Here is a 455407-nt window from a genome sequence, read left to right as displayed (position 1 = left end):
GTGGGTAATAACAAACTCCTCTGAGCTAAAGGGGAGAATGTGCTAACCCAAAGCCAGGAAGCTAAAACTTTGAAAAAACGTTAGACAAATTGCTAACTAGAATAACCAGTTTAGAGAAGAACATAAATGACCTGATGGAGCCAAAAAACACAGCACGAGAACTTTGTGAAGCATACACATGTATCAATAGCTGAATCGATCAAGCAAAATAAAGGATATCAGAGATTGAAGATCAACTCAGTGAAATAAAGTGAGAAGACAAGATTAGAGAAAAAAGAGTGAAAAGAAACAAAGCCTTCAAGAAATATGTGACTATGTGAAAAGACCAAACCTACGTTTGATTGGTGTGCCTGAAAGTGACATGGGGAATGGAGGAACCAAGTTGGAAAACACTCTTCAGGATATTATCAAGGAGAACCTCCCCAACCTAGCAAGACAGGCCAACAAATTCAGGAAATACAGAGAACACCACAAAGATACTCCTCAAGAAGAGCAACCTCAAGACACAATCATCAGATTCACCAAGGTTGAAACGAAGGAAAATATGTTAAGGGCAGCCAGAGAGAAAGGTCGGGTTACCCACAAAGGGAAGCCCATCAGACTAAGAGCAGATCTCTCGGCAGAAACCCTACAAGTCAGAAGGGTGAGGGCCTATATTCAACATTCTGAAAAAAAGAATTTTCAACCTAGAATTTCATATCCAGCCAAACTAAGCTTCATAAGTGAAGGAGAAATAAAATCCTTTACAGACAAGCAAATGCTGAGAGATTTTGTCACCACCAGGCCTGCCTTACAAGAGCTCCTGAAGGAAGCACTAAACATGGAAAGGAAAAACCAGTACCAGTCACTGCAAAAACATACCAAATTTTAAAGACCATTGTTGCTATGAAGCAACTCCATCAACTAATGGGCAAAATAACCAGCTAGCATCATAATGGCAGGATCAAACACACACATAACAATATTAACCTTAAATGTAAATGGGCTAAATACCCCAATTAAAAGACACAGACTGGCAAATTGGATAAAGAGTCAAGACCCATCAATGTACTCTATTCAGGAGACCCATCTCATATGCAAAGACACACATAGGATCAAAACAAAGGGATCGAGGAATATTTACCAAGCAATCTTTTATCAGAGACTAGGATTGCAAGCAGGAGTGGCAATCCTAGTCTGATAAAACAGACTTTAAACCAACAAAGATCAAAAGAGACAAAGAAGGACATTACATAATGGTAAAGGGATTAATACAAGAAGAGCTAACTATCCTAAATATAAATGCACCCAGTACAGATAAGAACACCCAGATTCATAAAATAAGTTCTTAGAGACCTACAAAGAGACTTAGACTCCCACACAATAAGAGCGGAAGACTTTAAAACTCCACTGTCAATATTCGACAGATCAATGAGACAGAAAATTAACAAGGATATCCAGGACTTGGGCTCAGCTCTGGACCAAGCAGACCTAATAGACATCTACAGAACTCTCCACCCCAAATCAACAGAATATATGTTCTTCTTAGCACCACGTTGCACTTATTCTAAAATTGACCACATAATTGGAAGTAAAACACTCCTCAGCAAATGCAAAAGAACAGAAATTGTAACAAATAGTCTTCTCAAACTACAGTGCAATCAAATTAGAACTCAGGAATAAGAAACTCATTCAAAACCGCACAACTACATGGAAACCGAACAACCTGCTCCTGAATGACTACCGGGTAAACGACGAAATTAAGGCAGAAATAAAGATGTTCTTTGGAACCAATGAGAACAAAGGCACAATGTGCCAGAATCTGGGGAGGGCTAGGGGATCGATAGTATTAGGCAAAATACCTAATGTAGATGACGGGTTGATGGGTGCAGCAAACCACCATGGCACATGTATACCTATGTAACAAACCTTCATGTTCTGCACACGTACCCCAGAACTTAAAGTATAATAAAAAAATTAAAATAAAAAAATAGACAAATTCGGCTGGGCGAGGTGGCTCACGCTGTAATCCCAGTACTTCGGGAGGCCGAGGTGGGTGGATCACAAGGTCAAGAGTTTGAGACTATCTGGCCAACATGGTGAAACCCCGTCTCTACTAAAACATAAAAAAATTAACTGGGCATGGTGGAGCGTGCCTGTAGTCCCAGCTACTTGGGAGGCTGAGGCAGGAGAATTGCCTGAACCTGGGAGGTGAAGGTTGCAGTGAGCCGAGATAGCGCCACTGCACTCCAGCCTCATGCCTGGTGACGGAGCGAGACTCTGTCTCAAAAAAAAAAAAAAAAAGTCAATTTCATAGAAACAGAAAGTAAAATGGTGGTTACTAGAGGATAGGGGTGGGGAATGGGGAGTTTGATGGTACAGAGTTTCAGTTCTGCAGTATGAAAAAGTTCTGGGTATCTGTTGCATTGCAACATGCAGGTAGTTACTATTAACTACACACTTTAAAAAGGTGAAAGTGGTAAGTTTTATGTATGGTTTTTATTACAATAAAAAATCTTATTAAATGTGACTTCACTACATTTGATATACAATTCAACAATGCAATTTTTGTTAGTATTCTCGCTTTCTTATATCTTGTGCTTTAGTCTGCTTGTTTGAGTCATTGATTATTTTGCATCCTACTGTACCAAAAAAAGGGGCATATGACAAGACTGTGCTTGTGGGGAAGGAAAATGCCAAAGAGAGCTCTGAAGATACAGGTTGGCTGAAAAGGCGTGCTGGAGAATAAGAATATCTAAATGTGTTTGTCACTTACTTGTTATTACATGGTGTGTGCAATGTAAACCTCTCCTGTACCTTCTCTGGAAAATATTCAGAAAATTCTACTTCGCTCTCTGATCCTCTCTTATAAGTGAATTTTTATTTCTGCAGGGAAGAGTATTAGAAAAAGTAGTGTTGTATGTATTGTTTTCTGGGTCCGCATGGAGCATTGCTAGGACAGAGCTTGGAGGCAGAGGGGATAATAAAAAGATAAGTCCCTATGAGTTTTCAGAAATTGCCCCAGGTCACAGACTTGGTAATTGGGAAAATTCTATCTAAATTTCAGGTGATTGGAGGGCTCTGCTGCATACTGAGTTAAACAGCACCGTAGTTAGTCCTGTGTTAGCCAGTTAGGCAGCTGCATTGTCCCTGAAGTCCCCAAGTAAAAGAACATTTTATACTTAGGAGAAACCCTCTAATCCTCTGCCATTAGTATATTTGCATAGATTAATTAATTAACTTTAGCAGCAATAGCCTCATATCTAGAAGATCTCTTCAGACTAACCTGGTTGAACACTCACTGCCCTGGGCTAGTCAAAGGGGTTTTCTAAGCATCGAACCCTGGTTGTGCCAAATTCCTAAGATGCTCAAGATCCCATGAAGTAGAAGCACCTTTCCCAGGAGAATTCATGTCACTAGGCAATAGATTCCTACAACTCCCTTGGAACCTGAAAGAAAAAGGAGCATGAGAAGGCCAGAACACTTGTGTGGGAGGAGGGTGGAGTGCACATGTGTGCCTGTGCCAAGAGTGGGCATCCTTTTTCGGCACTCCCAAGTGTTGAAATTCTCAGAGAATTCCCAGGGGTCCTGGAGAGGCCTTGAAGGTCAATTATGCACATAAGGCTGCGCAGCAGGGATGGCAGGAGATGTTATTCTCCTAAGGCTCATTAAGGCTGTCTGGATGTGGGTCTGGTTCAGGTTGCAGAGCCTAAGCAGTCACTGTGAGTGGATCCTTCCTGGGACGCAGCATCCCTGGCCCAGGTGTCCACCTGTAAGTATAATTCCTCCTTCTCCCTTCAAGGAACACTTTAGAACAGGATATAGTAGGCACTGTTCTCACAGGTAGTGGATTCCAGTGTACCTTGAGGCCTCCTTAGCTTCCCTGCTAGAAACAATAGTTTTTTGAAAAATAAAAAGCAGAGGCGCTTCGGGAACCGCGGCTTAGGTGCAGACATGGCCAAGTCCAAGAACCACACCACGCACAACCAGTCCCGAACATGGCACAGAAATGGTATCAAGAAACCCCGATCACAAAGATACGAATCTCTTAAGGGGGTGGACCCCAAGTTCCTGAGGAACATGCGCTTTGCCAAGAAGCACAACAAGAAGGGCCTAAAGAAGATGCCGGCCAACAGTGCCAAGGCCGTGATGCACGTGCCGAGGCCATCAAGGCCCTCGTAAAGCCCAAGGAGGTTAAGCCCAAGATCCCAAAGGGTGTCAGCCACAAGCTCAACAGACTTGCCTACATTGCCCACCCCAAGCTTGGGAAGCGTGCTCGTGCCCGCATTGCCAAGGGGCTCAGGCTCTGCCAGCCAAAGGTCAAGGCCAAGGCCAAGGATTAAACCAAGGCCCAGGCTGCAGCTCCAGCTTCAGTTCCAGCTCAGGCTCCCAAAGGTGCCCGGGCCCCTACAAAGGCTTCAGAGTAGAGATCTCTGTCTGCCAACATAAGGACAGAAGGACTGGTGCGACCCCCCGGGGCTGCCATCTGCATGGGGCTGGGGTCCTCCTGTGCTATTTGTACAAAAAAACCTGAGGCAGGAAAAAATAAAAAAAAATAAAAAGAGCAAACAGGGACCTCCTTGGGACATCCCAAGAGAAGAAGACTTATGTATGAAGGGGAGAAAAAACAACTAAGATCTTAGACTCTTCTAATCCCAGACTCTGAGAAATCTTAGCCTCTAGATAAAGAAACAGATCATCTGAGTTTATTCAACCAGTTTTAACCAGTTACATCAGCTGGGATCTGCTGGTGAGTTCTGGTCATCCAGGTAAATTCTTTCTCTGCTCTGGCATTTCTCTGAGGGCTACAGGGTTCATTTCCACAGTTCTTATTTAGATGGGCTCCTTTCAAGAATCTAGCAGCCTAGTCCCCTTCTTCCACCTCTTTCTTCCTCTTTTAAATCTTAGAGCCTAATTAATTTCATCTGCCATGGACATAGTTCTGTGTAAGATCACATTCTGAAGTGTGAGGTAGGACATGAATTTCTGGAGGGCACTATCCTGCTGGCACCTTGGTTGCAGACTCCAAGCCTCTGTGAGACAATAAACCTCCGGCTTTGGGGACTTTGCCCCAGGAAACGAATACAGGAAGGAAACAAGAAGTCTTTCCAGAAAGCATCCTGGGCCCAACATCCATGTCAGTGACCACCTTTAATAAGAGATATCCAGTCCCCAAGGCCTTTTGAGAAATGTCCCCACCTTGCCATCAGTGCTATACTTGCATCCTTACCCCTTAAGGCCCTAACAGAGAAATGGAAGGATGCTCTAGAGACGATAACATACTCTGGGCTCTTTAACATGGTCAGGATACTGAGCTGCAGCAAAACGTAGGTAAAGGTCAGTCACACTTTTTTTTTTTTTTGAGACGGAGTTTCGCTCTTGTTACCCAGGCTGGAGTGCAATGGCGCGATCTCGGCTCACCGCAACCTCCGCCTCCTGGGTTCAGGCAATTCTCCTGCCTCAGCCTCCTGGGTAGCTGGGATTACAGGCACGCACCACCGTGCCCAGCTAATTTTTGTATTTTTAGTAGAGACGGGGTTTCACCATGTTGACCAGAATGGTCTCGATCTCTTGACCTCATGATCCACCCGCCTCGGCCTCCCAAAGTGCTGGGATTACAGGCGTGAGCCACCGCACCCGGCCCTAGTCACACTTTCAGTTTCATTTACCCTGATGCTTTCTGGCTTTCCTTCTTTTGGTATTATGAGGGCAAGAGATACAAAATCAAGAAACTAGGTAATGATATTAATCTGCTTTCTTCCAAGAGCCTTCAGGGAGAGAGCCAGCAACTCCTCCAGACAACTGCTCATGATAAGGAAATAAAAGAGGTTTAGTGTGTGAAATTATGTTTCCTGTAAGCCCGGAAGGAAAACATCTGCGAAAGCACCTCTTGTGGACACCCCCGCCCACTCTGGCAGTAGACCAGAGAACCCCAATGCTGCTGTTATCAGGTATGTTGGGCATAAGCAATGACCACAGTCATGCTGTGGTTGGAGCTAGAAGTGACCAATTGATTACAATCTCGTTCCTCTTGAGATTTCTCAGGGGCTGGGCTCCCACCAAGAGCCCAGAAAACATAGTTTAGAAGGTGGCAGAGAAGACAAGACTCTGCCACAGAGCCTTGGCGGTGCAGCAGACGTGTGATTTCCTGGGGCTGACCACCAACTACCTTTTCGTTTTCTCTGCTGATTGTCACTGACATTTGTTTCAGCATTTTGTTTTAATTTTATTAACATTTCTTCCTTTGTGCCCCTAATTTGGTGGTCTGAATAATGGCCCTGTATGCCCTGGATTTTGTGAATATGTTAAGTTTCTGGACAATAGGGACACGACAGATGGAATTAAGGTTACTATTCAGCTAACTTTAAAATAAGGAGATTATTCTGGACTGTCTTGGGTAGGCCCAATGCAAAATCATGATATTTCTCTCTCTTTCTTTTTCTCTCTCTCTTTCTTTCTTCCTTCTTTCCTTCTTTCCTGACATGGTTTTACACTGTCACCCAGACTGGAGTGTAGTGGCATGAACATGGCCCACTGCAGCCTTGACGCTCCTGGGCTCAAGCAATCCTCCCATCTCAGCCAAGTACCTGGGACTACAGGCATGTGTCACATGTCCAACTAATTTTTTGATTTTTTTTTAGAGATAGGGGTCTCACTTTGTTGCCCAGGCTGGTCTCAAACTCCTGGGCTCAAGTGATCCTTCCACCTCGGCTTTTCAAAGTCCTGGGATTACAGATGTGAGCCACCGTGCCCAGCCTCCGTGGGGTTTCTTAAAGTAGCACAAGAAAGGAGAATAGTGGTTGGAGATATGCAATGGAATCAAGAGACAGAGGAGAGACCAGAAGCCCATAAGAGATGTCACTGACCATTGTTGGTTCTGAAGATGGAGGATGAAGACTGTGCACCAAGGCACGTGGGAAGCCTCTAAAAACTGGTAATGCCTCTCAACTGACGGACAAGACACAACTGAGTCATTAGCACTTCAATGACCTTAAAAGAAATTCCACCAATAACCTGTATGAAAGATATGGATCGTCTCCTAGGACCTCTAAAGAAAGCACAGGCCCGCTAACAGCTCGATTTTGGCCTTGTGAGATTCTAAGCAGAAACCCAGCCGAGCTTGCCAGACCTCTAACCTAAGGGTACTGCGAGATAATGAATTTGTGTTGTTTTAAGCTGCTAAGTTTGTGGTAACTTGCTACAACAGCAATAGGAACTAATACGCCTGACAAATCAGGTCCCCTTAAGAAGTAAACCCAGGTTCCTCCTGTGGAGAATGAGGTAGATTTCATTAATTTTCTTCTTCCCCCTCACCTGTGTCTGTACATTGACTAGTGTGAGCCACTTCACTATGAATTAGCCCAGCAACCAAGCCTTGTAGGTCAAGTATTCAGGGTTAAACTCAGTTTCTTCTTCCAAGAACACTCATCTTGTTCACCTAAACCAAATTTCATGGGGAAGAAAGGTACAAAATGTATATATTCCTAATGAACAAACTTCCTAACCACATCTTCTAAAATTCACTCAGTACTCACCAAGTTGACTTTTTACATTTGATTGGAGTATCTCAGCTCCTTTTGAGATTTTTATTTCGTACTCTTCAGGAATTTTAAAATTATCATTGGCCAGGCGCGGTGGCTCACACGTGTAATCCCAGCACTTTGGGAGGCCGAGGCAGGCGGATCACGAGGTCAAGAGATCGAGACCATCCTGGCCAACATGGTAAAACCCCGTCTCTACTAAAAATACAAAAATTAGCTGGGCATGGTGGCATGCGCCTGTAGTCCCAGCTACTTGGGAGGTTGAGGCAGGATAATTGCTTGAACGCAGGAGGCGGAGGTTGCAGTGAGCCGAGATCGCGCCACTGCACTCCAGCCTGGTGACAGAGCGAGACTCCGTCTCAAAAAAAGAAAAAAATTGTTATTACTTTGCTTACTTCTGAGTATTTTATTTTTAAAATAAAATGATGCATGTAAAACCTTTTTTTTCTAGTATATTAAGTAGTTCAAGCTGTTAGATATTCACTTCTGTATTCATCTTTTAAATAGCTCAGAAGTTTACCTGCATGTCACAAGTATGCTCTTAATAATTTAACACGAAGCTATTATTTTATTTAATGAATCCAGTTTTAGTGTGGCTTTTAAAATTTTATTTGAGAAATGACGAGGGGAAAAATGAGAGATAATACATCTGTGGTAGAGTGACTTTCAGAAAGCTGCTAGTCCAAGGCTGGGTGCAGTGACTCATGCCTGTAATCCCAGCACTTTGGGAGGTCGAGACGGGCAGATCACTTGAGGTCAGGAGTTCAAGACTATCCTGGCTGGGATGGTGAAACCTCGTCTCTACTAAAAATACAAAAATTAGCCAGGTGAGATGGTACATACCTGTAATCCCAGCTACATGGGAGGCTGAGGCAGGAGAATTGCTTGAGCCCAGGAGGTGGAGGTTGCAATGAACCAAGATGGTGCCACTGTACTCCAGCCTGGGTGACACAGCAAGACCCTGTCTCAAAAAAAGAAAGCTGCTAGTTCAATGTCGGAGGAGATGAACAAGTAGTACATGTTCAACATTATCGTGGAAACCTTCAGCGGTTTCCAATATAAACCGGACAGTGTGAGTGTCAACATCCACACTGGAAACATCCAATATTATTATTGGATATTATTTTCAATAACTGTATTAGTTATATAATAACTATTTCGATAACTAATACGGTTATTGAAAATAATAGCTTGTACCTTTGTCAAAAAAAAAAGAAAATAATAGCTTGGTGTTAAATAAATAAGAGCATACTTGTGACATGTAGGTAAACTTCTGAGCTATTTAAGAGGTGAATATGATAGTAGATCTTGGATCTTTGATGTTGTAAAACTCATTGTGTACTCATCTACACAATGTTTAATATTATAAACACAATGTTAGTAGTGAGTGATTATATTCAAAATATCAATGAAGATAAAATGTGAACTAATAAAAAATTCAATTGTATATGCCAGTGTACTCATTAGGATCTTTTCACTAAAAAAAAAAAAAAAAAAAAAGAGCCCCAATTCAAATAGTTTGAACAGTGAGGAAACTTATTCTCCCATCCAATTGGAAATCAAGAAGAGGAAAGGTCTTCTAGTGCCATTGTCAAGGACCTAGATTCTTTCTCTCTACCTTTCCCTTCTCAGCAGACAGGCTGGCCCTTGGGGTGACACTCTCGTGGCCCCAGAATGACTGCCAAAGTTTCAAGCCTCCCATGCAGACATATCATCATCCAGACAAAAGAGGGGCCATCTTGTGTGGAACCTCTCATATATGAACAAGAACAGAAAACCAAGCACTAACCAAGTGCCAGCTGCTTTATGTCTATATTCTCACACAATCCTCTCTACAACCCTATGTGGTCTTTGCATTATCATCTCCATTTTCTGGAAAACAAAGTCACAAAAAGCAAGGCAATTTGCACTCATTACTGAGTGGTGAAATAGGAATTCAAATCAAGGCCATCTGGTGGTGATTTGGTCTGGATCTGTGTCCCTACCAAATCTCGTATTGAATTGTTGGAGTGGGGCCTGGTGGGAGGTGATTGGATCATGAGGGTGGAGTTCTCATGAATGGGTTAGCACCATCCCCTCTGTGCCGTTCTCATGATAGTGAGTTATTGTGAAATCTGGCTGTTTACAAGTGTGTGGCACCTCGCCCATCTCAGTCCTGCTTCTTCTTTGCCTTTCACCATGAGTAAACCTTCTGAGGGCTCCCTAAAAGCAGATGCTTCCATAATTCCGGCATAGCCTGTGGACTGTGAGCCAATTAAACCTCTTTTCTTTATAAATTACCCAGTCTCAGGTGTTTCTTTGTAGCAGTGCAGGAACGGACTAATACAGGTGGCAAGGCCTCATGCCAAACCCCCACAGCACACTCTCTCACATAAGCAGTTCTGACCTTAGAGTCATGGAGAGTCCAAGAATATTGGGGTCCCTCCTTAAAGTTGTTCAGTGAATGATGCTGGTGCGATGAGTCAGCTCTTTAAGGAAATAGACAAAATGCTGTCTCCTAAGATAAGACAGTAGGAATGAAGTGGGAGGTCCTACACTATCTCCCCCATCAAGCATTTTTTAACAAGCACAACACAAGCATTTGCCACGCCTCTGTGGTCAGTGATGACCTTGGGCTTTCTGGTGTTCACACCACACTGTTCAGTTTCTATGTGACTTTTCACTCCTAGAACACTGTGATTCCAATTTGGCCTCATGCTTCCGTGGTCTTGAGAACAGAATTTTAACTGTAAGGCTGGATACTTGATATCTTTAGTAGAAAATAACAAAAGCAAATGCCAACGAATGACAAAGGGAAATGTATTAAAATGACAAAAACTCAAGGGCAAGCTTGTAGTCAGACCTCAGAAGTCACTGAATCCTGGAATGAAAACCCATGGGAAATCCAAGCGGGACTGTCTTTTGACTCTGCTTTTTTTCATGTATCCACTTTTGCAGACCAGTTCTCTTCTCCTGACAGGTTGCTGGGATATGGCTACCGGTATACAGTGTAAAAATGTACCTGTTACACAGCCATTCCTAGAGAATTAATTTCCATTCCCATTTCCTACTACCCACCCCATCCCTTCTTCCTTCCTTCCTTCCACCCACCCATCCTTCCTTTCTTCCATCCATCCTTCCTTCATCCTTTTCTTCCATCCATCCTTCCTTCATCCTTTTCTTCCTTTCTCTCTCTTTTTATCTCTCTCTCTCTCTCTCTCCCATTTCATTCATTTCCCCATTTTCTCTAAATTCCTGGGTAAGGGTCTCTGATTAACCCACCTTGGTTCAGAGGCCTACCGTTGAGCCAATCAACCATGGCCAGAAAAATAGGGTCATGTTCTATAAACACGGTGCTAGATTTTTGTTTCCATGGATAAGAGAAAGGGGACCGATGCAAGAAATTGAAGATATTCCTGTGTACTGTGCAGCTATTCTCAAAGGTGACATGGGATCAGAATAATATGGGAATGGAAAGATATTTTTACTACTAAAACTTTGCAACACATGCAAAAAGAGACATTAATCTGATGAACCCCCCACACAATCACCCAGTATCAGACATAGCACTTCAGTATGTATCTCTAAAAGTTATGGATATTTATTCGCATAAGCATAATGCCATTGCTACACTTTTAAAAAAGTCAACAATAATTGTTTGGCACTATCTAATATCGAATCAATACTTAAATTTACCCACGGGGACTGAATTTTTTGTATTTGATTTTTTCAAGCCAAGAGCCAAACAAGATCCTAATCTTGCATTGGTTTCATGCTGCATAAAAATCTTCTCACCTAGCGCAGTTCTCACCCCACTACCTGACTCCGTTTTTAGGACTTATGAAGAAACCAGATTATTTGTTCCACGGAACGTCCCACACACTGGATCTGTTTGTCTGCCCCTCATGCCTTCTAGCTTTTTGCTCTGTTCCCATAAACTAGATATTAGTTAAGGGCTTGATTCGTTTCAGCTCAACTTTTTCAGAAAGTTTCCTTCATAGTGGTGCTGTATGTTTCCTGTTGCATCAAATTAGTCGGAGTTCAATGTCTGATCGTCGCACTCTTAGAGATGCTCAGCCTAATTAGCGGGTGCTGGTGGTGACAGCTTTGTCCCCGTCTTCTAGGTGTCATTACCAAATGCTTGCCTATCGTTTTCACTGACTGACAGTTTTTGCCTGTCATTTATTTCATTACACACTACAAATGGTGATTTTATATTATATAATCATTTTAAATTTATTTTCTGGAATTCCTCTGTAGAAAAAAGCTCTCGTTTAATTAACTAATGTTACGTGATGACCATGAAGTACAGTTCATAGGTGATGTTGAATACATTCTTAATTATTTTCTAATTGCCTATTTTCAGATGAAGGTTTAGTGTGTTCATTATCTGCTATGGTGACACATGGGTTGTTTTCTTTTCTTTCTTTTTTTTTTTTTTCTGAGATGGAGTTTCGCTCTTGTTACCCAGGCTGGAGTGCAATGGCGTGATCTCAGCTCACTGCAACCTCTGCCTCCTGGGTTCAGGCAATTCTCCTGCCTCAGCCTCCTGAGTAGCTGGGATTACAGGCACGCGCCACCGTGCCCAGCTAATTTTTTGTATTTTTAGTAGAGACGGGGTTTCACCATGTTGACCAGGATGGTCTCGATCTCTTGACCTCGTGATCCACCCGCCTCGGCCTCCCAAAGTGCTGGGATTACAGGCATGAGCCACCACACCTGGCCCGGGTTATTTTCACCTGGGTAGAGGACTTTGTCTTTTTTAGTATAAGAGTACAGTGAGAAACATTTAGATTTTATACATGTAGTTTTGGCATCTCCAAGACTGCTCTTTGACTCAATAATTAGCTAGAAGAACTCACACTTAGCAAAGCTGTCATACTCATGGTTATGATTTACTACAACAGAAAGATAAAAATTAAAAGCAATGGTAAAAGACACCAGGGCAGAGTCAAGAAAAGAGCAGGCACAAGACTTTCTGTTCTCTTCTCCCTGTAGAGTCATTCAGGCAAAGCTTATTTCTCCCAGCAGCAATGTGTGACAACATGCCTGGAGTTATTGCCAACCAGGGAAGATCACCTGTGCCTTGGTATGCAGCAATTTTATTGGGGAATCATCACATAGATATAGCTGACTACTCACTGGCTCCAGAGATAGAGCTGATATCACATAGCCCAAACCTCCTATCACATTGTTAGCATACACTATCAGGCATGGCTCAAGGCTCCCAGGTAAACAAAGACACTCTCATTAGGCAGAACATTCCAAGAGCTTAAAGGTTAGCTCCAAGGAGCTAGGACAAAGTGCTAAATCTATATTTGGGCAAGGTTAATCCTTTACTGGATAATGTATACTCAATGTATTTTGATCAACCACAATCATTATCCTTTGATACTTAAATGTTTCCATATTAGCTCTTACGTCCTTTGACATGACTCAGTCTTCACTGACACACTTATATGTCCCTGGTATGAATTCAGCTGTTTCTCTAAAAAGTTGTTGTTTTTGTTTTTTTTAGTAGGAGAGATAGTATTTAGAGACTATAGCCTTGTGCTTAGGTGTGCTCATTGCTGCCGTTTCGTCGTTTTAGCTACAGCCCGTAGAGCTGCTTTGACACTACAATATCAGAGTTGAACGGTTGCAACAGAGACTACTGCCTGCAAAGCTTAAGAAAAGTTTGCTGACCCCTGTTTTAGGCCTTTTGTTGAAAAGTGAGTTGTAAATCCATGCTGGTATTTTCAATTCAAATTTAACGTCAAATAATTTTATTTAACTTCTTTGCTTTTATATGTGTATCTCTTCTCTTATACTGAAAAGAAAATCTTGATTCTATAATTTTCCCAGGACTCTTCTGTTTTTAATACTGAAAGTCCTACATACTGGGAACCCCCTCAGGCATAAGCAAATTGGAACAGTTGTTTACCTTACTTGGTTCTTAAAATGTTAATATTGATATGAATTTTATTTATCTTACAACATATGTTAAATATATTTAAATTACACCAAATTATTACTAAATTTATTTACTAGTCTATTTAATGTACAAGATATTTAATTAAAACTGTTCACTCAAATTCTACGTTCTAAAGTCAGTTGAAATAATTTTCTGTATGATTATACCACAAAAGTAATGTTCAGTTAGATAGAGAGCTTTTCCCCCTTTTAGGAGTACCCTTTTGCTTATGTTTTTTCAGCATGTAAAGCAATTACATGATTCTACATTCAAAACTCTACGGGCAGACTGGATGTGTTGGCTCAGATCTGTAATTCCAGCACTTTGTGAGGCTGAGGTGGGAGGATCACCTGAGGTCAGGAGTTTGAGACAAACCTGGGCCACATGGTGAAACCCCATCTCTACTAAAAACATAGAAATTAGCTGGGCATTGTGGCACATGCCTGTAGTCCCAGCTACTTGGGAGGCTGAGGTGGGAGAATCGCTTGAACTGGGGAGGCTCAGGTTGCAGTGAGATGAGATCACACCACCGCAGTCCAGACTGAGTAACAGAGCGAGACTTGGTCTCAACAAACAAAAAAACAAAAACCTAAACAGCAAGTTTTACTCAGAGAAGTCTCACCTCTATGCACGTTTCCTCCCCTTGCTTGGAGGCAGAAGTTTTTTTAAAATTAGTTTTAGTTTTGTTCTTCCAGTGGGTTTTTTCATTTGTTTGTTTTTTATATATGAGCAATATATAAATGTATATATTTATTTATATCCCTCATACTCTATATACTATTGTGCACCTTGCTGCTTTCACCTAAAAATACATCATGAAGATTATTGCATATCAGCATATAGAGATCTTCCTCATCTCATCATTCTATAGTGATATTCCATTATATACATGAATCCCAGTTTATTCACTTATCCCTCTACTCACAAGTCTTTGAGTTGTTTGTAATCTTTTTCGATTAAAAATACTGCCTTATTCACAAGTCATTTTCTAATCCTGCCTGTGTAGTTTTGTGATAGATTTCTAGACAGAGATTGTTCTATCAGATGGTGAAGGCATACACAAATTTGCAAGATATTGCCAAACCATCTTTTACTATAGTTGTAACTATTTTGTATCCTAACCAAAATACGAGATGTTCTATTTTCTTTCACCATCACCAACTCAGTAAGTTTTCAAATTTTTGATTTTCACCAATATGATAGGTAAAAGATGTTATCTCAGCATGGATTTAATTTGCATTTCTTTTATTGTGAGGATTGAATTTTGAAACAGGAAAAAGGGCCAGCAAGCCCCTGTGATGACCAAGAGCCCGAGCATGCTTTCGGTTATTTTCTCTCTTATGTCAAAAAGCATCTTCACATCATGATTGTGAATGTATTCCCAAGAATTACCAAATTTCTTCTTTGATCATTAATAACTCTGTCTTCAACTGCCATAGTTCCCAGCGAATTGAATAATGAATTGTCCAAAACTACAGAAGAAAAGTTGGTATTTGAGAGCACATCTCTCTGATAACAAGTTCCTTGATTACTGAAACTACACTATGCCAAACAGCAAAGAGTGGGAATTCCAAGGAATAGCAAAGATCTGTAACAAAGAAGTTCCCTGAAAGATACACCCCAAGTGTGAGTAAACAGCTGGTAAGCAAAGTAGCAAGGGGAAATAAACATCTGGGTTAAGAAGTTAAGATTCCAGGTATCTATGGAGATGAAGGAAAAAAAAGATGATGTGAAGTAAAGATGAGTCATGAACTCATCTTTTCTATTTTAGTTTTATTTTCATAGATTCATTTTTGATATATATAGTGACTTCCTGTGGATATTTGAGTATACCAGTTATCCCTCCCTCCTGCACCAGCCCTTTCTCCAAAAGGCACAATGCTTGAGGGTGTTAAAAATGGCCTTTATTTTGCCAGTGGCTAGGAGCCTTAGTCATGGACTGGGCTGTCCTCATCCACAGTGTCCCACTGTTTTCTATTCCCATTAATGTCTTCCATTTTTAGTGTCATTTGATCCATGGAAATGCCAGCCTTTCAATTTTCCCATTGTAGCTGAGCATATCAATTCTCTCAGCATCCAAACGCTTTTTGAGCACCCAGTCTAAGCCAAGCATAGCCCAATCCTATGCAACTTCAGCAGAGAATGGGTACCATTACTGCAAAAGCAATGGTGTGCTTCCTGGCAAGGATACCAGTAGCCAGAGAAGGCGATGATAGTACATGGTAATATACAGGCTGCAACACAGTTCCAGAGAGCTTGACTTCAGCATTGTCTCCCTAGCCATGAGCTTCACTGATTCCACTGTGTATTTAAATGTGCTTTACCCTTTTCTGTGAGTCACATGCGGGCCATGTAGAGCATAAAATGTGTTGGTCATTTTATCACCCCGCCCTTCTCATTTCCTGAATCTCATGAAGTTGGTTGAGTCTCACAGACCACTAGAGAAAGAGATATTTCCACAGGAGGCACAACTGCTTCCACATCCCTCCTCAGAGCTGTCCCTTGACTTGGGGGTGAATTTCAGGCCAACAGGGCTGCCTGGGATACAAGAGCATTCTCCATGGATCTTCCTTACTACCACGGCCCTCTGACCAAGCGAGACTGTGAAACCTTGCTGCTCAAGGAAGGGGTGGATGGCAACTTTCTGTTAAGAGACAGCGAGTCGTTACCAGGAGTCCTGTGCCTCTGTGTCTCGTGAGTAGCCTCATCTTGCACACATGTGACATCACACATTGAATGCGGCAAAGGCACAGTAAAGGAATACATATCCCTCCGTATTTCATGCTGACTTTGCAGTCAAAATGCATAGAGTGAGAAATAATAGACAGTGCCAGGAAAGGCATGTGTCTGTCCATGCTCTCCCATCTGCCTTGCTCTCCCTGGTGTAAAGGCCTGCAAGCAGACTCTGCAGCAGCAGGAGAGATATGGTGGTGGTGAAGGGAAGGGCTGCAGGAAGAATAGGGGTACGGGGGGATGGAGGGAAGGTACAAATGTCAGAGGTCCTGTTCTCCAAAGATCTATTTATTTGGTATGGAAAAGGCTAGGGGTTTTTAAAGGAATTTCAATCTGAAAGACTACTTATTCTGCAGCATCCACTTGCAATACTTAAACTGTAAATCCTAATAATATTTCACATTTTGTTAGATTTGTAAAGGACTTCAATATTCGTCATTTTCTTTCATTCTTGTAGTCTATCAAAGCAAGCGTAAGCAGTCACCATTTCATAGGTAGAGAAACAGAGACCTTGGTTTCTCAAATAATTTGTTTGTGTTAAAACTCATTTGGAATTTCCAGAGTCTAAGTTAAATATGAAATTCTAGGCCAGGTGTGGTGGCTTATGCCTGTAGTCCCAGCACTTTGGGAGGCTGAGGCAGGGGGATCACTTGAGGTCAGGAGTTCGAGACTAGCCTGGCCAACATGGTGAAACCCCGTCTCTACCAAAAATACAAAAATTAACTTGGTGTAGTGGCGTGTGCCTGTAATACCAGCTACTTGAGAGGCCGAGGCAGGAGAATCTCTTGAACCTAGGAGACAGAGGCTACAGTGAGCTGAGATTGCACCACTGCACTCCAGCCTGGGCGACAGAGCGAGACCCTGTCTCAAAAAAAGAAAAAAGAAATTCCAGGCCACAGTATCAAAGAGACCCAGTGGAAGGAACTTGCTTATGCCCAGTTTAGAAAGCAATCCTGAACAGAAATCTGAACAGAAATCACTAGAAACCTCCTATCTTTATGTCTTTTCCTCTTTGTAAAGTAGGGACCACTGAACCTGTTATTATACCTGTAACAGAAACTGAAACCCCGGTGTCTCTTGTTAAAGAAAAAAATTACTCTGTGTCATTTGTTAAATCATGGTTGGGAAGACTTTACTCAGGATCATCACAATAGGTATAGGGGCCACTGCAAGGAGCTTTTGCAGTACAGAAGAGAGAGTGGACTCAACTCTAAATACAGCACGGACAAGTGGGAATTTACGGCCAAGGAGTAGTGTGGGGTCAGTGGCTAGAAAATTACTCAGAAGAAACATAGGTGTAAAGGGGATTCTGGCTAAGCCAGCCTAACAGAATTGTAGCTGAAGACAGACCAGGGTGATCAGATGTTGCCTGGGGGATGGTGGAGGATGCGGAATCTCCTCAGAACCTGACAGTGATCAGATATCTAGGGTGAGGTGTCCTTGCCAAACTGACTTAGCAGGGTTCTTTGCTAAAACTGGATTTTACAAGGACGTTCACAAATGGGCCATGGAGTAGGCTCAGAAGTCTGATTATAGACAAAAGCGATTGTCATTACTAATAGAATACATTGGGACATACTTCTTTCTTTAAATGATACTGGAGAGACAGGCTATCTCTCTCATACCTACATCCACAGTACCATTTAAAGAAAAATATATATTGGCTAGGTGCGGTGGCTCACGCCTATAATCCTAGCACTTTGGGAGGCTGAGGTGGGCAGATCACTGAGGTCAGGAGTTCGAGACCAGCCTGGCCAACATAATGAAATCTTCATCTCTGCGAAAAATACAAAGATTAGCTGGGCATGGTGGGTGTACCTGTATCACAGCTACTCAGGAGGCTGAGGCATGAGAATCGCTTGAACCTGGGAGGCAGAGGATGCAGTGAGCTGAGATGGCGCCACTGCTATCCAGCCTGGGAGACAGAGAGAGACTTTCCATCTCAAAATAAAATAAATAAGCAAATAAATAAAGAGTGGGTAAGATCTGGTTACATGGAAATGGGATGGAAGGCGTTTTAGGAAGGGGAGGGTGTAGGAACAGGGGTCTAGAATTTGGATACTTTAAAGTATGTACGTACAGCGTTCCTAAAATGTAGTTTGGAAACCAGCTTTTGGAGAAGGAGGACGGGATAAGATCATGGAGTTTTAAAAGAGTGGTTCTATACCTAATGGGGAAACATGGATGGTTTTTGAGCAGGGAAGTGACAAGACTAGTGAATTTAGGAACTTCAATCTGACATGAAGAACACACTGAAGCTGGGAAATGATGGCAATAGAAACTGTTGTGCCTCTGGATGGGAGATGGTGAAGAGCTAGCTGTGATGGCGCAAGCAGTAAAAAGGGAAAAAAGAAGAAGGCACAAGGACAGACTGGCCAGGATCTCAGGGTATATGGTCAATATTGGGATTCTCCTTCCTTCCCTCCCTCCCTCCTTCCTTCCCTCCTTCCTCCCTTCCTCCCTCCCTCCCTTTTGTTCTCTCTTTCTTCCTTTTCTTTCTTTCTTTCTCTTTCATTCTTTCTTTTTCTCTTTCTCTCTTTTCTTTAGGCAGGGTCTCACCCCAACTACCAGGCTGGAGTGCATAATCATGGCTCACTGCAACCTTGACCTTCTGGGTTCAAGAGATTATCCTGCCTCAGCCCTTCTGAGTATCTGGGACTACTGGTGCACACTACCATGCCTGGCTAATTTTTAAATTTTTTGTAGACATGGGATCTTGCTATGTTGCCCAGGCTGATTTCAAGCTCCTGGGCTCAAGTGATCCACCCACCTCGGCCTCCCAAAGTGCTGGGATTACAGGCATGAGCCACTGCACCCAGCCTATTGGGATTCTCTTTGAAAATTGATATTTATTCTCAACTGTTCTGTGGTGCATCAACCCAGTTTGCATGTTCATCCAAAGCAAAGATCACTGAGAAGTGTTAAGAAAAAATAATAAATCAAGTGGAAAGGCAAAAATAAATATTTGTTAAGCCCTTGCACATGATCAGGTCTCACCTGCGTCCCTAGGCATGTCACTGAAAGGCAAGCAAAATTTCACTCACCCTCAGGCTGAAGGCTCAGGTCAAGTGACCCCTGTAACTACCTCCTCCTAGAGCCTTGTTAAAAACTTATTATCACACAGATAAGTGTGCACTGTTAAATTCCAGTTGTTCAATAATTATTTGAAATCTCTCATATGTCAGACAGTGTGCTGGACACTCAGTTGATGCCTTCAACTCAGCTCAGAGCCTAATGGGGAAAATAAAAAAGTAAACGGACAGTGTGATGCATGTGATAATTATGATGACTGGACTATCATGAGTGCACTGCAGAGCTGAGAGCAAAAAGTGGAGAACTGGATATTGGAGCTGAGACTTTAGGAGAATAAGTGGAACCTTCATTCATTCAGCAAGCATATATTGAGCACTTATTATGTTCCATGTGTGGTCCTAAGCATTGGTAACACAGTGATAAATACTACTGGCTATGTTTCTGCCCTCATGAAATTACATTCCAGTAAAAGGAGAAAACATGATGAAAATGAAACAGTCATATGACAGAGAGACAGAGTGGCTGCTTTCCACTGGGTACAGGAAAGGTTTCTCTGAAGAGGTCACATCAACCAATTCATGCATCAAGATACAACCCTTTGCAAGCAAAGCCAGAATTACTATTATGACACAAGTGTTAGCCTGCTTGTCTTCGCTGACACAGAAAAAGTTACCATGTAGGAGTTTTCTATGAAGCAGACATTTCGCTAGGCAGGGACAAGCATTATCTTATTTGTCCTTTGCAAAGCCCTTTGCAGTAGGTGACATGATCACTATTTTGTGAGAAAATAAACTGTAGCCTCTTATTTAATAACTTGTCTAGGGCCAAACCGCTAATATGTTATTACGTTCCCTCTCTTACCTACATCCCCAGCTTCACTGAAATATGTTTCAGCTAATCACCTTGGATGTGTGTTATAAAATGCCCAAGCAGGGGATCTGAGGGCTTGGCAGTGGACTCTGATATGCAGTGCCCTCTTCTTCTCTGCTGCATGAAAAGGGCAGTATACTAACCTCAGTGCTTTCACCAAGCTAAATATCTAGTAATGAAGATACTATGAGGAAGGTTAGAAACAGAGAAAGAAAGTCACAGAGCTAGTTGACCTAGCAGCATATGGCACTCATCAGAAAGCTATGTGGTAACTGCAGACAGGAAATGTTTTCTGATCATACACTATGATAGAGCTTCTAGACAACTCCAATGTGTAAAATGCTGTCTGTGTAGTGTGACTTTGCGAGTGTCAGGAACTCTAAACTGGTCTGCCTTTATCATCAGTCGAATTAAATGGAGTAGCTATTAGGAGGTGCAAAGGGTTCATCTGCAAGTGTGAAGGAAAGGAGGACGTTGCAAAGCCATAGGAAGGCTGCAGGTGAGAAACACCTGGGCCCTAACCTACTGCATGCTCTCATTAAGAACAATAACGGCAATGTCTTTCTATTGCCTTGGGAGTCATTGATGAATCTCAGATTCTGAGACTTTTGGAAGGATTGTAGAGTACAGAAAGAAAAGAAATGATCCACTTCGTTGTTGTTAAGCTAATGAAAGGTCATTTTAGAAAAACCAAATGTAGAGAAAGGTACAAAAAACAAAGCAGAAGTTGTATCAGTCTCACCACTCTGAAATCACCATCTGTAAAATATATTTCAGCATACATCTCTCCAGACTTTTCTCTACGCATCTATAAGCCAATATATGTACATAATGGTTTATTACGTATGATCGTTTGCAACCAGTTTTTTCCATAATTGTGGGTATCTTTTCTCATCCCTTTATGGCTGCTTAGTAGTTTATTGATTTGCTATATTATAATGCATACATATCATACATTTAAGTTATTTTCAATTTTCATTTCCACTTTAGTCCCGTGGGCCCAGTGTAATTTGGGATGATTAACATTTTTGTACTTACATCTGTGAAAGTTGGCCCAACTCTCTAGTTAGGATAAAATCCTAGATGTTTAAAAATCTTCATGCACACTGACAAATTAGTACCACAAAAGGTTGCACCAAGATACACTGAGACCAGGAGCAGTGATAAGGCCAGAGGGCAAAAGTCTTAAAATATTTCTTTATTGACTTGGGTTCCCCACTTGCGTCATGGAATGGAAAAATGCCGAACACACTGTTGACATTATAGGGCACAGGCGATTGCATTTCCTTCCACTGACCTTTTGAAGATTAGGTAAAATAAAAACTCGAGCATGAACAAGTTTCCCCACAACAGCGGCCACACATGAGACCATGCTAGTCTGTGGGCTGTTCATGCATTGGGCAGGGATTCAGAGATGGGCACGGCACTTCATGGAATGATTACTTTGAAAGCTAAACCAGATTAGAAAGAGTAAAACAATTCAAAGTCATGGGAAAACTTAGAGGCCCTGTATTCCAGCCTTTTCAAACCTCAACTGAGAAATTAACGCCAAAGATTTTTAAATGATTTTTACATGTATTTATTATGTATTTCTCATAAATGATGACAATGATTTCCATAGAATAAACAAACAGGGAGGATCTAATGGGAATCACTCCCACACTGAGGGTCAAGCCATTACATATTTACTGAGAACACAATAGCACAAATAGGAAACACTTTTTCTATCTGATGCCAAAAACCAATCATGAAAATAGCAAAACCATATATATGTATATATGGAATTAAAATTTAGCTTATATATTATAAAAATAAACTATATTCATCTACCTTTTAATGCCATGAATGTGTCTTACAGCTTTATTGAGGTATCATTGACATAAAATAAAAAGTGTACAATTTGATGGATTTTGCTATATGTATATACACCTATGAAACTAACACAACCAAGATAATGAACATATTCATCACCTCCAAAACTTCTCTTGCGCCCCTTTGTAATCTCTCATTACCATACCTCCCACCTAGGCTCAGACTCCAGGCCATCATCATCTGTTTTTTGGCACTATAGATTAATATGTATTTTCCAGAATTTAATATAAATTCAATCATAGAGTATGTAGTCTTTTTTGTCTGACTTCTTTTATTCAGAATAATCATTTTGAGATCCATCTGTGTTGTTGCATGCATCAATAGTTCATTCTTTTGCATTGCTGAATAGCGTTCCACTGTAGGGATGTATCCCAAGTTGTTTGCTCATTTATAGCTATTACAACTAAAGTTGTTATGAATATTTGTGACTAAGTCTTCGTGTGGGCATATGCTTTCATTTCTCCTGGGTAAGTAATCTGGACTGGAACGGCTAAGTTGTATGTTCCATGGAGGCTTATCTTTTTTAAGAAACTGCCAAACTGTTTTCCAAAGTGATTGTACTGTCTAATTCCCGTGGGCATTACGTGCGTTCTGATTGCTCCACGGCCTTGCCGATGTGGAATGGTCAGCCTTTTACATTTTAACCGTATTAGTAAGTGTAGTGGTATCTCATCGTGAGCTGAACTTGCATTTCACTAATGACTAATGATACTGAGTATCCTTTCACGTGCTTATTTGCCATCCATGTATTTTCTTTTCTTGTTTTATTGAGGTTCAACAGATTTTACTTTTTTATTTTTAAAAACTTAAAGTCTAACTCAAGTAAAATAAGCTGTACATATTTAAAATATACAATCTAATTTATTTTATTTGATAGATAAAATTATATGTATTGTGTATAATGTGATGTTTAAATATATATATATGTTGTGGAATGAATAAATCTAGTTAATTAACATATGCATTACCTCATTAAGTTATTATTTTTGTAGTGAGAAAACTTAAAATTGCCTCTCAGCATTTTTCAATAATATATGGTTTTTATTTTATTTTATTCATTTTTTTGAGATGGAGTCTCACTCTGTCACCCAGGCTGGAGTGCAGTGGCACCATTTCAGCTCTTTGCTACCTCCAACCTGCGTTCAAGTGATTCTCCTGCCTCAGCCTCTGAGTAGCTGGGATTACAGGTACCCACCACCATGCCCAGCTAATTTTTGTATTTTGTAATTTTTATATTTGTAGAGACAGAGTTTCACCATGTTGGCCAGGCTGGTCTTCAATTCCAGACCTCAGGAGATCTGCCCACTTTGGCTTCCCAAAGTGCTGGGATTGCAGGCCTGAGCCACTGTGTCCCATCTAAGCATATAATATATGGTTATTAACTATAGTCACTGTGTTGTACAATAGATCTCTTGTCTAGCCGAAATTTTGTATCCTTTGACCAATATTTCCCCAGTCCTCCCTTTCCCACAGCCAGTGCCTGAGAACCACCATTCTACTCCTTAGTTTAATGAGATCAACTTTTTTTAGGTGCCACATATGAGTGAGACCATGTGGTTATTTGTCTTTCTGTGCCTGGCTTATTTCACTTTGGATAATGTCCTCCAGATTCATCCATGTTGTTGCAGTAGCAGGATTTTATTTTTCTGTGGCTGAATAATATTCCATCGTGTGTGTGTCTGTGTGTATGTGTATGCGTAACTTTCTTCATCCATCTGTTAATCAACTTAGGTTGATTCCATGTCTTTGCTATTGTGACTAATGCTGCAATAAAAGCAGGAGTGCGGCTATTTCTTCAACATACTAGATTCATTTCCGTTGAATAGACACGCAGTAGTAGGGTTATATAATAATTCTATTTTTAATTTTTTGAGGAACCTCCATACTTTTTTCCATATGGCTGTACTAATTTACATTCCCATCAGCATTGTACAAGGTTCCCCTTTGTCCATATCCTTTGTCTTTCTGACAATAGCCATTCTAACGGATCTGGAATGACAGCTCATTATGGGTTTGATTTGCATTTCTCTGATGATTAGTGGTGGTAAGCATTTTTTCAGGTATTTGTTGGCCATTTGTATGTCTTCTTTTGAAAAATGTCTATTCAAATTCTTTGTTAATTTTTAAATGCAGTTATTTGTGTTCTTGCTATTGAGTTGTATGAGTTGCTTATATATTTTGGATATTAACCCCTTATCAGATGTATGGTGTGCAAATATTTTCTCCTACTCTGCGGGTTGTCTCTCTTTCTCTTTTTTTTTTTCCGAGACGGAGCCTTGCTCTGTTTCCCAGGCTGCAGTGCAGCAGCACAACCTTGGCTCACTGCAACCTCCGCCTCCCAGGTTCAAACGATTCTGCTGCCTCAGCCTCCCAAAGTGCTGGGATTACAGGCATGGGTCACCGTGCCCCGCGCTGTGGGTTGTCTCTTTGCTTTGTTGTTTTCTTTGCTGTGCAGAAGCTTTTAAGGTTGATATAATCCTATTTGTCTATTATTCGCCTTTGTTGCCCATGCTTTAGGCATGATATCCAAAAATTATAGGTCAGACTAATGTTGTGGAGCTATTCTCCGTGGTTTCTTCCAGTAGTTTTACAGCTCCAGGTCTTACATTCAAGTCTTAATGCATTTTCAGTTGATTTTCACATATGGTATGAAATAAGGATCCAATTTTTTTTTTCTGCCTGTGGAGATCCAGTGTTTCCCGAAGAGTTTATTGGAGAGGCTGTTCTTTTCCCATTGCGTGTTCTTGATCCCTTTGTCAAAAACCAGCTGACAGTAAACGCATGGGTATATTTGTATATTTTCTTTGATGAGGTGTCTGTTCAAATATCTTGCACATTTTAAAATTAGATTATGTTATTATTATGAGTTGTGATAATTCCTTACATATTTTGGATGCGAGTCCCTTATGAGAGCTGATTTGCAGTATCTTTTTCCAGTCTGTGACTTGTATTTTCCTTCTTTTAATGGTATATTTCAAAGGCCAGAGATTTCAATTTTAATGAAACCCATTTTATCAATTTTGCATCCTGTGGATCATGGTTTTGGAGTTGTATCTCATAAGTAATCTGCCTACTTTGGGATTGATTGACTATTTTTATGTTTCCAAATTATGTCTTGTGAGGACTTGCTGGCTATAACTCCTTGAGTTTTAGTAGTTTACTTAGTATTTATACTATACATGGTTAACTTATAGTCTGTATTTGAGAAACGTTATTCCACGTCACGTGTAGCATCAGAACCTTATAATAATATCCTTTCATTTCTCTCACACTTCGCCTAAGCCTTTGTGCCATTATTGGCATGCATTTTTCTATGTATTTTAAAACTAAGAGAAAATATTAGTGGCCGGGTGTGGTGGCTCACGCCTGTAATCCCAACACTTTGAGAGGCCAAGGCAGGCAGATGGCTTGAGTTCAGGAGTTTGAGATCCACCTGGGCAATGTGGCAAAACCCCATCTCTACAAAAAATACAAAAAAAACTAGCTGAGTGTGGTGTTGTGCTCTGTCGTTCCAGCTACTCATGAGGCCGAGGTGGGAGAATCGGTTGAGCCCAGGAAGGTCAAGGCTGCAGTGAGCCATGATCATGCCACTGCACTCCCCACTTGGGTGATAGAGTGAGACCCTGTTTCACACACTAAATAAATTAAATTAAATAAATAAAACTAGAGAGAAGTATCAAGACTATGGAAGTCATAGAGAGACCTTCTTTCCTTATTCTCTTTCCTAGAGCCGAGAATTTCAACATCAGAATAAGAGTTCCCGTTTCAAAACCTTGTTTTTCTGTTTCTTTTTTCAAATTCCCACAAACGAAGGGACCTGAAAATGATTAGTGCTATGGTTTGAATGACTCCTTTGAAACTCATGCTGGAATTTAATTGTTGTTGTAATAGTATTAAGAGGTGGGACATTTAAGAGGTGATTAACGCTGTTATCTCTCATGAGTAAGTTAGTATTGAGAAAGTGGGCTCCTGATAAAAAGATAAGTTTGGTCCCCATCCTGTCTCTTTGTGTCTCACCCATGCGATGCCCCTGCACCATATTACACACAGCAAGAACATCCTCACCAGATGCCGCTCTTCCATCTTGAATTTTCCAGTCTCCAGAATTGTGAGCCAAATAAACTTCTATTATTTATAATTTACCCAGTCTGTGGTAGTCTATTATAGTGGCAAAAAGTGAATTAAGACAGTTTCTTTTGGCCAGATGCAGTGGCTCATGCCTGTCATCCAAGCACTTTGGAGACTGAGGCAGGTGGATCACTTGAGGTCAGAAGTTTAAGATCAGCCTGGCAAATATGGTGAAACCCTGTCTCTACTAAAAATACAGAGATTAGCTGAGCATGGTGGTGCATGCCTGTAGTCCCAGCTACTCAGGTGACTGAGGCAGGAGAACCGCTTGGACCCAGGAGGCGGAGGTTGAGGTGAGCCAACATTGCACCACTGCACTCCAGCCTGGTGACAGAGTGAGACGCTGTCTCAAAAAAAAAAAAAGTTTCTTTTTAGGCTTGAAGATGAACAAAGGTATCACATATGAAATATAATGATAGATGTTACTTAGATTTGCATAGAACATTATGATTCACATAGTCATTTTTCCACAGGTTCAAAAATATTGTCCACACATACCGAATCTTCAGAGAGAGACATGGGTATTACAAGATACAGGTAAGAACAAAAAAGTACTGCAACACAACAGCAAAAAGGCTGAGGAAGAAGAACCTGGGAACACGTCTTCTACCTGAGCCGTGACTACGTGAAAGCATTCTAAAACAGAAAGCACAATGCAGAGATTGAGAGTCAGATCAAGAGTTAACCTGGTTTTCCCCTAAGAGAAATAAAAAGATTCTAGGCTTGGGTTCTACCTTTGAATAACCCCCACTGTTATTCCACTGTGGCTCCTCCAGTGGTCAAATGCACCAACCTGGACTCCAACCAAAACCTCTGTTGAATTAGAAGACTCAACAGTGATGCAGGATGGAACCAGAAAGAGACGGAGTCTCACTCTATCACCCAGGCTGGAGTGCAGTGGCACCATCTCAGCTCTCTGCAACCTCCATCCTTGTTCAAGCGATTGTCCTGCCTCAGCCTCCTGAGTAGCTGGGATTACAGGCACCTGCCACCATACCCAGCTAATTTTTTGTATTTTTAGTAGACACAGGGTTTTACCATGTTGGCCAAGCTGACCTCAAACTCCTGACCTCAAGCGATCCACCCACCTCAGCCTCCCAAAGTGCTAGAATTACAGGTGTGAGCCACCCTGCCCAGCCGGAAAATTCTTTTTATTTTAAAATTATTTTTAAAAGGTTATGTTAGAAAATAGTATTTGATGTATAGCTAGTAAACAGAAAACAACTATTTACAACTTAACTGAGTTGTGTTGCCATTCCTACTTTCTATTTATATTAGGACTTTTTTGGTCTCGTTTTCCTCACTTGGAGTTTCTGAATTCATCCAGTATACAAATTGCATATTTTAAAGACATGCAATCAACCTAAATGCCCATCAGTGATAGACTGGGAAAATATGGTACATATACACCATGGAATACCAAGCAGCCATAAAAAAGAATAAGATCATGTCCTTTGCAAGGACATGGATGGAGCTGGAGGCCGTTATCTTTAGCAAACTAACACAGGAAGAGAAAACCAAATACTGCATGTTCTCACTTATAAGTGGGAGCTGAGTGATAAGAACACATGGACACACAGAGACCTACACACACTGGGGCCTATTGGAGGGTGGAGGGTGGAGGGTGGGAGGAGGGAGAGAATCAGGAAGAATAGCCAATGAATGCTGGGCTTAATATTGGCGTGATGGGATGATCTATGAGGCAAACCACCATGGCACATGTTTACCTATTGTTTACCTGTATAACAAACCTGCACATCCTGCACATGTACCCCTGAACTTAAAATAACAGTTGGAAAATCTTTTAAAAATTTCATTTTTGCATTCCCATCAGAAGTCCACTTCTGATCATCCTCTAAGATAGCAAAGCCTCCCAGTAGGGTATAGACATAAGCTCTTAGAGGGGTACCCTTCACAGTGTATCTGCAAGAACTGCCCCAGATAAACTTGCCAAGGATGGGGTTCACTCGATACTATGGACTGCATCAAGATCCCTTGAATGCAAATCCTCTTTACTCAGAGTGGCTCGAGTCAGAGGTTGGTCTTAGAAATGAGAGTTTCTCCTTACAAGAGCTCCTGAAAGAAGCACTAAACACAGAAAGGAACAACCAGTACCAGCCACTCCAAAAATGTACTAAATGGTAAAGAACATCGACACAATGAAGAAACTGCATCAACTAATGGGCAAAACAACCAGCTAGCATCAAAATGGCAGGATCAAATTCACATATAACAATACTAACCTTAAATGTAAGTGGGCTAAGTGCTCCAATCAAAAGACACAGACTGGCAAATTGGATAGAAAGTCAAAACCCATTGGTGTACTGTATCCAAGAAACCCATCCCATGTGCAAGGATACACATAGGCTCAAAATAAAGGGATGGAGGAAGATTTACCAAGTAAATGAGCAAAAAAAAGCAGGGATTGCAATCCTAGTCTCTGATAAAATAGACTTTAAGCCAACAAAGATCAAAAGAGACAAAGAAGGACATCACATAATGGCAAAAGGATCAATGCAACAAGAAAAGCTAATGATCCCAAATATATACACACCCAATACAGGAGCACCTAGATACATAAAGCAAGTTCTTAAAGACCTACAGAGAGACTTAGACTCCCACACAATAATGGTGGGAGACTTTAACACTCCACTGTCAATATTAGACAGATTGAGACAGAAAATTAACAAGGATTCCAGGACTTGAACTCAGATCTGGAACAAGCAAATCTAATAGACATTTACAGAACTCTCCACCCCAAATCCACAGAATATACATTCTTTTCAGCACCACATCACACCTACTCTAAAACTGACCACATAATTGGAAGTAAATCAGTCCTCAGCGAACGCAAAAGACGGAAGTCATAACAAACAGTCTCTCAGACCACAGTGCAATCAAATCAGAACTCAGGATTAAGAAACTAACTCAGAATTGCACAACTTCATGGAAACTGAACAACTGGCTCTTGAATGTTGACTGGATAAACAATGTAATGAAGGCAGAAATAAAGATGTTCTTTGAAACCAATAAGAACGAAGACACAATGTCCCAGAATCTCTGGGACACATTTAAAGCAGTGTCTAGAGGAAAATTTACAGCAATAAATGCCCACATGAGAAGCAAGGAAAGATCTAAAATCGACACCCTATCATCAAAATTGAAAGAACTAGAGGAGCAAGATCAAAAAACTCAAAAGCTAGCAGAAGATAAGAAATAACTAAGATCAGAGCAGAACTGAAGAAGATAGAGACACAAAATAATCCTTCAAAAAATCAATAAATCCAGGAGCTGGTTTTTTGAAAAGATCAACAAAACAGGCCACTAGCCAGATTAATAAAAAAGAAAAGAGAAAAGAATCAAATAGATACAATAAAAAAATGACAAAGGGGATATCACCACAGATTCCACAGAAATACAAACTACCATCAGAGATTACTACAAACAACTCTATGCACATAAACCAGTAAACCCGGAAGAACTGGATAAATTCCTGGACACTTGCACCCTCCCAAGACTAAACCAGGAAGAAGTCAAAACCCTGAATGGACCAATAACAAGGGCTGAAGTTGAGGCAGGAATTAATAGCCTACCGACCAAAAAAAGCCCAGGTCCGGATGGGTTCACAGCAAAATTCTACCAGATGTACAAAGAGGAGCTGGTACCACTCCTTCTGAAATTATTCCAAACAATCCAAAAAAAGGGAAGCCTTTCCAAATCATTTTATGAGACCAACATCATCCTGATACCAAAATCCAGCAGAAACTCAACAAAAATAGAAAAACTTCAAGCCAATATCCATGATGAGCACAGATGCAAAAATCTTGAATAAAATACTGGCAAACCGATTGCAACAGCACATCAAAAATCTTATCCATCGTGATCAAGTAGGCTTCATCCCGGGGATGCAAGGCTGGTTCAATGTATGCAAGTCTATAAATATAATCCACCGCATAAACAGAACCAGAGACAAAAACCACGTGATTATCTCAATAGTTGCAGAGAAGGGCTTCAACAAAATTCAACAGCCCTTTATGCTAAAAACTCTCAATAAACTAGGTATCGACGGAACATATCTCAAAATAGTAAAACGTATTTATGATGAACCCACAGCCAATATCATAGTGAATGGGCAAAAACTGGAAGCATTCCCTTTGAAATCTGGCACTAGACAATGATGCCCTCTCTCACCACTCCTATTCAATATAGTATTGGAAGTTCTAGCCAGGGCAATCAGACAAGAAAAAGAAAGTGTATTCAATTATGAAAGGAGGAAGTCAAATTGTCTCTATTTGCAGATGACATGATTGTATATTTAGAAGACCCCATCGTTTCAGCCCAAAATCTCCCGAAACTGATAAGCAACTTCAGCAAAGTCTCAGGATACAAAATCAATGTGCAGAAATCACAAGCATTCCTATACACCAATAACAGACTTAGAGAGCCAAATCAAGAATGAACTGCTATTCACAATAGCTGCGAAGAGAATAAAATACCTAGGAATACAACTAACAAAGGATGTAAAGGACCTCTTCAAGGAGAACTACAAACCACTGCTCAAGGAAATAAGAGAGGATACAAACAGATGGAAAAACATTCCATGCTCATGGTTAGGAAGAATCAATATTGTGAAAATGGCCATACTGCCCAAAGTAATTTAAAGATTCAATGCTATCCTCATCAAGCTACCTATGACCCTTTTCACACAACTGGAAAAAATCACTTTAAACTTCATATGGAAACAAGAGAGCCCACATAGACAAGTCAATTCTAAGCAAAAGGAACAAAGCTGGAGGCATCACGCTAACTGACTTCAAACTATACTACAAGGCTACAGTAATCAAAACAACATGGTACTGTTACCAAAACAGAAATATAGACCAATGGAACAGAACAGAGGCCTCAGAGGCAATGCCACACATCAACAACCACCTGATCTTTGACAAACTGACAAAAACAAGCAAAGGGAAAATGATTCCCTGTTTAATAAATGGTGTTGGGAAAACTGGCTAGCCATGTGCAGAAAGCAGGAACTGGACCCCTTCCTGACACCTTACACTAAAATTAACTACAGATGGAGTAAAGGCTTAAACATAAGACCTAACACCATAAAAACCCTAGAAGAAAACCTAGGCAAAACCATTCAGGACATAGGCATAGGCAAGGACTTCATGACTAAAACACCAAAAGCATTGGCAACAAAAGCCAAAATAGACAAATGGGATCTAATTAAACTCCAGAGTTTCTGTACAGAAAAAGAAACAATCATTAGAGTGAACTGGCAACCAACAGAATGGGAAAAAAATTTTGCAATCTACCCATCTGACAAAGGGCTGATATGCAGAATCTACAAAGAACTAAAACAGATTTAAAAGAAAAAACCAAACAAACCCATTCAAAAGTGGGGGAAGGATATGAACAGACATTTTTCAAAAGAAGACATACATGAGGACAACAAACATATGAAAAAATGCTCATCATCACTGGTCATTAGAGAAACGCAAATCAAAACCACTTTGAGATACCATCTCATGCCAGTTAGAATGGAGATCATTAAAAAATCTGGAGACAACAGATGCTGGAGAGGATGTGGAGAAATAGGAACACTTTTACACTGTTGGTGGGAGTGCAAATTAGTTCAAGCATTGTGGAAGACAGTGTGGTGATTCCTCAAGGACCTAGAAATAGAAATTCCATTTGACCCAGCAATCCCATTACTGGGTATATATCCAAAGGATTATAAATCATTCTATTATAAAGACACATGCACACGTATGTTCATTGCAATGCTGTTTACAATAGCAAAGACCTGGAACCAACCCAAATGCCCATGACTGATAGACTGAATAGGGAAAATGTGGCACATATACACTATGGAATACTATGTAGCCATAAGAAATGATGAGTTCATGTCCTTTGTAGGGACATGGATGAATCTGGAAACCATCATTCTCAGCAAACTGACACAAGAACAGAAAATCAAACACCACATGTTCTCACTCATAGGTGGGTGTTGAACAATGAGAACACATGGACACAGGGAGGGGAGCATCACACACTGGGGTCTATCGCGGGGGACTAGGGGAGAGACAATGGGGGTAGGGAGTTGGGAAGGGATAATATAGGGAGAAATGCCAGGTGTGGGTGACGGGGATGTAGGCAGCAACCCACATTGCCATGTATGTACCTATGCAACAATCCTGCACGTTCTGCACATGTACCCCAGAACCTAAAGTGCAATAATATAATAATTATTATATATATATGTATAAAGAAATCTTTAAAAACAAAACAGAAATGAGAGTTTCTGTGAACTGGAAGTGGTGTGAGCTCTGGCCACTCACTTTCAGTTCATCAGCTCATAGAGGCAGCCTTGAAAAACCAGTTTTGAGAAGTGTCACATTTTACACACAATTACATGATAATGCCTAATCTTCTTTCTTGAATTTTTGCAGGCTGCAGAAGGTGCTCCAAAACAGGTCTTTCCAAACCTAAAGGAACTGATCTCCAAATATGAAAAACCAAATCAGGGGCTGGTGGTTCACCTTTTAAAGCCAATAAAGAGAACCAGCCCCAGCTTGAGATGGAGAGAAACGAAATTGGAGTTGGAAACATTTATGGTAAAATCTCTCACATGGGAGCCAGAAAGGATTCTTAATTCTATTTCCACCAATGCCTTCCTTTGTAAAACACAATACAGATAAACGTTCTTTTCTATGGCATTCTCTAAAAAGCTTCATCCTACTAAGAGCAATTTCCATTTTGTTGAGAAGTGGTGTCTTCTAGTCCCCGAAGGCCAACACATAGAGCTTGCTGCATTTGCAGCCAGGATAGTAAGAGTGGTTCCCGGGCAGGCAGCTGACTTCAAATTCATTCTGTGAACTTGTGCAGACCATTCAAGTTTGAGAATAAATGGGCAAATGGGCAGGTTTTCAAATGAGAAAATCACTTTAGCCCTTCAATTCCTTCCCAATGCTCATACTGTTACATTTTGCTCAATATTTGCTAAGTATTCATTTATAAAGTGCTGGGTGTCAAATTATGTCAGATACATTTTTAAAGGTATGAAGCCATGGTGGAAAAAGAGATGGTCAGTAAATCTGAGCACAGAGAATCCCTGCCGAGGCCTCTCAAATTATATCATGAGCAGTCATTCTTGTTTACCCACACCCTTGAAATCTGCTCTCAGGAAAGAATTTAGTATCTGTCATTTGCAATGTTGTTTGAATTTAACTCAGACTTCCAGAAACACTTAGGGCTTAATCCCATTTTCCCATGTTGGAATGTGTGGTTATATTCTCAGTGAAAGGGACTGCAGTTATCAGTGGCAGGTGATGGGATGAGATCAGATGTCCTCCCTAGGCAGAGGAACAGAGGACAGAGAGTTCTCGGGGAGCCTGCAATCACTCCATGCCTTTCTACACCGTCTGCAGCAAAGTCTCCCCTTAGGCTGTCATAGCTGGCTTCTCATCTCCCCAGCAAGGCTAAGCATATTGTCTTAATGATTAAAATACAACCTCCTCCCCTACCATTATTTCTCTGTCCCCCACCCCATCATCATGAAAGGCAGTGTGTAGTCATGGATACACAAAAATCACTTTCTATAGGTCCAGCTCTAGAAATGTACTCCCACAGCTACTTTCCCCCAAAATTTATAGAATAAAACGTATAAAATGTGGCAGAGCTAGAAACCCAGAAATGTATCTGTGCTGCAGCCCTCAGGCAAACCCAGATGAGTTGCTGGGACCAGCTGGGGTGGTGGGAATATTTGTCTCGACAGTGAGAAAAGAATCACAAATCCCAAGAGACGAACCCTCAGACATCTTCCCCAATAACTGGGCATGAACTACCAACATTCCATGCTGGGTCAGTGCTGACTTACCAACTTTCCATGTCAGGTCAGGGCTGACACAGCGAGCTCCAAAATTCTCGGCTACTGAAGAGGAAATCTTCTGCGTCGCCCTCTTCTTCTCCTTCCCTTTGCTTCCTTAGAACAAGCTTCAGATGTTCTTACTTCAAGGGAAGCACAGGTGTCTTGCTGGTGAATGGAGACACCTGTGCGGGAAGCTCTGCGGCTTGGCTTATAAAGGGATCCCCTGTTTTGTTAGGAGAGCTCCCTGTGGTACCCCAGCCTTTGAAGATATAACTTTGAGGTGGCATCAAGTGCCCTCTGTGCCTGGGGAGGGGTCTTCTTTCTTTTGAGTGGGGTTGTTTGATATGACTTCTGGATGTGGTCTCATGACTGGTCTTCTGCTTTTTTTCTCTTCAAAGAACAGTAACAGCGATTATGTGGATGTCTTGCCTTGAAGATAAGGCTGCTGGACAAAGCAAGTTGAAAAGATGGGTGACAGTTCTCACTGGCGACCCACTTCTGCAGGCATAGGTCCCAAGCACCAAACTCTAGTGGACAATTCGGACTCTCCTGGTTGTGTAACTGAAGATGTTCTGCTCACCACCAGAGGGCACTCTCCCTATCCCTGCCTCCCAGACATACACCAGAGCAATCTCAAAGCCCTCTCCATTTTCACTCTTCCTTCTTGGAATGGGACAGCCTGAACCTTTTCCTGATGACTTGTTAAAAGTACCACCCTACATCACAGCTGACACCCTCCTTCAGACCATGCAGTCAGAGGGGCAGCTTCATACAGAGGAGGGCACGCTTGTCTGTGAGTTTGAAGCCCTGAACTCCAGTCCTGTGGCCGTGTGACTTTGAATAGGGTTCTCCCCATCTCTAGGTCTTAGTTTCTTTGGCTATGTGGTTGGGTGGGATGATAGACACTGCCCCAGTCTCTCTGTTAGTGAAGGTGAGGGATCGGGAGTGATGGAGATGCATACAGTCAGCACGTTCTCTGTACCTGCTGGACCCAAATGTGCACCCTTCTCCCTCCAGCCTGGGCTACTCCCCTCCTGGTTCTTCTTTCTAATCTTAAACTAGCTGGTGAGCATTGCCCGGCCACACTTTCTCCCTGATTTTGCTCAATTCTACTTATGCATCAACCATTTCAACAGCATGAATGTGGTTCTGTACAGTGATATAGATGGAGATGTCTAAGATATTCTATGTGCGATTTCTGTTCCCCACTAGGTTCTAAGTGCCATGAAAGCGTGGTTGGGTCTCCCTTGTATCCTCTACAGTGTGTAGAAATCTGTGCTGCTCAGAGCTGTGCCCGGTTTAGAGAAATTGGCTGGAAGCACATTGCTGAGGGGGGTTTGTTGAATTGGTTTCTAAAGTTTATTGAAATTGATTTGCTGAATTTTTCTGCTTGTTCAAAATGTGAATTAGGACCTGGCTAGTTTGAAATGTACCAAATTCTATGCCCTTTCTCTTACCTAGCATCAAATTGTAGTAATTCATTTCACCCCACTGGACTTAGTGTCAGAATTTTTAAAGAGAGGAGCTCTAGGCTTACAGGTAACATGAACAGACGTTGTGTCTGGAGCCCCAGAGTACAGACCATTGTCACAGCAAGTCACGGCTCCTACTCCTACATGTGTCTGGTAGGCAGGACAAACGTCCTCTTTTACTTTGCAAAACTGACTTAGGTATTCATGGACCTCGATTCCTCCATATACATTTTATAATAAATGCATGAAATTGCTCAAAACCTCATTTTGAAATTTTGAACGAACTTGCAACAAGTTTATAAATAGGAGAGTACTGACGTTCTTGTGGTTTTTACCATGCATAAACATGCCACATCCATTTTCTTGGGTCATCTTTTTTGCCCTTTCATGGAGTCATAAATTTTCACAACCGAAGCCTTGTGTTTTCTGTTAGGTCAATTCCTGATTATTTTCAGCTGCTGTAAATGCTGTCTTATGTTGTATTACTTTTCTTGCAGGCTATGGTGGTAGTGAAATGTTGACCCTCTCATTAGATCGACTAGTTTACCTGTTGATTCTATTGTGCTTTCTGTGTAAATGATTTTTGTCAGCTGTTAATAATATTTTATTCTCTTTCCTTTCAATATCTATGCCCATTTATTTTTTGTGTTTACCCATTGGTTAGGCCCCCTGTATCTATTAAACAGTCCATAGTCATGATAGTGAGTATTCTCATGCTATTTCCAGTATTACAGGGAATGCTTAGAAATTATTTAAGGATGACGCCTTCTTGTAACCTTATTAAAGGCTATTTTGTAATTTTTACTAGACATGTTTTGACATTTATAGTGATTTTTTTCTGCATCTATTGAGATAGTCACATTTCTTTTGTCTTCACTCCATTATAAAGGTGAGTTATAAAGTTAATAAAATTGTTGGTATCATCCTTGCCTTGTTTAACTTGATCATATTATATTATTTTTCATAAACTGTGGGATTTGGTAAGTTATTATTTCATTTAAGATTTTCGCATTAAAACCCATAAACCAAATAGGACTATAATATACTGAATCATGGTTATACTGTTCATGTAAAGTGAAGAAAAGTCTTTCTCTTTTTAATATTTTCTGCAACAACTTTTTAAGGTAAAGGTTATTTGTTCCAGGCTGGGTGCAGCGGTTCATGCCTGTAATCCAAGCACTTTGGGAGGCCAAGGTCAGGGAATCACTTGAGGTCAGGAGTTTGAGATCAGCCTAGCCAACATGGTGAAGCCCCCGTCTCTACAAAAATACAAAAACGTATCCAGGTGTGGTGCCACATACCTGTAATCCCAGCTACTCAGGAGGATGAAGTGAGAGAATCACTTGAACCCGGGAGGTGGAGGTTGCAGTGACCTGAGAAGTGCCAGGGCGCTTCAGCCTGGATGACAGAGTGAGACCCTGTCTCAAAAAAGAAACAAAAATTAAAATAAACTTATCTGTTCCTTGACATTTTTTAGTGCAGTACTTTCTTATAAAACTGAGTTTGAGGCTCTAGTGGAGTGGGGTGGGGGACATTTTTTATTACTGTGTTACTATTAATACTTATTGATTTGTTAAAATACTTTGCCAGTTTTGACATTTTTTGTTTTTCCAGAAATGTATTGATTTTGTCTGATAGTTCATAATATTCTTTTTTTTTTTCTTTTTTTTGAGGCGGAGTTTCGCACGTTACCCAGGCTGGAGTGCAATGGCGCGATCTCGGCTCACCGCAACCTCCGCCTCCTGGGTTCAAGCAATTCTCCTGCCTCAGCCTCCCGACTAGCTAGGATTACAGGCACGCGCCACCGTGCCCAGCTAATTTTTTGTATTTTTAGTAGAGACGGGGTTTCACCATGTTGACCAGGATGGTCTCGATCTCTTGACCTCGTGATCCACCTGCCTCAGCCTCCCAAAGTGTTGGGATTACAGGCGTGAACCACTGCGCCCGGCAGTTCATAATATTCTTGTATTATTGTAATGATTTCTTGTGACTGTAGCCACCTCCTCTCTCTGTGTCGGATCCTACTCTTTTATCTTTATGGATTTTGTCTGTCTTGTTAGTCTTTTCAAAGCCAGCTTTTGGTTTTGTTAATCTTTTTTGTTACTGTTTTTAAATTGTTATTCTCTATTTGATTTCCAACTTCATTTTAGGGGGGCTTACCTGACTTGTTTTCAATACTTATGATGATTATTATTTTATTTATTTACCAACAGGATGTGCCCAATGTCAATACTTATTATTTTCTAATAAATTAGTTAAATTTATGAATTTAACTCAAAGTATTATTTTAGCTGTATCCCATACATTTTAACACAAGTAGTGTTTATTGCTGTTCAGGTCAAAGTACTTTTAATTCTTGTAAAAGTGTCTTCTTCAATCCAAAAACTGTTTTGAAGTTTGTAACTGTTTTCAAACATCCATTTTAGTTATTTTAGTATAGATTTCAGACTATATCACTTTAAGATTAAATAACAGCTTGACTTCAATTTCTGAGGTTTCCTTGCTGACCCGGTATATGTGAACATTCTGTGAATATTTCATCTGTTTGAATTGCTCTTTCTATTCATTTTAAAGCTCATACTCTTCACCTCTTCCCCAGATGTATTCAAGATTATAGATTATATAAAACAAATATTTTTATAGATTTGTATATTTTTATCTATGTGATCTATCAGCATCAGAGAAAATTTTTCATTTTAATTCTATGTATAATAATGTTTAGCTTTCTGATTATCATAGTATATTAACTTATTTTTGTCATTTTATCATTCTTATTTTGGCTGTTTTAAGTTCATATTTTTACGTGTATATATTTTTATTATTATTTTGTCTTCATTTGTTTCTTTTATTTTATAAAGTATTTCTCCTTGTCTCTTATTAGTTTTGCCTTTATTTATATTTTACATCATATTAAAGTTGTTACCCCAACTTTTATTCGTACTTTCCCAGTATATGATTTTCTGCCCTTTCATTTCCAAGTTTTTTGCACCTTTTATCTCTGTCTTCTGTGGACACAATATTGCTGGATTTTTTTTTCTCCAATTTAAGATTCTCTCCTTTGGTTGGTGAGTTCAATACACATGTTTATTGTAACTTGTTCTATTGGAATTTCTCTCTGCCTTCTTATACCATTCTTTACATTTACAGTATGTTTTTTCCTTTTTTTCTCCTTTTCTGCTTTCCATTGAATAGATCAGATTTACCTCTGTTAACTTGAAAGCTCTATTTAAAAAAAGATAATTTTAGTGGTTACCCATAACTTACTAGACCCTGTATTTTTATTTTGCTCTATAATGTTATAAATGTATCAATAGTTATAATTTAGCATACTCCCATTTCTCTTCTGTCACCATCACCAATCCCATTAGATTTTCTCATGTTATCTAAAATTTTAATTGTTATTTACTCTTTTGGGTCCTTTATCATTTAAATAACGGTATACTTTACTGAGTCAATTACTTATCCTGGTAATTTACAAACACATAGCACTCTCCCGAGTTTCTTTTCTTGCTAGAATATTTTCTGCAAAAGTATTTTGCATATTTGAATATTGCTAAGAGAGTAGACTTTCAGTGTTCTCATCAAAGATGATCTTTGAGTCATAAACATTTTGCAGTCTTTTTTATTTTAGATTAATTTAAATAATTGAACTAAATATAGAATTGTAGGTTTAAAGTTATTTTCCTTCAATGGCATAAGACATATTAAGTCACTAGCATTTTACATGTAGGTTTCTCACTGAGATGTCTAATGTCAATCTGATCCTCTTTCACAGCTGACCTTTTTTTCTGAAAAGTTGAAAGAGGCCTGTCTTCATGATCTTAAATTTAACTGTAATGTGTCTAACAGTGAGTTTTTTCCTTCTCTATCAAATGTGAAACTTCATATGCCATTTTGTTCTCAGGATTTTATTATTTCTTTACTTTTATCACTATTTAAATGAATAAGAATTCTCATTTTTCAAAGATTTCTTCTTCTATTTTTTCCCTCCTACTGAATTTTTAATTAAGAACTGCCCTCTCTTTTATTTTAAAATATAGAAATGATATTTGTTAAATAATCTTAGGAAAAATACAAGCCTCTCTAAAATGGAGATAATATTTACCTCATACATTGCTGTTAGTTTTGTCATGAAAATCTTCCCGTTACCACAAATTGCAATACCCAATGCCAGCCACAAGAGGTCAGACAGCCATCAAGAAAACCAGTACTGCTGGGGTTTTCTTCCTCTCTCTCTCTCCTTTCTCTCTCTCTCCCTTCTCTCTCTTTCTCTTCTTCCCTCCCCCTTTCCTTTCTTTTCCTTTCCCTGTCTTTCTTTTCTCTTCTCTTCTCTTTCTTTTCTTCCCTAGCACTGCTGAGTACCGTGGTAGCTATTAGACCTGAAACATTTCTTTAGCAAGGAGTCTCCAAACAATACTCACTTCCCCACTGAATGCTTAATCTCTAGTGTCGATAACAGGATTAGCGTATAAGCCAGGCTTCCCTGAGTTTGCAATTTGAGATGCAATAGAAGTGCTCTTGCCACTCCTACTTCAGGGCAAAATTCTTGCAATTTAGAGTAGGCTCTTACCAACACCTTTAAGAAAGAATGTTTTCAGGAGGTGCTATTGTTAGCTGTGCCACTTACTGATAGAGTGACTATGGGCAAACTGCTAAGATTCCCTAAGCCTCTGGTCAGCCTCATCTGGAAAATGAGGATAATGACTCACCACACAAAGTTACTGTGGGGCTTCACTGAGACCAGGTCACCATGTTAACAACCAACTCTGTTGGTTCCTCTTGTGTAAAATGAGGGGACTGTGAAATGGGTCTTTAAATTCCCATCCCTTATGAATAAGCAGTGTTTAATGAAATTGTATTGATCTTGGAGAAGATCTAACTCAAAAAGATGTTTCTGAGCCATGAACATTTTCTGGAATTATTTATCGGACTGGCGTGATGGAGACGGAGCTGTGCAGTGGGGGCAGATGGCTGTTTCTCAGGCCCGAAGACCTAGGCCTTCCCAGCTCGTTCTGCCTCTCAGTTCTAAGACCCAGGGAGTTGGCTTCATCTAAGACCTAGGGAGTTGGAGGGGAGGATGTCATCTCAGCCTCAGTTTACCTGTTCCTAAGATGAGGCTGAAATACCTCCCTCACAAAAGATAGGATTCATGAGATAGTGTGTGTGAATCTCTTTAAGCACAATGGAATAACATCCGTATCTGGAAAATGGGCTTAGTGAGACCTCCCTTGGAGGGCTATCGAAAAGAAATGAGACCATGTGTATAAATAGATTAACACAATTCCTGGAGTATCTAGAAGCTTCAGAGAATGATAAAGCACTAATTAATAGTCAAGCCTAACACAGTGAAGTAGAATGTTAAGAATTGGAACTCAGAGCCCTGTAAGCTGCTCCCAGAGGTAGGCAGGGGCCTGGCACAGAAGCACAATCCTTCTTGCATGATGCTGGATGTAAGTGCCTGCTTGTACCAGCTTCACGACAAGGTGGCACCTGTCCAAGGAACAGAGTTAATGAAGGCTCCGGCTGCAGATAAATGAGCCGCACATTGGCCCATTAATCGCTTTCCACTTTGAAAATGGCCACCTTCAATCCTTCTCTGAGGAGTTGATGATCACATACAGAGGCTGCCAGTGGATAGACACCTGAGGAAGAGGGGCTGAGAGAGGTCCTGCTGGTCTACCCCAGAGCCCATCTAGTCTGTTCCACACAAATCCAACAGCAAGTTTCCTGAGTTTAGTTCCATTCAAAGAGCATCTTTATCGTGCTCCTGCAACATGCCAGGCACTGTGCTGGGAACCGAGGAGTCAGAGATGAAGATGGCGTGGTCCCTGCCCCTGAGCTCAGGGACCTGTAGGACAGAGACACGAGGAGGAAGCACTTCTTATGGCACATGGCAAGTGCCGTGATGGAGGAACTCATAGAATGCTATGGGAGCACAGAGGAGGCATGGGGTGGTGTCAGGAAGCCACCTTGGAAGAAGGGATGCCTGAGTGGAAATGTGAAGGATGAATTAACATAGCCTGGTAAAATCAGAGCGAAGGGAAAGGAAGGTAGAAAGGTGACCTGGGCAGATGGACCACCTTAAACACAGGCATGGAAGCAATTCAGAGCAGGTTGGGCTCCCGGGGAACTGCAGCAGAGAGGCAGCAGTGGCGGATGTCACCTCGAGGCAGGCAGGTGTCCACAGATAATCTAGAGCGCAGAGAACCCACCTGACACCTCCCCCACATGCGTCTCAACAAGTCTCCTGGCCTGGTCACCGCATGTGCCACCTACATAGTCGCTGACTGATGATTAAGGGGGTGGGGGTGGGGTAGGGAGAGGCATGGGCAAGGCTCCTACCCCCTCCTCCCCCTCCAGCTTTCTTACACGTGAAATCACTTCCTAGATGGTTGATACGGCCTTTCCAGGAGGCCCAGCTCCTAGAAATATCACACATTGACCAGGTCTAAAGAGTACTTGCCAGGTCAGCTGCAAAGACTTCCTGACACATTAGACCCAGGATTTAAGTTGAGCAAGGGAGGTTGGCTGCAGCAGAATCTAGCAGGTACCAGGACGTTGTGAGAAGGCAAAAACAACGGTAGCAGTCCACACGTGTCCTGAGCTTTTCTCTCCAGCAAGGGGGCCCAACCATTGCGGGCTCAGGATAAAGAGGGGCATGCATCTTGCTGAAGCTGTAAGCCTTCCCAGGACTGACAGTTGACTTTTCTCCTGCCCCGTGAAGGCCTGAACCTACCCAAAGCGCTCCTGTGAGCACCACAGCGAATTGTTCTAAGATGCTGTGAGTTAGCCCCTGAAGCGGGCTGAACCCTCAGATGTGCTTGAACATCAGACCAAGCCAAGAGGAATTCCACAATAAACACAAGCCTAGAAAGCAGGTGGTGGCCGACATGGAGGATGATTCAGGAAGCGGCAGCTAAGCAGATGGCACTGGAAACAGCTGGCTGGCTAAACACGGCAAAAAAGAAAAAAGTTGCAGTTTGTTGGGAGGTTGCTTTTTGTTTTGGGGTTTTTCGTTTTGTTTTGGTCAATTTTAAAGAACAAACATTGGCAACGTTCCCCTGCTCTGTACAACCAACAGATTCCTCAGGCAACTAGCACGAGGGAGAACACAGCCTGGAGTCTGAGGTGGTCCGTAAATGTTTCCTCAAGCTTGGTTCCTCATCTGTGTTGTTAACAGCCAAGTGACTCGTTCTGTGGGGTAGCTTCCGCAGGCTCCCTTGGGCTGGAGTATTTATCATGGCAGCAGCTGGAGATAAGCTGGACACAAAGAGGGTTTGTGTCTCAGGAGAGCTGGTCCCTAGATACGGAAAGCGGAGGAATTTTCTCATTAGGAAGAAGTCAGTGGTGGGGACTCTGGGCTTTCATCCTGTGCCCCCAGTACAAACAGTAGCAGGGAGGGGGCGTTGTGGAGGGGAGATGTGCTTGAAGATGCTTTCACTGGACAACTTAAAGCTTCCAGAGTGGATTTCCCTGGGAGAGATGAAAGGTATTAAATGCCATGTGCATTGATGAAGCTTTCGAAGGGGGAGGTAGGAGTCTCTCTGCAAGAGCTATATAGACTTAATTACTTGTTCCCACTCACAGAGGGGCCACAGTGGGAGGCGCCAGGGCGGCCCTTGGGGGCAATTTCCCAGGAGGTACCTAATTCCAAATCACTGACATTTATCGATGACTCTCTTCGAGAATCGGATAGCTCTGGTCCCTCTCTGGAAGAAGGTGCTCACACGAATGCAAAGCTCCACCTTTTTCTTGGTGAAAGAGGGCTGTGGACCCAGGTAAAGAATGAGTGGGCTAGAGGATGATCCACTGGCCATGTCCACGTCCTTCCAAGGAGGGTCCTTCCTGTGCACATCATGATGGCGCCCCTGAAACAGCAATAGGTCAGGTTGGCAGAGGATCTCTCTTACAGTGGCCAGTCAGGGGAGCCAAGGATGGCACATCCTCAGGTCATTTCCCCATGAAGGATTCAGGCTGGAGCTGTCGGTAGTGCTCATCTTCCTCACATTTCTACCTCCCTCATTTCTTACTTTTCCAGGCTTACAAAGGAAAATGCCAGTGCCCACCACCCAGCAAGTCAGCCTCGAGGAAACCCACCACTCCCATCAGTCAGGAGAAAAGACAAACTGACAGAGCCAGCAAACCAAACCAAGTCATTTTATTGTGCAATTTCCTTCTACCAGAAAATTCTAAAAATATAAATATTAACTCTCTAAAAAATCCTCAGAATAGATCTGTAATCTTCCTCCTCCAAACTGAGCCAATCTTCTTTAAAAGCTGATGGATTGCATACACGTGTGTCTTGCATAGCAGCCACACACACAGCATTCAGATACACTTCCCTCTGTGCAGGGGGATATACCAGTCTCCTGCCAGGTTCTGCAAGCTCCCCTTATAATCTACCAGGATAAAGCTGTGTGCTGAGCAGGAGGTTATGGTGGGACCGAGGAGTAACAAGGAGATAAAAGACCCTGTGGTCCCAACTTCCTTATGTGAACATAGAAGACAGGTCCTTTACTCCTCCTCAGTACTCTGCCCTCTCATGGACTGGGCTAACTGAAGGCCAAGCTCCCAGAGAAGCTGGACTCACTGTGTGGGATTAGTGGGGGCGTGACCGCCAGGCTTCAGTCACAGGAATGCCAGACTGTTGAGATGGATGCGGAAACCAGGTAAGGCTTTGGATGGAAGACCTGGTCTGAGCCAAGCCCTCTGCAGAATGAGTAGTAGCTACGCATCCTGCTGAGCTTTGGAGAGCACCTAGCCCCTAGCACCAGGTACCATCTGCAGCATCTAAGACCAGAAACCCAGTCTCAGAGAGCCTCCCAAGGTAGCAGCATCACTTCTGCAGCAGGGGGATGGGTGGGTTGTAGGCAGTTAGATTGGAGCAGGGTCCCGTGGCACTGTATTCGGTATCAGACATAAGTCTGAAGAACTCTGGGGCCACCCTGGCAATGGTCCTGGACATCCTGGTAGGATCCTTTTGCTCATCCTGGGTCTAAGAGTCTGGACTTCAGCAGCAGCAGGGCTTTAAAGTGGAGGCGGGGTACTTAAGAAAGGCTGCACTTGCAATCCCTGAACCCATGGCTGCCATATCACTGGGCCAGAGCCACCCTGGGCTCTAGAAGAGGAGAAGCCCCAGAGAGCAGGGGCTTGCTAAGTTTCCCATCAAAGCACAAACCATGCTCCTGGTATGGGAAGCTCAGATGAAGTGGCTTGCTTCCAGGATGTGTTTAGGGACTCCATCCCCATCCTCAGCTCTGGTGTTTTGTGTGATACCCCAAACCATTCTGGGAAAATCACAGGACCTCGAATGCTAGTCCTGAGACCTTCTCTGACTTCAGGGTCAAATATCGCATCCTTGAAGAAAGAATGTATACATAAGCCCTGCTTACTCCACCAGGGCCTGCAGATGTCCCGCTGCAGGGACCCTCACGAGGGAGTGGAGACAGCTTGTGGTGAGCACGTGGTGAAGTCTGGCTTTCTGGGAGAAGGAAGGCAACAGAAGGCAAGTCGTGGGAGGGCTGTGGCAAGGCCACACAGATGCAGAAGCAAGAATGCAGGAAGACACCCACATCCTAGCGATCCTGCTGAGGCTCCTAGTTCTGTAGCAGTTAGCGTGGGCATTTTATATGGCAGTGGTGGTGGGAAGGGGAGTGGAAGCTTGGAGGTGAGAAGAGCTTGGAAGCAAGCCCTGGGTGTCCCAGAGCTTATGGGTGGGAAGCCAAACAATGAATGGAACAGGAGAGGCCACATGAATCCCAGGATGAGAAAGCCGTGCCGCCTGCCCTGGCTGGATGTGCCATTCCCAGCCTTCTCCCAGGGAACCAGCCACCTTGTTCAAGAAAAGGGATGCAAAGACCCCCGGGATTGGGATCACCCCCTCACAGGGTCTGCTGGCCACAGGAAGACAGCACAAAAGGACCCCTGGTGGGAGACAGGAACACAAAAGTGGGTTAATCCAGGAGGGCAGGAACCAGTTAAAGTTGGATGAACCTGGTCAGTCCCTTACATGGATCCTGAAAGCAGGAAAAAGTCCACTAGCATCAGCATAAAAGAAAGGCAGGGAAGGGCAGGCAGGGAAGGGCAGGCTGGGGCTGCTCCTGTGAGCTCCAGGGCTGCAGGAGGCCCAGGCAACTTCAGCACAAGCACAAAGTACTTCCACTTAATTGAAAGTGATCCCCCCTACCCCCCTGAGTTCTTCTTACATGCCAATCTTGCATGTGCTTCACTCTGGCTCTCACAGCAGGCCCAGGCCCTGAAACGGCATCATTTGAGGTTGCAAAGTGGCCCCTGAAAAGCTGTTCTGATCCCCAGTGATCGCTCTTCTCTGTCCCGTCTCCACTCCCTTCTCGCTGCTCCTGCTCTGGGTTTTTAGCACCAGCCCTGAATGTTCCTGAGCCCTCCCCACAAAACAAACCACCCCCAAGTTCCTGAGCCCTCCCCACAAAACAAAATCAGAGTGTGCTCGGCTGCATCTGCTGGGGCCTGTCCCCGTCTTCACACACACAGCAAGGGAAGCCTGACCTTTCCTTCCGTGAAGAATGCCCACGTTTTGTATCCAACATCTGAGTAGATGGGGGGAAACCTTGGTGGCAGGGTTCAAGCCTTGGGTGAACTCTCAAGCTCTCAGGCCTGGTAAGCATCTCTTCTGGCCTCCATCCCAGGGGCAGAGCAAACATGGCAACCAGGGGCCTGTACTGTCTTGGGACCAAGAGGAGCCATGGCTGGGCTGTGGTCTGGGTGTGTGGCTTTCTAGGCCAGGGCCCATCATCAAGCCAAACCCATCATTCCTCACCCAGCCTTGCTCCCACTGAGGCCAGGGGCCTTGGACCCGCCAAGGAGGAGACAGAAGGGACCGGGGTGCGGGAGGGAGAATAGCAGGGGAGGAGGCGCATGTGGGGGACAGGCAAAGAGAATTCCTGCAAGATCCATCGTCCGGGGCTGGTGGCCCTGAAATTCGCTGAGAAGCCAGGACAAACTCCAGAGTGGAGGCGCTCCAATGTCCAAAGGTCGCAGCCCATCCAGAGGAGGTTGCAGAAAACGGCTCAAGACGACAGCAAGTCCTTTAGCCACTCTGCAGATAGACTCTAACTAGCACGATTCAAGGACTTCCAGCCCTGCAAAATCCCATGGTGGAGGACTGGCTGGCTGCTGGTGCCTCACACAAGGAAGACGAAGGGCACAGCGGAGCTGGGGCTAGGGCCAGTGTGCACAGTGGAGCAGAAAACAGGAAGACAAGGGCGGCACTCGGCAGGAAAGAGCGGAGGCTCTATTCGAAGGACAGCAGGTCTGGGTGAGGGCCTTCATTGTCGAGGCTGGAGGTCCGTGCCTGAGGAGGGGGGCTGCCCTCCTCCCAGGAATCAGCCAGGCTGATGGGGCTCAAGCTGAGTTTGAAGCCATTCCTCTCGATGAGGCTGGGGGAGGAGGCCCTTCTGCACTCAGTCGTCTTTAGCTTGGATTCATCCTGGCTATCCTTGTGGATGAGATCAGGTACTGACAGGGAAACCTCTCCATTGGGCAGAACTTCGCCTCTCTCTTCTCTTTCCATGGTGGCCTCCGACTGTGAAGCATCTGCTGGGACGTCAGGCAGGGCAGTGGGAGCGGAGTCCTGGGCCTGCCCAGGTGATGGCTCTGTCCCATACTCCAGACTGCTGAGGACAGGCTGTGATGAAATCAGCATGTCCTGGGTGGTCTTCAGGGCCCGAGGGGTTCGCTTTCTGGTTATGGGAGGTGGAGGATCCAGTCGAGGAAACGCTTCTTGCAGGACTGACCTGTAAGGTTAATGACAATAAACGCACACACCTTAAGGACTACAAGCCACCAATCCACCTTCCTTCCTCTTCTCCAACTGCAACTGCACTTTCAACCCACCCCCGCTAATGAGTGCTCTACTCCTTGGGTCTAGTTCTTGGTTTGGCATGCAGATTTCAGCAACTTCAGCACAACAGCAGCTTTTGGCCTGGTCCACGCTCACTCAGTGTTCAGAGCAACACAAAATACTGGCCTTTGGAAGACAGGATAAAGACCACCGGTGAACTTTGTCAAATCAGAACCCACGCAGTAAGGCCTGCGGAGGGCATTCCCGCCTCAGCTGCACAGGTGTTTAAAACAAGGCCTGGAAAGGGTCTGCTGGTAGAAGGGGGAAGAACAGGAGGGCTGCTACAGGGGCCTTCTCCCACCCTGCCCTGTGGGCTCTGACAGGCTCAGGCTTCTCCACAAGCAACAGTCTAGGGCAGCGGTTCTCAGCTATGGCCGGGCATCAGAATCTACCTGGAGAACTTCTGGGCAATACTTGGGTTCAAATCCAGCCCTGCCAAGTACTAACTTTAGGACCTCAAGCTATTTACTTTACCTGTCTGAAAATGAGTTATCTGCAGGATGGAAATATCATCTATCTCCCAGGGCTGCTGGGAGGGCTAGAAAAAATGATGCAACCAAAGCATGTAGCACAGAGCTGAGGATGTGGTGAGTACTCAGCAACCTTCAGTAGCACAGGGCTGAGGAAGGACATGGTGAGTACTCAGCAACCTTCAGTAGCACAGGGCTGAGGACGTGGTGGGTACTCAACAACCTTGAGCAGCACAGCGCTGAGGACGTGGTGAATACTCAGCAACCTTCAGTAGCACAGGGCTGAGGACGTGGTGAGTACTCAGCAACCTTCAGTAGCACAGGGCTGAGGAAGGACGTGGTGAGTACTCAGCAACCTTCAGTAGCACAGGGCTGAGGAGGTGGTGAGTACTCAGCAACCTTCAGTAGCACAGGGCAGAGGACGTGGTGAGTACTCAGCAACCTTCAGTAGCACAGGGCTCAGGACGTGGTGGTACTCAGCAACCTTCACAGCACAGAGCTGAGGACGTGGTGGGTACTCAGCAACTTTCAGTAGCACAGGGCTGAGGACGTGGTGAGTACTCAGCAACCTTCAGTTGCACAGAGCTGAGGACATGGTGGACACTCAGTAACCTTCCACAGCACAGAGTTGAGGACATGGTGAGTACTCAGCAACCTTCAGTAGCACAGGGCTGAGGACGTGGTGAGTACTCAGCAACCTTCAGTAACACAGGGCTGAGGACATGGTGAGTACTCAGCAACCTTCAGTAACACAGGGCTGAGGACATGGTGAGTACTCAGCAACCTTCAGTAGCACAGGGCTCAGGACGTGGTGAGTACTCAGCAACCTTCACAGCACAGAACTGAGGACGTGGTGGGTACTCAGCAACTTTCAGTAGCACAGGGCTGAGGACGTGGTGAGTACTCAGCAACCTTCAGTAGCACAGGGCTGAGGAAGGACATGGTGAGTACTCAGCAACCTTCAGTAGCACAGAGCTGAGGACATGGTGAGTACTCAGCAACCTTCAGTAGCACAGGGCTCAGGACGTGGTGAGTACTCAGCAACCTTCACAGCACAGAACTGAGGACGTGGTGGGTACTCAGCAACTTTCAGTAGCACAGGGCTGAGGACGTGGTGAGTACTCAGCAACCTTCAGTTGCACAGAGCTGAGGACATGGTGGGCACTCAGTAATCTTCCACAGCACAGAGTTGAGGACATGGTGAGTACTCAGCAACCTTCAGTAGCACAGGGCTCAGGACGTGGTGAGTACTCAGCAACCTTCAGTAACACAGGGCTGAGGACATGGTGAGTACTCAGCAACCTTCAGTAGCACAGGGCTGAGGACGTGGTGAGTACTCAGCAACCTTCAGTAACACAGGGCTGAGGACATGGTGAGTACTCAACAACCTTCCATAGCACACAGCTGAGGACATGGTGGGTACTCATCAACCCTCAGCTGTGGCTGCGGAAGGTGAAGCCAGCTCCCGAGTGTGGCCGGATCCTGTAGCTTTTCTGTACGGGACAATCTTACACCCCTTCCTCAGGGCTGTCGTCCTGTGGAGACACTGCAGTTTGTCCCTGTACCTTTTCAAGTGGGTCCACAGAGGGGCATGGGTATTGGGCAGGTGAGGGGTTTACCTTTCATCCTCCAGCCAGGCCCCTGGAGCCGTGTCAGCCCCGCTGGCCAGCTGTGCTCCTGCGGTCTTGTTGATCTCCGTCACACCCACACTGCCCAGGCTGGAGGGCTCCTTTCTCCGCAGGAAGTCATTCACTTTGGCCCCCATGGCTTTGCCCAGGTTCTTGAGGTGCTGGCTGCTGCCCACCCAGAGTCCCGCCCCCCCAGGCTCAGCAGAGCCCAGAGGGGCAGAGCTGGCGGCCACGGGCTTGGACAAATGGGGGAAGGAGCGGCTGGCCTGGAGCTTTGGAGTGAGGGCCGTGTTCAAATTCTCAAACATGCCGTGGTCAACTACGAACAAAGAGGGGACAGACAGACAGGATGAGAAAAGGGGAGCAGGACCTTATGCCACACCCAAAACTTAGACCCTTCCAAGGCTTTGGAAATATTCAAGGAAGAGCCAGCAAAGACACCCTCGAAATTTCCACTGCAGTTTTCCTGATGGCAGAGGAACTAGAAATCCTAGCTCTGCCCCACCCACGTGAGTCAGTGACTAATCCTAGCCGTAAAAACATAAAATTGTTCCTTTAAACCTGCCTCCTTGACTCATGGCTTGGCCGCTTTACCTTGGAATCACCAGGCCCTTTGAAGTAAAGAGAAAATGAGGATGAAGCAATGAAACATGACATTTTTATATCGCCCTGGGCACGTGCTGTGCTTTCAGAGGGTTGGAAGCTGGTGGAGGGATGGCATGGATGAGGCTTGGTGTTAGGCGCTCCCCACTGGAGGACATGAGTACAGCACATATTCTTCACAAGAAATGGGGCAGCCCCTCCTCAGGTCTACAGAGGTAGGACTTGAGCGAGTGGCCAGCTCTTGCAGAGATGCTAAGTGGTGGTTCAGAATCAGTTCCTACCAAATGGGTAGGTGCTCGGTGCCAGTGAAGCAGGAGGATCCTAATGAACATCAGCTCACTTAATCCTTACAACCACCTAGGGAGGTGGTGCATGGGAGGATATCTACCTGTAGATGAAGCAAGCGGGACTCCGCGTAATGCAGCCGTGCCTGAGGTCACACAGCTAAATACTAGCAGGGCTGGAACTAGAACTCGGGCCTTCTAACGCACAGCTCAGGGCTCTGTCCACAACTCTGCCCTGCTTTGGATCATGGAATAGCTGCCTATATATGTCTGGCAATGGTCCTTCTTGTAGGGATCCTCTTTGGCTTGAAAAATGAACTCAAAGAGCTGGGTATAAACCCATTAGGTCATAAAGATTTGCAAGGAGACCATGCCTCATTCATCTTTGTATCTTCAATGCCTAGCCTGGGTTTGGCACATAGCTGGTGCTCAGTACAGATCTTGAATCACCAAAACCCATTTTGTAGATAGAAAACTGTGGTGGCCAAGATAGTAGCTTCAAAGTTTGTTACTGAATTGACTGGAGCTCCAGGCTCTAAGCCATGCTGTCCACACTCACACTTGGGCATCCTCTCCCTATCTGGAAATCCAGCTCAGTTATCAGGCAGCCAGACCTACTCTGAGGCCTTGGAACCTGGATCAAGGTTTCTGTCTATAACAACTACCCCAGATAAGTTGTCAGTCTGAGGGAAGGTGATTACTGGATCATCTGATCACCGGGCTCCTCTCCTTGTCAATACCTCTGCTAAGTGTCTATTCTCACTGAGCCTCTTCTAAGAGTAACTGTGGTTAGGGTGCAGTTTTTCTTCTGTTGAATTTTTGTGTAAAGCAGTTCTCTCTGCCCTGCGCTGCTGCGTCCTGGGCCGGTGGCAACCTTTTTTGTGGTTTCAGTGGCACTATCCTTGCTAGGCCAACTACCTAGATACGCCATATTCTAAGGGCCTTTGACTGGCAGGGAGGAGAAGCTGTGGGAAGAGGAGTGGAGACTGCTCTCTGCAGATGAGCCCTGCGATCTGCACCACTGCAAGGTGAGGACAGGCCAGGGAACACTATGACAGCATCCCTTGGACGCAGGACCTGAGCTGGCTGGGCTCCAGATAGACCCACCACTCGAGCAGAAGCTTCCAGCCCACCCCACAGCAAGCAGGGTCAACTCCTGATGATTCTAAGTGCGTATCTTGCCATATCATCCAATTTGGCACAATTTGCCTGTCAGGTCCCACATCGTTCTTACTTTCTTTAATCATGTCATCGCAAACTAGCAAAGAAGATTTGGAAACCAAACCATTTAACTATATTCACCCAAACCAGAAAGTATATAGACCATAATGAAACCATACAAAATGCTTGGGGAAGGCAAATTGCCACCACTTCCCAAGTCAGACATTTCCTTGCTGGCTTCCTTACTGGTTTAAAGTGAATTTTCGGAGCAGACATATTCGTTTGTAAAAAGGCAAGCACCAAAAACACCTGCCAAGGTGATTCGTAAATATTATGAGCTATTATTTTTAAAAGACTCTTAGTAATAAACGTAACTCTGGATCATGCACCATTTTGGATTTCCTGTGTTTTTTGCTCTTTATCCTTCATAACATAGTCTATAAAATGCACTGAATTCTCAAGTAATTGAAAGATAACCTATCATGCACTCCCTTTACACTTGTCTAAATCTTTCCAGTAAATGCACCTTGTCTTAAAATGGTAAGCTCCTTGAGAGGCCACGGCATCTGAAGTGTTTCTTTATCTTCCACAATGCCTAGCTTAGGGTGTTGTATGATAGAGCCTTTAATAGCCATTTAATAAGTTTGTTCAACTAAATTTGACTTTTCTATGAATTCTTAAAACGTGCATGATGGGCTGGCATTGTAGGGAAACTGCTCACAGAATTTCTCCGTTTATAAAAGCCATTCAAAACCCCCTCTATGGGAGTGGTTTTCAGGGTCTCTTGAAGTTAGACCAGGAGAACTGCCCTTCTATTCAAAGTGGAAGTGGGGCTCTGGCTGGGGGTCACTTTATCCCCATGTCTGAGGATGTACAATGGGTCCCTTTCTTGATGATGGCTCTAATGACCCCCACACATTGTCCCTCTTGCCTTAGGACTAGACGCTTGGTGGTTCAGAAAATAATGGCAATGGAGGAGAGAGAGATGACTGTACCCCAGCCAGGCGACCCTTCCAACAGCACCCCCCCGCCAACATGCATACAACTCAAGCAGAGGAGGGCATCTGGGATGTAAGTCATCCACAAAAAACAGGATATCTTACCTGTCCGAGAAAGGAGCTCGGAAAGCAGGTGGGAAACAAGAGAAAGACACATTTTACGTAGTGACCAATCGCTTTGAGTGTCACCTCCTGCCTGGGCCACCAGCAGCAGCATACCTCGGGGGGACACAGCACGCAAGACAAGGGCCCTGCTGTGAGGAGTGGTGTGCACGCTGAGCCACCAGGCTCCCACAAGCTTATCAGTGACTAAACCAACACAGGGTCATATTTTAAAACTCTACACAGGCACCGAGAGATTCCGCCTCCCATATTTCCTGTCAGTATTTTGAGCCCCCTTTACATTAGATCTGAGGTTCCAGTGGGAGAGTCTGAAGTTGGCAGTGGGAGAAATGTGATGGGTTAAGACAGAATGCAGTTCCAAGTCCTGGGGGTCCTGTGTGTGTCACTCACAGGGATGCTACTGTCCACATGTAAATCACTGGACTTTAGCCAGGAAGATATGCATCCACTCCAATTTAGTCTAAAGTAATAATATGGGAAAACCAAGTGGCAGAGAGGTTTGAACGATATCACACAGGTAGCTCATGGCAGAGAGGGGATTAGAAGTCACATAAGCCGATGCCCATACTCTCAAGCTTTCTCTACACCATAATGGCTCAAACAAAATTGCAGATGTCCCCTAAATTGCCAAAGTACGAGGCTTCAATTTACTTTCCAACACATCCTAATGTTCCAAACCAGGCCATGGGGGAGGAACACGAGGGGAATCATGCTTTCCCCATTGTCCTCCGACTGTTCTAGTGCTGTGAATAAATACACACAGGAAGACAGCTCTGGGCTCTCATGTGCAGAAGCGAACTCACACTCCACTCACGCATGCTCAACACCACTGCAAAAGAAGCCCATCACTATTTCCAGAGCGGGCCAGAGCTCCCATGCAGCATAAACATACCTGCCATCTAGATCTGCAGCCCTTTTCTGTATCTAGTTGACATGTTGTGATAATCTAGAAAGGAGCACCTTCAGCTCATCTTCCAACTGTCACAGTCATCTTCACCTTATTCCACACCTCACCAGCGCACGAGGTTGTTACAGGACAAGCGAAACGAAGAGGCAACCTTGCTTCTCTGGAGTCCCAGAGTCTCCCCATCAAACTGACTTAAACAATGAGCAAAACAGTATGAGTAAGCCACTCATTTGTGTTTTAGTCACTTGCTAAGAAGAGCACCAACCACTGACAATATTTGGTCCTTATTCTCAAGAAATACACGCAGAAGTACTTAGGTGTAAAAGGACACAGTGCTTATGACTTACCTTCAAATAGTTCAGAGAAAAAATTGAGTATACACACATACACATGGGGCAGGGAGCAGGAGGAAGGGAACTGACCAAGCAAATGGGGTCCAAGGTTAATCGGAAAATCTGCATACAGGGCATACGGGTGTTCTTTCTATTGATTTTATTTTTGCAACTTTCGAGATGGTGTCTCACTCTGTCGCTGAGGCTGCAGTGCAGTGGCGTGACCTTGGCTCACTGCAACCTGTCTCTTGGGTTCAAGCGATTCTCCTGCCTCAGCCTCCCGAGTAGCTGAGATTACAGGTGCCCAGCACCATGCCTGGGTAATTTTTATATTTTGAGTAGAGATGGGGGTTTCACCAAGTTGGTCCGGCTGGTCTTGAACTCCTGACCTCAAATGATCCTCCTGCCTTGGCCTCCCAAAGTGCTGGAATTACAGGCCTGAGCCACTGCGCCCAGCCTATTTCTGCAACTTTTATGAATTTGAATTTCTGAAGAAAATGTGAAAAATACATAAACCTTAAAAAACTAAAAACAAATGTATTTGCTGACAGATTAGGTTGATAAAGGGGAAGAAAAGGAGGAGTATTCAGAGAGGACAGAGGTTTCCAGGGCTGGAGGGGTTGGGGTAGACAGTGTCAACACAGGAAAGCGATGAAAATAAAGATAAAAGGGGACAGACAGCGTCTCTGCAATATGTTCACTAAATTCTTCCTTCTCTCGGGTATTCTCAATCAGGGCTTGCCACTGGGGAATGGCAAGTTAAAAACAATCTTTACACATTTTAATCTTGCTTGCAGTAGCCTCCACTCATCTTTCAAAGGTAGCCTAGTTGGGGAGTGGAATCATGTGCATTGTGACATCAACTGTGCTCAGAATGTTTATCGTCTGGACAACCCAGCCAGCCTCTCCAGAGCAGCTGTGTGATCTCTTTACCCTGCAGTGGTCAGAATATGGAGAACTTCTCACTCCTCAGCATCTCCGGACCTCAAATCTCTTCCTCTGCCCTGAGTGCCTTTTCCGACATTACGTCCTCTCGTGCCACCAGCCTGTCAGGTAAACTCTAGTGCCACCAGGACCACAAAGATGTGGGGTTTTTTGAAGCTTATAATTGAGTACTCTGCCAGATCATGTTATAGGACCAAGATTTAGTGAGAAAGTCAAGTTACATATGGGGAGAAAATAACTTTTCAAAATGCTGCATTTGTGGTAAGTAGTTTTTTTTGAGATGGAGTTTCACTCCTGTTACCCAGGCTGGAGTGAAATGACACAATCTCAGCTCACTGCAGCTTTTGCCTCCTGGGTTCAAGCAATTCTCAGCCTCCATTTATCATCAAGTTTTTCCCCCTAGAGTACATGAAATCTCAAGGTGGCAGTATTTCTACATAGAGTAGAAACTAGTTTTAGCTCTGTTTTGACAATCTTGGAGTGAATTTGGAGCAGGAAACCATGAGAGAGGCCTAAGCGGCAGGGTAAACTGATGAGCATATCATGGAATAAAGGTGGACACCCTGAGGACTCCCTGTTCAAAATACGGTCCTCAGACCTGCAACGTCTGCATCGTCTGGGAGCTTGTTAGAAATGCAGGATCTCAGGCTCCCACCCCAGACCCACTGAATCAGTACCCGTGTTATTAACAAGACCCCAATGGAGACATACCGCTTGGTGGAGGTGGCCTCCTAAGCATCCATCTGTCTATATACATGACATCTATAAATTTATCCCCCAAACTGAACACAGCTGCTTTTCTGGGATTTGAGGCAGGTCAGCTTTTTGTCCAAGTGTTAGCAGCTACTCCAGGGTGTGCCAGGCAGTGATGGCCCACGGGAACCCTGACTGCGGGTACGAGATGTTTCAACTGGACAGTCCTCAAAGGGGGCATGCGACATTGCTCTGCAGCTGGTGACTCCGGGTCCCAGGATGCCCAGGAGACTGGCAATGCAGAGTGAAGTCATCCATGTGATGAGATGCAGGAGGGTCAGGTGAGGGGCAGGCCAAGCAGAGAGGTGTCATCTGGGCCACATCATAAATCCTACTTTCCAGAGAATCTTTCTGAGGCCTGAATGAAACGGCCCCATTCGGAATTCCTCAGGATGTCATCCAGAATAGCTCTGGCTGCTTGAGTTTAAGAGGTCACTGTTCTGTTTCAGCTTTGAGATGCCTTAAAGTACAGAGGATGAGCCTCTAGGTGTGCCTGGTTGGGGGGAAGTCCCAAGAAGTGGAATCTCAACCTTGCTCAGCTCACCAGTGTTTCTTCTGTAACGCAGACATTGCAGACAACGGTGCCCATGGAGGCATCCAGCCCAGCGCAGGCCCTGTCCCCCCAGTACCAAAGCATTGCCGTCCAGCAAGGGGTGCAAAATACAGTGCTCTCACCAGGTGAGGGCTTCTCTGACTCTGGGTGGGAATGTGTGAGAAGCTAAGGATGAACAGGGGCTGATTCCCTAAGGGAGACGAGGTGTCTGGAAGCCGGACCCCCACGTGCGGGCTTGTCTCCTGCAGCCTCCGCTCTGGCCCTTCTTCCTTCGGTAGACACCCGCAGGCCTGGGGCTCTCACCTTCCTCCCCTCTCCTGTCTCTGAAGCTGGTGTTCAAGAGCAGCTTCTGGCTGAGAGGGCTGTGGAGGGATCAGGATGGGCAGTGAGGCTGGAAAAAGGGTCACTGCCATGGGCGGTGAGAAGAGGAACTGTGGGAGGCGGACGGTCTGCCTGTCTGCTAGGTCACCTGTGTCTATCCTTAGAGGACTCAGTGGACATGGTGTCTCCAGGAGAGAAAAGACTTGACAAATACCAAGGCTTACTAACTAAAAGCGACCTCTCTCACCCCACAACCCGCCGGCCATTTGTACCTGTAGAAAAAGAATGCAGCGAGAGGGAATGCCCTCAGTTGCTCTCCCCACCGCCTTGCATCTGCTCTCAGACCGGCAATCATGGTGGGGTGGAAGTAACCGAGGTCGCGCCTGATGTCTGCTTCTTGACTTTCTGCTGGCATCCTTGGCTCCCCTGTCCCCTGTTTGCTTTCAGACCTGGTCCTTTCCTTTGCAGACTACAGCTTCGGGGACATCCAGCACGGGGAGCAGCTGAGGCAGAAGTGCACCATCTACAGGCCCTGGTTCTCCCCCTACAGCTACTTCGTGTGTGCAGACAGAGACCGCCACCTGGAGGCCTACAACTTCCCAGAGAAGCAGCAGGATGAGGGCAAGTGGGACAATGGCCTTTCAGAGGACATGGCTGAGAGCCTCTGTTCGTCCTCTTCCTCCCCAGAGAACACTAGCCCCCGAGAAGTCACCAAGAAATTCAGACATGGCCTGGACTCCATCACATCCCAGGACATCCTAATGGCTTCCAGGTGGCACTTAGCACAGCATAATGGCTACAAGTGTGCGGCCTGCTGCCGCCTGTACCCCACCCTGGACTTCCTCAAGAGCCACATCAGGAGGGGCTTCAGGGAGGGCTTCAGCTGCAAGGTGTACTACTGCAAGCTCAAAGCCCTCTGGAGCAAGGAGCAGAAGGCCCTGCTGGGAGACAGGTTCGCCTTAGGCAGCTGCCAGGCCTTCAAGTAGTCCTGCTGAACACCTTAGGCAAATTGGCAGGGAAACCGACTTATGTCTCTAGAGAGATGCCAATAAAGTTAGTCGCAGCCTTCTGTCCAGTCTGAGGTCACGTCACAGCGCCTGCTGTCCTTCCCAGAACCCGGCTCCCATCCCCTTTGGTTAATGGTTGCCTAGTAACACCAGGCACACTCCCTCCCCTTCTCTTTCTCTCTTAAAAATAAAGGCAATACCTAAAGTTTGGGAATATCCTCTAAGGCAGAGGTTCTCAAAGTGAGGTGCCCAGCCAGCAGTACCAGCATCCCCTGGGAACTCTCTGGCCCTCCTCAGACCTATGGGATCAGAAACTGTGGGGCTAGGGCTGGTGGCCTGTGTTCTAACCAGCCCTCTGGGTGACTCTGATGCAGCTCAGCTATGAGAACCACTGCTCTAGGATCCTGGCCTCTGCTTGGTTCCTATGTGGTCAGTCCTTTTCTACCCTGGGGAGAAGGGGTTGGATGCCCTTTCCTGCTTGCATGGGGAAGAATCTCTGCCACTTTAAAGGCTTCTTTGATGGTAGATCTTCTGAGGGGTGGAATATGAAGACAATATGCCTCAGAATATAAGGCAGGTAAGAGGCAGATGGGGCTGAGCTTGCACGCCACCATCATTCACTTAGAACAGGCACCTCGTGCTGGAGCAGAACAGCATCACTTTTGACCCAGGAGACATCTTTTCATGGCTGCTTTGAGCCAGGTCAAAATGGGCAGGTAAACATGGGAACCTATTGCTCCCTGTTACCAAGTAATGTGCCCAGCAGGCAGCCCTGACTCTTCCTCTATTTCTGAGTGAACTTCCCGGCCCATCTGACCCAGAAAGAGAAGTAAGCATCAGGGATGCATCAAGGACACCTATCTTGACTGTAATGTGGTTTTTAAAAAGCACCAAATGCTTCCTGGTGGTCCTTTCAAGCCTCGTTTACCTCTTTCTTCACCTCACTGATGACTCAGTGGCCCCTCCACTGCAGTGGGCACTGCCTTAAAGGGACCCTGGCACAAATCCTCCCCTAGTCTTTGCCTCCCTCAGGGCTTGGCCAGCAGGTGGCGTGGAGGGTCCTCCCTCACCTCGCAATGGCTTTTCCTCCTGAGTCTTACTCTACGGCTTAGCAGAGCTGCTCTGGTTATCAGTGTGCTGCTAAAAATCTCATTCACGGTTCTCTGGTTCCCCACAGAGTGGGAGGGAGGCTGGGCTCGATCCCCATCGCATCATATGCTGAGAGACCACTCCAGCCCTGTGCCCTCGAGCCATGCTTCTCGCCCCATTCTGTCCCCAACCCTACCCAGCCTGCATCCCAGAGTCCACTTGACTGCTGGGCTCCAGCTGGACTGGGAGCCAGGACAAGGTCAAAACCTGTCCAGTCCAGGGTGTGGGGGTCTCCAGGCAGCCCCGACATCATTCCCAGGACCCTGTGCCCTGAAAGGGCAAACGAGAGGCTCTGGGCAATCTTAGTCCTCACTCTGAGCTACTGTTGTCTCCTGTCCTTCGTCAGCAGCACGCTCCCTCCTCTATGGCATCTGTACAACATGCACAGGACATGTCACGAGAGGGAAAACAAGCAGGCCAGGGACTGAGCCCAGGTGCCACGGCACATGCCCATCCTGCCAGGCAGGAGCTCGTGGTTAGTGTCTTCTCCCTAAAGACAAGGCATTATCCACATTCCACATTTAATGTAGTATCAGTGTAACCCCAGGATTTTTCTCAGTATGGAGCTAAGTTTTAGCAGAGCAGAAAAAAGCACCCAGCACTGAACAGAGCATGAGCAGCACTGGTGCAGGTAGGAGGGAGCTCCCTGAAAGGTAAATTGTGCTGTATCCTGGGTCACTGCCAGGCACTCTCTACCGGGTCCTTTTAAATGCAATCTCGTTTACTCTCCACGGGAGCTTTGTGTGGTTTATACTATCCCCATTTTACAGACGGGATATAAAGCTCAGCTCAGTTTACTCAGGCAGAAAAGAACAAAGGGCATGTGAACCCAGTTGATCTAATCTTTCCAAGTTTCTCTCTAGCCTGGGCCTGACAAAGAACCAGGCCTAATACATCCTCTGCCTGCAAAATGGCTAAAAGTTCCAGCCAAGGTGACCTGGCTTCTGTAAAGTCTGTTCTGTGAGATCCCACAGCTCCTCATTCCTCAAACAACCTCTCGTTTACCAGCCTCCTCCGCCCTTTCATTTCTACTCCTTGCAGAGAAGCCTACGTTCTTGTGAGTCAGGAATTCTCTGCTGAGCTGTGTCTCAGTGATACATAATCCTCCCAGGTAGGTATGGGGAGGAGCCTGTTCTGTCCCCAGTGTGAACATTTCTGGAACGGACCTATTCAAACTTCTACCAACTACATATTTCAGACATTTAGTCATGAAGTCAGTGAAATAGTATAATCTTTTTTTTTCTCTCTCTTGAGACGGGGTCTCGCTCTATTGTCCAGGCTGGAGTGCAGTGGTGTGATCTTGGCTCACTGCAACCTCTGCCTCCCAGGCTGAAGCCATCCTCCCACCTCAGCCTACCAAGTAGCCTGGACCACAGCCGCTCACCACCACACCCGGCTAATTTTCATGTTTTTTTGTAGATGGTGTTTCCCCGTGTTCCCCAGGCTGGTTTAAACTCCTGAGCTCAAGCAATCCACCTGCCTTGGCCTCCCAAAGTGCTGGGATTATAGGCGTGAGCTGTATAATCTTGATTATACAATTATACAGTTATATTGGCAAATATCTATGATGTAGTAATTTTTCAATCACTCAAAACTTGATGCTGGCCAGGCGTGGTGGCTCACGCCTGTAATCCCAGCACTTTGGGAGGCCAAGGCGGGAAAATCACTTGAACTCAAGAGTCTGAGACCAGCCTGGTCAACATGGTGAAAACTGTCTGTACAAAAAATACAAAAATTAGCTGGGTGTGGTGGCACACAGCTGTAGTCTGAGCTACTTGGGAGGCTGAGGTGGGAGAATCACGGAGCCCAGGGAGGTCAAGGCTGCAGTGAGCCATGATCATGCACTCCAGGCTGGGTGACAGAGCGAGACCCTGCCTTAAAAAAACCCAAAACCAAAAAAACAAACTGGCTGCTACTACCTGCATATTCTAGTATTTGGAGTTCGAAAAAAAAAAAAAACTGGGATCGGCAGAGTCAGCAAAAACGGGTGTAGACAAGAGTTTCCCAATCTCATTTGGGGCTGGATGATTCTTTGTTGTGGTGAGCTGTCCTGTGCATTGTAGGATATTGATCAGCATCCCTGGCTTCACTCACTACATGCCAGTAGCTTTGTGACAACCAAAAACATCATTGTCAGATGTCCCCTCATGAGGCAAAATCATCCCTAGTTAAGAACCACTGATAACATCTGACCCTGCAGGTCTCATCTATAGAAAGTGTAAATGAAGCCACCATCTTCCTTTCCTCCTTCGGGGAACCTGTGAATCCTTCCTCAATCCCACACCCTTGGGAACCATGTCACAGAGCTGATGCCACTTGACTGGGGAAGTGGGGTAGAAGTGAGGGGGAGAAAAGGGGCAGGTGGAATAGAAGCAGCAAGAAAAGACAATGGAAAAGCTTTTAGAAATAAGAAAGGTTTATTTAGCAAAAGCCACTAGACTAGTGACAACATCCAGGGAGTAAGTGCACTTACATTAACAGAATCTTTTCCCAGAGAGTTGATCCAACAGAGTTAATGACACAACAGTTTTAGGGAGTAGAGGGCTAGCAGGTGGAGGGTTAGAGGAAGCAGTCAAGCAAAGAATAAATAAAAGGAATACAACTCCTAAACAAGATCAGTTGAGAGAAACGAGGCTAGGAAGAGGTTTTACAGAGAGAGCATTGATATAAGCAGGAATATAAGGAATATAATTTTTAATCCCAATATACAGTCCATCCAGTGTGGAGAAATTCTTTCCTGGCTCCATAACTGTGGGAGCCTCCTGTGCACGAGAGTCTGCTGGCACCTGGGGCAGGCTGGGACAGGCACCAATAAGGTCAGCACCCCTGGTGTCCATTTGTCCTCCATATAGGGCAGAGTAGAAGAATGAAAAAGAGGAAGGCAGAGTCGAGTTGGCAGAGCAAGAAGCAGAGAGGGAGGAGGACAGGGTGACATCATTGGAAAATCAGGTCTGCCATGTTCCCTTTCCTGCCCAGTTGGCCCTGATGGAGGGTCGGTGGCTGGTGATCCTTCAAGGCTCCTAGTTCTGTCTTTTGTCTCCCATTTCCACACACTAAGAGTGGACTGATTTAGGTCACACTAGGGAGGATGCCAATATACAAACTGGTCCTCCAGGGAGGGCCTGAACTGGGGAAAGGATGGGGCCCAGGCAGGAAGAAACCACCGTGGAACACCCCAAGGGCAAGAGTCTTGAATGGGTCCCAAAGTCAGCAACACAGTTAACTAGTTTCCCCAATTCTTTAATCTCTCCATTTCCTTTCTTCTATCCCATCTCAAGCTTTTACAGGCCATTGGGTCCCAAAGTCAGCAACACAGTTAACTAGTTTCCCCAATTCTTTAATCTCTCCATTTCCTTTCTTCTATCCCATCTCAAGCTTTTACAGGCCATTTAGAAACTACCTTCCTCACCCACTCCCTGGCCACATCCCACACAAGCCTTCTCCATCCACATTCCACACACCTAATCCACTGGCCTCTGGCTTTATCCTCAGCTCCTGCTTGTGTCCAGAAAACAGACTTTTCACTCCTCTGGATGTTCGAAATCTTAATAACCTAAACGGTCTCAGACCCAAGGAACCCTGGGTTAGATTTCATAAGCCAGGCAGGCTCAGCCACACTGGATTCCTGACAGCTGCTCATTTAGTTTCGTGGATCTCACTTTCCTGGTTCTTCCTTCTCCATGTACCCGTACCTATTTCCAATGGCAAATTAGATCAAAACGAAACAAACAGAACCATGCCTCCCCAACTAAATGCACGTTAGAAAACACAAATCTGTTGTTGATTCCAATACCCTGGAGATCCCCACTCTTTTCTGTCTGGTCACAATCCTACATATACATATACGCCTTTCCTCACACATGGATATATAAACACAAGTGTGTACACACACACATACACACACACACACCACCCTATCCTATTTCTGCTGACACCCTGATGCACCAAGGAGGGCTAACATAAAACCGCATTTATTTCCTTTAATTTGGACTTTCTGGGCTACAAGAGATCCAACTGTGGCCATTAGAAGAGGGCTGCGCTTTCATTTGTATGAATTCTAGAGCAAAGCTAGGGCCGATGAACTCCATTTGGGGCAATCATATCCTTACTGACTGACGCTCCAGTAATACTGCAGTTTGCATCTGTAGCTTGTTGTCTAGGATAAAGACTTAATTCCCTGAACATATGACTCTAGGAGGTCTCAGCAATCTCTTCAGGCATTTGAAAATCTGTTAACAGCCACTTCTGGCCTTACAGGAGCAAAGGAGCTTTTCCTCATTGCCCCAGCCAGCCTGTTAAGGAGCGGTGATCCCTAGGAAACGCCTAGATCATAAAAGATAAGACAATTGCACATGGCACTTCTGACAGGTGTGCTCAAGGCACGCACCCAGAGAGATGGGCCAAGGGTGACATGGCTGTGGTCCCTGACCCAAGTGGCAGTGATTCTGAAGCGTGGACAAACACAGTCTCACAGTCTCAGCTAACAGCCTGCATTCTTTTTTTTTTTCTTTTTTTTTCTTTTTCTTTTTTTTTTTTTGCAGTAAAAACTAACCACCACTGCCCAGTGGAGGGGACAGGTTGAGAGATAAGGCTGGGGGCTCTGGTCCTCTGGGGCTTTCAGAGAGGTAAGGTGCTGCAAATGCTTCCACTGGACAGGACACAGGGGAGGTGAGGGGCACTTCCCAGCCTCCGTTTAGATGGGCTGGGCTACAGGCAGGAGGTGGGCAGGGCAGCGCTTTCAAAACAATAATCAGATCTAAGTGACTGGGAGCAGCAAACAAGCTGTCCTCCCCCTGGGCTCTCACCCCAAGGGCCTGAACCATGAGGCTCCCTTTGAAGCAACATTCATTGTCCGGCTGGAGAAAATGTTTGGATTCAGTTCCTCTAAAAGCTTATCCACTGTGACACATTCCAAATCCATGCTCACACTACAAGGACTAGACTGGCTTTTGCAGCCCAGAGCACTCAATCTCTATAACCTCAGCGAGGGCCTGGAGAAGGAATTCCTCTCATAAAGGTCGGGGAAGGGTTAGGCAACTCACAGCATCCTGACATCCAGAAACAAAGCACCTGAGAAGGTACGCATGGCTTCCCTTCACGGTCGGGACCATGGAGATGGGGAGAGTGAGGGGGTACGGGGACATCACGGACAAAGCGGGAGAGCCTGAGGATGTAGCAGGTAGGGGCAGGTCCTCCAGCAGCCTGGCGGTCCTGGAGAGAGACCCTCTCCTGAAGCCATGCGCTCTGGAAGGCCCTGCCCCCACCACCCTCTAGTCACAAGTAGGAGAGGAGCTGGTTCACCTCTGGGAATCCGATTTTCCCCCCACTTTATCCTCCAAAGCAGAATCGCAAATCCTTTCCTGAAACTTGACACTCTCTCGGGCCCTGGCTGGCATTCTCCTCGGCAGCGCACATTCGCTGGGCATCTCCCACCCGGGCAGCAGCCAGACACGGCCCCTCCAGCCACGCCTCCGCCTCCATCTCCTGGCCCCTGGCCCCTACACGGCGATCTCATCGTCCAGGCCGTCGCCCAGCTCCTGCCTCTGCAGGACGTTCAGCAGGCGCGGCAGCTCCTCCTGGGACCACGAGTCGCGCTCCTCGCTCTCGTCCGTGTTGGACTCGTACTCCGAGGCGATGCCTGACTCTCGGAACTTGATGAGCTCCAGGCCGCCCAGGAGCGCCTCGCCCTGCGCCGGGGGCGGGGTGTCCTCGGGCGGGAGAAAGCGAAAGCACTCCAGCTTAACCAAGCAGTCGCGCCTACCTAAGGGGCTGCCCGCAGGGTGGGCAAAGTCAGCCAAGCCCGCGCCCAGCGGCGGCGAGTGCAGGTCCTCCGGCTTAGGGGTTGTGGGGTCACAAAGCACAGGCAGAGCTCCGGAGCGGAAGGTGATCTCCAGCAAGCTGTCCTGGGAGCCCACTGCACGGGAGACAAGAGACAGAAGAGGGGCCACGTTAGCCAAGGTTGTTGATTTGGGATGCCTGCCTTCTGACAGCCCGTGCCCCTGCAAAAGCCCTTCCCAGACCAGCTTAGCAGCACCTCCCTGAGGATGAGGACGGGGAAGGGGGTTGCATCTCTTAACACTTCACCCCTTCCTCCCGCCCCCACATGGCTCCAGACACACCTCGCTGGAGGGGAGGAGCTTTGGGACGTGGTAAAGGCAGGGACGTGAGAACCACTTGATGGTTCTGGGAGCCACTGAAGGGTCTGAATAGGGTTTGTGGTAGGAAAAAGGTACCAACTGAGAGAACCATATTAGAAGCCAATGGTAACCTTTAACACAATCATGTAAAAAAAAACATTAATTAGGATAGAGCCGAGTCTCAATGAACAACCTGGAAAATCCAGAGAGGCTTCCAGTGTGGTGAAGGGTTACCAATCCATACTTCTGGGCTACTTTAAAAATACAGACTCCCAGACCAGCCCCAGGCCCAACGACGCAGAATTTCTGTAGATTGGACCCAGTAATACGCATTTTTTAAAAAGCTCATGGGATAGTTTGGGGGGAACCACTGGTATAGTTGGAACACAGTTTTGCAGTCAGATCTAGATTTGAATCTTGGCTCTGCCCCTTGATCTTGCTCCTGTAACCTTAAGCTAGTTACTTAACCCCCCTGAGTCTGTTACCTCATCTGCAAAATGGCATTCCATTTTTCTGCAGCAGAACTACAGGGGTTAAATGAGCTCACACGCAAAAAATTTGACCACAGTTTCTGGCACAATAGGTGATCAATGGGTATTTGCTGGACCACAGCCCACACGCACTGTGAGCATGCATACAACCCATGGATAAACTCAAGAGGAAGGTGTGAAAATGTGTTGCGATCTACAGCTGCCTGGTCCAGTCCGGGGTGCTGAGGGTACAGCCAGCCTCTCAAGCAGGGGCCAAGCAGAGCTGTGCAGCCAATGCCTCCACTGCCTTATCCACTGAATAGATATACCGCTCCCAGCTTTTTCTGTGTGAGTCTAAAAATACATAGCACAGAGTAGTAAACTAATAAACAATTTGCTGCCTCCCACAGAGCTCACAGAGCACATGATACCTAATAGGTGCTGAGTATACTGTATTTTGCAAAAGCTCTCTGAGAAAGAAATGGGCTGCCCTAGGACATAGAGTACCAGAGCCCCTATCAAGTAGAGACTGGACGAGCACATAGCAGTGACTCCGGGTACATTCAAAGTCAAGCCCTGGGCCGGGTTAGAAGGCACCCAAGATCTCCTTTGGGCATGCGATTCTGTAATTCATTAAGTGTACTAACAGGGAAACAAAGCTGCCTATGCTTTCTGCTGGAATATAGGGGCAGGTCAGGGGTCCAACAAAGCACCACCAAAAACTCAAGGAAAGTAACACTTCCCAGAGCCTTCACAGAGGAAGCGAGGCTGGGCAGGGTACTGGCTTACTGGCGTTCTGTCCTGACAGCTTCAGCTCCAGCTCCTGCACCTGCTTGACCAGCAGGGAGATGTGCTGGAGCATGTCCTTGTTCTGCAGCAGGAGCTGGTGCACGCGAGCCTGGGCCTCCAGCCGTGCAGCAGCCTCAGCAGCCAACTGGTCCTTCAGCAAGTGTACCTGCAGAGAAGAGGCAGCGGCAGAGAAGACAGGACAGAGAGAAGAGAGGGACATGAATGCACATGAGAGTCGCCGGCAGACGGCTGGGACCAGAGATGCCCTCCACATCCAGTTCAAGAAGAAACCCTTCACAGGCAGAATGGGCATCTGGGCTTATCATTCCAGAGGAGAAGGAGCTGAAAGGAGTGGGTTCACTGGCCCTGTGAAGCTGTGTGTCCCAAGGGACGGCCATGATGCATCACTAAGGTACCACTCTGGGTCCCACACCAAGGGCAAGAGGCAGGAAAGAGCCATTGACCCGCTATCCGCCGCCACACACACACGTGCACACGCACACACACATACGCATGGTGCTCCAACCCTGCTTAGAGAACTCCTTCAGCACCCAGCATGGCATGCCATGTTGGAGGTGGAATGGGGCACTCTTTTCTCATCCTGTCTTTTAAAAAACAAAACCAAAACTGATATATTGACCCACTGGCTAAGAACAGTGTCACAACGAAGCCCATATAATCTGTCTTCCTCCCCCACTCGCCCAAACATAGTGAGAAACAGGAAGCACTACACACGGCTTTTTAAATTAGTGAGGCGGCTGTCATCAAGCCACTCTGTAGGCAGCAGCTTCTTTCCCTGTCTTCCTTTTTTATTTGCCATGGCAGACACCTAGGACTATGATTCATATCACGTACTACTAGGACCACCTGGTAGGGGTCAAACGTTTGCTGACTGACTCATGAGAGGGCCTCCTCCAACCAGCCCAGAAAGGCTGAGATGAACGGTCTGTGGCACCCTCATCAATTTCCAACCTCATCATGGCAGAGCAGCTGGCAGCAGTGCACTCAGCCCGCGTGAGGCCCAGTGGTGTCAACAGCTCTGTTCTTGGTGAGCAATCCTTATGTGGAGATAAAACTCAGTGGGAGGAGACGGGGGCAACCAGAGCAGGACCTGGTTTGAAGAAACTGATTTAGAAGGCCAATACCAGTGTTCACACATATGTGATGAATAAAGGGTTCTCCAGGGAGGGCTTCAGAAGGGCCCTGAAGAAAGGGAACTAATGAATTTGATGGCCTGGACCAATGTAGCTTATGGGGAAAAGGGTGTTCTTGTACCAAAACCATGGTGTGGGTAAAGACAGAGCCAGGTGACTAGGGGCAGAAGAGGTGGGATGAGGTTGCAGGAAGATGGATGGGGAGTTGGAAGCATTAGCTGATTCTCTTGCTCAGAAAACAAATGCTCAAATTTCTGAAGAGGAGTTTGCTCCGAAGAGATTCACATTTTTTTAGGGAGTAAAGGACAATTCTAGCCACCCTTGGCCAAGTAACCTGCTGGCCCAGGGTGTGCCCCCATCCCCCACACCCCAGCAACCAGCACTCAGAGAATTACACTTGTGGGTACAGTGGCTGCCTCCCTTTTGCTCAGATCAGAGGTCCTGACCTTGCCGTTGACCCTGTTTCTAATTGAATGGAACCACAGAGGGATAATGCCTAAGGAATTTAAAGTAAATCTGTCCTCCATAAAGCTAAGGACAGAACTGATATTTTGGTCAAGAAGTCGCCTCATTTTTTGTCTCATATTAACTGAGAAAAAAATCAGGGGAGGGGTCAGAACAGGTGTGATCCAGTGAAATACGTGTTTGGTCCTCATCCCCATTTCCTGACATACAGCTCCCCAAACCTTTGAGATCTCCAGTTGTAAGAGTGTTCTTTTGTATGCTTATTAGATGATTAGTGGCCGGGGAACCCCTAGAAGCCTCAGGATTTGGGGAGTGATCACAGGAAAGACCAAGGTATGATTAGAGGGTTGGGAGTTTTCAGTCCCAGGCCCCAACCTCCAGGAGGGGAGAGGGACTAAAAGTTAAACTGATCACCAGCAGCCAGTGATGTAACCAATCATGCCTACATAATAAAGCTTCCATTAAAAACTCAGAAGGACTGAGTTTGGGGAGCTGCCAGGCAGCTGAACATTTGGAGGTTCCTGGAGAGTGGGGCACCTGGGGAGGGCATGGAAGCTCCGCACCCCTTTCCACATACCCTGCCTTAGGCATCTCTTCCATCTGGTGGTCACTGGTATCCCTTATAATATCCTTTAAAATAAACCAGTAAATGCAGGTGTTTCCCTGAGTTCTATGAGTTGCTCTAGCAAATTAGTTGAATCCAAGGAGAGGGTGGTAGGAATACCAATTTATAGCCAATTGGTCAGAGGTGTAGGTGACAAACTATGACTTGTGATTGGTGTCTGAAGTGGAGGAAAGGCTTGTGGGACTGAGCCCTCAAACTGTGGGATCTGATGCTATCTCCAGGTAGATAGTTTCAGAATCTAACTAAGTTAGAGGACGCTGGGTGTCGTCTGCAGAACCGCTTGCTTGCTTGTTTGGTGTGTGGGAAAAAGCCCCATACATTTGGGTCATAGAAGTATGCTGTGACAGTACAGCAGGAAGAAACTGCGTCTTTTCTTCCTTTACCCACTCAACAGGGAAAGAAATGTCAATAATATTTTAATTTGGATGACAGACGGTGGGTGGCTATTAAGGTTTTCTCCTCCTTGGAAACAGGGGCATGGAGAAATTTCATCTGGGGGTCCCCCAAATCTATTTGGTTCTGAGGAACAGGACAACTGCTGTAGGACACCCACAGATAAGCCTCAGAGAAGGGTTAGCTTAATCTTGCACGATCCCAACCGTTACTTATCCCAGCAAAGAGTGTCACCGAGATGAACCTATTGAGCAAATAAAATTGCTAAATTATTCATCTTCCATTTTCTTTGGAACCAATCCAACCAGAGAGAAATGTGAAACAAAGTCTTTCGGTGGATATAAACAAAGAAAGCCAGAGAATCCTGCATACCACTAACTGGCACTTATAGAGGGCTCCCTGCACACATGCTGCAGAGTCAGTTTCTTTTTTTTTTTGAGACTCACTCTGTCACCCAGGTTGTAGTGCAGTGGTGTGATCTTGGCTCACTGCAACCTCAGTCTCCTGGATTCAAGCAATTCGCCTGCCTCATCCTCCCAAATAGCTGGAATTACGGGCACCTGCCACCACGCCCGGCTAATTTTTGTATTTTTAGTAGAGACAGGATTTCCCCATGTTGGCCTGGCTGGTCTCGAACTCCTGACCTCAAGTGATCCACTGCCTTGGCCTCCCAAGGTGCTAGGATTACAGGCATGAGCCACCGTGCCTGGCCGAGTCAGTTCCCTGCATCCCACTCTGAACATCCCAGCAGGACAGGCCATTTGAATGCACCAGACCAGGAGCTGGAGTGCTTGTCTGTTGGCTACTCCCTAGCAATTGTAGACAACGCATTTCTCTCTGGACCTGAGTTTCTCCATCTGTCAACTGAGAGAACTGGCTTCACACTCAGATAGTTTGATAATTACACATCCAGGTTGACATCATGACCAGTACTAGAGGCGACTTGTTAATGGCTCATTGAAAAAAATCCTCAGTTCCCCATTGTGAAGTCAGAGAATTAGGTCTGAGGGTAAAGGAAGAGTTTCCTCTTACAGAAGCAAGGAAAAAACAAAGTTGAAAGCTTGTTTTGTAGGTACCCAAGTTCCAATGGTGGAGTACCAACAATACCTAAAAGAAGACCCTTGAATCAAATGCCTCCCATCGCAAATCCACGGGCACTAAGTGCCATGAGAAAATGCTGCTTGTACCAGATTAAATAAGAGTTTTACCTCTGTAAACCCAGTTATACCACTTCAGGTATTTTCAAGCCCTGTGAATGTGTGAGCACTCGCGGCTGCCACTGCCTGAGCCAGCGCTAATGAGCCCTCTGCTTCTGCAGCTGTCAAAAGTGGTATCGGACATAAAGCTCCAACCTCATGCTGTGGCAGGCTGTGCTGCAGGAGAGCCCAAACCAGGCCACACTGAGACAAAACGGCCTGGACTTCTTTTAACTTTGAGGTGCAGCATTTTATAACTATGTGGGCTCGAACTTGAAGCCCTGAAATGAGGCAGCATTATTTGCAGCCTTGGTTTGGGCAGTCTGCCACAGCCCTCTGTGCTTTGTTTCCCCATTCAAACAACAGAAGCAGAGAGCACCACCTCCTCCCCACCAGATGGGATATTTATTTGTATTTAGTACGCTTTTCTTTAAAAGAATTAAACCCCTTTCGTAAAAGTAGACCATATTTTTTTCTGGAAAGATAAAAATCATCGCCCTCTTTCCAGAACTGTGCTGTCTTTGGCAATGAATGGCCTGCACTATGGCCTCAGCATGACACATACGTTCAGCCCTGCACCCTCCAGCTCTACACTGCTTCCCCAAACTCTGAAACCCACCCTCAACCCACCCAGTCACGCAAGATCATTGGCCCCCTCACTCTCCAGCTTACTTGCCTGGACTCCAGCTCCTCCATCAGAAGTGAGGGCAGGGCCAGGCTGAAGTTAGGGAGTAGCAGGCACATGGAAATGGCAGTGGAGAGAACCAGAGCAATTTGCCCCCCCACACACTGGACACAGAAGCAGAGGCAGACACCACTGTCTCACATGCACACGGCAGGGACTTGGGCAGTGCACATGAGGGTGCTGGGGACTGGGAGAAGCCACGAGGACAGATGCTAAATAGAGGGCCTGGGGTGAGGATGCGGAGTTTTGTTAGCGCTGTTCCTCTAACTACAGCATACATGACTGCGAAGCATAAATAACCAATTCCTTGTTCCTGAACAAGCGGAAGTGGCAGCAGGTAGAGGAGAAATCTTTAAATAGCAATACTGAACTGTACTGACACTTTCCTCATGAGCAAGGCTGGGCATTGGCAAACTGTGAACAGACCTGGCCTACTTAACTCTTGCCAATCAGCCACAGTGCCCAGATCAGTTCTGAGACTATGGCGGCCCAGCCCACGGCCATGCAGGTGCCAGCTACATCCCAGCTTCGATTCAAGGCTTAGCTGTACTCTTTCACACCCTTGAACTTCTGGTCCACCTAGAAGCAGGAAGCTAGCGCAGCCAGGCAAGACTCATGCTGGGTTGGGAGAGTGGTCAGAGGGACGTGGGTGTTCACTATTTACACACTGAGGTCTAACCTGGAAATACTTAAGAGTTGGTTGAATACCACCTTTGCCCATATACCTTTAAGGCCAGGGTGAGTCCCTTCGAGACCAGCTCAGAACCAATTTAGGGTGAGGTTGGGAGAGGTCTTGAGGTCTTAGACCAAATCAAGACATTGTGAAGGAGACCTAAGCCTGATCCCCATGGCAACAGCATAACTAGACTGGCCTGTGGGAAGAAATTCGGGGGGGGAGAGACATAAATAGTGCAACAAGTGACCTCAAGGGCACACTTGTCTGCAAGAAACTCTTTATCCTTTGATTTTTATCCAGGAACAACACAGGAGGATTTGGATGCTCTCTGAGAAAAGGAAACTATTCCCACCTGAAAGGCTGAGGTCAGTTTTACTCATTGGAATTCTGGGGACTGCTGGTAGTTTAATAAAGAAAGACAGAAGCTTTGCAGTTTGGTGGCAATAGAGTCTGACAGAACAAGTAAGAGCTAACCTCATGCTGGAAACTGAAATCAGCCCCGTCCATGCAGAGAAACCAAGCTTGCTATATTTGGTCTATTTCAAATGTGTGAAAGATGCCAAGGAGACCCACCTATCAATCCAGCTACATCTTACATAATTGCTTTTACTTAAGGATATAGACACAAATAAAAAGCCCTTGGATTAAGCACTACAAAGATAGTGGAAGAAAGAGCAGTGTGCAGAGAAGCCTCTAACTGAAGGTCAGTTTAGGACTGAATCCATCTATAGGACAGGGCAGCTGAAAGCCAGCTTTGAGGTACAATATCCCTGCTGTGCTCCTGGACAGCAAAAGCAAGATGTGAACAGAAAGAAGGTGGTCAGAGACAGACGGGGATGGCAGACAGAAGTACAGGAGTATGTTCAAGAACCTATCAGCTGGCCTCAAGGTCCTGTCCTATCTGGCGATTTTGGAAGTCTATGACTTTCCCTAAAGTCATCTCACCAATGTGGGACACAGATGCACCATGGTGGCCTTTTGATCATCACACTGCTTGTATTGAGAGTCAAGCAGGGCAACTATATTCAACAGATTCCAAGTGAGTGAGAGGCTAAGGATGCCCAGCCTGTGGACATGTCTAGAACTGAGAGAGGCTCAGGAAGCAAATCCCAAATACCACACTCTTTTCTTCCCCAAGATTCACTGTCTTCTAAGAGAGACACAATTAAAACAGGGTCAGGGAAGGATGTCCCATGGAGACTAACACTTGATTCTATACCAGAAAACCACTCTTAGGTTTCATCCTGACTGTGCTAGACCTGTGATAAGTTATATGCCTTGTTGCTTTGCAGATTGAATGCTTCCTTCTACTGCCACGATACTCTTGTGTGGATTACTCATTTGCAAATAGCTTCTCTCTAGTACTTAGTAGTGACTTCAAATTCAAATGCCTCCCTGATAAAATCATATCATGAATAAGCATCAAGCCCATTCTTTGATAAATAAGAATTACTTGCCAATTGATACGCTGCAAGATAAAAGTATTATGATCTGTATTCAATGGGAAACTTGTGGAAATGAAATGAGTCTGGGAATGGACCCGTGCTGGAGAGCTTAGTCTTTGTGCTCCTGTCAGCCATCCCACTAGGGAGGGGATTCTCAGACGACCATGCCATCATTAACTACAGGAGATGGATTCTTTTATTTGACAAAGAGAAATCATTTTTTTTCTCCAAATATGAGAAGTCATTAATGACATTCCCTCCTCTCTGTTGCTGTTTTGGGAACACCTGCAAATCCTTCTAGCATCACAACGCATCCTTTTTTTCATGGTAAGACTTTTTAAAAAGACTCCAATAACTTGAGAGCTGTGTCCATGGATTCTACTCTCCTGAAATCTGGCTCCAAAAGTCATCCATGAGGCTTGCGTCTCAGGCCCAGGTCAATGGAGACCATGTTATAAGAAGGTCTTTTTCAAACCCTGAGTTGTAGCAGATCCTGTTAGGGTCAGGCCGGCGGATGCCTCCTCAAAGTGAAAAGGTGGAAAGGACAGCTCTGTTTAGATGATTCACTCCACTCAAGAGCCAGGAGAAGAGTAAGCAGAAGATAGAACAGAGAGCAATAGGTGATCCCTGGAGAAATCTGCTCCCCGCATTCTAGAATGCAGAAAACCTAAGTGGTCAACGGTCTGATCAAGCAAATTTGGAATACTGATGCAGAGCTGCCTTTCCAGATCCTTCACCAATTCTCCAAGCCCCAACTGCCCCCTCTCCTAAGATCTTCATGCACTTATCAGGCCCTCACCCTGTCTCTTGCCTCAGGATTCAGCCTTTGGTATGAATGAACGTTTTCACCATTCTCTGACTGCCCATGGTAGAAAGGAAGCTCAGACTCATAAGTGCCAAGAAAGATGTGGACTACAGAACTCTCTACAGAAAGCAAACAGGAGGAATCCCTGCTGAAAGCAGCAACGGAAGTCAGCTCACCCTCCTCTACAATGTAGCGGTGGCCCAACAAGTTTTTTGGGGCACAAACACCACCTTGATTCTGAGATCTAAGTCAAGTCTTTTCCTTATAGCTCAAATAATATACCTAAATTCCTGTAAGTTAAATCCCACGATAACGAATTCCAACCAAATACTACCCGGAATAACTAGATCAGAATGGAGGCTGGGAACCTTGTTACAGACACGGAGACTGGGATGCCAGCGTCTTTTTACAACGGTGTTTGGCACAAATTCACACTTTAAGCTGTTTTAAGAGTGGTCTCATAAACCCACGACTGTCCTGACTCTGAAGGCATCCCTTCCCATCCCAAACGTCAGGAAAATCGGGCAGGAAAGGCAGCGTGGAATTGTGCGCATCTTTTCCTTTGGTGAGTTCAAGTCATTAAACAACAATGTTCAGCCAAGCCAGCCAAGCCCAGCTCAGAGCGGGGGATACATGGGAAACCAAAATGTGCCTCTCCATTTGAACTGCATCCCCCATCTCTCCCCGTCCCACTGCCCCCACTCCCCAACAAGCAATGATCCAACAGCATGAGCGATTCCTTATGACTCCCTAGATTTTAAACCTGCCCTGAGCCCCTCGCTAGGGAAGGTGCATCAAGCCCATGAGAGTGGAGCCTGCGAAGTAGGGAGGAGGCTGAGGAGAACCTGGGCCACAGCCACTTGCGTCTGCTGCTGCTGCTGCTGGAGGAGCTGCTGGAGGAGCTGCATCTGGTGATGAGTGGACAGCGGTGTCCCTGTGCCCAGGCCTGGAGGCTTCGAGGAAGAAGAGGGGAGCAGCATCCTGGGTGAGGCTGTCAGCATGGGCTCCTGGGGGTGTGAAGCCTACAGGGGAGGGAGAAGACAGGACATGACACGTGGCAGGAGCCATCTTGAGGGCCCTCCCTCTCTTTGGCATGCATTCGGGAGGAGCAAATTGACGCACTTACAACCCATAAGCTGACAGTGCTGCATCTTCAATGGAAATGGGAGTAAGGGTCCAGGAAGGAAATGGTGTAGCTGCCTGGGCTGATACCACACCGTCAGAAAATCATATGGGGACACCTCGGTAACTGACCCTGCATGATGGGAGACTGATGGCTGATACTGCTCCATGCCCACCACTTCCAGTGATGCCCTGTCATTGAGTTCCTTGAGGTTCTGGACTTAGAAGAATCTATTTTAGTCAAACATAGCTTCCATCCATCCTAGCATGACAACTCCATCATTGGGAGAATTTTGGTGTTGGGTCCTGGAGGAAGGGGCCATGTGAAGGAGCTACTTCCTGCCCTCCTCTCTGGTGAGAACCATCAGCAAAGAAGACGGGATACTAAAATAAATAATGATCTGGAGAAATCCTGTTAGATGAAAGCTGTTCCTATCTCCTTCCCTCCTTCCATCTCTCTCTCCTGTGGGCATTTTTACCAAGATGGCTTCTACCGTTCATAGAATTCAGTGACAGGGAGAGACATTTGATTTCTGTCAGTTCTGCTGTGGGGCCTTCTTCAGGCATACAAAAGGAAGTCCCCAGGGACACAGGGCTATTTCCACCTGTAGAGGACACACTGGGTCCAAAGGAAACATCAGGCAGACAGCGTAGAACTGAACTGCCCTCCAGACCTCCATGTGAGATAAGATATGAATGATGGAGAAGGAGAGGTGATGTTACAGTGAACTGCCCGGGAATCTAAGGGTAGAGCTACTGGTCAGTAATTCTGCTTCTGGGTTTAAACCATTTTTAATTAGGTTTGGTTCCAGGTTGGAATTTGGTCTCAAGTTCTTAGTTTCTTAATTGGATCACATTAGGAAACCCCATAGGCCACAGTCATCTAACCTATACGATGTTAGGCTGGAGCTGATGACGACTAAGGTGTTCTCTCAGTTTTTAACATCTAGTGGGCCAATTTCCAGGCTCTGTGGTGCTGTCTACAGGAATTACCCAAGGTACACCACTGCTACTGCAGGCAGAGGGGGGCCAGACTGACTTTGCTCTAGTAGCTTTAAGCCACAGAGGAGTCTGTGTGTGTGGGTATGGCAGAGTGAGTCTTGCAAAATACTGTGCAAAGATGAGATGCTGTTAAGGGAAGAGGGTGCCAGGGAGTATGAGATCAAATACTGGTGGGATTCTGGCAGGGCGATGTGTGTCAGGAATCAGCTCCATGGCATCGTGGCCTGTAGTAGTGCCTAGCGTCCAGACCCTCTGGAAGTCAGACCCTCTGAAAAGCAGTGAAGCATGCTCTGGCGCCGCCACTGTGCTGTGAAATGTCTCACTCAGAAGCTGAGCTGGCAGGGGCTAGGAAGTGACCGACAACCTGAGGACACATGTGTGCAGATCACACAGATGGGCCATCTCTTGCCTACCTTGGAGCCTGTGTGGGAGCCTCCTTCCTTCCCTACAGCATCTAGATCAGTCACACCTCGGCTGAATTCCAGGACGTCATTCCCCGGGAGCGGGACCTCCACCGCGTCGATGTCAGTCTCCTCTGCAGTGGCCGTGGAGGCCCTCTCGGCTCCAGTGAGCTGGCGGCCTGTAGGGACAACACAGGAGGGAGGAAAGAGAATGGAGACACTGAGAACAAAGTCCTCCTTTCCTAACACTTTAGCTTTCAGGCATGTCGAGCCCAGGGACGCCCGTGGCTTTGTAACATTTCACACATCTTTTCACTCAAGTACATTAAAGTGCATTTCAAGCCCAGTAAGATGTTCCCATCTTTGTATCTTTTCAAAGTGCAGAAACAAAAGCAATACTTCCTCAAGCCTGGATGTGACAGTTTTGCCAGGTCCACAGGCATATATTGACAGTGTGTGGGGACACTGGGAGAAGGGAGTGCTGGTCATCTCCATCTCATCGCAGCTCAGGAACAGAAGCAGCCAAGGGAAAGAGCCCTGGCTCGGGGGTCCAGAGATGAGGCAGTTGGGCCTCTAATGAACTGCTGGACAAGAAGCAAATCACCTCTCTCTCTCTGGGCCCTGTTTCTTCAACTACAGAATTAGATGCTCAGTTAGATGGACAGGTAGGGTTCCATGACTGAGGAATAAGGCAGGGAGATGAGAAGCCATATTTTAACACAGTATCCATCTCTCAGCCCTCAGAGCCTGCTCCTCTCACCAAGAGCAGAGCCAGGGAGACGCCTGCAGGAGGTGGCATGGGGAGCGGGGAAGGGATGGGGTGGCTGCTTTTCCATGCTTCCTTATCTAATTTTTCTACTTCCCACATTTCTTTCTTTACACTGAAGACAACGGCCATGTCTTTGTTTAACCACACGCACAGCATACTGCTTAATACCAATGTAAGAAAGGCCTGCTATTTCTTACTTATCTTCCTTCCCTGATCCTATTTCTTGGATTCCATAAAAATATCTGACAACTCCTGGGCATTTCGTAGGAAATATTTTCATTTTCTATATTTGCAATTAGGTTAATTACTGCCGTCTTCAAAAAAGATTTCTCATGAGTTTTCAGAGACCACGTACCAATTATTAAATAGACCAGGTGGAGGTACAGCAGGAGACACAGAGCTGATGCCCGGCGCTGAAGCCAGCCCAGGCACCCAGGCCTCGGTCATTTGAGTGCTTACTTTGTAGAACAAATTGTTCTAGAAGTGTTCTTAAGGGAAACAAGCCTGGCATTTAGAAAGTAAACAGTGGGCTTGGTTTTCTTCCTGGCTACTCCAAAAGCTGAGGAGACAGTCCTGTGGAGGGCTGCAAAGGTGTTTAACAGAAAAGATGGTTCTGACTGCGGCCAGTGGGGACAGGGAGGGGGAAGCTCTTCTGCCCCTCGGTCAGCCAGTAGGCGGGAGCACAGGGAGCAGCCTGCTCTCTACCACACCCTGCACCTGGAAGGGGTTTAGCCTGAGAGATATAGGGTTGGTAGTTGGGAGGTGCTGGAAACTGAGTGTCTGGCTCTCCATGCCTGTACAGGAAAGAGCAGGGTGAAATTTCCATCAGTGATCAGGAGGAGCTGGGCTCCTGCAGCGCCCTGTGTACTTAGCACACGATATCGGATGTGCCTGGCCATCAATCTTCCCTGATAGACTTGAGGCCAGGCTGTGTCGCATACATGTTTCCTGAAAATGTTTCTCTGGCACAGAGAAAGTGTTCCATAAATACTGACACAGGAAGTAGTGTAGTGACAGGGTAGCAAAACAGGAGAACAGGCTGCAGGCTTATCTACTTCCCATCCCTGGAGAGACTAATAGGGAGGACTAAGAAGCCCCAGACACGAGGGTTTGGACAGGGCCTCGCCAGAAGCCCAGGTGGAATCAGAAAATCTCTCAGGTTTGGCAGGGCATGGTGGCTCATGCCTGTAATCCCAGCACTTTGGGAGGCCAAGGCGGGTGTATCACAAGGTCAAGAGATGGAGACCATCCTGGCCAACATGGTGAAACTCCATCTCTACTAAAAATAAAAAAATTAGCTGGGCATGGTGACGCGTGCCTGTAATCCCAGCTACTCAGGAGGCTGAGGCAAGAGAATCACCGGAACTCAGGGGGCGGAGGTTGCAGTGAGCCGAGATTGTGCTACTGCACTCCAGCCTTGGCGACAGAGCAAAACTCCATCTCAAAAAAAAGAAAATCTCTCAGCTTCTTGCTCTGTTTTAGGCAGACTTATAAAAACACAAAGTATTCAGCTATTTTGTTTGTATGCGCACAGTTCCCATACTAATGCTGAAGTAATTCAACGACAAGCCATAGGACTGCTTTCTAAGAGACCTCCTGCCACCCAGTGGGGGTTTCGATGATCACAGGTGGAGTCCTGCCACTTTATTACAGCAAATGGGCACAGGTCAGTATACTATCCACATTGGTTAGAACTGGGAAGGGTAGAGCTGGGATAGACAGGACATGCTGGATGGAGGACTGTAATCATTGTGTGTGCTGTAGCATATCACGTTAAGACAAGACCTGGTGGGAGGGACCCACAGCAAATGGCGTTCTTTTGGTCCTGTCAAATAAATGAGGAAATCTATGTGTTTCATGTCTCTCCTGGTGTTCCAGGACCTGGGGAAATAGCCCTATTGGTGGTTGGCATGGAAATGACATGGAAAACTTCGGGCTTCTCCAGGAAACTTATGGGAAGAGGCACTCCAGTTTCCAAACTGTAATAGAGAGAACTAAGACCAAGATTGGGGGTAGGAGGTGCTACTTTCTGAACTACCTCTTTAGACTATTTCTATCTGATACATTAAACAGTAACTAGAAGCCATCAGATACATGGTTATTTCATTCACTTATTCAATAAGCATTTATTATGATAGAAATCTATGAGACACTGAGCCTAAACACTAATAAGCGTAATCTGAGTTTTTGATGCTTCTCCAGCCTGATGGAGGAAACAGACATGAACCATGGCTGCAGCCTGAGGTCATAAGCATCACCTAGGAGGGGGCTATCCAAGGTGCAGGACACCAGGAGAGGTGCATCTCACTTAGGTCAGGGTGAAAGAAGCCTGTGCAGAGGAGCAAACGCCACCTGCAGAAGAAGTACCAGCTCAGACAGGTGGGGAAGTAGGCAGGTGCAGGTCGGGTGAGGGCCATGGAAGGCAATCTAGGCAGAGGGCAAGGCAGGAGCAGAGGCACAGAGGCAGGAAGCCCACGGCATGTCAGGCACTGCAAGTGGCTCCGTAGGGAGGGACCCGACCAGGAAGAGTCGGCATCTTTTCTTGAGGGACTGAAAGCAGGTAATACCAAAACATTTCCATCCTCCAAAATTTCACTCTAGATATAGTATGGAGGATAGATCCAGGAGGAATGAGAAAAAGCAATACTCTAGGTGGAAAATAGGAGGGCTTAAGCGAAGACAGTGGCAATAACATAGGAAAGAGATGGATTTGATGAATCTTCATGGGGCAGAAATCACAGGACTTGCTTGTCTGTGGTGGGGGCAGGGGTGGGGATATGTGTAAGATGAGTTTTAAAATACCTGATTTAGGTGACTGAGTAGAGACTGGCATCCTATAGGAGAAATCCAGGAGGAGAAGCAGGATTGCAGGTAAGAGGATGAGTTCAACTTTAAACCTGTTGACATCATAAGAGTCTGTGTAACAGTCAAGTAGAGATACCCATTAGGCTGTTGGGTATGTTATGGACTGAATGTTGGTGTTCATATGTGGAAGCCTTAACTCCCAATGTATTAGCATTTGGAGATGACCTTTTGGGAGGTAATTAGATCATAAGAATGCAATCCTCGCGATGGGATTCATGCCTTTATAAGAAGGGATGTAGGAGATCTCTCTCTTTCCACCATGTGAGGATACAGAAAGAAGTCAGCTGTCTGCAAGCCAGAAGAGAGTCCTCACCAGGAACCAAGTTGGCTGGCACCTTACTCTTGGACTTCTCAGCCTCCAAAACTACCAGAAATAAATGCTGTTTAAGCCATCCAATCTACTGCATTTTATTATGGCAGCTGAGTAGATTACTATAGTGCATGAATAGAAAGTTAGGAAAAAGGCCTGGCCTAAAGATAAACCTTAGTTGAAATCGTGGGACATCGGAAAAAAAAATACCAGGGGCAAGTCTGGAGAAATTCCAACACTTAAGGGGTAGGTAGAAGAGGAGCCTGCAGGTCGGGCATGGTGGCTCACGCCTGTAATCCCAGCACTTTGGAAGGCCAAGGCACGTGGAATTACCTGAGTTCAGGAGTGCGAGACCAGCCTGGCCAACACGGTGAAACACCCATCTCTACTAAAAATACAAAAATTAGCTAGGCATGGTGGTGCATGCCTGTAATCCCAGCTACTCGGGAGGCTGAGGCAGGAGAATCACTTGAACCTAGGTGGTGGAGGTTGCAGTGAGCTGAGATTGTGCCACCACACTCCAGCTTGGGTGACAGAGTGAGATTCTGTCTCAAGGAAAAAAAAAAAAAAAAGCGGAGCCTGCAAAGCATGCTGAAAAGCAGCTAGTGGAGTCAAAAGGGAAGGAGTGTGTGGTGGGGATGCCCCAGAAGCTGCCAAAGCACACTTCGTTCCTGGGGATGAGCACTACAGAGACAGGCTGCCCTTAGGAAAACCTGCCCGGTAGCTTCAGGAAGGGCTGGCAGGGCAGCAGACACCAGATCACTGGAGGCTGAAAAGATATCAGCAAGAGTGGGAGAAAATAGTGAGTGCAGACAAGCCACCAAGAAGCCTGGCTACCACGGAGAGGAGAGAGAGAAGGTCATGGGTAGGAGGGAGATATAGGGACAAGGAAGGCTTAATTTTGTTTTGTTTTTAAGATAAGAAAGACTTGACCTTATCTATCTGCAGTTGGGAGAGGAAGGGAAAGGCAGCATAGTAGATAATTTGGGTGAAGATTCAGGAGCATGAGATAACCAGTTGCTCAGAGTTCCAGAGGAGGTGAGATGGAGGTGGAATGCAGCGGCAGGCAGCAGCAAAAGGCCACTGTCCACTGAGACAGAAGCTGGGGACAAGCAGGGCTGCTGAATGGTGAAGTAGCCCTGGCTGCGTTTGGGGACCACAGATGTGTAATTGGTCTGTGGGTGGCAGTTTTCTTTAGTGCTGATCAGTGTCACAGGGCGAAAATGAAAAGGTACTGTTGGGTTAATGCAGAATTGGGGTTTAGCCAGTTGGTACAGTCAAATGAGTGAGGAGTTACAAGCTCAGTCCCAAAGTGCTTGAAATGGCCACTTCTGGCCTTGAAACTGCAATAACAGCTTTTAAGCTTAAACAAAACTGCACTAGTTTTATGTGTATGGGCTGAGTATCCCTATCTGAAATGCTTAGGACTACAAGTGTTTTGGATTTTAGAGTTGCCTATTTGCATGTGTATAATGAAATGTCTTAGAGATGGGACCCACGTCTAAACATGAAATCCACTGATGTTTCATACCCACTTTATATAGCCGAAGGCAATTTTATACAATTTTGTGCATTAAACAACATTTGCGTACATGAAACCATCAGCAAGCAAAGGTATCAAGTGTGGAATTTTCCACTTGTGGTGTCAAGCTGGTGCTCAAAAAATTACTGATCTTGGAGCATTTCAGATTTTAGATTTTCAGATTAAGGATGCTCAACCTGTATTAATTGATTTATCATCATTACTACACTAAGTGGTGGTTATCAGGAGCTGGGGGGAAGAGAGAGATATAAGTCAAAGGATACAAGGTTGTAGGTATGTAGGATGATAAGGCCAGAACTCTAATGTACAACACAAGGACTCTAGTTCATAATATCGTATTCACAATCTTTGCTGACAGAGTAGATCTTAGATGCTTTTCTCGTATTAAAAAAAAAAAAAGTTTTATTTTCAGAAAGGTCTATCCCACCAAAAGGCTCCGGGTCCTTTCCCATGTTGGATTGTCTGCAGTTGGGGGAGGAGGGTCACCTCCAAGGGAACAGGGTGTCTCCCAGGAAACCCTCTCCAGGAGTCGTCAGAGAAACAGCACAGGACACAACAGGGCAAGTGCCACAGGAGCAGCGGCCCCACCTGGCTCTGGGCCCCAGGGACGGCCAAGGGCAGCTGCTGCCAAATGATACAAAAGATAAACCTCCCCCAGGAAGAGAACAGTAGTCAGAACAAGGAGGAAAGAAAGGCAGGCACAAAGAGGAAGAGAGGGAGGAGGCGCACAATGAAAGTGAGCAACATCACTGAAAACGCTGCTGAAAACCATGAAAAGACGTGACGAGACAGCGCTCTCCAGCTCCTCCAGAGTAAATATGTTTCCTCTGCACAATGGAGGGCCTGCTGACACGTTAGGTGGGCTGGCTCCACTGGTAAGGCAAACATCGCACTAAACAAACAGTGGGTACTTACGGAGAGCATGTTATATGCTAGGCACTATGCTGCTTTACATAGATTCTCTCACAATACCAGACGGATGAGAAAACGAAGCTCCAGAGAGACCATGAAATTTGCTGAGGATTAGCCAGCTGAAAGGCGGTAGAGTCAGGATTCAAGCCAGTGGTTCTGGTGCTGGAACCTAAGCCCTCAGTGGCTCCTCTAGCCCGCGGCTCCAGCACTCTCTCCATCGTGCCACTCTGTATCTTCACTTCTGTGGTTGTTAATTGTATGTGTCAACTGGGCTAGGTCACTATGGTACCAAGGTATTCGGTCAAATATTATTCTACATGTTGCTGTGAAGGTATTTTTTTTTTAAATGAGATTAACATTTAAATCATTAGACTCTGAGCCAAGCTGATTACTCCCCCATAATATGGGAAGACCCCATCCAATCAGTTGAAGGTCTTAACAGAGCAAAGGCTGACCTACCTGGAGGAAGAGGGAATTCTGCCAGCAGACGGCCTTCACACTCAAACTGCAATTCTTCCCTGGGTCTCCAGCCTGCTGGCCTATCCTGCAAATTTTGGATCTACCAAGTCTCTACAGTTCCAGGAGCCAATTCTTAAAAATGAGTCTCTCTCTTTCTCTGTATGTCCCTGACTAACACAATTTCCATCAGCCTACAGGCCTTCTCCTCACCTTCACGAGCAGGGGAGAACCCTTGCTGCCTCCATTTCCCTGCAGGGATGCCCATATTATTTAGCACACCCAGCCCATGCTTGACCTCCTTGTAGAGATTCAGTGCTCTGTTAGACATCTTAAACCTTGAAGAAACTGTACTGGGCCTGACAGGCTTTCCTAGAATGGACCCTCATGTAGAATATCATTCCATTTTTCTTAGGAAGAGTAGTATAAGGAAGATGCCAAGCAGCTGAGGTCTCACGTATAGTAATGAGATTTGGGAAAACTATCTCCAAAAAGGTAATAAAGAAAGAGAGAGAAACATAGCTGGTATGCCTGTTATTTCAAAGCTGACCATCTGTTACAATCAAGGAGTGTGAGCACACTGGCCTCCGTAGCCATGGTCACCGTCACCACCTTCTCATCAATACTCTGCTCAGTCTCCCAGTGTCACCTCAATTCTGCCTGCTCCCTCCACACCAAGTGTCATCATTCCTCAACAAAGGGGGCTGTTTAAAAGTCACTCCCTGTTGAAATCTCTACTCAATCTCTGTGTTCCTTTTGGCATACGGTAAGCATTTAACAAACATTTGTTGACAATGACTAAAACATATGTACTCCCTGCCACACTCACTGACTGTGCTTGTCAGTTTATTCAACAAGTCTTAATTGTGCTAGGAAGTCCCCACTTTCCCAGAGCTCATACTCCACTAAAGACAGAGGACGCTATGCTATATGTCTGGTACACAGTGGACTAAATGTTAATGTTAATGGCATCAGCCAGGAGTGAAGAAAACACGGGAACCCAGAAAAGAAGGGTTTAAATTTTCTGAATGAGCATGGGAGCTAAAAGTCTGGCTTCCCAGAAGACAGTGCTAGGCTTGAAGGATGGGTAGGATATCTGCATAGAGGTGAAGGCAGGGACCCACGGCATAGGGAACAGTGTTGACTGTGGCTGGAAAGTCCATGATACCGTATGTTCCAAGCAGGAAGGAGCTCAGGGAACAAGGGCGGAGTGAGGGAAGTAAGACTGAAAGAAAAGGACAGGAAGTGATCCTTATGGAATCCCCACTGAGTCTTCAGAGAATCATGAATCACACCAAACCCACTCCACCCAGCAGACCACTGCAGGGGCCGAAGTACAAGAAAAGAGCAGTTCCCACTGCAAAAGGGAAATAAGATCTACCCCTTGGTGTTGTTAATATAAAAAGCTATCCAGGTGGTTCTCTCCACCTGGCCAGACCATATGACCCTGACCTCTGTGGCCAGCAGCTGAGTGATAGGTTCCGATTAGGGTCTTGGAGATTAGATCAAATGCCTCTGATGGTTGTTCTGTGATAATAACAGTGTTCAAATGCTCAGCCTCTGGACACCCTCTCTGTGTCCAATCCCTTTCACTCCAGGAATAACTGTCTTCACCGGAGAAAATACCCTTTACTTTTTGCTTAAAATTTCTTTGTACATGTGTATACTGGCTGCCAATGTGACTGTGGGTTTAAAAGCTTTTGAGAGTTAGGATGTGGCTCTCCACCAGCCAGGCCACCAACAGGGCATGGGCATGACCAAAGAAGAGTTAACAATGTCAGACTTCAATCTTCTCCAGCTAGCAGTTCTCGTGGTGAATCTTCCAATTCAGAAATGAGCAGACGGGCTTCTGTTCTCTGAGCCAAGCAACCAGCTAGAGGTCTGATGTGTCCTCCATATAAGGTTTATAGGAAACTGTCACCAGTATGCTCTAAAAATTGACCAGCAGAGATATATAAAGCATTCACCAACGTGTGCCTCTATTTCTCTGCTTTATCTCGAAGTCCTAGATCACAGAGATGGAACAATTTTAATGTTTATATCACATTAGGACTGTGGCTTGCTATAAATTGAGACTGGTCAAGGGTACATGATAGAATGCAAGGCTCCATCTGTGTGATAATACTTTATGAGTCAAGATCATGGAGATGCTGTCATTAGTAATGGAATGTCACTACTTAATAGAAATGAGTAAGCCAAAAGAGAAGTGAAATAATTCCCTCTATTCACATAGAAACTGGGCACTAGGATGAAAATAATGTCAGGTTTTCAAGATTTATAACTAATATATATCTAAGGTTTATAACTAATATACATCTAAAACATATATCTAATAATACATATTTTCTTTTTTATAATGGATGTATAACTAATCTATATCTAAGGTATTAAGGCTATAAAAGTACAGTGAAAAGTCAATCTTCCTGCCACCCCAGCCACCCAGTTCCTTTTCTCAGGATGAACCACAGTTACCAGTTTCTTGTGTACTACTCTGGAGATATTCCATGCATAAGAAATGTGTGTGTGTGCATGCATGTGTATACATATATACCTACATATACACACACATTTAAATCTATGGATTTTTAATACAATTGGTAGCATGTCATATCCACAATTCTATTTTTTTTCTTTTTTTCACAATTCTAAACTTTGACCTTTTTGGGTTTTTTTTGAGATGGAGTCTCACTCTTTCACCCTCGCTGGAGTGCCGTCGCATGATTTTGGCTCACTGCAACTTCTGCCTCCCAGGTTCAAGCGATTCTCCTACCTCAGCCTCCTGAGTAGCTGGGATTACAGGCTTGCAACACCACAGCCAGCTAATTTTTTATATTTTTGGTAGAGATGGGGTTTCTCCATTTTGGCCAGGCTGGTCTCAAACTCCTGACCTTAAGTGATCCGCCTGCCTCAGTCTCTCAAAGTGCTGGGATTACAGGTGTGAGCCACCATGCCTGACCCTTAAACTTTGACTTTTTTAAGTAAGCAAAATATCTTGAAGATGGCTTTACATTGGTTCATAGAGAACTAACTCATTCTTCTTAATGGTTGTGCAATGTATTGTAATTTATTTAAAAGTCCCCTCTTGCTGTTTCTAATCCTTTGGTTCTATAACAAATTCTTTGTTATATAACCTTATATATGAAGCATTTCACACCTGTATGCATCTACCTTTAGGGTTAATTCTTAGGAGGGAATTTGAAGGAAGTTTGGGGTTCAAAAGGCATATGAATTTTCAAATTTAATAAAGATTTCCACATTTTTCTCCATATGGATTCTCCCTCTATCATATGCTAAATTTGCAAACATATCTGGGTCTGTATATGAGTTTCTATTCTGATCTATTCAGGCACCTATTTGAACATGAGTTTTACCTATCGTAAGTACAGTTTTACCTGTTATAGCTTTATCATGTCTTTTTCTATGAGGAAAGCCACTCCTCCTCTGCTATCATTCATCTTTTACAGAATTTTTTCTATTCTTGCTTTTTAATTTTCATATATTTACTTTAAAATAATAGCACATATATATGTGGTGCATTCTCTGCATAAGCACCAGGCTCAGCATTTTAAAAGTATCAGTTTATCTAATTATGACAATAACTCTGAAGCACATAGTACTACTATTTCTGTTTTTTGGAAGAGTAAACTAAAGCACAGAGAGGTTATGGAACTTGCCCAAGATCACACAGGCAGTGACTGCTGCAGCTACAATGCAAGGCCAGGGTCTTCTCTCTGTTTGCAGAGTAGAGTTTCTTTTGTTGTTTTTGAACTTTTTGAGTGGGGTGCTTAATTAATTTGACTTTCATGATTTGCATCTGTTAATGTAAGTGACTGAACCTTTGAATTTTCCTCTGAGCATTGCTTTAGCTATATCCCATGAGTTTTGAACACTGCAGCTTACTGTGGAGCCTCCTTTGCTGTTAAAAATCTGTATTGTCATGTTAAGTTTATAGATTCACAAAGGAAGAATTAACATTTTTATGATGTTGAGCATTCCCATCAAACAATATGGCATACCTTTCCATTTGTTTAAGTTTTTTTATAGAAAACATACACATTTTTATTGTGATTATTTTTCATTGTTGTTTTAATGGATTTTTTTCTTCCACTATGACTTCTAACCAGCTGTTCTTGGAATATACTAAAACCACAGATATATCTATATGTGTTATTAAACTCTGACTTTCTAGCTGAATTCTCTTATTATTTCTAATAGTTCTCGGTTTATTTTCTTAGGTTTCCTATGTTAAAAATTAACATAAACAATATTATTTTTTTACCTGCTCTTTTTCTTGCCCATACTTCAGTTTTTAAACATTTATTGTTAAATAATACAACATTCTTATCTCCTTCCTGACTTTTTTTTTTTTTTTTTTTTTTTTTTTTAAGATAGTCTAGCTCTGTTGCCTAGGCTGGAGTGCAGTGACACAATCTTGGCTCACCGCAACCTCCATCTCCTAGATTCAAGCAATTCTCCTGCCTCAGCCTTCCAAGCAGCTGGGACTACAGGTGTTTACCACCACACATTGCTAATTTTTGTATTTTTAGTAGAGATGGAGTTTCACCATGTTGGCCAGGCTGGTCTTGAACTCCTGGGCTCAAGTGATCTGCCCATCTCAGCCTCCCAAAGTGCTAGGATTACAGGCTGAGCCATGGCGCCCATCCTCCTTCCTGACTTTTAATGAGGCTTGAAAGTTGGGGATATTAAAATACTATCCACATTGAGGGCTTATAGAACTACAGAAATTAGAAATTTAATAAAACAAACTCTTTAGGTAATTATACATTTATGTTCTTTCTAATTTGTTTTACAGGGGTGCTTTTTCACTGAAATTTTCTTTGAAGTCAGATTTGGTAGCATAGCAGCTCTACCTCTCCCTGATATCATTTAATAATTTAAACATCTTTAATTTCTGTTATAAAAGCAATACATGTTCCTTCAAGAGAGTCTAGAATTTGGAGAAAAACAGAATACATAAAATGTTTCTTAAAATGAATTCACAGCCTGGGGCTCCAGCGATCCACTGGAGCCTACTGTGTGCACTGCCTCTCCATCCACATCCGCAGAAGCCACGGTGCCTACCTGGGTCCCCTGAGCTGTTGCTGTTCTTCTCACTCTCTCCATCTTCCTGGCCATCTGCATTCTGCTGCGTGTGCTGCAGGCTCAGCTTGTGACAGACCTCAAAAGCCTGTCCCACTGTCCGAACAATTCTCATAGCTTGGCTCTGGGAAGGAGAAAGGAGAACTGGGTGGGTAAGGATGTGCAGGAAGCATATGGACAGAAACTTATGAAGCAGCAAAGGAAAGAGACAGAAAAACCTAAAGTTGTTCAGATATGCATGTACAAATGAGTGCAAAGATACTTTCCCTTTCTGAAATACTCCAGAAAATAGAAACTGTCACCACAGTTCTGAAATAATCAGTTATCTGAAAGGACAGATAGCAAATATGCCAATTGTGGATTTAGCCCCAATTCCTTCCTCCCTTGGGTAATACAAGTAGTCAATATGCTTCAGAATCTTTTGCCAACCATGATCAAATGTTGAGTGGGTCCATCAAACTAAGAGGAACTCAGCTATCACTTTTTCTTTTCTTTTTTGAATGCTGCTGCAAATGTTGACTTTTCCTGGAGCTCCTGCAGACCAAGGGTGGTGGTAACATGAGGCTTGGAAGCCATGGCCTAAACAGCAGCAACCAATGGAAGCTCAGCACCCAACTCCCCTGGAACACTACTAGTTGGCAGCCAACTAAATCTAATGTAAGCCTTTCCCAGACTGACTCTAAAGACCTCACGCACTTGGGTCTGTTCTGTGGCTCCTTCCTTTCTTTTGTTTTGCTACTTAATCTCTTGCTTTAAGAGCCCAAGAAGGGAACTTGACCCTAGCTCCCAGTATTCCACCATTTAGAAAAGGAGAGAGAGGACAACGAAGTCTGCTCCTATGTAGAGTCTTAGGCCATCCATGCAGGCTGTGAGGAAGAGCCACATGCAGGGGTTCCAGGGCATGGCCTCAAAGAGATAACTGACTATGGTTTGATGATGTCAGCTTTTGCTTTCTTTCAAGGACAGAAATGAGTGTTGTGGTTTATAAGAGTTTTAGAGCTCAGGCTGGGAAGGGCTGAGCACATTGCTTCTCTTTCCTCAGTGGACCTCAAGCATCCCACCACCATGGGCTACAGTTTAATTGTGACTGTCACCCTTTACTCAAATCTAACATTAATCATGTTTTGGATTAGCTGACTTCAGGTCAGCCATGCTACCTGTTGACACCATAAAGTCCATCAATCACATCCAAAACCCCCCAGGTAATGGCAGCAATCAAGTAGGGCTTTTCATCAGCATGAGGTAGCTGGTATTATATTACCTAACTGATATCCAGTGTTTTGATAAGCCTAGAAGGGCTTCTTGAAGGTAGTAATAAAAAAGATGAGCTAATTGTAACATGAAATGCATAAATGAAGCACATATAACAATGAGCTCATCTTTCCCATTACTATCTTCACGAACTCCTAGGAACCTTAGAACCCTGTGCATAGAACAACTGCTGCAGTCCATTTTCTGCTGGATATAACTTCTAAAATTGCTTTTCCTTGAGCCTGGAGTCATTTCTATGTTCCTTCTGTTTATTTCAGGCCAAAGCATCCATATTAATGTGAAAAGGCATCTTGGCTGATTATCACCTACATGTTAATTTCAGATCTCAGTCCACTCTACTGCTCCTTGTATTCCTCAATTCAAACACCCTCCTAGAAGTAACTGTTTGACAGCTCTAACCTTTCTTAGCCATTATACTAACTCCAGGGATATTCTCCACTGGTATCTCACTTGGAACATCCTGACACTTCTGGGAGATGAGAACTTTAAGCGAAGCAGGAGGAGATGGGTAACTTCTGTGGGGTCCACTATCACCTAGTAGTGAATCAGAACCACTGTTTTCTATGTCTACCCTTAATTTCCACCTGTGTCCACAGGGCAGACTTAGGCCCCTTCTCATACCATAGGCTTGCAGTGTCTGAGAGATGACTGTTTTATCTGCACAGGAAGTTGAGAAGCAGTAGGCATCAGTCCTAAGCAAGAAGCTCCTACTCCCAGAACACAAAAAGGTGTGATTTAGAAGACACAGTCCCTAACAAATGTGGGCCAAGAACACTCTAGCTTTCTACATCTCCTTTAGCCATCAAGCTGTGCTGAGCCAGGAGGCTTAACTCTCAGGTGAAAAAGGAGAAGAAAAGGCTCCTACATCAGAAAGTGTTATTCCCCTGGGCCTTGAGATTTTGTGAGAGTAAGAGCAGGCTGAGGATGGTCAATCATCTACAGCAAATCTCATTACTAGCTTACTAAACCTTAGGTATGACTTTATTCTGTCTACCACGTATACTCAGTGTCCATTATATAGACACTTTCCCCTCCTTTCTTCTCTGACTCTTGGGAATTTTGCTCTCCCAAGTTCTTTACAAGAGGTGGAAAATGTAAATGTTTTCAGTTGTAACAATAAAATATGGTAAGTCCAAATGGTATGTAGAGATTAAGTGTTTAATTCCATTACTGTCTTCTCTTACATAAATTAACCCAGACATCTCATGCTGAATAAATATCTGCAAAAAAAATAAATATCGGTATCATTCCCAGGGCACAGACTCAGCTTCTCCCTTTAAAATACAGTTATATAGAAAATTCCAAATTCATTACAGAGTTTGTTCCTATAACATCTCAGGTTTTCCTAAGGAAGACTTGTTACAAATTCCATCATCTGTAAATCACAGACACTTCCTTTAACCAGCTTTTAAGATATTAAAAATTTTTAAATCCTCAAACAAATTGTCCCTGATCTATGGGATTAGACAGGGGTAGGGATAAAATTTCTAACTTTATCTTTGGAAGGAAGCCCTCAGATTTAAATAAGAGGATAACGTTGGTGGGAGAATGACTTTACGGAGGACTTGTATTTCTCAGGCATCACAAGATGACAATGGACGACAGGATATGCTCAGAACTGAGTCCTTTAAGAATGTAGACTCCAGCTCAAATCTCTATTCTGCCACCTTTATCATGGACAAACATGCAGAACATACTCACAGGTTCAACCATTTATAAGCTCAAAGCGTTTGTAAGGAAGTGGGCTGGTTTTAATGCTTAATATTTATACTGCTTCATTTTTACATTTTACTAGTACTTTTTACTAGGATCAGCAACTGCCCCTAACCTCTACCTGACTGCCCTGAAAAAGTAGAAAATGCAGATTTTAGGTTTACTGGTCCTGCCTTTCCCATGCTGGAAAGGGCATCCCATCCCTCAGCCTCCCATTTCCTTACTAACCTCCCTCTGTCAGTTTTCTCTATAGTATTTCCGTAACTGCACAGAAAAAGTGAATCAGTGATGGGTCTATAGCATTATAGCATTTGTTCTGTCACAGAGAGGAATTAATAAATGGATTACACATATGATAGCACCTACCACAGTGCCTGGCATACAGTAAATGCTCAATAAATGTTTTATCCTGATTATGGAATTCGCTGCACCAAGAGGCAATTAAGACAGAAGAGAAAAAGCCATGCAAAAAAGGTGCAATGATTTTTATTATAATAGAAACATAAAGAGACTAAGAGAATCACCTCTTACGTGTGTATGCTAGCATCCAAAAGGCTGTGCCTCAGACAGCATAGCCTCTACCACAGCATCAGAGGAAAATTCCTGGGCCCAGTGAATCTTTGGTCTGAGTTAGTATGATGGTTCCTATGTAAGGAAATTGTTGCATTACGAGTTCTAGATCTGCACATTGAGTGGTAAATGGTTGAATAATTAAATTAACAAATTAAATAAAATGGTTTAATTTTTTTATTTTACTCCTTTTATGTGAAGGTTATATTTCTATCCACAGTAAAAGGACCCAGTAGCATGTTTTATAAAGAGCCCTCTGCACTTGAACACATCATCAAGCTACTCTGTTTTACAGAATGACTACATACATACATATAAAAGAATTGCCCTTCCTATCTACCACTCTAGGAGTCAGAAGGGGCTGAACGCCTCCTAATTGTACTCATAAATGGCTACGTGAGTTCTGATGTCCCTTGAACTTTCAGGCTCTACTTCCTTCACCATTAAAAAAAAAAAAGAGTCTACTTTTAGAGGATTCTATATGGGGACCTTGTTAGGGAGGTGATTACCTGAAGGTGGCCAGTAGAGGCAGCCTGTGCCTGGCAGGGGCTGTGCCTCTACCATCTGCTCTCTGCACAGCCACGCTGGCTCCTGCCTGCTAGCCTTACCCCACTTGGTTACCCCTCCTTCTGGCCTGCTAGGCAAGAAAACTGGTTCTGCCTGCAATCCCGAAATACAAGAATCACACACGCTGGGATTTTTGTCGTTAATAAGCCATGTATGTCTGCACCCAAGAGGGAAAACTCTGGTAAACAGAAGCTTTAAAAAGAATCCCTTCCAGAAGTTTTTAGGAATGCTTGCCTGTGGGTCTCCTAGATCACAGTGAAGCAGTTGCTCCCACCTCATGGCCACATACAGGCCTTTGGAGACTAAAGTGGAGGTTTATAAAGATAGGAGGCAGTGAGGTACAAAGAGCGAACAAGTGGAACATTGAAAAGGCAGCTTTTTTGAGTTCCAAAATCTGGCCATTCTCTGGAATTTACTAGATTTTTTTTTAAAAAGCATCATTATATTGCATTATTTCTGTAAAAACCCATTTAGTTTTACATAAGACCCTAAAAGTGCTTTGCCACACAGATCAAATCTTCTTGTCCAAAAGCCATTTTCTATTAGCAGCCCAAAAGCATCTGTGGGCTCTTCATTGTCAAGATTAGGCTGGATATGGTTGCTTTGATGTTTTCAAAGCTGGAAAGGTATATCTAATCTCAGAGTGGCTCTTAGCTCCAGATGGAGAGCACTGAAGCTCATGGGAGTGTCAATTACAGGCAATTTTGTGAAAATACAGCCGGAAAGGAAGCTTAGAACTGTATACACTTACCTTATACGCACAGCAATGTTTCTTCAAACCACCCATCTTTTCATGCTGACACAGCTTCTTCTCCTACAACCCTAGGACATCCCTCAAACCAGAACCAAAGTTAAGTCCAAATGCAATGAACAGCTGTTCTCTTCAGCACACCTAATGTGAGTATCAAGTATATATCTAGCAGGAGTCAACATTTGATGAACTGCAGCAATGGCCATGAAAATAACACTATATTCACAATCACTGTGGATTGTACACCCAAAAACAAACAAAAGCCTGCAGTGGTAGCTTCAGGAAGACAGAAATCAAAAGGTTGGGTCCTGTTCCTCACAGGCCCATAGACAAATTATGGTCAATCATGATTTTATTTTCTCCCATCAAAGTACAAAGCAGGCCTGACCCTGCTTGGCTAATGAGATCAGAGACATCCAAGGTGATATGGCCATAGACCATGATTTTATTTGCTATTCTCTTTCTTAATGACTTTATGGTTGGTTGGTCCTGTAAACTTTGGAAATCCTTAAGTGCTATATACTGTAAAGAATGGTTCTTGTTAATCATATTCTGCAGCTACTTTGATAAATAATCTTGGGCACTCTTCTGAATTTCACTAGCTCTCTCTTTACTTGACAACTTATAAAGAAGATTAAAAGAGTCATTAAATAAGCAAGTGGAGAGTATAAGTACAAAATATAAGATGAAGATGATGATGACAATGACAATAACAAGAGGATAAAAAGGATAAGAATGGGGCACACATCTTGCAAGTAAGGTTCTTTATTGGTCTACCAGCTCTCTACTCTAGTTTACTATTCCCCTGTCCCCTCCTCCACTCCTCCATCTCTTTTGGGTACTCAAATTTGACTGACAAGTAGTTCTGAATTTTGGACAACTGAAGTCCATGAGGTCAGTTGCAGGACAGCTCACAGATTTGTAATTCTCATCTATCACAGCAATAAAATATGTCCTTAGCTTGACCTTAACCGCCACAGAATCTCAACAAAAATAGAACTGAATGTTATGTTTCTTTAATGTATTCTTTTTGGGTGCAAGGGGAAACCTTAGTAAAAAAAATCAGCTTATATCTTTCAAATGATCTTAATCTATGGAATTTACAATGCCAAAGCATGGAAATACATTTCTATTTGGACTTCTACATATAGTTGGATCTACAGTACTAAGTCTCTGAAATGGTAGATGGGTTAAGTTTTTGTCCAACATGTTATTTAATGGCTTTGACTGTATAATTTGGTTGAGGTGATTCCTTGGACATCAGAATATTGCTCAGTATAAGGAAAGTTTAGTTTCAAAGCAGGTGTGACTTCTGACATTGACAGGACATACTGTATCTTAAAGTTTCCAATAGATAGCTGGGGTTTTCCTTCTACTCTACTAGTCCATGAAACAGTACCCTAGAGAAAAGAAGTCTGAGTTACAATCTCAGTGCTGTCAGAAACAGCTGAGTGACTGTGGACAAGTTAATTCACCTCAGTATTGATTTCCTCATCCATAAAGAGAGTGATTCAGACTAAATGAGTTCTGAGACCCATGATTCCTGCATTTTGACTTCTCAACTCAACCCAAAGTATAAAAAACTGACTCGTTCCCTAAATTTAGGGCTTTCCTATCTTTCATCTCTTAAGCTCGACCAGGCAAGTGACTTATTCTTTAGCACATGGCTGTCATCATCATTCAAAATCCATTGCAACCACCAAAAGGACAGTTAAACTTCACAGTTGTGGCCCCCAATTTGATGGTGACAGCATTATAGGAGGAAATTATTTCTCCCAACGCAAACCAATTGAGCTGTGATTGCAGGCAAAATTATTTCAAGGAGCTGCCCGTGAAGATAATGGGGAGATCCCTGCTGCTCCTGTTAATCACCAGCACTTCACGCACTGATGCGTTAATAAGTGCAGTCACTGGTAATCAGGGCAGACAGCCATATACTGTTGGGGCCAGGAGGAAATGACAGGAGGATGACATCTACTCCATGGGAGAGGTCAAGAGGCTTCTAGAGAGGCAAAAGGCCCTGCAAATGAATACTATCATTATATCTCCCAAGGAGGGAAAACAAAGAATGCCCATGTTATTAGCAAGTGTCTCCGCTGGATGCTCTCAATGAGGAAAAGACCTACTCCCATCCCTCCTTTCTAGCATGGGTCTGAAGTGTGCTAGGGTCCCTCTACCACAATCCTGACAATCCTTCCCAGTCACAGAGAATTTGTTCCTTAAAGATCATGTCACTTCACACACAAAAATCAGCACTCCTGAGATGCCTTTCATCTTATTTGACGGCTACAGAAAACTCAAGACCAGAAAGACTCATGTATCTTTCATATGAGTTTTATGTAACAGGGTTTAGCACTCAAAGTTCTGGCCTGGGAAGGAGGTAGCCTGTTTCTAATCTCAGTGGCATCATTGAGTCACTGCCTGTTTCTACTCTCAGAGGCATCACTGATTCACTGTGTGACCAATGGTGATTTACTTCCCTGGGCCCTCTCTTTCTTCAAGTACAAAATTGAGTCAATATTAACCATACAAGGATATCATGAGGAAAAAAGGAAAATCTATGTTAAAGTGATTTGGGCCATTCAGAGTTAAGGAGCTCTTCATAGCCATGTAATGATTGCAGCTGAGCCCAGTTACAAATGGGTCTTGGAAAACAAAGCAACTTCTGAGTTACATAACTTCCTAAGGAGCCAACAACAATAATACAATGGAGTGGGTAAGAGTGTGAGCTCCACAGTCAGACCTTCTGGGTTCAGGTCTGACTCTAGTACTTATTGAGTCTTTACATACATTATGTACCTTAAGGCCCCATTTTCCCACCTATAAAATGAAGAGCATAATAGTACCTGCCTCATAGGGCTGCTGTGGGAATGAAATTAGATCATTCATATAGAGAGCTTAGAACCGTCTCAGGCTTATAGCAACTAATCAAAACAGGTTAGATATTATTATTTGATGTAATATGAGGCTGGAACTCAGATAATCTAGAGTACAGAAGAGCAGCAGTTACCGTGTTATAGTCCTGCAATATTTTGCTACCTAGCTTCTGGTGAAAGCCCAGCTGAAAAAAACTTAGCTCAAGAATACAACTCCAAAGGTGGGAGCCACATTGGCTGTGTGAGTGGCCCAAGGAAGATCCATAGGTACAGAGTAATAGCTGTGCAGGGAGTAAGATCGAGGGAGGCCAGGCCCTCAATCAGGCCTCAACTGAGACACCTGACTCATATTCTCAACCAACAGAGGAGGCAACCCTTTCCCCATGTGAACTGTAGGGTGATGACGACACCCCATTAGAAGTCATGAGAAACATGTCATGGGTATATACACAGGCTACATGATGTGATGTGAAGCAGCAATAACCAAAGTCCCACCATGGCAAGGATCTCAGACAAGGTTTTCCTACACCATGACCAATACGAGGGCTCTGGAGAACACCCACGTCTGCAGGCTTCCAGTCAAGAGGCCTCCCTGTTGACTTCCAACAACCCAGCGACATCTCTGCAACAACATTTCCTCTATAGTCCTCCCCCCACCCCACCCAACTCTGAAGCATTCCTATGATTTGCCAGTTAAAACCCCTTCCCAAGCTAACTATTATCTCTTGAAATTAGAAGTGCTTTATAAGGCCGGGCGCGGTGGCTCACGCCTGTAATCCCAGCACTTTGGGAGGCTGAGGCGGGTGGATCACGAGGTCAAGAGATCAAGACCATCCTGGTCAACATGGTGAAACCCCATCTCTACTAAAAACACAAAAAATTAGTCGGGCATGGTGGCATGTGCTTGTAGTCCCAGCTACTTGGGAGGCTGAGGCAGGAGAATTGCCTGAACCCAGGAGGCGGAGGTTGCGGTGAGCCGAGATCGCGCCATTGCACTCCAGCCTGGGTAACAAGAGCGAAACTCTGTCTCAAAAAAAAAAAAAAAAGAGAGAGAGAAGTGCTTTATAAAAAGGTAAATCACCATGTTTCGAGGCTAAGCAGGAGGGCAAGCAAAACGTGTTCCGCAGCCCTCCACAACTCTGCATCCTTCGCTGAACAATTCACTTCCCTTTCTTAGCTTGGAAACTGGCCTTCCCACCTACAGCTCAGCAGCAGAAGGGCTCACCGGCCAGGCTGAATGGAAACAATCCCCCCAGTTGCCTGGTTTCAGGCCAGGAAAGGTCCTGAGAACCAACTCTATGAAGAGCTAGAGTCTCAGTAAGTGAGGGTGAAAGGTGTATAGGAAACAGAAGAGCTAGAGATCAGAATTTGCTGTAAGAGCTATGAGACATGGAAAAAAATTGACGTGATAGGCAACCAGAGGACTACTTCTTTTCACTGGGTAATGAGAACTCCATTCTGTGCTTCAAGATTAAAGTTCTCAGTGGACACTGCTCTTAAACTCAGGTTTTGTTAGAAGTGGATGCCCCCACTGCGTCTGTATTGCTACATTAGATCTAGCAAGGCAAATATAATATAATGATCATCTTACCCAGGTTTCCTGCTCAAAATTCTTTTGTCCTGCATGTCTCCCTGGTTCTATTCTAGCCAGTGCCTGTTCATGAGAACTCAGGCAAGCTATTTAATCTCTCTAAGCCTCGATTTATTCATCTGTAAAACTGGCAGGTGAAAATTACATGTCTTACCTTTTTTGCATATGTGTTTATAAAGATAAAGTAAGATTAACTATTAAAGAACCTGGCAAATGATAAGGTGTCATTTGTAACTCTAATAAATTCCAAGGTCCACATGGTCCAGTCTACGTACAAAACTAAAGTCAGAAGCACAGTCAAATACTCAAAATGAATTAAAAGGGAATTCCAGTCTTTTGCTGCATCTGTCAAAGAACATTACAGATGATCCAATTCATGACTATCAGGAACACTTTGTGTTTCCTTTTCTTCCTCCCCAGGTCCTCTACACAAGGCCACATAAGAGGCTTTCACTCTCTTTCCCTCTTCCTACTTACCTTTCTATCAGTTCTTTAATGCAGCTTGACTTAGCCTCATTTGTTTTTTTCCCGCTCTCAGCTATACTGTTATCTAGATGTGAAGTCTGGCAACTTACTCTTTTATTCCTCCCATCTTTCCAGTTCTAGCACTTTTCATCCAACTCCATGATTTGCATTTAAAAAGCCTGGAACAGGGTGGGTAAGGGCACAAAGCTCTGTAGAGGAAGAGGCTAAGTTAGCAAGGCATAATCCTCTTTGTGGAAGTAGGATAGGGAAAAGGACGCCTATCAGTAAATCTGGACCCTAGCATGTGTTATTGATAAGGTACTTGACAAGGTACCTACACATCTACTAAAGAGGCCTGAAGACAAAAGATGCATAAAATCAAGTTCTGGTAGAAAGCCAGGCTTAATGGTTTGTTTCTAAAATGGTGGACCAATTAGGGTCCTTATAGACACAAATACAGTGTTTTCCAAAATCTCTTCTGCAGAAAAATAGTTCCCAGGATATTAACACATTACATGGAAAAAATATGGTTCCACTGTGAAATCAGGTTGAGAAATTCTGGGTTAAACAAAGTTAAAATCACACCTTCTCAGCAACTTAGGTCGTTTTAACATGAAATATTTTGGCTGATAAATGTTTTACAGAACACATTTTAGGAAATGCCGATTTTGATGATTCTCCTTATTTTATAGATGAGGAAGCTGAGACCTACATAATGTCACTCAGGGCTCCAGTGGAGAGGCAGGGCTAGCTTCTAGGCTTCTAAAACCCCAGTTGTGTGTGTTAGACTCCTGGGGGAATGTTATTAATATAAAGAACGCCTCTTCAGAATCGCAAAAGTTGCATTTACTTGGGTACCAAGGTTGTCATCCCAAATAATCACCCAGGATAACCAATATCATACACCAAGTCTAAACTGGACTCCATGTGTCTTCATATTTTGTAGCCCTCTAATCAATACACAGAATTATGATGAAGAGTCTCCTTAGCAAATGACAATGCTTTTTTCCTACCCTAGGATGAAGTTAGCATCACTCCTAGTGCTGTTGAACTGCTCTCATCCCAGAGCATGTAGCCAATGGTCAATCCCTCTCCAATCATCTATATGCAACTATGTACAAAGTTCAGATGATGCTAAAAGAGAAATCCGTTATATAGGAGCAATGACAGACTACTGAGATGGTTGCCCCATGTCAACATTACAGTAGCCATCTTCAACAGGGGCACGGGCCAATGTTGCGGGTGCTCTGGACCCATTAGAGGAGAATAGCAGATGGATGACGACCATCTCTTTACCTTCTTCTTGGATTTAAAGACATTACACCTGAAGACGTTGCTGGCACCATCTCGAGCAATATAGCTGAAGATCTTCAAGTCTTGGGAATCATGAGAGACATAGAAGATCCTAAAGGAAGAACAACAGAAAAATGCACTGAAAATGGCCTTAGGTTCAAATCTCCAACCAGGAAAGCTCTGTTTAAGGATACTCTGAAGCAGAGCTCATGAGAGCCAAGTTATGACAGAAAATCTTCTTCCTTCGGGATCAAAAAGTCACAATGCAGGAGCACTTCCAGCAGGCCCCACAAACCCTAACACTGTGACTTTCAGATTTGGTAGAGTGGGCATGGGTATGACATAGAGCCGACACTATGGTTAGCCATCTCCTGAGGTGGCAAACCTGTCCCTGTAACTTGTGTGTTAGAAGGAAAAATCATTCCCATTCTTATCAGAGCAACAAACCCGCTTCTTATCCAGAAAAATGGACACAAGTTTTCTGATGCCTGTTTAAAATTAGCCCCAAATGCAGAGACTTGGGGAACCAGCAATGTTTACCATATTGGGAGGGATTAAGATACTCTCAGTTCCTTTGGTGATAGTGGCCCCACTTTCTGTCCCTCCCCCTCTGCCAGGACCACAGCATCCATGTGTTCATTCCATGATTCAACCAATCCACTGAGTTCACACTGCGGGCCAGGAACCATCCCAGCAGCCAGGGACGCAGCAGGAACAGTACAGAAAAAGCCCCTGAACTCACGGAGCTTACAAGTAGGCAACGCCAATAAGCAAATATAAAATAAGTGCTATGAAGAAAAGTAAGGCAGAATAAGGGATGGAGCATGATGGGGGCTATTTTAGATAGGGTAGCCAGGAAGGTCTCACTGAGAGGCTGAGATCCGAATGGGGTGAGGGAGCCAGTCACTGAGATACCTGGGCCAAATCACAGCAGGAAGCAGGAACAGCAAGTTTAGAAGCCCTGCAGTGTTCAGAAGTGTCACAAGCATTCGAGGAACGCCCAGGGGGCGCAACTGAGTGTAGTTCAAGTAGAATGAGTATGCTCAGCAACAAGGTTGTAGAAGCAGCCAGAGGCAATAATGTAGAAGGCTTTGAAGGTCATAGCTTATATTCTATGTGAGATGAGAAGCCATTCAGAGGCTTCTGAGCACAGGACTGACTTGCTGTTGCTTTAAACTAAAGGATCATCCTGGCTGCTTGGGGTGGGCTGAGGTAGGCACAAGGGGAGGCTGGGAAAAGGGGGATAATTATAAGCAAGGTCCTTGTGGCTGCATCTTAAGCCAGCTTAGGACAGGGCTCAGCAGAACCTCTAGGTCTGACTGCTGTGGGGTCGGTGGAGGGAGGTGGAGCAGGTGTATCAATGAAATTACTTTTGGGCAGTCCAAGGAGAATATTGCCCTTGGTAGCACCTAAGAGGCCACATCATTTCCACAATACATTTTTCACCACTAACACCGATGGCTTTCATCCAAGGATTTAACAGGCCTGGTTTGGTTCAGTGTAGGTCTGTGCTGTGCAGAAGAAAGAGAATGGGATTCAGAGTCTACAACTTCATCTACAACTTTGCCACTTACTACAAAGTAAGTTATATCACCCCTCAGAGACTCAGTTTTATTATCTGTACAATGGGACTATTAATAGTAACACTTCCAAGAGTTACTGAGGAGGTAGAATAATTAGCAAAATGCCTTCTTACATCCCCTTACTGATGTATCCTCTAAACAGCCTAGTAACTGAGATTCTTGCCACAGGACTCCAAGAAGCCTGGGAGGAACATTCACAAGAAAAGTGGGCACAGAGAGGAGAACACTACTGTGAAAAAACCCAGGTTCACCTTGGGGACTGCAGTTTCTCTGCTAAACTCAGCTAGCAGGCATTTCAGTACATCTCACATGTCTATCATCTCTAAGTGATCCTGAAATAGAGGCTGTTAATAATGTGGTTTCCAATCCCCTATCCTTCTAATGATGCCAAATTATCTTCCTTACATCAAAGGCACAAATCAACAATTGTATTTCAGCATCTCCTGCCTGAGCTCCAGGCCCATTCAGCCAACCCTCCTGGACATCTCCTCCTGAATGGTTCTCAAGCTTCTCAAATTCCTCAAACCCCCAAGTGAATTCATCATATTCCCCATAATTCTCCAAGTCCCATCTTGATAAGGGGACATCATACCTACTCAAGCCAGAAACCCAGGTGTCATTCTCAATGGCTTCGTCCACTGTTCCCCAATATCCATCACTCATGAGCAAGTTCTTTGCAGACGTGCTCCCTAATATGTCTCTGATTTATATTTTACTCTTCAACTCCAAGGTATTGATCATTTAGAATTCTCATTTTTCACCTGTATTTTTACAACATCCTGTAAACAGTGTGCCACTCTTCTTCCTAACTCACATATTGTCAACCCATTCTCTACATTGCCAGCAAAGTGTTATTTTTAAAAAGACAAATTACATCCATCAATTCACTCTTAAAGCCATCCAAAGGCTTCCTACTGCTTTTAGGATAAAGTCCAGACTCCTTAGCATAGCATACCTACCTTTCCATGGTCATCTTTCTCCAGTGTGCTGACCTACATAGGCCTGCAGAACTAGGTGTGTACATCTTCCTGACCCTGCAACTGCTATGAACACCTTTGGCGGCCTCCAAGACTTGGGTCAGAGCGGCCTTCCCCTCCCTTTTCTTCAGCAGTCTCAGTTGCTGAATACTCCAGGGCTCAACTTCGCCACAGCACATATCTCACACTATGATGTTTTTACATGTGCTCCTTGAAGGAACAAGGAACACATCTTGGTAGCCCCAGTGCCAGCACAGTGATTGGCATATGGGAAGTTCCTAGCCTGGTTAGAAGGGAGAGAGGTGTTCCAGCTGTCATTAATGAGCATCTATAATGTGATCTGCCTGGCTATTCATTTTCCCCAAAGAAGTCAGATCCAGTTAGTTCAGCATCACACATAAAACTTCTTGATTTTTTAGTTAACTTATTCTTATGTAATACCCTAAGGACTGAGAACGAGGTTTAAAACTGAAACAGCAGATTTGAATGCAAACTGGCATGCCCACAAGACACAGAGATGTGGAAGGCACAGAGGAATGGCAGTAAGCCAAGGTTAACTTAACCTTAATAGACAAAGCATCTTTTCAGAATATCTGATGAGAACTGTACATGGATGCAGCCGCTGTCGTTGGACCACAGCTCTCTGGAGATTGCTCTGCTATGTCTGATTTCAGAAATTTAACGTGTTGTTATTAAAAGTAAATAACCTCTAGCTAACCAAAAAGTCAGCTAGTTAAAGCTTAGAAAAGTTTCCACCAACATAGCCAAGAGGCAGAAAGTTTTTCCATGTGACCTCATTCATCAACAAACTAATAAATCAGCAAATTAAGGTCTCTTGGGTCCAAATTTCCAGATCAAGAAATAAATTCCAAGAACCCTCATTTCTCCATTGCTTGGTTTTCTTAAGCACTGATTGTGGGGGTGGGAGAAATTAGGGGAGGGTAGAGGAAGGTGAGTGCTCAAGAGAATAGGAAAGACCTCCCTTTTCTTTCCTTCCTTCTTCATCTTTATCCTTCAGTCAGTCTAGGGTAGTTCTGATGATCCTGCTTCCAAAAAGTACCTTAGTCAATTTTCCCAACTTTCACACACACACACTGTCTCTCTTTCTCTCTCTATCTCTCTCTCTCTCTTTTTTCTTGGTGAAATCTTAGCTCATGGCAACCTCTGCCTCCCGGGTTCAGGTGATTCTTACACTTCAGCCTCCTGAGTAGCTGGGATTACAGGTGTGAGCCGCCACAGCCAGCCCTAAAATTTCTTATTTTTATTTCAAAATATGTATAGCATTATAATTTTTTACCTATTAACAGAACTGTTATGCTTTTACACAGTAATAAACTTTTCTGCAAATTCATCTTATGTCCATAAACTTACCATAAATGACTGAAAGAAAAACAGTATCTGGAAGAAACTGGATTTTGGGTCTACCATCATGCTACAATTTAGGTCGACAACGTGATTTTAAAACCCACTAGACTCACCACCAACACCCCCCTTCTCAAACTATTTATCTATAGGTAAACTCACTTCTCTTAAGATCACAGAAAAACAACAACAACAATTTACGGTAGAAGGAAATCTGTGGGGTCATCAGGACTGGATACAAGCCAGCATCTCTGTCAGGATTCATCACTGATAGGCAATTCACTCTCTAACAAAGTATCCGATCCCTTTTTTAGGAGGTTCTAGTTACCTGGAAAAGTTCCCTCATGTTGATTGGAATTCTGCCAATAGGAATGCAGTGGAGGAAAATGGCTGAGAACACTGGCCCTGAGGGGGACAGACCTGGATTTCAGCCCAACCTTTGCCACTTACTAGCTGGAACGCCCTGGTCATTATCGCAACCCCCTTCTTGTTCTTCACCTGTGAAACAGGCATGAGCATTGTAATGTACCTCACCCATGCTAGTAAGGCTTAAAGAATGAATATGTGCAGAGGGGTCAGCTTACAGCAAATGGTTCATAAATGGGAACTGCTTTAAATACTGCCACATTACTGCTCAAGTTCCATCCTTAAGGACCTCAGAGAACAAGGCTAGTCCTCTTCCAAATGGTCAACATTTTAATATGTGGAAAAAACACCATGTTTAAATTTACTCCTTTCATTTTTTTTTTTAATTTTAAGTTCCACGGTACATGTGCAGGATGTGCAGGTTTGTTACATAGGTAAATGTGTGCCATGGTGGTTTGCTGCACCTATCAACCTAGGTATTAAGCCTGGCATGCATTAGCTATTCTTCCTGATGTCCTCCCGGCTCCCCTACTCCCCTGCACTCCTTTCATTTTTAAAGTGAACTACTTCCTTCAATAGTTGCTCAACTGGCCCTTTTTCCAAGTCCCTTATTTCTCTGGCAGGTTTGCACTGTGGAAAGAGTATGGGTTTCGGGATAAGAAAGATCCAGGTTCAAGTCTTAGCTTTTCCATCTTCTAGCTGCTGGCCTGAGGCAAAAAAGCCAGTTACATAATCCTTCATTTCATCATCTAAAATAGGCATATTAACGACTTCTTCATGGTATTGTTTTAAGCATTAAAACACACATACCGCATTTTACACAGCGCCCAAGACATGGTAAGTGGCTTGCTCAATAAATGTGAGTTCCATCTTCTCTTAACTTTTTCTGTACATATTGCAACTTGCCAGTGACTATCTTAAAATGCAGTTCACAGAACTGAACTCATTTGTAAAGGGATCTGAGCAGCACAGAGTATATTTGGATAAATATTTTCTATGCCCTAGAACTGAATTTTTAGCAAAGCATCTCTGATCATGTTTTTTTTTTTCTTCTGTTACAACATCTCATTGCTGGTTCACACTGTAGACAACTCAACGCTCAAAGCTAATTTGCGCAACTGCTGTAAGGCAGATTTCCTGAACACACTTGGGTAACTGGTTTTTTAGGACTGGCTCCCAGTGATCATGATTTCCTTTTCCAAGTTCTCACAGACCATCTGCTTAATGATCTCTTCTAGAATTCTGCCCAGGAGCAGTGACGAATTCACTAGGTGGTAATTCCTAATCCAGGTTTGCCCCCTTTCTAAAAAGTGGAATATTTTATTTTTGCAATCTGTTTCTCCTCCACCCCTCATGATTTTGCAAAAGATGACCAATCACTATTTTGCAATCATATTTTTCAGGAACCCAGAACCCAAGTGATCGAGGCCTGGACACACGGTAGTGAGGAATATCTTCCTTTTTGCTCTTGGTTTTGAATGTCTGTTTTTTTAAATCACATATGTTCTAGTGTTTCTAATTTGAAGACCAGTTCTCTACTTGAGAGGAAAAAAATCAAGAGAGTTAGAAAAATGGGATTTGAGAGTTTCCCCTTGCCATGGTGCCAATTCTCTCTTCCTTCACACCCCTTTTTCTCTCATCTTCAGCCTTTTCCATGAGCCCAATGCATTCAGGGTTTCAGCTCTGTCAGTAATGGTTGTTCCTTTGCACTCATACTTGTTTTAAGCTCTGTTTTCCATATTGTGTACTTTTCAAGGAGCATTTTATGAAAATCTGGGCAGACACAGGATTTTTCTTCATCATCTCACATTTTGGGGGCCTGACTAGAATCAATTATGTTGTCTTCAAGTTCTCATCCTTTATTTCCTCTTTCAGTCTCTAGCCACGAGATCTCATCTTACTCTGCTGTCATCCCTGCCCTCACCCAATAATCCAATTGAAGACCTGAATAGAACAAACAGGTTGAGTAAGAGGGAATACTTCCTGCCTGACTGCTGTGAGCTGGGATATTGTTTTTTTCCAGCCAGGTCAGGTTCTCCTTGGGTCTCAAGCCCACCAATGTGCAGACTGAAACGCACACCATCAGCTCTCCTGGTTCTTGGGCCTTCAGACTCCGACTGGAACCATATGTTAGCCTTCCTGGGTCTCCACCTTCCCAACTGCAGATCTTGGAACTTCTCAGCCTCCAAAATTATGTAAGTCAATTCCTTATATATTTCTTATATGTGTATGTATACATAAACACATGTAAATATGTAAGCATGCACACACACACACATGTATCCTATTGGTTCTGTTTCACTGAAGAACCCTGAAACAGCCATATTCCCCCAGGCATTAGCATTCTACCTCTAATGCCCCTCATCTCCATGGGGACTGCCCGCTGACTTAGGACTACAGAGGCTGTGAAAGGTCTCAAGACACCTGCAAGATTTCCTGAGTCTATATCCATGTGCGTTGCCTCCTGCTCAAGACCTGCTGGGTCTCTCCCAGCCAGTCCAGATCCTGCCATGCAATTCTCTCCTGCCACAGCCCAAAACAGAACTTTAGGGTAGAGGATGCAGACCACCAAGGAGCCTTGAGAAAATTATTTTCCTTCTCTCAGCCTTCTTCTTTTTTATTTTTATTATTTAGTTATTTTTTAGTTATTTATTTTTGAGACAGAGTCTCACACTGTTGCTAGGCTGGAGTACAGTGGCGAAATCTCGGCTCACTGCAGTCTCCACCTCCCAGCTTCAAGCAATTCTCCTGCCTCAGCCTCCCAAGTAGCTGGGATTACAGGCACCCGCCACCACCACGCCCAGCCAATTTTTTGTATTTTTAGTAGAGACGGGGTTTCACCATGTTGGCCAGGCTGGTCTTGAACTCCTGACCTCATGATTCGCCCTCCTCTGCCTTCCAAAGTGCTGGGATTACAGGCGTAGGCCATGTGCCTGGCCTGCCTTCTTCTTTTTTAATCATTGAAGTGAGAATTAAAAAAAAACATCTTTCAGGGTGATTGTAATGTTCAGATGTAACAACAGATGGACAAATATTCTCTAACCCATGAAATGTTATACAAATACTTGAGAACTGTGGAAACAAACCTAGAAATGTCAAACGAAAAAAAAAGAAATATTTCTTGTTCTTCCAACATCAGTATCTCTTGGTGGGGCTAGTGGGGAGGTCTCCAGTTTGTGGTATAGAGAGTTTTCTTCCTTTCTTTCTTTTTTTTTTTTTTTTTTGAGACGGGGTTTCACCATGTTGGTCAGGCTGGTCTTGAACTCCCGACCTCAGGTGATCCGCCGACTTGGCCTCCGAAGTGCTTGGATTACAGGTGTGAGCCACCATGCCCTGGAGGTCCTGGCAAGGGCATTCCTAACTCAAAAAAGACCTGCTGCAGGAGAGCCTGAAATGAAGCCAGCTGACAAAGATAAGGTATCAAGTCACCTGAAGATGGTGGAGACAAAATCAAGTGGTATTCTTAAAGAAAACCTCTGGGAAGGTCAGAAGCATGATGTGACACATGCAGAAGATAGAAAACAGAACGAACCTGCTGCTCAAGACCAAATGAATGAGGCCCCCCTGTGAAGGCACAGTCCTGGGAAATCCAGCATGACTCCTACTCATGGGAACAAGGATTCCCTAAGCATCACAGTCCGTGTGATATTGGGGGCCCCCAATGTGTTATTCTTAGAGGAAATGGGGAAAATATTAGAAGGGGTGGTGGGTTGGTGAGAGCCCCCAAATATTTCACTGATAGAACACCACCAGACACGACAGGAAGGACTGCACCCCTTACTGCTCTCCCCAGCATGCTGCCTGAATACTGGTGTGTCTTTCTTTTCTCTTCTCATCTGGCCCTGCAGCATGAACACAGTTTCACACTCCTGTTGCAGCTGTTATTCATTCTTTTCCTCATCTATCTTATTTATGTTCATTTTAATCTTTAGATAACACTGTCTTCCATCTTGATCACTGTTCTCTCTTATGACTGCTTTGGTTTGATTATCATCTTCCTCCCACTGCATATACAGGGCTTTTTATCATGTCAGTTGATCTTCTTTTATTTGAAGTTACTGTAATTTCCATCTTCTTCATTCCTCATTTTAGTCATTCTCGATTTGATGACTACCTTCCTCAGGACTGCTATTTGGCAAAAAAGAATGATAATAAACTCATGAAATAGGGCCCAGGATCCCTCATGGAACTGGTCTCCTTACTCCACAGCTTGTCTTCCACAGACACCTGAAATGTGGGGCCACACTGTCCAGTAGCTCCTTGTCATCGTGACTGGGATGTATCTCACAGATCTGCCTCACGACAGCATAGTCTGGAAGGAAGCCTGGGACCCCAGGGCTGGGAGAGACCTTGAGAGACAGTCAAGCTCATCTCTTCAACTGCAGGCAGAGAAATGCAAATATAAGAGCCAATTTCTAAGGTTTCTTCAAGGAATAAAATTATACAAATGTCTAACTTATTGTTACAAAGATCTGCTGTGTACCTAGAGTAATGAATAAGCAACCAATTGAGTTTTAAGACCTAGCGAGAGCCAGACAAATGCATGTTTATCTTTTGAAAGTCTAGCTAAGGCACCTTCATGGCCTATCTCAGCAGTTAATTTATATTTTAATTTCACAGCTGTTAATAAGTTTTTTCTTATGTTCCACTAAAACCTCCCCTGCTTTACTTGAATCAACCACAAACCATCACCCAGCACTTTCTAAATGCCAAGTACTGGGATAAATTAATTTCTTCTTGTTCAGTACTTGACAGGCATGCAAAAAAAAAAAAAAAAGAAAAAGAAAGAAAAACAAGCTAGTGTCTCTCACGAAACCACCACACAAAAATCCTTTCATATATTTCAAGGCTTTAATTTCTCTCCAACACTCATCATTTCTCCAAAATAACTGTCACATGCTGTTGGCAGTCAATAACCAAATTTATTTACACAGGCTGCCAATTCTTCTGTGTGTCTATGTTATCTGAGTTCATACATGCAGCTTGTTCACATTTGGGGGGTTTACACTATCCATCCCACACTTTTCAGGATGCTTAGACTTCCTGAAGATTCTTGCTCAGACACAACGTCCATCCCAGAGCCAGAAAGCAGAGAGAAAATGAACACACCACAAATATTAAGGGCATTACTTTGACTGTATATGTGGGGGAGTATTGTCTAGAAAATTCCATCTTCCTTTTCTCTTTTCTTAAGTTTATCCTCTTGCTTTCAAGCCAGTAAATACTTTCCTTCAAGTATTCCATGCAGAAAAGCATTAGGCAAAAGTCTTCCCAGTGCTAAATAATCATCAATAAAGGTTTGTACCCTTCCTTGTCCACTCCCCAGTATACATTGAGATGCCCGTGATTTTTGTGGAATAGAAGATCTGACAGAACACAGCCAAAGGCTCAATCAAGGTTGCACTCGCCTGCTTTCTCAAAACCAGTTAATACTTGGAGTCTTAGTTTTCTTAACCGCAAAATGGGATAAGAAGAGGTTCATAGGGCTGTTATGAGAATCAAATGAAATAACTTACATAAAGGGTCTGCCACATAGTAGTTGCTTAAAAAAGGCTGTTGACAAAATTCAACAGCGCTTTATGCTAAAAACTCAATAAACTAGGTATTGATGGAACATATCTCAAAATAATAAAAGCTGTTTATGACAAACCCAAAGCCAATCATACTGAATGGGCAAAAACTGGAAGCATTCTCTTTGAAAACTGGCACTAGACAAGGATGCCCTCTCTCACCACTCCTATTCAACATAGTATTGGAAGTTCTGGCCAGAGCAATCAGGCAAGAAAAAGAAATAAAAGGTATTCAATTAGGAAAAGAGGAAGTCAAATTGTCTCTGTTTGCTGATGACATGATTGTATATTTAGAAGACCCCACTGTCTCAGCCCCAAATCTCCTTAAGATGATAAGCAACTTCAGCAAAGTCTCAGGATACAAAATCAATGTGCAGAAATCACAAGCATTCCTATACACCAATAACAGACAAACAGAGAGCCAAATCATGAGCAAACTCCCATTCACAATTGCTACAAAGAGAATACCTAGGAATACAACTAAAAAGGGACATGAAGGACCTCTTCAAGGAGAACTACAAACCACTGCTCAAGGAAATAAGAGAGGACACAAACAGATGGAAAAATATTCCATGCTCATGGTTAGGAAGAATCAATATTGTGAAAATGGCCATACTGCCCAAAGTGATTTATAGAGTCAAAGCTATCCCCGTCAAACTACCACTGACCTTCTTTACAGAACTGGAAAAAAAACACCTTAAACTTTATATGCAACCAAAAAAGAGTCCACGTAGCCAAGACAATCCTAAGCAAAAAACAAAAAACAAAAACAAAAACAAAGCTGAGGCATCATCATACCTGACTTCAAACTATACTACCAGGCTACAGTAATCAAAACAACTTGGTATTGGTACCAAAACAGAGATATAGACCAATGGAACAGAACAGAGGCCTTGGAAGTAATGCCACACATCTACAACCATCTGATCTTTGACAAACCTGACAAAACAAGTAATGGGGAAAGGATTCCCTGTTTAATAAATGGTGTTAGGAAAACTGGCTAGCCATGTGCAGAAAGCTGAAATTGGACCTCTTCCTTACAACTTACACAAAAATTAACTCCAGATGGATTAAAGATTTAAACATAGACTTAACACCATAAAAACTCTAGAAGAAAACATAGGCAATACCATTCAGGACATAGGCATAGGCAAGGACTTCATGACTAAAACACCAAAAGCAATGGCAACAAAAGGCAAAATAGACAAATGGGATATAATTAAACTTAAGAGCTTCTGCACAGCAAAAGAAACAATCATTAGAGTGAACTGGCAACCAACAGAATGGGAAAAAATGTTTGCAATCTACCCATCTGACAAAGGGCTACTATCCAGAATCTACAAAGAACTTAAACAAATTTACAAGAAAAAAACAAACCCTATCAAAATGTGGGCAAAGGATATGAACAGACACTTCTCAAAAGAAGACATTTATGCAGCCAACCAACATATGAAAAAATGCTCATCATCACTGGTCATCAGAGAAATGCAAATCAAGACCACGTTGAGATACTATCTCACACCAGTTAGAATGGCAATTATTAAAAAATCTGGAGACAACAGATGCTGGAGAGGATGTGGAGAAATAGGAACACTTTTACCCTGTTGGTCAGAGTGTAAATTAGTTCAACCATTGTGGAAGACAGTGTGGTGATTCCTCAAGGACCTAGAAATAGAAATTCCATTTGACTCAGCAATCCCATTACTGGGTATATACCCAAGGATTATAAATTGTTCTATTATAAAGACATATGCACATGTATGTTCATTGCAGCACTGTTTACAATAGTAAAGACTTGGAACCAACCCAAATGCTCATCAATGATAGACTGGATAAAGAAAATATGTCATATATATACCACGGAATACTATGCAGCCATAAAAAAGGATGAATTCATGTCTTTTGCAGGGACGTGGATGAAGCTGGAAACCATCATTCTCAGCAAACTGACACAAGAACAGAAAACCAAACACCACATGTTCTCACTCATAAGTGGGTGTTGAACAATGAGAACACATGGACACAGGGAGGGGACCATCACACACTGGGGCCTGTTGGAGGGTGGGGAGGTTAGGGGAAGGATAGCAGGGGGTGAGGGGATTGGGAAGGGATAACATTAGGAGAAATACCTAATGTAAGTGACGGGGGGATGGATGCAGCAAACCACCATGGCATGTGTATACCTATGTAACAATCCTGCATGATCTGCACATGTACCCTAGAACTTAAATTTAAAAAAAATTACTAAATTGAAGTGATCAAAGAAGAATATTTGCTAATCTATTGTGTGTTTACCATCTGTCAGGCACTGCGTAAGCACTTCACATGTAAAAACTCATCTAATCCTCACAACCACCATATAAAGTAGATACAGTTACCATCTCCATTTTACAGATGACGAAACAGAGAGGTAACCCCTGTGCATTTTCTTAAGGTCACACAGCTAGTAGTATCTGTATGAATTTCTTACAGCTGCTGTAACAAATCACTACAAACTGGTTAGCTTAAAACAACAAATTTCGTCTCTCACAGTTGAGGAAGCCAGAAGTCAAAATCAAGGCTGATTCCTCCTAGAGGCTGTTGGGGAGAATCTGTTCCACGCCTCTCATAGCTTCTGGCAGCTGCCAACAATCCTTGGCATTCTTGGGTTTGCAGCCATGTCACTCTAGTCTGCTCCCTTTACTTTCCCATGGCATTCTTCCCTATGTCTCCTGTGTCTCTGTGTCTAAATTTCCCTCTTCTTGTAAGGACCCTGGTCATTGGATCTAGGGTCCACTCTAATCTAATATGATCTCACCTTAATTATATCTGCAAGTCCCCATATTCAAATAACATCCACATTCACAGATATCCAGGGGTGAAGAAAATATCCTAAACACACCTTTCTAAGGAACATAATTCAACTCACTATAGTATCTGAGCTAGAACTGGAACCCTAGCAATCTTAACCAAGTTCTGAAAACTTTCACACCATCTGCCTGATTAATCATCAAATATCATTTGCATACTCAATGTCGTTAATGAACTGTATTATTACTGTTTTCTCTATGCCTAGTTTAGAAATTGGTCATATGCTACATTTATGCCACCTGGAAACCCTGGACTTTTTTCTTCATCTTATTTTTCCAAGTCCTTGATGTCTTCATAGATGTCTCTATGGTCACCAATAAGCTAAATCAGAATGGCTTGGACATTGCCCTGAGAATGGACCTACCTCATTCTCATGCTGGGCAGATTTTCAGGGGATACGTGGGTAAGAGGTGCTAGATTTCTTTGTTATCTCTGACTGATTGTCTACCTTCCATCCATGTTCTTTCAAATAAACCAATCCAGGAATATGATACACATCATAAACACATTTTTTTTTTTTTTTTTGAGACAGAGTCTCACTCTGTTGCTCACGTTGGAGTGCAGTGGTGTGATCTCAGCTCACTACAACCTCCACCTCCTGGGTTCGAGCGATTCTCCTGCCTCAGCCTCCTGAGTAGCTGGGATTACAGACACGTGCCACTACACCCGGCTAATTTTTTATTTTCAGTAAGATAGGATTTCACCATGTTGGTCAGGCTGGTCTCAAACTCCTGACTTCGTGATCCGCCCGCCTCATCCTCCCAAAGTGCTGTGATTACAGGTGTGAGCCACCACACCTGGCTACATCATAAGCACATCTTGTTTTTTGAAGGCAGTTGAGCTCCCACTTGAGCTTCTGGGGATTACAACATAACTCCCTCTGTACCTGACTCTAACTCCATACCCCTCATGCAACCTGCTCAGCATGTGGGGAGTCCCATGTGCCATGATAGGAAACGAAGAAAGGGCATCCACCTCCTTTCCCCAAGCTTCCCAGGGCTGGAAGCATGCCTGGCTGGCAGGTCCAGATACTTTTCCTTCCTAATATTTCTATTTCTCCAATTGTTCGGACCTGCCTACCTCATGCTGTATCTGAGGAAGAGGAAGTCCCAATCAGAACTCACCTGAAGGCACTCCCTCTTAGGACTTGAAGATAAGACAAGTCACTGTTGGGAGCTTGTGTACTCCCAAGTCTAGAGAGGCAGGACAGGGCGCAGTTCCCAGGCATCAGCATTTCTCATTCTCATCTGCCCCACCCTCAGGGCAATGTCCAAGCCATTCTGATTTAGCCTGGGACAATTCACTTTCAATCACAATCTAGTGTCTTTTTCTTTTTTGTGTGTTTTTTTAAAAAGCATTTTATTATTTTATATTCAGGGGCATACACGTGTAGGTTTGCGATGCAGGTATATTGCATAAGGCTGGAGTTTGGGCTTCTATTGAACCCATCACCCAACAGTGAACACAGTACCCAATGGGTACTTTTTCAGTCCTTAGCCCCTATTCTCCCTCTCCACTTCTGGAGTCCCCAGTGTCTGTTGTTTCCATCTTTATGGTCACACGTATCCATTGTTTAGCTCCCATTTATAAGCAGAAACATGCAGTCTTTGGTTTTCTGTTTCTGTTTTAATTCACTCAGGATTATGGCCTGCAGCTGCATCCACGTTGCTGCTTTTTAAAGGACTGCATACCTTTACTTCCAGGCCACTAGCAGACCTTAAAACAAAGTGGGGAAAAAAATGAATCCATTCATATTTGACCTCATTTCAATTTCCAATCACTTTTTTAAAGTCTTGTATCTTTCCTTTGGAAATGTGGGGAGGGGTTGGTTGGAAGGCAGCATGGCAAAGGGTGGAGAAATGTGAGCAGAAGGCTGTGAAGGAGGTGAGTCCTTGCTTGAGCATTCCTATTATTTTCATCTATCTGCTATATGCCAGAAGCTGTTTTCTCATTGTCTCCCCACCACCCAAAAGCAGGTGTTGGGGTGGTCCAGCATGACCTCTGTTCTAAGAAACACACATCTTACTCTGTACCTGCTCCCTTGGCCCCATATTGGCTTCTCCAAAATACAGAGCTGAGCCTGCTTCAGAGCCTGCTCTGAGGAGCTCAGGGGGCACTGACAGGGTGTGGCAAATGCAGACAGAGGAATGGAGCCAGCACAACGCAGAGGAGGATGCAGCCAGCTGCCTGTGGGAACTGGGAAGGCGCACAGCGGGGAGCTGCCGCCTGAGCTGCATCTCGAAGACAACGTGGGAGGTGGCAGGATTGTGGGGTGGGGAATGTATCAGTCAGGGTCCTGGCAGAAAACAGATAATGTGAGTAAGCTGAAGAGAGTTTAATATAGGACTGTTCACAAAGGTGAGGGCAGTGCTGTGTCCCTGGGAGCCCTCAGCACCCAAGTCCAGAGAGGCAGGGCAGGAAGCAGTTTTCAGAGCCGAGAGAGGAAGAGCTGTGTGCCATCTGGCAGGAGCTCTCAGGACAGGTCTACACAGGCCAGCATCCCTGGGCACTGAAAACAGTGGGGAGGGGTGCAGAGCTGATCTGGGACAATGGAAATCTATCCATCACAGAGACAGAAGAGCAGGGAGAGCCCTTGCAATGGAAACTGCATGTGGAAAGGCATGAGGTTATGAGGCGGCAGTTTGCCTGGGCACAGGGATTGCAGGGCATACAGAGGAACTGGTAGGAGATGGGGACAGAAGGAGGTCAGGGCTGACTGTGGAGAACCCAGCTACAGAGCTCAGACTTCACCTCATGGGCTCAGGGCAAGGATGGGAGTCGAAGCAGGGGGATCACATGGCTGGTAGTCATGGCGGTGTGGAGGATGGGTTGGAGGGGGGCAGGGGCAGAAGGAAGGCCGCAGAGAGCCTACTGCAATACGAAGTGCTGAGGGAATCAACAGAATCTGGACCTGGGGCTTGCTGTCAGAAGAACTGGATTCAAATCCCTGTTCTGCTGCTTACATTTGTGAGCTACGGGGTGAGTCTTTCAATGCTCAAGTTTAAGTTTTCTCATCTATAAACAAGGGAGCTGTTGTGAGAATTACAGTTTGGTAAATAAGTGCAAGGCGCCTGGGCACAGGGCCCCAAACGGCACACCTGGAGTGATGCACAGCACAGTCTGTGCAGCCAGACGAACCAGCCCTGAGTCCAGGCAAGAAATGCTGGAGACCTAATGAAGGCAGGGACAGCCACCATGAGTACAACAGGGTCAACACAAGAGTCATTTCTCTGGGTGTGATAACGAGAGGGAAGGAGACGATGCCTAGCTATGTATCTTGGTGGATGGACTAAACATTAACTGGGTCATGGGCTACAGAAGGAAAGAAGAACTAGGGGACAGGGAAGGCAGAAGAATAGTGTGGCTCTGGACAGGTCAGCTTTGAGAAGGCAAAAGCAGATGGACTTGCCTAAGAGGCAAGTGGAAATAAGGGATGGAGGGGATGGAGTGTGGGAGCAGAGAAGCGTGGACTTGAGAGTCACTAGGATGTAGAGGGTGGTTGAAGCCATGGGAAATAGAAGATCCCCTGAAGAGCAAGAGGAAGAAAGGGGGCTCATTGAGAGCATCCCATTAACAGTGCTCATTTGGCTGGGCACGGTGGTTCACACCTGTAATCCCAGCACTTTGGGAGACCCAGGTGGGCAGATCATGAAGTCAGAAGTTCAAGACCAGCTTGGCCAACATGGTGAAACCCTGTTTCTACTAAAAATACAAAAAATTAGCCAGGCATGGTGGCAGGCACCTGTAATTCCAGCTACTTGGGAGGCTAAGGCAGGAGAATTGCTTGAACCCGGGAGGCGAAGGTTGCAGTGAGCTGAGATCGCGCCACAGCACTCCAGCCTGGATGACAGAGCAAGACTCCATCTCAAAAACAAACAAACAAGCAAACAAACAAACAAACAAAAACAGTACCCATTTAAATGGAGGGCATACTAGGAGGAGTCAGAAAAAAAAAAAAAACACTGAGCAGGAAAAGACCATGAGATCCAAGGAGAAACAAGAGAAAACCACCACGGAAGCTGAGGGAGGAGAGAGTCTCCAGAAGGATGGAAAGACCCACAGCATTAAGTGCTTCACAGAGACTGAATGAGGTGCAGACAGAAAGCGAGCCAGGGATTCTGCAACTAAGACATCACTGGTGGCCTTAGCATGAGCAGTCTCAGTAGAGTAGCTTAGGAGGCTCAATTATAATGAGCTGAAAAGGGAATGGGGGTTTTGGAAATATAGATCGCAAGTGCAATTTCTCCAAAGCATCTGGCAGTGAAAGGGCAGGACAGGATGGTAGGCTTGAGGGGCATCTTTTTAGGATGGCAAAACCTGAGCCTATTTATAGGCTAGAAAATAAGGGACAAAACAGGAGGGGAACTGTAGGGAAAATGATGGCTCAAGACGCAGTCAGAAACAGCAGAAGGCAGGGTACAAGTAGAGGAGCTTGCCTGGGGTTCGAGAGGGCACCAACTATGAACCTGCCACTAAGGTGGGGCCAGTCCTACCCTGGCTTGTATCCCTCTCCCTTTCTTAGGTAGTATTTTGGTGGCTTTTCTGAAGTAGCTAAGTCTTTCCCTGTGAAAGGGCTAATGCTGTTTTGATGTGGAAGTAGGAGTGGGGCTGGTTAAGGCAAGAGGTCGGTTTAATTTTTAGTAAACCCTCCTGATAAAAAGCAAGCGCTGTTGTAAGTGCCCCAGACCTGCATTTCACCCATCTGCTACTTACTTCCCTTTCTCATGGGAAGAAACTAGAAACGTGACATGGATCAAAAGGACAGTACATGAAATCAAAACTATGTTGTTATTTTCTTAGAGAGGAGATTCATGTGAATCCCTCCTGGCTCTCAGGACATGAGGTATGGGGCTCATGCAGACATACGAGGGCTAGAAGGGTGGGGAGGCCTGGCCGGGAATACAACATGCTCTCTTGAGATCTGTTTATGAGTCTTGCAGTCTCTCTTTTACATTTAACTTTTCAAACTCCCCTTCATCAGCTGAGGCATTTGACAGGCTAAATTGTTTCCTTAGGGTTTCGTCCTTCTCATGAGTGAACAAAAGCAATTGGGAGAAATTTAGGTTTAACTCTTTTACTAAGAAAATTCTTCCTACATACATATACACATACAAAAAAAAGGATGTGTGTATGTGCATATGTGTATATGCATGTGTATATACATATCTCTCTCTATATATATATATATTTTTTTTTTTTGAGATGGAGTCTCGTTCTTGTTGCCCAGGCTAGAGTGCAATGACGTAATCTCAGCTCACTGCAACCTCCGCCTCCCAGGTTCGAGTGGTTCTCCTGCCTCAGCCTCCCGAGTAGCTGGGATTATAGGCACATGCCACCATGCCGGCTAATTTTTGTATTTTTAGTAGAGATGGGGTTTCACCATGTTGGTCAGGCTGGTCTCGAACTCCAGACCTTATGATCTGCCTGCCTCTGCCTCCCAAAGTGCTGGGATTACAGGCTCAAGCCACTGCACCCATCTCTCTATATATTTTAAACAGTGTTTGAGTCTGAGGACACACCACTGGCCCAGCACCTAGATTGCTGCTCCAATGCTGGAAGGAAATGCACCTGTACTACCTCACATCCCCCAGCAGTCAGGACCATCTCCAACAATCAATTATGTGCTGACGGGAGACAGTGAGCAACAATGAGCTCATGTGCAGATCTCATCCATCAGGGGCTGCCACTCTGAGGTTCCTCTTGCTCATCCCCTCCAGAAAACCTTTTTTTGGCACAATTAAAAAAAACAAGATGAACACATTTACCCTTTATGATGGATTCATTTCTCCCACCCGCCTCCTGATCATTATGAATTATCAGTAAAAACTGCAACAAATGAGACAAGAGATGAGGTGAAAGGCCAAAATAATCCACAAAAAAAGACAATCAGGCCCTAAAGCAAAGAGCTAACTGCACAGCAGTAATGGGACTGGACTGGCATCCTTGGCCAACCAGAGGAAGGAAGGTATACATTTTCAAAGGCAGCCTTGCTTAGTGGTTAACCCCCAACATCAAGAGGTGTTGGGCTCTCTTCCCGAGCAAAGCTGAACAAGGTCACTTGACTTCTTGTTTCTCAGTGTTCTCAACTGCAATGCTGTCTTTTTAGTATTATTTGTGTGCTGCTTATTATCTTCTATTAGAACATATGTTCTGACGTTCTAATGTTAACATTTTTTGTCACTGTTTCCAAATACTTTCACATATGGGCTGTGTTCAGTGCTCAACACATGTTTATACGTGGGTTGATTCATTCATTCATCCACTCAATCCTGGATAAAAGTCTACAGAATGAGTGTAATTCATTTCTAGGAATTGTGCAAAAGTTTAAGAGATCAATTACATTGAATAAATATGTATTGAGTACTACTGTGTGAGAGACAGTGGTTAAGCAGCCCCAAAGATAGATAAGATATAGTTCCTATAAAAAAATATGACAGATAAACTACAATAAAAGGATGAACTTAAGGGCTATATAGCACCTTAGGGGTCCCCAGGACAAACAAATTAGATCCCCACTGTGGGGATGAGATAAAATCAGGAAAGAATTCCTGGTGCATGTGTTATTTAAGATAAACTTTGAAAGATTAATAAGAATTTGACATGCAGAAATGGTAAGCCAAATATAGAGGACTCCTCAGTTAATCATGGTTTTAATCGTGATGACTGCCAGCAACTGAGAAAGGCTGTAACTCGTAAGAGTCAGGTCTCAGGGGCTCCTAATAAAGCGTGTGGAGACTTGCAGACAACCCAGCTCTTCCCACCCCATCTTTCCCGAATTCTGTGTTTAACCCTCTGGACCTCGCAGTCATCCTCACCTCTCCAGTTTGAGGTCTGCTGCCAGAGAGGAAGCTGAGGCTCACAGTTGGATTGTGCTCTCAGAGGTATGACATCACCATCCTTCCTCCCAACTGTGCCAGGACACAAGAAGGAAGTCATGGAAAGCTTACCCAACCAGGCCGGAGGACAGGGCACTGCTGCAGTTTCTTTCTTTCTTTCTTTCTTTCTTTTTTTGTGAGATGGAGTGCAATGGCACAATCTCGACTAACTGCAACCTCTGCCTCCCAGGTTCAAGAGATTCTCCTGCCTCAGCCTCCCGAGTAGTTGGGATTACAGGTGTGTGCCACCATGCCCAGCTATTTTTTGTATTTTTGGTAAAAACAGGGTTTCACTATATTGGCTAGGCTGGTCTTGAACTTCTGACCTTGTGATCCACCCACCTCAGCCTCCCAAAGTGCTGGGATTACAGGTGTGAGTCACTGCACCTGACCTGCAGCTGTTTCCAGATAGGTGTTTGGTGCAAAATGCTCAAGCTGTGGGGTAAGCTACAACACTGTCCTACTACAACCCCAGAGGTTATCTATTAATATTAAAGGTTTGTCGGGCAGGGGCTACAGCTCCAAATCAAGAACAATCTTTATTTACCTTCGGGGTTAAGTGTTGGTCACACAGTGGCCCTTGACCCTGGGCCATCACATGGGTCCTTACACGTCAGTGTAAAACCCAGGCCCTAGTCCATCCCCATTGTCCATGTGATTCCAAGGACACTGACAGTAACACAAAGGCCCCTCCTATGCGAATCCTCTTCCCTTTAATAATCTGAAACTCTCCAACATGAGATTGGTTGGTTTTGAATAATAAAACTCCTCTAACAAAATGCAAATGCCTCTTTGGCTGGTAAGTAAAATTTATTAACCATTCAAACATTAAATCGTTAATAAAGTTAGATTGGTTTGTTTTTTTCTCCTCCTACTCTTACTTGAGAAGCAGAACAGCCAATAATAAACCTTCCCAGCTTTAGATGCAAATATTCAAAGATGACATACAACACTCACTGGCAAAAAAGGAGTCTTACCTTGGAATTCATAAACCTGCAGGACTCTGGGGTCCATGAATTCTTCTAATAGTCAAAACTTTGTAAGAATAAAATTTTTCTATGGAGAAAATATATTTTTTACCAGATTCTCAAAGGTATTTGCATCCCAGAAAAGGTCAAGAACATGTGATGGACTCCCAGGCCAGTGCCTATTTGGTAGCAGGGAGAGAAGTCAAGGGAAGAAGTGTCTGTTTTATTTTACACACACTTTCCCTTCTGAGATCCTTCAATGCTTTGCACAAATTCTATATTGATTCCCTTTACACATTTAAGAAGAAGAAAATGAAGCACAGAGTAATGAAATTTGACACCAGCCAATCATTTTGCAGAACTGTGACCAGCCTGGTTTCCCTGCTCCCTTGTTACTTTCTCCACAGGGTAATTCCATCCCTGGTAGACAGTATTTAATTTTGTGAAGTTTTCTAAAGGTGGCCTAATTTAATTTTCCATCATTAGCGTAAATGATGTCCTCTAAGGCCAGGCCCAGAGAGGCGGATCCAGAAGTTTAATTTTGATTGCTCTGGTAGCTATTTTCAATTTCCTGCTGTGCAGGTCTGTTGGCTCTCTCCTGAGCTCCCTGCCCTAGGGGCTGTGATAAACCCTCCCAGCTTTAGATACAAAAGGGGTTGTGCAAGGGTAAAAGACAAGACACCAAGGGGATAAATCAGCTTAGCAGCCTTTTTGAGATGAACATTTTAGTGCAGCAAACAAGCAAATCAAGGCTGCCCTAGCTTTGTCATGCAGCATGTATTCATTGAGCACCTACTATACACTAAGAATCTTTCTAGGCACTAGGGATGCAACAGTAAAATATGTATGGTCCTCACCCTCACAGAGTTCATGCTAAGAGTTACCATGGCACAAATTTCTATTTTTCATGATGACTGAATTTAAAATCAAATGGGAGGCCAGCAGAGGCAGAAAGCCCTCAGAAAAGGAAAAGGTAAAAGCAATGAAGCTTCAACAACCTGAGATCACTGGGCCCTCCTCTCCCTCCCTCGCTTACTCTATATTCAGGCACCACTAGTCTGAATGGTCCATGCTTACAACAGCCCACAGGTTGACTTCTTTCTATGCATTTCTACTGCTGTCACCCAGTTTGGCCAGACCCAGATACTCTTCCCATTATACTCAGATCCCCAAGCAATCTCTCCAGTCCATCTCACTGACAGGAGTTTCTCTCTGTTTGGGATGGGTTACATTCCAAGCCAGTCTGGTTTTCCTAAAATACCACTTTCACTTTGGAACTCTCAGAGCCAAAGCCATCAGGGGAAGACTGTAAGTACAGATGTGGGAGGAAGCTCTTGATACATTACTGAGAGAAAAACAGGATAATTCAAAACTAAATGTAGAATATTAGACTTTGAAGGAATATCTGAGTGTCAATATATTTGCATGTGGAGCAGTACTAGAAGGAATAGGTGTTGAAGAAAGAAAATGGACACTTTCCTTTATAAAACTCTTAACTCTTTTTAGTAAGAGTTATGTATTATTTGGTCATTTTAAAACTTATCCCTCATCTTCCCCTGAACATTTATTTAAAAACCATCATGGAAAGTATAATAGAAGTCACAGTGAGATCCTTGAGGACATGGCGGACACCCTGTTTGTCTTGCATTCCAAGTGCTTTCTACATACAGAGATGCAATGGCTTGTGAAAAGAAAGGGTAAAAGAAAGAAGCAGAGAGAAAAAGAAAGGTCTTGGACATATGTGCTAATATGTACGTATGAGTTGGAGCCACCATGCCCCCAATGATTTATAAGTCATCAATCCCTTGCTAGAGATTCATCCATCATCCATTGTAAGTATTTACAGAGACTCACTAAGCACAAGGGACTTTTTGCACCCTATAAGGCGGGATAAACACTACAATCCAGAAATTTCCCTTCAGAAAGATAAAGAATACATATAACTATGTAGGGTTGAAAGAAACGAGAGGGAGGCAAAAAACAGAAATAGGAGAAATGAGAAGTGGTAGATGATACTACAGGGCAATGCAGAAGAACAGAAGAATGTGCTGTGTGTTTGGAGGTGTGGGGAACATATGGGTAAACGTGGAGGGGGCCGTTTCTGTGAAGTAAGTGGTGGACAGCAAGGCCAGGCCATGAGGACCTACAAGATGGTGGTCCTGATGAAGACATACCCAGGGCTTTGGGAGAAAGGAAGGGTTAACAGAAGATGGGCTCTTGGGTGGGGTTTGCTGGGTTAAAAGGAGGATAGGAGAGAGTTGAACAAATTTGTAGGGAAAAAGAGGGAATCCAGGAAGACAGAGAGACAGAGTGTAGTTCACAGCTCAAGATGCTGAAGAAACAAGCAAAGATGGGTCCAGAAAAGAGAGAGAGGCCGTGGACAGAGAGACAGTTGGTAGTGACACCAAGATGTCCTAAGGGAGGAGAGGACAGCTGAGGAACCTCAGAGCAGTGTGGTGGGGGGGTCACCTACGGAAAGTGAGGGTATACAGGGTTGACAGGTAGAAGGTGAAAAGGGCATTATGATGGGACCATCTACCAGGGTGAATAAGGGATTGCTGAGTAGCCCTGGGAACTAACAGAAGCCAGACAGCATGAATGGTACTTCCTTCCCCTTCCTAGTTCATAAGATTCTCCATGCGTAAAATTGGGTAATTCCTACTCATGCATATGTATGAAAAGGCACTATCAATGAAAGGTTTTGAAGCTGGAGGAAATAAAAACATCAACTCTACATGAAACATGACTCATGACTAGAGTGATGAACACTCATATCTGCTAGATGGGCTGGCCCAGAAATGATATGAGAAGTTAGAAAAAGATCTATAGGCTGTGCCGCCTCTGCATCCCTGATGATCAGTTTTCTCAGTTTAGCAGAGGCTGCTCAAAAACCTCAGGCAATGGGAGGCTGGAGGAAGAGAAGACGCTCATCCTTACAGAAATAGTATGGGAAGGTGCAGATGTCACTGTATCACTTATAAATCACACAAAGAGCAAGAGACATGTATGTATAAAGAAAGGGATACACCTCCTTCCCTGATTTATAGTCCTTTGTGCCTTGGACCCCTTCCAGAATCTAAAGGGAATGGAGAAAAGGGAATCCATTCCAGGATTCAAGTTGGAGCTTGGGGCATGTGACGATGTGGAGGAAGGGAAGATATAGAGTCATCTCTATCTGGGAGGTCTCTGATTTTGGAGGGACAGCATGGATTTTGGAGAGGTATCTTTAAGACTCCTTAAATCCTGACAGTGCTTTTTGGCTCCACAAAACAATATAGTGACTAAATTATGATAATATTTCCCTTATCTCATAATTATGATTCCACTTATATATCCCAGATCAGGACTGTATATAAGCACATTTTGAAAAAATAATAATACTTAAAATTACACACACTTTAAAAACCTTACATTTTTATCCCCATAGGAACTTTTCATTCTCCCTTTATAAGGGCATTACTAGCTCCTCTTTTTAAAATATATATTTATTTGATCTCATTGTTAAGCTGTAATTCACCATACCATGGTTCTTTCTTTCACTACCAAGTAATTAAATGACTGTCCCCCCCTCTCTACTGAAACTGCTTTGCAGAAGTCACCACCTCTTCTATCTGACAAATGCAAGTCTTTCTTCTGTCTGTACTCTGAACTACTCATTCTCCTGTAAGGATGGATGCTCTTTTCATTTATTTCCAAGTCTTTACAAAAGCTGCCCAGGACTTTTTCTACCTTACTTCCATAATAAAGAGGTATTTAAGGAGTACTTTCTAAGCTGCAGCACTTGATAAGCACTTAACTTACCATATTGTTAAAGATAATTCACCGTCTTCTGTCTTACATTTGTTTTTTTGCCATCAAAAAATTGTTTCTTTGTAGGCAATATATATTTTCCCCTTTAGCTGGTTTTAAAATCTTTAACATTCTGTCATTTCATTACTGAGTCTAGAGTTTAAGAACTGATTTCTTGTAGTTCGATGTGTTTGTAGTTCGATGTACTTCCTGAATCTCAGCAATACCCATCTTTCCTGAATCTTGCCCATCTTGATCATTTAAAGTCCTGTTTGTTAATGAAGTGAAACATACTACATGGGTATCCTGATTTCCCAAGAAATTCCAAATATCACAGAATAGCTCTATCAAATCCTCATTTACCTTAAAAGGTAGTTTGTCCTGCATTTTTACATCGAATTTTTATAACAAAAACAGAATATACAAGCTTATGAATGAGGCACCTTTAAAGGTGGATAGCGCTGAGAACAGAGGTAAAACAAAATGGACAGAAGTGTGAGTGCCTGACAGCTCTCTAACCATGCAACAGCTGTGTGACCGTGGGGATGTTGCCCAATATCACTGAAGCTTGATTTCTTTGTCTTAAGAATGAGAATGACAGATTCTACCATTCTACCATTCAGGGTTGTTGGGATTAAGTGAAGTAACACATGTAAAGTTCTATCTGACCATATTCCTTGAGGGTAGGACTGTGTTCTAGTAACCACCTGTACCAATTTATTGCTACCCAGCTCCAAATTTACCTTTCAATACAAGCTCTTTGGTAATGGATGGAATTCCTTTAAGCACATCTCCTGTACAGCAGCACGATGCTAAGATTCCTCTGGAGAATGGAGGGGCAACATGACAGAAAGAAAAGGCTTCTCTTGGTCCAGCTGCACAGCCCATCAGTGGTGTGGATATGAGGACATCCAGTGGTATGCATGTCCAGAACACATGTCCCTCAGTAACCTCAGCACCAGCCCAGCCTGGTGATCACCGCCCCACATCCCTCCTGAAGCAGACACCGGGTGTTCTGGGCCTCCCATCCACAGTGATGCTCTAACTCTCTCTGCTAGCCTTCCCCCTGCCCCTCAGGTCTGTTTTTCACAGCTCTCCTGACACACACATTGCATACTTTATGCCTGTCACCCACAGCCATACCCCAACTCCACCTGTGTGCCCAGCTACCAGCTGCAGATCAACTGCACCTAAGCCCTGGAGGATTGCTTTCTGTTTTCTCTGCAACTGGGACCAGCTCTGACATAGGCAATCCAGTGAATTTCTCTGCCCTCAGTAGCTGTAGTCACACTATCTGCATTAATGTCTAAAGGGCATCTTGGGATGGGGTCTACCTTCCAAGTTTCTGCTGCCTTGGGTACTCTCCTCTTTACACCTTCTAGGTACTCTTTTATTATAGTTTAATAGTACTTCGTAATAAATTTCTTCTGTTTACATCACTATGTGGTTTCTGTCTCCTGACTGCACCCAGGCTGATACATCAGTGTTTCCCCTAGTGCCTAGCACAATGAACAACAAAACACATTACCTCTCCACGCAGCCCTTCTTCCCTTCTCTAGTTAGCCCTGAATAATTTATCTTTTACTTGCTTAAAATCAAAACATTGATCAATGTAGAAAGCCAAAGTTGGAATAGACTTCTAATTCTTAATCATGTCACTATTTGGATGTTAATGGATGCCATTTTTGGAGACTGGCTGGAACTCCTAATGGAGACTTTACCTAATTTGATCATTTAAACTAATAACTGGAGAATTACTTCCATTCTGGCTCCTAAAGACTTCAGGTCAGGTTAATTTACTTCCACTAGTTTTAAACAGGATGTTTGTTTGTTAGTCTAGTCACTCATTTCAAGGAACATAAACGGCCTAGGGACTAATTTAGTCAAACGTGTTAATTCCACCAGTGTCCGCCCATAAGACTAGGACAGAGGATGCTAAGGCAGGAAAACTGAAACTCAAAAGCACAGTGACTTCCTTAACAGTACAACTACTCCAATACTAATTAGTTAATTTTTTTCTAGGAAGCATGCCCTTGAAGCCAGAAACAGTAGAATAAGCAGATTAGGAAAGAAAAGGAAATCCAAAATAAATAAAAGAGAAAAAACACAAAGTCTCTATTTTCCAGGCCTACCACTGTTGTATTCAACAGCCTTATCAGTGACTTGGATAAAACTATTCTTTTTTTTTTTTGAAACAAAGTCTCACTCTGTTGCCCAGGGTGGCATACACTGGTGTGATCTTGGCTCACTGCAGCCTCTGCCCCCCGGGTCCAAGCAATTCTCCTGCCTCAGCCTCCTGAGTAGCTGGAATTATAGGCACCTGCCACCACGCCTGGCTAATTTTTGTATTTTGCAGTGAGCCATGATTACACCACTGATACGCCAGCCTGGGTGGCAGCAAGACCCTGACTCAAAACAAACAAAAAGATGATATTTAATATCAGTCATTAGGAAAATGCAAATTAAAACCACAAAGAGATATGAATAAACACATATTTGAAGGGCTAAAATTAAAAGGACTGACAATACCAGATATTGGCAGATATGGAGAAATTGGGACTCTTGTACACTACTGGTGGTATCCCTTTAGAGAGCAATCTGGCAAGTTCTTTAAAAGTTAAATGTATACCTACCATATGACTTAATGAACATTTGATAGTAATGGCCCAAAACTGAAAACCACCAAAAACGTTCACGAACACATGAATGGCTAGGCAAGCTGTGATATACCCATACAACAAATCACTGTTCTGTAATAAAAACGGATGAACTGCTGATACATGCAATGACAAGGAATGAATTTCAAAATAAATTATGCTGAGTGAAAGAAGCCAGCTCCTCCCAAAAGACAGAATATACTGTTGATTCTGTTTATACAAAATTCTAGAGGATGCAGACTCATCAATAAGAGAAAGGAGATCAGTGGTAGCTTGGGAATGTGGGAACTGAGGTTGGCGGTGAGGTGGCGGAGGGATGGGGAGGGAAGGGGTACAAAAAAAGCACAAGGAAACTTGTGGGGTGATAGATATATTCACTGTCTTGACTGAGATTTACTCACCAAATTATTCAACTTTAAGTACGTTTGATTTTTGCATGCCAGTTATACCTCAATGAAGCTGTTAAAAAATAAGCAAAATCAGCACTTACTTGGGATATGTGAAAACTTTGGGGAAAGTCCTTTCTTTCAACCAGCAAAAGGCAGAACTCAAACTTATGATCAGCATCCATAAGGAGGTCACTTTTTTCCTTATATGGTGCTAGCATTAAAAAAAATGAAGCCAAGAAACTCTTCCTTTTACAAAATGCGTATCATAGAGGCCTGCCCATCCACATTCTTCAAGCCAACTTCTAATGCAATCTGTTTCTTAAAGCCTTTTCTCATCACCCAAGTAGAAGGTAATTGTTCCCTTTGGTGAATCACCATAACACTTATGTTAATTTTCAGATATTAATTCAATGCATTTATCCATCCACCATTGCACACGTATTAAGTGCTTCATTTGGGCCAGACACAGGCTTGGCGCTAGATATACAAAAGTGAGTAGAAGGGCGTAGATTTTTTCCCCTCAAGAGCATAACAGGCTAGTGACAAAAAATTGACATTTGTTTTTTAAAAAAGTAACAAAACACTATAACAAGTATTTCAAAAAAACGTTAAACTGCACTACAGGAACACAGAAGAAGAAATTCATTTTGTCAGACATACTATCTTATACCTCAGTGACATGTCTGTTTCCTACTAGTTTAAAACTCCCTGAGAACAAGGGACTGCAACTCATTTAGTTTAGTAATCTACGAAATTAACTAGCACAGTACCTGCCAGGAGTATTTCACACCTGCATATTTGTTTGAATGAATGGACATTCCATTTCACAAACATCTGCTCTTTAAAAGGCAGGGCCACCATGTGGCCAACTTCACACATTGAGTTCCAAACTTTATCCACTTTGTTGACAAAGGCATGGCAATAATTTGAGAGCAGACAAAATCAAAACCTAAATCTAGATCTCCAAATTCCTAAATGAATGACCATTCTCCCAGTGAAGAAAACAGGAAGGAGGTGGGGCTTGGTCTGCAGAGATCCGGGACACAAGAATGACACCCATGACTCAAGCTCCTGCTATGACTCCTGGGAGAGCCTGGCTTTCTACATGTTCTTGCTATCTGATATTCTTCTGCCCAGGACAATACACATGGATGGCAGCCATCCAATCTCTAGAAGAATCATACCAGTCTTCTTGTAAAAGCAATTTCTGGGTGTGTGTCAGTTCGGTCTGCTAAAATAAAATACCAGAAAATGGCCGGCTTATAAATAACAGTTTATTTTTCACAGTCCTGGAGGCTGGGAAGTTTAAGATTAAGATGCTGGCAGATTCAGCGTCTGGTGAGGGCCTGCCTTCTAGCTGTGTCCTCCCATAGGGGAAGGACACCATCATGAGGCCAGTTTTCTGGGGCCTCTTTTTATAATATAAGGTCACTAATCCCAAACATGAGGGCCCCACCCTCATGACTTCATCACCTCCAAAGGTCTCAACTCCTAATACCATCATCTTGGGGGTTAGGATTTCAACATACAAATTTTGGAGAGACAAAAACATTCAGACCTGAAGATACATTTCTGCATGCTCACAAAGCTCTTGTTTTGTGAGCATATGCTCAATTTCTGAAGGGGCAGAGAGGTGTAAGAGATAACTCTGGGAAATTGTTAGCATAGGGCAATGGAATAACCTAGTTTTCTTATTTTGATCAATATATATGCAATTATAGAATTTAAGTCAGGACAACACTAGCACAAATAAAAGGTCTCCAATTACAACAGAGAGGTTTAAATTAAACATCAAGCAGAAATCCTCCACAGCTTCCTTAATGCAATCAAGCATGACCAGAATGATAAGGCAGATTTACATCTTGTATTCACATCTAACAGAGGCAACAGGGAAAAACACAGAAGGCAGAAGGGAAAAGCATAGAAGTTTATTTAAATTTGCCTGGATCCACCATCCTGACAGGTGGCTCTAGAAGAGGGCAGGGGGACTCGGGCTCAGTGATATCTTGGGTGCTGGACTGGGCTCTTACCTGTAGATGGGGTCCTGCATCACCAGCATCTTGCTCTCATCCCATGTCCATTCCTTTTTCTGCAATAAAAGAAGCTGTAAATGAATAAGTTAGGCTTGTCCTCAGTTACAGAACCAGGGCACACACTGAGCTATGAATACTTATGCAAACACACGCATTTTGCTCCTGACCTGACTTTTTCCCTCTAAAAGGCCTGGAGTTGATTGCTCCAAAAGGACGAGTGGAAAATGTCAAGTGTCTAGTCTGAGCAGTTTTCTCCAAGCAGTTTAGGAGAGTGTCTCTCCAGGCTCGGAGGGTAGGCAGGAGCCAAGAAAGCCTCAGGAAACACAGGGGGTAAAGTGGGGGCAGTAGTGTGGAGCTCCAGACAAGCCAGGTAAGTTAACTGGTACATTTGCAGAGTGACTCCTAAAAGGCTATTCATTTTAAACCTAACTTACAGTGAACACAAAAGAGACCCTCTAAGTTGGGGATGAGGAGCTGGAGGAGAATGGATTCAATCGCAGTGCTTGCTGAGGTGAGAAGCACCTCATTGTTGGGGGACATTAGGGTCAGCAGCCAACTACAACCCCTCAGGTCCGAACTGCAGGTGCAGGGACAGAGAATCCTGCTCTATCCTTTGTCAGAGAGACTGCTGTGCAGGAAAATTGGGGAAGAACACATTCGTCTATGAAAGAAGGACTCAAGAGAGGAGAAAGGATGAGGAGTATATAGTGGATTAATTGAACGCTTTTAGCTATATGGATTTCTCAGCACAGGGTGGCCACTGTCCAAACATGCTGGGCTTTGGAGGTGGTTAGGCCTCTACCAGGGACTGGGGGAAATCATGTCCAGGCTCCTACAGTGACATTAGGAAAAAGCATTGTCATCAGCTTTACCTAAACACATTACTACACATACACGTGTGTGCACACACATACACACCATTTAATCCCTGAATTTTTATTCAATACCAATACCACCCATAGAGATGGATTTCAGACTGGTTTAAAAACATCCAATATCAAACACTGTTTTGTAGACAACAAAACTTCAGTTACATTCAAAAACTAAATTTTTTCTTTAAAAAGATACCTTCCTATAATTGCTACTGACTACCCTATAAAAATTTTAATATATGAATGCCCAATATGGAGCAACATAGAAGAAGGAGACTGATTTCTTTTCTAAGTAAGAATCTCTTCATATGTATATAAATACAGCAAGTCCAGATCATCTTTATACTAAATAATCCCAGGTTTTGTAAACATCCCTCACTAGACAAGTTTTCCAGACGACCTGCTACCATAGTTGATTTTCTTGGTATGTATTCTTCTTACCAGTATTCCCCCAAAAAACCTGGTAAAATGAACCAGATCCCTGATCAGCATGGTGTAGAGAAACAGCCTTTTAATGTTCCAGCCATGACACTCCCTCTAACCCAGCAAAGACTGGTTTATAGCACTTTTTTTAATGACCTCATAATGAGCTTCGAACTGGTTTCGAACTGATGCACTGAAATTTTTCAGTTAAAGCCCAAATATCAGCATGCATATTGTAATCATCCAGTATCATTGTTCTCCATAATGGTCCTTCAAACAGCAAAATATCATAATATGCTTAAAAGATGATTTGATCTCAGGGCAAAATCTTTATGACATAAGTAATAGATTAAGCCACATCTATAGCCATGACCACATATTCTACCTGCACTATTAATTCAATGCAGTTAGCAAAGCAGTATTTGTAAAGCTGTGGAGTCCATCTATTGAGCTTATTTTAGCTGTTGTATTTTTCAGTTCTAAGATCCCTATTTGGTTATTTCTTCTTTTTCTTTGCCGAGATTCTACTTTTTCATTTGTTTTAAGAGTTTTTGCAGCTGCTCATGGAAGCATGTTTGTGATGGCCCCTCGAAATCTTTGTCAGATAATTCTAACATCTCTGTTATCTTGGTGTTAGCACCAATTGATTGTCTTTTTTTTTTTTCACAGAGGTTGATATTTTCCTCATTCCTGGTATGGTAAGTGATTTTCAATTGAAGCCTAGACATTTAAGAGTCTAGATGTTATTTAAACTTTCTGCATTCACTGTCTTACTGTGACACTAAACAGGGGAGGGTGTAGGATGCCACCTGATTACCCCCAGGAGGGAGTTAAGGCCAGGTTCCCACTTGGCTTCTGCAGATACACAGGGGAAAACACGGTCCTCATTACTGCTGGGTGTGGGTGGGAGTTCTAGGTCCCCACTGGGCCTCCAATGACACCACCCTGGTTTATGGGGATAGGAGTGCCTTGGAGTTCCCACATGGCATCTGCTGACAACATGCACACAGAGTGGCTTCATGACTGCAGGTCACTGGTGGAAGGGTAGCTTCTCGACAGACACCACCTGGGAAACAGGAGCGTGAAGGGTGGTGGGGACACTCATTACCAGCTGGCAGGGATGAAGGGCCTGGTACTTTTCTTGGCCTCCTGTGGCACCACCCGGAGGGGGTGTTGGGGCACCTCATTACAGCCCACCAAGGGTGGAAGCCTGGGCTCCAGCTCAGCCATGGGGGCCTGGGTGGTGGTGAGGCCGGTCTTCCATGGATTGTTTGTTTGGAGGAGAGTGGTTATTGTGGACAGTTTTCTGCCTTGTTATGCTGCCCCTTTCCTCCTCTTTGGCTGGAGAGTGTAGGCTTTTGTTGGGGCTTTGATGTCTGTTCCCACTGGCATGCGTGAGTTGCCAACTTCTTCAGCTCTGTATCTGGGATATATGAGGTGAAAAGAAACCCAGGGAATTCACAACTACGTAATTTGTAGGTCCCTAGGTTCCTAGCCAGGCTGTGCTCTCTCTGCCTCTCAGAATCTTCTGATGTTTATTTTATATGTAATGTCTAGGGTTTTCTGCCGTACTTAGCAGGAGGAATAGGGTAAAGCGCATCTACTTGGTCTTCCCAGAAGCAAAAGTCTGGTTCCCATATCTGCCATGTTTTCTTAAAACTACAGTTGCCTCGGCTCCACCTCTTTAGAGATATGAATACAGTGGGTTGGAGGTGAGGCCCCACAATCTATAGCTTTAACAAGCATTTCAAGTGGTTCTGATGTGACCCTAGGGTTGACAGCCACTGCCATACACCAAAGAAAGGTTGGACTGAAATCCTCAACCAGAGGGTCTCTTCCACACACCACATACTCCTCTGGAGTCTCAGGCCTGGCAACGGAAGGTCCCCTTACATTTCAAAGAGTCAACTGACCATGGTCTCATTAACCACTGTCTCAGGCCAGGGTCCACTTCAGCATACTCAGGAAGTGGCTGCCGTGGCTTAAACACTTGGTGGGGCATCCACAGACGTGCTCTGCTCCTGAGGGAATGCATCTTTCCTTCTCTCATGTTCTTACCATCAGGATAGTCTGCTCCTAACGGTCCTTGCAGCTCTGCTGTGATTTTCAAAGTGGCTGAGAGGAGCCACTGACCCGATATACTAAAGAGGCCAGGAAACTCCATGACACAGCCACATGCCCTGTCCCCTTCTGAGGAAAGCAGCCCCAAAGAGGGTCTGAATGAGGGTGATTTGGTGCATGCTGTGTGAGTCTGAGAAGGCCAACTGTGCTAACCTGGCCGTGCCTGTCTGGGGTCAGGATCCCCACCTGACTGACCACGCGGAGCCAGCAAGGGGCTGGCATTCGATCACCCAATCACTGAGCTCTAGGGTAAAAAGACCCAACTCTCCCCAATCGAATCCTCTCTTTGGGAAATATCAAATCCTAAATGGAGTCTAGGCTGAGCCCCAGTCATGGTGGACAGTTTTTGTGACCTGTGACTCTATTTCCACTCACACCGGCCGCAACACCGAGAGAGAAGATGCGTCGGGCGCCAGCTCGTGTTTCCTCCAAGCCTTGCCATGCGCCTCCATTATCAAAGCTAACCTGAGCGAGGCTCTTCTCGGCAATTCTACAGAATGTAACTAAGATATTCATTAAAAGGAAAGAATAATGAGGCAAAATAATACAGAACAACTATTTTCGTTCTCTGGCAGATGTGAATAGGAGGACAGTGAAACCAGGCTCCCAGGGCCCTTTGTATTAATTTAATAATGAGCATTGGCAGGGTCTACAGAAGCCAAAACATACTTTACTTTTAAAAGAGGTCCTATCACCCATATACAATGTCCTGAGGAGGGGGAAAACCACAGAGATCTTTTCACCTACTTACTTATTTTCCTTTTCTGAAGATCTCATTAAAATCTAGTCCTGTCTGTCACTTTACAGACCTTCATCCTTGGTTGAAAAATATTAAATCTATGAAGAGATCAGGAAATCATCAAGAGCTTTTTAACCCAATATCCTCAAGGCCTGAATGACAGTCCAAGAACTTTAGAACTAAAGGGTCTACCTTCGCGCCGCCTCTTTCAAATAATACCCCGAGGAGTATAGTCACTCAAGCAAGGTGTAGCCCAGCCAAGACTAAAACCAAATTCTCCTGATGTTTGGGCTAGTGCTGACTCCACCACTCTAGCACAATTCTGAGGCAATGCAGTATCATGAACGGCTTCACTGAGAGGGAGGTCCCGCTTCACATATCTCATGTGACTTTATGATCATCACTAATGTCTTGATTCAAGAGCGATTTGATTCTTCCCCTCTCTTGGTCTGAAATTGTTTCTCTTATTGCCTCTATTTTGCAAGTTTTTTTAAAAAACACCAAAACAACATAAACAAACCAGCCCTTCCTCACTTTTCTATACGGAAATACTCTTCTAAGGAAAAACAATTAGAAAAAAAATTTGAATTGAGAGAAGGAAAATAGAAAGAAAAATGAATTTCCCAGACCTATGGGATTATAAATCAAAGTTGGCTTCAAACATAGACAGGACAGAGTTGTATTACTGAACAATAACTATAGCCAAACTCAGTTTAACTGTCTTCAGAAAACCTCATAGCTCTAAGCTATACTTGAAGTCTTTTTTTTCCTTTTTTTTTTTTTAAATGCTTGAAAATAAAGACTTGGAGTCTTGGTAGCTGTGATTTCGGTTTTGCTACTCACTGTCCAGGATCAGCTGTGGTCTCCATGATACGCCAGGAAGTGAGGACATTTTCAGTACAGACGGGAGTGGAAGGAAGGAGGATGGGAAAGAGGCGGAAGGGAGGGGACACACACCTCTAAAGGTATCAGCACCTCTCTGAGTGCCTTCTGGGGTAAGAAGGCCTTTCACAGCCTTATTTACAGCAAACAGCCCAGGGAACCAGCAGGATTGGGCACCAGCAGGGCTTGTCTTCAACCTCCTTCCACCGCGAGTCCAGGCTCAGGCAGGGTTCCCACTGGAGCACGAGCACTAGGAGCAGCAGCAGCAGGGCAGCGAGGCCAATATGCTAAGTGCTCAAGGAGACAAAGATCTGCCTCTTCACTTACTCCAGAAATAAAGCAAATGGAGAAAAAACTGTGAGTGGGGAGGGAGTGCCTTGTGGAGAAGATTAATTAGCCCTAGGGGCAACTGCCTGGCATTCTGCCATGCCCCAACTCTATGTGGATACGTGTAATTCCTTTCTCTTACACTCCTGTCCCCTCCATGCCTGCCAAGGACATCCATGGCACTGCTGAGCCTTTTAGGAGGCCTCTATATGAGAATTTATTAACCTGTCTCTCTGTGCCACCTCCTCCCTTCCCCTCTTCTCTTTGTTCATAAATTCCTTATTCCAGGGTATTTTTAAAAGTCAATGAGATAGAAGGAACAGCTTAACTTGAAGGAAGGTTCCACTTCATATGTTGGTTAGTAAACATTTTCTGGAGAAAGGATAGTGTGGTCATAGCGTGTACCCCACAGACCACCAGTCACAGGGAGGTCCACCCAAGGGCCCCCGCTGCTGCACTTTGAAATCTATCATCGTGTTGGTCCAGGAGCCATGCTTTCCACAGGCTGCTCCAGCCAGTGACCGAGCATGGAGGGTTACTAAGGCAGGTACGTCCCTAGGAGATGTGGGGTCTTGACAGACAACTTTGGCTTTAGGACTCCCTGAAGCCTTGCCAAGCCTTCCTCAAACAGCACTGCAGTCAGGACCCTTTCGCTAACCTTCCTTCCTTCCTTCCTCCCCTCTCTCTTGCACTCAGGGGCAGACCTCCCTGCAGCCTGACAGCCCTTCCAGCCTTTCTCAGATGCTTTCCCCATTTCTCCCACAGGCATTTAACACTGTCTTGGCATCCACTTCCCAGACTAACAGAAAGTGAGGAGGTGAGAAAGCAAAGATACAGGAAAGTCATCTGTATCTGCTTCACATTTTTATTCTCATAGTTGATATGGGGAAAAAAGTCCTTTCCTCCTTTTTTTTTTTTTTTTTTTTTTTTTGAGACAGAGTCTCACTCTGGCACCAGGTGCCAGGCTGGAGTGCAGTGGTGTGACCTTGGCTCACAGCAACCTCCGCCTCCCGGGTTCAAGCAATTCTCCTGCCTCAGCCTCCCGAGTAGCTGGGGCTACAGGCACACGCCACCACACCCAGCTAATTTTTTTGTATTTTTAGTAAGATGGGGTTTCACCATGTTGGCCAGGATGGTCTCGATCTCTTGACCTCGTGATCCACCCGCCTCGGCCTCCCAAAGTCCTCCATTTTTTTTTGAGACAGAGTCTTGCTCTGTCACCCAGGCTGAAGTGCAGTGGCACAATCTCAGCTCACTGCAGCCTCTGTCTCCCGGATTCAAGCAATTCTCTAGCCTCAGCCTCCTGAGTAGCTGGGATTACAGGTGCACGCCACCACGCCCGGCTAATTTTTGTATATTTAGTAGAGATGGGGTTTCACCATATAGGTCAGACTGGTCTCAAACTCCTGACCTCGTGCTCTGCCCACCTCAGCCTCCCAAAGTGCTAGGATTAGAGGTGTGAGCCACTGTGCCCAGCCCTTTCCTCCATTTAGGGAAAGAACTTCTACATAACACTGTTAGATTACTGATCTCCACATTAAAAAGGAACGTTGAGGCTCAGAGAAGTTGACTTATTTCCCTCCAAGGCCACCTAGTCCAGTCATAAATAAAATCCAACTCTTCTACCTGTAGCCCCATGGTCTGCAACTCCAAATGATGAAATCAGTCTTTCACTCACCACTGCCAGGAAGTTCTTTGCTTTCCACAGAGGAAGGGGATAAGGGTTTGCTCTGTATGCTTTTATAAGACCACTGAATGAGGCAAATCCATCTTTGATAGAGGACCCTCTCTTTCCTTTATCTGTTGAGTGCAGACGTCAAGTCCTCCATGGAAATTCATAGCCACTTTGTCATTCTAAAAGCTCCTGGCAAGGAATGTTATGTGGGAATGGATTTAGAGGTAGATCTTCCTGGAACAGTGCCAAGAAGATAAAACAGAGTCAGGACTAATTATCACAGTGGTCTTTTCTCCTTTTGACATGTGGAAATGGATATGGCATCTTTGAAGCCCTTCCCCAGGAATGCTAAAGTAGAGGAGAAATTTGTATTGGCACTCATTTCCTATTCCTACTGGAAATTATCAGTAGGCATATCACAAAGCCTGCAAGCTTCACCATTACTCATGCAGCATTATTCACACACCTAATAGCAGTGGTGACTTAAAAAAAGAAAAAAAAAACCTGCAAAGGCCATATAAACTCAGTTTGACAAGTTCTCCAGGCTTCTAGATAGAATGGGATTATACTGAAAATAAAGCTCTCTCTCTCCGTCAGGTATAACCTACGGGTATAGGAACGTGCATTTCAAAATTGAAGCAGTAATAAATCCTCCCACGACGTATACAATTCCTCATAGGCTTGTTTTTAAAGTGGCAGAAAATAAAGACGGCCAAGAAACACAACATGGTGGAAGGAATACTAGACGAAGTTTAGGGCTTAGATTCACCCCCCTGGCTGTCAGTAACTACCTGTGTGTCCTAGGGACAGTCACTGGACTTCTCTTATCTTCTGTTGCTACATCGAATCAATTAGAGGATCAGACCAAATCATTTTTTAAGTCTGCTAAATTCTGGTTCTATAGTTCTGAGTGCCTCATTTTCTTACTCAATTCGATCTGGGTTCTGTGTTTCCATAGTAACTAGCACTACTGTTTGGGCAGGAACATCATTTCCCTGTGATGTAATGCACCCATGACAGAGTACAGGTTAGGAGTTAAAGATCCTGGCTTAATTAATTAGGCATTTCCTATGGAGTAGTTTTTATCTAAAGGGGTCCAAAGAGATAAGTACAAACACACAGCAACAGAGCAGTGGAAAGAACCTGCTTGGGATTTAAGTAAGACAAGGTTTGAACCTTGACTTCACCACTGATGGGATCTGAGATTCAGGCAAGTTGCTTAATCTGCTTTTGAACAATGTAAGAATGGTATCTACCTAATAGGACAGTTGTGAAAATTTGTTAAGTGTAAAGTGCATCAAACAAGGCCTAGGCAACGGTAGGTACTCAACATCAGTGTTAACTATTACTACTAGCTGTTCTCATTATCACCTCAGTGTGTAATTACTTGCATCAGTTTGCTCCCTCTGGTCTTCTACTTTTCCAAACAGATGAAATAAGATTTGAGGGAAGATGTGGTCCCTGCCCCCTAAAGCTAACAGCTTATGGGGGAAAGAGATAAATAACTATAATGCAATCTTATAAGACCTGCAACAAACCTATGTGTGCATTAGTGACAAAGAAAAATTTTGCTGGGAAGGGTTCATACATATCTTTATATAACCTATGCAGCTCCTTGAACATTGTAGGCACACAATGAATATTTGTTAATGGATGAAGCCTTTTTAGAATGTTGCCTTAGGGAATCCCAACGAAGTTATTGGTTCATAAGAGAAACCATATAAAACTGAAGCCCTTTGGGTTCTTTATTAGAAAAATCCCTTGGATGAGGTTCAAGACTAATCTTTCTTATTCAGGATTCCACTCCCTAGCAAATGGTGCTGTAGTGTGATTCCAGTATTATAATAACTAATCATTATATATACATGGAAAAGATAATTACCTGAGCCTAGATGAGAGTTGAAGAAAATGTACTGATTGAGAGACATCAAAGTACAGCTAATTATCTTAGTAACTGGGTTCACATCACAAATTCAACCTAAGATTCATAAGGAATTTGAGATTCATTATCTGTTGGCATCAGTTCAAGATGACAGCACTTTTAGATAGTTGTTATTATAACCAAAAAGATGTTTTTTACATCTCAATGAGAGTTGATTATATTTGGTCACTGCCTACACTAGTATAATACACATGAACAACTACAATTAATACTACGGAATTAGCAATTTCTATGCAAGCCTTCCTATGTTTGGTAAAGAATCTCATCCTTGTTTTTTTTTTTTTTTTTTTTTTTTTTTAAACAGGCAAATTGACAGGAAGAAAAAGAGGGAGGACAATATAATAAAAGGAACAAACTAGACTTCATTTGATACAATTGTTAAGTAGTTATTTTCTCCTAATTTAATGACATTATCACACACAAATAATGTTCAATCACACAGCTAGTGAACAGCCACGGTTACTGAAAACATACTACGTGTGTCAGGTGTCCAGGCAAGTGCTGGGCTTACAAAGATGGCTCCTGCCCCTAAAAAGTTCCCTGGAGGGCAGGGACTCCCTATATACACAGTTCTCAGCCAGGAAACACATCACCATTCACCAGTTACAGACAGTCTGGGAGAGAGAGGAGGCTGGGTGGCTGCCTCAGAGATGTGGAACCTCAGAGGGTTGGGAAACAACAACACAGTGATCCACTGAGACTCCAAGCTCTGTTTTGTTTTTTTGTTTTGTTTTTTGTATTGAGTCCAGTAGGTTCTCAAAGACTTAAATACATACAGGTGACTCATATATACACACAGACACCAAAAAGCGTGGTTCCAGAGCTCACACAGAGTATTTGAGCTAGAAAAGTTAAAGTGATCACCTAATTGAACTCTCCACAGTTGAAGCTGAGAGAGACAAAATAACATGCTTAAAATCACAGGCCAGGAAGGGTAGAGCCAAGACTGAAACCCAGGTCTTCTCATCTGGGCTGCGGGTTCCTCCCAGCCTGTCACACTGACCCAGTGAAAATCAACAAGCTAATTGTTGAAGGAGAGGGCTATTTAACATTTTTACCCACTAGCCTGGCACAGGTACCCATGTACAGGCTGTACGTGGTACCACTCCCTTAGGGCTGAATACAAGCTATGGCTGTCTCTACACCTACAGCTACCTGGCAAGACCTCTAGTTCTTAACCTAATCATGATGGTGATCGGTGAAATTTGCCAAGTATTCCATTTCCTTGGAAAAAATTGTGCATTTACACAATGTCATGTCTACTCTCACCTCTCTCGATTCTATAAGCAGAGAGAGAGAGAGAGAGAGAAAGTATGCATGTGTGTGAGTGTGGGGGTAGCACTCAGATACCAGAAAACTGTCACATGAGAACAAGATGACAAAAAGGCTGATTGCTGTTAATGTGCATTCATCTGTCAGAGATGGTGTAAAATGAACCCCATGATTAAAGTCATTATTCAAATCACAACCATGGCCCTGAAATGGACACTAAGCGTGGGTGCAGGAAACAAGATGGGAGGCTCCCCTTTCCCAAGGCTGACTTCAGAAGAATCAGATCTAGGAAAGACCTGCTAGACCATCTTTCTTCTAGGCCAGAAGGCAGGTGAGACCACACTGGAGATTACCCAGGATGTAGTTTCAAAGTGAGTCACAAGGTCCCAGGCACTCCCTCGGGGAGATGCTACTCCAGCCTGGCTTTCACGTGCTTAGTGGAGCAGGGACAGCTTCTCTCCAGGTGAAACCTCAGCACACCACTGCCTTTATGTGTTATGTGATCCAACCTCAGTTTTCTCACATGCACAGTGGGGAAGCCACCACATATGGTAAAGATACATGGGAGAGACAGTGAGGTGGGAAATAGGACTATGCCCTAAGGGCAGAACTATGAAGTTGTCCCATGATGAACAACACTAGAGGTGTATGAAGATAGCTGAAAGAGACAGAGCAGCCCCTATGACAGCAGGTCTTTAAATTTAACCTAATTGAAAGTAAACAGGCTGGGCTCAGTTGCTCACGCCTATAATCCTAGCACTTTGGGAGGCTGAGGTGAGTGGATCACCTGAGGTCAGGAGTTCGAGACCACCTGGCCACCATGGTGGAACGCTATCTCTAATAAAAATACAAAAATCAGCTGGGCGTGGGGGCAGTCACCAGTAATCACAGCTACTCAGGAGGCTGAGGCAGGAGAATCACTTGAATTGGGGCTGGAGGTTGCAGTGAATCGAGATCACGCCACTTCACTCCAACCTGGGCAAAAGAGCAAAACTCCGTCTCAAAAAAAAAGAAAAAAAAAGAAAGAAGAAGAAAGTAAACAAAGATATGTCAGGCAGAAGTGGATGTGTAGTGGGGTGGTGGAAAGACTCTGGGAGTGTCAGCCATGGAACTATAGAAGTTGGAGAGATGCAGAAGCAAACCCTGGCAGTCTATCGGACAGACTCCAGGAAGAGCACCTGCCCAGGAGGGCCACTAGGAAGATTCAGTGGGCCCGTTTGTTGCGGAGCCTGAAGCCAGCAGACATGCCTGTCATACAGTGAGCTGACTGCTCCATTTCTGTGCTCATCCAGCAACCCTCTAATAATTTGCCTTCTCCTATCACTTGCCTCTAGTGGAAAGAAAACATGCTTGTCAGGATAACGTGAGTATCTGGTCCAGGAGATTGCTGTATGTCTCAGAGTGAATTAAGAAACTCTAGGTTTAGTTCATACATCAGCCTCTTTTGAGCTTTGTCAGTGTGAATTAGCCTCCTGAGGCTCACAGGTTCGAAACAGAGGAGTCTGAACTTCTGACCTGAAAGACTGACAGCTCAGCCCCTGGCGGGCCATTCAGTGAGAAAACCATCTGTGTGGCTGCTTCTCCCAGGTGACTGGGTGCCATGACGCTGACCAACGGAAACATCCACAGAGACTGCTGAAGGGCTGGGTGCTGATGGGTGTGAAAGCGTCGTACAGCCTGGAAAGTGCCCACAAACAGCAATCATTTTACAGGCTGTTCCATGAGGGCCCTGAGCCACCAGTCCCATCACAGGAAGGGCTGAGGAAAGTAATCTTACACAAGTGTCAAAATTAGCCCATTTTTTCCTTCTGAGAATATCTCTTGCTCAAATTCACATTGTTGTCATCCACGATTTCTTTAACTGGGGTCCAGGGGCTTGACAGGCCTCAGCTTGCTTCAGCAACTACCCTGCTCAGGAACCCCTAGAGAACAGTACTCTAAAGACTGTCCCGTGACTGTCCACTGTGTCCATACATGTGAGAGAAGAGGCAAAACACAGGGCCCCAGAGGAAGAACAAGATGGCACCCATGCACACAGTAAAGGTTTATAAAGGCAAAGATATTGAATCCCCTACACTTGTGAATTTTGAAGAAGTTGGTTCTTTATAAACAGTTTATCTTGTTTCTACATACTTCCAAGATCATAGCCATAAAACACTTTCTAAAACCACCAATGAAAGTATTGAGGGAGCATGAAAGAACAAGTTTTGGATTAATATATGAGAGACCTTTGTAACCATCCAGAGAGAAAAGGGGCTGCCTGAGGAAGTAGTAAATTTCCCATCACTACAGGTGTCCAATCATACACTGGACAATCCCCCTTGTAAGGATGTTATAAAGAAGATTTAAGCCCTTGGATTGATATGACAAGTCCCCTTTAAGATCCCTCTCAATTATATGGTTCTTCAAATTTATGTCGCCTACTATGATGCATTTGTCTTTGCTTCCATGACCTCCACACTCTCTCCCTCTAGCCCCGAGATTCAAGGTCTGCTTTAAGTCCCATTTGAATTAAGAGCAACTGAAATTTGGAACCAAAAGCAGCTCAGGAGGTCTATGTAGGACTATGATATGGTGCTACCATCAATACATATAAACAAACAAGGACATCATAAATAAAAAATAAAAGCATCAGCAGAATTGAGAAATAAGGACAAAAAGGACTCCTCACATATCCTCAATCAGCCAAACTCTTTTCTGTTTCTTTTTGAAAACACACATCCTCCCACTGTACGAATCTAACCTTTTCAAGGGGTTAATGTTACTCTGCCACAACCACATTCAATTAACACACAAAACAGACAAGCGTTTAAACAACATATGCTCACTTCCTTGTCTCTCCCCAACTCAGAGGAATGCGCATGGAATGGATCAATCCCCTGTCTGTCCTCCCACTCTGGCCACACCCCACCATTCCTGCACACGGAGCAGCAGCAGTGGCTGGGTCTTGAGGGACTATGTAAATGCGGCTGCAACAGGAGGATGCAAGGACACACAAGGGAGGCTGCATGGTACCTGGAGTGGGAATGAAGGTTGCTCTTGAAATCGAAGGGGACAGCTGCTGAGGGAGCCTTCTCTCACTGCCCAATCCCACCGAACCCTGTTATTCTCACTAAAATTGAAAGTATTTCCTACCATTGAGACTCAAAGGTAAAGGTATGAAAATGGGGAGGGGGTTTGAAGGCATGGATGACAGGAGGTGACTCCCATCACCTGGGGTACCAGGACTGACTGAGCCCACTGGTGACTAGCCCTTGCCCCCAACTCACCCTGAGCTCTGCCGCAGCCTCTCAGCACGGTTGCTGCCCAAAGCAGAAGAGCTTGCCAGATAAGGGAGGGATTCTATCTGGAGGGGGGCCCAGAAGAAAAAAGGTACCTCAGTCTACCTCCCCTCCTTTCCTCTTTACCTCAGTTTCTGGTTCAGAGCCACTTACCTTTTTCTTCTTCTTCAGAATCACTTTCACTCCATCCACTGAAACCATAATGCTCACTTTCTTCTTCTTGATGTTCTTGGCTTTAAACTCATACTGCAAGAAAGAAGAAAACAAAAAGAAAGTGCAGTCTGATTAGATCAGTGTATCTACACAGACCCAGCTAGCCCATGCCTGGAAAAGAGGTCCCCAGACAGGTACGGAAAGCAACTCCTGGGGGTAAGGAATACTTCAGGGGATATAGAAGTGGGTGGATGTCTGCAGACAGGGCTCAGGCAATCTCTGGGTTAGAAATGGGACTCCAAATAGTCAATACCACTTCTCAGTCATTAGGTAGGGCCATGGGAATGGACCTCACCTATCCTCATGAGATGAAAACATAGCCTACTTGGAATATCCCATAAAAAAAGTCAGAACCTTCCCTCAGTAACTCATTCTATCATTTAATGACTTCCACAGTCAGACAAGTATTCCTAGTGTCTCATCAAAGGCTGCTGAAATGCCATTCCATCCTCAGTGAAGACTAACAGCTGGCACCAATCTTCACACCAAGGTTTTTTATACACTGAAAGATAATTATGAATTCTAAATTATTCTCCACAAGTTTAATTCCAAATTTCCTTTAACTGTGAGTCAGTCTACAAGTCTACCCACAGCCCTGTTAGCCTGAAGATTTTGGCATATCTAGAAAAGATATGACCTCACAAACTCTGTATTTGTTAAATTTTATTTAATTATATTTTTAATTGACAGATAATCGTACACATTCATAGGGTACATAGTGACAAGTTCTGTATTTTCAACTCTTATTTGTAGTCCTAGACAGGGATGCTCTAACCACAGCCCTGCACTGCTGATGGATGTTGGCCTCATCCTCAACCTCAGCCCTTTCTGGTACATTTGCTCATTCATAGCCATCTCTTACACTTGTGCAGCTATTTATATCTGGTGGTATAATTCTACATCCTCCTCAGTGAACTTCATTTTGAGCACTTCTCCAGTTTATTAAAACCATTTTCATCTGGTTCCCATCTTACTAACACCACCTAGCGAACTTAACTTGCAAGCTCTCTAATCAATCATCTGGGCTACAGATTAAACAACAGGGAACACGAGACTCAAAGTCAGCCCACATATCTTCTCTGGGTCCTTTCCCACTCAAGCTTTCTCCTACCATGTTGCCACTCAAGCCTGGAAGAAGGTACCTAGCACCTTGACAGTGCATCTGAAACCTAATTATTTCTACAGTTAGTGTTGATAGGCACGAACCTAATCCATCCTAATGAGATAAAAACATAGCCTGCTTTGGAAATCTCATTAGAAATCTAGAACTTTCTCTTGGCTGTGTCTTTTAATATTCTGATGTTACAAACTCAACTCAGAGCTTCCTGCTGTCTTATGTCTATCCTTTTCACTAAAATCTCAGTGATCTTCTGTTCCACTGTACAGAGTTAGTATTGTTGATACTTCTTGGCTGTCTGTTTCTACAAGAAACATCCTTGTTTCTACAAGAATATGGCCTCGCTAACTGAGGTAAAAGATCCTTCTTCACATTGTCAGGGCAGGCTCTGGTCACAGCTGATTTGAGTGTCCCGGTGACAGCAACATACATCACTCTCCAGTCCGGTGATCACTTCCCCACCTCCACTCTACCCTGTCAGCAGCTCTTTTTTTACCAAAGGGCCCTAGAAGAAGAGAAAACCAGAGCAGCAAACACAAAGGGACAAAAGGAAACTCTGCTCCAGCCTGGGAACCCCAGGCCAATTAACAGTAAAGAGTAAAGGGGCAAGGGGAGGCAGAGAGAGAGATGGAGACAGGAAGGAGAGGTGCATCTGACAGGGTGAGGAGAAGAGTCTTTTTGCACTGGAGTCTGGCTTAGGTAGGACAGGACCTCAGCCATTTAACAAATTCCTCTCTAGGTCAGCAGCCACAAACCAGTGAAGGTTAAAGTTGGTTTGATTGGCATACACTTGGGGACACGGCTCCAGTTTGCAGTGTGTCACCCTGACTGCAGCATTCTGCTGGGCCGCAGTGCTGGATGAACTCAAATAACCTCTGGGTGGGAGAACTGGCATGACAATCTGCAAGTTGGCTGACTTTGGCCTTGTGCCTACTGGGAGAGGTGAACCAGCTACATTTCCTGACCACACCTGCATTTACCTCCACTCACTTGGGCTTTAATAAACACAACCTGCCAGCTGCACCTCCCAGCTAAAGGAGTACAAAAGAGTGTGTCTGATGCACTCAGGTGGAAGTTAAAGGCATAAGACAGTCCCAGAAACACCCAGAAGAGGACAAAACCTTTGAGGCTGGACCTCAGCTGTTTTATTGTCTTTTGTCTCTTACAGTATATCACTTTGATCTGTTCCACATACTTCTCTTTTCTAACAACAAAATCAAAGCAGAAATATCAAGTACCTACCTCTGCAAAACACTACATCATTCTCCCCAGTCCTAGTTTTAGAGAATATACTACCCACTATGCCATAACCTGCAATGCCTTACATTTCTGGGAGAATGCTGTAGTTGACCATATCTCTCTTTCTTCTTTGGTCCACCTCCCTGCTGGTTTCACTCTCTCTGTGGCCTTTATTAATCATGATTTCTCACCCAAGCATAGCAAGAGGCACCCAGCCAGCTCCTTGCTTGTGTATCTGAAACCTTACCTATTTCTACAGTTAGTGTTTTGGCAGGCTTGGCCATGCCTTTTAATACCTTCATCTTAAGAACTCAAAAGTGCAACTAAACTTTCTCTTTAGAACTGGAAATAGGTCTTGAATTCAATCACCATGCACATAATTCCCAGTGGCTCTTACAGGGTCTGTGTGCACAGTGACTGCATGGAAAAGCATGACCAAATGATTTCTTCCAAAACCTCAATGATGGTGACAACACAGGTGCTCCTTACAACAGCTGGTGGAATGCTCTAGAGTGCTTCAAAATGAAGATGGACAAGAGAGGCAGGAAACAGGCCTCTAGGTCCTGTCACAGTTGCCAGAATTGCCTGAGTGCTATTTACAAAAAGGGCCCTTAGGTTGGACACACTCTGCATCTTCCCCACCTGCCTGTTGGTCAGATGTCCCATACCCTTGCCAATAGAAAAATTAAAATTAACTTGCAATTCTGTTGGAAACTATGAAAATAAAGGGAAATCAAGTAACTGAAAATGCTTAAATATTTATTATCATTAAGCCATTTGTTTACATGGCAATTACGCTTCACTTGGACAACATGTTATTGTGTTCACTGAGTGGGGAGAAAATGAATTTGGACAGAGGGAAGATAATGGAGTAACACAAGAATGGAGACGAGCAGGGGTTCTCAGGGACAAGTCCTCCTTTTTCCCAAACTGTGCTGCTCCAAGGTGGAGCACTGCCTGGGCAGGTGGGCTTTGGAGGAAGCATCTGTGTTCCTCAGGACAGGAATCCAATCTGCTCAGGCTTTGCCAGGGGCTGAAGAACAAACAGTACTGCTGGTGCCACCGTCTGTGGCTCAGGCCAGCCTCCCACAAAGCCCATGCCAGCCCTGCAGTGTGTGCCAATGGGCCTGGCCCTCCCTGAATATGGCCAGGCTGAGCTGATGCATTTGCTTTGCCAACCAGAGCCCCACCAGCCAGGACAAATGAAGCCCTACAGGACTTGACCTTTCAGGGAACAAAACAATTCAAGGCCTGGAACACCACCTGCAGACTGGAAAGTCCGAGTGAAAAGCATTTGGGGTTCACAAACAGAGCCTTGGACCTTGTTTTGGAATAGTGGCCTTGGCACTTAATGTGCTGTGCCTGTCAGTGAGGTCCAGGAAGGGGAAGCTGGTAGGAGGATCCAACAGGAGCCAGGCGTGAAAACTCAATGGAAGACATGAGTAAGAACATTGATGAGAAGTTGGAGAGCTGCTGACAGATAAGCAGTCTCATTTGTAATCATCTTCTGACACCCCAGTGCTTCCTTTTTCCCAACTTCCCAAACTGCCTCCTAACCCTGTGTATCTCTATCTTGGTCACTGAGTATCCAAGAAGAGGAAGCTGAGGTCTGCAACAGCAGAGTGGGCATCTCATGAATGGGCCAGCCAGCCCTGAGCTTGAGGCTATACTGCAGATAGAAGGAATAGAATTACTTCCTTAGAGTCCAGGGGAAGGGCTGGGGCTCTCAGATGCTCTTCACACATTTAACAGTCTGTTTTCACAAAAATGTGTAGCTCACTAAAGTATCCCTGGATGTTTGATTTTTTAACACACACACACACACACACACACACACACACACACACACACAGAGAGGGGAGGGGAGGGGAGGGGAGGGGAGGGGAGGGGAGAGAAAAAAACAGGATCCTTGGTTCTTCAGTCACCTTGGCCAGAAATAATTTGGCTGGTAATACACTCTCTCATCCGCTTCATAGGAAGCAGGTCTCCCTCATTCTTAACCATGAAATTCACTTTGCCAAGTCCTTCTCACTGTCTCTGCAATGCTTACAGATGTAAGCCAAGACCTGCTTATGAGTCAAGGTACTCAGAGGCAACTTTACCAAGGGGAGAGGATTCAGTTAGCAAAGGCAAAAACACAGTATACCAAGCTCTGTAAGTCATTGACTGTGTTCACTACCTTTCTAGAAGAAGTTTTGCAGCTCTGCTTCTTGCAAATGATTTGAAAGGAAATTTAAAAGTGAACTCTGATAGTGCTGCTGGACATTCTAACTACATTCTGACTACAGTCTTGGTTTCATGAGTGTGAACAGACCTTCACAACAAAACCATAAGCACCTCAACCAAAGGTACTATCTCATAAAGAGTTTTCAGAAAGTCCTTTTGCATGTATTATGTGAGAGTCTAAAAATTTAGGCAGTAAGATACAAAATCTGGGTATACCCATGTTCACAGCAGTATTACTCACAATAACCAAAAGGTAGAAGCAACCTAAATGTCTATCAATGGATGGATGGATTCAGAAAATGTAGTGTCTACATACAACAGAATATTATTCAGCCTTAAAAAAATTGGACATTCTGACATATGCTACAACATGGATGAACCTTGGTAACAAATGGGAGAACGGAAGATATTCTAGGATTCCACTTATATGAGGTCCCTAGGGTTGTCAAACTCATAGAGACAAATAGTAGTATGGTGGCTGACTAAGAAGGAGAAATGGAAAGTTGTTTAATAGGTGCAGAGTTTCATTTTTGCAAGATGAAAAAGTTCTGAAGATGGATGGTGGTGATGGTTGTACAGCAATGTACTTCATGCCACAGAACTGTACACTTAAAAAAGGGTTAAAAGGCAAATTTTATGTCACGTATATTTTACCACAGTACAAAAATGGAAAATCTGAAAACACCATGTAACAAACACATTTGTTCTCTCGGCAAGTCTACTTAAATTCTGCTCACAAAAGGATATTTCTGGAACTCTCCCACATGTAAGTTAAACATGCCACACATTTCCACACTTCCATGTAATTGCACTTGCTATTCCCTATGCCTAAAATGCCCTCCCCACACCATCTGCCTGGTGAACTCCTGTTTATTCTTGAAATATATGCTCACACTTCTACACATAAAGCCAACTCCCGCTTCCCATATCCTCCCACAGAGTTGGTTACTACAGCAATATGCAAGCCTCTATTATCACTCACTGTTGATTGGTTGCTTATTTATTTACCCCACAGACCATGCCTTTCATAAGAGCAAGAAATATGACTGACACACATTTCTACCCAAGAAAAAGAGCAGGACATAGGATAGTGATAAATAAATGTCAAATAAAGGAATGAATATAGTTGACAGTGTTTATTCACAGAACCCAAGAAAAGGCACTGTATAAAAGTAAGCTTTCCAGAAGTTAATTACCAAGTTATTAAAATCTGGATTCCATTCCGTAGTGCAAGGAATTTAAGAAGAACTTATCTTCCTTACATGGTCCATGGTCCACAGCACAGTACTGAGTACCTTATCCATACTGGATACAGGTTTTTAAAAATGAAATCCTGGCTGGGCGTGGTGGCTCACGCCTGCAATCCCAGCACTTTGGGAGGCCGAGGCAGGCGGATCACCTGAGGTCAGGAGTTCAAGACCAGTCAGGCCAACATAGAGAAATCCCATCTCTACTAAAATTACAAAATTAGCTGGGTGTGGTGGTGCATGCTTGTAATCCCAGCTACTTGGGAGGCTGAGGCAGGAGAATCGCTTGAACCCTGAAGGCAGAGGTTGCAGTGAGCTGAGATCACGCCATTGCACTCCAGCCTGGGCAACAAGAGCAAAACTCCATTTCAACAACAACAACAAAAAAAGCGAAATCCTGTAGAGCTGTCACTATTGGTCAAAGCCATCCATAATCATTTGACAGTACAGTTAGGAGTAATGAATTTCGGGGGATGGTTGTGCAATAAAATTCTATTCTCTAGGCTACTCAGCTTCCTTAAGTTCTGGTTCTTAGGCCTATGAAACCAGAATTTGGGGGGCAGAGTGCCTGAGAACTATGGCAGTCTCTGACACTGATGTGACTTGTATTGTTTCACATAAATCTCAGAAATGCCAGCATGACCAACACCAAAGTTTGAAATGAATCCAAACTGCAGAATATCTATGAGGAGTCTTGGAAACACTGGGTAGACACTTATTTCCCATCTACCTACCTCAATCCCAGCATAAGTTATTTTTCGCAATAGACATATTATTGAAAATTGGATATAAATAAAATCTCTGCAATCTGCAAAATACTCAAAAGGAACCAGAGAGGCTACTTTTTAAAGAAATACTCATTGTCATTACATAGAAATGAAGTATCATCCAACTTTGTAGACCAAGGAAATCTAAATCTCAAGTTCTAAATCCCATTTGGAATACCTGATAAAAAGGCAACATCCCAGACCCAGGCTTCAGAAATGTTTATTCAGCAGATCAGGAGTAAAGCCAAAAGTTGGTATTTTTAAAAATGCACATGGTAATGTGGATCATGCAATTCAGAAACACTGCTCTAGGCCACAAAAGCAAGGGTTATTATACATTTTTATTTGCATTAAGAATTGCCATAGACTAACCAATGTGTCTTAATCATATATATGTGTCGTAATCAATAGCTATACTATTTTTCAAGTACAGCTATTATTGTAACAAGATAGATTCTTATGAAAGTGCTATTGCTAGTTGTTGTCATCCATTTTCTAAATCAAAAGCTGCTAAAATAAAGAGTATTATTTGGGAGGAATTCAGAGTGGTAGGCATTAGGTACTCATAATCCTTACTTTTCATGCATTTTTTATATCTGAAATATTTCTTTATTATTATTTAGTTATTTAAATAGAGACAGGGTTTTGCTATGTTGCCCAGGCTGATCTCGAAATCCTGGGCTCAAGCAATCCTCCCACATCGGCCTCCCAAAGTGTTAGGATTACAGGCGTAAACCACTGCACCCAGCCTGAAATAATTCATTAAGAAATTTAGAGAAATCCTTGTGTCTGAAATGTTTGAGACCACCAGTGTTGACCAAGCTTTTCATTTTACAGATGAAGAAACCAGTGCCCAGGGATAAGCGACTTCCCAGGTTCATTAGCAGAAAGCCTGTATCTGGAACCTGCATCTCCCGACTTTCAGCTCTGTGCTTGTTACGTTGCCCAACACTTGTGTCTTTTTTAGTAGCTCAGAATCATGGCTCCAGGAAATAAAATTATTCATTCATCCCTCCATTCATTCAATACATGGTTAATGAGCTCCCTCATGAGCACACAAACCCCATTTTGTAACAGAAAGCAAAAAGAGGAATAAGAACTTATTGGAAATTAACTTCACAGGATCAGGAACACTCCACACCCAGGGACACATGTCAATAACCTGGGAAGGGTACAAAATACCAGTGAGATCAGAAAAACGTAGTAAAGAGACTTTCTGAACTTAAGGAAGGCTTTGGGGCAGGAAATATTCAAGCTCATTGCTGTTTGAACTGTTGAGAAGGTGGAAGAGAGGTTCATGCACACACAGATGTTCTGTGAAGAGGTGGCATTTCCACAGTGTCAGGAGACCAGCATGATGGCAGAGGGCAAGTTAAACAGGCTTTTGCATGGAAGGCAGTGGAAGCCTCAAGTGTAGGCAATTTCAGGCTGTGTACTCAGGGGAGCTCCGAGTGGCAGCTGCTCCCTGTAGAGAGGAGATGAGACAGGCCCGGGAATACAGTCATCACTTTTCTCTGACTAGGAGCATGTTGACAGGTCACGGGGAGCTGAACAACAACCTAAATGATTAAGGGTCCCGAACGGGTGATTTATAAAGCAAGATGAGTACCACTACTAATAATCATCCACTGCTTTCAGCTGCTTTCTCCTCTGTATCACTCACGATATGTTAAAAACAAGTATTAGAATCATCTTCTCTTCTTTAAGTATAAACAGAGGAAAAGGTGGATGGGAAGGTAAAAATACAACAGTATAAACCCAACTCTGGTCAATTTTATCATTCTCCACTAATATCTAACCCAGACTCTCCTCTAAATGATTAATATATCATGTAAGTAGGAAGACTACAGACATTAAAAGAGCATTCCTAGTAGAAAGAAAAGATACTTATTTAAGGTGATGAATGTCCCAGTCACCCTGATTTGATCTTTACAATCTATATGAATGTGTCAAATTATCACATGCACCCCAAAATATACACATCTATTATAAAGCAATAGTCTTGGAGAGGAGGGAGGTGGAGACAACACTGTTCCCACAGTATGATTCATATCTATAGACTCACACACATATGTTGAAGGAGTAAAAGTTTCCCAGTATTTAGAAGAATCATGAATCAAGGATTTATGGTTTTCTGCCTCAGGCTAAAAATGGTTATGCCGAACACATGTTCTCACTCACAAGTGAGTGTTGAACAATGAGAACACATGGACACAGGGAGGGGAACATCACACACTGGGGTCTGTTGGGAGGTGGGGGGCTAGGGGAGGGATAGCAGGAGGTGGGGAGATTGGGGAGGGATGACATTAGGAGAAATACCTAATGTAGGTGACGGGGAGATGAAGGCAGCAAACCACCATGGCATGTGTATACCTATGTGACAATCTTGCAAGATCTGTACATGTACCCCAGAACTTAAAGTAAAATTTTAAAAAATGATTATGAGACAAACGATCAATCCTTTTGTCTTTCTAAGGCTTGAGTTACCTCTCTTGAAAAGAACACAATCAATCATGTTTAATAAACCTCCCAGCACCTCTCACTACCTGCCACACACATCCCACACTCACCTTGTGAAGTTAGGTGAAACAATTTGCATGAAGCATTATGAAGTCAGAGAAGCTACACTGAATAGTAATGCTATTTCACAGCAAATATTCACATTCTTAGCTACATGACCTTGAGCAAGCCACCTACCCTACAGAAGGGTATAATTCTTCCCTTCTGTGGGTATTGGGTTAGATTATAACCATCCCAGCTCTAAACATGACTCAGTGTGATACAAACCTTCAGAGCCTTGTAGGAAAAGTTAAATGGGCAGGCACACTTGAGGAAGGTTGGGGAAAGGTACAGCAACAGAAATGCAGGGATTTGGTGTGGCCAGGTCAATCCCAGAAGCCAGGGAAGAGGATAGAAGGGAGAAGGGATGGAAGGGAGAATGGATAAAGACAGATGGGGAAGGTTCTAAAATGGAAAAGAAGTTACTATAGTTTTGCATAGACAGTAGGAGGGTACTTAAGGCTTTTAAAAAGAGTGAAAAATAGAGGTGCAAATCCTGAACATAATCTTGGCAACAGCACTGAGGATTCAGAAAGGAGAGACACTGAATATGAGAAATCTAGGAAAGACTAGAGACATATATTAAGCACGGCATTATAAGAATAAAGAAAATGTCTGGATGAAATCACTATATAGACTGAGAAGCAGAATAAGGAAATGGTCCCTAAATCCCTTGCCTGAAAAAGGTAGCAATGTTTTCACCAATGCCAGCACAGGTGAACACAAGGATGTATTATACATTGAAAAAGTCTGTCTTGCACTGGAGAATCAGGTAATAGAAGTTAGACAGGATGTAGGGGTCCCACGGGCATTCACATGGGACTGCTTTTCCTACTCTCTCCCAAGTCTTCTACCCATTGAGTCTCCCCCCACTAAGCTTAGGTTGAGCTTAGACTTTCTAGCACGATGAACAAGAGATAAGAGTAAGTTTGGAAAACCTGTGCTTGTATTCGTCCATTAGGGTCATACAAGTTCCAGATATCAGGTGACTGGGAGGAGAAAAACTACAGTAGGCACAACTGATGGCCCCAATGAATATTCATGGTATAATGAAAGGTATGATGGAGAAGGTAATTCTTGAGAGATACTGAAGAAACTATTTGAGAAGGAGGAGGAAAATAATAAAATCAGAATTGGGAGAGCTCTTGGAAGTCACAGTGTTGTCTCTGTCAAGCAATCATTCAGCCTCTGACAGAATACTGGCAGTTTGAAAAGTAGTTTCTTACAAGAAAACTGGAAGTTACACCCAGAAGCTCCTACTTACATGATTCTCTAAACCAGTGCTTCTCAAACCTGAAGGTCCACATGAATCACTCAGAGACCTTGTTAAATTACAGGCCATTCTGCAGGTCTGGGGAGAGACAAGGGTTCTTTATTTCTAGCATGGTCTGAGATGATGCTGACACTACTGGTCCACAGACCACACTTTGAGAAGCAAGGATCTAGAACTACAGTAAGTAGGTCCAAAAGGTATTTGGATATGTCAGCTGTGTGAACTAACAATCTCTAAAGTTTTCTTCAATGCTAACATTCAATGATTCCTACCAACAGTATATGTCTTCAATACTCTGAGTTACATAAAAATTGAGATACAAGGTGTTTCTCAGGAACAACCACCTTAATACGGCCCCAAATCAAACTGTAATATACAACTCTCATATACAAATGATATAAATACAGTAACCAGAACACAAGTTCCCAGCATGGAGGGGAATCTGAAGAGTTATTGACTTCTTCCAAAGCATAATAATTACCTACTGTCAGTAGGTGGCAATATTTCCTTGGGGTTATGGGATTGTGGAGTGGAACCACAGTTCCCAGCCGGGACTGTACACTAGAACCAACTGGGAAATTAAAAAATACTGGTATCTGGATCCCACCCCCAGAAGTTTTTATGTAATTGGTCTGAAATGCAGCCTGAGCACTAGGTTTTTTGATTGTTTGTTTGTTTGTTTGCTACCCAGGTGATTCTCATGTGCAGCTAAGGTTGAGGTCCACTAGAGTAGAGTGAGGTTTAGCAGAGCATAGAAATGAAGAAGTCAGTGCTGGTCATCACATCACTCCCGATTCCCTGTGTCTCTCCATTCCTCACTGGGACTGATCGATGCACCACAAGATCTCTATTCTATCTCATCTTCCCCTTCAGCCCATCACCATAGGTAACTCCAAGGCTGCACCAGACATTACTTCCTCCAAATTTCTATGACAACAAATGAACTTGGGTGAAGAGATGCCAGGATGGTTTATGTAGGAAGAGCACTGGCATCCTTTGTTTTCTGCAGGACTGTTCTTTTACCACAGCAAAGTGCACTAACCCAACTCATTTCCAGTACCCGCCTTGACTCTGAGGGTCAGCAAATTTTTTTCTGTTAAAGACAAGATGGTAAGTATTTTATGTTTTGAGGGCTATGTGGTCTCTGTTGCAACTATGCAACTCTATTGCTCCAGCACAAAAGCAACCATAGATAATGCACAGATAAACGAGTGCGGTTATGTTCCAACAAAGCTTTATTTATAAAGGTAGTCAGTGGGGTGGGCCAGATTTGAGCCATGAGCCATGGTTTGCCAACCTCTGGCCTTACCTCTTCTGAGTTCCTTCTGAATTTTCTGTCTCCTCTCTAGGATAGCATGTGGAGTTACCAAGCACAACCACTGTGACATCCAGAGTGCAGAAAAGAGACTACTGGATAGAGACTGAAATGCGTGGGAGTGCCCCTGAAGACAGATGAGATTTGAACATGGACCCAAAGCAGAGCAAGATGACTATTCAGAAATGAGGATGGAAATAGGGGAACAAACTGCAAAATCCTAATCCTGCGATTATTTTCCCATGAAAAAACAATCTGTGATGTGAGGCAGGCTTCCCCCTTCAACTCTGATGGAAATCTAAAGTCAAACTTGACAGGGAAAGAGAAATAACTACTGAGAGTAAGATGTGACCAGATCAGGCAAAATCCCAAAAAGAACATGAAAATAAACCTTATACCTTATGCCAAAAGTAATTCAAAGTGCATCACGGGCTTAAGGGTAAAACCATAAAACTTTTAGAAGAAAATGTTGGGCAGATCACCTGAGGTCAGGAGTTTGAGACTAGCCTAGCCATCATGGTGAAACTCCATCTCTACTAAAAATACAAAAATTAGCCAGGGTGGTGATGCATGCATGTAGTCCCAGCTACTTGGGAGGCTGAGGCAGGAGAATCGCTTGAACCCAGGAAGTGGAGTTTGCAGAGCTGAGATCGTGCCACTCCACTCCAGCCTGGGTGACAGAGTGAAGAAAAAAAAATTTGTGACCTGGGTTTATACAGAATTTCTAGGTATGATACCAAAAGTGTAATCCATAAAAGAAAAAAAGCTGATAAACTGAACTTCATATAATTCAACCTGCTCTGTGGAAGCCAGTTTTAAGTGAATAAAAAGACAAGTAACAGACTGGGAGAAAATGCTTGCAAACAGGACACCTGACAAAAGATTTGTATCCAGAATACATTCATATGAAGAACTCTCAAATCTCAACAGCTGTAGACAACATGCAAAGCAAAAAATGGGCAAATGATTCAAATGGACACTTGATTAAAGGGGATATATGGAAAGCAAATAAACACATGTAAAGAAACCCAACAAGTTTTGGTAGTTGGTTCAGTGTTTTTGTCTAACAGCAGGAACTGAGACAAGTGAGGCTCATGCCTAGGAAATGACTAATGAATTATTTTTGCCCACTGGGATTTTTAAAGTCTGAATCTTGAGCCCCAGTGCCTATTGAAACACACCTGATTACAGCTCCCCAAGACAATAGGCTATTCTCTCAAGTCTGGAATAATGGCCTCCCCCGAAAAGATGTTCAATATCATTAGCTGTTAGGGAAATGCAAATTAAAACCACAATAAAATCCCACTATATACATATTAGAATAGATAAAATTAAAGAAAAAAAAACTGGACACTGTATGGTAGATGCACCTGACAGAAATAACAAGAAATTAGGGTTGCCACGTGTAGGTTGCTGAGGGAAGGGTGAGAAGTGAGGGTGTTATATAAACTGCATGTTTTTTACAGGTAGTTATCATTCTCCTCTCCAGCCTGCAGCCACCAGACCATCTCTGTATATAAGTTCCCCCAAATAAATCTCATGTTTTGTTCACTGGTTTGGGTCTCTTCTCTGGCCTCTTGAACCTGGTGCCATCCCTACTGAAGTCAACAGGGTCCAGCACAACAGACGCCAAGCACCGGGGAGGATGCAGAGCCACCGGACTTCTCACGCATTGCTGAAGGAATGGAAAGTGTCACAGCCACTTGGGAAAACTAATATGGCAGTCTCTTAGAACGTTAAACATACACTTACCATGTGACCCAGCAATACCTCAACTGGGTGTTTACCCTAGAGAAAGGGAAAGTTATGTTCCCACAAAGACCTGTACATGAATATAATCATTTATAAAATCACCAAAATTAGAAAAGACTCAAATATCCTTCCACAAGCTGAATGGATAAGCAAATTGTGGTACATCCATATAATAGAATACTATTCAAAAATAAAAAGGAAAATAGGTCATCCATGTGTGATACAGTATTGTTACAGAAAATTAAAGGGGAATTAATTAATTGAAATGTAAAACAAATTTTTAACAAATAAAAAGAAATGATCTACTGATACACACAAAACTTGGAAGTATCTCTATCTTGATTGGGGTGAAGGTTACATGAATCTATACAGAGACATAAATTTATAAAACTATAACCCCAAAATTAATTTTACTGTTAGTTTTAAAAATGAAATGAAAATTAAAGTCCTTCGGGCTGAATGAAGTGTCAGGATAGGGGATGCCTCCAAAACTCCCTCTCCTCCTCAGGAGGCCCCCAGACCTCCAAGGTTAGCACAGACTGAATGTGAGGGGCAAGTTCTCCACTGCAGCGCAAAGCACAGTGACGATTCTGAGCTAACTGTTCCCAGGTCAAGAACAGGGGCTTCCAGAGTTGTCCTGCAGTGCAAGCCAGGAGAAACTCATATTGGCTTAAGAAGATAAAGGAGGTCTTCCCAGACACAGGGTCCCATCCAGCCTATATACAGCCAGTCCAGGCACTGGTGGGATCACTAAGCTAGGGCAATGGACTCTCATGAAGGTCATCCAATTGCTATGGTACCAAGCCATAGTCAACTCAGTCTGGTGAGTCAATCCCTATGGGAGGTCATTATGCCATTACTAGGGGATATGCTTTTGTCTTAGAGAGCTGTAGAGAGGCCCAGACATGTCTCTGTAGGCCCCAGGGCTCAAGATACAGAATTTTAACATTCCAACAGGCAGAAATAATTTTTCAGCCCAGTTTTCTCAGAGCAAAAATCTCACCCTAGTCTCAGTTCTTCTGCCTACAGTAACACTGAACCAATCACTTTGTTGGTGTCTGAACACCTCTGACTTCTCACTGAATCCACACCAAGCAAAGGCTCACATACATGGAACTCAGACAAAAGGACAAGATAAATAACGAGCACACGCCTGAGCAGCCAGTAGAGAAAAGGCCCGCAGGGTGGCAGCTGATGAAATCCTCTGGCGATCACCAGTTCAAGAAGGGGAACATTGGTATATTCAGTTTTTCCTATATCTTCTCTATCACTCCATCTTTTCACGTTGCTGCCTCTCTAGCTGAATTTCTCCTCCTTGGAGCCTCAGATGTCTGCGCTTCAGCCCAGGACCTCCATGGACACAGGAAATCTATGTTTGGCAGCATCCCCAGATTCAGCCATCCATTCTTCCAGAATGCATGCAGCAGGATTCCCATCCTGCTCTCCACACACGAGAACAGTGGAAAGTGAGAAATGTTGTCATGGGCTAAATGTTTGTGTCCCTCTAAAATTCATATTGATGTCCCAGCTTCAAGGGGGTGGGAGCTTCAGGAGGAAACTGGGTTTAGATGATGTTATGAGGGTGGGCCCCCCCATGATGGGATTCGTGTCTTATAAAAACAGCACTTGCCAGGAGTGGTGGCTCATGCCTGTAATCCCCACACTTTGGGAGGTTGAAATGGAGGAGTCCCTGAGGTCAGGAATTAGAGATCAGTCAGGGCAACATAGTGAGACCCTGTCTCTACAAAAAAAATTAGCTGGCAGTCCCTACTCATGAGGCCACAGTGAGAGAGAATTGCTTGAGCCCAGGAGTTCAAGGTTAAATTGAGCCATAATGGTGCCACTGCACTCCAGCCTGGGTGACAGAGTGAGATCCTGTCCCAAAAAACAAACAAACAAACAAACCAAAAACAAGACCAAAGGAAGGCCCAGTAAGTATACAGCAGGAAGGTGGCCATCCACAAGCTAGGAACATAGTCTTAATCAACCCAGCCATACTGGCACCCTGATCTCAGACTTCCGACCTCCAGAACTGTGAGAAACAAATGTCTGTTGTTTAATCCACCCAATCTATGGTATTCTTTTATAGAAGCCCAAGTTGGCTAAGATAGAGTTGTCATAGGAAACAATAAAGTCATTGGTCTGAGGGGAAAACAGTGAGCTGGCTGGCACATCTGAGAGCTAAGTTCAGCACACACGAAAGGCTGAACTGGTTTCTTCCCTTCAAAGGCTGCCTACTCTTCCATAATATTACTGCTGGGATATTATTTCTAACTCATGTATTGAGCATTTTGCATGGTGGCTTTTCATATATATCAGAACACATTCATATCTATTATCCTATTTAGCCTCGGCTGGTGCTCACCACATGGCCCTCATATCTTTCTTCCTATAAGTTATTTCCACCACATCTGCCTTGCTCTTCAATATGAAAAAAAGTAAACACTCTCTACCATCACTGGACTCCTGGGTAGTATTCTAAGGATCATGCTAGGGGGTGGGGGGAGGAAAGAAGAACAGAAACTACACACACCCTCCCCCACCATATCAGTCTTCCTGAAACACTGTATAATAGGTTCTGATCAAAAACTTTCTATAACACCCCATTGCCTAAACCAGAAGATCAAAATTGATATTCAACATGTTCTACCAACTGACACAAAGCAGCTGGCTTCCCTTCTCCCACCAAGCTGCTCTTGAAACACGCCTACAGTTACATACATACAGTTTCTAAGCTGTATTCCTCAGAGTCCTGGGTTCAGTGGAAGAGCCTCAAAGGCCACTCTAGGGCTAAGAGGCCATGCAGGCAGATATGCTGACCAACCTCTGTCCATCCTGCTTCATCCATGGAAGCTACAGTTCTCATGTTTAATAAGTTGGAGTTCCATTTAATATTTTGACAAAACGTTCATAGCTTTAAAAGAAAAATTCAAAAATCACTGACCTATATAAAATACTATGCTACAATATTTCAATTGCACTGTGGTTTATTCACTGTCTATCCTGAAGATAAACTGGATTTTCTCATGTCTGCACTTACGCAATTACTACTTCCAAATCCCTTGCTCAGTCCCTTAATCTATCCAAAACATCCCCATAAGTTTTACTTCAAATATCACTTTACAAAAACCTCCCCTGACTACCATAGCCTGGAAGAATTTCTATACTGCTATGGCAATTAGCACTCAGGGGACTGATTTTATAATAATGCTATATATAAAATACATTTCCTAATATCACATAACACTCTTAACTTGGAATATGGTTCTTTCTCATCTTCTCAATCACACTGTAAGTTCCTTGCAGGCAGGCACTATATAGGTTCAGCTTTTTATCCTCTTTAGCGTCTATTACAGGTTTCAACCAATTTTAAGGACTTGATCTGACAATACTAAAAGATAGTTCTGGCTGCTGAGTTGAGACTATAACTCAGGAAGGAAGCAAGGAAATTATTAAGGAGGCCACTGTCCTCTGTGGGGCAAGAAAAGTGTTCAAGTAACTATGACACCAGGCTTATAAGCACTACCCCATACCTAGAGGCAGAATAATCCCAGGCAAGGGGCATATTTCCAGTGGGCAGGTCCCCGACTAGCTGCCATTTAATGTTCCCCTTCAATTTACTTTTAATATATTTATTTATTATAATGGCTATTATAAAGAATAGTCATAGTACCATGAAACCTCAGAACTGATGGCCCGTGTCATTTTATGATGTGTACATTAACACCCTTAGACTACCAGCTCAACACTGTGACAAGTTATTTCAATTGGGAGACCACAGACCCACCCCATTTGACCTATTTCTCTTTTCCTAAGAACTTAACAGCTTTCAGGAAATCAGGCTACTGAGTGACTACAGGAAAGTTACTCTCAGGAAACTCTCAGAATACTCATCAGGAAAGTTACTCTCTTTCCTGATTGTTCAGAAGAAAATTAAAAAGAAAAAAACAGTATCTATAGCATAGTCCTTTGGAAAATGTCTAATGGCCATCTTGTTTTAAGGCAATCATCACATTCTGAGCCCAAATCAAAGGATCTTCTGTGATTAAGTTCCATAATAATATGTCATCTTAACAATTTATTAACTTGGAATAATTGTGCCAAAAAGAAAACTATTTTTCTCCAGGCAAAAATGAGTTGAGTTTCTTTTAATATTCCCCAACCCCTTCCTGATCAGGAAGATATTCAGTTGCAACCAATTACATTTAGATTACTTTGCAAAAATGAGGACTGGTGTTTAAAACCTGAATGTGTTTTATCCTTTCCCAAGATATCAGCCACTATCTCTTTCTTAAAATGTTTAAAGTTATTTTTCAAAAAAGTAGAGGAAGAGTAATTTCACCTCTTTATAGCTCAACTCCCCCTCCAGTCACTACAAAGAATAAAAAGAAATCCAATTTTAAAAAGAGGATATTATATTTGATAATGAATAATTAAGATAAGCTAGGAACTGTAAAGGATATTTTTATCTTGAGAAATTGGCTGCAAGGTGACTGATAGCTCTCAAACACAATGAGTTTAAGTGACAGAGATGACTCTTGTTCTGGTTTTGTGGCCCCCTCTGAGATGGAAAGGGCCAGCTAATAAGAAACACAATAGCACAGCTACATTTGGCTAAGAAATGGATCTTTAGTGCGCTTTGGTTTGCCTGGATCTGCCTGGGGCACTCAGTGGCTCCTTTCATTTTCATTGTGCTGATTATTCGGTGGGTCTTTTCACTCCGGAAACTTAAATCTATGAATTTGGAAGTTTTTCTTATATTGCTTCTTTGGTCAATTTCCGCCTTTTTTTCTGTTCTGTTTTGGAACTCATATTTATCAGATGTTGGACTTCCTAGATTGATTCTCTAATTTGCCAGTCTTTCCTCTCCTAACTTGTATTTCTATTCTAATTTTTTGTTTTCTTTTTTTAAACCTTTCAACCCTCTACTTTTTTTTTAGTTTGAATATATTTTTAATTTTAGAGAATTCTCTATTTCTTTTTCATAGAGTCTTGTTTTAGAATGTAGTGTCTTAATTCTAATTTTATTTTCTGTTTTCAGGTTTCTTTCTAATTCCCTGCTATCTCTGTTTTCTTCAGCTTCCTCCATCTATTTATTTTGGTCTCTCTCTTTTCCTTTGTTAGAGAGTTTCCTCAAATATCTTGGGATTTGGGGCTGCCCATCCATATATAAGAAGGAGGAAGTCAAAGCTGACTGACTAGAAATGCTATGTGAGTGACTAAGGCTTGTTGCCCAGAAGGCTTCATTGATGAGTGAGCTTTGTTAAAAAGTGATCAGGAGGCAAACTGGCCTTCTAGTTGCAGAAACCTTCACATGTCAAGGCCTGGAGATCTTTTCTCTGGGACCATTCAGTTTATCCAGAGAAAACTCTTACGTACGATAAGTGTTAGGATTACAGGCATGAGCCACCGAATCTGGCCTTAAAACCTTTTTTATCATGGCACCTCACCCCCACCTTCTGCAACAACTGGTACTTCCAACATCTTAAGCCTTTCCAGAGTTATCTGGCATCAATCAACTTACTTGACATCAATAGCCCCTTCTGCAGACCTTGGACTAAAGCTACCTCTGCTCCATTAAGGCTATCAACATATCTTTGTCTTCTGTCTTTTATTATTTTATTTATTATTTATTTTCTAGAGACAAGGTCTTGCTCTGTTGTCCAGGCCAGAGTTTAGTAATGCATTCATAGTTTACTGCAGCCTCAAATTCCTGGGCTCAAGCGATCCTCCTGCCTCAGCCTCCTGAGTAGCTGGGACTATAGGTACACACCACCATGCCCAGCTAATTTAAAATAATGGTTTTTTTTTGTTTTTTTTTGTTTTTTTTTTTTTTGGTTAGAGACAGGGTATCCCTATGTTGCCCAGGCTGGTCTTGAGCTCTTGGCTTCAAGCAATCCAGTGTTGGGATTACAGACGTGAACTACCACGCCCAGCCCTTCTGTCTTGTAAAAAGTTATTATGAAATCTCTTTACTGACTGTCTCTTCTCCTGTTCTCTTTGTCCTAGTGGTTATTCCAGTGGGGCTTCAAGAGAGAAAAGGAGATAAATGCACATCACAGATCTGCCAGGTTTAACAACCATTCCCTAACACTGGTGGGGTCCCTGGGAAAACTCGGGTATAATTCTCCACACCAATCTTAGTGATGCGAAAACTCTGACAGAAGCAGATTTTTTTCACTCCAAACATTAGTTTGGAGGTAGATTATTATCTCAATGGGGCAGATACAGCTCTCTGATCTATATGCTAGTTTTACACTTATACCAGGCCTACCACACATGGTTCCATTTCTTTGGCTGTGTCAAAAATCAAAATAATTACTCACTCTATGTCATTGTAATCTGTTTATATTTGTTTGACCATTACCACAGGCAAATAGGGTCAGACAAGATCCAAATGGGCCACCTCCATTATATTAATGTTACAGAAGAAAGAGAGGGAAGCTCTTACTCACAGGACCTAGTAACGTAACGTAACGATGCTACTATCTTCGGGAACTGTACAAAGGGGTTGAGTCTTCCATATGCCTTCCTAAGAAGCCACTTTGCCCTCAACCTAACAATCACAGAAGAGAAGTCATTTCTACGGACTAGAAAATATATGCCCTTGGAAGAAAAGCACAAAAGATCAGAATTACAAGCACCCCGGTATAATATTTTAAATACTTGATACATTCTTCTCTAAGGATTAATTATAACAGAAAGTCAGCATTCAACAGAAAGCAATTCAGAACTATGTTAGAGTATGAAGACAGATAAGCCCTTTGGGCAAAGCCTTCAACAATAACACCAAAAGGAACCATCTTTAAGACTCAATAGCAAAGAAAAGACCATGAACCAGAATGCAAAATTAAAAAGTAATCTTCTTACAACCAGTATTAGATCGGTGGAGACCAGCTATATCATGTGTTGATATAATCCAAAAGATTGGAAGGTATTTAAGAAGGGAAGAATTTTCTTACCAGGTGATGCATAGTTATGGACTACCACATCCATCTAACACCTAAACCTTCCTGAATACCATCGAAATTCATCTCATATTTCTGTATCCTTCCCACATGCTTGGTAACATTCTATTCTGCATTTTGCTTTCTCTTTTATCATTAATTTTTCACTTGTTTACTTTGTTTTTCTCAATGAGATGGAGATCCTTGAGGCCAGGGGCTTACAGCCCTGAGAACATGGATTTTAGAATCTACATAGAGCGCTTGTCATCTCCCAAAGCACACTGCCTCTTCTCCTGCAGTCACAGAAACCCACATTTTTAGCTAGCACATAGACACCCAGAGTAATGACTTCATCTCACAGCTTCTCTTGAAGCTTAGGCAGTCACGAGACTGAATTCTAGCGAATGGAACACAAACAGAAATGACCTGTGGCAGCTTCTAAATACCAGAAGAGACTACTGCACGCGTCTCCTTTGTCCTTTGTCATCTCTCCTTAGTTCCCTCATCCATCCTACTGCCTGACCTCAGATAAAGCCATGTTGGACTACAAGGTCAGGGTCATACTAGGCAGAGCAGCACTACATAAGGAGTCAAGATCTCCGATGCCATGAGCTACTACACCACTCTGGGACAGTATTTATGTGAGAAAGAGAAATTTCTATCTTGTGTAAGTTTACGTTATTTTAAGGTTTTGTTGTTCCCCACAGCTGAGCCTAACAGCAATATAGTCACACAGATTTGGGCTCAACTCATAGCTCAGTCACTTTCCATCTGAATGATCTCAAGCAAATCACTTGCTCCAGTTTTCTCATCTGTAAAATGGGATCAATGTTACTTAACTCAGATTTATGAGATATACATGGCAAAGAATCCCACAAATCCACTTAAAATTGTGACTGAGTATTCTCATAAACAAAATGACCCTCGAATAGGGAGAGGTAACCTAGTCAGGAAAGAGAGGGAAGGCTTCCCTGAGGAAGTGACACAGAGAATTTAAAATAGAGATAGAAAGTAGGCAAAGAAGGCCGGGTGTGGTGGCTCATGCCTATAATCCCAGCACTTTGGGAGGCAGAGGTGGGTGGATCATTTGAGGTCAGGAGTTTAAGATCAGTCTGGCCAAAATGGTAAAACCCTATCTCTACTAAAAATACAAAAATTAGCCGGGTGGCAGTGGTACATGCCTGTAATCCCAGATATTCAGGAGGCTGAGGTTGCAGTGAAACGAGATCACACCATTGCACTCCAGCCTGGCCAACAAAGTGAGACTCCATTTCAAAAAAAAAAAAAAAGAAAGAAAGAAAGTGGGCAAAGTGGGACAAGAAACATTCTAGGCAAAGGTCACTGCATGGCCAAAGGCCCTGGGCTGGAGGGATTACAGAGGCTACAAGGAACTGCAAAAACAGCATGACCCCAGGAGAGACAACGAGGACATTAGTGAAGGAAGAGGCTGAAAAGGAAGACAGGGACACCCTGCAGGCCTTATAGTCCATGATGTGAAGAAGTCTGGCCTTTACCCTAAGAAAGAAAGAAACCAATGGATACATTTAGGTTGAAAGAATGAAGTGGAGCATGACTGAACATTCTGATTCCAAAAGCTCATCTTGCTCACAGTATGAAAAACAGGTTTGAGGTGGAGGCAAGTCTGATGTAGATATAGGGAAACCATTTGGATGCTACTGTAATAGTCCAGTTGGCTGGAGTTGGAGAGCAGCATTTGGATTCAAGACTAGTTTAGAAGTAAAAGCAACAGAACCTGGTGTTGGAATGGATGTGGGACCAGAGGAAGAGTGAGAAGTCTATGGGGAGGTCTCTGAGGTTCATGACATTGCATACAAGGTGGTTCCAGTCACTGAATCAGAGCTAGAACAGAACCAGATTTATGGAGTAAGATAAAGAGTTTGATTTTGGACACCGATTTTGAGGTGTCTTTGAGAAATCCAAAAAGAGATGTCAAGTAGGCCGTGGGTATATAATTAGAATTTGGTCAGAAGTCTAAGCCAGAAACAGAAAATCTGGGTGGACTGTATATAGTTGACAATGTGCATGAGATTGCCTAGGGTGAGAGTAAAAAGAGGAAAGAGAGAAATGCCAATATTTATAGACATAGGAGAATCCACCTGTCTGTGAAACCATAGGAAAATGCCATTATACAGACCAAAATAGCTACTTATGCTATGATTTCAATGTGTCTCAGAAATTCATGTGCTGGAAACTTAAAAAAAAAATTTTTTAATGTTTTTGAGACAGAGTTTTACTCTTGTTGCCCAGGCTGGAGTGCAATGGTGAAATCTTGGCTCACTGCAACCTCTGTTTCCCAGGTTCAAGTGATTCTCCTGCCTCAGTCTCCCAAGTAGCTGGGATTACAGGCAAGCACCACCAAGCCTGGCTAATTTTTTTTGTATTTTTAGTAGAGACGGGGTTTCTCCATGTTGGTCAGGCTGGTCTTGAACTCCCGACCTCAGGTGATCCACCCATCTCGGCCTCCCAAAGTGCTGGTATTACAGGCATGAGCCACCGCGTCTGGCCTGTGTGTTGCAAACTTAGTCCCTAATGCAACAGTGTTGGGAGGTGGGGCCTAATGTGAGGTGTTTAAGTCTCATTAATTAATGGAATAATGCTGTTATAAAAGGGGCTCGCAGGAGTGAGTTCACTTTTTCCCCTTCCCTCTTGCCCTTCCATCTTTCTCCATGTAAAGACACAGCAAAAAGGGCCTTTCCAGATTCCAGTGCCTTGATCTTGAACTTTCCAGCTTCCAGAACTATGAGAAAGTAAATTTGTGATCTTTATAAATTGCCTGGTCTGTAGTATTCTGTTACAGCAGCACAAAATAAACTAACACAACATAAAATTTCGATATGGCTCAATCTAATAGAAGGGATGGTAGGAAAGAGTAAAGTCAGAAGAGTGTGATATATAGTGAAAATCAAAAATTAAAAGAGATGACAACCAGTTGTGACAAATGCTCTTGAGGACTCACAGAGGATGACACATCCAGCGGTTTTGGAGAGAGTGGTCACTAGTTACTTTAAGAATAATTAATTCTAGCAGAAAGGTCGAGTTAGAAATCAGTTTAAGATGAGAAAGGTGACAGAATGGAATATGAGCAGCAAGTAAGCAATTCTTTTAAAAATCATGGAAGAGAATATACTTAAAGAGATTAGAATAGTGCCTGACTTAAAGGGCTCAATAAATGAGTCAACTAGTTAAATGCTTTTTACATTAAGATTACTAGTAGCTTCAAATCTCTCATAGCTCTTTTAGCAACGCTTTCCACTTAGTTGGCACTCAGTAAATATTTTAGATGTGATGATTAACCATTAAGGACAAACAAAGGGATGCTAAGTCATTCTACGTAATTTGCTATTAAAAGTGGCTATAAATTCTTGGTGAACCAAATGCCCTATTTTCCCTTCATAAAAATAAAAGTTAATCTAAATATGATCCTGTATTCTTCATCTCTTCATGCTATAAATTAACAAAACCTTCTCATTAAATTGTCATTAGATTACTACTATGATGAAGTTAACCTCCTCAAAAAAATCTGGATTAAAAGTGAAACTAGTTATATTTTGTGACACAATTCATTGTTGGGAGATTTAATGAGAAAATTGGTGAGAACCTCCAGCATCTGTGAACAAAGCTGATACTAGGATCAGGCTCTCCTCTTTGCTATGGTCAATGAAAGAATGAGGGCTTCTGGAATTACACTGAAAATAGATTAGCCACTAATCTGGTATCTCTCTAGCTTATATGTATAGTAAGTGATGCTTCTCTTGTCCACAGGTGAAATTTTAGTTTAAAGGACAAAATACTCAGCCAACATGCAATACAGAAAGGAAAGGCTGCAGAAAACCAAAACAGGTGTCAGACTCCGGTCATGGGCCTTCATCTACTTCCCTCAAACAAAAATCAACCCAGAGAAATTTATACTTTTTGCTTTACCTGGAATGCTCTTGCTCATCTACTAATTTATCTACAGGCAAGCCTTCCTCAATGCCCTACCACGACCCCAAACACAGACATGCATTCATTCTGTAAGTCCTATACCAACATGAATCCCATTCTGGATCCCCCAAAGTAAGATAGTTGCCTTTCCTCTGAATTCCCACCACTCTTTGTTCATAATTCAATTTCAGTACCTAATACATTGGATTGCAATAATCTGTTTATCTATTTTTTCCCAGCGCAATCTCCCAAATGAACTATGTCCATCACAAAGCTGAGATCTGGGGACACAAAATTAGTGGCTTAAAAATAACACAAACTTAATTCTCTGAAAGTTCTGGAGGTCAGAAGTCTAAAATAAGTCTGCAGGGATGCATTTCTTCTGGAGGCTCTAGGGTGGAATCCATTTCCTTGACTTTTCCAGCTTCTAGAGACTGCTTGCATTCCTTGGCTTCTGGCCCCTTCCTTATCAGCAAAGCCAACAGCATAGCATCTTAACATCTTTTTCTCTGTCGAAGTCATCTCATTGCCTTCTCTCACCTTCTCTCCCTCTCTCTTCCTGACCTCCTAATACCTCTCTTTTATAAGGACTCTTACGATTAGATTGAGCCCACCTGGATAATACAGGGTAATCTCCCATCTCAAGATTCTTAAAAGTTTGCACATTAAGAATTTGCAAACTCCCTACTGCCATAGAATGTAACATTAGAATATTGTTTAAGGAAAGGAGGACATGAAAGGTTATAAAATATTATAATAAAATATTATTAATTTTGAAAGAATGCTTAGAGGGAAAAGCTTGAGTTAACTGGAAATTTTACTTATACAGGGAACGTCATTCTCTGATGCCAGACCAATGAGATTTACTGTTGTTTCTGCCAAGTACACCTCAACATATATATCTACAAATAAACATTAACTTTCAAAGCAGTCACCTTGGGAATATAACAAATGCTAATGAAATAATTATTGCTTGAAACTGAGGAAATCATCTCTTCAGAAGATACTTAAAACCATTATATAAACTACATCATTATCAGCTTCATTACCCTGTAATCACATCTCATTTTTTAACTTGAATAGCAAAAATACTGGGGTGAACTTATCAAGATAGTCAATCATACTCAGTTCCAAATGACTTTTAGCTATTAAAAAAAAATCATCTACATGGATAACAGTCAAAAGAGCAAGTTGCAGGACGTAGATGCAGTTCTAAAAGAGGAGCAGCAAAAAAAGCGGGCATGATCACTAAATGAAGAGTTTAACCTTTCCAGGCAACCCCTTTCCTCTTTGGGCAGGACCACATTCTTTGCATATATAAGTTAAGGTACACCGCTGAATGTGTCTCTGGTTCTGATCAATTACTCACAACTTGTATGTGTTAGTCATCAAATGTCACTTATATTTGGAGAACATTTAAATACAGGCAAGTTAAATTAGACATATCTACTCTATCATAATGTCTATAGATTACATACATTACAAAGCTCCTATTTGTATTAATGCTGATGTTACAAGCTTGATGGTTCTGAATACCAAGCCCTAGGGACAAATATTTCTCCCTCATTCGTTCCATAGATTCTGGGGACTTGATTTTATAGGTTTCAAGTTCCCACTCTACAGATCTGGAAATCCAGATGATTTAAAGTCAAACTGTGAAGCAGGGATGTATTTCACAATCACATACACATGGCTTCACAAACACACACTCACTCCATATGGGCCATCTAGAATTGTTACATAAATCTACTTCTCTCTCAGTCGTATATATTTCAAGTTTCTGACAACAGACCCTCATTAGCAACTTCATAGGTGAAGTCGGGCTCTATCACTGCCTTGATATATGGCACTCTTGGTGGTCACTAAAGCCCCATTCATACCCATGACATCATTGTTTCCATAGAAACAACATCACTATATTTTCAAAGTGGGAGAAACTAGAAGGGATTCTAAAAGAAGACAAAAAACTCAAGCAATTGATTGAAATAAGTAAGCTGTTAGATAATGTGCTTTTTGAGAGTATCCTAGTTTCTTGGGAGAAAACAACAAAGTACAGATTTTTACAATTACAAATACATGAGGAATAAATGCAACTAGGAAACATAACTGCCAAATTTCTTTCCATAATGCAACCCCCTCTACCTTGTGTAAACCAGATTAAAGTTAATATACATTTATATACAAGTATGTAAAATATATTTGTACAGTTAAAAATAAGACCTGCAACTCTACAATGTACATGGCTGGTAATGTTTTAATGCTTTTAAAAACATTTAAAACTTTTACTGCTTTGTGGCTTTGTGACTGTGTGGGTTTACACATCGTGAACATAATTAAAAGTACATTTTAGTAATTTTTTTAGCAGTTTGGGAAAAATAATCTCATATGCAGTTAAATTCCACAACAAAACATAAAAACCACATCACAATCATATAAATACTGAATGATGATACTATATTTATGAAATTCCACACAAATTATAGAAGGGCAAAGTCAAACTACTGTATAAAATTTGAACAAAACATTTTCAAAAGTAACCACAAAAAATGAAAGACTCATGAAAATCAGATACTAGCAGCATCCTAATATTATTTATATAAACATGAAACTATATTTGTACTGTTAAGGCTGCTGTGCTTACAGACAGAAACCAGCACATTCTCTCAAGGGTTTGCAATGAATAGTCTGATTTACAACTCCAGAAACATCTTAGGAATGTCTTTCTGGATGTAGGATAGTCTTTCAAAAGACTGAAAATGTTGCTCAAATCAGTTACGCAAAGCAATCTAACTGACAAAAAATGAGAGTACAACAGGGGTGTGGTAGCAGAGAAGCTACCTGTGTAGGAACAGGGAGCTCTCTGTCCCAGATGATGAGAATCATAACCCAACCACCTCACTGTAAGCAACAGGTTGTCTTTTCTAGTCACCCTCAGCAATGGTAAGGCTGATGATGCTGAATCTTGTGATGAGGTTTACAAGATGAGGGAAAGGGCTCTCAAGTTTACACATAAAATTAACCATCAGAGGTCCTAATGGAATGAACCAGACACCATCCCATCCACACTGTGAACCCCCATAACACACCTGCCAACCCCAAGATTACTTGTTTGTTATGGACTCTGTGTCAAGTTCACTTAAGTCTCCATATTTAATGGTGGTAAGTCCTAGAAAGACCCATGTACTTATCCCAGTGGTAGACTGGTTTGTGGGCACTCTCACCCTCCTTCAGAGCTCACGTGTAGTAAGCAGTGTAAAGAAAAAAAGATGACACAGAATGAATGCCAATAGCTGTCAGAACATCACCCAAGCCTGCAACAGCTCAGACAGGCATTACTGTCAGGCAATTTCCACTGTACATGTTAAGGGCTCAGCCCATGGGGAGAGAGACATCTGGAGCTGGGAGTTAAGCTAGGGGAGATAAGACACGTGGAACCACAGAGGACCATTATATGTCAACATGAGAAACCAAAAAAGGAGAGGAGAGCTGGGAAAAGTAGTGACGGCTTCCGTGGGAGGAAAAGATTCCAGATAAGATGTACCTATGTCTCCTATCCATTTGGAATGTTCTTACGATAATTCTTCCCCCAACCACCATCTCCCCACAGCCCACTCATATCCCTGGTGTGAGATAAAGGGGTGAAGAGTCGCTGTTTACAACCAGGGCATGCAAATAATTAAGACATGGTTTCTGGTCTCACGGTGCTCACAGACAAGTGAGAAAAGATGTATGTTCAATAATTGTGAGTCCATGTTATAAATGCTACGTGATAAAGTGAAAAGTTGACTAGGGTTTGCCAGGTAAACTAGTTAGGAGGGAATGTGAAGGCTGCAGGAGACTGAACAGCAAGAACTTGTGTAGGAAGCTCTAAATACCCACAGTGTTAGGGAAAGGCAAGCAGGCCTGTGCATTTGGAGGAAATGAGCACTGGAGAACGGTCAGAAATAAGGCTCAAAATTTAGCCAAGAGACAATTTATGGCATTAAAAAAAAGAAAAAAACAAAGCAAAGCAATTAATCTGTCACTTGATTAATGGAGTTGCTCAAAGGGGGAAGTGTCCTCTCTGAAATTTGGATAAAAAAGAGAAGCATCTAGAGCCAGTAGAGAAAATCTGAAGAGATGAAGGCTAAGTCAGGTCCAGCAACTTTGGGTTATACTCACTGTGGCCAATGGCACTCAAGATAGCCAAGGAGGCCTCAAAACACTACATGTGCAGCCGATGGCCACCTCTCCTCTCCCCCAACTACCACTACCGATGACAGGGTCTTTGACAGTGTTTACATGGGTGCCAGATTTACGCCTGGCTTTTTTCTTTTTCTTTCTTTTTTTGAGATGGAGTCTTGCTCTGTCACCCAGGCTGGAGTGCAGTGGCATAATCTCGGCTCACCACAACCTCTGCCTCCTGGATTCAAGCGATTCTCCTGCCTCAGCCTCCCGAGTGGCTGGGATTACAGGCATGTGCCACCACGCCCGGCTGATTCTTGTATTTTTAGTAAATATGGGGTTTTGCCATGTTGCCCAGGCTGGTCTCAAACTCCCAACCTCAGGTGATCCACCTGCCTCAGCCTCCTAAAGTGCTGGGATTACAGGCAAGAGCCACTGTGCCCAGCCTGGGCCTGGCTTTCTTGCTCTTCATTAGCTACCTCCAGCAGCACTTCTAGAAAAATCATATACAGATGTGAACAGAGAAGCTCACTGGCTTCCACTGCCTCCCAATGTACCAGCTCCACAGCATTTGGCAAGCTCTGGGCAACGCTTCCTTTCTAAATACTCCTCCAACCAGAGAGTTCTGCTGTACTTGCCATGATGCAAGGCTTGAATGCAGTTAGCTATGTAATGAGCTAATTTTTTATTATCTTGGACACCCACCTGCCCTTTCTATTCTTTTATCTCACCTCCAGTGTAGCCCTCTTACCCCTAATACCTTAGCCTTCTGACCAATTATTGGGAAAGGCCTGAACAAAAGTCAGTTTTACCTAGTAATAACTAGGAGAAGAGAATGTCCTGTAAGTGGTTGGTGCTTAGAACTGTTCAATGATTAAAGGGTCTGGAATCACTAAGAGATCATCTTAAAGAAGTGATTTCTTAATGAGGGGCACATTTGCAAGCAACTCTGGGATCTGGTTCAAGATGACCCGAAACAAACAAACAAAAAGTGTCCTTGGCATTTCAAGACTCAGACCCTAAGACTTCATGAGAAATGGCGTTTGCAGCATCGACCACTCTGCTCTTAAGAGATAAGAGACCCAGTTACTTCATATATGCTTCACATTTGAGTGTTAATATGCATACATGCGTGTGTGTGTGTGTGTATGTGTGTGTGTGTATCAAGGAGATGAGAAATTAACAAATTATATGCATTTGTGTATGTGTGTGTGCCTAAGAGACAAACAAGGAAAACAGTGCAGTTGAGAAAGGTGAAGCAAATGTGGCCAAGTACAATGAGTGATGCTGTTGCTCAAGGACAGTTAATCTTCACAGGCGGGTCTGAAAGGAGACAGTAAATTAAACAGTGTCCACAATCAGTGTAGGCTTTGGCCAACAAGGGAAAATCCCAAGGACTCATAAGGAGTTAGAATGTTATAAATACCTTTTGGAAAGGGAGTAAAATCCATTAGAAGATTAAGTTCAGCCCAGAAGCCAACGAAGGAAAACAGCTGCAGGAGTGTTTTTCAACACATCAGATGACGGAAGAGCAAAATAATCATTCAGACACTCTGTAATGATGCCAGATGTATTCTCATGGGCTGGACCATGGGTAGAGTTGGGGATGCTATCTGTCCCCTATCTACTATTTTTTTTTTTTTTTTTTTTGAGACAGAGTCTTACTCTTACTCTGCTGCCCAGGCTGGAGTGCAGTGGCGCAATCTTGGCTCAATGCAACCTCCGCTTTGTGGGTTTAAGTGATTCTCCTGCCTCAGCCTCCCCAGAAGCTGGGATTACAGATGCCCACAACCATGCCTTGCTAATTTTTGTATTTTTAGTAGAGATTGGGTTTCACCATGTTGGCCAGGCTAGGCTGGAACTCCTGACCTCAGGTGATTTGCCTGCCTCAGTCTCCCAAAGATCTCTCCTGGGATTACAGGTGTGAGCCACCATGCCCACCATCAATTTACCCAATTCTTATTTACCTTATTCCTACTCATAAAGACCGGGCTAGTGCTCACAGAGAAAATAATCACTGGCATAGCTGTTTGTTTGTTGTTTTTGTTTTTTTCCCTAACATTTTTCTTGTTTATGAGACTAGATTCTGCCGGTGAGTTCAAAAAGCTACAAACGTCTTTCTCCAAAGGATCCATTTGAGCTTGCTGGTTCCAGGGTGATTATGGCTCTCATTTTGGCGGATATGCTTGCCCTGATCAGCACCTTACATATAGCAGTGGAAAGTCAGGGGAGAGGAAACTGGAGAATGTAGATAGCTCAGAGCAGTGCATTACCTACCTTACCAAATAATAATAATAATAATAATCTGCAGCAAATAACCCACATTCTGAATCCCTCCCTTGGGCTGGCCACCTGGGTCTCCTGGCCTGAAACAGTGAAAGGAGCCACAAGAGAACAGAACGCTGTTTGGGGGAGGGTCTAGGAAACTGAATTGAATTTGGCCAGAGCCAGCTGGAATAGGCAATTGCAGCAAAGATGCAGCTTCTGGAAAAAGACCTGTTGTAATTAAAAGCTCCCAGTTTGGGGTGGGGTGGGGGTGGGGGTGGAAAGTGACCAATCTATAATACAAACTCTAGGAGCCACCTCAAAATAAAATGTTCTTCAAGGTCATCTTTGAGCCCTTGTAAGTACTTTAGAACTGCCTGACAGATGCTAATTGACCCTCTGACTTCACAGCCCCAAGGGAGATGTGAATGTGTTTAACTGAGGAGCACATTCAAGCTGTACTATTCCTGGAGCTGTAACCACTTCTTGAAAGACCTTTTGAAGAAAAAGTCTGGTAGCATCATAGAATGTCCAAACTGAAATGGACCACAGAGAGCCTCTTTAGAGGGGAAGAAGGAATAGTAGAAAGAATATGGGCTTGGAGAAAGATCTGTATCTAAATCCCAGATAAGGAATATACCAGCTGTGTGAGTGCCAGGAAATCACTTGAAGATCTAAGCCTCAATCTTTCTTATCTGCAATATGAGGATAACACCACCCATACCACAGACTGTACTGGTAAATGCATTGCCCTGTTCCCAGCTTATGCTGGTCTACAGTTAGAGAATACTTTGTAATATACTATAAACTATGGCATACTATAAAGTATTGTAGTAGTTCATAATTTAGAGCACACTTTCCTCAAGTCCCTTCTCCTTTGTACACATTCACCAGTCCCATCCTCTCGTGACATGCTAGCCACTATAGAAAACATGACCATGAGATTCTCAAGGCCTCCTACTCCTTATCCTAAAATGGCCAACAAGTTTGCCAGCAAAATGGTGGAAAAGCCGATTTGCCAGCTTCAGCTCTGAATTCCAAGCTTCTCGTGCTAAGTCATCATCTAACAGGCCCATGGCTTTGCCCTTTAAAACTATTGGCCCCTGCTGGGGAGCGTTAGTTACATGAGACAATGGTAACACTCATGTTTGCCTATTCACACACCATGGTTCATGTCAATTCCATCCATCAGCATCCTCCTAAACTGCTCCTGGTCACCAAAGATCCCAGCCCTTTGCCTGTGTTCTATAAACTATAGCCCCTGATACAAGAACGCCTTGAAGTTACATAATGCACATTTAATGAGGACTTAAACAATCTATAGGCATTGACCGAGAACCTACTATTGGCAAGACCCAGGGCAAGATGCTGAAATGAGGCACTGACTTAAAAAAGCATTTAGAGACAATGACACAAATGTTTCATCATCCTTCATCAGAAACAACTATTCAAAAAATAAGAAAATGATTCTTAATGTACATTTTACAAATGGGAAACCCAAGTCATCAAAAACTATACTGCTCCAGAATACAGGAATCCTATCTTCCCTTTTCCTCTTCAACCACTAAGACGCCTCTGTAGGAGCTGACATTATCTCCCCAAGATAGTAATAATCATTTCCTTGTCATAGGATATGCCTGCTTCTTATTTTCTGGATTCATGCATTAAAAAAGATAAATCTTCAGCTAAACTGCTCATCTGTGTCAGCAAAAACACAAAAGAAAAAAGTGGCTTGAAATATAAAAATCAAGACATATTTAAAAGAAAAAATATCCAGAAGATAAGTCTGTTTATGTTGAAAAGACTGCATTTTTCTCACAAGATCATTATATTCACAAAGGCAGTGACATTTCCTTAGATCTCAGCATCATAGAAGTCAAGGATAAAACTGTTACAGCTAGAAAATCTAGGATTATGGGGAATGTTAAGCATTCACTAATGTGGTTGGCCAGAACTAGACAGGGTTAATCTTGCACCTTTTGATCTTCTAAGGGTGAAAAGTGAGGGTTTTTTCCTTCTTTTTCTAATGTTTTCTCTCTGACAATTCATAATTGAATTGGGCAAAGTATAAGTTTTCTTCTATATCTATAACCACCCTCAGCTTCACCCATGAGAAAGACTTAATTTGAGGGCTCAAGCAGTAAATATTTGTTGAGGAATTAGTCCATTTTGTGCCTATAACAGGATATCAGAGACTGAGAACTTACAATGAACAGAAATTTCTCACAGTTCTAGTGGCTGCGAGTCCAATATCAAGGTGCTGGCATCTGACAAGGGCCTTCTTGCTGCATCATCCCATGGCAGAAAGCAGAAGGGTGGAGAGGGAAAGCAAGAAAGAGAACAAGAGGAGGGCAAACTTGCCCTTTTACAACAAACCCACTCCCTCCATAATGACGTTAATTCACTTTAGAGGGCAAAGCCCTCACGGCCTAATCACCTCTTAAAGGTCCCACCTCTTAATATTGTTATAGTGACAATTAAATTTAAACATGAGTGTTGTTAGGGACAAACATTCAAATCATAGCAGAGAGCAATTAGGCACCAGGCACGTGCCAGCATGTACCAAGTGCTACAGAAGAACACTGCCCAATAGAACTTTCTGTAATAAATATTCTATACCTGTGCTATCCGATACAATAGATGCTAAACACACAGTTGCTGAGCACTTGAAATGTGGCAAGTGCAACCAAGAAACTGAATTTTATTTTTAATTTTGTTTTAATGAATTGAAACTTAAATTGCCACACTTAGCTAGTGGCTATTATATTGAATACACAGCTATAGGGGACAGCAATATATGAGAAAGCATGGTCCATGCACATAGGTGAAACTGTGTCCCAAAGAGGTAAGGAAACCAGTGACTGGTAGAAATTCTTGAGTTTGCAAGATGGCAGGTAACTAAAGAAACAATTTGCTGAAGCTCCCTCCACTTATAAGATAAAATAGCTGGCTGAAATCCATTGGAACCAAGCTGGCCAATTAGAGTGTGCATAGAATGAGCTTGCTGACCTCACAGCCTGAATTTCTACTGCATGTTTCATACTAACTCCCCCTGAATTTGCACATGCAACCTGTGTGGCAACATGAGGAGATAACTGTGCATGCCCAAGGACTTTCCAGACCTCCCCTTTCCTTCCACTAATCATCTATTAATCTCAGAATTCACCTCCTTGGCCAGATGCAATGGCTCATGCCTGCAATCTCAGCCAGCACATTGGGATGAGGAGGCAGCCAGACTGCTTGAGCTCAGGAGTTTTGGATCAGCCTGGGAAACATGGTGAAACCTCATCTCTATAAAAAATACAAAAATTAGCCGGACATCATGGCACACACCTGCAGTCTCAGCTACTCAGGAGGCTGGGGTGGGAAGACCATTTGGACCTGGGAGGTTGAGGCTGCAGTGAGCCAAGACTGCACCACTGCATTCCAGCTTGGGCAACAAAGCGAGTCCCTGTCTTAAAAAAGAAAACAAAAGAAAAAAGAATTCACCCCCTGAACCTTCTCTCTAATAAAAATACTGCCTTGGGCCAGTTGTGGTGGCTCACACCTATAATCTCAACACTTTGGGAGGCCAAGGAGAGAGGAACAATTGAGGTGGAGAGTTTAAGAGCAGCCTGGGCAACAGAGTGGGACCCTGTCTCTACCAAAAAAAAAAAAAAACTCTGGGTGTTGTGGTATGTTCCTGTAGTCCCAGCTACTTGGGAGGCTGAGTTGGGAAGATCACCTGAGCCCAGGAGTTTGAGGCTGCAGTGAGCCATGATCATACCACTGCACTCCACCCTGGCTGACAGAGTGAGTGAGACCCTGTCTCAAATATATATATATATATTTAATTAAACCCAGTCTAGAGAGACTCCTGTCTCTCCTGACTCCTGTCTCCTTGGGAGTCAACTTGCAATATAAAGCTTTCATTTTCTCAAAAACCCAGTGTCATAGTGTTGGCTTCTAGTACATCAGGATACGCGCCCCTTTTGCTCAATAATACAGGATCTTCATGTTCTCTCTGGAGAAACAGGACAAGGACACACAAAACGTTGACTCATAATGACAAGGTAGTGGGAAAAGATGGCAAGTGAATGGCATGGGAGCAGGGGTTGTGGGAATTTGAAGAACTCAGGGAAGACATGGCAGAGACAGCAGGACATGAGCTGAGAGGTCCTAGTAGGAGAGCAGGATTGTCTAGCCCAAAGATGGCATGGCACCATATTTTGTTACTCAGACTAACATATTCGCACAGCTCATAGGCCACAGGCATTAGCTGAGTTCATACTAAGGAATTTATAAACAGGTTATTTTTGTGGTAGTAGTCTTATGACACTATCTAAAAAAAAAAAAAAAAAAAAGCTCAAGACAGAAGGCACAGCAGGTAATACCTAAAGTCTCCTCCCCTGCCAGTATGATAGGCAAGGCAGAACCAGTGGTGGGGCTAGGAGAGCGTGTGCCTTTACAGCAAGTGATCCAGAGAGGAAGGGAGCAGTCAAAGTTCCAGTATATTTGGGAAGTCAAGCAGAAGTAACCCTTTTGGGTTATGAAAGCTCAAGAAAAAGTTGTCTGGCTGATAATGTTATCCACAAAGGGATAAGAAGGAGGAAGAACTCAAGCTATAGGTAGAAAGGTAGTCTCACATACTCTTCGCATGCCAGGGGGAATCTACCACCTTTAAATTCTTGTTTTAAAAAATGTAACAAGTAGGCAAATGCCTAAATATGGACATCCACTGCATCACCATAGGGCTGTGCACACAGTAGCTCCCTCAGCTGCTGCACGGGGATGGTACCATTTTACCCCACCCCACCTTCCCCTGCCTGACTCACTCATCCCCAATGACTGTAGAAGGAGGGCTTTCCCAGTCCTCTAAGGAGGAGACAATAGTTTTCTTTGCCCCTTAAATGGAGATATAACCACAGGGAACCAGAAGGGCCCAGAGTATGAATGAAATGGATCCACCTGCTTCTGCTGTTGCTTTGCTTCCAAATGTTGGCTAAAACAATCTCTCTCTTAAGTCCTATACTCCATCAGTGGATATTCTTTTTTAACCTCTCTCTATCCTTTTTTGGAGAGAAGAGGTATTTCAAAACTTTTAGCCTCTCAGAGTGCTAAAGGTATTTAAAGGTCAACACCCCCAGGAAGGCTACCTTCAATGATCAGGTAACACCTTGGAGGAGGATGTCTATATAAACAGAAAATTCCTGGAATTGTCCTCTTGGGCAATTGAGCAATTGGTCTGGTCCTAGAAGCTGGGAAGAACCTCTCTGAGGACAACATAAGCCCTCAAAGGCGAGATGGGAGAGCACTCCTTGGCTACCTGGTCTAGGACTGACTGGGCTGTATTTTGAGAGTCAGGACAAGGGAACAGACATGGGAGAGTCAGGACATGGGACTTGACTGCTCGATTCCTGGGTTCACATTCTAGGGATGGACTGTCAGTTAGCAGTTTGTGTGACCATAGGGATGTCTCTTCACCCTGCAAAGTCTTTACTTCCTCATCTACAAAAGGTCCAGTTCACTGCTACTCATTCATCACTTCTCCAGGGAAGATGTCCCCAGTGGTCAAATCCCCCTCTTGTGCCCACTGATACTATGGACTCTTTCCTTCAGAGTAGATCTTGGTTGAATGTTTACACTCATGCATAATTATCTAATTAGCACTTGTTTTTCTTATCTGTAAGTAAACTTCATTAGAGCCGGGACCATGTCTATTTTTCTCACAATGGTATCCCAAATTTCAATACCCTATGCAGCACATAGTAGGTTTCAAATTAACACACATTCAACCATTGAATAGATGATTAATTGAGTTCATGTATGTGAAAATGATCTCCAAAATATGCAGCACAATGGAAATGTTTGTGATTCTTATTTGGTGTGGATGATGACAAGAGAATTAATCCTCTTAGCTGCTGGAAACCATTCTGCTTTCATTGAAGTAACAAAACTGCTGCATTTGAAAGACACCATAAGGAAAGGGACTCTTACAAGCTGCCCCATGGTGCCCTCTTTCAGGATTCTCTTCGTGACAATACCAAAATACCCAGCTCATCTGTGTTCAGATGAGACATTGCTTTATTTTGATCCATAGATGGTCTCTGTGGGAGCTTGGCTGAGTCATATGGACATTTTAAAAAGCGAGACACTTATTGGCTAAATCTGCAGGGTATCTGGTGCTGGACTAAGGACAATGCATTCTGGCCAAGGGCTAGGCTGAGAAAAGCACTCCAGGTCCCACCATCCCCCACCTTTGGTTGAATCCAACTCTATATCCAAAGTGCCATGGGCATTAGGAACCAAAGGAAACTGCAATGGCCAAACCCCGGGAGAGCTTGCTCCCCCATGCTGATCCATTCAAGGAAACAAAGGCCTTCAAAGTTGCACTGAGCTGGTCTGGAGATGGAAAGCCTTTATGCAGGTTTCCAAGGAGATGACTCAGATGCTGTTACCATAGAAACTGTTGCTATCATCTATTGTCCATCACCCCTTGACAAAAGGAAGGGGGGGTGCTGTGGTTTGATGGAGAAGGAAACAAGAAGAGTTGGACTTAAGTCAAGATGAAAAAAACTTATTGAGATGGGTCCCCGAAGACTTTAATGGTATGTATAATGAAAACTCTAATCTCCAACGGAAATGAACTAGGGACATGAGTGTTTATGGTTTGTTGTTATTTGTGTTGGTGGAGTTGGGGTGAATGAAGTGGCATACAGAATAACCCACACCCATCTGTTGGAGGGCCCTGTCAACTGAGATCACTAGAGAAACACTCAGTTATGAGGCTCATCAGTATGGTCCAGGCCATAACCCCTGAAGCTACAGGGTCATAAGGAAATTGATAAAAGCTGTCTACTCCCTCTCTTCTGCTGAAAACTTTTTTTCAGGTAAAAGAGGAGCATATTAGAAGTTCTACTGATTTTTTCTACTACTTCCTAATAGCCACTTCCATTAGAGAGTTGATTTTTTTAAATCTAATGAGAGAAGATTATGGTATATTTTAAAAGTTCCGTAAATAACACATAGAAAAGCATATGGATAATGGAAGACATACTAGACTTGGAATCAAGTCAGAAGATCATAATTTGAAGGTCAATTTTATCAATTATTATTTGCAAGACTTTGGGCACTTCACCTGCCTGAGCCTCAATTATCTCTTCTATTTCATGGGGATTGTAACTGCCAGTGCACTTCATATGAGATAAAGCCTTATCAAGAAATTATGCTATCACTTGTCAAACACCATGGTGTTAGTTACCTAAAAATGCCACACCCATATCAACAAAGGAATTTTGATTCATATATATATATATATATATATATATATATATATATTTTTTTTAGAGGTGGAGTCTCACTGTGTTGCCCAGGCTGGTCTTGAACATCTGGCCTCAAGTGATCCTCCCAACTCAGCCTCCCAAAGTGCTGGGATTACAGGTGTGAAACATCACACCCAAGCAGCTTTTGATTTTAATTATTCCAGGCAGAACCATAATAAATCCTTTTGTGTCATCTAGCTCTGTTTGAAAAGTTGGCACCCTACCAGTTACTATGACATTAAAATTGTGGATAACATGGAATATGTGTCCTCACAGCCTTCTTTCTTATTTAGGCTGTCAGATCATGTGTAGACATCAACTCTGATAATTAGACCTGTCTTCCCAAGGTAGTGTTGGCAAGTTGCATTTCAATAGAGAATAAGACGCTGAAGCTGTAGGAAAGGTTCTCTGGCATAGTAGGTATGGAAAGAGGACGCTAGTGGGGAACAAAAAATGATTTTTGTAGGTAAGTTTTCAAGCCTGGTACATGTAGAAATGGGAGTTCTGAACGCTCTAGAATCTGGAAATAGAAACACGAGTAGAAATTATATTGTTGTTACCCCAGTCCAAAAAGTCTCTTCCATGTCTTTCAGACCCTTTACAAAGACAACATAAACTTTGAAATCCATCTTACAAAATAAGCACTCGCAAAGCTGCCAGGTAGGGACTACGGTACTCCATGTCTGCTCCAGGAAAGGTTACTCCACTCTGGGCACTCTGGGAGTCAGAAAAAGGAGGCATTCAGGTGCTATCGGATGGGGCAGAGAAAGAGAATGCAGTTCCTTTCTGGTTCTGCAAAAGTTCCTTATTTATGTTTTTCTTTCAAATAACACTGCTGTGCAGTGTTGGGATACTCTTAGATCAGCGCATCTTTCTTGAGGTATGAGGTAGAATTATGAGAGAAAGAGGTAAGGAGAGAAAATGCTTTTTCAATCATGGGATTGGTGACACTGGCTAACTCTACGTGCCGGGAAGGAAGAAACCAAGACAATGAAAACCATGCTAGGAGTTCTCACTCTCATATATACGTTTCTATTAATAACCATCAGAAACCTAGTACCAATTCAAAGCTAGACAATCAAAAAGGGTTACTGAAGAAAAGCGGCCAGCGGACTAATGTTCTTGCTCCCAGGAAGGTGAGATTCATAATCAGTTTTAGCTTTAAATGTGATTCCCACAAAATGACTTCCGAAGTTGAAAATTTCCCGATTCCTACAGTTTTACCCAACCTTATAATGGATTTTATTTCTTCTCGACAATAACTTCTCTGCTTCTTTGAGGCAAATATCTCTAGTGAGGACAAACTGGCCATGCCCATTCCTGTCCAGGTCTGCCATCAACCATCCTCACAGCACAGGCAGACAGAGCTGGAAGAGACCCGACATATCACATACTGTTATCTAGGCTTCTCATTTTAGAGTGTAAAAACTGAGGCCAAGAGACCCAGTAAATGACTTCCCCAGGGTTACAGAGTCAAGTAGGAGCAGATCCTGGGCCAGAATTGTTATTTCTGTATTATTTTTGTACAGTATTATTTCTACTATATGATACTACTATCAACACATGACCATCTTAATCCTATGTATATTAATCTCTTCTCCTTAACTAGACTAAAATCTCCTGGAAAGCAAGAATTATATGTTTTCCTAGTAATTCTAAGCATGCACACCATAACAGCCAGCACCAAGCCAAGACATTGAGGAGGAACACGCAAGAGCTTCCTGATCAACTCCTACCTCACTCTTCATTAAGGATCTAGCCTGTGTGCTTTGCTGGCGGCATCCAGTGGCCACCTCCACCACGCCATTCATTATTCTGTACTGTCCCTGCACATTTGTCTTTCTCTTCCCTGGACTGTAAGATGTTAAAAGATAGTTCTGGACCTTATCTTATTTCCTGTGTGTATCTCAATATTCAACACATACTAGGAGCTAAGAAAAAAAAGGATTAAATAAAAAATGGATTCTAAAACAAGTCTCAACCAACCTATATATATCACAAAAATCTAAGTCACCTCTGGAGCAGGAGTGGATCACTCTACCCTGCCTTGAAACATTTTCTTGGTTCCCATTTTGTACTCTTTGGATAGAACTGTAGCCCTAAGGGCACCTGGCCTGCCGTCTTTAGGAGAGAGGTCAATAGTAACCAATGACACCTTGACCCCTCAAATGTTTTAATGTTGGTATAAATAAAATGCTTTAAAGGAGCCAGCAGTTGGAGCTAGGTGTGTCCTCTTAAGGAAAAACGTAAATGTTAATCCATCATAAACTATCATCATTAAAATAGCCCACCTGGGACTTATAGAAGATTACCAACTCCATTGCCAAATCCAGTTGCCAAAAGAGAATACTTAAAGACATTCTGACACACGTAGAAATCAAACCAGTATTCTGCCATAAACAGATGTTCAGTCTGAACCATTTCTCTACCAAAATTGATTAGCTGACAGGATTATAAAATGTCTCATTCACAAAATAATGTCTAAGAGGCAATTGCTGATGGACATCTAGGTGGCTTCCAGTTTTGCCTACTACAGCTAAAGCTGCTATGAACATTCATATACAAGTATTTGCATTTGCTTTCACAGACATATGCTTTCATTTCTCTTGGGCAAATACCTAGAAGTGGAATGGTTGGATCATATGGTAGGTGTATGTTTAACCTTTTAAGACATTACCAAACTGTTTTCCAACTGGCTGTACCATTTTGCATTCCCACAAGCATTATGTGAGAATTCCAGTTCCCTGACATCCTCATCAACACTTAATATGGCAATTTTTTAAATTTTTCATCATTCTTAGTTATGCAGAGGTACCTTCTTGTGGTTTTAATTTGCATTTTCCTTAAGACTAATGATGCTCAGCATCTGTTCATATGCATATCTGCCATCTTTATGTCTCCTTCAATTACGTATCTGTTCAAATCTTTTGCCCACTTTTTAAAATTGGGTTGTTTTCTTATTAAATGTTTAACAGTTTTTTATCTTCTGAATACAAGTCCTGTAGACAGGAATGTTCATAGTAGTTGCCTCCTCCAAATTAAAAACAAAATATCCTACTAGTTTCCTCTCTTTCCTTGCTCTATTCTTGTCTCCTCTTCTACATGGTAGCATACAACCTCAGCATTTACATAAAAGAGGAGGCAGTTCCGGTCTTCCCTCAAGCTCCCATTACCCTATATAGCCATAGTTAATTAGGAAGTAGATCTTCTCATACCCCTGTTATTCAAATACATGTATACTCAACACATATCCAGAAGGAATTAACATAAGCCCATTTCTTCTCTAAAGATGTACTAACTTTAAATCATTAGTTCTCAACTGGAAGAAATTTTGCCCCCATGCAATACTTGACCATATCTGGAAAAACTTTTGTCACAACTGGGCAGTAGAAATGGTTGCTACTGGTATCTAGTGGGTAGAGGCCAGAGATGCTGCTAAACATCATCCAATGCCCCCCACAACAAAGAATGGTCTGGAAACTCTGCTTTAAATCCATTTACAGGTACTCCTTTAGATAAAGCAATATAGTATAACGGAAATAATGCAGATTTGAGAGCCAGGAAACCTGGGTTCTATTCCTACCTCAGTCACTAACTAGTTGTATAACCTCAGACAAAACACTTAATCTCTCAAAGCACTACATTCTTTATTTGTAATATGCAGAAGCTAACCTAAATTATCTCTAAGTTCTCCTCTAGTAGCAAATAAATATAGCTATTTATTCAAAACCACATAGAATTTGGAGCAGTCCTGAAAATGTCTTTAGGTTCCATACTTAAATCCAACAAGATGGTAACAAAGGTTGGTTTAAGGGAACAGTCCCTGAGAATATATCTCATAGAGGATGAAAATCAACTGCTGACTCCAGCAGGAACCTTGCCTCAGCTGACAGGGGAGACAGGTTTCCTCCAACACCTGCCAAGCAGAATCTTGGAATCTAGGTACTCCCTAAATAGATCTTGCCCCACCAGTCTGGATCCTTCTCTCCTCCATCCTCCCCTACTCACTCAATTTCAGGGATATAAACATATACAATTTGACTTTCACAGCAGAGCAGGTGAAAACACTTCAAGGCTCGATACACCTCATTGAGCCAGTCTCCAACTTATAAGTGAGTCTGTGCCAATGATACAATGTCTTTGAAAACCCAGACAGAGCTCTGATAGGAGCAAAGTCACCTCCTAGTGGGACCCTGGGAGTCACTCCCTCAAATGACAGGCCTCAGGCAATACCAACATTGAATCCTAATCAAGTTCCTGCCACTCACACCCCCTTTGAGGGGAAGAAGGTCCTCCAACAATTCTTAGAACAGCTGTTTTGCAGGTTAAATGAGGTTGAAAAATGGTCCTGTGCATCCTTGCAAGAATGAACAGCCAACATCTCAGATGGCCCATGGGTAAAGTTCTGTAATTTTAAACTGACTAAAAATTAGAAACATTAATTAAAGAAGAATATTTACCTGGAACACCCTCGCCTCTCAAATTAACCCCAAGAGCTGCCTGTAGATATTTCTGGTGACATCATATGACTTCCACCACAGTTGATGGGTTATGAAGAGAGCAAGACAAGCCCTTGGAGAGGGGGAAGAGATTTTCTCTTTAGAGACAGACTGATCTGAAAGGAGACTACCTTCTTCCCTGTCTCTTTCTCAACGAGGTCAGGGCTATAGTTGGAACACATTACTAATCACCATCATCTCTCCTCCCTGTTTTCTTCTTCCATGCATATTCACAGGAAGAAGGAAAGCAAAGGTGAGACACAGAATGTAGGAAGTGAATACCCTGGTCTCTAAGAGGAACTGCTCTTTATGCAGGAGCCCATGCCCATTGCCCCTCATCATTACCTACCTCACCTGCTTCTCCTCTCTCACCTAGCCAGTGCTTGATACAACCCTGAGAAGCAGGCTTTCCTCTTTTAGCTGCCACCCTTATACCTCTAACGCCCTTGTCCACTCTCTGCTACAATAAACTCCCAACAGACACACCAGAAGTAAAGTCACTGCAGGATTCTGTAAACAGTTTACCTAATCAGGATATCACTCCTAGCAAAAGCAGATAGCACAACTCATTACCAGCTCAAAGACTGAGAACAGTAGGCTCCCTTGGGGACAATCGTAACTTCTTGTTTAATCAGGCTCGTGCGCTGCCTGCTGTGTGTGGGTGTATGCATATGTGTGTGTGCATATATGGAGGAGGAGCTCAAACCCAAAGCAACAAGTGAAATAAATTGCTCTATTAAAGAATGCTCATTTCACTTTTTCTCTCCTAGTTTTGTCTGCACTCCTCCTTCCCAAAGACCAATTTGCAATAAAAGCTAGGAGATAGCTCAAGGTTTTACACTTACTGCTGAACCAGAAGATTTTAGCCAATTTCTTCTCTAGTGACTTAAGCCCTATTTCTACTAGGTGCCCTGAGTTGCTTTCTTCAATTCTTGGAGGCTGATCATTATAGCTATCATTTCTATATAATGAATTACATCTGTAATATAACCACCATTTTATTTTACTCACACTCTTGTGGGACAGGAATGTGGGAGAGGCTCGGCTGGGCAGTTCTTGCTTGGGGTTCGCATGTAGTTACAGTAAGATGTTGGCTAGGGCTGCATCTGAAATTCTGATGGGGCTAGATGTCCAAGATGGCTCAATCCACAGCTGACAGATGATGCTGGCCATCACTGGGAGCTCAGTTGGAGCTGTCACCAGAGTGCCCACACTTGGCCTCTCCAGCATGGCTATGTCAGGCTAGTTAGACTTATTCCTTTTCTTGGGAGCTAGTGCTCCTCATAGTGAGCAATAGTTGACTGACCATTTCTTGGACCTAGCCTCAGAAGCTGCATACTTCCACTGCATTCTGTTGGCTACATGCAAGTCATGAAGGTAAACCCAGATTCAAGAACAGTCACAAACTCCATCTTTCAATGAGATGAGTGTCAAAGAATTTGCAGATGTGTTTAAAAAACCCATACTGACCTGTCATCACTTAAAAGCCCTATCCACTTAGGGTCAGGGAATATACCCTATTTTCTACTCTCTCAAGCCTAGCTGAATGTCTGCTACATTGTAGATGCTCAATAAATAGATGATGAATGAATGAAGGATTGTAGATGCTCAGTAAATAGATGACAAATGAATGAAGGAAGGAAGGTAAAAAAGAACAAACGAACTTCTTGAGTAACAAAACTTCTAGATCTATTTTTTGAGGGAAAAGGTCACTTACTGTCCCTGAGCTTTGTTTCTTTCCCTGTTACAGTGGAGATACGACATTCAACCTTCATGGGATTGTGGTTAGAAATGAAAGAGGTGATTTACGAGGATTTTCATTTTCCCAGGGTTGCTGAAAAAGTACGACTAGAGATGGCACCATGTGGCCAGCCTCTCCTTGTTCACAGAGTTTCAATGTGAACCCACTTTGTTAACGTTGACATCTGCCACCTCATCTGGAATGCCTTCCCTCCTCTCTGCCGAGTCACTCCTTGGAGACCTATTTTCATCTTGAGTTCTTCCCAGAGAGGCAGTGTGGGGATTAAGAACCTGGACTCTGCAGTCAGGGGGAGTGCAGATTCTCTCTCCCAAATTGTGCAGTTGTAGCCCTGGTCAAGTTACTTAATCCTTCCAAGCCTCATTTTCATCTGTAAAATGAGGATAATAATAGTATCTACCTCATACAGTCATGGGGATTAAATGAGTCAATATGTGCTGAGCACTCAGAAGGTTGCCCAGCAAAGAGCAAGTGTGAAGTAATTTTAACTAGCTATTATCATCACTTCAGTCTTCATGCTCTCTCTCTCCTCCGAACTCCATGCTTTTCCCAAAATGAACTCACTTCAGTTTCTTTCATGCTGTTCCATATGCAACTTCCCCTTAGAAGGATTAATCTTTTAAAGCACTCAGCTCAGTGCCTGGCACATGCTAAGCACTATTTTTAGTTTTGGCGATTATGGTTCTGCCTAGAACACTCTTTCCTACCTCTCCTCTGCTTCCCTTGTCTGGCTAATTCTTGTTCATCTTTCAAGTCTCAATTGAAATGTTTCCTTCCAAGAAGCTTTCTTTTCCATGCTAAATCCAAGGTAGGTGTCTTTCCAATCAGGGTCACTGCTGGTCTCTGTGGGCCTTTCTGTGAGTTATTAAAGGCTCCCCTGACTCTAGGGAAGCACATGTCTTGAGAAGCAGAGGATAGGCTGGATTTCAGCCTCTACTCATCCTTTCAACCGAGAGCACTTGAACAGCCACACCCTGCATAACTGCACACTGCCCTGCTTCCAATGTGCACTCATGACATTTATCCTACTCCACTGTGACCATCCCTTGACACCTGTCTGTCTCCCTCCATCAGACTGTGAACTCTGCAAGAGCAGGGCCATAACTGCTCCAAGTGAAATCCCCAATACTTAGTATATCACCTAGTGCTCAATAGGTACTCAGTAAATATTTGAGTGGAATACATAAATGGACCATGAAGAAAGGACCATGTGCCTTGTATCTTTCCCTTGGTGTGGTTTATATATTCCACAGTGTACCTGTGCAAACACAAAGCCACCAAATAACACACTGATGTTTTATCTTTACTCACACATTTGTGGTTTTTGTTTTGAGTCAGGAGAACAGTGAGGGAGACTTCAATTCATATAGACAGTGTAATTCAGGCTCCCACTGGAAAGCATGCTCTGCTGTAAGAGCCCTTATCCAGGTGGTTAATGGTACCTCTGCAAATGCAACCCTCTCTTGTAAAAGGCAAAGTACTATTCTGGGGTCCAGCTGAGCTTGCCTGGGCTTGGACAGAATGTATAAGCCAAAAATACTTCCCTGAATTGTTCAGAAGGCACTGAATGAGGAGGCTGTTCCAAGGCACTGCCCATAGGGCCAGAAGGCAGAAATCCCAATCCACGTGCCAGGTGAGCAGGCATGCCTCAACACACACACACACACACACTGGCCACACAGTGCAGCAGGAATGGGACTTGAGCCAATCATGGAAGTCAGGGAGGCCCCTCTATTCAGTAAGTTGGCAGTAGTTATAAGGCAATAAGGTAGTCTCACCTGAGCAGTTAAGGTATGGGTTTCAATTAGTGTCTCTAGGGTGGTAGGTGAGTGAATGTGCCAGGAAGCTGCCATCTGGTGGTGAGAGCACCAGTCCGGGCACTAGGAACTAGGAGCTCTTATGCCACATTACTGAAGCAAGTCACCTTCCCTCTCTATCTGTGTCCCCAAATATTGGTTGGCAATATAGAGGCCTTTTTACTTCTTGGAATTATTTTGAGCATAAACTCAGACAAACATAAGTAAAAGTAATCTGAAAGTAAACTATTCTCAAGGTCATTATACTCATTGAATTGCATAATCCCTTTGCAACATCACCCTGCTTGTTCATACTGCTTCTCCTAATGGGCTTCTCTCTCACTCCCCTCATCTTTCACCGCAGCCTCTGTTAACTCATCTGTCTTAGCTGGTGAGCAGGTGATATGTGACTCCTCTAGGTACATCCCCAGGTTACTTGGAGGCAATAATCATATCAGGCAATTTCTTGAGGCCTTATGACTCACAGCATAGCACTTGGCATACAGCAGGCTCACTGAGTATTTGCTTAATTGAATATAAGCACGTGTGTTGATCTGTGTAAGTGCGTGTGCATACACATAAGTATTCACTCTCAGTCTTCACAGGATCTGACCATTGGAACAATAAAGAAATCCTTTTGGTAACAGGCACCAAATGACAGTGTCATTATAATATGTCAAATTTCATTAAACTCAAAATAGGGCTCCAAAACCTTGGCTGATGCAGTCCAGTGAAGTTTAGGAATTTACCCAATAACTGGTAAAATAGTAACTTGCAACATGAGAACATGATCTGGATGATCACAACGGCTACTTCACAGACACATTCCTTAGATGAGCTTCATCTGCTCTCCTAGAGGCACCTGCCTACATCAGCTGGGGCCATGTGGAGCCCATATCTGATTTGCCTTCATTAATTTTCTTACAGTAAAAGACTTATCAACACAATCATAGCCAGTAAAAGTGGGTCTATTACTCAAAACAGATGTTAAAGCAAAGAACCATAGAAAACAGTATGTGCATACCTTAAACATTTTATTTTAATATAAAACATATAAATGTGTTTATTCACTGATATTGTAATGTAGATTGGAGGTCTTTCCTCTAGGGACAGAACTACAGATTAATTTCCCAAAGTCTTCCTTGCATAAATAACATATTGATTCTGATTTCTAATTTTGCTTTTTTCCAAGTGGATTAAGAACTTAGAGACATTTGCTGTGTAACATGGGTGCAAGATCCTTCAAGATTTTTACTTTCCCTCCAACTTTTTTTTACTGCTATCTTCTTTATAACAATTCATTGGTGATTTCTGTAGCACTCACTGTTATCAATTTTTTTTTCCAAAACATTCTACTTTATATACACAGCAGTTGTAAGAGATGAGATGTCAGGTATTTAGAAGAGTACCTAACACACAGTAAGTACTCAGTGAATGTTAGTCATCTATTTTTTCTCACTCATATTTCGTTTATGTAACAAATTACTCAATTACAATAACAAATTTAACTTGTCCAAACAAGTTTAGGAATTCACACAATTGGCTCTTTGTATGCTTTCAGTCCAAACAAAGGGAACAAAATTATAGTGGCATGTAAGACAACAATAACAAAAACATGTAGCAGTAGTTGCCAGTAGTATGTTTTGCAGAAGGAATGGAGACCAGCAGGTAAGTTAAATGGAGGTCACTTAGGAGAGCTGCTGCTTTGATGAAGCTCTAACCTCTCCCCTGTAGACTCTATCCCCAACCAGGGCTAATCCTTAATGTAGCACAGGCTGTGGCCTGCACAAAGATACCCAGCTGAGGGTGTGAGTGGGAGTTGGAACCCATCCATGCTCCAAAGGAAGAGATACTTTTCCCTAATTCACACGTCCATTCTCCCTCCTTCTCCCCCAACCCTGCCTCCTCCTCAAGCCCACACATTATTACATAGAACACAATCAGGCAGGGCTATCAGGTTAAAGCATTGTCAATGATGCTCTCATTAAAAACAACAGCACAGTCAAACAGAAAGCATGCTTGCATATGAAATGTGATTAATTCTTTCAGAAATGGCTCATGATGACTGGGGTCACACCACAAGGACAGCAGCTCTGCTCTGCACTGAGCCTAGCTGTGTGCCTGGCCACATCCCAAAGTGCTTCACACTCTCATTTCACCCTCAGAGGCAGACAAGAGGACTGCAAAGGACTCATGTGTCTCCCATGCTCTCTGAAAAGGACTCCTATTTCTCCTGGGGACCAAAAGTAACAACAAAAATAGCTTTTTATTTGTAGAGCACACAACTTTTTCAAAATACACAGCTAAAACTGTCCTGCTAAAGCAGGGGCAGTTTTAGCTGTGTATTTTGAAAAAGTGCTATAGCACTTAAAGCAGGGACAGTTTCAGCTGTGTATTTTGAAGTTGTCTATAAGTGCTATAGCTGATGACGTTAGAATGAGTGATTTGTGTCCACTTGAGTTAAGCATTCTTTTAGTAATAAAGGATTCAGTTATATTTTAATTCTTTAGAACTGATTCTCATTCTTGTCAATCAACTGTGAATTTTCTGTGTTAATTTCTAGCAGTGGTAATAGAGTTAATCCAAAATCATAGGTGTATTAAAGTCCAGATTGACAAGTATACTCAACAAACCAGGCACTGAGCTGAAAAAGGGATTGTTTCCCAGTGGGCCTTAAGGCCCACATAAATCCCTGTGCAAAAATCGAGAAACAGAGACAGAAAGTGACTCGCCTAATGCTTGTCACTTGAAAGTGAGTGGCTGACTGACTGGCAGAGGTCTGGAAATCAAATCCAAATCTCCTGACCTCTAATTTCAGAGGGTGCACTGCCTTCCCAAGGCCCAATTTTACAGTTAAATGGCTTAACAAGGGCTTTACTGGATTGAAGTCAACATTAAAAGACATTAGATTCCATCAGCACAGTCTTTGGCCCCTTGTCTCTAATGAGAATTTGCCCAGTTCAAATTTTAACATTGGATCTAACCTGAGAGATCTTGACTTTCAGCTGGAAACTCTTGAAAAGGCTTGATTAACTTAGGAGTTCCTCCTACAAATAAGAGTCAAGAACCCTCTTCAGCACAGGTAAGCTGGCCTCAGTGGTAAATGGGAAATGAGCTGGTTTAAATTACCACCCTCTCACCAATCATCAAGATAAATTTCTTCTAACATACATGTATTGTGTTTTTAGGAGGGCTGGGGGTTATCCAAGGTTCTGAGTAACATGCTACCATCAAGATGAAATCTTTTCCTTCTCAAGTAACTAGCAATTTAGCTAGAAGAGTCTCCTCTGATGCCTAAGAAGGAGGGTGAAGACAGTTCAGTGAGGAAGTACAGCATGCATGCACTTTAGGAAGCCTGAAACCAGCCAGACTCTTCTGCAATATATGGACTGGCCTGTGAACTATTGGCTGCAATTTATAGAGACATTTCTCAACAAGGGAAACAGAAAGGAAGGAAAATTGAGTAATACACCTCCCCGCCCCCTGCCAAAAAAAATAGGGATGTAGGGGCTTCAGTCTTCTTTTCAAGAAAGCAAAAAATGGAAAGAGAAGAGAGAAGACTAAAGGGATGACTTGCCCTGCCTCCTCATGGCTTAACAGCAATAACTTATGAGCAAAGGGTTTGCTTTAATGGCAGAAGTATGAACAGGAGTAGAAAGACGTGTCCACTAGTTACTCCCTGGGTATCCTTGGACACACTGCTCAAGCTTGCAGCCTTTCAGCTGTGAAAATATGAATGGCATGTTGTGAAGGATAAGTCAGCTAAAAATATTTTCCTGGGGATTAAGTGAGATCATATCTGTAAAGCATCTAACAGATTCAGGCATTCACAGAGGCTCAATATAATGGTAGTTCCTGTTATTAGTAATCAAAGAAAATGTTAGCACAGTTGTACATATTCAAAATTGCTGGTTGGTAGTAGAAAGTAGGAAAGCTACTAGCATAGCAATGGAAAGCTGAACCATACTATGGAGCTGAAGGTGGAAAGAAGCCAGAGGAATGGGAAATCAGTAATGAAATCAAAGACCTTAATAAACAGAATCTGGTGATCAGTTAACATCTGTGCAATGAATGAATGAGAATCTAGCCTATATTTGTCATTTACAACATGACTTTAAACTGGGACTGGGGAAGTGACATGAAATGTTAGACTGTGCTCCTAACCAACTCTTGGAGGATCCCTCTGGCCTGTTTCTCAATTCCAGTGAATGAAACCAGATGACGTTTATGTGCCTTCTAGATCTCAAATTCTATATTTCTTTGATTCATCCAATGGATGCAACAAGTGTCAGCAATTGATCTGAACACATGGATGCATGTATGTGTGATGGAAACACGCTCGTGTCACGAGTGAGTCAGGCAAGTGCTCCTTGAACACCGGCCCCATGTGAACTAAGAGACAGAATGCCAGCAATCAACCACCACCATTTTTTTTGTAACTGCCCCTTTGACTCTAGTGATGCAGTCACTACTCTGCTTAATTAAAACCAGGCCTGTGTGCTTGGTTTTAATTAAGCAGAGTAGTGACTGCATCACTCTGGCCACTGAAGCTTTGATCTCCGCATGTGGCATGTTTCCGCACTGTTGACCATGCTCCGAGAGCCTGAAACACAAACCAGCAAGAGCCTTTGACAGTTCAGCCTTGACAAGGCTTCCCGTGGCCCCTTCCCAGGTATGCGCAACAGTGAGGACCCGCAAGGTGCAGAGACCAGGGAGAGGGCAATGGAAAAGGGCAACAAAGGCTCAGGGTACCAAGCACCAATACCAGTGCCAGGGAAGGCTTCTTCACTTAGGCAATCTCTTACATAACAGCTTCCCGGTAAGGTCATGCTGGTTGCTACATAGTGCAATGATATCATGACACAGAGAAAAATGATTTGTTGTGGGGAGGTCAGTAAAATTAAGTTCAAATTCAGGTTAGCTGAGTGAACCCTTCCACGAGGGAAAAGCTTTCAGAATCAGGTCCCCAGGATCTAAACCTTGCAACAGTTGGCAAATTAAAAAAAAAAAAAAAAAAAGTTGTAAAATGTTTAAAAGGAAAAATTTTTCTCTGTGTACTACATTTCTTCCTCACATATTCAGTACTTACTGAGGGAACGCTCAGGTTTAAAACAATAAAAGGTGGCAGCCCAAATCTAAATGAACAGGATGAGAATGTTATGAGCAAACTCAGCCCAGCAAACTGTCAGAATAAGGCATAAAACAATCAGCAAGGGGTTGGAATCAGAGCAGGGTTCTGCCTTAGCAGCTGACTACAGGGTCTAGTTTGCAGAACACCAGAAGTAACAGCCTCCTCTATGTGGCTACAATACCCCACTCAATTTGATTAAATACAAAGGCCACTGCACATGGGAGTGGCAGTGTGGAACCGCGGTCCTGCAACAGAGCACTGTGAAAACCCATCCATGGTTTCTGGAATGGACTCAGGAGTTGGCAGCTGTCATTCCTCCTGTGATAGAAACCTTAGATTAGAAACATCACGGAGAACAGGACAGCAAGAATTTTAAGGAGGGAGTGAGTTGGGAAGGATGGGGACATAAAAATGGCACAGGACACACAGAGAGGAAGAGACACATAGGCTCCACTTGAGAGGGATTTAGAAGTTAGAGACCTTGGGCAATTTGGAAAAAAGAGCTGCCACAATGATCTTGCCAACTTCACAAGACAAAAATTTCTATAAAAGAGACATCCAAGAGCACAGCTCTGCTATTCCCTGATCCAAAAACTCCTGACTTTCCCACCATCTATGAAATAGGAACACTCCTTAGCATTGTGGTCCTCAATGTACTCCATGATATAAGCCCAACATGACTTCCTACCCTCACTCCTTTAAAGCCCTCTTGTTCCCAACTCACTGCTAGGATACTAGCTCTGCCTCTCTTGACTTCTGGATACTGTTTTCACAACCTATAGCTTTTTCCTCATCTTCATGTACTGGACTCCTGACCTCAGGTGATCCGCCCACCTCGGCCTGCTTAAGTGCTGAGATTACAGGCATGAGCCACTGCGCCTGGCCAAGACTATACATTTAAATTCTGTCTCATCCTTTTTCTGGCTATGTGTCCTTCAGCAGGTTACCAAACTTCTGTGGATTAGTTTCCAGTATATGAAATGGGAGAAACAACCATACCCATGTATCACAGGGTTATTATGAGAATTAAATGAGATAATTTATGACAAGGACTTAAATCAGTGTCTATTACATAATAGAGTACATAATAAAGGTACATAATAGATACACAGTAAGTCAATAAATATCTGCTTTAAAATTTTTTTAATATTCACATTTTGGGTTGTTCTCATATACTTTCACCCTTGGTAAGCCAAACAAGCATAAAGTTGAGGCAGGTTAGCAGAATCAAATTACAAGAGAGAATCCCACAAAACGGGCAAGCTGTCTTGTAGCTGTGTGAGCAGACCACCTCTGCAACACACACAGACACACACTCAGACACACACACACTCTAAGTACAAAAGAAGATCACAACACTCTTCAGCTTCCCTGAGGAAAAGAAAGAACTTCTACTTTGTATGACAGAGCAGAGAGGATAAAATGTTCTACATAAAAGTGGCAAAATAAATCACTTCCAATAACAGCCTTTTAATCCACTGATCCCCGAGAGGAAAAAAGGAAATGAATAATGTCAAGTATTCCAATCACAGCTATTAACAGGCAGCTTTTAACAGAAACTGAATAAACCACCGTCTCTTGTCCCATAAATTCAGAGGGATTAGGTTTTCTGCCACCTTGAGGACTCCCAGTCATGACCTTTCAAACTTAGAATGGCAAGATCTTTGCACCTTACAAACCCAGGTTTGCACAATTTACTGGGGTTAATCCCGCTTTCCAGGGTACCCATTTCTCTCTCAAATTGTCACCAACTTGAACTTAGGGGCCTAGACTTCTAATAAGCTCCACTGTCTGGAGTTACAAAGGACACCTCTGTGCTACAAGAGCATAAACTTTATGTGAATTAACTGTGCGTGCTCATTAAATGAAGTCTGAGAATACATAAATGTAGGAAGAAGAAACCAAAACAGCCCAGTGATAATTCCCAGAGATGACCATTGTTAACATTTTGGTGTATTACCACATAGGCAGTTTCTGTTTGAACTTAAGATAATTTTTCTTAAAATTCCTGTAACTTTTTAGAACATCACTTTTAATTATATGTAATGCTCCATTATGTGGCCACATAGTTACTATAATCCTGTGCCAGTTATCAGTTTATCGTCTCTCAGCTCCAAGTCTCTCTTGCTTTCTGATGCTGGAGATGAACCCTGTGAACTGCATTATCCAATATAGCAGTCACCGATCACATATAGCTATTGAGCACTTGAAATGTGGCCAGTATGACTTGAGATGTGCTGTAAGAACAAAATGCACACCAGACTTTGAAGTACAAATGTACACTTTGTACTAAGTGTACATTAGTGCAAAAATGTAAAATATCTCAATAATTGTATGTTGATTACATATTGAATATTTTAAATATATTGGATTAAATAAAATATTAAAATTAAGGCAACAAAAACATAAATAAATAGGACTGCATTAAAATGTAAAACATCTGTGCAAAGGACACAACAGAGTGAAAAGACATCACATGGAACAGAAGAAAATGTTTCCAACTCTTGTATCTGATAAAGGGTTATATCAACAACGACAAAAAAGCCAAATAAGCCAATTTAAAAATGCGCAAAAGACTTTAGTAGACATTTCTCCAAAGAAAATATTCAAATAGCCAGGAGGCATATGAAAAGATGGTCAACATCACTAATCATTAGGGAAATACAAATCAAAACCATAATGAGATGCCACTTTACATCCATCAGGATTGTCACTGTTAAAACACAAAAAAGACCAAGGGTTGGCAAGGATGTGGAGAACTGGGACCCATGTGCACTGTTGGTGGAAATGTAAAATGGTGCATCTGCTATGGAAAATAGTTTGGTGGTTTCTCAAAAAATTGAAAATAGAATTACAATATGATCCAGCAATTCTACTTCTGGGTATATATCCAGAATAACAGAAAGCAGGGTCTTGAAGAGATACTTGTACACCTATGTCCATAGCAGCATTGTGCACAATAGCCAAAAGGTAGAAGCAACCCAGCCAATCCATTGTCATCTGAATGTATACACAAAATATGCTACATACATACAATGAAATATTAGCCTTTGAAAGGAGGAAATTCTGACACCTGCTATGACAAAGATGAACCTTGAGGACATTATGCTAAGTGAAATAAGCATTACAAAAAAGCAAATACTCTATGATTCCACTTACATGAGATACCCAGAGTAATCAAATTCACTGAAATAATGAGAATGGTGGTTATCTGGTGTTTCAGGGAAAGAAGAATGGGAAGTTGTTATTTAATGGCTGTAGAGTTTCGGACCTGCAAGATGAAAAAGTTCTGAAGTTTGGTTTGCACAACTACCAAACTGTACATTGAAAAATTGTAGGGGGGTGGCGAGTCGGGGAGAGATAGCATGGGGAGAAATGCCACATATAGGTGAAGGGGAGGAAGGCAACAAATCACACTGCCACGTATGCACCTATGCAACAATCTTGCATGTTCTTCACATGTACCCCAAAACCTAAAATGCAATTAAAAAAAAAAAAGAAAAAAAGAAAAATGGTAAGGCTGGTAAATTTTATATCTTATCAAAATTTAAAAATGAGTATCATCAGGTTCTTTTAATCTTTTTAATGTGACTAGCAGAAATTCTGAAATTACATATCTGGCTTGCATTATATTTCTATTGGACTGAGCTGCTCTGAACATTTCTCCATTGCCAGCTGGCACAACATTGGGTCCTGTCAGTAGAGGGTGCTGAAAGGAAGAGCTTCTCTTCCTGGTCCTAGTGCTTTTGTTCTTACTTCTATGGCACAGCAGGCAACTTCCTGGCCAATGGAACATGGGAGACCCAGCAGCATACACCCCTCCATCCGGTTTTGCTGGACAGCTTCCTGCTCACCAGCCCTGTCCTGTGGTGCTTCAGTGACTTCTCTACCATCCAGTCGGCCTCAGCCACTAAGTCTACAAGGAGGTCTAAGTCTCAGCTTTGGGGGACCCCTTCCTAGTTTATCCTTTCCTGGACAGTCTCTCTCAGCCCTAGGGACACAGGCTGCTATTCTTGTATTCTCTAAAGTTCTTTTTACCCATCTTAGTAGTTGATTCTTATTTACTAGTTAATAATTCTTCATACTAAATTTTCCATTGGAATTGCAGGTATGATTTCTGTCTCCTGACTGGATCCTATTGGATACCATTAATAATGAAAAAAGTTGCTGAAGAAGTGTCACAAGCCTTTGAGCAGTTGAGCCACATCTTCCATTTCCCACTGTTCTTCTCAGGTTCTATCTCCCCTCCTCCCCTGTTTTCAATTCCCTAAAGGCAGAAATGTACATTTTTCATTTTATTACTACCACTCTGGGATTATCATTGAGGGAGCACATTAAGAACTGAAATCAGTAAATCGATCAACAGCTACGTCTTCTACTATTCATTCAACAAACGTTTATGTGCTTAGCTCCTATCATGTGAGGGCAATTTGCTGGGTGTGGGACAGAGGGTGGTTGAGAATATGAAAAAGAAAAGTCACACAGAGAAAAGAAACAGAAACAGGTGAAACAGAAACTCAGGCTTCAAGCACCTAATAACCTAACAAATAAAAATAAAGGATGATACAAATCACTATAATGTAGTATTTTAAAATATAACATAAGCAAATAGTTAATAAAATAAAAGAGGTGAATATACCATTCTGGGTACCCTAATTGGCCATAGGGAAACATGTAAAGAAACAAAAAGAAGTTTTTGCAACATTCTGTCCCCCTTAGGGATTTTCCTCACTCCAGGGTTTCTTCTCTCCCCTCTAGACATCTAACCAGTATCTTACTAACCAAGAGTTGTATTCTTAGCCAGTAATCCTAGATGTTGCATCTGCCTGCTGCACAGACCTGGTTCCTATTCTCACGCCTGCCAGAATCTGCTTCTTTCTTGAGCCACAGGCAAGCAGCACATTACTAGGACAATCCTAAACAACCAGGCAGCTCTATTTCACCTGTTAGGATCATGGCCCCAGACTCCAACTTCATCCCAACTTCTACACTGAACACAGGATTAAGATATTACCTGTTCCCAGGGAAATTTTAGTCCCAGAATTTTCATTTAGTTTCTTTTAATAGACTCTACTTCTCTGGCAAATTTCTCCGTCTTACTTATTTCTTTCAATGTATGAATCACAGTTATTTAAAAGCCTATGTCTAATATAACTGCAAGTTAAGTAGGTCCTGTGCAATTCTAATTCTTATGTGTATTTTTTCTCTTGTTTTACAGTCATTTGGTTTTACTATCTTAAGCATTTGGTAATGTTTTATTAACTGCCAGACATTGTATTTGAAAAACGATAGTGTTATTAATTTGAGGGTCTGAATGATATTATCTTCCTCCAGAGAGTATTTATGTTTGCTCTTGGCAGGTAGGTGGGGTAGAGAAAGGAACCTTGATCCATTTGGGCGAGTTAGAAGGTAAGTGTCAGCCTTGCCCTTACTCCCGAGAGAAACCTTCTGGGGGTCCACACTGAAAGCCTGGGGTGTTTACCAGGCCCCTCCTCCTTGGCAAGTCTTGAACTTCTATTCTGTCTCCTCAGTTCTGAGACTGTTGAAAGCTCTAGCACCTAAATTAGCCTCTTTGCTGCCACTTACAAACTGGCAAACACCTGGAGGGAGAAAGTGGCATCTGACGGAACACTGCTCTGCATTTCCCTCCTCTCCACCATTCTGGCCTTTCTAGGCGTCATTGCCTCGGTATTCTCCAAGAAGCGTTTATATTATTTCTATTTACACACACAGTAAACATATATATGCTTTTCTGGTATTCACAGTGGAAGGATTAGTATAAGACAAACTAGTCTGACAAAATCAGAAGAAACCAAAGAAAAAATACTGATGGTATATCAGAGCTTCTTAATCTAACCTCTACATAAGAGGTTATAAATATATCTATATATCTTTTTCTCGTTCGAACTTTCCAGTCCTTTATCTCTCCGTGCTTCCTCTCTTCTGCTCTTTAATTCATGATCTCTTTGGCTCTGTCTAGTCTACCGTTGACTTCATTACTTGCTCCCTGCCTCAGTCCTATCTTTTTCATTTCAGAGATTTCCAATTGGATCCTTTTCACATTGGCCTATTATTTAACAACCTTCTATTTTCATTTGAGAAATGCTCCTGACTTTCTCTGATATTTTAAATATACCCCACTTTTCAAACTTTTCAGACTGTTCACTGGTTTCTCTTTTTTAGTGTTTGGATTATTTTGTTTGACGGGTCTTCACCTGTCTCTCATGGTGGTGGTTTTCCATAAGTGCAGAAATTTATTTGCAAACTCATTTTTCATACAAGACTTTTTCTCCTCCTTATTTGCCCCTCCCTAGAAGCTGAAATCATGATTGAGCCTTGACTGATAGGATATACAACTCTGAACAAGGTTCCAAAGTAGGCTTTTAGGATTTTCTGCAGAATGAACAAAACATAAGATACCTGTGTGCTGCACAGTTGTGGGTCCTATTCTCACACCTACCTCTGCTTCTTTCCTGGGCCATGGGAGAGCTATCCACCGCAAAATACAACTGTGAATGATCAGGTTCCAGTCAACTTTCAAGGAGCATGATCCCAACCCCAGTCCACACAGGAGGATGGTTTTGATCTCCTGCCACATGCTAAGTGCACTGAAGGGAGATCCTAAAGTCTGGGACATCCATCCCCATTCTTGGTTCCCAAGATTTCCCTCTTGTTTGTGAATTCAGTTAAGATATTTAAAAAATTGTTCCTGCTGGGCACGATGGCTCACACCTGTAATCCCAGCACTTTGGGAGGCCAAGGCGGGTGGATCACGAGGTCAAGAGATCGAGACCATCCTGGCCAACATGGTGAAACCCCGTCTCTACTAAAAAAATACAAAAATTAGCTGGGCATGGTGGCGCGTGCCTGTAGTCCCAGCTACTGGGGAGGCTGAGGCAGAATTGCTTGAACCCAGGAGGTGGAGGTTGCAGTGAGCCGAGATTGTGACACTGCACTCCAGCCTGGCGCCTGAGCAAGACTGTCTCAAAAAAAAAACATTGTTCCTATGTGTTTGGAACAGAGGAAATAATTCTGAATGTGCTTACTGTACTTTATTCACAAGTCCACCAGGAAATGTTAATATGGCCCTCTTAAATACTAAAAATGCTCATACATGTGAAAAATTTATAATTATGTTTTTATATATAGAAATAGATTAAACAACATCAATGCATGGAGAGGGGAGACTGGAAGAATCTACTCATGAATGAGATAACTCTGTAATGTTGGAATTAAGGGTGATAATTGTTTTAGCCTAAATATTTTAAACACATTTTCTGTAATTATGTATTAATCATTATCCAGGATACTTTTCTTTATTAAAGCTCACAACCAAAAGGAGAATGAATGGTGCAATTTCAGGTAGTATGATGGCCTGTATATTCTTCCCTGTCCCCCTTAGACAAACTAGCCCTCTGGGAATTAAAAAAAAAAAAAAAAAAAAAAAGCCACTAGTATACTGAAGAAAGAAGAGTTAAGAACAGAGTCCAAGGACTGTCATCAAAGAGCCATTAAGGAGGGAGGAATTTCAGAACTCCCTGAAGGCAAAGCTAGCTCAGAAAGACACAAAGTGCTAATGGGGATATTTACCACATGTTCTCTAACTAGCAGCAGAGCTTAGGAAGAAATATAGCCTAAGGATGGAAAGTGAGCTGAATTGGCCTTCCTACAGGTGAAAGTAAATATTCAGAATAAGTTAGTAATGGCTTCAATAGAACATCCATAGAAAAGACTTCCTGATGCCTCCAAACTAAATCAGGTTTCTTTGTTAGGGTTCCATTAGACTCCTTACTAATCCTTTATTGCACTTACCACAATTTGCAAATTCACAATTATTGTTGTAATGTTACGTTTAGTATTTAGATGGCTGCCCACAATGCCAGCCCAAGGACGGTGTTATTTTGCTCAAGGCTAAATCCCCAGGGCCTAGCACCATAACAGGCACTCAATAAACATTTCTTGAATGTTGAATACAAACAATTTTTTTTTTTTTTTTTGAGATGGAATCTTGCTCTGTCGCCCAGCTGGAGTGCAGTGGCGGGATTCTGGCTCACTGCAACCTCCACCACCCAGGTTCAAGCAATTCCCCTGCCTCAGCTTCCCAAGTAGCTGGGACTACAGGCACACACCGCCATGATTGGCTAACTTTTTGTATTTTAGTAGAGACAGAGTTTCACCATGTTGGCCAGGACGGTCCCAATCTCCTGACCTTATGATCTGCCCACCTCAGCCTCCCAAAGTGCTGGGATTATAGGTGTGAGCCACTGCACCCAGCCCAAGCAAAATATTTTTATCTTTCTTTAATTTTTCTACTTCTTCTATAATATTCCTTATTTCTAAACATAAATTTAATTTGTTAAAGTAATTTCATTCTATGAAAAAGAAATAATTTGAGCTATTAGTATTCTGCGACTAAAGTAGAGGTGACTATCAGGCCTATTCTATCCTAATGACACCATCAGTCATCTAAGGATTGTGCCAGTGGTGAAGGCAGAGAACATGAGAGGACTTCACAAGCCTCTCTGAGACTTGTTCCCAAAACTTTCCACCCATTTAAGTGAACAAAACAGCAAAGCTTAGCAAACTGGCAGCCTTACCTGTATGTAGTTGCATCTGTGACAGAGAGAAACTTTAAGAAAATGAATCTGGGAAAACACTGACTGTTTATGAGGCACTTGCAGGCACTTTAATCCTCTTTGGAAGAGGGAAAGCATAACTTAATTCATAATACTCAAAAAGCACTCCCACAAACACTGACTCACTTTATCCTTCTCTACACAACCTACCTGAAGAAGGAGGCACTGTGGATACTATTGTACCCATCTTATAGGCAGGAAACTGAGGCTCTGAAAGGTGAGTGACGCTCTTAGAGACACAGCGGGGCTGAGGTACCTTCTGTGGTGGAGGGTGCCCTGGTCTAAAGAGTGGGGAGCATTGAAAGGAGTGTGGGAAGAGGCAATGCAGACAGAAGGCACACTGCCCCACAACTAGCTATGGTTTGTGTCGTGACAATGGTCCAGGCCTTCAGAGCTGCCTAAAATGCATGAGTAAGTAACAGGAGCGTGATCTTATAACCCTACTCTAGGAGGGCTCTGCTCAGAGATGACTAAGGTTTGTGCTGACACATCATTGCAGGCTCACAATAGGCCCAAAATTAAATGGTTTGACTTCAAGGAGAAGTCTGTGGGGTGGTGAAAAGTGGCAAGTATCACCTTCAGGACTTCTGAGACTCAAGCATGTCACTGGGAAGAGAATAGTTTCCAAGAAGAAAGCTCATTAGAACCTCATTTTTACTGAGATGCTTCTTTTTGAATGCTCACTTCCTTGCTTAAGACTTCACTAGGCCCTGCTTTTATTGGCTGAGTTGCTCACTGACCCATGAGCCCCCAGCCCATCTCTGATAAAGCAGCGACCCTTAGGACATGGGTCTCATCCTGGAAACAACATCAGTCTTAGCCAAAATCAACACAGAAGATTCTGGTCAATTCTCCTGGGAAAAAAGACAGGCAATATTTGTCCTCTCTAATTTCTCTCTCTCGCCCTCCTGCCCAAAGTTACTCTGGATAAAATCAGGTTCAGGGGATGAGTCCATAGTATTTCCTCTGTCTTCTTGTTCAGTACAATTTTTTACTTTTATTTCATGCTTAATTTGTTAAAGTAGAGCTTTCCATCAGAAGAGTTATCACTCTTAGTGCCACAGTTACCTGCATCCAACCTGACACTTATCTTTCTATGTGACCTTTCTCCAGACTCCCAGGGTTTCAGTTCTAAGGCTCTACACCTATCAAGCTCAACCACCTTGAACATCAAATAATGTCTCAAGTTTCCATTGCAAACTTTTGATCTCCTCTATCAACAAAGTTTACTGTTCTAATCAAAGTAATGAAGTAATGAAGGTTCATTACCAAATGAAGAATTTATGAACATCAGAAGCAGGTAGAAACTGCCAGAATACATTTCAAGCCTAAAAAAAAATCAGTGCCTTGAATAAAGAAGAAGGCAATAAATATGTGTTGAATGAATGAACACTCTCAAAAACTCAATTCTCACCTTGTTTTCTGAGTGGATCCCTGACCTGCACAAAAGTTCTGCCCTTTTTTTATGTCCCCAAAACTCTCCAAGATCTTGAAAGGAAAGTGCTGGGGCCGGGCACAGTGGCTCACACCTGTAACCCCAGCACTTTGGGAGGCTGAGATGTGTGGATCACAAGGTCAGGAGTTCAAGACCAGCCTGGCCAAGATGGTGAAACCTCGTCTCTATTAAAAATAAAAATATAAAAATAAATTAGCTGGGGATGGTGTCAGGTGCCTGTAATCCCAGCTACTTGGGAGGCTGAGGCAGAGAATTGCTTGAACCTGGGAGGCAGAGGTTGCATTACTAAACTCCAGTCTGGGTGACAGAGTGAGACTTCCTCTCAAAAAAAAAGAAAGAAAAGAAAGAAAAAAAGAAAAACAAAGAAAAGAAAAGAAAGAAAAGTGTTAGGACTGCAAAGTGTGTTGATTACAAGTCAATGACTCTACAGCCTTTAAACCTGTGACTGCAAAGCGCCACCTGGGACAAATTAAAATCAGTATTGACATAAACTTCCCAAAGTGAACTGGAGATTACCCTTAGCAAAGTGACTCTGGTAGAAAATGTATTATCCACGGTCCACAGTGTCAGGCACATGTGAAAGGTGCCATTTTGATTCCAAAATAAATTTTATATATATATAATCATGAATAGTATTGAAATATTTATCTTGACTTTGTCATATTAGGCTTCCTTTTGGCTTTTTCCTTTAAATAGACTATACTGCCATTATGGGTAGCAGATATTCTTAACTGCAAGTCACATGCTTTGAAATTTTAATCATTTCCTATACTCTCTACCTACAAAAACACAGCTATCAAAACAGGTGAACTGAACAGAGAAAATATTTTATGTGAGCATGATAAGCACAATTAAATTCTTTTCTCATAAATGTCTTAATCAGTTTAATTAACCCCTGATCTTAACCTCAGATTTCTTAAAGCTTTTCTACATCTTGACCTTGGAGGCCCAACCTCTTTCTGACATTCCTCCAAACATTAAGCTCAGCTTGACACACGAAGCCTTTCTGCAGGCTGGTCCTTAATTACCCCACAGCTCCCCACCCACCCCCACGCATTTTGGCAATATAGCATCTATTCTATAGCTGCTTTCAAATAATCTCAGGAATTTCCTTAGTTGTTTTCCCATCCTCAACTGAATTTCTCTGCTTTTTCAATACAAGACCAAAAAAAAAAAAAACCCACAAAAGTTTGGGCAAGGAGGGAGGTTTATAAACTGCACCTTTAAGTTAAGAGGAGAAAATTCTATAACTAGGCTTTCTCCATTCTAAAGAAGGTATTTTTTCACTTAACTCTTACATGTAATAGAAATAATCTCAACTGTCTCAGATATAACTTCAGAACCGTTTTCTTAAAGATTACATGTACTTTACACTCAACATCCTGAATAAACTGTTACAAAGTCTTTGAACAAAAAGCTAGGGCTGCATTATGACCAATAAATGAGCTAAAGTGACAACAGATGGGTTTAGTCATGGCTCTCCAATGACAAAATGGTAAAAGAATAGTGTGATCTGTATGTAAATACTCATAACTATCACACCCATTTTCTTCCATTCTCTTGACACATGATCTTAACCTCACCCCAGAAGGAATGCAAATATCCATGCCTAAAAGTGGATGTAATGTTTCTCTTTTCATTTTCCTTTCAGCAGTTTCATGCCTTTTCAGAATTATGCAAAAAAATGCTTTCATCATGGCCAACATAAAACATGAGTCCCCCAAAAGGTAAAATATAGTACAACTTCATAACCAACCAGCCAAAGCAAATGTAACCTGTGTGTGGGCATGTGCCTGTATGGGTTATGAACTAAGTTGAGTAGTAATCACAGTTGAGGCAGATTTAGCATCAAATAATTTCCATTAAAAAGTATCAAAGTAAAAAAGCAAAACAAAAAACTGCTTGATAAAAGATGCACCAATATGCATCTTCTGTACACAAATGAAGATGACCTCAGAATTGTCAATACCACTTAACAGTCCTCATACTGCAAAGGATCCTGACCACCAGGGGCATCCAAGTCCATAAAGAGCTCTTTAATTAACATCAGTCAAGTAAAAGGTCTCTGAAACATCTGCCTGTGCTCAAGGAAGAAATTTATGATACTAGCCATGATTAGACATCATATACTGCATTGTATACAACACTGCTGTGCTCCTTGTGTACTTTCATGCTCAATAATGTGGCTTAAGTTGAACATTAACCATGTGCATTCAAGCTGTCACGTATTGCTGCAGGAGGTAAAGCCTGGTGCAACTTTTTGAAGAGTAATTTGATATTCCCTAACAAAATTGGCATGACCTCTATCCCACTATTCCACAGCGAGAAATAAGACCTGTAAAAATCCAGAGAGAGCAAGGAGAGAAATAGGAGTGACATGCATTGCAATATTGCAACATTTTTTATTCACTTTAACATTTTTTATAATGGCAATGAATTTTTAAAACACAAATATTCAATGGGAGAATGATTAAATAAATTGTAATTTAATGTATGTAACAGAACATTACAAGGCCACTAAAAAGAAATGGAGTACAGGTGTCTGCATATATTGACCTGAAAGGACATCTTTGATTTATCATTGAGTAAAAAGGAAGCAAGCTATAGAAATGTATATAGTTTGATCCAATTTTTGTTTTAAAAAGTAGCTGACATTTACTGAATGCTTTCATTCCAAATACCATGTTAAATATTGACAAAGGTTTTTACATTTAGTATTTACTAACAGTCCTATGAGTCACTTAATATACTCCATTTGAAAATTAGGGAAAGTGAAGCATAGAGAAGTTTAGTAATTCACTTTAAGTAAAAAAGCCAGTGAGCTGTGGAGCCAGGCTTAAACCCAGACACCATGGTCTTAACCCGTGTGTGTGTGTGTGTGTGTGTGTGTGTGTGTGTGTGTGTGTGTGTGTGTCTGTGTGTTGCATTAAAAAAAGAAATAGAGGCCGGGCGCGGTGGCTCACGCCTGTAATCCCAGCACTTTGGGAGGCCGAGGCGGGTGGATCACGAGGTCAAGAGATCGAGACCATCCTGGTCAACATGGTGAAACCCCGCCTCTACTAAAAATACAAAAAATTAGCTGGGCACGGTGGCGCGTGCCTGTAATCCCAGCTACTCGGAAGGCTGAGGCAGGAGAATTGCCTGAACTCAGGAGGCGGAGGTTGCGGTGAGCCGAGATTGCGCCATTGCACTCCAGCCTGGGTAACAAGAGCGAAACTCCATCTCAAAAAAAAAAAAAAAAAAAAAAAAAAAAAAAAAAAAAAAAAGGAATAGAACCCATGTATGTGTGTGACGCATTAAAAAAAATAAATGAGCGATTACCCAAAATGCTAATGGTGAAAAACTCTGTAAAAAGGGAGACTGACTGTAACTTCTTCTTAACAATTAGGATATTTTTTTCTTCTGGCAAAAGATTCTAGTTGTAATTTAAAAAGGGGAAAGACAGTAAGACAAGCAGAAAGAAAGATAGAAAGAAAATCAGCAAGCCTTCAATGTGAACTCCTGAGTAGGTTAACGCCATGCAGTCAGCTTAACCACCACCTCAAAAATGTGTTTAAAAATAGTGTGTAAAGGATTTTTTTTTCCCCAGAATACAGCCCCAATCATTAGTCAACAAATTCTGGATAGTAAGACTCATCATCTAATGAACGTATTTATATAGTGGATCATATGAATCTCTTTTTCCCATTTGTCCCAAAGATTCCAAGAGCATATGCAAAATCAAAAACAAAAGTTCCTGTGTGAAATGTCAGGGAGCCTTTGGGATGAGGCCATGGAGAAAGGATAGGTTTGCTTGATGAGGGTAGCAAAGCATGAGGATTTAAAGCCAGAATGGAAAGCAACAGCCAGAGCAACACAGGAGGACCTGGTACAGCATCCATCTGACAAAATCCAGGGATCAAACAAACAGCAGCCCTAGAAATGCTGCAGATCCCACACAGGAGACTCTAAGTCCAGACTGCAATTTGGTCATTTTATAAAGGAGAAAATTTATAAATCAGAAAATTCATTTTTAGCAACAGCACTTCCATGCGGAGGCATGGGTCTAACATGCACTCTGGACACTTTTGTTCCCCGGACACTGTTCATCTACCTCCCACCCCCAACTAAAATGTTTGCTCTCTATGGCAGAAACCGAGACCCATGCATAGCACATAGCAGACACTCAGATTCTAGCTGAATCAAAGTGAGGAAGGTAGTTACTCAGAAGGAAGAAGCTTCCCAGTTCCTACATTTCTCACTCCCATCCCTATGCAAAGAAATTAGGCTTAGCATGTGGGCTCACACCTATAATCCCAACTACTGGGGAGGATTGCTTGAGGCCAGGTGCTCAAGACCACCCTGGATAACATATTGGGACTCTATCCCTACGAAAACTTAAAATTAGCTGAGCATGATGGTATTCATCTACAGTACTACCTACTCAGGAGGCTGAGGTCAGGGGGATCCCTTGAGCCCAGGAGTTTGAGGTTGCAGTGAGCTATGATCATGCCACTGCACTCCAGCCTGAGTGACCAAGGGAGACCCTATCTCAAAATTAAAAACCATACACACAACAGCAAAAATAAGTTACTGCATTTAATGTGTCAATGTTACTCTTTCCCAAGGGATACAAACAGTGAAAAGCTGCTTCCTGAAAGGTAAACTTACAGGCAACATTTTTCCAAACCATCAATCTTTCAAAGCAGCAGTGCTGTCAGACTAAGTCAAGAGAACTGCAGAACAAAGCCTAAAACCTAAAGCATAATTAATCCTAAAAGAGGAAATTTCCTAGAAGGATGAGGGTTTTCAGGGCTGTTCTCCCTAGAACTCAGTCCATCCCACCAGGGGCAACAGTCACTTTGAAGATTAACATTGTCTCCAGCAGTTATGTGAAAGAATAATTATCGTGCCCCATCTGTTTCCCTGATGATGCCAGCAACAGTAACCCATTAAAAAGAAAAAAGACTCTCTGTGGGGCAGGGGGTCAGGGAAGGCAAGCGAGACAGAGACTAAAGGATAAACAAAAAGCCAGGGCTCCATCTCAGTAGAGGAACAGGTAATAGATGACAGCTGTTTAAAAAAGAAGGCGGCAGAAGGACCAGATTCCTGGGGCCTATGAGATGAAAGGAAGATGGAAACAGGAATGTATCTGAGACCTAAAAACATATTCTGGGGTTTAAGTCCTTGGAGACAACTGCTACTAATAGCTACCATTGCTAAGTACTTGCCATGTGCCAGACACTGTTCAAAGCTCTTGACATATTTTATGTTATCAATCACAACGACCCAATGAAGTGGGCATACTCATCTCCATTTTATAAGTAAAGAGGTAGGGCTGGAAAGGTTAAGAGCTTGCTCAGCGAGAGACAGCTGGTAAATGAAGGAGTGCAGATTTTGACCCAGATGTAATGTCACGCCGAAGCTGTTAACCACTAGGTGATAACACCTCACTTGTACATTCTGCTGCTGCTGCACCTGAGGCCTTCACCTGGGCTCGGTGGTGAATGGCCTAAGGTGGTTCAAAAACTGCATGTGAAAAACTGTTTTAGGCCAAGCTATCAACAAATGTTCTGGTGATATCAAACATGGTGGGACAGAGAAGAGAAATTTGATAGTGACTTTCAAAAGCAGGGTGGAAGCTGTAGTACCCAGAGCTGCATCTGTTCTCTGGCAAAGAAGTGCCTGAAAGCAACTCCAGGCAGGCAGTGGATGGCGTTGGAAGAGACAGGGTGCCCTGGACACTCCTGAAGCCCAACTCCACTCTCATAGGCTGGATTCCAGCAACAGCAGAAGCCTGGACTCCAGGGGCCACTTAGCAAGGGAGACTGGCCTTGGATAGTTCCACAGCTGACCAGCAAACCACATATGTGATCATCTCCCTCAAAGACTGTGAAGCGTCTATTCCACCCTGAAGACATTCTCACAACATCCACTGACAAATGACAACTTCAGGACCTACCCAGGGTGATGGCAGGAGTGGGAGCAACATTAGAAGCGTAGTCATACCTATTATCATTATTATAAAATCCTTACTGTGATTGCTCAAGGCATAACCGAAGATGCTTGGTTTCAAATAGGTAAGAGAGCTCAAAGCACTGCCATCATGATAGTGATTTATTGGCTTGACATTTTTGAGGCTGATAGTATAGGTCTACTTTCACATATGGAGAGACTGAGGCTCAGTAAGGACAAGTGACTTTGCGTAAAACCAGAGCAAGACCTCAAGTCATCAGGCTCCCAGCCAAGGATTCCTCCTCCTAGATCAGTGTTTTTCAAATTTTTAAAGTCCTGGAACTGCTTGAAATAGAATCTTCTCTAGAAGCTTACACTGTAAGTCAGCCAAAATAGAACTAACCTGATGGACTCAGAGGTGGGGCCTCCAGGAAGAGAAAGGCCCAGGTTTGAGTCCTAACTCAGTCACTTACTAGCGATACTCTGAGGAAGTTAGTCAATCTCTCCAAGATTCAGTTTCCTCATCTGTAGCAAGAACAGCACTATCTAACTCTTATTTATGAGATGGAAACAAGATGATGTAAAGTTCCCATATGCTCAGTACATGGCAGACATAATTATTATTCCTACCACTGTATCTGTGAGTGGGAAGGAAGCTGAAACCATCCAGCAATTAGCACGAGGCGATCTCCAGTCTCGGTCATAAACCAGACAGCAGGTTAACTTCAGGAACTGGCACGCTGACCAAATTGCAGAGAAATGCACAGAAAAGAGGATAGGAAAAAAAGAACGGTGTATATGTGGATTTAATTATAGTCACCGGGTTAAAGTAGAGGTTGTATCCTTCACTCTGGCATCAGGGGGTCAGCCACACTCTCACTCTGCCTCGCTGGCACCCATGATAATTGGGACATCTATACTTATTAGAGCACACTAGTGCTTGAACAAGAAGCCAACAACAAGTCCAGGCATGGTGGCTCATGCCTGTAATCCCAGCACTTTGGGAGGCCAAGGCAGGTGAATCACTTGAGGTCAGGAGTTCAAGACCAGTCTGGCCAAAATGGTGAAACCCCGTCTCTACAAAAATACTAAAAAATTAGCCAGGCGTGGTAGCACAGACCTGTAATCCCAGCTACTCTGGAGACTGAGACAGGAGAATCGCTTGAACCCAGGAGGTGGAGGTTGCAGTGGGCCAAGATTGTGCCACTGCACTCCAGCCTGGGTGACAGAGTGAGACCTCATCTCAAAAAAAAAAAAAAAAAAAAATACAAAAAACAAAAAAGAAGCCAACAACAGATATTTCAGGACCCAAATGGAAAGCGGAATGGTCTAGTGAACAGAGTACCAATTTGGAGCCAGACAAAAGAGTTTGAGTCTTGTAGGCTTGTTTCTCTGAGCTAAGCTTCTCCATGTAAAGGAGAGGAAACACAGAAGTACCCAGCTGTATGCATCACACAATTGACACCAAATATACATGAACGCCCTTGCTCCTCTCCAAGTCAGTCACAGGCCGCTCCTTCCCTCCACAGCAGGAAAAGATTTGATGATGGGGCCTCTATAGACAATAACAGCACCCACAACAACATCTGCAAATGTGCTGAGCCCACCTTTAAATTTGCTATATGTGTTAACTCATCTAATCCTACTAAAACCACAAACTTATAAGTACTGCTACACTGTCTTACTCATTGGATAGAAGAGGAAACCAAAGCAAAGAGAAGTTAAGAAAGTTGACCAAGGTCACACAGCCAGTAAGAGTAGTGCCAAGATTTGACCCCAGGCTGCCTGGTTCCACAGTCAATGTTCTTGTAATACTGTTATCACAGTGTTTATACTTCTACTTTCAAATACAATTATTTTCTTTTACATTTCATGGTACTATCAGGATTACAGCAGGCTCATCATGCTATCTGCAAACACATGTGAGGCTGACAGGACAAATCGTAATCCTTCCATTTGGCAGATGAATAAACCAAAGCATAGAGGTTCCGTGACTTGCCTAAAGTACACGGCAGGACTCAGAGGCAAAGCTGAGACTAAAATGCAAGTCACCAACGGTCCAACTATAAGATGTAAAGCCCACTCTAGAAGGAAATGGCCCAATGATTAGGCACTAATAAAACCATTTTCAAAGGTGTCATTAATGTCCCCTCAACAGTAGCACTGCTTTGGCCAGGGCAGAGTTACATGCACATGGATCCTAATACAACCTCCAGTCCCGGCCTAGATTCCTTCCCTCTGTGACATCTTTGTGTGTAGGAGCGTTTTTCTTATGGCTGGTGAGCCTAGCACACACCAGCAGGACGAGGTCCCCAGCAGAGGTAAGAGTAGGAATGGGACACAGACAGCTCAGGGTAGTGAGCAACCAATGAGAAAGCAACCTGAGAAGGGAAAGGAAGGCAAACCAACGCTGATAGACTCGGAAGACTGATGAGAGGGAGGACTGGGGGAGGAGGACAAGGAAGTAGCCTGCAGTAGGAGCAGGGGACATGAGGGGCTCTGCGTGGTCTCCACTCGCCATCCCACACACAGGTGAACACACACAGAAGCTGGACAGATAGGCCATGGCATGGCCAGAGAACAGTGAGTTATAATGACATGAAAGGATATATACATGAGAAAGGTCTGATGGAAAGTCTCCAAAATGCTAACAAGAGAAGCATGGTAAGATCATGGGTCATCATTGTTCCTTTCCTCTGTTTTCTAAATGTTCTGAAAGATTTATAATCTTTAAATCTGAAAGATGAAAGAATTTTATAATCATCATAACAGTCCCCGCTCGAGCCTAAGGTGCATCTGCCCGATGTGTCAGGCCTGCCTGGGCATGAGCGGAGGACCCAAGGGGCCAGTCTGCTGGAGACCATCTGGATGACACATTAAAGGGCCTGCTGGGAGAGTGTCTGTTTTGAGGACAGAACTGAGTCCTCAAGCTTGAGCCAGTGACAGGGCTCAGGCCAGGGAGCAGGTCAGTTCTAAGCATAATACAATGCCTGTCACTCAGACTGTCTCCTGGCCCAGCATTCACGTACTCAGGTTTGCATCTTAGGAATAGACCAAATAGCAGGACGGAGAGCAGCAGACAATGACCCAGGGCTCATGAGTCTAGCCCCGTGCTGCAAGTTAAGGTTTCACCACTTTAGTAGGGGGCACGACACAGTGCTGCCAGCTGCAAGGTCCAGTGCATCGCCAGTGTGGCCCACCCAGCCAGGCAGTTTCTAAAAGCAGGGGAGTGGCATGACCGCAGTCGGGTACTGCGGCTCAGCTCTGACAAGCCTCACACTCAGCCCCAGGGCCTTGGCAGGGCACTTCCTGGGACTTACGGGCCCGAGAGTGAGGGTGCTCAGGGCAGGCATCACCACACACAGGGGACAGGGAATCCTAGGCATCTCACGGTCCTGAGAGCGCCATGGCTTTGAGGACCCATGAGGTACCTCCCAGGCATGCTCAAGAAATCTTGGAGAAGCTTCAGGGAGAATGCAGTATAAAAGCCCTATCGTGGTGGGTTGGGGTAGAGCCAGAGGAATACTGTTTTTTTTTTTAAAGCAAGTTTATTTATTTATTTATTTTTTATAAGATGGGGTTTCACCCTGATGGCCAGGCTGGTCTTGAACTCCTGACCTCTGGTGATCCACCCGCCTCGGCCTCCCAAAGTGCTAGGATTACAGGCGTGAGCCACCTCACCCGGCCCAGAATATTGTTTTATGTTATTGAAAGTGTTCTGTTTTTGGTGCTCCACTCACTAACGTAGCCTGGTGGGGAGAAAGGTGACATTTTCAAAAAATGTTTAAGAATTCGTTGATAACAATGGTAAATTAGTAACTCCGAGCAACTATTAGAGGCAAAAGAGAAATTTGACTCGCAAACAACTGTAAGCATATAGACAGAACTCCCACATGCTGCCAGCCATTCTTCATGGAAGAAAATAGTGGGTATTTCCAGACAGAAAATTAGGCCAAATAGTAGTTCTGTGAAGTGTTTCAAGAACACAATAATAACAAATATACAATATAAGATAAAAGGCAAACAAATACACAGTGTCTAATGAAGAAAAGGCTATTTCACAATATTTAAAAGATAAGCAGCTTGACAGTAAAGGGGGGTAAATGGGGTAAATCAGCCATTTGATTGAAACGTAAGAAAAACACTGATAATTATTTTTGAACAGAAAAAAAAGTTATCAAGGGAAAATCAAAGCCCAGAAGCTAAGCAGCTCTTCCTCCAGTCCCCACGGTGCTTTATCCCTCCTGGGTATACACCTTTACCATGGTGCATAATCACTTTCCCTTTTCCTTCTCCCTCCAACTAGACTGTGTGTGAGCCTGCTGAGGGCCATGCTGATACTCATCTCTCTGTCTGGAGACAGGCATCCAGCACAGTGTTGGGCAAAGAGTAAACAATATATTGGCTTTTATTGAGTGAATGAATGAATGAATGAATGAATGAATGAATGGACAAGCAAACAGATTAACAAAGGAACAAATGTTAAAGGGACTGAAATAAATGGATACCTCTGAAAGACGTGGGAAAAGGAACTCTGGTCCCACAGGCACACCAAAGAAGAAAACTCGACTTGGCATTTAATTGAATTCCATTTTATATATTCTTTGATAGTTTTATGTGCACATGGTCTGTCCCCAATAAGAAGCCTTGGCCCTTGAAGGCAGGGACCACAAACTTTTACTTCTATGTCCCCTACTATAGTGCCTGGCACAGTGCTAGATTTTAGACCTTAAATAAATATTCATTAAATAGGCTTGAATAAAGAAGATGAGACTAGAAAAGGAAAGTTACTTCTAACAGGCGAGGTTCCTTCATTTTAATTTATAGGAGAAATGAGCTGGCTATTTACCAGGCTTCGTTGCAACAGGCATTCCTCAGGACAAAGAGAGCCTTTGAGAACTACACGAGCAGCGGCGCCTTCTCCAAAGTTCCAGGCTTGGTATTTCCAAGGGAGAGCTAGGGGTCAATAGTAAAATCCGCAGGCACAGGCACATGCCAGGGAAGTTGGCACAGCACCTGCCCAGGCTGGGACTGACTCCAGGCAGCCTGACCAAAGTCAAGAAAGCTCATAATTCACCCAGAGGAGAACTTAAAAACAATCCAATTAGTTGGATATGACTGCAGATTGGGCAACTAACTGAATGTCAACCGGAATTCAACAGTGAGGACAGAAAATAGGAGGTGGACACATCCTTCTTCCTTTAAAAGCACACAGCTCAGGTGAAGGTGAAAGGTCTCTCCTTCTTGTATTTGGCAACTCCAGCCGTAACAATCTGTCAGCAAAAATGCCTGCACAGGATCAGTGGGAGAGTCTCCTCCCTCAATGCAAAAATTCCTGACCAGGCAGCTCCCAGTATAACCACCACTAGATTAAAAGGGCAAGATAAAGGAGCTAATTATTGGAGAAGGAAAGGGTCTGAGACAGGAAGTGCAGTTGGTCATCATAGCTAATGCTGTGGATGAGAGTTGCCAGGGTATTTAAATATGTATTGGAATAAAGCAAAAGGGGTCATGCTCATATGTTCATTTCCTTCCTAAGGAAATGTACCAAGGTGTTCAGGTTACCTGGGATCCCTAACTGTACCTAGACACCTTGAGGGTGGGGAGGTGAGCAGCCAGCCCCGACCTGAGGCCCCAGAGACCTGATCCCTCCTCCACCTGCTTTTCCTAGACACAATGACCCAGATCCACCCCGTGTTATTCAGGAGAGTCAGGAATGGTTACCCTGGGCAAGATCCACAGCTTGTCACTTGGGCCTAAGACAGCTGTGTGACAGGCTTTCGAGGGACAGACTCTAGGCTCATTCAGCTGAACTTGGTCTGCCGTGTGCCGGGGCACTCACTCCCCAGAGAGTTCAGAAGCTACACGGTAGCAGCCAAAGTTCCAAAGTGGACCGAGGGCAGAAGCAACATCCCAGCTGGAAGAAGGAGAGATACAACAATCTCCATAGCCATCTCATGCCTATCATCCCACCACCCACTGCTACTTTCTGGGCCTGTATCCACAGCTAGACCCTAGACTGATCATGGGACAGGTAAGTGTGAGGCTTCACTAAAATCCCCAAGCTTTCAAAATTACCCCTGGTCTTATCCTATATCCCTCACCACTCTTCCACTGCCACCACCAACATACATATTAATTGCCAGATTGGGGTGGGCAGCAGGGTGGTGTGGGGCAGAGTTTACATATTTCCCATCCCAAACCCCAGTCACTTAGAGGTTCCCCATCTTTGAGTGTCAATGAGGATTTGGGATGGGAAGAGTAAATAGTATGGCACATAAAACCTAGACTGTGTTCCACGAGGGCAGGGCAAGTCCATTTTGCTCACCACTAGAGCCCAGCGCTAGCACAGGTGCTAAATGTTTACTGACACCTGAATTAAGAGATAACTAGTCATTAAGTAGAAGAGGTACAGAAGACCAGATCACTGCTCAGACCACTGGTCATGAAGCCCCTGGTTCTTTATATATCAAAGAATACCTTCCCAGCCTTGCAGAGGGGGCCACATGATGAGCTGTCTCACCTTTTCCCTGTCCCTGTCCTTTCAAGTATAAATAGAAGAGAAGCCTTCAAGAGAGCAACATGAGGGAGGAAAACTCGGCAACACAGGGAAGGCATCTCCTCCAATCTGCCAGGTCCTTCCCAGGTAGAGCATCGACTACAGATTATGAGCTAGGTTTACACTCCTGATTCTGCCACTAGGTAGTCTTAAGACCTCATGCCAACAATCTGAACTTTGGGGGTCTTGGTTCTGTCTTCTGTAAAATGATATTCTTTTGGGGAAGGAAGGCTACAAGTACTGAACTTAAAAATACAACATTCCCAAGGATGATTCAGAGCCAGGTGGTGCTAATTCAGCCAGTCCCTCTGATGGCAGGACACCTAGAGGCCCTGGACCCCTGTCAGTTTCCTTAACCAGGACACGGTCAGCTAAGTGAAATCAGACTACAGAGAGAGGAAAGAAGGTGGCTCCCTCAGGGTCTCAAACAGTCAAGAAGAAAACACAGAGTAAACAAGGAAAGAAAGAGTTCTGACAGGAAGGTAGCCAAACAACCCACTGCCTCACTGGGTTTTTAAGGCCCTAGGAGGCGAGTTACTACGTCTAAAGTTGAATAAGAATCATCAATGAATAAGTGCTATGGACTGTATTGTCCCTCCCCCCACCAACATTCTACATTGAAGCCCTAAACCCCAATGTGACTGCATTTGGAGAAGGGGCTTTTGGGAGGTAATTAAGGTTAAATGAGGTTACAAGTGTAGAGTCCTAATCCCATAGGACTGGCATCCTTACAATAAGAGGAGGGGAAGAAGAAAGAGATGTCTTTCTCATGCATGAACTAAGGAATGGCTACGTGAGGACGTAGCAAGAAGAAGTATCTGCAACCCAAAGAGAGAGCCCTCACCAGACATTGGCCCTGCTGGCACCTTGGTCTTGGACTTTCCAGCCTCCAAAACTGTGAAAAAGAAATTTCTGTTCAAGCAACCTAGTCTGTGATATTTTCTTATGGCAGCTGAGCTAACACAATAAGAGACCCAAGAAGCCTGCTGGCTCTCTCCAGTCTCAAATACCATTCACCCTCATTCCCAAGGTGAGCCTGACTCAGATTCATTGTCTCCATGCAAAGATCTGCCTGGGTAGAAACAACAAGAACACAATGGTGGGAAGTGGGGTAAGATCCGAGTAGCAAGAGGCTGACCAATTCCTTCACATGGTGGGACTCCAGAGCTCCCAAGCTTGTCGGCATCACAGCAGCTGCAGACTCCGTGAGCTGAGGGGCCTGATAGTGACGGCCAGTTCAGTCACTGGGCCATACTGGTTGTGTGCAATAGCAGAGATGAAGAAAATAAAGGCAGTTGGTGGACAGAGGAAGACCAGTGCCATGGAACTATTTGAACATGTCACCCACTCCCTGCCATCCAGAGCAAATTGACCTCCCATTCCATAGGCAGGGAAGCCTGGTAATGAAGGCAACCCAGGAGGAGTCACCACCATGGCCTCAAAGCAAGTGAGTACCTTGAGGTAATTAAAAGTGGCATCAATATGCCCAGTCAATTATACAGCGGAACAGCAACTCCACATAGAGCCTATAAAATGCCGTCGCGGAAAGCAAGGACTGCACAGAAGGACACTGCACTCAGAGAGCTCGGTGATGTGACAGTCATGGGCCTGAGAGAAATAATTTCCAGAGAAAGTGAATTAATTCTGGTTCTCAGTCACAGCCAACTCCCATGACAGCTGATTCAGAGCCATGGGGAGATAGACAGAAGGTGGCAGGGAAAACACTGTGGCTTTTGCTTACTGTTGAGTGAGTCAGGGCGGCCCACAGCGAGAGAGGCAAGCAGAGCTGTGGGCTGGACAGGGGGGCAGACCCTGTGCTCTTGAAGGCCAAGCTGGGCCCCACAGCAAGGAGATCCAAGGAACCCACTCAATGCATCTCTAAGCCCTTGCATGGCAGCCCACTCCACACTGCAAAGTTGTTGCTGAAGAAATGTAGCTAAAGCGATATTCTCTCCCCCTCAGAGCCTTAACACCCATCCTTGCCACATAATCAGTCTTCGGACAGCGGTATGCCATCTCTCTTCCTTCCCCTTTCTCAAGGATTGAAAGAATAAGGAAAATTAACAAAAATAGACACATTTTAAAAACTCCTAGGTTGGAAAGGACTAGAGCCATCTAGTCTGGTCACTCCTCTGATATCTCAATCTCTGCCCACTCTGCATCAGCCTTGGCTAAAATGTGCCCAGTGATGAAGAATTCCTTCTCTCCAAAGCTTTCTTCATCTTCCAACAACACTGATGACTAGAAAATTCTTGTTATATTGAGCCAGAATCCACTTTCCTATTCCCTGGTTCTGCTCTGAGTACAGAAGAGTACCCCCGCCAGCCCCCTCCCCCTACCCCAGCTCTCAGCTTCATGAGAGCCTTTCCAGAACTTAAAGATGGCTGGCAAGAGATGGATCTTCCCAAAGTACTGGAAAGACCCTAGCCCAACTCTAATCAATTTCTCTTCCGTGTGTTATTTAGAATAAAGTTTTCAAATCACAAAATGTTCAGTGGTAGAAGGTATCATGAAGATCATTTAATTTATTCTTCTTCCTTCGCAGGTGAAACCCAGGTCCAGAGAGAGGAAACTGACTTGTTCAAGTCCTCATAGATACTTAGCAGAACACCCAAGGTTATATTTGAGCTGTCCTCACATCCAGAGCTTTGTACTGGGTTTTCCTAAAATACCACTTTTCTCCTCATTTTCCCCAAGCAGAACTGTGTTATTCCATTGCCCTAGTACTTACATGCATTTACACACACACTTCAGTCCAGACTATTTCCAACTTAAAGGCTTGGACATTTAGCTTTCAGTTGCCTGGTACAACCTGACAGGTAAAACAGTCCCAGAGATACTTGGGCCCCACACTGGTGCCCATCCCTGAAGGGGCATCAGAAATATTTCTGGAAACCATTCGTCAGCAAATTAGAAATCATCTTGTGCAAAAACTGCAAATACAAATGGGATTCCAGGGGAGGAAAAATCTTACCCATAAGCTTATTCTATTAATCAATTGTTTCAAAGTAATCTGAAAAAGGGATGTAGAATTTGCTCATTCCCTTGCAGTGCTGGCATTCTGAAAGTAAGGAACTGCAGGCCTGTGAGTCAGCAAGAAAAACAAAATGGAAACTAAAATTCTAAGCATTTATTTAATATGAGCTAATAGAGGATGATGGATATGGCCTCAGATTTTCTGTTCTCCCCAGCCTTAGCTGAAGGTAGTGCAACCAGGAAAATGAGCTGAGCAGATGGGGTAAACATTTATTAGACATCTACTTTATGCTCAGTGTAGAGGCATTGTGGAGAAAACAAAATTTTCCCCTAAAGTATTTATAACCTAACTCAGAAGACAGGGTACATGCAGTGTCTAGAACACAATTACTCAATGGTTCTCAACCAGGCATGGGGTCATTTCTGAATGTCACAGCTGGGATTTCATATATCCACATAATGGATAGAGGCCAGTGACGCTGCTAAACATCCTACAGTACACAGGACAACCCCTTACAACAAAGAATTATCTGGTTCAAAATGGCGGTGGTAATGAGGTTAAGAAACCCTAAAGCAGGTGACTCATTAGTAGAGCCAGTAGTACATATATGATGGCTGAAGTGAGTTAGAATTCATCCAATTCAATATTTATTGAGCATATGCATGTGTCAGGAACTTTGTAGGCACTTAGGAATTAAAGATGAATAAGACATGTCTCTTCTCTCAAGGCTACATGAGACAATTCTAAAAATACAAGGTGGGATGAAATCCAGAATTAAATTGGGTATGTAAGTGCCTCAAGATTCTGAGAAAAATATGGCAACTGTAGGCCAGCATTAATCAGAAAGCAGATGGGTCCCAAGCTCAGTCTTGGAGGGCAGGTGAGATTGGAATGGGCAGGCTTGAAGGCCCCTGGCAGGTGAAAGGGTTGAGCTGAGGGGCTGCAGTAGCATCCCCAGACTTACCGTGAGAAATGCATGAAGCATGCTCACTGCTGGTCCTCCCGTATCACAGCCAGCTAGCAGAAGCCAAGTCTGACCAGAACCTCACACCTTTATACTGGGGAATACCTACAGATATCCCCCAGTGCCTAGCACAAGGTATGCACTTCATGGATATGAAATAATTAGAAAAGGACAATAAAATTAAATCACTATTTAATGAGCATTCACTCCCTGCCAGATCATTTGCTTAACACTTTACCTGCATTATCTCATTCAGTTTTGACCACAACCCTGTAAAGTACCTCGTATTACCACTTCTAAAATGAGGAAACTGACTGGCTGAATGAATAAATAAACTAGTGAGTCAAAAAACAAAACAGCTCAAACAGCTCTGCTGTTCCCACACTAACCTGGACTCTTCCTGAGGCCTGCTGTTCCCTGGGTTCCAGCTTGCCCCACCCCTCAGGACTCTTACACAGGCAGTGGCTACCAGCACTGAGCTGTCTAAAGTGGAGGTGTCCCGTGGGCAGACGGTGATTTTACAAGGGTTTCTAAGGCCATAGTGCCTCTGGCACTATGTCTAGAACTTCCCAGAATTTCTGCTGGCCAGAAGCCAGCATCACAAAAGAGACTGGAGCAAGGATGCTGGTATAGAACCTCCTCAAGGAGAAGGCTCAGGATCCCTGGTCCACGTTAAAACAAGGAAGCAGCAAACAGCTTCTTTTCACTAGCACATTTAACAAACCCTCTAATTATGTGATAAAAATCCCACTGGCGACTGCTTTTCTCAGAGCAGCACATTACCACCATCCAAATATTTCTCAGTCTCTAAATAATAGGGTAATTTTACAAGGCACGTATCTGCAGCAGCTGCAACAGCACAAATGGGTGCTGGTTAATTCCTTCTATTTATACAGCCCTCCTACCATTTATAGGATGCCCTCCTGGCTTTATTTCATTGGATCCAAGCAACCATGTTTTGAGAAACAAGTCGCCTTATCTCCATTTTACAGTCAAAGAGATTGAGGCACAGTGAGGTAAAATGAATTGCCCATGGTCACACTACAAGGTCTTCTGGCTTGTCTGGTAACAATACCACGTGCCAGCCACACTGCATGGCCCCTTTGCAATAGATAATTTTCATTTTCCTTTCCTACTTAATTTGCAAATGATTATCAGTAATGCCTACTTGTATATTAACAAGAAAATCCCTGTGATACAAAAACTGACAATCCCCTTATGATAACAAGACTTAGCCAACTTCACAGGTTGGCAAACTATTTCAGTATAAGGCCAGATAGCAAATATTTAGGCTTTGCAGGACAGACTGTCTCTATCACAGCTACTCAACTCTGCCAAAGCAGCCAAAGACAAATGGGTGTGGCTGTGTGTCAAATAAAACTTTATTTATAAACACAGGAAGGGAGGACACAGATTTGACCTACAGACTTAGCTTTTCAATTCCTGAACTAGATTATAGGGTCTTCCCATCCTCTCCCAGATCTAACTAACCCACAGGAGTTAAATCTACAAACTTGGAATCAATAGAATAGAAAACTTTGCTAATTTTTTTTTTTTTTTTTTTGTAAGAGAGAAATAGATTTGAAATGTCCCAGTCCATTTTCCTTTCCAGAGCTCCCTGGAGTAAAGATCCCTTTATGCTATTCTAGCCACCTGCTGAAGATTACGCCCTGCTCCACACACATTTTCCTCTTTTCCCTGTTCTTCTGAGTTTTCCAGTTACTGACATAACGTTCTCCAAAAGGCTTTATGCTACTGTTTTGCCTTTTAAAATGTAAAGAGATGATGCCCAGGTCCCTCACAAAATGGTCTTCATTTAAACAGTATAAACAACTGCTTTGCTGAAAGGTATTCAAACAGACATAGACCTCTATGACTCCTTACACTATCAAAGTGTGGCAGTATAACAAAGCTCAGCCAACTTCAGAGGCTGGCAAACTTTTTCTGTATAAGGCCAGATAGCAAATGTTTAGGCTATCAAAGAGCCATTAAAAACCCTGAAAGCCCCATCCTACCCATGGAGGAAGGTCTACAGGGTTAAGAATTTTGCTGGATGGCTCAGGCATCAAGCTGGGAATTACAACAGGCCTGACCTAGAGCAAGACAGCTACAATTCCCAAACTGAGAATTCTGTGCCAATCGCCCTTCTATTATACCTCCAAAGACTTCCTTACTAAAAAGATCCAACAGTGATGACACCAGAATACTCCCTGGAAAAACTATTATGTTATTCTGGATGAAAGATGCAAAAGCATGAACATGAGAATATTAGAGTGGTATTTAAAAAGAGGTAAGGAATCCTTTGTAGGGACATGGATGAACCTGGAAACCATCATTCTCGGCAAACTGACACAAGAACACAAAATCAAACACCGCATGTTCTCACTCATAGGTGGGTGTTGAACAATGAGAACACATGGACACAGGGAGGGGAACATCACACACTGGGGTCGAAGGGGGGAAATATGGGAGGGACAGTGGGGGGTGGGGAGTTGGGGAGGGATAACATGGGGAGAAATGTCAGATATAGGTGATGGGGAGGAAGGCAGCACATCACACTGCCATGTGTGTACCTATGCAACAATCTTGCATGTTTTTCACATGTACCCCAAAACCTAAAATGCAATGCAAAAATAAAAAAAAAAAAAAGAGGTAAGGAAAACTCTTTAACTTTGAATCCCATTTTCAAGAAGCATCTTAAGTTGTGCTCTCTCTGACCCCCATTCACTTAATAGTCACTCTCTACTAAGGAAAAAAAGTGGTATAGCAGCTGGGGAAAGAGAGCCAGCTCATTTCTAACGCTTTGTCTTGCAATCAAGTGGCACAGAGGAGCTCCACTCCCCATTAGCTAAACATCCAGACCATCTAAAACAAACACAAGATTACTTGCATTTGATTACTTCCTAAACAATCAGTTTAAGTAAAGCTTAAACTGATCCAGAACCTGAGAGAAGAAAGGGGTGACGTGTATTCACGCTCACGCATACCTAACACACAGTAATCAATAAATGTTTGCTCAATAAATATGTGAATACCAAGAACCAACTTCCTGTGTCGGATTCACAGGGCTTCTTTTCATATCCTCATTTATTAAGAAGCTAGGCGTCAGCTTTGCTTTCTCTCCAGGACCAACCGATTAACAGTGTGATTTCTGGCAATACATTAGTGCTAAATGAAGTTTTACAAAACAGTTCAGATGGCTTGTGTTGCTCAGCCTCACGAATATTTGGTGTACAGAGAATCTGGATATCTTCCTATCCAATTCAGCAAAAATATAGGATACATTTTAGTAGCTTCCTCTCAAAGTCCCCCAGTCCTACCCCTATAAACAAATCACCATCCATTCACATCCCACACAAGCACCCACAGCCACACATGCACCCATATAGTCGTCAGATAATTGCAGCAACACCAACCCAGTGATTCAGATTCATAATGATTTCCAGGAATTCAGAATGTCGGAGCTTGACATACACATTTCTCTGTTCCGTTCCCTTTTGAAAACTACTCAAACAGCTGGCAGCAGCTGCACTGATCAAAAGCTAGGATTCTACACTATAGGACAAGAGGCACTAACACAGGAAGTATCCAAGGCAGACATGCACGGGATGATGCCAAAGCAACAAGAGGACACAGAACATCCTCCTCGCAGCTCTAACTGTGAACTGTGTTCAGAGTGACCACACCACTCTGACACCCGCTGGCCTTTGCTACACTTAGGCAGCAAGGTGAGGCTCAATCCCCAGTCATCACCTGCCCACACAGAGGCAACAAAATCATGAGCCATTTTAATTCACTCCACCATCGCTGACTATCTTTCTGATCTCCCAACCAAAAGACAGAAAAATAGGAAGAAGTGACATGTAAGCGGAAACCCGTAAGACGACCTAAAGCTTTGGGATGGGAGAGCATCGTGGAGAAATGAGAAGGCCCAAAGGCAAGTGAGAGCATGGTGTTGCTGAAAGAAGTCCTGCTTTAATGTAGGGTAGCAGAGAAGGAAGGAGAAACACAAAGTGAAGTCAGCCAGGGCCAGGTCATTCGCTTGTGCCTTTTGGGCTATGTGAAGGAGTTTGCATTGTCCCAAGAGCACAGAGGAGCTATTGCAGGGTTGAAGCAGGGCAAATGGGCACTGACAAGACATATATTTTTAGAAAGAGCACTCTGGCCATACTGTGGAGGATGGGTGCGAGGGGCAGCAAGATGAGGCTGCTAAATCTAAGCCCAGGCTGAAGGGGGCCTGTAGTGGCAATGGATACTAAGAAAAATCTGTATTTATGGCATGCATTTCTTGAACTTCAGATCTTTATAGGCTCACCCTTGGTGCTTCTTGAATATCCTGCCAAACTTCTTTCTGGATCTCTTGACCAAAGAAGAAAAAAGAACAAATCCTCTAGGGCCCTGTCGAATGAGATGAAATAACCCCTTTCAGAAGCAAAGTGGAGCTTGTTTTTATGCCCTAGGTGCCCAACATTTAAAATATCATCTTACATCACATGCATTATCATTTCATGTGATTCCCTAAGAGTGGTAGAACTGGGATTAACCCCCTTTAAGTAATAGGGAAATACTCAGAAAGCAGAGGCAAAGCCAGGTTCTGCAGTGATGGTGGGTAACCTTGGGATGGAGTCTGCAAATCAATTTTTTTCAAAGGTACTAAACACTTTGATTATCTTCCCTGGGTGATTCCCACACTCCTTCCTCTAATGACTTTTCATCATAACGTTGACATCTTCCCTTTTGAAAATTGCTAAAAAGTAGACACTTTGGAGATGTGTACCGGGGGAAAAATCGTTCCGTGCTTCCTGATCCCAGCTATGCTTTGGTCAATTCAATTAGGGCACGGACCAGTGGTGGAACCTGGATGAGAATCCACATCCTTTAACTCCTATCCAAGGCTCACTGCACTACATTACTTGAATGGAGGAATGAACAGACAGACGGACAAGCATAGCAATGGAGAGCTGAACCAATGAACACCTCTCAAAGCTTTATTTATAACCCACCTCCTTCATCTAATAAGAGATTTGGGGGAAAAAAAAAAAACAGTCTTTTTTATGTCAGCAAAACCAGATCTAATGAGACCAAAGAAATTAGCAGATTCCTCTGATAGCCTCTCTAGATGATTCAGGTGGTCTGTTCCAGCCATGAAGACACTACTCTGACTCAAGGTCCAAATACAGCACACACACACGCCAAAAAAGGCTGCCAAAAACAGTGGCTTTTAGTAGCCAACACTCTTACTGATGGAGAGAAAGGAAACTGTGACCTACAGGCATCAGTTGAGTCCCTGCATCCAGACGTACTTGAAGGTAAACTCTAGCCATATATATTTTTTTCCAGATATCTAAGCCAATACATTTCCTTTTCATTCAAGCCACTTGAGGTTAAGTTTCCTTATCATTTGAAGCAAAAGCATCTAAAAGCAAAATCATCTTACATTGATACAAAGTGTAAACTGGTATAACATTTCTGTAAAACCATATAGCAGAGTGTGTGTGTGTGTGTGTGTGTGTGTGTATACACATACGCATATATATGAGACAAGAGTTTGAATTTTTTGTATATTTTAACCTGACAAATTCATTTCTAGGAAACTAACCCAAGGAAATTATCTGAAACACATGCAAAAATTTATTCATAGTATTTACCATAAAAGCACAAACTAGGACATAATTTAATGGCCCATATGAGAGGAAATGATTATGCAAAATCACACTATATCTATAGCATAGAATATTACAGAACCATTAAAATGTACATTTACTTACTACAAATTATTAAATGTAAGGTTAAACGTTTCACCTTTTTAAAAATTTTTCTAATTTTTTTTAAACTTTAAGTTCTGGGGCACAAAATGCAGAACATGCAGGTTCATTACATAGGTATATCACGTGCCATGGTGGTTTGCTGTACCCCATCAATCCATCATCTACATTAGGTATTTCTCCTAATGCTGCCCCTCTCCTAGCCCCCCAACCCCTGATAGGCCTGGGTGTGTGCTGTTCCCCTTCCTGTGTCCATGTATTCTCATTGTTCAACTCCCACTTATGAGTGAGAACACATGGTGTTTCGTTTTCTGTTCTTGTGTTACTTTGCTGAGAATGATGGTTTCCAGCTTCATGTCCCTGCAAAGGACATGAACTCATCCATTTTTATGGTTGCATAGAATTTCATGGTGTATATGTGCCACATTTTCTTTATCTAGTCTATCTTTGATGGGCATTTGGGTTGGTTCCAAGTTTTTGCTATTGTGAATAGTACCAGAATAAACGTACATGCGCATGTGTCTTTATAGTAGAATGATTTACACCATTTGACTCAGCAATCCCATTACTGAGCATACACCCAAATGATTATAAATCAGCTTTTATCTTACATAAAATGTAAGATTCAGTATCGTTTATGTACCATGATTTCAACTTTGTAAAAAAATAAAATAAAATACATAAAAGTAGTAAAATATAATGTCCCAAATGCTAATAGTGGCTGCTTCTGAAAAGGGATGTTACAGGTGTTTCACTTATTTTTTTTAAAAAATATTCTCTACTCTTCAAATGCTCTACAACAAGAATATATCATTTTCATGGTCAAGTGAAATATTCAAAAGCTCAGTAAAGTTACCCCCTCCAAAATGAAATTCATTCTTCTTCTTCATATAAAACAAAATCTCTCTCCTTAAAGCTTCCACCTAAGAGTTCTGACTCCAATGTTAGGTTTTCTGGGACCACATACAGATCCCCAGGAGAACCTTTCAGATATTTAAAACCCTGTCAAAACCTGAGTTTTGCCCTCTCCAGGTTAAAATGCGTTTCCCCAACAATCCCCATAGAATAGGGTGGGCTTTCCAACTCTCCTCTGAACACACTCCAATGTGTTACCCCTTTAAGACATGCTGTTCTAAAGGAAACCATCAACAAAGTAAACAACCAATAGAATGAGAGGAAATTTCTGCAAACTGGATCTGACACAGGTCTAATAGCCAGCATCTATAAGGAACTTAAATAAATTTAAAAGAAAAAAAACAAGCAGCCCCATTAAAAAGTGGGCAGATGAAATGAACAGACATTTTTCAAAAGAAGGCATACATGCAGAACAAGCACATGATAAAAGAAAAGCTCAATATCATTGATTAGAGAAATGCAAATCAAAACCACAATGAGATACTATCTAACACTAGTTAGAATGACTGTTAGTAAAAAGTCAAAAAATAACAGATGGTGGCAAGGTTGCAGAGAAAAAGGAGCACTATACACTGTTGGTGGGAGTGTAAATTAGCTCAACTACTGTGGAGGACGGTGCGGCAATCCCTCAAAGACCTAAAGACACAAATACCATTCAACCCAGCAATCCCATTACTGGGTATATACTCAAAGAAATAGAAATTGTTCTAGCATAAAGACGCATACATGCATATATTCATCACAGCACTATTCACAATAGCAAAGACATGGAATCAACCTAAATGCCCGTCAGTGATAGACTAAAGATATGATTAGTCTAGACGAAAGGATATGATAGACTACAGGATAAAGAAAATGTGGCACATATATGCCATGGAATACTATGCAACTGTAAAAAAGAACAAACTCATGTCCTTTGCGGGAACACGGATGGAGCTGGAGACCATTATCCTTAGCAAACTAATGCAGGAACAGAAAACCAAATACCACATGTTCTCGCTTATAAGTGAGAGCTAAATGATGAGAACACATGGATACAAAGAAGGGAACAACACAAACTGGGGTTTATCAGAGGGTAAAGAGTGAGAGGAGCAAGAGGATCAGGAAAAATAACTAATGGGTACTGGGCTTAATACGTGGGTGATGAAATAATCTGTACAACAAACCCTATGACACGTGTTTACCTAAGTAACAAACCTGCACATGGACCCCTCCACTTAGAATAGAAGTTTTAAAAAATGTGCTGTTCTAAATTCATCACAGTGTTCCAGGTGTGGTCTAGTAACCTGTGTCCAAGGAGTAGCACCTCCTTGTTCTAGATATCTCATCTCTATTAATGCAGCCTCAGTTCCTGTTTCCTCCAACTTGGGATACGAAGGAACAGAAACACTCAGGTTCCTGAGATAAAGCTGAAATTCGCCACAGCAATATAAATTTTCCCCTCTCTTTGGAGAACCCTGATTCTCCAAAAGTCATCTTCCCATATCCTCCAAAGAATTCCTCAGGGATGATATCACTCTGAACCTAGTCCAGCACTTTCTAAACCCTCAGAGAAGGATGCCAGAGAGACTGCAACAGAAGTCCTGAGTTTCAAAGCTCTCTGGAGATAATCCTCTCTGCTCCCTAATGCCAGGCCCCAGGGTCTCACAAAATATACAGGCACTTGGACCAGATTTCTGTTCAATCTATTTTCATGGACCCAGGGAGGCTGGTTGCCTGCAGCCCAAGGAGTCACAGAGAGCACTTCTCCATGTCTCAGAAAATGCACAGCCTTTTGGGAAGTGAAGAGAGACGCTTTAAGATGATTTCTGTGTCATCTTCCAGGTCAGGGAAATGTTTCAAAAGCCAAGTTCTGGGTCTGATGGGATGACCATAGAAAGACCACAACAGTGAAAAACACCAAATATCCATGCACAAATACTTGTGGACATATATGTGCTCTTATCCAGGCTTGTGCCCTTTCAGATGACCAGTAGGAGTTCCTTTCCCCAGAAACACCACAACTTCTGGATAAAGCAATCCCAGGAAAGGGATGGCCAATAGCCAGTAATTTTTTTCTCCTAATGCACAGATGGAAGAATCAAAGCCAAGGAAGTGATATGGGTTTCCTAAGATCTCACATGGTAAGACACCCCCAGTGCCAAACAGCTTCCATCTCCAGGCACATGGATTCTACCATGACCCACTGCCTCCTCCTACAAAGCAAAGGTGTACCAGCTGATCTTACCCTCCAGCTGCTTTCCACCTAGCTAGGAAAGAAGGCCTCAAGCCCCAAGTCCTTGGGTGAAATATGTCCTCTCTCTGGCCTCAGAAGCCACATGTGAATAGGGGTGCTGGTGCAGACAGTGTTCTCCAGCCTCACTCCTAAGCTCTGGAGGCAGGCACTGAATATGCCTGGTCTGCCATTTGATTCCCAGTGCCAGCAAAGAGCATGACACAGGGAAGGCTCTCAACAAACACCAGGCTAATGAATCCATGAGATAATGAAAGAATCAGTGGATTAAATCTGAGTCAGAGGAACAATCTTTTAGGGATTTGCTGCATTTTGACACTAAGAAATACCAAGCAGATGTACTCATTTCCAAAGCCTAGGAGAAGTCAGTGTTCCAGGTCCTCCTGAGGCCAACCCCTCAGAGTCAGGCCACAATAACTCAGGACGCTGCATCATTTTCAGGTGTTTTTAGGGCTTGACTTTTGCATTAAGTTTCTTAAAACCAGCCCTGGAAATGCCTGAATGGGATTCACGAGGGAGTGAATCTCACCACTGCAGGGTATTTCAGTACTACGACTGGTGGATCCTGCCCTCTTCACCCAGTACAAGATCACAAAAGGTCAGACTAACATCAGCATCACCATCACTACGATCAGAAAGTTTAAGCCTCAGCACCTCGGATTCATATGCAGATGCCTCTGATGACTGGAAAGTAAGAGCCATCAGGGAAGATTATAGGCCTGACAACTCACTGTGTAATTAAAATGTCATTCTCTCCCTGGCTCCCCTTGCTCCCTCCGAGCCCCTAAATGAACATCACACCAGCCCACTCTCTCCTTACACCCTGTGCCCATCTCTTCCTCATCATGCTCATATAACGCCTTCCAGGTCAAACCCTGAGGAGGCGGCATCATAGCCCTCCTACAGCCAGGCTGGCCCCATGACACCTCCCTGACTCGCCTCATGGCAGGCAAGGGTGAAGACATACTCTGGGCATGGCTGGTGAAGCCATCTGCCCTCCTCAAACCTCCTTTGCATGTGCTGCAAAGTGCTCTCCCGCAGAGCCCGGAATAGCAGGCCAGCGGGGAGCACCAGTTAACCTGAGGACAGCATGGCAGGGCCAGGAGAGTTGGGCACTCTCAGTCCGGTAGCCCTGCTGCACACCAGGAGCCAACTGTCCGGAATGTCTTTTCTCCGAGTGAGGAAGCAGAGCCAGGCATCTCTGCTTCCTCACTCAGGGAAAAGACATTCCGGACAGTTGGCTCCTGGTGGTGGAAAAGAGCTCAGGCAGGGAAATACAGCAGATCAGGTGCGAGGCCTAGCCCCTAAGTGACCTGAGACAAGTCACTTCCTCTCTCCTAAAGCCTGAAAAGGGTTGAGTAAAAAAAAAAAACCCGAATTACGTTACTTCCAGTCTGTGTTCCAGGCTCTTTCTCCACAGGCTTCCCACTGAAAAGCACTTGACTTGCTTCTTAGAGACTTATTTTTAGGAACAGACTAGACTCAGTTTGCTTGTTCCATTTCACAGAGACTCTGATTTGAAAGCTCCCAGTAAGATCCAGCCACGCTAGACAACATAGCAGCCAGTACCTCCTGGCTGCCAACAACCTCTGTTTTATAATCCTCATTCGGCAGAGCACCGTCATGCATGTGCCCTCCACAGGGCACGAGAAAATTCAAGGGAAAAAGACACCACCATGCAATTAAGCATGGCAACACAAAACAAGCCAGATTTTCCCCTTTGTTTCCCATTTAGTCAAAACAGTACCTTTCAGGCTTGTCTGTGTGTGATTTTTGCATTGGCCTTCAAACTCTCATTGAAAAGAGACTATTTCTTGATTATTTACTATGCAACACACAAGACAATGCCATTAGCAGTTAATTATTACTCAACAACATGGACTCTGCCCTTAAAAACGTGTTTTATGCCCTTGCCAGTAAACATCCATGCAGAGCCTTACTGACTCATTCTCACAATGGAATGGGAGAAGAAAAGGGGAGCCACCAATAAACTCTATTCTAACCACTCCTCGTAATTTCTCATTTAGTTACAGCTGGAAAATGAAATGCTGCTGCCTGAACCAGCAGAAGGATTGGGCATGAAAAAGAAAAAGGAGAGACAAAAACCACAGTGGGGCCTCCAGATTCACTCACACAATAAATGTTTCACTGACCATCTGCAAAGTGCCAGGCAGTCTATTCCCCGCAAAGAGCCCCTATGTCAATCTGTAAAATTTATGATTATTTAAATATTTATAATAGAATACTGCATTGTGTTTTTTCAAAGCACTTTGATTTCTAGTATAATCGCCTTCCACAGTCCATGTGGCATTGGGAAGCTCATCTAGCATCTCTTCCCCGTATCTGCTTCCCGACGACTCTCCCTTGAGAACTGGTGCCCTTTGGCACTCACTCATTCCAGTCTCACCCTGATATTTCACTGCAGTCCAGAGCAGACTGCACATTCCTGAAGGCTGTGTTTTCTATATGCGTTCATCCTTCCCAACATTAGCAAAGCATCTACTACGTGCTGCATACCATATCTTCTGAAATCCCCACAACATAAGGAGTTCTCTGCTGTACATCTGGCCTCAAAAATGTTAAACACATCATTCAATAGATTATAGCTTAATACAGAAACAGCTTGGTAGCAACCAAACTAGCAAAGAAATGAAGACAGCATTGGCACTAAATGGTAAGCCCTGATGTCACCGTTAGGCATTCCCAATTCCTTTATTATCATCAGGTATGTTGCCTTCCTACCCAGAAGCAGTTGACTGATTGCCATTTCACCACGTTTTCCTCCAAACATGACTGGGGGAAAAGCAAGACCAAGAACTGGTAAGAGAGTGCATAGATACAGAAAACTCAAATCTTAACAAAGCATGGAGGCACTGGTAATTGTTCTCTAACTCCCGCATTCACACAACCAACTCTAAAGACCACTTCCTATCAGCTAAGACTTTTTCATCTCATTTATCCCTTTGGTCCAACGGTCTAATTTATTTAATCATTTTGACAGTGGTGTACTTTTTATTTACAGCCAATTATGTACCTGGTCCCAGACCACGACCTATAATGGGTAGAGACAATCAGCGATATATGCCTGCTCTCAAGAAGCTGACAATCTGGTTGGAAGGATAAAACTATCACACAAAAACTCAATCCAAGAACAACGAGGACTTATGAGCTATACATGAAACAAGATTTTATGAATGAGATTAATGTGAGCTGAAGTGGTTAGGGTATGTGTCATAGAAGAGAAAGAACACAAGAAGTGAAAAAAAGGATGTCGAATGGTAACAGAAAAGATTTTTCAAGACAAGAGGGCAGGCACGAACGAAGTAAAGGAAATGGCAATAGAAATGGTAACTGGGGAAACAGGAAGAGAGTTCAAAGGGGTATCCAGCCTGCATGAAGTAGAGGATGAGCACTGCAGAATAAAGGAACAAATTTAAAAAGGAAAAAGTCAGCTAGAGGATTCTGTTTATGTATTTATTCAATGCATAATACTGAGCCTGTCCTATGTGCCAGGTACCATGCTGGGTGCTGGAGATGCTGGGATGCAAAGGTAAACCTGACATTACCAGTGTTTTCAAGGGTCTAGGAGTATGGCATTGTAGAGAGACAGCAAGTACACTGGTGATTAAAGGACAGAGTGATAAATGCAATGAGCAAGTGCAAGGGACTTATGGGACAGTAAATATGGGGTACTAACTTCATGCTGAGAAATAGTAATTTGGGATTAATAATTATCAATGTGATTATTCATGATGATGGCTTCCATTTATTGAATACCTCCTATGTGCTAGGTACTATATTAAGTACTTTATATATTATGTCACTGAATCCTCAGACCCCTCTAATTACTAGCCCTATCCCATTTCACCAGAGAGAAAGTAGATTTTACAAAAATCACAGAAATGCTGAGTGGCTTCCGTTGAGTCCAGAGAACATCATCTTGAGCTTGTCCTCTACCACGAGGCACAAGCAATCCCAGTCCAGACGAGCCTCCTAGGAGTGACTGCATAGGGTTAATGCAATACATCCAAGGGAAACGCTGCTGGCCAGTCCTCCAAATAATGCTGGATATAAAATTCTACCTCCTGCAAGGTCACTTTTTCGGGACTGAATGTGCCAACCCAATTTCAAATGGCTCTCCCAGGATAAAAATGAAGTTCTACTTCCTAGAGGCATTAATATGCCCCTCCTGCCTCCCCTCCTGTGTCTCTCAGTCCCAACCCCCGAGGAAAGCAAGAGCTGTTGGCGAGACACTGTCTCAGACCTAAATACCAGACCAAAGGTAAAGAGAACATTGGCAACCTTGCCAAATCCCCAGGACAGCTTTTATGTGCTCCTTTTGATCATCTGTGAGATCATTTAAGAAAAAAAACAGACCATTTTCATATCCAAGAGCCCCTCTGGAACAGAGTACAAACCTTGAAAGGTTACAGGAAAGTTTTCCACAGACATGGAACTTCCAGCAGGAAAGTAGAAACCACAGTGCCCTTTGAGAAAACATCTCAACACAAAAAAGGGCACAGCCAGCACTGAAGGTTACTTCAATATAGGGAGTACTTTCCTCAGCCAGAGAGAGGGCCTCCCAAACCAGCGCAAACTCACAACCTACAGAGATGGACCACTCAGGCTTTCTTCAAACTAGACTGGGCAAAGCAGTCTCGCAAACTCTCCTCCACCAAGGCAACAGACTCTCTGCCCTACTAAAGTAGTAATGGCTGCTTTGGTTCCTTATTTCATCAGAGAGATGGAGAGAAGAGAAGGGACATAGAGGGGTCTTGGGAGATGGTAATTGGGAAGTTGGGAAATCGTGTTTGAAAACCAGATAGAGATGAAAAGGAATCTGAGATGGGAAACAGTGCAGATATATCTGGGATGTTTATTTAAGGCTATGCACAGGGAGCTCTGAAAGCAGAGTGTGTATATCTGACACTTGTTGAAGTGACAGCCCTGGATCTCTGCAGAGCCTGTGAGACGGGAGGCCTCAGCAGCTGTCACACTCCAGTAAGCTGGCAGCTCTGCCTCGGATCTCCTGGCAAACCCCTGCCAATAGCTCAGATGGAAAGGTAACCATTTAATTAAAAAGAAAGAAAGAAAAGTAAAGACACATCCATCTAGAGATGGAAAAGAATGCAGCAGAACCTAATACTGAGAGGAAAGGGTGAGAAAAGAGTGATCCCAGGCTTTGGAAAAGGGGCCAGGAAGAAATAGGAAAGATCTAGCTTGATTTCTGAAAAGGGCTCCTTTTCCCTGGACCCCTCTCAAGTCAGGAGAGATTCTTTAGGGAGTTGTCAGAAGAGAAGGGAACAGACAACCCAACTAAATGCAGATGGAAACCAAAAGAAGTTAGTCTCTTGGCTGCTATTCAGCAAGATAGACAAACATTTAGTAAATGGTCAAGGCAAAAAGGAAGCAAAAATAATCCATCAGCACAAATTTTTAAATACTCCCTTACTCCACTCAGACCTGATTCCTTGTCTAGCTCCCTTTCTAACTTTCAGGTCATTCTTACTGTACCTCTTAGAGCCTTTTCAACAGCCTGCATACCCAGCAGCTGTGAGTTCCCTGGGTCTAGCCCTTTATGCCAGGGGACTGGGACATGTTCCAGTACAAAATGGCCCAGAATCTTATCTCCCTTCACCTCGGCTTACCTCCACTTCAGTCTGGAAGAGCCCTGAAATCTGCCTTAAGATAATTCAGAAGAGACAACCTGTCACTTCTGGGATCTAGAGCTCCTATGATTATCAAACAACCCAGGCTTCCAGCTTTAGCTCCTTTCCAGCCACTTCACACCATCGCTCCTTAAGGCATTTCAGTATTTTTTGCAGCCTGAGAGTCATCTTTTCAGTACAGTTAAGAAAAACCTGTAACTATTATAACTATCCTACAACATCTGGAGTATTCTCAAAAGCTCACAGTGAGTTTTCTCATCACAGGAATTTTTCTGCAGAGGCTGTCAGTTCCTGGCACATGGGCACATGCTTAACTTTTACTAGGGGTCAAAGTGGCAGGTTAGAGGGTCTGGCTGAAATCAGGAGACTAGACTAGATCCCTTGCTAAGCCTCTCCCATAGTCTCTACAAATGAAGCAGGGATATGCTCCACCCTGCAAAAACGTAGAAATAAGCATGTCAGGTCTCCTGAGCATTAAACTGAAAAACCAAACAGGTATCAGATCCACACAGAAAGGTGCAAAATCACCTGAGGAAAACAGAAGGGTGTCCAGGCTGGTAAACTTGACTGCAAGTAGATTAAATTATTTTTGTTTAAATCGATATTTACATATATCTAAATCAGGAAAGGGACTGGCCAGTGGAAGCACAGAAAAGCTGAGACATCTAAGCAAAGAGGCAGTGCCCGCGGAGGCACAGGCCAGGGAAAAGCGGACTTGCCCAAAACCACATGGCAGGGGACAGCCTTTCTATGGAGGTAAAGCCAGTCTTCAAGCCTCTTTCTTCCTCTGGTTCCTCTAACACGAGTGCCACTTATACCCCTTGTTCTGAACCTATTGTCCTCAGTGACCAGGTCTGCTACACCAGGCCTTGTGCTATGCTCAGAGTGCCTTCCTCCCCACCAGCTACACACCAACACAAAAACCCAGATGACACGCCTTTTGAACACTCCTGAGACCTTTCCCAGTTTAACAAGACAATCTGCAGAGTAGCAACTTTCATACGAGGGTCTAAAAACCTACTAGGTGAAAAAACCCTGGAAAAAGGCAGTCAGGTTGATGGCTCAGACCAGCAGTTGTCAAGCTTGAGCACACATCAGAATCACCTGGAGGGCTTGTCAAACACAGATTGCTGGGCTCCAGCCCCAGAGTTTCATATTCCATAGGTCTTGGGTGGGGCCTGAAACTCTGCATTTCTAACAAGTTCCCAGGTGAGCCTGACATTACTGGTCTGGGGATCACATTTTCAGAATCACTGGCCTGAACTATTTGAAAAAACCAGGACAGAGAGGTGGAAGCCCAAAAACACTGTCATTAAAAACCCCAGACAATTCCCTTAACTTCCAGGGCACAATCACTTCCTATCTGAGTAGCAGTGAAATAAAACCCACTAGTTCAGTACCAACCACATGCCAGGATCTAGACAACCACTCCAGCCTTCATTATCTAATTCTACCTGAGTAGGTTAATACCTAGGCTAAATGAATGGTATGACTTCAATAATATTATTACTATAATTAAAATTAATAGGCCAACTTTTTTTTTAGAAAGATCAAAAATGAGTGACAAATACAAAGAGGTCAATTACAGGATAAGTCTGAGTTGGACTCTTTCTTGTCCCCAGGCCTCATCAATGGGGGAGGAAAAGGAAGATAAGGTAACCAGTTACCTAGGAGAAAGCGGCAAGAATTTCTGGAATCCCTTATCTTCCTCTCCCAGCCCAAACACAGATCCCTCAAGTAATTCAGTAAATCAAAGAAGACATGCTAAGGCATTCTGAGAGAACACAGGATTCTTTTCCCACTATACCTCCACGTGGGCAAAATCTGGTAATCTCAGATCTGTGGGTTGTGGAGAGGAAACAGAAAGAAACAAGCTGTGCAGTTGCCCTCACAAGCCTCTGCACTATGGTGCACTACACAGAAAACACTTCCAAGCAGGGAAGATCCCCCGAGGAAGGAACAGTCAGAAGCAAGCTAGGAAGAAACCCTATCCAGGAAGGAAGCAAGTGAGGCCGGGGCAGAAAGATCCTGAGAAGTGCCTGCCTTTTAGAAAACTCAGGGATATTTTCCAATCTGATGTTGCTGTGTGGATAGTGTCCATGGTTTGGGGCACACTGAGAAAAATCAAAGTGAGGCCAACAGAAGAACTGCTTTACATAAGGCTGATACGAGCAGGCCAGTCCACACGCAGCGTTAGACTGTGGTGGACAGGGAACAACTCTGTCAGATTCAGCTCACAGCTTCCCCCACACAGGGCCCCTCCCTATTTAGGACTCCAGAAAAGTAACATGATAGGGAGACATGGCTTCTGGAAACAGACACTGCCCTCAAAAACCCTGATGATGGTTACCCTAGAATCTCATCCTTCTTTCACTCCCCTCCTTAGACTATCAGAATGTGGCCAGTCCCTGAGGTTCTCAGACATTAAGAGTCAGAAAGGTAAACACTGCATGTTCAAAGTTGATCCCATAGAAGAAGCAGAGCAGAGGATTCTAGAGGCGGGGAAGGGTAAGGGGAAGAGGGAAATAGGGAGAGATTTGGTAAAGGATATAAAATTATCCTAGATAGGAGGACTAAGTTCCAGTCTTCTAAACCACTACTGGTTAACTATAGTTAACAATAACATATAGAGTTTCAAATAGCTAGAAGCAAGATATTGAATATTCCCAACACAAAGAAATGGTAAATGTTTGAAATCATGAATATGCTAATTATCCTGATCTGATCATTAATACATTCTATGTATTGAGATATCATTATATACCCCATGAATATTCACAATTATTGTTTATCAATTAAAAATAAATAAAATCAGATTGTTTAAAAAAAGTGCTCAGAGAAGAAAGAAACCTTGAAGTTGAAGAGCCCACTCAAGCAGGGAAGGACAGCTGATAAAACTAGAGATATTTAGCCTAGAGAGATGCTAAGTATCGGAAGGGCTATCATGGGGGGAAAGAGAGGAAATACATTCTATGCGAAAATGGCCAGAGACGGGTGGGGAAGGTAAGACAGAGGCTGTTAAAGTTACATTATTTTTGTAATATCCACTACAAAAAGTTAAGCTCCCCAAAATCTCACTTGGTATCAGTTCACAGGCCTGGATTACAAAAGGGTGAGAAACTCACTAGCCATGCCCTAGAAGGTCTCCATGATCTGGGCCTGGCCCCTCTTCCACTTTATGTGAGGGTGCTCCCACTCACTTCACTCAACACAAACCATCCCTCTGTTGCTGGGAGGGGCCCAGCTCCCTGCTGCCTCCCAACCTGGTATCTGCTGATCCCTCACCATGAACACATCTTGGCAGGGCTGGCTCATTGGCAACATTCAGGTTTTAACTCAAATTACCTCTCCTCAGAGAGGCTTTCCCAGACACTTCCAAAGCAGCCCCACCTGGCCTTCCCCAGAATCACTGTCCATCACATCACTCTCTTTATTTAGGTAAATATTATTTTCTCTTTATTTTCTTCACAGAACTGACCACTCTCTGATGTTACCCTGTCTACTGTGTGTTTGTATTATAATCAGCCTTTCCCACTTGAACATAAGTTCCATAAGAAGAGAGACCACACCTATTTACCTGTTTCCCAGTGCCTAGAACATTCTGTCAGATACTGACACTCAAATATTTGTCTATTAAATGAATATTTGTTGAAACAGTAGCATAGTCCAGTTCTTTGTGTATGATAAATCAGGTTCTATATGCAAAGGTGTTTTCTTTTCCATCCAAATTATGGAAACTAGTTTGCTTAAGGTAAGAATCAAAATACTACTAACAAAAAATACCAGTTTTTTTCTGCAATAAGTAATTAGAACTAAATGGCCACCTTAAACTTTTTCCATGTTTCAGATAGATTAAGTCTGCCTAGACAGGAACACATTTTGGTTTTTTTATAATGGCATTTCAAGTGACAATTTCTGGGTAGTTGTTAATAACTGAAATGTTCAACATATAAAAACCATTCTTAGACCTTCTATTGTAAGGTAAAATTACATGATACAACTATCATAACACAGATACTATGATGCAAATTCAAACTTTATATACATGGAAAAACACTAAAATAATCTTAATATCAATCAACTGTTCAACATTTGAAAAATAAAAATAGGAACATTTATTTATTTATTTATTTATTTATTTTGAGACAGAGTCTCACTGTCACCAGGCTGGAGGGCAGTGGCGTGATCTCAGCTCACTATAACCTCCACCTCCTGGGCAATTCTCCTGTCTCAGCCTCCTGAATAGGTGGGGATTACAGGTATGTGTCACCACGCCCAGCTAATTTTTGTATTTTTAGTAGAGATGGGGTTTCACCATGTTGGCCAGGATGATCTCGAACTCTTGACCTCATGATCCACCTGCCTCAGCCTCCCAATGTGCTGGGATCATACAGGCATGAGCCACCATGCCTGGCCAAAATAGGAACATTTATTACACTGTTATCATTCAACAAAACTCACTGCACATCAAGGAAGGCACATAATACCACTACACATGCAGCCCACATTCAAACACCTTTGTCACTTTTCCCAAATATTTGATGGAAGCCAGCCAGACTGCCCTTTTGCGCTGACGTTGAAAAAGTTTAGGTACTTTCAATGTTTGCTGGAGTCGAGTTGTAGGCTGTGTGGCATATATCTGAGCCCACAAACATAAGTGCTGCCCCTACACTCTAAAAAAATCCCATTTCAATAAAGCAAGTGATCCAGGTCTTATAAGATATTAACAACAGAGCATTAATCAAGTATTATGGAAATGGCCTATAAAAAGACAGTGTGTGAGCCCAATTCCAGCAACAGAAATATAGAGAAGAATTATCTCATTAAGCAGAAGTTTGTGGAACAGAATACTGAGTAGCTTTCCAGTAGTCCACAGATAATTTACAAAATGATTGCAAAGGGCACCATTTGCTTATGCAAAATAGCATCTTTCATCTAAAAACTCCAGCATGCCATTTGACCAGAGGCTGTTTTTGTTGAAGTCTTAAACATGAGAATTGGTCCCAGTTTTCAAGAGTCCAGCCACTTTCTCTACCAGACAGATGGGAAAACAGTCAATGGGTAATGAAACTGGTTTTGGCTTTGGGCTGCTGCTAGTTTTCCTTGCTAGGAAGGGGCTTCTTTACAGTAAGAGGGCAAGCCAGAGATAATGACAAGAATATGTAGAATATGTTATACCACCACATTTTACTTGGGCCTCAGAACTCCTGAAAATGCTCTCTTATTCCGATTTATTCATTTATTTATTTATTTTTGAGACAGTCTTGCTCTGTTGCCAGGTGCCAGGCTGGAGTGCAGTGGCACAATCTCATCTCAATGCAACCCCCATCTCCCGGGTTCAAGCAATTCTCCTGCCTCAGCCTCCCGAGTAGCTGAGACTACAGGCATGTGGCACCACACCCAGCTAATTTTTGTATTTTTTAATAGAGAGGGGGTTTCACCATGTTGGCCAGGATGGTTTTGATCTCTTGATCTTGTGATCTGCCCACTTCGGCCTCCCAAAGTGCTGGGATTACAGGCGTGAGCCACTGCACCCGGCCCTTATTTCTGATTTATACATGGCCTCATGGATGTAGCAGAAAGAAGCAGGAAACAGCCTGGCATCTGTCCACACATCACATGTCATCTTAGACACTGGGAAATTTTCAGTCAGGGTAGCAGGCAAGTCGTCGTGGCTCTGAACATGGCTGCAACTGTAAGGCCACTCTGATTCAGATTCCAGCTCAAGAATTTGCCTAAGCCCCTCATCATCAGTGACATATTTCCATGAACTATCTCAAACATCCTCTACTCAGCCAGTTTCACAGGTCTATAACACCTCTACACATTGGAGAGGGTGGTAGAAAGCCCAACACACTCTCATACTCAAAGGGTATGATATTGAGGGGGCAGGAGGAGTCAATTTGACAATATAAGTATTAAAAGCATTAAAATTCTCCATACCCTTGGGTACAACTTTTCCATTTAGAAATTTATTCTTAAGGAATAATTCTGAATGTATTTAGCAATATAACTACAAGGATGTTGACAGCTGTGAGAAACTAGAGACAAGCTAAATGTCAGAAAATAGGACCTGGTTAAATAAATATACCCATTAAGAGAATGTAACTATACTCAGCCATTAAAAACAACGTTGTAAAAGATTAAAGACATGAAGTAATCATATAAACTATTAAATGAATAAAGAAGATCACAAAACTTTATGCATGGTGGCTGGGTGCAGTGGCTTACACCTATAATCCTAGCACTTTGGGAGGCCTAGGCCGTTGGATCACTTGAGCTCAGGAGTTCGGGACCAGCCTGAGCAACATGACAAAACCCAAATTCTACAAAAAAATACAAAATATTAGCAGGTCATGATGGTGCAGGCCTGTCATCCCAGCTACTTGGGGGGCTGAGGCAAGAGGATCACTTGAGCCCAGGAGGTCAAGTCTGCAGTGAGCTGAGATCAGGCCACTCCACTCCAGCCTGGGTGACAAAGTGAGACCTGTCTAAAAAAAAAAAAACCTTTATGCATAACATTTCATTTTTGTTAAAAATACTCCATTTTTGCAAAAATTGCAATCTGAAAATCTGAAACAGTGTCAGTCTGTTCAGGTTGCTATAACAAAAAATGTCATAAATTAATGACTTAAACAACAAACATTAACTTCTCAAGTTCTGGAGGCTAGAACATCCAAAATCAAGGTGCCGACAGATCCAGTGTCTGGTGAGGGCCTGCTTCCTGGTTTGCAAAGAGTAGTCTTCTTACTGTGTCCTAACACAGCCAAGACAGTGAACTTGATTCTCTTTCACTTCTTCCTAAGGACACTAATTCCATCATGAGGGTCCCACCCTCATGACCTAATCCAAACCTAATTACCACCTCCTGATATCATCCCATTGGGAGTTAGGGTTTCAACATATGAATTTGGGGGAGACACACTCAGTCTACCTCAAGAAGATGTGTACCAAAATACTTTATAGTGGCTATTTCTGGCCAGTGGGATTACTGGAGAGATCTAGTTTATTTTTTGTTTTGTTTGTTGTTTTCCTTCATCTTTTCAAAACATTTTATACAATATATATAAGTCAGGCTTTACATTAAAAAAATAAAAGCCAAAATTACTGTTTAACAATAATTCAATGGCCTGTGGAAACATCTCACAGGTTTAAACACCTTTCTGTGGGATGATCACAACATCCAGAACCACATGCAATGACATTAGGATTTCTGCCCAGTGACATGCATTATATATAACATGGTGCCAATCAGAATGTTGCTTCACTGAGTGCTTCTTAAGGTCTTAAATAAACGGTGCTGGATATAGACCCATCACACCAGGAATATCCCATCTTGATGCCATAATTACAAATGTTATTTTAACATTCACAAAAAATATATATAAGTAAACAAAAAGTTAAAGCATCTATGAAAGGAGGAAGAGAAGGCTTTTCTAACCTCCAGGCAGCATCTTATCATCAGGCTTAGCCCCTTCTAGGACCTGCTCCTAAAGCTTGAGAATAATCTCAGAACCTCAGTACCTCCTTGTCCGACAAGGATTCTGAAGTAAAATCTGATTCCAGAGGAGGGAGGGTGCACACATGCTTTCTTTCTGGAATTTGCATGCATAAGCTTTTGCTTTTCCTTCACCACAAATCCCATGATACTCCTCATTATTATATTTGGCTTTAATATTTTATGTACATATGTAAAAATGCTACTTTAGAAACTGTATTACTGTCTTATAAGTGATTCTAGTAACCTTAGACAGTAGGTAAGAATGCTCATCCCTACTGAAAGTCAGCAGTAGGAGCCTATGCAATCTGTCCCAATGCACATAGCAAGTTAACATGACAGCCCAGCTTTGAGGACACAGCTGCTGACTCAGCAGACTCCTCACATTCCAGACCTTTGCATAACCAGCTGTTCAGATAACCCCCATCAAGACTAGAGTTCTTCAAGGCACCAGATTATTGACCAAAAGACAAATGTAATCTGTATGGCCACTGGTTCTAGGAAGTAGGGTGGAATTATGTTACCATGGAATGAACATGGGCTGACAACTAGTATCACCAAATACAGTCAGTATTACAAGCACCATCCTCCCCAAAGATATCCACATACTAATCCCCGGAACAGTGGACATGTTACTTTACATGGCAAAAGGTACTTGGCAGGTGTGATTAAATTAAGGGCCTACAGTTGAAGAGATTTTCCTGGATTAGCCACTGGTACAATGTAATCATAAGAGTCCTCAAAAGTAGAAGAGGGAGGTAGAAGAGATATATCTATGGAAGAATGGTCAGAGAGATGCAACAATGTTGGCTTTGAAGATACAGAAGGGGCCATGAGCTGGGGAATACCAGCAGCCTCTTGAAGCTAGAAAAGGCAAGGAAAAGGATTATCCTCTCGGAGCTCCAGAAAGAAACAGCTGTGCCAGCATCTTGATTTTAGCCCAGTGAGACCCATGGTGAACTTCTTATGTACACAACTATAAGATAAATGTGTTAAGTCACTAAGTTTGTGGTAATTTGTTACAGCAGCAATAGAAAATAATAAAGAGACTATATTGATTTTTTAACAGTTGAAATCATGGTCCTCACTGCAACATAATAAAGAAAACTTCAGTTTTAATTCAATCTAACTTTCTCACTTCAGTCAGTCTCAGGGGAACTACCGGAAAACAGGGCTGCCAGGTTCTCTACAGGCATCCTATGGAGACCTTTCCCATTGTGTGGGACACGGTATTGGTGGAGGAGAAAGGACGTTGGTTAGAACATCCCATGATGTGGTGGAAAGAGTAAGGTGCTGGAGTCAGGCAAAGTGGGGTTTAAATCCCAGCTCTTCCACACACCAGATGCAATACTCCATCGAAGTCAGTTTTCTCAGCAGTAACAATGTAAAAATACAGGCACACCTTGTTTTAGTGCACTTCACTTTATTGTGCCTTACAGATAATGCAGGGTTTCTTGTCTGTTTTTTTTTACAAATTAAAAGTCAGTGGCAACCGTGTATCAAGCATGTTCAGCATCATTTTTCTAACAGCATGTGCTTACCTTATATCCGTCACATTGTTAATTCACACAATATTTCAAACTTTTTAATAATTATATCTGTTATAATTTGTGATTAGCGATCATTAATGTTACTACTGTAATTTTTGAAGGGCTCCACAAACTGTGCCCATATAAGACAGCAAACTTAATCCATAAATGTTGTATGTGTTCTGACTGTTCCCCTGTCTCTCTCCCTCTCCTCAGGCCTCCGTATTCCCGGAGACACGATAATATTGAAATTAGGCCAATTAATAACCCTACAATGGCCCATAAGTGAAGTGTCAAGTGAAAGGGAGAATCATACCTCTCTCACTTTAAATCAAAAGCTAGAAATTATTAAGCTGGGTAAGGAAGGAACGTTCAAAGCTGAGACAGGCTGAAAGCTAGGCCTCTTGTGCCAAGCAGCCAAGATGTGATGCAAAGAAAAAGTTCCTGAAGGAAATTGAAAGTGCTACTATAATGAACACACACATAATAAGAAAGCAAAACAGCCTTATGGCCGATGTGGAAAAAGTTTGGTCAGTCCAGATATAAAAATCAAACCAGCCACATTTTCCTAAGCCAAAGCCTAATCCAGAGCAAGACTCTAACTCTCTTCAATTCTTTAAAGGCTAAGAGAGGGAATGGAGCTGCAGAAGAAAAATTTGAAGTTAGCAGAGGTCGGTTCATGAGGTTTAAGGAAAGAAGCTGTCTCTGTGTAACATAAAAATGGAAGGCGAAGCAGCAAGTGCTGATTCAGAAGTTGCAGCAAGTTATCCAGGAGATCTAGCTAAGATCATTGGCGAAGGTGGCTACACTAAACAACAGATTTTCAATGCAGATGAAAGAGTCATCTACTGGCAGAAGAGGCCATCTAGGACTTTCATAGATAGAGAATATCTGGCTTCAAAACTTCAACAGACAGCTAGTGATACAGCTGGTGACTTTAAGTTAAAGCCAGTGCTCATTTACTATTTTGAAAATCCTGGGGCCCTAAATAATTATGCTAAATCAACTCTGCATGTCCTCTACAAATGAAACAACAAAGATGGCATGATGGCACATCTATTCACAGCATGGTTTACTGAATATTTTAAGCCCCCTGTTGAAACCTACTTTTCAGAAATACATTTCTTTCAAAATATTCCTGTCATTGACAATGCACCTGGTCACCCAAGATCTCTGATGGAGATATTCAAGATGAATGTTGTTTTAATGCTTGTTAACACACCATCCATTCTGCTGCCATAGATCAAGTAGTCATTTTAACTTTCAAGTCTTATTATTTAAGAAACACATTTTGTAAGGCTATACCTGCCATAGATAGTGATGCCTCTGAAGGACCCAAACAAAGTACATCGAAACGTTCTGGAAAAGAACCAGATGCCATGAAGAACATTCATGATTCATGGAAGGAGGTCAAAACATCAACATCAACAGGAGCTTAGAAGAAGTGGATTCCAATCCTCCTGGACGACTTTGAGGGGTTCGGACTCCAGTGGAGGAAGTAACTGCACATGTGGTAGAAACAGCAAGAGCACTACGATGAAAAGAGGAACTGAAGACGTGACTGAATGGCTACAATTTCACAATAAAATGCTAATGAATGAGGAGTTGCTTCTTATGGATGAGCAAAGAAATTGGTTTCTTGAGATGGAATATACTCCCTGTAGACATGCTATCAACATTACTGAAATGACAACAAAGATTTAGATAAACTTAGTTGATAAGGCAGTGCAGCAGAGTTTGAGAGGACTGACACTAATTTTGAAAGAAGTTCTACTGTGGATAAAATGCTATCAAATAGTATCACATGCTACAGAGAAATATTTGGTAAAAGGAAGACTCAGTCCTTGCAGCAAACTTCATTGTTGTTTTATTTTAAGAAATTGACACAGCCACCTCGGCCTTCAGCATCCAGCACCCTGGTCAGTCAGTAGCCATCAACATCAAATGTGCATTGTTTTTATATGCACTTGGAACCAAAATATTTGTGTGACTCACTTTATTGAGATACTTGCTTTATTGCAGTGGCCTGGAACCGAACCCACAGTATCTCCAAGGTATACCTGTACCAACTTGACAGTATTGTGACCAATTGTAAGGTTAAATAACATATGAATGAAAGTATCCTGCACAGTGACTGTCAAGAAGCAGACCCTGTAAATGATGACTGCCGTAACCATTGCTGTAATAATCTAGCTCTTTCTGGGCCTCTGAGTAACAAGCCATGTGACTTTGTGTTCAAATCTCTCCAGACCCTGGCTTCCTCCTCTAGTACATGAAGAAGGCAGATGGCTCTCTGACCATCTCACTGTCCAGCTCTGAGGATTAAAATAACAATGAAAATGGAAGCATTGTGAAAAACACAAGCCCAACACAAATGTAAAGTGGGACTTTTTTAGATTCTATACAGGAATTCTCCAGAGTCCTTCATAAGAACTGGCTTTCTCAGGTCATCCCCAGAAAAGATGCTGCATACACTTGAATTCAACTCAGACCATACTCGGTGGTCCACCATGTGTCCTGTCTGACACAAAAATCTTTGGGTATCTGAGATACTGATGGCTTGTGAAGCCATGAAGGAAATAAATAGGATATTTTGGGCTCAATTCTACAAAGGAAGTACCCAAATCCATCCCCTGATTCCTGGCCATCAGGAAGCATCCACTCCAGTGAGAATTTCATATCCACATTACCCTCTAATTCAAAAGACCCTGGGTAACTGCTATCCAGGGGCAGCTGGTACTAGAAAAGCCCTTAAAAATAAAAACCAGAACTTCATAATAAGAAGGAAAAAATAAGAGCTGACAGACTTAATCTTTCAAAATGAAGTAAAAATTATGCAAATAAGCTTATCTAAAATGTTAGACCTTATTTGAAATGTGAAATATTTAGATTATATTGAATTTTGCATTAATTCCTAGGCTAGACTGAGTTAATTACTGATTTATTGTTGTAATTTTTCCAACATCACTACATAATAACATGACATCCTTTACTACACCTCTGACTTTATGACACTACTATACAGAGGATAATCTTTGCAAAAATTATTTAAAAGCTTTCACTTTCTCAAAGGTGTGTCTTAATATTCAAACATATTCAAATCCTTCTCCTTTGAAGTCAGTTTCTTGTCAGCATACTGGCTGTTTTTCTCACCAATTATGAGTGGGTCTAACCCTGCCCAGTCCTCTTTTGTCTGTTCAGTAGTTTGAGCAGTTCTCCAGCAATCCTTTTATTGACTACCTATAATCCTACATCTTTTGCAAGATTTGCAATTTCACTTTGAAATACATTTGCATAGAAATTGCACCGTGCTGCCAGATCTGAAAGGAGAATGTTGGCTGATAGACCTTGAGGATAGCCAAGAATAGATGCTGGTTTCAAGAGATGCTGGTTTCAAGGGGAGGATGACTGAACAGGGACCGTTTTGGTTTTCTACTGCTGCATAATAATGGCCACAAACTTCAAGGCTTAAAGCAACACATATTTAGTATCTCCCAGTTTTCCTGGGTCAGAAGTCTGAGCACAGCTTACATGGGTCCTCTGCTCAGAATCTTGCAAATTTGCAATCATGGTGTCAACCAGGCTATGCTCCTTTCTGAAGCTCGGGGATTCTCTCCCAAGCTCATGTGGTTGTTGGCAGAACTCAGTTCCCAGCTATAGGACTGAGGCCCCATTTCCTTGCTGGCTATCAGCTGAGAGCCATCCTCTGCTCCTAGAGGCCCCTGTAGTCCCTTTCCACATGTGCCTCTCACATGAAGAAAGGCCCGCTCCAGGCTGCTAAAATGGAGTCTTAAATAATGTTAACATGCAAGGGGGCTACACAAGGTTCTGGCACATTGGAGGTCAACTTTGGGTGCATTTGCCACAGGGATTGTTTTTATAAGTGATGGGTTCATTAGTGAGTATTTGGATGTTATGATCACTGTTGCTTTCCTAGATAACCCATCATTCAGAAATCCAGATAATGAATGCCTGCATAATGCTGGTCCTCACCTCTCAGATCCATCCTCTCCATTCCCACTGTCATGGCTCTAATTTGGGCCTCTACATTCTTGCCAGCAGCCAGCACTAATAAATGGTGTCCAGTCTTGCTCTCCTCCCAATCCATCCTCTGCATTGCCTCTAGAGAGAGCTTAGTAATCTGCAAACCTCACCGTATTTTTTCTCTGCTAAAAACCTACCAATAGGTCACTATTACCAGCAGGATAAGGTCAAAGCTTTCTAGTAGGCAAGTCAGTGCCTTTATGATCTTATTGCCTGAGACATCCAGTGCCAAGTCCATCTCTCTCCAGCCCTCCCTGTGCTCTCTCACCTCTAGGTCCAGGATTCCCCTCCCCACTCATCCACCCTTCTGATCTGAGTACAAGGATGACAGCTTCTGTGAAGCTTGCTTGGACGTTCTCAAGAAGCTTCACGTGTTCTTTCTTTACATTTTCACTGAATATTTTTGCATAATCACTACAGCCATTCCCTCAAATGCTAGTTTCCAGGTCCATCTTCCCAACAGACTGGGAGCACCTGCAGGCAAGAACTAGTTTTTTCCTTCCTCTAGTTTTTTCCTTGAGCAGTACCAGAGAACAGACTACGGCAATGGCTGTAGAATTATTGTGTATCTACAACAGCATGACAAATAAGAATATAGATTATAAAACCCCACAGCCTGCATTTGAAAGCCAGCTATCCTGCTTCCAGGCTGTGTGACTCAGGGCAGGTTACTCGACTTCTCTGTGCCTTGGTTTTATCACCTCTAAAAGAAGAATAGTTTTCATATCTATTTCGTAAGATTGTTATGAGGAGTAAACAAGCTAATATTTGTTAAGAAACTAGAAAAGGGTGTAACATGTGGCTAAGATTATATAAATATTTATTACATAAAATAAATACCCAGTAACTATGAGATACACAATGGTGGGAAATTCATGCAAAGAAAGGAGAGATGCCACACAGGTCAGGGAGATGAGCTAATGACAAAACTTATCGCAAATTTTCTGCCAAAAAAAAAAAAAAAAACAGTATATTTAACAAAATCACTCCCCTCAAAAAACCCCACAAACAAATAGGGAAAGAAAGAATGATAAAATCCTGGTAATTCCAGGACCTGAGTGATAGGTATAAGACCGACTAAACTAGTCTCTTTGGTGTATGTCTGACAATGCTCAGAATGAAAACGGTTTAAACCTAAATAGGCCAACATAGGCTGAGCATCCAGGAAGTATAAAAGCACCTAAGCAAGGCTACAACTTTCCCACAGAGAAAGGAGCCCTTTCCTTCTGCTGTTCATAAGCTGATGAGCATCCCTGGTGAGCTGAAGGAGGTGCTCCTGGACGAGCCCTTTCCAGCTGGATGGATGCCATCTTCTGTTACATGCTGGTCTCCAGAGACGGCATGATGCAGTGGGAAAAGGTCTGGCATCAGGAGGGGTGAATGTAAGTGCCAGCTCTGTACTTACTAGCTACCTAGCCCTCCTGAGCCTGAGTTTTCTCAGCTATAAAGTGGAAAACCCTACTTCATAGGGTTGCTAAAAGGATTAAATGATAATATATTGGCAACTAGTGCCATGTTTGGTGTATGGCACATACTCAGTAAACACATTTTTAAATAAAATTCTACAAAACTAAACATACTCTTAGGAAGCATATAATTCAGCAATCACACTCTTTCACCTTTACTCAAATGGAATGAAAACTTATGTCCACACAAAAACCTGCTTACAGATGTTCTGGGCAGCTTTATTCATAATTCCAACCCTTGGAAGCAGCCAAGATGCCCTTCAGTAGGTGAATGGATAAATCAACTGTGGTGCATCCAGACAATGGCATACTAACAAGCACTAAAAAAAAAAAAAAAAAAAAAAAAAAAAAAAAAAGAGCTATCAAGCCACAATAAGACATGGAGGAATCTTAAATGCATACTACTAAGTAAAAGAAGCCAATCTGAAAAGCCAATCATACCTACTGTATGATTCCAACTATATGACATTCTGAAAAAGGCAAAATTATAGACAGTAAAAAGATCAGTGGTTTGTAGAGGTTGGGAGGAGGAAGGCATGAATAAGCAGGGGACAGAGTATTTTTATAGCAGTGAAACTATTCTGTATGAAACTATAATGGTGGATACATGTCATTACACATTTGTCCAAACCCATAGAATGCAGAACACCAAGAGTGAACCCTCATGTCAAATGAGTGATAATAATATGTCAATTCAGGTTTATCAGTTGTAACCAATGTGCCACTCTGGTGTGGAATGTTTAATGTGAGGGACATTGTGCATGTGCAGGGGCAGGAATATATGGGATCTCCGTGTTTCCACTCAATTTTGCTAAAACTACTCTAAAAATAATGTTTACTACTTTTTAAAAAAAATAGAAAAATCACATCATTTAGTTAAAAATATGTTTAAATAAATTAATATAAACTTCAAAATAAGTAAGTAAAATAAAAAGAGTAGGCAAACTCAGTATAAAACTATAGGTCAGAGAGCTGCCCTGCAAACCGAGGTGTGGGAAAACCAGGAGACTGAACTGCACAGACCCCAGACCCATGGCTGGTTCCCTTCACGCCAGTGGCTCAAATATCAGACTCCAGAGCTGACCTACCTGGCAAAACAGACACCACCACATCTCACCCCAGAGATTTGAAAGGACCATGTGTGGGTCGGCATCTCTCCTGAGTCACACAGGACGAATCACTCTCTGTAACAAACACCCTGGTTTACTGGCCTTTTCCACCACACCAAAGTCACGTGAAAACTGCCTTCAGGAATCAGGGTTAAGTTCCTAATTAACACAATGGTGTAATCCTTGGGGCTCAGCTCAGCCCTGACTCCAGGGCTATTCCAAATCCCATAATCTACCCTACTCCCCCATATCACCTCCTGGATTAAAAATTTTAAAGTTCTCAGCAAGAAGGGTGGTCAATGCTTACCACTTTCAGGCAGAGAAGAAAACAGGCCAGTATACTGGCAGCTCAGCAGCAGAACTACCAATTTTTAACGTGTGCTAACATTGTCCAGGTAGAATTAGGGGGAGGTAGATGCTGAAAGGCAGACAGTCAAATGAGGCAGATTCCCCTAGGCATTTATCCAATTAATTTGAAAGCTTATGTGCACATAAAAGTCTGCATACGAATCACTATAGCGGCTTTATTCATAATCATCAGAATCTGGAAATAATCAAGATGTCTGTGAATAGGTAAATGAATAAACTTTGGTACATCCATATTATGGAATATTGCTCAGCAATAAAAAATGAGCTATTATGCCACAAAAAGACTTGAATGAATCTTCAGTACATATTGCTAAGTGAATGAATCCAGTCTGAAAAGCCTACATTTTCTATGATTCTAATTACATGGCATTCTAGAAAAAGTAAAACTATAGAGGCAGTAAATAGACTAGTGGTTGCTAGGGGCTTGGGAATAGGATTTGGGAATTAAATAGATGAAGCACAGTGGACTATTTAGGGCAGTGAGATTATTCTGTACGACACTATAATGTAAGTATAGGACATTTAGCATTTGTCAAAAACCCATAGAACTTTATAGCAAGAGAGTAAACTTAAATGAACGCAATTTTTTTTAAAAAAAAATCATTGAGTGGGAGGGCAAGGATCCCAGGATGTAATGTAAAATGTGACCCCCGAAAATACAAATTTATTACAAATGTATGAAATAACCTCACTGAAGGAAGAAAGTAAGGTGCTAACAGAAGTAACTTTAGAAATCAGTGGAGTTATGTTTGCCACAAACTAACGGCAAAAAGAACTATACATCAGTACTATACTATAGCTGAAAATTGTTTCCAGTGGGGGTATGGATTAACGATTCTGATACTACTATACGCATACACTGGAAGTGAACAATTCAGCAAATGGGTGGTGGGAGGGGGTTTCTAATTCTGGGGGATGTTACAGATAAGCAAGGGAGGAAGCTAGAATGATTTATGTAATATGGATCAGAATTGGAGACATCAGTACAAACTTATGTTTAGCTTAATATAGATAGCTATAGAAATATTCATGGGTATTTGTATATTTAAGAGGTAGCATACACATATATTTCTTTGCCCTATCAGCTGAGAGGGCCTAGATGGAAAAACATTCCAGCAGCAACTAACTGCCTCCACCCTCACACCTCCGATCCTGCTGTCTACCACCATGCCTTCAACAAAAGGAGTCACGGCTCTTTGCAGAAATGCTGGATTCAGGAAATATACCAGATGAGCCTGAAGTACTGTGTTGTGCCGGAAAGTTAAAACGTGCTTAAAACAACCAACAATGATGGGGCAAAGGGAGTCAAGAGCCAAATCAAAAACAATTTGAGCAATGAAATAAAGAAGTACTTAAATTCAAGGTATAGCTGGGCGCGGTGGCTCACGCCTGTAATCCCAGCACTTTGGGAGGCCAAGGCAGGTGGATCACAATGTCAGGAGTTCGAGACCAGCCTAGCCAACAAGGTGAAACCCTGCCTCTACTAAAAATAGAAAAATTAGCAGGGCGTGGTGGTGCATGCCTGTAATCCCAGCTACTCAGGAAGCTGAGGCAGGAGAATCACTTGAACCTGGGAGGCAGAGGTTGCAGTGAACCAAGATCATGCCACTGCACTCCAGCCTAGGCAACAGAGTGAGCCTCCATCTCAAAAAAAAAAAAAAAAAATACAAGGTATAAAACAAATATTCATGACTCTTTACTGATAAAAATAAATAAATGATTGAATAAAGCAATAAATGGGAGATGACATACAAATCTATGCAGAAGAATTCCAAATACTTGACATAGACATTCTGCCCTTAAGGAGGTAGAGTATAACTTTCCACTCTGTAAGTGCAGACCACACATAAGGACTTTTTTCCAAAAAGTACTGCATGGAAAGAAAACAGTAACTTTGCAAATACCATCTCAAGCCAGGTGATCAAAGTTAACATCAACAGTGATAAGTCATATTGATAGTATGTACCCTTGAAATTAGATGATGAGAATGGCATCTAACCCTCTGTCTTTCTCCCAAAAACATACTAATCATGAGGAAAACATCAAATTCCAGTTAAAGGAGATTCTACAATATAGGCCTGACCAGTAATCCTCAAAATTGTCAAGATCACCAAAAATCTGAAAAACAGTCTCAGCCTAGAGGACACTAAGGAGACATAAGAACTAAATGCGGTCCCAGACAAGATCCTGGAACAAAAAATGAACACTAAGAGAAAACCAAGGAAATATGAAAAAGTATGGATTTTAGTTAAAAAGAATATATCAATATTAGTTCATTAATTCTAACAACTGTACCATACCAACATTAGATGCTGATAACAGGGGAAGTTCGGTATTGGGTATATAAGAACTCTCTGTACTATCTTTGCAATAATTCTGTAAATCTAAAACTGTTTTATAATAGAAAGTTTATTTTACAAAAAGAAAAAAGGGCGGGGGCCAGGCATGGTGGCTCACACCTATATTTCCAGCACTTTGGGAGGCTGAGGCAGGCAGATCACTTGAGGTCAGCCTGGGCAACCTGGTAAAACTCCATCTCTACCAAAAATATTAGATGGGTGCAAAAGTAATTACATTTTTTGTCATTATTTTCAAAGGCAAAAATACAGTAACTTTTTGCACCAACTTCTACAAAGAAATTAGCTGGGCATGGTAGCACCCACCTATGGTCCTAGCTACCGAGGGGGCTGAGTGGGAGGGTCACTTGAGCCTGGGAGGCAGAGGTTCCAAAGAGCCAAGACTGCACCACTACACTTCAGCCTGGGTGATAGAGTGAGACCCCATCACCCTAAAAGAGAAAGAGAGAGAGAGAGACTCCTACTGAGCAAGGGTGAACTTACGATTAGTTAAAAATAACACCCAACTGGCAGGCAGAGAAGTTAGTTGCCTGAATAGCAGAATAAAGGCTCAGTCTCAACATCAGCATAGTTATTTAAATGATTGATGATCTTCCATTGGTTAATCTATGCAAAACCTTGAGATGAAAAAAACAAAACAAAAACCTCACTCATCTGACAGAAGGGAAAGGACATACATATACCAAAGAGTTGGCTGGGTCACAGAAAATAGTGATATATGCCAATAATCTCAAAAGGCCACCTGCTGACATTCCACTTAAACCATCTGCCTCATCAAGATTATTCCCGTAGGCCACTAGTTTGCAATGTTAAGTAATTTAGCAACACAGAGTCATGGCCACCTAGAGGATTTCAATAGCAAAGCCATCATGTGGACTTGGGGCGCACCTACTCACAGGCCCACATTCCCTACTCCAGACTGGGATAGTCATTCTCCTGTGTCAGGGAATGATATGCATATAGAAAAGTCTCTGTGACTGCCATTTCTCAAAATTCAAACAAAGCCAAGATGCTCAAGATACACGTTTCTACTGCTACAGCTACGCTGCCACCCACAAAATGTGAAAATTTAAGATGTGTTCTTCTCCAGTATAGGCTCCCCAAGTTTCCTCTTCAGTTGGAGGAAACCGGGTTCATCTGAACTTGGACTTCTGGTTTGCTTTACACAGAGCTCTCACTAGTGATGGGTAAAAGATAGTGGGTAGGCTAAGTAAGGCCTGGAGAAGTTTCTCCCACCGAGCATATCAGCATCTTCCCATGTAATACCATCAGGCATCTCACTGGCTGAAGCCCCTACCTTGGGGCTACTGAGTGGGTTTCTTGGGAATGACATCTTTCCATTTAAAGGGTTAAAGAGGCTTAAGGAGGAAATATAGGGCCTGAAAAGGGCGGTATGGGAGAACGTCCTCGGCTTTTCCTCATTGCACAGGGAGATTCCACGAAAAGGGAAAGGCTGGCACAGCTGGTTGTTCTATGGCCATGAGGAGAAGCATGACAAGAGAGAAGAGAGGCCACTAGATGGAAAGAACTCTCAGGAGAAGAGTGGAGGCCCAAACTGGGGAGTCAGGTGAGAGGAGATGAGTTCAGAGAGAGAGGCTGGAGAGCCTGATGAAAGACCTCAACAAAGGGTGAGGACCTAAGAGCTTACTTACAGGATCCTTAGTCCCAGAAGCTTCTGAGTTCAGGGGTGGGGATGGCTAAGACAAAGATTAGAGAATGCAACTTCTGCAGGAGTGAAGACTGGTACAGAAGCGAACTGCAGGAAGAAGTCAGCCGCTAAGGCAAGAAGAGATGGCTGAGACCTGGACCAAAGCAGAAGCGGTTGAAAGAGGGAGACACACGGTCTAGGAGATGCAGGCAGAATACAAGACTATGATGAGCAGCCCCACAACACCAGGGTTACATGACCCTTTCCAATAACAGCAAGGGGACAGAAAGTCATGTGTCATTACTAATAAAGCAGAAAGAACAAGGGACCTGAATTCTATCCAGAACTGCTGTCCTGTGGGATCCAGAACAAGCCACAGCCTTTCCATGCTTCAGGTTCCTTCCCAGAAAAGGAGCATGACAATCCTGATCTCTGCACCCTCCTGCTCCATCCCTTTTGGTTAAAGCCTTGAGTCACACTTGGAGTATTTGAAGCGACAGTGCTGAGTGTGCTGGGATGAGCTCCACCCCTGTAGCTGCCTGTTTCTTCTCTTCCTTGGTTTCTTAGCCCTCTTCCTTTCTTTTCTTTTCCTACCTGCCCATTCTAATTTCCTTCTCTTCTTCCCTCTCCTCATTTTTAAACTAACCTGTTCCTGCTCACTTGTATCTCTTGATTTTAATACAACTTTTCTTGGTAAACATGTATTAAGCAAGTATCTAATGAAAGAAGCCATGTAGCTTACTGGTTGAGGAACCTGGATTCAGAAGCCAGAAGGCCCAGGTGAACCCCCCGCTCTGCTGCTTCCTACCTGGGTAGTCTTAGGCAAGTTACTCAGCCTAGATCCCAGTTATCTCATCTGTAAAATGGGGCTAATAACAGCACCTCCCTCCAAGGGCTTTTGTGAGGATCAGCCAAGATGATTACATGTGTAGTGCTTAGAACAGAACTGGCATGTAGTGAGCACTCAGGAATGTCAATTATTACTACCCTAGGCACTGAGCTCTACGCCTTCAGGGGACACAGGTGACCAACACAGGGTCACCAGCTCCTAGGTAGTGACTCTGTTGAATAAGATTAAACAACAATCATAAAAACAATTATAACACAAAATGAGCTAAAGTACTTGAAGAGAAATACAGAGAGGGTGTCTGACTTCAAAGGGGCACGCTATGGGTGAGAGGAATCAGGAAAGATTTCGTAGCAATCTTTTCATTTGAATCAAATTTCATTTGAAATGGACTTTGAAGAACAGAGACCAGACAGGCAGGAAAGGGAGGGAGGAAATTCCAGAGAAAGTGAAAAACATAAAGGCAGAATGGCCAAGTGAATGGGAAGACTTTTAAGAAATTCAAGTGGGGCCAGAGAACTGGGTTTCTGTATGGCAATGATAGAAAATGAGTTAGACAGTCACAGTGAAGCAAGACTGGGAGGCCCCCACCCGCCTGCCGTGGACTCCATATTTCATTCACAGGCAATGGGAAGCCACCAAAAGTTTTTAAGTAGAGACATGATGGACCTCACACTTTAGGAGCTGGCATGCTGGGTAGACAAAAGGAGCTCTCCAGCTCTACCAATGCACAATCTCCTCGTGAGGACAGATGTACTCAGGTCATACATATATAGTAGTCCTGCATGCACATGAGGAGAAACTCCTCTCCAGAGACAAGGGCACTGGATTCTTAAAGGAGCTGTCTAAGTGCCCAGCCATGCAATTAAATGCAGGGGTGTGGGGGAATGGATTTCTTAAGTGCAAATCATAAATCAATATGATCTCTTTCAATAAACAATTCAGCTACTGACTCCTCATCAGTCCCCTAGCAGGGTGCAGTTGTTAAAAAAGGCAGCCAAACTCTTACTTAAATTAAGTGTCATCCCTCCTAAATGAAGACCAGATGTGCAAGCCAACAAAGAAATCTAATCAAGTTGGAAGAAAGGATTTCTGTAAAAGAGAAAACCAGGGGAAGGAATGGGATTGGTCTGAAAACAGCAGGTGCTAAGGAGAAAAGTCAAGCCAGGGCTCCAGATCAAATAGGGTTATTTGGCAAGGAAGGGCAGAGAGCTGCCCCAAAGCCCATGTATTGCTAAAAAAAAAAACTGCTATTCTCAAAGTGCTGATGTTCAGTCAAATGGAAGCGGCATCTGGTATCCTGCTAGGCAGTTAGAATCCCATCAATCTTTCAGAAATCCCCACTAAGGGAGCAAGACATTTTATTTTAACCTCGAAGTCCAATGCTTAGAAGATTGCCCAGCATGGCTCCCCAGGAGGGACAGAATCTTTGGATGTACTTCTCATGCGAGGCAGAACCAACCCAACGCAAACCTGGCCTGGTTTAGGCATTCAGGCCTGAACCAAGACAGATGTCACTGCAATCCCTCGCTGCCTCAGCCCCTTAAGCCTCTTGTTCAACAAGGAGCAGTGACTTACTACAACATTGAAAGAACTTCATGGAGGCTTGAAGTCTGTCTTCTATGTACCGTCTTTACCAGTACCTCATATTAGTCTTTCAAAGGAGAAAGAAAGGGAGAAAAGGAAAGAGGAAGGGAAGGAGGAAGAAAGAAAGAGAGCAAGAGAAGGAGAGGAAGACAAGGGGAGAAGGAAAGAGAAACAACTCCCTGCCCGCAAGCCTCAGCACAATGACAGCTTGTGCATCAATTGCACATGGATTTCTAGGTCTTTGCCCTTCCAAGTGAGCAGGCAACCTCTGCCAAGGACCCTACTGCCATATTCTCCCTCTGAGCAGCCCGATCGTGTTTATCAGCTGTTTCCACAACTGTAGTAGCTGATGTCACAAAGCCTGGCTGAGGACTGAAGAGAAACAGGTTGGTTTGGAAGTTCGTATCTGAGCAGACTGGCTCAACCAGAAGTCCAGAAAAGTGTGGATGGGATGGGACCAGCTTCAACAGGATGGCACTAACACAGACTACTGCGGTCTCTGCACAGAGAGGCCTGAAGGAGAGATCACAGCTGCACTCCTCAGGTAACACTCCATGTCCAATGAACAGAGAATCCCAAAGGAGGTGATTTAGTGATGATCTCTATTAGCCCTAGAGAGGCAGCAGCATGGTCAGAAGACTTAGTTTTGGAGCCTGAATCCTGGCCATTCATTGCCTGTGTGACCATGTTACTGAACATCCTCTCCATAAAGTAATTATGAGGATTCAGTGAGTTGCTACAGGCAAAATGCTTAGAACAGCACCTGTTATATAACAAATAACATCAATATAGACTTGCTATTTTCACCGGTATTTTTTTTTGACGAGCCACTTAAATTCTGATGCGTCTCACGTTGAGTTATTAGTGTCACCTAAAAGGAATAACACCAGTTCCTCACTATTTTTTTCCATGAAATGGCTTTTAGGTTCACACCTCTGAAAAACTGAGGAGACAGCAAGTCGAATTTTAAAATATTAGCAAGTAATATACGCCCAGAGCAATTCAAACTGTCTCTTTTCCTGGCTCTCCTGGGTCAGGATAAACAAAGACCCACTTGGGTCCACAAGTCACAAAATGAAGCAGCATGGGATGGGATGATTGTCAATAGCACACAATGTGAATGACGACTTTGTCTTAGAGACTCAGGAGAGACCCTTCCTGAAAGACCCCCTGAGATAGCAGGACTGCCCCAAGAGGGGCCTGAGCCTGATGGAAGGAAAGGAAAGGGACAAGTGACCTCCATAGGGAAATGGGCTGCACAGGCACCTCCCTCAGCCCCACAACAACCCTGGAGCCAGGGCTAGGCGATGATGTTGATCAAGTCCTGACCAAGCACGGAGTCAAACCAGGGACTCTTGGCCCAGAGCCCAGCTCTGCCCATCATGGCCTCTAGAAGGGAGGACCCTGCCTTGTCCAGGGCTCAGGCAGCTGAGGAAAGAGGCTGAGTAAAAAGGAAAAGATCACGAATGACTGTTTTCTGTAGGAGAAAGCCTGGGTGTACACGCCACCTATTTAACAAGCCCTCAGGCGATGAGACGATTAACAGTCGCAAAGAATGCCAAATCCCCTCAGGATGGTTAGTGGTTAAGGAGACAGGTAAATTGCTAATATCACATTAACAAGGGTGATTCCAACTGGTTAGAAAGCAGGGTGAGCTCGTTGTGGAGAAGCAATTTATCGTTCCCACCACCAACCTTCATGCGGTTAAATGACTCTCCAGGGAGGCAGAGACTTAGTGCAGCAGGAGAGAGTAAGGAACAGCAGCTGCCCCATTATTTTTTACATTCATTAAATGTCAAAGGGCTGGGTGCTGAACAGAATACCCAGAGGCAGCAGGGCTCTGCTTGGTAGTTTCCAACCTGGACCTGATGGATACACCAGATTCAGCCAAGGGGCGCCACCAGGAGAGGAGCTTCCACACAGCAAGGGTCCCTGACCAAAAGGGCTTCAGCTGCCAATTCTCGCTGCCTTCCGGGCCTAGCCACCATGCAATGGGGATGTAGAGAGAAGATGCAGGTGTCCACTGGGTATCTACTATGTGCCAGGCATGGTGCTAAGGACCTGACCCATTATTGCATTTACTTCTAACAGGGTTGACATTGTCCATTTTACAAAAGAATTAGCAGTTGAGTAATTAACCCCTTGCTGTCAAGATGAATGTCAGAGTCCCTGCCCTCCAAAAGACAAATACACTGTGATGAATGTGGAAACAAAGGTCTCTCTAGAGTATAATAGTAACACAAAAGCAGAGAAAACTACTCTGCAGGCCTCAGAAAAAGCTTCTAGATGGAATGAAAGCTCCAACAGGCTCTGAAGAATAATCAGAAGTTGGGCTGAGGTTTGAAGAGACAGACTTCAGCTGCCCTGGGAGGGGAGTGCTTCCCAGACAGAAGGAAGGCGGGAATAGAGGTGGCTCCAACAGGACATACGCAGGGCACAAGGCACAGTAGACCTATAATATGCTGCTCTGGCCTCAGGTGCCAGGCAGAATGTCACGCGCCTTGCTCTGAGTTCAGACTCCAGCCTGGAATCACCACATGGTTTTAAAGCAGGACAATGCCTGCAGAATCCCCCTTACACAGATGAGCCAGGCAGCAGTGTTGAGGATGGTGGGAGGGCACAGCGAAAGGCACAGTGGCAGTCTGGAGGGCGCTGCACCTGTCTGTGAACCATGACAGTCTGGGGCTGCACTGGCAGGAAGGAATAGGGAGAGACATAAGTGAGAAATATTTAGGAGGCAAATCTGTAAGGGTGACCTAAGCCAGGGGTAGTGACAGAGAAGAAAGGTGACCCTGAGGTTTCCAGCATACATTCTTGAGTGGCCAAGATGTCTTTCCTTAAGATAAGGAAACATGAAAAACAAATGCATGTTTGTTTGTTTTTTCAAGGCAAAGAGGAGAGACTGCAGAAATCACTTCAGTTTTTTGACATACTGAATTTAAGGTGCCTTTGGGATATCCAAATGGGGGTGTCACACAGAATATACAAGTTTCAACCTCCAAAAAGAGGTTTATAAAATTAAATAATGGCCTTATTTACATCTAGTGCTGTACACTGCCTGGCAGTGTTCCCAGATATGAGAAAGGCACAATCAGGGACACAGATGATGCTGCCTGGACTGATATTTGGTAAAGCAGAGGCTGTTGGCATGTTCTTATAGGATCTCTGAGCCAGACAGAAGCAGACTGGAGTCTTACCTTGGTTCCATCCCACAAGTTCAAGCTCAGGAGTGAATCCTAGATTCCCCACTTACCACCTCTGTGAGCTATGGCAAGTTATTTGGTACCTCAGTTTCCTCATCTGGACAATGGGATGATAATTACAGCTACACCACACAGAGTTGTTACAGGATCAAATATCAAATCTTGTTAGTGCTTTGCACAGGGCTCGACACAGTAACAGTACATAGTGCAGTTTGTACTCAACTCTGGTTAATACTGATAAGAACGACAATGTAATTAGTTTGAGGCGGTCATTTTCTTTCTGTGACCCTTATCTGTAAAATAAGGATAATGTCTGTGTCTGCTTTTTATGGGATTACTGAAGACTAACATTAGATGACAGTGGATGTGAAAATTCACTTAGACAACTAGAAGGTGCTTCATAAGTAAGAAATCAGGGCCTTTCAGAGGTTTGCCCTCCCAGCCGCTCAGGTGTTCAGTTTGTGCTGCCACGGCTTTCTGTCCTTGTCCTATAATATGCTGCTCTTGGCTCCAAGAGGAAACGTGCCACACACTGGAGCCTGTGTAATATGCTGAGTACAAAAAGTCACAGAAGAGAATAGTATTCAGCCATAAAAAGGAATACACTTTTGATACATGCCACAGCATGGATGTATCTTTTTTTTTTTTTTTTTTTTTGAGACGGAGTTTCGCTCTTGTTACCCAGGCTGGAGTGCAATGGCGCGATCTCGGCTCACCGCAACCTCCGCCTGGGTTCAGGCAATTCTCCTGCCTCAGCCTCCTGAGTAGCTGGGATTACAGGCATGCGCCACCACGCCCAGCTAATTTTTTGTATTTTTAGTAGAGACGGGGTTTCACTATGTTGACCAGGATGGTCTCGATCTCTTGACCTCGTGATCCACCCGCCTCGGCCACCCAAAGTGCTGGGATTACAGGCTTGAGCCACCGCGCCCGGCCACGGATGTATCTTAAAAACATTATGCTTAGTGAAATAAACCAGCCACACAAGGACAAATATTTAAGATTTCACTTATATGAGATATCTAGGCTAGGCAGATTCATAGAGATGGAAGATGGAACAGCGGTTACCAGGGGCTAGGGGAAACCAGAGCTTCTGTTTAATGGGTTCAGCGTTCATATTAGGAAGGATGAAAAAGATTAGGGTATAGATAGTGGTGATGGATACAAAGTATTGTGAATGTACTTAATGCCACTGAGTTGTACACTTACAAGTGATTAACATGATAAATATTATGCTGTGTGTGTGCATATACATATGCATGCCATAGAAGTCATAAAAACAAAAAGTAGATGTTCAGTGCAACCTGTTGCCAACACCAAGAACATGAACCAAGAGGTCCCTAAAGGCTGGCTAGTGTAGCAGTGAAAAGTGACATTCTGCATATCATCCTATTACAATGGATAAACACTGTTGGCTTCAGAGGACTCCCAAAATTAGGTGGGTCAGTGCAAGAAACTGTGGACTGAGCTGGGCAATATCAAATCCTCCCGTGAAAACTCACACACTGCTCAATGACTGTAATAAAGCTAGGCACCTTATTTAAAAGCTAGCATGTGTTTCGCTTTGATAACAACTCCCGGTTCTTACTAACTCTTCGCTGCTGACAGATAATGCACTCAGCAGTTCTGCCCCAGTTTAAAATTCATTCCCATGTAATCCCAGCTACTCAGGAGGCTGAGGCAGGAAGAATTGCCCTGAACCCAGGAGGCGGAGATTGCGGTGAGCCAAGATCGCGCCATTGCACTCCAGCCTGGGTAACAAGAGCAAAACTCCGTATTAAAAAAAAAAAAAAAAAAAAAAATTCATTCCCAAATCACTTCACCTCAAGAGCAGAACCAAACTCCTCCTACTGAGCGACTTTTCAGTCTGGTGCAGATTCAGGAAAAGATAAATATATTTTCCATTATGTATTCAGTAGGTACTTAGCAAACCAGATTCTCTTGAGGTATGAGTCCTGAGAATAAAACCCTAGAAATAATCTATCACTCCCTCAGGCTCACAAGTCTTCATTCACACTAGCCTTCTTGCTATTTCTTGAACCTGCCATTCCTGCCCCCAGGGCATTGGCACTTGCTGACCTCTGTCTGGAACACTTCCTCCAGATACCCACATGGCTCACTCCCTCTCTCCATTCACATCTCTAGAGACTCAAGCGTCATCAGAGCCCAGAAGCCTTCCGAAACAGTCTGTGTAAAAGAGCACCCACCCCTATAAACTCCACACAGACAGGGACTTTGTTTTGTAGACTGCTGTATCCCCAAAGCCTAAAACAATGTTGGCTCAAAAAGGGATGTCCATTTATTTTTTCAGATAAGTGGGGAAAAAATTAGGTCCTGCTGTCTGGGCACTGCTCTTTATATTGATGAGAATACCTTGTCCCCTAAGAAAGCATTGATTTGTTTCCTTTGGCTGAGAAGAATACAGTTCTAACCATTCCATCACACACTGCTCAATCCCTATCAAGTGTTTTCTAAAATTTAATAAAGTCTGGGCCCCTTTTAAAGAAAAAAAAATTGGCAAACACCCAGTGTTTGAATGAATAAATAATATGTGGTATAGCCATGCTATGGAATGTTATTCAGTAATAAAAGGAAATGAAGTACTGACACATGCCCCAATATGGATTAACCTTGAAAACATTATGCTAAATGAAAGAAGCCAGATACCAAAGGCCACATATTATATGATGCCATTTAAAATGTCCAAAATAGGCAAATCCATAGAGACAGAAAGTAGATTACTAGTTGTCTGGGGCTAGAGGTGTTGGGGAATGGGGGATGATGGATTAGAGGTACAGAGATTCTTTTTGGAGTGCTGGAAATGTTTTAAAATTGATTGTGGTGATGGTTATACAACGTTAAGAATATACTAAATCTCACTGAATTGTATATTTAAATGGATGAATCATATGGTATGCGAATTACAGCTCAAAAAGCTGTTACCCAAAGAAGCTTTGCAAATAATGTTTGTTACATCATTTAAATATGTAAAGCATAAAACTAGATATAAATTACTTACAGGGTTTACACAAATTTATAAATTAAACACAAATTATGTTACCAATACATTCAAATTAAGAATGTTAGAATCAGAGAATACTTTGTCCTTCTGACTGAAATGGTATCACTGCTCACAACAGGAATATACAGTGACTACCTGCCCCAAATTTTCTTTGGTTAGCAGAGGAATATGCAGTGTGATACTTAGAAGTTAAACAGCCAGGATGGCACAATCCCAACAAATCAGAAAAGACACTGAAAGTTATCAGAACAAACACTAGCCATCAGCAACTCCAGAGGCTGCCTCAGGAACTATGGCTACATATCAGCCCCACCTTCAGTACTGTGCCTCAGGCACTAACCCCATTTTTCTGCCACTTTCCTCTCTCTGTTCCAACTACTGCAAAATCTTGATTCATAACTCATGACTGTGCAAAGTGCAGTCATGTGTACTTTACCTTATTAGAATTCATTATATATATATTAAAATTCTCTGTTCTTTTTCTTCAGGGTATAACCCTTACAGAAGAAACATCTGATGGCAACACAAGTAGAAACAAGTAGACAAACACAACTGTGAACGATAAACCCAAATGACAGTGCTCAGGCAGACAATGGCCCCTCCAACAGTCCAGAACAGGCTTATTTTATCTTGTCATCATTAGGATCAAATGAAAAACAAAATTTTTAAATTCTTATGGATAACTCTTATGGATAAATTTTTAAATTCTTATGGATAACTCTTGAAAATACATTCCTAAATTCCAAAAGAGCCACAGAACCCATTCTGAGAAACACTCATCTACTGACTGTTAAAAATAATAATTGCCCTAAAAGCAATTGAATTCATGTCTTTAATAATAATAGCTAGCTTGGCAGCCAACCTGTATTGTTTTCTGATCCCAAAGCCCTGCTCTGATATACAGTAATTAGAAAGAAATAACCAGCCTGGACAACATAGGGAGACCCCACTTCTACAAATAATTTTAAAAATTAGCCAGGTGTGGTGGTACATGCCTGTATCCCCAGCTAATAGGGAAGCTGAGGCAGGAGGATCACCTGAGCCTGGGAGGTTGAGGCTGTACTGATTTATGATCATGCCACCACACTCCAACATGGGTGACAGAGCAAGGCCCTGTCTCAGAAAAAAAAAAGAAAAGAAAGAAAGGAGGCAAAGAACTATTATTTATGGTTCACAATTCACATGCTAGGCACTTGACTCAGTATTCTGCATGCATTCATGTATAAATCTAAAATACATGTGCCAAGAAGATATTATCCCAATTTTCCTGATGATTAAAGAATAATTGATAAAGAAATGTGTTCAGAAGGAACAGGATTTGAATTTAGTTCTTCCTGATCCCAGTACTAGAGCACCTCAGTAGTGAGTGGAATCTCTCCAATCCCTACTATGAGCCGAACACTTTAATCCCATTATGGTAGACAGAATCAAAGCCCCCAAAGAGGTCCATGATCTAATCCCCCAAACCTATGAATGCGTTACCCTGCATGACAAAGGGGACTTTGCAGGTGTGACCAACTTAAGGACCTTGAGAAGGAAAGATTATCCTGGATTACTGGGGAAGAGAGAATGAGGAGGGCCCAGTCTAATCATGAGAGACCTCACAAGCAAAGGCGATGGAGGTGCAGGAGAGTCAGAGTCAGAGAAAGAGATGTGAAGACAGAAAGCAGGGGCCATAATTCAGGGACATAATTGCCAGCACTAAGGATGGAAAGAGGCCATGAGCAAAGGCAACCAGGGAGCCTCTGAAAGCCGGAAAAGCTAAGGAACAGATCCTCCTCTAGGAACAGAGCCTCCAGAAGGAACGCAGCCCTGCCAACTTCTTGATTTTAGCCCCATTTTGGACTCTGATCTCCAATACTATAAGTTTGTGTTAATCCACTAAATTTGTAGTATTAAAAAATATGTTACGGCGGCATAGGAAATTAATAGGGCCATGCTAACACAGTGAGAGAGAGTTTGTGTTACAACTTCAGCTGTTCAAGGTAGACGTTCCAACTGTGAACTTTGGATGAAAAGGAGAACAATGACAAAGGAGTGAACAGTGCTGAGCAGAGCCACTTTGGGAGAAAGTTATACAAAGGGACAAAGCCTCCCAGAGGAGGTAAAATATGGATTTCATGGGTAAATGCACGAGACCACGCGCAGAACCATACTGCTGGCGGGTAAGGAAACACAAGTGCAGAGAGGCGCATTCACAATTCCAGTCGCTGCCTCCATAAAGAAGTCCATCCACCAGTCCCTGAACGTTCTCCTAAGATAATTTCAGTTATGTTCTCCCAAGAGAGTGTCCAAGGCCATTTTATATTTTTCTGTTTTTTTGTTTGTTTGTTTTTCTTGAGAGGCTTTCTGGAAGAGGTGGCAATTCTGGAAGAGGGCTGCAGGGAGAGGAGGGCTTGGCCATTTTCAGAACTGAACCCACACATTCTGTTCAAGGCCAAGACCAACACCACTCCAGAGCACCACGCTTGAGAAACCAAGTCACTGTTAAATGGGAAACTCTGACCCCACACTGGACCATTTGAAAGACCATTTGCAGTGGGGCCAAGATTTTGCCCAGCCCACAGCAAGAGGAGCCACCACGGGAGACTAGACATCCCCGAGTGTCATCTGGCTGCAGCACACATCCCTCCCAGGTTTGGTCTGCACTGGTCTCCAAGAGGCTGCACCATATTTCAACTGCAGGGATCTATCCCCCTGGTTTACGAGCCAGAGATTGGGTCTTCAGTCACCAAACAGGCCAGCACCAAAAGCCCCCCTGTTCCCACAGCAACAGTGGGTTGCAAAGGTGAAGGGGTTGGGGCCCACCCAGTGACATGCTGGAGCCAGGTGCTGCAGCACCACTCTTTCCACACCAGCATCCTTGGCAAAGCTATAGAACCTGTCAAGTCTGACTTCAGTGCAGCCATCTTCCTTCCAGAACCCCCTCAGTGGAGCCTCCCCAGATTTCATGGCTTTATGCTCAGGTGGTTATTAAGTAAGATTAATTTTCTCAGTCACTCAACAAATGTTTACTGAGCACAGATGGGCACCATGCCAAACACTGGGAATACAGTTGCTCTGAGTGCTACAAAAGAGAGGGGTGTGGTGCCACAGAACATGAGAGGACAAGATGACCTACGTAGGAAAGGCCTCCCCAAGGAAGGGATTTTGCACTGAAACCTGAAAAAAAGACTCTACCTATTAAAAGGGGCTAGATGAGGCAGCTCAATATCTCTCAGGGTATTTATCTGCACTTATGAAATGCTTTGAAACCCAAAGGAAGGTATAAAAATGATACCGATGAATATAAATAGCACTTTGTGGTTTATAAAACGTTTTTCCACGCCTCATCCCAGATTCAACAATAGCACTAGAGACAGAACAAGAAGTGTCATGCTCTGCCTTTTATAAATGAGGAAACTGAGATTAACAGCAGTTACATGCCTCGCCAAGGTTATCTACTGAGTCAAGGAGAAGACTCAAGTCCAGCCCTAATTATTCCTCATTGAGAGCTTTCACTACATAGTGCTGCCTTCCAAGAAAAGCTAAAAGGTGAAATGACAGACTGGTGTTCATATTTACTAATGCAAGTCATACCAAACACCTGGCTGCTGGACTCACCTATTCACTCACAGTCGGTTGGACAATGCAATGCCAGCAACCAGGTTTCAGCATTACCGGACACCCTGCACCTTCAACAGGCAATCTCCAAGCAAGCAGCGCCAGTGTCAGACCAATCCCCAGCTCAAGCAGAGCTTCCCTGAACTTTCTGAATTGTTCTAAGCTATACAGCTGAAAGAAAAAAATATATTTTTCAATTTAAAAAGGAGCTATATTCCCGCTTCTCTCACTCTTCTCTTCCTTTTCCAGCTGACAACTTCTTAGACCTTTGGATCCTTGGTAAATAAAGAGCAGGACAACCATTCCATAGCTCTGGGGAGTGTCCCTTAAGCTTCCTTTGTCTGGGTCATTGTAGAGATCAGAGAGTAAAATATGGATAAATCCAATACTAAGAGCAGGGAAAGTATCAGATCTGGAATCAGAGGCCTGTAGTTTGGTCTTGGTTCTAATACTTAGTTTCTACTCTCTGGTAAACAATAAATAAGGAAGATGTGATGCTAACGCAAAATGACAGTCATTATGGAAACCAGTATGGAGGTTCTTCAAAAAGTTAAAAACAGGACTTCTATATCCAACAATCACATTTCTGGGTATATATATCCCAAAAATTTCTAGGCAAGATCTCAAAAACATCTTTACATACCTATGTTCATTGCAGCACAATTCAAAACAGCCAAGAGGCAGAAGCAACCCAAATGTTCATAGGTAAATGCATGGATTTTTTTAATGTGGTATATACACACAACAGAATATTATGGAACCTTAAACAGGAAGGAAATCCTGTCACATGCTACAACATGGATGAGCCTTGATGACATTATGCTAAATGAAATAAGCCAGTCAAAAAAGGACAAACGGTCTATAATTTTATTCATATGAAGTAGTCAAAATCACAGAAACAGGGAGTAGAAAGGTAGTTGCCAAGCACTGGCAAGAGGGGGAGGGGGGATTATGTTTAAGGGGTATAGAGCGTCAATTTTGCAAGATGAAAAAGTTCTAGAGATCTGTGACACAATAGTGTGAATATACTTAACACTGCTGAACTTCGCACTTAAAAATAGTTAAATTTAATGTTTAATAACCATAAAGTACTGAAAGCGTGTTAAAAAGGTAAAAAAGCAGAATACACTCAAGACAGATAATATAAATTCAGAAAGGACATCAAGAGGGTGAGAGACCAAATGAGAAATGGAGAGAGGGAAGAGAAAAAGCACCAGTGAAAGCAACAAAGTCCACATATTTAGCTCAGAGTCCACATTGGGTAAGGAATAAAAATGTACACACCAGCTAGAGAATGAATGCAGACCCCTCAGGCAGATCCCTTCATTCTGAATACTTCTCTCTCTAGGAAACAGATCATCTTCACTGCCCATCAACTGTCCCATTAGTGTTCCAGACAGGATCAGGGAGGTCGACATCTCACACACGTGAGGCCCTGTGATCCTTATCATAACTGCTGTTTTCCAAGGTCTACTCACTGCTTCAGCCAAGCTGTGAGGCCTGTGTCTTCTGAACCCATCAGAGCACCCAGCAACCAAAACCCTGCCTAATGTTAGCCTGGCACCGTTCTAAATAAAAGGACAAAGTCAAGAATAGTCCTTTACACAGAAATCCCATGTCCTAGTTCTTGACAGCTGTAATTACAGCCAACACAGCTTTTAAAAGGCAAAGAAGAAAAGAAAATAGCAGCCTGGACCTAGCAGTGAATTGAGGGGTTTAGGGTAAAACACATACCACAGCACTTGCTATTAATGGTGGCCAGTCTAAACAAGAGACTGGACAGCCAGACCAAACAGCTTTCTGGCCAATTAATTGCTCCCTCTAATTTAATGAGCTGCTCATTAAGCACTGGAAGCAGCCCACAGGAAGGGAGCTGCAGGAAGAGGCACATGGACCATAAGGGCTGGCAGATGATAAGGGAAGAGGGGACTGGGGTCGCATTCCAACCCCAGACGCCTCTAGAGCCCACGACCAGCCAGCCCCATCCCATGCCTCAGCATTCCCTTGCTTCCAGGTGATGTTTTCCTGTACCTCTATTTGTTCCACAAAGTTGTGTTTCTGCCACTGGCTCTCTTACTGGGGAGGTTCCATGTCCCAGTGCTTTGGTTCCTCAGAAGGCATAATGACTCATAGTAGGGTCACAAAAAGCCTTCAGCAGGGTTACAAATGGGACAGCCCAGTCCTGGATATGAATCCCAACTCTTCCTACTGACAGCAACTTGGATTATTTAATCTGCCCAAGGACCTATTTCCTCACCTATAAAATGTAATAATAATATCTTCATCTAGAGTAGTTGTAAATAGTAAATAAGATATTATTTCAATATTAAAAAGCCTAACACAGCATCTGACACATAAGTAGCTATTCCCAATAGCAGCTAGTATTAACAGAGATATCACTTTCATAATGATAGTGATATTAGTGACAATATATTCCCTGTCTCTTAGTCAAAAGTGAATTTGAAAAGGACTTTTCTTGGTTGAAAACCCAAGGACAGGCCAGGTACAGGTCCAACCCTTCTTATCACAGTAGGAACCACAACTGTGGAGAAAGTAGCAGCCCATCCTAACAATCGTAGCACCTCCAGACGCTCCCAGCAGAGGACTCTGTGCTGTCTGAGCTAGCACCTTCCAGGAAAAGGGGAGGCCTGGAAATACTCGAAAGTTGCATGTTCTCATGAGACTGAGTGAAGAAATGAATTCAGGCCACATGCCTGCCCCTTCCTAGACCTGCAGGACTCCTCACTATACCCCTCTGAGCCTCAGTTTAATCTAGAAAATGAGGGTAACTGGTCCCCCACTTCACAGCTTGCTGTGAACGTTGAATGAAACAACTCAAGTGAAAGTGCTTTGAAGCTACTTCTGTGCCCATGAAAAATAGTACTGATGTATTTAATAGCAGTCTCAATAAACTTAACAATAAAAAATGCTGAAATACTGGGAAGATCAAGGCAATGAAAAGATTATCTTATTAGGCTGATGAACAGCCCAGAGAAACAGCCCCAAGCATGCAGATTTTCTTCCCAGTGTTGCTGTCTTTGAATTGAAGTTTCTGTTCACCAGATGAAGGATTGGCTGAAAGCAAAACTAACGAAGCAAAATGAAGCCACGGCATCATCACTTACATGTTTTCCATTTAGGCGAGTAGATTATTCTACAGAACAGTTAGTCTGAAGAACAAACCAGGCTGCATCCAGGGATGACCAATCATGTCATCTCTAATGCCAAATCTCTCTTAAAAAAACAAAAATTAAAATCCATTTTACCAATCCCAAACCTACCTTTGAAATGCACAAGTATATGGTAATATATTCTGTTCCGGTGCAGAGCACATGGACAGATTCCTTCGCAGGTATCAGAAGAGAATTTAATTCTTTTTTTTTTTTTTTTTTTTTTTTTTTGAGACGGAGTTTCGCTCTTGATACCCAGGCTGGAGCGCAATGGCGCGATCTCGGCTCACCGCAATCTCCACTTCCTGGGTTCAGGCAATTCTCCTGCCTCAGCCTCCTGAGTAGCTGGGATTACAGGCACGCGCCACTGTGCCCAGCTAATTTTTTGTATTAGTAGAGACGGGGTTTCACCATGTTGACCAGGATGGTCTCGATCTCTTGACCTCGTGATCCACCCGCCTCGGCCTCCCAAAGTGCTGGGATTACAGGCTTGAGCCACCGCGCCCGGCCGAGAATTTAATTCTTTTTAAGTCTCAGCTCCATGTACCACAGAGTCAGAAAGCAACAAGTTCATAGACTAAACCATGTATACCAACAATAACGTATACTGAACTGTCCGAAAGTACACTCCCAGAGCCTAAAGCATCCAACCAATAAAATTTTGTTAAAATCTCACATTTACTCTTAAAAATCCAAGTAAATCTTATATTCCATGCCACAATAAATTACCTTTTTAAAGAATGTTTTGAGTCAATTACCAGCTAATTACTAAACCTTTTCCCTAAAATCTTTGAATAAAAAAGAGATATCAGTCCCTGGCCAGTCACCACACGTCATCAAGGGTAACACACATCTCAGTTTGAGGAGCTACAGGTCATGAGAGAGGGAAAATGGTACCACTCCAGCCATCACAACCATTTTAACATTGGTCTTTCATCAAGATCAAACTTTAATTCACAACAGCTTCCTAGAGGGTACAGAGAGGAGAAGTCTGGGTTTGCAAAGGGTGCAGCCCATCATTTTGGCCCCTCCAACCCTACCCAGAAGGGTCAGCAGCTAAGGCACTTGACTCCTAGCTCCACACAAGCCGCCTCTGGCCACTCACCCGTATCCGGCGCATGGCAGCCACGATCTCCACCCTGCTGTTGGGCCTCGGCACGTCCAGGCTTCCTACGTACTGTGGGGGAGAAGCAAACACTCATTGAGAGGAGGGGTAGCAAGTGTCCCTAATCCCAGAAAGTTCCAAAGGGTGAAGGACCAGCTTTTCTGCCCGTTTTACAGATGAAGAAATTAAGAGTCAGAAGGCTGTTTTGTTTTGAGTCTGTTTCTAACTTTATAAAAAGCAACTTAATCAGAAATTAACTGCTTCCTTCTTCATCTTACTCTTAACCAGAGATCCAGCAGAGCACTGTATCTAACGAAGCAGCCTTCCAAGTCAGAAAGCCCTGGGTGTGAAGACTCTTCCACCACTATTTTTACGGCAAGGCAATTCATTTTTTTGGTCTCAATTTCCTCAACTGTAAAATTGGATCTCAGTAAAGATCAAACAGAATAAAATGTCCTACACAAAGTGATTGGCAAGTATTAGTGCACTCAAAAAAAAAATGAATATATACCTTTTTTAACTAGTGGAACTGCACTGATTTAGCCCTAGATGTTAGATATCTGACACATTTGATTAAGTTCCCAACTGGAGGAAAGAAATTGACTAATCATTATTTTTTTTTAATTTTTTTGAGACAGAGTCTTGCTGTGTTGCCCAGGCTGGAGTGCAGTGGTGCGATCTTGGCTCACTGCACTCATGGGTTCAGCAATTCTCCTGCCTCAGCCTCCCTAGCAGCTGGGACTACAGGCATGTACCACCACGCCCAGCTAATATTTTTTGCATTTTTAGTAAAGTGGGGTTTCATTATATTGGCTAGGCTGGTCTCAAACTCCCAAATTCGTGATCCACCCCGCCTTGGCCTCCCAAAGTGCTGGGATTACAGGCTTGAGCCACTGCGCCTAGCCTTAAAATTTTTTATTATACTTATAAATTATTTTAAAATCAATTTGAATATGAAGATGAATGCTTAATATGAGTACTTTCTTACTGTAAGCTATTCAAATAATGCAGGAATATGCAGCACAAAAGAATATAGTCCCCACTGTAACAGTTGATGTACATCTCTCTTTGTGTACTGATGGATATATATTCACAGACGGGGGGAATTTATTTTATGTAAAGGTTCATATTACATTGTTCTGCATCTTGGTTTTTTGACTTTAAATACAACTAGGGTATCTCTCTATGCCAATGAATACAGGACTATTACATTATACATAATGGACATGCCCACTGATGGACGTGATATGTCACTATTACAAATTATGCTTTTCATCTATACAAGTTTGAGCCCATCCCAGTAGCTCTTTAGGCTGGATTCCTACAAGTGAGATTGCTGGATCAAAAGTATACTCTTGGCTGGGCATCATGGCTCATGCCTGTAATTCCAGATTTTTGGGAGGCTAAGGCAAGCAGATCACTTGAGGTCAGGAGTTTGAGACCAGCCTGGCCAACATGATGAAACTCAGTCTCTATAAATACAAAAATTAGCTAGGTGTGGTGGCATGTGCCTGTAATTCCAGCTACTTAGGACGCTGAGGCACGAGAATTGCTTGAAACCAGGAGGTGGAGGTTGCACTGAGCTGAGATCATGCCACAGCACTCCATCCCAGGTGACAGAGTGAGACTCTGTTTCAAAAAATAAAAATCAAAAAGGTATAATCTCTAGATAACATTCCTTATAAGAATGAAAGAAGAAAAGAGGACAACCCAACATCGATTCATTGATTAAGCATCTATGACATGAATTCCTTCATATATCATCCCATCATACACTGACCCATTGGGATTTGCCTCTACTTATTATACATAAATTACATAAAACAGCCTGAGGGATATACCAGAAATTAAGAGGCTAGAATAACTTAAATGTCTATCCAGGCAAAGATTCCATTAATGAATGAAGATAAGACTAGGACAGTCATCTGTGCGGGAAAGGAATGACCTGTGGTTACGGGAAAAGCAAGTTTTCCCAAAATTTGGAGCTGAGGCCTGACCCCAGTGAGTAGGGTTTCAAAAACTAAATACTGCAAAGGGATTTCCCCTAGTATTGATCAACAGTTTGTGCTAATACACTGAAGAGCACAACTGGCAAGCAGTGAGCACGTTGCAGTTTGGCCCCCAGGGCACAGCCCACCATGGCCAATTGGGGGGCAACACAGCTACTGAAGAACCTTACAACTCGCTGAGGTAAACAAAACCACTTAGATCAAATAGTGTGGTCAGATTTAACTGTGGTTGCATTTTTCCCCTGAGCTCTGCTGGTGCCATGCAGTCTGTCAACAAGTCAGTGACCCACAGCTAAGGATGACGTGAGGCCCAGATTCGTGTTTGCCCAACTTCACAGTCCCTCTGACCGGGGGCAGTTCCCATGCCCTCTCTCCTCGATGCTGCACAGCTGATGGCTCCTGCCCTGAAAGCCATGTAGTCAGGAACACACAGGCCTTGAGGGGCTCATGTTCCCTCAGCCATCACATGAGAGCTGGGGCCACAGGACTGAGCAAGGTCACCCATCATGAGGAGCCCGGGGGACTATATGGTCCTCCCACTGAATCCCTGCAGACCAGGAAAAGGGAGGCTGCCCAGTGGACCCACCATTGGGCCTGAACACAAATACCCAGATGGGACCCATCCCCACCCTGTTACCCTGACCCTGGCCCATTGCTCCCTCCTCAGGAAGAGGCATTGGTGGACTGAGAAAGCCAAAGGAAACATGGGGCACAGGGAGGACAGAGGCAATGCAGGTGGAGAGAAGAGGCAGCTTCATAGTTTTGGACAAGGCTTCCTAATAAGGGGCTCACATTAAGATGTCTGCCATCTTCACTCCACAAGTACCTCCTTCACTACATCAGCCACTACCCCAGCTGATATGTGTGTATACATGCAACACACACATTCACACACAGTCATGGTGCACATGTACATGCACACCTCATAGGACACACACTCACCTCACCCCACATCTCCACTGACCCATCACACTCACACCACACACTCATTAGCTCTTCTTCCCTCCTTCCCATTCATGCAAAGAAAATCACTAATCTAAATACCTAGGAATTAGCTTAACCAAAGAAGTGAAAGATTTCTACAATAAAAACTATAAAATGTTGATGAAAGAAATTGAAGAGGACACAAAATAATGGAAAGATAATCCATGTTTATGGATTGGAAGAATCACTATTGTTAAAATGTCTATACTACCAAAGCAATCTACGATTCAATACGATCCCTATCAAAATACCAATAACATCCTTCACAGAAATAGAAAAAACAATCCTAAAATTTGGAGCCATAAGAGACCCAGAATAGCCAAAGTTATTCTGAGCAAAAAGAACACAACTGAAGGAATCACATTACTTGATTTCAAATTATGCTACAGAACTATAGTAACCAAAACAGCTTGGTACTGGCATGAAAAAAGACACATAGACCAATGGAACAGAATGAGGAACCCAGAAACAAATCCATACATCTACTATGAACTCATTTTTGACAAAGATGCCAAGAACATACATTGGGAAAAGAACAGTGTCTTCAATAAGTGGTGCTGGGAAAACTGGCTATCCATATGCAGAAGAGTAAAAGTAGACTCCTATCTCTCAGCATATATAAAAACCAAATCAAAATGAATTAAAGACTTAAATTTAACCCTCACACTATGAAACTACTAAAAGAAAACATTGAGGAAACTCTTCAGAACATTAGCCTGGGCAAATATTTATTGAGTAATATCCCATGAGCACAGGCAACCAAAGCAAAACTGGACAAATGGGATCACGTCAAGTTGAAAAAGTTTCTGCACAGCAAAGGAAACAATCAACAAAGTGAAGAGACAACCCACAGAATGGGAGAAAAAAATTGCAAACTTTCTATCTGACAAGGGATTAATAAACAGCATATATAAGGAGCCCAAACAACTCTGTAGGAAAAAAAATCTAATAATCTGATTTCGATATGAGTGAAGTATCTGAATAGACATTCCCCAAAAGAAAACATACAAATGGCAAACAGGTACCTGAAAAGGTGCTCAACATCATTATCAGAGAAATGCAAATCAAAACTACAATGAGATATCTTTCACCCCAGTTAAAATGGCTTTTATCCAAAAGACAGGCAATAACAAATGCTGGCAAGGATGTGGAGAAAAGAGAACCCTCACATACTATCAATGGGAATGTAAATTAGTACAACCACTATGGAGAGCACTTTGGAGGTTCCTCAAAAAAAAAAAAAAATAGAGCTACTATATGATCCAACAATCCCACTGCTAGGATACCCAAAAGAAAGGAAATCAGTATATCGGAGAGATATCTGCACTCCCAGATTATTGCAGCACTATTCACAATAGCCAAGATTTAGAAGCAGCCCTAAGTGTCCCTCAACAGACAAATGGCTAAAGAAAATGTAGTACAATGGAGTACTATTAAGCCATGAAAAAGAATGAGATTCTTTCTATCATTTGCAATAACACGGATGGAAATGGAGGTTAGTGAAATAAGCCAGGCACAGAAAGACAAACCTCACATGTTCTCACTTATTTGTGGGAGCTAAAAATGAAAACAATTGAGCTCATGGAAATAGAGAGTAGAACGATGTTTACCAGTGGGTGGGAAGGGTAGCTGCTGGGGGAGGGAAGGATGGTTAATGAGTACAAAAATATAATTAGGTAGAATGAATAAGATCTAGTATTTGATAGCACAACAGTATGATGACAGTCAACAATAACTTATTGTACATTTAAAAATAACTAAAAGACTATAATTGGATTATTTGTAACATAAAGAAAGGATACATGCTTAAGGTGATGGATATCCTATTCACCTTGATGTGATTATTATGCATTACATGCCTGTATCAAAATCTCATGTGCCCATAAACCTATGTACCTCCTACCCACAAAAACTAAAAAATAAATTTTTAAATAAAGTAATTTTTTTAAAAAGAAAATCACTAATCTGCCTTTCTGAGAATGCATCTGGAATAAATAACCTGTTTTCACTATAGCTGCACCTCAGGGTCATCCAGAGAGATTAAAACAATATTCAAAGTAGGATTCAGGTCCGCATCTCCCAGACAAAAGCTAAATATCCACACTAACAGCATGAATCAAGAGCAGAACCACAATGCCAGGGAAGCAGAGGAAGGATTAGAAAGTCTACTGCGCAGAGCAAAACCAGAGGGTGTGATATGTGAATACTTTCTTTATACATATGACACCACAGTGAAAAGAGCACCTTGGTAACTAACCATTACCACCTCCACAACTAACTTCTGTCTATTCCTGAGTTTTCATCTTGAGCAAAGTGTAAGATACCACTTTGTAAGACACCAGACACACTTGCTGGGGGGTGGCCCTTATAACTGCTCTTCTGCAGTAAACTGAACTCAGGCAGCACACTCCCACTGTTGACTGGAAGGTTAGCTCAGTAGGTAGATGAGGTTCAGTCTAGGAGTCAACAAACTTTGGAGATCCATGCTCTGTCGATTCCTACAGGGGTCAGGCAAAACCAATTCCTGCCTTCAGTCAAAGACTGATACATTGGTGACAGGTGATCACTCTGAAATAGAACTCCTTTTATCTGTCTCTTCTGCAGGGTGCAGGCTTCCACAGATTCCCAGAACAATACAGCTAGGTTGGCCTGATGCCTGGGAATTGGAGGAATATATTTCAAAATGGAAACACACTTTCTTCCCCTCCTTCCCCCATGTTCCTCCTCATTCTGATTTGTAGCCCCCAGGAAATCCACCAGTTTTTCAAGCATGAAACTTGAGAGTCATCCCTGAATATGCTTCTCCCTTATCCACCATAGCTAATCAGTGACCAGGACCTCCCAATTCTCTCCCCTCCACCTCTCTGTCTACACTACCACTGCCCCACCCCAGAAAACCTTCCTCTCTCACTTTGTCTACACAATGGCCTCCTTACTGGTTTCTCCACTGCCCACATGGCCCTCTCAAAACTGTTTTCCATGAGGCTGTCAGAGTGATCTCTTTACAAAGCAAATTGAGTCATCTTATTCCCTTCTTTAAGAACCTCCCACACTTGCTTCAATTTGCTCTAAAGATGGCAATCAAAATCCTCAGCATGGCCTACAGAGCCACATGATCCAGCTTCATCTCACACCAGTGGCCTTGCCAATTATTCAGAAGTTCCTCAATCACAGCCTATCTTCTCACATTCAAGGGCATCTACACATGCTCCTCCCTGTGCACAGAACACTCTTCTTCTACCCACTCGTCCCCTAACCTTCCAACACTCATGATCCTGTAGATTTCTACTTCATCTCTACTTCCCCTTTATTGACCCCCAGGGTAGGTGAGATGCCCTTAGCGGGGACTCCCATGGCTCCCTGCAATTCTCCCGTCTAGAGCACACAGCTAAAACACATTGTAGTCATCACTGGCTGGCTGTGCTTCCCACAGGTCCAGCACACAGGAGATGCTCAAAACACAACTGACAGTGGAATCCTCCAAGATGAACACAGATTCACCCCAAGTGCCCGTGGGAGAATCTCCCCTCTGAGGAGCATCCTGAGTCCTGGATTCTGCCTGGTGTTCCAGCATCTGAGGCATCAGCCTGCTCCTTCTAGCCCTCCATTCTACCCTGTATAGTCTCACAGTAAAATTTACTTGACTTTTATCCAGGTACTTCAACTGGACCTAAGCCAGATGCTCTTACAGTAGCACATGCAATTCCTGGTTTATTGAGAGGGATGGTATGTTAAACCTTCCTGCTGGTGGATTTTTAATCACCTGGCCTTCTGTAAGACTTCTGTAGCATTCCTGCATCTCCCCTTCCAGGAATCCCGGCTGTGAGACATCAGACAGGGCCTCTATTCAGAACACTGACCACAGAGCTTAAAGGGAAATAAAGTAAAGGAGTTTAAAAATATCAGGGCCTGCTTCTTTTCCATTAACATCTAGAAAGAAAAAAAAAAAAAACTATACAGAAGATGCAAACTGCATAGGTAATCAAGATATGGGGTTATCTGTAGCTGTTCTCTCTGTGGCTGCATCTGCCAGACGAGCAGGAGCTAACTGCAAATAAAGTTAACTGAAGGACTTCAAATTTTTATAAGTCTCTGCGCAACCTCAGCCTCAGGACTAAGTTAATATTTCATAAAGTGCTTTCATTTTCTTGCTTCTACCCTATTTTCTGGAGATTGGCTTCTAAAGACACTGATAAACTGTACTGTTGTGCCCCCAGTACATGAATCACAATATGAAAAGTAGCAAGACAGCACAGCTTGAAACATTCACCAATATAATCACCATCTACACACTTGTTAGACTCTCTGCCATCACCTTCTTCTGGAAACTCCCTTTATTCACAACGTTTATGTTGAGTGCTTCCAGAGACAAGGGAAAAATGAATATATCAATCAAAAATAAATGCATCAGATTATTCTGCTTCTGATAAAGTTGGAGTACTTAGTATCAGACTAAGCCTCCCACAAGTAACAAATAGGAACTCTGAACGAGATATATAAAAAATAGCTCTGCATAGAATGTAGGACATAAAAAGTGAACCACAATATAAACTGTGAATGTTAGTTCATAATAATGTACCAATATTGGCTCATCAATTGTAACTAACGTACTACACCAATGCAAGATGTGAATAATAGGGAAGTTGGGAAGGAAGGGAATATATGAGAACTCTGGCCTTGCCTCTCAATTTTTCTGTAAACCTAAAACTTCTCTAAAAAATAAAGTCTAAAACTTGTTTAAGATAATAGTAGTAACTTGGAAAGTCCTGGAAAGAGACCAAAAACAGGCAGAGATTACGGGAAGTCAAGCTTTGAAAGAAGGGAACTGTTCTTGGTGAGGCCTGGGTGTTTGGCATCCTCCTCTGACAGCACAACCCCACAGACACGGCGCAGGCTGGCTGGAGCTCAGAGCTTAAAGCGAGGGCAGGCAGGAGGGAGGCACAGAGGGGAAGGCTTCAAAACCCCAGCTAGGTCTTCAGGACCCCAACTGTACATGTGCTCAGAAAACTCCAAGAAAGCCAGCAGAAGGGGGCAGTTGGAAGAACAAGAAAATCGAGTGGAGATTTTAACTGCTGCCCACCTAAATCTGCCCAAATCAGGGGAGGCAGATTTAGGATTTAAGACCAGCCAAGTTAACTGTTAAGAACAAGAAAACATGCTTCAGAAGAGGCTAGCAGAATCTTCTGTTGTGGGTCTGTTAAAACCCCACTGACTAGCTAGTGCAGGCAAGGCCACAGGAAGGACAGGGCCCCCAGAAACAGACATAATGTAAAGGTCCCCACCTCTGCTGTACTCCCAGCTCTCATCTCCTCTTTGAAGCTGCTAGTCTACAGCCTCCGTCCACAGCATATACCATGTGAGTTTCAGGGGTCCTTTTTTACAGAGGACAACGGAGCCCAAAGCAGTTAGCAGATGGTGGAGAAGGGGCTCAGTCTCCCCCAAGATCCTGGCTTCTAGTCTGGGATCCACACCCCTGCATTCTTCCCAACTCTCTCCCTTGGGGGTCCCAAATGCAGTCTGGTCTCCCTGCCCACATCCTCATATTCCCCTTATCTCATCGCACTGTATCCTCTTTCTCCAAAACACACACAAGCACAAAGAAATCTGATACCCTGGTTGTGCCTAGAAATCCCTGGCTGAGATTGCCCATCCAAGTTAGTCCCTGAACCTATCCTCTGTCCTGACAGCTTCCAGAAACAGAGAACCAAAGGAGCTTTCCAACGGACTTTCCAAAGGGAAAGCCCTTCCCTGCCTGCAGAAACTGCTCTTGTGCACAGCTGAGCATCCTGCTGAGCGGGATTATGAATGTGACCAGGGTGAAAGTTCTCGCCTCATTTAGCATGGAACAAAGCAGCATTAACTGCAGCAGCAGGAGCGGCCCCAGATTCCAGGGCACACACTCAGCCAGTGACCTTCTACTAAATACTCTGGGGGAGGGGAGGAAAAAGAGAAAAGTTGCATCAGGGTGTCCCACTCCCCACTCCTGAGGCTTGCTCAGTGCTCTCCAGGTGCTAGGGCGTAAGGGACGTGGGGATAGGGACTGGAATAGCACATGTGGACATTTACCAGCATCCTTGCTCTCAATTGCAATCAAAACAGAAGCCTCAGTGCAAACCCCCCACCCACCCCTCACATACACCAGAAAAGCTTCCAAAATGCTTGAAATGCAGCTGCACACCACGTCTTCATTTATTTGTAGTCTAAGAGGAATGAGGCACTTATATTTCTTCCTCTCTCTCCCAGCCCATCTGAAAAAGGAAGCACTATTTGAAGGCCATCTGATGCAACTGTGTCACTATTGATCAGTAGCTCAGCGGGGGCCGATGAATGTGCCGGAGATCACAGCAGAATCCTTCCTGCTCCTCAACATTAAGGGGCTGGGTGCAAAATAATTGTGATGACTTGTCTTTATGCTAATGCCATGCAAGTCTCTAAAAGGGACACAGGGTAAGACAGAACAATCCAACCAGCTTGCCCATGGGGAGGCTGTCTCTTTCAGTTCTTTTAGTCTCTATTAGCAAAAGCTTAGATGGGTTGGCCTGATTATTTTTCTTTATTTTTTTATTTTTTATTTTATTTTTTTTTTTTTGAGACGGAGTTTCGCTCTTGTTACCCAGGCTGGAGTACAATGGCGCAATCTCAGCTTACCGCAACCTCCTCCTCCTGGGTTCAGGCAATTCTCCTGCCTCAGCCTCCTGAGTAGCTGGGATTACAGGTGCGTGTATTTTTCTTTATTATGAGGGTCTGAGGGATACAGCAAAGAGGAGAGGAAAAAAGCAGAAAGACAGAGAAACTGTTCTGGCCTTTCAACTCTTAGCTCCTGAATAAACACCTCAGCTTGGTGATTAAAATCTCTGGCTCATGTCACAGAGGCAGGTGTGAGGCAGAGGCCAGGCTGCACTCTGGACAGGCAGCACTTTCTGCCGTGCCTACCTGGGATGCTGACTTGACCAGCAGGTTATTTTCTCCTAGGGAAAAGAAAGGCCAATGCATGGTGTGAGGCAACAGGATACACTTATAAAGGCTGTATGATCATTAAAATCATCACCTGTATCAGGTAAACCAGGAATGGATAGGTGAACAAAGGTCACCAGAAAACCAATAAGGAAGTCAGATCCAATGACAGAGTTTAGGTGGCCTCAAATATGATTTGATCTAACCCTTCATTTTATAGAAGGGAAAATCAAAGCTCAGAGGAAGAATGATAATGTAGCTTGTGGCAGCAGAATCAGAACCAGTGTAGGACTCCCTCCCCTGTACCACCTCGCTAATACTTCAGTAGGAAATAAGCAATCAGGATGCCAATGCCCCAGTAAGGCCTGGTTCACCGCATTAAACTCAAATTGAGCTAGATGAGGATGCCTGTGTATGGACACCTGAATGGTCAGAAGGTCAAAAACACATCCGTGAAAAAGGATGCGGCATCAAGATTTGCAGGGAATGAAACGGAGATCTCGATTTGATTCATTTGAATGACTCTGGAAATGGAATTAAAGGTATACATAAATAAAAATGGAGCCATGACACTGAAGAAGGGAAATGGTCATCCAACTACTGGAGAAGAACAGTAAACTGAAGAAATCAGAAGGCTGGAGGATGACAATAGAGAGATCCCTTATTCTTCACATGAAGAATGAAAGCACTCAGCTTTGCGCAGCACCAACATCCTGTACCTCCTAAATTCTAAGTATTTAAACTCACCAAGCCTCTGTTTCATTCATGAAGTGTACCTAGTATCTGTACTACCTACACATCAGGGTTGTCATAAGAATCAAAATTAGATGGGCCAGACATGATGGCTCGCTCCTGAAATCCCAGCACTTTGAGAGACCGAGGTGGGGGGACGACTTAAGCACAGGAGTTCAAGACCAGCCTACGCAATATAGGAAGACTTCATCTCTATACAAAATAAAAATGAAAAAAATTAGCTGGGCATGGTGGTACATGCTTATAGTCCCAGCTATTCAGGAGGCCATGGTGGGAGGATCGCTTAAGCCCAGGAGGTCAAGGCTACAGTGAGGCATGATTGCACCACTGCAAATCCAAATTCAATAATGCAGATCGAAGTTTTATAGATTATAAAATATTATACAATCATAAGGAGATAACATTCTTTGTATTATCATGTTCTTGCTTTGTGGGCCAAGGAAATCTTAAAGGTACAGAATTTATAGCTTTACAATAACAACCTCCTCGAATTCTACAGACTAACGGCCGTACACAGAGGTGATCTAAAATGCCAGAGTAAATGGAAGGGCAGAATCAAGAAATTAGTCTAAATAGAATCAAAGAGGAGTGAAGATGGAAGTGGTGAATGGCACAAGCAGAGTGTCACCAGTGACCAGACCACACAGACAACTGGCAAACACCCCCACCAGCCACCCCTCCTCAGAGAATGGCTAACTATGACACTGCTCACAGAACCTCATGAGTTGGGCTCAGTTTGAGGTAAACACACTGTCATACTTCCCTACTGATTGAGCAGGTTGTGACCAGGAAAAGCCTTCCTGGAGTTGGAAATGTGGGGTGTGCAGTACAGTCATTAACTATTTGTCAGCTGCACTGCTGAATGAAACCCCATAAATGAGTAAAATTTCCAGATAATTGGCATGTTCCTCATTTAAATATAAAGTTTTCTATATTTTAAACTCTCCTGATTGGAAATCTCTCTAAAATATACTCCACACTGTCCTAACAATGGAGTCTCTATAAGCTGGAATAAGCTTTACATACATCATTTAATGTGTAAGCTACAAATCAGCAATGACCCTGTGGGAAATGGTTCTAGACTGCTATTAATACTATACCTTTTGAGTCCTTGAAGCTGATTTTTAGGATTTTTCTAAAGCTTTCTACACTTTAACAGAAAGAAAGATGACAATATGCTACATATACTTTTGCCTTTGACAATGACTGTCCTCCAATTCCCAAGAAAGTACTAGCAAGACAAATTCAGCAACATACAAAAAGGACATTACACAATGACCAAGTGGAATTTACCCCAAGAATAAAAGGTTGGTTCAACATACAACCATTTGCTCATCTCAAAAGACAAAAAAAAAACCCACATTTGACAAAATCCAACACCCTTTCATACCCTTTCATGATTTAAACACAGACAAACAACAAATTATGGATAGGAAGGAACTTCCTCAAACTAATAAAGAGTTTCTACAAAAACCCACATCCTATTTAATGGGTGGACACTGAATGTTTTTCCTTTAAGATCAGGAACAAGACAAGGATGTCCACTCTTGTCACTTCTATCCATCTTCCTTACAGAACCACTGTAAAGATTAAATAAAAAAAAATATGAAGTAATTGCCATTTAGATCTTCTTTCAGCTCCACATTTAAGTTAGTTCTCCCTGTTATACTTGATTCCACTCATCAGAGTTGTGAGTTAATCTGTTTGATTCTTAGATTAACTGTGCCTCCACAAACTAGACTGTATTGGTAGCTCCAAGGTATAACTGTTGTTGTCATCACCGTATCCTGAGCGTACAAAGCTTGGCCCACCAAACAAATGAATGGACAAATGATAGTTTTTCCTGTTTTTAAGCAAGAAACTTTAAGATGTTATCTAGTTCTTTACCTACCTCAGGCAGTCCCACACTTCCCATACTATAAAGGCTCCATCTTATTACCCAACTTCCTATGGTGATCCACCCAACAGTCCTCATAGCAGAGGAATTAATCATTCTCATTAACATCAGCAGCAGCATCACAAAACAGCAACTACTTCTACAATGATTTTTTAGATAAGGTAATCCAAGTAAGCTAAAGGCAGTAGAAAGTCTGAGAAATCAAATCCTGGCATTAATTCCTCTAACCAAATGGTGGAAAGAGAGAGAGCAAGAAAAGCCACAAAATAATCAAAGAAATCGATCAAAGAGAAAAGAGTATACAAGGGTGGCCACTGAAAGGAGGCACAGGTGAGGGGCACACATGGACAGTGAGGACAGATTTTCCCAGAAACAAAGAGGGAAGAGACATCAGCACTAGAAAGCAGCTCTGAGGTCTTTCGGCTCCACATCTTGTTTTATTCCAACAAGGCAGGACTGACTAATGTTCAATGATCAGGAGTCTTGTTCAAGGTCACTCAGTTACAGAGTGAAAGTGAGAGAGACTATGACCCAGGTATCCTGGCTTCAAAGCCAATGCTCTAAAAATAAAAATATATATAAGAATCACATGGAAAGGCTCATTGGTTCCAATTCCATCTCCACCACTTTGTAGCTGCTCTATGAATTTGAGCCATCTGGTCAACCTCCCTGCACCTCAGCTTCATTATTTATGAGGTGAAACTTCGCAAGATTATCAGGGGGATTAAATGAGACCATGTAGGGAAAGCACCTAGTATTTCATACTGAAGCTCCATTCCTTTATTTAAATATTACGGAGCATTTTCTATTTGTCAAAGATAAGGAGGCAAGAAGAAAAGAGGTTGTAAACAAACAACCTACAGAATGGTAGCAAATATTTGCAAACTATGCATCCGACAAAGGCTTAATAACTTAAACAAATCAACAAGCAAAAAAACAAATTCAATAAAGAGTAGGCAAAGAACATGAATAGACACTTCTCAAGAGAAAATATACACAAAGCCAACAAACGTGAAAAAATGCTCAGCATCACTAGAGAAATGCAAATCAAAACCACAGTGAGATACCATCTCACACCAATCAGAATGGCTTTTGTTAAAAAGTAAAAAAATAACAGATGTTGGCCAGGCTGTAGAGAAAAGGGCATGCTTATATACTGTTGGTGGGAATATAAATTAGTCCAGCTACTGTGGAGAAGTCTAGAGATTTCTCAAAGAACTAAGAGTTGAACTACCATTTGACCCAGCAAACCCATTACTGGATATATACCCAAAGGAAAATAAATTATTCTACCAAAAAGACACATGCACTCATATGTTCATTGCAGCATTACTCACAATAGCAAAGGCATGGATTCAATCCAGGTGTCCATCAACAATGAATTGGATGAAGAAAATATGCTACATGTGCACCATGGAATATATTCAGCCATAAAAAAAGAATGAAATCATGTCCTTTGAAGCAACATGAATGCAGGTGGGGCCATTATCATAAGAGAATTAACACAGGAAGAGAAAATCAGCTACTGTAGGTTCTTACTTATAAACGGGAGCTAAATAATTGGTATACCCATGTAACAGACCTGCACATGTGCCCTTGATTCTAATTATATATGTATAGAATGACTATACTCTGTCCTAGCAAAGAAGTGATTGTCTGGAGGATCTTGAATGAATACAAAAGGAACCAGATAAGAAAAAAGGAAGTAGTCCTGGATGAGAACAGAAGGCCTGCAGGCAAAGGTCTTCTCTGGTACACAGAGAAATGCTTCAGGAAACAAATGTAAGACTGCAGGCTGGGCACAGTGGCTCCTACCTGTAATCCCAGCACTTTGGGAGGCTAAGGCGGGTGGATCACTTGAGGCTAGGAGTTCAAGACCAGCCTGGCCAATATGGTGAAACCCCATCTCTACTAAAAATACAAAAAATCAGCTGTGCATGGTGGTGCACACCTGTAATCCCAACTATTCAGGAAGCTGAGGCATGAGAATCACTTGAACCAGGGAGACAGAGGTTTCAGTGAGCCAAGATCACACACTGCTCTGACCTGGGTGACAAAGTAAGACTTTGTCTCAGTAAGACTGCAACTCTGGCTAAGAAATTGAACCTCAAATCACACGGCTTGCCTCCCATTCTGAGAGATGCCAATGAACGACAGCAAGGGTTCAGATTTGTCTGACAAAAGCTATTTTTAAGGAGGAACTGATATTTTAATAAAGTTTTTTTGTGGTGAAAGATTCATATTACCTACCACAGAGCTAACCAAACATCCCCGATAGAGGTCCCTGTTCTTCCCACAGTTATTCCACTGCACCAGTGGAATCTCTTTCTCTTCCTCTCATAACAAAGCCTTTTCAACACTCCCTCCATATATCCCATTCAACAAAGCAAAATCCTAGAAGTCAGCCTCCAACTGCTCCTCCGGCACTGAGACCTGTGAACATCTTATTGTCATCAGTCCTTTCCCATTCATAGAATACGTGTAAGCCCCTGACAGATAGTGTCCAGGCTTGTCTTTGGAATGGACAGCATGGTAGAGCTCCCACCCACAAAAACGAAGAGGAAGCAAGCCACAGGGCCACACTGGCTTCCAGCCCAGAGAAACCTCTGCAATCTTTCAGCACCAAACAGAAACACAGCATATTGCTGGTTAGAGCCTTGTGGTCTTCACTCACCTCATCCCTAGAGTTCTGGGAGGTCCCAAGAAGATAACAACTAAGGAGGGAATGAGGTCAAAACCCAGGATGAGCTGAGAGGTAGCCACTAGGGCAGAGGGAAATACAACACGCCCTGAGCCAGGGCCCTCATCCCCGAGGGAGCCTTCTGCCAGGTGCTTACCTATCACGAGCTACATCACTCAGATTCAAGAAGCAAGGGCAAGAGCGGTAGAGGTGGAGGCCAACCAGGAAGTATCTGTAAGTATAGTTAGGTTGACCAACCATCCCGGTTTGCCTGGCACTGCCCTGGTTTTAGCAGTGAAAGTCCCACATCCCAGGAATCCCTGGCCTTGTGTGAACCCCTCACTCTGGCTAACTGCCCTAGATGCAGTGTCCCCTCCCCTTCCTCAAGAATGGTTTCACTAGCAAGACAGTAAAACACCCCTGGCACAGCAGGGCTGCTGCAGGTGCTGCCTGCAGCCTTGCCAGCTAAGCACACGACCTCTCTTAGAGAAGGGCTTTCTCAGTGCCTTGGCTCCTAAGTGCAGTCATGGAAAAGTAAGGAAGAAACGGGTGCTGAGACAGCAAGCTCAGCCCTTCCCGATGGTCCCCAAGCAGACAGGAGCCCAGGCCTGTGGCTCCAGCTTGCCAGGGTCACAGCGATGTTCTTCAAAAACTAGCACTCAGCCACACCAGCTTCTCCCTCCACCATCTATCCAGGATGGATCTGGGGAACCAAATGAATAAAATAAAATGCTATTCAAGGGTAGAACACAACAATTATTAATAACCTCATATTAATTTCAATGTATGTATTTTTATACAAATTCTAAAAACTGCAAAACCTTCCCACCCATCTCCACAAAGTCTTATCCTCTTGGGCCACTCTGCCCACATTTACAAAACCAAGCCAAAGGGAAACCACGTTTCCCACCATCACCACCTCCCAGGACTGCACAACAGAAACTTAAACTAACTGCAATCTCCTGAGAGAGCTTGAGCAAGAACCACCAGGCTGTTTCCTCTGAAAACCTGACTCACAGAAACTATGTGATAATAAATGATCATGATTATTTTCATCTGTTAGGTTTTGAGGCAATTGGCTAATAATACACTGTGCATATTTGCTACTCCAACTAGAGTTTTATTTACCAAATCAATAGATTATGCATTTTAAAAAAAAAAGGAGGTGTCAATGCATCCTGTTTCCTGGGGTTACATTTAGCATTTAATGTGAGGTATCGAGAGTGGCTTCACTGACCACACCAGCACCCCCTCTTACCCACCTAGAATTCTCTCACAGACCCATATGTGCTTATGTACGCACTCCAAACCAATCAGGGCTTGCTTGCTTTCCTTTAAGGAGGGTGCTCTGTCTGTGGATTCCTAAGTGGTTATGTAGAAAGGAGATCAATATGAGCAGCCACAAGAGAAATGCCCGTCGAGGTACACAACACAGCAAGACCCAATTACATGTGTGTGTGTACACAGGTGCATACATGAAGGCTCAAGGGAGACCCTGAGCAACCACGGAGGGGAGAAGGCATGAGTTTTTTTAATTCATGAGACAGCAGAATGAGGGGCAGGCAACTGAACGAGAAGAAGATGGGTTTTGAAATCAAGCAGAGAAAGGGCAGAAAAAGATCCTTGGCTAGGTGCAGTGGCTCTTGCCTGTAATCCCAGCACTCTGGGAGGCTGAGGTGGGTAGATCATCAGATCAGGAGTTCAAGACCAGCCTGGCCAACATGGTGAAACCTCATCTCTACTAAAAAATACAAAAATTAGCTGGGCATGGTGGCGCACACCTATAGTCCCAACTACTCGGGAGCTGAGGCAGAAGAATCGCTTGAACCCAGGAGGTGGAGGTTGCAGTGAGCCAAGACCATGCCACTACACTCCAGCCTGGGCAACAGAGCAAGACTCTGTCTCAAAAATAAATAAATAAAAATTAAAAAATAAAAAAGATCCTCATATACAGATTTTTGAAAATAAAAACACAGCTCTAAGGTTTACCTCTAAGTGCTTCATAGCAAAAAATGGTTAGCAACAACACTCTGTGCTGATCCCAAACAGCAATCCTAGAAACCATGGTGATAGATACCATTAACTCTGATAAATAGATAGAAAACCTTCCAGAAGCACACGCCAACCCAGATCCAGTTACACTGCAAGCAAATGGCGAATCAGTAGTGCCATAGATGTGCAGAAGGACAGACAAACGGCTCTCAGGGCAGCAGGAGTGGCCCAGAATTGGAATGTGCTTATCAATCTCCCTTGAGCCTTCACAAGGCTTGTACACACACAAGACCAAGAAGAGACAGATGGAAAGAAAATGTTGAGAAGTGGCATTGTTGCAGGAGGCTGAGTGCAAATGCGAATTGTGCTTTCCTCCTAATCTGTGACAGGGATGTCTATCAAAGACAAAGTCAAAGAAGTAAAGGAAGATCCACTCCAACTGTCAGCTCCTACCTCCACTAAAACCAAGGCCCAGGAGGACTGAAGGTAGAATGGAAATTCAGGTATCAAGTGCCAAGTTGATGAGGATCTCAGAATCTTCATGAACAAGTCCAAGGTGCTTTTCATATGAGTCACTAATTCCTCAGTAGCAGACTCAGAGCTGCTGCACTCTGACCTGCACTCTGGTTGACCCGCTGTATTACACCTCTTTCTAAAATTCCAGAGCATGTTTGGAAGGGCAGTATTCATCCCAGAAAAGCTAGGAGGTACTTCTGTCTGCTCCAAGGCAGCTCCCTTCATGCTACAGCCAGCTGAAAAGCAATTTTTAAACAAACACACAAAAACACAAACATCTCACTATGGTTCTTCTACCAACTTGTCTCTTTAAACTCTGGCAAATCACCTGACATTGCATTTCCTGTCTTTGAAAGGTAAAGAGTAGCCATTTACCCGCCTCAGCAGCATGGGAGAAAAGAAAAAGAACACATCTGGAAAGCGGTGACAGAATGACAGTAAGCCTAGGGTATTATACCAGCAAGACAGAATCTGAAGTTCTAACTTTACATTCTTATTTCCAAAAACTGCTGGTGATTCTATGTTTTTCCATACAATATGGTAATCTACAAGACTGAAGTGCCATAAAGAAAAGAATGTCTTATATTTATTTTGTATCTAGCCCAGTACTGAGCACAGGGTAGGTATTCAAAGAATTAAGAGGTTAGATAAGACTTGGGAGGATCATGAGCCTAGATTTATATCATAAAATACTTGCTCAAATAACACCATACATTAAAAAAAAATTAAATAAAGAATCCCCATCTCAGTGGCTATTTTCCTGCCCCAGAACTACCTACCTTTCTTCTCTATTATACCTCTTCAGATTCTACCCCCCTTCAAGATCCAGCTCGAATTGCATTTTCGTCCCTATGAAGTACTCCCTGACTACTCCAGGCCAGTACCTGGAGTAGCAATACCCTGTTCCCCTGAAGAATGACGCACAGCATTTTTTGAGGCCATTTTTGTAGTAATAACGGGTTGTTTTAATGTCTTCATTTACTTCTATAAGATAGCTTTCCCTAGACTCCCAGAATCTCAGGATTCTAGACTACATTATATACCTAAATCATATCCCCTACAACACTAGACAACAGTTGTATATACACAGGAAAGTAAATAAAAAATAATTTTTAAACAAATTTTAAAATGCTTAAAGTTCCTACTACAAAATAATCAATTTTTAATCTTCCATTCCTAAACAAATTTAAGTAACATGGACGAATCAAATGAAATGTGGTCCACTACCTGCACAAAGTTCATTTAGGAGGGGGCTTTAATGTTCCCAAAAGTCAGCCTGTTTGCCACTTTTGGAAAATTCAGTTACCATCTCCGAATTTCCAGAGGTCAGAAGTGTTCAAGCCACCCTCATGCTTTAAGGCAGAACCCCAGATGGTGAGAGTAATTGTATTACAAAGCAAACCTGGGTCTGCAACCTCCCTGCACAAACCTGACTACCCCCTTGGGAGATGCAGAAGGCTTCCGTTTCTCAGGGTCCAAAATAAATGCCAGTTCTGCAGACAGAACAGGTGTCACCCCCATCAAGATTATATCCACAAATCCAGGACATTTGTACCAACTGTTCCTGTCCTCCAGTACTGGAAACCTTCCAGAATGAGAAATAAATTCATCTTCCCATGATTCCAAGAGCCTGTCTTTCCCCCTTGCAGTATAGGAAAGTTGAAAACCTTTGCAGATACTCAGTATGCACACTGTCCTTGAGGAGCCTGCAGCCTGACATGACCCAGCCAGTCCTTCCATCAGCCAGCAACCATTACCTCCGAGGACATAAAAACCAAAAGACATGACATCTGTCTTCTAAGCGTTAACATAGAGACATGTGATTCAACACTGACAACGTGCTAAAGTCACTGCTGTAATAAGGTTATATCTACCAAGTCCAGTAGAAGCACAGGCAAAGGGCAAAAACACCTAATTCACTTGAGTGCAAGTCAGAAGGACTCATAGAGCAGATAATTTTTGAACTTGAAGGATGAATAGTTGGTTGGGTAGACACAGAGAAGGTGGCCCATTCTAGGCAAGAACACCAGCGTGCACAAAAATGGAGAGTTGAGTCAGCATGGCCTATTGGTGTGTTCAGATGCTACAAGTCTTCTGCCAGGTGAGATGAGGCTGAACAGGCAGGCAGGGTCAGGGCATGAGGGCTTTGCATTGCTACTCTAAGTCATGAACAGTTACCTAAGGATTTTGAGCAACAAACTTTGATCAGGTTTATATGGCTGCTCTGTGGAAGATAGATTGGAGGGGACAGGACAAGAGACCAGTGACATATAAAAAGGATCCAAAACAGAGCAAAATAATCAGGGATAGGATGAGAGGATATCTGGGAGGTAACAGGGACAAGGCTTGGAAAGTGATCAGATGTGGCTGTTAGAGGGAGATGAATTCAGGGTAATTTTCAGGATCCCTTAATCCTTCCACTAAATGCATCTCTACATCTTAACCTTTTCCTACTCTCCTTCCTCTCCTCCCCCATTTATAGCACTATAATCTTGCTTTTTTTTTTTTTTTTTTTAAGATTGGAGTGCACTAGTATGATCTCAGCTCACTGTAACCTCCGCCTCCTGGTTCAAGCAATTTTCATGCCTCAGCCTCCCAAGTAGCTGGAATTACAAGTGCACCTCCACTCCTGGCTAATTTTTGTATTTTTAGCAGAGCTGGGGTGTTGCCATGTTGGCCAGGCTGATCTCGAACTTCTGGCCTCATGTGATCTGCCCACCTCGGCCTCCCAAAGTGCTAGGATTACAGGTGTGAGCCACTATTCCCAGCCTAGTTTTTCTTTGAGATAAATTATCCATTATACCAGGACTTGCTATGACTCACTGCTTAGATTCATGAATTTAGCATACATGCTGCCTTAGCTTTTAATGACTGTTTCACCTGTGTTTTATCCTATTAATTGAATTCTTTTTTTTTTTTGAGACGGAGTTTCATGAGATACAATTTTCTGAAAATGTCTTCTCTTCCTTCTGTCCTCCCCAGTTAGCTCATCTCACATCAAGTTCACGGGGCAGGAACTGGTTCTAATTCTATGTTCTACTTCATGCCAAGCATGTTCTTGGCACTCGTTGAATGCCGATTACTTCTACCGGCCACAAAAATAATAACAACAATCTATAAATACCTTGGCTTCCTGCAGTTGAGAGGAATTAACCACACTGCAATTAAGGTAAAGCTGGAGAAAACATTTAGTTAGCAACTTCTCAATACAGACAATAAGATTAAGGCAATAAATACCAGTTCCAACATATTTCTTTGGAGATGTTTCATAAAATAGTCCAATAAAATGCTAAAGACCACCCAACACCACAGCAGAATGTTAACCATGTATGAGTCACTCAAAAGCTAAAATTGAACAGATTCATCTATCATGTAAAAGGAATAGAAGAATAATAAACATCAATAATTTATACTGCTGCCAGATTATAAAAAGGGAGGTTGTTCTAAAGTCTAGTTCACATAAAATATCACACTTTTAGAATAAGACAGCAAGAGAGTATGATTTCATTTATAGACTTTTAGAGAAAACTATAAATGGTTTCTGGGTTCAGGCATAATGGTAACTAAGACAGGTATGATACCTATGACAATTGGTCCTAGGCAATAATCAATAGATAGATAAAGGATAAAATATGACAAAACATTTGTTAAGATTGAAAGGTCTTCTGGGGTAACTTAGGAAAGCATAACCAACACAGCTCATCTAATAAAACGACTTGTCTTTGTTAATACAGTTTAATTCGAAATTTCAAAGATTAAACCCAAGAATATAGACAAATTAAGTGGACTAATATAATAAGCACACACCTGAAAAACATTTTAGGTAAATGGCTGCTACAGAATGAACGCAGATGGGATCTAAAGCAATGGACCCAGAAATCTCAGCCAACACGTGATATTGCAATATTCCATGATTTACTATCACATGGATCTCACTGACACAGAAGTTTCCATTAGGTGCCAAGTCAAAAGAGATTACAAAAGTAAAGACAAATAAATGCACAGCTCTAACAGAAGAGCCAGAGCAAACAAGGAAATTGGGGCACATTCAGGCAAAGTGGAGAATCTCAGCAAGAAGAGAGCTCTGGTTTCAGAAACAGCCCTTTGTTCATGGCACCCAGAACATTGGTAACTGGGGAAAACTGAAGGAGTGTAGAACCGGAGAGGGGTCGCTCATAGATTCTCAGGGCTGGAGGAATCGTTATGGAGACCTGTGGGTTGGGAAGCTCTGCTATAGATTCCCATTATGTCATCATCAAAATATTTTATACCAATGACAGTTTCAAACCAAGTATACCACTACTTTCCATATTGCTTTAATGAGCTAAGATTAGGCCGAACAATTATTAAGTGCTATTATTAAATAATAATCATCCGACTCCTGTGATCTCACTTTATCAGATAATTCTGTCCAAAGGCATTTTTCCTGTGTTTCACTAGAGCTGAAGGTCAGGGAGAAATCTCTACTTTTTTTCTTGACTTTATCTTTCTACAAAGGTCATTTCTCCTGTGATGATCTTATCGAGGTGGGTAGAAAATGATTTTACATACTAGCATCACTTTGTATCCATCTACTCTAATCTTTCCAGATGTAAGTCTTCCCATCACAAGTTTCTTCCTATGGATTCTCTTGCCTTGGGAGGCATACCTGAGTTGCATTTCCTCCAATATGCTTCACCTTCCCAAAGAACCCAAGGATGCCATCACTTTCTGTTAGAGGGAACATTATGTTTGGTATAGTACATCCAGTATTTGGCAGAGTCAGGCGTCCTTCACCCTCCCAGGAACTGTACTTTGAAACTTTCCACAATCCTCCACTGTGATCATAATGTTTCAGCCCACCTTCCCGGCAGGCCTAGGGATCACATGTCTGGGACACACACATGCCATTACCACCAAATAGATTTCCTGATAGTCATTTAAAGGACACTTCACTGTGCAGTTTACAGTTTCAAAGTATTTTCACACATCTCATTTGATCCTGGTGACAATCCCACAAAATAAATAAACAAGGGTGCTACCTCTATTTCACAGATAAGAGGCCTAAAGATTAGAGAAATGTAAATACTCGCCCAAAGTTTCAGCAGTACGAGGATTAAAAGTCAGACATACTGACTGAGGCCATATGTAAAATCATCTTCTGTCTACCTTGGTGCCTTTTCCTCCTCTCTTTATCTTAATCTCATCCCCACCACCACCAAAAGAAAAATGCCACCGGATAACACTAGACCTCACAGAAAGGTCCAAGAGGCCCATAAAATGGGCTGTTTCTGGTGAGCTTGGACAACAGCTAAATCAAATCACCTTTGAATACTTTCCAACCTCCCAGGGAAATGTCCCTGCAAGGACATTGCACTTTGGATCAGTCTGTTTACCAATTTAAATGAGAGCTTCTTTCTATGGGAAATCACAGATTTAACTATTCCTGGTCCACATACCTCAACAGCTGATATAATAAAGACCCTAATATCTCTGTGCTCCCCGTTCTGCCTTATTGCGGCTTACTGCATTATTAAAATGCAGCTGATTCTGTGACAAGTAACAAGCCACAATAGGGCAGAAAGAGGAGCATAGAGATATTAGGGTCTTTATTATATTAGTTGTTGAGGTATGCAGGCCAGGAATAGTTAAGTCAGTGATTTCCCATGGAAAGAGGCTTACTTAATAGTTATTTTAACACAGTTATTTACTTATTATATATGCTTCGTACTGCACTGAGAGCCCCCAGAACTAAAGATTCCTTGAAACTCCAAACCTAGCACCTAGCACAGAACACAAGCAAGCATTCAAACATCCGATCAAATATAAAATATGCATTAGTTCTAAAAGGACATGCTTCCCACTATATTCACTGGCCCCTGCCATGCAAGTTTGAAGGGGAAACTCCTCCAGTTGCAGAAAATGGTAAGAAAATAGGAAAGCATTTCTATTTCACTGACAACTAAGTCTTTTTTCTAAATCTGTTTGCCTAAGTTTCAATTTTCTTTTATCTATAAAAAGATGAAAGGGAATTAAATTTGTAGATGCCAAATCTGGACTACCCAACCTACTTGATCCCAATACAAAAACTCTGTTAGGTCTAGAGTAAGGACTGAGGCTTAGTATTATTTTTTAAAATTCCTTAGATGATTCTGATGATCAACAATCCATTCACTCAACAAACATTAGGGTACACACTAGGCAGAGTTTTTACTCAATAAAACTGATGTGTCACCTGCCTGGCTGACCACAGAGTCAAGTTTTAAAACACTAGACTAGGTGACTTCTCGGCAGTCTCATTCTTCTCTATAAAAAGGAAGCCTCTGAAAAAGCCTCTTCCCTGCCTTAAACGAGTCTTGCTCTGATGGAAACCTCAGCAGAGATAGCCTAATGTACTTGTCTGTTCTTCCTATTCTTGGGAGGTGGCAAGAACAGGGCTTTCAGCAGGTGCCAGCACAGTCACAGGGCTACTGCCTGAGAAACAGAGCAGGGCAGCTGAATGCTCAACACCTGTCATTCTAAAGCTCTTAACTGCTCTTGAAAGGTAAGCAGTAAGTATCCACTAGGTACAAAGGACCACAATTCATCACAGAGGTGAAATAAAAACTCACATATTTTTTATTGAGCACTGTGGTCTCTAATGTCAGAAAGACCTGAATTCAAATCCTAGTTCTGCCACTTCCAGGCTGAGACATCTTGGCTTAGTTGCTTAACCTCTCTGTGCCTTTGTTTTCTCATCTGCAAAATAAAGAAAATGCAATCTTCCATATAGGGCTATTGTTATTATAGCCATTTTCAGAAATAACTGTAACACCACCTGTACATACATACAATGTCTGTAATGCTATACATTGAACAGAAGCTCAATGTATGGTAGCAGTTGTTATTTCCAAATTGCAGCACTAAATTTGGTACTAAGAAAGATAGAAAGTCTAGCACAGCATCTCTCCTGTGAAAGGTTTATACTCAACACTCAACCAACAAGTATATATTAAACTCAAGCAATTTGTTAAGCATATTCATTACTGTTGGAGTTAGAGAGAGGTCTCTATCTTCAAAGGACTTACAATTTAGATGGGAAAAGTTAATATGCATAAATCAATTACATATTATACATGCATGATATTGCATTTAGCTGTGTCATAAGCTCTGTAAACACTGCCTAGGTCAAAAAGAGGTAGATGGACTGTCCTTGAGGGGCTAGTGACGGGTCAACAGTGCCCTGGTGGCTAGGAAGATTGATTCTTTTTTTTCAATACATAGTAAGTGTCTGCTATGGACCCAACACCAGGCTTACCAAGAGATAGAGCCGTTTAATAAAACAGAGTCACCAACTGAAGGAGCTCACATTCTCATGAAGACCAGCGTCAATGTATTAAGAGTTCTAAAGGGACTGTACAATTTGCTAATGAAACAGAGACTGGGGACAGTTTCAGAGGATGCAGATTTGAGCTGAACCTATTAGGATAAATAGATCTATAGAAGCAGAGGATATTCAGGCAGGGAAAATGTGAGACAGACAAAGAGGTAGGAAAACACATTGTGTAACTTGGAGCAGGGACAGGACTGGTCTGAGTAGAGTAGGGAGTAGATGCTGTTGTGGGCCGGCAGGCAATAATCAGGGGGTTAAGAAATGAGGTTGGATGGCAGAGAGACCAGCCTACTTATTCAATTAGAGGGAAAGAGACCTAAATAAAACAGTTATACAATAACACAAGGCATGTGCAACCTCATGCCAAATGAGGGGACAGAGAATCCTTAGGGAAAGACAGATCAGAGAGGGCTAGAACAGTCAGATGAAAGCTTAAGTGAGTCTTAAAACGGTACGAACACACACAAAACACAGATACCAAGGAAGGAGAGCTTAGCTGGAGACCCAAAACACTTTGGCATGAAATGACAAGAACATTAAAAACAATTGATGCATTTGGCATACAACAATGTATTCCTTCAACTCCCTGTGTGCAGAGTAAAAGGTGAAATAAAGCTAGGGGTTATCAGGGCCTAATAAGAATCTCCTAAAACTGGGGAAAAGAATCAATGGCTTCATCAGAACCCACCCTTTAGTGACTCAACAGCCACCAAGCTAAATTGGTCACAGGGAAGTCCCAGGCTGGCCTCACAGGACAGCAGCTGATCCTTGGTGGTTCAGAAAAATCTCCATTTTAAACTGATTTCTTCAAATAACAAAAGGAAGTAGGGGGTCGGATGTGAAACAGACTTTTTTCCCTGTTTATACAATTCATATGCTAACAAATTACCTTGCAAATAGCAGACACTTAAATACATAGATTGTGAATAAGAAGAGAAGATAAAATGGATAATAAAAAACAAAAAAAAAAAACAGGAAAATCTATCCTCTATTAAATAAAGAAGATTACAATAAACTTAGGTTTGGAATACAAATTTTTCTGAGGAATATTCATTAAAGGGTGTTGAATAATGATAAAGAAAATTATCAATATTTAATATAACATTGAATATTTATTTCATTCTGGCATAAATTTTTTGTATATATGTATAAGAAATGAATACTTTGTGATTAGAATTAAACCACAGGAGAATAGAGATTGTTGAGTGAATTGAAGTAACAATTCAACTGAATTAATATACCACCAAAAGATAGAAAATGCAACACAACAGAAAGTATTTTTAAAAACCCAAGTGCACACAGAAATGAAGCATATATTAAAGGCAGTATTTTCATTCAGTGGAGAAAAAGTTAACTTATTAATAAACAATGTTGGGACAGATTGTCATTTAGAAAATATAAAATTAGATTTTTTACCTTATGCTGTATATTAGGATAAATATCAAATGAATGAAAGATCTAAATTACATATTTTTTTAAAAATCCGAATACTAAAATAAAACATGGGTGATTTCCTCCTATGCTCTGCAATTGGCCAAATACTTCAAAATCCAGAAGCATTAATATAAGAGATTAATAAATGTAATTATATGAAAGCATACAAACTATATAAACTACATAAAAGCACAGTAAAACAAAAAAACACCATAAGCAAATCATCATCCTTTTTTTGGTGTAAAAATGTTTGTAGTTACATGCAGAGGTTTGTCCTCATTCTTAGTAATATGGTTTGGATCTGTGTCCCCACCAAATCTCATATCGAACTGTAATCCCCGGTGTTGGAGGTGGGGCCTGGTGAGAGGTGACTGGATCATGGGAATAGGTTTCTCATGAATGGTTTGGACCATCCCACTCGGTACTGTCCTTTCGATAGTGAGTTCTCATAAGATCTGGTCATTTAAATGTAACACCTTCTCCCTCTCTCTCTTGCTTCTGCCCCAGCCTTGTGAAGTGCCTGCTCCTTTCTTTGCCTTCTGCCATGACTGTAAGTTTCCTGAGGCCTCATCAGAAGCAGAGCAGATGCCAGCATCATGCTTCCTATACAGTTTGCAGAACTGTGAGCCAATTAAATCTCTTTTTTTTTTAAATAAAGCACCCAGTCTCAGGTTATTTCTTTATGGCAATGCAAGGATGGACTAATACATTTAGGATGTTTATCTTAAATATTTAGTGATGAAGTATCAATAATCTCTACAATTTATTTTCAGATGGAATAGTAAAATGGTGTTTATGTGTATAAAGACATATAACACAAATATGGCAAATTTATTAAAATTTTGTAAACCCACATGGAGAATACAGAAGTTCATTGCACTATACTTTCAACTTAAAACTTAAAGTTTTCAAACATAAAAAGTTATATGTGGTTGGGGTAGAGAAATAACATAAATAAAATCAAAAGACAAATGACAAAGTAGAAAAAAATATTTACAACATATCACAAATGGCTTATATTCCTAATATACAATAAGCTCCTAAATTTTGAGGAAAAAAAAGACCAAAACCCTGATTTTTTTTTTAAATGGCAAAAGATATGAGCAGATGATTTACTGAAAAACAAATGCTAGTGCCCCTTAAATGAAAAGATATTCAATCTCACTCATAACAAATGAAATAAAAGTCTATAGGGATACTATTTCTCACCTATCAGATTAGTAAAAAGCCATGTTTGACAATACATTCTGTTGGCCATAGTATGGAGAAACAATCATTGCTACAGGAATGTAAGATGGTATATTCTCTATGCAGAGAAGTCGGCAATACACAGCAAAATTGCATATATATTTACCTTTGACCCAGGAATCCCACTTCCAGGAATCTATACTGAAAACAAACTGGAAAATTATTAAATGATTTATGCATATGGTTATACATCCATGTATACATATGGATATTGTGACATTTCTAAAAGCAAAAGGCTAGAAATGGTCCAAATATCAGTCTATTGAGAACAAGTTGAATAAACCACATTCATCAGGATAAACTTACAGCTTTAAAAAAGAGTCAGAAAGCTTTCCATATACTTGCATGGATGATTTACAGGATGTGGAAATTAAGTGTTGTTAAGTGAACAAAAAATAACAGGGAGGAAAAAAAAGACATACCTTAATCAAACTGTGAAGGTTAACATTACCAAAAATGGAACAAACCAAGATTTTGTGGCTCTTGATATGATGCATTTGGAAGGATATGTCATCATTTCTGTGGCTTCCCTTTCCCAAATGCTAACCCTGAATCTAACCATGAGAAAATATCAGGCAACCTCCAAATAATGGACATTCTACAAAATAACTGGTTAAAATGTAAGGTCTGAAGAGCAATCAGGCAAGAGAAAGAAATAAAGGACACCCAAATTGGAAAAGAAGAAGTCAAACTACATTGTTTGCCAATGAGATAATCTTATGTCTAGAAAAGTCTCAAGACTCCTTCAAAAGACTCCTAGATCTGATAAACGAATTAAGCAAAGTCTCAGGTTAAAAATCAATGTACAGCCGGGCACGGTGGCTCGTGCCTGTAATCCCAGCACTTTGGGAGGCCAAGGCAGGTAAATCACAAGGTCAGGAGTTCAAGACCAGCCTGGCCAACATGGTGAAACCCCATCTCAATGAAAAAATGCAAAAATTAGCCAGGCATGGTGGCACATGCCTGTAAACCCAGCTACTCAGGAGGCTGAGGTAGAGAATTGCTTAAACCCGGGAGGTGGAGGTTGCAATGAGCCAAGATTGTGCCACTGCACTCCAGCCTGGATGACAGAGCGAGATTCCATCTCAAAAAACAAACAAAAAACAAAACAAAACAAAAAAATCAACTTACATAAATCAGTAACACTGCTATACATCAACAACCACCAAGCTGAAAAATCAAGAACTCAATTCCTTTTACAATAGATGCAAAAAATAAAATAAAATACCTAGAAATATACTTAACTAAGGAGGTAAAAGATGTCTACAAGGAGAACTACCAAATACTGCTGAAAGAAATCATAGATCACACAAATAAATGGGAATACGTTCCCTGCTTATGGATTGAAAAAATCAATATCATGAAAATGACCATCCTACCCAAAATGATCTACAAATTTGACATTGTTCCTATCGAAATATCAACATTATTTTTCACAGAATTAGGAAAAAAATTCTAAAATTCATATGGAACCAAAAAAGAGCCCAAATAACCAAAGCAATCCTAAGCAAAAAGAATGAATCTGGAGGAATCACATTATCGAACATCAAATTATACTACAAGGCTATAATAACCAAAACAGCATGGTACTGGTGTAAAAGCAGATACACAGATCAATGGAACAGAATAGAGAACCCAGAAATAAAGCCAAATACTTATAACTGACTGATCTTCAATAAAGCATACAAAAACATACCTTGGAAATGATAATCTATTCAACAAATGATGCTGGGTAAACTGAACAGCCACAAGTAGAAAAGAATGAAACTAGATACCTATCTCTCACCATATACAAAATTAATTCAAGCCAGGCACAGTGGCTCAAGCCTGTAACCCTAGCACTTTGGGAGGCCAAGGCAGCAGATTGCCTGAGCTCAAGAGTTGGAGATCAGCCTGGGCAACACAGTGAAACCCCATCTGTACTAAAATACTAAAAAAAAAAAAATTAATTGGGTGTGGCAGTGTGCCCCTGTAGTCCCAGCTACTCAGGAGGCTGAGGCAGGAGAATTGCTTGAACCCGGGAAGCAGAGGTTGCAGTGAGCCGAGCCGAGATCCCACCACTGCACTCCAGCCTGGGCAACAGAGCAAGACTCCATCTCCAAAAAAAAAAAAAAAAAAAAAAAAAAAAAGAATTAAAATCTAAGACCTAAAACTGTAACAATTCTGAAAACAAATCTAGGAAAAACTCTTCTGGACATTGGCCTATGCAAAGAATTTCTGGCTAAAATCCCAAAAGTACAACAAAAACAAAAAGAAATAAATGGGGCCTAATTAAACTAATAAGCTCCTGAACAGCAAAGAAATAATAACCAGAGGAAACAGGTGACCTATAAAATGAAAGAAATACTCACCAATTATGTATTCAATGAAGGACTAAATCTAGAATTTACAATGAACTCAAACAAATCAGTGAGAAAAAAAACAAATAATTCCATTAAAAAGTAACAAATGACATGAATAGACATTTCTCAAAAGAAGATACACAAATGTCCAACAAACATGAAAAAATGTTCAACATCACTAATCAACAGGTAAATGCAAATTAAAACCACAATGAGATAACCACCTTACCCCAGTCAGAGTGGACATTATTAAAAAGTCAAAAAAACAGGGCTGGCCATGGTGGCTCATGTCTGTAATCCCAGCACTTTGGGAGGCTGAGGCGGGTGGGTCACAAGGTCAGGAGTTTGAGACCAGCCTGGCCAGCATAGTGAAACCCCATCTCTACTAAAATCAAAAATTAGCTGGGCATGGAGGTGGGTACCAGTATTCCCAGCTACTCAGGGGGCTGAGGCAGAAGAATCGCTTGAACCCGGGAGGTGGAGGTTGCAGTGAACTGAGATTGCACCACTGCACTCCACTCTGAGTGCAAGACTCCATCTTAATTTTTAAAAAAAGTCAAAAAACAATAGATGTTGGCATGAATGTGGTGTAAAGTGAACACTTACTCACTGCAGCTGAGAATGTAAATTAGTACAACCTCTATGAAAAACAGTATGGAGATTTCTCAAAGAACTAAAAGTAGGTTAGGCGTGGTGGCTCACACCTGTAATCCCAGCACTTTGGGAGGCCGAGGTGGGTGGATCACCTGAGGTCAGGAGTTCAAAATCAGCCTAACCAACATGGCAAAACTCCATCTCTACTAATAATACAAAATTTGCTGGGTGTGGTGGCACATGCCTGCAATCCCAGCTACTTGGGAGGCTGAGGCAGGAGAATCGCTTGAACCCAAGAGGAGGAGATTTCAGTGAGCCAAGATCGCACCACTGCACTCCAACTCCAGCCTGGGCAACAAGAGTGAAACTCTGTCTAAAAAAAAACCTAAACTAAAAATAGATCTACCATTCAATCCAGCAATCCACTACTGGGTATCTACAAAAGAAACAGAAATCACTACATCAAAAAGACACCTGCATACATCTATTTATTGTAGCACACACAATTGCAAAGATATGGAATCAACCTAAGTATTCATCAACTGATGAGTGGATAAAATATGGGGCGTGTGTATACACACATGTATATATACACATATGTGTATATACATGTGCATGCATACATACATACATGTACACATATACATGAATGTGTGTGCATGTATGTATATGCATGTATGTGTATATGTGTGCATGTATGTATACATTTAAAAAAGACTAAAGAGATAGCTGAGTAGTATTTTTATGACTGAGTAGTATTCCATGGTGTGTGTTTGTATGTGTATATGTATACACATACAAACACACACCATGGAATACTACTCAGCCATAAAAATGAATGAAATAATGTCTCTTGCAGCAATCTGGATGGAGCTGGAGGCCATTACTCTAAGTGAAGTGACTTAAGAATTGAAAAACAAACACCGGGTGTCCTCACTTACAAGTCAGAGCTAAGCTATGGGTATGCAAAGGCATTCAGAGTAGTCTAACAAACATTGGAGACTCAGAAGGGTGGAGGGTGAGAGGTGGGTAAGACATGAAAAACTACCTAGTGAGTACAATGTACACTACTCGAATGATAGGTACTAAAACCCCAGACTTCACTGCTATACAATGCATCCATGTAACCAAAAACTACTTGTACCTCTTGTACCCCTAAAGCTACTGAAATTTAAAAAAAAAAGGTCATGAAAGACAATGAAAAACAAAACTATTACACATTAAAGAAGACTAAAGAGATATAACAACTAGATATACTATAATAGCCTGGATTAGATGCTAGACAAGAACAAAATTTTTTTGTTATATAGAAAATTAATGGTAAAATTTAAATAAAGTCTGTAGAGAAGATAATGATACTGCATCAATATTAATTTTTTGATTTGACAACTGCACTGTCATTATATAAGAAAATATTATTGTTCTTAAGAAACCCACACTGAAGGACTTATGGATGAAGGAACATCTTGTCTGCAACTCACTCTTAAATGGTTCAAGAAAAAAACAATGTGTGTGTGTGTATAGATAGATGAAGGGATGAATGAATATGAGAGAGGAAGACTGGGGAAAGCTGAATGAAGGGTAAATTGGAGTTCTGCATCCTATTTTTGCAATTTTCCTCTGTGTTTGAAACAATTTCAAAATAAGAAATGAAAAAATCTCAAATATACAGAATAGTAAATACAATATATGCTCCCTTTTATTAGATTTAGGAAGAAAGAAATATATATTTTTACATTTGCAAAAGACAAACATTGAAAAGATCATCCAAAAACTCATTTTAAAGTTTGTTTACATAGGGTGAAAGAGGACACAGGGTAAAGATAGACATCTCTGGGGCACAGTGGTCCACATCTGTAATCCCAGCACTTTGGAAAGCCAAGGTGGGTGGATCATTTGAGGTCAGGAGTTTGAGACCAGCCTGGCCAATATGGGAAAACCCCGTCTCTAATAAAAATACAAAAATTAGCCAGGCATGGTAGCACATGTCTGTAGTCCCAACTACTCAGGAGGCTGAGGCAGAAGAATTGCTTGAACATGGGAGGCAGAGGTTGTAGTGAGTTGAGAATAGACATCTCTGAATATACCATGTTAATAGCTTTGAATTTGGAATCACATGTTTTAGATATTTGAAAAATAAACATTTTTTAAAGATCAGTAAAACATGGAAACAAACTGAAAACAAATGAATCTACTATTATCTCAAATTGGTGGCATAAGCATATGGAGAAAATAAATATTTCAAAGATCTTCAGAACACAGTATTTTAACATAAATACTCGTAGAATATATTCTAAGGACAAAGAGAGCTGCAGTATTATCAGCAGAAATATTGGTATTTTAAAAACTATTCTATATATACTGTTGATAAAACAAATAGCTAATTACATTGACATAATATTAAGAACTAAGATTTTGAATAAAAAGAAAAATGTACAGGTATAAAATTAAAGAAGTTTAAATCCTGTAATGTTAGTTGTAATTGAAAATTGGGGGCTAGGTGCCATGGTTCACACCTGTAACCCGAGCACTTTGGGAGGCTGAGGTAGGCAGATAGCTGGAACTGAGTTTGAGACCAGCCTGGGCAACATAGTGAAATCCCATCTCTACAAAAAATACAAAAATTAGCTGGGCATGGTAGTAGGTTCCTAAAGTCCCAGCTAATCAGGAGGCTGAGGTGGAAGGATCGCATGAGCCTGGGAGGTGGAGGTTGCAGTGAGCTAATATCATGCCACTACACTCCAACCTGGGTGATAGAGCCAGGCCTTGTCTCAAAAAAAAAAAAAATGGGGATTCATTATATTGTTCTCTCTACTTTCATATTATTTTTTAATTTTTTCATAATAAAAAGTTCTTATATCTCCCAAAGACCTACTACATGCCTACCACAATGTGACCTTGTCTTCTGGAGGGTTCTCTACTCTTCCCTATAATTTAATTTCAGATTTAGTAACATCCTGTGTGAAATAAAAATTGAAATAATTCATATTTTGTTCCATGCCCATCATAGAGTTTATTGCAGTTTTCGGCACTGGGATTGTTTAACATTGATGATATCTGAAAGCACTGTTCTGGACACATGATTAGAAGCCAAGTTTCCCTCAACAATAGATCACATGTCTTGCTTTATGCCATTTACATTTGCTAATTATTGTCTAGAGAAAAATTGTCAGGAATAATCTTGTAATATAATCAATGGAAGCTTCTCTACTTAAATATTCTTGAAATTAATTATCTTGCAAAGTGAAGAGGTCATTTGTAATTACAGTAATCACCCTAATTTATCTGTTGATAAATTCAAACTTTTAAATACTAGGTTGTCAAAATAGAGGTTCACCTGCATTGTAATATGCTTGTTACAAAGGACCTTAACTACAGTATTTAGAAATGGGTTATTCCACCCCAACTGCAAACATTCAATTATTGCTTTATGTACTCTATGTGGGAACATGATCTGAACAATTATCCCACATCCCCAAAGAGGTGAGGATTCTACTTCCTGAGATAGTTCACACAATTAGAGAAGCCAGAGTCCTTTTCCTAAAGTAAAAACAATAAAAAGTAATGATTGTTAACTTTCACTGTTATTTTTATTGTTATTGTTTATAATAGTTAACATTTACTGGGCACTTCGTATATGGCAGACATGGTGCTAAGTACTTACACAGTCTCCTTGGTTTACCACTTCCTGAGACTCTCAGGAGATGATATGCCCAAAGTCACACAGTTGTAAAGGGCAAAGCCAGTGTCCTCCACCATCTTCCTCTGTAAATGGAGATGCCATATCTGTCACTACCAGCTGTGATGTTTGGGGAAATTCACTTGGCCTGTTTTCTAGTCTGCACAATGAGGAGGTTGAATTAAACATCCTCTCCAAGGTCAGACGTAGTGGCTCACACCTGTAACCCCAGCACTTTGAGAGGCTGAGATGGGTGGATCACGAGGTCAGGAGTTCCAGACCAGCCTGGCCAAACCCCATCTCTACTAAAGATACAAAAATTAGCCAGGTGTGGTAGCATGCACCTGTAATCCTAGCTACTTGGGAGGCTAAGGCAGGAGAATCATTTGAACCTGGGAGGTGGATGTTGCAATAAGCCAACATCGTGCCACTACACTTGATCCTGGGTGACACGGTGAGACTTTGTCTCAAAAAAGAAAATAAAATAAATATTCTCTCCAAGTCTGAAGTAATCAGTCTACCCCTCTCAAATGCAGTTTTTCAAATGAAAAAAAAAGAAAAAATCCTAGTGTGCCAAGTTCTTTAGCAGAAAGGCATCTCCCTACATATGCCTCGACTGGGCTTTGCAGTGATCACCCAGCTGAGCTCCTCATGAGAAATTCTGCTCATCAGAGATGTGGATAAACGGGAAATTACAGTGCCAGAGGTCTTTTCAGAACCCATACCCAAGAGAGATGAACACTGGGATTAGGGAGCAGAGGCATCTACACTTTTGTAAGTATCTTTGTAGCAACAGAATGTGGAAAAAAATACGTTAAAAGGTATGAGGGAAAAAAATCTGAAAGAATTCTGATATGGTTTGGCTGTGTCTCCACCCAAATCTCATCTTGAATTGTAGCTCCCGTAATTCCCACGTGTTGTGAGAGGGACCCAGAGGCAAATAATGGAATCATGGAGGTGGTTTACCCCATACTGTTCTCTTGGTAGTAGGTAAGTCTCACGAGATCTGATGTTTTTATACGGCATCCCCCCTTTTACTTGGCTCTCATTTTCCCCCTTGCCTATTGCTGTGTGTAAGACATGCCTTTCACCTTCCGACATGATTGTGAGGCTTCCCCAGCCACGTGGAACTGTGAGTCCATTAAACCTCTTTTTCATTATTAATTACCCAGTCTCAGGTATGCCTTTATCAGTAGAATGAAAATGGATTAATACAAATTAATCATTGACTTCACCAGATTCCCAATTCTTTCCTTGTTTCTCTATTTGTAAACAAGCTTAATAACTGCATAAATTTTTATCATTTGGCCACTTACATAAAAATTCCTCAATTGTGAGCACTTAAGCTGTCTTTCCATTTTTCATTATTATAAATAAAATTGATGAATGTAAAGATATAATGCAAAAATATTTTACCACATTTAGGCTATTTCTTTAGAATAGATTCCTAGGTTAAAGAATTATTCAGCTAAAGGTTTAAAATGTTGAAGTATTTTGATATATACATGTATATACATACACATATATGTATCATATACATATGTATATATGTATACACATATATATATAATCAAGTTGCCTTCTTAAGAGGGTGTACCAATTTACATTCCCACCAGCAGCATCAAAGACATCCTATTATTCACAGGATAGGTTCCTATTTGTCACTTTGACCATATACCAACTGTTACCATCTCTGCTGCCTCTCCCATGCCATCCGTTTCCTTTACAACAAGCCAAGGATCCCTAATATGGTTCACTCTTCAAGTCTTCAGAGGACGACTCTAGGCAATTCTAAATGCCTCTGTAAATCCCCTCATCTGAAAAGAATACCTTTTGCTACCCTTCAATACCTCACAAAGACAAGAGAGAGATTCCCCAGACCTAGCTGTTAAGTACTCTAGGATCCAAGAGAAAGCTATAGCTGTATAAAGAATTAGGAAGACTACCATAAATTTTTAATAAGGGAAGAATAAAAAGCCATGCAACTAGGTTCCCAATACTTCTCTTAAACTGACTGAAGCCTCTTTCTGTTGGCAATTTTTAAATAAAAAAAGAATAGCAGCAGTACATGTCCTTCACTTACATGTTACCATTTGTCATTTTTTTTGTTTTGTTTTTTGGCTTTTATAGAATGCAGAGTAAACCCAATAGAGATTTCTGCTTTATCTAAATAGAAACTAAAAGCAGGGACCCCATATAAGTTCCTAGGGAAATAAAGACACATGAGCTCAACGCTTGCAGAGTTATGTCTGTATGGTAAATCCTCCTCAGTTAATCAGTTTCCATATTGCCTGTGTCAAACACTAAGCTGTCAGACCCCATTTCCAAACTGGAGGAAAGTAAAGGCTCTAGAATGCCTCGAGAGACTTTCTCCAGAGCTCTTGCTGCTCTTTCTCATGGGCTACTGGAATAGTTCCCATCCAGGGACCCTAAGCAGCCTCTCTTCCGGTTATTATGACAGGAAAGTATTTCAGTTTCTAGATCATTCTTTAAAAGGAAAACATTCTATGAGGGCCCCAAAAGTAGTAGCTGTACGTCCCAAAGTGCAGCAGATGATGGCAAAATTACCATCCAGCTCTCACATGATTTGTCTTATCATCAAGACAAGTGGTTCTTATCACGGGACCTACAAATCCCCATGAACTTTCTCAAAGGTCTATGGGCTCCTGAAATAATATGGTAAATTCCACTCCCTGTTGATGAGTTTTCTGAGGAGAGAGGCCAAGGCTCTGAGATGAGGTTTTCATGGGGTCCAAAAGCAAAAGAACTCACAGAGTCCAAAAGAGATGTCTGACACACCCCTACCTCTACCTCAATCTCTTACACAGTCCTGGGTGCATACTGGGTATTCAGTAAACATGAAGCGAATTGAAAAATATCAATTGCCTAATATATCTATTCAAAATATAATGGTTATACATAAAGGATTTACAAATACTGATTAGTCATGCAGGAAAAACAGCAGTCAGAGTATTTTTAGTTTGGGGTTTTTTAATGAAAAGTTGACCGCAATATTGGAAGACAAAGCACTTGATTCTATCACAAAGACACATGTACCTGTATGTTCACTGCAGTGCTATTCACATTAGCAAACACGTGGAATCAACCTAGGTGCTCACCAACCGTAGACTGGAAAAAGAAAATGTGGTACTATAAAGCCACAAAAAAGAATGAAATCATGTTCTTTGCAGCAACATGGATGGAACTGGAGGTCGTCCTCCTAAGCAAACTAAAGCAAGAATGAAAAAAACAAATACTACATGTTCTCACTTATAAGTGGAAGCTAAACACTAAATACACATGATATGGGAACAACAGACACTGGGGACCACTAGATGTGAGAGGGTAGAAGGGAGATGTGGGCTGAAGAATCATCTGTTGGATACTGTGTTTATCATTTGGGTGACAGAATTCATTGGGACCCCAAGTCTCAGCATCACCCAATATACCCATGGAACAAAACTGTATGTGCTTGTTAATCCATTAAAAAAAAAAGTTGCAATTATTTTTTAAAAAGCAATTGTTATCAATGAAACATTTCACGATCTTTTTTTTCTTTTTTTTTTTTTTTTGTTTTTGAGACAGTTTCACTCTTGTGAAACTTGCCCAGGCTGGAGTGCAATGGCACAATCTCGGCTCACTGCAACCTCCACCTCTGGGTTCAAGCAATTCTCCTGCCTCAGCCTCCAGAAGTAGCTGGGATTACAGGCACCTGCCACCACACCCAGCTAATTTTTTTTTGTATTTTTAGTAGAGACAGGTTTTCACCATGTTGGCCAGGCTGGTCCTGAACTCCTGATCTCAGGTCCACCCTCCTCAGCCTCCCAAAGTGCTGGGATTACAGGCATGAGCCACCACGCCTGGCCATTTCACAATCTTTTTATCTGTATCTTCTTGTAACAACATTGTGAAGAAGAACAATGAGATATGTCTGGTGCCTAGAAGATATGACAAACGTTCACTGACTGATGTGTGGTAAGAAAGTGGAAGCAAAAGACAGATATGTGAATCTGTCCATCATCAGATGACCAGAAGCCATGAAGCATCGTTAGGCTTCCAGGAGACGGTGAAAGCCCCATGTGTCCCAACACATATGTGTGAATACAATACACACACAAACTGCGATAGGAACTTTTTCCTGTACTGTGCCATCCTGAAACAGCTGGAAGGATACGGCCCTAGCTGTTTCCAATTGGGATCTTAGCAGAAAGGAGAACTAAAAGGTACCCTAGCTGCAGCCTGACAAGGTGCTTTTAGGGCACCAGCCCCACTTTTTATTTCAGGGAGCACAATGATACCTTTGTTCACCAATGTGCTCAGCGGCATGTCTGAAAGGCAAGGAGGAGGGAGGTCAGCAGTCCCAGCTGAGGGGTAGTGGGAAGTCCTGGGCGTCCTGAGTTATGTCTGCCAGGACTCATAATGTATCTCTTGACTTCCCTATGTCTCCCTCCCTTCCTCTTAAACAAAGAGGATGATAGCGAGTGTACCTGAATTCATGCCTCCCTGTCTAGAGAAAGAAACACTAATGGCAAATTGTCTGGTAAGAATTCATCAGTTTGAAAAAAAGAGTTACCAAGCAGTCAGTACTAAAGCGTCAGACACAGGCCACAATCCATTAAGCAGCAGCAAGCAAATCCACAGATGAATCTAGCCACTGCCACCTGACGCTAATCTGATAAAGACAGGACCAATGTATGGAAACCTGCAATGTCCGGAGAGACAGCCAATGCAAACAGAGCAAAATGCATAAAATGAGCTCCTATTCCCAGGAAACTGAAGCCAGCATTTTCTGATTATTAGATTATGCCCTAGTAAATGGATTAATGCAGTCCACAGGGGCACTTTAACTCCATTCTTACTCCCCAGTGCTAGGGTATACATATCTGCAAGAAGCTTACTGAGAGCTCAAGAAATTTAAGAAATGAAATGGATTTGACTTTGATTCGGACAAGGGAACAAAGGCTGTCTCCTGTTCCAAAGCAGATGAAATATATGAGTACCCTCCAGCTCCCCAAAAAACTACAAATCTATGTAGGAACATCAAAGAATATTGCAGAGAAAGGTCTCTAAGGAAACCATACTTGTTAAAAACCTCACAGCATCCACAGTTGTCCCTAACTAGGACTGATTCCAAGGTAACATACTATGAATCTATCATATTCAGCTACCAGCTCCTCCAAGATCTTTCTGAGCTGTAGTTAGGAGTAAATACGGAATCTGAACCATGCTGAGCACAAAGGAAGCATTGAATGGAATAAATACCCTGGGTATGATGGATCCCGAGAAAGACAAAAGAAAAAACCTGAGGAGCAAAACGTCACCGTCTGGCGGATGGAACACGCAAGACTCTATATGCCATGGATGGGATTAGCTGCCCACGCAGATTTACTGGGGAGCAGCCCATTCTGGAAGCACTGGACAGAAAGGGCTAGGAATCTCCCACAGGGCATCAACCAGAAATGTGACAATGCAAAGCAGTCTTAGGAGTCCATTGAAGAGGACAGTGGTGACACAGACTGCACACAAAGGCAAGTCACCACCCCACTTCTGGAGAAGGTGACACAGCAGGCCTCACAGTTCAGAGGCCAGGGGCTCTGCCTCACAAAGGCTAAACCTAGATGGTAAAAGGAAACAGTCCTGAGTAAAGGAGGATGACACACCCAGCAATGGCAGCTTGAATATCCTTTTGATAAAGGCCAGCTCCAATTTCTTGATTTTTCTTCACCAAACAACCTTCTACCTTGAGTATTTGACATCCTGAGAGGACTCAGCACCCAGAGAGCCATGTCCTAGATAGAAACTAGTTCTCAGAATTCTCAGAATTCAAAAGCTACATCCTTCCTATTAATATCTGATGAACTGGCAACCTTGGTAGAAAGTTGGTTTCTTTTAAGTCAATTGTTCAGAGACTGACTTCACCCAAGGTAAAACTGACCTTTGAATTCATTCTCTCCCTTCCCCCCACCTCTGGTTTTCAAGATGAATCCAATGCTTTATACCTGAGTTACTCTAGCAGCCTCCAAATTGCCCTCAGCCTCCCACCCCAGTGTTTCTCAAACTTTAGTATACAGAAAAATCTCATGGGGATGTTGGCAAAATGCACATTTGACTCCGTGGGTCTGAGAAAGGACCTGAGGGTCTGCCTTTCTAAAAAGCTCTGCAATGATACCTGCTGCTGGTTTGCAAGCCACACTTGAGAAGCAAGGCTCTAACCACCACAAATTACATTCCTAGACAATTCCTCTTCCAAGAGTCCCCTCACAAAAACCTACAACAGCTCCCAGTACAGGTGGCCCAGACCCCAAACATCACAGATTCTTATCCTTTTGCTTTGTTTTGTTTTTTTGAAAAGATAGAGTACCTGAGGCTCAAAGAGGTGAAGTAATTTGACCATCATCACATAGCTAGAGAGTCATTATCTGAACTCAGAAAGTGACCACCTAATTTAGAATCATGGTATACTGTTTTATTTTCCTCCATATACTTACACTATCTGAAATTAGCTTGTTTAATATGTATACTTGTTGTTTATTAGTTTCCTTCCTCTCCTTCTGCCACACCTCCAACACCTGTGCTAGTTTTATAAAGCTACAGAAGAGCAGGGATCCTGTCTGTCTTGTTCACTGCTATAGGCTCAGTACCTAGAACAATGCCTAGCTCACTTGGCAATTTGTAAGTGAATGAACAAACACAAATGCAATGAAACAAACTGCTCCTTCCTCCATGAGGAGATATAACAAGGAGACATCATAAGAATCTTGGCCATTATGGGACCTGAAGTTAAGTCATGGATATCAGACACTGTTTACTGAAAAGCCTTGTAGAGCACTTGCAGCACTCAGACCATCAAGGGATAGACAAATGCAACAGGAGATACTATCCCGTCCCTGCAACAACCTCCAAGTTAGTCACAGGGAGAGGTCACAAAGACACAAAAGACAGAATACGATGCTGCAGGTGGGCAGGTCCAGGTGAGATCAGTGGGACTGACTTTAGCCCTTATTACATCCTAGCAAAGAGGGTTGTTGAAAGAGGGGCTGGACAACCAAGGCAGATGATGCACCCAAGTCCCCAGATTCATTTTCAAAGAGGACAGATTTTCAGATGTGATGATATTTTGTATATGTCAAGTTGGTTAGGTTACCGTCCCCAGTTATCCAAACACTAATCAAGGTATTGCTGTGAAAGTATTTTTGCAGATATGATTAAGGCTCATAATTAGCTGACTTTAAGTAAGGGAAATCATCCAAGATAATACATGGGAGCCTGATTCAGTCAGTCAAAAGGCCTTAAGGACAGAGCTGAAGTTCCCCTGAAAAAGAAACTCTGCCTCTGGACAGCAGCTTCAGTTTGTGCCTGAGAGTTCTGAGTGACAGCTTGCCCTATAGATGTTGCCCTTGTCTAACAGCTCCCACAGTGACATAAGCCAGTTCTTTGCAATAAGTCTCTTCAAATAATCCCCAATCATCTGTTCTTTGGTTGAACCCTGACTGAAAAGGGTGATAAGTTAGGGTTCAACCAGCCAAACAGGGTGATCTTGTTCTGTTGGAAAATAATGTGGCCTCTTTCTACACTGGGGTTTTACAGTTCTTTCCATTCAAATTCAGTGTTTGTGTATAAGCCAAACACTGTGCCACCTTAAACTGAAACTACAGATGAGCAGGGAAGCCATATTTACCACACCACCACTGGAAACATTCTCCATCGTTGTTATTGTGTTTTTCTATATAAATTCTGGGTTTTCAAACTTTCTGTAATAACACTACCTTTAGAATCATAAATATATATATATATATATTTTTAAATTCTCTAACCCAGGAAGGGTGCTCAAGAGCAACTAGAGGCAAGCACTCTCCTGTGGCTGTCCTCATTCCTAAGAGGTGAAGGATGGACAGGTGAGAGGATGAGATGGTTTGGATTTCCGTCCTCGCCGAAATATCACGTCAAATTGTAATCCCCAGTGTGGGAGGGGGGCCTGGCAGGAGGTGACTGGATCATGGGGGCGGATTTCCCCATTTGGTGCTGTTCTGGTGATAGAATTTTCATAAGATCTGGTTGTTTGGGTGTGTGGCACTCCCCCACAGCCCCGCCACATCCTCCTGTTCTGGCCATGTAAAGTGCTGGCTTCCCCTTTGCCTTCTGTCACAATCCTAAGTTTCCTGAAGCCTCTCCAGAAGGCTAGCCGATGCTGCCATGTTTCCTGTATGGTCTGCAGAATCGTGAGCCAATTAAACCTCTTTTCTTTATAAATTACCAGTCTCAGGCATTTATTTACTGCAATGCAAGAATGGACTCATCAGAGGAGGTACCTTCATCAGCAGCCTTTGCCCCACACCACATTCCACCGTGGGGCTTCCAGGACCCCACTTGGCCACCAGACACACTTTTGCAGGTTTGATGTGTGGATGTCCTAACAACCAAGTCATGCCTAGACTGCCTCCAGTAATGTTCCAGCAATTATGCTTCCTATAGGAACCAACATCCCCCATAATCTTCTTGCTGTCAGACTCATGCTCCACCTCCTGCCAGGGCCATCAGGAGGAGAGGTGTAGGCTTCCCCCTGCCTCCTCTCTAGAAACCAGGAATCCTCATCTATGATCCTGTCAACTTAACTCCCTCAGTAACCCCCTATCCCCACCACCTTCTGCCTGATACATCCACTGACCTAATATACCTATTCAGAGATGCAGCCCAGAACTGCAAACAAAGCACAGGCACTGAAGTCAGGCACAATAAAGGAGTCACAGAAGCTTTAGGAGGATATTTCACTCTCTGAATTCCTACATCTTTTTATTGGAGGCTAAAGCAATTCACCCCATAATGTTGTTATAAAGAATATAAATTTATGCCAAAAGATGCTATTATGTCATTGACATGCTTATAAGGCTAATATTCTCAGTCTATGGCATATGCATATCTATATTTGATGGAGTTCTTAGGGCAAATGATTTAACCAAAGCAGTAAAAGTGGGAGGTACATACACATCCCCTTTTCAGAAGTGACAGCTTCATCATACTAGTGGCAAAATTGATCAATAATCTGTCTATAAGGTGTCTGTCTTTTAAACGTGCATCCATGTCAGAATGTCTTGGACTGCAGGCTCTGAGAAGTCAGAGCCTGTCTAAAAGTCCAAATATGTTCCTTGTGGTGCAAAGAACTGGCAATGAATACCTTTGAATGATCTGAGAGCAGGATAGGCCCTACAGGGAGCCATTGGTCTAATCCCTTCAACTTGTTTAGAGATAAACCAATTAGAACCCAGAGGGGTTTGAAGAGGTGGCCAAGGCTACACAGTCAAAGCCCAGTGACAAAGGAATCAGAACCTAGAGCCAACTCTGGTGTACCCATCACTAGAGGCCAGGATGCTCTTAATGTGAGATGACAACTCAAGCCTTATTTCCCAAGGTTTTTGCTGGCTTCCACAGACAATATATGGTACCTTTGTTGGCCATGCCAAGTAAAAATTTTCAAGTACAGCAAGTCTTCAGAGAATACAACTAGTTCCCAACCATCAGAGAGGGAGGTAGGCTGATGACAAGGAGGCAGATCTGAGAAGTGTGATTACAGACAGATGGTACCAGTTAGCTAGAAAATGTAGCGCTGCATTAAATAAGGTGCCACTAAAAATAATAGGGATCCCAGAGCAACTCAGTGACCACAGGCTGCAGAACAGTGAGAAGAGCTAGAGCATGAAGGAGCACTGGCCTGAGCAGCAAGGCAGATAGGAACATAATTTGGGTTTGAATAGTTCATCTACCATAAATTGTTACCAACCACCATTGCCATGAACTGCCATCCTGGCAATGAGGTCCTGGGGACTGCAGGTTGGAAGGCCCACAGAGATGAGCTACTCCAGCTCCTCTTCCAACTCCAACCAGGCTTGACTCATCACTGCAATGTTCCTGACCAGGGGCAGAGCAGCTTCTCGATGCCTGTGAGGGACTACAACAGCATTCAAAGACACCTATTCCATTTTTGGCCAGAAATGTTCTCCTTGTATTTGGCAGGCATTGACCTCTCTGCATATCATCCTTCAGGAAAGCCTCTGACTGCAGCAACTTTTTGGCCAATAAGGTCACACTGTTGATGTTGCTTCTACTTGATGCCATTTAAGACTCAAAATTGTTTTCACACATGCCATCAAGCCAGGTCTCAACTACTTATCCCTGTCCTACTGGTTTTGAGACTACAGAGCCCATGGTCTTGACGAAATGTGTCATTCCTCTGGGATGGAGTTTGTTTCTCAGAAATGAGTCCCATCACAAGTCAATGAGCTCTCCTCCTCAGTCAAAGGCAGTACTCCTCACCCCAACCATGCCTACATCACCAGGGGGCTAGGACGAGGATGTGGGGAGCTCTAACCACACTACTGGATGAGCACTGCCTCTCCAATGGCTTCTGTGTTCTATCCTGTATTCTTTTTCTGTTCCCCAAACATACTAAGCCAGTTTCAACTACAGAATCTTTAATTTCTACTTGTTCCTTCTGTCTTGAATACTCAAGACATGTCTGACCTCAGACCAGCCCCTAAAGGTCTAAAGCAGCATCCTAGCCTTATAACCTAGATACTCTGTGTCACATTGCCCAGTTTTACTTCCTACAAAACACTCATCACTGCCTAAAAACATCTTGTTTACTGTCTGTCTCACTCACTAGTTGTAAGTGGTATAAAGACAAGGGAGGATATCCATCTCATTCACAACTGTATCCCCAGTGCCTGAAACAGTACCTGGCATAGAGTAGATGCTCAATAAATATCTGCTAATTGAATGAATGAACGGACATCAGTGAGTGACTTAATGGCTAAAGCTCAGGCCCTGGTATCAGACAGTCCTGGTTTCAAATCCTGGCTCTACCATTTATTAGTGCTGTGACTTTGGAAACTATTTAATCTTACCTAATGTCACACAGCAAATACGATTTTAATATATATGCCATAGAAGTTTTATGAAAATTATTTTCAAATACTAGACAGAACTCAAGTTTCCAAACATGCCTGACACAGAATGAGTGATAAACTGAATTAGAACTAATTGTTACTCATTTGATGATGATGAAAGCAACAGCCATGTCATACTCTGATGGGTCATTGGCATCACCTAAAGATATCACATTACTATTTTCAAATTCTGCTAAAAGAAACAGGTAGTGTGATAAAGTAGAGAGAGTGCAGATTTTGAAGTCAGAAGATTCTGATTGGGATCTCAGACTTGACCGGCCATTCCATCACTGATAATAGCAGGTAGGTTAAGGAGGAACAAATGAGACAGTGTATGTATTTGAATCACGTTCAAAACTCTAAAGCACCAAATTTATGAGTATTATCCATATTAAAATTTTCCTTGCCCACAGTTTAATATTCCTCAGACCCTGGAGGCTGTGTTCATTTCCTTGGGCATGTTAAAAGTTATTTGGCTGGTGAACATGTGCTCAGACAGGCACAGTGGTCTATAAATAATTTAGGGCAAAAACTCTTCCTAAACAGCACACTGTAAGCTCAACAAAGAATACAGGCACCCCTCACCAGGGAGGAATCAACACATAGAATTTAACTTATTCAATGAGAGCAAAGCAGTAGAATGCAGTGCAGTGGAAGTTCAAAGACCCAGGTTCAAATCCCAGCTATCCCATTAAATGTCCAAGTGACATGGGGAGGTCACAGTCCCTCTTTAAGTTGATGACTTTTCAAAGGGCCCTTGAGCATCTGGAAATCGGAAAATAGATCCTTTTCCATCTTCAGAGACACTGCAGTCTGCAGTTGGCTGGAAGTGATGATGGGAGAGGGCAGAGCCAGATTAAAAGAGAATCATAATCCAGATTAAGAAGTCATCTTACAAATGGTCTCCCTGGGATACAAACTTGGGTTGCCTTCCTCTGTGATCATGAGTTTAAGAAGCTTGGTGAGCAGCAAAGTCACTGAACTAAAACAGGAATGTGTTGCAGATACCCAGTGTGAGTTCTGTTTCCCTCTAGCAACTTATCTCGGATATACAAAGACGTTATAAAAATGAGACTTAATATAGAGTCCCATTTCACATAAAACTTTTCAGAAAACCCCCTCTTCTGAGCCCTATTTATGCTAAGAATGCTATTTTCATTTAATGTTTTACCACTGAAAACCTTAAACATACACAAAAGTAGAAAGAATAGTACAATGAATAAACCCATTACTCAGTTTCACTCACTGCCGACGTAGGGCCACTCTGGTTTCATCCATACCCACCCACTTTCTCATCAGCCCTTTATTTTAAAAACAAATCCCAGATAAAAGGCCATCTTATTTCAGAAGTAAATAATATGCACCTTTTAAAGATAAAGATCTTTCTTTAAATATAATCGCCACAATGCTATCTCACCCAAAAACAACTAACAATTTATTTTATCAGATAGCTAGTCAGTGCTCAAATTTTCCCTGGTTGTCTCAAAATTTTTAAACACTTTGTTATTCTTAAGATCCAAATAAGGTTCACACACTGGAAGTGGTTAATTGACATTGTTTGGGTGTGCTCCCACCCAAATCTCACCTTGAACTGTAATTATCCCTACATGTCAAGCTGGCGGTGGGGGGGTGGGGCAGTTACAGATAATTGAATCATGGGGGGTGGTCTCCTCCATACTGTTCTCACAGTAATGAATAAGTCTCACAAGTTCTAATGGTTTTATAAATGGGAGTTCCCCTGTACAAGCTCTCTGGTTTGCCACCACATAAGATATGCCTTTGCTTGTCTTTTGCCTTCCACCATGATTGTGAAGTCTCCCTAGATATATGGAACTGTGAATCCATCAAACCTCTTTCCTTTATAAATTACCCAATCTCTGGTATGTCTATTAGCAGTGTGAGAACAGACTAATACATTAATACATCTATGTTTAATCTATAAGTCTACCCTTCATCTTTTTTCTTTTTCATATCTATTGGCAATTATTGAAACTCCAGGTCATTTTTCTGTAGTTTCCTACTTCTAAATGTTGCTGATTGCATTCCCATGGTTTTATTTAACATGCTAATCTGCCCATTGTATAAATCCCTTTTTTTTGCCGGGCGCGGTGGCTCAAGCCTGTAATCCCAGCACTTTGGGAGGCCGAGGCGGGTGGATCACGAGGTCAAGAGATCGAGACCATCCTGGTCAACATGGTGAAACCCCGTCTCTACTAATACAAAAAATTAGCTGGGCATGGTGGCGCGTGCCTATAATCCCAGCTACTCAGGAGGCTGAGGCAGGAGAATTACCTGAACCCAGGAGGCGGAGGTTGCGGTGAGCCGAGATCGCGCCATTGCACTCCAGCCTGGGTAACAAGAGCGAAACTCCGTCTCAAAAAAAAAAAAAAAAAAAAAAAAAAAATCCCTTTTTTTTTTAATGTTTGCTAAATTTAGAGACTTGTTCAGATCAGGCAATTTTTTGGCAATATTTTTTCATGTTGTCAGCAGCCATTGTTGATCATTGCCTAGATCCATGAACTAGGGATTACAAAATAATAGTGATGTGATATCATTCCTTCTTCATCTCTCCTGTAGCTACTTTTATAAAGAGAAACTTCCCTTCATCAGCAGTTTGGTCATACTCAGGCATGGATTGTAAAATGCTTATGTCTTTCCCTTTATTTACCAGTTTTCAAAATAATTCATTAATTTCCTAGCATCCTACAAAAGTGACTGTTTTTTTTCATTATAAACTCATGTATTTAAACCTATGTGATGTGTTTCAATCCAGTGCTGTATTATCCAAAATGATGTTCAAACTTGGCCAGTAGGAGCCTCTTCACCTTGGTTCCTAAGTCCTTCTATGACATGACCCTGGGAATCCTTCAGAGCTTCCCTGCTTGCTGGTGTAAAAAGATGATCCAGGCACATCTTGTATACCTCCTGCTCCAAATCTGAAAGCAGCCATTGCTCCAGAGTCCTGGGTTTTTTTTGGTAGAAAATGGTATTTGGCAATAACAATCTGGACATAAGGAATGCTCATTGTTACAGGGCTGGCCATGGTTTCTGGCCCTTCCCAGTGGACAGAGGTAGATCATGTTTTTAAAAAATACTAAAATGCTTTGAGTTCACACTGTATGTCCAACTCAAATTCCAGAATGCAGGAATTTTTCCTAACTTCATTGTTCACATGTCAATGTTTCCTTCCTCCTAAAAATATAATTAGTTGTTTATTCTATCTCACAATATATGTAGGAATCTCAGAATACCAATACCAGCAATGATAACTGAAAAACAGCCTACAATGTTTTCTGCACTTTGGGTACCTTTATGATCCATGCCGATAGGGATGTACAATCAAATCCCTGTGTTTTAAAGCCAGTGGCCAAGTTCCTCTCTGTGTCCTCTCTGTGGGTTCTGCTAACCAGTTCAATACATACTTAGATTTATTCGGTTTTCTCAGGGATTGTATGTTTTTTATTTTAAAATTATGTTAAGGCCAGGCACAGTGGCTCATGCCTATAATCCTGCCACTTTGGGAGTCCAAGGCAGGAGGAGTGCTTAAGGCCAGGAGCTCGAGACCAGCCTGGACACCACAGTAAGTCTCTATCTCTACAAAAAATTAAAAACAAAAACTACATTAGCTGAGTGTAGTGGTGCACACCTATAGTCCTAGCTACTAAGAAGGCTGAGGTAAGAGGATCACTTGAGCCCAGGAGTTCGATTACAGTGAGCTATGATTATGCCTCTGCATTCCAGCCTTAATGACAGAGCAAGACGCTGTCTCTATTTTTTTATTACGTTAAAAATATACATGTTTCCATAAGCAAACCAACAAAACAAAGTATATTCAGAGAAGTTTTATTCCTTTCCCTCCATCCTATTACCCCTCTTCTCCTAAAGGAAGCCTTTTTCTATTATTATTATCTTATGGTTTATTCTCTTAAAAAATAAACAAATATGTAAGCAAATATATATTCTCTTCTTTCTTAGATAAGTAGTATCTTGTTCTTTCACTTAATATATCATAACAATCACTCCATTACTGATATATTTCCCATTTCTTTTTTCAGCATCATGGTTTTCCATCCTATGGAAGCACCACAGCTTACCCAACTAGTCCTCTAGTGAAGAATATCTCAGTCACTTCAGTCTTTTGTTACTACAAATAGTGCTCCAGTAAAATGCATATTTCATAAAAATATTTTGCCAGTAAATCTTTGGGATAGATTCCTAGAGGATTCTAGGAATTTTGTCTAGCAATCTAAAGATCTAGGAATCTTATCTAAAGATTGCTAGACAAAAGAGTTACCATAGATCTAATTGTACTGGGTATTGCCCATTCCCCCACATATTAATAGATCAGCATTAGGCTATTTTGCATTCCCCCAGCAAATAACAATGTACGTATCTATTTCTCCCTACATTTTGGCAACAGGGTTGTGGTCGAACTTTTGGAATTCTGCCAATCTGATCATGAGAAATGCTATCTGGATGTAATCTACATTACTCTACAAGTCAAGTTGAGCATCTTTTCATAGCATTATAAGCCATTTGTGGTAATATTCTTCATATTTCTGGTTGCAAATTCAAGGGTCTACTGTTGAACAGTCTAAGAAAGAACATATACATCTGAAATAGAGACGATGAGAAATATTTAAGGTGATCTAGTAATGAAAAGGGTCATAAAATACCAGCAAAAAATAACAGTCCCCAATAGTAAGAAAATCTAAGTTTTTAAAACACACCATTGGACCGATTGGAAGTGGCTGCAGTCCATGGGGCTCAGAGAAAGGAATGAAAAGAGCAAGTGAATTCAGCACCTTCAACTGAGATATCTGGGTTCTCGCATTGGGACTGACTAGGCAAACAGCTCAACCCACAGACAGCAAAGAGAAACAGAAAGTGACAATGGCCCACCCAGGAGCTGCACAGAGCCAAGGGAACCCCAATCCCCAACCAAGGGAAGTGGTGAGTGACTGTGCAAGCCTGCCTGGGAAACCATGCTTCTCCCATGGATCTTTGCAACTCACATATCAGGAGATCCCCTCATGAGCCTACGCCACCAGTGCCTTGGGTCCAATACACAGAGCTGTGTGGAATCTCAGCAGAGCAGCCACTCAGGGAGTGGCTCAGCCACACACAGAGACCCAGGAGTTTTGCATACTCTGGCCCCAGGATCCATGGCAAGGCATGAGATCCATCCATGCATGTCCCTAGGAAGGGGGCTAAGTCAGGGGCCAAGCGGTATCATTCTTCAGGCCCCACTTCCATGGCACCTTACAGATTGAGACCCACCGGCTTGGAATTCCAGCTGGCTGGTGGCAGCAGCTTGGAGTCACCCTGAGTCAGGATGGAGTTCCTGGGGGGAACTATCCCTGTAGTTGGGTAGACTCCGTCATTTCAGCCTAGTGGCTTTGAAGAATACAGGCAGTCCAGACAAGGAGGGATCCCCCACAGCACAGCTGCCTTGCCAGATCATGGCCAGACTTCTTCTTTAGGCAGGACCTTGATCCATTCCTCCTCACTGGGTGAGACCTCCCTGTGGGGGCTTCAGCCACTCCAGCAAGGGTTCTACAAGGAGAGCTCTGGTTTCTCCCTACTACAAAGCTCCCACGGGGAGAGGCAGCCACCATCTCTGCAGTTTGGTAGACTCAGCTGTTCCAGCCTGCTGGCTTTGGAGTATATGAATGATCTGAACAAGGAAGGGTACCTTCCAACACAACACATCTCCAGTAGCTGGTTTTTTGAAAAAATTAATAAAATAGACCACAAGCTAGACTAATAAAGAAGAAAGAGAAGAATCAAATAAATGCAATCAAAAATATAAGATGAAAATCACCCCAACCCTACAGAAATGCAAACAACCATCAGAGAATACATAAACACCTCTATGCAAATAAACTAGAAAAGCTAGAGGAAATGGATATATTCCTGAACACATATACCCTCCCAAGACTGAACCAGGAAGAAACTGAATCCCTGAATAGACCAACAATGAGTTCTGAAATTAAGAAAGTAATAAATAGCCTACCAGCCAAAAAAAAACCCAGGATCACATGGATTCACACCTGAATTCTACCAGAGGTACAAAGAAGAGCTAGTATCATTTCTACTGAAACTATTCCAAGCAACTGAAAAGGAGGGACTCCTCCCTAGCTCATTCTATGAGGTCAGCATCATACTGACAGCAAAACCTGGCAGAGATACAGAGATACAACAAAAAAACAAAACTTCAGGCCAATCTCCTTGATGAACATCAATGCAAAAATCCTAAATAAAATACTGGCAAACCAAATCTAGCAGCACATCAAAAAGCTTATCCACCATGATCAAGCTGGCTTCATCCCTGAGATGCAAGGTTGGTTCAACATACACGACTCAATAAATGTGATTCATCACATAACTAGAACTAGAGACAAAAACTACATGATTTCTCAATAGATGCAGAAATGACCTTTGATAAAACTCAACGCACCTTCATGTTAAAAATTCTCAATAAATAGGATATTGCTGGAACATACTTCAAAATAATAAGAGCCATGCATGACAAGCCCACAGCCAATATGCTATTGAATGGGCAAAAGCTGGAAGCATTCCCCCTTGAAAACCAGCACAAGACAAGGATGCCCTCTCTCACCACTCCTATTCAATGTAGTATTGGAAGTTCCAGCCAGGGCAGTCAGTCAAGAGAAAGAAATAAAGGGCATTCAAATAGGAAGAGAGGAAGTCAAATTATCTTTGTTTGCAGACGATATGATCCTATATCTAGAAAACTACATCGTCTCAGCCCAGAAGTTCCTAAAGCTGATAAGCAACTTCAGCAAAGTCTCAGGATACAAAATCAATGTGCAAAAATTGCTAGCATTCCTATACACTAACAACAGCAAGCAGAAAACCAAATTATGAATGAACTCCCACTCACAATTGCTACAAAAAGAATAAAATACCTAGGAATATAGCTAACAAGGGAAGGGAAGGACCTCTTCAAGGGTAACTATAAATCATTGCTCAAGGAAATCAGAGAGGACACAAACAAATGGAAAAAATTTCATCTTCAAGGATAGGAAGAAATGATATCATAAAAAATGCCCAAAGGACATACTGCCCAAAGTAATTTATAGATTCAATGCTATTCTCATTAAACTACCATTGATATTCTTCACTGAATTAGAAAGAACTATTTTTAAATTCATATGTAACCAAAAAAAAACCCAAATAGCCAAGACAAATCCTAAGCTAAAAGAACAGAACTGGAGGCATCATGCTGACTTCAAACTATACCACAAGGCTACAGTAATCAAAACAATGTGGTACTGGTACAAGAACAGGCATACAGACCAATGGAAAGATCAGAGAACTGAGAAATAAGACCACACAATTACAACTATCTGATCGTCAACAAACCTGACAGAAACAAGAAATGGGGAAATGATTCCCTATTTAATAAATGGTGCTGGGTGAACTGGCTAGCCATATGCAGAAAACTGAAACTGGACCCCTTCCTCACACCATATAAAAAATTAACTCAAGATGGATTAAAAACTTAAATCTAAAACCCAAAACTATAAAAACCCTAGAAGAAAATCTAGGCAATATCATTCAGGACATAGGCACAGGCAAAGCTTTCATGATGAAAAGGCCAAATGCAATTGCAACAAAAGCAAAACTTAAAAATGGGATCTAATTAAACTAAAGAGCTTCTGCACACAAAAGAAACTATCATCAGAGTAAACAGAGAACCTAGAGAATGGAAGAAAATTTTGGCAATCTATTCATATGACAAAGATCTAACATCCAGAGTCTATGAGAAACTTAAACAAATTTACAAGAGAAAAACAAACGACCCCATTAAAAAGTGGGCAATGGACACGAACAGATACTTCTTAAAAGAAAACATAGATGCAGCCAATAATCATGTGAAAAAAATAAAAGCTCAACATCACTGATCATTAGAAAAATGCAAATCAAAACGACAGTGAGATACCATCTCATACCAGTCAGAATGGCTATTATTAAAAAGTCAGAGTAAAAGATGCTGGCAAGGTTATAGAGAAACAGGAACATTTTTACACTGTTGGTGAGAGTGTAAATTAGTCATTGTGGAAGGCAGTGTGGCAGTTCCTCAAAGACCTAGAGGCAGAAATACCAATAAACCCAGCAATTCCATTACAGGGTATGTACCCAAAGAAACATAAATCATTCTATTATAAGGATATATGCACACATATGTTCATTGCAGTACTATTCACAATAGCAAAGACATGGAATCAACCTAAATGCCCATCAATGATACACTGGATAAAGAAAATATGGTGCATGTACACCATAGGATACTATGCAGTCATAAAAAGGAATGAGATCATGTCCTTTGCAGGGACATGAATGGGGTTTGAAGCCATTATTCCTCAGCAAACTAACACAGGAGCAGAAAACCAAACACCACATGTTCTCACTTGTAAGTGAGAGCTGAAAGATGAGAACACATGGACACAAGGTGGGGAACAACACACACTGGGGCCTATCGGGGTTGTGGGTGAGAAGGAGCATCAGGAATAATAAACCTGTGGAGAGATAAACAGAACCACAAAACAGAATAAACCTTGAAACAGACCTCCACACATATATACTTGACATGTAACAGTAATGACATGGTAAAAGTGTTGAACAGAGGTAAATAGACAGACTGAAATGCTTCAGGACCATTGCTTATCTACATGGAGCAAAAACAAAATTAGAATGTTGTTTCAAACCATGCATAAAAATAAATTCCAGATGCAAAAGTGAAAGGCAAACTTTAAAACCTTTAGAAGATATAGAAGAGTACTATTATGATTACAGATTGCAGAAAATGTTGAAAAAGACAAAGAAAATGCAAATAAAAAGGAAAGATACACATTTTACACTTAAATCTTAAGCTTCCATACATCAGAAGATACCATAAGGATAGTAAAAAGAGCAGCCACAGAGTGGAAAAGACAATTGTTACACACATAACTGAGACTAGCATTTAGACAGAACTCCTATAAGTCAACAAGCAAAAGACACCAAAAAACAAACAAACAAAACTCAGCTTAAAAATGGGCAAGAGACATGAACAGGCAATCATATGAGAGGAAAAAAACATAATGACCAATAAACATAAGAACTGATGCTTTAACTCACTAGTAATGAGGGAAATGTACATTTTATAAATGCATATTTTTTTATATCCAGCATACTGGCAAAAACTGTTAAGGATAACAAAACCAAGTGTTAGCAGGGGTGTAGAGCACAGCAATACAAATGCACATCTTATCAATTTATATCCCTCTAGCAATCTTACAAGTGGAAGAAGCAAAGTGGAGGATGTGCTCAGCTTATGGTCCTACAATTCCACAACTAGGTATATAACCTAACAAACTAATAACTGTGCTCAAGAAAACTTGGAGATTTATACAAGAATGTTTGCTGCAGCAGTCTACAATTGTGAAAAAACTAGAAACAACCTAAATTACAATCAACAGAGGAATAAATAAGTTGTGGTGTATCTATACAGTGAAATAAGACTTAACAGTGAAAATGAATGAACTAATATGGTTTATCTTCAAAAACATATTGTTAAATGGGAAAAAAGCAAAATTAGAAGAAGAAGCACCATATTATATCATTAAATAAAATGTTAAAACATGACAAACAACACTATAATGTTATTGGATATATGCATATGTTTTTTAAAAGTATAAATATATGGGGAAAATAAAATAAATTCAAGATAGTGGTTGTTTCTAGGAAAAAAGAGAAGAAGGAGAATTAAATCAAGGAGGAGTATCCAGAGTATTTCAATTATACATATTTTTTTCTTTAATCTGGGTGGTAGATACCTACATGATCTTTATAGTATATATATTTTTGTATGCCTGAAATATTTCATAATGTTTTAAAAATCAAATTCATGTCAAGAGGCCTGATGGTGGTTCAACTTGTAAAGTTACACTGGAAGACACTGGTCTGATATGAGGGGAAAGTCATCTGACAATTAGAGCCACCTCTAAATAAAAATGCTGACATGGAAAGTGAAGATTTCACCCATCATTGGAGCTCTCTGAACAGAAGCAAATGCCCTCTGGTAGAAGATGCTGCAAAGGAAAGAACCATTAATGTCCCATTTACCATCATATCCCCACTGCAGAGCCTATACTTACACAGTGCTTAATCAATATTGGTTGAATATTGAAATTTGAAAAGCATTTACTGAAAGTCTCCTTAAATTCTAGTGGTAGAAATTGAAAAGAATAAAAATAACCTAACAGAACAAAATTAAAAATATTAACTTATACTCACCAATAAGGATTAAACAGGATGAATTAGAAGACAGGAGACTGAAGGAGAGATAAAACATGCTCAGAGAAACTGTCTAGATTAGATTTGAAGACTATCCAGTAAATTCCACATGATAAGTAGTCTTTAGAGGGTGCTTTACAGTTTACTCCTGTTAATCTGTACAATAATCCTGTAAAGAACAGCTTTACTTCATTCTATCAGTTAAAACATTGAAGCTGACAAAGATTAACCGACTTGCTCAGTATCTTAAGCCAGTTGGTATCACAGCTAGTACTAAAACGTAGGTCTCTAGACACCAAACTCCTCCATCTTCTGTGGCACAAGTAACCCCACTCACCAGATGATGGAACCCCACATACAGGTGTGTTGGCAGTCTAAAACAGCCCCTAAAGAACTTAACACACAGGTAGGAGAAAAGACAATTTAACATGCCAAATTAACTCTATTGATTACTACATTCTTTCCTTGTCTTCCAACTTTATAATCTAATGCCATAGAGTATATACAAACCCAGTGCCCTAGTCAGTTGGGGTTGCTGTAACAAAAATAATACCATGGCTTGCTGGGTTAGACAACAGAAGTTTATTCCTCCCAGTTCTGAAGACTGGGAAGTCTAAGATCAAGGTGACAGCTGATTTAGTTTCTTCCTGGCTTGCAGACAGACCCTCTTGTTATATCCCCACAGGGCAACAAGAGAGATCAAGATCATTTCTCTATCTCATAAGGGCATTGATCCCACTCATGAGGACTATACTATCACAACCTAGTGGCCTCCCAAAGGCCCCACCTCCAAATAGCATCACACTGGGCATTAGGGGCTCCAAATAAAAATTGGGGTAAGACACAAACATTCAGACCATAGCACCCCATCTCTAAGTCACTGATTAATCCCCACTAAGAAATTTGTAGAAGATATGATGCCACAGCTCCTATAATTGTTACTGATTGCCCACACTGGGCTATATATTTTAAAAAAAGAAAAAAAAAAGACATTTAGGTCAGAATCACATTCATGGCACAAAATCCCTGCAGAACGCATAGTGGAGTGTGAATGGACTTAAAGCCAGCTGCTCCACACCCCCACACCACGTTCCCTCGTTCTAGCAACTAGAACATGTTCCCAGCAGCAACTGGAAGGAGAAGATGGCACACGGCTGCCTGGTGCTGGAATTAGAACTGTAATAGACAGCAATACCTGGTTTCCACCCTTACCCACACGTTAAAAACTGGACCATGGCTTGGAAGGACCATTAACAGGACAGAAGTCAAGACATGCATCCTCTCTGCTCAATCCTAAACTAGCTGAGAGATCTTGTCTGAATCACCAAACTTACTCAAGACAGAGCTTCAACAAGCATAAAGTCAAAAGAAAGGAGATGGTATCTAAAATGTCCAAGAACTTGCCAAGTGTCCACTTCCCAGTCACTTGGCAGGGCATGCCTGCAGAACTCAGCTCAGACACTGAGCAGATGTTTATTAAACCATCCATCCATCAATATGACTGTGTTTATGGTTAGCCCTAACAAGCATGATTAGGGGCTGGTTCTCTAATGCTGTTTTACGGGTTTTGTGGGCTCCAGGGGAAGAATAAATCAAGCAGGAGTTTACTGAGACTGACTCAGCACACCACCAACATTTCAATGAGACCAGAGTCTGAAAAACAAGCAAATATCACTCTCCCAACCAGTCCACCTGCTGTCTGGATGAAAGATGAGAATCAATGGAATTATGAGCATAGGGAAGAGAACCATCCCACATTTATGATGCCATGAAGACCATTCCAGCAGACAACCAAGTTCACTTTCAAAGTGAGGCAAGAGTATGTAAAAGCCCTCTCTCCTCTTCCCAAGAGGGTAACAACTCAGTCCATACCATCAGCTCAGAGTCTAGCTACACATCTGCCATTAGTGCGAGTCTCTCACACAATACACACACTGATATATCTGGCTTTGAAGAAGGCTAGGAAAGTTATAGACAAGCACATATACCTACTGAGGTCTTAATAAGTCACCAAACAAGTAGGCTGCCAGTAGAAATGATAGAATACATCTTCTTGGTCAAAATTATCAGAAACGTAAGTCCTAGAGGACAGAAAATTGTATCGTGGGCCCTGTTCACATTGACTAATTGCTTTGTACTGTTGCTTAATTTTTTTCAGGAATGTCCACAGGCCAGGCATAGTGGCTTATGCCTGTAATCCCAACACTTTGGGAGGGAGGCCAAGGTGGGAGGATCACTTGGACCCAGGAGTTCAGGACCAGCCTGGGTAACATAGTGAGACCCCGCTTCTGCTAAAAACAAAAAGTTAGCCAGGGTGGTTGTGCACGTCTGTGGTCCCAGATACTCAGGAGGCTGAGGCAAGAGGATCGCTTGAGCCCAGGAGTTCAAAGCTGCAGTGAGCCATGGTCACGCCACACTGTTCTAGCCTGGGCAACAAAGGGAGATTGTGGCTCAAAAAAAAAAACTCCATAGTATCTCTTCCACTAAACTGTATGTAGCCTGAGGGACAGACAAAATGTCTAACACATATCTACCTAATGTCTTCACCACCAAAAATACTGCCTGCATATGAAAAAACACTCTATTCACATCTGTTACCAAGGATAATTCTAAAAAGTCCAGAGGCTATACCAAGATTGTGTGACAGCATATCTACATCACATGACCCTCGCAGCCAACACTGTCTTGTTCAAGTTTATATCCCTAACGTCTAGCACAGTACCTGGCTTGCGACAGTACTCAGTAAATACTGATTGCATGAATAAAATTCTCTTTCAAGATCTCCTTCTTATTTTAACACATTTCTACTTAGCCCCTGCTCAGATAGGGGAGATACTTTTATCAGAACCAGCACTGAGAGGCAGCATGCAATATTCCAGGGGTTCTAGAGGCCTAGTTCCACTGCGAATTGCCTTTTACTACCTAAGGGATGCTATAACATTTAGCCACTAAGACTTAACTTCCTACCTGTAAATGGAAATAAAAACTATCTCAAACAAAGGATCTGAAGATCAAAACAGTAATTAAAGTGTTAGAGAAACTGCAAAAGAATACAGAGGATAGGGGTAAGGGAAGTAATAAAATGAGATGAGAATAAAAGAAGCAGCCAAACACTTGCAGCTTAAAGGAGCCATTTTTCTCTGATGGCAAAATACACTTTCCCCATGTTATCCCCTCATTTACAGTACTAAAGAAAAATAAGGGCTTGGGCTGGTGAGTGCAGGAAGAGTAAATCCTTGTTATTTCATCCAGGAAGCCTCCCCACACTGCATCTTCTCAGAATCTGTGGCATATAATTTAGCCCTCAACAACACATAGTAGGTGAGTTTGTTCATCTTTTCATGTGTTAGTGCCATTTCTTCAGACAGATTCATTCACTGCATATATATTGAGCATAAATCATGTACCAGGCACGGGTACACAAATATGAATTACTGTCTTCTTGCCCAAAGGAACAAAAAGACCACTGAGAGAAACTATGCATTGATAGAAGTCAACGTCAATTCATTAAGTCAGTCATAAACTCTTATTCAATGAATAGCATGGAGGCTTCAGAGAAACACTTTTCTTAGAAATGTCAACAATCACCAGATTTACCACCTGGTGGCATGAAAAGTTCAACAGGCCTGAGGAAGCCAGGCCTTCTGCGTTGTGCTCTTGATTCTGCCACAGGAGAGCCATGATAGTGCTGATGAAATCCTCCTCTGTTCCCTCCTTCAATTATTCCATACAAACACCAAATTATGCATGCCTGTATCTTAAGAAAACTCACTGGCTGAAACACTGAATTTCCTAAAACAAAAGAATGAATACCCTTCAATTTACTCTACAAAAGTCCTCTTCGCTTTACAATAGTCTATTTACTCATGACTCAACAGGGAAGCTGGGGTCTGAGAGACTGGAATGTGGCCTGGGAGAGTTCAGGACAAGCTACAATGCCAATCCCATCCTTTGTTGGATCCACAGACTTGAACTAGTCACTTTCATCTCTTTGTACTTCAGTCCCCCTCATCTGTAAAATAATAGGGCTGATTTAGAAGCTAACTCTCAGAGGCGATCTCTCAGGTCCTTTTCAACTCCAGCACTCTGTGATTCTATATCTGATTCTTCCTTATATTCTGCAGACCACCCCACCTTGCCCCAGTGAAGTCACATACCGATTACTTAATGCCCACATACTGCTTGACAGATCAATTAGAGCAAACAGCCAGAACACAGCAAGACTGCACAGCGCTCCACGTGCTCCTGGGCTGTGTAAAGTGCCCTTTCTCTTTGAGGCGTGGGAGGAGGAAACTTGTGATCTCTGTCTTCCCTTAGCTGTTCATCAATATGTTGCTCAAATGTAACTACACGTAAGCAGGATTTATTCATTACTTGTCTTATGTTCTCAAATCTTTATATCTTTTCTGCTCCACGGGGGAAAAATAACTTAAAATCTCAGTCAACAATTTGCCATATTGTAGTGAAAATTAAAAACGATATCCCAATTCTGGGAAAATGGTGGCAGTATATTTATTGAGTCTTCCACGATCTCTATAAAAAAATAAACAGAGCAACTAAATAGCAAATTTAAAAACTCATGGACGACACTCAACAAAATTTGGTGCCAAGGTATCCCCACAATCCCCCAAATACAAGCAGATGGAGACAAATCACCAATAGCCAGCATGATATTGATGTCTATGCAGGACAAATCAAAGGGAGGCAATGGGGCATATGATAAACCTGAACCCAGAAGAGCCAATAGGGTAAACTGGAGAACTGTAGCTGAACCTAGAACAACAGGGGTCCCACAGGACGTTTGAAGGGCTGGAGTACTCTAACCACTAGGAACTCTCAAAACTGACTGCCCAGGACAGGATCCCACACTGAGAGAAACTGCTAGAAACAGAATCAAAATGAAGCAGGACAGGCAACAGAGATAAAGGAAAAAGAAGGCTCAGGTAAAAGAGGGAGATGGAAACAGAACCACTACATTTTTTAAATGTTCATGAAAACAAGCTCTGTGCAGTTAGAAATGCTACCAAATGCAGGAAAACTAAGTTTACATAAAAATTAACAACAGAAAAGTAACAAGGTCAAATCCATAAACATTTCTATTTAAAAAGAGAGAATAAGGAACAAAATAACATCCTTAGAAATATGTGATAGTGAAAGCATGCCAAAAAGACATATTTTTAAATAAGCTAAAAATACTTTAAATTATGCAAGGCATGAAAGAACAACATAAATTAGAATTAGAAAAATTCAGAAATAAAGAGACAAAACTCAAGAAAGCAAAGTAAAAAAAGAAAACTATTTTAGAAATAAAAACTAAGCTAGAAGAAATACAAGAAAAAATAAACCTAAAAAATGCCTGAAACTTAGGGAAATTTTTTAATTAAAAAGAAACAATAGAAAGAGATCAAAGGGATTTGAAAGTGACAAATATTGAAGATAGGCAAAGAAGAGCCAACATATGGATAAGAGGGGTTCCGGAAGAACAAAACCAAAGCAAAGAATAGAATTCTAAAAACAGTAGTCTGAAAATTTTCCTGGAAAAATACTATTTGAAACCTGATATTGAAAGAACATATTGCCTACCTGAGAATACTGACTCAGAATAATATCAACATATATTCCAGCAAAATTCTCAGACTTTTTACAAAAGATAATTTAGACAGCATCTAATTTAACAGTATACAAATTATAAGGAAAAGAAAAATTAGATCAGATTTGCAACAAGCTCTATGCCAGAAGTAGATGGAATAACATTTAAGAAAAAAATAAAATAAGTCAACCACAGATTTAATATTCAACAGTTTTGAGCTTTCACATACAAAGAGCATAGATAAAACATTACCAACATTCAGGAAAAAAATCAGGGAATATTGTTTCCATAAGCTTTTCCTAAGGATACTAGAGAAGAACTTCGGATAATCAAAGTGACTAGAAACAAGAATGTAAGTTTCGGTAGTAACTATTAAATATGTAATTATCAAAGAACTAAAACTAAGTAAGTGTTAAAAAGGAAATATTACAATATGTAATGACTATATGATTTTATTATATAACTAGGGCTGCTATAACAAATTATGACAAAGTTACAGGCTTAAGACAACAGAAATTTATTTTTTTCACAACTCTGGTGAACGGAAATCCAAAATCATTTTCACTAGACCTAAATCAAGGTGCTAGCAGACTGTACTGCCTCCAAAGGCTCTAGAGGAGAATCCATTCCTTGCCTCTTCCAGCTGCTGGAGGGTGCCAGTCTTCCTTGGCTATGGCCACATCACTCCAATCTCTGCCTCTGTGGTTACACTGTCTTTTCCCCTTCTGTGTGTAATCTCCCCCTACCTCCCTCTTGTAAGGACAACTGTGACTATATTTAAGGCCCACCTAGATAATCCAGGATAATCTCACCATCTCAAGATCCTAAACTTAATCACATATACAAAGTCTTTGTCATATAAAGTCACATTCACAGATTCTGGAGATTAAGACATGAATACTTTTTGAGGGACCTTTATTCAGAGTACCACAATGATGCAATATAACCATTTTAAAAGATGGTGAAGGATACAGATGACTTTTTTTTTTTTTTTTTTTTTTTTTTTTGAGATGGAGTCTCTGTCTGTCTCCAGGCTGGAGTACAGTGGTGCGATCTCGGTTCACTGCAACCTCTGCCTCCCCAGTTCATGCGATTCTCCTGCTTCAGCCTTCTGAGTAGCTGGGACTACAGGCATGTGCCAACATGCCCAGCTATTTTTGTATTTTTAATAGAAACAGGGTTTCACCATGTTGGCCAGGATGATCTCTATCTTTTGACCTTGTGATCCACCCACTTCAGCCTCCCAAATTGCTGGGACTACAGGCATAAGCCACTGTGCTCAGCCTAGACAACATTTTTAAAAAGGTTTTGGACTGTGTTCAGTAATCATAATTGGTGCTGGTGTTTGTACTATTATTCTGAGACTACTAATTGTGTATTGTGGGTTAAAGCAAGTGAGTAATTATGGAATACCGAATTCTGTCATTCCCTATGTACTTGAAAACCAGAATTCTCAGTGTGGACAAAAGATCAGATGAAATACAAAAGTAATTAAGTAAAAACCTTGAATTCTAATGGAAATATCAGTATGAACACACAAGTGTGTTTACATCTATCGCATTCATTCTTGCTCTTTCCTTCTTGTAGTTTCCCAGCTCTGTCCACCAAAAAAGACCTATAGAAAATGGCCAACTCAATAAAAATTAGCATCCTTTGTGCCAAGAAAATGGTCCTGAAATACGATTTGCATTAAAGATACCAGGTCTTCTTGGAAAAATGATTGATTCCAGGTCTAAGGCACAAAATACACAAGGAGTAGAAGAGAGATGAAGAGAAAGGAGGATGGTGAGAGGGAGAGAAAATCCCTCAGGCCCAAAAGAGGTATCAGTCACTAGACTATATGTATTCATAAATTCATAATTCATAAAGACATTACCACAGGCAGAAGGAGGTGCTGCTCAGTCCTGGAGACAGACACACAGACAGACAGACAGACACACACATACACACGGTCTAGACACACAACTGGTAGTGTCCAGCCAAATACTTAGTAGTATGAGGAGGGCTTTGAACTACAGACTGAATAATCTGGCTTCAAAGAGCAAATCATCACCATTGTTTGGGGGCACACCTCAAATCCTCTTGGCTTGCTGCCATTAAACATTCCCAAACACCTTTCTGAAGCAGACTGTCCCATTCCTCAGCACCACTCTCCACTCCTACCTATAGGGAGATAAGTGCTGGTTTTGTATTCCCAAGTAAATCCAGTAACTCTTTTCAATTATGTTCTTCATTGTAAATCCATAAAAAGAAACTCTGGCCTCATAAATCAGGCTCGATAAGCTGAACAACCCAGTTCTGCTCACAAATATCCTTATTCTCCATATACATCAGCAGTTCTCCTGGCTGCAAATGAAAAATCACCTGGGAGCTTTTAAAATTACAATGACGGTAGGAACCCAGCCTGGACATATGAAATAAGAATCCCTGGTGGCAGTCGGTATCCATGTTTTATAAGTTCCTCAGGTGACCCTATGGTGCAGCATGGTTGCAAAGCACTGCTATATGAAATTAGGTTTCTGAGGCAGCAAGGTTAAGGGTTAGCCCTCAAAGAGTAAGCAACAATGCCAACTTTGAAGCCTAAGACCCTGGCCTCTGGGACAAACCCTGGCGCTCTCAAGCACACATAGGCCTCTTCCTGCTTGAATTTCTACAGAAATCCAAGATCATAACTCAGTCTTTTTTATCCTTTGCCTTTCCACAGAATTTGACCCTATAGGGCTCTGCTGCTTTTGAAAATTCTTCTCTTTTGGCTGCAATAGGGTAAAATTGATGACTAGACTTTAAAAGTTTTTTTTTTTTTTTCCCCCACAGAGCAGCAAAAGGTATAAAGATTTGAGAACATAAGACAAGTAATGAATAAATCCTGCTTACGTGTAGTTACATTTGAGCAACATATTGATGAACAGCTAAGGGAAGACAGAGATCACAAGTTTCCTCCTCCCACGCCTCAAAGAGAAAGGGCACTTTACACAGCCCAGGAGCACGTGGAGCGCTGTGCAGTCTTGCTGTGTTCTGGCTGTTTGCTCTAATTGATCTGTCAAGCAGTATGTGGGCATTAAGTAATCGGTATGTGACTTCACTGGGGCAAGGTGGGGTGGTCTGCAGAATATAAGGAAGAATCAGATATAGAATCACAGAGTGCTGGAGTTGAAAAGGACCTGAGAGATCGCCTCTGAGAGTTAGCTTCTAAATCAGCCCTATTATTTTACAGATGAGGGGAACTGAAGTACAAAGAGATGAAAGTGACTAGTTCAAGTCTGTGGATCCAACAAAGGATGGGATTGGCATTGTAGCTTGTCCTGAACTCTCCCAGGCCACATTCCAGTCTCTCAGACCCCAGCCTCCATGCTCAATAAAGAGTAGACAGATTAGTGTAAAGTGAAAAAAGTGTAAATGAGAATGGGGAGGTGGATGCCTGCCTCCCACGTGGCACATCCAATGCATTCAGACTGCTCTAGAAGAGGTGAGTCAGCAGCCACAAGTGTATGCTTCAGACATATTTTTAACAGAAAACAACTTAAAGCTACTGTTGGAAAGAGGAAAGAAAGCCTCACTAAGGGGCATTACTGTTAAGAGCTATTGGATATCCATAGGATTCCAGGGATGTCAGCCTCACTCTAACACACCAAACTCTTGCTGAATTCATCCACCCCTATGTGTCTTGACTAAGTGGCTACTACATACCAGGCCCTCTGTCAGTGCTGCAGAAAATACAAAAGTTCAACCATCTTTCAGAAGCCTATGCTAAGTACACAAATAACACTACTATAAATCAAATGGTGCTATGGCAAGTCAAGGAAGCCCACACATACAGTTAGATGAGGGGGAGAAACTAGTATTTGCTAAGCTAACCCTCACAAGATGAGTGTGGAGTTGGTGTATGCATCCTATGCCTACAACTACAAAGCCAGCTTCAGGCCACAAGTTAGTTCAACTTTAGTCAAAGAAAAATGAGACCCACACCATAAACATCTTTGCCATCTTGTCAAAGGAATGGCTGGAAGGGGAAAGTCATTAAACACCACATTCTCTACATAAGACTGCTTTGTAAAATACAACCAACATGACTCAGATAACAGTTGGTGCAGGGGAAGCAAAATCCCTACAGTGGGTAAGAGTCATGTTGGGGGTCCCACTCCTGGCCAAGGCACCCTGGTAAATGTGGTGAAGAGTGAAGCAGTATACCCACACTGACATCAACTTCATGCATTGATTCATTTATTCAAGACCAATGGCACACCTATAAGGTGTCAGGCACTGTGCTAAGCTCCGGAAATTCAAAAGCAAGTTAGATACAGTGCTTCTTTAAGGACCTCTCCAGCCAGGAAAAGCTACTTAGCGTGAGAAGAGCAGGTATAAAAGACAGAAATAACTGCTATATTGCAGATAAATACTAACAAAAGCCTGGGAACACAAAGGAAGTTGTTGTCTAATATCCCAAACAATCTAGAGTCTCACAAATCCATTATGGATTTGTCACCAGTGACATACAGAACCCCTGCCACTTCAGCAATTTCCACTTCCATGAAGACACCAAAAGGGAGGAAGGGAGTTCCTAATCCCAGCTTTCTGAGATTGTCAACTGTCTACTGCCCATTCTTTTACAGCCTTTCCTAGCATCCCACTCAGCCCTTCTTTCTTTTCACAAAACGGCTTATGTAAACATAGTTTTATTCTCATCATTTTAGCTAAATAGAACTTAAATTGCTAAATCTCGACCACCAAATAATTATGTTTGTTGAACTATGAGACAGTAGAAGATATCAGGATTGCTCTAAAAAGATAGAGAACTCAATGCAGGACATTAAGACATTAGTGTAGCCAAGGGCCTGACCCTTAATGACCAGCTTAGGATGAGACAGAAATGAGACAAGCTAAAGCACCTTTCATGCTCACACAGTACAAATATTAGTGTCTTCCAAATGAATGATACTTAAACGTTTGCCATGTGAGTTGTAACAACTCACTTATATGAGGGTTCCTTCAAAGTAAAGACTATATATAAGTCTGTTTCTTTCCTCTTTCCCCTTTCCCAAATACAGGCTGGCCCTACGACCATAATATATATTGCTGTATCAGGGCTTCGTCATTCCTCTCTCATCCATCCCCACCATCACCATCCTAGTTCAGGTCCTCACACCTGGACGTCAGCACTTAGTCCTCAGTGCTCTCTTCTAATTCTACAACAGCTCTTATCCATTTCCTCTTCCTAATGCAGGACTGTGGAAACATATCATTCCCTATAAACATACATTTTTGCTCCCTGCCATTGAAAAGATTAAGTCATGTCTTTCAAGCCTGGTATTTAAAGCCTCCTGGGTCCTCCTGCCTCTTCATTATCTCTCCTTTATCTCAGATTTACTTATCTCATTCTCCCTTAAAAATAAAATAAAATAAAACTCTATACTGTATATAACCATCCTCTTTCTCCCCCTCATTCATACCATAGGACCACCTTACCCCTCCCTTTGACTTAGCTAAAGGGCTAAAGAGCATGCCTATACCCCATGGCAACTCCAGAGCAGCATAGAACCCTAGTTCCAGCCACTACCATCCCATACCTGCAGTACAGGATGAGCTCCCAGACAGTCTCTCCAGGCTTATTATTGCCCCCTCCACTGCTCTCTGCAGAGCTACTAAGGATGTTTTCAAATGTCAAGAATCATCATTTAAAACCCCTGAAATACCCCTTCCAAAGCCACAGACTAGGCCACTAACAGCTGCCTCCAAAAGTTGTTCTGGGTTCAGGGAAATGGATGAGCTCTGCCACTTTGCAGCAGCACCCATGAATATGCTCTACAGAAAGCTCAGTGGAACATGGTTGTGTGTAAAAAGCAAGGCCTCATTTCAGCACCAAAGCCTTGATCTCATTTTTGTCCCAGAATTGGATATTAAGTGAACTTGGACAAGTCCCTTGATTTGACAAAGTCTCAGAAGCAGCAACTATAAAAGAGGAAAAATAACATCTATCTGGCAGCACAGTTGGAGGAATTAAATGAGAAAGTTTATAAAACACCTAGCAGAATGCCCAGCATATAGCATGTGATCAGTACCTAATAATGTGCCTATCTTTCCATGTGTCAGTTATCTTCCCAGCAAGGCTGACAACCTTCAAGTCACCATCTTGTCTCATCTCTCCCTTGCCTTTAACACCAAGCCCTGTGCCCCAAACATGGTAGATGCACAAAAATACTTCCTATAGACTGGATCAATTTCTATGCCTGCATTTAGGAATGCAAATTCAGGGAACAGGAGTCAGACTCGGAAAGGGCTATATCAAGAAAGAAATCTATAGAGAACGCAAGAAACCTATGGGAGGAAAGTGGGTATTAGTGAAATAAGAATTTATGAGGGAGTACACAGTGATTCATAAAGACCACCACCTGGGGAGGACCCCAGGTCTTCTTGTTCTTCCCACTGAAACTTCCTTTGCCTGCTCCAATGTTTTTGCCCTACGATTCTCAAATTTTCCTGCTTGATTTGATTTGAATCATCTGGGGAGCCTCCCAATATGGGGAATTCCCACTTCCACAATAATGAACTAGATATGCCTTTCCCTATTCCTCTGAAACAGAACTAAAAACTCCAGACATTATATATAAAGTAAGCAGGAGAACAATCTGAAAGATGGAGAGAAGGCAGACAAGCTAGGGACCTCAGCACCCAAAAGATGGCATAGCAGCAAGTTCTCTGCGTTTTTTTGCCTCACATCTCCCAGACTTGTTACTGGAGAAGCTGGAGACCTGGAAACACCCATAGACACAGACAAAACAAAAAAGGTCCCAAGAAAGCCTGTTCTCTCTAGCCAAAGGACCAGGAAAGGAACAAAACAGTATGACAAAAAAACTTTTCAACAGCAACAGCTCCCCTCCAGAAAAATACCATAGAAAACACTGTGGACTGGGCACAGTGGCTCACATCTATAATCCAGCATTTCAGGAGGCCAAGGCAGTTGGATCACTTGAGCCCAGGAGTTCCAGACCAGTCTGGACAACAGGGCAAAACCCTGTGTCTACAAAAAAATACAAAAAATTAGCCAGGCATGGTGGCATCCACCTATAATCCCAGCTACTCGGGAGGCTGAGGTGGGAGAATCACCTGAGCCTGGGAGGTTGAGGCTCCAGTGAGCCATGATTGTGCCACTGCACTCCAGCCTGGGTAACAGAGTGAGACCCTGTCTCAAAAAAGAAGAGAAAGAAAACTGGCCCAACCTCACCAACTGAGTAGAGAAACTAGACTTCTGCCTCACCAGGCTGTGATAAGATGTTCCAACCTCACCTCCCCGCCGATAGTGACAACACCAAATGGGAAGCTGGAATATCCACCTCACCTGGCAACACAAAGCCTCCTCCACTTCCTTGCTGGGGTGTCAGAGGAGACCAAGTGGAGACCCTGAACTTTCGCTACCATGGAGTGGTAGTAAGGCCAGCATTAGTAGTGAGGTACTAATGAGGCACCTCACTACTAATTAGTACCCCTGCCCCTTCCAACCAGGGTGGTATCAGCTGAGGTCTAGTGGATAACCTAGACTTCTACCCCACCTGAGAGTAGTGAGGCTCTCCTGCTAGAAGAGAAGATCTAAATAAGATCCAGAGCCTCATAACATTATTCCAAAATGTCCAGGCTTCGATAAAAACTCATTCGTCACTCCAAGAACAAGGAAAACCTCAACATGAATGAGAAAAGACAATCAACAGAAGCCAATGCCAAGATGACAGATAATATTAAAATTACCTGACAGGGGTCTTAAAGCAGTCCTCATAAGAATGCTTCAACAGGCAATTATGAATATGCTTGAAACCAATTAAAAAGTCAAATGTCTCAGCACAGAAACAGAAGACAGAAAAATCACAATGCCCAGGTTGTACTCCATATTAACTGAATCAAAATCACTAGGAGTACTCAGCCATCATTTTGTTTTTATAACTCCACAGAGATTTCAATGAGCAGCCGAGTTTAAGAACCAGTGCTCTAATGCCATGGGTCTCGAGTATCCATCAGAATCACGTGGTAGAAAAGTTGGTAAAGACACGCCTTATGCTACTTCAACAAGCCTAGGCCGCTGTATTATTATTAGTTTTCAGGTGATTCTGATTACCCCAAAGACTGAAAACACCTGCTCTAATTAAGCAAAGGAATTTGCAGGTGATTTCCTTCATCTGTGGAAGCTGCAAAATCCTTGATCTGAAGAAGGAAAAAACTGTACTTAAGTAACTTTAAAGAAAGGTAAAATTTCAAATATTCTTTGGATATAGGTGCCCAGAATATAATCTGTTTAACCTGGGCTGCCAAATTTAAGACATCTACCCACGTTAAAGAGCCAATTTGAGGTCAGCACAGTGGTTCATACCTAGCACTTTGGGAGGCCAGAACAGGATTGCTTGAGCCCAGGAGTTGGAGACCAACTGGGCAATAGAGTGAGACCCCATCTCAAAAAAAAGAGAGCCAATTTTAAAGTGTAGTTACAGTGGAGGCTATGTGTGTTTATAGAAAACAGCATGGGAGCAAGATAATATGTTACCTGTCACTTGGCCACAGGAAACATTAATCTTTCTCCCCGCAGAACAATAAAATGCTTCCACATGAGTGCTTCCTCCCACCCAAAGAAACCAAAGGATAAAGCCAAGAGTTTATAGTCAAGATAGAAAAAAAGGACACAACCAAGGAGCTTTTCCATTGTGCATGGTGGGCTGAGATTTCCAATCCAAAAGGCAACATCTCTGGGAATGAGCTTTTCGGCATTTTATACTCCACCAGAGGCACCCTGGGGCCTGTAAGCAGAGAGAACTTGTCCTCAAAAATAGAGGTAGGCCAATAACCATATGAAAAAAAAAGCTCAACATCAGTGATCATTAGAGAAATGCAAATCAAAACCACAATGAGATACCATCTAACACCAGTCAAAATGGTTATTATTAAAAAGTCAAAAACTAATGTTGGCAAGGTTGTGAAGAAAAAAGAACACTTATAGACTATTGTGGGAGTGTAAATTAGTTTAGCCATTGTGGAAAACAGTGATTCCTCAAAGACCTAAAGATGAAAATACCATTTGACCCAGCAATCCCATTACTGGGTATATACCCAAAGAAATATAAATCATTCTATTATAAAGGTACAGGCATGCATAAGTTTACTGCAGCACTATTCACAATAGCAAAGACATGGAATCATCCTATGTGCCTGTCAATGACAGACTAAAGAAAATGTGGTACATATGCATCATGGAATACCGTGCAGCCATAAAAAAGAACGAGATCATGTTCTTTGCAGGGACATAGATGGAGCTGGAAGCCATTATCCTTAGCAAACTAATGCAGGAACAAAAACCCAAATACTGCATGTTCTCACTTATAAGTGGGAGCTAGATGATGAGAACACATGGACACATAGAGGGGAACAGCATACACTGGGGCCTTTCAGAGGGTGGAGGTTGGGAGGAGGGAGGAGAGGATCAGGAAAAAGAACTAATGAGTCCTAGGTTTAATACCTGAGTGATGAAATAATCTGTACAACAAACCCCCGTGATTCAATTTTACCTATGTAACAAACCTGCACATGTGCCCCTGAGCTTAAAATGTTTTTTAAAAAATGGAATAAAGGAAAAAAATAGAACTGGGGCTGGGCACAGTGGCTCACACTTGTAATCCCAGCACTTTGGGAGACTGAGGCAGGCAAATCACTTGAGCCCAGGAGTTCCAGACTGTGCAACGTGGCAAAAACCCATCTCTACTATATATATATGGAAATTAGCCAGGCACGGTGGCATAAGCCTGTAGTCCCAGCTACTTGCTTGGGAGGCTGAGGGGAGGATCACCTAAGCCCCAGGAGGTGAAGGCTGCAGTGAGTCATGATTACACCACTGCATACCAGCCTGGGCAACAGAGTAAAATCCCATCTCAAAAAAAAAAAAAAGATCTGGGAAAGGCAAGGAAAAGGGTGTGGACATTGAGAGGAGTGAAACGCCACACTGGACAGGAAATGCATAGGCAAGAGCCTAGCCAAGAATAACACCCTCCAGGAAGGAAGGGCCTCCCAGAGCTCCTCTCCTTCCCATTCTCCAGCATTTCCACCTACTCACTGATGTCTCATCTCTGTATGTGGACAACATCAACACGGTCCAGAAAAGTCTTTATAGGTGACCCGTTGCCCACTGGCACAGAACAGCAAACCTGGGTCCCAGACATATCAATGGGAAAGACTAAGATCACTTTTAACAGACCATTTGCCTATTCAATCCAACCTAAAAGATCCTCCTCTGCAAAACTGGAACAATAACACCTATCCTCATGGGGCCACTTAAATTAGTTAACACAGGTAAAATGCTTAAAACAATGCACAGAACACAGTGAGCACTTGCTAAACATTAGCTCTTGGTATTTTGAATGATATACAGCACAAGAGTTAATAGTGGAGACACCCTGAGCCACGCTACCTGGGTTTGACTCCAGGATCTACTACTAGATATGGACCGTGAGCAAGTCACTCTGCCTCTCTATGCCTTGGCTTCTCCATCTAGAAGATACAAATAATGATAATACCTTAACTCGAATGGTTGTTGGGAGAATTAAATTAATTGTGTCATAGAAAGAGCTTGGCACAGTGCCTGGAACACAGTAAGTGCTTTCTAAATGACAGTAATTATAATGTTATCTTTCTAGGATATGGCTAGCATGAGGCAAGTAAGTAGGGAGTCCCCTTGACCTTTGAGGAGCTTGTAGCCTAATTAAGGAGACAAGAAATGCACACACAGAGCTAGCAGGGGAGAGCAGCACAGAACATGGAATGTATGATAATTCTACAAGCATGCAAACAGTACTTCTCATGTTCTCCTCCCTGTCTCTTTTCTCTCTCTCCCCAACACACTCACATGCTGAGGGAATTCAGGATGTTCTGAATACAGGGTGGGTGCTGTGGGGTTGGAGAAGTGCTCCCTTCTTGATCACCCCCTTACTCCCAAGGGCGGGCCCCTGGATAGAGTTTCTCAGGTCTCATTCAATACTCAATGCTGCTCATTTAAACAAGTTTCCCCCTGGAAAACACTTAGCTTCAAGAATAAATGGGGGTAACTGCTGTCCTCAGTTTTCATGGATGGACCATAAAGGGGTAAGATCCTTACATCTCACTAGAGAAAACCAACAGGGTTATACACAGAGGGTGGCAGGGTAGGAATTCTAAAGTGTTCCGGCACTCTATGGGCACTGAACTTGCTGAAAGTGCCATTTTAAATAACTTTTAAAGCCAGCTGCTCTGGTGCTTAAAAGGAAACGTGATGCTGAATATAAAAATTGTAAAGAGAAATGTAAGCATCACAAGGTATTAATTAATCCCATGATGCAAGATTCTTTCTGCTTAGATTACCTCTGCTTAAAGAAATATTTATCCAAGAAATTCAGAGAAAGACCAGTGAAGACAGACAACACCGTACTTAAGATGCTGTGATTTTTAATCCTGACGAGGATTAAAGGGCTGGAACAAATGTGATGGTGGCATGCACCAGAACCTAGTTAACCCCTTTTTATTCCTTCCCAAGGAGGCTGACAGCTATTTTAAGCACACAGAGTAGTCATACTGTCTGATTTGCAACTTTAGGAATCAGAGTAGCTGCAGCTAGATTTTTTAAGCTGGCATGTATAATGAAGATAATACACAACTAGACCTCTGACTTACAAAAGAACAGTGTCTGAATATTCTACAGATTAAAACCATGCACAGATGAAACATAAATTGCAATCTGTAGGACTTAATAATAAAAGCAGCAGCCAACTCTGTGCCGCTCACGGTGCTAGGCCGTTTATGGGTACTACTCACTCAATCCTCCCATTAACCCTATGAAGTAGGAAATATTTGTATCCTCTTTTTACCAATGAGAATGCTAAAGGAAAGATGTTCCATAACTCACACAAGGTCATGTAGCAAGTAAGGGATAGAGCCAGGATTTGAACCCAAACAGTTTGCCTCCTGAATCCATGCCATGCTATGCTACCAACCAAATTCATGTCATAAAAATTGCCAAGTAGCAAATTAAAGAAAATAAACCATTAATTAGAAAAAAAAAGATATCGATTCATTAATGAGAAAACAAATTGAAAATGTTTCTTACATAAATGACAACTGATAAATGACAATTACCTACTCCTGAAATTGGCCATATGTTCTATATTCAGATTCTAATTCCATTGTACATCCATCACTGGAATTTTATTTAATTTAGGGGGAAAAAAATGCTTACTTGGCCTTTTCATTGGAAAGAATTAGCACTGTGTGAGATTGGGGTTATCAGAAAGCAGCCACACCAGGGGGGTCCCTCAAGCCACTGGGAACCAGAAGTTGCTGGACTAAAGCAAGAGAAATGGTTGGGAGGAGTGTGGAGTCAATTAAGCCACTTCTCACCATTGAGTGATCCAGGAGGACCCTGGCCATCTCATAGGGAACATCTCATTCATGCAAAATACATTTTCTACACGCAAGGCACTGTACTCAGTCCTGTGGAAGACATGGAGGCAGAGTGGCATGGACCCTGACGATGACAATGTAGAGATGAAAATCGGACAGGGGCAAGCAAATACAAAGCAGGTGGGACCGGTAACATCCACTTCATGGAGTGACTTGTGAACTGGGTGGGAAACTGCAGTGAGGGTTGAGGGAATGGTGGGTACTGCAGTTGGGTTGACGCCCAGGGTGATTAAAGGGAATTGTTCAAAAACAGAAAGCCTTGAATAGCATACTAATAATTTTAGTTCTATTATAGTAGGCACAGAAACTTTTCATGTTTTTTGAGTGGGAGGATAACCACTTCAGGAAAATTGATGGGGCAAAAGTTTATGGAATGAGGGGGATCAGGGAACAAGTGGGGCACTGGAGGCTTTCAGAGGTTACTGATGGCCCTGATAACAGGGGAGGGGGTAGAGCATCTGAACCAGTGATGGACCAGCCAGGGCACATGGATGGATGTCACTGGGAACATTCAAGAGAATTCAGCACCTGACTTGATGTGGGGTACAGGAAAGAAGAGCCTAGACACCATAGGTACCCAGTAAACAGCAAATTTCAGTTGGCTGTTAAATCAAAGATCAGAGGGAGTGCTTCAAAGTGTCATGCCCATGTGCCCAAGAGGATGGTGGGGTCATTAAAAGACAATGAAGTCAGAAGAGAAATTTGATTTCCAGCTTGTTAAGTGATGGGGACAGCAACACATTCAGGTACAGATGGCCAGCAGGAAGCTGCGAATAAAGATGTGGAGTCTGCACTAGAGTAGAGAGCCAGCAGCCTGCATAACAGAAGAACAGGAGTAGACAGAATTCAAAGGAGAGGGAATGGAGCACTCAGGGGAGAGGGCAAAGAAAGGAGGTAGAACAACCACATGAGAATCAGGGGCAGGGGCAAGGGGCTGGCTGCCTGCAAGCAGGCACAGAGAGCCCAGTGAGGCATTCCACGGAGGACTAGGGCAGGCTGCTCAGGAAGGAAAGTCAAAAAGGATGAGGACAGAGAAGCGGGCAGTAGAGCAATTTCTGTATGGCAGCCAGGACAGAAGTCGGAAGGAGGTGGCCAGGGACTGAATGAAGGCTGAGAAACTGCAGAGGGTAGAATACTCTCTCACAAGGCTTAACTGTGAAAGGAAGAGAAAGACAACATGTTAATTAAAGAAAGAAGTGGAGGGAAGAGACGTTTCATACAGGGAAGGCCATGGCATATTCTTAGGCAGGGAGAAGTAATCCAGTGCCCAGGAGATGTAACCGTGCCAGGGTGGGGGTGGGGAGTGAAGGGCATAATTAAGAGGACAAGGGGGTACTAACAGGACATGGAGGGCAGATGGATCTTAAAATGAGGGGAAAAAGAAAAAAAGTGAACTTCATCAACGTTTAAAACTTTGTGTTTCAAAGGACAATACCAAGAAAGTAAAAAGACCACCCACAGAACGGGTAAAAATACTGTAAGTCTATAAAAGGGATTTGAATCCAGAATATATAAAGAACTCTTACAACTCAATAGTAAAAAGCCAATCCAACTTTTAAATGGGCAAAGGATCAGAATAGACATTTCTCCAAAGCAAATATATAAATGGCCAAAAAACCACATAAAAAGATGTTCTTTTTTTTTTCTCTGAGTCTGCTTGCTAGGGAATGAGGAGATATTCTATGTTATTCAAAAGGGAAATGCAAATCAAAACCATGATGAAATACCACTTCACACCCAGGAGGATGGCTAGAATCAAAAAGTCAGACAACAAGCATTGGTGAGGATATGAACACACTGCTGGTGGAAAGGTTAAACGATGCAGCTACATTGGAAATCCCACAAACGGTTAAACATGGTTACCATGGGACCCAGCCATTTTACTTTTATTTATCTTACCCGAGATAAATTTTTAAAAATGAATAAATAAAAATATGCCTGCAAAAAAGCTTGTACATTAAGGTTTATAGCATTATTTTTGAAAGGCAAAAAAATGTAAACAACCTAAAGGTACCTCGAATGATAAATGAACAAACCGAATGTGGTGTATCCACAATGATACACTATTCAGCCATAAACAGGAATCAAGTACTGATAAATTACAGACGAACCTTGAAACATGATTCGAGGGGAAAGAAGTCAGGCACAAAAAAAAGTATACAATTCCATTAGTATGAAATGTCCAGAATAGGCAAACCTAGAGACAGCAAGTAGATTAGTGGCTGCTCAGGGCTGGGCAGATGCAGGGGGTAGGGATTACAGGTGTGCACCACCACGCCCAGCTGATTTTGTATTTTTCATGGAGACAGGGTTTCACCATGATAGCCACGCTAGTCTTGAACTCCTGACCTCAAGTGATCCAACCGCCTTGGCCTCCCAATGTGTTGGGATTATAGGCGTGAGCCACCGAAGCCTAGTGTTTCCTTTTAAAGTGATGAAAATGTTCTAAAATTGACTGTAGTACTGGTAGTACAGATCTGTGATTCTTAAAAATCACTATATTGTACATTTTAAATTAGTGAATTGTATGGTATGTGAACTACATCTCAATAAAGCTATTAAGAATGGAGGGAAGATAAAAGTTCATTTTCCAAAAACAGAAAGGAAGGAGGAAAGTAGCAAAGATCAAGTTTGCAGGGTAGGGCAGAAGGGCAAGAAGGAAGTAAAGGATTATGGGCACCGTCCCCAGCAGGACAAGGGCAGCAAAAAGGTCACTGGGGAACTAAGAGCATCCTCAAGGCGACAAAGGTGTAAGGGGAAGGCAGGTGATTACAGCCAATGAAAGTATTCTGAAAGTTTGAGTCTTGGGAGTAGCAGTATTATGAGTAAGCAATAGTAAAGAGCGAGTGAAATCTGATTAGGGTCCTGGCTACGGATAACTGGCAAAGGTCATCTGTAAATGTGGCTGCATGATTTTGACCACTGAAAAGGACTGGGACATTGTGGGCAAAGGAGCTACAACTGAAAGCCATAAAATCATGAAATGTATGGCTAAAGTGGAAATAGATTTGTCCATCAAATCCCAAGATACCAGGTGGGGAGGAACGCCCTGGGACACCTGAGAGCAATGTAAAGACAAATAAAACAGGTGTCATTTCAGAGCGGTACTGTATCTTTGGAACTCATTGTTCCACACACACACCAAAAAAGGGGGTCTGGGCAGAAGATAACAGTGTTTTTTAAAGCATCTGAAAAAGCCTAAGAAAGTGAAATACATCTCCTCCTTAATGATGACATCAGAAAATACATTAGTCTCTTTACCCAAATTGCTACTGTTACAGAACCCTAGAAGACAGGACCCTTAATCTAGGTGGAGAGAAGGGAGAAAGGGGACATAAACACCCAGCGTATAATGGAATGGGCTTTGAGAGCTCTATACCATGCCATGCAGGCTCAGATGAGTCAGGGATACCCCATTTATGGTAAGCAAATGTCATTCATCTGGAAGCCCTCATGACAGTATGTGCAAGAGACATCCACGGACATCCTGCTGAGATTACTGGAATCTCTAAAATCCGTATCAGGGGAACCATCAACCAATGAAGCCAGGTAGCAAGGAAGGAAATATAGCTAGAGAATCCAGCTTCAATCTGACCAAATGCTCCCAAACCACAAAATCACTCAGCAATGATATTTACTGCTTTCAGACTTTCCACAATTGGTCATTTCTTCCACTTGACAATTTTTCATTGCAACTATATGTGTACCTTTTGTTGAGGCTTGGGAGGGGGAAGATACACAGAAGCATGAGACAAGATCCTCAAAGAACATTCCATATTACTAGAGAAGATATATGCAGAGGAATAAACAGAATTTTGTGTGGTGAACAGCTTCAGCAACATCTCTCATCCCAAGTGCAATCTTGCAATGTGAACTTGACATTCCCCCATCAATAAGTGGGGCTTATTTCTCTTCCCCAGTAGCCTGATTTGACTAACAGGATGTGACAGAAGTGGCCCTATGTAACTCAGAAAGGCCCAACCTTAAGAGCTTCTGCTTTCCTGCTTGGAACACCCCCTACTGAAAGCAAGCTGCCAAACAAAAGGGCCACCAAGCTGTGAGGAAATCCAAGCCAGCCAGCGGAGAAAATAGTCATGTGGAGGACCACCAAGGCACAGCCATATGAGCGAAGCCTTCTTGCACCTTCCAGCCCAGCTGTAGATGAATGCAGCAAAGTGAATGATCAAGTCAACATCATATGCAACAGAAAAACAGCCCAGCCAAGCCCGGCCTGAATTCCTGAGCCATAATTCATAAACAAATTAAACAGTTGTTGTTTCAAGCTACTGAGTCTTGAAGTAGTTTATTTTGAAGTGATGGATAACTGAAACCAGTTTGAAGCCAGGGAACCAGGGATAAGTCCTGTTTCTGTTATTATCTGACTATGAGACCTTCGGTCAATGACTTCCCCTCTGAATTTCAATTTCCTCATCTGTACAATGGGGTGGGGGCGGTGTACTAAATGAGCCATGGTGCTTTCCAGTTCTGACTGTCTGTATCATACATGCAGGTATCAGGGAACAATCTAGGCAATGAGTGTTAGGACTACAAAGGGAGCGACTATTAATTCTTCAGGATTGAGTGAGCCTTGGAGGAGGTGAAAGAACCATGGATCTGGAGTCAAAAGCCCTGGATTGTGAGGATTAAATGTGGCAGTGGCTAGAACAATGCATGGCACATAATAAGTGCTCAATAAGTATCATTAGCGGACACATCAATTTGTAACTCTGGACAAATTAATCTCTCTGATCCCCATTTTTTAGTCTGAAAAATCAAGACAACACTGATGTACTGTTTCTGTAAGAGGAAACGTCTTTGTATGTAAAAGTCCCATGCAAATCAAAAATCACCTACAGATATAAGACATAGCTATTATTAATACTCTTATTATCCTTTGTACCATTAGCATTAAAAAGTCTCTTTCTCACCAAGAGAGAATAGACAGTCAGTTGATGGCACTGGCCACCAGGAAGGCATACTGGGAGATCAGGAGGCCAGTTCTAAGGAGCCAAAGGCTCTCCGGCATGTGAGATTCACCCACCCGCCAGCACCAGTCAGTGAGCTAGGTGCCCACTCTGAACACGGACAGTAGGTTTCCCTGGCAAGCAGCTCTCAGCCCAAAGGAAAATCTGGAAATGGCCAAGCATTAAAAGTTTGAGCCAGGCATGGTGGCTCACTCCTATAATCCCAGCACTTTGGGAGGCCAAGGCGGGTGGATCACCTGAGATCAGGAGTTCAAGACCAGCCTGACCAACACAGAGAAACCCCATCTCTACCAAAAATACAAAATTAGCTGGGTGTGGTGGTGCACGCCTATAATCCCAGCTACTTGGGAGGCCAAGGCAGGAGAATCGCTTGAACCCAGGAGACAGAGGTTGCAGTGAGCCAAGATCATGCCATTGTACTCCAGCCTGGGCGACAAGAGCAAAACTCCTTCTCAAAAATAAATAAATAAATAAATGTTTGAGTAATTTCCTATACCAAAGTCCTAAAGGCCAGCAATCCGAGAACACTCCACTAGAGAGTTGTGAATCAAATCAGTGGCCAACATAGAGTGAATATTCCATTAAAATTATTGAATAAAAAGGCACTGGATTTGGGAGTCTGAAGTCAAAGCCCCAAGCTTAAATCTTGGCTTTGTCATAGATATGAACACTAAGGCAACAACCTCCCTGAGCCTATATCCTCATTTATAAAATAGGCATAAGGAGACCCATCTCCTAGGGAAGTAGTGAGAATTAAATGAGGTCTTGCAGGTGAAAAAATCTAAGATTCCACTTGATAACTAAACACATCGTTCTCTAAGTGCACAGAACCTCTGCCACCCAGATGCCCTTCAATCCTAACCCAATACCTTTCAGTCTCTGCAGAACCCTGAAAATGAGTGGCGTACATCCAAAGGAACACTCAATCCAATGTTGATTCTGAAAAGCTGCCAGCCCTTGGGAGAGAAAGAGCTGCACTCATTTTCCAAGGGTACCTGACAAGGCAACAATAATACATTTGCATTTCCCAGCCTGCACTTTTCCAAAACAAGGGAAGACTGTGATATGGATTTAACCCTGAAATCCCAGTGATTGTACAGTTGCACAGACACTGCTCTGCAGGGATGTGGAAAACAGCCAGAAAAGGCTCTTACCAGGTACATGTGGGACAGAAAAGCTTGTGCTTCCACCTCTGCTCAGGTCTTGACAAACATGGTGTTTGAATGTGCCAGTGTGCAGCATCAATTACAAAGAACTGGGAGTTACGACCTAGTCCTCAAAGTCAGCCTTTGCCTAAAAAAGATCCACCACGCCCCTTACCTTACCATATGCTCTTGTCCTTTCTTCTCTGCCTCATCACTCTCAAAGCAGGATCCTTGGTCCCCTATATCTGATTTGCATTTGGAAAACAGTTTGGACCGACTGCAGCTCCCGCTCCTCTCACTGACCACCACTGCCTGTGAATGTGGGGAAGTTGCTATAGGAACTACATCACACAGCCCCCAGACATTTGCTTAGAAAATCAACTGTACATTTGGGAAAGGGAGAGTAAGATCCAGCAAGTTGCAGGCAACCCTCAAGCCCAATATTTCTCAAAGTCTGGCCACAATCACCTGCATCAAATCTCCTGGAATGCTCATTAAAGGTACAGAGTCCTGGGGTCCCCCAAGATGTGTCAAATTAGAATTGGGGTGTGGCAAGACTCAAACTTGTTAACCCCCTTACCTCATGCACACTAGGTTTTTGAGACCAAACACAGAGGACTGAACTGTGGAAAAATAAAAAGGCTTAAAATGCATTTATTTATTTATTTATTTTTCTGAGACAGGGTCTCTCTCACCCATGCTGGAGTGCAGTGGTGCGATCATAGCTTACTGCAGCCTCTAACTCCTGGACTCAGGCGATCCTCTCACCTTGGCCTCCCAAAGTGCTGGAATTACAGGCAAGAGCCACCATGCTCAGCCTTAAAAACACTTTAAATCTGATCTCCCTTCTTACCCTCATACTTGTAAAACAGGGTACCGGTAAGCCAAACAAAACACAAGCCAATTTCCAAGTTTATGTATGTCCTGGAAAATTAAATCATAACCCTGATGAAAACTCATACTTTAAAATAAAAACTCCTGCTCACCAAATCAACAGGCCTGGACAAAAATTAACCCAAGCATCCCATCTTAGACTCACCGACCAGATCTATTCTGAGAGATGAGAAAAGTGAGATAAGATCTTGGCTGCAGCCCCACTCTGTCCCAGCCATATCCAGCAATTCAGCTCTGCATTCCACGGCAGGGTTTCATGTTTCGGAGGTTGGGGGGCGGGCAGTTCTCCTAGCTCTAGCAAATAAGACTGGGGTAAGGTTATTTAGGGGGAAAAGAAAAAGGTGAGCATCACCAACTCACCCATCTACATGAGAAAAAAGAAATCTAAATAAACTGACCACACTGGGCACATGTCAGACACTCAAAAAATGTGTGAATTGAAAGAAGGAGACACCTGACGGAATAATCCTTTCTTGAGATGCTAACAGCCTGCACGTACACCACCATGAAAGAGAAAAAGGGAACAAAGAGCCAAATTGTCTCCACATTCAAAATACAATGTTTTCAAACCCAGCAAGACCCGGCCTACTTAGAGGGGCAATACTTCTTCACCGACAGGCACACTGTAGGTGCCGAATGTCCCTGGGTCTTTACATCACAGAAGAGATCAAGTGTCTTGAAGGAAGAGCAGAAGCACTTTTCCACAGAAAAAGCACTCTTTCCTGGTGATGGGCAGTGGGAACCGCCACTGCCATTTCAGAGGTCAGAACCCCCCACTCAGGGAAGCGTATCGCAGGGGGGTCAGCCTTCCTCACACCTGATGGACCAGGACCGAGGCTTCTGCTCCACCCCTCCCCCAACGGTGGACCCGAGGCTCCGACCTCAGCTGAAAATTCCAGTCATCCCTGCTAAATTATTCAGCAACAGTCCCCTACTAGATGCTGAAACTTAACATTAAGCCACAAACCTAGCAAACAGGATAGCTTTCACCACTGCCTTCAGTGACTGGCACATGCAGAGGAGTCTGGCAAATTAGGCATTTAGGAAGTGACTCTGACACCTAGACCCGGTTACCTGGAGTATACATATACAAAAAATATCTGTATTCTTGTCTTCAATTAAGAAGCGGGCATTCCTCTTTTAAAAGACCTTCCTGAGAGCACCTCTCCCATGGGAGCCCATCAGGTAAATAACACTACAGCTTCCTTAAACCGATTCTAAAGGACCCGGTGCCCAGGCTGCGCTCACTCGCCGGCTTCTCCTCCGCTGGAGGAGGGATCCGGGAAGTAACTCAATCCAGTCCTAGGCGGGTAAGGATGGGGGAGTGTGCAGGTGGGAAGGGGGAGGTGAGGCGATACTGCTCAAACTTTGCAGTTGCTCTCGAGCAGTTCTGGGCAGGAGCCCGCGGAATTACAGACTCAGAAGGGAGAGTCACCCTCCCTAAGAAAAAGGCCCCCAAATCGGCCTAGCCCACCAGCTATGGGTCCAGCACGGCCGTGCATCCCATCCACTCAGACATGCCCCCTCCCCGGGGCCCCCTCACCTTGGCCTCAAAGCAGATGCCATGCTGGAAGGCGTCCTCGTTGTGCAAAGGGATCCGCAGGTCGTGCCCATCGTCCACAAGGTTGTACTTGGTTTTGCTGGGCATGGTGACCCGCGGCGGACCCGCTCCTCCGGAGGCGGCGGCGGCTGCAGGAAGGGGCTGACGAGACCCCAGGGAGGGGAGACGGGAGCTGGGCGCGGCGACGCGTGGCGGGGGACGCCCTGGCCGCGCGGCGGCGAGGCGGCCCGACCCGGAGCGGTGCCGAGGGCCGAGCGGCAGCGGGCTGCGCGGATGCGGGCGACGCGAGCGGCGCTGTGGTCGCGCAATTCCTGCCGGCGAGGAGGGCGGCGGGGGAGGAGGTGGCGGCGGGAGCGGGCGGTGCGGCGCCCCAGCCCGGGGACTGGAGCAGTGGGCTCGCGGCCCGAAGCGGGACTGGGCGCGGCGCCGGCCCAAAGCAATGGAACCGACGGCCCGGGACAAGGAAGAAAAGGCGACGGCGGCGGTGGCGGTGGCGGTGGCGGCGGTGGCGGAGCTGGGTGCCTGTCACGGAGACGCTGGATCAGCCGCCAGCGAGCGGCTCCTCCTGCAGGGCGGGCCCGGGCCGGCTCCTCCCGCCAGGCGCTGAGGCCCCGCCCACCGCCGGGTCCGGCCCCGCCCACCGCCGGGTCCGGCCCCGCCCACCGCCGGGTCCGGCCCCGCCCACCGCCGGGCCCGCCCCCGCGACGCCAACAGAGCAGGTGAAAGTCCCCGGGAGCGCGGCGCCGGGTCCTGCCCGCGCCCCCCGCCGCGCGCACCCGCAACTTCGCTCTGGCCCCAGATGGCCGGGATCTGAGGTGCCCTAGCTCAGCCGAGTTTCCTTCTTTTTAACGGTCACACTCTGAGCCGGAGCTACTGATGGCCGCGGCGGCATGGCCTTGGAGTTTTTGTTTTTGTTTTTGAAGACAGGGGAGGGGCCGTGTTTATTGTTTTGTTCTTGTGTTTTACCAGGAAGGCCCAAGTCTTGTCCCAGATATCCCAAATCTGGGCCCTCATTAATTCTGAGTCCGCTTTCTCAGAAGGCAAGACTGCACCCAGTTGGAGGACTATCTCAGGCGCTTTTTGTTCCTATGTGACTTGGTAATAGGGCTTAGGGGGTGCTTTTAGGAAGGGTTTTTAACATTCGAAAGCCATCGGCCTTGTAGAAATGGGGAAGGCAGAAAGGAGTACTAAGGACCAGAGAATCCAGAACAATTTTATATTCTGGACTGTCTACAACTGGATATGGACAAAATGAGCTTCCAAATTATTTCCGGCTAGTATATTATGGTTCTCATCTTAGTAAATGCTGGAGTTCGACTTGCCTATTTTAAGAAGGGGCCTAGTCACTTTTCTCCTTTACATAAAGAGTTTTTAAGAAAAGTTGCCTAATTATCTCCTCCTTGGCAGATATCGGGTAATGAAAGAGTTGTATCCTATGTGTTCAGTTTCTTAACAGTGCAAGATGTGCAAATGAGCTATAGGAGGAGTTCATGGCCAGATATTCAGTATCTGTCAAAACACCATAGGTGGAGTTGCATGATAGCTATAACATACATGACTAATTCTAAAAGTAACCAGCCAAGCCAGTGCCAAAGCCAGTCAAATCTGAGATCCCTTGGACCAAATGATCAGAATCTCTGTTGAATTCATCACTTTAAACCTACTTTTAGCTGGGCATGGTGGCTTACTCCTGTAATCCCAGCACTTTGGGAGGTTGAGGCGGGCAGATCATGAGGTCAGGAGTTTGAGACCAGCCTGACCAACATGGTGAAACTGTCTGTACTAAAAATACAAAAATTAGCTGGGCATGGTGGTGCTCCTGTAATCCCAGCTACTCAGGAGGCTGAAGCAAGAGAATCACTTGAATCCGGGAGGCAGAGATTGCAGTGAGCTGAGATTGCACCACTGCACTCCAGCCTGGGTGACAGAGCAAGACTCCGTCTCAAAAAAAACAAAACAAAACAAAACAAAAACACACATACTTTTAGTGCCCTGTGTAGACATCCACCCAAGACAACTCAAAGACCAAACATTACTGATTGTTGATTGGTTGTTGTATAGGCCAGTCTTGGAATCACCATAAAGCATAACAATGAAACTGCTTGTAAAAGGCTTGTCTTCCTATACCATTTCCATGACAGATTTATACAAGAGAATACATTATTGCCATGATTGCATTTCTCATTTTGTCCCAAAGTGCTGAAGTACAATTGTGCTTAACTAGATAGTGCCAGGGGCTGAAATTACTGGTCAAGATGTAGCAACTTCCAGTATATCTCCTTAAATAAAAGCAAACTGATGATGGGGACAAATTAATCACATACATTATGCTGTATAGATTTTATTATATTCATAAATATTAGTAAGAACCAAAAATAATTTGCACTGAAGAAAGGCACCACTAACCTTTTTATAAATACAGGACATGAAAGTCTAATCAGGCATGTTTGACTCTTTGAATGTCAAAGTGGTTTTAATATGCATCGTAAATGTACTCTCTAAAACCTGGCACAGTAACTCAATAACTTAAAGGCAAGACCTTAAGTACTACTTCATTTACATCTCAGATTCTTTCCTGAATTTAGAATGTCCTCTGACTCCAAACGGCCTTTTTCTAGATTAATTTGGGTCTAACTGGACTGCTGAATTTACCAGAATTTCAAATCTAAGTCTGTAACACATTGTTTGTAGACAAAACACAAACAAAAGGCTAATTCCAAAGGTATTTCAGGGTCTAGTACAGAGACTACTACAGAGTAGACAGCCAATAATTATTTATGCAACTGAATAATAGTAGATAATGATCACTCCCTTTCATTATGTGTCCGGCTTTGTTCTTAGAGTCTTATAGGTGTTATTTAATATGCACACAACTCTACGGTTTGCCCTGTTTTACACAGAAACTGAGGCACAGAGGGGTTTAAATAACTTGCCCAAGGTCACACGTGTAGAAAAGAATGGAACCAGAATTTGAATGCAGGTCAATTCTATATCAAGAAGTGGTTCTGGTATGCCTGGATTGATAAGAAAAGCTTCATATCACAAATGAGATGCATGTCAAATTCAGAACCCATGTTTTATTTAGGCACATATTATTGCTAAGGTAATATTCATTCCATTTCAGTTATATGAAATGTTCCAAAAACGAGAGTCTCATTCTCTACTTTGGCCTCCACCTAATATAATGTCAGTGCCACATAGGCATAAAAACACCCTTTTTCCAGAAACAATGGGCATCTAAAGTAATTTCCTTTTTTTAGGCAATGATTTCAATCTTGTTTTTACACCTTTCAATGTAACTGAATTTCACCCACAGTATTTCCAAAACCTTTTTAAAAAAGGAATCAAGTATTATTTCTTTTATTTTTTTTTTCGAGATGGAGTCTTACTCTGTTACCCAGGCTGGAGTGCAGTGGTACAATCTCCACTCACTGCAACCTGAGTCTCCCCGGTTCAAGCAATTCTCCTGCCTCAGCACTGCATGTAGTAGGGATTACTGGCATAGGCCACCAATCCCAGCTAATTTTGTTCTTTTCTTTTCTCTTTTTTTTTTTTTTTTTGGATTTTTAGTAGAGTCAGGGTTTCACTGTGTTGGCCAGGCTGGTCTTGAACTCCTGACCTCAAATGATCCACCCACCTCGGCCTCCCAAAGAGCTGGGATTACAGGCATAAGCTACCTCACCTGGCCTCAAGTTTTATTTCTTATAGTAAATGACAGGTACTTTTATAACTTTCCATACCCTCCTATATTTGAAACATTGCATGATAAAAACTTTAATCTGAAGTATATTTAATTAAAATATAAATTGTCAATCATATAGTACTTCTTATGTTAATTTTGTTTAAAAATTAATTGTAGCCGTGCGCGGTGGCTCACGCCTATAATCCCAGCACTTTGGGAGGTCGAGGCAGGCGGATCACGAGGTCAAGAGATCGAGACCATCCTGGTCAACATGGTGAAACCCCATCTCTACTAAAAATACAAAAAATTAGCTGGGCGTGGTGGCGCGTGCCTGTAATCCCAGCTACTCAGGAGGCTGAGGCGGGAGAATTGCCTGAACCCAGGAGGCAGAGGTTGCGGTGAGCCGAGATCGCACCATTGCACTCCAGCCTGGGTAACAAGAGCGAAACTCCGTCTCAAAAAAAAAAAAAAAAAAATTAATTGTAAAAAAATCCTGCATCACAGAACTTTAGAACTAGAAGTTACTTCAGAGATCATTTAATCCAGCTCCTTCATTTTAAAGACAAAGAACTAGAAGCCCACAGAGAGTAAGTAATTTGCCTATCAAATTACTATGAACTAGAGCTCCTAACTCAGTAATCTTTCTATCACACAGTAATGGGTTATAAATGAATTGATAGCAAACTTTACTTTTAGCGCATATTTGGAAATGAGAAAATTTTAGCGTGTATTTGGAAATGAGAAAATTAATTTGCTTTTTTTTTTGAGACAGAGTTTCACTTTTGTTGCCAGGCTGGAGTGCAATGGCTCACAGTCTCAGCTCACTGCAACCTCCACCTCCCGGATTCAAGGGATTCAAGTGATTCTCCTGCCTCAGCCTCCCAAGTAGCTGGTATTACAGGCACCTGCCACCACACTTAGCTAATTTTTTTATTTTTAGTAGAGACAGGGTTTCACAATGTTGATCAAGCTGCTCTTGAACTCCTGACCTCAGGTGATCCACTCACCTTGGCCTCCCAAAGTGCTGGGATCACAGGCATGAGCCACCGCACCCAGCCTTAATTTGCTTTTGATCGTAAGTACCAGCTTCGACATGCTAAGTATTGCATGTGCATTGCCTCACTTAACCATATGAGACAGGTTATTCACATTTCACAGGAGAGGAATCTGAGGCTGAGAGAGGGGAGTAATTCGTGTAGGTCATAAAACATAAGTAGGAGTCCTTGCATGAGTAGAGCCAACAAAGAATGAAGAGTATGTCAGCTTGCTCAATACTGCTCAGATATGCAGATGATAGAATTCACAAAATCTTAAACATTAACAACACATAATGATTTCAGATTATTTTTTCATGTTTTACCTTTTTTTTGAATGAGAAAATTACTTCATTGTGGGGAGCAGGTGAGTAGGGTGGGCAGATGTCCAGCCTCAGAACTTCTGGAACTGTTTCTTGGTGCCCGAGGCCTTGGTAACCTTGAACACGTTGAAGCGTGCCTGTACTCGCCCACTGTGACGGTGTCACCGATCTGGACGTCCCTGAAGCAGGGGAACGGGTGTACGGACATGTTTTTATGGCGCTCGAAGCTGTTGTACTTGCGGATGTAGTGGAGGCAGTCTCGGCGGATGACAGTGGTCCCCTGCATCTTCATCTTGGTCACCACGCCAGAGGATCTGCCCTCGAATGGAGACATTACCAGTGAAGGGGCATTTCTTGTCAATTTAGGTGCCCTCAATAGCCTCTTTGGGTGTCTTGAAGCCTGGACCGATGTTCTTGTAGTACCGCGGGAGCTTCTCCTTGCCAGTTTCTCTCAGCAGGACCCTCTTCTTGTTTTGAAAGACGGTCTGCTGCTCTTGGTAGGCACGCTCAGTCTGAATGTCCTCCATCTTCCCGGTCTCCTGAAAAAAGGCATGTTTTGCCATCTTTCCCTGACAGTGTTTCTCTGAGACTTACAGAGTTGGAAATCATTAGCCCATTTTTTAAAGTGGCAATAAAGACATTAAATGATTTATCTTTGGGAAAAAATAGCATCCTCTGTCACTAATGGTCTCTAACACAAGTTTGCTTTAGTATGATCTTTTACTACCTAAACAATAAAGTAATAATTTGGGATGTTTGCCCCATCCGAAAGATTATTCAAAACCGTATTGCATATTGTGATGCTGGTTTACGTATTTTGTCCCTTCATTGAAGCTGATTCTATCCATTACCACCCCCATACCAAAAGCTAAGCCATTTGAGTAATTTATTTCTGTTTCAAAGGTAAATCTCTCTTTCTACAAAATCATGCATATTATGTTCTTATAAATTGAATACTCTTTCAAATCAGCTTCCAGATGGGAATGCCCGTTGGGTTCCAAACTTTCCTCAACAGCTAGCTGATGCAGAAAAAATGAGAGGAAAGACGCAAGGTGAGTGGGAAGCAGTGGCCAGAGCTACTTCCCCCTGTAGCACTTCCTCACGTCCCTGGAGCAGAACAGCAGGAAGCAAGCAGTATCAAAGGTTCTCTTGGAACACTTGTGGGGAATTCGGAGATCTTGGGAAAAGAGGGAGGTCTGAAGAATTTTGAGTTGAAGAAAGAAGTTTAGGTTCCTGGCAAGGTTTGAGTTCCCCTTCTCGTGTAGATTTGTTCAATACTCTCTACTGGATGGGGTAACCATTTCCTGCTCTTCTAATTCAGTATTCTTTTTCAAGTTAAAGGTAATAGCTGGATTTCTTAGTCCCACAGTATTTCAAGCAAAAAGTACTTATTAATTTGTCGACTCTGGGTCAAAAAGCCTTTTGGTCAAAGGCAATAACATCATATTTAACGAGTATTGCTGCTCTAATAGTTTCCCAGGCGAAGCGAGGAACATAAGAGGTATACACTCTTCATGAGATGGACACTTCTAAGTGCAGAAGGTAATACATGATCTACACATAAAAATGAGGCACCCATCTCTAAGTGGCATGGCGGGAAAGGATGAACAAAAATCAGTAGGGTTGGATGGTCAGGAAAGGCCTCAGGGAAGTAGGTCAGGCTTACATTGGGCTTTAAAAAGGGAAAGGATTTTGATTTTAAGGAACATAGGAGGAGGAGGGCAGACATAGAGTCAGGGTGTACAGAGACATTAATCTGCAAAATGTCTTCAGGGAACAGCAAAGAGATAAGCTCACAGGATGGAGCGTTCCAACTGGAGAGCCATTAGTGATAAGACTGGGAACAGAGTCGGGAGACAGCCAAAGAGGCCTTCAACAGCTGGCTGAGATGACTGCACTCCATGGGATTTTTTTTTTTTTTTTTCTGAGACGGAGTTTTGCTCTTGTTACCCAGGCTGGAGTGCAATGGCGCGATCTCGGCTCACCACAACCTCTGCCTCCTGGGTTCAGGCAATTCTCCTGCCTCAGCCTCCCGAGTAGCTGGGATTACAGGCACGCGCCACCACGCCCAGCTAATTTTTTGTATTTTTAGTAGAGACGGGGTTTCACCATGTTGACGAGGATGGTCTCGATCTCTTGACCTCATGATCCACCCGCCTCGGCCTCCCAAAGTGCTGGGATTACAGGTGTGAGCCACCGCGCCCGGCCCTCCATGGGATATTTTTGAACTGGGATGTGACCCAGGGTGCTAATTCAGAAAGATTACCTCCCCACCACCACCAAAAAATGAATAATATTTTATTTAAGCTAAAATTGAGAAACATCTGAAGGGGGTGATTGGATTTTCTATATTATAAGGTTATAAAGAGTTGACCAGATAATCCTCGTGCTGGTCTCTTGTACCCACAAATGAAGGATGCTGAAAACAAAGCTGCCAATTATACCTCAGTATTACGGGTCCCAAAGTACCTTCACATTGCTCACGTCCAGATACTTTTTAATTTTTGCTTCCATTCCTCACTGAGTGACAATATTAGTATTATTTATATATGGTCCTTTGTTCGGTTTTTTTTGTTTGTTCGTTGGTTTTAGTGCTTCATAATGGCAAAGAGATCTTGATGGAGAATTTTCTTTCATTCAGCTCTGCTACTAAAAATTGATTTTAAGGCCCTCACTTTTACCTTTCCAAAGTTACATCTGTATTCCTAAATCTAGGATTATTTACATTAATTATTTATTTAAAACACAGAGTAAGCCCAGCTGTTACATTTAGAAAGTTGGGGCTTGTCTGCTCAACTAAATCTATCCTGTGTCATTGCAACTGATCTTGCTTCCTCTTTATAAATCCTACATTCTTGAGATGACACGAGAGTTGTAAAAAGACTATGGAAAACCTTATAAATGCAATATAAATTAATGTTATTTTCAGATCTCTCTTTGGAGGTGCAAAACTTTTAGGTAGTTTTCTAGTTGCTTAAAAAAATAATGCTTTCTCTGGACCCCCCACTAGTGTGCTTTTAAAAAGGAAGAAAGAAGAGAAGAGAAAAAAGAAAAGAAAAGAAAAATACAGAAGCACAGTGCAACCAGGTGTGTTTGGACCTTAATTTTTCCTGCCAGGTCCAAGATCTCCCACTTGGAGTTTTATGTGTTCTGAGAGCTCAGTTTCAGTTGCCCCAGACTTTGATTAGCATAACAGGTTCTCACCATACTCTGATATTGTCTTTTGAACTCCACATAAAGGGAATGGCACAATATGTTTTCTAAAAATTACAGGCATTTCAGGACAACTAGCAAATTAAATGTTCAGGCCTCATCCAGATCCAGCTTTAGCAGTTTTCCATCATTAACAACTGCCTCACTCCCTTAAAAGGTCTTGTAATCTCTTTTATAAATCTCTTGACATCACCAGCTGGCCCCTCTCCACACCACTCAGAGCGTTTTTCTTGAAACAGTGCTGGAGGGGCCTCAGAATTTTCCACCTCTCTGAGCAGCCGTGCTGTGCCATTCACTGGCCAAAGGCAGCCTCTGTAATCTGAGCTTCACATAAATGATAACACTTTAACTGCAGCCAAGTTTAATTCAGAACAAATGTTCCCCATGCTCATACCTTTTTGGAAAAGCAGCCCAGTCTAACAGCTAGAACAGTGATGGGGGTCAGAGCGAGAGTGGGGGTGGGGTGGGATCTCTAAGTGCAAATCTGACTGCCCATACTAATATGCTAGGCTACTGTAGTCCAGTCATCTGCCTGCCTGTGGCCCCATGTCCATGTGTGAGATGGAGGCATAATTCTCCATCACCATCTATTGTACATCTACCATATATTCCAGGAAATGTTCTTACCAAGCCTGGAGGTAAAGTGGAGTATTTCTAGTTAGTCACATGTTCTGGTTAGTGGGAAGTTATCGTGCATAAAAGTTTACTGATGAGAAGACTATCATAAAAAGCTCGTCTCTGAGCAGACATTTGTACACTCGTGTTCACAGCAGCATTAGTCATCTAATTTCCCCAGAAGCAGAAACAACTCAAATGTTCGTCAATAGATGAATGGGTTAAACAAAATGTAGTGTGTATGTGCAATGGAACATTATTCAGCCTTAAAAAGAAAGGAAATTCTGACATATACTACAACATGGAAGAAACTTGAGGACATTAGGCTAAGTTAAATAAGCCAGTCACAAAAGGACAATTATGATTCCACTTATATGGACTACCTGTAACAAGGAAATTCATAGAAACAGAAAATAGAATAGAGGTTACCAGAAGCCAGGAAAAGGGGTTAATGTATAGTTATTGTTTAATGGGTATAGAGTTTCTGTTTGAGATGATAACAGTTATGGAGATAGTGGTGAATGCATTTAATGTCACTGAATTTTTAACTTAAAAATGGTTAAAATAAGCCAGGGTGAGTTGGCTCACACCTGTAATCCCAGCACTTTAGGAGGCCAAGGTAGGTGAATCATTTGAGCTCAGTTTAAGATCAGCCTGGGAAACATGGCAAAACCCCATCTCTACAAAAAATACAAAAATTAGCCAAGTGTGGTGATGTGCACCTATAGTCCCAACTGCTTAAGAGGCTGAGGTGGCAGGATCGCTTGAGCCCAGGAAATGGTTGGTGTGAGCCAAGATCACCTACTGTACTCCAGCCTGGGCGACAGAGTGACATCTTGTCAACAACAACAACAACAACAAAAGATTAAAATGGCTTTTTAAAAAGCATGTTTCCATCACACACCGGGGCCTGGGGGGTGGAGGGCTAGAGGAGGAATAGTGGGGGTGGGGGGACTGGGGAAGGATAGCATTAGGAGAAATACCTAATGTAGGTGACAGGGCGATGGATGCAGCAAGCCACCATGGCACATGTATACCTGTGTGGCAAACGTGCACGATCCGCACATGGACCCCAGAACTTAAAGTATAATAAATATATATATTTTTTTAAAAGACGGGGTTTCACCATGCTGGTCAGGCTGGTCTTGAACTCCCAACCTCAGGTGATCCGCCCGCCTTGGCCTCCAAAGTGCTTGGATTACAGGTGTGAGCCACCATGCCCGGCCTAATAAATAATTTTTTTTAAATCATGTTCCAAAAGATATTATAACACTTCCTTAAATAAGGTATTTGGGTTTTTTGTATAACTACAGGGTCACTGTTAGAAATATCAACTATTATTCTGCTGATGAGCAGAAATGTTATGGCTACATATTCTGGTCAGATATTCTAATTGAGACTATCTTCAATCAACAAGTATGTACTACTTTGTGACATTCAAATTGTTCAGAAAACCAGTTAGAATATTAAACAGACTCAAAAATGCTACACTTTGGGATATTAGAATACCTGAAACCCCATTTGAGACCATCTCAGGTGCTATCCAAGACAGTTTTTATGGTTATTTCCATGGAGATTTTGAAATATCTTTTTTATTGAAGGGTTATATGAAACTGGCTTCCATCTGAACACCAACAGCAGGGTAAACTGTCTCTCATGTTGGAGATGGATGTTAATTCTTCAGTGTGCATTTAGTAAGGCCAGCTATGTGCTATGGTTGTGTGAGACATCTGATCATTTAACCAACAGATATTTATTAGTTGCTGATTGGGTGCTCTGTGAATGGCTCTTCACAGTGGAAAGAAATAGATGAAATGATTCTTGTTCTAGAGGAACTCACTTTGATCCATCAAGGAGTTAAGACTGGTATTCAGATAGTACAAAAATAAAACAGTAAAAGTGCTTCAGAGGGCACAAAAGTGATGCCATGGAGTTCAGAGCAGGAGAGATCACTTTGTATGGCAGCCAGAGGTGGGTGGAGGTGAAGAGTGGGAGGAGACACAGAAAATGTCATGAGGGAGGCAGTATTTGAGCTTGGCATTAAAGGATTCTATTACTTCCATGGCAAGATCAGAAAAGCCCATTCCAGGTAGAGGAAGCAGCCAATCAGACTCTTGCTGACCATCACTCGATGGTCACAGTCCCCTCCTGTCCCCTCTGCAGATGCATTTTGAGATTACCTGAGACTTTGTAGTCAGCCAATGAGTCCTGCTCAGTTGTCCACTGAGCTCTGCAGCCCTTCCCGAGTTACTTCCAGGGGCCTGGCCACAGAGGATTAGAAGTGAGATGAGCCAGTCTTGCCAAGACCTGTCTGAGCTCAGACTTCTGTCCTGTGGTTTTGTATCTTGGGCCAGAAAATGATGCAGGTCCCAACAAAGGACCTGTCCTCCTATTTTAGCCAATGGAGGACAAAAAGAGAAAAAGTCGTTATTTGTTTCAGGGTCACAATTCCTCGGAAAAAAGAAAGTGTAATGCTCTGGGCAGAGAATGAAGTCTGAACTTGTCCACCAGCCTATTTTACACATTTGTGCATGCACATGCATGCATACACACACATACATGATTTCAGTGGCAAGAAGGAATTGCACCACCTCTGTTCTGTACTCACTGGCAGGATGAAAATCCTTTATTTCACAACACAAATTCCCCAGCCGTGATTACCCCTTGACATCTGAGCATTGCACTCTGATAGCACATGTTTTCTTGACGTCTGCTTTTGTGGAGGGAAGGTGGGCCTAGCCCCTCAGGGAGGGGAGGAGAAAGCATATGTACTGATCTGCCACATGCTTGAAGATACCCAGCACTTTTACTGATCTTATCTCCTTTAACCCTCACACCCGCTCTGGAGGCCAGGCGTTACTGACTCTACTTGTAACGAAGACTTCAAACTCATGCTCATATGTTTAAAGTCCATGTGGCATCGAAGTGTGGAAAAAGATGCAGGAAGAGGCACCAGAGGCAAACTTCCAATTGTGCAATTTTGCCCAGAGTTGACCCCATGCATATGTGTTTATGTATGAACACACACTCATACACACACACACACAGACACACACACACACAAGTGTAGCAAAGACTTATAAGTAGGAGCCCAGTCATCACACTGCCTAAGTTTAAATTTTGGTCCATCACTTATGAGTTCTGTAACCTTGATAACATAACCTCTCCGTGCCTCAGCTTCCTCATCTGTAAACTGGAAACAATTATTGTATGATGTTTGAGATGCCTCATGATAATATGGGATGGGGGAGCTAGGTGGGGATATAGATGGAACAAAATTGGCCATCACTTGATTATTGTTGATGAGTTGATAATTTTTGTTCATGGGGGTTCGTTATATTTTTTGCTCTACTTTTGTATATGTTTGGAATTTTCCATCTTAAAAACTTTTAAGCAGCGTGATTCACAATAGTCAAAAGGTGGAAACAACTCAAATATCTATCAACAGATAAGCGGATAAGCAAAATGTGCTTTACATTTCATGAAATATTATGATTTCAATGATTATTATCTCAATTATTTACATATGATGAAATATTATTCAGCCTTAATAAAGAAGGAAATTCTGACACATACTACAATGTGGACGAAACTTTAGGAATTATACATGCTAAATAAAACAAGCCAGTCAAGGGCTGGGAACGATGGCTCACACCTGTAATCCCAGCACTTTGGGAGGCCGAGGCGAGCAGATCACAAGATCAGGCATTTGAGACCAGCCTGACCAACATGGTGAAACCCCATCTCTACTGAAAATACAAAAATTAGCAGGGCATGGTAGTGCATGCCTGCAGTCCCAGCTACTCGGGAGGCTGAGGCAGAAGAATCACTTGAACCTGGGGAGGCAGAGGTTGCAGTGAGCCAGATTGTGCCACTGCACTCCAGCCTGGGCGACAGAGCAAGACTCCGTCTCAAAAAATAAATAAATAAAATTAAATAAGTCAGTACAAAATGACAAATATATGATTCTACTTGTATGATGTGCTTAGTATAGGCAATTTCATGGAGACAGAAAGTAGAAGAGTGGTCACCAGGGCCTGGGAGGAAGGGGAAATGGGGAGTTAGAGTTTAATAGGTACAGAATTTCTGTTTGGGATGATGAAAACGTTGTAGAAATGAATAGTGGTAACAGCCATGTAACATTGCAAATGCACTCAATGCCATTGAACTGTACACTTAAAAATGGTTAAGCTAAATTTTGTTATGTATATTTTACAATAAAAAAGTTTTAAAACAATGAGATTATGCGTGTAATATAGCAGTTTCTGGCATGTTGTAAGCTCTCAGTTGATGTCTGTTATTATTAGATGCATGTCATGGTGGCATTAGTGGTGCATCGAGACAAGAAGGTCCATTCAGCCTTTCAAAGACGTGCTTTGGAACTACATTACGTTGGCTGGTCCCTGGGATTTGTCCTCCTAAGCTGTGTTTCCAAACCTATGCATGCCTATATTACTTGGCTCCAAAACTGTGGTGTATGCAATTTCTTGGCACAGAAGGGAGGCACTCATGGCCTAGTGGGTTACAAAACAATAAAGTTTTCTGGTCACCATGACTAGCTGTCATGTAGGTTGTAGGTTACTCTGATGAGGCAGAAGTAGGTCTCCTGTGTAAAGTGGGGAACTAGCAGACAGTTTGTGGGTACCCCCTAGGTCCACTCCCAGCCTTTTACAAAAGGTGATTTCCGCAGACCAGCATGCCCTACCAGGCTGCCAAGTCACAATGCAAGGACTCAGCCCACACACAGGTGCTCTTGAGCCCTTTTAAAAACTTAATTTGCTAACACCTGCAGTCACCCAGCAGCAGTAGTTACAGCAAGGCCGCAGGGGTCCCTCAACCACCACCATGTATGAATAGTAATAATCCTGGCACCCTGGTATGCACCTGCCCTCTCTGCATTTCATAATAATAATAGCTTATCTTTAGTCCATGCCTTAAAGTTTAAAAAGGCCTTTCTGTTTATATTTGTTTATATTTCACCTAATCCTTAGGAGATCCTTCTGAGAGAGGTACAAGTATGGTTCCCAGCGTGCAGAAGAGGAAACTGAGGGTCAGGAAGATTATAGGGCTTTTCCAAGATCGCATAGGTATAAACACTGGAGCCAGGTCTGAAGGCAAGTCACCCTCCATGCTTACCTCACATTTTCTGTGTGTTCTTTCTCATTAATCCTCGACTTCCATAACCCACTCCACTGCACCCCTATCTACCTGTGGCTCCCTTGATGGGAGAGACTTTCTGAAAGAAGGCACGTCTACAAAGCAAGACCAAAGAAAGGGTACTTTGCTTTCTTTCTGGCTCCCGAGGGAGAGTGGCAAGTTCTTTAACCTGGAATGCCAATGCCCTCTCAAAAAGCCTTTGAGGGATCCCACTACCTTGATGCCTCTCTAAGTACTATCATTCCCCAGACTTCTATCTTGCTTTACTGACCCATATCCCATGTGGCATCCCTACAAGGCAAGGTGCAGAATTTTGATATTGCCCCCAACAGAATGGTAACGTGTTTTTTTCAGCATTCAGAACATCTCATGCTGTCTCTATCTATCCTCTGGCATTCACAACATATAAAACCACGCTTTGCTTCCATTCCCCACACATTCTCTGTACAGGCCTTTAGCAACACTCTGGATTCTGAGCTTAACCCATATACAAGTGCTATCTGGGACACTGAACTACACTCCACTGACCCGCAACCAAGTTCTCTCTGCTCAGGGGCTAAAGACTTCCATTCCTAAGGGCTGTGCCTGAATCAGAACTGCCTTTATTACCCTCGCAGCCAAGACTCTCCCACTCAGCGCTTGCTCTTTCTTTCGTTAGTTGACTCATTCATTCATTTTTCCAAGATTAATGCTATCGACATGCATTTTGTCTTCCTACCCCAGTGAGTTGGTGTGAACCAAAATATCATTTGCAATCCAGGTATGGAAATGAAATGTCAAGGAAAGTTCATTTGTGACTCAGAATGCTATTGAGACAACCACCCACATCTCAACAGGGCCGTCGAGTGCTGTCGAAGGCCCCTTGGCTTGTATCGTGTTTCACAGCTATTATTTCGCACACAGCTTGGACAGAGCAGAGGATAGTTACAAAAAGGTTAAGCAGTCTTCCCCGGGTCCTTTTCCTAGCATCAGTTAGGATCCTAGATGAGGAGGAGCTTGTGAGATTTCCGCTCTGATTTATCTCCCTAGTCTCATTTTCTTAGTTTACTCTCTGTCATCACCTGTCCCAGCCCCAGCCCCAGTCATCTTGCCATAACCAATTTCTGGTCATGTCGAGGTCTGTGCTCAGGACAGGGACACTTTCAAAGGCTCCAGGAAATAAGAATCTAGGCCGTGCTATCATTTCCAGCGTTTCCATGATTTAGAGCAATTCAAAGCCCTAAATATAGAAGAAGCCATTTGGTCACGCCTGTAATCCCAGTACTTTGGGAGGCAGAGGCAGACAGATCACAAGGTCAGGAGATTAAGACCATCCTGGCTAACACAGTGAAACCCCGTCTCTACTAAAAATACAAAAAATTAGCCGGGCACGGTGGGTATGCACCTGTAGTTCCAGCTACTCGGGAGGCTGAGGCAGGAGAATTGCTTGAACCCGGGAGGCGGAGGTTGCAGTGATTGCGCTACTGCACTCCAGCCTGGGCAACAGAAGGAGACTCCGTCTCAAAAAAATCCAAAAAAGTAGAACTCATTTGGGTCAGCTCTTTCTACCCCTGGCCTGTCATTGGGTTGGTGCAAAGGTAATTGAGGTTTTGGCCACTACTTTTAACACACAGAAGGAAGCTGAAGCCCGGAGAAGTTAAATGGCTTTTAAAGCACACAGCGAACTGAAGCTATAGCTCAGGCTTCTGGGTCTTGTCATCTTCCCACTAACCTGGCAGAGCCCTGCAAGGCTGTGCCCCCAGCAGGGCTCCCTTGGCTGGCCAAACATCGCCTGTTCCTGGGTCACTCAGCTTCCGGCTGCCTGGTTCCACGCTGTTCTGTGGCTGGCAAAGCAGTCTCTGGTGCCCTCAAGAGGCAGAACTGAGTAGTGGCGCCCTTATAAAAGATGTAGCTGTAGCCTGAGAAATGAATCCTCAGATCCACCTCCACCCCAATTTTACAGAACACTTTGGATTCACCTTTTTATTTTAAAGCTCATGAAACATGTTTAAGTATATCAAAATATTTTGAAAACTCAAACTTCCACTAATTTCCTTAGAAGCATAGGCTAGAGGCCAGGAGCAGTGGCTCACAGCTGTAATCCCAGCACTTTGGGAGGCCAAGGCAGATGGATCACAAAGGTCAGGAGTTCAAGATTAGCCTGGCCAACATGGTGAAACCCCACCTCTATTAAAAAAAAATAATAATACAAAAATTGGTTGGGCGTGGTGGCATGCGCCTGTAATCCCAGCCACTGAGGAGGCTGAGGCAGGAGAATTGCTTGAACATGGCTAAGATTGCACCATTACACTTCAGCCTGGGCAACAGAGCAAGACTCCATCTAAAAAAAAAAAAAAAAAAAAAAAAAAAAGCATAGACTAGAACTAGGGCCTGGACTCCTGTGAGAACTGAGAAGCCCGTAGGCTCAGGCCATGGACCTGTTCCCCTGGGAGCCTCTCCAGACCCTAACCTTGAAAGGTGTGAGCAGAAGGAAAGGTGGTGAGGTAAGGTGACTCCATGGATAACCAGGTGCTGGCTTCCTCTCTCGGTCATAGGAGAGCCACAGTGCTGCCCTCTTATCAAAGGGCTGGAGAAGACCTATGTTCAGGATACACAGCCCTGGGTGGAGTGTGGGGGATGACTCACGGTCAAACAAATAAATGGGCAAAAATGTCTCCCTGGTGGTGTCCCGAAGCCCTGGCCTCCCTAGAGCCAAGGTGCTGGGAAGGGAAGTGTGAGAGCGTCACAAGGATGTGCACGGGAAGGAGGAACGGCACCAGCAAAAGGGGCCCTAGACGGGGAGGACCATGAGTGGAGGAGTCGGGAAGGCCTGGGAGTCCTCAGAGCAGCAGTGGCAGGGGGTGAGGGCCAACCCATCACCTTCATTTCCGAGAGCTGTAAGGAACCCAGGGCTGTCTGCATCTTTGCTCTGTAAAAGACATCTAGACACTGGGGCCTTTACTAACCATCACACATAAGCTATGCAAGCGAAATTAATTGTTCTATTGTCTGTTCCCATAGCCCTGAGTAGACGCTTATCTTGTGCTGTATTTTGTTTCGTATCTGACTCCAATTATCCAATTCAAAAAACATTCATCCAGCGTTTCTGTTTGGCAGGCACTCTGCTGCCACAAAAGACTTAAGTAACTGCCTCTTGTTCGTCTCTAAGCCTCCCGCACTGCCAGCATAATGCAATTTGATAACTATTACATTTAAGGACTGTGTTTTTAAGCAAGACAAATAGAGATGCTGATTCCATTTGTGAAGCATGGAATTCTAGGCACTTGGGTTTCTAGTTCATCGTTGTATGTGCTGTTCTTATTTATGCGGCCAATGGCGGTCATCCTCCCCTGACCCTCTACTGTCTTTTTCTTCCTCATCCTCATTCTAAGGAAGATGGTTGTATTAGGGTAATTAACCCCAGCTCCTGTCACAATCCCAAATCTCAGTAACTTGGAACAATAAAAGTTTATTTTTCACGTAAATTTGAAGATTCTGCTTCTTCACACACTTCCAGGCACAGCAAAGCAAAATGGCAGGTCACAGATCCAGACGTTCCTGGTCAGGCCACTCTTCTGGGCAGCTCTCCCCTAAAGTGGCAACTCAGCATTCAGGCTCCTTCTATCCTTTGGCTCCACCATCTCCTAGGCCCTCCTTGTCGCTCCTACTGGATCCTCTGCGTTCAGCCAGATGACAGTCAAGAGAGGGCTCTGTACCTGGAACCACCTCGGCTCAGAGGTGACACACATCCTCTCTGCTTAAGATCTTTTGATGAGGACTAGTAGCATGGCTCTTCTCACATACGCTGGAATCTGAGATGGGTTCTCAGGCTGGAAAGCTGCTTGTTAGCAGTAATTCCACCTCAGAGGGGAACATGAATTTTTGGTGTAGTCGGCTATGCCAAAACAGTATTTTGGAACAATTAAGCATTAAAAGTTCTGCCATGAGAGACAGAGAAATCAAAATAAGATCATCTTATAAATACTATATTCTGTAAAATCTGGAAAAACAACCTGTTCCTGGGGAGATTTGTCTAGAATGATCAGTTGTACCCCCAAGGATCCTCTGTAACCCTGCCAGGATCTCCACAGAATTATTCCCCTGGGTTGCCATCAAATTGGAGCTGGAACCCAAGGGTACAATACAGATGAGTGAGGGCAGGGGTGGACCCAAGTGCCCTTCAAGGCTGACTCTCTTCAGACTGAAGGGAAGTTAGAGAACCCCTCTGTGTCATTCTCTGGAAACAAAACTATCTCTTTCAAGTAAATTTCTGTCCCTTCACACACTTCCAGGCACAGCAAAGCATAATGACAGGTCACAGATACAAGTAAGCTCCCTGTGTCAGTTTCTGAGCTGAGAGAGATGGATGACTGAGACCTTGATACGAAAGGAAGAAGTGGTTTGAGGAATCAGCTTGAGAGGAAAGGGAAGCCCTGACCTCCTCTGCATGCCTTCACTGGTCCAGAAGGGAATGGGTTTGGAGCCACTGATGTCTACATCTTTTCCTTTAAAATATGAGACCTAAACATCAGAGGATTCTGTGGTCTGAGGTGCAGGTTTGCACATAGAGATGATGACTTGCCAATGATATATTTTAAATTGAATGCCAATTAGGCTACGGGAAATAATATAATTAAAATTTAGAGACAACTCTAAAACTTGATTGAAGACCTGGAACAGTCTGTTTGAAGTAAGATGAATAATGCTTCACTTTTTTGCCAAAGCACAGATATAAATATTACCCAAGCCTAAAATCCTACCCAATCAGCTGCTTGTATGAAGCTGTGGGAGAGATGGAGGGGAAGGGGCGGGAAGAGGTTGTTAGAAGGCTGTAGATATGCCTTACGCAATGAACCAACTAACGACGTGGGAAATGGGTCTCCTAGAAAAGGTGGATCCTACGGAGTGAACTCTCTCCCTTCCCTGGAGCTACCAAAGAGAGGAAAAACAGAGGGAAGGGCTAAACAGATATAGATGTCGCAGCATCATCACCCTTGATGCTGACCCCGGTGGCTCCTAAATTCTTTCTGCACAAGCATAAGACTAATCCAAAAATCTAGGTGGGGGACTGACCTGTAAGTAGGGCCTGAGTAGCTCTAGCTATAAAGGGTTTACAAGTAGGGACTGGGTACACATTACATTATCATCATCAGAGAATGCAGTATGACAGTATGAAGCACCCTGTGTGGTTAGTGGAGTTCAAACTAAGATTAAAAAGGATGTAGTTTTTAATTCACAATTAAGAAATTGACATTGGGACAATCCACAGAGGCCATTCAGATTTCACCAGTTTTACATACACTCATGTATGTGTGCATGTAGGGTTGTTCAATTGTATTGCATGTGAGGCCAGGTGCAGTGGCTCATTCCTGTAGTCCCAGCACTTTGGGAAGCTAAGGCAGGTGTGGGGCCTCAAGTGTGAGGACAGGAGTTCAAGACCAGCCTGCCCAACATGGTGAAACCTCATCTCTACTAAAAATACAAAAATTAGCCAACTGAGGCATGAGAATCACTTGAACCCAGGAAGCAGAGTGAGCCGAAATCATGCCACCACACTTCAGTCTGGGCGACAGAGCGAGACTGTCTCAAAAAAAAAAAAAAAAAAATATTGCGTACATAGATTGATGTGATCACCAATATAATCAAGATACAGAACTGCTCCACCACCATAGGGCTCTGTTATGGCCCTTTGTAGCCATCCCTACCTGCTCCCCCATCTCTAACCCATGGCAACAACTAATCTGTTCTCCATCGCTATAATTTTATTTCAAGAATACTGTAGAAATAGAATCATATAGTATGAATCTTTTGAGATTAGCCTTTTTCACCCAACATAGCTTTTTTGAGATCCATTCAAGTTGTTGCATCTATCAATCATTTGTCCCTTTTTTTTTTTTTTTTTTTTTTTTGAGACGGAGTTTCGCTCTTGTTACCCAGGCTGGAGTGCAATGGCGCGATCTCGGCTCACCGCAACCTCCGCCTACCGGGTTCAGGCAATTCTCCTGCCTCAGCCTCCCGAGTAGCTGGGATTACAGGCACGCACCACCATGCCCAGCTAATTTTTTGTATTAGTAGAGACGGGGTTTCACCATGTTGACCAGGATGGTCTCGATCTCTTGACTTCGTGATCCACCCGCCTCGGCCTCCCAAAGTGCTGGGATTACAGGCGTGAACCACTGCGCCCGGCCCTCATTTGCTCCTTTTTGTTGCTGTGTAGTACCCCACGGTGCGGATGGACCACAGTTCGTCCATTCCTCTGCTGAAGAACATTTTGGTTGTTTCCACTTTGGGTCATTTACAAATAAAACTACACTTAATGACAACAACAATAACAAAAGGACATACTTCTTGTCCTCTAGACCATTGATTCAAACTTAGTGCAAATAAGAATTATCTTGGGTATGGGAAGGAGAGAGTATTGAAATGTTAGTTTCCAGGACCCCAACTAGAACAGTAGTCTGGGAGTGGCCCAGATGTCTGCATTTCTAATAAGCATGACCAGGTAATTCTCAAATAGGTCCTGGGGACATAGTTGAAAACAACTATGGGCTAAGAGGCTACAGTCTGGTGGATTTGACAGAAATAAAATATTTTCTATCATCATCCAGGACAAATAATGTTTTTTCTTTTTTGGAGGCAGACCCTTGCTCTGTTGCCCAGGCTGGAGTGCAATGGCATGATCTCGGCTCACTGCACCCTTTGCCTACCCAGTTTAAGCAATTCTCCTGCTTCAGCCTCTCAATTAGCTGGGACTACAGGTACACACTGCCACACCAGGCTAATTTTTTGTGTTTTAGTAGAGACAGAGTTTCACCACTTTGCTTAGACTGCTCTCAAACTCCTGAGCTCAGGCAATCCATCCACCTCAGCCTCCCAAAATGCTAGGATTACAGGCATGAGCCACCGCACCCAGCTGAAAAATAATTTTTCCTAAAAGAAAAAACAGCCTTGTTGCTTGATACCATTTTATCATGGAACTTTCAAAAACTGAATATGTATATTTCATTTTTTGGCAGGACACACTTTACATTTCAAAGCTGCGATCTATTTTTTAATTTTTGAGGCTGATTCTGTGTCTTGAGAAAGCCAAATGTTGCATTGTTAGTTTACGCACAGATGTGTGGAGTCACGGCAGGTGAGTTTCTCCAACTAGGCAGGAACATCATGGGTCCTTTTTAAAACAGGTGGTAGAAGGACAAGCACTGATTCTATAAAACACCAACCGTTATAACAAATTATTCTGTTTAACTACAGCAAATATATGAAGTAAAAGTATTTTCTTCAAAATTGGTATTGATTCTGATTAAACAGACCTATAGCAGATTTTTTAAACTATCTTTAATTTGAAATGTTTACTTAGGAAGAATGGCATGAAATACTTCACATATTAGCTGATGCAGAAATAAGATAATTGTACCCCTAGTGGAATAAAATAACAAAAGACTCTCTGAGTTGAAAGGGATACTAAAAGCAAACTATTCCGACCACTTATCTAATGTTAGTCAGCCTGTGGAAATAGAAACTTCAGGGCCAGGTGTGGTGGCTCATGCTTGTAATCTTAGCACTTTGGGAGGTTGAAACTAGCAGATTGCTTGAGCCCAGGAGGTTGAGACCAGCCTGGGTAACATGGCAAAATCCCGTCTTTACAAAAAATATGAAAATTAGCCAGGCATGGTGGCGTGTGCCTGTAATCCCAGCTACTTGGGAGGCTGAGGCAGGAGGATCATCTGAGTCCAGGGAGGTTGAGGTTGCAGTGAGCAGTGATTGTGCTACTGTACTCCAGCCTGGGCAACAGAGTGAGACTGTGCCAGAAAGAAATAAAAGAAAAGAAGGGAGGGAGGGAAGGAGGGGGAGAAAGAGAGAGGGAGAGGGAGAGGAAAAGGGAGAAAGAGAGAGGGAGGGGAGGGAGAAAGAAAGGAAGGAAAGAAAGAGAGAGAGAGAAAAGAAAGAAAGAAGAGAGAGAGAAAGAAAGAGATAGACTATAGGCCTGGGAGACGTAAGAACTGAGCTTCAGTTCCAGCTTTGCCACTTGGCCAGCAGCTGTATAATATTAGACATGTGGCTTAGGTTTCCTGGGCCTCAGTTTCCTTAACTGTAAAATAATATGGTGACCATCATGATTTCTTTCAGTCCTAACATTCTATGATTCCCTTCTCTGATCTTCATCTTCCTCTGAATATTTATTCATAACCTGAAAAAGAAAGATGAGCTGATTTTCACTTTGCAAATTATCCCTCGATTTAGAATGAATGAATTAGAACATACATATGGACAAAGATAAAAAGAAACTAAACCTAAAATTATAATCCCCTTATTGAAAACACTTAAAATATGAATAAATTAGCTCCCAATAAAATAAGAAAGAAAAGACATTCTCTGATATAATGCTAAAGAAGATGATGATAATCACCAAACCAATGGTGCTGTTCCGTAAGAACAACCTGTATTAAAAGTGGAATCTGTGTGTTCTTCAATACAGATAAATAGAGCTATCAAATACACAGTTGTCACAAATTATCTCTGGAGACACAAATTCATGCTTTAAGAACTAAAACTCTGCATCCCTTTGATGCTTAATGGAATATGCCATCCTGATGATGTATTACTTTCATCAATAAGGTGATTTCCTTTTGTCTTTCTAAATAATCTATGCAAAACCTCTTGCAAATCTTTCTTAAAAGATTTCATGGGTATCATCTCAGTTTTAAAACTTATTAATACAAATAAATAACTTTTGTTCAGTGCTTTGCACCTTTAAAGTATAGCACATGGTATGAGCTCAATAATTGTTTCCTAAGTGAATGATTTAAATGGAATAAAGCACCAGACACTTGACAAATGGAATCATTGATACAGTTGAAACAGCACCGAAATCATGGTCTTGATTGCCTCTTGCTAGCTGTATGATTGTGGGCAATTTAGATAACATCTTTGAACCTCAGTATTCTCATCTGTAAATGTAGACGATTCTACCCAAACACTAAGCCTAATGGGAGAATTAAAATAGATGATATAAAAAAGGAAATCTATGAAAAGCTTCAGCTCACATTATTCTCATGATGAATCTAAATACATCTCCCCTTAAGAAGGGAACAAGTCCTCTCTCACTTCTCTGCAGCACCATGCTGGATGTCTTAGCAAGACAATAAGACAAGATTGGAAAGGAAAAAATAAAACTCTCTTAATCCTCAGACAATATGATCATCTACATAGAAAGTCCTGAAGAATCTATAAAAAACGAACTAATAAGTGGGTATAACAATTCACAAGACACAAAGTAAATATACATGCAGAATATACAGGAGGAAATGATGTTATTGGTAACCTCAGAAATCCAAACAAGAGCCAGATAATTTACATAACAAGAAGAATCTAAGACCACACAATCATGGCATGTATTCCATATTCCATTTTCATGAGGATTGTGTGCATTTGGTTTTGCACATGATATATTTCCATAAGCTTGCCTTAAAAGAAAAAACTTGTTTTTCAGATGAGCAAATATATCTATGAGATAAGCTAGTTTGCAAAGTCAATTTCAATCATGCATACAATTTTACAGACTGATGAGTTCCTTCTGGAAACCCTGAAGTTCTTGCAACTTGAACAGACAAGAGATAACCTTTTGCAAAGGCCACTAAACTTCACTGTAAAACAAATGTCATCTGTGGTCACCACCTATGTTGAAGGGAAAAAGTCAAAAATGTATTGGGCTGCTCTTAATGTGATTGACAATTTTAGCAGATTTGTTAAATATTCATATGATTCTCTGGTGGGAAAGACTTCTTTGTTATTTACATTAGGTTATGTATGAGAAAGAAGTCTTACTGATCTTGCAAGTAACTGAGAGCTTATGGAAGAAAGACTAATATTTTGCTGAAAAGGATGCAAGCACTCATCATATGAGAAGCTATATAACTGATGTATATCATCTCTAACATCAATAATTTATATAACAGAAAATTCAGTTACTGGAATTTGAAAACATCCATATACTTGCCTGAATGTACCCTGTGTTTTACGTGTCCAGGATGGATTTTTATGGCACTGTCTGTGTTAGCACTGTCCTATGCAAACATCCGAGAAAGCAAAGTTTTGATGTATAATTCATTATATTTTCTAACATACATTTAACTAAAAAACTGTTAAAATGTTTGCCCACTTACCATCTAAGATTATCGGATATATTACCAGTAATATGCATATCACCTTGGAAAACACCGATACTGTGGGAAAAGCACAGTAACTGCAGCCAAAATACCTAAGTTCAAATTATGGTTCTGCTGCTTAGTAGTTATGCCACCTTGAAACATTAGTTCACATTTCTGAGCTTGTGTTTCATTTTTAAAAGGAAGACGAGCAATAAAAAGCATATTTGGGGATCATCTGGAACACCAACATGTAATCAAATATTGCCACGTATTTCAATGTTTGTGTCTGCTTTTGCATCTTCATATAAGCCCTGTGGAGTTCAGTGAAGTCACAGGGAAGAGTCTTCTTAGTACAAACAGACAAAAATGGAGGCAGAAAGGAATCATCTCAAGGCATCCAATAGCACAGGTGGCTGAATTCAAAATAATCTGCACTTGAGGCATCAACATTGTATTCAGGTGTCTCAATTCTTCAAAAAATATGAATAATGCATTTATGCCAAGAGAAGACTCAATGAGTTGCAGCATGAATTATCATTGCAGAAGAAAAGTTTTGTTTTTAAACTATTAAAAGGATTCAATATGACCACAATAACAGTCATGGGTCAATTGCTATTTTGACATTAGGATAGATGAAACTTTATTACCAATACATTAAAACTCAAGCACTGTCACTTAGGGATCACTGGGTGACAACATAATCATAAATGCAAATGTAAATGAGCACTTTTAAATCTCACTGAAATATTCCATATGTTCTAGAATACCTTATATCTGACTTTCAGAATATTTTCAAAATGAAAATATGAGATTAAAAAATTATTGGGAGGGATCCAAGATGGCCAATTAGGAGCCACTCAGGATTGCAGCTCCCAGCGGAAGCTCAGAGGGTGAGTAGACGCTGCATTTCCAGACGGATTTTTATTGCCCACAGACCAGGAGATTCCCAGGCAGAGGAGCCCCATGGGTCACCAGCGTGGCTGGTTTGGCCCCTGCGGCTGTTTACGCTGGTGCAGCTGTTTTGTCAGTGCCCCGGCATGGTGGTTCTTCGTACAAAATACACGGGTCCAGGCACCATTTTAGCTGGTGATTGGAGCTCCTGGGAGACAGAGACACCCATTCATCTGATTAAAAAGGGGACTGAAACAGGGAGCCAGGCCAGGAGATTCCCAGGCAAAAAAAGCACTACGAATCTCAGCACGGCTGTTTCAGCTGGCGCAGTGGGTCACCGCATGGGAAATCACACAGATCCCGGCGCCTTTTCAACAGGCGACTGGAATGCCTGGGAGACAGAATTGACTGTTCAACTAAAAAAAGAAAAAAAAGGGGGGGATCTGAGGCAGGGAGCCAGGTGATCAGGCTTGGCTGGTCCCACCCCCACAAAAAGACAGCAATCGGAAATGCTCTGGATTGAGAGTTTCACAGCAAGCACAGCTAAACCCGGGATGGTCCAGCTCTGTGGGGGAGGGGCGTCCACCATTACTGAAGCAGTCCACCACTACAGAGGTAGTTTGCCATTGCTGAGGCAGCCTGCCTTTGCTGAGGCAGTCCACCATTACAGAGATAGTCTGCTATTATAGAGGTGGGCCACCATTGCCAAGGCAGTTCTAACTACACCCATATAAACAGGACTGCAGGGAAGTTCACACGACAGCTGAACTGCAGGGAAGTTCACACACAGCAGCTCAGCAAAGCTTCTGCAGGCAGACAGTGACTAGGCTGCCTCCTCACTGGGCAGGGCAGCCCTGAAAAAAGCCAGCAGCACAACAGAAACTCATAAACAAAGCCCTAACTCCCCAGGACAGAGCACCTGGGGGAAAAAAAGCGGGGGGGTTATGAGTTCTGCTGCAGCAGACTTAAATGTACCTGCCCAGCAGCTCTGAATGAACAACGGAGCTCACAGCTCAGCACTTGAGCTCCTATAAAGGACAGACTGTCTCCTGAAGCACCTCCCTGACCCCCATATATCCAAAGAGTCACCTCATAAAGGAGAGCTCACACTGACATCTGGCGAGTATCCTTCTGGGACAAAGATAGCAGAAGAAGGAACTGGCGGCAACCCTTACTGTTCTGCAGCTGCTGCAGGTGATCCCCAGGCAAGCAGGGCGTGGAGTGGACCTCAGTAGTCCTACAGCAGAGGGGCCAGACTGTTAGAAGGAAAATTAAGAAACAGAAATAACTTCATCATCAACAAACTGGACGTCCACTCAGAGACCCAATCTGAAAGTCAACAACTACAAAGACAACAGGTGGATAAATCCACAAAGATGGGAAGAAACCAGTGCAAAAAGGATGAAAACAGCCAAAACCAGAATGCCTCTCCTCCTACAAGGGATCACAACTCCTCTCCAGCAAGGGAACAAGGCTGGATGGAGAATGAGTGTGATGAATTGACACAATCAGGCTTCAGAAGGTGGGTAATAAGAAACTTCTGTGAGCTGAAAGAACATGTTCTAACCCAATGCAAAGAAACTAAGAACATTGAAAAAAGATTTGAGGAGAATACACAATTTAGAGATGAATATAAGAGAATGATGGATCTGAAAAACACAAGATGAGAATTTCACGAAGCATACACAAGTTTCAACAGCCAAATTGACCAAGCAGAAGAAAGGATATCAGAAGTCGAAGATCAACTCAATGAAATAAAATGAGAAGGCAAGATTAGAGAAAAAAGGGTAAAAAGAAATGAACAAAGTCTCCAAGAAATATGGGATTATGTGAAAAGACCTAATCTACGTTTGATAGGTGTACCTGAATGTGACAGAGAGAATGAATCCAAGCTGGAAAATACTCTTCAGGATATTATCCAGGAAAACTTCCCCAACCTGGCAAGGCAGGCCAATATTCAAGTCCAGGAAATACAGAGAACACCACAAAGATATTCCTCAAGAAGAGCAACCCCAAGGCACATAATCGTCAGATTCATCAAGGTTGAAATGAAGGAGAAAATGCTAAGGGCAGCCAGAAAGAAAGGTCGGGTTACCCACAAAGAGAAGCCCATCAGACTCACAGCAGATCTCTCAGCAGAAACCCTACAAGCCAGAAGAGAGTGGGGGCCAATATTCAACATCCTTAAAGAACTTTCAACCCAGAATTTCATATCCAGCCAAACTAAGCTTCATAAGTGAAGGAAAAATAAAATCCTTTGCGAACAAGCAAGTACTCAGAGATTTCATCACCACCAGGCCTGCTTTACAAGAGCTCCTGAAAGAGGCATTAAACATAGAAAGGAACAACCAGTACCAGCCACTCCAAAAACATATCAAATGGTAAAGCGCATTAACATAATGAAGAAACTGCATCAACTAACGGGCAAAACAGCCAGCTAGCATCAAAATGGCAGGATCAAATTCACACATAATATTAACCCTAAATGTAAATGGACTAAATGCCCCAATCAAAAGACACAGACTGGCAAATTGGATAAAAAGCCAAAACCCCATCAGTGTGCTGTATCCAGGAAACCCATCTCACATGCAAGGATATACAAAGGCTCAAAATAAAGGGATGGAGGAAGATTTACCAAGCGGATGGAGGAAGATTCACCAAGCAAATGGAGAGCAAAAAAAAGCAGGAGTTGCAATTCTCATCTCTCATAAAATAGACTTTAAAGCAACAAAGATCAAAAGAGACAAAGAAGGACATTACATAATGGTAAAAGGATCAAAGCAACAAGAAGAGCTAACGATCCTAAACATATATGCATCCAATACAGGAGCACCCAGATACATAAGGCAAGTTCTTAATGACTTACAAAGAGACTTAGACTCCCACACAATAATAGTGGGAGACTTTAACACCCCATTGTCAATATTAGACAGATCAATGAGACAGAAAATTAACAAGGATATTCGGGACTTGAACTCAGACCTGGACCAAACAAACCTAATAGACATTTACAGAACTCTCCACCCCAAATCCACAGAATATACATTCTTCTCAGCACCACTTTGCACCTACTCTAAAACTGACCACATAATTGGAAGTAAATCACTTCTCAGCAAATGCAAAAGAACGGAAATCATAACAAACAGTCTCTCAGACCACAGTGCAATCAAGTTAGAACTCAGAATTCAGAAACTAACTCAGAAACACACAGCCTCATGGAAACTGAACAACTGGATCTTGAATGTTGACTGAATAAACAATGAAATGAAGGCAAAAATAAAGATGTTCTTTGAAACCAACAAGAACAAAGACATAACACACCAGAATCTATGGGACACATTTAAAGCAGTCTCTAGAGGAAAATATATAGCAATAAATGCCCAAATGAGAAGCAAAGAGAGATCCAAAATTGACACCCTATCATCAAAATTAAAAGAGCTAGAGGAGCAAGATCAAAAAAACTCACAACCTAGCAAAAGACAAGAAATAACTAAGATCAGAGAAGAACTGAAGGAGATAGAGACACAAAAAACCCTTCAAAAAATCAATAAATCCAGGAGCTGGTTTTTCGAAAAGATCAACAAAATAGACAGACCACTAGCCAGATTAATAATAAAGAAAAGAGAGAAGAATCAAATGATTTAATAAAAATGATAAAGGGGATGTCACCACGGATTCCACAGAAATACAAACCATCATCAGAGATTATTACAAACAACTCTATGCACATAAACTAGTAAACCTGAAAGAAATGGATGAATTCCTGGACACTTGCACCTTCCCAAGCCTAAACCAGGAAGAAGCCAAAACTCTGAATAGACCAATAACAAGGTCTGAAGTTGAGGCAGCAATTAAGAGCCTACCACCCAAAAACAGCCCAGGTCCAGATGGGTTCACAGACGAATTCTATCAGACATACAAAGAGAAGCTGGTACCATTCCTTCTGAAACTATTCCAAACAATCCAAAAAGAGGGTAATCCTTCCCAAGTCATTTTACGAGACCAACATCATCCTGATACCAAAACCCGGCAGAGACTCAGCAAGAAAAGAAAACTTCAGGCCAATATCCATGATGAACATAGATGCAAAAATCTTCAATAAAATACTGGCAAGCCGATTGCAACAACACATCAAAAAGCTTATCCACCATGATCAAGTAGGATTAATCCCAGGGATGCAAGGCTGGTTCAACATACGCAAGTCTATAAATGTAATTCACCATGTAAACAGAACCAAAGACAAAAACCACATGATTATCTCAACTGATGCAGAGAAGGCCTTCGACAAAATTCAACAGCTCTTTATGCTAAAAACCCTCAATAAACTAGGTATTGATGGAACATATCTCAAAATAATAAAAGCTATTTACGACAAACCAACAGCCAATATCATACTGAATGGGCAAAAACTGGAAGCATTCCCTTTGAAATCTGGCACTAGACAAGGATGTCCTCTCTCACCACTCCTATTCAATATAGTATTGGAAGTTCTAGCCAGAAAAATCAGGCAAGAAAAAGAAATAAAGGGTATTCAAATAGGAAAGGAGGAAGTCAAATTGTCTCTATTTGCAGACGACATGATTGTATATCTAGAAGACCCCATCGTCTCAGCCCAAAATCTCCTGAAACTGATAAGCAACTTCAGCAAAGTCTCAGGATACAAAATCAATGTGCAAAAATCACAAGCATTCCTATACACCAACAACAGACTTAGAGCCAAATCAAGAATGAACTGCCATTCACAATTGCTACAAAGAGAATAAAATACCTAGGAATACAACTAACAAGGAACATAAAGGATCTCTTCAAGGAGAACTACAAACCACTGCTCAATGAAATAAGAGAGGACACAAACAGATGGAGAAACATTCCATGTTCATGGTTAGGAAGAATCAATATCGTGAAAATGACCATACTGCCCAAAGTAATTTACAGATTCAATGCTATCCCCACCAAGCTACCAATGACTTTCTTCACAGAACTGGAAAAAACCACCTTAAACTTCATATGGAACCAAAAGAGAGTCTGCATAGCGAAGTCAATTCTAAGCAAAAAGAACAAAGCGGGAGGCATCACACTACTGGACATACTACAAGGCTACAATAATCAAAACAGCATGGTACTGGTACCAAAACAGAGATATAGACCAATGGAACAGAATAGAGGCCTCGGAAGCAACACAACACATCTACAACCATCCGATCTTTGACAAACCTGACAAAAACAAGCAATGGGGAAAAGATTCCCTGTTTAATAAATGGTGTTGGGAAAACTGGCTAGCCACGTGCAGAAAGCAGAAACTGGACCCCTTCCTGACACCTTACACTAAAATTAACTCCAGATGGATTAAAGACTTAAACATAAGACCTAACACCATAAAAACCCTAGAAGAAAATCTAGGCAAAACCATTCAGGACATAGGCATAGGCAAGGACTTCATGACCAAAACACCAAAAGCATTGGCAACAAAAGCCAAAATAGACAAATGGGACCTAATCAAACTCCACAGCTTCTGCACAGCAAAAGAAACAGTCATTAGAGTGAATGAGCAACCAACAGAATGGGAAAAAGTTTTTGCAGCTTACCCATCTGACAAAGGGCTAATATCCAGAATCTACAAAGAACTAAAACAGATTTACAAGAAAAAAACAAACAAGCCCATTCAAAAGTGGGCAAAGGAAATGAACAGACATTTTACAAAAGAAGACATACATGAGGCCAACAAACATATGAAAAAATGCTCATCATCACTGGTCATTAGGAAATGCAAATCAAATCTACATTGAGATACCATCTCATGCCAGTTAGAATGACAATCATTAAAAAATCTGGAGACAACAGATGCTGGAGAGGATGTGGAGAAATAGGAACACTTTTACACTGTTGGTGGGAGTATAAATTAGTTCAACCATTGTGGAAGACAGTGTGGCGATTCCTCAAGGGCCTAGAAATAGAAATTCCATTTGACCCAGCAATCCCATTACTGAGTATATATCCAAAGGATTATAAATCGTTCTACTATAAGGACACATGCACACGAATGTTCATAGCAGGACTGTTTACAATAGCAAAGACCTGGAACCAACCCAAATGCCCATCGATGATAGACTGAACAGGGAAAATGTGGCACAAATACACCATGGAATATTATGCAGCCATCAAAAACGATGAGTTCATGTCCTTTGTAGGGACATGGATGAACCTGGAAACCATTATTCTCAGCAAACTGACACAAGGACAGAAAATCAAACACCACATGTTCTCACTCATAGGTGGACATTGAACAATGAGAACACATGGACACAGGGAGGGGAGCATCACACACTGGGGTCTGTTGGGGGGAAATAGGGGAGGAACAGCGGGGGGTGGGGAGTTGGGGAGAGATAGCATGGGGAGAAATGCCAGATATAGGTGATGGGGAGGAAGGCAGAAAATCACACTGCCATGTGTGTACCTATGCAACAATCTTGCATGTTCTTCACATGTACCCCAAAACCCAAAATGCAATAAAAAAATTCTTATGGGAAGATTTAAATAGCATCAGATTTTTCCTTATTATGACATCAGTACTATGATAATGTCAGATTTACCCCCATCTTTCTCTTATACAATTATCTACATATAAGATGTTTTATAAGACATTTACATATGAAGATATGTGACTGATACAGTCACCATACCATACAGTTAAGTTGTAGGCTAAATATGTGACCAAGAAAAATAAAATTAACACAAAAAATTACAACTAGATATGAAATCTTTAAGACATCTGTGAAAGGCAGGCAGTTTTCATTTTTATATTGGTAGGAGTTTTCTGGTTCATTCTTGGTCCTCAAAAGATGCATGATTATAATCCTATGAATGGGAAGTATGACCCATTCATACAGTTGTGATTAATTAAAATTTGGGCTATTCACCCAGGCCTTGTGTAGACCTACTCCATTGGTTAGAATACTTTAGCAGCAATAACAGATAATCCTCATTAATTTGGCTTTCACAAAAAAGGCATATATTTTTCCCTATAATAAGATATTCATAGGTTGGGAATTTCCATGTATCATGCACCAGGTCCAACACTTTTTTTTTTTTTTATGTGGTTCTCCCAGTAGCAAGACAGCTGCAGCCATTCTAATTTTAAACATGGACTCAAACACAAAAATACTCAGAGATAGGAACGAGATTGCTTCTCCTAGTGTGTATTTCTTATTTTATTATTATTATTATTATTTTGAGTTGAGTTTCGCTCTTGTTGCCCAGGCTGAAGTGCAATGGCTCAATCTCAGCTCACTGTAATGTCCGCCTCCTGGGTTCAACAGATTCTCTTGCCTCAGCCTCCTGAGTAGCTGGGATTACAGGCGGCTGCCACCATGTGTGGCTAATTTTTTGGTGTGTATTTTTAGTAGAGATGGGATTTCACCATATTGGCCAGGCTGGTCTCAAACTCCTGACCTTGAGTGATCCTCCAAAAGTACTGGGATTAGAAGGGTGAGCCACCACGCTCGGCCCCCTAATTTGTATTCCTTAGAGACAAGAAAAACTTTTTCCAGAAAAATCTCAGTCATGTCCACCACATTTCAGTGGCCAAAAATTGGCCAAGAATGCTCACCTCTAAATAAGTGACTGGCAAGAAAATGGGACCAACATGAGTAGTTTATGCCAACTGGGACTTAACACTGAGCAGGGGTTTGGGTTACCATCCAATGAATCACTTAGATAGAGGTGAATCACTGTGAGCAAGAAAAAAGAAAGAAATGGATACTAGATGGGCATAAAATAAACAAATCATGTCCTCCACTCACCAACTGGGCATTTTAACTGGTTAGCCAAGTTAAATTGATAGAGATTTAACTATATTGTTTTTCATATCTGAGGAGGTTGTCTACTCTCCAATAATCACCTAATTTATTGAATATATTTTATGACTTCATGTTTTCTCCACTCTTGGTTGGTTAGCTATATTGAGTTGAATAATGTCCCCTAAAATTCATGTCCACTGGAAGCTCAGAATGAAACCTTATTTGAAAATAGAGTCTTTGCAGACTCCATTAGTAATTAGTTAAGATGCAGTCATACTGGATTCAGATGGACTCTGATCCAATGTCTGGTATCCTTATAAGAAGAGAAAACAGAGACATAGATACCCAGAAGAATGCCATGTGATGCCAGCAGGAATTGGAGCAAAACATCTACAAACCAATGAATGTCAAAGGGAGAACAAAGATTGCTGGCAACCACCAGGAGCTAGAGAAGCAAGAAAGAGCCTTCAATTACTTTGGTTCAGCTGACACCTTGATTTCAGACTTGTAGGCTTTAGAACTGTGAAAGAATACATTTCTCTTGTTTTAGGCCTCCTAGTTTAGCATAGTTTGCTATGGCAGCCCCAGGAAACTTACACATTAGCTACCTCTTGGTCTTACTTTTTAGGGGATTACTTAGAGTCTACAATATTTTTAACTCACCACAGTCTACTTTCAAAATATTACACAATTTCAGGTATGTTTTAAGAAATGTACAACTGTATACTTAAAATGCTCCCCTCCCATCCTTCATGCTATTCTTGTATTTTATTTCTACTTATGTTATGAACCCCAAAATACATTTTTTTTAAGCTTTTGCTTTAGCAATTACATTTAAAGGGTTCTTAAAATAAGGGAAAGTCTCGTATATTTCCACATATTTACCATTTCTTGATCTTTTAATTCCTTATCTATCTGGCTTTCCATCTGGTATTATTTTTCTTCAGTCTGAAGAACTTCCTTTAGCATGTATTTTAATGCGGGTCTGTTGATGACAAATTTTCTCACCTCTGCTTATCTAAAAATGTCTTTATTTTGCCTTCATCTCTGAAGAATATTTTTGCCAGATATAGAATCTTCTGGGTTGAGAGGCTCTTTTTTGTTGTTGTTTTTTCAGCACTTTAAATTGGTCATTACATTGTCTCCTGGCTTGCACTGTTTCTGATAATAAGTTTGAGAATTCCTATCATTATATCAATGTATATAATGTGTCTTTTTTTCCTGGGTGCTTTTAAGATTTTCTCTTTACTATCGGTCTTAGTAGCTTATTATGTTGTTTTGTGTGTTTGTGTATGAGTGTGTCTTCATATCATTTTGGGTTCATTTTACTCCTTAAATCATTGGATTTGTAGTTTTCATCAAAATTGAATTTTTTTAGCCATTGTAGTTTGAAATATTTTTCTTCCCCCACCCTATGACTCCAATTACACGTTAGGTCTCTCAATATTGTTCCAAAGTTTATTCTCGCATAGTTCGTTGTTCTTCTCAGCTACACACACACACACACACACACACACACACACACACACACACACGTATATTTTTATTATTATTATTATTATTATTTTTTGAGACAGAGTTTAGCTCTTTTCACAATGGAGTGCAATGGTTCGATCTTGGCTCACTGCAACCTCCGCCTCCTGGTTTCAAGTGATTCTCCTGCCTCAGCCTCCTGAGTAGCTGGGACTACAGGGATGTGCCACCATGTCCAGCTAATTTTGTATTTTTAGTAAAGATGAGGTTTCACCATGTTGGCCAGGCTGGTCTCCCAACTCCTAACCTCGGGTGATCCACCCTCCTTGGCCTCCCAAAGTGCTGGGATTATACGTGTGAGCCACCATGCCCGGCCTGCTTTTTATAAAATTTATTTTGTTCTCTGTTGCTCATTTTAAATAATTTTGATTGTTAGGTTATCCAGTTTGTTAACCTTTTTTCTATAGCTTCTATAATAGTATACTGTTAAGTCTATCCAGTGAAACTTTTACTGCAGATATTGTATTTTTCAGCTGTAGAGATTCCATTTAATTCTTTTTTATCTTTCATTTCTCTTCTCATATTCATATTTTCCATTAAATCTTTTTGAGGCTTGCTTTATTTGTTTGTTTATTGTATGGGACAATTTATATTTTTTCCACTAAATATTGTGGAAATTTTATATTGTAGAAAATATTTGTAATATCTACTTAGAATATCTATATTTATAATATCTATTTTAACATATTGTCTACTAATTCCATCTTGGTCTCTTTCCTTCTTCTTTTATTTTCTTTTATTTTATTTTTTGAGAGAGAGCCTCCTTCTGTTGCCCAGGCTAGACTGGATTACAATGGCACAATCATAGCTCACTATGACCTCGAACTCCTGGGCTTTAGCAGTCTTCCTGCTTCATCCTCCTGAGTAGCTAGACCTACAGACATTCACCAATATGCCTGGCTAACTTTTTTTTTTTTTTTTTTGTAGAGATGGGGGTTTCACTGTGCTGCCCAAGCTAGTCCATCTTGGTTTCTATTGAGTGATTTTCCTCTTGGCGATGAGCCACATTTTTTTGCTTCTTTGTATGTTTAGTAATTTTTTATTAGATGCTAAACATTTTGAATATTATGCTGTTGGTGGTGTTTTAGTGTTTTCCTTTAAAGAAAGTTTAATTTTATTTTGAGAGGCAGTTAAGTTACTTGTAGATTAGCTTGATCCTTTTGAGACTTGTTTTAAAGCTTTTCTAGGGTGGACCTTGGTTAGGTTTTACTCAGTGGTATTGAGAGGCTATTTTCTTCCTGACACCAACCAGTTCTGACACAAATGAAGTGTCCTACAATTCAATTCAACTCTAACACCAACTACCTGGAGTTAGTACCAGACTTCGCAGGTTTAAGGGCTCAGTGTGCAAGATTGCCCTTACTTCAGATGCATCTCAATTCTTGGGTCCCCAGGTTATCCCTGCTTTGTCCAATTTGGGTGCAAAGTTAGAGGTTCCCACAATACCCTGTTTCATGTTTAATAATTCTCTAGAATGATTCACAGAACTCAGGAAAGTGCTTTGCTTACTATTACTGACTTATGATAAAGGTTACAGCTCAGAAACAGCATGGAAGAGATACACAGGGAAGGGCATGAGGGGAGGGGGACTCAGAGTATCCATTCCCTCCTAGTGCATTGATGTGTTCAACAACTGGAAACTCACCAAACATTGTCATTTGGGGATTTTTATGGAGGTTCTGTTACTAGGGCATGATTAATTGAATCATTGGCCATTAGTGATGACTTAATTTCTAGCCCCTGTTCCTCATTCCCCTCACCTGCCACTGTCCCACACAACCCCCAGGTTGAGGGATAGGGTGGAAAATTCCAAGCTTTATCATTCTAGTGACCAGCCTCCATCCTGAAGCTATCTAGTGGCGTGCCAAGAGTTTCCTTGTTAGAACAAAAGACACTCCTATCACCCTTATCATTCCGAAAATGCCAGGATTTTTAGGAGTGATGTACCAGTGACCAGGGACAAAGACCATATATCTTCCTACAATACCTGTGGTATTATACCTGGTAAATGCTCAAAAATCAGCTCTCTGGGGTGGAGGTGACTGAAACAACTGTAAGTTGTAGTATATGCTGATTTACTTGGCATAAATATACTGTAATAACCGATTTCCAGCTACAATGTATGTCACTGAAGTTGAGAGAAGAGATACATACGATCGGCTCTCATAAACCAGTGCAAGTGAACTCCAACATACCACTGCCTTTACTCTGGCCTAGTTGAGCCCTAATACTGAAGCATAACCATTTGGGGTCTCTCCTGAATGTCTGACTGTTGAAAGAGACCTCTCTACTCTGAACAGTCAGAAATTGAACATCTTGCCCATCCTGTGTGAGCTCTGGTAATTGTCCCTTCTCTCATAATTTTATTTGTATACCTGTCCTGGAGTTCCATTCTACACATGTACAGCTTAGTGTTCAGTCAAGGGTTCAAGAGAAAACATTATGCCCATTTCTCACTCCCTTCCTCCTGGTACTCTACCTTGAATATTCAAGCTGCCTTGGCCTCCCTGAACTCTGATCTCTGTCTCCTTAACTCAGGAAGCTGCCACAATCTTCCTGGGTTTCCCATCCCTGCATCACATTCCAGAAAGTTCCTCCAGGCAGAAAACAGTGCTAATCTTAAGTCTTACCTTGTTTGTTTCCTTTCTCTGAAGGCCCGTGGTCCTGGCTGCCTGTTGTGCAATGTCTGAGACTTGTTTCATGTGTTCTCGTTTTCTGGTTGTTTACAGTAGGGTGAAAGTCTGTTAGCAGTTACTCCATTGCAGCCAGAAGAGGGAGTCATCCTCAGTTTCCATTTAAGGAAAGCTGATTCTTCTCGTATGGAAAGATATCCCATTTCTGATTTTATATTTTCCTTTTACAAAGAAGGAACTTATCTTATTGCTGTCTTCATAGAAACCTTCGGCTTGCTACTCTTACCTACTATGTTACTCCTTCCCCTACCGCTCGTGAATGGATTACCCACACACCCTGGAAAAGCCTGGTGGACGCTGCATTCTGAAAGAACACCTGCACCTGGCTCACCCTCTCTGCACAACAGAAGCTTGATTGCTGCACTCAGGTGGGGCCCATTGGGTCCAGAATGATCCATAACAATATCTGGAGGAGTTTCTCTCCTCAGGAAATTATAAAATGTTATAAGGACTAATTGAAAGTAACTGAACACACATCAACAAACGAGTCTAAAGTACAATTGGTTATATCTAGTTGAGCATAAAACAAATACTGACCATTTGATTTTTTTATATTAATTTCAAATTCTCCCATATGAGGAAAGTGGGAAAAAGTATCTGTAACTGCGTATGCCTAAGAGGTTGTGTCTGTTCTGGTACGATCTGGATTTCCCTTTTCTTGCATTGCTGAGGCTTGGCCTATCCTCTTCTGAGTGATCTGTGCTGCTCTTGCTCCATATGGGTCTGTGCTGGGAGGGAGTCTCCTATTCATCAGTGACCTTCTTACCTCATGCATGACCATTTCTTAGCCTCTGTCTGAAATCACTTTTAAAATTTGAATGTCAAGGTCTTTAACAACCAAAATGATAATAAGATTTTTCTTTTCTTTTTTTTCTTTTTGAGACAGAATTTCATTCTTGTTGCCCAAGCTGCAGTGCAATGGCATGACCTCGGCTCACCTCAGCCTCCCAGGTTCAAGCCATTCTTCTGTCTCGGCCTCCCAAGTAGCTGGGATTGCAGGCATGCGCCACCAGGCCCAGCTAATTTTTGCATTTTTAACAGAGACAGGGTTTCTCCATGTTGGTCAGGCTGGTCTCGAACTCCCAACCTCAGGTGATCTGCCTGCCTTGGCCTTCCAAATTGCTGGGATTACAGGCGTAAGCCACTGCACCTGGCCTAAGATTTTTCTTTCTTACAATATACTCTGCAAAATGCCACCTGTCAGTTACTTAGCATCAAGGAATGGCTTGTCTTTCTAGTGATATTTTGGTGCATTCATTTCTTGTGGCTGCTATAACAAATTACTGCATACTTGGTGGCTTAAAACATCAGACACATATTCTCTCACAATCTTGGAGCACAGACATGCAAAATCAGTTTCACTGGACCAAAATCAAGATGTTAACAGGGCTGTAGTCCTTTTAGAGGCTTTAGGGGAAAATCTGTTCCTTGCCTTGGGGACATATTACTCCTGTTTTCAAGGTCAGCATCTTCACACCTCTCTCTGTTCCTTCTTCTCGCCCATTTCTCCTTCATGTGTATCAAATCTCCCTCTACCCTTCTCCTGTAAGGACATTTGTGATGACAATTAGGGTCCACCTGCACAAGCCAGAATAAGCTCCTCATTTCAAGATCCTTGATCATATCTGCAAAGACTCTTTTTCAAAATAAGGTAACATTTACAGGTTCCGGATACCAGGATTTGGGTGTCTTTTTGTGTGGGAATGGGGCAGGGAGGTTGGGGGAAGCAGTCTGCAGCCCACCGCATGGGGGTTCTGCTCCATGTCTACATGCATCTCCTCAGTGACTGTTGACTTCTGTGAGATAAGTCTTCTGTTCATGCTGTGACACTTTTAGGGCAGCAACTAAAAACAGTAAAAATCCAGAAACAATGAACTGAGTAGAAATGTGGGAGCTACGGGGCCCCTGTGGAGGACCCTGTGTAACACTGTTACACTGCATGCCATTTCTGTCTGCAGAAACTAAGCATTTTTCTTTTCATCCATTTCAGGACCACTCTAGTCAAGGCTTCCCTACATCAGTAAGAAGTAGAGTGATAGACCCCAGAGACTGTTCAGACAGCATTACCATCTCTATTCGTTAGATGATCTTCATTTATTCTAGATCTGTTTTGCACAGCCTCTTAGCCTCAAGAGAACCCAGATCAGCAAGGCAGTGCCCACAGCCACCATTAATCACCTGCGACTTTCAGGGAGGGGAAAAATTAGAAAAAGCAAAAAGAGAGATTCTGGGGCACAGATAGTAAGAGACGAAAACATAATAAAAGAGAAAAAAATAAAAGAAATAGCTCCATCTGGAGGGGAACAGTTAACCAATAAATGACTATACATTTAATGAGAAACTATAATACAATATAATATAATGTACTAGAGAAGAAAGAAAGAAAACAGGTATGACATCATCCTTGCCATCAGAGAGCCTTTAGTCAGTAAGACAGATGTATACACATCTAAGTGTAATGCAAGACATATTAATACAAGGATTGTACAAAAGGGTCAAAATGATGTGGGAAGTTATTTTTTAGAAAGTGGGGTCTTGCTATTTGCCCAGACTGGACTCAAACTCCTGGGCTCAAGCAGTCCTCCTGCCTCAGCCTCTTGAGTGGCTAGGACCACAGGCATGCACTACCACACCTGGCTGCTGTGGGAACTTAAGGAAAATCCAGAACCAGCTTAAGAGATCAGGGAAGGTATCACAAAGGAGACAGTGTGTGAGTAACACCTAGAATTAGGAGCAGAAGAGGCACAAGAAATCCCACAACTGTGTGGCTGAGTCCTGTACAAATCCATGGTCTGTGACTTCTGCTGAGCAAGCTTTCAGCACAGGGCATGCTGACTCCAGATCCTTACAATTCCTCTTTCATTCCCCTACAGCAACTATTTTAGAATCCCCTCACTCTCCCCAAGCTCTACCCCACCACTTCTAATTCTCAACAGAAAACTGTTAGCAAGAACAGTTTCAACAGCTTTCATTCATCTGTGAGTCGAGCTGCGCCACCCACATCCCAGCCACTTGTCCCCTGGCTCAGGGAAGAGTGTGAGGCAGGTGGGTGACTGCCGCCCCACATGCTTGGAATTACTCCTCCTCCCACCTTGTAAGGGACTTTGCTCTGCTTGTCATTCCCTCTCTCTTATATGAAGTGGTGAAAAGAGCAGGCTTGAAGTGGAACGGCTTAGTTTTCCATCTTAGTTCCACTTCTCTCTAACTATTACATGAATACATTTTCTCTTCTGGGCCTTGGTTTCCCTAACTGTAAAATGGCACCTACTTTGTAAGGTTGTTGAGAGGATCAAATGAACTATTCCTGTAAAACAGAGTTGCATCTCTGGCCCATAGAAGGTATTCAGTAGGTGCCAGTATATATCTTTCGCTTCTCATAAGTGGGCCCTTTAATCTCTGCTTCAAATCATGCTCAGATCACATCTGTCTATGGAAATAAAAATGGCTCTCTGGATCATCTCCTCTACCATTCGTTTTCCTCTCCACTTCTCTTTTGGGCTGTTTCTCTCCATTTCTTTTCATAGCCGGAACTCTTGAAAGAATGGACCATGCAGGTGGAAGCTGTAACCTGAGTTTCAAGAAAGCCTGAAGCATGATTGGAGAACACAGGGATAGTGGAAAGTGGGTAGCCCAGGACCCAGTCACTGGCAAGCTGAGGTGTTGGACTTTATCCCGAAAGGCACGTGGAGCTGTTGACTTCTGGTTGAGAAGTGGTGCAGTCAGAACTGTCATTTAAATATTAACCAGGCAGTGATGTGTCGATGAGAACTCTCAGGAAATTGTTGCACTGGGAACGATGAACTTATGAGCTATAAAGGGGCAAGATAGATAAAATCAACGAGTCAGGCTGAGAGTCCTTGGCGAGAGCTGAGGTATGGGAAAAGAGAAAAGAAATCATGCTGACTCTGACGTTTCCAGCCTGGTGGCTGCCTTCACTCGAACAGGAGAGTGAGAGGGAGGAGGAGAAGCTAGTTTGGGGATGGAAATGATAAGCTCAGATTGGGACTTGCTGGGTTTGAACAATGACACCAGACACCAGGTGTCACTATACTCCCAGTATGAAAATTGCAAAGCAGCCACTGAGCTACCAAAGAATCTTAAAAAGCTGTGCAGATTGCAGTCTCTTGGCCGGGCCCCTGTCCTACCTGCCTCTCTTCTGCAGGGCTGGCACAAAAACGCCACGTGCATTAGAGACTCTAGGTGCATTAGAAATCCCACATTGCTGATGGCTCCCCGGGAGCTCTATGCCCTAAAGAACTATTTCTTTGGGCCTTTAAGGATTTTGACCTTGGGGAAATAAAATCTTAAGCCAAGAGTCACAAACTCATATACCTTCAGGTAGTTACTGTAGGTAATATTATCAGGAGAGGGAAGTCTGTGCAAACCAGAGTGCGCGCCCAACCTAAAGACACTGAAATTCACAAATCAAAACCAAACAAACCACTGTGCTGGCCTAACTAAATACTCTGCCTCCAGCTGCTTTGCGATCTATGCCAAGCTACTTACTCAAGGAATATGTCGACATCAAAGCCTTGAAGGAGACGTAAAGGAAGGGAAGGGGGAGATATTAGAAAGAGGATGAACTGACCCTTGGCCTATTAAGTCTCCAAAGACAGTTTGTTTCTCTCCCTGTTTATATCTCAAATGCCCTAGAGTTAGGACACTGTGCTGGAGGCTTAGGGAGGCCATGGTCCTGCTGTGTCCTGCTGGAACCAGAGAACAGAGAAACATGTTATCTGACTCAGTGGTCCCCAAACTTCAGGCATTGTGAAGGTCCTCAGCCTCACCATTTTGCCTTATCATCTGGACTGACTTTTCTTTAAACAGACCTTAAATCGATTCCCTTTTATATTTCTACCCATCTGAAATGTGTGAATTATGAGTTATGTTTTTCTCAACACACTTTAAAATGAAAAACATAGTTATTAAAATTAAAAGTGAATATCTGGACACCACATAAAATAGTTTCAAGTGCCCCCAGAAGTATGCATGTATGCTGGAAGGCACTGGTTCAAATCCCTCACTCCACAGATAAAAAGGTTAAGGGAGGCTGAATATAGTTTGGTGTTCAAAAGCACTGGCTCTGAATAAATAGGCCCTCAGTTCCAATCCAGACTCTGTGGCCTTGTCTAACTGCTTACATTTTACGAGTTTCTGTTTCCTCATCTCTAACATAGAGGAAACTGCACCTGCCTCCCAGCAATGCTTGGAGAATTAGTGAGAGTGCATGCGAAGCACTCAAGAAGCGGAGCTGTGGTGACTGCTGCTATCACTGCTTAGCTTGTTCCCATCCCAGAGTGAGCCAGGGGCAGGTGTGGAGCCAGGACCGTTTCTCCCACCACCTGGGCCAGGACTCATGCTCCATGGGAAGTGATTCACCATTTCAGATCGGACCAACCAAATTCTCTTGGCGGTAAGCCCTGGGGCAGCCCTCCTGCTCCCCACTCCTCTCCCACCCACCTTCGAGGTATAGGCTGTCCACAATGGCTATGCAATCACCATGCTGTAATTTACAAAAACACAGGATGTACAGGTGTTGAAGAATGTGGCACGAAATGCACAGAATATCTATTCTTCTTACACCTCAAATGTTCAACATTTTCTGCAGCGACCGATGGCCTTATGAAAACATACAGAACAGCCATGTGTTCTAGAACACACTACAAAGGACCAATAAATCAAGCTGCTTGGCTTTACCCAAGAATTCAGAATTTTAGGGCCGAAAGGGACCACCCTGAAAATCACACAGTCCAACCAATTGTTTTGGAAAATAGGCAAAACTGGGGTTCATGACTTCCGAAAGAGGTCAATGACTTCCCAAGTTCACAGAGCTGGGGTGGCAGCTCTGGGACACCTCGCTCCCTAACTGCTTCCGTGTTTGGGTGGTTAAAGCTGTTCACTCAACTTTGCATGTAAGTGATGGGAGAGCCTTAAGCCTGGAATTCTATAATGAGATAAGGCATGTGGATGAGGGGCTGAAGTTATGTTTTAAAAAGCGTTCCAGGAGAGGGTGTGATGGATAGCATGAGCATGCGATCACACCGACCTGGGACCAAAGCTAGCTTGCTACTTACTAGCTGTATATTCTTGTCCTTGAGCAAGTTAGTCGAGCTGTCTGCCTCCATTTCCTAATCTATGAGCTACTGCTGGATGGTTTGTGAGGATGAGATAACACGCTTGCACAGGGCTATACAAAGTACTTGTCTGGGTCCATTTTCTGTTGCTGTAACAGAATACCACAGACCAGGCAATTTAAAAAGAAAAGAAGTTGATTTGGCTTGCTGTTCTGGAAGTCGGGAAGTCCAAGAGCATGGCACCGGCATCTGGTGACGGTCATTCCACGGTGGAAAGGCGGAAGTCAGTGCAAGAGACAGAGGGAGCGCAGGAAAAGAGAGCCAGAGGAGCTCACTCTCATAACAGAGCCACTCCCTTGACAATTAACCCACTCCACCGACAGCTACATTAATCCGTTCACGAGGACAGAGGGTTTAAGTTTCCACACGAACTTTTGGGGACTGACATTCAAACCATAGCAGTGCTCAAATCCTCATTAATCCCAAGGGATACAAATCACATTTTGGGTTCCCCTGGAATTATGCAAAAGCCGTGTGGTTCTGGGCATACATCTCTAGGTCAATAAGAAGCAGAGCTAAAACACCGAAAAGCTCCTGTGAAGAAATGGAGAACTTAAATAGCATGAGATCTTTTGGGACCCACGTCTACCACTTCATATAACAGAGCTCTAAATTGTTTTTCCTTGAGAGAAGTAAGTAAGAGAATAAGAGGAAAGGAGGGTGAAATCAAAGCACTGAAGGAAGATGAGATGTGAGGGGGGCTCCCAACATTCACTGGAACAGCTTGAGTTGGGTTTTCAAAAGGAAGCATGTAATTTTTTAGAGGAAGGGGAATGAGGAATGTCAGCAGGAGTTGGAACTGTGGGGCGGTGCTGCCCTCTCTCAGTCGTGTTCCTGCTATTTTAGGTGTCTCTTTGGATGGCAGCGTTGGCTCTTAGAATGCATAGCTGGGTTTCCTCCTGTCTGAAGCGAGGTGTCCCTTGGGTCTCTACTCAGGACTCAGCATCAGGCCAGGGATGCCTGTGCCAGCCTCACTCTGCTCACTGCCTCGCTTCAGGCTGTGCTGTCTGTCCTCCAGAGAAAGTCCTCTCTGGGGTTCCAGGCAGCAACTCCCTGGACAGCTGCAGCCACAGATATGCCTGGCTGCCCTGCCAACAGAAGCAAGGGGCTGGCAGCTGGCTCTACAGACACATCTCTGAGAACACCTCAGGAATCACTCAGGCTTTAGAAAGTTATCTGCTTCAAGTTCAGTCCCTGCAACAAAGCAGACCCTCAGAAAGGGTGGGGTGGGGAGACACTCAGCTACTTAATTCACAATCACCAGTTGGAAGAAATAGAGTGTCAAAAATGATAAAGTTCCCTTTTCCAAATAAGAAAACTGAGGTGCAGACAGAGCTCCTAATCAGTTTGCATGATGAGTCTGAAACAGGCATAATCATAATTGCTCCCTAATAAATGATTACTATTTTAAAATTCATTCAATATTCAACAGGTATTTCTGAATGAGGAAAACAATGGGTTGGAGATTTTTACATACATCTCTAATCTCCACAACAGCCTAGTACTGTTAGAAAACTATGGCTTACAAAAAAAAAACTTGCCCAAGACTCCCCACCATATGAGTTGCAGCACTGAGATTTGAACCTGGGTCTGTGGTTTCAAAGCCCCCGTAAAGCTGGGACCTTCATATCTCCTGCTCCCAAGTAAGTCTTCACCTTCATATCAGCATCCAGATTTCCCCTTGATGCTAAATCTAAGATTTACCCTTTATTAAGCCTTCTGTGATCTTTACATTGTTTGTTATTTTCAGTCTTCCAATTGAGGGTTGGAGTTTCATTCCTAAGAGGATAAAGAAAGGAACAGGTAGTGAGCACCAGTAAGCAGAGGTGAGTATTTTTATGATCCCCACCTTAGGATTAAGAAACTGAGGCTCACAGAGATCAAGTGACTCACCCTAGGTCAACAGTAGTTACGGAGGAGCCAGAATTCCACAGCCAGTCTGTCTGACCCTATATCCCAGACTCCCTCCTGGCTCTAGGCTGCCTGACGAGGCTAAAATTAAGTTACATTTATGTACCCCTAGAATGGAGGGGTGCATGAATGTAATTTAATTTTATATGAAAATGTATGAAGGCATGGATGAGCAAGTGTATTGACTAAATATTTTCAGTGGTTAATCTACCAAGTGAAATATCTATAGCAAGCTGAGATCTGCATGTATACACACCAGGTTAAATTTACCATTTAGTCTGTTGGCTGTAGGATGGTGAGACATCACATCTGGATTCGAATAAGCCAAGCCGGAGGAGGAAAAAATATCACCTGGAGAGACAGGCACACAGAAGAGTTGCTTTGGCCATTTTTAGATACTAAGTTGGGTTTTCTCTTATGGGGAGATACTTTTCTTTTCTATAAGATGATTAATTTATGTTAAATAAGTACATCTTCAGAAGTAGGTGACAGAGAGCCAGCCAGCAATGGGATAGGAGAGAGTGGACATCCATTGATGTGTCTGGTCTAGCGGCTCACTCCTCTGGTCTAGCAGGAAACTGCCCCTCTTTCCACTTTATTTCTACCAAGTGACCGGTTCCCCTGCCCCCTTCTTAGTTGATTAGTTAAGGATTGGGCATCTAACCCATATTAGAACAATCCCTTCCCTGGGCATTTGGAATTGGACCTGAGAAGGAAAAATAATCTCACTCGATATTCAAGTAACTCTGACTGGGCACCTTCAGTCTGCTGTGTGGACCAGAGAAGTCCTAGGTTCAAATAAGCCTCTGATGACCCCAGTGACATTAGAGGCTTTGTGAGACACTCCTACATCCTTATAATAAAGTCTCCTGTGCCCCTAACACCTTTTTTGCCCTTAGTCTATATAAAGTTGCTTGTAACTTACAAGCGGAAATCCTAACTAACATCCTTCCCCTCTCTCACCTCCACACCCAGAGAGTCGCCAAGTCCTACTAATTCCACCTTTTTGGCATATCCATACCCACCCCTTTCCCTTCACCTCCATGCTACTGCCTTCATCAAAGTCTTCCCATCCGTGCCTGAATTTCCACAACAGCCTACTTCAGCCTAACCCTCCCGTCCATTCTCTATGCCCCTGCCAGGGCCACCTACTAGAGCTCACCCCCTTGCTCACCACAGTTCTGGTGTCTCTCTCCTCATAGCCTTTGGCTTGAACCCAAACTCCACAGCACATACCCAGGCCTCCTGTGATCTGGCCGTCCACTCTAACCGCTCGCCACTTCCCCTGTCTCCCTCTGCTGTGACCTCCGCGTTCCACCTAAGCTTGCATTTCCCAGTAACTCATCCCCATTTTCTAGTGTCTAGACTTCTACTTGGCACACCCCTCTCCCAGCCTTTCCTCAACCAGCTTCTATTCATTCCTGCTGATCAGGAGTCAATATGAGCCCTGAGACCTCAGTTCTAGTCTAAAGGGTGGTAATGCATGGGCCAGGTCTTCCTTTTCTCTACTTCTGCCTCTCTGGGGTTGTCCCATAAACATGGTATTTTGACTTCCCAGTGTCTTCCACTGCTACTTTTCTAGCAAAACCAGCTCTCAGGAAGGGATCTGTTATTTACTTTCTGGTATAGATTTAAGGCAATGAGTCACCTTTTCCAGGAGTATCTGCATGTGAAGATTCATCACTGGAGGCAGAACTCATTAGCCCTATTAAAAGGCTATCAGGCTTCCGTGAGAAGTCAGGGGAGGTATGTGAGTGCCCTGAACAAGCACACCACACGGACAGCACATAATGTGTAGGAGCTGCCCTGAGCACGGAGGTCTCTTAGAAGCAGGGGAGAGGGAGAGAGAGAGAGACTGTGGTGTGTAGAAAGCAATGGGCTATATGCAATGTTCCTGACCTGTCCCAGGACAGTGTTCAGTGCCACACATGCCTTGCATGGTTCTCAGGGGGTCCATTCACAGGGACTATGACATGAATGCTATCCCCTAGAGTTGTGCCATGTAGCAGCCCTAGAAAATTCCTTGTGAAGGCAAAGAGTGCCTACCTATGCCTCCTTTAGTCACCACCAATCACAGAGGGCGAGAGAGCTTCCCTTTGAGTCAGAGCAATGACCCACTCAGTACAGGACTCTGGCTCAGGCAGAGCCGTCCTAGGAGGCCAGGTGGTCTGCAGGCAGGGAACTGCGGTCATTGCTTTGCCTTTCCCTCTTCTGTCCACTCTTCACCACCTAAGTCATTCATCTAATCTGCAAATCTGGCAATGGCACTCTCCTGCCCCCGTTCCTTCAATGGCCCCTCAGTGTCTGTGAGACATACTCCCAGTTCTCTGGCATAAGGGTCTCCACGATCAGGCCTCTCACTCTTTTACCTACTTCATTTCCTCTCACTCCTGGCTGTGTATTTTACACTCCAGCCTCTGCCCACATCACAATGTTCATATCTTTCAATCCCAGTCCTTGTGGTCCCCTTGGCCTGGAATGCCCTTCTCTCCTCCTCCACATCTTCTTTCCCTGACCCCACTTCCCTACTTGTCCTGCCCCTCAGGCACCATTGTCCTTTACCTGACAAACTCCTGCTCCTCCTGGAAGGTCCCCCAGGGCTCCGTGATACCACCCTCCTCCCACAGACAGCTGGTTTGGATGGCCATTACCGTGGCCATCCTGTCCGTGGGCCTCTCACGCTGTGAGATCCTTGAATTGTTATCTTGAATTAATTATTTTTAATGTCTTATTCATTAATGTTTCCTTGGTGTCTAACAAGTTTATTTCACTTTAATTGGCTTTAAACTTAAATTTTATCATGTAAAACTTAGTTTAATAAAAAGAAATTACCATGGTTTGTATATGAGGAAACGCAAATTGTTCTTAAAACTGGAAAAATTCAGAGAAGAAAAACATTTTTTTCTGTGCTAAAATATCTTGAGGGGAAACATGCTCTTCTGTACCCTTTCCCAGGATCAAACATTTTTAATCTTTATAACATGAGCTTCTGAAGGCAGAGGTCTTGTCATCTTCCTCTTTGTGTATTCAGCAGGTCCCAGAGTGCCTGGCTCAGAATATACATTCAATAAATAAGTTAAACTGAATTAAAGGAGAGAGAGAATGTAGAAGATCAGAGGCAAAAGAAGAAGCTGGGAGAGCAGCAAAGCAGAGTGAACAGGGGAAAAAAGACCTCATTTTCAGCTGTACTTTCCCTCATTCCTTTCCAGTATTTTATGGCAGTTCCCTGGCATAGCTCCCGCTCTGCAGCGAGCCAGGGAAAGGAGATGGCAGAATGATGTTGCCTGTGGGACTCTGCCTTGCTCTTTGATTCTGCTGCCGTGGGGCAGGTGCATTTTCTCAATTACACACAAAGGTGGCAGATCATTTCTAGCCACCCTAGCCCCACCTGGAAAATGAAGCCTTAATTTTCAACAGACAGGCATTTCAGAGCAAAGTCAGGAGGCTCCCAGGTAAATGGGAAAACAGATGTTTTTGCCAGATGCAAACTGGCTGGTGAGGGATGGTGGTTGTGGTCGCTGAGGGACTCCCAGAATTCAACAACCTGCTAGCCAGCCACAACTGGTGAGGTCCAGGGTCTCAGGTAGATGAAGTGGCACACTTATGGCTTTCTGAGACCCAGTTCTTGGAACATTTCCACAGTCTGTCTGTCTCTAACCCTTTTTCCTCATTTGTAAGAGGAAATGATACTGACTCAGGGAATTTCTGACCATCAAATGATGCCTGGCACACAGGAAGCACTCAGTACAGAGTCGCCATCATACATCTCACTGTTTTGCTGCTTCAGGGACTTCATCTGTTAACCAGGGGAAGCAAGACTTATTTTACACCATGATACTGAGGATCCAGTGACATGGAATCCGTAGGCTCTGAGCAAAAGATGTGGAGATTTTTATGTGAATTTTATGCCAATTTCCTCTATTCTGTGCTTTCCAGCTATGTTCTTCTTTTTTTTTTTTTTAACACAAGTAAAAACCATTTAACCCAATGTACTAAAGCTAAACCAAGCTCATCGCAGAATCATCAGATCAGGTTGCCAAATAGGCAGGTAGAGGAAATACCAGGGACAGTGTATCTTGATTTCTGAGAGACGGTGATAAAAGTCTCTCGAAAAATGCTTGTAGACATGATGAAGACATGCAGACCAGACAACACCATAACTGCCTGAACAGTCACACACCAAAAGGGTTAACATCAAGAAAGAGAGACTTTTCCTGTTATAGAGGTAGAGCTCTGGAATATGGCCCTATCTGAATGAAGACGGCTTTTTAAAATTAATCATTTGAATTAAGACGGAAACTAGCTTAGTGAATTTGGAAATAACCCAAAACTGGGACAAGAGCAGAAACAGCAATATTTCAACAGGACAAAAAAATGGGCCAAAATCATCACACTATTACAGTAAAAATGTAAATGCCTATACTAGGGTTAACAAGAAGAAGAAGAAGAAGAAGAAGAAGAAGAAGAAGAAGAAGAAGAACTTAGCTGGGAAGCACAGAATAGAGGAAACCAGCAGAAAGTTCATACAAAAATAAAGAAAAAACTACACTTAAAAAATAAATCAATGTGAATCATTGGTGCAATGTGGCTGCCAAAGCTAAGGCAATCTTAGGCTGCATTAATAAAAGAACAATGCCCAGAAAAAAAGAACAAATTGTTTCAATATGTTCTAATATCTACTCAAACTGGAGTCTTTCTAGAGAGAAAGTAACTAAAATAATGAAGTTTGGAAGGCCATGTGGTTTGAGAAACAGGTGAATAAAATGGAGAAAAAAGATGAAAAAAACTGGTCTAGTGATGTTGAGAAAGAGGATATTTTGAAGGTACTTAGCTTTTTTGTTTTTTAGATGGAGACTTGCTCTGTTGCCCAGGTTCGAGTGCATTGGTGCAATCTCGGCTCACTGCAACATCTGCCTCCCCAGTTCAAGTGATTCTCCTGCCTCAGCCTTCCAAGGAGCTGGGATTACAAGCACATGCCACCAGGCCCAGCTAAGTTTTGTATTTTTAGTAGAGACAGCGTTTCACCATGTTGGCCAGGCTGGTCTTGAACTCCTGAACTCAAGTAATCCACCTGCCTCAGCCTTTCAAAGTGTTGGGATTGCAGGCGTGAGCCACCATGTCCAGCCAGTACTTAACTATTTATCTTTAAATGAAAGGAATGAAAAACTCTCTGTGGGAAAGTCCTTACACATATTCTGTGTAGGACTGTAGGACTGAACATTGAAGGAGACTGTTAAAATAGACTTTAGGCCAGGCACGGTGGCTCACGCCTGTAATCCCAGCACTTTGGGAGGCCAAGGAAGGCAGATCACAAGGTCAGGTGATCGAGACCATCCTGGCTAACACAGTAAAACCCCATCTCTACCAAAAATACAAAAAAAAATTAGCGGGGTGTGGTAGTGGGCACCTGCAATCCCAGCTACTTGGGAGGCTGAGGCAGGAGAATCATTTGAACCCAGGGGGCAGAGGTTGCAGTGAGCTGAGATCACGCCACTGCACTCCAGCCTGGGTGACAGAGCAAGACTCTGTCTCAAAAAAAAAAAAGAAGACCTTAAAGGAAATATATTTTAGTTAGATTATAGGAAGGACTCATGGTCATAAGATGGTTGCCACAGCTCCTGGCACTTTTGAAACTGCCCCTATAAACTTCATAAAATTAACCAGGGAAGAAGGGAAGGAAAGAAATGAAAATAAACCAAGTTCACAGCACATTCAGCGGTAATCGTGAGCTCCACTTGCTCTCTGACGCGCTTCCTCATACTTTGTGCCTATTGCCTCAGAATCGCATAGACCCTGTTAAAAGATTATAGTGCCCCTTAACTGCTCTATAGATAACAACCTGAACATTATGAAACATTATGTTTTCCCTTTGAGATGCTCCTTCAGGTTCTGCATACTGATGAAACTACTGACTCAGCTGGTTTGAAGGACCCCATGAGGAGCTGACTCACCAAAGAAGGCAGTTTCCACATCCTGATGATGGAACTTTGTTCCATCCCCTTGGCCCGACCAATCAATGACCTCAATTTTTTAGCCCCTCACGCTCCACAATCCCCTTAAAAACTCTAGCCCAGAACTCCTCAGACAGATGGATTTGAGGGTCTTCTCCCATTTCCTCACTTGGTGCCCTGCAATCATTAAATTCTTTCTCTGCTGCAAACCTGGCTGATGCAGTGTCATTGGTATGTTACTACACAGTGGGCACAAGAACCTCTTGGTCCTGTAACACTGTGACTGGGGTCAAAGACACAATCAAAGACAAGAAGTGGGGGAAGAGTAGCACCAGAAAGGCCCTCTCTCCTATTTGCTTCTTTTATCAGGAAGCAAAATATCTTGTCCAGGTGGTTACCTCTAGCTGTAAGGGAGACTGGGAAATTGAATGTCTGGCACAGGGGTAGCTGGGACTTACTTAAATCAATTATGATTAGATCAAAAAGCCAAATGGTCAAAGAATAATTGAGTGTAAAATGAAAAGAGCTTGAGGGTACTCGATGACATCACTAAGTTGCTGAATTAAATTTCAAACAGCCAACTTTGTCTTCGAATTTCCCAATGATGCATAATATCTTTTGAAGGGGCCTGGCTCTGTTCAATAGTCCGAGTGAGAGTTGTCCAGGATGGCACAGTGCCCTTCCTTAAATTCACGCATTGTTCATCTTCATTGTAGGTTTATAAAAGGTTGTCCTCAGTAATTGAGGGACATAGTAACATAATTGCACACTGTTGAAAGTGGATGCTTTCTTAGCGATAATCTGGTAACAGAGACCCAGAGACTGGTCTCAAACCAGGAAGTCAGTAATTATTTGATTATCAGGCATCAGCTTTCCCCTTGGGGACTCGCAAAGAGTGTCAGAGATGTACAGTCATTCCTCTAACTTTCAACGTTTACACAACTCAGGACACACTCCAGGAGGGAATTCAATGATTCTCCTCTGGGCAGAGGTATTACTAGGTTCTAAAGCTGTGGCAGGCAAGCAAGCTACCAACGGCGCTAAGTTCAAAGCTGCCCGAGGTCTCGCCCAGGGTTAAGTCAGGGGAAAGAAACTCCTGGAAGCAAACGCGCCTTCTCCCCAGCCCCAGGTGTGCTAAAGGGGGATGCGGCAGATCCCCAACTGGCTCGGGCTTGGGGCGAGCGCTCGGGGCCTGCGGTGGAAAATCGCTCCTCTCGGCGAGGATAGGCAAACCCCGAAACTTCAGGGAAGCCGTTCGGGGTAACTTCTCTGCACTCATTTGAGGTCAGATGAAAGGAAAGGAAAGCCCTTCGGACGTCACCCGCAGCAGGCGCGCGGCAGCTGAGCCCCAGCGGGGGCGGGGTCCGCCGGGTGCCCCCTCCGCCCGAGCCCTGTGCGCTTCCCGGTCCTCCTCCTCCGCGCGGTCACTGGCTGCATCTCCGCGGCCCCGGCACAATAGAGGCTCCGCCCTCCTTCCGCGCTAGCTCTCCGCGGCTCCCTCGCCCAGCCGCCCTCGCCGCCCGCGCCGCCACCGCCTCTGCCCGTCCCGTGCCCGGTACCCGTGCGCCCCGAGGCTCCCCGCCGCCCGTCCCGGCGCGCACCGCGGGCATCTGTCCGAACGCCTTCCTGCCACCTGAGCCCTCCTGCGGGTGACACGCTCAGCTAGCCCCTGCCCGCCTCCACCTTCCCCGTCACCCCCTCTTCCCTGCGTCCCGCTCTCCACTGGGGCTGCACAGTCGAGGGCTGCTCGCGTCCGGAAGGAGATGCCCAGAGTCTCTGGGGCGCACCCTCCTGTCGCCCTCAGCTGCACCCAGCTTTAGAAGGCGCTCTGAGCAGCCACTCTGGGGCTCTAGCTAGGACACCCTCTCGCACAAGTCCTTGCCCAGACCACCCGCCCCGGCCATTCTCTGCAGGGGCTGAGGACCTTCCTCTCATCGCGTCCCCCATGGCCAAGCCTCTGCTAATAGTTCTCTACTTCACTCTGATTGTGGCTCCGGGCTGGGTGTCCAGCATTGTCCCCACGGGGACAAGTGAGCCCCCAGATGCGCAGACAGTGGCGCCCACGGAGGATGAGACTCTGCAAAACGAGGCGGACAACCAGGAGAACGTTTTATCTCAGGTAGGATGCCGAGTGCCACGACCGCCCTTCTCGCCCTGGATGGTGATGAAAGCCAGAGCTGGTCCTTGCTGAAGTGTTTGGGGGCAGCTGTTTTTCCTTCCATTACCAAATGGAAAAGGCATTTGATTTTCATGTATCAGAATATTTTCTTAATGGAGGTATATAGGTTCTCCTCTCAAAATCATGGGGTCTTTCAAGGTCATCAAATCAGGAGAAAGGAGAGGTGAAGGAAGGGAAGATGCTGCTAAAGAAAAGAGTTGTTTTTGGTTTCAGGGTTGTGAAAAGTATCTCTTGTCTATGTGGCTGTTTGTCAGAATTGGAATGTGGAAACAGGCGGGTATGTTGACCAGGAGGCAGATGGCATATCCCATCGGGAGATATTTTATGGCAGAGGGTGTGACACCCAGGCAGAGGCATGAGGTGAAGTCAGAACAGCAACACGTGTGATGAATGTGAGGTGACCCCCTAACAGAGAGATTGAGAACATGACTGAGTATATTGGGAGGGGAGGGTGGGAATGCAGATGCAGGCAACCAGGGCAGACTGTCAGTGGAGAGCCAAGTAACCCATGATAATGATGGGCTTTGTAACATGTCTGTTTGCAAAGTACTTAAACTTGTTTTTTTTTTTCTGACTCAATCTTCAAAACACCCTGATACCCATCTATAGATAAAGACTATAAAAGACATGAGTAGAGCCAGGGCTACTGACAGTCTTCAGCCCAGATCCCATGTCTGTAAGGGATAATTCTCTCTGGAGTGTTTATTTCATGCTCTCCAGAGCCATCATGATGACGTGTGGTAGGTGTCACCAGAATCCTCAGAATGGGGATGTCTGCAAAAGGATCCTCCAGCGCTACCTGTACCTCCACCTCCACCAAACGCTAGGACTGGGCCTTGTCTCCTTCCTGTAGAGAGAATAATCAGCTGCACTTTGCGATTTATCAAACACTAGCCTCCTCACTCTTCCATTAATAATCATGCTAATATATGCCCTCTACCCACCCATTACCTCACACTGACCCCTAAATCGAAAAGACATAAAAATCTCTCACATTGGGGCTCTGGAACACTATCAACAAAAACTTTCCTGAAACCCGAGCCTCCTGAAAGGAAGGAATCCACCCAGGGTTCTCAGAGCAGGGTTATGTAGGAATCCAGGCAGAGTTTCAGAGAGCAGACAGCCACAATTTACTATCAGCCTGTAAAGAACAGCCGCTTAAGTCATCCTTAACTATACCACCTCCTTCTACTGATCAATTCTGTATTTGACAACAACCCTAAAGCAAATATTAGTATTAGAAGAAACCCAACTTTCGCAGGGAAAGCATTACAAGCTTTCTTCCCTGCAAACAGCATCCCAAGGAACATTTCCACTCAAACACACTCAATGCGTGCCTGACAGGATCATTAGTCAAATGAAGGGAGCCCTTCTGCCTGCCTAGAAAGGGAGCCCTGGCTTTGGGGATATAGGGTCTTTTGGAGAGGATTGGGAGAGAAGAGCCTTTTCCCAGCAAGTGCCCAGGGTAGGGGCTCCAGAAAGCCGACTGTTGCGTGTTTTCCTGGCCGGAGAGCCTGGCAGGGGCAAGTGCCCAGAAGGAAATGTTTAGCATTGCAAAAGCAGCAGATGCTGCCAGTTTGCCCTCCTGGGTTTGGCCTGGGGTTTGGGTTCAAAAGCAAGAACTCTTAGACCGAGTAAACCTTACTGATTTCTGGACATGTCTCTTTCCTCTCAATTCCCTTTCTGCACATCCAAACCATCCTTCAAGGCCCAGATTAAATGCCACTTCCTCCAAGAAGTCTTCCCTGGCTTCCAGTTGGAGCCACTCTTAGCTCCCACCGCCCTTTCTCTCTGCCTCTTCAGGGGCACTAACAACTCTCTACTCCGTGTGATTGCTATTTCTATGTCTCCCGCACTGTAGGCTCCTTGTGAGCAGGCTGTCTGTCTGGCCTATCTCTTTATCCTTCACAGCACCTCCCAGTCCCTAGTAGGCACTCCATAAATGTTGAATGAATGAATGAGAAGCCAGTAGTCTTCAAACTTAAATAACAACTTTTCAATCTCTCCAATTCCTTCTTTACCTTTTTATATTTAAACCTGGATTCTGACTTGGCGCGGTGTCTCATGCCTGTAATGCCAGCATTGTGGGAGGCCAAGGCAGGTGGATCACTTGAGGTCAGGAGTTCAAGACCAGCATGGTAAACATGGTGAAAATGAAAATACAAAATTAGCTGGGCATGGCAGCATGTGACTATAATCCCAGATGCTCAGGAGGCTGAGGCAGGAGAATCACTTGAACCTGGGAGGTGGAGGTCATAGTGAGCTGAGATCATGCCACTGCACTCCAGCCTGGGCAACAAAATGACAACTTGTCTCAAAAAAAAAAAAAAAGAAGGAAAAAAAGCCTAAACCTAAATTGTAGCAGAAGGCAAAGGCTATTGGACAAATGACAGGACTCATCTGTTTTTTCCGTTCAATAATGAAAGGCTAAGGCCCCATGAGAAAGGCACAGCTTTCCAAGACAAATGAAGACAGCTGAACTCTGAATGCCTTCAAGGAAATGTCAGAGTCAGCAAACTGCATCTCAGTGACCTATTGGCTCCAGGGTTCAGAGTTGTCTGAGGTCTCTGGCTAGTGCAGGACATTTGACTAAGTAAATGGAGAGCCTCTTTCTGGAGGCTGACTGACACCTGTGTTTGCATGCCCCCAACCCATTCTCTGTGTGTCTAGTTGCTGGGGGACTATGACAAGGTCAAGGCTATGTCTGAGGGCTCAGACTGTCAGTGCAAGTGTGTGGTGAGACCCCTGGGCCGAGATGCTTGCCAAAGGATCAATGCGGGCGCTTCCAGGAAGGAAGACTTCTATACTGTGGAAACCATCACCTCGGGCTCGTCCTGCAAGTGTGCCTGTGTCGCGCCCCCATCGGCTCTCAATCCCTGCGAGGGAGATTTCAGACTCCAGAAGCTGCGGGAGGCGGACAGCCAGGATTTGAAGGTAGGACCTGGTATGGGGCAATGCCTTGGATTAGCGGGCACTTTTGAGACCCACGAGTCTGGCAGGGCTATCATTAAAGACTGTAAGGCCTTTGAAGAAGGTCAGGCCTGGTCTCTGGAGTGCTGCGTGTGGATCCAAGCGTGATGTCCTGGCAAACTGGGCCTTTTCAGTTCTGGTGTATAAGGGAGATGCTGAAAGCAAAGTGTGCCTGCCCCTCCGTATGGAGCCAGGGAGGCTGGGCCTGAGAGCAGCTGCCAGGTCCAGCTGGCCAAAAGAACTCAGCGTTCTTCAGGAAAATTGCTGCCACGATTTACTGTTAGCCCAGTACGCACCCCAAAGAAGCAAAAGATAAACTCTAGTAAGCCTTTGGTCCTTAGCACAAGGGCTGGGTTGGCCCAGGAAGGAGAGGTCTGGGGCCTGCTATAGATTGGGTCTTCAAACTGTGGTCCTATCATGGTCCATAGGGAAGGGAAACTCAGGCCCTACTTAAGCAGCCCCATGGGTTGGCCGAGGGCTTCTGATCCTGCACTTCCCCTTCCCTTGCACCCTGGGGTAGTGGAACAAGCTGGGTTTTGGAGTCAGGCAGACTTGGGTTCAAATTATTGCTGTGTGATCTCACTTAACTTATTTAATTTGTCTGCCCTCCAGCTCCTTGAATCACATGTGGGAATAATAACATCTAGTTGATGGGGTTATGAGAATTGATGAGATAACAACTAGTAAGTACTTGGCACAGCACCAGATATTCAGTTAGACATGACCGTGTAAATGAATGAATGAATGGGTGACCACGTAGAGTGCTGCTGGCACCTGGTACTCACTCAGTGACCGGTAGTCATTGGTGTCTCTTTCAGCAGAGTAGTGTTTACCAGTATCAGGAGTATCTCAGGATTCAGCCAGAGCCGTAACTCTGCCATGAAACAACTTTTGGAACCTAATGCCACCCTCACCCAGTTGTAGGATTGGACTCTGGGGGACTTTGGGAACACCATAAGGCAAAATTTCTGTTAGAAATCAGGAAATCATCACGGTACATACTAATATCCAGCTGTATTTTTATGGCTCCTATCTAGATTCCGCTCTCTTCCTCTGGTGGGGAGAAAGGAGCTCACCTTCTAAACAGGAGTATTTCATACTTGGGATTCTTCATTTAGAAGCAAGGCTCTGAGATAAACGGGGAGTGTAGATTGCAAAAGTGTGCCAGCAAACTCTTCCAGGAACTGGCCCTCATCATCTTCCCGCTTTCCCTGCACTCTGCATGCCCTCGGTGCCGCCAGAGCCTCAGCCACCTTCCTCCCAGGGCCTCTGTACTGGCAGGCAGGATGGTATTGATAAAAACTGAGAAGTCTTGGTACACTATGGCAGCTTGCCATAGAGCAAGAGTCTCAAAGGTGGGACACTGAGTCTAATTTTACCCCAGGGTCAGTTTAGCTCTCTGTGCTAAGGAAAACCTGTTGACATCTTTCAGAGCCTTTAATAGACAATGAAGTTAGTGTTTCAGAAGCGTATTCTCAAGGTATTGGCGTGTAGAGCCACCTTCTTGAATATTTATGGAATAAGAATACCTGTTATAAGCCAGGGATCTTGGGAAACAGAGATGGAGACACTACTTTCTCTCTCTCTTTTTTTTTTTTAACTTTTATTTTAGGTTCAGGGGTATATGTGCAGGTTTGTTATATAGGTAAACTTGCAACACGGAAGTTTGTTGTATAGATTATTAGATTATTACTAAGCTTAGTATCTGCTCCTGCCCTCTTCCTACCCTCCACCCTCAAGCAGGCCTTTGTGCCTATGAGTTCTTATCATTTAGCTCCCACCTATAAGTGAGAGCATGTGGTGTTTGGTTTTCTGTTCCTGTGTTAGTTTGCTAAGGATAATGGCCTCCAGCTCCATCCATGTTCCCCTAAAATACATGATCTCATTTTTTTCATGGCTGCATAGTATTCCATGGCATGTATGTACTGCATTTTCTTTATCCAACCTGTCATTGATGTGCATTTAGGTTGACTCCATGTGTTTGCTGTTGAGACACTACTTCCAAGGAGCTCACAGTCTAGTAGGAAAGACAGATGTCAATGCAAGTGGCAGATTTCATAAAAGAGGCATAAACGGTTTGTGAAGGAGTCTAGACCTCAGGTTCACTTGTTCCTGTAGGACTCTACCATTTTCTTACCCAAACATTTCAGAAGGCAGAATGTGCATACACCACTGCGCTTGCCTACATCCCTGCGTACACAAACGTGTGTCTCACAGCAGCCTCTCAATTCCTGGCTGGTGGCTTTCCTGTCGAACCTCCAGCATGCAGATCTGAAAGGAAACTCTGCCCTGTGGTCTGTCTGTCCCAGCCCTGGACTAACCCTTTGCCTTGTTTCCTAGCTCTCCACAATCATAGACATGTTGGAAGGAGCATTCTATGGCCTGGATCTCCTGAAGCTACATTCAGTCACCACCAAACTGGTGGGGCGAGTGGACAAACTGGAGGAGGTAAGGAGGATTCCGATTTCCATCTTTCTTGATGGAGCCCAAAAGCGTATCAAACTTCCCACAGTAAATTTTCAGCTAGCACGTGCCCTGATTAGACTTAGCCCATTCTATTTTATGAAAAGGAAAATATACATTAAAGATTCATCCAAAATTATGCCAAATTGTTGGTAACAAAGAAAATTAGTTAAATAGAAATGCCAATACTGTAGCTTGTCTTTTTCATCTATAAGATCCTCTTAATCATATAACCAATGTCTTTTCATTTTTACCTTGACTTCCAGGGACCTCAGATCTCAATGAAGTGTAAAGGTACAATAAGCATCTTACCTCCAGTTTTAAGGTGGAGTCATCTCCTTCCCTGGTATATGGTTCCTAATTTCTCTCTGTTCTGGTGCATACCCCTTTATTTGTGTGTAAATCCATCTGAAATTCATTTAGAGGAAGAAGACATAAAAATGATTACTAATAAGTAATGTTTCCTACTCAGCATTCAGGCTGGTCATGCCCAGGATGAATAGACGAGTCATGCAATTTTCATAGACGAACACATCATACTCCTCTGTCTGGGCTCTGAGGGTTGTACAGGGGGTGCTGTGGTTTTCATCTAGTGGTGTGTGACATGATGGCGGGAGCTGGGAATTGTTACAGATACTGTAATGACATTGACAGCGCTTGTTGCTGTGATGCCTTAACATATAGTGAGAAATCATTTAGTCACCCAAAAAGTAACTAACATTATTCAACCTTATGGGTAAGAAACTTTATGGATATGTTTCATTGACTTGCATCCGGTTCTTGGACTCATACTTGAAACTGACTCAAAGAGCTGCTGCTCCAAGTAGAAATCTGTTTCTTTAATGTTTACAGCATTGCTGTAAGTGGTAAATTCAATAACACAATGACTGTAAACATAGCAATATTCCTCATGGAAAAGTGGGCTTTTCAGGGGCTGTCACGAAAGAGCTAAAGTTCCTTGATCCATGATTAGTAGATGTAGTGATTTGCGGCAGAAAGAGCAGCAGGCTTGGTGTCAGGACGAGATGAGTTCCTTACTCTGTGCTCCCAAGCAGCCGTGTCCTACCTTCTCCATCTGTACAGCGAGAATAGTACCCTGCCTACTCTGTATGATTGCTGAGAGGATGCGAAACACAGTAATCAGTATGAAAATACTTTGAAATGGTTAAATTAAACAAGGCTCTGACCATGGAGAGACTGGGGACAAACATTCCCACATTGCTTTCCCAAGCAGCTGCCACAAAGATTATGAAACATTGCAGTTACAAGGACTGGTTTCAGCACACTCCTTCCACTCCTAAAATTTTTCCCAGAAAGTGAACACCAGTTCCTTCTCCACCCGCCCTTGGGCTTAGCGCCTCCAATGCTATGATGAGGTGCTTTCTGAATATGGCTGTTGGCTCTGGGAGGGTTGGAAGGTCCTTAATCACATCAATTAAGAGGTCCGATGAGAGGGTTTTGGAGCCTGAGCTTTGTAGACGGATCAGGGTGGCCAATAAAACCGCATCAGCCTCCTCCTCACTGTCTGCCACTCTCTTTAAGAGGTTCTTTCAAAGAATTAGGACCCTAGGCATCTTGAGTCTCTTCTTTCTCAACATTAACACCCAGAATGATGACACTAGGATGGTCAGCACCATCCCACTACCAATGGACTTCATGCAGGCTTGGGACTCTTCCTCCTAGTTAAAAACCACTTTCTGATTATTTCAGATGCGTTCGAAAGGTATTAAACCAAGGTCCAATATTGGGAGGTGCCTCTGTTTCCCTAGGCCCCAAAATCATCCAAATGTTCAATGCCCCTTTGAGAAAAAGATTGCTCTTCTCTAGGAACAGGAGCCACAACAACCTCTTCTGCTTTTACCTGACCTTGGCAGCCACACAGTTGTCATTCTGCCTGGAGAACACAGCTTGAGAAAGATAGATCTGGCGGGGAGAGTACAGCTCAGGAGGCCAAGGTCAGGTGCTCAGCCTCTGAGAAGGCCAATGGGCTGGGCTTGTTCAAGGGCCACAGCCTTGTTCCAGCCTTGTCCAGCAGCTGAACCCTCCCTGCTCAGGAGGGAGTATGGGTGAATCTGATGCAACACCACTGCCCCAGCAGGGTGGTATCATCTATATAGTCACACAGTAACCTGGTTTCTGCCAAAAACAGTTTAGTTACTTCAATGAGAGTATCTCCTTGGCAGGACTGTGGTATGTTTAGTAGCAACTGGACCTTAATAATAATACCTTATATTTGTATAGTATATTATGTTTTTAAAGCATTCCATGTACATTTAGCCCATTTGTTCCTGGATAGTGTGAGAGCCAAGGAAATTAGATGACTTGACCAATTTCACAGTGCTAGGAAACATAGGGCCTTCTGGTTCTTCGTCCAGGGCTCTTTCTAATCAGCCCTGTAAGTTTCTTAAAATCATTGCCATCTTCCCTGCAAGCATCAGTTTTTCCTCACAAGAACTCCAAACAATAGCTCTTCCAAGGGAATTTCCAGGCAGGACTGTGACTATATCCCATAGTTCCATTAAATAGGATTAAAGTTGAGTTAAGGAAGGTTTCCCCAAACCAGACAGCCTAAGGTGATAGGGTGCTGAAGTGTGACAGCAGTCTTCAGATGGGTCAGGGCCCCTGTGCCCAAAGAGTAGAGCCCTGTATTCACTTGAGTTTGTCTCAAGGCTCATGCCAGCTGACTGTCTGGAGTCTGCAGTAATCGAAAAGGCAGACTGTTGGGTAAATTGAAAAAACACTCCCTCTCCAGCTCGGTCTGCAGGAGGAATGGAAGTTAATTTCTGCTCCTGGTCCTTGAATATTCTTGAATCCCAAGGGGAGTTCTTTGGAGGTCAGACAAGACAAAGGGGTCAGATTGGAGAGGCATTTTGCCCAGAGTAAGATCCATGGTTGGCAGTATAAGCAGGTACACATTTATGGGATATAGCCACAGTTCCACCTTGAGTATACAGGAGGAGGTAGGAATGGAAACTTCATTTGCAGATGAAAGAGGAAGGAAGGAGAGAGAAATGGAATCTGAACTATTTTGAGTTTACCTTTTGGTAAAATCAGCTCTGGGAGCAGCTCTGCTTAGCGGAATAATTTGGGGTTAGCTTTTGTTTTAAAAAAAATGAAAAATGACACATGCATAGAAAAGTGGATAAATAATGAATGTCAGACTTTCTAGTTTTTGTCAATTTGGAAGATATAGCTTAGTAGGGTCATTTCACTGTGTTCCAGAAACTTAACTCCGAAAATAACTTTCCAGTTCACTGAGGAAGTCTGAAACCTCATGGACCAGTTTTAGAACTGCTCCAGGAATAAGAAACACTCAAGGTGGTCGGCAGTCCAACACAGACCCCAACTCACCTCTCTTTCCTGTGAGTGGCTGGGAGGAAAAGGGCATGCAGGAAGTGTGGGTACGTGTTGGAGTTGAGAGGTGGGTGGGCACAGAACATAAATATCTGAAGAGATGGGAGTTAAAAGTCTAGAAAGAAAATCTGTAGCTTCCAAAGGCAAAGGCAAGCCTTGTTTATTGCATATAGAGCTGGCGATGGCATGCACTCAGCTCAAGAAAAGACTTCACCCGAGCTCTAAGTGCACTTGGAGACCCAAAGACTTGTAGGCTGCCCAGGCCTAAAGCTGGTTTCTGAATGTCAGCAGGACTAGAGGCATGGTGTTCAACCCCTAGCAGCACATACTGCTTCCAGGGGCAGATTCATTACTAAAGTGGAGAAAAAGACAAACAGGGACAGATTGTTACAATAATCTTTTAGCATCAAGGCTTTAGTTGGGTTCAGTCATTTCCATAAAATTTGCAAATTTTTTTTTTTTTTTTTTTTTTTTTGAGACGGAGTTTCGCTCTTGTTACCCAGGCTGGAGTGCAATGGCGCTATCGCGGCTCACTGCAACCTCCGCCTCCTGGGTTCAGGCAATTCTCCTGCCTCAGCCTCCTGAGTAGCTGGGATTACAGGCACGCGCCACCATGCCCAGCTAATTTTTTGTATTTTTAGTAGAGACGGGGTTTCACCATGTTGACCACGATGGTCTCGATCTCTTGACCTCGTGATCCACCCGCCTCGGCCTCCCAAAGTGCTGGGATTACAGGCTTGAGCCACCGCGCCCGGCCTAAAATTTGCAAATTTTATGAAGAAATGTCCCACCCCTACCTTGCTGCAGGATTCCTGTGTTTGTAGTATTTGAAATGCTTGTGTACACACGTGCCTTTGTGTATGTGTGTGTGCATAGCCCATGCTCTTAAAATAGATGCATGCCTGCAAGCTTTCCATAGTGTAACTTCTGCCTTGCCCCTTCTGGTGTGTGTGTCTCTTTCCTTTTTCTTGAATCTACCTGCTGGAATTTGCAAACTACATCCATGAGCATAGATGGCACCGGGGAACCTTGTGTCCCAGCTGAAGCCTTTTCTCTTAGTAACGTTGCCTCCAAGGAAGATTTAAGTCCACGATGGATTTTCCAGAGCCAGAACTGGCCCACTCCCCAGAATGTACTGGAACAGGCATTGCTGAGGGCTTCTTCCCTACACCTAAAGCTTTGGTGGCTTTTGTGTTTCTGGACTGAAAGGCAAGATCAAAGAAGCATTCTTGACCCTGAGGGATATATCTTTTCACCAGGTAATAGGAAAATGTAATTTTCATCTGTGCAGAGCTGTCTTTTTCCAAGCCTTCCCTTTCCTCCCATCTTCCACCCCTATTAAGACATCCCCAGGGCTCACTCTCCTGATCAAACCTGCTCTCTCCGAGGGGTTTGCTATAAGTCATTTCACTCTTCCTCAAGTGAAGGCTTGGAGAGGGGCACTGCTTACCCACTGACTTCAGTGTCCTCCTACGTGAAAAGGCAGAGGGTTGAAGTTAATGTTTCTAAGATATATTTCAGCCCTAATGCTGTTTAATTCAATTTACATCTTAACCAATATATTACCTCTCCTGGGGTTGTGTTTACTTCAAATCTAATATGCCATTGTGAGACATAAGGTTTTCTTCTTGGCTAAAGAGACTTACAGTGTGAGTATCAGCCCTTCATCTGTCAGCCTAGGAACAGTTTAGAGCTGCCAGGATGTGCAGGCAGGCATGCTCAAGTGGCCCTATTTTAAGGGGTGAGGTTACCCCTAATGTAGAAATTCATCACCAGAGGCCTGGGACTTCTTGCTCTTACCTTGTTTGACTCTCCTGCCAGGCCCTGGACTTCTTAAGGGCAAGCTGGGTCAAATCATCTTTGTTACCCAGGCCCTAGTCCAGCACCTAATGTGGGACAAATGCTCCACAGCTGTTTGGTTGGATGAGTGTTCAATGGGGCAGCTGGTGGCTCCCTGAACCCAGGCCTGCCTATCTCTCCCATCAGCTGTGGTTGGAGGGATTAGGCTGCAGCCCGCGTGTCCTGAAATCAGGAGCACCTGCTGTTTCCAGCTGTTCTCTTCCCCAGCTCTCTTACCAGGGGCTAGGAGACAGCTGTCAGCTGAGGTGGCTGTCCCAGGCCATCTGGTCCTAGCTGTCTCCTGAAGGGTGCAAAGTGTGAGCACGGTGAGCTGATGGGAACTGCACACTCTCCCCCAATGAGTCCAGTTATCAAGCCCGATTTCTGCGCCCAGCACTGTACCACATGCAGCACCTCATCCAGCTCCATGCCAAGCCTGGGTGAGGTAGGTGTCATCATTCCTTCTGTTTCCACCTGGGACCTAGAGAGGTTTCATCCCTCGCCCTGTGTGGTTATATAAGCAGGCCGTGACTGTAGTGTGGATTACACCTGGTCTCCAGAGCCAGCATCTTCCGCTACGCACACCCCGTCCCTGGTTCTGGTTGTAAAAACGAGACCACAGAGAACTGCCAGAGTTCTGCCCTGTGGTCATCTCTCCCCTGGTCCCAAGGCTTTGGTTTAAGCCACTACAAGAGCTGGACAAGGCCAGGATACGGTCTATGCACTTCATACCTATTCCATCAGTCTACACATCCGGTTGTGCCGGCCCTCCGTGGCTTGTCAAAGCACCAGCCATGCTGACTAGGGCTGACTGGTGGCTGTACCCCTAATGCCACCTGCATCCGGTTCCCCTTTGCTCCTCCCACAGGGTCCCTGCCTCGTTTGCACGCTCTCTTCTCTCTGGTGTGTGTGCATCTGTCTGCAGTCAGCAGTGGACGCCTGTTCCCAACTGGCAGCATGGCACCAGTGGACACCCGTTCCCATCAGGCACCCTCCAGTGCCCAATTGCATACCTCTCCCACACATGGCACTTGTTCTATGAACACTTTTCAGTTCCTTGGCTCTGCCTGGCCCAAGGAATCATGACGACAAGGTTCTCAAAACTTTCATTGCCACAGTTGTCTGTGTCCAGCCTTCTGTCCCAGCCCTGTATCTACCTGCTCTTCCTTCCTCCCTCTTCCCTTCCCTCATCATGGTGCCAGGATCCTTGGCAGGGGCCATGGGTACACTTGCTTCTGCCAGATAGGCATGGTTCCCACCTCCTCTGCCACATTGCCAGCACTACCCACAAGCCGAGTTGCACACACCATGAACGTCATGGCTGCAGCTGTCCCGGGGGAAGAGCTTGAGGCATGAGGTCATGGGGTTCACTCATCTGCCAGGGCAGGATCGAAGGTACCCTGTGCAGGTGGCATTCGCTGCATCTCCTGAGAATCACCTCACAAAAGGCCCTTGGTGTGAGGAGTGCAGAGTTCCAGGGAGGAGTGGGGAGCTCTTGAGGGTCAGCACCCCTGGGTTGGAGGTGGCTGACTGGGGGTGGCCAAGGAGAGGCATCTGTGGCTGCTGTCCTGGGGGACACCAGCTGGCTCAGCCTGCAGGCCAGTGGGGTGATGCCACCGCCAGCCTGTTGTTGATTCAGGCGGCTGGTGGGCTTTGCCATTCCCATGAGGGGAATAAAGTGTACTTCTCCTCCGGGTTCTCAGGGCGGGCTTGCCTGAAACCCTCCTTTTTTGGAAATGCCAAATAATGCCTCCTCACTGACACCAGAAAGGGGCTGGGAGACTATAAATCAATGTGAAGGGGGCTCTCTAGGGCCATAGAAACCCCAAGACCTGGGGGGCCGCTCTTGCATCACAGTGAGCACGCCACGCCCACTGGTGCACGGTGTTTAGGAATCCAGCGAGATCTTCTGTCTAATAGTAAGGATACTTAGGCCCAGCCAGCCAGTCCACCCAGAGGTGCCAGCACCTTTAGAAGAGTCCTAGGGCCAGCGCTGAGCCACAGGTCTGGACACCCCTCAGTGCACTCCTCAGAGAAGCCTATGGACCTGGCAAGGAGTCAATGCCTGCATCTGCCATATTGGCCTGGCAGAGTTTCTGCAGAGCACTTTTTACTAGTTGATGTTTTCTTGTCTATTTCTTTGTCTCCTGCCTATTTCCGCCTCATGGAGGGTGACTTTCACCGGGGCAGGATCCCAGTGGCCTTGCTCACGCTTGAACCTTCAGCGCAGCACTGAGCACCGGAATGCCTTAATAGAAAAGTAACACATTGAATCCCTGCACCTGCTGGGCTTGGCGATCTGTGTTAGGCTGTGAGAGCTACAGGAGGGGCGTCACAGGTGCTGCTCTCAGCAGGTGCTTATGGATTGCAGAAATGCTTGAACCCCACTGAGGCCAGAAACCTTTCCCATCAGTCACGGAAAGAACTCAGCTCCTATAAAACAGCCCTTGTCACACATTTCTGTCTGCTTTTCAAGCAGCCATGCCCCAAGCTTTCTCCACTTCAGGTGGTGCTTCTCAAACTTTAATGTGTACGCAGAGCGTCTGGGGATCTTGTTAAAACATAGATTCCGATTCGGCAGGGCTGAGTGGGCCTGAGAATCTGCATTTCTAGCAAGCACCTGTGTGATGTTGATGCTGCTGGTCTCTGCACCACACTTTGAACAGTGAGGATTTATGAGAGTCCAACACTTCTGTATTTTTCAGCATCTATGCATATCCTGTCATGTATCCTGAAACCAGACTGCAAGTATGCTCTGGCTTTTTGACATGCTTGGCGCTGCTGAGAGCTGCCTGTGTGCTGGGATCCTCTCCTGGTATTCTTAGCGATTCAGCAAGTGAGCTGAAGGAGCAAAGGCCAGGAGGCCGTGTGCTGGTTCCACTCCACCACTTTTTTGTAGTGACCTTGGGCAAGTCACATTCTTGCTCTGGGCCTCAGTTTCCTTTCTGTGAAATGAAAGGTTAGGCATGAGTTGTTAGGTCCATTCCAGCTGTAACATTCTATGAAAAGTAATAGCCACTTAGCCCAGTATGTTTCATGGACATCCATATATGTTGACTCACTTAATCCTTGAAACAACCTATAGGAAAAGTGCTGGTATTATCCGCATTTTCCAGATGGGAAACTGAAGTGGAGGAGTTGCAGTAATGTGCCTGAGATCTCAGATCTAGCAATAGCAGCAAGAGAGGTGAACCGGTTTCCTCCAGAATCCATGCTCTTACCCATTACGTTTGACCTCCTGATAGATGACGCCTATCAGGAGTGACTACATACCCAGGAAGATCACTCATTCTGGGCATTCTTAAAACAAGACCTCTTTCTCATGGACGTTAGCTCTCATAGTTAATTCTGTGCAATTTAGAGAGGCTGGCTTAGCCTAAGTGCCACGGAACACTCTGAGCCCTTCCAGCACTCAGGATCTGGCATGCAATGAAATGCCATAAGAATGGTGTGGTTTCAGAGCCAATGGTTTCAGAGCCAGGTTCATTTAACAAACACCTATTGGGCTCTCTGGGCAGCCCCTGTAGGAGCCTCTGGAGCTGCAGTGTCTGGGTGTCACTGCCTGGATATGCCCACATCCCCTGGCTCTGCACCATTGGGTCTTCCCTCTAAGATGTTAGTAGCACCCCCCAGGCTGCAGGGCTGTCTGGCAATGACTGAGCTTTTATACTTCCTGCATCTGTTTGTTAAAGAAAGAGGGAAAGCAAACACATCCTCTATTTTACATGGTTCCTTCCTCAACCTCATAAACAGGGCCCAAAGGAGAACATCACATTAAAAAATTAGATGCCCATGGAAACCTTAGTGTGAGGGCCAAAGTTGGATCTCAGTGTAGCCAAACCTCTTTAAAAATAACTAGAGGAGAGGCGCCTCTCAGGCTGTCGACGACTCTTCTTGATTTAACTCCCATTCAGTGTTCACCTTCTCTAGGAAGCTGCCTGGATGCCTCCACTCTCCTCTCAACTCGGGAAACCTCACCTTTGCCATTTACAGAACCTGACATAGTTGGTCCATCCCCAGTTATAGCTGCCATCTCTCCAGCCCGACCCAGGTCCAGAGCCCCAGGGATACCTAAAGCCTTTCTTTCTGTAGCACTGGACTTAGACGTGGGAGATACTCAGCAGTGTTGATTGACTGAAATGCAGCCTTGGCCCTCTCTGGTGTGAATGAGGTCTAATTTGCCAAGTAAGGGGTCATTTAGTGAAACTGTTTTTATGGGTAAATAGAAAAGTTTGAAGCCAGACTATTGATTTTCTATGTAAACGATGCTTTTAAAGTGCCAGGGAATGGTTTATGGTCATTAGAAAAGCAGACTGGATTTTTTTTTTTTTTTTTTTGGCCACCTCTTCTAAAATTGCTTTAAAAGCCCCTCTTTCATTAACTGAGCAACTGGTTCACATGTATGGGATGAGAGTCAATGGAATTCATTAATGTTCTTCAACATTGGGTAAGTCTGGGCTGTACACAAAGGACAGAAAAAGAGCCCGGTGTCCTGGTGGCCCAGAGACTTGGCCATGTTATTAATAGGACAGCTACGGTAGTTTGGGCAGTATTTCCTGTAGTTGGACATCCCGGCACTGAGCTGCCCTGGAAATGCTGCCTGGGGACCTGGCACCAGTGCCCTGCCCAGGACTGGACACACTCTCAAGCCCCAATCACTTGTTGGATGATTTCTCAGCCTGTCCGTTGCGTCTGTGCTCTGAGCGAAGGTGGCTGCTAGCTGCCTCCTGCTTGTCTTCAGTGCTTTAATGGATCATCTTTTTAATTTTTCTCCTTCTTAGGAAGTTTCTAAAAACCTCACCAAGGAAAACGAACAAATTAAAGAGGACATGGAAGAAATTCGAACCGAGATGAATAAGCGAAGCAAAGAAAACTGCTCCGGAAACATCCTAGATAGCGTGCCAGACATCCGCTCAGCCCTGCAGAGGGACGCGGCGGCAGCCTACGCCCACCCAGAGGTACGGCCCCCGCCTCCAAGGGCCTCTGATCACAAGCCCTGGAAGTGTGACACCAGCATCTCTCCTCTGCATAGAACTTTTCAGGGTTCAGTCCCTTCACAGAGAGGAGCTCACTTCATCCACACAATAGTTCTGCAGCCGACCCCGTTTTACTTAACACTGAAGCCCCGAGATGTTCGGCGAGTGTTGAAGCCAGAACTGAAATCTGAGTCTGAGTCCCAGCCCCCATTTTTTTCACAATCTCATATCCCACCTTTGTGTGTGACCATCTCTTGTGTTTGTAGATAGGGAGGACATGCATGCTGTCTTGTCTAGGACCATCCTGGTTTACTCCTGCTGTCTGCCGTGACTTTTTATTTTTTTAAGAGACAGGGTCCAGCTCTGTCACCAAGGCTGGAGTGCAGTGTTGTGATCATAGCCCAACATTTGCAGCCTCAAATTCCTGGGCTTAGGTTATCCTCCTGCCTCAACCTCCTGATTAGCTAGGACTGCAGGGACATGCTACCATGCCTGGCCAATTTTTAATTTTTTTTTGGAAATACAGGGTCTTGCTATGTATTTTTTGTAAATATGGCTGGTCTCGAACTCCTGGCCACAAGCAATCCTCTTGCCTCAACCTCCCAAGTCACTGGGAGGACAGGCGTGAGCCACCGTACCTGGCCCTGGCATGGTTATTAATGGCACCCTCTTTTACTCTCAAAAATGCCCCAGTTTGGAAACAAATTATATTCCCTCCCTCCTCATTTATAGGAGACTTTGTAATTTACTACATATTTTCATCACTATGCCATGTGGCCGTCATCACAGCTCTAGAAAAGCAGGCCAGACAGAGATCAGCATCCTCATTTTACAGATAAGGAGATCGATCCAGCTATGGTCATGTTCTCCCTCATTCAGTTGGGAAGTGGTGGCAGAGGGTCTCAAACCTCTGTTTCTTCCCACCCAGTTGTGTCCCTAGCACGAAGTTACCCACGAATGGAACGCTGTCTAATGTGATTTGAGTGACGCCGAAAGACCCACTTGCTTGAAAACGCCTCCCCATTTGGTACCTGCTTCTTTTGGCTCCAGTTCCTGCTAAGTTATGTTTATGTACTGAAGGTTAAATGTGTTACCATTTAATGTATTGGGTTGTTTACTGAATTGTTGTCTAAGAAATAGGCATTAATTTGGGAGATAATCCAAAAGAGTGGAAGAGGAAACAGGTAAGTTTTGGTGGCGGGACTTGAAGAGTCCTATTAGCAAGGCACACCGTTAGCAAGACAGGTCTGGATCAAGTGGGCAGCCCGGGGATGGCAGCACTTAAAAGAGACTTTGTTTACTTTAACTGGTTACCAGGGGTTGACGGTAGAGGGCAGAGTTGTGGCACACTGGTTTCCAGGGAGTGAGCTCCAGGCGGGCCACTGAGGGGTCCCCTCGGCTTCGGGGAGTTGTTCTGAGTGTGGGTTGAGTAGGACCTGAGACAGCTGGAGCCCCTGAGCTGGTTTCTCTGTAGGCTGTGATGTGGAGAACTTTGGGGAAGCATTGCTATGCAGGACTGTGTTGCCTGGACCATTGAGAATTGAGAGAGGAAGGAAGGCGGGGTATGTGGGCTTGAAACTCTTGGGTAGGGCTGTTCATCAAAGTGGTGACAGGCAGGCAGCGGCTGGGTTTGGGGATCTTGGGCACACATGTTCCAAAGGCAGGACTGCAGGCAGATTGGGGCTTTTGAGGCAACAAGCCCTGAAAAGAACATGGTGCCTCCACTCTCCCCAATATGTAACTCAAAGTAACAATTCCAAACCATAAACTAGCCATAAGAAAGGCCAATAATTTTCTGGCTTTGCCCATGATGACTACTTTGGTGCTTTTTTGGAAACATCATATTTCTTCAAAAATTATTTTGATTCTCATTTTGGGTGTCCCTGACATGCTGGCTACTGAGCACATGTTTAGTCTGCTTAGTGGGGCATCTCTGAGGGGGTCCGAGCTCATAAACCAAGGAGCCAGAAGACATTTGGTCTGGAAGGGAACTTGAAGGCTCCCACTCATTAAACCTGGGGCACAGTGTCTCTTATCTCAGCCCACCTGGCATCAGTGGCCCAGCTGCCCAGTGGAACCAGGCGTCCCTTGCCTGCTCTGGCTTCCAGTTTCCCATTTGACCGAGCTTAAGAATGCATCTGTTGTCTTGATGACACATTACGTGGTATGTTCGGGAACCCAGCTCAGATTTCCTGAGGGCAAACAGCAAACCAAATCAAATACACCAAACCCCTTTTCTCCTTGCTCAGCAGTCCCTTCCCCTCCTCCAGTCCCCATTCATCACACTGCTGAGGTTAGCACAATCCTTCCCACCAGAGCGGTGGGGCAGAAAGGGGAAGTGGTACCAGAGGCTCCGAGGCGGGATCTTGTCGTCCCTCTCTTTAGTGAACCCCATGCCAAAAAGTGGGTGGAAGGGGCACTGGGTTCGGTTGTTTATTTTCAGGGTTCCTGTAGGTGATGTCAGAGCTTTCTTGGATTGGTGAGTGGTAATTTGTTGAGGGCTTCTCTCTAAGATGGTCCTTGCCTGGAGGGTTGGCATGGGGCTCTGAGGGCTGGGTTGGGAGTAGAGAGAGGAGGATGGGAGTGGGAACATTCGACTCCAGGAGCTGAAGTCATACAACAGACTCGGATTCACAGAGAAAGGAAATCGAAGCTTGGTGGGGGCTGCTGCCACCCCGTGCAGCCTGTCGCCAGTGGATCTGAGGAAATTATATGTTCCCTGGCAAGGGCTGTCCGTGGTCTTGCTCCATCTCCTTGGCTGGGAGAAGGCACTGCAGTTCCCACCCTTCCCCAAGAGCCTGGAATTAAAGACAGTTCCTGGGGTTTGTGGTGAAGAAATGACAACCTGCTTTTGCAATGCAGAGGGAGACCAGGGTCTGGTAATTAGATGCCCTTCCGTGTCTGAGTCACGGGCTGTGGCCACGGTCTCCTGACAGCCTGCCGGGCTGCTCTTCCCAGTGGGAAATGAGGGATCTCCCAAGTCTCCTGGGTAGGAGCCAGACCACGGTGCGGAGGACTTGGGGAGGCAGGCAAGTTTTTGGATGGCAGGCAAGTTAGTCTTGTGGTCACAGCTGCGGGCAGAGGGCTTAATGGAAGGAAGAGGCAGGGCTGAGGGCGGGCAGCCTGGGGCCAACCTGAGTTGTGTGACTTGAGAAGTGCTCCTCCCAGCCACTTAACTGATTGACTTTTAACCAAGTTGCTGAACGACTCTGAGCCTCTGTTTCCTCATCTGTAAAATGTGGATGATGGTATCTACCTTCCCCATTGCTGTAAGCGTTAAAAATAATACAAAAGGACATGGCCATAATAAGTGTTCATTAAAATATCATCTCCAGCAACCAGATATCGCCTACAGCTGAGGTGGTGGTTACATCACCAGCAAGAACAAGGAATTGAGGGAGGGGCAAGGAGCCGGAGTGGGGGGAGTTGGGGGCTGCCCCAGGCACAGCCGGGCATGTCAGCCTGTTTCCCTTGGGCAGAGAGAGCAGGCTGGCAGAAGGGTGTCCCCTGCCTTCAGGAGTCGGTCACCACTGAGTGCTAGGGAGGGAGAGATACACGAGCCCATTGGTTGTGCCATCCAGATGAACTCTCTTGTCACGAGAAAGCAGGCACAGGCTTGGGGGTGTTCTTGGGGGTAATGAAGACTCAGGGCTTTCTCCAGGCCAAATTGAAAAGATCAAAGCAAGAGCCTGGTTTGCTTCTTTCTGTGCAAAAGGAGCACGTTGGTCATGGTGGCTGGGTCCCTACAGCCACCATGGAGTGGCTAAAGGCCCCGCCCTGCCTCGGGGCACCGGGCATCCAGGAACACAGGTTTGAGCTTCCACATGGGCTCTGCTCTCTGGGTGGCTTCCACCAAGGCCTAGAATTACAGGATTAAAAGGAGCTCATTCCCCTTCCCCTGGTTGAGAAGGGACCTCATGGTTTAGGTGGCTGCAGGAAGCCGCCTCTTCATTAATCAGCCATCAGAGTCCTGGGGAGAGCAGGGCTGGGCCACGCTCCTCTCAGGCTCCCACGCTTCTCTGATGGAGCCACCACAGCAGCTGGACCCACCTGTAGGATGGCCCTGAATTTGAACACAGTCAGTTCACAGGTTGTATGCCCAAGGTCCTTTGCTTTCAAAGGCGGGTGATTATAATCCTGGACAGGGAGTCTGCCTGGACAGACCGACACAGGACCAGAGATCCTGCCACACTGTGGACACGGGGGCTCCTCCTTGGGCAGCAGCTCTGTGGAGGACAGGGTGCTCCATCTGCATAATCAGAGCTGTCACAGGGGCACTCTCATAGTGCCATCCAAATGCCCAGTCACCTGGCCATGTGCTGCCTACTTTTAAGCATCATTTGTTTGACAAAATCAAATGCCGGTTACCAATTCCTTGGGATTTGTTATGATTCCAAAGTATGAATATTAGGGAGCCTCCATCCAGATAAATCAAAGATGAACAAGAAATGGTCTCTCTTCTTTCAGATTCCCGTAGTCTACAGAGACTAAACGGTGCCTATGGAAAGCAGGCTAGGAGAGGTTCTACAGTAGAATCACAGACTTGTATTCATTAGGACTTGTGTTCAGCTTGGGTGAGAGACCCAAATACAGCGCCTTAAACAATAGAAAGCGTTGTTGTTCTTTCATGTAAAAAAAAAAAAACTCTGGAGGCAGGCAGTCCAGAGCTGGTATGATTAGCTCCAAGATGTCATTAGTGACTTTCATCCTCAAAATCCCCTCATGATCACAAGATGGCTGCTCAGCTCCAGCCATTCTGTCCACATTTCAGTCCAGAGAAATGAAGAAGAGAGCAAAAGATGCCTCCCAGCTGAGTCAGCCCCCCTTACACAGAGAACTTTTCCAAATGCACATCTCACCAACTTTTTCCCATACCCCGCTGGCCGGAATTCAGTCCCAAGGCCATCCCCATAAAACCAGGTCTTCATTAGTAAGGAACAAGAGGGCAGGGAATTTGAGTAGTCAATGAGAAATCTCTGCCATAAAGCACAAAATGTGTCTTGGGGAAGGTGAATTAATTCTGAATTAGAAGGTCCAGGAGTATTTCCTTGGGGGCCTGAGATTTTAGCTGGGCCTTGAGAAGTAGACAAATAAGGAGCTATATTGGGGGAAGGAAGTATAATGGCTTTCCAGGCAGAGGAAACAGTCTGAACATAGATCCAGTGGCTCAGGAGAGCCAAGAGTTTCCGTAGTAGTCGAGTGACTGGAGTGCCTAGGGCGTGAGGTACAGGACACACAGCAAGAGAGAAGAATGCTGAGCTAGGTCAAGATCAGTTTTACTTTGGACTAAAGTATGCAGGAGGAGGGTTTGGGGGATGGGCGTGACATGTGTTTTAGGAAGCTTATTCTGGTTGCTGTAACAAGCTTCATCCTGAGGCGGTGTGCATCCTGGTCCTTTGGCTTCACGTCCCAGGCCAAGCACCCTCCCCTCACGTGGATCTCACTGGAAGCAACTTACACCAGATCTAAGTCACGCAGCATCCCTAGGCCAGAGCCAAGAGGATGACTGCATTCTCTGGGCAGTATGATGAGTCAAGCATAGAGACCGATTCTAGAACCAGACTTCCTGGGTTCAAGCTGCCTTACCACTCACCTGTTGTGGGACCTTGGGAAATTTATGTAACCTCTCTGTGCCTCAGTTTCCTGATCTGTATATGATCGTGATAAAAATAGAGCCTACTTCATAGAACTGCTGAGAAGATTGAATTAGCTAACATATGTAAATGTATAAAGAGCTTAGAACAATGCCTGGCTCTTCGGAAGTGCTGCTGTTATTAGCACGGCCTCGGGTCCAGCCTTGCCCCCACCTGCCGACTGCCCCTCTGACCAGTGACCTGACCTTTCCTTGTGTCCCCTCTGAGGAACAGTATGAAGAGCGATTTCTGCAGGAAGAAACCGTGTCCCAGCAGATCAACTCCATCGAGCTCCTGCAGACGCGACCCCTGGCTCCACCTGAGGTGGTGAAGCCACAGCGGCCCCTGCAGAGGCAGGTCCACCTGAGAGGCCGGCCAGCCTCACAGCCAACCGTCATCCGGGGCATCACCTACTATAAAGCCAAGGTCTCTGAGGAAGAGAATGACATCGAAGAGCAGCGTGAGTTGGGGTCAGCAGGGCGGCCCCAGAGGCAGGGCAGGGAGGGAGTCACCATTTGGACCATGTGGGGATGGACTTCCTGGAAGCCATATACCCCTTCTGCATTTCGATTACTGCTGTGGGCCTGTTATCCAGAGCTCTCACTGCATTTCCTCACAACTCGCTGAGTGGTGCTGGGCAAGGCACTTAACTTCTCTGGGCTTGCAGAAGACCATATGGCAGGGCGTGGCTGGGCTGGAAGGGACTTCAGTGCCCTCCAGTTCAGTCCTCCCCGTTTGCAGATGAGGAAACTGAGGCTTGGGGGGACTGACTCCCTCAGAGCCACGCAGTGGGCTTCCGCGCCTGCTCCTTCCTCTAGTCACCCTGAGCTTCCTGTCTCCAGCACCTCCCCTTTGATCTCTGTCCCACTCCCTTTCTCGTGGAAGAGAGACGATCCCCTTCTCCATCACCTTTACCTTGTTTCCTTAGGCTTCTTCCTCTTCCTGTGCTCCTCGTCGCCTCTTCCTCCTCTCCTCCTCCTCCTGTCTTCTTTCTTTTCCTTGCCCAGCGTTCCCAGCAGGCATCCGCTCTTCCCCTCTCCCGACTGTGTCTGAGCAGGTCCTTCCCCGTCAGGGCGGATGCAGCAGCCTCCTGTCTGTCTCCTTGCTTCTGCCTTTGCCTCCACCCCGTTTATTCTCCAGCCAGTAGCTGGCGTCATCATTTTGCCCATGTTTAACTGTGTGGTTTTTTTTTTTTTTTTGGTCTTTTTTTGTGTTGTTGATTTGTGGGAGTTTTTTACATATTCTGGATACAAGTTCTTTGTCTTCATATGTGTTGCACGTATTTTCTCCCTATCTACAGCTTGCATTTTTAGTTCCTTAATGGTGCTTTTGATGAGCACGTGAAGTCTACTAATGATTTTTTTTGTGGTTAGAGCTCTTTGTGTTCTAAGAAATGTTGGCCTCTCTATGTTTAATCTCTGCAGCCTTCCCTGTTTTGCTCAGAATAAAAACTGAAGTCCACACACAGCCTCTAAGCCATGCATGCCCAGCACCTGCCCTCGCTCTGACCTCACCTCTGGCCACTTTCCCCCTCTTGTGCTTCAGTCACGCTGGCCACCTCGCTGCGCCTGGGCCACTGCAGGCACGTCCTGCCTCAGGGCCTTTGCTCTGCGGTTACTCACCCCTGGAATCCTTGTCCCGGCTGGCTGCTTGCTGACTCCTTTACCTCCTCCAGGCAGCTGCTCATCTCCCCAGCTCAAGGGTCTCATCCTCACCACTTTATTCTTCTCTGCAACCTTCCCTCCCTTCCCTTTTTTGACTCTTTACCCTACTCTTTGTTCCCCATAGCACCTTCAAGTGCACAATCCTGTCTATTTTCTAGCGTGTCCACCACTAAATGGAAGCTCCATGAGGTCAAGGATCCTTGTTTTGCTCACTGTTGTTATTCAAACTTCATAAACATGTGTTGGAGGCCAGGTACGGTGGCTCACACCTGTAATCCCAGCACTTTGGGAGGCCAAGGCAGGTGGATCACGAGGTCAGGGGATGGAGACCAGCCTGGCCAACATGGAGAAACCGCGTCTCTACTAAAAATACAGAAATTACCCGGGCGTGGTGGCGCATGCCTGTAATCCCAGTTACTCGGGAGGCTGAGGCAGGAGAATCACTTGAACCAGGGAGGTGGGGGTTGCAGTGAGCCGAGATCATGCCACTGTACTCCAGCCTGGTGACAGACTGAGGCTCCGTCTCAAAAACAAAACAAACAAAAAAATAAAAACATTTGTTGGATGGATGGATTGGATGACTCACCCCCAGTCATTGGGGTTCAGGGCCCATGACTATGCGTCCTGCCAGTGACTCCTGAGTCCTGGGGGGGTGCGTGGCTGCAGTCTGTTCAGAGGAACCTCCCGGAAACACACTGTCCTTCCATCTGTGCTCCTGCCCAGCTTCTTCCGAAATCCCAGCCAGGCCCCCTCTCTAACTCAGGCCACCGTGTTAAGGAAAGGCTCCCTCTCATTCACCTGCCCGTGGCCACGTGCTCTTTGTCATCTGCAGGTTGTTTCTCTTCTCTGCCACAGTGAACTTTGTGTTTGTTTCACAGAAGATGAGTTTTTCAGCGGTGAGAATGGAGTGGATTTGCTGATTGAAGATCAGCTCCTGAGACACAACGACTTGCTGGCCAGTGCCACCCAGAGGCCGGCAGCCACCCGTCAGGGACACAGCATTGCTGCAGCAACCGATCTGAACACTCGGCCCACAGCCTGGTCCTCGGCACTGCCACAGCCCTCCAGCTCAGCTCCCAGCATCGCCGACCCTGCCTCAGTGGGACCACTCTCAGCAACACTCCAAACAACCCCAGCGTCTCCAGATCCCACGAGGGAGTCAGTCCAGCAGCCCTCTTCTCAGGTACCAGCCACCACCATGGCCCACACAGCCACCCAGCAACCCTCAGCCCCGCCTCCTCCAGCAGTGCCTCCCAGGCCGGAGTTGATGGAAGCTATACACACAGCCCCCGTGCCTCCCACCACAGTCAGAACAGACTCAATGGGGAAAAATGCTCCTGCTGGGCAGCAAACAACCCCTGCCAGTCCCACACTGAGCCCCGAAGAAGAAGATGACATCCGGAATGTCATAGGTAAGTTCATTGTACCTGGCCTTGGTCTCCTGATCAGCTCAGGTAAGAGGCTGAGCCTGAAAATATGTTGGGAGGAGGAGAGGCCAGACAGTCAAAGTTCCTCATGGGAATGGCGAGTGGGGTTATGCCTTTGACCAACGATTAGTTTTAACATCTAGGGTTTATGTGTTATGAAAATGTGCCAGTGGCAAGAATGGGACTTTTTTCTAAAATATATTGTAAACTAATGAAGCCAAGATTTGCTCTCATGAGGCAGTTTTATAAATATGTGTTGAGTGCTTTCTGTACACTAGGCTTTATGATGGGTGTGGGGTATCCAGTGACGAATTAGTGAACTTTTCTGCTGTAAGTTTACCAGGCCACAAAAGAACAAAGGGTTTTTACTGTGGGGGAAGTCTCAGATTTGTAGCAGAGCGAGAGCAGGGAAATACCCAGTGCAATGGGCCCCAGCGCCAAATCATGAGCCCCACCCATGGAGAGCATAGAAACATCATGGCGCCGTGTGACAAGTTCTGTACCAGAGAAATGGAGAAACAGGGAAAGGAAAGAAGGAATATTAGCTTGGCCTGGCTGCCAGGAAGGCTGGGGAAACTTTTCTAAGGAAGTGTCATTTGAGCTGGGATTTGAAGGATGAATAGGAGTTTTCTAAGCAGAGAAGGGAAGCCTCCTGACTGTTAGGTCTAAAAAAAAAACAAGGTATGTTCCAGAAGCATGGAGAATGCAGCCCTATTCTGTGCCTGGGAGCTCCATGGCCCAAGAGAACTCAGAGCAGTGAAATAGCAAAGTAGGGAAAAAAGGGAAGTGAAACGGGAAGAATGGGAGCTGGTTACAAATGTCCTTCCGAAGAGAACCAAACCAGGCGTCGTTAAATCAGCGCTGAAAAATAACGCTGTTGAGTAATAATTTCATCAAATATTTGTTGAAAAACACACTTGATTTGACAAAGGATATGGCTTGCCCTGTACATATCTTTCCCTTTTCCAGTCTTTCACGCCCTTGGCAGCCTCGTTCCCAATCCCTCCTCAGCATAAGGTGCCAGCCACTGCCAGAGACAGGGTGGTGAAGGAGCGCCTGCCGGGAGTCAGACACTCTGGTCTCTGCCATTGATAGCCGTGTGACTTTGGCCAAATCTCAGCCTTCTCTGGGTCTCAGTATATGCTACGGTTTTCTGCAGGAAGTTTATCAGACCATGATACAGGAATGGATTCTTACTGGGTGAAAGTTTCAGAATAATGGCAGAGTGAGAGCAAGGAAAGAGTCCATAAAAGTGGTCCCCAGGGCAAAATCTCATGGACCCTGGCCTGGAGGAAGCTGGGCAAGAAGGCAGTTCTTGAGCCTCAGGGGTGAGGGTGGGAGCAGGAGAGAATGTTTAAGTTTCCGAGGCGGGGATCCCGCTGTATTTCTGTAGACTGCCTTGGGGTCGGAGCAGAGGCTACCGCTTGCGCAAGCTCTGAGCAGCCTGGCCTTTGTGCTCTTGAGAACAGGCCCTGAAGCCAGCACTCCGCCTCCTCCTCTGCCGTGGGAGTGAACTTCCCCGGGCCCCCAAACCTCCACCACTTCAGCTTCCTGTCACCCTTGGGTGAGAGGGAATGTTCCTCCACATATTTGGAAATCCCTGTTACCCCACCACAGTTTGCTAGAACACTAACAATGAACACAGGCTGCAGGTAGGACCCACACACCTTGCATGCCATCAGGCAATGGTGTTTGCCGGCCTGGGAGCCTCTTCCCTTGCTAGCCAGGAGTGAGTCGCCCTCTGTCTCCATAACCTCCCAACCTGGGTCCCAGCACCCAGCCTCTCCCCAGCTGCCTCCCCAGGGCTTCACCGCCAGTGGGCTTTTCTGCTGTTTTCAGGGTCCCTTAGAACTCTGTCCCCCTCCAGTAGCCTGATGAGATGCTGATGCCCAGAGAAACTCTGGGTCCCAGCAGTCATTTACCTGGTGGTAGAAATGCCATTTTCTCTTACTCAATATTCTATTCAACTGAATAGCATCATCATGCTGAGGATGTAAGGTTTGCTTCAAGACTAGCCCATGGCATTTTTCAGAGGAGCTGGGGTTCTCACCTCTCATGTCAACTGCAGAAGAAATAGACATGGACACAGATGTAGTGTATTCTTCAAATGCCAAGGGGTGAGAGGAGGGGTGGCCCAGAGAAGAAGAAAGCTTTGGCTGTCTAGGTGATGTGGAATTTCAATAAGTTTGTTTCTGGGAATTATTTTCAATAGTCTGTCACTGCCAAGACCAGGCGCGGAGGCTCACACCTGTAATCCCAGCACTTTGGGAGGCCAAGGCAGGCAGATCACCTGAGATTGGGAGTTCGAGACCAGTCTGATCAACATGGAGAAATCTTGTCTCTACTAAAAATACAAAATTAGCCAGGCATGATGGTGCATGCCTGTAATCCCAGCTACTTGGGTGGCTGAGGTAGGAGAATCATTTGAACCCAAGAGGCAGAGGTTGCAGTGAGCCGAGATCGCACCGTTGCACTCGAGCCTGGGCAACAAGAGCGAAACTCCGTCTCAAAGATGGAATTTTCATACCCTAACATTCTCTGCAGCCCCCGAGTTGCCTATGCCTGGCCAAGGAAGACTGTGATGGGCCGACATCTCCCTGCTATCAGTTAAATAAAAAGCCTTTGGCTGAAAGAGATATGGGCCACTGATTTGCTACCTGGGAAAGCTTGTTTGCTGTTTGATGAATCCAGCAATTCTGATTTTTGAGCTATTTAAGATGTGGTTGTAAACAGGGCTGCTTTTAAAAGAAAGATTTTATCCCATGGTTTCCAATCCTGATTTTGTGATGTCCTAAAATGTCTACTGTTATCCTCAGGAGAGTTATAACATTTTCAAAAAAAAATCCAAAACAAGTAAATTAGAATGTATTTTTGGCTGTGCAAACAAAGTATTTGGCCATAGGGTAGCTGTAGGACAGAGGGAGGAAAAACGTTGTCAGTAATTGGAGCCGCGGCTTGGGTACGATTGGTACCATCCGAGAAGGCACTTCTGCTCCGAACAGCCCCGGCTTTGGGAATAGCCCCGGCTATTGCAGAGAAATAAAACTGCCATGTGGCCAAGGCTCTGCAGATTCCCAGACTTTAGCAACTACAATTCCTGATGCATTTTGTAGAAGGGGTTGGTTTGGAGTCGGGGAGGGTGGGTGGGAGGAGCAGACAAAGAGGATAGTCAGTTTATGACAATACCAGAGAGAGCCTGGCTTCTATTTGAAACTAGGAAATATCATGAACTATGAAGAATTTCTCCATCTCCCCCACAAAGCAGATGACTGTAACCACCCCCAAGGCTTGGCCAGCTGTGCTGACCATGGGGTGTGATGGCCAGTCCTGCCTGTCTCGTGTAAGGGAGGCTAGTCTGGGGCAGCCCAAGGAAGGCGATGCTGATGTGGGCTGGGTCAGCTTCCAGAGCCCAGACAGCTCCCCCGGCCCCAGCTCCTTGGCCCCAGCTCCACTGGTCTCAGTCTCTATGCTGGTGCTCCTAACCCAGCTCCCTCAGACCACTGGGAATCCCATCGTCATATAACACAGGGGCCTCTGGTCCTAGATGTAAGAATATAAAATGAATAAAATATAACCCTGCAGGTGGTAAAGGACTGAAGTCTAAGCCTCTTGATGAGGATAAAGAGTCGACAGTATTAATAATTCATCCAGCACTACAGCATACTCGACTGCAAAGATCCAAAGTGAGCAAGAAGTGGTCACTTCTTGCTGAAGTGGCTGAGCACGTGGGAAGTGTGGCCAGCAACAGATGCACGCGGTCCAGGGCGTCGCATCACTTCTGCCGTGGGGCTCCTCTCTGAGGGGTTCCCCAGCTCACCAGGCTCAGAGGGCAAAGGAGAACTCTCCAGGCAGAGACAAGAGCATGAGCCGGGTGGGCAGGGAACGGAAGGCAGCCCAGGTGCGCCGGCACAGATGGGGATGCCTGATGGAGAGTGATGGAATTCCAGGTAGGGAGCTGGGGCCTGATGATGAAGGGAATGAGAAGTAGGGACTCGATGCTAAAAGAGAGAGGGCTCTAACATGGAAACAATATTCGGATTTGGTCCAGTATTAAGTGCTGAGCACTCAGGACATGTGAGTGCTGTGGGAGTCAGGGATGCAAAGACAGAAATGGCAGGGGCCGGCCAGGCGCGGTGGCTCACGCCTGTAATCCCAGCACTTTGGGAGGCCGAGGTGGGTGGATCACGAGGTCAGAGATCGAGACCATCCTGGTCAACATGGTGAAACCCCGTCTCTACTAAAAGCACAAAAAATTAGCTGGGCATGGTGGCGCATGCCTGTAATCCAAGCTACTCAGGAGGCTGAGGCAGGAGAATTGCCTGAACCCAGGAGGCGGAGGTTGCGGTGAGCCGAGATCGCGCCATTGCACTCCAGCCTGGGTAACAAGAGCGAAACTCCGTCTCAAAAAATAAAAAAAAAGAAATGGCAGGGGCCCTGCCCTGGAGCTGCGCAGCTCGTATGTGAGACTGACACGGACGCTGACTTCAGTGCAGGGTGGTGAGCACTGGAGGGCACAGGCTGCAGTGGTCACAGAGGGAGACTGAGGCAGCCCAGGACACTCTTCGGGAAAGAGATGCTGGCCTAGCCGTCTTGTAGCGTGAGGGGAATTTAGGCAAAGGAGGAAAGTGGCATGGCAGTGAAAAGAACCAGAGCAGACAAGAGCACCAGGGCCAGTGCAAAATGACAACGTGGGGCCATGCTCAAAAGGCAGGGGAAGTGCCACGCCAGCAGCAAATATAAAGCTCTTCTTCTCCATTCGTGGTGTGTATGTGCCTCTCTCTCGTCTCTCCCCTTCTGGTGTTCTTTATCTGCTTTTCCGTGCTTTTGTAAGTAAAGACACACAGGCATGCCCCCATCTTATCGCACTTTGTGTTGTTGTACTTCCCAGATGAGAGCGCGTTTTTCACAGACTGAAGGTTTGTGGGAACCCTGTGTCAAGCAAGTCCGCCAGCACCATTTTCCAACCCCATGTGCTCACTTTGTGTCTCTGTGTCACATTCTGGTAATTCTTGCAATATCCCAAACTTCTTCTTTGTATGTTATGATGACCTGTGATCAGTGATCTTTGGTATTACTGTGGTCATTGTTTTGGGGTATCACCAACCACAGTTATATAAGGCAGTGAACTTAACCCGTAAATGTGTGTGTTCTGACTGCTCCCCAACTGGCCATTCCCATGTCTATCCCTGCTCCTTGGGCCTCCCTATTCTGTGACACACGACAATACTGAAATTAGGCCAATTAATAACCCTGCAATGGCCTCTAGGTGTTTAGGTGAATGGAAGAATCCCACACTTCTCACTTTAAATCAAAAGCTAGAAATGAGAGAGCTGAGTGGTGATGGCATGTCAAAAGCTGAAATAGGCCCAAAGCAAGGCCTCTTGTGCCAAACAGTTAACCAAGTTGTGAATGCAAAAGAAAAGGAAATTAAAAGTGCTACTCCAGTAAACACACGAATGATAAACAAATAAAACAGCCTTATTGCTGATATGGAGAACGTTTTAGTGATCTGGATAGAAAGTTAGTCCAACCACGACATTCCCTTAAGCGAAAGCCTAATCCAGAGCAAGGCCCTAACTCTCTTAAATTCTGTGATGGCTGAGAGAGGTGAGGAAGCTGCAGAAAAAAGTTTGAAGCTAACAGAGGCTGGTTCATGAGGTTTAGGGAAAGAAGTCATCTCCATGATGTAAAAATGCAAGGCAAAGCAGCGAGTGCTAAGGCAGAAGCTGTAGCAAGTTATCCAGAAGATCTAGTGAAGATCACTGATGAAGGTGGTTACACTAAACAGCAGATTTTCAGTGTAGGCAAAACAGCTATCTATTGGAAGAAGATACACCATCTAGGACTTTCATAGTTAAAAAAGAGAGGTCAGTGCCTGGCTTCAAAGCTTCAAAAGACAAGCTGACTCTTCTGTTAGGGGCTAATGCAGCTGGTGACTTTAAATCAAAGCCAGTGCTCATTTACCATTCTAAAAATCCTAGGGCCCTTAAGAATTATGCTAAATCGGAGAGATCCAAGATGGCTGATCACTAGCAGCTGGGGATGGTAGCTCCAGGAGAAAATGCACAGAACGAGAGGACCCACACTTTCAGACGAATTTTTGTTACCCACGGACCAGAAGATTCCCAGTGGAGGAGCCCCACAGGTCACCAGGGCGACTCTTGTGGCCGGCGTCGCGGTTTTATCTGCCACCTGGCGCGGCGGTTCTTGGTGCAGAGTAAACGGGACTGATCAATGTTTGGAGCTCCGGGAAGGCGGAGTCGCCCACTTACCTGATTGAGGAAGGGACTCAAGAGGGAAGCCAGACTGGAGATTCCCGGGCAGAGAAGCACCACGAACCTTGATGCTGCTGTTTTGGCTGGCGCAGTGGGTTGCTCAGATTTCGGCGCTGGGAATCAACAAGTTGGACGTCCACTCAGAGACCTGATTTGAAAGTAGGCAATTACAAAGACGACAGGTGGATGAACTCACAATGAAGGGAAGAAGCCAGTGTAAAAAGGCTGAGAATACCCAACATCAGAATGCCTCTCCTTCTACAGGTGATCACAGTTCCTCATCAACAAGAGAACAAGGCCTGATGGAGAACCAGTACGTTCCATTAACAGATTTAGGCTTCAGAAAGTGGATAATAAGGAACTTTAGTGAGCTAAAAGAACATGTTCTAGCCCAATGTAAAGGAACTAAGAACCTTGAAAAAAGGTTTGAAGAAATCCTAACGAGAATAGACAATTTAGAGAGGAATATAAGTGAATTAATGGAACTGAAGAATACAATACGAGAACCCCGTGAAGTATGCACAGGTTTTAACAGTCCAATTGATCAAGCAGAAGAAAGGATATCAGAGGTCGAAGACCAACTTAATGAAATGAAATGAGAAGACAAGATTAGAGAAGAAAGAGTAAAAGGGAATGAGCAAAGTCTCCAAGAAATATGGGACTATGTGAAAAGACCTAATTTACGATTGATAGGTGTACCTGAATGTCATGAAGAGAATGAATCCAAGTTGGAAAATATTCTTCAGGATATTATTCAGGAAAACTTTCCTAATCTAGTAAGTCAGGACAAGACTGAACTCCAGCTAATCCAGAGAACACCACAAAGATATTTCTCAAGTAGAGCAACTCCAAGACACATAATCGCTAGATTCACTAGGGTTGAAATAAAGGAGAAAATTCTAAGGGCAGCAAGAGAGAAAGGTCACGTTACCCATAAAGGGAAGCCTATCAGACTCACAGCAGATCTCTCAGCAGAAACCCTACAAACTAGAAGAGAGTGGGGGTCAATATTCAATATCCTCAAAGAAAAGAATTTTCAACCCAGAATCTCATATCCCGCCAAACTAGGCTTTATTAGCGAAGGAAAAAGAAAATTTTTCACGAACAAGCACGCACTCAGCGATTTCATCACCACCAGGCCTGCTTTACAAGAGCTTCTGAAAGAAGCACTACAAACAGAAAGGAACAACCAGTATCAGTCATCCCAAAAACTTATCAAAACCTAAAGAGTATCTCTATAACGAAGAATCTACATCAACTAATGGGCAAAATAGCCAGCTAGCATTAAATGACAATATTGAACTCACAAATATTAATATTAATTCTAAATTTAAATGGATTAAATGCCCCAACCAAAGACACAGACAGGTAAATTGAATAAAAAGTCAAAACCCATTGGTACGCTGTATCCAGATCTATTTCACAAGCAACAACATACAAAGACTCACAACAAAGGGATGGAGGAAGATTCACCAATTAAATGGAGAGCAAAAAAAAAAAAAAAAAAAGAAAAAAAACAGGAGCTGTAACTTTCATCTCTCACAAATTAGACTTTAATAGTAACAAAGACTGAAAGAAACAAAGAAGGACATTACATAATGGTAAAAGGATCAATGCAACAACAGGAGTTAATGATTATAAATATATATGCACCCAATACAGGAGCACCCAGATACATAAGACAAGTTCTTAATGACTTATAAAGAGACCTGGACTCCCGCACAATAATAGCGGTAGATTTTGACATCACAATGTTAATATTCGACGGATCAACGACATAGAAAATTAATAGGGACATCTATGATTTGAACTTAGACCTGGAATAAGTAAACCTAGTGAATATTTATAGAATTCTCCACCCCAGGTCCACAGAACATACATTTTTCTCAGTATCACATTACACCTATTTTGAAAGTGACCACATAATTGGAAGTAAATCACTCTTCAGCATTTGCTTAGCATTTCACAGACTTAAATGAAATATTGGTTGGCTGTTTGTTATTTTCTTCCCTTATTCCTTCCTGTCTCTGTTGTTAAGCACAATTATCGGCATAAAAGAGGTTTTCAATACCTATTTTTAGATTGCATTCCAGCCCGGGCAATAGAGCAAGAATCCTGTTCTCTCTCCCCCTTTTTCTTTCTCTTTCTTTCTTTCTCTCATAAAAAAAAAAAGAATTATGCTAAATCTACTCTCCCTGTGCTCTATAAATGGAACAACAAAGCTTGCATGATAGCACATCTTTTTACAGCGTAGTTTACTGAATAAGCCCTTTGTTGAGACCTACTGCTCAGAAAAAGAGATTATTACTATTTTATTTATTTTATTTTTTTGAGACCGAGTCTTGCTCTGTTGCCCAGGCTAGAGTGCGGTGGTGTAATCTCAGCTCACTACAACCTCTGCCTCTTGGGTTCAAGTGATTCTCCTGCCTCAGCCTCCTGAGTAGCTGGGATTACAGGCACATGCCACCACGCCTGGCTAATTTTTTGTATTTTTGCTAGAGATGGAGTTTCACCATGTTGGCCAGGCTGGTCTCAAACTCCCAACCTCAAGTGATCCACCCACCTCAGCCTCCCAAAGTGCTGGGATTATAGGCATGAGCCACCGCACCCGGCCGAAAGATTATTTTTAAAACATGACTGTTCTTTGCCAGTGCACCTATTCACCCAAAAGCTCTCATGGAGATGTGCAAGGAAATGAATGCTATCATGCCTGCCAACATAGCCTTCATTCTGAAGCCTATGGATTAATTAATCCTTTTGACTTTCAACTCTTACTATTTAACAAATACATTTTGTAAGGCTGTAGCTGCCATAGATAATGATTCCTCTGATGGATCCAGGCAAAGTGAATGGAAAATCTTTGTAAAGGATTTATCATTAAAAACATTCATGATTCATGGGAGGAGGTCAAAATATCAACTTTAACAGGAGTTTGGAATAAGTTGATTCCAACTCTCATGGATGAACTTGAGGGATTCAGTGGGGGAAGTCACTGCAGATGTGGTGGAAATAACAAGAGAACTACAATTAGAAGCGGAGCCTGAAGATGGGACTGAATTGCTGCAATCCTATGATCAAACTTGAATGGATGAGGAGTTACTTCTTTATTTTTGTTTTTGTTTTGTTTTGTTTTGTTTTTTCTGAGACAGAGTCTTACTGTGTCGCCAGACTGGAGTGCAGTGGTGCGACCTCCACTCACTGCAACCTCCACCTCCCGGGTTCAAGTGATTCTCCTTCCTCAGCTTCCCGAGTAGCTGGGATTACAGGCACGTGCCACCACACCCAGCTAATTTTTGTATTTTCAGTAGAGACCGGGTCTCACCACGTCGGCCAGGATGGTCTTGATCTCTTGACCTCATGATCCACCCGCCTCAGCCTCCCAAAGTGCTGGGATCACAGGCATGAGCCACCTCACCCAGCTGAGGAGTTACTTTTTATGGATGAACAAAGAAAGTGGTTTCTTGAGATGGAACCTACTCTTGGTGAAGACACCATGATCGTTGTTGAAATGACAACAAAGGATTTGCAATATTACATAAACTTAGCTGATGAAGCAGTGGCAGTGTTCGAGAGGTTTGAGTCCAAATTTGAAATAAGTTCTACGTTGGGTAAAATGCTATCAAACAGCATCACACACTGAAGAGAAATCTTTCATGAACGGAAGAGTCAACTGATGCAGCAAACTTTACTGTTGTCTTATTTTAGAAAATTGCCACAGCCCCCTAGCCTTGAGCATCCACCCGTCTGATCAGTCAGCAGCCACCAACATCAAGGCAGACCCTCCACCAGCAAAAAGATGACGGCCCACTGAAGGCTTAGATGATCATTAGTATTTTTTAGCAATAAAGTATTTTTAAATTAAGGCATGTACATTTTTTAGACATAATGCTATTGCACCCTTAATAGACTGTAGTATAGTGTAAACATAACTTTTATACTCACTGGGAAACCAAAAAAGATGCATGACTCACTTTATTGTGATATTCGCTTTGTTACGTGGTCTGGAACCAGATCTGCAGTATCTTTGAGGTATGCCTGTCTTAAAAATGTAAATTACTAGCATGAATTATACCATTCATCTTTATATTGTGCAATATCAGTTTTAAATGCAAATATAAGATCTTTCAACTTTTATTCAGAATCCACCAAAATGACTCATTTCGTATTTTGTAGCTCCTACATACATATGTATTTTGTTCTTACCAGAATAGTGGAAACACTGCACAGAACTGACTCATCTGTTTTTGTTTTCCTTGATTTGCGAACGTTTTAATGACACTCCCTACCTTCAGCTTACTGAGTGAGGAAGGACTGAAAAGAAAGGGAATTATAAGTTGCCCTATCCTTCCCTCTTCTGTAGCATTTTCAGCATAGGCTGTTGTCTAATACAGGGAAGTAACACAAGAAAGAATATGATAGGGTTCCTTGACCATTTGTGTTTCTTCGTATGCCACTGCTTTCTTTCTGCCTCCAAGCATGATCTGGTTCAAATGGAAAATGTGGCCTTTGGGGTAATGGACCTACCTTGTGCTCACTTTGAGTCTCACTGAACTCAGGCGCGCAGTGGGTCTACCTGCAATTCTGTGCTCATTGGGCATAGCAAACCCTATATGCAAGCGGGGGACAAGGAAGGTGGTCACACGCATCTTGCATTCTCTTCTGCTCACCCACACAGACTGCATTGTTAAACTTCACATAAATACAAGTTCAAGGGTGAAAATATTAAGACGTTCGAGATGGTAACAGCAGATCATTAAATGAAGGGCAGCCCTTCTGAGCAAGGGTCCTGTGTGATTACACATATGCCCATAAAGCAGCCCTGGGCATGGCACCCATGGTGAATACAAGCAGCTAGGTATGGGCTAGAGATCTCAAGCCAGCAGCCTGAGGGCCAAATTCATCCCACAATGTGTTTTTATGTTCTTGGATCTGAATGCCTTCAGGTCAGCTCTTCCAGTTCACCAGTGTCTTCTGCTGCCTTTTGTCTCACACTCAGCCTGAATCATCATTTCAGTTCCTGCCTGGCCCCTGTAGGCATCTGAGTTTGAGACCTCTGAATGAAGGCAGATGACAAGAAGTAAGAAGGGGAGGGGCTGATGTGCTAGGATGGGGATTCTGAGCTGCATGTGGCGGTTGAAGATGGTGAGTCATTAAGGGTTTAAGAAGATGTGACTCTTGGAAAAGCAGCACGGGGAATACTGGGCAGGTTAAGTTAGAAGTGGGCAGAGATGAGCCTGAGAGATCAACTGGCACAATTGCGGTGATCTAGGCAAGAGGTGGAGAGGCCTGAGCTACATCATAGAGGTGGAGGATGAGGGTCAAGGTGTTACTCAGTGCTGATTGGGAGTGTGGGTGGAGGGAAAGGGGATGTCAGGGATGACCTAGGTTTCTGCCTCGGTTGGTGGATGGTGTGCCATGGCTTTTTCTGGGACAGTAAATACAGGAGGAGCAGGCTGTGAACTGAAGCAAATGATTTGCATTTTCAATCCTTTAAGTTTGAGGAGCCAGGAGGACACCCAGAGGGAAAGCGCCTCATAGGTAGTTGGATGGATTCAGGATGCTCAGAATCAGAACCTGGGCTGAGTTGTCAGCAGGAGTTGGGTCTGCAGGAGCAATGAGGAGAGAGGAGGCTGAAGGTGGAACTCCAGAGAGTGACATCTGAAAGCGGGCAGAAGAGGAAGCACTAGTCAAAGAGCTGGAGAAGGCCCGACCAGGCAAGCAGGCAGGACCAGGAGAGAGTGGTGGTGGGGCCAAGGGAGGGAGGAGACCCCTTCTCAGGTAGGTGGGTGGGTGCCAGTGGGGGGCTACCTCAGTTTCTGAGCAAAAGAGAGGCTTGACTAGAGTAAGAGGACTGGAGAGCACCCCGAGGGGCAGTGCAGGAGTATTTTTGGCAGCAGACGGGTTGAGAGACTGAGGGGCATGTGGGCATTGCCAATGAGGGTGACCAGGGGAGCAGATGTCCTGAGGACCCTGCTGGGGAGGCTCACCAAGTGAGCACCAGAGCTGAGAGCCGGGGAGGGCCAGGAAAGCTCTTGCTTGCTGATTTATTTCTTTTCAAATGCTGAGATTCGAGGAGGTTTATATACTGAGGGGACGGGTCCCTTCTTTTCAGACCTGGCAACCTTTGAAACAGGGCCAGCTGCCTCCCAGGACCATTAGTTAAATGTCGGAATATGTAGAAAGCGCATAGTAAATGTCAGCGTCATCGGCATCCTTGGCAGCCCTGCTCTGGGGAAGCCTAAGATGAGATGCAGACTGCACTCTCCTCTCTGCAGTTCCTTTGAACTTTCTCCCATCTTTCTGTCATCCCCCTTGAAGAGGAATCAACATGCATTGCCTTCTCTCCAAGGCTGATGGTTTGCTGCCAAGTGTGGGAGCATCCGAGCTGCCCCAGATGCTCCGAGCACGGTGATGTGTCTGGGTCTCATGGTTTACTGCCCTCTCCCCTCGATTCTGTCTTCAAATGCTCTGAAATCATTTGCATCTGTCCTGCCATTCCTGCCTAGGCTCGTCCACCCTGCAGGGCAGCAGTGTTTGCTCCCTCTGAGGGCGTGTACCAGGACTATGAAGCTGCAAGTGGGGGCTCCCCTCTTCCTACAGAAATAAGGATGCCCTAACCCAAGAAGCTGACTCCATCTGTATCCATTTCTTAAGCCTCCAAATTGCCACAAGCTTACTGGCTAAAAACAGAAATTTACTCTCTAACAGTTCTGGGGGCCAGAAGTTCAAAACGAGTCTTGCAGGGCTAAAATCAAGGTGTCAGAAGGGCTGATTCTTTCCAGAGGCTCAAGGGGAGAATCCGTTTCTTGCCTTTTCCAGCCTCTCATGGCTGCCAGCATTCTTTGGCTTATGGCCACATCGCTTTATTCTTTGCTTTTTTCATCACGTTGCTTTCTCCTCTCCTATAGTCAAATTTCCCTCTGCCTCTGTGTTATGAGGATATTTGTGACTGCATTTATTAAATAGGACCACCTAGATAGTCCAGTAGAGTCTCCCCATCTCAGGTTTTATTTGCAAAGTCCCCTTTGTTTGCCTTTGCCCCATTTGCAGGCTCCAGGGATTCGGACCTGGACCTCTGTAGGGGCCATTACTCAGTCTGCCACATCATCATCAGAGGGGACTCTCCGTGCACTCTGGTGAGGCAGGCAGGGCACGCATTACCCTCATTTTACTGCTGAAGAGATTCAAACTTTTTGACATTATAGTGGCAACACAGATTTTGGAGTTGGTGGCCAGGGCTCTGGCCCTAGCCTGGGGCACATCTATAGCCCTGCATTAGAGCCCTGCCACTGCAGAGCCTTGGGGTGAGGCGGGACCCTGCAAGGATTTTCGGGGCTGCTGGAGCTCCACAGATGAATCCTGACTTTCAAGAGTCCATCTGCAATTTCTGTGTTTGCTCAGAGAGGTGGTGTGGCCATGGCAACCCCTGGACAGAAAACACCTCACCTCATGGCCATCTGTGGGGTTTGGGGGCATGAGCCAGGGGTGCCTCTGGACAGGGAATTGCTGTCCTTTCTGGGCTTTGCCAGGGCAGAGGACTGCCTGGTGGTGGCATGCTAGGGCTCACCTCGGTGCAGAAGGAGCGTAGCATCTTAACTGGCAGCCAGGGCCCTGCTTAGCTCCAGGGAATGAGAGCTTTTCCATCAGATCTCTGTTGCCAGGGCTCAGTCAGAGTCCTGTATTTTATTGTCTTGAACAGATGAGCTCAGCTCTTGGGGAATGAGGCATTGGCAGGGGGTTCTTTTGTCTTATGGAGACTGAATCTCTCCCCGCTCCATCAGACCAGGAAACCCCACACTGAGCTGCCTAAGCCCTGCCGACTGCACCCAGCTATGGGGCCTGCCTGCAAAACAATGTTCATCCCACTTCTGCCCCCGCCTGCCCCAGACCCAGGGCCAAGGGCCCAGCTGCCTGCCCCTGTCCTGTCAGCTGCAGGGCTTGGACACCATCCTCACACCGCTCCGGGGGGAGCAGAATAGACAGAACGGATTGGAACAGTTTGGAAATGAGGGTGGCCTAGAATTTAGAGAACTCTGGAATCCAAACTGTAGGGCCTGTGTTACTTTTGTCCCAGGTGAGTGTCAAGGAGCAATTATTCTCATCACCCATCTGTGCCGTCAGCCTTGGTGGCAGGTGCAGCCGGGGTTCTGCTGGCCCCAGCTGCCAGCAGGGCTCAGGAAGCTGTGAGGGCAGGATTCAGGCAGCTCTCTCACTGCCCCTCCCACTGCTCTCTTCCTGCCTTTTCCATAATCCACGAGCGTGAGGGACAGAAGGAGCACACTCCTGTAGTAGTCCCGGGTGCCTTCACTCTCATTCAAGGCTGTGTTCAATAATAATACCGCGGATAAGCACTGCAGGCTTTCAACTTGATCTAGAACCCAGTATAGTTCTACTGGCCTTTTAGGGCCTCTCCTGGGCACCAGGTCACCCCAGAGCCACTCAGAAGGATATTGCTGAGTCCCATCCCACTGTGGCTGACTCAATCTCTGAAGGAGGCGTCCACAGCCAGAGTCAGCTCCTTATTCAAGAACTTGGTATCTTGCCCCCCAGTTCCCCAGCAGGGGCGCCTGGCATCCTGCTCTCAGTAGTGACAGGAGCATGGGCTTGCGGATAGCCCTCTAGGACAGCAGGTGGGCCTCAGGGACATGAATAGCCATTGCTCAGTTAGGGTTGGTCCCACAGCCTGGGGCAGCTCAGCAGCTGGCAGAGCTCAGAGTTCCTGGTTATGCCCAGCAGAGTCCTCTCCTCTGGCCACACTTCTCATGCTGTGTGTTCACCCAGGGATCAGACATCTGGCTGCCTGCAGCATGCCAGACACTGTGTTCTGAGCACCGAGAATGCAGTGAGGAAAAGCCACATTCCCTCGTCCCTCGGTGCCTACACTCCAGTTGGGGACAGGCATGGAGGGAAGAGAAAGAAGCACAAGCATTGTGGAGATGCAGGAAGACATGCTGTGTAAGACAGCAGCATTCATGGTACCCTGAGGGCTGAATGGAATAGAAGAGAATAGTTCTCCAGAGGAGGGTATGGTGTCATACAAGGAATCTGGATCTTAGGTCTTTGAGGGATAGGATTGAGAAGTCAGAACAACAGGAGCAAAGCATGGTGGCATAAAAGTGGCGAAAGATGGGCACGGTGGAGCCTCAGGTGTAGGGTCGAGCGTAGGGTGGATCGGGGAGTAGCAGGAGATGGTGCGTGAAAAATGTGTGGGGTCAGGTTACACAGGGCTGTTAAAGCCTGCCGAGGAGTCCAGACTCTAAATGGAAGGGCAGCAAACGTTTAGGGGGCGAGGCATCACTAGGTCAGCCCAACACCTCAACCACCTCTTCTCCACCAGGAAGGTGCAAGGACACTCTCTCCACAATCACGGGGCCGACCACCCAGAACACATACGGGCGGAATGAAGGGGCCTGGATGAAGGACCCCCTGGCCAAGGATGAGCGGATTTATGTAACCAACTATTACTACGGCAACACCCTGGTAGAGTTCCGGAACCTGGAGAACTTCAAACAAGGTGCGTGGTATGGATCCAACCCAGGTGGCTCCTCCCCTTCCCCATGTCCTGTCTTCATCACAGCCGACCCTCTTTGGGTGGTAATGGCAGATGGGAAGGGTGGCACCTTCTTCGGATGGCTAGTGGTCCCCCTTGGAAAGCGGTCCCCCTTCTCCACTCCCTCACATTCTCTGCCTCTCAATGCTGCCCCTCCTCCCCAGCTCCTGGGACACGGGACAACCTCCAGTCCAGAAGAGAGTAGTGAAGCATCCTCCCTTTTCCATAACCCTTGACAATTAGTTCCCTGGACCCTTGAAACAGGCAGGTGGGAATTGTCACTTCCCTGTGACAGATGAGGACACTGAGGTGTGGACAGGTTAAATGACGTGTGACAGGACACTAGAAAGAGGCAGAGCCAAGACACAAACCCGGGTTTCCAGACCCCTCGTTGATCATCACTCACCTAATCACATGGGCCGCCCACCCTCTGCCACGCCACCCCCCCACCACGCCACCCCCGCTCTGCCACACCCCCCCGCTCTGCCACGCCACCCCCCCCGCCACACCACCCCCGCTCTGCCACGCCACCCTCCCCGCCACGCCACCCCCGCTCTGCCACGCCACGCCCCTGCCATGCCACCCCCGCTCTGCCACGCCACCCCGCCATGCCACCCCCGCTCTGCCACGCCACTCCCCCGCCATGCCACCCCCGCTCTGCCATGCCACCCCCCCATGCCACCCCCGCTCTGCCATGCCACTCGCCCCACCACGCCACCCCCCGCTGTGCCACGCCACCCCCCCCGCCATGCCACCCCCGCTCTGCCATGCCACCCCCCCGCCACGCCACCCCCGCTCTACCACGCCACTCGCCCCGCCACGCCGCCCCCCGCTCTGCCACGCCGCCCCGAAGCCTCTTGTTTTCTCCCCACCCGCAGGTCGCTGGAGCAATTCCTACAAGCTCCCGTACAGCTGGATCGGCACAGGCCACGTGGTGTACGATGGCGCTTTCTACTACAACCGCGCCTTCACCCGCAACATCATCAAGTATGACCTGAAGCAGCGCTACGTGGCTGCCTGGGCCATGCTGCATGACGTGGCCTACGAGGAGGCCACCCCCTGGCGATGGCAGGGCCACTCAGATGTGGACTTTGCTGTGGACGAGAATGGCCTATGGCTCATCTACCCGGCCCTGGACGACGAGGGCTTCAGCCAGGAGGTCATCGTCCTGAGCAAGCTCAATGCCGCGGACCTGAGCACACAGAAGGAGACCACGTGGCGCACGGGGCTCCGGAGGAACTTCTACGGCAACTGCTTCGTCATCTGCGGGGTGCTGTACGCCGTGGACAGCTACAACCAGCGGAACGCTAACATCTCCTACGCCTTCGACACCCACACCAACACGCAGATCGTCCCCCGGCTGCTGTTTGAGAATGAGTATTCCTACACGACCCAGATAGACTATAACCCCAAGGACCGCCTGCTCTATGCCTGGGACAATGGCCACCAGGTCACCTACCACGTCATCTTTGCCTACTGACACCCTTGTCCCCGCAAGCAGAAGCACAGAGGGGTCACTAGCACCTTGCGTGTATGTGTGTGTGTGCACGTGTGTGTAGGTGGGTATGTATTGTTTAAAAATATATATTATTTTGTATAATATTACAAATGTAAAATGACGATGTGGGTCTATTTTTTTATATGGATTGTAGATCAATCCATACGCCTATGTGCTGGTCTCATCCTCCCCAGTTTATATTTTTGTGCAAATGAACTTCTCCTTTTGACCAGTAACCACCTTCCTTCAAGCCTGCAGCCCCTCCAGCTCCTAGATCTCAGATCTCAACCGTTGAAAAGGTTTCTTCGTCTGGGTCTTGCAGGAGGCAGACAACACCAGGAACAGAAATGAAAGAGGCAAGAAAGAAGTGCTATGTGGCGGGAAAAAAGTTTTAATGTATTGGAGAAGTTTTAAAAACCCAGAAAAATGCTTTTTTTTAAATAAAGAAGAAATTTAAAATCAGCCCCCAGTGCACTTTTGTTTAGCACCGATTTGTCTGGCCAGGTGTTGGATCCCACTCCTGGAAGGAGACGAGCTCTGGTGTTCCTCAGAAATGTTCTCTAGCTGCACTGGGCTGCGTCCAAGTTCAGCTCCAAGGAGCTCCCCTCCCCTCCTGATAGGGGCTTCCTGGTGGGGGATTTGGAATGAGCCGACCCCTGTGTTCTCTTTATCTTGTGGCATTGATCCCTTCGTTTCTCTGTGGCACCGGCTTCCTTGCTCTTTTCTGCTACTCTGATCATTTTACCCAAGGTGTGGGGACCCCATTCATTCCTCAGCCCTGATTCTTGAGGTCTGTTGAAGACACAAAGCTGAGTGAGCATGACTTTGTTCCTTCACTTCCTTAAGAAGTTCTCAATCAATCCATCTCTCTCTTCCTCTCTCCTTCTCCCCATGACCCTGTCTGCCTTATCTTAAACATGCTCATTCGGCCAGGCTTTCCCTCCCACCTTCCCTTCCAGGAAAGGGGCCCCTTTCTGAAACAAGATCCCAGAGGGAAACGGCTGAGAGGCAAGGAAGAACTGCAGCCCCACCCTCCGGGTGCAGGGCTGAGCCCTGTGCAGTGCCTGCTGTCCACAAGTGTGATTTTTCCTCCACGTTACACAAAACAGGAGACAGAACATCTGAAAAAGCCTCAGCAGGCATCTCCTGAGGTTATGGAGGAGGGCAGGACTCAGGGCTGCAGTGCGGAGATCAGCAAAGCTCTCCCCTGCAGTTCCCCTCAGCTGCCTCCCAGCCCCTCTGTAGGTGGCCTCACTTCCTGACCCCCAGTTAGAGGGTCACACCAGGGAGCTCCCCCTGTGTAGAGAACAAGGTGGGGGGCCACAAGGAACAGCCCTCCAGGGAGGCCGGCTACAGCTCGTCTGGGTGAATTAATTGTTTTCGGGCCAAACTGCCTACTCAGGCCAGGTGAGGATGCTTCCCAGGTGCCTCCCACATGCCAGAAGGAGGAAGCAGAGGCAGGGGTGGCCGCAGCCTGAAGCTGGGTGGTCGGAAATGTTTTCCTTGAGCACAACATCCAGGACATCTTCAAGCAGCTTTCTGTTGTGGGGTGAACTTTGGAAACGCCAAGATTTAAACAAAGAATGAGTTTCTCCAAAAAAGGGCAGAATAATGGCCAGGCTGTGCCCCACCTGCTGCTTCCTAGTGCGAGGCCTGAGACCTGCACCCAGACCCTCTGGGGCCTCTGCCCTCACCTGTAAAACGAGGGGTGTTTCCCAGCCCTCACACTCGCTGGCTGAATCTTCTCTAGCTCTGTAACACCTCGTCAAACTTAGAGCATTTTAATTGCTTGATGTTGATGGGAATATAGTTACTTTTTCTTCCTGTTAAAAGACTTCCCAACAGTATATTTCAAAAGTAGAGAAAAATATTTTAAATTAAGGCCAACATGACATTTTACCCAAACACCTTAGTAAGTATCTCTTAAGGAAAATTTTAATATAACCTTAACCTAACAGGATTAAGTATGAGTCCTTAAAATCAATAACATACGACAAATTTAATTTCCCCAATGTTCTCAAAAGTGTCTTGTACAGCTGGGACTTTAAACCAGGATCAATCAATATCCATACATCGAATTATGTTTCTGTATCTGAAATCTCCCTCTACCTCTTCTCCCTTTGTCTCCCCTCCTCTCCTATAAACTTTTCATTTCGGAATAATTTTAAATTTACAGAAAAGTTGCAAGGTTAGTACAGAGAGTTCCTGCACACACTTCGAGTAGTTTCCCCTAATATTAACATCTTACATAATCATGGTATTTGTCAAAGCTCAAGAAACCTGCATTAGTGAATTACCATCAGCTCTAGTTAAGCCTCTTTTCACCTAGAATGGTTCTCTCTGCCTGACCTCTTTCTTTCACATCATTGATTTGCTGAAGAAGCTGTGTTGGGTTTTGGTGACTCATCACTGTCTGGATTTATCTGATTACTCCCTGCAGGTGTCATTTAACTTATCCTCTGCCACGGTCTGAATGTTTGTCCCCCCACCCCCACCAAATTCTTATTTTGAAATAAGTGTGATGGTGACGGGAGGATTAGGCCATGAAGGCAGAGCCTTCATGATGGGATTAAAAGAAACTCCAAGGGCTGGGCGCAGTGGCTCACGCCTGTAATCCCAGTACTTTGGGAGGCCGAGGCAGTTGGATCACCTGAGGTCAGGAGTTCAAGACCAGCCTGGCCAACATGATGAAACCCCATTTCTACTAAAAGTACAAAAATTAACTGGGTGTGATTGTGGGTGCCTGTAATCCCAGCTACTTGGGAGGCTGAGGCAGGAGAATCGCTTGAACCTGGGGGGCGGAGGTTGCAGTGAGCCAAGATCATATCATTGCACTCCAGCCTGGGTGACAAGAGCAAAACTCTATCTCAAAAAAAAAAAAAAAAGCTCCAAGGAGGTCCCTTGCCCCTTCAGCCATGTGAGGGCGCAGTAGCAAGGCATCAACTAGGAAGCAGCGGTGCCCTTGCTGGACACTGAACCTGCTGGTGCCTTGATTCTGGAATTCACAGCCTGTGGAACTGTAAGCTATAAGTTTCTGTTGTTTATAAATTACCCAGTCTAGGGTATTTTTGTTATAGTGGTATGGACGGAAGACAGGGAAATACTGGGCAGAAGAGGGTGGTTCTCTGGCAAAGGCCCTACCCTCAAGCCTGAAGACAGGCATTTCTGTTTTTGGCCCCCCGTGCCTCCCCCATCCTGCTCCCATGTAAACCCAAGTCCTTAGTGGGAACATACAAGCAGCTGAACGTTGGGACTAGCAGACCAGCAATGGCAGAACAACACAGCAGGGAGAGAAGAGGTGGGACACTGGATGCCGAGCAGAATCTGGCTGGCGGCGGTCGAAGAGTCCAGCCACTGGGTGACCCGACTCCAGGGGAAGACCACCTTCCCACCCCATCCCCCACTTCTGGCTCCCCATCCATCTCGCTGAGAGCCACCTCCACCACTCAATAAAACCTTGCAGTCATCCCTCGAGCCTGCATGTGATCCGATTCTTTCAGGACGCTGGGCAAGAGCTCGGGATACAGAAGGCAGAGGGTCCATTGAGCTGATTAACACACGAGCCGTCTGCAGACGGCAAATCTGAAAGAGCCTTGTAACACACGTCCACCTGGGCTTTGGGAGTTGCAGACACTCACCCCTAGACGCTGCTGTGGGGGCAGAGCTCAAAAGCACATGCGCCGGCCTCTGCACCTGTCCCTAGGGGTTTCAGCTGCAGGGTGACCTAGCAGGAAGACCATACCCCTGTCTCACATGCTGCAAGGGGACTCAGGGAACCCTCCCTTTTCAATAGCAATCTCAAGGGGCTAAGACATCCTCTTTCCAGCTTTTGCCTTAAAGTGGAGGTTAGATCTAAAGGCGTGATTAGATTTAGGATAGACATTTTTGACAAAAGACTTCATTGTGGGAGAGAGATCCAAGATGGCTGATCACTAGCAGCTCAGGATGGTAGCTCCCAAAGAAAACGCACAGAACGAGAGGACGCCACACTTTCAGACGAATTTTTGTTACCCACGGACCGGAAGAGTCCCAGCGGAGGAGCCCCACGGGTCGCCAGGGCGACTCTTGTGGCCGGCGTCGCGGTTTTATCTGCCACCTGGCGTGGCGGTTCTTGGTGCAGAGTAAACGGGACTGATCAATGTTTGGAGCTCCGGGAAGGCGGAGTCGCCCACTTACCTGATTGAAGAAGGGACTCAAGAGGGAAGCCAGACTGGAGATTCCCGGGAAGAAAAGCACCACGAATCTTGATGCTGCTGTTTTGGCTGGCACAGTGGGTTGCTCACATTTTGGCGCTGGGAATCAACAAGTTGGACGTCCACTCAGAGACCTGATTTGAAAGTAGGCAATTACAAAGACGACAGGTGGATGAACTCACAATGAAGGGAAGAAGCCAGTGTAAAAAGGCTGAGATTACCCAACATCAGAATGCCTCTCCTTCTACAGGTGATCACAGTTCCTCATCAACAAGAGAACAAGGCCTGATGGAGAACCAGTACGTTCCATTAACAGATTTAGGCTTCAGAAAGTGGATAATAAGGAACTTTAGTGAGCTAAAAGAACATGTTCTAGCCCAATGTAAAGGAACTAAGAACCTTGAAAAAAGGTTTGAAGAAATCCTAACGAGAATAGACAATTTAGAGAGGAATATAAGTGAATTAATGGAACTGAAGAATACAATACGAGAACCCCGTGAAGTATGCACAGGTTTTAACAGTCCAATTGATCAAGCAGAAGAAAGGATATCAGAGGTCGAAGACCAACTTAATGAAATGAAATGAGAAGACAAGATTAGAGAAGAAAGAGTAAAAGGGAATGAGCAAAGTCTCCAAGAAATATGGGACTATGTGAAAAGACCTAATTTACGATTGATAGGTGTACCTGAATGTCATGAAGAGAATGAATCCAAGTTGGAAAATATTCTTCAGGATATTATTCAGGAAAACTTTCCTAATCTAGTAAGTCAGGACAAGACTGAACTCCAGCTAATCCAGAGAACACCACAAAGATATTTCTCAAGTAGAGCAACTCCAAGACACATAATCGCTAGATTCACTAGGGTTGAAATAAAGGAGAAAATTCTAAGGGCAGCAAGAGAGAAAGGTCACGTTACCCATAAAGGGAAGCCTATCAGACTCACAGCAGATCTCTCAGCAGAAACCCTACAAACTAGAAGAGAGTGGGGGTCAATATTCAATATCCTCAAAGAAAAGAATTTTCAACCCAGAATCTCATATCCCGCCAAACTAGGCTTTATTAGCGAAGGAAAAGGAAAATTTTTCGCGAACAAGCACGCACTCAGCGATTTCATCACCACCAGGCCTGCTTTACAAGAGCTTCTGAAAGAAGCACTACAAACAGAAAGGAACAACTAGTATCAGTCATCCCAAAAACTTACCAAAACATATAGAGTATCTTTATATTATGAAGAATCTATATCAACTCATGGGCAAAATAGCCAGCTAGCATTAAATGACAATATTGAACTCACAAATATTAATATTAATTCTAAATTTAAATGGATTAAATGCCCCAATCAAAGACACAGACAGGTAAATTGAATAAAAAGTCAAAACCCATTCGTACACTGTATCCTGCTCTATTATACAAGCAACGACATGCAAAGACTCAAAACAAAGGAATGGAGGAAGATTCACCAATTAAATGGAGAGAAAAAAAAAAAACAAAAACCCAGGAGTTGTAACTTTTGTCTCTCACAAAATAGACTTTAATAGTAACAAAGACTGAAAGAAACAAAGAAGGACATTACATAATGGTAAAAGGATCAATGCAACAACAGGAGTTAATGATTATAAATATATATGCAGCCAATACAGGAGCACACAGATACATAAGACAAGTTCTTAATGACTTATAAAGAGACCTGGACTCCCGCACAATAATAGCAGAAGATTTTGACACCACAATGTTAAAATTCGACGGATCAATGACATAGAAAATTAACAGGGACACCTATGATTTGAACTTAGACCTGGAATAAGTAAACCTAGTGAATATTTATAGAATTCTCCACCCCAGGTCCACAGAACATACATTTTTCTCAGTATCACATTACACCTATTTGAAAGTGACCATATAATTGGAAAATTGGAAGTAAATCACTCTTTAGCATTTTCATAGCATTTCACAGACTTAAATGAAATATTGGTTGGCTGTTTGTTTGTTATTTTCTTCCCTTATTCCTTCCTGTCTCCGTTGTTAAGCACAATTATTGGCATAAAAGAGGTTTTCAACACCTATTTTTAGATTACATTCCAGCCCTGTCAATAGAGCAAGAATCCTGTTCTCTCTCCCCCTTTTTTTTCTCTTTCTTTCTCTCAAAAAAAAAAAAAAAGAGACTTCATTGTGATGCTGTGAACCTGGTGCGCTGTATTTTCCACATTTGTCCTACTCTTTTCACTGCCTTTTGTCAGCCTTACCACCCTACGATGACGCATTGCAAACACCCCATACATGTTCTGTCCGCCTCCTGGGTCCCCTCCCACCCCCACGCATCCGTGGTTCCCATGCTGACAGATGTATCTTGTGTTGGTCCTGACTCTGCAACCACTGTCAGGTTGAACAAGAGTGCCTCCTGGGCGGTAATCATCAAGCAGCTTTAGATTTCTTCCTGTCAATATCACCATGAATTTATTTGATAAGCCTAGTTCTTTTCCTACTCCTGGATGAAAACTTAGACCCCTTGATTTCTCTGGTAACTCTCGGGTAATAAAAAGTCCTGTGGTCACTTTAAATTAAAACAAGAACAACACAGATTCCGTTGGGTAATTGAAACAGCCAGTTCATTGTAGTCATCAGAATGTTAAGCTTGACTTCGGGTTGCTTCTCCCACCCTTGTCCTTGCTGAGGCCACTGGTGAGGGGTCATCCACTCCCCCGTGGCTAACTTTGGTGCCTGCCCTTCCGGAGTTGAGCAGGAGAAGGAGAGGAGGACGAAGGGGGCAGGAAAGGTGCTACTCTGCTGGGAAAGTCATGGGGTCCAGCACTCCTGAGAGGTGCTTAAAGTCTCCTGAGCACTTTTGTGGGTTCTTTGAAGAACTCGCCCCTTTTGCTAGGGATGCCTTGGCACTTTCTCTTCACATGGACTAAAGCTT

At 43.3% G+C, this 455407-nt stretch overlaps 4 protein-coding genes and 2 pseudogenes across 16 annotated transcripts; 4 read left to right on the top strand and 2 right to left on the bottom strand.

Annotated features, from left to right (window-relative positions):
• The first annotated feature begins 3933 nt into the window (after positions 1-3933).
• Positions 3934-4406, top strand: LOC105728516 (large ribosomal subunit protein eL29-like; annotated as a pseudogene).
• An 11486-nt stretch (positions 4407-15892) lies between these two features.
• Positions 15893-37257, top strand: SH2D1B (SH2 domain containing 1B). Its single transcript, XM_012468873.3, has 4 exons — positions 15893-16146; positions 26562-26625; positions 32544-32708; positions 34360-37257. The coding sequence occupies exons 1-4, from the start codon at positions 16013-16015 to the stop codon at positions 34393-34395; spliced, it is 399 nt and encodes a 132-aa protein (XP_012324296.1). The 5' UTR covers positions 15893-16012; the 3' UTR covers positions 34396-37257.
• A 6315-nt stretch (positions 37258-43572) lies between these two features.
• CUNH1orf226 (chromosome unknown C1orf226 homolog) lies at positions 43573-429089 on the bottom strand. Of its 11 annotated transcripts, XM_012468862.3 has the most exons (13): positions 428798-429089; positions 412393-412488; positions 271097-271168; positions 142070-142162; positions 128380-128453; positions 98967-99075; positions 87848-87989; positions 75923-76089; positions 74231-74407; positions 65942-66107; positions 64307-64459; positions 49401-49728; positions 43573-47204 (listed from the first exon to the last, which is right to left on the bottom strand). In XM_012468862.3, the coding sequence occupies exons 3-13, from the start codon at positions 271109-271111 to the stop codon at positions 46703-46705; spliced, it is 1926 nt and encodes a 641-aa protein (XP_012324285.1). In that variant the 5' UTR covers positions 271112-271168; positions 412393-412488; positions 428798-429089; the 3' UTR covers positions 43573-46702. The 11 variants fall into 11 exon arrangements, with proteins under 11 accessions (XP_012324285.1, XP_012324281.1, XP_012324282.1 ...); XM_012468858.3 differs by lacking the exons at positions 412393-412488; positions 428798-429089 and adding an exon at positions 353388-353518; XM_012468859.3 differs by lacking the exons at positions 412393-412488; positions 428798-429089 and adding an exon at positions 353388-353518 and having other exon boundaries at positions 128380-128438.
• Positions 54705-57375, top strand: SPATA46 (spermatogenesis associated 46). Its single transcript, XM_012468871.2, has 4 exons — positions 54705-54870; positions 54901-54902; positions 56082-56193; positions 56858-57375. The coding sequence occupies exons 1-4, from the start codon at positions 54768-54770 to the stop codon at positions 57373-57375; spliced, it is 735 nt and encodes a 244-aa protein (XP_012324294.2). The 5' UTR covers positions 54705-54767.
• On the bottom strand, positions 358176-390810 carry LOC105728480 (small ribosomal subunit protein uS17-like; annotated as a pseudogene).
• Positions 405965-448758, top strand: OLFML2B (olfactomedin like 2B). Of its 3 annotated transcripts, none has more exons than XM_012468868.3 (8): positions 405965-406587; positions 409318-409581; positions 411958-412065; positions 422055-422231; positions 428117-428342; positions 430425-430958; positions 446586-446762; positions 447677-448758. In XM_012468868.3, the coding sequence occupies exons 1-8, from the start codon at positions 406414-406416 to the stop codon at positions 448276-448278; spliced, it is 2262 nt and encodes a 753-aa protein (XP_012324291.3). In that variant the 5' UTR covers positions 405965-406413; the 3' UTR covers positions 448279-448758. The 3 variants fall into 3 exon arrangements, with proteins under 3 accessions (XP_012324291.3, XP_021531850.2, XP_021531851.2); XM_021676175.2 differs by having other exon boundaries at positions 428111-428342; XM_021676176.2 differs by lacking the exons at positions 405965-406587; positions 409318-409581 and adding an exon at positions 410266-410300 and having other exon boundaries at positions 428111-428342.
• Positions 448759-455407: the final 6649 nt, after the last annotated feature.

Source organism: Aotus nancymaae, unplaced genomic scaffold, assembly GCF_030222135.1.
Source record: "Aotus nancymaae isolate 86718 unplaced genomic scaffold, 86718_ANA_hifiasm-v0.15.2.pri h1tg000108l, whole genome shotgun sequence".
Classification (NCBI taxonomy): domain Eukaryota; kingdom Metazoa; phylum Chordata; class Mammalia; order Primates; family Aotidae; genus Aotus; species Aotus nancymaae.
Note: the sequence above shows the minus strand (reverse complement) of the source record. Positions and strands in the feature narration are given on the sequence as shown.

Coding starts and splice junctions, on each gene's coding strand:
- SH2D1B (XM_012468873.3), top strand. CDS start 16,013: ATGGATCTTCCTTACTACCACGGCCCTCTGACCAAGCGAGACTGTGAA. Junction 16,147..26,561: donor GTCCTGTGCCTCTGTGTCTC/GTGAGTAGCCTC, acceptor ATTTTTCCACAG/GTTCAAAAATATTGTCCACA. Junction 26,626..32,543: donor ATGGGTATTACAAGATACAG/GTAAGAACAAAA, acceptor GAATTTTTGCAG/GCTGCAGAAGGTGCTCCAAA.
- SPATA46 (XM_012468871.2), top strand. CDS start 54,768: ATGGAGAACTTCTCACTCCTCAGCATCTCCGGACCTCAAATCTCTTCC. Junction 56,194..56,857: donor AAATACAGTGCTCTCACCAG/GTGAGGGCTTCT, acceptor TTTCCTTTGCAG/ACTACAGCTTCGGGGACATC.
- CUNH1orf226 (XM_012468858.3), bottom strand. CDS start 353,492: ATGCCCAGCAAAACCAAGTACAACCTTGTGGACGATGGGCACGACCTG. Junction 271,169..353,387: donor GCATCTGCTTTGAGGCCAAG/GTGAGGGGGCCC, acceptor TCTCCCCCACAG/TACGTAGGAAGCCTGGACGT. Junction 76,090..87,847: donor CAACAGCTCAGGGGACCCAG/GTAGGCACCGTG, acceptor TTGTCCCTACAG/GCCGCCAGCTCACTGGAGCC.
- OLFML2B (XM_021676175.2), top strand. CDS start 406,414: ATGGCCAAGCCTCTGCTAATAGTTCTCTACTTCACTCTGATTGTGGCT. Junction 406,588..409,317: donor AGGAGAACGTTTTATCTCAG/GTAGGATGCCGA, acceptor CTGTGTGTCTAG/TTGCTGGGGGACTATGACAA. Junction 430,959..446,585: donor TGACATCCGGAATGTCATAG/GTAAGTTCATTG, acceptor CTTCTCCACCAG/GAAGGTGCAAGGACACTCTC.